The sequence below is a fragment of the Lemur catta genome, chromosome 6, assembly GCF_020740605.2.
Source record: "Lemur catta isolate mLemCat1 chromosome 6, mLemCat1.pri, whole genome shotgun sequence".
Classification (NCBI taxonomy): domain Eukaryota; kingdom Metazoa; phylum Chordata; class Mammalia; order Primates; family Lemuridae; genus Lemur; species Lemur catta.
In genome coordinates, this window is record NC_059133.1 from 10,715,523 (window position 1) to 11,292,238 (window position 576,716).

The following is a 576,716-nucleotide window of genomic DNA, read 5'->3' on the forward strand; positions in this document are numbered from 1 at the left end:
ATTAAAAGATAAATGTAAAATATTTTTTAAAATGAAAAAAATTTATCCTCTTGTAGTAGACAGTATCCAAAAAAAAAAAAAGGGGGGGGCGCAACTTGTATCAAGTATCTGAAAGAATGTATGCGAGTTAAAGACGTGGAGGTAAAGACAGGCTTGGAAGCGCATTCCAGGCAGAGGGAACCGCCAGAGCAAAGGTATGGAGGCTGAAAGACAGCAGCGTGTAGACTCCAAAGAGGCAGGGTCAAGAATCGAACTCGGCACGCACACAACGGAATCCAGAGCCGAGTCCATGCCCGCCCCCACAGGCCATCACAATGATGTAAACTAGCACTTTTCCCTTATATGGTACTTAGTATCTGTTCTTCTGGTAGGATACAGAAAACACAGTTCGCGGGGCGGGGTGTCAGAGCCCGGGACCTGCCCAGCCAGCTCCCGCCGGGCCTCGCCCCGGCCCAGGCAATGCACCAAAACCTGGGCCCGGAGCCTCAGCGCCCTGACCGGCCGCCTTTTGATTGGACTCACCCCGTGTCAATCTTTGTCCTAGAACCTGGCTGTCCGTTGGACCCGCCCTAGGGGGCGGGGCTCCCGCCGAGGAAGCGCGGGGGAAGGTGGAGCGGGTGGTGACGGTGGGGGCGGATGGGTAGGCCTCAGGGGCTCCGCCCACACCCTTCCTACAGGCCCACATGGCTGTCCATCAAGACCAGGCGAGGGCTGCAGTGGGTGAGGCAGGGCGGGGGCGGGGTCGTCTCTGCAGGCTCCGCCCCGAAGCCGGCGCCCCGCTTGGAATGGGCCGGGACTGCGAGGGCGGGGCGGGAAGGCGGCGAGGAGCCGAGCTGGGTGCGGTGAGGCGCGCAGATCACCGCGGTTCCTGGGCAGGGCACGGAAGGCTGAGCGAGGCTGACCTGCTGCAGCTCCCGCCTCGCGCGCTCGCCCCACCCCGCCGCCGCCCGAGCGCTCGAGAAAGTCCTTTCGGGAGAAGCAGCGCCTGTTCCCCGGGGCAGATCCAGGTTCAGGTGAGCAAGCCCCACCGGCGGGTCCCGCCCCGGGCGGGCGGGCGGCGACGAGACGCGCGGCGTCGGGGCCAAGCGGGCCGACGTGTGGTTCTCGGCCGCGGCGTGGCCAGCGACCTGCGCAGGCGGGCGCGAGCGCGGGCGGCCGGGCCCGAGCGCCGCATCCTCCCCGGGGGGCCGGGACCCCAGCGCTGGGAGCGAGGAGCAAGGCCGCCGTTCGGCACCCCCCCCGCCGGCGCATTCCCGGGACGGGGCACCGGGAGCCGACCTCCCCCTCCGCCGGGGACACGCGCCCCGCCCTCGCCTCGCCCGGGCCCGAGTTGGGCAAACTTTTTAACCCTTTCCAGGGAGCTGCCGGCCCGTGGGCCAGCCGAACCGGGTGGGGGAGGTTAGATGGGGAGCTCGGGCAACCGCTTCTTTGAAAGTTTCCAGGCGTTTTGGAAACGGAGGTAACGGGCAGGCGGGGACCGCTTGGCAGCTGTCAGGGCGTCCTGAGTCAGTCGGGCAGTCCTGCGGCAGACCTTGCACCCGGCTGGTTTCCGCCCTGCTGCCACTTCCTCGTTCTCCCGGCTGCCGCCGTCGGCCGCGGAGGGGCCCGGGAGAGGTGCGGGTGGGTGCGTGGGGAAGGGGACCAGGCGGGGACGGGTCCGTGGGGCAGGAAAGACCGCCCCCCCATCCCCGCTCCAGCCCTCACCCTGACTCGTTACTAGGGAGGAAGTCCCGGAATGCCGGCTGCCGTCGGGCCGCCTGGGCGTGCGCACCTGATTCCACCGCGCCAGGGGCCGCCCCGCCCGGGCGGGGCGCGGGGGCAGCTGGCCCAGCCGCTAGGACCAGGCCTGGGCTATTGCATCTTAACTGTTTGAGCCAGATCAAACAGGGGTTTTCTATACTTCCCCACTTCCCTGTTCAGGGGTCCTCACTCCGGTCCTGTCCTGGGGCCACGCCCAGGGCAGGACTGCAGCTCCCCCATCCCTCCAGGGGAGCCCTGCTGTTTCGAACTGAGACCGAGACCCAGTACCCTCTGGGACTAGCCTGCTGGCTGTCCTGAAGAGGGGGCAGGGTGAGTGCCAGGGCTGCTGCCTTGGCCCCACCCAGCCCCCACCCAGCCGGTGTGGGGAGAAGGTTCCTAGGGAAGTTCCAGGTTTTGGAGACAGGCAGCTCTCTCCACTGGGCAATTGAGAGGCCAACCACTTCTCGGTTCACTGCGCCCTTTTCTGGGTTTAACAGGATTTCAAAGTAACTGTTGAGTAACTGTCGAAGGGGAAGAGAACCTTAGCTCCTTCTCCATACAGTGCAACACTGTGGCCATTTCTGACTCCACTGTCTGGGCCCCACCTGATAACCTCACCTGAGGGTTTAGTATTCCCTTTTTGGTAAGGAGGGAGGCTGCCTTAAGGCCTGTTTAGAGGATCATTCAATTAATATTAGTCAGTTCATATACAAGGCTGCTATGGATGGGGGCAGGGCACACATGTGTAATTGAGCAAATATTTAACTGGCTTCTCTGTGCCAGGGACTCTGCCAGGTGGTGGGGGTTGTGAGGTTGAGTAAGACCTGGCCCCTGCCCATGGGCACTGAGGGGAGAGCTGAGACAAATCTGTAGATGACTCTTAGTGTGAGGCAGAGATGACAGGGACCCCAGAAAGGCACTGTGAGTCATGGGGGTTGGGAGCGGGGAGCCCCAGCCTCTGCCCTTGGGGAGTTTACAGTCCTCAACGGTAAATAGTGGCAGAGTGACTGCAATGCAATACAAAGGCGGCCTGTGATGTGTGTCCCAAGCATGCTATAGACAAAGGACTTGAGGAATTTCAAGGCTGAGAGGGGCCACTTCTGTGTGGGGCAAGGGGGAAGCTGCCACAAGGAAGGAGCATGTTGCAGGTTTGGCAAACTGAGGCAAGCATGCGGTGTTGGAAAGTGAGGGGTCATTTAGTAGATAATTGCGGGGTAATTAAAAACGTTAAGAGATTTCTCAGTGTAATTTGAGAGCCAGTGTGCTCCTAGATGACTGTGGGGTGACAGCAAAGAGCTTCACTCTCCACCCTCAGCAAGTCCTGGCGGCGCAGGTGGGCCCATCGGGTGCTGGTAGAGCCGGCGTTGGCAGCTCCGCTTGGAGCCCTCTCCAGCCTGTGGGAGAAGGGCAACCTGAGAGGCGCGTTTTGTGGGACCCGTTGTCTGAAGGGCCCTGAGGGTAGAGGGCAGAGGAGAGAGAGAGAGGGTCGGGGCCCTGGCTTTCTTGTTTTTATTTTTAAACTTTTTAACCTAAAAGGTTGGAGATGGGACAACTTCTCTCTTGTAGATGAAGAATGCATGTTAATCACAGCCTGCCTCTTGCCTACTCTTGCTCCAGAAAAAACAAAACAAGGATCTGTTAGCTCTTTAAAGAAGGAAAGCACACTCAAAAAATGCAGCATTGTTGTGTGGCCTGGTAGGGTATTGCTAGAAACCAGGCAGGCTGTGCTTTCTTCACTTCCTCTTCTAGCTAATCCTTCAATAAAGTACTTAAGACAGCCCTTACCAGCTTGACATCTTTATTTCAAAAGGAGAGGAGGGGTGGGCTGTTGTTTTCCTCTAAGCCTGGCCCTACCCTTCTCCTGGAAGGAGAGAAAGAGAAACCCAAAGCAAAGAAAAAAAAAAATCCATGCCTTGACAGCTTCCTCCCAAGCATCATGTTCCAGAAATATTTAGAATAACAAAATCTGTGTGTCGTCTTAATTAAACAAACGTCCTCATTTACTGAGCATAAAACAGCATCTCTGCCCGCTGGGGCAGGAAGTGCATTTTCCCTTTGTGCAGCCCCAGAGAGTCGCTGCCTCTCAGCCTTAACCCTTGGTGCGCTGAGCCCCTGAGCACCAGTCCTCTGATGTCAACAGAATGGAGCCCTGGCTGCTCTCTGGGCAGCGGTGCTCCTATGGCTTACAGAATCCCATTCTTAGAACTGGGAAGAGTGGGGTCATGGAAGGAACAGGAGCTTTAGAGATAGGCAGAGTCAAATCCTGACCTTGCCTCTTACTAGCTGTGTGACCTTAGGCAAGTCATGTAATCATCCTCCCTGAGCCTCAGTTTCCTCATCTGTAATGTGGAAGCATACCTACCCTGCAGGGTTAGATGTGAGAACTAAAAGAAATAGGTGAGTATGGTGGCTGTATATGTTTAAAAAAATATATATATATGTATATAAATAATCAGTCTTAACTCTCTGGGTTATCAGGTGAGGAATCCAGGGGTACAGGTAGGGGGTAGATTATTTTCCTGGCTTCTAGCTCAGTGTTCTTTCTGCCTCTAAAAAGGTTTCGTGTACCATTTGTGCACTGTGAACCGCAAGTGGTAAAGACACAAGTGGTTATGAGGCCCATCTGCTGATGCTTTTGGATGCACTAGGTGATGTGGAGCTGAGTGACCTCTTCCCGGGGCCCTGGCCTGGCTGGAAGGTGTGCCGACTGGAAGGTGGTTTTAGTTCTAAAACATGATTTCCCATGGTCTAGGAGATAGTCGAGGGGTGATAAAAAGAGTACTGAACTTGTGCGACCGGACGCTGGTTTCCAGCTCTGGCTCTGGTCAAGGGTAGGTTTGATTTTGTTAGAAAGTGCCATATAGCACTACAGTGACATCGTACCAGTTTATGTGCCCAGCAGTTATGCACAGGAGTGCCTGGGAAACTGAAAAATTCAGTAATTTTAATTTTTCCAAATGCCCCTACTCCTTAGGCACTCTTGTGCCTTATTGATGGGAGTATATATTGTACAGCTTTCTTTTTAGAAGGTAGTTTGACAATATCTGTCAAGGCATATTCCTTCTGACTGCATTCTAGAAATTTATCCCATAGATAAACTCAAATGTGCAAAAGTAAGTGTCTGAGAATATTCATTATAGCATTGTCATAGATAATGACAGGAAACAAGCTATCCATTAAAAAGGTCAAATAAATCATAGGACAGCTGTTCAGTGGAAGTCCTCATAGCCCTTAAAAAAATGAGGCCAATCTATACGTACTGATTGGGCATGCTCTCCAGGATATGTGGTAAGTGGGAAAAAACTGGCGCGAAGTAGTGTAAAACGTGTAAGAGGTAAAACATGGTATGCCACCTCTGCTTCTCTGTGCCTGCAATATTTCTGGAAAGATACTGAGACTGTGGTAATAGTGGTTGTCTCATAAGGGCCCAGGTGGTAGGAGTTGGGGGTGTTATTTTTCACTAAATACCCTTTTAAATGTATTGTCCTTAAATGGTCAAAAATTTAGATCTTTCTTATTTTTCTCAACTATAAAAATAAGGGGCCGGCTGGCCAGACTTATAGGCCTCAACTTTAAAGTGCATTTCTTCAGATTCCAGATTTCATATAGAATGCCTACTGTGTGCAGGGAAGGAGGGCAGGGTCTTCCAAATCGACTGACTTGCCCTTTGTGTTTGGAACTCTTTGGGTCCTGTCTTCTCCTTCATGTCACATTATCACTAGAGCAACCACTTAAACAAATGTCTCCTCTGATCTACTTCCTCATATTCTGGGAAATGGTAGATGACTGCCTTTGCTGTGTGAGAGGAGGAAGGCTGCGTGTGTGTCTGCAGAGTATTTTGGGATACCCTTTTGCCAGGTTCCCCACAGTTTGCCTGGCTCCAGCCCATAAGCTCTCCTGTTCTGGGGAGCCTACCCCAGCCTGAAGGCCAGTCCAGACCTTCACACTCCTGGCCCTCATCGCATAGACTTGTGTCTCTCATTCTGTCCCCAGTTGTCCCCCAGACATCTGGTTTATGGTTTTTTCATATTAACAACAATAGAAAAGCCCATATTCTTGAGAAAATATGATCAGAGGGGCATTTTGAATTGGGGAGCCCTGACCCCTTGTCAAGGAAGACCCCTTGGCCTTGGCTGGTGTGGGTGCTGAAGAAGCTGGCTGTTCAGTGGGCTCTTTTCCCCAGCGAAGTCTTTGCAAGACCCTGTCAGGGTCCTGAGTGGGCCAGAGTCCCTGCAAAGCAGCCTTGGGGATGCCTGGGGGAATGACCTGAGTCACACATGAGTCCACACAATGAGCCTGGCTCTAAAGTGGGGTTGCCACCACACAGGGATGGGGGGGATGTGTACCTGCCCCCCACTTCCCCACCCCTTGTGCTTAGATGGCACCAAATACTTGGGAGGCACAAGGGGAGCTGCTCACTTGGTTCTGATGCGTGTCTCTTTAAAAAGTAACCCAGGCAAGCTTTGCTTGGAATTACTCAGGTCCCCATTCTGACCATGAGTTTCTCAAGCCTGAGATGATTCAGTGCCTGGGCAGGTGGAGAGAAGGCCCTTAGCTGGCCCTTGGCGGGGGTCCAGGCCGGTCGGGGTACCATCAGCAGCTGTCTGCATCTCTAGCCCAGGAACCTCCTGCTGTGGTTGGAGGGAGCCTTGGGTGGGGGGGCCTTCTGGAAGGGTGTGGCTTCCTGCCTGTGCAGGTTGGGCTGAGGCCTGTGGAGAGGTTGAGGGGAGCTGATCTCCCCCACCCTCCAGTCACTCCCTTGGTGCCTTTCAGACGACCTTAAGGTCCTGTGGCACTTCCCAGAGGAAAAAGGGGGCATCTCAGGGAGGTGTTTCTTGCTCCCTGGGCCAGCATGATGTCTCTCTATACAATTTTTAATGTATTGAGGGAGCTATAAGCTAATCTCTTTGTTTTAGAAGTTGTCACTGACCAAAAGGACATTTACATTTTGGGAACTTAAGCCTTAGGTTTTCTTTTTTCTTTCATTTTAACTGTAATTCTACATGATGCCCTGCTTAAAAGAAAAATCAACAACAGTGATAGAAGCCTCCCCACTGAATTTACTTAGAATTATAGACTGTCTGAGCTGGAAGGGATCTCGGAGATAATTGAAAAATATATGCATTTTTTCCATTAGAGAAGGAGCGATTTGCTCATTCTGTGAGTCGGGAGAAAACCTTGGCCCTACGTCCACTCCCCCCCAACCCCCAGGGCCTTTCTCTGCGAATCAGGAGGCCTCATGTAAAAGTGTTTTTTAAACGGTTACCATCCCTTTCTTCACCTTTATGTGCTGTTTAGCCAAGCAGCACACATTTAGCTCCTTGAATCTTTCCTCAAGAGTCTATTTTTCTACTCCCTTAATCTTTTTCTTTTTTAGGGGCATTAGGGTTAAGGAATGGGGTGGGAAGTATTTGCGTTTCTCTGAAGTCCTTCCAGTTGGACAAGGCTCAAAAAATCAATATTTCACATGGGGTGGTGCCAGGCAGCGGGTGGGCCATTCAGAGAGCTGCAGTATCCCTCCCCTGTCCTTTAGCTGGTCCTGATTTCTAGTAACTTCAGGTCATCTAATGTCTCGGGCAATCAATTTGTTGTATTTTCAATACAAAACCTGTGGCAGAAGGAACAAACCAAGGTTTTGAGAGCAGTCAGAGCTGAGTTCAGACTACTGCCTTTTTTCCTGCCACTGACTTTGGTTTCCCCATCTGCATTATGGAGATGCCTGCTTTCTTAGGGTAGTAAAACTATGCGAAATGGTGCAGTTGTCCTCTTCCTGCCCTTCCTCTTCCTCTTCATATTATCATCAACATCATCTGTCCTCAGAATTTTATATTTATCCAAGAAGCCTGTCCCTTGACAGCAAGGTACGATGACTAAGGTGACTGAGGAACCTGCTGGAACATGCTCAGCATTGATGCTGAGGTTTCTGGGGCCTGCAACTTTTGCATCCTTTTTTTTTTTTTTTTCCTAATTCTACTCGTTATGCTAATCTGAGCTGGCTTAAGTGTTTTTTTTAAAAAAAGCAGTAGCAGCACCTTTATTTAGAGTTGTCTGTGTTCAGAAGCCGCTGTGTTTCCTGTGTTTCCTGTGTTTTACATTAAGTCACTGGGCTGGAGAAGGCAGCTTCCTGTCTGATAAACATAAAGAACGAGGCATTTGGAACAGTTGGGTGACTTAATCTAACTGGGCCGGAATAGGGGAGAAGATTTTAGAATTCACTGGACTGCAAGGACTCGGGGTCAGGGGCGGAGTCTTTTTTCCTCTCTCCCCAGGCTGTAGCCTGGTGGCTGTCACAATCAGGGCCCCTGGTCTTGGTTGCAAGAGTGGAGTTCAGGTCTAAGCTTTTGAATGCCAGTTAGTGATCTCTCCATTTATGAAACACTGATGTCTGGGAATCTTTAGGGTGAGAAAGGTGGTGGTGGGGAGGCACTTTAAAGTTTTTACATATTTTTTTCATATCTAAGAGCCAACTATTTGGTATAAGGGAATTTGCCCCCCAGTTTCTTTGCCAAGGTAATCAATCAACAGAGACTCCTTAAGTTCCTGCTCCGTGTCCTACACCGTGTGGTGCTCAGTGGGGCCTCAACAGTGATGGAAGGCTGAGAGCCTGTCCCTGTCACCAAGGACCCTTACCCTCTACTAGGGAGCTGGGAGGCTGAGAGGGAGACTTGAGATGAGGCAGGCCCATGCTACCCTGAGTGACTGGAGACTTGTGAGCACCTTGAGGGAGGTGCCTGCAGGCTAGGATGGCCTGGGAGGAGGCAGCAGACATGCAGGTGGGCCAGGAAGGAAGGAAGAGCTGCCGCCTGGAATCAGGATGTCTTCGTCGAGTCCCAGCTCTTCTACTACTGCTAATAGTTAAATTTTATTGAGCACTTGTATGTACCAGACATGGTGCTAGCGTTTTTACATGGATTGTGTCATTTAATTCTTCCCTTGTTTCCACAAGGTAGGAAGTTATCCCCATTTTGCAGATGAGGATACTGTGCAGGGATTCAAACTTGGGTGCTCTGACTCCACCCGTGTGTGGCCTTGTAGACGCCCTTCACTCCTGGGTGTGCATGTCCTCGCTTGGCAGTGGGGGGTTGCACTGGTCCCTGAGGCCTCCTGTCTCACCAGTGGCTGAGAGTTCGTTCAGTGAGCAGAGCACTGGGCCTCAGCAGAGTGGGCCTCACACCCCACACCCTGGTTGGCTACTCAGAGCTCCATCGCCATTTTGATAATGTTGCCTTGGCTCCTGACTTCACCTTTAACCCCAACTGGCCGTTTTTCAGGTGAGTGTGGTTGGTCCTAAGGAAGGGCAGGTGACAAGACCTTGGCTACTGGTGTGAATCCAGGCCCTGGGAGTGACTTGCCTGCTGTGCCCACCTGTCGTTGCCTGCACCCTGAGCAGCGCCCACCGGGCACCAGCTAGCAGAGGGCCTAGCTCTTGACTAGTGGGCTTTTCTGGACATTAGCCCACTCGAAACTGTTGCATTCCTTCCTTCCTTCATCTGTCCACCCATCAAACCCTTAGTCATTCAGTGGCGACTCTTCAGAACTTACTCTAGGTGTAAGGCACGGGGCTAGGTGCTGGAGATATGGGGGTGAAGGAAACGTGGGCCCTTATTTCCAGGAGCTGATGGTCGCATCAGATACAGATTCTCGGAGCCTGGAGGAGGCAGCCTCTGAGCTGATTGCAAGGTAGCGACATGGCACAGCAAGCCCAGGGAGCAGGGCTGGGACCTTGTTCAGTTGCTCAGACTCTGGCGGAGCTTTGTTCAGGGGTGATTCAGGTTGGCCAAGGCCCTGTGAGTCACCTGGGGCTGGGAAAAGGTTTCTTCTCCTTAGGGGCTCCCAGCCTCAGCACTTGCATAGGCCAAGGTGGCCTATTAAGGCTTGCATCCTTGCGCCATTTCCTAGGAAATGTGGGAGTGCAGGATTCCATTCCCAGGTCGTTAACCTCTGGATGGATGCTGGGAATTCTGCTTGTGCCCTCTGGTTGTGTGGTCAGCATATTATTCCCAGCCAAAGGAGTTGGGATGAGATTTTTCATGGAACATTGAGAGAGACATAATTCTTACTGGAATCAGTTTCCTTTTTAAAGTAAAAAAAAAAAATAAGGGGTGGTGGTGTTTATAGCATAAGTGTTTATAACAACAAAGCTGGCAAAAAGCAAATCTGCCCCACACCCCATCCACTGTTTGAATTTTTCTTGGTTTCCTGTCCAAATACACACATTTTATAAAATTGTAAGCAGAACACATACTGTCATGTATTCTGACTTATTCACCTAGTACTATAAGATGAAGTTTCTGTGTTGCAACAGCCTCCACAATTAATATTTTAATGGCCATGTTATGGTCCACTTAGGGGAAGAACCATTGCTTACATTGCCAGAAAATTCTGTGGGTTTTATTGACTCTTTTGGAAATTCATTCAGCAAATACATCCTGAACGTCTATTCTATTTTTTCTTTTTATTTTGTTTTTATTTTTAGAGACAGGGTGTCACTCTGTTGCCCAGGTTGGTCTCAAACTCCTGGGCTCAAGCAGTCTTCCCACCTTGGCTTCCCAAAGAGTTGGTACAGGCACGAGCCGCCACCCCCAGCCGAACATCTAGATCTAGGCCAGAAGTGGCCACGTGGTCAGGAAGCAGGTGAATGAGATGTCCCAGGCCCTGCCCTTGAGGGGCTCACTGTCTAGACCCAAGAACATGGTCACTGCCCTCTGGTGTGGCCGTGACAGGGCCAAGGAGACGATGGCAGTTCCCATGCCCCATTCCAATTGGTAGAAGACAGGTAAAACCATTTTGTCATTAGTGGTGAGAAAGCTTAGAACATGAAGCTGTGGGATCTTTCTGGACTCTTTGGAAAAATCTCTTCAGTCTACCCTCCACTCCCCCCCCCCCCCCCCCCCGATATGTGTGGCAGTTATAAGTCTTGTTCCAGAAAACCACTGGGAGGAGGTGAGGGAGCAGAAACTTCTCCAAAGGACCTTGCCAACAGGGAGGCTCAGGAAATAGCGCCCAGCTCTACAGAGAGAGACCGGACTGAGGGTGACAGTGGGTAGGAGGAAGCCGAGGGTGGAGGCAGGAGGATGGAAGTGGGGTGGGTGTTCTTCAAAATGTCCAAATGCCACTTGCAGGTGACTTCTGCTCTCCAGTGGCCTACCCCAGGGTGCTGGGAGAATTGTAGCAACAAGTTGCAACAGTTTAGTTTTGTTGTAACAAGGAAGTTTCAGAATCCTAGTGGCTGCCTTTGATCAGATGGATGTTTGTAATGAGGGAGTATTTGGGGCTGGGCTGGGCTGGGCAGGGCCTCGGGATTAGATGGGTGGCTAAGGGGCTGGGGACTGGGATGCAAGAGCTGTCTTTGCTCTAGTGTTTTCTGTCATTGCAGAGGAATGGCTTCCTTGCCAGGTGTAGTGGCCTTCCTCTTTCTAGCCCCGCTGTCACCTCTGTTCCCCCAGCCCAGCTCCCCAGTCAAGTCAGTCTGACTTGACTTCTGCTGTCTTCTTAGAGAGCAGGGGGAGAAGTCGCTTGTTGTTTGGAAAGGAGCCGGGCTTGTTGCCACCCAGGCTGCTGAGGGCATGAAGAGGGCTGGGGGCCCAGAGTGGTCACTGGGACACCTCCATGGTCCTCAGGAGTTTCAGGTTTTGCAACCTCCTAACTCCTCCTCTCCAGCCTGGGATTTGGGTCAGCACCAGCTGTCAGGTGTGAGGTCTGACCAGTATGGCCCTCGATTATCGGCCCCCTGCCTTAAGTATGCACACAGACACACGCCAAAAAACCTAAACCGTAGCCTTATTTTTTACATATTGACTTAAAATTAGTAATAATAATAAAATGTCACTTGAGGATTTCAGCACCTGGCAGATCATAACATTCCCTGGTGGTTAAGGTGAGGCCCTTTGTGTCACCTTTTTTATACTACTGTCTGGTGGTGATTATAGGCTAGAGAGAAACTTTGAATTTATACTATTTTAATACTATTTTTACTTATTTACTAGCTATTATGTGGGGGAGGGAGAGGCAGATACAAGGAGCAGAGACAGAGCAGGAGGAGGAAGTGGGGTGTAGGGAAAGGAGTGGGTGGGTGACTTCAGAAGCAGCAGCCGGGTTTAAATCCCATTTTCATTTAATTTATTTGTTCATTAAATATGTATCAGGTGCTGGCCATGAGCTAGAGACTGTTCTAGGTTCTGGGGGTGCATCATTGAATAAAGCAACTGGAGTCCCTGGAGTTTACATTCTAGTGAGGGGGCCAGACAGCGAATGAGCTTGCTGGGAAGTCAAGATGAAGTAACGTCTATGGAGAACAAAAATCAGGTGAGGGGTGTATTGGTTTGCTAGGGCTGCCGTAAGAGAGTGCCACAGGTTGGGTGGTTAATCAGCAGAAATTTACTTCTCACAGTTCTGGAGGCTGAAAGTCCAAGATCACAGTGTGGGCAAGGTCGGTTTCCTCTGAGGCCTCTCTCCTGGGCTCGTAGATGGCTGTCTTCTCCCTGTGTCCTCACGTGGTCTCCCTGCGGTGGACACTGCCCCTGGTGTCTCTTCCTCATCTTATGAGGACAGCAGTCATATTGGATTAGGGCCTCGTTTTAACTTAATTACCACTTTCAAGGTCCTATCCCTAAACACAAGTCACATTCTGCAGTACTGGGGGTTAGGGCTTCAACATACGAAGTTTTTTGGTGGAAAGGACACAATTCAACCCATAATGGGAGAAAGGGGTAGGGGTGTGTGTGTGTGTATGTGAGAGAGAGAGAGAGAGAGCGCGCACCTGAGCAAAGGGTTCTCTAATCTGGGGACATTCGGTCTATTCCTGCTGGTCTGGGGGACAAGCCCTCCAGGACGATTCTCTGGTTTCCTCAACCGTAAACCGTGGTTAGTAAAACCCCTCTCTCGGTGTTCTCTGGGTAGCTGAAGTGTGGCATGCACTCAGCACAGTGTCTGGTTTACGATGGCCCCCCAGGAAATGCCAGTGCCCCTCCCCCTCCCACCTGCCCACCCCTGGTTCACCAGCAACTTATCCTTCTCTGTCCCACTTTGCTCTCTGCTCTCAGGTTCCACTTCTGATCAAAACACTTTAGTAAGGGGCTGCCCTGCCTTCATCCCAGTGCTTATGGACCAGGTGTTCTTGGAGGTGGCTTCTCCTCTCAGATGAGGGAGTACTCCCCGTAAGGGAGTACGGTTGTAGGAAACTGCTGCAGGACTGTAAACCTAGAATGCCAGTTGCTGGCCAGTGTCGCATGGCTGCAGTCAGCACTTGCTTTGCTGAGTGCTTTGCTTATGTCGCTGCTCCTACCAGACTGGGTCGTGTCTTTGCACATAAGTGCCAGCTTTTGTGCTGATTTTGCCTCCCCTTTTAGAGGCCTTGCCGCCAGGACCCTCCCATTGCACCTTGCCCATGGTAGGCACCTCATACATGCTTGAGAAACAGGTGAATATATTCATACCTGAATGCACATGGAACACCCTGGTTCAGCATCCAGCACCTGTCACTTTGCTCTGTGTGCCCTTGGGTAGATGGCTTCATTTCTTTGGCTTCTGATCCACCATGATGTTTGTATGTCTAGAATTTAGGGCAATAGGCTCTGGACTCACCCTCTGTCCTAATCCTGATTCTTCCACTGGCAGGCTCTTTGACCTTGGGCAAGTCATAAAACTTTTTGTGCCTCAGTTTCCCTTATCTGTGCAATAAGGAAAATACCTTGGAGGGTTTTGGTGCTCAATAAAGTTTAGCTTTATTGTTGATATGTTTTATTTATGCACAGTTTGTCCGGCACAGTACTAGGTTATCTATCTTTTTTTTTTTTTCCTTTTTTAATTTTTTTGAGACAAGAGTCTCGCTCTATTGCCCGGGCCAGAGTGCCGTGGCGTCAGCCTAGCTCACAGCAACCTCAAACTCCTGGGCTCAAGCAATCCTTCTGCCTCAGCCTCCCGAGTAGCTGGGACTACAGGCATGTACCACCACACTTGGTTAATGTTTTATATTTTTAGTTGCCTGGCTAATTTTTTCTATTTTTTAGTAGAAACAGGCTCTTGCTCTTGCTCAGGCTGGTCTCGAACTCCTGAGCTCAAACGATCCACTCGCCTCGGCCTCTGAGAGTGCTAGGATTACAAGCGTGAGCCACCCCCCCCCCAGGTTATCTATCTTGATCTATTTATAATAGATAATCTACTTTAGTCTATTTTAAATATTCTATCACTTTATAAAGGTTGTCAATCACTTTATAGAGGTTGAAATCACATTCAGGTTATTGCAATTAAGTCAATCCCGTGAGGGTGGCAGCATTAACGTTCCCATTTTATAGCTGGGAATGTTGATACTCCACGAAAACCTAAGGACTAGCCCCAGGTAGCAAGTGAGAGATCTAAGGTCCTTTCCCAGCTCCTAATTTCCAGGCCAGTTATTTTTCACTTCTACTTCCATTGCCTCTCCTGGCTTCTTGTCCCACTTACACCATTACATGGATTATATTTGTGAAGTTGGGTTTTTGTAGACTTTTGTGCTTTTGTATATAACCTCACAGCAGTGGTTGCTGGGTCCTACTGCCTCGCTGGCTGTGTGATGCCAGGTATAAAATACGGCCCCCGTTTCTATCCAAGACCCATCAGGTAGACAGCAGGTAAGGGCTGGCAGGCAGGTGTGAGGTCTGGTAGCCTGGTTCTGTTCTTTTCTTTTTTTATTTTTTTGGAGACAGGGTCTCGCTCTACCACCCAGGCTAGAGTGCAATGGTGTCATCACAGCTCACTGCAGCCTCCAACTCCTGGGCTCAAGTGATCCGCCTGCCTCAGCCTCCTGACCAGCTGGAACTATAGGCATGAGCCACCACACCTGGCTAATTAATTTTTCTTTTCTTTCTTTCTTTCTTTCTTTTTTTTTTTTTTTTTTCCTTTTTTTTGTAGGGACTGGGACTGGCTCTTGCTCAGGCTGGTCTGGTCAGCCTGGTTGTTGCGGGGAGCCTGGGCTTTTGCTTTCTCCCTCAGAAGAAGGCTTGCCGCCCCCTCCCTCCCTCTGCCTGGCCTGGCAGCCCCGTTCTCAGCCTGCGTTCTGCCCAGAGCCGGCCTGCCACCCACCAACTGTTCCTGCCTCTGCCAGGGCGAGGAGGAGGTGGATGTATAGGGCCAAGTGCTCATGAAAAACGCCTCATTATTGAGATTAATTACTCACTGCCAAGCTCTGTGGAATTCACAAGGCCCCATCAGCGCTGTGACTTCTCCCCTGAACTCCACCTGGGTTAGTTCCATGGACTCACTCTCTGGCTAGAACTTTAAACCTCATGTCAGAGAGGAAGAAGTAAACAGTGGCCTCAGATATGATGCTGAGACTGAAGATCGGTCTGGTAGAGTCCCTCCTGTCATTGGCTAGCTCTGTGTGGCCTGGAGCCTGGGTGTCCTCAAGGTGACAGTACCACACCGGAGATGCTGGGCTGAGGGCGTGTCCAGGTTGTGAGGCCCTTTGCATGTAGACCTTGACAGTATCATACACCTTGGAAGACCACTGTGTCACACAGAGGCTGCAGAGGAGTGTTCTCTTCCCCTTTAATGTAAGTCTCAGGCTTTAATTATCCTTTGGTTGAAATAGTGGAGCCCCCCACCCCCACCCTCTCTCCTTCTGGCTTTCAGACAGGAATCCGAAGAATGTGATGCTCTACTGCTTATGGGGCAGGATTCACTGGCTCTTCGGGGCTTTGCCAGGCAGCCTTTGTTGTGCTCCAGGACCTGGGACATTCCAAATTGGTTGTGGTCAGGAATCAGAGACAACTCCAGGGTCATTAAATTCCTGGCTGTTCCTTGTGATCCTGAGACAGCTGGGAGGGGCCGGGGTGGGGAGATAACACTCCTTTACCTCCCAACACTTTTATCTTAGAGAATTCAGGTTAAAAGGAGTTTGGAAGGGAAGTTGAGTGAGAGTCTGCCCAAGGAGGAGGTTGGTATCCACCAGGAGGGCCAATTCTGCTTTGGCTCTGGGTGACCCTGGAAGCTTGTGGGTCACCTCTGCTCTTTCCCCTTCCTGATCGCATTGCAACTGCTGTTTACCAGGTCCGACCGTGAGCCTTGCTGGATGCTCTGTGCGCGTCTGCTGCCTCATTGCATCCTCAGAAGCAGTGAGGCGGAGTGGTTAGGTGTGTTCCCCAGACCCTCGAGTGAGAGCTGCAGGGTACAGACACCAGCAGCTGCCTGTGTGCCTTTGAGTTAGTCACATAAACATTCTGGGCTTCAGTTTCCTTATCTGCAAAACAGGATACCAACAGAACCTGCGTCATCATAGGCTTTCGGTTTTGTAAAGTGAGATCACTGGTGAAAAGCACTCAGAACAAAGTGTTAGCGGCTATTACTTAATTGCCAGTACAGTCCTGTTAGGTAGGCTTTGTCATCCCATTTTCCAGATGGAGAAAGGGAGGTGCAGAACGTTTAAATAATTTACCCGGTTTCCTCCACCAGTGTATGGAGACTCCAGTGCTTACATCCAGGTTGGCCTGATCCCGGCATCTTCTGGGGGGTGTGTGTGTGTGTGTGTGCGCGCGCACATGTCTATGTGCATAGGCCAGAGTGTACACAGGTCTCTGTGCATGTCTGTGCACTTGTGCACACATCTATGTGTGTGTGTGAGGCACACGGGGCTTGGTCCAGGGCAGGATGGTGTGGCCTGAATCTGGCAGCTCTCCAGGGCAGGGGCCGTGGCTTCCTCCTTCTCTCAAGTGCAGCTGCAGCGTTGGCCACTTTGGTGCCAGACTGTGGCTCAAGCAAAGGAGCGATTCTTGGCGGGTGGTAAAACAAGCAGCAGCCAGGTAATCTGGTGAAGGACATGGTGAGGTCATCCCGCCGGCCAGGGCCCCTGCTCAAGGCCAGCCTTTCAGACAAGGGTGCTACTGCAAACCAATCTAAAAACTGTAAGTTAATTTTTCTCTAAAGTGTGAAATAAGTAGATTTTTATCTTCACCCCATGGCTTGTATTTGGATCATCTCCCTGGGGAAGCAGGAGGCCCTGGGGTGCTGCTTGTTCCCCTGAGCTTCTCTGGAAAGCTTGGCCTGCCCCCAATGCCTTCTCTATGCCCGGGGCTGGCACTGTGCTGGCTCAGTTGAGAATAGGACCGAGGGATAGAAATGTAGGAGGGAGAGACAGTTCACCCTTCGGTTCTGCGTTTCTTGTTCTTGGAGTCCAGGGGACTCTAAAGCAGCCAGGGGAACTGGCCTCTCTCCCGTCCCACGCAGACTCTCGCTATGAGCAGTTCTGACCACAGCTTGGCTTCCCTGGACCTCTTCGTGAGATCCTGCTTAACCCTCCAAGGCTGATGAAGGAAGAGATCCCTCCTCAAGTCTTGGCTCACGTTGCCTAGGTGGGAAAGGAGACCACCAAGCCCTACTTTTATCTTTGAGCTTGTGACGGGGGGGCCTCTGTAAGTCTATGGGCTGCACTTCAGGGTCTCTGTGAGTCCCCTAAAATGTATGCAAGAGGTTCACAGCCTTAGACAAATTTTCAAAGGATCCTTGACCACTGACCTAGAGAAATAGAAATGTGCATGTTTGTGTCACAGATGTGCAGTCCGTGGGCTGTGGTTATCAGGCAGGAGGGTCTGTTCAGCGTAGGGTTAGGTTATGCCACCCCAAGCGTGGAAATGTGTGGGGAGCGCCTTCCTGGGTCTCCTCACTGTAGGACAATGACGTTCCTTTCCCGTCTACTCTTTCTCTTGTTGAGCCTTTAATACACTGTTCCTTCTGGCTGTCTCTTCAGCATGGGGCTGGGGCTGGAGATCGGAGGGGTGATGTTTTTATTATAGCCAGACTTGATCTGTTGTTATGTTGGATACTAAGGAAACTGGGCTTTTCTTTCTGTCCTTGTGGTCTTGCATCTGCATTCCCTCCTGGTCGTCCAAGGGTGTTTCAGAAGCCCCCTTATGTAGGCAGGTCACTCCCTCCCTGAACCTCTGAGTCGCTCTTTTTTTCTAGTGATGGGGCAGATAATACCTGCCTTGGCTGTTGGGGTTGGCAAGATGGAGTGATGTAAGCGCTGTGAGATGAATGTGTCTAACAAATGTCAGGTGGTTGGGTTGCTACAGCCACCGTCTGACCTGCCTCAGGTTGGATACCCACCCACAGAGTTTCCGTTTGGCTTCAGATTGGAGCTCTCTGAGTGACCTTGGGCAAGTCACTGGGCTAGTCTGAGCCTCTTCTACTCAGTGAAGGTTGAGTCAGGTTGGTGTTTTTTTCAAAAACTGCCAATTGAGACACATTGGTGGGTCGTGAAACTATTTAGTGGGTGGCAAGCGGTGGTTTTAGAAATGAGATAAAGTAGACTCAAATGGAAAATATCAGTGTGTATAGCATGTATATATCATTTTGTGATACTTTTGTTTGACATGTTTGTGTTTGTGACAAAATATTTTGAAATTTAAAACATTTTTTTAACTGTAGCTTGAGATAAAAAGTGCTGGGGCCCCAAGGATGAGATGCTTTGGGGCCCCCTGCGGCCCTGCTTGGGGTGGTTCCTCTGCAGGCCGGAGCTGAGCGGGGCTCCTTCGCTGGGGCTGTAAACGGAGCCCCTTGCAAGATCAAACTCTTTAACCAAAGGTCTTGACAGAATTCTGGGAAATGAGCACATTCCTGGGGTGGAGTAAGTCATGCCGAGTTGGGTTAGGCAGGATGTGACTTCAGACCCTCCAAGTGGGCTGTGTGAGGGCAGCGTCGGGGCCTGACTCACCGTGAGCTCAGTGTCGACACAGACTGTCTTGAGAGAAGAGGTGAAGATCGTGGGGGAGGGGCTGGCATGCCCAGGGGCCACTGAGCCCTCTCTGGGAGCTCAGGTCATCCTCTGTGCTCAGACCACGTGCAAGGAGGCGCCAGTGGCCAGGGCTGTCAGCTGGGCCTGTTGGGGGGGTGTTCCTCACAGCTGTCCTGGGGGGTAGCTGGGATGGGCTCTATCTTACAGGTGGAGAAACTGAGGCCCGGGGCCAAGTCATCCTAGTAGTTAAGTGGTGGGGCTCTGGCGTTCCGCATCCAGCCCCTCTGACTCCTGAGTCTGGTTCTTTCTGAGATGTCTTCCGTGAAGGTCAGGAATGAACAATCACCGTTTGGAAGCTTGTTCTCATTTTCAGCGAGATGCTTGATAAATTCAGGAAGCCTGTCGTTGACCCCTGACCAGTCCTGTGTCTCTTGGAAACAAAGATTAGTGTAGGTCAGGTAAAACTAAGAGCAAGGCAGAGGGTGGGGGAAGAATATGGATCCTGGACGGCCACAGAGAGGCTGTGGCCATTCCCAGCCTTTGCTCTCTGGCCTCTGAAGGGAGCAATGAGCCACACGGTAGTCACACTTCTGTTTGGACAGTAAGATGTGGGATCATCGGGCTTGACATTAGGCACCTAGGAATGGGCGGCAGAGATTTCACTGGGCTCCATCCCTGGAGTCCGGACCTTTGGGAAGACTGGAACTGCCCCCACTACTGTAGCTCAGCACCGACCACGTGTCACCACGAGGACCCGATTCCCTCCCTGCCTTGGAGCGCTCAGCCCTGCAGGAACAGAGGCAGGATGGCTGATGGGGGGAAGTGGCTACACATTCCGCTGCTTTTTTGTTTTTTGTGTTATTTAAATTTCACTCATGAGATAACAAGCCATGGAAGGCCTGGTGGGGTTTAGGCTGAGTGGTCTTCAAAAGTTATCTTTCCTTGCTGGTCTCGGGTTGCACTTCTCAGCAGTCATGATGTGGACTCAGAAAACCAGCACGCTGCACTTTCCCAGTGAGACAGCGGCTATATAATTAAATCTTTTGAGCATAGTTATTTTTCTGCGTTGGGTTTCAGCAAACTGTGTTCACATGCTTGAGGAAAGAAAAACCGTTCTATCAGCAGAACCAGAAGGAAGGAATAACTTTGCTGCAGGAGTCTGAAGGGCTCATGTTGCTCCTCGTGGGTGTGCGGGAAGCCTCCAGCAAGCTCAGGAGATGCTATCTGCAGGGGGGTGTGGTTGGCGAGCTCTGTGAACAATTCCTCCTCCAGTGCTCCAGCCAAACAGTTCTCTCTCTCTTTTTTTTCCATCTCTAATCCTGTTTCAAAACCAAACAGTTCTCCTATCAAGCTTTTCAAACTCGAGGTGAGTCAGAAGGGATCATCTGCCCCTCACTATCCAGGAGGGGATGCCACCCCCGTACCTGGAACAAGTGGCTTCTCTTTGCAGTTCCTCCTGGTGGCTGAGTGAAAGCTCATTACGGAGTAGGTGAGGCACATGAGGCACATGTGTGATCTCACTGTGTAAATATTGAACCAATTAAAAGCAAAGCCAGGAGTCCAGTGTAGATGACTTATCTGCAGATCCAGCCCCAGGTCTGTCTGCCTGGCCTCTTAACACCGGACAAAAGCTGCTTAACTGCTGCTGGTGCTTCCTTCTTTCCTTCTTCCCTTCCTCCCTCCCTTCCCTCTTCCCCCTTCTTCCCTGCCTCCCCCTAGAGATATGAGACCCAAGGTGGTCAGGAGGGGCCACCCTTGGAGTGGTCTTTGTCTTGGACGGCCAGGTCCCAGAAGACACACGCACATGTTTTGAACAGTTCAGTTCCTTTGATTGAGGACACCTCTGTGCAGCACCCTGAGCACATGAGCAGGGCGGGGCAGGGAGACAGTCCCTTCAAGAAGTTCTAAGGGAGACACAAGGGAGACAGGGAGAGAAGCAGCAGTTCTGGTGTGAGGCACGTTGCTCGGGGCCTGGTGAGAAGGAGGGAGACAGATGCATAGCTCTTGCTAGGGTGTAGGAGAGGCGGCCTGGGTGCGGAGGTGCGTACACCTGGTTTTGGAGGCTCTCAGTCAGTGGAGAATTGGGGAGGCGGGCCACCCGGCTTGTCTCTGGGGAGACGGCTCTGCTGGCTAGAGTGAAGAGTGTCTAGCAGGGGAGCAGAGAGGTGGGACTGGAAAAATAGTGAGAGGTGTTGGTGGGAGGAGGCGGTTGGGTTCTAAAGGCCACATGGGGCAGCTTCTCTCCAGGCCAGATGGGCTGTCACTCTGAGGCGATGGCAGGGCTGTCCTCAGGCTCTCGTTGCTTCCTGCTCTGGCTCATTGGTTGGTTGATTTATTCATTAAGAAGTGATTTTTTTGTGCTGAGGACCCAAAGCCATGTCTGTGCCCTGAGGTTGCTATTTTTGTTTTTTTACATTCCAACCGCCACCCAGACTCAGACCCAAGTAGCCTTGGATATGAGCATCTTCTCCCCACCCCCTTTTAATATTTGTTTATTTTGAGATGGGGTCTTGCTTTGTCACCCAGGCTGGAATGCAGCGGCACGACCATAGCTCGAGTGATCCTCCTGCCTCAGCCTCAGCCTTAGTCCCAGTAGCTGGGACTCCAGGTGCGCGCCACCATGCCCTGCTAATTTTTTTAAATAAAAAAATTTGTTTTAGAGATAGGGTCTTGCTGTGTTGTCCAGGCTGGTTTTGAACTCCTAGTCTCTAGTGATCCTCCCACCTCAGCCTCCCAAGTACCTGGGACTTCAGGTGCGAGCCACTGTGCCAGGTGAGTTTGATATCTTAGTGGAGAAAGGCCAGTTGGACACTTCTCCCTGTAGCCCATGTGACATGTGCCGAGTGTCATCTATGCCCACGGCACTTTGGAGACACTGGCCCTCGAGCTCCCAGGGTTGCTGGGTCACTTCTCACTGGGGAGGAGATGACTGCAGGGGGACAGTGACTTCAGGACTTTCCCTAAGCCGGTCTCTTTAGGGTAGAAGATCAGAGGGTGAAATCTGTGGCTGTACTTGTTCCTCTCTGGTGTCATTTAATCACTTTCCACTTAGCCTGGTCAGAGAACTGTCTTTTTTCCTCTTAGATTGGAACCTCCCTCCTCACAGTCCTTGGTACTTTCCAACTGCAGACTTCTGACCACCCCCTTCCATTGAGGTAAGGGAGGGTGATCTCTTTAAAATACAAATCCGATGATGTCACCTCCCCTTCCTCCCCCATGTCACTAGAATAAAGTCCACATTCCTAAATGGCTGATAAGATCCTGGGTAAGCTGCCCGTTTATCCACTCTGGCCTCATCTCAAGCCTCCCCCCACCAATCCCTTTAACACGTAGGAGGAGGGAATCTGGGCACAAAACTCTGGTGTTACGTTTTTTTAAAAAAATTGTTCATTTATATTTTAAATTAACAGATAAAAATTATATATACTTACCGTGTACAGCATGATGTTTCGAAATATGTACTGGTGTCTGTTTTGATGGCCTGGGCTTCGTTGGGCACATGGCAGAATGAAAATGACCACAGGCCTTGCCTTGTGCAGTCAGACAAATGCCAACATCTCTCCGTGTCCCCGGCTCTCGGGGTCACTGAAGCCTCTCCATGCCCCCTTTGAGGAGGAAAGGGCAGAGGGGCAGGATCTGGACTCTGATGCTAGTTCCTCCCTGGTTTTCTTATCTGCCAAACATCAGCACAGGCTTGGGTTGGAATACTGCTAATGGAAACAAGTCCCAGCTTCTTCTGTAAGCAAACAACATTCCTGAGGTGGGGAGGGAAGGGGGGCCCACCCGCAGTCCTCCCATTCCTCAGCGGCTTCTACCTTCTGGGCCCTGGGCACCTGCCCTCCACTCCCACCTCTTCTTAGCCTGTGGGGAGTGAGTGGCTTGGGCGGGGAGGGCTGCTGTAAGGCGGTCCTGGGTGGCAGAGTGGCCACTTGCTGACCCTCCCTGTAGATAAACGCGCAAACAGCTTTATACAGGGAGTGGGCTTGTGCGCCTGCTGAGCAGGTAGGACTTCTTGCAGGTGGAGAGCCTTGGGAGTTGGGTGATGAGGCCTGGGGGTTAGGTCTCACCCGCAGGAGTGCACAGCTGGTCACTGCCATGCCAGACTCAGTTCCAGCTCTTTTGCCACAGGCTTTGGGCACATCTCACCAGACTGGCATTTCCCAGATGAGCACTGAGAAATATTTTTCCTGCGGGATATTCCTGGGATGAAGCGAAGCAGGTTTCCTTCCTGCAGGCTTCTGAGAACCTTTTGTGTATATCGTACTCCAGCAAGAGGGCCGGAGGGAGGCAGCACTTCAACCTTACTTGGCCGTAAAACCCTCTTCCTTCTGCAAATCACCGTCGTTTGGAGTCACCGTACTGTACCATGTTGTCTCCTATGGACAGGCATAACCTGGAGACAGAGTCACTAAACTTCTGGACACTTTTTTCTAGAGGCCCCAGGTGTCCCCCCCTAGGTCAGGGGGATGAGATAGAGGAGTTGGGAGGGGAATTCCTATTAGTGTCAGATTCTTAGCTGGGAACTTGAGTTACAACCCTTCTGATAGTAGAAAATTTTTTTCCTCATCCTAAAGCTAGGAAATTGAGGTGCTGACAGCTTCAGGGTCACAGGAATTGTGAGTAGGGGGCGTGGGATTCAAATCCAGGTCTATCTGGCCCCAAAGCCATGCTCGTTAAATCCCAGCATGGTGCATTAAAGCATGTATCTTGGGATTCACAGAATCAGTACCCTCCATGGCTGTGGTTTTCCCAAAGGTGGGGATCTCCAGCACTTGCTCTGTAGGGGGAGGTGGAGCCTTCCAGGAAGGCACACGGCCTTCTCATGGCATCCCAGTGAGAGCGGAAGCCACACCAACCAAGGTCCTTTCTGGTATGTTGGTCTGGTAGTAGGTGGTAGGTACCTCCACCTTGGATAATCAGGGGGTGCTAGAAGGTTCCAGAAAACTGATATGGTTCAACCTCATGCAAAGCTTATTGGGGGCCAATAAATTATCTTCACTCCTTTTTCTCTTTGTAGGTTGAAAGCCCCAATATGCTTTCTTTCTCTTTTTGTTTGAAGGATGTAAAAATTAGTCCATAAATGGCTTGGTTTTTGTAACAAATTAGGTGGCTGTGAACCTTGTGTGCAGCTTCAGCTGGGGTCTCCTTGTTCCCTTCAGCTCTCCAACCCTGGCCGCTTCGCACAGCCCACGGAGATTTTCCAGCCGCTTACAAGCCTTCCCCATTAACTCCTTCGTCATTTTTGCCTTGTTCCTCATTCATTCATTCATTCATTCATTCAGGAAACTTTAACTGAGTGCCTGCTCTGGGCCAGGAATTGTGTTAGACATTTGGAATTGAGATGAATGAGACTTGCTGATCCTTGACCTTAAATAAAACTGCAAATAATTAGAATTTAGCTGATTGGTTACTGCAGTGGCAACAAGTACGGAGCACAGGAGGGAGGGACACATGGGAAGTCTTTTTGTGGCCGAGTCTTTAGGGAGCACTTTACAGAGGAGGGAGTGTTTGAGCTGAGATCTAAGAGGGTTCCTGGGACAAAGGACACTTCTGGCTTCTTTGAAGGCCTGGAGGCCGGAGCAGAGTGGAACATGAACATATGAAGGGCGGGGGTGGGGGGTGCAGGTTGAGAATGGGATGAAATAGGAGGGTGGGGTGGTCCGGGGCTTGTGCACCGTGCAGACAGGGTTATATTTTATCCTGGAAGAGGTGAACAGCCAGGCAATGTCAATAAAATAGGAAGTAGTATAAATAGGAATTTGAGTCGGCGAGTTTTCGGCACGGAGGATTGATTTGAAGACATTCTGCAGGGGAGGCAGGGAGGAGGCAGCTGTAGCAGCCCAGAAAGACAGGCATGTGGCCTGGACTGGAGCCAGGACACCGGTGGTGGGGTTGTGGAGGGCCAGGGGGACAGTTTACAGTGACTGTCTTGGGTGGCCGGATGGACGGTGTCTCCCAGAGACGGACACCCAGAGGAGAGTTTGGGTTTGGGGAGAGAGGACTGGGTGTGATGGTCCTCCAGGTAGAGATGGCTCTTTGGTAGATGCTTAGATATACATGAGGGGGTGTTGGGGAGAGCTCTGGGCGGGAAACACTCGTTCAGATATTCCAGTGGTGGAAGCCGTGGATTCCCTGGATCTAATCCTGATTTACCAAAACTATTCAATAAACAGCCTTTGATGGGATTCCCAGGATGGAGTGAGCTGACACAGCCTTGGGAGCAACACCTCCCACCACCACCGCCAGCACCGAAGCATGGCTGCTACTACCTGTGTTCCATTAATCACCTGGACCTTTTGATGCTGCTGAACTTTGCTTGTGAATCACAGGCTGAGCTGCTGTATTGGAGGTTCTGAAGGTGCTTCATGCCCTGCCTGGGAGGCACAACAGTCTCCTTTGCCTGATTGATTGATTGATTATTTTTAAATCGAGTATTTAGGATCTTTAAAGTACAGTCCAGCAGATGAATCTAGGTCACATCCCTTAAAACACAGTATATTACAAGGCACTGCCATTCCTTGGTGACTGGGCCATCTGTAATGGTCATTCTTTGGGTCCTAGGAATCATTTTGCCCTGAGGACTTCTGCTTTGTTGAGGAGAGTTGGCCTGTGCACTTGAGAAATGGGAGAGGATTTGCCAAGCAGAGATCTGGCTTCATGGTGCAGCCGTTGCTCTTACTAAACCCTTAAGTTAACTTAAAGACAATTTTGCTTCCCAATTCCCACCTTTGGAGATGTCTGGAGACATTTTTGGTTGTCACAGCTGGGTGCTACTGGCACCTAGTAGGTAGAGGCCGGGGTGCTGCTAACCATCCTACAATGCACAGGACAGACCCACCACAAAGAATTATCTGGCCCCAAATGTTCATAGTGCTGAGGTTGAGAAAAGCTGCTTTAACTGAGCACATTTTATATGTAGTTAGTGAACTACTTACCATGCCCTTTCTCTGTGCTGGCTCTTGCTCTTCTGCCTGGGCCTGGAATACTTTTCTGTCATCTCCTCCCCTCCCCCATCAGTATTCTACCCATCTTCCAGGACCCAGCTTAAATGTCACACCCTCCATGACAGGCTCTCTCAAGTTGTCCAAGTTTGTAATTGAATTACCCCTTTCTCTTTGCTCCTACAGCAAGTTGCTTGTTCTGTGCACTTCCTCACTGAGTCTTGTGTTAGAGCAGGGTCTTCCTCTCTGCAGTGAATGTCCCGCAGTGGCAGGTGTCCTGTCTTCTTGTTACACGCATTTAAGGAATGTATATGGGATTAAACAATATATAGGGACAGCAGCATGAAATATTATCTCCACTTACAGTTGAGGCCAGAGAGGTGGCAAGGGCCCAAGGTCACACAGCAAGCGATTCCTTTTACTCATCCATACGGCAGATCTGTCTGGTGGGCAGTCAGTGTGTTTGGACGTTGGGTGCAGCAGGAAACAGGACGGAGGAATACCAAGGAGCTTTGCTTCCTGTCTACTCTCTACTACGTTGCCCAGGTGGACACTTCACCTAGCTGTGTGTGCGGCTGTCCTGCCACCCCACCACATTATTAATCCCTTGGGACCTTTGTACCTTTGCCATGCTTTTTGCATGTAGATCCTCAAAATGTATTAGTTGATTAAGTGAATCTAATGGGTTTGAAATTTCTACATTATTGTAGCAGCTGCTTTCAAAGAGTCTTCCTTAGCAGCTACCTTGACAGTTTCATTTAACTCACGATCAACAACTGTTGAGAGAAGGAGAAAGACCATGTTCATCTGTGTTCTCCATGATCGGGTGGGGAGGGAAAAACAGAAATGGGTTGCCTGTCTCCATCGGTGATTAAGCTGGACCGGGGCTTGCAGAGTCTGGGCTCAGGCTGCCGGGGTGTCTAAGCAGGAACCTGGGCGTGCTCAGGGCCGTTGGTGACTGGTTAGGCCCCCTCCTGGCAGACCAGCTTCAGAGAACTCACATGGCTTGGCCAAGGTCACCCCCACCCTGCTTCTTACTTTCAGCTTCAGCGATTTAAGTTTGGAAGTATAGAGTCCCTCATGCAAGCCGGTGCGAAGAGATGGGCTTTGCAGCTTTGAGGTGGCATTATTAAAGTCTGCTTAACCGGGGGCGTTCGCAGTCTGTTTGTCCCCTGTAGTCTCAGTGACCTCACTGGGGAGGCAGTTCAGTGGAAACTGAGCAGGGCATTGATGCCACACAAGTCCGAGCCTCATTCCCCCCACCTGTGAAATGCACATGGTGATGTGTATGTACCTTATGACACTACTGTGAGAAAATGTAGTGCTCGTTAGGCCCTGGGTCTGCAGCAGCTTTGTGACGAGCATGAGGACTTGGAAGCTCCCGGCCTAGAGCTTGGCCCGTGGAAGGCTTCGCATCTACCCTGGTTGTCTAGGAGTGGAAACGCTCTCGGCGTTCCGACCGCTGGTTTGGCTCAGCAGAATAATTCTGTCTCTAAGGCGTGAGCAGTTCGTTTCCCAAACACGCACACAAATAAGTAAAAAGAGCAACAGAGAAAGGAAGGGAGAGGATACTTTGGGAAAACAGGGAGGAGTAAAAGGTCCAAATGGATGATTGGGGGGAAGGGGAGAAGGCAAATAATTGAGGCGTTACATTTTGGGTTGAAAGAAGAGGTTTTTGGTCAAACTATTTACTTTCAGTTTCATCATTTCCTGAGAGTCCTAATTTAGCCTCTCTGGTTGTGTCCTACTCGATTATGGCCTAAAAAGGCAACTGCTTGGGTTTCTTGGAGTTGGACTGGTACCCGCAGGAAGCCGGCGGGAAGGAAGGCGCTGGGGACCGCCTCGGCCTGGTCGGTCTCCAGTGGGCAGAGCTGCTCGCATCCTCCCGGGCGCCTTGCTCGCCTGCGAGATGCTTGGGCCTTTCCGAGTCCCTAATCTGAGCCACGCTGTGGTCTTCCCGTGACAGACAATGCTGGGGTGGCTGCTCTCACATGCACATCCTGCTCGAATGGCAGTGCACGTCCAGCCAGCCCTTTTGGAAAGCAGTTTGACAATGCGTCTCAGGGCTGTGGAATTGTTCACGTATTCTTTTGCTCCCTTAACGCCGCTTCTGGGAATTTATCTCAAGGTGGCACACTAGATAAGAGGAGAACAAAACCTTGCCAATGGTCATTAAAAAACTGAAACTGGCCAGGCGCAGTGGCTCACGCCTGTAATCCCAGCACTTTGGGGCCGAGGTGGGAGGATTACTTGAGGCCAGGAGTTCAAGACCAGCCTGGGCAACATAGCAAGACCTCATTTCTACAAAAAAGAGATTAAAAAAAGATTTAGCCAGGCATGGTGGCGCGCGCCTATAGCCCCAGCGACTGAGGAGTCTGAGGCAGGAGGATTGCTTGAGCCTAGGAGTTCAGGGTTACAACGAGCTATGATTACATCATTGCACTCCAGTCTGGGCGACAGAGTAAGACCCTGTCTCTAACAAAAAAAATTTTATAAAAATGATCAAAAAGCAGATTCTGGCCCTACAGGAAACTGGTCATAGTAAGTAGGGAAAGTACAAAATGCGAAACTTTATCCTCTACCTATGATAATTAAAAATCAAGTATTTCTATGAACCAGGACTAGAAGGGACCTTTTTTTTTAAAAAAGGGAAAACTGATTTTTGGGGAGGAGTTTCAGGAATTTAGGGGGATATTTTTCTTTCATTTTTGGAAACCTTTACATTATGTACGGTTGTAAAAAGTTTCAAAGAGGCCATTTAGCATGGTCCCCAGACTGGATGGGGAGAGGTGGCTGCACGCTGGCTGCCGCATTAGTAGATCGTCTCCCTGCTGTCCCTTCTGTAGTGCCCCTTATTGAATTTTTAGCAGCTCTCTACTATCCCCAACTTAGAAATGGGGCATAGAGATTGTAAATAAGGTGGCTTAATCCACCTGCATCCTGGGGAGGTGAGCATTAACCTGTCTGTGCTGCTGGCTTCCCACGGAACACACCGAGTCAGTAGCTGCTGGGGACACAGGAGCCTCCTACCCAGCACAGGTGGAAACGGACGCTCAGCTGCAGCCCTGTGGCCCCAAGTCCTGCAGATGTTCCTGTCCAGGCGGGCGAGGGGGCCTTTCGTAGAAACTCTGTTGTTTATCATGCCCTGTGCTGCCTTCCCTGCTGGTCTAACTCCATGTATTGATCTTGGCGCTGTTACTAACCCACGTCATTCCAGCAGAGTTGCTGAAACCAAATAGCTCTGTCCTTGGCCACCCCAGCCTTGTTTAATGAAAAGTTCTGCTGGGAGGGAGGTGCTGAGCCAAGCAGGGCTCTGACCCTCCGTCGGAGGCTTGGTCTTTGGAGGTAGAGGGGGAGGCTCTGGGAAGATGCATTGTGCCCCTCCTCTTGCAGGAAGTGTGACTTGGTCTCCAGGCCTGTGCTAGCCATTGGAGTGGACACTGTGGCCTGTGACTGTCGCCTGCCCTCCCACCAAGGCCTGAGGTGGGGCTGGGCAAGGGACTCAGGGCAGCTGGGTGGTTGAATTCCTCCCCTGCCGCTGGTGTGATGTTTATGGCCCTCCAGACAGGCGAGTGCCCCGGGCCTGCGGCCTGCAGGGAGCCCATGGGCTGCTGCACAGACTTGGTGCTGTTGGGCGCACCAGGGTTGGTGTTGAGGGGATGAAGTGTGAGGAGGGCCAGACGGCATTCTGGCATTTCCGATGGGCTGCTTGCTGGCTGCTCACAGTAGCAGGCAGAGGGGTGTTGAATTGTAACGTGCCGCGCTTTTTGGCAGGCCACACGGTCCACACTGAGAAGGCTCACTGCCTGCCTGCCTGCTAACATCTAGGAAATACTGCTGAGTGCTTGGGAAGGCATTCTTCTCCGTTCCCCACATCGCGTTATGGGGACAGTTACCGCTGAGCTCCAATGCCAGCCCGACTTTCTCAGGACCCCAGGCACAAGTGCGCTGGGAAGAGGCCAGACGGATCTGGGTCAGAATCCCACTCTACAACTGGGCTGGCCCACTCCGGCCAAGTGACTTGCCCTCTCTGTGCCTGTTTCCTAGTTTATAAATTGGGGATGATAAAAGCTCTTTTCCAGGGTGATTGGCAGTTAAGTGAGGTGGTGAGTAAACCGAGCTTAATACTGGCAGGTACTGACTAACGGTCCCCTTCGCTTCTCTTGGTAGGGATCTCGCAGCCGGCAGCCGGGCTGAGTCGGTGGAACTGTTGACCAACAGCAGACTTTGGATTTGGGGGGTTGAGGTTCAAGTGAATCTCCTTCTGCGTGTTGATGGAGGGTTGTCTTATCCCATTTGGGTGTGGGGTCTGTGAGAAGGTTGAGAACCAGCAGTCCGTGAGACCCTGTGCTCTGTGATCATCGCAAAGTTCTTGAGCAGGGCAGGGGCGTGATGGGGAGCCTGGGGGACTCTGGGGAGGCCGACTGACTGGTGGTTAGATGCACGCAGGGAGGTGGAGGACAACTAGGGTTGACTCTGGCAGAGAGAAGCCTTTGATTTGCTAGAATGGACTGGCCAGCGTGGAAGTGCAGCCAGCTGAAAGTAAGCTGGTGTGCCCTGGGTGCTGCTGCTTGTGTAGGTGACCCTAGACCCGCGGGAGAGATGAGGCCAGGCCAGGCAGTGCTGTCCTTGTTTGCCTGCCCACGAACTCTGGACCCTGCCTTCCCTCGGGTGGTCCTTGCAGAGAGGATGGCACCCCATCCCCACAAGGGGTTGCAGGCTTTGCTTGTGCTGGGAATGTGGACACAGCCACCGGCTGGGGGAGCTGGTGAGGCTGCCGGGCCCTGTCCTTGGACTTGCCCCTCTCCTGTGGGGAAGGAGCCAGCAAGCAGGTTTCCTGCAAAGCAGCCCCTCCTGGAGTGAGTCCAGCAGAGGCCCCTCTTCCTTGATCTGGAAACCATTTAATGAGCCCAGATAAGAAGGCCTGGGCGGCCCAGACACTTCCTTTGTTCTTTTACTCCCAAGCCTCCAGCCTCCTTGGCATCCAAGTCCCTTTTGGAATCTGGAAGCACTGAAAGCCCCGGACTCTGGATTTGCATCTGGGGTCTTCCTGGATTTCCGGGGCCTGGGGGGACAGGCTTGGTCTTACTGAGGGAAAAGCCTTCCTCATCTTCCTTGATCTTCCAGAGGGAGCCGGCAGTGAGTTTTGGGGCTGCTTCCTCTGGTGGCCATGGGCTGAGTTGCTTTTAAATTAGTTTTTCCAAGTCCTGTTTTTGGTGCACTCAAAGCAACAGTTCTCTCAGGTGATCCCAGCTTGGGCCTCTGAGCAGGAGTAACTACAGTGTTAGCAGTGGAACCAGCACAGGACCAGGCGTCCGAGGTCCTTACTGGGGACTCTGGACAAGCCCCCAACTCCAGGGAGCTTGTGTTTCCTCATTTGTAAAGTGGCGATAACAACATGTGCTTTCCCCAGTTTACAGAGTTGTTAAGACAAAGACCTTTTGAGATAGTGAAATGTGTGTGAAAGCATTTCATAAACTATAAAACCACAGAGATATAAGGTATTATTATTTTATCATCTTTATTTTACAGATGAGTTTTTTAAAAAAGGAAACACATGTGCTCAGTTCTCCCAGCCCACAAATTGTAAGGGTCGCCCTCTCACCTTAGTGCCCGCAGAGGGAAGCGCTCTTCTCCATGATGTTTCTTCTTCTTGCCCTCTTTGGGCTGTATTATCAAGATGGCATTAAAATCTGGTGGCAACGTATATTGGTGTTTTATTTTCTTCTCTTGCCTTAGTTCACTTCATGAAATAAGAAAGCTTTTTTAAACTGGAAACTTCCACTCTGTGTGGTTGTATGCAGTGGCCTTTCCTGGCTAATTAGAAATCTGTTTTTCTTGGAAGTCTTCCTATGTCGTGTGGTCGCTTTGCTGCCTTTGTAGGTGTAGCATAGCAACTATAATTGCATCTGTCTTTGAGGCTCTTGTTATGCTCATCATTGACACAATAGTTTTGTTTATATATTTGTTTGATTGTGTATTGACCCTAAGATGATGCACTTTACTGTTAGTTTCTATTAATAACAAAATCCCTGCTATACACTTGTTTTTTCATGATGCATATCTTTCTCCCAAAAGTGTGGGGCAGGAAAATTTAGGCAAATGGTGCAGCCTGGTTATATAGAGCTTTATTGCATTGTAATCCTATACAGTTTGCAGAGAGAAGAGGTGACAGTGAGTGATCCTTGTGTGGCTGATGTGGTTGTATCTGACGTGTGGTCCTGTGCTCTCCCTTAGGTCCTGGCCGTGAGTCACCATGGCGCAGCAAGCTGCTGATAAGTATCTTTATGTGGATAAAAACTTCATCAATAACCCACTGGCCCAGGCCGACTGGGCTGCCAAGAAGCTGGTATGGGTGCCTTCGGACAAGAGTGGCTTCGAGCCTGCCAGCCTCAAGGAGGAGGTGGGTGAAGAGGCCATCGTGGAGCTGGTGGAGAACGGGAAAAAGGTGAAGGTGAACAAGGATGACATCCAGAAGATGAACCCCCCCAAGTTCTCCAAGGTGGAGGACATGGCAGAGCTCACGTGCCTCAACGAAGCTTCGGTGCTGCACAACCTCAAGGAACGTTACTACTCAGGGCTCATCTACGTAAGTGGCTCTGGGTGGGGGCTCTGGGTGGAGGGACTGGGCCTTCCCGTCACCCTCAGAGGCCTGGGCTCCGGCTCTCTTAAGGCATGCCAGGGTGACATCCTTGAACTTTGACATCTTAACATCCTAGTGGGATATTCTCATAGCATTACTTTTGTCTCTTCCCTGGTAGCCACAAACACAACAGGAAGCCTGTTTTAGACCAAATGTAGGGAGAAGAATGTGCCCTGTCTGAGGATGTCCACCCACCGGCCTTGGTCCTCAAGTCTTGGTGGAGATGTGTAGGTTGAGACCATTGTGGTAAATTCCTCTAAAGCAGGGGATGCCACCTCCTGGTTTCCCACTTTGTTCCTCCTGCAATCCCTGGTCCCCTCTCCCTGCACCATTTGGTCCCACCTCATTTTGGGTACCTGTGTCACCTTGTTCTTCACAGAGGCCTGTGGGTGTGGCCTGCTTCCCTGGGAGTGTGCTTTGCACAGAGGGAACCACCAAGACTTAGACTTGCGTCACGCATCCACCCAACACTTTGGTGCTGCTTCCTCGCCAAGATTGACAAAGGAGAAGCGTATATATCCAGAGAACAACATGTGCAAAGGCCCAGCACATGAAAAGATCAGGAGTGGTCTTTTTTCTTTCCTCTAGTGGGGCTACATTTGCAGAAAGACAGCTCATCGGCGTGTTAGGAAAGTCGGGTGATGAGCATTTACCCATCCCCTGGGTAGTGGGCCCTGAGCTCGTGTGGCCCTGGGGTCACAGAGTCCTTTCTAACATCAATCCCAAGTTCCTCTGTTCAATTCAAAGATATTTCCTTCTGGTTTTGTCCCTAATGGGGAATATCTGGTTCTTGTTATTCCTAAAATGCTGCTGTAGCCACCTTGGTCTACTTGATTTTGGGCTGAATAGAACAATTCTCAAAATGGTTTTGAACTGGAGAAAAAAAAAACTTCTCGAGATTATTACAGCCCTCCCACTTTACAGACGGGAAGACCAAGTCTCAGCCCAAGGGGCTTGCTCATGGTCACATATGTCATAAAAGGAGGTCGCAGGCTCAGCCTGTCACAGGGACAGTGAGTGGCTCCCGAATGGTCAGTCATGTAATTTTCTATATGGTCTCACGCGACTTCAGCGCACATTAACACAGGGTGGGCTTGGATTGCGCAGAATTCCTTACCGGCCAGACCATAGGTGAGGACTGTGTCCCTGACTGATTGCTGAGACGGTCCGTGCTAATGAGGTCCTTGTTTTCTGCCATTGATGACCCTCTGGGGATGAGCCTGACTGGCCAAGGACCTATCAACGTAGAATAGTCTACTGGGAAAAGTACCTTATAAACCAGCTTAGTTCAACCTTCTAATGTGGCAGGTGGGGAGAACTGAGGCCCAGAAATAGCAAGGGACTTATTCAGAGTCCCACAGCCAGGTGTTGGCAGGGCTGAGGCTGACTTGGAGTCCCAACTCTCTCAGTCCAGTTCTCTTTCTCTCTTTCTTTTTTTTAGAGATAGGGTCTGTCACCCAGGCTGGAGTGCAGTGGTGCCATCATAGCTCACTGCAACCTTGCACTCCTGTGCTCAGGCGATCCTCCTGCCTCAGCCTACTGGGCTAGAGTGCAGTGCCATCATTATAGCTCACTGCAACTTCGAACTCCTGCACTCAAGCCATTGTCTGCCCTTCGCCTCCCAAATGTTAGGATTATAGACGTGAGCCACTACGCCTAGCCTCATCTATTGATGAGAATAGTATATGGACCAAATTAAAAGCCCTATCTCTAAAGAGTGTTAACCACTGAAATTCAGAATTTGTGCCCTGCAAAAAAAAAAAAAAAAAAAAATGAAGGGCCTGTCAGGAAGCATAGTGTGTCTGGGGCGAGATGGAGCCTCAGCCCCGGTGTCTGGGAGTGGGAGACGCTCCATTGGCCGGCCGTATAGTTCATCTCACGCCACTCTGCTGTGCCACTAAGCAGAGCGCTTAACACATGGGAGTTGGAGCCTCCGGGACCTGGTTCAAATCCCAGCTCTACCCCCACTGACCACACGTGGCTGCCTGGAGCCTCACTTCCTCGCCCGCAAGGGTTCCACGAGAACTTGGGAAAGCGCCCTGCCAGCACCTGGCTCTCGCCAGGGCTTGGGCCTGGACTCACAGGGCTGCAGGTGCTTGTTATGAGGGAAGGTAACTCCCCTTTCTCTGCTCGGCCTTTTACTGGTGTCTTTGTTTACCTTGGGTCCCGTTTGAGAGTTGCTGGGCGTGAAACAAGTCGAGTGCCTGCGCCTGCCTCTGTCAGGCAGAGACCAGCTGCTCACGGTCTTCCCTGCCCACAAGGGGGAAGGGTAGTACACTCGATGTGAGTGGCTGTGTCTTCCCTCTGCAGGCGACATGCGGGGGTTTCTGCTCTGTGGGTGGGCATGGTGGGTTACCCAGGCTTTTTCTCCAGAACTCTGGCTGGAGGCCTTAAGTCTCCTTTTTGCTGCTTTGCCATCACCTCCAGTGTGCAGTTCCTCCTCCCTCGCACCAGCTTTCTTCTACGTGTCAGCACTAGAAGGCCAGTTGATTGCCTCTGCGATTGTGCTAGTGGAGACCCCAGCAGGTGCAGAGCTGTGGGGAGGTCAAAGCCACTCGGTGGGGCTGCCTGGGCAGAGGGTGCCGCCTCATTCACAGTCCATCTCCCCATGAAAGGTTCCAAACTGTGAGCTCAGGAGCCTTTGTGCAGCCTGTTTGCTGGCATTGTGGGTGGCGTGGCTAATTCTGTGCCACAGCTGCTCCGTCTTTTTCTTCGTGGGGTGAGGCCCCGGGATGGGGGCGGTTGGGCACAAAGAGCCTCTGTGGCCCATGAATGGAGCAGCTCCCTGGCATGGCCGTGTGGGAGCAAAGCCACTTGCTCAGTGTCTGTCCCTGCACGAGAATCCAGCGAGTCTCCTTCCTCCTACCTGAGCTATAGCACTCATTCCGCAGGGCTCAGTTTCCTCATATCCGCTGGGCTGATAGGATTATCCCAGAGAACTTTGAGCCCCTGTAGACTACCCCGCAGGACCATCTGCCCACCCAGCTGTCAGAAAGACTTGTCCTAATGGTCCTCAGTCCTCTTCTGCTGTTGGTGCCAGCTGTTTCCAAACATCTGGCTCCGTGGCACTCCCTAAATGTGTGATCATGTGTCCTTGGCTTTTATCAGGCTGGATTTCCTAGAGTGTGGGTTTTCTCAAAGCCCAGGAACAAAGCTTGATTGTTTCCGAGCTCCTGGGATGACCTTGCTGCTCCCTGGCCTTCTATCTTGTCCCCACCCAACATTCACAGAGAGGGAAAACCAGAAGGGTCTTCTGCTCCACTCCTTGCTTCCTGTAATACCCGGGCCCACAGGTTGCCAATGCCACGTTTGGACCTCTTTGCTGCAGAGCTTTCCTGGGCTCTTGTGAAGAGTGGTTGGAGGAAAAACAAATAACTGATTATCCCAGGAAGAAAGGAAATAAAGGGCCGCGCCTGCCCTCCTCCAAACAGAAGCAGCAGCCCAACACACTTGTTCATTTCCAAGCTCAGCTGCTCTTTTGAAAGCAGACCAGTGTGTGGTTGGCGGGGCCCTCCAAGTTCTGCCATCAGTCTAGCTTCTGCGTGGAAATTCCAAGTGCCGCGGCCTTTGGCCAGTGCCTGGGAAGAGCCTTTGTTTGCATGGCTGGTTCCTGCATGGAGCCTGTCTTTGGGTTCGGCCAGAAGTTCCATCCTCAGCTTTGGAGGCACAGACCAGGGCACAGGTGGAAGGGGCTGGGTTGACCCTGTAGCAGCCCCTCACATGTTGGCTGCTCTTGGATCGCAGGGTGAAACCACGAACGGTAAAGGTGCAGGCCACGTGTAATGAGGGAACAGAAAGATGTAAGGCGCTGGGAGAACTGGCCTTTGTGACCGGGGAGGTCAGCATTGGTGGTCGTGAGACCCAGCTCTGCCCCCAGCTCTGCCCAAAGCCTTGTGACCTTCAGCTGTCCCTTTACAGTGGCAGGCTGCAGGTGGTGCGAAGTGTGGAGCGCTGGACCTTGCCCTGCCAGTCCTCCTCTGGCTTGTGGCCCACTCGCCTAGGAAGACGGGGCTTGGGTTACTCCAGCTGCTTGAAGGGAGTCATGTCCCCTAACTGAATGCCCACTGCCTGGGTGGTCTTGCGGGTCTTGCACCACTATTAGGAGTCTGTCTGTTGTTGGTTTTTTTTTTTGGTGGGGGAGAAGGATCTTGGAAGAAAAAATAGCAGGAAACTTATTGGAGAAAGAATTAGTATTCACAAGGTAATGTACATTTACCTAAAGGCACTGAGAAAAGACAGATCTGGATAAACTGTTGCCATCAGAAGTGGCTCTCCTGACCTACCCGGAGGCACTCTCCAAGGCTGTGCTGGGTGCTGTGCTAAGTACTTTATCTTACTTAATCCTCATAACTGCCCAGTGAGGTATAGACCTCTGCCTGTCCTCATGTTACAGATTAAGAAATGGAGGGAGAGGGAGAATAAAAAACCTGCCCTTGCTAGAATTTGAACTCAGGACATCTGACTTCGGGGGTCTGATTTTAACCTGGTCAAGTCAGACTTGGAGTGTTAGGTATATCAGGTGCTTCACTTTCAGGGTGTTGACTAGTTGGGTTCCCCTCTGGAGAAGACCTGAGTGTTAGAGAAGGCTCACAGGGAACATGGAAGTGGTCTTCAAGTTTTTGAGGGATTTGCGTGTGAATGTCTCGAGAGAGAGAGAGAGAGAGAGAGAGCGCGAGCGAGCGCACGAGCACACTATCTGCCAGTGATCCACTAGTCCACAAAAGATCTCATTGGTTTAGGAGCACAATGAGTTTTTCCCCAGTGCTCGAAAGGTTTAAACATGAATGTCTTTGCAAGGCCCTCAGTGTGGAGTTATTTGTGTTTCTACACAGTTCACTGTGCTGCAGCTGAATCCTCTTCTATTTGTGCATCTTTCACAATGACAAACACATCTCTTATTGTCCTCAGATCTGTTTTGTAACTGGACTTCTGCTGTCCGCTTGGCCCCAGATCTTGCCCAGTGCGCACACTTGCTGACATACAAAGCTGGCAGCACTCCTGCAGCTGAGAGGGAGGACCTTACCTGACAGAGCAGAGGATGCTGGTGCGCCCCGTACCTGCAGCAGGTCTGCTAGAGCTGGGGCGCCAGAGCAAGGATCTCCCGGAGTGTTTTCATGTCAGGCTGACTCAGGGGCCTTTGAAGCAACAGACACTTTGCTACAAAATTTGTGAGCTATTGAGAATCAGACTTCCTGACCCATTCCTATTTGCTGCTCTTTTCTCTAGACCTATTCAGGCCTGTTCTGTGTGGTCATCAATCCTTATAAGAACCTGCCCATCTACTCCGAAGAGATTGTGGAAATGTACAAGGGCAAGAAGAGGCATGAGATGCCCCCCCACATCTACGCCATCACAGACACCGCCTACAGGAGTATGATGCAAGGTGAGTGCTGCAGGGCAGGAAGGCCCTTGCGAACGCGAGCAGCTTCAGTCTTCCCAGGGGCTCAGTCTTCACCTATGGCCTTGTGACACCGTTGCAGGTGCTAATGCACATCCGGTGTCACGGTGATCTAGTGGCTGGTGATGGGGCAGTGCATCCCAGAGGTCTGTAAGCCATTGTATGAGAGCCAGGGCCAATGGCTATCCAAGGGACATGTTTATATGTTGATAGTATGTTCTAGAAGCTTTAAAAATTACATTTCCCAATTATTTTTCCAATTTCTCATTCTTGTCAAAAGGTTTTGTGCCAGTCCTCTCTGCTGTCTTCTGGGCCCCTTCTTCTACCAGTTACTCCCTTTCCTCCATATTTGTTCCCTCTTCCTCTCTCGTTCCTTCCCCATGGGCTAGAAACATGCTTGAGTTTTCCCATCTTTAGCGAAGCAGACACAGAGTCTCCCCTGGCTTCTGCACCCCACTCAGCCTGGCCTCCGTGTTCACTGCCTCCATTCCTACCTCCCAGAGCCACACCTTCTCCAGACTGGCTGACAAGCCACCCATTCCTTGAGTGTTGCTAAATCCATGTGCTCATGAGTTCCTACCTTACTACACTCCTCCCTAGCATTGGACAATCTTGACCACTCCCTTTTGAAAGCCTTTCCTTCCAACCCTCTCTGGTCCCCTACTCTCCACCCCCCACCCCACTTATATCTCCCCTGTTGCTCCCCCTGCCCTGCATACGGTGCCCCCTCGAGGTCTCACCACAGCCTCTGTCCTCTCACTCCGGGTGTTCCTCTGGATGGTGGCCTCAGCCACTCAAGGGGCTTCTGCCACCACTTCCCAGCTGAGGATTGGCACTGTCACCTGAGTGCCACCAGCCACTTGCTCCCAGCTGCCTCCTCTGTGCTGCCGTTTCTCCGTCCACCCAGTCTCCCAAGCCTGGAACCTGGCTCATCTTATACTCTCCTCTTCCCCTAATCCTGTTTCCCAAGTCAGTCAGCACTTCCTGTAGGTTTGTTCTCTTTTAATACCTCTGCCTCCTCTTCCCCCTCTTTCTGCCCCTTGGCCCTGGCCTTACTTCAAACATCCACAGTTTTTTGCCTGCACTGTTGTTAACGGCCTCTTAACCATCACTCTTAACAGGGCCCTTCCTCTCTGCTTCCACCAGCTACTCATTTTTCTAGAATGCAAATCTGATCAAACCCCTGAAATCTTGACATTGTAAAAAGGCTCCTCGTTGCTCCAGAGGTAACACTCAGACTTGCCAGCAGCATTCAGTGCCCCTCACAGTTCCTCTCCTGCCACCGCTCCAACTTCCTGGCTGTGTGCAACTCCTTACATTTCTCTCAAAGCTCATTCTGCCTCAGTCCACCATACCTGCTCCATCTGCCCGCAATGCCCGGCAAGACCTTACTCTTCTTTTAAAAACACAACTGAAGCATTATGCTCTCCAGGGGGACTAACTGGTCTAGATACTTGGCATCAGAGCCCTGGTAGTACTGTATTTGACTTAGATATTCACACATTTGTTTTTTCCACTAGATATGCACAGGGCCCTTGTTTCTTTTATATCCTCAGAACTTATCTAGGTACCTGGCATAGGTAATCCTAACTCAAACCAAACTTTAGCCAGGGCTGTGTTCTTCAATCTTGTATTGATAGTGGTTTTCTATATCCTATCACATATGCCTCCTTTTCTCTTTAAACTATGTAGTCCGTCTAGGCAGTAGTAATGAATCTTGTTGCATTAATTACTTCGTCCCTTGGTTAGTGGTTTAAAATGACAGCATGCAGGTCTATGTTTCCGAATATGCACAGGGCTATAGAGAGGTGTCTCTTTGTCAAGCTTGATGAATGATATAGGATGTGCATGTTTGGCATAGCCTTTGGCTTCTGTTCATGTCTATCCAAATTCCTTGAGGAAGTCAGGCCTTTTGCTTTGAAGGAGGATGTCTGTTTCACAGTGCTAACCAGAGTGGCAGAACATTCCAGAGGAGTCTGAGTTTTTGTCTCTAGAGGTTACGAGTCAGTTTTCTCTTGGTTTTCTTAATTGGCCTAGTGCAAGAAATGTACTCTGGAGTCTTCCTGAGATCTGCACTACTGAGTAAGAGCGTGTTCCCACGCTGGGGCCCTGGACTTGGACAGTTATCTAGCAGGTGGGCTTTTTTACTTCTGGGCAAGCCATTATGACAAGAGTAATGTCATAGTGTGAGTGTCATGGCTCCAGGAGGTGGAGTCCTTGGAACTGGACTTCCAGACTTTGTTCAGTTAACCTGTGGGACTTCTCTAAGAGATTCGTTCAATTTTATGTGTTCAACAACAAAAAAATTTGGGGTGGTCTGAAAGCTTCCTAAGTTGGAAATAATTAGGAAAAAAGGAATATGCAGAGAGCTGGTGTTTTCCTTTGTCTTGGCTGTGACAGAACGGCCTGGACAGAACTAAGGGGCTGCCCCAGATTATGAGGGCAAATGGGTGGGCATTTTCATCTTTTGGAGACCAGGGATAGGAAACACATGTATAGGCATGGGCAACCTAAGTTTGGGGGGCTTTCTTTTTAATGTTCTGTGCAGGGGTTGGGTCCACGTGTTTCCTAACCCTCGATCTGAGAGCGTTTCACTTTGCCTCCTGCTTAGTGTCGAACTTGCAGCTCTTTAGCTCCCTGTTGTCAGACTAAGGACATTTCTGAGCTATCAAAAATTTCCTTCTCGTACACAGTTGACCTGCAAAGCAATTAGCAGTAGGTTTCTTGTTCCTGAGGCAGGGAGGAAGTCAGTAACAGAAGTTGCCCATGTCATGACGAGATGGTTCACTAACCAAGATAGTTTCCAGGAAAAGTCTGGTTCTTGCCCTAAAGTATTGCCAGTGGAGCCCCAGGGGCTGCAGGAGTTAAAATTTGCTCCTCTCTTTTGGAGTCAAGTCTTAGCACATGCTGCCCACCTGGCTTTTCACAAAACAGGTTTGTTCTCTGCCACTCACATCTTAAAAGGCATGGCCAGATGGTTCCTTTCCTGGTTTTTCTTTCAACAAGAACTAGACAAAGATTTCCTTCCTGAGCTGACTGTGGCTTATGACGTACTAGCATTTATTCTGCCAAACAGGGTAGTTGGTGGCTTTGTCTGGGGACCTCCCTCTGTCTCTGTCCCTGTCCATGCACTGCTTTGCCTGCACAGTCCTGATCTGTGCCTGTGTCCCACAGGGAGTGTTAATGGTGCTCTCCCGCACTTTCAGAAGCGTCCCAGTTGGGATGATAAATTGTATGTCACTGTACCTATTGTCAGGCTAAGCCAAGGTTTCTCACACTTGGCACTAGTGACATTTGGGGCCAGTTGATTCTCTGCTGGGGGTAGGGAGGAGTTGTCCTGAGCACTAAAGGATGTCACAGCATCATGGCCTCTACTCACTAGATACTAGCAGTACCTTCCTTCTCTGGTTGTGACAATCAAAGGTATTGTCACACATTGCCACCGAATGTCCCCTGCAGGGGAAGGGGCTTACTGCCAGTTAAGAAGCACTGGACTAAGCGTTGCAGCTTGGTTTTACTCTAAGTGCTGTTTCTGACGGATTGGTAGTGGCTGCCTGGAGCTGTGTGCTGGCAAGGACTTGAGACTCAGTGCCCAGGAATGTTGGGATGGATCAGTGCTATCTGCCATGAAACCGGCAAGGTGCCTTGGATTAGGCCATAGGGATAAGTGTTAGTGCCAAAACACCAAGTGAGTGGGACATTATCCTGGCCCTGGATGCCCTGGCAGTCCAGGTGGGGAGACGAGACATGTTTGCAGACAGGCTTCTATGGCCACAGCCACATAACAAGGCATGTTGCTGCCTACACCTGGTGCCAGCACGACTGCGGCAGGTGTCAGGCGTCCTTGGAGTTTGGGGGAAGATGTGGCGATGAGGCCTGGGGTGGTCGGCGGAGGCGCTGTGGAGATCGGATCCTGGGGGATGGTGGCGGGTGCGTGTCAGTAGGTGGCTACAGGGCAGCCCAGACGTGCCTGGCACAGTTTTGTTGTTGTTTTAATCCCCAGCCTTGGGTTTAATTAAAGTTTCGGTGACATGGTCGGTTCACTCTCCCAATCCTTGCTTTCCCATTTGGCTAATTTGCTGTCATAGCCATTCCTAGGTCTTCCTGTCCTGGGGATTGGACCGTTCCTTAGGATGCTACAACGGCACTGAAGGCTTTGAGCTGTCTGAGGTCGGGAGGGCGAGAGAGTGTCGGTTTTGTGTTGCTGGCCCTTGCTAGGCACTGCCCGCTTTAAGGGGGGCTGGGGTGTGTGACCCAGGGCAGGAACAAGGTGCCACTGGGGAGTTAAGGCAGAAGTTGCTCGGCTGTCCGTTGTCTATAAAAGGTGCAGGAGCTCCTGGCTTCCTCCGGGGCCAAGCCCTCCGGGGTCTCCGGCTATGGGAGGCGTGTGGGCTCTTACGGGGGAACTGGCCAGGTGGAGAATTTGCCTTGAGCCCGGTTACCTCCCCAACAAGAGCAGAAAAAGCCCCTTCTGTCAAATGCCCTTGGAATGTTGTGGTATGTTAGTGAGCGCCCAGCATCTCGGGGGAGCAGCAGCAGGGTCTGCTTTCATTCCCAGCCTCACCTGACCTGGCAGTTTGAGAGCTACTTAACCGTTTGCTCTGTGCCCGCCCCCAACCTGGTTCTCAGCGGAAGCTGCACCAGAAGTGGTCGGTCCCCGAGGGGTTCCTCAAAGTGCCCAGTGAGGGTCCACATTCCTCTGAGGGGTTGATTAACCTTTCTGGGTAAACGGTGGAGGGTACAGTTTTGTGCTGTCTTCACGTCTGAGCACAGCTCCTCTCATCCACAGGCCAGGGGACAGGCCCCGCTATGTTAACTGACTTGTCCAAAGGCCTGCAGAGAGCCAGCCCTGGAAGCCGGGGTCTCCGGAGTCCCCGTCCTGGTGCCCACACCCCGGGCACTGGCCCCTGGGGCACTGGCACCCTCATTCTCTCTGGCTGGGCGGTTAGGTGGAGATTAGGCGGAGGAGAGGCCCTCCCTTCTTCCCCTGTGCACATTCTCCCTGCCCTGCTAGTTGCCACTCCCATGGAACCAGATGCTTTCCAAGGTTTTTCTGAGGAAAAGGCCTTGTTTGTGAGAGGCTTGGGCAATGCTTCAAGGGTGCAGTAAAGTGTGGTTTTGCGTAGAGTCACCAGGACGGGCGGCTGAGGAGCCTGAGCAGCAGAAGCCGCGGTGGGTGACTCCGCTGAAGCGGGAGTGCGCGGCCAGGAGGCTGCGAGCCTGCCAGGCGTGGGCACACAAAGGCCCCGCTGTCTGCCGGGAAGGTCGGGAGTGGCCCTGTGGGCCCGCATGTGCCAGCGGGGCCGTGCTCTGTGCCTGTGCACGCTCTTCTCCCTCCGCTGCCCAGCGCTCTGCAGAGAGCACACTGACAGCAGGCGTGGCCCTGCCGGGGAGGCTGCCGTCTAGTTCCCAGAGGCAGGTAAATGGCATCAAGGTGAGAGTGACAGTCCACACAGGAGGGGCGCCGTGGAGCCTTGAGGGCTGTGGGGATGGGCTGGAGCTTTGATAAATGACAGGCACTTCTAAAGGCCACCAAAAAGTGTCTGCTGGGCCTCCCTGAGCCTTAGCTTTAGGGGAAACATGCCGTGTGAGCAAGAGGAAGTGTGGTGCGGAGGAGAGGCCGCGGGTTTGGACTAGATTGAGCAGGAATCTGGCTCTTTCACTTCCTGACTGTGACCTGGCTAGAACAAGTTAACTTCCTCTGGGCCTTCGTTTTCTTGTCTGCCTCTTGGGTTTCGTAAAACTTCCTTGGCAGCGTCATGGTGACAATCGAGATGCTGTATGTATGGTGCCTGGCCTGGGATAAGTGCCTGTTAAGAGGTGGCCCTGGGAGTCTGAACACATAGTTTCTTGACTGAACTGCCCCATCCTTCCCAGAACCTTGGGGCCTTCGAATCGCTCATTCCTCACCTCCACACCCCTGCTTGCATAATGGAGGTGAGAACCAAATGCCTCTTCCAGGCCGGCATTTTAAGCTCCTCAAAGAGATTCCCTCAAGTCCAGGCACAGGAAGTGACTTGTCACAGCTGCCTTCCCCTGCAGCTACCGACCACTGGCGTCTGATAGCAGACTCGGTCTCCAGCTTGTCTGGTCTTGTCCATGCAACACTCTCAGGCCTCGGGCCGACATGGCCTCGCTGGGGCTGCAGGAGAGTGTGGTGCTTGCTCTGGGGCCAGGTCTCCTGCAGCACTGAAGTGCTCGTCTGCCCACCGTGCTTGTTGCCGGGGGCCGGAGAGGTGCTGTAGCAAGCAGGCTCCCTCCTCCGGCTGATGGAGCTGCTCTGTCCTGCCCAGGAGGAAAGTCCGGCCCCAGCATGAGGCTGCTTCATCATCATGTGGTCCTGCTTGCCTGTCTCCTTTCTAGAAAAATCTCTTCTTTAGAAGAGGAATCTGCAGTAAATGAATCCTTTTCAAGGATTCGGCTTTAGACTTGTCTTTTTGTTTTAAATCTAACCCAACAGGCCTGCTGTGCTTTGCTGTGGGCCAGCTGAGTGGGAGATAAGAAGGAAGTGGCCTCTTGGAACCTGAAACTTTGGGGGTGGTTGAAAATTTGGCCCAATGTTTTTGTTACTCCCTCAACAAACAAGCAACAAAAGCTCACCTGTAAAATCCCTAATCGCTAAGCCACTTTGTGCTTTTGGCCTCCTTGCCAAAGAGAAGCAAAGTTCCTCTCTAGCTGCCCGGTGAGTGCCACTCCCCGGCCTGTTTCCCCCGTTCCCTCAAGTTCCGGCTCCGGGATTCCAGTCAAGCTGTGGCCCAGTATGTCAGCGCCCAACAATGATGTGTTTGGAGAAAAGGGTTCCTTTCTTTTACCTACTGATTTTTGGAATTGAGCTATCAGTGGAAAACAAAAATAATTCCCTAAAATTAAAGAGAGATACACGAGCTGAAAGCCTGCAGGTGTAGAAGGTGGGATTCCGTGAGCGGCTTCTGTGAGGGTCGTTCAGTCTGACCAAGGCTGTCGGCCAGTGCGACCTCTGTAACTCTTGAGGATGTTTGGCCGATGGTGCCTAAACAGTGTCGATTGGGCCTCAGGACACTGACTGCTAGGTGTTGTGACTCTTCACAGAGATCTTGTCTGTCCAACGTGAGCTGGCCCTCAGGTATGATAGAGACTAAGCGGGAAGGAAAGGAAGTGTGAGCTGTGTTCCAGGTGCAAATTCTGGCCCCAAAGCCGCCAACATGCCTTTTAGTAGACAGGTTGCTCCTTCTCCAAGGCAACTGGAGCCTCTGGGTTCTTCAGGAAGCATCTTCCTGTGCTGTTACTGTTCGTGTTCCTGGTGTTCTCAAGCAAGCCTGATGCGGCCAGTCTTTCTCTTTGCAGGCTCTTTGCGCTCCAGAGGGAGCCAGGTTTGTCGGGAACATTGCTTGGCTGTGTCTGTCCCACTCCCTGTGCGTCCTTCTCCCCTGTCCTCCCCTTGCTCCCTCCCCGAGAGCCCAGCCCTCTGCAGGACTGTGAACGGGGCCTGTGTTTTCTGTGGGAGTCTGCCAAGGCCCCTCCTGCTCTGTCTTTCCTTCTCCCAAGGGGATCATTGGGTAAGAGCCAGCAGCCTGACCTCAGAGTGTCAGGTCCCTTGGAGTGTCCCGGTGGCCCTTGCTGTGGGCAGTCAGCAAGCACATGTGGCTTTTGAATTTCCCTCCAGCCTGACCAACCTGTTAGAGCTGCCCTTGTAGCAACCCCGTAGGGAGGACTTTCTTTCTCCCGGCCCCACCCACAGGAGAGGTGGATCGACAACCGGCACTGGTGTTTCTAGCAGATTTGCCTGTGCCCTGGGAACTCACCTGTGTTCTCAGAAAGCATTTTTGCCAAAAGAAGGCTTGTTTGGGGCCTGGCTTGCTCTCTGACATAATAACGGTGAGGAGCAGTCCCTTGAGCTTCTCGGTTACCCAGGGTGCCTGGTGGGAGAGGACTGCCGTCTCTGCCTCCTGTTGCTGGGGACTTGGGCCTCCTCAGCAAGTTCAAACCAAGGCCTGCCTGGGGAAGCACAGGGACCGTGGGCGGAGGCCTGGGCCAGGTCGAACTGGTTTCTGGCTTGGATCGCTGCTGAGCCAGCAACTCCTTGGTCTGGGCCTACCTTTGTGCCCCAGAGAGCTCATTTGCTGGGTGACCACATCGTGTGCTTAGGAGCCATGGCAGGGGCTGACTGCAAGTGCCAGGGAGCTCCAACACACAAGCCTCCCTGCTCGGTGTGAGTCACTTTGCACCTCCTTTTTCTCACCTCTCTGTCTGCCTCCCAAGAGCTTCCAACCAAGCTTGTGAATTAGGCTGGCCGTGGGGAGGGTGGCAGACAAGCCACCATGACGGCATTGACAGCCTGTTCTTTGCAGCATCTAGGTGGGCCTGCGGGTGGTACCAAGTGCCCCGCACAGGCGCTCTCAGCGAGAGGAGTCTGGGGAAGGACTCTGATCTCCAGGCCGAGATGATTCAGCTAGATGCTTTCCAAGGCCTTGCCAGCCCCTGAGTTCCAAGCTGGACGCCCACAGCTTGAGTACTTTCCTAACTGGTTTGCACTTTGGCCAACTGAGACCCAGATGCTGTCCACAAGAGGATCTCAGGGACAAGTGACTCTGGAATCCAGGAGTCTGCACAGGGCAGCCTGAGACACCTGTCCCGGGCAACTTGGGGCGGAGGTCACTGCACCGATGCAGCCTGTACACAGTGAGCCACCTCCAGGGGCTGCTCTGGAACTTTCGTGAAAGCAGAAGACCCCTTAGTGGTGGAAAGTTTCAGGCCTGTTTGTCATGTGTCATCCCCTCGGTCTTGCCCCACGCAGGCATGGCTCCCTACCCATGCCCTTCCTTTTCTTTCTTTCTTGGCATGTAAGTGCTTGTCAGTCAGTTCTTAAGAAACCTGGTGGACCTGAAGATGGGGTCCCACGGGCAGGGCAGGGTGCTCTTCCAGGGGGAGCCCCAGAGAGCAGCTCCACGCTGGAACCTCAGGGAGGCTTGAGCTTGGGAGCGTGGTGATGAGTCAGTCCCGGCAGTGGCTGCTGGTGAACCAGGCCCCCTTCCTCTGTACTTCCTGTAGGGCTGATGTCACCGTTGTTTGAGCCTCGTGGCCTTTTATGGACAAGAACCAGCCACAGCTCTCCTCTTACAGAGGAAGTGAGTGATAAGGCCCCAGCAGAAGTCGGTACCTGGGGTGAAATACCTGCGGTCAGGTTCCCCAGCCTCCCACCTGAGCCAGGCCTTCTGAGCTGGCTGGAAACACCTGTCCAGGCTGGATGGCCACATCAGCTGAGTGACCTCACCGCATGGGCCTGGCCTCAGGACATTTCAGATTCAAAATAAAATTAGGAGGGAGTGGCCTGGTTCCTGAATGTGTAACTTATAAAAAGCCCTGTGGTGCTGGGAGGTGCTGGGTGGAGAGGTCGGGGCAGTGGGCAGTTAAGGACAGTGCATGCAGCAGTTGCCCTCTGTCCTCAGAGCAGCCCATTCTCGTGCCCGGAGAGGTCAGGGGACCAGGCAGTGCGTGCAGAAGTTCGGGGCCAAGAGCGGAGCCCAGGGCACTAGAGCTCGCAGCCAGTGGCTCCAGATGCATGTGGATCAGTGGTTGTCAAACTGTGTTCTGAGGAACCCTGTTTCCACCCCCGCTGTTCCTTGCTCAGGGATTTGGGAAGATTTTATCTGAGGAAAGGCTGCTGCTGCTTTTTTAAAAGTCTGAAAACCACTGCAGAGTGACTCATAATCCTGTCTCTGCCCCACCCCCACCAAGAGGGGGCTGGCGTCGGGGGTTCAGGAGTGTTCAGTAGGCTAGGCCTTCAGCTGGCAGGGAGCCTGTGTTTTAGAAGAGGGTTGTCCCCAGTGGCTGTGCACCCCCAGGTCCTGGGTCCCCTCTGGTGCAGAGGAAGGAAGGGCGTTTTCAAATAAGCCTTCAGTCCATATAGGCCCAAATAAGGACTTGAGCCAAAGCAAACGGATAGGGCTGGACTCTGAGTGTCCTCGTCCTGTGAGGTGACGGCGTGAGGAAGGGCTGAGGGAATGAGTGCCAAGGAGGGTCCCTGCCAGGGTGCATGTGGTGGGGGGTTGGCAGAGTAAACTGAGTCAGCCTCCTGGTTGCTGAGGGTTCTAGCCACCCCACCACCAAAGAGAGATGCTTCTGGGATCAGAAACAAATCTGGAAGAACTGCTGTGAGAAGAGACTTGTGCAGAACAGGGACAACAATGTGTGCCTTGTCTACCTTGTAAGGTTGTTGGAGGCCACACAAGATAACAGAGCAGAACCTCCCAGGAGTGTTGGAACGACCTTACTGGATGTGAGGGCCATGGTGCGATGCACTCTAGGCAGGTGGATTTGGGGTGCTGAGTGCCGGGGCAAGAGGTGAGGAAATGAGGAAGGCCCCCAGCAGCTTGCCTTTCTAAAATCGTTGGCCCAGATGAACGTTTCTGGCAAAGCAAATTAGGATGGCTTTAAGGTGTGTTTAGGCTGTGTCCGCTGTGGTGACCCAGCTCTAGAAACTGGAGGTCGAAGACCTGGGGGTGGTGGAGTGGACGGGGGTTGGATAATGAGTTTGGCTCTGGGATTTCAGGATTTGGAGTATGTGCAGGCCTCTGTGTGTGAGTGTGCCTGTGCATATGTCTGTGTGCGCAGTTCTGTTGTACATGTGTGTGTCTCTGTGTGTGAGTAGAGGTGCCTTGGGTGCCTGTGTTTGTACACGTGTGTGTACATGACCTGTAAATGCATGTATGGCTGTGTGGCTTGTGTGCATGCATGTGCATATCTATGTATATATCAGTGCATACGTATCTGTGTTCATGCCTATATGTGCACATGTGTTTGTGTGTGCAGGTGCCTGTGTCCACCTTTATCCCTACATGACTGCGTGTTAAGCACAGATGCCTGTGTGTCTGTCTCTGTGTGCACACATGCCCATGTACAGCTATGTCTGTGACTCTGTGCATGCCCACAAGTGTGCTTCCTGTTGTTTAGCGGCAAAGCCTCTGACTCGCGCTCACACAATTAGAGGAATTCCAGCCATCCCAGGGACTGGGCCTGGACCGCCCTGGGAAAACGGTTCCTCTGGAAGGGATGGGAATGTTTCCTTTTATGGTAGCGCGGGCCGTTGCTGCTCGGGACTTGCCGGCACGTGCAGGTGCATTCTTGCCTGCTGTGGGCTGGTGAATAAACACGCCCGCAGCTGGGGCCGACCACGGGAGCTGTGGTGGGGGCAGGGAGGCCTGGGAGGACAAAAATGTTTGTTCCACGCCCTTATCGGTTGCCACGCTGTTGTTAGGGAGCAAGAGATGTTCCCCAGTCTGTAGCTCCTGCCGCCTCCTTCCCTTCTGTCTTCCCGAGGCCTTGTGAACACTGATCTTGGTCCCTGCTGTGTAGCCTTGATGGACTCTGTCTTGTAAGACAAGAGGGGCAGGGTTCCCTGAGGGCCTGGCCCCTGAGCATCCTCACCCGGAGAGCAGGGTGTGGGTGTGTCTGCGTCCCTCTCTGCACCCCACCTCACTGACACTTCCTGGGGGCTGGGGCTGAGGGCAGGGGCAGCTGCCACTTTTGTTGGTTGTGAGGTTTGTTTTTCCTCCTTTCTGTCCTGACTCCTTCCTTCTCACCAAATGACCAGCACGTAGGAGAAGAGATGGTAGTCAGTGCCCAGGCCATGTGCTGCGGAGGCCAGGCTCACTAGACAGCTCAACTCAGTGGGGCTGGTGACCCAGCGGGTCGGTGTCTACTAGTGTCGAGTAGTAAATCCATCTCCTGAGGCCATGCACGCAGAAAGCCATGAGTCATTCTCCCAGTGCCTAGTCATGCACGGCCCCAACCAGGCGCTGTGAGCCACCGAGCAAGCCCTTCACACATCACCAACATCCGTGTTGCCACCCAGTCCTGATACTGCGTTAGCAGCTACGGGTGCTCCCCTGGCCTGACAGTGCCACCACCACCCATCACGGTGTCCTCTCTATGAGAAGCAAATAGACAACAGCCACTCGTGGAGCTCACTGTTTACACAGGGCCATGTCAGGTCCACTTATGTGTCACCCCCCCCACAGTATTTGTTAATTATTTATTTATCAAGGGAAATTATTCCTTCGCCCACCTATTTGTGTTTCATAGTTCAGGAACACAGGTCAGTGATAAACTGCTTTGTAATTCAACCTAAATAAATTCTTTCTATTCCAAAATCACTTTGCACTCTGAAAGATACCAGCCTTCCTCATTTCCTCGAAATCTTTTCACAGAATCATACTTTTTGTAGAAATCTGCATATACCTTCTTTCTTGGTTCAGCCACAGCAAATTTATAGAAAGCTGCAAGGCCCAGGGTACAGCGAATGAATGCTCCAACAGTATGAAATTGCAGGGGCCTGGCCAGAAGGCCACCATCTGAGGCTTTGTCCCAGCCCTGGAAGCCCTGGCAGTTATTGTCCTTGACAGGGATGTCAACCTCAGCACATCCTTCCTGGCTGATGGAGAAATGAATTACCTAACACGTTGTTTCCAGTTTTCAAAATAATGCTGTGAGGGGGTTAGGGGCACATCCACTTTGTGGATGCAGAACGAGACTCAGAATTAAATACCTCACTGCAGCTCAGACGTGAGAAAGTAGCCAGATCCTGGACTCAGGCCGACTTGACTTCAGGGGGCGTTAGATGGGGTGGAATAAAAGGGAAGAAAATGAGTTTGTATTTTCAGCTATTGCTTAAGATTAGACACCCAGTACTGAACGTGCCTGAAACCATTTCCGCCAAACTTCACTTTCAAGAGTGGGCATTGCTATTCCTCCCGCACCCAAGGAGGGCGCATGTTTATAGCCTTACCTGCTGGGTGGTTCGTAGAGCTGAGGTTGGCTGCCAAAAGTTCCTAACACCCAGGCCTGGAGAACAAGCTGTCACAGAAACTCGTCAAAAGCTGTCATTCTTTCCAAGCTGCCTCTAAATTTAATATCACTTGCTGGACACCACGCTGGTGTGTTCACACATGTTGTCGACATGTATTCTCGTCCCACGCTGTGGAGGAGGGGCTGGGGCTCAGAAAAAGCTGTGCACCTGTCCCGGGTCCCCCACTCTGCGAGCGTCTTACCCCAGGGCTGTCCCGTTGCAAAGGCTGGCGTCCTCATGCCTCCTCCCCCAGCCTCTTACACGGTGCTCCCGCTGCTGCCACAAGCCTTGTTTCTAGCAGCCTCACCCCCAGTTAGGAGCACACAGGGCAGGCCCCCCTCAGCTCCCAGTGAAGCGGACTCCTGGGAGCTTTCCACACGTTGGCCTTCTATAAGGTGGGAGGCACAGATCTGTTTCTGGTTTCATTGGGGTGGGGCGGGCAGCGGGGGTGGGCATTCTGAGCTCCTGGGAGGTAGGAACAGCTGCCCGGTGGCACTGCCACCTGCGGGTGCTCCTCCAAGTGCGGGGTCCGGTCAGCCTGTGTTGGCTGTGAGGGCCCCGCGAGGGCAGCGTCTGGGGCTTCGTGCTTCTCGTCTGGGAAATGGGCGGCTCTTTGGGAGCCAAGGGCCGGGGGAGGCTTCTGTATGTGGCAGAAGTTAATCTGATGTCTCCTTCGTTTCTTTCAGATCGAGAAGATCAGTCCATTTTGTGCACGTAAGTGTTTCTCCGCCTGGGTGGCGGTTCGTTTCACCCCCGGTCTGTTCTCACCCTTGAGGACTCCTACCAAAAGTCGGCTGAGGAATTGCAGTCCCAGTCCAAGGGCCCCTCCTCCACTTCCCCAAGGGACAGGACCTAGGCCTGTGTGTTTACTACTCAGAGGTCCCACAGCACAGAAGAACTTGATTTCAAGGCCAAAGAATTAATTGGCCTCCCTCAGAGGAGCCAGTGGGCTGGTGGGGGTGGGGTTCATGGCAGAGGAAAGCCAAGTGTCTTCTCAGCAGAGCACGGCTGGGGACTGGTGGGCCTCTCCCCAGCTCCTGAGCAGAAGCACCCCTTCCGGTGTGAATGGTGGCTTTCTTTACCTGGACTTAAGTAGACCCTGGGGCTTCTCACCCTCTGAACTTAACACAGAGATCAATAAATTCCATTGCCAAGGGAGTTAATGGTACAGAACATTCCTTCAAGTGACCTTTCAAAGGAACATGTATGGGCCTTTGACCCCTAAGTTAACAGCTGCCTAAAGCTGATTCCGAAAACATTTGGATCTGCAGGCTGCCAAGTGACCAGGGCAGCCATGGATGTCAGTTTACTCTTGTCCGGCCCCTGGAGAGCCATGGGAAATGGGCTGAGGAGGATTCCAGAACTCAGCATTTATTTGGCCGTCCTTTTTTCTGCCAGCCAGGGTTGGGTCCCTCAGGGGCACCCAAAAGAATGGCAGGTGGAAGGCAGTAGAGCAGTGAGAAGAGACAGGGTTTGAGGACTGGGCCTGGTCTAACCCCAGGGCTTCCTTGACTGTCTTCGCAGGGGCGAGTCTGGAGCTGGCAAGACAGAAAACACCAAGAAAGTCATTCAGTATCTGGCTCACGTGGCCTCCTCACACAAGAGCAAAAAGGACCAGGTGAGTGCTGTGGCCTTCGCCCTGCTGCCGCTTGCCGGCCTTCGGGGGGTGATGGAGGAAGAGCGCTTAATGATTGCGGCTTCGGCTTCACGTGCTTTGGGGAATGAACCAGAAGCTGGGCCCCCTTGGTGGATGTGACAGCTTAGCCATCTTGGGAGTGGCCCGGCGGTAGCGAGCCCATCCTGCCCTTGGCCCCCCAACCTTCTGAGCTGCTGCTACGGAAACTAGAGACATCTGGGGTTTGCACAGGAGCACTCTGGGTGTTTGTAGTGCTGCGTGGCCTTCACTCCTGAGGCTGGAAGAGAGATCCCAAGACTTGGTCTCAAGTTGATGGAGGCTTGCAAGGTCTCCGCAGGACTGTGTTTGAATCCGTTTCTTTTCCCTGCTGTTGAAATGCCTCTGGGTGGACAGCCCCCCAGTGAAGAGAGAAAGGGCAATTGGAAAGTCATCTCACTTCCATTTTTTTCCCTCCCTCTTGGTGGATTATGGTCGAACCCAGCAGCGCCCTGGCTAGGTGAGCTGCACGTTTGCTGCACGTTCTGCACCGGGAATGCGTGTTCTGCCCATCGTGTGCCCTTGGAGTCTGTATTTCGTTCTCAGCAGCTTTTCACCACACACGGTTGTCACTTTCTGCAGCTAGAACTCTTCCTGTAGGCTTAGCTCACTGACTGTTGTGGGAGGAGGGGCAGGTGTGACACACAGTGACCTCTTGTGCACTCTGAAATGACGGCTCCTGCAGAATGGGGATGGGCCTCGTCACCTAGCTTTTCTCAGAAACTCTGGTCATGCCCAGACTTCCCCACAGCGCATGACAGCCGTCATGCCCTACGCAGAGCCCTGACCTCGGCACGATGGAAGGGGACTCGCTCTCCTGGAGCCCCACACGGTTGGTGGTCCAGACCGATGCTGATGGCTGGTCACCCTCACCTGCCACCACCGTGCCGGTTGGAAGCAATGCTGGGCCGGTCTCACGTTGGAGTGTTTTGGAGGTTGGGGGCTTCAGTCTTAAGCATGACTGTGGGGTGCTCTCTCTCTTTCTCTGAAGCACACACTCCTAAACTTCCCTTAAGTGCCAGTGGTGCCCCCTGAAGCCACCAGGGGAACTGCCCCTCTCGTGGCTCCACCTCCCTGGCGTGCCGTGTGCAGCGTTCCTAAGTAAGTAGGGGCGTGAGTCTCTGCATGCAGATCTGGGGCGCGTCCTGCAGATGTCCTGATGAGTACAGTCTTCTGGAATCGAACCAAAAGTAACTTTTCACGTGCCAAGCTTCTCAAGACATTCGGAATCTTTTTCCGTGGGGCGTCAGGAGTTATACTTAGAAACTAATAAAATTTCTTTCTCTCTGTCTGTCTGTCTGTCTCTCTCTCTCTGTCTCTCTCTCTCTCTCTCTCCCCATCCCCCATTTTCCATTCTTTTTAGGAGGCCTATTTTAAAAACAGAGTTGTGAGGTTAGGAGTTCTCTAGCTGTGGTTTTTCACCTCTGAATTTGCAGTAAAATCCATTTCCCAACTATTTATTGAATGCCTAGTATGTGACTTGTTCTCAGGAAGGTGACATTGGAGCCCCTGCCCCAGAGGACAGGAGACAGGACCACAGAGAGCAATAAAATAGGCCCCTGCGCCTTGTGTCTGGGGCTCCAGCCGTAGAGGGGAAGGCGGGACCCCAGCACTCAGCGAAGACAGCAGGGTGGGGGTGATGGTGGGAGCAAAGTCATCCAAATGTGGTCCGTGGTGGGCACCCTGTCCCTGGCTCTGAGTCCAGCTACAGTGATTACATAGGTTGTCCCCGGCTTGAGATCACTGCCTGGGCCCTCAGTGTGAACGGCCGTTGGCCAGTTTGGTTTATTTCCTTGCCTGAAGCTGTACTGTGATTTTCCACACACAGCTGGGACACAAAACGCTCTTGAACGCGGTTTGCCGGGCTTATGTTTGGAGGCCTGCTGTGGCACCCTCTGGCAGTGAGCGCACTCTCTCGCTTGTAGTGGCCGAGCTGGTCATCCCAGGGCCACCGGACAGGGTGTCCCAACCTCGCCTTGCTGTGAGGAGCCAGGCTTGGCCAGGGCTGCAGGTTGGCGAAGCAGAGCTTGGGCGAAGGGACTTTCCAGGTAGACGTCTGTAGTCTGAACAGTGACCTCAGACACCCCCTCCCCCCCGCCCCCGTGTTTCCTATGCACCAGAAGCCCTTCAGAAACCAGACGGGTAATCCCAAGCCTCATGAGCACTCAGTCATTGCTCATTATGCAAATTTCATTGAAAAATAAAAGTCTCTCCCGTGCCCATGTCGGTGTCAATTAAGAAAAGCCCATAGGGTAGTCATCGCCGTTGTCAGCAGGGACTCGGCTCTGGAATCCAGAGCAGTTGCTCCCGAGTTGGCCAGGCCGTCCGGCTTTCCACAGCAACAGCGTGTGGCCCCAAACAGAGGCCTTAGCTTTGCCTCTGAGCCAGGGCGGGCGCAGGCTCGGGTGGGGGCCACGCTCCCTCTGTCTGCGGGAACGGGAGCGCTCGCCCAGCCTGGCAGCCTGGCCTGTGCTTTGAGAGGAACGTTTCGCTGGGTGGGGAGCAGCTCGCATCCAAATCTGGCTCTGTGGGCTGCCTCGGCTGACTGCCCAGGCCCGCCCGAGGCCTGGGGGTGGGAGCCTGGCGTCCCGTTCCCTCTGTGCCAAGCACACATGTAGAGCCTGCTCTGCAGGCTTGACCCCTGCCCCTTGGCCTGGCCCTGCCGGCCCTCCTTCAGGGTCAGGGCCCCAGAGTGACACCTTCTTATGTATAGGAGAAGCCCTGGCATAGGAGGAGGTTCTGGTGGGTCCCTGGGGTCTCTGGTGGGCTTCCAGCCTGGCTCTGCAAACGGGCCTCGTCTGTGGCAGGTGTGCCCAGAAGGTTGGAGTTGATGACTGTCCTGGGAGCTCCTGCTGCTACCAGTTTTCCTTCTCATCACTCGTGGGCAGACACTACTCACATGAAATCCTGGCTTGACTCCAGCCTCGCTCATAGATACAAAACCTCACCTGGCCCTTGCGTGATGATCTTTCTCCCTAGAGGGTCCTCAGGCATTCAGGAGAAGGGGGTCCCTGTTTTCCTCAGCCAGGGTTAGTTGTCCCCTGGCCCGATGGGGAGGGCGATGGCTGCTGCCAGAGCCGCTCTGACCTGACAGTAGAGTTCCTGCATGGGGTGGGGGGACGTGGCATTGGCTGCCCAGGGTTGGGTAGGAGACTTGAATCTGGCCACCCACTTTGCTGGCTGATAGCTGGGTGACCTTGGGCAGATCCTTCCCCGTCCCTCAACCTCAGCTTCCTCTTCTGTGAAATGGGGCCACGCTGTCCTGCCTCCCCAAGTGTGGTGAGCACCAGGGATCAGAAGGCATTAGGGTGCCTTTTGTCAACCACAGAGCACTGTGCACCTACCAGCGGGATTTATTGACATCATCAATAAGTAGCTTGGAACCAGAGTGGCTCTTTTGATCACATGCCCCGCACCTGCCGTGGTGGGGGTAGGTTTAGGGGGTGGCATGGCAGGGGCTGGAACAGAAAGTGAAGTGTTTACTAGGACACACAAGACATGAGCATCTGTCTTTCATGGACCTGATTTCCTCATTTCCTTTTCCTGTGAAAAGAAAAGAACGACATGGGGATGAGAGGCAGGGAGGGTGGTGAGAGGCGAGTGTCCACAGGATGGAGACGCTGTCCCAGAGAAAGACTGTGCCACCACCTCTGCTCTCAGTTCACCTGCTGCTTTCAAATGAGTCCATAGTGCCAGGTTCCTGGAGCCGAGGGAGTTTCGAGTTTCCTGCTTTCCCTTTCTAGGCCATGGAAGTAAGTTCCAACCGGTCAAGGTTTCCAAAGGCCTGGCGGGAAGGTCGCACTGAGATACAGAGGCCCGACCAAGGCTGGCGTGGCACCATCGGAACCCAGCTGGAAGGCTCCGTTCCTGGCACTTCGGGCCTGCTGACACGGCTCTGCCGCTGTCCCCCTTCCTGGCAGGGCAGGCTCAGCAGCCCAGTCCCCTGCCCGGCCTTCACTGTGTCTCTGGATTCCTTGCAGGGTGAGCTGGAGCGGCAGCTGCTGCAGGCCAACCCCATCCTGGAGGCCTTCGGGAACGCCAAGACCGTGAAGAACGACAACTCCTCACGCTTCGTGAGTAGCGCATGCGGTGCTGCGGCTCTCGGGATGGAGGGCCCTTCCCCTGCCCAGAGCTTTGGCACAAACTGCCTTCTGCCTGGTCTTTTCCCTTCAAAAAATGAGGACGGTCCACACGTGGTGCTGCCTGTCCTGTTGCATGCAGTGGGCTGGATCCGATTCCAGTCAGTGCAAACCTGCACTGCCCCCTTTAAGGAAGACGGCCATACGTAGCTTCTTCAGCCTCCCTCAGCCTCCCTCGTAAAAGGTAGAAAAAAGCCAGTGAGGGAGCCAGGAGTTACCTGCCAGTGCCCCAGGGTGTCCCGCTGTCACCAGTAGCCAGTCAGTGCCCAGGGCCAGGTCAAGCAGTGAGGAACATTCCAGACAACTGGCCACCCCTCTTTGCACTCTGGAGGAACCTGGGCATGAACTCAGCTTGTCCTGGGCTCCCGTCTCCCGGCTTCAGGCAGTGTGGCACCCCTGAGTGCTGAGTGCCCCTGCAGTGTGGGCGTAGGGGACCCTGGCCTGGCACAAGGCACTGCCTCTTGGTTTTCTCCCTCCAGGATGTCCCCAGCTGAGGTAGGGATGGAGGCTCTGGCCTCCTTGCTCCCTAAGACAGGGACTCAGATCCCTCATCTGTCTTTTCTTAGGGCAAATTCATTCGCATCAACTTTGATGTCAATGGCTACATCGTCGGAGCCAACATTGAGACCTGTATCCTTGTGGTTCGGTGGGACAAGATTTCTGGTTCTGGAGGGGAGGGGGTGACCTCCATAGAGATAAGCTGTTTCCTGATTCCGGTGCTTTCCCCCTTGTGGGCCTATCCCGACACCGCCTGTGTGGAGTCGGGAAGACTACCCGGATAAGCTCATTGAAAGCCCAGTGCAGAGTTTATAAGTGTTCTTTCCTGGAAGGATAAAGTTCTGCTTAAAATGAGACGGAACTGTTGAAAATCGCCCAGTGTGGATCCCAGAGGGTGGCACGTGGGTGGCGCTCGCCCTTACACGGCATCACAGCCCTTGCTGTGTGAGCGTTCCAGTCTCCACTCGCCTGCATGGAGGAGACCCTCTAATTAGACAAGGCTCCCAAAGGTGTGAGCCCCTCCTTTGGACAAGCGATGCCCCTCGGAGGCAGTTTGCTTCAGCTCTGTTTTGCGTTTCGTGCCACGCTTCGTTCCTGGTGAAGTTCAGTTCCTTCTGACGGGGATGAGAGGAAAGTGGGTGGGTTACCCACCCTCCAGCTGGTGTTGCTCCTTAGCGTCTGTGAAGATCTTTTGGAGAAATCTCGTGCTATCCGCCAGGCCAAGGACGAACGGACCTTCCACATCTTCTACTATCTCCTGTCTGGGGCCGGGGAGCACCTGAAGAGTGAGTAGTTGGCCTGCGGCCCGACCCCGGGGCGGCTGGGCGCTGCGCCTTCCGCCAGAATCGGGCCACTCATGCCGTTTGGGAAATGAAAACCTTGGCCTGGGGTTGGGGCAGGACAGGCGCGAATGACTGCTGTTCTCCGGGCCATCCTAAAGACGTGGGCTTCTGTTTCTGGCAGGCCAGAGGAAAGCTAGGCAGGTGGCGTGTGGAGCTGCGAATCGCGGGCCCTGGCACTCTCCTGTGCCACGGGTCAGAGGCTCACGCGCTGGGGAAAGTCGGCGTCCTGGCTGCTTCGCAGCTCCCGGGGCGGCTCGGGGCTCAGGGGCTGTTTCCAGTCTCCCAAACCTTTGTGGTCACAGTGCTGATTGGCGCCTCTGCTCTCAACCCCTCACGGCCACCCTTGCCCTCCACCCCTGACAGCCGATCTCCTGCTGGAGCCGTACAACAAGTACCGCTTCCTGTCCAACGGGCACGTCACCATCCCCGGGCAGCAGGACAAGGACATGTTCCAGGAGACCATGGAGGCCATGAGGATCATGGGCATCCCAGACGAGGAGCAGATGGGTACGGGCCTCCTGGGGGCCGGGGGCTAGTGGTCGAGCCCTCGGGGCAGTGGGGCAGCTGGCGGGCCTGGGGAGAGCTTGTCGGCTCTGACTCTCGGGGAGCCCCCTAGAGGCCAGGAGTGGGGGGCCTTAGACGTGACTTCAGGGTCATTCGTTCCCGGTGGCACAGCAGGCATTTACGCAGAAGGGACAAGGACACATGTTGACGGCCCAGGCTTGGGTCCGTGCCGCGGCCCTTGCCATTTGCTGAAAGTAGAATATTCACGCTCTGTCTCGGTGGAGCGCGGACGAGGCCGGGTGTTGCATAGCAGCGTGGAGCCTGCCTGTGTCTGCTCGGCTCCCAGAGGGAGGGTGAAGAGGGCCGTGTGTCCTCGGCCCGCTCGCGGCTTTAGTCTGTAGAAAGATGGGGGCGGGGACAGTGTGCCCTGTTCCCCAGCTGTGTCTGCTCTGGAGTAGAGTGAGGGTTGGGGTCGGCGCCCCTGTGCTCAGCCACAGGCAATACACGAGTGAACGGGCCTGCCTGTGTCCCAGCAAAACCGTAGTTATAAAAGCAGCCATGGACCCCTGGGCTACAGGCACGTCCTTGGTCTGGCTTTAGAAGTGTTAGGAGTGTTGACAGAGCTCGTGTCTGAGCAAGGGCTGCCTGAGCTGAAGTCTGCAAGATGCGAGAGGCCTGGGAGACGGAGGTGGTGAGACCCCTAGGCAGCTGAACCCACCACGCGCCATTAGACCAAGACCTGGCTCCCCTGTGGCCCCAGGGTGTGTGGGCCCCCGGCTTGTCTTGCTTAGGGATCCCTGGGCGAGTGACCAGCCCCACTCGGGGCTTATCCCAGCCCATGTCTGCTTCTGAGTGGCTTTGATTGCACCCCAAAGGCATGCTGCGGGTCATCTCAGGGGTCCTTCAGCTCGGCAACATCGTCTTCAAGAAGGAGCGCAACACCGACCAGGCGTCCATGCCCGACAACACAGGTACGCCCGGGGGCCTCTCATGGGAAATACGGGGGCAGGTGCCTGGACGTGGATTTGCTCAGGGGAAGAAGTCTTGCAGAAATTACAGATACTGTTCTCTTTTTAATGTCAGGTGTGTTTGTAGCTATATATCATTGGGTATTTTTTGTGCAGATGTAAAACACACATAGACATGACCCTGCTTTTTCTCACCGAGTACATATCAGTATGAGTTTGAAACACTTGTGATCGTGTAGACCAGGACTCCCTCATTTGTTCCGAGACCAAACCTTAGTTAGGATCGTGAAGTGATGTCTTTACTGCACTGGACTCAGCCACTGCTACTTCCTTGAGTCACTGCAGATGACCTCATTTAAGTTATTTAGTCTCCCTCTCCTTTTTTTTAATAACACAGAAAGATTTCATCAAAGTTATTCAATCTTAACATGCCCTCCTTAGGGTCTCTAAAGAATTAAACAGGAGTGTCGTAAAGGACACTCCTGCGGGACTGTGCGCTGTTCTGTCCCGCAGCACTGGGGTGGGCCTGCCTCCTCCCAGTCCTATTTTTGGGTGGGGACCCGATGTACCCCGTGAAGTATGTGGCCAAGGGTGCGCAGTGGAAGCGGTGCTGGGGCCTCGGTTAGGACGTGTTCCTCCCTGCCCACTGGGCTCGGTGGAGGTGAAGGCTGCCATGCCCCCGGCCCACACGTGGCCACAGAGTCTGAGCGGGAGCTGGGGGTTCATGGCCCTGCTCAAGAAGGGCCGAGGTTCAGTTGTCCTGGCAGTGACTGCTCAGTCACCACCACGGCTTTCTTCCTGTCCTGGCAGTGACTGCTCAGTCACCACCACGGCTTTCTTCCTCCTGCTCCCAGGGTGGGCAGAGGGATGCGTTCTCTTGGGTCTAATTAAAACTTGTTGCCCCTCCCTTCTTTATTCTGAAAAATATTAGCTGCCCAAAAGGTGTCCCATCTCTTGGGTATCAACGTGACTGATTTCACCAGAGGCATCCTCACCCCACGCATCAAGGTGGGACGGGATTACGTCCAGAAGGCACAGACTAAGGAGCAGGTATGTCCTCTGTGTCCGGGAAGCCGGCTGCCTCCACGGTGAGCATCCCAGACGGGCACAGTTCAAGCCTGTTCCGGGCCATCCACTGCCAGGCGCTTCCACGTGGGCCCTTCCTGCAGCCCTCGCAGCAGCCGGAGGGCAGGGTGGCATCACCCCATCTAGCACACAAGGAGGCTGGCCCTGGAGAGGGTTAGTGACGTGCCCATGGCCTCATGCCTAGAAGTGCTGTCTTTAGGCTGCATCTGCTGCTTGACGTTGAGGCAGCATTTAGGCTGATGGGCCGTTGAGGATGGAGGCACGTCCTGTCTGGTATAAAGCGGGAATTTCGTGTCTCTGTAGCCCAACTCCTTCTGGTGCCAGGGTGGCGGCACCCGCCGTCCTCGAGCCCGTGCCAAGTGGCTATTTCTCCACCACCTGCTGTCTTGCTGCATGTGGTGAGAGATGAACAGGAGTCTTTGCTCAGTTGTGCCAGACGAATGTGCCTGCCTTCCCCAGGAACTGAGGTCACTCCCAGTGCAGACCACTGTCCCCCTCTGCTGGGATTTCTAGTCTTTGTCATGGTGCTGGTCATGGGGTTTTCAAGGTGCCAGACCCATTTCTTAAAAATTCTTTGGAAGTTCATGTTGGTTAATCCTTTTTCCTAAAGGTACCACCCACGGCACCCCACGCTGGGTGGCTGACAGCCTGAGGATGCTTCTGTGCAGAGCCAGTGCTGAGAGACAGGAACATTGTTTTCAAAAGACAGTGTGCATAATTATTGCCAACTGTTCGTTTCCCTAATAATTAAGGAAGAACCTTTATTTCATTACAAAAAGTAATGCTACATGAACTCTTAAGAAAATACAGAAGAGTCAAGAGAAAGAAAAAAATCGCCATAGTCCTAACCAATGATGATGATTTATTACAAGGCTTTTTTTTTTTTTTTTAAACTTAGTTGTCACTGTGGCTTTTTATCATGGAGCTTTTCAAACACATACAAAACAAAGTAGAGGGAGGGGTCTGCAGAGCTCTGTGTGTCCTTATCATGTAGGCAGCCTCAGCAGTTACTAACACATGGCCAGTCTTGGTTCATCCTTGATCTTACCTTTCCTCTTCCCGCAATTGCATTATTTTGAAGCAAATCCTGGCATCTTTTTTTTCTTTTCTTTTCTTTTTATTGAGACAGAGTCTCACTTTGTTGCCCAGGCTAGAGTGAGTGCTGTGGCGTCAGACTAGCTCACAGCAACCTCAAACTCCTGGGCTCAAGCGATCCTCCTGCCTCAGCCTCCCGGGTAGCTGGGACTACAGGCATGTGCTGCCACGCCCGGCTAATTTTTTCTATATATTTTTAAGTTGTCCAGCTAATTTCTTTCTATTTTTAGTAGAGATGGGGTCTCACTCTTGCTCGGGCTGGTTTCTTTTTTTTCTTTTTCCTTTTTTATAGCTTCCTGTCTGACCGTTGGGCATCTTATTACTTCTGTAAATACTTTAATGTGTTCCTATCTTATTTTGAAAAGGTTTTTGCAAATTTCTAAGTTTATCGTGCCCATATTGTTGGATATTTAGGCTGTTCCAACTTTTCTTCATCATACATGATACTGTGGTGAATATATTTGTGTGTGAAGTGGTTCCCCCACCCACATTTAGGGTTGTTTCTTTAGAGGAGGGCCCCAAAAGTGAAATTATAAGGGCAGAGGGCATGAGGGTTTTAAGACTCCTTGTGCCTGACACTTGGTTCCCCGTGTGTCCGCTAGGCTGACTTTGCCATCGAGGCCTTGGCCAAGGCCACGTACGAGCGCATGTTCCGCTGGCTGGTCCTGCGCATCAACAAAGCTCTGGACAAGACCAAGAGACAGGGCGCCTCATTCATCGGCATCCTGGACATCGCCGGCTTCGAGATCTTCGATGTGAGCTTCACCTCTGTAACCCACCTTGCCACCTCCTTGGCCTCTTGGCCGCCCTCTCCTTGGCTAGGAATCCTCTTTCCCGTGGTCCCACAGCAGTCACAGTTGCCATCTCCTTTGCATGGAGACATCAGTTGGGTGTATTGAAAGAGACTTCTCATTTTCAGCCAGAAACGCTGGAGAAAACGGGACCTTTTAGATCATGTTCTTGGAGGCTTCACGGGCAGGTCTTCCTATCCACTCTTCCAGCAGATACTTACTGAACGTTGGTATAAGACATTGTCTCTGCCCATAAAGACTCCGAGGTCTAGTAGGAAAAACTGGTAGTTGCAGTAGATTAGAGGTTCCTAACCTGGGGTCCATAGTAGGTTTCAGAGGAGCCATGAACTAAGATGGGGGAAAAATTACATCTTAATTTTTCACTAATCTCTCATTGAAATCATGCATTTTTTTGGATTGTAAATTGGGCAAACTAGACGCACCACAGTTTTATTTGCAGTGCTTGTGATCTGTCAGCAATGGAAGTCAGATATTTTCATGTCACATTCCTGTTATTGGGGAGATCTGGCAGTGTCATTTACATTCTTCTCTACCTCACAATTGTGGAAATTTTTGTTAACAAAACCTGTTCTTATTAATAGGGAAGCACAAAACATTTTCTCTGTCACAATATTTTGGTAATTACGTTTCAACATAACTTCTTTCCTTTGTAATCTGTTTGATGCATTTCAAAGCATTATTCTGGAAAGGCTTTACCAGATTGCTAGAGAGGCCCGTGGCCCTAGAAAGCAAGGACACCCACTGCTGGGTGTGGTGCGGCCAGGCCCAGAGCCATCCAGGCTCTAGGGGCAGCAGGTTGAGGTGCCCAGGGAGGCCCTTCCTCCCTCCCTACCCTACCCTCATTCTCAGGGGGCTCGTGGCCTCCTAGTAGAGGGTTGGCGACCCCTGACATTTTCTCCCTCCCTGCAGCTGAACTCCTTCGAGCAGCTCTGCATCAACTACACCAACGAGAAGCTGCAGCAGCTCTTCAACCACACCATGTTCATCCTGGAGCAAGAGGAGTACCAGCGCGAGGGCATCGAGTGGAACTTCATCGACTTCGGGCTGGACCTGCAGCCCTGCATCGACCTCATTGAGAAGCCAGTAAGAGCCAAGCGTGCTCTGATCGCACGTCTGCCTCCGGCCCTTCCCTCAGGGGCAGCTGCTCCTCCCCTGCTGCTCTGTGCTGGTGGGGGAGTGTCTAGCTCCTCCTCCTGTCGGTGCCACCTGGAGGACTGAGCCTGAGGGTTTAGATCCTGTGCCTGGACAGCCTGGGTGCCTCCCTTAGAGGAGATGCTCTGGGTGGCAGCTGCGCCGAGCCCAGCCCAGCTGACTGGGTGGGGATGCAGCCGGGCCCAAGCATCCTGTCTTCAGTCCCAGAAGACCACCCAGCCTCCACCTGAGGGTGGGTTCAGTAAGCATCTTCGCCTTAAAGAAGCAACCATGCATTTACGTAGTAAGGTTCCATCCCCAGACGCTTTCACTGTAGCTCAGGATTGTGCAGACCCTGGGTGTCAAATGCTGTCCTGGGTGCGAGTACTAAAGCTTGGCCTGTCCCCACTCAGGACCAACATAGCACTGGAGCTTCCATCCCCAGCATTAGCCGTGCAAGAATGGTTGTAGCTAGAAAGCCTTTCCCCTTTCCCAAGCAGTTCCCATTTAAAGCTCTCGCCAGGTAGACATTGCACCCCCTGTTTGTGCTTCAGGTTTGGGGATGTGTGCTCTGTAACAAAGCCCGAGTTGTTTCTTTTTCTGGGTTGTCTCTTGACTATAGTTAAATGCACTGAACTCACATTCTTCCTGGAGGCCTGAACTGCCTGAGTGTGTGTACATCAGAGTTGCACAGGAACGTTAATTAATCAGGCCTAGAACAAAGTTTGTTCAGTTTGAAACAATTCACTTTTGTGATGAGTTTTGTTCTTTTATCAGTTGAACTTTTCATTTAACAAGAACCCACCTGGTTTCAAGTTTTGTTAGACAGTCTCTCTGCAGTGACTGAATCTGCCTTCTTGTCTTATAAATTCAGTGTACAGAAGGCTGCTGGGTCTCTGGGACTCTTTCTCTTCCTCAAGGGGCTCATCCCAAGTACTCTGCGTCATCGCTGAGTTGTGCAGACGCAGTGTGTGGAGTGGCGTCTCCAGTGGCAGGATGGATGCGTGCTGAGGGCGGCCTCCTGGGCAGACCCCAGCACGCCCCAGAGCCAGGCTCTCTGGGCAGGTCAATACACCCGCACGTCTCACCACACCCAGCAGGGGCTTCGCTAGCGAATTCACTGACACTGGAGAACTGCTGTGATGGCTGCTTGGGTAAAGATGTCTCGGCCACAGTCTAAATCCCAGAGGTTTCTTTTTAAACCAGAACTCTTGTTTTCCTACAGGGGAGAGCGCCCCCCACCTCTGCGGGGTTCCGACACACAGGCTTTGGCTCCCTGCACAGGGCGGGGGTGGGGGTGGGGGTGCTCACCTGTGCCAATGCTGTGCTTCTCCCAGGCAGGCCCCCCTGGCATCCTGGCCCTGCTTGATGAGGAGTGCTGGTTCCCCAAGGCCACTGACAAGAGCTTCGTGGAGAAGGTTGTGCAGGAGCAGGGCACCCACCCCAAGTTCCAGAAGCCCAAGCAGCTGAAGGACAAAGCCGATTTCTGCATCATCCACTATGCCGGCAGGGTGAGGAGAGCTCCCAGGAAGGAGCGGAGTCGATTCTCTCTGGGACCAGGAGCCAGCAGCTCCGGGGGTGGGGAGATGTGGCCCGAGTGTGGTTCTTGTCCAGCGACTCATCCAGTCATGTGGCTGGTGGCAGTAATCAGCATTCACACAGCCTGCAAAGCGCCTTCACACGGTACATGTCGTTAGAAGCATGCAGCATGCCACCGTGGTGTTCAGGCTGGTTGCTGCAGTGCTGTCCTGTACGCCCATCTGCCAGGTGTGGAGATTTGGCTAAAGGCACAGAGTTTGACTTAGAACTCCGTCACTCATAAGCTCTGTGACTTTGGGCCAGTTACTTACCTCTCTGAGCCTTGGTTTTCTCATCTGGGCAAGGAGAGTGACCACCCGCCATACAGGGTTACACATATTCCATGAGCTCAGGAAGCCCAGTGCCTGGCACAGGTCAGTGCTCCAGGGCAGGGCTTCTCAGTGTCGCCACTGCTGACGTTGGGGGCCGGAGCGTTATTGTGGGGCCTGCCCTGCGAGTGCTCGGATGTTTAGCAACATCCCTGGCTTGACCTACCAGAGTCAAGAGTCAGGAACACCTTCCCTGGTTGTGACAGCCAAAAATGTCTCCAGACATTGCCAAACATGTCCTGTTGTGGGGGCAGGGGGATTGCCCTGCCTGAGAGCCACTGCTGTATGTGACAGCTGCTGTGGCCCAGGACGCACAGCCAGCGAGTGGTAGACCTGCCGTTAGCACTTACCTGGCAGACACCTTCCCTGTCTACGTGTTGTTTGGGCTTAGGCCCAACTCACTCCATAGAGGTCTGTGCTTAGGCAAAAAGTTCTGAGCTTTTGCGTGAGGTCCCTAACAGTTAATCGTAGCCCAAACACAGTTACACAGGGGCTGCGCCACCTCCTCGTCATTGGCTGTCGGTGAGGAGCGCGGGGAGCTTCTGCACCCTGTTCCCAAGCCACGTGCGGTCCAGCCCCAGGCTCCAGCAAGCGGCCCCCACTGCCTGGCCTCGCACACTTAGCTTATCCGGTTTCTGAGGCTACAAAAGCAATTCTCTTAAAACTACCCGTGAAAAAAATAGTAGAGCCAAAGACGCTGTTTAGACACTTCCCCTAGGAATGCTTCCCAAGCTCATTTCCACTCCCGCTTTGAGAAACGAGTGTGTTCATCAATGCAGACACTCACAGGAGGGCTTTTACTGTAGTCGCATTTACAATGCTGCAAAGCGGGGACACCCTGAAGCCCAGCAAGGGCTACACGAGGAAATCAGCCGTGGTGCGTCCACACTGGGCCTGTGCTGCCACAGCTAAAAGGACAAGGGTGCTGGCCAAGCCGAAGTGGGAGGGTCGCCAGGACGGATCCTAGGGAAAGGAAAGGCAGCATCAGGTGCCCGTCACCACCGGCAGCACACGCTCGCTTAAACACTCAAGGGGCCGGGAGACACCTGGTTCCCGCGAAACGGCGGCTCCTCGGGGCTGCAGTTGGCTTAGGAAGAGGGAGGCCCGGGCGGCCTGCTGCTCTCTTTATGTTGCTCTGGGCCCTTGTGCAATGAAAATATAATGTTATGTCACTTGTTTTATTAAGATTATATTTCCAAAAAGATAAAACTAGTACTTGCTCACTAGAGAAAACGTGGGCATTCAGAGCCGGGTGCGGTGGCTCGGGCCTGCAGTCCTGGCTACTTAGGAGGCTGCGGTGGGAGGATCGCTGGAACCCAGGAGTTTGAGTCCAGCCTGGGCAGCACAGCAAGACACCATCTTAAAAAAAGAAAGAAAACGTGGACATTCTAAAAAGACAAATAGAAAGTAAAAATTACTTGTCTTTGGCTATAAAAAACTATTTATTAACATTTTATTGTATGTCCTTCCAGGATCATTTTCTTTGTTCATATTACCTAAAAAAAAAAAAAAAAAAAATTAAAGACATTGTATTTTCTTAGCTAAGCCCCTTTTGGGTGTTTGCGATGTTTTTAATGTTTTACTCTCACATGCAGTGCCACTGAGAGTCTGGTAGATGCCACATTGCTGTCACCACTCATCATTTCCTTCCTGGAGACAGTGATGCTGGGTCAGGGGATATCACGTTTTCTAGCTTTTTTACTCATGGGCGTCAGCTTCTCCTCCTCCTGAGATGTCATAAGCGGTTGTGTCCTCAGAGCAGCTCGTGATCCGGGACTCTCTGCCTCTCCCAGGTGGATTACAAGGCCGACGAGTGGCTGATGAAGAACATGGACCCCCTGAACGACAACATCGCCACGCTGCTCCACCAGTCCTCTGACAAGTTCGTCTCGGAGCTGTGGAAGGATGGTACGCCCTTTGCACTTCGCCCCTGCCTCCTTGTGGCTGCATGAGGTGGTCACCCTCCCACCTTCGCAGTGGGCCGGGCTGCAAAACACGGGGTGTGCATCCCCCTCTGGCACGAGCCAGGTGGATCCCGTCCTCCGTAGCTCTCACGAGAGAGATCTCCTCGAACCGCAAGGGAGAGGCGGCCCTTGAGCTGCAGCGTGGCCGTTTCCTCCCGGGGCAGAGTGCTGCTCCAGGCATGCCGGCCGCACACAGCCGGGGTGCCTCCACGTGTGGGGAGTCACGAGGTGGCCCAGAGCCTTGCTGCGTAGGTTTCCGGCCCCCACCCCCATTGCCTTTCCACCTCTACTCCTTGGTAGGCTGGTTGCTTTGGAGTCATTCTTTTTAATTGTTTCTGTTGGTTTCTCCCTTTCCTCTGCTGGGTTTTGCTTTGACCTCTCTGTTGCAGAGCTGCTGAGTGCTCAGAGAGCCTATTTCTATCAGCGCTTTCCCATTCTCCACCTAGAACCAGGTGACTGGCCACCGAGCGGGGTCTGTGTGTGGTGCATCCGAAGCTGTGCAAGAAGCGCTTCTGCGAGTTTTCCCCCTGCCCTTGGCTCTTGCTGCCTGCCCATCCCCCTGGTCTGCCCCTGGGCTGCTGGGCAGGCTCCCCCGCCGTGTCCACCGCAGGCCTCTGGTAGAAAACCGGACAAGTGAGGGGCTGTGTGTGGATATTTGAGAACTTGACGTTATAATCTTAAAAAAGAATTGTTTAAAAATTCATATCCTCCTTAGAGCGCCACCTTCAAAGGCAGCGTCCCACTGCTTGACCGGCTGCATGTGTCTTGGCGTGAGGTCCAGGCCTGTGCACGCTGCCCCGTGTCTGCACCTGGGGCTGAAATGGCGTTTGTGTGTTCACTCAGCACTCGCTCAGCAGGGGCCTGCACCGCCTGGGCCAGGCGCTCGGGGGCAGGACACACTCGAGTAAAAGGACCAGTTACTGTGGGGCCACACTGACCGCCCTCTGGACAGCCCAAGTGGCTTTCACAAGTCACCACTGCCCGGAAAACTTCAGTAGCCAGGACCTGTGGCCCTGTGCTGGGTGTGTAGGTCAAAGATGCCTCCCGTTTTAATTGGCGGGTTGTAGGTTCCATCCTCACCCCTGGCTTCTGTCTCAAGCAAGTGTCCTTTTTGTTGTCCTCATTTAAATTAATAGAGATCTGGCCACAAAGGAACAGGAAATGGGCTTTGTCACAGAATTCTTAACTTTTACATCCAGTAAGAGAAGGCTTCAAGTTTAACATTAGCTCTTGCTTAAAATTGCTCTCAAATCGCTGGGCACGTTGGTTTGGTTTGCTTGTTTGCTTGCTTTTGTTTCTCACCTTGGAGGATGGAGTTCATTGCCTCGCTGCTGGGCATGGGCATCAGTGAAAGGGCTGCCTCCTCTGAGGGTTGCTTTACACGATAAAGACCTGTGAGCCAGGAGACAAAGTGGATGGAAGACTGTGAAGAGATCCTCAAACTTTGGGATACTGTGGTCAATAGCCGTTCTTTGGAGCTCTCTGTTTCTACCCCAAGTGCTGCTGCTCTGGGTCCCTGGTGTAGAGATCTCTGCGTAAACAGAGGGACTCCTGTGGGGTCCTGGGGACAGTGGCAGAGTGGCCTTAGACCACCTGCTTCCAAGCCCAATGCTCTTGGGTAAGGGTCAAGGCCAATGTGAATTCACGATACTGATTTTTTTTTTCAACTGGGACCATAAACTGCAGGATTCTATAACAGACAGGTTTTAACATCTCCTCAGAGCCAGGCTAGTGGAGTTCTCACTATGCCAGATCTCGTTACTGAGCTTATTGCATCTCTTTGGGAGTAGGAGCTCCAGAGCAGGTGAAGGCAGGGGATGGGAAGATGAGGTAGCCTTGGTGGACGTGCCACTCCCTGAGAGACACGGCCAAGTGCCTTTACTGTCCCCCACTTGGCTTCCTGCTCAACATTTGGGGTCGATCTTAGCACCCTGTGTAGGTTCCCAGCAGAAGGCGTCCTGCTGTTCCATTCCGTCTCCCACCTTCTTCTGTCTGACGTCTGTCTGCCTCTCTCCTGCCCACTCCGTACCCAGCTGGCACTGCTGGGCACTCACGTGCTTTCCTGTGGCCTCCACAGTGGACCGCATCATCGGCCTGGACCAGGTGGCCGGCATGTCCGAGACGGCGCTGCCCGGGGCCTTCAAGACGCGGAAGGGCATGTTCCGCACCGTGGGGCAGCTCTACAAGGAGCAGCTGGCCAAGCTGATGGCCACGCTGAGGAACACCAACCCCAACTTCGTCCGCTGCATCATCCCCAACCACGAGAAGAAGGTGAGGCGCGCAGCGAGGTGGCACCGGCAGGGCACGACTGTGTGGGGCCCTCAGCCCTTGTTTGTGCCCCCAGCAGAAGCGATTCCAACCCCCAAGGCACGCATAGAGCCCCCAGTGAGCCTACAGTGGAGTCCCTCTGCAGGGCGGCTCTGCCGTTGGCGTAGGAGATGAACTGCATTTGGAGCCTGCGTTTCCTGCTGGTTACGCTGTGTCACTGTAGCCGCCGTCAGACCTGGGTGCTTTGACTTAGCTGTCAAAACCCGTGGGCTGCAGTGACTTCCTCCCCTGGGCTCTTGCCCTGTAGGGTTCACAGGGGCCTGGCCGACTCTTCCCCATCGTTCCCAAGTACAGAGGTAGGACCCCGTGCGCGTGTTTCCGTCCCTAGGCCGGCAAACTGGACCCACATCTGGTGCTGGACCAGCTGCGCTGCAACGGCGTCCTCGAGGGCATCCGCATCTGCCGCCAGGGCTTCCCCAACAGGGTGGTCTTCCAGGAGTTCCGGCAGAGGTAAGCAGGGCCTGGACCCACCTCCGCCGGGCCTGGCTGCACACGGACTGCGTCCCAGAGGTGGGCCACGCCCGGAGGGACCTCGGCCAGGGAACCGTTCCACCTTCCACACAGAGCTAGGCACGGCCGGCTCTCACATGTTCCTCTCTGTTCCGCTCTGCGAGAGCAGAGACTTCTCTGTGTCGTTACCGAGATGAACGTCATCGTGTTAACTTTCACTCCTGGTGACTGCGAGGGCCTGCTGCTCCTTCTGCACTTAGAGGAGCTATGAAAAGAAACTTTAACAGACTCAGCCAGGGACTTGGGTATTAAGGGAACTTTATGGAAAGGGGAGTCGTAAAGTAGGGCAGCTTCTTGCTGTGTGTGCGAAGACGGTGACACTGTCCTGTTTCTCTAAGGACTGTGTTTAGTGTCAATTGCTGCTGTGACGCAGCCCGTTATCTCTTGGGCCGTTCCTGTTTATTAGCAGCTGCCTGCGGCGTCGCAGGGAAGCTACGCGCCTGGCCGTCCCGAGGTTCCAGGCGAGGGCGATAAGCAATTAGTGAGCCCGACCTAAAACTCACCCGTGCCTGGTTGCACCATCCACCATGAGCTTCCATTCACTTTCTGGAAAATACCAACCCTCCCTTGTGTCATTCAGCCTGAGAAAATTGCAGGGTGGGATTTGCCAAATGTCTTCTTTCCTTAGGGGAATTTGTGAAAAGAATTCTGTGCTGCAGGGATGACCCTCATCCCTCACGTGTATTCTAGGCCACGGAGAATTGAAGCAAGGGGTAAATGAACGGGCTTCTCTTTCCTTCCTCAGATACGAGATCCTGACACCAAATTCCATCCCTAAGGGCTTCATGGACGGGAAGCAGGCGTGTGTGCTCATGGTGAGTTGAGCTGCCGTCCCCGCCTCCCTGGATGGGTGGCCCTTTGGCCGGTGAGCACCACATGGCGAGAGCGTGTCCTACTGGACGGGCACCCTGGGAGCAGCCCTCGGGTGGTCATGGGTGGTGGTTGGCACCAGGGCAGTGAGGAGGAGAAGAGAAGGGAGGCTGTGGCAGGGCTCTGATGTGGGCTGGCCTCTTCTGTTTGGGAACATTCTGCTGCTTTCTTGCTCACATCTGCTCAGATCTTCATGCTCAGTGTGGCGGGCAGGGCAGTTCAAACCAGGGCAGCAGGCCCGGAGCACCGCGACCCGCCCAGGGCCACTGGAGTCTCTGCTTCTCGACATGTCCTCCCTCCCTTGCTTCCCCGCGGCCGTGGCGCAGGGCTGGACGTGCCCCACACGCTCTCGAGTCCGGGTGCACAGGGAGGCCCTGCGGTGACTCAGGGCCGAGTGGGGGCTGGATCCCACCCTCGTCCTTTTCCACTTTACAGGCATCCTGTTGTGGCTGGTGTCTCTGCCTTTTGTCTCGTTTTACTTTGTGTTCTTTCTTTCTAAAGAATCGGAGGACAGGCTAGTGGATGGGGAGTTGGTGGGAGGAAAAGAGCAAAGAGAAGGAAAAAAATTCATCACCTACTATGTGCAAAGCCTGTGACAGTGAGATTAGGGACAGGAAAAAGGAGGAGAGGAGAGAGCTCCCTGCTCCGGGGTGCTCGGCAGCTGTGGGAACGAAGGTGGGGGGAGTGCCTCCAGCTGTGTCTGCCCTCCCCACGGCGCTGTGGCCAGCTGCTGGCCAGGTGAGCCGTGTGTCCTCCTGCAGGTGACCCTCTTATGCCTGGTTATGAGCAAGGAGTGGGGAGCCAGGAGTGGGGATGCTGTGTTGTCTCCACCTCCCCCGGTCTTCTGTCCTCCTACTCTGGGGTCTCTTCCAGGACCACCGAGGCCACTCGAAGGCACCGAGCGTCCCTCAGATCCCACTTACTGCGTTCTTGGCACCGCCTGTTTGGAGCTGGTTCCTGATCCCTTCCCTCCCGGGCAGGGGGCAGGCAGACACGCACGCCCTTGCCTATGCGCTAACGAGAGAGCCTTGCTGTCACTGGCGTTGCTCAGGAGTAGTAACGACACTAAAATGTACTCAGCGCTCTGCATACACTTGACCCTGTGCCAAGCACTTTGTGTGTGTTCTCTTATTTAATTCCCACAACCCTACTATGAAGGTGGCACCATCATTAGCTTTATTTATTAACTGTTTTTTTAAATTAAAAGAAATTATTTCTTAAATTAAAGAAAACATTATTCCCATTTTATAGCCAAGGGAACGTGGCCTCATGGAGAGGGTAAGGCCCAGGGTCACCTCACTAGTATTTGATCCTGAGCCTGATCTGGAGCATGTGACAGTCCTACCTCCAGTTGTGGAGCGTGATTCCAGTATGCAGAGGTGGGAGGTAGAAGGAAGAGAGACTTTTAAGTTCCCTTTAACCTTGAGGTTCGCTGTCTCTCTGCAAGTGTGACTTGTGCCCTGCCCCGTGCTGGGGCCTGTGCCTCTTCTCCGTGTCCCCGAGCCCCACCTTCCCTGGCACCAAGAAAGAGGAGCAGCAGCCGGCCGAGGGCCTCCTGGGACTGGCCACGGTCTCGGCCCCTCCTCCCCGCGAGGGCTCCGCAGTGGCTCTCAGTAACCGGCCTGCTCTCTTCCGTCCAGATCAAAGCCCTGGAGCTCGACAGCAACCTGTACCGCATCGGCCAGAGCAAAGTCTTCTTCCGGGCTGGCGTGCTGGCCCACCTGGAGGAGGAACGGGACCTGAAGATCACCGATGTCATCATAGGGTTCCAGGCCTGCTGCAGGGGCTACCTGGCCAGGAAGTGAGTCTCAGGAGGCCCCTGGCCCCACACACCAGGCCCTGCCGAGCCCTCCTGCTGCTGAAGAGCACTTAGCCAGTGTGGTTAGGGCACCTGGTGCCAGGCCCGTGCCTGTTGGGGAGGCCCATGTGGCTCTTCCTATGCCCTCTGCTCCTAGATTTCTACCTCCAAGGAGTAAAGCAGGATCTCTGAGATTTAGAGTGACCGTGGCAAGGTGATCTGTGTTTGGGTTTGCCAATCCGTAAGCTCCTGCCACGTGTACTGCTCACTGTGTTTCCCCTGTGGGGACAACACCCAGAACCTGTCTGCCTCTACAGAACCCTGGCCCCCAGGGCAGGAGGCCATCCCTGGGTCTGAGGGGGCCCCTGTGGGGGTAAGGGCTTCCTGACGCAGGACAGCGGGTGTGGCGGTGGCACACTGGCCTCCTGTGTCAGGCTCTGGGACACACGTCCTGGAGGCGGGAGGTGGAGCACACGGCCCACCTTTGCAGAACATCAGCTCCTGCATCCTCCCACCGGACCACAGCTCAGATAGTGGACATGTGAGAGGCAGGAACTGAAGTCAGAAGTGGTCACCCTGGGGCCACATCAGCTTGGTGCCCAGGGATCGGACTGAGCAGGTCTGTGGCTGGTTCACACAGGCCTTCACGCGTGGGCTCCTCAGTGAGGGGCGTGGTCTGCTGACCCAGGCCCTTGTCGCCCACTGCAAGATCAGTGACTTGTGGGTCACGCAGTTCGTTAGTGGGAGAACCAGGACCCAAACCCAAGGCCAGCCGCCTCCTGAGTTTCTTTCTTGAGGTGCCCAGGCAGGGGTAGGTCCCCCAGAAAAGGCTTGGGGCCGAGCTCAGGGCTGTCAGGGTGGGTCTGCCCTCACCCTGCCTGAGGTGCTGACGCCGAGCCGGTGACCCACAGGGCCTTTGCCAAGCGGCAGCAGCAGCTGACAGCCATGAAGGTCCTGCAGAGGAACTGCGCCGCCTACCTCAAGCTGCGGAACTGGCAGTGGTGGAGGCTCTTCACCAAGGTGGGTGTGCGAAAGGGCCTGTCCTCACCCGCCTGGCGCTCTGTGGCCACAAGCAGTGCCAGGGGACAAGCAGGCCTCGTGCTTTCCCCCGTGTGGCCTCACCTTTGCTGCCCTGTGTGATCTAGAGGGGGTGTGGGTGGCCACAGCTCCCGAGATGGCAGGGCCCCGCACGCTGCGGCCCCACGCGGTGCAGGGGGCTTGTGTCCCCACAAGCCGCAGGACGGCCACTCAGAAGCTTTGCGTGTGGCTGGACTGGCCCTCCCCAGCCTTTTATTTTTAAAGTTGTTCACGCTGCTTTTGTTAATAATATCTAATTTATGGTAATTGTAAAAAGTTAATGAAAAGCAAAAAGAAGGTAAAAATTCACCCATAATTCCCTCGCCCAGAACCAGCAGCAGTGGATGTTTTAATGTTTATTCCTGCTCTGCTTTTGGCACTGCCTATAAATCTCAGCTGTGTCGACCGTATACATTCTTACGTAGCCGAGCTTTGACTTGTATAAACAGTCTTGGGTTCTGCACTTTCCATTTAAGATTCTTTCCTAAGCACTGCGTGGAGAAGTCGGCATACTGTTCCTTAGAGGGTGCGTCCTAGTTCGTCCGGCTGCTTTTCTCCATGTCATTCCCAGCTCTTTTGCTGTCGTAAACAATGCTGTGCTGAACATCTTCAGGCACACACAGGGACAGTTTCCTGGGTCAGAGGCCCAGGCATACAGCACCAGACTGACGCCCAGGAGCACTGTCCCCTCTCGCACCTCCTCCCCGCAGCAGGTCTTGCTCCCCCTCCCTGTGGAGCTGGCATTTCCAGAGGTGCCGAGAGGCCCCACAGCTGTTGGCAGAGGTGGGCACCTTCCCGCTGAGCCTCTCCAGCTCCCTCTCCTGTCCAGGTCAAGCCGCTGCTGCAGGTGAGCCGACAGGAAGAGGAGATGATGGCCAAGGAGGAGGAGCTGGTGAAAGTCCGGGAGAAGCAGCTGGCTGCGGAGAACAGACTCACGGAGATGGAGACGCTGCAGTCCCAGGTGGGTGTCCTCAGCCTACCCGCTAGTGCAGCCTCTCCCAGTGCTGCCACCTGCTGGTCGCCAGGGGCGAGGCATGTTTGCCGCTTCAGGAACCGTTTCTGCTGTTACTGTAGGAAATTGGGGTTATGTGATGTGGGGAAGTTGCCCAAGAGGATGGGAGGTTAGCAAGTGTTGGGTTCAAGTCCTAGCCTCCACCACGTAACCTCTCTGAGCCTTTTTCCTGGGATCTCAGTATGATGCTCACAGGGTAGTGGCAAAAAATATAGGATGTGATGTTTGGAAAGAGTCTGGGAGCTTAAGCACTCTCTACGTGGAAGCTGCTCCATGTTCCTTTCCCACCGGGGCCCTGAGTTGGACAGTGTCCACCCTTGAGAATGGAGCGCTTGAGCAGCTTTGCGTTTTCCACGTGTTCTTTGCAGCTCATGGCGGAGAAGCTGCAGCTGCAGGAGCAGCTCCAGGCAGAGACGGAGCTCTGTGCCGAGGCCGAGGAGCTCCGGGCCCGCCTGACTGCCAAGAAGCAGGAGCTGGAAGAGATCTGCCATGACCTTGAGGCCAGGGTGGAGGAGGAGGAGGAGCGCTGCCAGCACCTGCAGGCAGAGAAGAAGAAAATGCAGCAGAACATCCAGGTAACCCCCCTGTCCTCCTGGAGAAGGGGCAGGGCTGGACACTTGGAAGCTGGGTGGAAAGGACCGGGCGGTCATGGAGCAGCAGTGATGAGGGAGCCGGGGAGAGCATGGGATGAGAATTGCGTGGGAGGCCACTCTTTACTTTGCCCACTCGGGGCAGCCTGGAGAAGTTTGCTCTTTGGGGCAGTTATTTCTAACCCGGGCATCTCAGACCTACACGAGTGCTGCCCAGGCGAGCACTGAGGCCAATTTGACTTCCCTCCAGTCAGCCCTGCCCTGGCTGGCCTGTGAGGCACAGAGCCATCCGCTCTGCCTTCTGCCCGTCCCACCAGTGGGTGCTGGCCCAAGGAAGCTCTTCAGTCAAGACATTGCACCGGGGTTCTTGGCCCTGCACCCCAGATTGAAATCCCAGATCCCACAAGTGGGGCTTGGGCCCCATCTTGGCCGTGCCACTGGGCTCGCAGAGCCTGCTGTCCTCACGGTCTCTCTGGCCCCCGGCAGGAGCTTGAGGAGCAGCTGGAGGAGGAGGAGAGCGCCCGGCAGAAGCTGCAGCTGGAGAAGGTGACCACTGAGGCGAAGCTGAAGAAGTTGGAGGAAGACCAGATCATCATGGAGGACCAGAACTGCAAGCTGGCAAAGGTGAGGCCGCAGCCCACCTGGTGGGTGAGCAGAGGTCCCGGTAGTAGGGGTGAGCACGGCGCGGCTGCCTCCTGAAAGAGTGGAGCCATTCATCCCTTGCCAACATGGGCTGTCGCCAGGAAGCCTTTCTCACCTGTGTTCAGAGGGGTAGCACAGCTCCCGGAAGGGCTTGGGCACCCACATTTTTTGATCCTAAGAAAGCATGTCTGGCTATTTCAGGGGAGCTAGTGACCTTTCAAAATTATCCCTTTGATCCAGGAAATCCTAATAAGTTTGATCAAGTGTTGAAGGCCCTGCCTCTCCATGCAATCCTAAATTTCTGGGCGAGTCATGCTTTGAGGAGAGCTGAAGTGTTCTGTGCTCATCCAACACTAAGCTCTGACCCACTCTCCCCTCTGCAGGAGAAGAAACTGCTGGAAGACAGAATATCTGAGTTCACCACCAACCTCATGGAAGAGGAGGAGAAATCAAAGAGCCTGGCCAAGCTCAAGAACAAGCATGAAGCCATGATCACAGACCTGGAAGGTAAGGGGGGGACGTGCAGGCACTGCCCTTTCTGAGCCAGAGCCGAGGTGTCCACAGCGCATGGGTGAGCCTGGGCCTCCCTGCAGCACCGGCCGCTGCCCTCCAGACCTTAGGCCACCAGGTCGCAGGGGCAGTGGGAGCCCAGGCCTCAGGCCTCTGTTGCTCTGTGGCTGGACACTCCCCTGTGTCAAGTGTGTTTGGAAGAAAGCTTTGGCGTTGCTCTGATGTCAGGCACCATGTGTTTCAGAAGCTATCGAGAGAGGTTCTAGGTTTGACCCCCATAAATCACTGACTCTGTCATTTACTAGCTGGGTCATCTTGCACCTATTACTTCATCTCTATGAGCTTTGCTTTCTCTTACCTATAAAAGGGGACTCAGGATAGGGTGTTTGTGGGGATTAAACTAAATTCACGTGATCACGTACATACTATGAAGGGGTAGGCTGAGAGATAGTCGTCTAAGACAAACACGAACGCTTGACACTAACAGGTGTTAGCAAAGATGTAGACGAATCAGAATACTCGCACACTGCTGGTGGGACTATAAACTGGGAGGCAGCTTGAGACCACAGTCGGGCGTTGCCTAGTGAGCTGAACAGAGCTCTGCATGCTGCGACCTTCAGTTCCACCCGCTCTGGGCTGTGTGCGCTGGGGGTCACGGGCAAGAACATGGCAGCGTTGATCCTACAAGCACACGACAAACACAGCCCACTGCCCACTGATTGCAGGATGGATAAATGAGTTGTGGTGTATTCACATAATGGACCAATAGATAAAAGTCCGTGTGAATCTATTACAGTGAGACTTCATGTGCTAAATCTCAAGATCATAAGATTGAGCCACAAGGGCAAGTCAAGGAATAATAGTCACTAACCCTGAAGCACTTACTGTAGGCCAGGCGTTGCTGTAAGTGTATCTTAAGATATTAACTCATTTGAGCCTCACAACAGCCTAATGAAGTAGGTCTTTTCCTTATTATTCAGACGAGGCACAGAAAGATGAAGTAGGTTACGTGAGTGACTTCACAGGGGGAGTTGTGACGCTAGACACTGGGCACTGACTCTGCTGTTCCAGCTCTGGAATTCATACAGGGCAGTTCCATGCGATACGTTCAGGTTCACACAAAACCAGACATTGTTTTTTAGAGATACAGGCGTGGTACCGCCTTCAAGGGAAGCAAGGGAATTATCAGCACCAACTTCAGGAGGGCAGTCGCCCCTGCAGGGACGGGCCGGGGGGCGCTGGGGAGACTCGCAGGGCCTGGCAGCTCGTGGTGGGTGTTCTCCTCCTTCACCCCGGAGCTGGGTACGCGTGTCTGTGTCGTGACGCTTTGAGCCTTACATACGCTTCACCACAAACAGTGTTTGACACAAGCGGTTAGAACCAGAGGCGGGAGAGCCTGTGGCCACTGAGGCCTGCCGCTCCCGTCCCTCCTTCCCAGAGCGCCTCCGCAGGGAGGAGAAGCAGCGGCAGGAGCTGGAGAAGACCCGCCGGAAACTGGAGGGCGACTCCACCGACCTCAGCGACCAGATCGCAGAGCTCCAGGCGCAGATCGCCGAGCTCAAGATGCAGCTGGCCAAGAAGGAGGAGGAGCTCCAGGCCGCCCTGGCCAGGTGAGGGCCCGACGCCAGCCGAGGCCCGGGGGCCGGCGTGAGCGCTTTCAGCTTGCTTCCCGCCCTGGCGCGCCGGGGAGCTGCGAGCCCCCTCTGCTGTTGTCTTGGAGGAGCCCCTTGGTGGCAGAACGATTCCTGCCCACTCAGAGCGCAGTCTGGGGCTTATGCCTTTTGTTTGTGACCCCAAAAGAGTCATCCACAGTTCTTTCACCCACAGAAGTCCTTTCTTTCCTTTTTAAAATTTGGCTATAGGCACACTTTTTTTTTTAATAGACTTTATTTTTTAGAGCAGTTTTAGATTCACAGCAGGGTCGGGCAGAAGGTATGGAGCTTCTCACGTCCCTCCTGTCCTGCACAGCCCACCCCTCCCCCTGTCGTCAGTGTCCCCCAGTGGGGTGTTGTTACAGGCGGTGAACCTGCACTGACACGTGACAGCCATCTCAAGTCCGTAAGCACACGCGTATTTTTACATTGTTGTAGTTACCATGGACGGTGGCGTTTTATTTTATTTTTTCATTAACATTTAAAATTTTAAAAATATTTAGAGCAGTGACTCTTAATTTGGAACATGAAAGGGTTCCTCTGTGCGGTTTGCCCGTTCCCAAAGTGGTGCCGCCCGTCAGTCCGAACGCCTCGGGCGTTGCTTTGCCGAGGTCCTCGGTGCCGCGATATGGAGGCGAGAAGCAGCTTCGGCTGCACCTCCCGGGGCCTCATCTCACACTCTGCGCCGTGGACGTGATAGCGGCCTCGAACCGATGTTGCTGGTCTCCTTGGCAGAGTGGAAGAGGAAGCCGCCCAGAAGAACATGGCCCTGAAGAAGATTCGGGAGCTGGAGTCCCAGATCTCCGAGCTGCAGGAGGACCTGGAGTCTGAGCGCACTTCCAGGAACAAAGCCGAGAAGCAGAAACGGGACCTCGGGGAAGAGCTGGAGGCGCTGAAGACGGAGCTGGAGGACACGCTGGACTCCACGGCCGCCCAGCAGGAGCTCAGGTGTGCGGGGGGCGGGCTGGCGAGTCACCGAGCGGGGAGTCGCGAGGGGCCTGGGCCCACGGGCCGGACGCCAGGCCTCTGCACGCACGGCGGCCTGGTCACGCACCAGGGAGCGCAGAAGCTGGCGGCTCCCCAGCAGCTTCTCCCGACTAGCAGGCCTGTTGAAAACCAACTCGAAGTTTGGGCCGAGGCAAGGATGGGCTTTAAGGCTAAAGGGGCATAGATGCCTCCACAAAGCGCGTCTGCGAGCTTGGGCCCTAGGATGGATAGCCAGGGAGGGGCCGGTGCGTGGAAAAGCTGCCTGGGGTGGCCGTGCCCCTCGCCAGGCCTCTCTGCGGTCCGGGAAGAGCCCCTGAGCCAGCATCGCCCCACGGCTCTCGGCCTCCACACTGAGGGCATTTCTCCATCCAGGTCCAAACGCGAACAGGAAGTGAACATCCTGAAGAAGACCCTGGAAGAAGAGGCCAAGACCCACGAGGCCCAGATCCAGGAGATGAGGCAGAAGCACTCGCAGGCCGTGGAGGAGCTGGCGGAGCAGCTGGAGCAGGCGAAGCGGGTGCGGGGCTGCCCCTGTGCCCGCGGCGGGTGGGGGGCGGGAGGCTCCGGGGGCCGGCCCCCACCCCCGCCCTGCAGTCTCAGCCAGTCCTGCAGAGCAGGTCCAGCGCCCAACGGCTTGGGTCTGAGACTGGGTTCTAGCTCTCAGTGCTGTGCGACTCGTGCCTCCAGTTCCCTGTGTGTAGAGGAGGTTAATGATAGGTTTACCTCATGTGATTATGTGAGGAGGGCTAGCGTTGCTAACACACGTGAAGCGCTTGGAAAGTAAGTGCAGGATAAGTTGTTGCTCAAGCAGCAGTTACCATTCAACAACCTGCCGGACCCGAGCAATCAGAGAGACTGGAGCTGAGTGTCACAGGGCCTCAGTGGTCCCTGGTGTGACTACGGGGTCCTCTCTAGAACACCTCGACAGCGGTTGGCTGGGGTCTCATGGGAAAACCCCAGCAATGTTGATCCCAGCTGCTTCCTTGGTCAGGCAGCTGAGGCCCAGGCAGTCCCTTGACGGGAGAAGTTCTGCCTCCTGGTCTTCCTTCATCGCTGCCCTTGGTGGCAGCTGGAGAAGTCAGAGGCTTTTGCAGGTGGCAGCTCTGAGATACTTTGGGAAACATACCTTGTCCATGGGCTTCCCTTCTGCTCCCTCCTGGCTGTGTACATGTCGAAGCCACCCCTGATCTTTAGTTGTTGTTTGTTGCCCAATATGCCTCTGCGTTCACTCAGGGTCCATTGGACCCTTGAACCTGCCGGTGACCCTGTGGCCTTCCTGGTGCAGACTAGAATGGGATTGTGACATTTATTTTGTAAATTCCACTTTTATATTTTTTGAAAAAATGTTACATTATTACTTGGAACATCATTACATTATTACTTTGAACAGAGGCTTTATTGGAAGTCTAATTACAGACAATTGCCATTCCCCTTGGTATATAATATTGCCAAGATCATAACAGCTGCAACAACTACACCAGGTGCTAGAACATTCCCTTTACCCAGCGAAGGAGGCTGGTGAGGGATTATTTTAGAGAAGGAGAAGCTGAGGTCCTCAGAGGTGCAGACGTGTGCCCAGTGTCACTCACCAGCTGAGAGTTGCTGGTGCACGGTCGCTCTGCTGTAGGAGCAGCAGTTTCTGCATCTAGAGCCCAGTGATGTAAGAAAGACCAGGCAGCTTTGCGTCAGGGCTACAGGCCCCGTTTGCAGCTTTGCTTTCTCCCCAGGTGAAAGGCAACCTGGAGAAGGCCAAGCAGACCCTGGAGAACGAGCGAGGGGAGCTGGCCAATGAGGTGAAAGTCCTGCTGCAGGGCAAAGGGGACTCGGAGCACAAGCGCAAGAAGGTGGAGGCCCAGCTGCAGGAGCTGCAGGTCAAGTTCAACGATGGAGAGCGCGTGCGCACAGAGCTGGCTGACAAGGTCACCAAGCTGCAGGTGAGGCCTCTACCGGGACCCCGCCCTGGGCAGTGGGCCCTCTACAGCGCTCGGCTGTGGTCCAGGCCCCCAGGTTGCACGCACACTTGTACCCATGTGCTTTCTCTCTCTCTGACCTCAAACTGGCTCCTCAGTGAGGCCCTCGTGGTTCAGCCGGTGACTCAGGACCAGCTTGGCCTAAAGGAGCCGCGGGGCCAGGTCCATGATCCTTTGTCCCGTCCCTGCGCAGGTTGAGCTGGACAATGTGACAGGTCTCCTCAACCAGTCTGACAGCAAGTCCAGCAAGCTCACCAAGGACTTCTCTGCACTGGAGTCCCAGCTGCAGGACACCCAGGTAAGGGTGACATAGCTCATCTGATCACCCATCCTCCCCTTCATCCCAGGGGTCTCTGGGTCCCCCCGGCCCCCAGGGGTCTTTACGTGGCTGTTCCCTAAATCCGGGGACTGGCTTCTCCCTCCTGTCGAGGGCGTGGGGCCCAGGAAGCTGCACACCGTGTCTCCTGAGTGCCGCACCCTCTGTGCTTGGGAGTAGGAGCTGCTGCAGGAGGAGAACCGGCAGAAGCTGGGCCTGAGCACCAAGCTCAAGCAGATGGAGGACGAGAAGAACTCCTTCAAGGAGCAGCTGGAGGAGGAGGAGGAGGCCAAGCACAACCTGGAGAAGCAGATCGCCACCCTCCACGCCCAGGTTTGGAGGGGAACTATGGCGGGACTCCGCAGGCGGGGGAGCTTCTGGCTGGGCACCAGCTTGGGCACGGGAGGCACAGCCCTGCCCGCTGGGCCGTCCCGGGGCTGCCCTCCCCTCGGGGAGCTCACCCTGCCCTCGCCAGGTGAGGGCTCTCAGCCTGAGCCCCAGGTGGAATGCAGGGACCCGGGAGCTTAGCTGGGCGTGTGACATCTTCATTTCACCAGTCTCCAGCCGCCATGTAGCATTTGCTTCCATTATGAATGCAGACAACAAGCCATGTAGTAGCAGTGCTTGTGCCCTTGTTACCTGTAAGGTGGCCAGGCCTGGGTGGAGCTCACTCTCTGACGTGCAGACACAGCAGCACATAGGTTCTTCAACCGAGTGGTTTAAAATATGTGACAACTGCATTTTTCTCTAACGGTTGCCTTGGTTATCCTAAGTGCTATTTTCTGCATATTAAAACATTACTATGAGGAGTCCACAGGCTTCTCTAGACTGTCAGGGGGTCCACAGCCAAATATGTATTAAGAGCCCTTCAAGGTCCTATCTTGGGACTTCATTGCCAGGCCAGAACAAACTCAGGGTGGGCTGGGAGTCTGCTCCAAACCCCGGGGAGGAGTAGCCGGCGAGGGTGTGTGTTTGCCGATTCACCCCCAGGTGCGAGGAGGGGCTGGCTGGTGGGGACCTGACACTCCTCCTGTCTCTGACAGGCACCCCAGGGGGCAGTGGCCCTGCTCCCTGGGAGAGGTGAAGGCGGGGGACTTCTCTCTCAGGGCCTTGGTCTTTGTAGAGCAAGAGGTTTGGCATAGATGAGGACTGAGCCCCCCACAGCTGGCCAGGGCGTCAACCCCCCCAGTTTCGCATGCAAGGTGGACGCACCTCTGCAGGAAATCCATTTTTCTTGCCCCCATGGAAGAGGGAAGTGACGGGATAGCCATTCCCATAACTGGCTTGGCTCCTGGTGCCCCTCCATGACATAGCAGGCCACCTCCCACTGTCTGGGAATGGCACGTCACCTGAGCAGGTGCCATCTCAGGCATCTGCTTACGCCTTGCTCCTTCCTGCGCAGGTGGCCGACATGAAGAAGAAGATGGAGGACAGTGTGGGGTGCCTGGAGACCGCAGAGGAGGCCAAAAGGAAGCTCCAGAAGGACCTGGAGGGGCTGAGCCAGCGGCACGAGGAGAAGGCGGCCGCCTACGACAAGCTGGAGAAGACCAAGACGCGGCTGCAGCAGGAGCTGGACGACCTGCTTGTGGACCTGGACCACCAGCGGCAGAGCGTCTCCAACCTGGAGAAGAAGCAGAAGAAGTTTGACCAGGTGTGTGGCTGCTATTTTCAAATTTTTCTGTAATGAACCAGGTTTACCATTAATTAACCTTTTTATTTATGCATTCATATCTCTTCCTCATTCCAAAAGATCTGGGACATCTTAGGGAGATGCAGACCCTGGGACCAGATGGAACAAAATAGACTAAATCGGGGCAGCAAGCTTCGGCCAAATGCAGCCCGGCCACGATTTGTAGACAAAGTTCTGCCGAACGCAGCCACGCTTGTTCGTTTGCATGTTGTCCCTGACTGCTGTCGGGCTGTGGCAGTGGTTGAGCAGTTGCTGCAGAGACTGCGCAGCCTGCAAAGTCTAAAGAATGCATGGTCTGGCCCTTTACGGAAAGGTTATCACCCGTGGGATGAGTGCGGGACAAAGGGAACGGGAAGGTGGGAAAAGAAGACAGAGCCCCCAGGGGGGTCCACGCCAAGAGCAGGCACCAGAGGATCGAAGCCATTGTCAGAAGAGGCTGCAAATGGAATCCCAGCTTCCTAGCAGCCAGCTTGGGACTCTCGTCAAGAGTTACCCAGTTGTTTAGGAGAACCAGAATTTTTCTAGGTTCTGAAGGTGAACAGTTTCCTCTGGATTCTCATGGAAAAGGTGTTGTGACATAAAGGATCACTGTTATTATTTAGCGGTAAAAACCAAACAGACGTTAGAACATAGTGGTAGAGACAATCCTCGTCCTTGTCGAGTCACGAGGACACACTCTACTCTGTGTGTTGTCCTTGGACCCAGCCAGACTCTGGCCACAGCCTTGGGCCGGCTCCGTCTGGGTCCTGTTCCTCGCCCCCACGGCCTCTGGGACCCTCCTTCCCCAGGGGCTGGGGCCCGGCTCCTTCGCCTCACTGGTGGTCTACGGCTCTGAGCCTGACGCACTAAGCCTCACTGCCCGCCTCTTTCCCAGCTCCTGGCGGAGGAGAAGACCATCTCCGCTAAGTATGCGGAGGAGCGCGACCGGGCCGAGGCAGAGGCCCGAGAGAAGGAGACCAAGGCACTGTCGCTGGCCCGGGCCCTGGAGGAAGCCATGGAGCAGAAGGCGGAGCTGGAGCGGCTCAACAAGCAGTTCCGCACGGAGATGGAGGACCTCATGAGCTCCAAGGACGACGTGGGCAAGAGCGTGAGTGGGGAACATCGCAGGGTCTCTGGGGGGAGCCGGGTGGGGCTGGCACAGAGGGTCAGTGTGCACAGCCTCTGAGGACGCGAGTTCAGGTCCCCGCTGGGACTCTGCGATGCAGGTGCATGAGCTGGAGAAGTCAAAGCGGGCCCTGGAGCAGCAGGTGGAAGAGATGAAGACCCAGCTGGAGGAGCTGGAGGACGAGCTGCAGGCCACCGAGGACGCCAAGCTGCGGCTGGAAGTGAACCTGCAGGCCATGAAGGCCCAGTTCGAGCGGGACCTGCAGGGCCGGGATGAGCAGAGCGAGGAGAAGAAGAAGCAGCTGGTCAGACAGGTGCGCATGCCCAACAGTTGTGCACGGCTTCCCGCTGCCCAGCAGGTGGCCAGGGGCCGCCCTGGCATCTCACAGGCTTCCTTTCCGTCCTTCCTCAACCTGGATCATGTCAGGGCCCCTTGACCCCTCCTCCCATGTCCCAACTCTCCAGTCCTCTGTCCCAGGGGTCAGTGGCCCACCTTGTTAGAGTCCTCATAGTCAGTGATCCCCGTCAGCCCCCGCCGGTCCTGCAGGACTGTGCTGAGCCTGCCTGGGCTCCGAACTGGGCGGGGTCCGTGGGTGGGTCCAGCCTCCCGAGCTGTCAGTGTCCCCCAGGTGCGGGAGATGGAGGCAGAGCTGGAGGACGAGAGGAAGCAGCGCTCGATGGCAGTGGCCGCTCGGAAGAAGCTGGAGATGGACCTGAAGGACCTGGAGGCGCACATCGACTCGGCCAACAAGAACCGAGACGAAGCCATCAAACAGCTGCGCAAGCTGCAGGTGAGGCAGGCCCCGCCCGGCCGGAGCTGCTGCACACGGAGGTGGGACTCTGCACGGGGCCGGGCACAGTCAGGGTGGCCAGTAAACGCCGGGAATGCTACCTTCCCCTCTCTGAGAAAGGGCCTGGGTGCTTTTAGCGCCTGTTTCAGTGATGGAGGTTGAGAGGTCCAAAGGTGAGTGGAAACGAGATAGTCTGAAAGCAAACGTGCAGTAAGATCCATGACTTTGAGCACATCAAAGAAGCAAGTAAGTACAGACTGAGACACGTAGTGGAGTTAGGGAAGGCGGTCACTTAGTGCAGGCTTCCAGGCCAAACCGGGCACGGATACAGTCCAGCCCTAAGGACAGGGGTGGAGGATGAGGATGCTGAGAAGAAGGCCACGTGTGGGACACACACTGGGGAAGTTTTCACCCGCCAATAATTAAAGAATAACAAATTAAAAACAGCTCTGGCCACTGTATCATTCCTAGTAAGCCAGCAACAAGAATATATTTAAGAATCCACAGTTGGCAAGGTCGTGGGGCGTAGATACTGTTGCCGGTGGCATTTTTCACTGGTACAGTTGCTGTGCACAGGAAGAGCCCTGCTCTTTGGCTTGAGGAATCCCAATTTGGGATTTATCTACAAAAGAAAAAAAAGACTATTTGACAAAGATATTTACAGTATAGGAGAGTAACAAAAGGAAACACCTGTCCCGCCCTGTAGAGGGGCAGCCTGGCAGACTGGCCTGAGTAGTGGGCGCGTGTTCGGGGTGGCGCCGTGAACTTGGGCTTTAGGCCCACAGGAGCGATGGGAAGTGAGAACGAAATGCGGCTCGTGCACCCGTGAGTAGCACTGTGGAAAGTGTGCTTGAGAAACCCTGACGGTCCCTGAAGTATAGAGACAGTGTAGGCTACAGAGATGTTTTGTCCCTAGTTACTGTTTTTGTCCTTTTACAGTCAAGTTGCTAAAATGTGGCATCAGGTGAAACAGTAGCCACGAGTCCCTGTTGGCCAGGTGACCCCTGAGGGGTGTGGGGTGGAGAGCTGTGGAGCAGGTGGGGTGCCAAGCCTCTCGTCTCGTCCCCGCCCCAGGCCCAGATGAAGGACTGCATGCGCGAGCTGGACGACACCCGCGCCTCCCGCGAGGAGATCCTGGCGCAGGCTAAGGAGAACGAGAAGAAGCTAAAGAGCATGGAGGCCGAGATGATCCAGCTGCAGGAGGTAGGCCGGCCTGCGGCAGGGCGCCCGGGGCTGCTGCTCCGGCCAGCTCAGGGCCTTCTCCCGGTCAGCGTCACCCAGCCAGAGTCGCTAGGCAGGGCTGGAATCAAACTGGCCAAACTCCAGGAATGAGCTGGGAGTGGAACTTGCTTTACGAAAGGCTTCCCTCCAGGGTTTTGTTGCTAGCAGGGCACCCGGCGTGAACAGAATGTGTGTCTGTCAATGAAGTTGTGGTCCCGGCATGCAATGAGGCTTTGTGGCAGTCACCACCTCCTGCGGTGGGTTGTGCCTGGCGAGGGGGGGGGGTCCAAAGTCCAAGTGTCCCCTTGGCTACCTTGTCCACTGCACCCAAGGCACATCGTGAAATGTCCCCCAGGTCTAGAGGGTCTTGTACAGCGCGATGTGACTGGCTACCCAGTGTGCTGAGAGACCAGATCAAGGCTTGTCCTCTTGTGCTCGTGCCTGTGGCTGTCCTCTCCTGCCTGGGCCGGGGTGTTCCCTCCCTCCGTGGTCACATGTTGGCCTCTGTTGAGGAGCTGACTCCTATCTCTAGTCCACCTGGAACTCGGAGGGACCAGCACTGAGCATTCACGGGGTCTCCCCTCTTAGGCCACGTTTCTTCTTTATCTCCACGTCCCTGGCACCTGGCATGATTCCTGGCACTTAGATGTAGGGGTTTTGTAAACATGTGGTACTTATGCTGTGACCTCCGAGGGACTGATACGGGGGCCATCAGCCCTGTGAGCTGGAGGGTTCGTGAGAAAGGCCTTCTGGGAGGAGGCAGGCCTGGGGAGGATGGCCCTGGGGGCTGCGGCTGCCGTGGGTTCACACTCTGGTCCTCACCAGGAACTGGCAGCCGCTGAGCGTGCCAAGCGCCAGGCCCAGCAGGAGCGGGACGAGCTGGCCGACGAGATCGCCAACAGCAGCGGCAAAGGGTGAGCCAAGTGAGGGGCAGAGGCAGGGGCCGGGCGTGTCCCACCCCTCCGGGGTTGGCCCCTCACTCCTCCCCGCCTGCCCCCCAGAGCCCTGGCGCTGGAGGAGAAGCGGCGTCTGGAGGCCCGAATCGCGCAGCTGGAGGAGGAGCTGGAGGAGGAGCAGGGCAACACGGAGCTGATCAACGACCGGCTGAAGAAGGCCAACCTGCAGGTGGGGCCCGCGGGCCCTTCCCTGACCCCCGGGCTCCAGGGCCCCCCTCGAGGCGGCCTCAGTCCCACTGGCAGAAGCTCAGCCGGGTGCCAGCTGCTCCCTGACTGCTCAGGGGAAAATGTCCTGGCACTCAGAGAGGTCATCCCCACTCTTGTCAGTCAGATGTTCAGAAGTTTCTGGACCTTTATTCATGGGTAGCTCTCTTTTCTGGGAGAGCTGAGGTCTCTGACCCCGAGGGCCTGGTGGGATCGTGCTGCCCCCTTCCTCTGGGCCTGCTAGCGCCCTCCAGCCAGGGCCCCAGCACTCTGTGAGGTCCCCGGCCTTCCTTCCGCAGATCGACCAGATCAACACCGACCTGAACCTGGAGCGCAGCCACGCCCAGAAGAACGAGAACGCACGGCAGCAGCTGGAGCGCCAGAACAAGGAGCTCAAGGTCAAGTTGCAGGAGATGGAGGGCACCGTCAAGTCCAAGTACAAAGCCTCCATCACCGCCCTCGAGGCCAAGATCGCACAGCTGGAGGAGCAGCTGGACAACGAGACCAAGTACGTGCTCCCTGCCCCAGCCCAGCCGCCCAGGGGAAATCTCGGACCCTTCTGTGGGTCAGGACCCAGCTCTATGTCTCCTGAGTCCCGGGGGCTGTTTCGCTCCATGCGTTTCACTGGAGCACCCTGTGGGGCTTCAGTAGGAGCCCCTGGCCCACCTCTAAAGCTGGGAGTTTGGTGGCTGTCCCGAGGGCTGGGTCCCCCCCAACCCTGGCAGCAGCCTGTGGGCTCAGCAAAACTGAGACTTCTTTGGAGGTAATGAGGGTCACACTAGGCCCCAAACCTCAGCCCTTGTCTTTGCCTAGTTACCTAAATGCTTTTTGAGATGTCACTTCCCTTCCTTGAGTCCCAGTTTCCGCATCTATAAAACGGAGCTAATCCCAGCGCCCCTTAGGAGAAACAAGCACAAAGCAGGCGTCCACTAAAGACGCAGCTGGGCATCAAGGCCTGCCTGCGGGGCGGGTACCCAGGGCCTGCGCAGGGGGCAGCCCTGCCTGTGGTTTGTCGGCTGGGCCGCCTCTGAAGGAGCCGCGTGTCTGCCTGCAGGGAGCGCCAGGCGGCCTGCAAACAGGTGCGGCGGGCCGAGAAGAAGCTGAAGGACGTGTTGCTGCAGGTGGAGGACGAGCGGAGGAACGCGGAGCAGTACAAAGACCAGGTGTGTGCGCGGCAGGGCGCGGGCTGGGCCGCGTGGGCCGGGTCCAGGGTCCCTAACCAGGGCCTCGGGCCACACGTCTGTCTCCGCAGGCCGACAAGGCGTCCACCCGCCTAAAGCAGCTCAAGCGGCAGCTGGAGGAGGCTGAGGAGGAGGCCCAGCGGGCCAACGCCTCCCGCCGGAAGCTGCAGCGCGAGCTGGAGGACGCTACCGAGACTGCTGACGCCATGAACCGCGAGGTCAGCTCCCTCAAGAACAAGCTCAGGTGAGCCGCCCGCGCCCCCGCCAGCCCCTTCGTTTCGGCGATTCTCCTGTCAAGAGGTAGCTTGTTCTGGAAAGCACACTTCGGGAAACTGAACTCCATGTAAACCTGGGGACGTTTCTCAACCAGAGTCCTCGAGTGAGGCGCTAATGACAAACCACAAAGTGCAGAAAGTGCTGGGGCTCTAGCCCAGCCTTTGGAACAAACAGTGAACTCTGGGCGGTTCATTCCCAGCCTGTGTGAACAGTCTGTCTGACGAGAGCACATTTCCTTGCTGAGTCTCTTGAATGACCAGTTGCACAAGGCAGCCTGGCCTAGCTCCCAGCACATATTAGGTGCCTTGCAAATATTCGCAGAGTGACTGCTAGGCCATCTTACAAGGCCTGTAAAGGTTAAAAAGGCTTTTTTGCATTTCTCAAGGGAGTGTTAACGCTTGGGAAGTACCACCCGTGTGAAGCCGAGTCTCTGACTCCTGCTTTTCACAGGGATATGTTTTTCCTAAGCGTAGAAACAACAAGACCAGACATTGTAGTCAGTATTTAATATGAATTTTGTGACATATGGGAAGAAAATGCCCATCTTTGTACCCTGTGTAAACAGTCGTCCTGTTCCTCTGGCGAAGGTTTTGTCCGACCTTTGAACCGAGGGTGGCATCTTGTAGGAGGCAGCTCCGTCCGCTTTTGTGCTTTTGTGCCCTCCCCATTTCGGGCAGTCAGTCCTCTTTTCCTGGGCTGTTTTTGTGCTGGCGTTGAGTGTTAGGATGTCTGATACCTGAATATTTTGCAGGAAGCTTTCCATACCTGCCTCCTTGAGAGCCTCCTGCCCTGCCTGGAATTAGGGCTTCAGGGTCCCAGCATTGCTTCTCCCTGGTGGGGCAGTTGGGTGCCTGGCTTCCCCCTAAAGATGGCTTTGGAATGTGTGCGCGGGCTGCGGCCACCCCTTGGGCTGGGCCCGCTGACCCTCTGCCCCTGCCCCCCAGGCGCGGGGACCTTCCATTTGTCGTGCCCCGCCGAATGGCCCGGAAAGGTGCTGGCGACTGCTCCGATGAGGAGGTGGATGGCAAAGCGGACGGGGCCGAGGCCAAGCCTGCCGAGTAAGCCTTTCTGCTGCTGCAGCCCGAGGTGGATGGATGGACAGACGACTCCGCCTCCCTTCCCAGACCCCGCAGCACCCCCACCTTCCTGGGACTGCTGTGATCGGCACCCCCACCCCACCTTCCAGGCCTTGTCCAGGGCACTTGGCTTCCTCTGCTGCAACCCCTTCCAGCTCCCTCCCCTCAGAATCTGACACCAAAGAGTCAGGGGCCTGGGCCCGGGCCCAGGAAAAGAGTGACCGGCCGGACCTGCGGCCCCCTCTTGCCAAAGAGCACACGATGCGAGCAGGAGGGCAGGCCACGGGGATGGGCGAGAGTTATCTATGAATCTACTTTGCTTCAGACTAAAGGCGTTTTGATAGCCCCGCACCCCAGAAGAGTCACCTTCCCCGACCTCTGCCACCAGCTCTTCCCTCCTTCCTTCCTTCCTTGCTGTTGGCAATCACACGTGGTGACCTCACACACCTCTGCCCATCGCCCCCCACTCCCGTGCGCTCGGGGTGGTCCAGAAGGAGCAGGCCCAGGGGCTCCACCTCTGTGCAGGGCACAGAACCAGGGGCAGGGAAGGGGTGGACTCCTCCCGCCCCCTTCTGGGCAGCGCCACTGTCCACTGTCCCTCCCCCGATTCTAAAATGTCTCAAGTGCAATGCCCCCTCCCCTCCTTTGCCAAGGGCAGCCTGGCCCTGCCACAGCGAGGCTGTTGGGGCCAAGCTGGAAAGGCCAGCAGCCTTCCGGTAGCTTCTCCCACACTCTTGGGGACCAAATATATTTAATGGTTAAGGGACTTGTCCCAAGTATGACAGCCAGAGCATTAGAGAGGGCCAGTGGCCCTCCCGTGCGACCTTGTGCCTACTCTGGGACTGCAGCCCGAGGGTAGTTTATCTGCACCGTTGACTCAGTTTAGTTTAAAAATATGCCACCTGCACAGATATTTTTGAAAGAAAAGAAGTTTTCTTTTTTCCCCTTCTTGTAATAAATGATAAAATTCCAAGTCTTTATCACTGCCTTTCCTTTGGAACCATGTTTAGAAGAGAGTAGCTTGTCCTACACTGGTCTACACTGGTTGCTGATTTACTTGTATTCCTGTTTTGTATATGCTGCATTTAGACTTACTATGGCAAGAAGGCATTTTTTACAAGGAAACAAACTCTCAACAAATCATGAAGTTAGATAAAAGCTACATCAGCCTACAAAGCTCTGAATTCAGGTCCCAGACGCTGTCACAAAGGAGTGAGTGGAACTCCCAGCCCACCCCCTTTTTTATATAATACAAGTGCCTTAGCATGTGTTGCAGCTGTCACCACTACAGTAAGCTGGTTTACAGATGTTTTCCACTGAGCGTCACAATAAAGAGAACCATGTGCTATGAGCGGTGTCTGGTGGTGTCCGTCTGCAGCAGAGGGTGGCCTGGAAGGGACTGGGCCTTGCTCCTGCAGCCGCTCCTGCCTGGCAGAGTCCGGGAGCTGCAGTAGCCAGCAGCCTGGGGCGTGGGTGGGGGTGGGTGGGCGTCGTGCAGAACAGAGGAGATGGAAAGGCAGGCTGGGTCCGATCCCAGGGGTCTGTGAGCATCTTGGTTCCTCTCAATCATTGAGCACCTGCTATGTGCGGGACAATGAACTGGGCTAGGGAACGAGACACAGATGAGCCCAGGCAGGAAGCTCCAGGCACTGTCTTGTTCCTAGAAGAGCACAGCACCTGCCCTGTGGAGGTTCAGCCCAGGGCTGGGGACGCAGGTGACAGGTCCTATGGGGATCGGAGGTGCTTCCCAGGACTGTCAGACTTCTGTCCATTCATTGCTAAAGGTTGAGCATGAACCAGCTTGGACGAGGGGCGGGGGGCAGTGTTGCTGGGAGGACAAGGGCAATGAAGGCCACGCATGTCCCTGTGATTGCAGGGTAAGGATTTCCTTGGAGAGGGACCGTGGCACCCACTGGCATGCGAGGTGTGGAGCAAGCGACAGGCCTGCACTGCCCAGGCCTCCAACAGCATCCTGCAGCCCCGGGCAGGGGGCAGGAGATGCCAGGGACTGTAGGTGGGGCGGACGCCAGAGGGCTTTGCATGCTGCTCTTTCCTTTTCAGGAACACTGGGGATTCGGGCCACAGAGTTGGTCCACCTGCACTGTCGCATCCGATGCTCCTAGGTCAGGTTCCAGCTCCTCCACTTCCCGAGACATTGGCAAGGGGCGCTGCTCCTGTGGGCTTATTCCTGAGCATGGTTCCTGTTGGAGGGGTGGCTCTGGTGGCCTAAGGTTTGAGGGCCCCTCTGCTTCCTCCCGTGACTGTGGGCCAGGTCGCTACCCTCTCTGCCTCAGCAGCACGTGTGTGGAATGGGACTAACAGTGACTGCCACACGGAGGTGTCCAGAGGATCATATGGCAAGGGCAGAGTGTCTGGCATCATGCCACAATGTCACCTGTAGGGCCATCCCTGCCTCACCTCGGCTTGGGAGTGCAGAGAATGTTGGAGGAAGGTCTCTGCCAAGTGAAAACCCTGATGTATGTGGTCCCCTAATTGGTCAGATGGTTGGATTTAAGTCTTCAAGTGCTATGTGCTCCTTGTCACCACCAGAGTGAGACACTCCATTGTCCTGTAGAGGGCGAGTGGCTGCAGTGGGGAGCCTGCAGGTGGGACTCCATCTAGGGGTCAGCTTAACGGGGGACTGGTCTTTGGTAAAACAGCTGCACGCATATTCCCTGGGCTGCGAGCCTAATGTGTGTCACCTTGCGCTGTCACCCTGGACAAGTCACTGCCTCTCTGACCAGCTTCCTCATCTGTCGGGTAAGGCACCCCAGGTCCTTTCTGCCGAACTGTGGTCTTTGCACCAGCAGCTTCATGTGGGAACTGGGTAGCACCAGTCTCAGACCCCACCCAAACCTGAGTCAGACCCTGTGCCCCCCCAGCCCCCCAGGCTGCCTCAGAGCATTTCTCCAGAGTCCCCATCCCAGCGGGTTCTCCAGGGACCTGCCCGAGCTGACGGCTTGCTGGGCGCCATCAGTGCACCACAGGGCAGTGGCCTCTGCAGGTCATCACTGTGCCTGTGAGTGACACACGGCCCTTAGGTGCAGGGGAGCAGGGTGGGGACACACACAGCCAGACAAAGCAGGCGGTGGCAGGGTGGCAGTGGTGTGAGCCACGCGGCCGACATGTCACCCCGACTCTGTGGCCCTTCAAGATATAGACGACAGTGGCGCAAGCCCCATGCCCTGCCTGTAGGGACATCTAATGCCCTCGCCAGGGTTTGGGAGCATTCTCGGCTGGTCTGCGCCTCCTGGCCAGTGCAGCTCAAGCCCGGCCCCTGCTGTTAGCGCTCTGAACACAGAGCCAGGTGTGCATCTCAGCCCCGTCCTGCCATCCTGCCCCAGGGGACACAGGGTTCCCCACGCACAGCAGATCCCTGGGTGGAGGGGCATTTATGTCACAACACAGACCACGTGGATCTGGGTGTCGGCCCTGATGCCACCCAGGGTGGCATGACTCCCTCTGCCCCTCCCTCCTTCATCTCTTTCCCATCTCTGCTCCCCCAGAGCTCCTGAGAACCCTAAATTCCCCTGGTTCTGCCACACCGAGTCCCTCAGACCCCGGGCTCTGCCAGGCTCACCTTCTCACGCTCCAACCCAAGAGGAGTCCCCGCCCCTGGGCAGGTGAGCAGGACGGGGCCGAGCTCTGTGATCTGGAAACTTTGGCTGCAGAGAAAAGCCACCGAAGCCAGTGGAAGGAAGGCGGGATGTGTCGTCAGGACACAGGGCTCTCGTGGGAAGCCCAGGAGAAAGCCACGGCAGGTGTTGTGGCTCCCCAAACCGGGAACTGGAGTGTGGGTGTCCCTGGGACTGGCCCGTCGCTGGGTCATGCCCGGCCCGGAGCTGTACCCTCCTCCCTGGCCCGGCTCGCCCTTCCCGCTGCTCTCGCTGGGGCTGTCAGACCGCAGATCCCTAATTCTGCCTGGTTGCTTTTGCCAAATAATTCCAAATCTCACTCCCAGACTGTGGTGAACACGAAAGGCAACTAATTTCTATTTCGTTTCCTGCCTCTGGTCCCCTGGGCGGATGGCCTCAGATGCTCACAGAGGCTCCGCGGAGGGAAGCGAAAGTGCAGGAGTGAGAGAAGTCACAGCGGGCGACAGTGGCGTTTAGAGAGAAAGGAGGAGGCGGGGTCTGGCTGGGGAACTTTGCTCCCTGGTAATTGGATTGTGGAGGAAATAAAAAGGTTTCGGTTTCCTGTAAATGTTTTTAAAAAAGTGCGACAGTGGAAATAGGTCTGGAGAGGTGAACACCCACAGCTTCTCACGTCCTGTAGTTTTTGAAAAATAATTTTCACACCGTGACCAGGTAATATTTTGTAATTTTTCCCCAAAGGTGCCATGGATTTTCTGGATTGGCACCTTTGGGAGACACCAATAATTGTCCCCAAATTTTCATCCTTTCTTTCCTTTTTTTTAACTTTTTTTACTGTGTTAAAACAATAAAATTATAAAATTCACCATTTGAACCATTTCAGTTCCTCTCCTCCTCCTCCTCCTTCTTCTTCTGTTTGTTTTTTTTTTTTTTTTTTTTTTTTAGAGACAGGATCTCATTCTGTCGCCCAGGCTGGAGTGCAGTGGCATCATCACAGCTGACTGCAGCCTTGAACCCTTGGGGTCAAGCAATCCTCCTGCCTCAGCCTCCTGAGCACCTGGGAGTACAAGTGCAGCCACCACATCCAGGCAAATGTTTTAATTTATTGTAGAGATGGGGTCTTGTATGTTGCCCAGGCTGGTGTTGAACTCCTGGCCTCAAGTGATCCTTCTGCCTCGGCCTCCCAAAGTGCTGGGGCCACAGGTGTGAGCCAGGGCGCCCAGCCCCCTCCTTTTTGATCACCGAAGCTGCTGAGTTCCAGCGGGGCACAGGGCACTCCACGGGCCTTACTACTAAGTCCTGGCTGGTGGACGGTGAGGGCGGTGAGCTGTGCCACTTCTACTTGTTGTCCTTAGGGTAGATTCTTGTGCTCCATGTGCTCTTTCGTCCTTCTTTGGGGCTGGAATGTCTGGATATGGGCCAGCTTCCCCGTGGAAGAAAACACCTCCCTGGGGATGGCAGAGCAACAGCAGACCGGACTCCTGGTCGAACTTTGGGCCCAAAGCGACCCACCTTTTGAACTGCCTAGCGACTTAGACTTTAATGTCCGAATTCAATGTATCTGCTGTGTTGTGGAGTGACTATCTTAATGTTTGTGGGCTCTTTGTGACGGGGCTCACCATCGGTATCTGTGTCTCATCCCAGTGGCCGGGATTTCGACCGCACAATCTTGTTCTTACCGGACTGGTTAGGGGGTGTTTTAAGATACAAAGGAAGAGGTGGTAGGGGGCTCTTAGTGTGGTAAATGTTTAGAGTTGGCGGGCCACTCAGGCACTGATGTAAGTGTGTTACTTCCTGCTGTTAGAGCCGGATTCCCTCGGCCCCGGGAACAGAGTGACAGAGTCACTGAGGCTGCAAAAGGCAAAGGAGTTTATTGACTAGCTCGAGCTAGGGTCCAAGCCCCGAGCACCAACGCAGTGGTCTCTTTCCATGGGCGGGGACCCCACGCAGCGGGAGTACATGTCTTTTATATTCTTTGCTGGAATTCGTTACAGCCAGTTACTTCCAATAAGGGGACATACGCCCCTCACAAGCTTGTTCACGTATTGATCAGGCCTTGGCCCCCTTATCAGGAAGCTACTCGTGGTTGTTTTTCTCTAACTACATTGGAGCATGTTTTTAGCTCTCTGTCGCAACCAAGCGTTAAGCAAGCAAGCCTTGTATACAAAAGCGGACTTTGGCTGTTAGCTATAAGCAAAACAAGTCATCACAGAATTAACTAAAATATTGTTTCAGTCCTGTTCTACACTGACACTTTGGCAGAAAAGATCAAGCCAAGGTTATCTCCCTGTACACAGACATCCGGGTGACTTTTCTTCTGATGCCAACAGCCAAGGTGAGCCCCATTTCATAGTCACCAGAGCTTTATGATCTCCAAAGGGGATGGTCTCTGCTCACGTCCCTGGGTTAAGAGACACCTGATTCTCACCTCCATTTTAGTCTCTGGGTCCCATTCTGGTTGCTCCACCGTGAGCTTGTGTTAAATGAGTCTATTGTCAACCTAAAATAACCACAGAGAGCAATTCTCCAAAGATAATGAGTTTATTCTGGAATGAGCAGACGGATTTGCAAATCCAGGAATACACGTGGCGTGGTCCCCTGGGCGGGCCACGGGTGTACCCGGGAGGTAAAGGAAAGCAGAGATTGTTAAAGGCAAAATCAGGATTACATAAGTTGCTTTAAATCATGACCCCTTGGTCACAAGAATTAATAACATGGTGGCATCAGCCCAAGGTTGAACAGGGGAATGTAATAGAGGGAATGGCTTGAAAAAAATGGCAAAAATAATTTTTGTCTCTTTAAAACATCCTCCACACCTTCTTGAGACTGTAAACCTGCATCCCCACCTCAGGCCAGTGGTTGGGAGGAGCAGGGTCAGTCTTTTGTTCTCTGGGCTACAGAAGATGGCTCAGCTCAGACTTGGAGGAGTGAAGTCCTGGATGGAGGTCACGAGACTGTCTTCAGTGGAGAATGGAACAATTAGAAGCATCGACTGTAGTTGAACAGCAATTGCCTGAAGCTGAGAACCCCCCTTTAAACGTTCTGCATATCTGCTTGTTATTAGGATGATGGCATTTTTCAGAAAGAGTCTCCATCCTCCTCCTTTGCCAGCAAAGTAATAAACTTCTCTTTCCTTCTCAAAACATTTGTTCTTGTTCTTCTAATGCAGCCTCAAAGAGAAATGCTGAGCATTTGGTAACACACAGAGTAGCTGGGCAGATGTCTTCGTACAGGTGGCCTTGGTGCAAGGTTGTGATTCTTTCTTTTTTCTTTTTCTTCTTTTTTTTTTTTTTTTTTTTTGAGACAGAGTCTCGCTTTGTTGCCCGGGCTAGAGTGAGTGCCGTGGCATCAGCCTAGCTCACAGCAACCTCAAACTCCTGGGCTTAAGCAATCCTACTGCCTCAGCCTCCCGAGTAGCTGGGACTACAGGCATGTGCCACCGTGCCCAGCTAATTTTTTCCATATATATATTTTTAGTTGGCCAGATAATTTCTTTCTATTTTTAGTAGAGACGGGGTCTCACTCAGGCTGGTCTCGAACTCCTGACCTCGAGTGATCCACCCGCCTCGGCCTCCCAGAGTGCTAGGATTACAGGCGTGAGCCACCACACCCGGCCTGTGATTCTTTCTTTATGCATGGTTGTGGTTTGGTGGAATGTCTTGAAATAGTTCCTGTTATCAGGTAAATCATGTGTGAGGGCCCACCCTTCTTGACCTCCTGGCTCTATTTATTAATAGTTTGGTTTTGACATAAGTGATTCCATTTTAAAACTGACAACTTGCACACTGTGAATGTTTGGAATTCATTCCACATTCTTATCAGAGAATCCATATCTCCACACGGCCATGGCGCCTATGTAGTCAGTTGGGTTCTGCATCTTACAGGGGTTTTGTCTGGCTGTCAAGCTAAGGTAATGCTAGAGAAAGGGAGAAGAATTGGGCGAAGGGGAGGTGCGAACTCAAATAAAACCCTAAGCACACAATCCCCTTCCCCACTGACTGAATGGACCCCCCTCTTGGCAAAGGGAAGGGGACCCCAGAAAAAACCTTAAACTCAGTTCCTGGCCACAAAGGGAGGGGAGGTCAGATACACCTCAGACAAAACGATGCTAAATTATTAACAGGACCTAAGGCCATGCAGGGAAAAGTTTAGATCACCGGCAGGCTGTCAATTTCCCTGGCTTGTCTCCATTAACAGACTTCCTTGTCTTAACACATTCTGAGCCTGTAGACGAAGCCTTATTTCTTTAACCAATTACAAATCTAAGAATCTCTGAACTTACCTATAACCTGTAAGCACCCGCCCGTTTGGAGATGTCCTGCCTTTTGGAGCCAAACCAACGTACGTTGTCGACGTCTTGATTTACAGTCGTACACATAATTCCTGTCTCCGTGAATGCGTGAAACCAGCTGTAACCTGGCTGTCCCAGGCACATTTTCTCAGGACCTCTTCAGGTCATCTGATCGGGGCCAGCAGTAACACATATTTTGCTCAGAATAAACCTCTTTAAATGATCTTACAGAGATGGGATATTTTTTCGTTAACAGAGGTTACAGAAAAATATAACAAGAAATAACTTTAAACAAGAAGGGGTTGTCACAAGTGTCAAATGTCACAAGGGTACACTCCATTTGAGTTTGACTCCTCCTCTGAGTCGCTGGATGAAAGCCCCTGCCTCAGTTTCCTCATCTGCAAAATCAGATCATAGCCCTGGCCTATTTCCGGGATGGTAATAAAACTCCAATCACACGGAGAAGTACATGCGTTACAAACTGTAGCGTGTGGTTCCTGTGTAATCACACTTCTGTTCCTCCCTAAAATCTTGTGGGTGGGACGTGGGTGGGTGCAGAGGTAGAGGGGGCTATGATGTCCCATGGACATTTGCCCAGGATAAAACAGGCCCCGACGGAAGGCTCAGCTTGGGCTCTGTGGTCCAGCCCCACTCTTAGGCCCTTCTGCCTGGGGCAGAGCAGGAAAGTCCGGCAGCAAACCACGGGTGTGGCATTCAAGGTGAGCAATGCGATAAGTATTAACAAACATTGGTACGTGTGGAAGACCGTGCTAATCCTCATGGCACGAAAGGGAGCCAGGCAGGCCTGCTAGGGGTGGGGGTGGGGACATGAGAGGAGGGGGTGGATCCAAGCCCATGGATCCCATGGTCTGTTGGTGGCAGGTCCCCCTGAAGACCACTGTAGACTCCTGACCCTGCAGCTGTGGGGCAGGTGGGTCTGGCTGAGAAGGAGCGAACATGTCGGGTCTGGGGCTGCTCCTCTAAGTGGGTGAGCAAGCAGGGTGGTACCGGACTGAGGGTGCTGCCAGCAAGCAGCGTGGTTGGTGTGTTTATTTGATGATGACCATTAACTGGTTGACACTTTCAGTTTCCTTTTCCAGTCCCCAGTTATATCTGGGCGCCCAGAGCTGTGCCTGGTCATTATCCAGATGCACAGCTGGCGGCAGGATCCCTACAGCTAGGAACAGCTGGATCTTGTTCACTCTCGGCCAGGGGAGGATTCCTTGGTAAGTAGGGGACGGATGACTCCCCCACCTCCTCATCCTCACAGCAGCTCTATAACAGAAGGTTTATTGTCCCATTCTGTAGGTGAGCTCAGAGAGGTTAGGCCCAAGGTCAGACAGTTAAGTGGTGCAAGAGCTTGGATTTGGACCCAGGTTTGTGTCTGACCGCTCCCCGCCCCGTGTCCCTAAACTGTACAGAGGGAGGGTAAGCTGTGTAGACGGGTTCACAAACTCCCCTAGGCTCAGCTCTGGCTCCAGACTGCCTGAGACATGCCCAGGTGACCCCAGAAGGAAGGTGGATATTGGGGGGCCCATCCCTTTGGGAAGTTTGGAGGAAACAAAGGAGGTGGAGGAGGAGAGGTGACCCAGAGACCAGCCACTCCTCCTTGTGGCCTGGCCACCCTAAGGCTGGCCCTAGGGAGCTGCTGCTGAGGCCTGATGGGGGCAAAGGATTTCTTTGGAGATACAAGGAGCCCAGAGGTTGTCTCACCCACCCTGTCTCTGAGCACCTACTCTGCGCCAGGCCCTGCAGGGAGACTGAGGTCCTGGGAGGGGAGTAACTTGCTCAGGGTCCTGTGCTGGGGAGGTTGAGCAGGTAGGTCACAGGACTCTGCCTCCCTGGCTCTCACCTGGCCCTCTGTTCCAGCCTCTGGGGCCATGGGAGAAGAAAGAGGCTGTGCTGTGCCTCCAAATGGGAAAGGTGGCCCAGGCAGGGCCCATGGGAGGCGCAGATTGCAGAATGCTGTCTGCAGCACGGTCCCGGCTTTGTGGTCACAGATAAAAAGGCAAACTGCCAACATGTAAATGTAACTGTGGGAGGGTGAGCTTGGACCTCAGTGCTTGGGCTTTGGTTGGGGGATTTGCAAGAAAGAGGGTCTAAGGAAGCACAAGCCACCCTAGATTGGGGGCTGCAGAAGGTGGGGCAATCCCCCCACCCCCACCCCGTGGGGATGTCAACAAACCTTGTCTTCAGACAGGGAAGGCCAGACTCGGATCCAGCTGTGCTGGGTAAGAAAGTAGCAGTCGTTTATTCTTTGAGGTCAGGAGAGGGAGTGTTTGGTATGTTGCCGGTGGCACAGAGACCTTGTTTTTGTCTGTGTTAGACACAGTTATGAAGTGGCCTTGCTCCGTCTCCTTTCATCATGGTCTCAGAGTCACCCTGTCAGAGGTTGACATTGTGTGAGATTGTTTACGTCCATAGGAGAATAACATGGCCTGCCTGAGAGTCCAGGCCAGCTTCCAGATGTCAGCAGCTGCTCTTTCTTCTCTCTGAATATTTACATAAAGCCACATAAATAAATAGAAGGAAAAATACATATGTATATATAAAGACTTCTCTTCTTACTAAAATCAATTAACAATTAAAAATTCTCTAGTATAATAACTCTTCTTTGCATTATAACCAGCTTTGTTTTGGCCTATTTTGGTATACTTTTAATCAATTCTTCTCTTTTGAATATTATTGTGACCTCACGGCCTTTGACAGACTCAATTTGGCCCCATCAAACATGATCAGAATAATCACTATCAATTGCCACTGTATCTGCGAGCTCAGGACCCGCGCTGAGCGCCTGCTGAGCACTGCCGCCGGCCTCTTTGGAAGCAGCTTTGCGCTGTGGCGCAGCAGGTATCCCAGGCCAGCGGGACTCAGATCCCTCCCAGGGGTCTTAGTTCCACCGAGTGGAGAATAAGCTGCCATGTGGGTGCCAGGTGCTGCTAGAATATGTGTCTGTTCAAGGTGAGAGCTCACTTGTGTATTCTAGTTTAACATGTCGTGTCATCCCTTAGTTTCTTAGAGAACCTGGTTTCACCAACCACTAAGGTTTCTCCTAAACCGACATTTGTCATGTCAGCAGTCAGGATTATTGCTTATTGGCATTGCTCAAACTGTTTCCATCATCTTTATGATGGTGACACCGGAAACCAACCCATTATTGTCGTTAGCAGTTACTGATTACTATAAAGTGACTGTTACTGTGTCAAAGTTAAAAAAATAAGTACATGTGGTTTAGATAAATCAATTAGTACAGAGGACTCTACTCACCCCTTTCCCAGTTAAAAGCAATTGGTTTTAATTTGTAGCTTTTTCTTTTGGTAGTAAGTCAATATCTTTAAATAATATTCTTTAAGGTAAGTACGTGGTCAGTGAATATTAGCTAGTGCATTTTTCTTTTTCTTGATTTTGAAATTGAGATATTGTTATTTATTTACTTCCTCTTAGGATAAGGATCTCACTTATTAATATTTTTACACTTCCTTGAACTCCCTGCCTCACCTTCTCCTAGGTTTCTATCCTCTTTTAGAAACTTTGCAGCTGTGAGTAACTGACACACAACTTTATTTCTCCTGCCTCCACCACAGCCAGTATTTCCTGACTCCCCACTTTAGGAAATGGGGATATGAACGCTCCCTCTCCTTCTTCAGTGCTTCCCCTCCCACCATCTCCCACTGCGCTTCCATTTCTGTACTAATCAGTAAGGATACATTTAGTTCTTATGTGCAAATGTTCCATTTTGTTCTCAAAGTGTAACAAGAGCATTTACACTTTTGCGATGTTTTAAACATGATTTATGATATGACCGCACATACTTTCTTACACAGCTTTCGTTTTTCCTGATGTTTCCAATTGCCTTTGGTTTTTTTCCTCTCGCACTGTTTGCTTTCATCCCTTCCTCCGTTTCTTTCAAACTGGAATCACATGAGGTGTTACAGCAAGGCCCTTTCCCCACAGCTCTCTCCTGTCTTGCTCCGTCCCCGAGTGCTGCTCCCGGGGGGGCTGCTGCCTGCCCGGCTGCGGGCCTTGGATCCTGTTCTGTCTGGGTTGATTTTCCTGAGTCCTGGGTCCCACGGCTTTTTCTGAGTTACCCCACCCCTGTGGACACACACACACACACACACACACACACACACACTCTCTCTCTCTCTGTCTCTCACATCCTTTCTCGTCCCCCTGTAGCTCGTTCCCAGGCAAGTTTCTAGGCAATGATTGTGTGTAGTAACTTTCCTCTTCCCCATTTAGCTGCGTGTCTTCGGTCACCTTTCTATTTTCTGGGGGCTTTCCTTGACGTCTTTTCCAGCCTCTGTCTTGAGTTGTTCATTTTGTCCGTCACCTTTTAATTCCCAGGATCTCTTTTTTCCTTCCATTATTTTCCCCCCTTTTCAGTGCATCTTTTTCTCATTTTATGAATAAAATGGTTTTTAATTTCCCTGACGACATGGGTTTGAGTTTTTAACAATTATTTTCTATTTTCAAGATTATTCTTTTCTTCTGAGGTCATTTTCTGTGTCTCTTGGTCCCTTTCCACGCTGACGTCATTCTCACGTGTCTGCCCCTGCACTGCCTACACATGAGAGACAGGGGGGGTCCCCTGCCGGGCTTCCCTGCGGGTGGGTGATCGAATGGGGGGCCCCTAAGTGGCAGAATATGAAGACACTTTTCTGCATCCTTTCAGTTCAGCCATGAGTCCTCTGATTTATTTCTGTCTGGTGGAGACTCAAGGCTGCCATGAATACAGTTCGGGGCATGGGGCTGGCAAACTCATCCTGCTTCTACCCGCCTGTCTTCCTGTCATCTTTGGTCTGCTTCTCTGAGGCTCCGCCTAGCAGACCATTGTCCTTGGCTATGTGCCCTCTGGGCACTTCTGTGGATAGCAGCGCCCTCCACTGCTATTTATTCAGTCATCACATCCCATCCAGTGTGTCTTCCAGACACCCGCTGAAGTCCCTGCCCTTGGTCGGGCTCATTCCATTTGTCCTTGGCAGCAGAGGGAGCAGAGCACCGTGTGGGTTCCTGGGTCCATCTAGCTGGGTTTGAACCCAGTCTTTACCCCTCACTAGATTTCTGACGTTGGGCAAGTCACGTAATGCCTGTGTTTCAGCTTCCGTATCTGTAAACAGGCATACAATGGCACACACCTCAAAGGTTATGGGAAGAATACGTGAGTTATTATTTATAAGGTCTTAGAGCAATTACTGGTGCAGAGTAAAATCTCCAAATGTTGGCCGCTATTATCAATAGCTGTCATTATACCTGTAAGTGCCTTGATGATCATTTAGTCAGGTCTTGAGAAGGGTGTTCGATATACACTCTTTGCCTTCTTAAAACAGTGTTTAAACATCATCAAAATGTGCGTTCTTTCCTCATTTCCCAAAGCATAGACACCCTCATATACTGCTAGTGTGAGCATATGTTGGTACAATTTATTTGCATAACAGTGTGGCTCTAGGTATGAAAACTTCTTAAAATGTTGATACCCTCTGACTTAAGCATTCTGCTTCTAGAAATATCTTAAGGAAAAAAATCTCAAATGCAGGCAAAGTTTTATGCAATGACAATGTTCTCTGTACTATGAGTCCCATAAAGAATTCCAAAGTGTGGTGCAGTGGCTCACACCTGCAATTCTAACGCATAAAATAAATTTAAAAATTAGTCGGACATGCTGATGTGCATCTGTAGTTCCTGCTACTCAGGGGGCTGAGGCAGGAGGATCACCTGAGCCCAGGAGTTTGAGATTGCAGTGAGCTATGGTGGTGCCACTGCACTCCATCCTGGGCAACAGAGCTAGAAACTGTCTCAGGAAAAAAAGAAAAAAACAAAAAATGAAGAAGAATTAGAAAGAGCCTGAAGTCCAGAGGCTAGAGGAGAAGAACAGAGGAGACTGGGCAGCTCCAGGAGGGCCACAGCAGGGACTGGGCCAGTCTCTGGCAGGATCCAGGGCCTGGTGGGCTGGACGACCTCGCAGAAGCAAGGAGAGGACAGGGTCTCCAGCACAGCACATGTAAAACCACGACAGAGACTTGGGCACAGGGTGCAACACCTCGCTTTGAACTGAGAAGACTCATTTACAATAAACATATATACATGAATCAATATTTTTGTATATTTAAGGGAGTAGAGCATGGTCACAGAAAGACTTGGGTTAAGCCCTGACTCCAGCACTATTGCGAAAACGTAAGAAAGTTACCCAACTTCTGTGGTTCCCTCTGCTGTAAAATAGGAGCCACAATTGTACCCATGTTGTGCAATGTGTGTGATTATATAATTAGGTGCATGTACGGAGCCCTGCACATCACGCATGCTGAATAAATGTTATCGATTATCGATTAGTAAACACAAATGTTCCCTGCCCCAGGTAATTGCAGAACATTCCTCCCTGTCTTTGTTTCTGTGTCGATTCTGTTGTTTCTATAATTATCAGATGGCTGTCTCCTCTTCTATCACCTGCTTGTACCCCAGTGGGACAAGGGGACTCTGTCTTGGCATGGGGTGTGGGCAGAGGGAGCTGGAGTGAGGTCACTGTCTTCAAATAGCAGCTGGCAGAGCCAGGAGACAGAGAAGCACTTTGGGTTAAGTCTGTTGTGGCGTTTGCTGCCACCGCACAGGGAATTGCTGAAGACCCGGCCCCTCGCCCTCCCGCCCGCCACAGCCGGCTCACATTCCACCCCACAATTTGTTTTCTCTTCCCCAAGGGAGAGGCAAAGCCGTCCAGCCCCGACGCAGACTGCGAGCTGTTAAGGACACCTCTCAGAGACACCGTGGCTGGTGGCACCATGACCTCCAAAGCCCGAGGGGCCTGCCCAGGTAGTCACACTTCCTCTCTCTGGCTGGCTCCTACTCACGACCTAGAGTGGAGGGTGGCACCTCCAAGGCTGAGTTAACCTGCAGAGGAATCAAGGGCTGACAAGGACCTTGCCGAGTGGGGCCGGAACCCCAAAACAGACCAAGTGGCGTCTCCCCACCCAGGGGTCTGAGGGGCATCTCCGTCCTGGCCCTCTCCTCCGGGTAGCCCGGCCCAGGTGTTCCCTTCCTTCCTGCCCCTGCCAGAAGTGGGGGACAGCCGGGGAGGGCAGTGGGGGAGGCGAGCAGGGGACAAGGGGTGAGGGGCTGTGGGGAGAGGAGGTAGACCAGCAACCCTGACCTCTCGCCTCCCTGCCTGCGCTGCTCCCCCTGACCCTGGGGCGCTACCCACGGAGCACGTCCTTCCGGCTTTTGTCCTGCGGCCAGCCCACCTGCTCTGAGTGGCTCAGAGGGGACAGTGACTCAGATTCCCCCTGAATTGGACCTCAGTCTGCCCTTTGCCACATCCCATCTGTGTGACCTGGAGCCCCTCACCTCACCTGTAACATGAGACTATTTCCCGTGTTGTCATGAGGATCAAATATAACATGTGTTCATGGCCTGGGCCAGTGCCTGCCCAGTTCTTGTCCCCTCTACCTGGAACCTGTTCATGCAGGTGGACCCTGCCCTGTGGGGACAGTCTGTGAACAGCTGCTTGCCAGGTCTGACCTCCTCAGACAGGAACTGATTCTAATGATGTCAAATGCCCCTCCTGAAAGAAAAATCTGAGGCACAGTAAAACTTTAAAGACTTTATGTGAGCAAGAAGCAATCCATGAATTGGGAAACAGCAAACTGAAAGATGCGCAGTGCTGCCATGACAGGGCCCTCAGGCTAGTGTTGAGGGGTGAGTATGGAAGTAGGATAAGGAAATTACCTGATTGGTTGCAGGTACTAAATTGCCTTTCTGGGTTTACCTTGTTGCAAAGTTCCTAGTCTCAAAGCCATGTGGTAGTTGGCTGCCCATGATGGGCCGAGGTTAACTTTGTTTCTAATATAAGTGTTCACCAGAAATGACTCAAGTTCAATTTCGCATATATTTGGGGTTTAAGCAAAGTTAAAGCAGTTTTTCAAGTCCAGTCAGTTTTGTCTGGCCAGGAAGTTTTCACCCTGGTCTTCATTTTAACTTTGCTTTAACACCCTACGGACTCCCCCTCGCCCCAATCAATGAATACGCAGAGTTGGTGCTACCGGCTCCCTCCTTCCAAGCCCTGGTTTCCCTCCTGCTTTTAGTGAGGAAGAAAAAAGAAAAACAGAAACTAACCTCCACCCACCGTCATCAACACTGGGTTCATTTCCCTAAGTCCTGGTTTCCCAGGACTGTCGTCCTCTCACTGAATTGCCTTGGCAACCAAGCCAAATCTCAGGATGGGCTGGGGACAGCATGGGCTGGCGAAGGGGGATTGGGGGGTTTTGTGTCTCTTCCTCTCCTTGCCATAGGACACCAGTCCTATAGGATTATGTCAGTTACTTCCTTGATGGCCCAGTGTCCGAATACAGTGCTAGGGGTTAGGGCTTCAACCTCCGAAACTCGGGGGAGCACAGTTCAGTCTCTAGGACGGGCGACTCCATCACAAGTGCCCCACGTGAGATCTGCTCAGGACGTTAGCGTGTAGCCACCTTATATTCAGTGCCATTTATGCCCTACCCACTTGCCTCCAGCCTTTTTTCTTTCCCAGCAGAGCGCAACAGCTTTATGGAGGATGTCCTTGAGTATTTCCGGGACACAGTGAACAGAGAATATCGGCATCTCCTGCTGACTGATGGTGAAGCCTGGGAGGGACTTGTGGCCAAGGCTGATTTGTCCAGGTAACCTCCATAGGGTACCTCCGTGGAATGCCTCAGAAATGCCACCCGGGTCTCCCCGCTGGGCTAGTTTCCTCCTGGCAGGTGCACCTCCTCCAGGCAGCCTCCTGTGCCTGTGGTTAAGGACACCCTCTTCTCAACAATCCATGAAGAATATTTCTTCCCTGTCACTCGCTGGCAGTGAACGGCCTCAGGCTGAGGGCAGATGGAGCCCTCAGGGGGCAGGAGGAACAACAGGAAAGCGGGGGCAGAGGGGCTGGGACTGGGGTGTGGCCAGGGGCCCTTGAGCGCACAGACTTATGGAGGTCATGGCCACACAGAGACACAGGAGTGGGAGGGGGATATCTCTTCCCTCTTCGATCTGATCCCCCACTGAGGGGCCCAGAGGGCCGTGGGTGACTGTGTCCTCCACACCCTGCCTGGGGGCTGTGGAGTTCTCAGCTGCCATTTGGGTCCCTCTTCTGTTCTACATAGAGTAGCCCCTGACCAACAAGCAGGCAGAGTGGCTTAGGGATGACTGCCACGGTCATTATGGAGGGCTGCCAATTTTGAGTATTTCGAGACCTTCTGAAGAGACTCACAAGTCCTGACTATAGAGCGAAACACTCCCTCTGGCATCTTGTCCAAATCCAGGTCTTTTCAGGCTCAGCAATTCACATAGATGGTTCTTAAAGTCTCTTGAGTCTTTAACAGGTTGCATAAAACTATACATGGCCTTGGCGTGCACACGTGAAGCTCTGGAGTTTCCACTCCGCAAATACTTGGGTAGCGATCGTATTGCCCAGCCCTCAAGTGAGAAAGCATCTTTAGCAAATACCTACCACTAAAGAGCATCTTAAGAACACTTTTACTGATTTATTCTTCTATTGAATAAGTAATACAGAGCATCTATCATGTGCAAAACGTGTTTAATATTAAAACAAAAATTGTTCGCATTTGTCAAATTTGTTTCCATTTGATTTATAGCAAAAGCCCTGTGATTTAAGCAGGATAGATTTTATTTAACACACATTACAGGTAAGAAAACTGCCTTTCTTAATCACTTGAGCCTTATTGTTACAGGGATGAGGCGGATACACTCCGTGAAGCTCTGAAGGAGCTTGCAGCAGACATGACCATAGAGGACAAAGATATGCTCCAAAAAGACCTGCAGAAGAGGAAGATGTTTTGGAACAAGTTTCCTCAGGTCAAAGTGCTGCTTGAGGAACACATAAGGAAGCTCCACGCCCTTGCAGATGAGGTTGACAAGGTCCACAGGGACTGTACCATCTCCCATGTGGTGGCCAGCTCCACTGGCATTGCCTCTGGCATCCTGACCATCCTTGGCCTGGCTCTGGCACCTGTGACAGCAGGGGTCAGTCTGGGACTCTCGGCAACTGGGTTGGGGCTGGGAACAGCAGCCGCTGTGACCAATGTTTCCACCCACATTGTGGAACGCTCAAACACCTTGTTAGCAAAAGCCCAAGCCAGCAGCCTGCTGTCAACCAAGGTGAACATGGCAGAGGTGGGGAAGGAGGCTGTGAGTGAGAACATGCCCAAAGTAATTTCCTTAATGTACAGATTTTGCCAAGACATAGAAAGCATTGCAAAGACCATCAATGCCATCAAGTTAGCCAAAGCCAGCCCTCGCTTAGTAGCCGATGCCAACTGCCACATGACCACTGGGCTGATGCCGGCCCAAGGCAGGGAGCCTGTGCAGAAAGCTTTTGCAGGAACACCTCTAGCAATGACCAAAGAAGACAGGATCCTGGGTGCAGCCACTGCATTTGAATATATTCTGAAGGAAATGTTCAGCATCATGGAAAACTCACAGCACTTGCAAGAGGGAGGAAAGGCAGAGTTGGCTGCAGAGCTGAGGCAGCAGGCCCAGGTGCTGGAGGAGCAGCTGGAGAAGCTCACCCAGCTCTATGACAGTCTGCAGTGGGGCCAGGCCCAGTGACCCTCCAGAGCAGTGCAGAGGTCAGGGGACGTGTGCTGGGCAAAGGCGTGGGCTAAATGAGACACTTTATTAGAGGGAGAAATAGGGTGAGAGAAACTCTGGCAACTGGGTGTTAAGGAGTTTGGCATTTCTGGAGCTGAGCACCGCAAGGCAGGGGTTAATGCAGGTGGCAAGAGGGTCAAGGGGGAGGCAGGAACGCCGCAGCCTGGGATAAGGGGAGAGAGGGCACTTGGGAGGGTGGGGAATGGGAAAAAATCATCCATTTTGGACTAAAGAGAACACTGTGGAGTGAAGAGAGAGAGGCATGCAGGAACAAGCCATGAGAAGCCAGGAAAACCAAAGCATTAGAAATGGGAGGAAGCCAAGGCGAGTTCTTGGAATCAGAAGAAACAGCAGCTTCACGAAAGATCTTCCCTGTGGTTTGACGTCCCAGCAAGAATGAGTCTTTCGATGGGAGGGAGAGGAGGGGATGGGTAAATTCACCCCTAACCAGTATGACGTACAGTATCTGGGGCATGGACACAATCACAATTTTGACTCAAATTGTACAAAAGCAATTTATGTAACCAAAACTTTTGTACCCTACTAATACTCTGAAATAAAAAAAGAGAACGAGTCTTTCCCCAGTGATGGTCTCTAGCCCTGTCTTCCCAGTGTCAGCTCACCCTTGTCTTCCACTGGCAAGTCTCAGTCAGGCAGTGGCCTCTTGATGGTTATGTTGATGGTGATGGTGATGATGGTGGTGGTGGTGATGATGGTGATGATGGTGGTGACCGTGATGATGGCGGTGGTGATGATGATGGTGGTGGTGGTGATGATGATGATGATGGTGGTGACCGTGATGATGGTGGTGGTGATGATGATGGTGGTGGTGGTGATGGTGATGATGGTGGTGATGGTGGTGATGGTGGTGATGGTGATGATGGTGGTGACCGTGATGATGATGGTGGTGATGGTGATGATGATGGTGGTGATGGTGATGATGGTGGTGGTGATGGTGATGATGGTGGTGGTGACTGTGATGATGATGGTGGTGATGGTGATGATGGTGGTGGTGACGGTGATGGTGGTGGTGACGGTGATGATGGTGGTGACTGTGATGATGGTGGTGGTGATGATGATGATGATGGTGATGATGGTGGTGATGATGATGGTGGTGGTGGTGGTGGTGATAGTGATGGTGGTGCTGGTGGTGGGAATGGCAGCAGAGTCGGTAGAGGACTTGGCAAGTGGCCGCCTTTCTTTGAGGCCAGGGTACACGCAGAGACTGATGAAGTTCCAGTGAAATTCTAAATGCTGTGTTGGAATGTGGTTGATTTGGAAAAAGAAAAGTGAAACCAGATGCCAGGAAGAGCCTAAGGAACCTTGGGGTGTGTTGAGGAGATTACCCAGCTTGAGGTCAAAAGACAAAGCCTCTCTGAGCCTCAGTTGCCTCATCAGTTGGGGAGGAAGGTGCTGGACAAGATACCTGAGATCCATCTGTCTCTTTCCATCTTGTGTGCTGTAGACTTTGGTTCAGTAAATATTGAACCTGAGCCTTTGTTGTGTTGAGTGATGGGCTCTCCTGGGCTCTGGGCACCTGGCTTCCCCTCCTCATGAACCTTCTTCCAGGATCTCAGGGAGCAAGTCCTCCATTCCCCTCCTGTTCGTCCCTGGGCTCTCCCTCTCCCGCCAGTCATCTTCCTCAGACCCTGGTAAACCATGCGCATGGCTGGCTTGGGCTGAGCACAGGCGTGGTCCCCATCTAGTTGCCAGGGACCAGGAGTGACACATGGCACATGAGGCTGACTAGGATCAGAAGGGCCTGATTGCAGCTGTGAGAGTCAGTGGGCAGCAAAGGGACAGAGAGAGACAGCCAGACAGCAAACATCCCTATCCAGTCTGCCCTCACTCCTAGACTCCTGCAAGATCTTCCAGGATGGTCTTCCCTGTGGCACTGCCCCTGCCCCAGCCCATCCTCCACACTGGGCCACATTGGCCCTTAAGAACATAGACTGGACACAAGAAAGGTGTGAGTCATCCGTGGCAAACAGAGAACAAAGGAGAAGACTCCTTTCCCAGCCACTTACATCAGCTCCTTGGGCCAAAGAAGAAACGCACAGAGACTTTCTCACCAAGGCCACCGTGTTTGGCAGGCCTGCCTCCCTTCTCCAGAGGTCACGAAGCATGTATGGGCCGCTTGTCGGGGGGAGGTGTCCATTCTCAAGAGGACTTTGAAAGCTTCGTCTGCTGTTTGCAAATGCTTTTGACCCATGGGTGTTCCTTCTTCCAGACCCTTCCTCGCTGCCCTCTAGTCCAGCACAAAGGGGACAGACCTCATAGCAGGGGGACTTGACTAAGTTTGAGGAGTCAAGGAAGGCTTCCCTGAGGAAGGGACGTTTGAGCTGTGTTGAAGGTTGAGCAAGGGAAGAAGACTGGGAGGACAGCAGTGATGAGGACACTCCAGGCATCGGGCTCGCACGTGCAGAGGCCTGGGGCTGCAAGGAGGTCCAAGGAAGACCTGAGTTCCGGAATCTGAAAGAAGACCATCACGGGTCAGAATGGAAACTGGCAGACTACAGTGTTGCCACTCAAGCGTCCCTGTGCCACACCTCGTCCTGAATCCTCTGACAAGGGCTGCAGTGGGGAGCTGGGGCACTGTGAGCTCTGGAACAGCCTCAGCGGGGACGGGAGGTGGCGCTGCCGGCACAGACATCGTGCTGTCGGAGCTGCACGTCTGCAGCCGGGGACCTCGGAGGACAGGCCGGCAGAGCTGCTGCTTTTGACGTCAGCGGTAACAAGAGATGCCCAGTGTGGGAGTGTGGAGAGGCACGTGGCTGCAGCAGGAAAGAGCCAAGGGCCTGAGTGGAGAACACACCAGAAACACTGGCCTGGGGGCTCCAAAAACCACTAGAACAACTGAGCAGGTCCTGGGACCCAGCAGAGCTGGAGGGGTGGGGCGGAGAAATACTGCTTTGTGACTGTTTTGCCCATAAACTGGAGAGCCAGGAACACACAGCTTCCACACAGCTTCACCATCCACGTTGAGAGCCGGTGACGCCCCCCGTCTAGCAGGACTGGCTTGTGTGCCTGCGGGACAGAGGGGTCCGGGCTGTGTCCCGCCTGATGCAGATGAGAAAGGCGCCGGTGTTGCCCTGGCCTCAGCCTGCACATTGACTTAGGATCGCCCTGCACACTGGGCCCCCTTGGTCCCGCTCGCTCCCCTCTGGCTCCTACCGTCCTCCCACCATCTAGCAGAGCCTCCATCGCTCTTATCTGGGCAGCAGTTTTCAAAAGCACTGTGGTAGTCCCTAGGGCTGCTGGCCACATTTTTCTGGTTTTCCCCCTTTCTGGATACATGGTGAGATTGTTCTTCCTGAGCTCCTTATGCTTGGGTGGGAATGTGTAACCAGTTCTGGGCAATGAGTTTTGAATGGAAATGTTATGTGTCGTTTCTAAGTCATAGCATTAAAGGCTGATATAAGACCATGACAGCCAGGAATATTCCAGAGACTGGCTGCTCCACGACTCTGGGTCCAGGAGCAAGGACAACAGGAGCAGAGCTGCACCTGACCCCTGATGGACTTGCAGTGTGAGCTACATGTAGCCTTTGTGCTTGTAAACCACTGAGATTTGGGGATTGTTTGTTACTGCGGCATAACCTAGACTATCTTGGCTGATATGAGCAAAGCTCCTGGGAATCTTGGGGCTATTTGTAGAGCCCTGTGAAAGGTGCAGATCTTTATTTCCTCATATAAATTAGAGTTATTATTAATAACAAGTATCTCTTATTGAACACCTACTATGTGTCAGGTATTATACTCGATTCTTTGGCAAATATTTTCTCATTAATCCCCACCACAGCCCTACCAATGTATTAATAGCACTATTGGCCTGTTCAGTACTGTTAGTGTTAGGGAGACTGAAGGTCATGACCATAGCTAGTAAGTGCTGGAACTGAGATTCAAACGTAGAGGTCTCGGTCTCCCAAACTCTCACCCTTTCCACCACTAAGCTGTTATTATGCATAAAGCAGAACTAGGCATACCGAGAAAAAAACCCAACATTTTAAAAAGAAATTATCTCTTAACAGGAAAAACATTAACATCTGCCTTTTTCCTAAATTGAATGTGAAAGATGATCCTGACAGGCTGAGCAAGATGCTTGCTCTCCGGCGTGATGTTTGACAAGGGAATCTTCATTCATTTTCTCCCCTGATTGGGCTCTCGACCAGATAAGCAGCAGCAGGCACCAAAAGTTTGAGAAAAATTTAAACACATGATTTTCTCTGTCACTTAGAATTGTTATGAACAAGTTGGGAAATAGCCTGCACTATGCATTTCTTCAACGGCAGGAATGGCCTGAGATCTCTCGGGCTTGGAGGTGACGATTTGGGGGAAGGAAGACCCGGGCAGGCCACTCGTGTCCTGCCTGCCTCAGACGTCCTGGCCTTCTCTCACTTCTGACCTGCGAACTGGCCTTGAGGACTCAGCTCAACCACGGCTGCCTTGGAAGCCCTTCCTGTCTCCCCCAGGCGGGGCTCCCATCCGCCTCATTCCCTAGACATGCGCTCCTTGAGGGTAGGGGCATGCCTCATTCTTTTTTTTTTTAATTAATTTTGCAGTTGCACAAAATAATGCAGAGAGATCCCATGTACCCTTTACTCAGTTTCCATCAATAGTAACATCTTGCAAAAATGTTTAAGTGTTGGTAAACAAATTAAACATTTAAATGCTATCTATGCAAACACACAGAGAGATTTAATACACAACCAGCCCGTTTTCTACTTTGGGGTTGCAGGCTGCTAATTGTGTTTTATTGTACCAAATGCTGCTCCAACCTGGAAACTTGCACTGACATGGTCAAGATCCAGTGTTTCCATCACAGTAAGGCCACCGTGTTGCCCTTTCATAGCCACACCCACTTGCCTCCCACCCCTCCCCTTGTTAACTCCTGGCAACTGCTAATCTAGTCTTCATTTCTATAATTTTATCCTTCCAAGAATGTATAAATGGAATAATACAGTATGTAGCTTTGTGAGATTCCCTTTTTATACTCGGCAGAATTCTCTGGAGAGTCATGCAGGTTAGGGAGTGCATCAATAGTGTTTGTGCCTTTTTGCTGCTGTGTAGTGTTCCACGGGTAGATGTGCCGGTTTGCTCACCCATTCACCTGTCGAAGGCCTCATTTGTTGTTTAATCACCAGTGCCTTGTGGGCAGACGCGGTACTTGCATGCAGAGTACACCCTGAAGAGCAGCATCGGTTGTGATTGAGGAGTGTAGGCTCTAGAACTTGACTCCTACCTCCAGAATTTACTGTCCATATGAGGTTGAGCAAATTATTTAACCTCTCTCTGTCTGCCTCAGTTTCCTCATCTGGAAAGTAGGAATAGCAGTAGTGCCCCTCTTATAGCATTGTCATGAAGATTAAATAAATCAATACATGTTATATGTTTAGCTCAAAGCCTGGCTTATAGTAAGACCTCAATTAATAATTAATTATATATTATATAATAATTTATAATAAACATTCACTGAACAGAATTGAAAAACCTGGAATCAGAAAATTGAAATTTGAAAAATGTTCAAATCAGGGGGTGGTGGCACGTTATAAAAGGAATTATTCTTTTTTTCCTAGAGCCTTCCCACAATTTCTCTCTAAATAGCAAGCTTCCTCAGACTCTCTGAAATAGAAACATTTTAAAACAACTGAGTAGAACCCATTGGTGATGCTATGTCCATTCGAATGCTGTCTGCAGCCCTGCTCTGGGACAATGGTGATTTGACTCACTCAGATGATATTCATTTAGCTCCTACTGTATGTATGGCAGGCACCGGTCTAGGTACCAGGGATGTAGCAGAGAAGAAAAGAGACAACTCCCTGCCCTTGTGGCAGGTAATATTGTAAAAGAGGAAGCCCTACTCCATCTTATCTCTGATTACAGGTGGTGGAAATGGTTCACATAGAAAGATGGGAGGTTGACCGGGCATGGTGGCTCACGCCTGTAATTCTAGCACTCTGGGAGGCTGAGACAGGAGGATCACTTGAGGCCAGGAGTTTGAGACCAGCCTGAGCAAGAGCGAGACCCTGTCTCTACAAAAAATAGAAAAATCAGCTGGGCGTGATGGTACACACTTGTAGTCCCAGCTACTCAGGAGGCTGAGGCAGGAGGATCGCTTAAGCCCAGGAGTTGGAGGTTTGGAGGTTGCAGTGAGCTATGATGATCCCCCTGCCCTCTACCCTGGGTGACAGAACAAGACTCTATCTCAAAAAATAAAAAAAAAATAAAAAATAAACAAAGAAAGAAAAATGGAAAGTTGATGTTAGAAGCGGGGAAGCCACATGGTGGGTCACCTCAATAGAATGTGGACATGCCCTCTGCTTTAGATTTAAAGAAACAGAATTGGTTCTCATCTTCCTGGCTTGACCAGGTGTGGGTCTACTTGCAGGCACTTGATGAACCACCTGGTCCTCTCTGGACCCCCACCCCACATACTCCTTGGATCCTCCTGGTGTGTTGACGTGAGTCCAGGACACGCTGTCTTGCAGTCACAGAGGGTATCAGGGCCTTGGCCCCGAAGTGGCTCCTACGGGAAGTGATGACTTGCAGGACCCAGCATTGCTCTCGTCATCCCCCAGAGCCTGCCTGTACCTGAGCCCAGTGACCGGTGGGGGAGCCGCAGTCTGGCTGCAAAGCCACAGTTTCCTCCAAGAGATGCTAACTGGCCCATGACCTTGGCCTCATTAGCTTGGTTCTCTCCACCTGAGCTACCTGGATTGGGGCCAGCCAGAAAAATTAGCTCAGGCCCACAGGCCCCTGGGAGAGGTGTCAGACAAAAATAGATCAGAGAGAGGCAGAGAATCCTTGTGCAGGAGGGCCCGTAGAGGTCACCGGCGCCAGCACCATCCTAGCCGTACAGATGGAGGCTGAGGCCAGGGAGGGGAGGGGGCCTGGCCAAGGTCACGCTGCACTTTGTGCAGAGCTCGAGTAGGAAGGAGGCTCCCCTGACTCCCAGAGCCACACTCTTCCCTCACCTGTGCCTCCCGTCAGCCTGTGGTCAGAAAGTGACAGAAGCAGCCAATGGACAATCAGAATCACAGATAATAGAACGATTAATCATAAGCCATTCGTTGTTTTTTTTTTTTTTAAGTATATAACGAAGTAAAAAATGGCCGGGAACACAGAAAACTGCTGTGAATTTCTAAATAGATAAAAATAATACATTGAGAGGCAGTGCCATGTAGTAGCTAAAAGTGGGGACTCTGGACCTCCACAGGCTGAGTTTGAGCCCCAGTCCACTCCTCACCTGTCGTGTGTCTGTAAGCAAGTTACCCCAGTGTCTCGCTTCTCTCACCTGTAAAATGGGGATCGCAGTGCAGCCTGCTGCAGGGTGGTGGCATGGGGCAGAGCTCATCCGTGAAAGCACTGTGACCCAGGGCCACCGCAGAGCCACCCTCTCAACCAGTGTTGTAGGCAATGTCGGTTCCACAGAAAGAAATATAAAAAGCCCTAGCTTACCTTATCCACGGGGCACTTTCCCCAGAGGGAATTGGCGTTAACAGCTCTCTGTGATCCTTACAGAAAATAACCCACACATACACCGGCACATGTGTGTGCACACGCGTGTCTGTTGAGCAATATCATTTTAAGTATGGCATTAAAGCATCCTACTTTGCACAGGTTCTGCACCTTGCCTCTTGCCATTAATAACGTCTTTTTTTCCAGCTGGTTCAGATGTACCCCCTTCTTTGCAGTGGCTACGTGATGTTACAGCCCATGGGTGGGCCATAACATGTTTAACCAGACCCCAAGAGTAGACAGTCACAGCACACAGGGGTGGTTCCATGTAGCTGAAATGGATGGAGTCCCTATATCATCAGCTATGCTTCATGCAAATGATAAAATTTGTTTATGTATTGAGCACCAACTGTTTGCCTCAAGTAACTTGCTTGGGTAGACTACCATTAGAATCCCATTTACAGTGAGTCGCAGAGATGAAGTTAGTTCCTGTAGGTCACACCACTTGCAGGGCCAGTGCTGAATGCTAACCCAGGAAGTGTGGCCCAGAGCCCATATTCTTGTACCACATGCGGCGGGAGGTCTGGGCTGCTTTCTCCAGGAAGCGATGAGCCCCCTCCCACTCCTGCCTTCCCTGAGCAGCTCTCTCATCAAATGACCACCAGGCCCAGAGCCAGGGCGCCCTGGCAGCGTAGGCAGTGCTGATCTGGGGCAAGCGCAGGCAGAAGAGGGATGGGGTCTCTGCTCAGACCCCAGTCCTTGCCCAGCCTGGCTCCTGGCCTCCTTTGGGAAGCAGCTGCCCTGCCCACTTCTGCACGGCTCTTCCATTCTTCACTCGAGTTCTCCTCCTTCCCTGCAACCTCATATAGGGACACCTCCTGCTTGGCCAAAACTCCTGTTTTTGTGTGTGGTGCGATATTGGCCTTTGCATCGTGATCACGTCTTATATGAGTTCCGCCTCTCCTCTCCTCCCACGGCTTGTGGCTGGAGCCCTGTGGCACAGCCTGCCCTGGTCCCTTCCTCTAACGTGAGCCTCTCTCCCAACAGGTCTGCAAACAGGGGGTGACAACCCGGAGAAAAAAATAAAAATACATCCCGACCTCCCAGTATAACAAGATCAATTCCAGATGTAAATGTGAAAGGAAAAACTTTAAGATGTTTAGAAGAAAAATAGAGAATAATATCTCTATATAATGCCTTGGGGCAGGGAAGGATTTCTTAAGACATAAAAACCACAAACCATTCAAGAAAAAAAGACTGCTAAATCTGACTACATGAAAATTCATCAAAAGATACCATTAAGGGAGTAAAAACAAAATGAATCATAAACTGAACAAAGACATTTTCAACACATGGATGACACAGGGTTAATATCTAGAATATATAAGGGATTTCTCAAATCATTAAGAAAAATGCAAGCAAACATAGAAAAATGGACAAAAGGCATGAGCAGGGGTTCAGAGACAATGGCCAAAAAACAGTATTAGAAAGCAGGAAATGCTCATTAAAGCCACCAGATGACTCTGCTCTGCTGCTGTTAGGGACTAGTCATGGAATCACTGAGGAAAAGGTTTCAGCGCTGGGCTGGCTTGGATTCTTGCTCCTCTACGCCCTGCACTTCCTGGCACGCTGAGACCAGTAGCAGAGAGCTCGGCTCCAGGCAGCTGCCCGACCCTCTGGCTTTTGTTCAACTCCTGCTCTGTGCTGACTGGACTGAGGTCTCCTGGCTTCCTAAGTCAGCTTTTGTTCCCCACCGGCCCCCCAAATTTCATTTTGAAAAACTGTCCAGCTTGTGGAAAATTTGAAAGAATGATACAATAAATTCTTGTACACCCTTGCTCTAGGATCATCATTGGCTAACACTTTGCCACATTCGCTTTGTCACTTATTATTAATTTTATTATCACCATTAATATTATGGCTGAACCATACAAAAATACACAGGCATTTTGACCCTTTTCCTCCCAATGCTTTTATGTGGGTTTCCCAGGAAAGTGGACATTCTCTTGGAAACTATAGCACTTATCATATTAAGGAGATTTTACATTGTGTAATATAATAATATAATATAACCCTATAATAATAGGGTTACTTGATTTAGCCCATTAAAATACAGAATATGCAAACCTACTTTATGCATAAAATTAAGAAATAAAATACAGAACACCCAGTTAAATGTGAGTTTCAGATAAACAACAAATAACTTTTTAGTGAAGTATGTCTCAAATATTATATGGTAATAACTGGGTACCCTGTATTTTATCTGGGAACCCTACCTTGTTATCTGACCCTATGGTCCCTACTCAAATTTTTCTAATTGTCCCAATAATGTCATTTAGAGCAACCCTTTTTTCCCATCTAGGCTCACACATTGTGTTTAGCTGTTGTGTTGCTCCTAAGCCAGCTGTTGATACCTAGCATTAACCATTCTGTTTTGGCTTCCCCACCAGACCCCTATTTCTAGGATTATGGAGACCCAGCCACAGCTGTCTGAGATAATCTTGCCTGGTAGGATAACCCAGGATCCTGCACCATGAGGTCTAAGCCGTGAGGGTAGGTTAAAGGGGTGGGAAGCTAAGGGGTTTGAGGGGCTGGCACCATCAGCCTCTTGCGAGGGGTGGTGCTAGTGATGGCTTTGTTTCCAAGACAGCACTGCCCACAAGGAAGCCTAGATGTTCCCAAGGGCCTCACTCCTCAAAGTATCATTATCTTTCACCTTACAAATAAGCACAAAATGCCTGCGTAGACATTCAGTATCTGTGGAAGACACAAGAAATTGATAAGTTGTTGCCTCTGGGAAGGGAAATTGGGGGGCTAGGAAGGAAGGCTGAGAAGAAAGATTTATTTTTCATTTTATACACTTTTGAATTTTGTAATGTGTACTTTTATTACTTGGTCCAAAGATTACTTTTTAAATTGATCTAACCAAAGTCACTGAGTACCAAGAGGCAAAGACAGGACTCAAACCCAGATCTGCAAGCACAGCACCTGAGCCCTGTTCCTGAGATCACAAGAGGTTACGTAAATCCACAGTTTTAACCCAAATCAATCCACTTGGGCACAGCTGAGACACAAAAGAGGCAGCTGAAATCCAAGGGAAGACACAAACACCTGCACCTGCAGCATAGAAATGACATTCTCAGGAGCCAGCTGGGATTTGAGCTGCTTTTGAAAGGCGGCAAAATCTGTGAGGTTGGAGCTCGGCGAGACTCCGCGGAGAGACTCCCTGAGTCAGTGGGATGAACTTAGTCCCTGAGTCAAAGTGACCTGGATGCCAGTAAACTATAGCTGTGACCTTGTTGAACTCACTCAGCCTCTCTGACCTTCAATTTCTTCACTGGGGAAATGAGGTAGGTGATATTCCCTATCCTACCGGTTGGCATTGTCACGAGTCTAGCAAACTCCCCAAAGGTGAAGTGTCAGTCACAGGAAGCCCTTCGGACCTCAAGCCAGCTTGCTGAGGGACGGGGGCAGGTGGCTGGCACTCTCTGTCCTGCGCTAGAACACAATGGTGAGATGGGGCTCTGTGGGACTCCCACGTAGAGTGGAGTGCTGGCCTTGGGAAGGCCTTTTTCTCCTCTGGGAGGGGCAGTTGCTCGCTGGGGTCCCCCCTGATGCTGGCATTCTAGGACTCAGGCACACTTCTGTGCTGAGCATGCACATGTGAGCTCCTCTTATCTGAGTTGTCCTCAAGAGCACACCCAGAGAGAAGAGAGACGGTGGCCCTGGCTCGGTGACCCCCGAGGAAGCCCGGGATGGCTCCAGCGCCGAGGAGGGCCTCTGGCACAGCCGTCTCCTCTATCCCCCCATTCCTGCTGGAGCCTGTGCAGTCGGGGCGGCCTCCCTTGGGTCTGTTTCAGGAATGTTGGTAATTGGAGATTCTTAACAGCGAACCTGGCTCCAAAAACACACCCTCAAGCAGAAAAATTCCAGTCCAAAGCAATTTCCCAGCCCAGCGGGAAGCTGCCTGCCTGGGCAGAGGTGGGAGGGCAGTGTGGGGACAGAGAGGTGTCCGCCGCCGGCCCAGTCTCCTTCCCTCTGGGCCCGTCCTCCCTCCCCTCCCATCCAAATCTCCTCTTCTCTCTGGCCCCCAGCCACTGGGGGAGGAGAGGAAGAGGGGCCTTCTGTTACTTAACCCTCCCCTCACTCCTCCTCCCGGCTCTCAGCCTTCCTCTCCGCCCTGCAGCCCCCCAGGCTCCTGTCCCAAGCCTGTGCTCTGAGTAGCGATAACAATGGTGGCGCCTGGTTGGGGAACAGCTGCCCTGTCCCCACGGTGCCACTTGCCGCGTCTCTCCTCAATAACCGGTCACTTCTCAACAACCCTGCACGGTGAGTCTTATTAGACTCCCGTTTGACAAGAAGAGAGACTCAAAGAGGTCAAATCTTTTGCCTGGGGCCACGTAGTCGAGCCGTGCTTCTGTCCCATAGCCCCGCACTATGACCTTGTGCCCTGATTCAACCCTGCGAGTCCCTTCCTCAATTCCCCAGTTTGACCGGACTGGAGGCGTGAGATGCATGTGTGACTCCCTCGACAGAGGGTGAAGAGCAGGAATACTCTTCTGTGCCTCCCCAGGGCCAGGCAAGGACTGGATGCTCAAAAACACTGGTGGAAGGAAACTTCCAGAGTGCTCAGAAGGGACGTGGGGCAGAGAAGCGGGTAGCTGCAGTGGCTGCTTGGCCTCCTGGGGACTGGCCCTCCCTCCAGCGTCCTTTACAGGGCCCTCACCCCACACCCAAGAGGGGCACAAAAGGCTGAGCTGCACGCTGGGTGTTTGCTTTTTGGCTCCAGCCTGCATCTCTGTGCAAATACAAAACCCCTGCCTTGTGCTCCAAGATGTCAGGGTGGGCCCTCGCCTGTCTTCATCACCCAGCCCCCTGGCCCCTCCCCTGTCTCCCCTAACCACCAGGCGGTTGAAAGATGTAGAGCATCTCATAAATACCCAATGAAACAGAGTGGAAGTCTCTCCTGCATCATGGAAAATAAGTTCTCCACGCTGCCCTCCTACCTTCCTGCTCCTCCCTCCTCACCCCCCTCTCCCGACCGACCGCCCACCGGCCTCATTCCAAACCTGGGCCATTTGGAGGGGGGTGGACACTGCTTTCGCAGAGTGATTGGACTTGAGTGGGTGGGAGAGGAAATCTTTCCCCTGTTAAACCCTACCCAAAAATACTATTGATCTTTTTCCAGAAGGCAAACAATAGGTGTATTAATAGAAAGGGCATGTTTTGTCACTGCAGAGTTGGTTAACAAATACTGCTTAAACACTGGCATTTTGTACCACCACTCAGCACTTTCTGTGCCAGTTATTTGTGCCTGGAGTCAGGGAGCTCTAGTGTTCAAGTACTTACTTTGCCACTTCTTGGCTGTGTGACCTTGAGCAAATCACTTAACCTCTCTGAGCATCAGAATTTCACAAATGTGAAATATAAAAAGCAATGATTCCCAGCCAGGCACGGTGGCTCACACCTATAATCCTAGCACTCTGGGAGGCTTGAGGCCAGGAGTTTGAGACCAGCCTGAGCAAGAGCGAGACCCCGTCTCTACTAAAAATAGAAAAATTAGTCAGATGTAGTGGCACATGCCTGTAGTCCCAGCTATTTGGGAGGCAGGGGCAGGAGAATCACTTGAGCCCAGGACTTTGAGGTTGCTGTGAGCTATGATGATGCCACTGCATTCTGGTCCAGGCAGACAGCAAGTGCAAGACTATCTGGGTCAGAAGCCATGTCCCAACTCTGCTGTGAGTCCTTGAGCAAATTACTTCCCCTCTCTGTGCCTTTGTTTCCCCATCTGCAAAATGGGACAAATAGTCATTCTTCCCCCACAGGACAGCTGTGAGAAGCAAATTCATGAATGCACACAAACCGCTTAGAACACTGCCTAGTATATGGTGGGCTCTTGGTTTTGATGATGTTGATCAGGAGAATGAGTACAGAGAAATACCTGGAAAAGCCACAGAGGTTGATGGTGTGGGAAAAAGCTGAGGGTTGGGGGAACAAGGAGCAAGGGGAGGAGGAACAGAGGAAAGCGGCCGACTGGGCCTGTGAGAAGGTGTTGAGAGCAATGCAGATGGGAAAAGAGCATGGCAGCGGCAAGGATGCTACGCCATGGGGGACAGGAGAGAGAGTGATTCCTTTAAAGCTCAGAAAATATTTACCGATGATGTAGAAGATACAATCCCTGTTACTGAAAGTTTATAGGCCGGGCAAGGTGGCCCACGCCTGTAATCCTAACACTTTGGGAGGCCAAGGCGGGAGGATCACTTGAGGCCAGGAGTTGGAGACCAGCCTGGGTGACATAGTGAGACCTTGTCTCTACCAAAAATAAGAAAAATCAGCTGGGTGTGGTGGCATGCACCTCTCTAGTCCTAGCTACTTGGGAGGCTGAGGCAGGAGGATCGATTGAGCCTAGGAGTTCGAGGTTACAGTGAACTAGGCTGACACCCTTGCACTCTAGCCTGGGTGACAGACGAAGACCCATTTCTTTTAAAAAAAATTTTTTTAAAGTTAAGGCATTCTCAAATAAATAAAACCAGAGAATTCATTACCCCCAAGGCTTCCTTACAAAAAATACTAAAGGGAGTCCTTCAGGCTGAAATAAAAGGACACAAAACAGAAAAACAAGACACAACCCACTTGAAGAAATTAAGAGTACTAGTACAGGTAACCATGTAGGTAAATATAAAAGGCAATGTACATGTTTTTTATTTGTAATTCTTTTCTTCTATTTGACTTAAAGACAATTGCATAAAACAGTAATTATAAAACGGTGTTGATAGTCTTATGCATAAAGATGTAATATGTATGACAATAACAGCACAAAGGAGGAGAGAAAGAGCAGAGCTGTATTAGAGCAAAGGTTTTATTTATTATTAAAATCAAGTTAGGGCCGTGTACAGTGGAGTGCGCCTATAGTCCCAGCTGCTCGGGAGGCTGAGGCAGGAGAATCACTTGAGCCCAAGAGTTTGAGGTTGCTGTGAGCTAGGCTGACGCCACGGCACTCTAGCCCGGGTGACAGAGCAAGATTCTGTCTCAAAAAAAAAAAGAAAAATCAAGTTAGTACTTATATGAACCAGATAGTTTTATGTTAAGATGTTAATTATAATCCTCAGAGCAACCACTAAGAAAGTAACCTTTAAATATCACAAAATCAACACAACCAGGGAATTAAAATAGTCCAATAGAAAACGGTCAATAAGCACACTGAAAAGATGCTCAACACCATTAGTCATTAGGGAAATGTAAACTGATACCACTTCACACCCATTAGGAAGAAAGATAATGTGAAATTGAAGTCCTCTCACATTGTTGGTGGGAATGCATAATGATACAGGCCTTATTGGAAAGCAGTTTGGCAGATCCTCAAAATGTTAAACATAGAGTTACCATATGACTTAGCAATTTCACTCCCAGCTATAAAATGGTGAGAAATGACAACATATGTCCACACGAAAACTTGTACATGAATGTTGATGGCACCGTTATTTGTAACAACCAAAAAAGTGGAAACAACCCAAATAAATGCCCAGCAACTGATAAATGGATAAACAAAATGTGCATATCCAAACAGTGGAATATTATTCAGCCTAAAAAAATGAATGAAATCCTGACACATGCTACAACATGGACGAACCTTGAAGACATTATGTAAGTGAAAGAAGCCAGACACAAAAACCATATAATATATACAATATTTATTGTATGATTCCACTTACACGAGGTGTGTGGAATAGTTAAGTACATGGAAACAGAAAGTAGAACAGTGGTTACCAGGGGTTAAGGGAGAGAGAAATGGGGAGTTATTGTTTAAGGGTCGCAGTGTTTCAGTTTGGGATGACGGAAAAAGTTCTGCAGATGGATAGTGGTGATGGCTGCACAACAATGTGAATGTACTTGATACCACTGAAATTTACACTTGAAAATGGCTGAAACAGTAAAGCTTGCATTACGAATACATTACCACAATAAAAATGTTTACAAAATTCCAGGCATACACAAAGAAATGAAGTACTGACACATGCTACAACATGGAAGAATCTTAAAAACATTATGCTAAATCAAAGAAGCTGGTCACGAAAGATTACACGTTGTATGATTCCATTTATAGGAAATGTCCAGAAGAGGCAGATTCATAGAGACAGAGAGCAGATTAGTGGTTGCCAGGGGCTGAGGGAGAAGGAAATGGAGAGTGACTGGTAATGGGTCCTGGGTTTCTTTTTGGGGTGATGAAAATATTCTGGAGTTAGTGGTGATGTTTGCAAGCTCCGTATTATACTGAAAACTGCTGAATTGTACACTTGAAGAGGACAAATTTTACAGTATGTGAATTATATTTCAATAAAACGATTATAAAAATGTATAGCCCACCTCGATTTGCTTTACATAATTTATAACTGAAGAGACCCATTTAAAGGAATTCAGGAATATGGAAAATGAAAGGGTTGGTATAAAGCAAAGAAGACATCCTAGTCCAATACCTTAACAATGGACAGGCGCCCCTCAGTGTACGTGGGGGTTTTGTTCCAGGACACCCACATGTGCTTTAAGGACATGTCTGGGTCCTCGACGAGGACGTTTGGAAGGCCAGGCTCAGCGGAGCCCCTTCCCTCGCCATGCGGTCTCTCCAGCTGTGTGGTTGGAGTTTCACATGGCAACTCATGCTCCGGGAGACCAAGGCAGAGCTGCAAGTCTGCTTAAAGGCTGGCCCCAGAACTGGTGCATTGTCACTTCTGCCATACTTTTTTTTTTTTTTTTTTTTTTGAGACATAGTTTCACTCTGTCACCCAGGCTAGAGGCCATGGTGTCAGCCTAGTTCACAGCAACTTCAAATACCTGAGCTCAAGCAATCCTCTTGCCTCAACCTCCCAAGTAGCTAGGACTACAGGCGTGTAACACCATGCCTGGCTAATTTTTTCTATTTTTAGTTGTCCGGCTAATTTCTATTTTTCTTTTTTAAGTAGATGGGGTCTCGCTCTTGCTGAGGCTGGTCTTGAACTCCTCACCTCAAGCGATTCTCCCGCCTCGGCCTCCCAAAGTGCTAGGATTACAGGCATGAGCCACTGCGCCCGGCTGCTTCTGCCATATTCTATTGGTCAAAGCAGTCCCAACCCAGGTTCAAGGGGAAGGGAAATAAACTCCACTTCCGAATGGGAAGAGCAGCATGCGCATTCAGGGAGGGGAGGAATTTATCCCACCCTGTATGAATGGTCATTTGTTTTGTTAGTCATAAGTTATAATTATTTATTCTGTAATATGTGGTGTGAATATCATATTACCTTTCTAAAAACTGAAAAATTCTGAATTAGGAAACCCATGGGTCCTCAAGGGTTTTAGATAAGAAGTTGTAGGCCCATACTATTATCCCCATTTTACAGATTAGAAAACGGAGGTTCAAAGAAGTATACTTCTGGGACTTTAAGCTAGGAGGAATTTGATTAGCATTATTCACACTGCAGTACCTGGCATGGACTGCAATTGCTAGATTAGTGAGTGACTTTAGAATGAATGTCACCCAGCTGGCAGATGGCAGCATCAGAACTCAGATTTGTGTCTTGGACTCCAGGTCCAGTGCTCTTCCCACTGCATTTCCCCAGGAGAGTATCCAGAATCGGCTGGGGCCCACCTGGCTGGGATGGTTTATGGGCATCCTCTGATTGGCTCAATTCATCCATGAAATCAGGCAGTGGGCAGCCCACCTGGGGCATGCCTTCAAGGCCAGAGACGAGTGTCCTGGACTAGCCACCATCGCTGGAGACCATCAAGGTTGACTGGAATTTAAACCTTTCTAAGGGTAACAAAAGAAAGACCCCTATACCTTGCCTCCATGGTGCCATTTTTCAGTAAATCACACCACATGTTACTAAACAATCACACCATGGACCCCTAAATTCTAAGGAGGGGTCCCCCAAGAGGGTCAAAAAACATACAATATTAAAGATGTATTATTTCACTTATTTATTATTTCATGTCTTAAAAGTTGCATAGGACACATTAACACTAAAAATTATTTGCTGGTTATCTGAAATTCAAATTTAACTGGGTGTCCTACAGGCATCCTACATTTTATGTGGCAACCCTATCAAAAATTGAAAAGAGGCACGAGGTCCTCCTGATTGTTCAGGGGCTGGTGATGCCCTTTGTGGGGGCTTTCTTTTTCAGGGTTCTGGGGTTTTTTCCTCAAAGAAAGATCACCATAGGGCCCTAGCACCTAACGCCTGGCACACAGAGGGAGCTCAGTAAATATTTACAGAATGACTCTCACCCCACACCCTCTGGGTGCCAGGCCCTGTGCCCACCAGGAGATCAGAGTCTCCAGGAGGCGGACGAAAGAGCTGTGGTCGCAGAGAGGGTGGGTGATGAGTCTGGGAGGGGCGTCAGGAGAGGCTTCAAGGATGAGTCAGATCTGACATGGAAGCAGAAGGAAGAGCTGAAGCTTCTGTAATGACATGCAGAATGGAAGCAAAGGCAGTGAGGCCTGAGAAAGCTTATTGAGCTGCACGTGGTGGGGCTGGAGCAGGGAGAGGCAGAAGACTTGGGACCAGAGGGGCTGGCAGGAGACATCGGCCAGGAGGACGTGGGGAAGAGTGTGTCCTCCTGTTGGGGACAGGGGGCAGCTGAGGAGCAGAACGTAGGCCCAGAGGAGCAGAGGAGAATGAAGTAATAGCTTAATCCCAATTTAGGGATTGTGGGATGATTTTTAATATGCTCTGCTTTCCCAAGACGGCCAACCCTGAGAGTTTGCCGCACACACACCCTTACGTACCTAGGAGAGGTCAATACCCAGTGTGATAACAGCTGCCACCTCGTGGTGACGCTTATAAAGACACACTCAGGGAAAACCACTCAGGCAGCTACTTTTGTTATTGCCATGATGATGATGAGATAGCATCTCTCGAGCTCCTACAACGTGCAGGATACATTACATACATTACTTCATTTATTTCTTGCAATAATATTTCAAGGTAGCTTCCCCCTCCCCATTTAGCAGATGAGAAAACCAAGCCACAGAGAAGTCAAGTAACATGCTCAAGGTCACACAGTTGGGAAGACAAGTATCCAGGATTTGAACCCAGATCTTTTTGGCCACAAAGCCCATATCCACTGCACAATGACGCCAAATCCAATAACATGCTGCCTTACATTTAAAATAATACAATTTATTATTAGGATAATAGCATAATATATCTGATAGGCAGCTGTCTAAAACAAGTCCCAGTGAGACCTGCCTCATGGTATTTAGGCCCTTGTACGGCCGGCTCTGTGGCACAATGGATAGCACATTGGACTTCTAGCTAGGTCCTTGTATAATCTCCTCCCTTCAGTGTGGGCTGGACTCATTGACTTGCTTTTTATAAACAGAATATAGCAAAAAATGATGTGATGTAATTTCTGAGATCAGGTTATAAAAGAGATAACATTAATGAGATGCAACTTCACATCCATTAGGATGGTCATTTGTGCATTGCTGGTGGGAATGTAAAATGGTGCAATGGCTGTGGAAAACAGTGTGGCGATTTCTGAAAAAGCTACATGTAGAATTGCCAGTGATCCACAGTTCCACTTCTGGCTGCATACCCAGAAGAACTGAAAGCGGGGACTAGAACAGATGAATGGATAAACAACATGTGGTGTATACGTGTATACCACATGGAATATTATTTGACCTTAAAAAGGAAGTAAATCCTGACACATTCTACAACATGGATTGCTTGAGCTCAAGAGTTCAAAGTTGCAGTAAGCTATAATCATGCCAGATATAAAGATAAAAAGCAGATACAAAGATTCTGCACAGTCAAAAACCAGGGCTGTCCAGGATGGGTCTCTGTTTGCATAAGGCCCAAGTTGCATCATAAGTTAGACCATGTCAAATGAGTTCAGGCTGACATATGGTCCTGCAAACAGTGAGTATTAATAAAAGCTGTATCTCTATTTGTCATGTTTTCTATATACCTACCACATTTTCAACACCTTGCTTTATTTGGGAAATGCCCGGCCTTATGAATGCCACCTCTCCATGGTGGAACACAGAGATGTTGGCTTCCCAGCCTTTCTTGCAGCTAAGGCACTGGCATGTGACTTGCTCCCACCAATCAGACTAGCCCAGTGGAGTCGTGGATGAGAAATTGAGAACTTGAGGAAAGAGGCTCTGTGTGGTGAAGGTGGCAATGGGGTACTCAGCTTTAGTGTGAAATTCTGGGTGCAGAAATGTCCCAGCAGCAGTGGAGGTATTTTGCTCATCAAGCTGCTTTGGGGCACTGATCCTACAAGCTTAGCCTTGAGCCAGGTCCTCCAGTCGCTCAACAATTCTGTGAATTATTATAATATTCTTTTCTGCTTAATCAGCCAATGTGTGTTTCTGCTCCTTGCAACGAAGAGCTTTGATTAATGAATACTCTAATCCTCCTGGGCAGGTACCAGATGGAAGAGCTCCCCTGCAGGGGCAGATTCCCCCACTTGCTCGGGAATCAGGGGGCAGGGGAACTCAAGGCAGCCCAGGGCAATGCTGTTGAATCACCTTCTAGCCCAGCCCCTGGCTCAGGATCTTGTACCAAGTTCCTAGGGAGAGAATGACTGACATGAAGAAAACACTAAGTCAGATCAAAAAGCAATTGACTGGATGTACGTGGATGACCTATCATTATGTACGTCTGTATTTTTATTGAGGCAAAATTCACATAACATAAAATTAGCCATTTAAAAATGTACTATTCAGTGGCATTTTGTTCATTCACAATGTTGTGCAACTATCATCTCTGTCTAGTTTCAAAACATTTTCATCACCCCCAAAGGAGACCCTATACCCTTTAAACAGTCCCTCCCCATTTCCCCTCTCCCTAATAACCACAAATCCGCTTTCACTCTATGGATTTACTTATTCTAGATATTACATATAAATGGAATAATTCACTATGTGATCCTTTGGCCAGGCGTGGTCCCAACTACCTAGGAGGCTGAGCTGGGAGGATCACTTGAGCCAAGGAGTTTGAGGCAGTGAGATACTATCAATGGTGTACTGCACTCCAGCACTCTCGCCTGGGTGACAGACAGAAACTCTGTTTCTCAAAAAAAAAAAAAAAAAAAAAAAGGATAGTTTGTGTCTGGCTTCTTTGAGCATGTTTTCAAGATTCATTTTTATGGCTGAATAAAATTTTATTGTGAGGAATACCACATTTTATTTATCCATTCGTCAATTAATGGATGTTAGGGTTGTCTCTACCTTCTGGTTATTGTAAATAGTGCTATGACCATCCATGTACAATCTTTTGTTTGAACATCAATTCTTTTGGATATATATCTAGGACTGGAACTGTCAGGCCTATGGTAATTCTATGTCTGTCTTTCTCAGGAAACATCACACTGTTTTCCATAGCAACTCCACTATTTAACATTCCAACCAGGAATGTACAAGAGTTTCTCCACATCCTCACCAGCACTTGTTATTTTCTGTTTTTTGGATTACAGCCACCCTAGTGGATGTGAAATGATACCCCATTGTTGTTTTGATTTGCATTTCCTTAATGACTAATGGTGCTGAGCATCTTTGCATGTGCTTCCTGGCCATTTGTTTATCTTCTTTGGATATTCAAGTCCTCTGCTCCTTTTTAAATTGAGGATACTTTTGTTGTTTTTGAGTCATAAGAGCTCTTTATATATTCTGGATACAAGGCCCATATCAGATATGTCAACTGATTATTTGCAAATGTTTTCTCCCATTCTGTAGCTTGTCTTTTCACTTTCATGATAATGTTCTTTGATACACACACGTTTTTAACTTTAATGAGGTCCAATGTATCTATTTTTTCCTTTGTTGTTTGCATTACCTAGCATTTTTAAACACCTACTGAGTTAGACACCATGTGTATGTTTTGGCCCTCCATCCTCAAAAAAATCTGTGAGGTAATCACCATTTTACATATAGGTCAATGTGCCAGACAGTAGTCAGACAAGTAGACAGAAGCTCAGAGAAGTTAAAACTCTTGCTCAAAGTCACATGGCTATTAAGTTGTGGGGGTAAGATTTCAACACCAACTCATATTCTTTCCATTCTTCTATAGGGTCTCAGCTCTGTTTCATGGCCTAAAGGAGATTTACACTCTGTTGGAAGGTGTTTTCCCCAACTTCAGTGTGACAGGGGATCAGTCAAAAATGTTTTCAGCTACAAGTAAGAGACCATCACATTATTAAGTGGCTTTAAACAATAATATTTAATTACCTCATATAACAAGAAAGCTAGAAGTAGGCGGTTCCAGTGCTAAGCCTTAGCTGCTCTACTATATCACCAAGAACCCAAGTTCTTCTATCTTTTCATTCTGCCATTCAGAGTATGCTACCTTTTCATCTTCAGGCTTGTCACCTCATGGTTACAATATGGCTGCCACAGATCCAGACATTACATATACAATTGTCTCCAAAGCCAAAAGGGAAAGGGTAGCCAGAAGAGCAAGAGAACTTAACTTTCCTCCTCCTCACTTGCTCACTCTGTCCCTCCCACCCTCTCCATCTATCTTACCCTCTCTCTATTTTAGCCAGGAAAGAAAATCTTTCCCAGAGACTCTCCTTACATCTCATTGGCCAGAACATGGTCACATGGCCACCTGTAGCTGTAAAGGGAACCTGGGAAATTGAGTATCTAGCATTTTCTGCCAGTATGGCAGGAAGTAAGCCTTGCTAGCCAGGAAAAAGGAGGGGAGTGACTGCTGGGTAGGACTGTTGGAGTCGGGGGGTGGGGGTGCTGCAGCAAGGACCCAGCCCTGACGCAGCGACACGAGAGCATCTCAGACTGGAGCAGGAACACTGACACAGACTCTGGGAGCCTCTGAGTTCAGGAGTGACCAAAGGACACGGGACAGATGCCAGGAGAGAGAAAAGGCCTGTTGCGGTAGCTAAGGAGAGCATGTGTGAGGGAGGTTTGAAGGAGAAACGGTGGGTCTGAGAGAGGGGATGCCAGTAATTTTGCAGCACACCAGTATAGCATAGTCGTTGAAGTACAGCTTTAGGGACAAACAGCCCAGGTCTCGAATCCTGACGGAACACTGTGGCAATCATTCCATTTTCAGGTCTCAGTTCCACTGTTGTAAGTGGGACTAATAACCATCCTGCCTTCACCAGGTCGTTGTGAAGATTAAGTTAAATAATGTAAATAAAGCACTATACTTGCCATCTGATGCTCCCTTACGGTAAGGTAGCTATTGCTGCTGATACTACAGTTTGGTCAGTATTATTGTGTCTGTTCTTCTGCTGCACCCTGAAGTAGGTGGAGGCTGTTAAAATGAGGTGTGAATCTCAGCCCATAAACTTGATAGTGCAAAAATGTCACTTTCTTCATTTTTCAATATCTGAACTAAATTTCTTTATTGATTCTCCATTCCCGTCTCGATGGAAATGTAATCTCAGTCAATTTGGGATTCTCCCCAGGGTTGCAGCAAGCCATTGGGGGGGACTCACAAGGGACTTAGACTGAACCAAGTCCTAGGGAGAGGTGTCACCAACTCCCTCACAGACATCTGACTGACCTCAGGTCATTGTATCAGTCAGGGTTCAACTAGAGAAACCAGAGACAGGGAACCAGTAGGAGATATATATGTACACACACACACATGATTATATATACCTGACATATATAATAGATATAAAATATGAGATTACTGCAAGGAATTGGTTTATACACTTGTGGGGGCTGGCTAGGCAAGTCTGAAATCTGTAGGGCAGGCTGTCAGGAATGCTAGAACTCTCCAGCACAAGCTAAAACTGTCCACAGGCAGAATTTCTTCTTCGTGGGGGCCTCAGTCCTACTCTTAAAGTCCTTCAACTAATTGAATCAGACTGTCCGAGATTATCTAAAATAATCTCCCTTACTTTAAGTAAACTGATTATAGACTAAATCACACCTACAAAATGCCCTCTAGCAACATCTAGGTTAGTGTTTGATCAAATAAGCGACTATAACCTAGCCAAGTCGACACATAAAAGTGACACATAAAACAGACAGTGGTCAATCAGCAATCTCTGCTGTCCTCCCCTCCCGGACACCCCTACCCCTCACAACCCAGCGCGGTGTGGTGCAGAAGGGACCTGGATTGGAAACCTGTTCTGCCATCCCTAGCTGGGAGGCACTCACAAGCTACTGTGCCTCAGTTTCCTGGCTGTGCAACGGGGCGGCTAATAATAGTACCCACCTCATACGGTTGCTGCGAGCATCAAAAGGGCAAGAACGCGCAAAAAGCGCTTAGAACAGTGGCCGACACAGGGCTCAGTAACTATTCCCGCTCTGCTCCCACCCCACGCTGCGTGCAGGGACTCCAGGATCTTCCGCGTCCTTAGTAAGATCGCCGCCCTCCAATGCCCGGCCTTAAGGGCCGCACACCTCCCCGTCCCCGCGTCGCAGGGCGAGCGGGGCGGCCGGGAGGGGACGCAGAGGAGCACGTGGGCCGCGGACCCCGAGGCCGGCCCTGGCTGCGCGCGCGCCCCCTAGAGGAAGTGGGGGGACCGCCTCTCAAAACGGCGGTGGGTTGGGCCCCCGGCGCCCTGCTGCGGGACTGGCGGTAGCGCAAGGGTAAGGCGTTTCCTCCTCCCTCTCCCGCACCTCCCAGGAGGCGCGCCCGGCCGCCGCGGCTCCCGGGACAGAGGGCGGCTCGCGGGTCCTCCGCCCCGGGAGCAAGGAGCCGGGGCCGCCTCCAGAGGGCGCAGCTGAGCCGCTGCTCCGGCTCCCGCGCGGGCACGCGGCCGCGCCCTTGGGCGTTCTTGGAAAACCCGAGGAAAACGCTGGACTTCCTGGCATGAAATGGGTGGGGCCCTCGAGCGTGTGTAATGCGGCGTATTACCGTGGCTGTGACTCCGTCGGCGCGGGGGGAGGGGAGGGGACGCCGGTCACGTGACCCCGCCTTTTCCAGGCCGGGCCGTGAGCGCCTCCCTCGCTTTAGTCCCGGAGGAAGCGTGTCTTTGGATTTGGTCGCGTCTGTCCCCCTTGCCCCTGACGTAGCCGAGGGAGCTTTAATGGCCCTCGGCGGTGCCTGACTGGAAAGCAATCCGACGGTTAAAGGCCCCTGCTGTTGAATTACCTGGGCATCCCGGGCCGGCCTCTCTGCTAATGAGGCATAAGATGTCACCGTGGTTGACACTGGCCACAGCAGGCCGGAGGGAGAGAAGATCGGGATAAGAAGTGACACCTCGTGAGGCTTTGTTAAGAATTCTTTCGCCTTTACTAATTTCCCAGGCAGGGTTTCTGGACCTGGCTAATGCCCTCAGACTCTGAATTCCTGCCTGGGAGGTCAAGAGGCAGCCCCCTGCCCCCTGCCCCTAGAGGCCTCTCTCTGAGTTCCTCAGGACCTCGTGCACATAGGGCCCCAAAAGCTCTCTCCATGCTGGAAGAGAAGCAGGCTAGGGTAAGGGAAGGAACTTGAGTTTTGGAAACAAGCAGACCTGAGACCAGGGCTCGAATCTTGTTCCTGCTAATACCTCCATGATCCTGGATAAACTCTCAAGTTCTGTGAGCCTCGGTTTTCTCATCTATGAGATGGGCATCGTAATTCCTACCTCGATTAAAGAAGCTGTATGGGAAATGCCTAGCACAGAACCTGGCATGTAGTGAACAACCAATTAATATTTGTTGAATAAGTGAATAAGTTATTCACATAATCAATGAATATTTAAATAGGTAGACTCTGAAGCTCACAGACCCACAGAACTTTAAACACTTTAGAGATCATGGCCCAACCTCTTAATACTAGATGGTTAGGGTCTTCCCAGATCTATGTATGGTGGCAGAGTAGTTAAGAATGTGGAATATAGGGCCAGGCTGCTTGGTTCAAACTCTTGCTCTGACACTAACTAGATGTATAACCTTGGGCAAGATATGTAAATCTCTCTTTGCCTCAGTTTCCTCATGTGTAAAATGGGGATAATGATGTCTGCTTCATAGATTGCTGGGAAGAGTAATAAGAGAATACCTAAAAAACACTTAGGGGAGTACACAATAAGAGCTCAGTAAATGTTAGCAACTGTATCAGATACCATTAGGGATTACATCAGACACAGATCATCTTGTCCAAAGATTAGTTGTTTTCAAACTTTTTTTTCAAACAGATACTTACGTAGATATCAAATCATTTATTCATTCCATTTGCTGAAAATAAATATTGATATCTACTCTGGGCCAGGCCTCATTCTAGGTATTGGGGATACAGACTTCAAGCCTGTCTAGTCTCAAAGAGCTTACCTGCTACTGGGGGGAAGCATGAAATATACAGACAAGTGAAAACAAATCTGTAACATACTAGGTGGTGACAAGGGCTAAGCAGAGGAGTAAAGCAGGGTAAAGAGAGACACAGAGAGGAAATTTGTACATCAGTTCAGAGAAGGCCTCTCTGATAAGGGGACATTTGAGAAGAGATCTGAAGCAAGTAGGCAAGTGGTCAGTGTAAACATATGAAGGGAAGAGAAATCCAGGCAGAGGTAACAGCCAGTGCAATGGCCCTGAGGTGGAAGTGTGCTTAGAAGGGGTGAGGACCAGCGGGACCAGCAGGAGTGGAGGAGAGTAAGCACAGGAGAGGGTGGCAGATTCGGTTAGAGAAGTAGTCCAGGAGGGTGAGAAGTGGTTGGATTATGGAAGCAGTCTAAAGATGGGGCTAACAGGATTTGCTGCTGGATTTAATGCCTCCAAGATTTTGGGTCTAATCAACTGGAAGAATGGAGTTGCTATTTATGTATTTATTTATTAAGATGGGGAAGACTGTAAGGTACAAGTATGGGTTAGGGAAAATCAAAGAATCCATTTTGGGACACATTAAGCCTGGTATCCATTAGACAGGACAGCCAAGACTCTAAGGAATTTAGGTGAAAGTGATGTTCCTGCGGGAGGAGCAATGGGTGGGTGAGGGTGGAGAGATAGCCAGCAGGTCCTGTCATTTCTACTTCTGGAATGTTCCTTGAAACAATCCTCTCCTCTCCCATCCCCATTGCCACTTTCATTCTCTCCTTATTACGTCTTTCTGCCTGACTGGGGCACCTGCCTGCAACCTGTTTCCACTCCGGTCTGGCTTCCACACTGCCTTCAGAAGGATCTTTCTAGAACAGAATCTCTCCTCTTGTTCAAACCTGCCACTGATTCATCTTTGCTTGTAGCAATAGTTTTCAAACTTTTTAGTCTTAGGACCTCTTTGCAGTTATAAAAGTTATTGAAGACCCCAAAGAGCTTTTGTTTATATGGGTTATAGCTATCAACATTTACCATATTAGAAATTAAAAGTGAAAACATTTCAAAACTTTCATTTATTAATTAAAAAATGAAATATTCACATTATATGTGAATATTTTTGTGAAAAATAGCTTAAATTTCCCAAGACAAAATGATTATTGAGCAACACGGCATTGTTTATACTTTTGCAAATCTTTTTATTGCTTGGCTTAAATAGAAAAAAGCTCAATTCTCATCTTTGCCTCTGTAGTCAATCTGTTGTAATTTATTGTTTTGGTTGAAGTTTATAAAGAAGCTTGGACCGCATACCAATATGTACTTGAGAAAATGAGGAGTATTTTAATTGCCTCTCAGATAATTGTGAAAGTGTACTTTAATACTACACCAAAACTCAACAAGTGGTAGTTTCTTAAAGGTCAGTTGCAATGTGGAATATGGTTTCAATGTAAATGAACTTTTCTTACTCTGTTACTTTAAAATCCATTGATCTATCTTGCATTTTGAGTAGGTATTTGGCAGCCTCATGATTGATCCTGTCGAAGACTGGGTCACTGACTTGTGCAGAGCGTCCAAATATTGACACATTTTATTACACTGTTGAATATTGAAAAAAATCTCATTAATTAACGTTACCACTGATAATACCACTGATCTCATAAGAAAATTCTTTTAGTATTTGGGAAGCTGTCAAATCCATGGTGTAAAATTTCCAACACTTTAACTTGTGCTCAAAAGCTGAAATTTTATCACTGGCACCAAATACTGTCAGTTGTTTTCTTTGAAGAGAGAAGCTTACTGCGTTCATTTTTTAAAGAAAATGTCTGCCAAATACTTAAATCTGAATAGCCATATTTTTTTTTTTTGGCAGTTGTTCTTTCAAGTAAAAATAGTGTTCCATGAAAAATGGCTAGTTTCACCTGCAACTCAGACAATTACACACTGCTTTTCCTAGAGATAACCACAGTACTTCGGTATGCAGCAGAATTTTTTCATGCATACTTTCCATTCCGTCACATAGAATATGAGAAAGTCATGTACTCAAGGGTCAAGACTTAATAAAAATAATAATTTAACAATTTCATCAAGGATGTTCTTAGGTTAGACAAGCTTTTTATTTTTTCACTCAACATTGCTTTTGCACCGTCATTGCAAATGTCTACAATGTTAAAAAAGCAAATAATGTGTTAGCATTATTACAGAAATGATTTTGACCTCTTGGACTCCTTGAAAGGGTTTGGAGACCACACTTTTAGAAATGATGCCCCACAAGGTGAGGACCTAACTTCTTGGTGCCACCCAGACAGCTCCCCATGAGCCACCCCAGCAGACCTCCCCAGCCTCATTTCTCACACCATTTCATCCCTCCTGAAGTTCATGCTTCAGCTGGAAAGAGTAGACTCATTCTGTCCAGAAAGTGCCCTGGCTCTAGAACCAAAACCAAGCTGCTTAGTCTCTCAGTGTCCAGGAGCAAGAAACAAAGTGACATTCTCCATGCTTCAGAACTTTGGGCCTTTGCTTGAGCACTCTGCCCAGAACCCCGTTTCCCTTCTGGTGAGCTCCTATTCAGTCATCAAAGTCTAGCTCAAATATCACCTCCTCTGGGAAGCCTTTCTCTCTCATTCCAATGTATACCCATAGTACTGTGTACAAACTTCATTTATAAAACTTAATATATCGTAGAGTGCTGTGCTCTGAATGTGTTCCCCCAAAACTCATATGTTGAAACTTAATTGCCAATGTGATAATATTAAGAGGTAGGGCCTTTAGGAGGCTATTAAGTCATGAGATCAGAGTCCTCATGAATGGAATTAGTGACTTTTTTTTTCTTTTTTTTTTCTTTATTTCCAGAACTTGCAGTGTTGACAGGAATTAGTGACCTTTTAAAAGAAGTTCAACGGAGCTGTTTCCCCCTGCCCCCATGTAAGGATGTGACCACGGCACCATCTATGGAGCCTTTACCAGACACCAAGTCTGCTGATGCCTTGATCTTGGACTTCCCATTCTCCAGAACTGTGAGAACTGGGTTTCTATTATTTATAAATTACCCATTCTAAGGTATTTTGTTGTAGCAGCTGAATGGACTAAGACATACAGGTTCACAGGGCCCTATAAACAACTCAGAAATCAACAACTGGACTTGGTTTATTAACCTCATTTGGTTTTTTGGGTTTTTTTTTAATTAATTAATTAATTTTTTTTTGAGACAGAGTCTCACTTTGTTGCCCGGGCTAGAGTGAGTGCCGTGGCGTCAGCCTAGCTCACAGCAACCTCAAACTCCTGGGCTTAAGCGATCCTACTGCCTCAGCTTCCCGAGTAGCTGGGACTACAGGCATGCGCCACCATGCCCGGCTAATTTTTTCTATATATATTTTTAGTTGTCCAGATAATTTCTTTCTATTTTTAGTAGAGATGGGGTCTCGCTCAGGCTGGTCTCGAACTCCTGACCTCGAGCGATCCACCCGCCTCGGCCTCCCAAAGGGCTAGGATTACAGGCGTGAGCCACCACGCCCAGCCCTCATTTGGTTTTAAAACTCTCCTGGATGGATGTGAGGCTATTTATGGTCTTTAAAAAAAAACAAACTGTAGTTAGTGGGAATATCCATCCATTTCACTACAGCAGTATTAATGTGTTTAATACATAGGCATTGCTGCAGGCCCCACTGCAGTGCCATGAGAATAATGATATATGCTCTATATTACATTTCTAAAACCTGATAAATTCTGAAATCCAAAACATTTGACCCCTGAGGGTTTGTGGTAAGGGATTGTATTGACTTGTATTATGTTCCCTTGAGTATGTCCATCTCTTCTGCTTAACTGACATCTGGGAGGACAGGTACCATGTCCTAAACACATCTGTGCCCCCAGATTCCAGCAGATTCCATGCCTGGTGTATGGTCACATGCAGCAAAGTCTGTGGTATAAGTTGAATTTATGAATCCTCCATAACTCTCCCACACCAAATTTTAAGGAGCAGATTGGGTTTCAGAATTTTGCGGTAGAGTTCAGGTTACAACAACAGATGGCACATATGCATTTAATTTTGCTCCCCCCAAAACCTCACTAGAACTTCTAGAAGAGGAATTTTTTTCAAAAAAAGACATAAACCCACAACATTGAGAAAAACAGGAGGCAAAAGCACAGCTGCACAGCTGCAAGAGGAGAAGGATGGTGACTGATCAGGCAGGCCCGGGAATGCTGCGTCCAAAGCAGCTGTGGGAAGGCTGCACACCAGCGCGACTTGCACAGAGGACTCTGCCAAAGACACAGAGACTGGCAGCGCCAGGTCCTCTGCGAATGAGGCGGGTATGGATGCTGCTAAAATAAGAAGGGCTTATTGGGGGAGCTATTTAGGAAGCACTTAGATCCCTGGATACCTCCCTCAACCCCACACAGCTCCACTCCCCCACAACCAAAGACGAGGGTAAAGCAGAGAGCTTCTCTGGATTGGGGGACAACGGGCACAACTGAGGACTTGGGTGTTCACAGAAAACGGGGATAAAGGAACCAAATATTGTAATGCTGAATGTGGAAACACCACACCCACACACTCCAGCCCTCCCCACTCAGCTTGTTTCCTAGAACTCTGGCAACCAAACCCTTATTCCCCAGGGAAGGGGCTGCTCAATGACTAATTTAAAGGAAAGACTTAAGAACACTGACATACTGGATTTTCCAACAAATAAACACCCAGTCCACCCTGCTGTTAAGCTCCAAGTGGACAGCCCCTCATGTACTCAGAGCTTCCCATTACATTATTAGCATTTCATTGAGAAGAGAGCTAAGACATACCTCACATCCAAGGAAAACCTTCAACAGGGAAGAGAGAGATCAAAACAGGGTAAAAGCAACCTGGAAGAAACAAACACTATGAAGAGTGTTTGTGTGTGTGTGTGTCTTCAGAGAGATAAGAAAAGACTTTTGCATCCCCAAATTGAAACAAAAACAGGATTCCATTAGAAAACATTAAAAAATTTAGAAAGAGCTTTAGAAATTAAGGTAGTTGAAATCAAAAAATCAATAAAAAGGTTGGAAGATCAAGTTGAGGAAACAGCTTAGAAATTACAGCAAAAAAGACAAAGAGATTGAAAATAGGAAAGAAGGAAAATAAATGGAAGTCCAGTCTCGGAGATCCAACATGAGAGTAACAGGGGTTCCAGAAGAAGAGAACAAAGAGAAGGGGGAAGGAATAATTTATGGTAATCTCAAGAAATTCTGCAGAATGCAAGTTTCCAAACTGAAGAAGTCCAGCAAGTGCTGGACATTTCATGATGGATCAAAACAGACCCAAGTGAAAGCATGTCACTGTGAAATTTCAGAACACTGAGGAGGAAGAGGAAGATTCTATAAGATTCCATTTCTCCAGGGAGTAAAAACAGAATCAGACTAGCTTCAGATTTCTCATAGCAACTCTGAGGGCAAGATACAATGCCTTCAAACGTCTGTATGACAATGATCTGTAATCTAGAATTCTATTCTCAGTGCCCGTGTCAACCAGGTATGATCATTCGAAAATGTTTAGACAAACATAGTTTGAAATATCCAAGATCTCAAAATACTTTTCCACGCACCATTTCTCAGCAAGCTACCGGAGGAGAAGCTCCACTGAAACAAAAAGCCACATCACATAATAGCAAGATGTGGGTTCAGTAAAGCGGAGGTCTTTCATGTGAGAGAGTGACAGTTGTGCCCAGTCTGTCTGTAAGGGAGGGAAACCAGTTCAGCCAGTCCAGAGGCAGGCCTGTGATTCAGCAGATAGACATGCTTTGGGCGTTTTCAGTAGAAACCTTGCTCAAGGAAGAGAATGCCCAGAGAAATGGAGCTCTGATTCTTTTCTGGGTCTGACTTGCCTTGACCAGGTGCTTAGTGAAGTTCCTGTTCTCCCTGTAAATCATTTCAACTGCATATCAGTGTTCAGCTTTGGCCCACTCTTGAGACCTGGAGTAGGTCAGTGAGCTGAGAAGCAAAACAAACAAACAAACAAAACATAACAGCCCCCTCCTCATGAACATATTTCTGCCAGACGGCGGTTGGTGGCCCAATCTGCAGCCCTCTCAGATGCCCAGTACCCCAAGGCAGACTGTGATCCACACTTGGTCGGCAAATCTTCTCCAGGGAGACTTCATCTGTTAGTAGTAATATTGCCCCTTCCTTACAATGGTTTGAGTTTGCTTTTTTGGCTTTCCAAAACTAAACAAAATATCATTTATGGATATACATATAGATAGCAAAACTGCATGAAAGTGCAAGGGAATGTTTAACTCAAAAATTGGAATAGAGGTTGCTTTTGTCAGGAGAGAGAGTGATGCTTTCTTGGAGGGTTGACAGTGGAATTTTAAAGTACTAGAGGCTTGTTGCGGTGGTTCATGCCTGTACTCCTAGGACTCTGGGAGGCTGAGGAGTGCTTGAGCTCAGGAGTTCAAGACCAGCCTGAGCAAGAGCAAGAGCCTGTCTCTACTAAAAATAGAAAAATTAGCTGGGCGCCTATAATCCCAGCTACTCGGGAGGCTGATGCAGGAAGATTCCTTGAGCCCAGGCGTTTGAGGTTGCTGTGAGTTATGATTACGCCACTGCACTCTACCAGGGGTGACCAAGTAAGATTCTGTCTCAAAAAAAAAAAAAAGTACTGGAAATATTTTTATTTGTTAACCAATTTCTTTAAAGTGTACATATATAATTATAGATTCTTACATATTTATGATTCAATTCACAATAAAACCCTTTTACATTTAGGACAAATGAGGGGATTTAAAATGGTGACTCAGATAGCAGGTATTTGATTTGTAGGTTTATTTCTCAATTAGGCCAACTCTTATCACCATTTAATACTGCCGGCTGCCCCTCCCCCATCACCACCCGCATCCCTAGGCCCTTCCAATTACCCTTACTCTGCACTGCTCTACTTTTTCTTTTTTGAAATCTTACTTATTAGCTTCTTCTTAATAAGAACAGTGGATCTCAAAATTTTTGGTTTAAAATTTTATGCTCTTAAATATTATTGAAGACTTCAAAGGACTTGTTATGTAAGTTATATCTATTGATATTTATCATATTCGAGATTAAAACTGGGAAATTTTCAAAACATACATGAGTTTGTTTGTATTCACAAGCATGTATTCTATAAGCTGTCAATCATCATGTAGCCTCTGGTATGCTCCACTTACACTCATGAGAGTGGAAAAAGTAAATAACATTGAACATTTTTGGCCTTGAAGACCCCTTGAAAAGGCCTCAGGGGCCCCTGAGGGTACCTGGACAACACTTTGAGAACCCTTGTTGAGAACAATGCCTGGCATATAGTGGGCACTGCTCAACAGACACGTGCTTAGTGTGCACTACACAGAAAGCCCTCTGCTAAGTGTGTTGGTGATACAAAAACAGAACAGACCCAATCCTACCCTTTAGTCACACTCCCAGATGCCCTTTACTGAGATTCTGGTCATAGAATATTTGTATTCAACCGATTCTCTGTTTTAAGAGGAGCCCTTTCAGGGTAGCGGTCCTGGTATTAGTCCAAGAAGAGTCTACAGCCAGCCCATGCTGTTAACCAGTCTGGAGGCTTTATGACATATTTGGATGTTTCTTACAAGAACTGGTCACTGCCTTAGCAATGGTGACAGAGGAGTACACACAGCTCCCTCCTGAGCAGAGCCAAAGAAAGTAATGTAAGGAAGAGAAGTGACCTTCCATGAATCACGTGTCCCTGGTCATTTTCCCAATCAGTTACTTCCGCTGCTAATCGGGATTGCACAAGTAGAGTCTAGTCCCTAGGTGACAGCTAAGAGTGCTTCCAGTGTTAACATTCTATAGTCCTATTAATGTCAATGCACCACTTCTGGATAATAAGCACTTAGTTATGAGTCGTCTGTCCGATTAGTGTGTGAATCCAGCTGAGCCACCTGTGGAAACTAGCCTGTTTCAGAGACATTTGATCTCCATCCCAGAAAGCCCCAGGGCCACTGGAGTCATTTGGGGTAGTGAAGCAATAAAGAAAACAAAGAGAAACGCTGTCACCTGATACAACAAAGAAAACTAAGGCCACCTGTCATTTCATCTGGCGTCCAACCTTGGCTAAGCCAAATGATGACAAGTTAAGTCTTAGATGGAGTCCCCTGAGAAGAGCTGATCTGATTTGCTCTTATAAAGTGTCTGTCATTTATTCGTTCATTCAACAAATATTATTGAGCAGCTATTATTTGTTCTTCATTGTGTGAGAGTCTGAGAATATCATTTTGACTAAAACGAGAGCCCTATGCTTGAGGGCTCATTTAAATTTTGAAAATAATTAGTGGCCAACATTTAAATATCTGGAGATTTCTCATAAAAACCCAAATTTCCAGCCATACATGAACAGTAGTTTGCTGTTGCCCCAGGTGTCTTTACTTGGTACGGTCATGTACCTGCCCTGCCCCGCCCTGCATGGGCTAGACGTGTTAATAACTAACGATGTGCTCAGTGCTTCCCTGGAGCTGTTGCAAAGGGCTAAGGAAGCATGGTGAGGGTGGGGTGGGGGAAGTGGGGTTCACCAAAGACTTCATAGAACAAGGGCATACATCAAATGGGCCCCAAAGGAGTCCTTCACTCTGCATTTCTTGACACACTGTGTATCTGGAACATTCCTAAAGTGGAGGTGGGGAGAATGGGGGGGGTGGAGAGAATGAGAGAGAGATTCCAGCCCCCACAGAGCCCCCAGTCTAGGAGGGAGGCAGAGAGCTGATGGAGAATCTAGAATTCCAGGGCAATGCCGGTAGGGTATGCTCCAGTGCTACAGCAGAGTCCTGAAGGAGCAGTTCACTTCGCCAAGGTTGGGAGTGAGAGAAGATTCCAGATTCCAAGCAGTGGGGAGAAAGAATGAATTAATGGGTGGGTGGGGGAGGGAGGTTGCGAGGGAGATGAAGCTGGGAGTCCACTTCTTTGTACTGACTCTTCAAAGTACAGAAGTGAAGTTGTGGCCAGCCAGTAACAAATGGAGACCGCTGAGGGCAAGTGTTTTGTTACTAACACCCTCCCACTTTGAGCTCCTCAAGCCAGTACTCCCTTTAGGGTCTTCCCGTATGCTTCCTTCGTGTCTTGGAATGCTCTTCCCCGCATCTTCCCATGGCTGGCACCTTCTTGTTATTTGGCTCTTACCTTACAAGGGACCCCCGTGAAGCCTTTTCTGGTCTCCCCATCAAGAAGAGGCACCCGCCCCTCATCAATCCCATCACCCTCTTGATGCTCTGAGTACCACTCACCACTATCTAGCATGTTGGTTGCTCATTTCCCCTCTCTCCTCAGTGGAATGTAAGCTTTCGGGAGAGCAGGGACCCGATCTGTCTTCCTCATGGTCACATCCTAGAACAATCCTGCCAATGAGGAGCCACTCAGCATTTGTTGCATGTAAATGAACTATGTATGAGGCATGATGACGGTTACGAAGGGACCATTGAGAAATCCAAAGTTACAGGCTGGTGAAAAAGAGAGGTACAGAGAAGGCTAAGGTCGAGACTAGTTGACAGCATCTGTGATGCCAGAAAGTTGGGATGGTTTTACAAGAAGCCCAAAGCCTCCCACTAGTGCTTGGGGAGCCGGCACTGGATGTCAGAGGCCCAGTGGCCAGAGACATCCATGTCTGGAGGAGACTCCTCTTTGAGTCTCAGTTTCCTCATCCACAAAATGGGGATGATAATGATACCAACCTCACATGGTTATTTCAGAATTAACTAGTAAGATTCTGTACATGAAAGTACTTAGTATGTAAATGTTAGTTAGTCTTTTTAGTTAGTTAGTTTAGTTAGTTAGTTAGTTAGTCTTCTTAAGAGCAATTTTGCACTCACATTGTCTGTTTTGTGCTATAAGGCTGAGTAGGCAGAAGAATTACTAGAGACTGACCAGACATTAGGAAATAGGTCTTTTAAAAAAATTATTTATTTTTTTAAAATTGACAAAAATTGTATATATCTATGGTGTACAATGTGATGTTTCGATATATGTATACATGGTAGGATGATTAGCTCAATCTCATTAGCATATCTATTACCTCACACACTTATATTTTTTGTGGTGAGAACATTTATTGTAAAGTCTACCCTCTTAGCAATTTTCAAGTATATGATACATTATCATGCTGTGCGATAGATCTTCAGAGCGTGTTCCTCTTGTCTAACTGAAACTTTGTACCCTTTGACTAACAAACTCCTGTTCCCCTCCCCACGCCAGCCCCTAGTAACCATCACTCTACTCTTTGCTTCTGTGAGTTAGACTTTCAGATTCCACACAGAAGTGAGATCATGCAGAATTGTCTTTCTGTGCCTGGCGTATCCCTCTTAGCTTAATGTCCTGCAGGTTCACCCATGCTGCAAACAATGGGGTTTCCATCTTTCTAAAGGCTGGATAGTATTCATATATATATATGTGTGTGTGTGTATAAATATATATTACATTTTTGAAAATCCATTCATCAGGAAGGAAGTAGGACTTTGAGAGGAGAAGTTTCCATCCCTGTTTTAGCTGGGTTCCTTAAAAACAGACCCTGACCCAGGAACTGCGGTGCAGTAGCTTATTTGGGGGTGATCCCTGGAAGCACAGCGAGGCAGTGGAGAAGGCGGACAAGGAAGGAAGAAAAGAAGGGAAAAGTTTCATTTATGAGCAAGTTACTGTTGTGGGCAACTGGAGCTCACTCCCACTGAGTCCTTTGAGAGACTGTATAGAAATACCTCAAAACCGTCCTACTGAGGGGTAAGCAAGCTGGGAATTTATACACTGACCTTTTCCCCTCCTTGGCTAAGGGTTGCCCCTGCGGAGTCAGCTCTCTAGCACTTTGGGATTGTTCTGTACGTGGGCCCAGCACGCTCCCACAGCCAGGGAAAGCCCTCTGGCAGGTATTTGAGTTAGAAAGCAGGTGACATGTGTGGGATGTGTGGGACTGTCTGCAGAACCCACAGGCGACTTCCACAGTAGGGCAGGGGCATGTGTGTGTGGCAACAGCATTGGCTGCTTCTCCTTTGGCCTTTGGGTATACAGATTGGGAAAATTAAACCCCACGTCTTCATTTTCTCTCTAGGAGGAATGTAGTAGATTGAATTATTATCCAAAAATATTCACTGCCCTTCCCTTCGGGGGGATTAAACACCCAACCCAAGGAGGGCAGGTTTGGCCCTGTAGCGGCTTTGGTCATTGGAACTGAGAGCAGAAGCCCAGTGTGCCCCTTTTACCTTCTGTCCTGCCTCCCTCTTTCTCCCCTGCCACAGACCAGCAGTGACTAAGATACGGACCTGTCCATCAGCCTGGGTTCCAGAGCGAAGACATACAGCCCACCCACAGTGAACATGTTGACAGAAAACCTTTGTGGTTGTAAGTCATGACTGATTGGGGCTGTTTGTTCCTGCTATATACTTTAGCCAAAGCCAACTGATAAATTATTTTCTGTAGGAGTGATTTCTAGGCATGGCTTCACTCAGCTCCTACGTGACCCTTTCTTCAAATCTGCTTAACCACTCAGAGGGAGATTTCTATTAATAGTTAGCTTTCTATCATGCAGTAAGGGACCTGCCTCTGTTGGGGGGAGCTTACAGTTTTCCAGCTATGCCAGTGGCTCGGTGGTTGAGTCTGTCTAATGTAAGAGTAAAGATTCATAGCACATCCCTTCATAACACACCCATCCGCAGCACATCCATTCATGGCACAGCCTGGGCTGCACACCTAGGTTGCTTATGTTGGAGTATGTTTAACTGTGTACTCAAACCTAGTGTTTATCGGTAATAAACATTTTGGTTTCCTCTCTCTGTCTCCTATGTCTGTCTCTAAATTGGTTCCTGACTTGATGAGGAAAAGAGATGTTATTTATTGGGTTCTTTAAAATCCCAGAAATCTTTCTGCATGATTCCAGGTCTAAGGGATAGAACAGAATGGCTTTTTCCAACTTACGGGCTTCTGCCTGCCTCTCAATATGGTGTTTCCCATGCTCAGATTCACTTTGAGTGTTAATATCGATGATAAACAGGTTTTCCTGAAACTCTGTTTGGAAAAAAAAGGAAAAAAATAAAGAAAAATTGTAACTTTACTGTTATGTGTAGGCATGTAGAGGACAAAATCACAGTGAGTAGTGGGTGATAAGCACTGTTTTAAGTGACAAAAGTAAGAATGGGAAAAGGTTCATGCCTTTTAGGAAATTATTTCCACTTTGTCATTTCACATTCCCTACTTTCTTTTTCTTTCTTTCTTTTTTTTTTTTTTTTTACTTCTTCCCCTTTCCTAATCTTTACCTCCTTTGCTATTCCCCATAAGTCCTAACATAGTGAATGGCCTGGGTTTTACCAGAGTTGATGTGTTAACAGATTTTCCTTCATTCAGTTATTATTTATTGAGTGTCTCAATATACCAGGTATTATGCCAGGCTGGTTGAAAGAAGAGAATTGAAGTATCATTCTTGTTTTCTTTCGTATCACTCTCCTTTAACATCAAGCTTTGACTATTACCCAAAGATAACATTTAATATTATCTTGGCTGGGCATGGTGGCTCACGTCTGTAATCCCAGACCTTTGGGAGCCTGAGGTAGAAGGATTGCTTAAGGCCAGTGGTTCAAGACCAGCCTGGGCAACATAGTGAGACCCCATTGCTACAAAACAAATTTGAAAATTAGCTGGATGTAGTGGTGCACACCTGTAGTCACAGCTACCTGGGAGGCTGAGGCAGGAGGATCACTTGAGCTCAGGAGTTCGAGGCTGCAGTGAGCTATGATTGTGCCATTGTACTCTAGCCTAGGTGACAGAGCAAGACCCTGTCTATAATAATAATACTATCTTAAAATTGGTGTTCCTTTTATGTACCTTCAATTTCATAGATTTTAGTCAATGTGGTCAAGCTTCTGATTTCCCATTTCTGACCTTTTATATATTGATTATGAAGCAGAACAATATTTGGGTATTTTATTCGTTAGGATAAGTAATGTAAGCTGCTGTAAGAACAACAACAAACAAAAACCAAACCTCGTGGTTTAACAAATAAAGGTTTATTTCTCGCTCCTGTCACAGTCTTATGCAGCTCTCCTCCAGCTGATGACTCAGGAATCCAGGCTCCTTTCCTCTTATGTTGCTTCTGTCTTCAGCTCAGGTCTCTACAGCTGCTACGGAAGGAAAAGAGGGGGCTAGAAGATTGGCAGGGGTGTTTTTGAGAGCCAGGCCTGGAAGTGGCCTCTCACTTTTACCCATATTCCACTGGACAGAACATTCATTATATCCCTGTCCTGACTTCAGGGGAGGTCGGGAACTGTCTCCCTGTGTTTACAGGAGGAGGATGTAGTGCAGACGTTGTCTTTGCCACAGACATGTTAACTTACGTCCTCCCTCCCCTCACTCTCCCAAGTTTCTTCTGCTGTTCCCACCCTTCCCTCTTCTCAGGAATAAAACCGTTATAGTGGAAATGCAAAGAGAAAGAAGAGTCAGGACTCAGCTTTTTGAATTTCAAAATAGCCTTTGAAATATATGGCTTGAGAGAAAAGTCTCTGTGTTTCAAAAGCCTGGTCTTTTTTACCGCAAAAGTCTAAACCCTACATGACTCTGGACATGAAATCTGTGTCCTACAAAACTCAGAGGTTCAAAAGAATCAGAATCTACCAGGGCCAGTCTGGCAGCCCCACCCAGGAGAGGCTAATGCTGCAGGGGCTGAGGGGGGAGAGGAGGCTAGCAAGCTTGGTGTGGGACTCTGCAGGGTCCGTGCCTCTTGCTTCTTCCTAGATGGAGCCTCGGGGAGGAGATAGGGAAAAACAGAGCTCCAGGTCCTGGTGGCATCTGGAAGGAGAGGAGACCTCTGCCTTGCTTCTCATCAGAGGCAATGGAGGTGGCAGCTTTGCAGTGTTTCCCCTCTGGCAAGGTGCATGAGGGTTAGGGATGCCTTCTAAGTGTCTACACAGCAGCAGCTGGAAACAGCCTCTCAGACATTCCCAAGGCCCCAGAGCAGTGTGGGAGCAGCCAGGGTTTCCCCATGCCCTTGACAGAGGCAATCTGGGTGGATCAACCACTGAGGATCGATAGGACAGCTCAGTGGAGGCTAGCTGGGATCGATATTGACAGGCAGACAAGAACCCAGAGGAAGGTACCTGAGTAGGTGCTGGCAAGGACAACAAAGACAATGAAGACCCTACACCTTGACAAGACAAAGGTTCAGGAGTTTATGCTGCAAATGGAATGCAGGATCAAGACAGTTAAGTTCTATTTCAGAGAACAAAAGGTTAAACTTTTTTATTTTATTTTATTTATCTATTTTTTTTGAGATAGAGTCTCTCTCTGTTGCCTGGGTTAGAGTGTAGAGTGCCATGGCATCAACCTAGCTCACAGCAACCTCAAACTCCTTGGCTTAAGGGATCCTTCTGCCTCAACCTACTGAGCAGCTGGGACTACAGGCATGTGCCACCAGGCCTGGCTAATTTTTTCTATATATTTTTAGTCGTCCAGCTAATTTCTTTCAATTTTTAGTAGAGACAGCGTCTTGCTCTTGCTCAGGCTGGTCTCGAACTCCTGAGCTCAAACGATCCTCCCGCCTCGGCCTCCCAGAGTGCTAGGATTACAGGCGTGAGCCACCATGCCTGGCCTAAACTTTTTCTTTTTGTCCCCTCTTCCTTATGAGATTTGTATCTGCCCAAACTAAAACACCCTAAAAAGTCCTCAAAGACAGGGTGAGGCATTGCAAGAGGCAGTGGACATGGAGTGAGGGGACAGGAGTTCCTTAGTCATTAAGCATCCTGTGTGACCTTGAGCTGGTTGTTTTGCCTCTCTGGTTCTCAGTTTTCTCATCTGTAAAATGAGATGTAATACTACCTGCTTCATGGGCTGGTTGTGCAGATTAAATGCAAACAAAACAAAACAAAACAACGTATAGCTCAGGGTCCGGTATATACCTATTAGGGGCTCAGCGAATGTCTGAACTCTCCCTGCCTTTCCTTTCTGAAAGAGAAATTGTTGCCAATTTAGAAACACTATAATTCTTTGCAGGAAAGATGGGTACATAAGGTTATGTACACCAGCGCCTGGAAAATAAAATAAAATAAAGCCTTCCTCCACTCTGTGAGGAAGCAATAAAAACCTAGGACAAGGCACAAAACAGACAATGTACACGACTTGAGAGCAGAGTCGGGGGTGGGCAGGGTGAGGGCGGTGGCTGCACTAAATGAAAAACAACAACTCAATACCCTGCTATCATCCTTCATCAAACTACAGAAATAGAAACCAGACAAACACATTATGTGAAGGGCGAAAGGGTTGGCAAGGTTCTGGCCTATAGGAAAAACCCAGGTTCAATAATGCCATGAACACAGGGACGTAGGGAAGTGAGGTCAAAGTCAATAGCAGGGTTTGTGTCAGAACGGCTGGTTTTATAGTCCTAATGAGGCTTAAACATCACAGCTTCCTTTTTTGCTGAACTCAGTTTCTCATTAGGCTCTGTATCTGCTCCCAGATCAGCCAGCCACATGGCAGGAGTTGTTTCCACTTCCTCTGGCCCATGAATTATCAAGGGTATTCTCTGCCTTGCTTTTTTGGGAAAAGAAAGCTTTGGAGTAGAAACGTTCTCTTCTATTTATATCTACTCTCTCTGATTAGAGAGGTGATTAGTTCGGGGGAAGGACTCAGGCTCTGAGTGCTGTCTTTCTTTAGAGGAGTGCATGGTTAAGACAGTATTTTAAGATCTACTCTGCTCTGGGTTTTTATCTGTCCTTCCAGGGCAAATCTTAGGCCTGGGGCTATGTTTTTGAATATTTTCAGGATCGTTGGAGTAGCCATGTTTGTGTCAAGCTTACTAGGTGCTAGGGACACAGAAATCAAGAAAAGGATTAAGAAAGTGCTCATGTTCTCAAAGAACTTACAAATAAAGAGATTTACACCACCAGCTTGTCTGATGACTGTACATAATTGCAGTACTGGGTTAACAGTAACTGGCATTTCACCAGATCTCTCCTAAGATCCATTATTTCCTAAGAGACTCACACTGGCCCCATGGCTAGGTGCTCTGGCCCCCATTTCACAGACAACAGCCCACTCAGCTCCCCCAGTCTTCATTTATTTGAAGACCACAGCTGACTCCAGTCCTGGTTCTTTGACTCCAAGCCCTCTGCTGTTACCTCCTCAGAATTTTCTCCTGGTTGCAGCCCAGTGGACAGTGCCAAACTCCTCCTAAGTCCATACAAAGGATATGCACCTTTTATCAGAAACCATAACCTGGGAACTACTCGTCATTTTTAAAGACCCAGGTCAAATATAACAATTCTGGGTGAAGAAATGTGTTGTGTCTCCTGCAGGCAGAGGGAGTAACATCTTTCTATAACCCCTATTGCTTTTGGCACATACAATAATCTTATTAACAAGGATAATAGATGTACTAATAATAGTAAAAAGTTCTAAGTTACCACTTATTGAGTGTGTCTATGAACCAGGTGTTATGCTAAGTGCTTTGCATGTATTATTTAATGCTCAAAAGAACCCCAGGGGAGATACTGTTATTGTCCTCGGTTTACAGATTGTATCAGTTAGTAGTTGAATTTGGCTGCATGTTGAAACCTGTCCACAGGGGCTTAACCAAATGGAAACTTATTTTTCTCAAATAGCAATAAATTAGAGGTAGATGGGCTCTGGCTGGTATGGCAGCTCCACAATACAATTCTTAGCATGTAGCTTTTGCTATTGTGGAGACAAGATGTCTGCTGTTTTTCCAATCTGTGTTCCAGGTAAGAGGAAAGGGGAAGGAGGAATGGTGAAGGGCAAAGGGCAAAGGACAAAGGGCAAAGAGCCTCTTCTTCTTGCGGTTTGGTCTTACTAACTGGCAACTACCAGTGCCTGTCATACAAATTAAGAAGCTGGGCCTCAGAGATGCTAATGTCTTGTCCAAGGGCAGATATATGGCAAAGGCAGACTCCAAACTATGTCTGTTCGACACCAGAGTCTATGTTCTTGACCACTATGAGACATAACCTCCTTATCATGATGCATTGCAATTGTCTTTTTGTTTGTTCATTCCTTCCTTTCTAGACTGAGCTCTTTGGTACTAAGAATAAGTTTTATTTATCTTGGTATTCCAGACACTTGCCCATAGTTTGTTGAATAGATACATTAATAAATGTTAGGACTGCAGTATTTTCTGCATCTAAAAATTCTTTCTAGGCTGGGTGCAGTGGCTCATGCCTATAGTTCCAGTGCTTTGAGAGGCCGAGGTGGGAGGATTGCTTGAGCTCAGGAGTTTTGAGGTTTCAGTGAGCTATTATGTGGCTACTGCACTCCAGTTTGGGCAACAGATCGATACCTTGTCTCTAAAAAATAAACAAAATATTCTTTTTTTTTTTTTTTTTGGAGACCAAGTCTCACTCTATCATTCTGGCTAGAGTGCAGTGGTGTTATCGTAGCTCACTGCAACCTCAAACTCCCGGGCTCAAGTGATCCTCTTGCCTCCGTCTCCCAAGTAGCTGGGAATACAGGTGTGTACCACCATGCCCGGTGATGTTTTTGTGGTGATGGGCTCTTGCTCTTGCTCAGGCTGGTCTCGAACTCCTGAGCTCAAGCAATGTGCTCCTGCCTCCACCTCCCAGAGTGCTAAGATTACAGGCATGAGCCACCATGCCCAAACAGAAAATATTCTTTAACGGCCTCTTCCTCTGTAATGTTTCATAACTATCTGCTCCCAAACAAGTAGCTGCAAATGTACATAAAAGAAATGATCCTGGTCTTTGTGCTGCCAGGGGTACACTTGGCTTCTTCTACTGTTTGCAGGCTTCTATCCTGCTCTCCTTCCCTAAATGTATAAAGCTTGTTTACAGGGCAGGGTCCAATTTCTCTTTGTTCTGCCTGGTCATTCAAACATTCCTATACTGCATTGCTCTATTTCTTACAGACTTGAGTGCTACTTGAATAACAATAATTTGAGTCACAAGCAGCCCTGATCCCAAATCTCATTTCTTGCTGGGTCATAAGGCAGCCCAGGAAGGACCTAAGATCATTTAGATTTCAGTATTTTGGCAAGGCAGGTAGGGAAAAAAGAATTCTTAAGATATCAATTCAGCAGGTAATATTTTCAGAAAGCAAACTGCTGATATCACTAGGTTAAAAAAAAAAAGCTCCATTGTTGTTCCATAGGCCACCAAGAAACATCCTGATTTTCCTTCAAAGCCATAATGCTTGGTTGGACAGGATTAGGCTGTGGGGTACTGCCAGCTGGAGACCCCTGACTTAGGTTGGGGTCTAATTCACCTCAAGAACAAGCTTGTAGGCACTTGGACTTCCACCCTGGTGGAGCAAATAGCAATATTAAGAGATGTCTGGGCTTCTCTTTCCAGCCTAGACATTTTCACAGGCCCCTAGCTAATATTTAATAGCTTACTGTCACTAACCAAACTAGAATGATAAATAATTACCACTTATTAAGCAGTAACTATATGTTAGGCACTGTAATAAGTGCTTTATTTTGTCTCAGTTAATCCTTAGAACAACACTGTGACTATTACTATTGTCATCTTACAAATGAGGAATGTAAGGCTTAGTAAAATAAAATAATTTGCCAAACACAGTTGTTGCACCAAGGTGACTTGAGGAGCTTTGTCTGCCCTGTTTGAATCTCTAACAGCTCCACCCAACCGACCTTATATAATAAGCCCCCCCATGGTGATAATGACATTCTTTGATCTTGACAATGAATATTTTTTCACTGTTATTTAAAATGTGAATAAAATTATAATGGTAATAATAATAGCTAACATTTCTTGAGTGCTTACCATAAGTCATTCTGTTTGAAGTTCTTAAAATATGACAACTCACTTAATCCTTACAATAACCCTTTCTGGAAGGTACTATTATTATCCTAATTTTCAGATGGAAAAATTGAGACATAGAGAAAGTAGCTTTCATAAGGCATCATGAGTTGTACGTGGCAGAGCTAAAACTTGTTTATTTTTATTGACAATATAAAATTTTTATTGATCTATAGCATAGCCTAAGTAATAAAATGCACTTGATGTGAAAACTCAGCTTCAGGTCAAGTCCTCCAGTCCTTCCTTCCAACCAATAAGCATCCCTAAACACCTTTTATATAGAAATTCTTGGTCACCACTGGTCCAACATTACATGGGGAGTAGGTGGTAAAGCCTAGGTTCTAACTTGGGTTGGTCTAACTCTAAGCAGGGATCTTTCCTACTGTACTGTCTGAGCTCTAGCCAGGTTAAACACAAGTTCAAAGGCCAAATTATAGACTGATTGGAAATAACCTTCGAAATCTTCTAACCCAGGTGTTCTTAACCTCTGCACTATTGACCTTTCTGGCTGTATAATGGATAACTCTTTCCTGTGGGGACTGTTCTGTGCATGGTAGGCTATTGAGCAACAACCCACTAGATGCCAGCAGCATCTCCCTGTTGTAACAATCAAAAATGCCTTCAGACATTGACAAACGTGGGGGCGGTGGAAAGGCAAAAGTCATTCCTGGTTGAGAACCACTGATCCAAACTATCTCCACATTTTACAGTGATTGAGCTGGGGTCCAAAGAGATGAAATAACTTGTTCGAGCTAGTTGGCAAGGCCAAGACTGGAAACCAGGTCATTTATGCAACATTTTTTCATTCCTATAATGTACAGGGCACAATATAGAACCCCAAGAAAGCAGATGCAGTCCTTCTCCCTACAGTGTGGTAGGATTCTCTATCCACACAAAGTTGGTAAGCAATAAAATGCTACTCAGGCAGCAAGGTGTAGAGATAGAGAATATGATCTGGTGTCCTGCGATTTGGATTTGCCACTTTTTGCTGCAGGACTTAACTAAATTTCAGGTTCATCATCGATGAAATGGAGATTATGGTATTTACTCTGCTATACCACTGGCCTTAAAACGGGTCTGTGAATGCATTGTGCAAAACATAAAACTCTTACAAAAATCAGGTATTATTAACATCTTTAAGAATGTGGTAATAATTAATGCTTAGAATAAAAGCTGTCAGAACTGGGGAGAGCCATGTAGGGATGGCTTCATTCTTGGACCTTTTAACTCGAGATCCCCATTCTTCTGCGGGAAAGGAAGCAAAGAGCCCCATCTCTCGCAGAGTGCCCCTTCTCTTCCCGGGAACCAAGGCGACCAGATAGGTGAACTCAGGTCACAATTCAGCACAACTAGTCCTGCAAGCAGGAGTTGCTCCCGGGCTCTTGGGTCTCTCAAGCTCCGCCTGCCCCCCGGCTACGGCCCCGCCCCCTCCGCACAGACTGGCACTCCGGCGGCGCTGCGCCTCCAGGACAATCCCGCGCCCGTGCCGGAGATTCCCGAGCTTCCCCGATCTCTTCCCTGCCTCCCTCGGGCGGCCGGCGCAGAGGCGGCGGAGATTGCCGAGGGGCGCTGGCCCCACCCCCTCCGCGGGCTCAGCCGCTGCCGCCGCCGCCGCCGCCGCCGCCGCCGCCGCCCTCCCTCGCCACAGCCTCCCGCGCAGGCTGGAGCCCGACATCTCGGTCCCTCCCTCCCTCTTTCTCTCTCCCCGCCTTCCCGGTGCTGCCACAGTGGCGGGTCGGAGGATCCCGGCCAGTCAGCTCGTTCCTGCCTCGCGCCCCTCCTCCCCCCAAATAAACAGCCCTCCCCACGCCTCGGGAGCCCGGACCGCCCCCTTCCTCCCTCGGCCGGCGTGTTGTGAGGGAGAGTGTGAGTGAGCGAGCGCGGGCCGGCGGGCAAGCTCCGGGAGTGCGAGAGGCGGGGCGGCGCGGCGGGCCCGGCCGGGTGTCGCGTGTGCGTGCGGAGGCGCGAGCGAGTGCCCGTCGCGACCCGCTAGCGGCCCGGAGCCGACGACCCGGCCGGCGAGCGGGCGGCCGGGCAGGGGCGGCAGGCGCGAGCCGCTGAGGGGCGCCGGGCCCGCGCGCACGCTCGCGCACGCACGCACGCACGCGGGGGGCGGGGGCAGGCGCGCGCCCGCCTGTCGCGACAGTCGGGGCCGAAGCCCAGGGGGAGGTGGCCTGTCGTGGGTCGCCCGGCTCCCGGAGGCGAGGGGGGCGCGGGCGGATGGCGGAGGGCGCCCAGCCGCAGCAGTCACCTCAGCTCGGGCCCGGCGCCGCTGCCCGGGGCATGAAGCGGGAGTCGGAGCTGGAGCTGTCGGTTCCCGGAGCGGGAGGAGACGGAGCCGAGCCTGGCCTGAGCAAGCGGCCGCGCACCGAGGAGGCGGCGGCCGACGGCGGCGGCGGGATGCAGGTGACCGCGCGGGACGGGGCGCCCCGTTATCGCGGGGGTGCGGATCGGGGCCGTGAGTGGCGGCCCGGGGCTCCCTGGCTTGGAGAGGGGAGAGCTTCCTGGGGTCCCGGGTTGGAGGTGGGAGGGGGCCGGTCGGGGCCTGGTTCGAAGGTGGGGCGAGCTTGGGGTAGGAGAAGAAGGGGTGCAGGGCGACCCCGGTGTGCCGAGAGGTCCTGATTCCTGAGGGGCCGAGGGGCACGACGAGTGACTAGGTTTTGGGGGGAAATCGGACACGGCTCAGATGGATTCCATTTCTCCAAACCCTTACTTAGTTTCTTGGGGTGGAGTGGAAGCCGGGAAATCCTGAGTCTGTTGCCCAGAAGAGAGCCGCTGGGCTGAGTCGAGGACGCGGGGACCTGGTGGGAAACCTCCCAAGAAGAGGGAGTACCTTTTTGGCAGCCCTCGGCACACGCTGGAATGAGAAAGGGAAGCGGCATTTGAAGGAAAGGAGTGAAAAGCAAGAAAACTCCTCGAGAGAGCCGAAAGGGGATGTGGCTGAGATTGTGGGTTAAATCAGTTACACAGGGAGTGTGTGAAGTACACGAGTTTGGTAGTGCTGTGGGGACACGGTGGTGCTGTCTCATTAACTTTGTGGAGCATGCTAATGAGCCTGAGGAAGCACCGGTCATGTTCCTCCTGTACTTTGGCAATTGCATCCTACATCACCAGGACACCAAATAGCTCTTTAATGTCCTGGGCTATAAAAAAATGTATAGGGCCATTAGAAGACTGATTTCTGAGTTCTAGACTCAGGGAGAAACTGGTTGATTTGGGTAGGGAATGGGAAAGGTATTGATGATGTCAGTTCACTTTGTACTTTGAAGAAGAGCTTGAGACCTTCGTAAGTTTTAGGATTTGAAGTCTATTCCGAAAATACTTGCTATGAAATCTACCAGCTATTGTGTAGATTTCTGCCTAATTCTCTTAGAATCATAAAATGTTAGAAATAGAAGGGACTAGACATCTTTTCTAGGGGTTTTTGAATAGACTGGGAAGATGCTTATGCAGAATAGTTTATGTGCACTTTTTGGTGGAGGAGAGTCAATACTTTCATCTTTTTTTTTTTTTTTTTGGAAGGTATTCAAGTACCAACATGTTTTGACCACCTTTTTCTTTTTATAGATGGGTAATTAAAAGCCTAGAGAAGACTAGTGACTTGCATAAGGCCACCCAGTTAGTCAAACTAGAACTAGAAGCTTGGTCTTCTAATTCCTGTGCCCGTGCTCTCTCCATTACACCACTCTTGGAAATCTCTGCAGTGCTGAAAGACTTCCTATGCTCTGCTCCCCTGCTTTTCAAGGCTCTGCCCAACTTCCTGTGTTAGAGACACAGCTGTACTTAAGCCTAACATATTTGTTGTGTGCTTCTTGGTCTCCTTTGCAGAATCCACCCTGTTCTGTTGGTTTGGGTAAAGTGACCCTCTGGTGTTTATTTTTGAATTCTTTTGTTTGCCTGCTTTTATTCTCCATTAAAACTCTGTCAGGCAGAGGGATTGTGAGAAGTAAAAGCTCAGGGCCGTGGAAAAAATAGAGGAATGTGGGGAGACTTCAGGTGAGGTGGGCTAACATTGATGGTAAGGAAGAAAGGCTGGATGTAGGTGCTGGTGAGCATGTTCTACTTAGTGTGTACGCATAGGTATGTATGTATGTATGTATTATTGTTTCTGTCAATCGTAGTTAATAGTGAGACCCCCTTTCCTTTCCCTTCTTTACTCCTGGGGCCTATTATTTGATGGCTGCCTTCAAATTGGCTAAGGATAGTGATATTTGGAAGTGGAGCAGTGTATAGGGGCTTTGGGGGTATGTAGAGGAAGGAGTGGATTAGGTCCTTTGTGTACAAATTGGCAACTGAGAACTGTACCACTGATAATCCTTTTTATACTCTGTGTCACTTTGTGGATGTTCTTTATTTTTTACTTTATGTGTTCTCATTGCTATAGTTTCATCCCACCATGTCACACAAGTATTTAAATCATCATTGATTTAGCTCCCTGCCTTTACCTAACTGTGTGGTTCTGGGGAAATCTTTTATTTTGGGGCCTCTGTTTCCTTTGCTATAAAATAAGATGTTTGTATAAGATAATTTCTAAGTTATCTTCTAAAAAATCTAAGTCAAGTTCCCTGTCCTTAGGGTACATACAGTCTAGGTATGGGTGAAAAGTTTTTTTTTTAAAAGTGTGCATGTAGATATAGTTAATGTTCATTTATTCATGTTTATTGAGCAGCTGCTATATGCCAGGCACTGTTTTAACCCTAGAGGATATATTAGTGAACAAAAGAACCCCCTGCTCTATGGAACTAATATTCTAATGGGAAGAGACATCTAATAAAGAAATCAACAACTATTCTTAGGTGGTGATAGAGCTTAAAAAACAAAGTAGGGAAAGGGCTAGAGAATTATGAAGATAGTGAGGGAAGGGCTTTTTCATGACCTTTGAATGACATGAGGGAATGGGCCATTCAGATGTTTGCAGGAAGAGGGTGCAGAGGCATTGAGAAAGAAGTATGCTTGATGTGTTTGAGAACAGGAGAACAATGTTGCTGGAGCAGAGCTAGGTGGGGTTGGCAGTCTTAGGAGATGATATCAGTGGTTTAGAAATGCCTGTCAGCCCTATGTAAATATACACTTTAAAAATCTTAGTGTAGCCAGTCTTTTTGGTATGTGGGTTTGTCTTAAAACACATGTTTTTTTATTATGGGTTAGCACAAATGAAGTTTTTCTGAGGTCACAGCTCCTTTCCTGAAGCCTTCCCTGACAGCTTAGTTCACATCAGTCACACCCTACTCTTGCCTCCTGGTATATTGATGCTTAATTATGCATCATCTTGCATTGTCCCTCAATTGTTTTATTATTCTTGTTTCGCTACTAAGATTGTAAACTTCTAAAAGACAAGTACTATATATCCTTTGTGTTTATCCTTCATAATACCTAACAGTTTTGGGAACATGGTAAGTGCTCAATGCCTATTAAATTGAAGTTGAAATTTACCTTTTACAAATAGTTAAGGGATTAAAAAATTAGGAAATTCTGGAGTGAGGCTACTATCACAAAATTCCCCAATCCCTTTGAGTGTCAAAAGATTATCCCCCTTTTACGGAATAAAGACATTTGCTGGAATTAATTTCCCAAGATTGGTTACTAAATGGAGCTGCGATGCTAAGCTTCAGATCCCAAACCTGAACCCCTTTGAGCTGTAGTAGTCACTAAGCTTTTGGAGCGAATCATTACTTCCCAACGTGGAGTTTAGGGGACTCCAGAGAATCCCTGGTGCTTGTGTTATAATCCTTAGGCTCAGAAGGAACCTTAGGAGAGAGAAGAATGGTTGACGCCTTCAAGGGCAGTACATAGAAGCTTTATGTGGATGGAAGAGGAGTCACGGCAGCCCTGGAAATAGTATAGAAATATAGAAACCTGAACCATGGAGTAGGAGGGAAGTGACAAATTCAACTGGAAAGTTGACGTATGGTTTGAGAAATGTACTTGTTAAAGAGAGTACTTGGAAATAATGTATTCTAACTTGGTGGAAAGTTAAATGTAGGGATATTAGAGGTTCATTTCACAAGCAAGTCTGATATGTATGAGATTTAGGCTCTATAAAATATACTGGGGAATGAATTCTTTTGGTCAGCTTTTCTAGCGAATATAAACAATGTGATTAATAAAAATTTGATTTTTGCGTACTTTTCTAGGAATTTAGCTGTTGTATACTGTAAAATACACCTTAATTATCACTTACAGCTTTTGGCAAAATTCTTTATGGTAGTGAAATATTGGTATGTGATTATTATATGGCTGAGTAACTGCTTCTGACCATAGAGTCATAAATCCAGTTTAGCCAAGCGGGTTCAGCAATTGTTCATATTAGCGGTTGACTTTAGTAGTAGGAAGACTTTCTTCCTGGTCTCAGGGAAGGGGTTCCAGGTAACCTGTAGTTGCTTTGTAGATGCTGTGTTCATTGAAGTAGTTTATCTTCCCATTTGCTTATTTCTGGGTTTATTTCCTCCTAGTTGAATGTCTCTTTGGACCGTCATTTGCGTATTTGGTGCTAGAACTGAGCGTGATGCTACTACGTGCTTTCCTTACAAGTAATTTCAAGAACAATATCTCAGTAAGATTACTGAATTTTTCACCTCCATCCATCTTAGTCTTTTTGGGTTGCCACAACAAAATATCATAGACTGGGTGGCTTAAAAAACAGAAATTTATTTCTTACAGTTCTGGAAGCTGGGAAGTCCAAGATCAAAGTGCCAGCAGATTTGGTGTCTGGTGAGGACCTGCTTCCTGGGCTTTCAGACAGCTGCCTTCTCACTGTGTGTTCACATAGCCTTTCTTCAGTGTGTGCTCTTGGAGAGAGAGAGAGAGTCAGTGGTTTCTTCCTTGTCTTATAAGGGCTCTAATCCCATCATGGGAGCCCCCCTGACTTTATCTAAACCTAATTACCTCCCAAAGGCTCCACCTCCCAATACCATCACACTGGGGGTTAGGGCTTCAATATGTGAATTTTGGAGGGACACAGACTTTCAGCCCATAACACTACCAGGGTGTAGATGAAGAAACTGAGGCACAGTCATGAAAAAATTACTGAATTTTTTCAAGCCTCAGAGGGAAGCCTGCAAATATAAAGCTGGGAATGTATTTGAGAAGGAGAAAATCAGATTTCAAAGTAGAATTCTTCAGGGTGACTTAAGAGATTAGCCTGAGTTGAATTTGTCTCCCAACTCTCTCTCCCATCTTCTAGCCACGTTGTCATTTTTTTCTCTATCACACTGATATGTGAACACAACAGAAGCTAACTACACATTTAACTTTCATTTTGTTATGAAACAGACTGGTGCAGACAGGCCTCAAGATTACAGGACTGTGGAGAAAGAAAGTCAGTATACTGCTTAGTGTAAACAAGAATGTTGCTAGTGAATTTCTAGTTTAATATCTTTCAGGCCTTCAGTTTGATGTCAGGCTTAAGTAATTTTTAGAAACAATAAAGAGTCATTTTAGTGAGCGGATTTGTTTGGATTTTTGTTGACATACCTTCATAAAGCATAGTAAACATCTTTATTCTGGGGCAAATGTGTACTTCCTTCAAAGACAGGAGGGAGAACCACAGAGATGATGGAAAGGAAATGACAGTAATTGGAGCGTGAGCAAACAGATGGAACGAGGGATGGAGAGTGCATTTGGTGTTTAGGTGGCCCCTAGGAGTATTGAGTTTCTTATTCTTCTCCCCTACAGCCCCAATACAAGCAGGCAGCTTACATGGCTAAGGTTTCATTATCTAATCCATCACAGATCAGCTTGAATAAACCCATTGGCTGTCGCTGATCTAGTTATGAGGGTAGTACAAAGCTGCTTGAGCCAGGATTGGGACAAATCGGATCAGAACTGCCATGTGAATCCTGGAAACATTTCTGTAATTTGGGTGGGGAAAGTAGTTTGGGAACTTACTCAAGAGCAAGCAAGTGATCAGCCATGAGGTTTTTTTCAAATGTTGTGTCTTATGGACTCTGAAGGGAAAATGTATGGAGGATTTGATATATTTTCCTGCAGTATAGCCAGGTTGCTTTGATTATTTGAGTCTGAACATTTTTTGATCACTAATGCTCAAGAGTGACCTTTTTAGTAGCATTTGGAGATTCCAATTGTGATTACACAATTGTGACTTCTCTGAGTGCTCCCTTAATCTGAGGATGAAAGATATGGGTCCCCTTTCCGTTTTTAAAAAGGAGATGTTATTACTCTTATTATTGCCAACATTAACATGTAATCATATTTATTATCCATATATACTTGAAGTATGGTGTAATAAGGAAACACCATTTAGAGTTTCTCATATTTGGATTTGAATCCTGGCTGCTCCATTTATCAAATGAATGACGTTTGGCAAAATATTGAACATCTCTGAGCTTGTGCTCACACATTTGTGAATTGGGAGAATTAATATATACTCTTATGAACTACTGCAGTGAATCACTGTGATTACTTAAAGTGCCTATCAAGGAACCCAGCACTAAATGTTTATTTCTTGCTTTCCTTGTATCCTCCTATACAGCTCTCAGTAAGTTCCTGCTTACTGATCAGCATGGAGTGGTTAACATACTTCTGATTGAGTGCCAGAGTTGGAAACTAGGGATGAGCAGAGTGTTAAACCAGGAAACTTCAGTTGCTAGTCATCCAGGGTGGAGGAGGGGAATGAACCTGGTCATTGTGCTCTCTCTGGTTAGAGAAAGGGGAGACAATTAATTCTTTGCTAAGGAGTGAAAGTTCTACTGAAGTATCTTAGTGCCTGCCTTAGGGATGTGGACATTTCATAGAACCCATGGGATCTCTACTGGGAGGATGGGTGACAGATTCACTGGCTGTTTTAGTGGTACATCGGATGCAAGAGCAGTGAAAATGTGTTTCAAATTTGTGAGGTTTGTTGGCAAATGTGTTGCTTCATATAGACAGTACTTTTTGTTCTCATTTTGGTTTGTGGAAGTTGAACTGGGATGCCTTTGTGTTGTCTCTTGTGGTCTCTCTTCAGTTTCTTCAAATGTACCCTCTAGACTGCTAACAGAGTGATCTATCTAAAAGAGCCATCTGACTGTTACTCCTTGCTTAAAATCATTTGAAAGCTTGTGTTTGACATCTGGATAAAGTCCATTCTCTTGTTTGGATTACTGGGTCCTTCTGGTCTGACTTCTGCCTACCTTTCTAGCCCCATCTCTTCCTATACTCCACCTCCAAGTCCATGTCCAGGGACTTAAAGTTTCCTGGACATACTGTGCCACTCAGGCTAATGCATACTTCTGTGCTTCTGTTTCTGTCCCTTTCACCCAAAGTTCCTGCCTCGTCTCCTTCCTTTCTCTCATTTGTAAGGATCAGTCTTCAGGAATCAGTTTGGATATTGATTTTTCCTGAATGCCTTTTGTGATTACTCCTCTCTCTCCCACACTCCTGCTGTTTTTTTTTTTTTTTAATATCCTGTCCATAGCTCTGTTATAGGACTTTTAAAATTAACATTTGATCAAGTATCTGCCCCTCCACTCCTGCCCAGACTGTGAGATCCTCAAGGGATCTTTAGGGATCCATAGCATTTTGCACTGTGCCTGGGCCCAAGTGTCAAGAAACTGTCATTCTTGTTGAATTGAGCTTTCTTTGTCTTCCTGCTTCTCAATTGGGACCTGCAGATGGCTTTAATTGTTTCTCCAGATTTTCCCAGGCTGGGGTTTGGGGTTCCAGCCCTTGGTCTGCTTTCCAGCTCCTGTGAAGACTGGGTGTTGTGTGATATATGAATGTTACCTGATCTTTCCATTGATATCAAGGTTAAAGGTGAGAGAGGGGTCTCTGAAAACAGAAGCTGGGGTGGAATTTAACGGGCAGAATGTGTTGGGTGGGCACAGCAACCTGATACTTAGTTTCCTGTGCTCAGATATTAATTGAATGCACGTGTGTGTATGTAAAAAGCTCCTTTGTGATAGTGTGGTTAGGGAAAAAGAGGAACCACACAAGTGAGAGGGCCAATTAGAGCCAACCTGTTCCAATTCACTGGAGCAGTCTGTTGATCTGCCTTTTACAGTGCTGCTGAGGGATTCTGGAGTGTTGCAGTTTGCATACATTACCACCATTTGGGACTAGAGCCATTTGATCAACTATGGACCTTAACCTTTCCCTTCTCAGCCAGTGAATTTCATCAGATACTGTAGCTTGTTTTTATGGATCTGGGAAAAAGACCAAGCTGAGATACTTCACAAAATACATGCTATTTTTCAGATTACTCATATTGGATATATTTGAAAATAAGGAAGTTTGATACAGTTGTTTTAAATCTCAGCTTTAGAGATAACATTCATAGAAGTATTTTATGAGAATTCTCTTTGACACTTGTTTTCCCCTCCCCTTTCACTTTTGGCTTCTGGTTTGGGCTCCTATATAATCCTCGACTGTTCACCAGCTTCAAGACTTCCTTTACTAGTTTAGTTAGGGGACTGTTCCGAATGAATAAAAGAGGTTCTAAGAAGGGAATGATGGAGAACAGTTGGTAATATCACTTCCTTCTGACGTGTCCTGCACGTACGTGGCATCTGGAAATTTCAGCTGAGGATTCAACACAGGGGACACATGATAAATACCACTTAAGAAGTAGATAACATTTTTGAATTGTCAAATGATAATGATTGAATGCTTAAAAACCTATTTTCCCAAGGTGGAAACCAGTCTTTGAGGTTTAGACTTCCACATGGGTGTTTTCAACCATAATACTTGGGTTTTTTAGGGATCTGGGTCCCCAGATAACACCCTGGTATGTGGGATTTTTCCCATGTAGAGGCTGATTCCTTGGTCTCTCCTTTGTTGAGAAAAAGATTTTACACTGGTATTGGATATTTTATTACAGGCGTGTGGTTTTTGAGGAGGCATACTGTTTATTTTTCCTTCTGGCTGCATTGATTTTGTCGGATCCTAATTGGAAGTAGCACAAGGAAAGCATGATTTATTGTGAGGGATGGGTGGTGTGGCTGTGGGACTCTCCCAGTTCTGGGGATTGGGGTAGGGACAGAAGCTGTACTAGTAGAACTAGAGGAACTATGGACAGGGCCCGAGTGCACTGTGGAGTCTGCATGTGACCTCCAGCTACTGCTTGAGTTGGAACACTTTGGGACAGAGGCTCATGGGAATTTCTTCCTGTTGCTTTTCTTTGAGCAGCTTTTTCCTGTGCAAATTGGCAGTTGTTAGAAGGAGGGGACGGACATTAATTGCTGTCAACCAGAATGATTTCCAAAGCAGACCTGTATGAATTTCATTCAGGAATTAATTGTGGGTATGTGGCTTGTCCGGAGACAGGAGGATGTTGGTTCTCTTTTCCTGGAAGTTGGTGGGGCTTCTTGATGGGCCTGCTCTATTTATCTTGGACGTTAGGCAAGTGGGAAAGCAGCTGGATAGTTAGCTCTGTTACTTGGAGCTCAGTTTCATAGATCATCGCCTCTTCGGGATTTTTATTTATTTATTTTTTTGAGACAGAGTCTCACTCTGTTGCCTGGGTGAGTGCCATGGTGTCAGCCTAGCTCACAGCAACCTCCTGGGCTCAAGCGAGCCTCCTGCCTTAGCCTCCTGAGTAGCTGGGACTACAGGTAGGCACTACCACGCCCAGCTAATTTGTTTCTATTTTTAGTAGAGACAGGGTCTCACTCTTCCTCAGGCTGGTCTTGAACTCCTGACCTCAAGCTATCCTCTGGCCTCAGCCTCTCAGAGTGCTAGGATTACAGGTGTGAGCCACTGCGCTTTGCTGGGATTTTTATATAGTTACACTTACAGCCTTAAATTTGGTTTCCTTTTTTTTTCTTCTCCTGTTTCTTTTTTTCCTTCTGTAGTTCAGTGCTCCACAAACATTCTTGAGAGGGTGGTTAATAATTCTGGGTAGAAGGCAGGAGTTGTAGATCTTTTTTTAGCTCCCCCCCTTTTTATTTAGTTCCCCCTTCTTCTGCAAAAGCATCTGCAAATGGGGTTGCTTATCCCCTAATCAGACTGGCTTGTCTCCTAATCATTCTGAATATGTGGCTTTGAAGCTTTCACCTGCTGTTTCTTGGTTTCCAGGGGATGGGATAGTGTGATTTCAGAGCAAAAACTGGCAAAATTGGAAGATGTTTTGTGGTGGCTCCCAGCATCCACAGAGCTTTAACTCATTGGTTTGCACCTCATACAGGCTTCCAGGAAAACTGTCACTGTCGATGGCTGGCACAATGGGTTTGAGAACTTTGTTGGAACTTCAGGAAGTCTCCCCATTGGCTGCCTCTCACAGTGGGAGCTTTGGCAAAGCTTACAGGGAGTTGGTAGTACTTGTTTTGAAAGTATGACCCTAGTCTTACGCTGCGCATCTCAGTGAGAGAGACAGAGAAGTAGCTTGTTTAAAAGAATGGAGAGTAATGCTGTACACCTGTTACTTAAAGCAGTCCATTTCTTATATACCTGTATTTGTTATGCTCACATACAAATTTTACTGTATGTTGTATTCAGACTTGAAGCCATAGTGTCACTCATGACTCTCTTTTTTTGGAGATAGACTCTCACTCTGTTGCCCCAGCTGGAGTGCAGTGGCATCATCATAGCTCCCTGTAGCCTTCAACTCCTGGGATCAAGTGATCCATCTGCCTCAACCTCCTAAGTAGCTGGGACTACAGGCACATGCTGCCAAGGCTGGTTAATTTTTTCCTGTTTTTTAGTAGAGTCGGCGGGGGTGGGGGTGGGGGTGTCTCACTCTTGCTCAGGCTGGTCTCGAACTTCTGAGCTCAGGTTCCTCCCACCTCGGCCTCCCAGAATGCTAGGATTACAAGTGTGAGCCATGGTGCCTGGCCACTCATGACTCTTAATAAGCTCATTTGGCTAGCTTTGATATCATCCAGGACTTTGAGGTGATCATATTCAAAAGGTGTTTACCTGGGTTTAGAAATTAATATTTCTGTTGGTCACCTCCTCTTCATCCCCAGCTGCTGCTCATTACAGACATCTTTTGTCCCCCTACCTTGTTATAGGTCTTTAACCACTTGTTGTGATCGTGAATAGATCTTTTTGCTGTAATATTTTGGCTTTGAGTTCATTTGGTTAACATTACCTCTCTTGCTTGGTAACATTACCTCTCTTTGGTTAGCATTACCTCTCTTTGGATTTAAGCATTAATGCCTGTTACATGCATGTAGCAGAAGCCTTTCAGAAGGGTGCTTATCAGGGACTATTAGTGATTTTTGTCAGCTGTTACTTTTTTTTTTTGAGACAGAGTCTCACTCTGTTGCCCGGGCTAGAGTGCCATGGCGTCAGCCTAGCTCACAGCAACCTCAAACTCCTGGGCTCAAGGGATCCTTCTGCCTCAGCCTACTGAGTAGCTGGGACTAGAGGCATGCGCCACCATGCCCGGTTAATTTTTTTTTTACTATATATTTTTAGTTGTCCAGCTAATTTCTTTCTATTTTTTTAGTAGAGATGGGGTCTTGCTCTTGCTCAGGCTGGTCTCGAACTCCTGAGCTCAGGCGATCCTCCTGCCTCGGCCTCCTGGAGTGCTAGGATTACAGGCGTGAGCTATTACTTACTAATAAATACCCGTGTGTGTGTGTGTGTGTGTGTGTGTGTGTGTGCGCTCACACAATTTTTCTTTTATGCTTACTTTGCATTTCTCTCTCTAGAAGTAGTTTGAAATTAAGTATTAGCCTGTAGGCTTTGCTTTTCAATACTGGGAAGCCTATTTTAAGAATCCCTTATTCAATTTTGTTGAGCTTGGTATAGGGATCATTTACCTTTCTTGGATTTTAGCTTCACTATGAATTATTTTTGCAGTGTTAGTTTTAGGCTAATAGTACTTGATTTAACAAGAGCTTGAAGAAATCTAAGAAATTTGACTGGTCTAGGATCTTGTTTTATGCAAGGAAATTGTTAACTTGTTTAACTTTAGTATCCCAAGATGTATTCCATTTATTGCTCTTTGAGAAATGATAATAGGTATTATTCTGCCAAAAAAAAGTCAAATAACTTTGGAAATTAGAATTAAACAAATTAAAAAAAAACTATCACACTATATTATGTGTGAGCTATTATACAGCATTTTCCAAACTGACTTATCCAAACCAGGATTTGTGCCCAGGTTTCCTACTCTAAGTTAATTCCTAACTCTAAATCATAAAAATATATTTAGTGAAATATAGTGAAATGCTTCACTCTCATCCCTGCTCCTACCCCCTTCACCAAACAAGTAACCATTGTTATTAGTTTGTGTTATTCCTTTCTTTTTTACACAAACTAGCATACTCCATGTTCTTTTGCTTCTTTTTTCATTTACTATATCAGAGGTTAATTTTTTTTAATGTAATAGGGTCTGTTAAAGTTTTCTTTAACCTCTCATACTTTATAGGAAATGAAGCATTGAAACCCTGGAGTCAAAAAGCCTGTGATCCAGTCATTGCTGGGGCTTTATATATTTAAAAATATCATAATATTTTCTTTGAAAATCTCACAGCCACTTAGGATCTCCACACACGGCTTCTATGTGTGTGTGTGTGTGATGCTTAGAAAAGCTTTTCCCACTCCGAGGTTGTAAAAAATAGAATAGCCTTGCAGACAGACAGACTTGAGGTGGAGTCCTGTCTTTTCTACTTCACAGCTGTGTGATCTTGGTTAAGTTACTCAACCTATCTAAGCCTCCACTTCTCCCTTTGTAGAATATGCTATAGGATTAGTATTAGAATTAAGAGATAATGTATGTAATGTTCTTAGTTCAGGGCCTGACGCAAGGCATTCAGTATATAATAACTGTTTTTATCATTATTACTCAGTTCTATTTTCTTATACCCGAGTGCTTTTTGAATCCTTAAAAACAAGGCCAGTCTCTTAATCCTTGTATCCTTGGCCCTTCTGTCAGTGCCAGGGATATATCATAATAAGAACCCAATAAATAGTCCAGGCGCGGTGGCTCATGCCTGTAATCCTAGGACTCTGGGAGGCCGAGGTGGGAAGATTTCTTGAGCTCAGGAGGTTGAGACCAGCCTGAGCGAGAGCGAGACCCTGTCTCTACTGAAAAAAATAGAAAAATTAGCTGGATGTAATGTTGTGCACCTGTAGTCCCAGCTACTGGGGAGGCTGATGCAGGAGAATTGCTTGAGCCCAGGAGTTGGAGGTTGCTGTGAGCTAGGCTGATGCCACTGCACTCTAGCATGGGCAATAGAGAGAGACTCTGTCTCAAAAAGAAAAAAAAGAAAGAAGAACCCAATAAATACATGTTTGTTTAAAAAAATAGATCAGCCTTTATACAATCTATTTTTAAAAATCTCTTTAATAATTTTTGTTGCTTTTTCTGTAATCACCGTCTCCAGATTTGAAGCATGGTGACTAAAATTGCACATAATAATAGTTAAATTTATGTTATGTTTTGTAGTTTATAAAATGCTTTCCACAGGCCCTTATTTAGTCCTCAAAATAACCCTGAACAATAGGTGATTATTCCTCCCATTTTTCAGGTGGTGTTATTTCCATGATGAGGAAGTTGCAAAGCTGATGCTCCTACTTAGACCTTGTGGCTCTTTATCCAGTGCCTTTTCATGGCCCCTAAGACCAAAGGGTATGACTGATGAGGAATGGAGCAAATGGGTACTTCATGTCTTTGCATGCCACATATATTTAATATTGAAAACAATTTATCCATTACCTGAGAGCTGATTCATGTAGAACTGGGATAATTGGTTGAGGTTTTTTATTGTTTGTTGGTTGGATTTTTGCCTCAAAGTTACCCCATCTCTAATTTTATTGTTGACTGAATAATGGATCAACAACAGATCAATCAATGGATTGATAATGGTGAGCAGTATAAAATCATCAGAGCTAAAGGCATCTAGAAATTATCTGGACCAGCCATCTGCGTTAGTCAGGGAAAATAGTTTATATAGTCATTTTTATGGGAAAGATATCTCAGGCTCAGAGAGTATATGACAGCAAGCAATCAAACTTTTAGGTTTAGGGCTCGGTGGAACCTTTCATTTCTTAATCTTTTTTTACTATTAAGACTTGGTGTCATTTCTCTGAGAGTTTCTTGTATGGAGTTTTTTTTTTTCTTTTACATTTATTTTTTGATCATATAATCACATGGTTAATGATTGAAAATATGCAAAAGATTGAAGAGTAAAAAATCTCTGCCTCCTCCCAACTACCTGTTTTTTTGGAGGTAACCAGTATTGTTAGTTATCTGGGTATCCTTCCAGAGACAGTGCCTACATACTATTTCTTTCAAAAACTCAAATGATAGTATTAATATGCATGCTCTTCTGCACTTTGATTGGCTTTACTCTATTTGGGGATAATTTCATATCAATTTTTAGATTTTTTTCTATTTGTTAGCTTTCTGGAATTAGGATTGTTCTGGTCTACTGAGAAAACCATATCTAAATGTCTCTGGTAAGGATGACTAATTAGTACAGGACCTCATATGGTATGATTCTTCATTTTAATGGAATCATAGAATCACAGGATCAGAGACCTAATATGTATCTCTGTTCTTTCACATGAATTCCCTACAATTCCATGACTGATGATACCTTTTAGAGACGTCTTAGTAAAAGGTAGGTACTATCAGCTCTCCACCTGCCCTGGTCAGCTGCTCCTGGTCTGTCTTTTTGTACTCGTGAGGCATATTGTGGGTCAGATATCCTATTTGTCATTGAGTTAGTAATGATACTCAGGATCTGCCTTGAGCACATGGAATCTAGCTGCAGTGTGATTTTTATTCATTATGACATCTTGTATACCAGACATATCCCAAATGCCCAGCTTTATCCTGATTGAATGTCACAGCTGTCAGGATGCTGTTCGGTGAACCAAGTTTGGTGTTGAATTATGAGAAAGGAAGGTTTAGTTCCTAATAGATGTTCCCGTCTCAGCAGCCATAATTGCTGTTAGCTGCACTTAACCCCTATGTTTGTGCAAAGCCCTGGGATTGAGTAAATATTCTTCCTCTCTGGGATATGGTCTCTCTGTGACTGACACTTGATGGGAAATAGTAGATATGGTTCAACAATGGGAAATTTTTCTCTTATTTACTGGATAGTAGTGGATTCTGATTGAGGTATAGAATTAAGAACTTCAAGCTTAGGGTTGACTCTACTTCAGTTAATCTTTACAGACCTCTGCATTTAAAGATATGAAATAAAATTGTGCATTTCAGAGTTTGCTTCTGCAATAGCCCTTTGTCTCCATGAGGATATTATAGAGGGGTAGCATTCCAGCTGTTAGGAGAATGAGAATGGGGCCAGTTGGGATGTGTCTCTCACTCTAGATGAATTTCGACCTCCATTCGGTCCTAATCTCACTGTACAATCTCTGTGGTCCCAAGGCTCTGCAGTGGATGAATTAGGCCTGCTCGATCTCTGTGGCCCAAGTCAGACAGATCAGTGCTTCTTCCCCAAGCAGTGGATGGAAGTAGCAGGGCACCAGATGCTGTGCTGTTTCCCCTATTGCTTTTTCCTTCACACCCAGTATAAGGTTTCCAGGCATTTGTGCAACCTGATAGCAGAAAGCGCCTGTCCTAGCAGTTGAGAGATGGGTTGGCAGGTGGCTCAAGTTACTCCATGCTCATGATAAGAGTCATTGATCCAGGCTAGTGGCTTTTGGGGGGTGGGAACTATGCTGGGGGCATTCTGCCGGGCAGGAATGGTGGTGTGGATCTCTGCAGTGCTTCAGCGCTCCAAGGCAGTTTGAGAGGTCTGGCCAGCATCTCTAGGGAAGTAGCACACACTTGAGATGTTGTAGATATTACCTTAGAAGAGATGGTTTTAGGAAATGGTGGCATACAGAAGTACCAGTGTAGGAAATGTGAAATGCAGGCCTGAGGAATAGAAATAGTATTTTCTTATTCCACCTTTTAACCTAAAACCCAGTTGAAGAATTTACTTAGTCCTGTAGTACTAGGCACAGTGACTTGAATTTGCAGTGGGGCAGTGGATGTATACGTAGATGATTTTAATACAGTGTGGATAACTGCTCTGACAGAGGTATTCACAGAGTATATTAATATATTACAGCATAGTGCTTTGGTAACACACTCTGTGAATACCTCTGTCAGAGCAGTTATCGATTCAAAATCTATGTTTATACTTACTTAAGTATGTATCCTTTTTTTTTTTGTGAGACAGAGTCTTGCTCTGTTGCCCGGGCTAGAGTGCTGTGGTGTCAGCCTAGCTCATAGCAACCTCAAACTCCTGGGCTCAAGCAATCCTTCTGTCCCAGCCTCCCAAGTAGCTGGGACTACAGGCGTGTGCCACCATGCCCGGCTAATTTTTGCTATATATTTTTAGTTGTCCAGCTAATTTCTTTCTATTTTTTTAGTAGAGAGATGGGGTCTCGCTCTTGTTCAGGCTGGTCTCAAACTCCTGACCTCAAGCGATCCTCCCGCCTCGGCCTCCCAGAGTGCTAGGATTACAGGCGTGAGACTATGTATCCTTTAGGCAAGTTATTTAACCCCTCTGTGCTTCACTTTTTCATTTGTAAAATAGATTCTTCCTCACCAGGCTGTTGTATTAAATGAGTCAATACAGTTTTATGTAAGTGTTATCTGTTGTGATGGTGGTTACTGTAGCACAAAGCAGAGGTACCAGATGGCAAACACAAGCTGACCAGAGGAGTGCAGAATTCAGTTGTGTTCTAGTCACTGAAAGATTTTTAGCATTAACTACTATACATAAGAGAATGTATGAAATGTTAATTGACTATGTGACTGTGTACAATACATGATGAGAGTCAATTTGGGGGGAAGTGGTGTAAAAAGAATATTGATGTGAGAAGCTTTGGTCTCTTATGGCAGTTTCAGAGAAGGAATCTTACTGTTCCTTTGGGAGTTGCATTGGAGTACCTTCAGCTTTTATGGCATTTTGAAGAAAGACTGTATACTTTAAGGTAGGACAATACTTAACTATTTCAGACAGGTATGAATCTTTCCTGTTTTTTAAAAACCTCTAGGAGAAACAATTTTATTAATCGATCAGAATTAATTCATCATCCGTTCTTCTTTCCCTGTCTTCCTTTTTCTGTAAAAGGGAAAAATTGCCAGTATTTTAAGCACTTTATTATTTATATTAAAAGTAAACCTCTCTTACTGTGCAAAAGCCCTGGCCTTTGTCCTTGTGCTTGGCCATTCATTTATTTAACAACATTTATTATTTATTTATTTATTTATTTTTGAGACAGACTCTTGCTCTGTTGCCCATGCTCGAGTGCTGTGGCGTCAACCTAGCTCACAGCAACCTCAAACTCCTGGGCTCAAGCGATCCTCCTGCTTCAGCCTCCCGAGTCGCTGGGACTACAGGCATTCGCCGCCATGCCTGGCTAATTTTTTCTGTGTATTTTTAGTTGTCCAGCTAATTTCTTTCCATTTTTAGTAGAGACGGGGTCTTGCTCTTGCTCAGGCTGGTCTCGAACTTCTGACCTCCAGCGATCCTCCCACCTCGGCCTCCCAGAGTGCTAGGATTACAGGCATGAGCCACCACACCTGGCCTATTTAACAACATTTAATATGTTGAACACTGCTAGACCCTGGGGTTATAGAATTAAAGGCGTGTTGTTATGGAACCTGAGGTTTATTGGGGGAGGTTTATGGAACAACTATAAATTAGAATAAAAATGTGATAACACAATGTATTGATAAGTAGAGAAATAGGTACTCATATTGCTTATAGGGATGAAAAATCATATAACTTCCATGAAGAGCTTTTTAGCAATGCCTGTTAAAATGTAAAATGCACATATTCTTTGACCCAACAGTTCCATCGGTAGGAATTTATGCTGTAGGTACTCTTACATCTGTGTTTAAGAATATACGTTGCAGCATTGTTTGAAATAGCAGAAAGTTGAAAAAGCAAAATGCTCTTTGGCAAGAAACCTGCTAAATAAAATAAGGTACATCTGTACAGTGGAAAATCATGTAGCCATTAAAACGAATTAGGCAGCTCTATGTGAACAGACACAGAACACTCTACATTAAGTGTAAAAATCGAAGTGCAGAAAAATGTGTAGTTTGCTATTGTTCATGTGATGAAGAAAGTATATATCTATGTATACATAGACTCTTTTCTCCAGGAAACACAGACTCCTCAGTGGTTGCTCCTGAAGAGGGACACTGAAGGTCAGAGGAATACCTGTGTAGGTAAAGACTTAATTTTTATTGTATATATAAAAAAATCATACCAACAAATTTTTTTTATTGTATGCCTTTTGTCCCTTTTGAATTTTGTCTTTCATGCATATGTTACTTGTTTTAAAAATAAAATAATTTATTAAAATTACACAGGAATAAGTACAGGCTTATGATCCTTGTACTTGGTAATTTTCATAGAAATGAATAAAGTGTTGGAGCAAAAGTGTGCCAATTCTGTTTGCCACAAACAAAAAAATAGTAAGGCCGGGCGCGGTGGCTCACGCCTGTAATCCTAGCACTCTGGGAGGCCGAGGCGGGTGGATCGCTCAAGGTCAGGAGTTCAAGACCAGCCTGAGCGAGACCCCGTCTCTACTAAAAATAGAAAGAAATGATTTGGATAGCTAAAAATATATATAGAAAAAATTAGCCGGGCATGGTGGCGGATGCCTGTAGTCCCAGCTACTCGGGAGGCTGAGGCAGTAGGATCGCTTAAGCCCAGGAGTTTGAGGTTGCTGTGAGCTAGGCTGATGCCACGGCACTCACTCTAGCCTGGGCAACAAAGTGAGACTCTGTCTCAAAAAAAAAAAATAGTACTAGTGGTGGCACATGGTCATTTTGATTTTGTCTATCACATTGTTTACCGGTATAGAGAGTGTTTCCAATGCTTATATTTATTTATAACATGTCTATATATTACATATATTTGTTAGCTGTGTCTTATTACATTTATTATTAGCTGAAAATGTTGATATGAAGTGGTAGATAAATGTAGAGATGATTAAAAATGGAAAGTAATGTTAGAATCGATAAATGTTGAATGTGCATACAAGGATGAATCATCCAACAATACAAACAGTTATGAAGGGTCATATGCAAATCATAGAGTAGATTGAGAAGAAACAAAATGAGTCAGAGCCACTACCATAAGCTTCTGCCATTTTCTTAAGAAATGTCCTCTAGCTAGTTATGCACTCATGGGTTACTTGAATCTTGTCACATTGGACTTTTATGAACAAATGGACTTAGGCGCAGCCTTTCATTCCAGAACCTAACCTGATGATAAATAAAGGAGCCTCTGTACACTGATAGAAGTGAGTACAGTGTTTCTGTGGGAGCACAGTGAAGGATGGAGGGATTCTTGTCCAGCTCGGGTGGGATGGGCACAAGGAGAACCTTCTGTAGGAGCTATTGTTGTATATTGAGTAAGTGAGCAGGGCAGGCAAAGGAGAGGAAGGGGCAGGCCATTCCAGGCAAATGAAATAGTATATATAAGGACAGGTATGAGAGGAGCTGCAAGCCTGGTCAGTGAGGTTGCCATGGATGGCAGGACGGCAGGAGATGTGCCCAGAGTGTCTTTGGTAATTAGTTCATCCATACTGCCATCCCCTTGCAATCAGGTAGTACTGTTGTTCACAAAGCTGACTGGATGGTGATTGGATTATCCTACCACTCCAGGAACACATCCTCATAGTGGTAAGTAGAGTAATAACATCATCTTGTTCAATAAGAAAAAAAGAGAAAATGAGAGAGAACAAAGAAAACCTGTAAATGATATGTATGCAGTTATGTTGTCTTCCAGCAGAATATCTTTATTTTCTCAACTGTCTTCATCCTAGGAGAAACTTTCCCTCTATTTTGAATCACTGTTTGAGTGCTGCATGGAAACAACTTGAATCTTATATTCTATTATATCTGAATTTATGTGAAGCACTTTCTACCACGTGGGCATGCATTTTGCGCTTCATAGCTTGCAATGCTGTAGCAACATTGTTTTGTCCATCAGAGGCTTTCAAAAAATTTTATGAACATTTAAGTGCTTAATTTCCACAGTATACTGGGCTTGGTGGTAGGTAGGCCAGTGATATTTTTTTGTGTATGCTATACATTTGCATATTTTGGTTGTTTATGCCTGTTAAGGAGAAAGTTTCTCCTTTAAAGCCAAAACATTCTATGCTTTGAATCCACTCAAAGACAAATTATTCTGGAAAGCTTGAACTAAACCTGGTCAGATGCTTCTGAGTTATGAGAGAGGGATCGAAATAAACTTTTTCAGCTAAAAATAATTTTGCTCACAAGTTACCAAAAATGGCTGACTAGAAATGCTTTTAAGATACTTGTCTAAGCTACCATAAGCTAAAGGTCAGAAAAAAGTTTAGAACACGTTTTGAGAAACGATTGGCTCTATTTTGCTAAAGCCTTTGCCAAGCTGCTTGTTCCATAATTGCCTCATGGGACAGAAGCTGGTGGAGCAGTGTTACGCCTTAGATTCTTCAGGGACCTAGAGATTCTGTCAGTGGAACATACATGCTTCCTGTCTCTTCTGCCAATAAACTTGTACCTGTGGAAGTCACTAGGGTTAGGTGAAAACTCTAAAGCTATTGTATAATTGCCTATGCCGATTAATTACTTAACGCCCTTATCTCCTGTTGTAGAGCAATTTTTAGTCTTGGAATATTTGTTAATCTCTACAGAGTGTCAAGTGTTGAGTCTAACATGTGTAATTGCCATCAATGTTATGTCATTTGAGTAAGGTACTTGTCTGCATCTCATTGAATTGTGGAATTAAGAATCACTCATTTACGGGCAGTACTTTTTATTTGCAGTATGGTCAGTTATCATTACAGTTTATATTTTTTGCTTCCTTCTAAAACCTTAGTGTGCTTAAATGATTATCCAAAGAATCCCTTTGCAGCAGCAGTATGTGCCATTGGTTGGTGGTGGTAGCCTGGAGAAACTAGAGAGGCATGTTGACTTTCCTTAAGATTGCTTAGTATTGTGGCCTAAATCTTTGAATTAGAATGAAGTCTACAACTGTGTTTTTCCTTCATAAAAGTTAGTCTTTTTCATACAGCTAATATTAAGCCAGGATTTTTTTTGTCCTAAACTTAACAGATATTTATTGAGCATGTAATGTGTATGAGGTTATGAGAAGGGAAGCTTAATGAGCTTATGTCAGAGGAACTCAGTCTTCAGTTGGAAAAGAATGGTAGTTTGTGGGCAGAGGTGGTGTTGACACCTTGAGGAGAGTAGAGAAATTGTAGAAGTAGCTGTGTTCCTGTCTAATAAGGATTTATCAATAAGTAGAATAAAGGGATTTTTAAGTCTCAGTTAAGTGCCAGCTTGGATTAAGATGGTCCTAGTGGTTTCTTAACATTATCAGACAATCCACAAGTGTAGCCAAGTGTATATTATCCAGGGCCAACATCGGTGAACTGGGATGAACAGGTTTCAGGTAGAGTAAGGGAGTGGGAGAAGACAAAGGATAGGAACTTGTGATCTTGACGTTAGAAGAGTTTTGGGTAGTGATGATGCCTAAGGAACCAATGGATGATTGTGGTGGAAGTAGAGCCCCCTGGAAATAAATAGGTTGAAGAACTTGGGAATCTTGGTTTTGAAAATATTGTCAACTTGAGTGTTAAAATAATGAAGCACTAAGCATTGAAATCACTGGGCAAGTTGAGAGAAGTAGAGAGGATGATGTATAAGTGTTAACTCAGTGGTTCTCAACTGGAGCTGATTTTGCCTTCCCAGGGGACATTTGGCATTATCTGGAGACATATTTTTGTTTGTTTTCTTAGAACCACGAGAAAAAAGCAAGATTGGAGACATTTTTGATTTTTGTAATTGTGGAGTTGCTACTGGCATCTAGTGGGTAGAGGCCAGGAATGCTGCTTTACCACTCTGAAGGACAGTGCCCCATAGTGAAGAATTATCTGGCCCAAAATGTCAGTAGTACTGAGATTGAGAAATCATGCATTAACTTCGAAGTAATAGTTGTTGAGTAAAGACAGTAATTGTTGAATAAGATTGTTTCTGTCCCCTTTCACGCTGCTTTGTAGAACTCTGCATATTCATTGTTCTTTCACTTAGTGACTGTAGAGCTCTATTTATGTGCCAGGTGTGGTGCTAGATAGGCATTAGGAGTATAAAGATTAATTCAATATCACCTTTTTCTTAAAACTTGTTTTTAATTGAAAATTCATATGCATATACATTTTTACAAATGAAAAGCCAAAAACTTAAACATATAAAGCCAGTGGCCACTTTGACCACCACCTCTAATCTCTTTTCCTTCCCCAGAGGTATGTTGTGCTATCACTTTGGTACGTATAGCTGGACATTTGAAGGTTGCCTCCTGACATCCACTTTCTTTATTTCTTTTCTTTTCTTTTTTTTTTTTTTGAAACAAGGTCTCTCTGTGTCATCCAGGCTAGAGTGCAGTGGCATCATCATAGCTCACTGCAATCTCAAACTCCTGGGCTCAAGCAATCCTCCTGCCTCAGCCTCCCGAGTAGCTGGTACTACAAGCACGTGCCACCATGCCCAGCTAGTTTTTCAAAAAGTTTTTGTGGGGACGGGGTCTCCCTGTGTTGCCCAGCCTGGTCTCAAACTCCTGGCCTCAAACAGTCCTCCTGCGTCAGCCTCCCATGGTGCTGGATTTTAGGCGTGAGCCACTGTGCCTGGCTCCCCATATATCCAGTTTGTTTCCCTCTCTTATATGCCATATTAAGAAGTTTAATTCTGAAAATTTGTCCTAGGCTGCAAGTTTCTTAAGATAGGAACCAGGTGTTAGTTTTCTCTTTTTGACTTCTTATTGTAATACATGGCGCACAGTTGTTAATAAATGCTGAATAATGAATGAAATGAATTGATAAAAGAGTATCAATGGGAAGCAAAAAGAATGCTGACTTCTAGAAATGGCCTTTAGGCTTTGGGAAGTTATGAGGTATATTTATGGGAAGAGTGAGTTAATGTCAGCATATAGATGAAGAAGAAACCAGTGAGAAAAAATTCAATGCTATAGCAAGTGGGCCCAGTTGATTGGGCTGGTAGGAAGACAGAGAAGGGGTTGAGAAGAACAGAAATCTTCATTGTATAGGGGTCAGGAATTCAAGGAGAGTCTTTTGAAGAAGGGAGTTGCATGTTAGCAATTAGAAGAACTAGCAGGAGCTTTTTACAACTGGAAGAGTCCCGAGGTTCCTTTTGAAGTATTAGTGTGTTGGAAACTTTGGAGAAATTCTGTGCATGTAGATATATATGTGGATATATCCCCCCTTATACACCTGAAGTCTTAATTATTTTTCACTGAACAAAACATCTTGGGGAACATTTTGTTTCAGTTTATGCAGATCAGCCCCATTCTTTTAAATGTCCACATAGTATTTCATAGTAAGGGTTTTTTGTTTGGTTTTTGAAATCATGGTTTGTTTAAACATTTCCTATCGCTAGACATTTAGGTTGTTTCCAGTCTTTTGCTACTAAAAACAACGCTGCTTATAAATATGTTCCTATGCACATAAGGTAACTATAAGAGGACAGATTCTAAGAAGTGGAATTGTTGGGTTTCTAAGGGTATACACATTTAAACTTTTGATAGGTATCGCCAAGTACTCTCCAAAATTTTATACTCTATGAACAGTGAATTAGAGTGACTCTTTTCTGTATATTACCATACTTTGATTTTTACCAGTGTAAGTAAAAAATGGTATCTTGACCTTTTAATTTGTATTTATTTAATATAAGAGTATCTTTTTAAAATATCTCTAAAATTTACTTGTATTTCTTTTGTTATGAACTCAGGTTCAAAGGATTCATTTTTTTCTTATTGATACGTAGGAACTTTTTATAAATTAAGAAAATTAGCCCTTGTCATTCATGTTCCAGTTTTCCATTCAGCTTGTCATTTCTTTTGAATTTCTTTAGAGTATTTCTATATGTATATGTGTATATACATATACATATGTATGTGTGTGTGTTTTGGGGCCAGACAAAAACATTTTAATATAATCAAATGTATAAGGTATTTATTTTAAAACTTTTAGATCTTGTTTCTTTCTGAGAAAGACTTCTGATCTGAGATTTAAAAATAGCTTTCTGTGCTTTCCTTTAGTACTTTAATGGAAAAACCTGGATTTTAGTTTTGATTCTATAGTTGATTAGCTTTGTGACTCTGGGCAAATTATGCAATCTCTCAGAACCTCAGTTTTCTAAACTGAAAGGGTTAGATCAGATGATCATTGTAAAGAACTTTCAGTTCTAAAATTTCTGCTTTGCTTTTGAGTAGGATTTACTTTTTTTTTTTTTTTTTTGAGACAGAGTCTCACTTTGTTGCCTGGGCTAGAGTGAGTGCTGTGGCGTCAGCCTAGCTCACAGCTACCTGAAACTCCTGGGCTTAAGCGATCCTACTGCCTCAGGCTCCCGAGTAGCTGGGACTACAGGCATGTGCCACCATGCCCGGCTAATTTTTTCTATATATATTTTTAGTTGTCCAGATAATTTCTTTCTATTTTCAGTAGAGACGGGGTCTCGCTCAGGCTGGTCTCGAACTCCTGACCTCGAGCGATCCACCCGCCTCGGCCTCCAGAGGGCTAGGATTACAGGCGTGAGCCACCGGGCCCGGCAGGATTTATTTTTGTATTGTGTGGATATGTGCAGTTGAAGGCAGATGGGAAAGACGTAGAGAGGCAGGCAGAGGGATCTGGAAAAAAGGCAGAAACACAGGGAGAGAGAAAACAAGACTGTGAACAAATAGAAAAGCCCAGAGAGGATAGAGGAAAAACAAAGGGAAACGGATACAAGGAAGGTATATACTGAGAACTGAGCGGGATGCTTTTTTCATATCATAGGAGATAAAAAACATTTTGGGTACCTTTCTTCATTTACCCTCCCCACTGTTCTCACCCGTTTTTCTGCTTTCTTCCTTTCATCCCTTCCTGATTTCCTTCCCTTTTTTGGTTTTTCTTAAAATTACGTATGATAAAAAAGTTGTGAATTAGCACAGATCATAAAATGCAAAAGTTAAAGCTTCAGAATTTTCCTCATGTTGCACATATGTAGTATTTAAAGCAAAGTGCTTTGAACTCCTTGGATACAGTGTGTGTTGGAATTGTTATTATATTAATTTACTGTCTAACAATCCTTTCCAGCTCTAAAATTCATGTTTAAATATGGTGTATGTGTTTTAGCATTGCTAACTATAACTTTTGCATTTCTTGCTTTTAGATACTAAATGTATAAAATTAATAATTCCTATATGTTTTGCATTTCATGTCTAAGACAAAAGTTCTTCCCCTAAATTATACCTTCAAGAAATTGAGTTTCTGTCTTTGGATACATGTCTTCTGTGAAACCTTGAGCTGAGATGTTTAACTTCTTTGTCTGCTAAGCATGGACAGCGGTATACCTACCCAACAATGTGTAATTAACCAAAATTCTTATATGACAAATCCCTCTAAAGTATAGTGGTCAATTATTTTCATCACTTATTTTTTAACACATTGACTGCCACACTAGGAAAAAAAGTATTTTCCTTGGAGCCTTGGTGTTTTATTATGAAAATATAGTAAGAACTTTGAAAACAAAATGATCCTTTCTAATTTAATGAAACATTTGTTATTTTTTATTATTTTCTGTGTGTGAGTTATATACAATTAAATTGTCAATATTAATTGTAACAATAAGAACATCAACAAGTAAGATTTTCACAAACCAGCTGCAGGGTTTTGCTTAGGGGGCCACCCCTCATGTAACATGTATGCTACAGCATGGCAGCCTGAGTTGCTGGCACACCACACAGCTCCCAAGGTAAAGAGATGTGTGAGTTACATATACTTCACTAGGCCTTGGGCTCAAAACTAGCATGAGTTAAATACAACTCACATGGCAGTTAATGTGTTAAAAATCAATGTGTACATTGCCCTTAGACCCTAATTATGATTTTTTTTTCTTGTTGTGTTGGTTGAAAAAATAAAAACACCTTAAAAAATCCTTTGGTTAGTACCATGCATACATTTGACTTGAATACTGACTTCTTGGCTGATGGTAATTTTCTTTCACAGACACGTTTTTACCTTTTCAACCTCATGGCCCCCCACCCCACCCCGGAGCTGGCCTGGGACATTCTTATCTGGTAGCTTCCTCACATTGCACTTGAAAACAGATGACTAGACTTACTAAAATCATTGCTGATTACCATGGCAGTGGCTGGTCACTGTGGCTCATTGGAAAGGAAGTTATTGTTGTCATCAGAAATACATACAGAAGGAAAAGGGGATGGAAGTGCAAGTGGTTTGGGTTGCTTAGCTGTGTTACTGATGGACGGGGCTGTCTTGAGGAGGTGCAGAGGCCCCAGATGTTATCTTCTCATAGGATTTGATCAGGTGCTTTCTTCCCCACTTCTGGAGGGTGGCTCATCTTCATTATTTCCTCACTTGGTGCATTTTAGATCCAGTCTTTCCATCTCACCCCTGTACTCGTTTTATATGAAGTAAAACCTAATCAAGAGGTATTGTTTGAGGTTCTACTCTGTGTGACATAGTGCAAGCATGAAGTTTAAGACCCAGGGGATGGTGTGTAAGAGCTTTTGATTGAGTTGGGTAGATGATAGAAAAACTCGGCCAAGATTGAATAACAGTTGAAGTTGATGGTGTAAAATATGGTATAGGGTCCTATCTTGCTATTTTGTTGGTGAGAAGGATAAGACTATTTAGTATAAAATTGTACCAGAATTTAGTATAAAATTCTGTATACTTGGATAGGAGAAACATAAAGGAGAAAAAAAAGGAGATACAGAATGTTAGCTAAGGGAGCTGAAAAAGTTTTTCCTAATTTTACATTCTTTTTTAACGAAGATGTCATTAATTATTTTAATCTTAAACCTGGGAGGCCAAGGGAAACTTTCCGTTGGCCCTGGAGGCAGACTCAGACTTTCCTCTATACTCCCTCCCATCTCAGTTACTTCCACTATTTACAGGATCTCTAATGAATGACTTTCTTTGGAAATTAGTTGCAAGAGGTCGTGTAATAGTAAATACAGTACTTAAAAGATATTTGTGGAAGAAATATATAAAGTTCTGTAGTGAAAAAGCAATATTCAGGAGAAGAGAAGGTATAGAGAGACTTTGGATTTCTGTATCTCACTTTAGGAACAGTGTTAACTGAAGCCACGTGGGCACGGGGAGAGTGGAAGGAGCTTTTCATTGGCTTTTAAAAACCTCTCTAGACCTCTTCTGAAGACAGCAGTTCTTCTATTCTCACAGATGGTTTGGCTGGTGAATTTGAAGGTGTGGACTGCTTCTACTGTGTGAATGTCTGAAAGGACCGAAGAACTCAAGACTGACTACTCAGGGGTGTGTGTTGATCAAACTCTTTGTAAACCCAGAGATTTTGAAAGATGTGTGTCTGGGTGTATGGAGACTGGGTAGAAGAGAATGTTGTTTAGTTCCCTATGTCTCATATTACCAGAGCCCATTAAATTAATATTATTGTAGTTTTCCTAGATGTCAGTAAATTCCTATTCTTCCTTACCTATCAAGCTCAGAGAAGTTCTTGTTTAGGAGAGGTATCTGCTTTTTATTTCAGTACAGTATCTTGGACCAGGGGTGTCAGCCACCCTTTACTTCAGGACCTTAGGATTGATGTGCGAAGATCAATCCTTTGGCCAATAGGAAAATGGATTAGAAATCTAGAGGCTGGTTGTGTAAAGAAAAACTTCTGGCATTTCTTCCTTAATTGACAGTGTTCATAACGTCTTTATCATGTAAGGAACCATAGAGGAACCTCGCTTTCCCTGGGGCTATTTCTCTGCTAGATTTCAGTAGTCTCATATTTCCTGGTGACTTTTTTATTTTTATTTTTAAGAGTTTTATTCAAGTCAAAGATATCTTGCTTTTACAGCTACTTTTTAATAATTCTTTCCTTACCTGATTGATTCTTATTTACCTTGTATGGTGGGAGTGGCATCCCACATTGGATAAGTATCAGGGAGTCTTTAGTGGTGAATCAATTATTGGTTTCTTCATTAGGAGAAGAATCTTAAGAAAGAAGTGAGAAGAAACTTTTTATTTGGAAGAGCAAATAAAAACCAGCTTTTCTGAGGCCAGAATGGGATAATGTGTAACAAACTATGAATTCATCCTCTTTTTCCTCCTTCCCTCCTAGTTGCAGTTGATCTCACAACAGCTGTTTCCAGCTGTCTTCTGGATTTTGCCCAGGCCCCTTGGGGATGGCTGCAGTGACTCATACAGCTGGGCTTTTTTCCATAATGGTCTGAATCTAGCTCCTCAAGAAGTAGGAACAGGAGCAGGAAAGGGTGGCTTTAGATAGACTGGAACAGATTTTCTTGTTGGGATCACTGTCTCCTGACAGGCTCTGGGTTTGATTTGTCCTCCTTTAAAGCAGTGATCCTAGGAGATAACATTCCTGGGGGGCGGGGGGCAAATGTGTTAACTGAAGAAAGTGGTTTTTGGAGAAAGCCAAATGTTCTTTCACTCTGCTTTTTTTCCCTTTATTTCCTTCTAAACTTTTCAAATTAGAACAAACTGCTTTCCTTTTCAGATGGATGTAGGGTTGTGTGTGAAATGGATGGATGAGTGAATGCTGAGGGAAATGTCAATTAATAAAAATGTGGGGGATATTCTCTGTACTCTGATTATGGTTTTGATGTTTTGTAGGAAGATTTAGTTTCTTTTCAGTTCTTCAAAGTGGTCTTTCCTCTTCTTAACAGTAAGGCCTGTCCTTTCCTTCCTTTTTTCCTTCCCTGAAGGTTACCCCCTCCCAGCTTGGGAACATGTACAAACGAGATATCTCAGTTGGGTGGGTGTGGTGGCTCAAGCCTGTAATCCCAATGTTCTAGGAGACAGAGGTGGGAGGATCGCTTGAGGCCAGGAGTTTAAGACCAACCTGGGCAACATAGTGAGACCCTATCTCTTAAAAAAAAAATTAGCTGGGCGTGGTGGCACATTGCTGTACTCTAGGCTACACAGGGAGGCTGAGGTGGGAGGATCATTTGTGCCTCGGAGTTTGAGGTTGCAGTGAGCTATGATGACACCACTGTATTCTAGCCAGGGCCCCAGAGCGAGACCCTGTCTCAAAACAAACAAACAAAAAACTATACATTAGATTTTGAAGAATTAGTACATAAAAGGAATATAAAACATTTCATTGAGATTTTTAAAATAATTGACTTTTTATATTGACATGTTAAAATACTAGTATTTTAGATATATTGGATTCAATAAAATATATTATTAAAATTAATCTCACTTGTGGGTTTTTTCCCCCCTTTTTAATGTGGCTACTACAAAATTTTAAATGTCACAAATGGCCCATATTTTTGGCTCTCATATTTCTGTTAGACAGCTCACTCTAACTAGCAGAGGAAGTTACTGCAATACTCCTGTGCTCCTCTCTGGTAGTATCTGTTTTCAGAACCTTGGAATGATACTTTGGGATTCATAACACTGTAACATACCCTCTACATTAGTTACCTCTGGCTGTGTAGTAAATTACCCCTGTATTTACTGGCTTAAAACAACAGTTATTATCTCACTGTTTCTGTAGGTCAGAAATTTGGGAGCAATTAAGCTGTGCAGTTCTGGCTTGGGATCTCTCATGAGGCTTCAGTCATCTGAAAGCTTGACTGGGGCAGGAGGATCTGCTTAAATTTCTGCTCTATGCTATCTGTTAGAAGCAAGTTCAGCTCCTCTCAAGAGGAGGAAAAAATTAGGCTCCACTTCTTGAATGAAGTAGTATTAAAGAATTTGTGGGCATATTTTAAAACCACTACACCTACCTATTTTTTCTGCTGTTCTCCTGTGTTTTACTACTTCCCTCTGATGATGGTCAGAGTCCAGTGGCTGACATCCATTTTACTCTCAACTGCTATTTCAGCAGTATTACTTGGAACAATTCTATCCATTCTGAAGATGCAAACTTTGGCCTATAATCAAAATGGTCCTTTTAGAGGGGCAAAGGTGAATTTAGCTTTGCTTGGGCTTTAAGCACTGGTATATGCACATGTTCATGTGTGTTCTGTCTTATGTATGCCAGGTGATTCTTAGTAGTGGAATAAAGCTGTTTGGACATTACATGGTAAATGTGTTAAAACCAGTAGTCTATTAGGTATTTGTATGTCATATTTCTCCTAATTAAGATTCAGAGCACTCAAGAAGTGTTCTGTATTTCATTCTACCTCTGAGAGGTTTGAAAGTAAAGCAAGGTATCCTGTTTTCTGTTCTATTAATATTAGGTTGCAGTGTAAAAATCTGTGCTTTGGGATTCTGCGAACTCTTGGAAAGCATTTTCTGCATCCTGCTGGTTGTGGAAGCATTTTCCCTGCAAAAGGTTGTTGAGATGCTTGAAGAAGTGGTAGTTGGTCGGTGAGAGGTCAGGTGAATATGGCAGATGAAGCAAAACTCTGTAGCCCAATTCGTTCAACTTTTGAAGTGTTGGTTGTGTGACGTGCAGTTGGGTGTTGTCATGGAGAAGAATTGGGCCCTTTCTGTTGGTCAGTGCCGGCTGCAGGTGTTGCAGTTTTCAGTGCATCTCATCGATTCGCTGAGCGTACTTCTCAGATGTAATGGTTTTGCCGGGATTCAGAAAGCTGTAGTGGATCAGACCGGCAGCAGATCATCAAACAGTGACTAGGACCTTTTTTTGGTGCAAGTTTGGGTTTGGGAAGTGCTTTGGAGCTTCTTCTCTGTCCAACCTCTGAGGTGGTCATCATATAAAATCCACTCTGTTGCACGTCACAATCTGATTGAGAAATAGTTTGTTGTTGTGTACACTAGGAGAAGTTGACACTTCAAAATGACGATTTTTTTGATTTTTCAGTCAGCTCATGAGGCACCCACTTACCGAGCTTTTTCACCTTTCCAATTTGCTTCAAATGCCAAATGACCATAGAATGGTCAATGTTGAGTTCTTGGGCAACTTCTCGTGTAGTTTTATGAGGATCAGCTTCAATGATTGCTTTCAGTTGGTCGTTGTCAACTTCTGGTGGCCAGCCACTGCGTTCCTCATCTTCAAGGCTCTCATCTCCTTTGTGAAACTTCTCGAACCACCACTGTACCATATATTCGTTAGCAGTTCCTGGGCCAAATGCGTTGTTGTTATTCCGAGTTGTCTCTGCTGCTTTTCGACCCATTTTGAACTTGAATAAGAAAATTGGTCAAATTTGCTTTTTGTCTAACATCATTTCCATAGTCTAAGATAAATATAAAATAAACAGCAAGTAATAAGTCATTAGCAAAAACCATAAAGCGAGAAATGCACATTAAAATGATGTATAACATAAGTACATTTATTTAAGAATGTATTCAAATACCAAAGGGCAAATTTCAACAATGCTCAAACTGCAATTACTTTTGCACCAACCTAATACAAGTAGGGAAATGGAGGTGAGCTCATTTACAGGTGAAGCTGAGTGGAAGGTATTGTGAGGGAATGTAAAGGTGTATAAGGTGGAGACAGATGTTTCCAGAGGTGGTTCATCCATGTCTCCTTTCCTTGTAGCTGTTTTGTTTTTGGCTCAGCCTCAAACTTCTGAAGTTTATATTAAGGTAAGAGGCAAGACCTACAGGATAAAAGGCTCAGGAGACATAATCAATAAGGGTAAATTTCTGCTGGCTCCAGGTCAGAATTTAGAGTCTGGGAGCTTAGTACAAGGAAATGAGGTATACTAGGGTTGGGTTAGGAGAGAGTTCATGATTCTGGAGGGCAAGTATTCAATTCAAACCATTTGACTTCATTTTTTTCCTAATGTCTTAGTATGATTTAATCAGATATTTCCTAAGGAATTTAACATTATCTCTTCAGTTTGAGAAGTCTGAAAGCTTAGATGAATGCATTGTTAGAAAGTTTGTTGCCTTGGACAGAGAATTAAAGAGCTGTTGAATCTAGACACTGTGTCTCCTAAATCTTTCTGATCTTTGTCATTATTTTTAGTTCTTAAATATAGTTTTGAATCTTTGCTTTCCTTTTCTTGTGGTTATCTCTTGTCCCTCTAACCAGACTTAATTTTTTTGAAGACCATACCTTTTATTTCTTTGTGTTTTCCCTAATAATAATTATATTTTGAGTTTTTATTTGAGTGGATATGTACTTAAGTATAGTGGCAGCATCCACTGCTGGAGGTAAGAGTTGGTGAAGCTCAGTGGTTAAGAGTTTTGGGTTTAGAGTCCTACTGGCTTCACTGTTTAATGGATTTATAACCTTGAGCAAGTTTCTTAATTTCTCTGAGAGTCAGTTCCTTCATCTGTAAAATGTTAATAATAGTTTCCACCTCTTAGAGTTGTGAAAACTAATGAGATATTGTAAGTAAGGCATTTATTTAGCCCAGGAGCAGTTATATATACTAGGTTTGTAAAACCTTAATTGTTAAATTTATTAATTTTTTTTTTTTTTTTTTTTTTTGAGACAGAGTGTCACTTTGTTGCCCTGGCTAGAGTGAGTGCCGTGGCGTCAGCCTAGCTCACAGCAACCTCAAACTCCTGGGCTTAAGCAATCCTACTGCCTCAGACTCCCGAGTACCTGGGACTACAGGCATGCACCACCATGCCCGGCTAATTTTTTTCTATGTATATTTTAGTTGGCCAGCTAATTTGTTTCTATTTTTAGTAGAGACAGGGGTCTCGCTCTTGCTCAGGCTGGTCTCAAACTCCTGACCTCGAGCGATCCACCCGCCTCGGCCTCCGAGAGTGCTAGGATTACAGGCACGTGAGCCACTGCGCCCGGCCGTGATTTATTAATTTTTATTTTTGATTAAGGGCATAGAAGTTCTTGAATCTTGAGACACTCATTATTTATTCAACATTATTTACTGGTTGATCAATCATTATTAACGGAGGTGCCAGGAGCCCGAATCTGGTGCCTGTTCTTGTTAGCTTGAATTGGTCCAGATCATAACTAACTCCACCCAGAGAGTTTCTTTGTCTGCTCTGGCGAAACAGATGTTCTAGGCCTTGGTTTCTTTCTTGCAGAGTCTCAGGGCATTTCTTCCCTCCAAGGACCAGTGGCTGCCATTGTTTTTCAATGTGCAGTAGGCCATGTGGTATTGAGATAACCCTGTCCTGGTTGGCTCTTTAGGCTTTGACTCCTAGAAGCTCCCTTAAAGCTGGCTGATGCTGACTCCTACCAAGAGGCTCAAGTCCCTCTGCCTACCCCCCCTCCAATTTACTACTAAAGAATTTTTGGGACTAACTGTTTTTTTCTTTTCCTTCAGAAACCTTGCAGCAGTCAGAGCATTTCTTTCAACTCTACACTCCTTGGTCAGCATCCAGAATGTAAGCACCTGTGGCCATCTGTATATTCCTGTGTTGTCAGGCCTGACTGACTTTGTACCTTTTCTCTTCTGACCTGATCTTTCAGTGGCTCCTTTCCTCATAGACTATCCCATTTTTTCTGTTGCATAGTAAATAAACTTCCTTTCATCCTCAGGCTCTTAACTGCATGCTATGTCTACCCTTTTCTCTTAACTAAATTTGGTTTCTTTCTAAGGACATCACATCCCCCTTTTAGTGGGTGTTTCTTTTTTTTTTCCTTTTTTAAAATTTAGACATGGGGTCTTACCATGTTGCCCAGACTGGTCTTGAACTACTGAGCTCAAGCCATCCTCTTGCCTCACCCTCCTGTCTAGCTGGGACTAACAGGTGCATTCAGCTGTGCCTGGCTTAGTGGGTGTTTCTTGTTCTCCTATATTGGAGAGATCAGTATCCTATTGTCCTCTCTCCCTCCTCTCCAATGTTCATATCTAATTCTCTACCCTTAGATGAAATTTCCTTGTCCTTTAAAGCTCGTGTAGTCTGGCTAATCCACCCTCTTCCCTTACCGAGTGCTATCACTGTTTGTTTTGTTTTTTACCTTCTTCTAAAAAACAAACAAACAAACAAAAACTTCTGGCTCTTGGATTATGGGCTTGCCTTAAGTATTGCCATTATTTTAGGAAACTCCAGTGTCTGTGTGGAACTCTGATTTAGCACTTTAGCTAGTCCCCTGTCTCTCAGTTCTTTAATTAAACTGCTTCACTGACTTTAATCTCACTTTTACCACCTATTATAAGGTCACACTCTGGGTTTTGTCAATCCAGAATTACTTCATTTCTGAAAATTTGAAGACAGGCATCTCATTTTCTCATTGAGACTCTTCCCATTCTCTAGAGTGGTAATGTTCAGTTCCTCCCACTGCATCTTTCCTCCAGTGTCATTGAGAATCCCTCCCTTTCTGTTAACTCACCTGTCTTTGCTCCTTTCCCTGTCTTGTTTAAACTGCATGGCCCTTCACTTAAACAACTCTTTGGCCAATATCCTCTCTTTATTTTCATTTAGTTTTACCTACCTAGTAAAACCCCAGGCCTAGATCAGTACAACTGTCTGCCTTCCTGGTTTCTAACCTTCCCTGGACTCCAACTCCTGCCTGGTAGTCTTTCTGTTTTTAAGTAACCTCTTGGGGATTTGCCACAGTGGATGTTTTTAATGTTCCTCATTGTCCTACATTCACTTTCCCTTCACTTACAGCAAGAAATCTTACCTCTTAATTTGTAGATGGAATAGAAGCCATTAGATTGGAACTCTTTGTGCCACCAAACCTACTATTCTTCATACCTTTTGTGCCATTTTTCTTGCTTTCTACTGTAAGTCCTACTTGGATCTCTTTCCTAGATTTTTAATTTGCCTTTGGATATATTTTCTTATAAGCTTTAAATAGAATAAATAAAATCTAGCACATTTAGTCTTTTAGTCTTCTTCACTCACCAGTTCCTTTTCACTCTTCCCCCATTTACAAGCCAACTTCTTGAAATACTTGTCTGTACCTTTGAACCCATTGTAGTTGGGCTTTTTCCTCAACTGCATTGAAACCCTTTCCCCAGTGTCATCATTAACCCTCTTGTGGCTACACCCAATGAATATCCTTTTCTGTCTTCTTTGTCCTTCCAGTGCCTCCCCCATCCCCTGGCTTCTCTGGCACCAACCTTTTTAGAATTTCCCTTCTCTGTCTGCCAGTGCCCTTTCACAGTCTCTTCCTCAGCCTACCACTTAAAAGTTGGTGCTATTCAGTATTCGGCTCTAGGCCTTTTTCTTCTTTTGTTACATATGCTCTCCTTGGGCAAGCTCATGTATATGCTGACAACTTCCAAATTGTTATCTCTAGCCTAGATAGATCTCTTTCCTGCATCTCAGATGTCTGTATCCACCTGTTTAGTGTGCATCTGTGCTTGGATACCCGATAGTTACTGCAAACCCAGCATGTCTAAAACCGACCCTTCCTCATCTGGTCTTTCTGCAAAACTCTGCCCTTCTTTTGTAACTCAGTGACTAATTCCACTGTTTACACAGTTGCTGAAGCTACCACCATAGCCTCCGAAATGGTCTTTCTGCCTTTACTTTTGTCCCTCTCATCCCGCTTCACTGCATTGCAGAGATCTTTCTCAGAGTGATCCTTCTAGTAGCCCTAGCTCATTTGTTTTAGTGCTTAGTTAGACCAATGTTTTCCAGTCTTGGCTGCCCATAATCATCATCTGGGGAGCTTTAAAAAAATACTTTAGTCCCAACCTCACCAAATAAATTGTAGAATAAATTTTATTCTTGTTCTGGGAAGATTGTGATCCATTTTCCAGCTTGTTAAAATTGATCAGCAGTGGCCTTATTCTTTGGCAAAAGAAAAGACAGGTGGGACTTTCTGTTATCTCATTTCTAGATGCACTAGTCATTAAGCATTTGGAAATCAGGGGCCTTTTTCTGTCTCGGGAGCTTGCCTTATGACCCCTTGGATCATGATCTGTAGTATAGATTGTGAGCAAAAAGTTTCCATCTGGTGTAGTTGCTGTCTCCTCTCATAAGTTCTCTGGTTTGAGTCACTGCTGTTGTATCACACACCTCTTTATGACAGGCTGACAGATTAATTCCCCAGAGGCTGACCTGATGTAAATAGGAAAATTTGGTTATCACCATAAGGAACAGGTTGTTATTTAATTAGTTTTCAATTTTACTGCTATTTCTTTTTTGCTTTTAGGACTGGGAGACAGGCTCATTCAGCCATTTGAATTTTGAAAAATTGTTGGTTGCTTTTGGTAACTTTGAGGAATCAGGTTAATTTTTAAAATGGTTTTTAAACATGTAAGCTCATGCTGAGTGCATTTATTTGTGGTAGTAATTGCTTGATAGAATCTGTTTTGTGCTTCCTTAACTAGTATATTTAGAATCTATACATTGCATAGAACTTTGGTGTCTTTACAGACTTAGAAGGGTTTGAAGAGCACCCAAAATTTGTTCTTTTCCCTTTATTTTTGTATAAGCACAATTTTAGTACTATGGCATTCAGAAGTTAATACATTCTTGGTGTGTTATTTACAAGTAACATTTCACAAATGTATGAGTGAAAGAATTATTTGCATCAGTGAGTATCATTGCTTTGAGAGATTTAAATGCTGAATGGTTACAAATATTTTACTCTTATTAAAAAACAAACAAAAATGGAAGATAAAACACCAAACCTATCATAAAGACACATGGACTGTTTACCTTTCTTTTTCTTCCCCAGGTCATTTACGTAGAGGGGTTTGTTGTTTTTTTTAAATCTTTGTAGAAAACTCTATTTTCCAGCAAACTAAAAGTGTTTGGTGACTGATTAATGCTCAGGATAGATTTGGATCTGTTTTCAGAATAGGCTTATGTCTAAAAATCATGTGGAACTTTGGTTAAGCAATTGATGAATAGTCCATAAGTCCACAGTCATCATTGCTAGCTTGAAGATAATGTTGGTAGCTTCCTTTAAATCTTGAAGGTGGAAAGGTATGAGAAGATGTCTGTACTTGTAACTACTGTAGCTGATACTTCTTTCTTTTGCATTCCCCATTATTTTGTTACCTTTGGGCTTGTTAGTCCAGTGAAGGCCTTCCTAAAGAGGGTGGACATAAATAATAAATGCATGTTCTTTTTTCTTTGCTAATGACAATGTGAAAACATTGTCTGCTTTCAAGTTTGGTCTTTTATGATGAATTGGCTCTCAGAAAAATAACTTGACTTATATTCTAGTTGCAAATTTTTCATTTCTTCTTTCTCCCACCTTCACAGCAGGCACAGTTGGCTTTCCATTCAGACAGTGAGCTAGTGTTGCCTTTTAGCTGAGGGAGCTCAGCCCACAAGCCATGGGTCTCAGCTTGTGCTTGACAGGACTTTGTTAAGTGAATCAGGGAGTCTGAATTATTCATTATCCTTCCTCATCCTGCTGTTCATATCAGATTCCTGCTGTGTCTTTGGGGCATCTTGCCAATCTTCAGCATAATTGATTTCCTTGCTTTGTGCTGTGTGGGGTGTGTATGTGTCTGTGTGTGCACATGGGTTGTGCCTCTGTTCAAGCATTCCTGATTGCCTATGATAGGGATATTTATTAAGCACATATGGGCTAAAGCACAACAGTTTAGTTCTAGATCACTAAAAATATAGTGATAGTGGACTTGCTACTTTTATAATCTAAAGGAGAGGTTAGAATTGGTATATTGGTCTTTTTTTTATTTCAAAATATTAAGGGGGTACACGTATTTTTGTTATATCGGTACCTTTTATAATGCTTAAGTCGGGGCTTTTAGTGTGTCCATCACCCAAACAGTATTCATTGTACTCAATAGGTAAGTTATTACCCATCCCTCACTTCTTGTTTCCAATGACCTTTACATCTCTTTGTACCTACGTGTGCCCATTGATTAGCTCCCAATTATTAGAGAGTACTTGTGGTGTTTGGTTTTCCATTCCTGAGATACTTCACTTAGGATAATGGTCTCCGGTTCCATCCAAGTTGCTGCAAAAGACATTATTTCATTCCATTTTATGGCTGAGTAGTACTCCACGGTGTGTGTGTATACACACACACACACACACACACACACACACACACACCTCATTTTCTTAATCCACTCATGAATTGATGGGCACTTAGGTTGATTCCACATCGTTGGAATTATGAATTGTGCTGTGATAAACATTCTAGTGCAGATGTCTTTTTGATAAAATGACTTTTCTTTTGGGTAGATACCCAGTAGTGGGATTGCCAGGTCAAATGTTAAGTCTACAAGAATTGGTCTTTTTATTGTCTAGGATACAAAATTTTCATTCCGGGTAACAAGGATTTGCTGCCTGATGAATTATGAGGAACACTACTATGATTTGATTGGAACACTTGGTAAGGAGACTGTTCTTTTTTCTTTATGTTCTCTGATCCTGTTGTCTCCTCTTCAGTGTTTTTCTTTGAGAAGACATTTCATTTAGAGCCATGGACTTTTAGAACTAAGGACTTAGTCCAGAGGTTGCAAACTATAGGCCTATGGTCTGGCTCCTATACATGGGGTTTTGTTTGGCTAACAGTATTTCAAAGACCTTTGGATTTAACATTTAAACATTGGGAGCACTCACATGAAATCTAGATTTCTGGCTTCTCTCAGCAGCACTGGGCACGTTCCTGCATCTGGCAAGCTGCAGGAGCCAAATAGTGGCTGTTCCCTTTCAGAGTGACTTGTTTGCTCCATTACTGCACATTCTCTGCCTGCACACTTCACTCTTCATGTTACCTCTGGTGAACGTTACAGTCCCAGTCTAATCCAGTTCACCTATTCTATAGAAGAGAGGAAGGGATTTGCCCAAAATCTTATAGGTGGTGGGAACAACTTAGAATTGTTGTCCTTAGTTGATTATGATTGTTTCTACTAATTTTTACTTCTGTCATTTCTTACTCTAATTTTTTTTTATTCATTCAAAATATTCATTATGTGTGTACCAAGAGTCAGTTCTGGGAGTAGTATGAAAAGGAATATGGGCTGGGCGCAGTGGCTCACTCCTGTAATCCTAGGACTCTGGGAGGCCGAGGTGGGCAGATTGTTTGCGCTCAGGAGTTCGAGACCAGCCTGAGCAAGAGCGAGAGCCCGTCTCTACTAATAATAGAAAGAAATTATATGGACAGCTAAAAATATACATATAAAAAGAAAAATTAGCCGGGCATGGTGGCGAATGCCTGTAGTCCCAGCTACTCGGGAGGGTGAGGCAGGAGGATTGCTTGAGCCCAGGAGTTTGAGATTGTTGTGAGTGAGGCAGACGCGACAGCACTCTAGCCTGGGCAACAGAGTGAGACTCTGTCTCAAAAAAAAAAAAAAAAAAAAAAAGAAAGAAAAAAAGAAAAGGAATACGGTAAAATCCCTTGTTCTTGATTTGGTCTTAAGGGACCAAATGAGTTTGCCTTTGGCAAAAGTCACCACCTGCCATTACTTTGTCACATTGTATTGTCATATTTTCGTCCTATCACTTAACCACCATCTAGAATTATTTTAATTTGTCTCCTTATTTACTGTCTGGCTTCTGAAGTAGAATGTAAGCACTGTGAGACCAGTGACTGTGTCTTGTTCAGTGTTGTATCTCCACGGCCTAGAACAATGCCTGCTCCTTAGTAGATTCTTAGTATTTGTTGAATGGTTGAATGAAGGAGACATTTGAATTGGGCTTTGAAAGATAAATAGTAGTTTTCCCTGCAGACAGAGTAATGGTGTTCCAGACAGAGATATTGGTATGAGCAGAGGCATGAAGACATGAAAAAACATACTCTTGTGATTCTTTGAGGTTGGTTTATTCATGTGCCACAAAGAGCTATTTTTGATACAGAAAGACCATCTGGATTTGAGGGACTCTGGGATCCTTGGTAAAAAAAAAAAAAAAAATTAAAAAAATCAGAAACTAAATGTATTTCTGAGTCAAAGAACTCCAGTACAGCTTTTTCCTCTTTGTCATCTTTTAGCCGGATGCTGGTCATTCATTCTCATTAATGATTTATAGAGTTTTACTGACATATTTACCAAAGTATTATTATATAACAGATGTGAAACAAGGGTATGGTTCTAATGTGCCTTGAGTCTAGCAACACACTGTGCCTTGGTGCAGAGGAGTCTAATATTTTGTGAGTCCAGAACAACTGGCTGTACATAGTTATTTTTAGAATATGTAATAGACCAAACAGTGAATTTCTGAGGGTGTATGGCAGAGGTTCTCAACCTTAGCTAGCTGTGCTTTAGATTTACATGGGGAGCTTTTAAACATTTCAGTGCTTAGGCCAATTAAATTAGAAACTCTGGGAACAGAACCCAGGAATCACTTTTTTTTTTAAACTTCCCCAGGTGATTCCAGTGTGCAACCAAGGTTGAAAACCATTGATATAGGGCGACACAAACGAGGGAAGGGAGGCAGGTTTTTATAGGTTGTTGCAAGTTGTTGAGGTGTAAGGAGGGATCCCAAAGAGGACAGTCATTAAGATTAGTTAATTGAAGAGAATTATTAAGAGAGTGTCTGAGTGGAAGGGGAGGTATATTTTAGGAAACCAGTTTAGAAAGGTATGATTTTTCACAGCAGTTGGAACATAGAGAGGTTGGAAATCTTACAGATGGTGTTAGAGAGAGATAAAGGGGGCGTGCCTGGTTGTTGAGAAGGGGGAGAGCCTGAATTCCAAATTATCCATAGACTCTACCTTTCTAGTCATATATGATGAAGAAACATCGTACTTGAAGTAAAATGATCATGGGTTCATAGTTCTAGATTCTCACTAATTAGTTGTGTTCGTTTAGTTCAGTTCACCAACCATTTATCAAGTGCTGAATGCTTTGTTGGACACTGAAGACAAATTAGATACAGCTCTTGCCATTTAGAATTTGACCTCGGGAATTTTTGGTATAATTCGAGCTAGGCAGTTCTTAACTTCTCTGGACCTTTCTCTATTCATGAAATTTGGGGAATATGATGAGGTTATTTCTGAGGTTGCTTTTAGCTGTAACATCTTATTGTGAATACAGTGATTCAAAGTAAAATCTAGTGAAAATCAGCACTTTTCTGAAGTCATTTTACTTTTCTTCAGTAGAAAAAAAATCCAAGTAAAAGTACTGCCAAAAGGTTTAAAGTGAAACAATCTCAGGATCTTATTAAATCATTTTCCGGTCTTCTCTTACCTTTCTATCAGGTTCTGTTTGATTTTGATAAGTATGATTAGTAAGGAAGATTCTAGAGCAGATGTCCCTGGTTGGGGGAGGGGGGAAAGCAGTTGGTGGATTAGAGCCAAAGAAGAGCTGGTCAAAAAAGCCTTCTGGTTGCAGAGCTGGAGACAGATGGGTATGTTTTTGAGATCTCTCATTGTTTCCAGCATTTTGTTGACAAGCTGGTAACTACATTCATCACCCAGGTGAAGTCTACTATAATTGGGAACAAATTGCTTATCTTGCCAGCAGCCCCCAGGATAAAGTTAGAAGAATTGGGGAGATGTGTCTTTCGGAGGATTCTTGGATATTTTAGTGCATTCATTGTTTTCTTTCTGTTGATGCCTCCTTTGGGAGGAGAGAACGAAGAGGGTAAGGGTAAGGGGTGGGCCAGAAAGAGGAGGCCTGGAAAGCTATTTGTGTTGGGGACTGGAGCTTAGTGGGAGGGCTATGGTAGTTTTGTAGGCTGCATTCTCTTGTTGATGTTTTGCTTTTGGGGACATAACACTAATAAATATGATTAGTATTTTTTTTTAAATAAATGATACTCTAGCTTCATCTTTTTTTTAAAGCTGCCAGTAGAGACTATTAAAGGATGATTTTTCTTATGTAAATGTTGTTCTGAACATATTGTTCTAGAGACTGTGGCATGATCTCTATTCAAATATCCTAGACCCTTAGAACTCATATTAGTGTCCAACTATTTCTTTTTCCACTACTCACTCCCCTGTCCATTTAGCAATTCTTGTAATCACCCAGCAAATCTTTATTCAGCACCTTTGTCCCCAGCACCATGCTGGCTGTTGAGGATATGGAGGGCGAGAGAGAGAATCCCTGTCCTCAGGGGTTCCCAGTGTAGTGGAGAGACCAGAGCTGTCCAGGCACAAAATGTGGTAAGTGCATTGAGGGAGTTGAATAAATGGGGAGATGGGTGGGGAGCGTACCCAAGCTAGCTGGGGTGGGGTAGATGTCAGGCAGAAGGACCTAGGGGATGTAACAGGAGCTACCTTTCTGCATGTTTTAGACAGTAGAAGGAATAGGGAAATACTGGTTCAATGGTCAGAACACAGGGTGGGGAGTTAGGACCTTTCTTTTTTGGTCTTATATGTTCAAGGTATATCTTTTTTGCTTCCTGCTCCTAGCAACAGATTATCTATTCCTCTGGAATTATGTGGGTTGGAAAAGAATGGAAAGGAATTGGCCCACCTGCATGGAGAGAGACGGAGGCAATAGGGGTGTGGGTGTTTAAAAGCTCTTGGCATGACTGGCTGTAAGTGCAGATGGCTGTTTGTGTTACCATTATTGTAGCTGTTATGCCTGTGTTCCCTTTGGTGTGTCTCTCTACAGGGATAATTGTGGGGTCCTAACTTACATCTCTTCCTGCTGCCAGATAAAATAGATGCTGATGTGTTGTGCATTACAGGGTATACAATGAATTCTGTGTGGGCTGTCTTCTTGTTGCTGCCTTAATCTTTTGGGGCCTCTGGAACATAAGGGAGAAATGTTTAATTTTTTATATGCAAATCCACATTGGTGAAAACATAAAAATGAATATACTAGATTTTCCAAATGGAGCTAAAATTGACTTTGGTGAATGTTTGGATTTTGAAAGTGTTAAATACCAAGGGCTGAATATCCAGGGAAAAGGTGATTTGTCTGTGGAATCCAAGGGACTGATTATGTTCTGGGTACAATTCTGAGGAAAATGGAACAGAAAGAAGATGGGTTTTACAGTTGATCTGCAGCTTTTTTTGTTGTGTGAACTTCTTCAATCTACCTAACTTTTCTCAAGCCTCAGGTTTCTCATTGGTAAAATGAAGCTAATAATAACTATCATAGAGTTGTTTTGGTGATTATATGTTTATCATTCCACTACTGAAAGCCCTTCATAGGCTTCTTTCTTAATATTTATGTCCCAGCAAAATGGAGTCACTTGATATGTTTTTCTCCTTTTTGCCTTTGTACATTTTTTCTCATATTACTTCTTATTTTTTTGTATTACTTTTTACCTCTTCAGAATATTCTCCACAAAATAAAACACATAAACTTGGCAAATTCAGGTTACTCCTGTTTTGTTCCTTAGATCTCAGCTAAAGGATGCTTTTCCTTGCAAGTTGTTGAGGTATAAGGAGGGATCCCAAAGAGGACAGTCATTAAGTCACCCTGGTCCCATTCCAATCTGGAAGGTGTCCTTTCTAGATGTTTCCATAGCATTTGTTTAATTTATCTGTCTCCCTTGGTAAACTGTAAGTTTTTTGAGGACAGTGATTGTCATGTTTACTATTGGGTCTTCCTTCTTCCATTCACTTAAATGATGTATGATCTGTACCCAAGCTACTTGCAAAGCTCAGGGCAATACCAATAGGTGTGGCACTCCCCTGTCCACAACTGATTTATAACCAGAAGAAAACCACTTAACTTGCATGTAATTGATAATAAAGCCTACTTTCTTTGGGGGTATATTTGGCATTCAAAGTAAACCTAATGCTTGGTGCTTTGGTAGAGGTTTAGACTTTTGCTCTTTTATACACAAAAGGTGTCCCTTTGATCTGAGTAGAAAACCAGGGTAAGTCTTCTGGCAGTAATCCAGTTTAGTAATTGGGCCAAACAGTTCTAATCTCACCACAACCACTACTTTTTAGAAAATGACCGCTTTAAACAAAACACAGAACACCTCTGGGGATGAAAACCTAGTGGAAGGAATAGGTTGAGACCCCTCAAAATGTACTAGTCAATTACTCTCCTCCCTGTTTTCTTTATGGTTATTCAAACCTTGGAGAAGTGTGTGTGAGTATTGATAACATTGGGTCCTTTCACTTATGTGACTTAAGCACATTCCATTGTGGCCACTGATCTATTTCTCCTATACATCTCATATGTTATCTTCCACCTTCTAATAAGCCATGATGAATTTGTGGTGCAGTGAGGGATCTACGTTCCCTGCACAAGTAAAGACAAACCTTGACACCTATAACGTAACCCTTTACTACTTTATAAGCAAAGGCTATCTCTGTTAGACTGGATTTCTTGAGGACAGGAATGTTCTGATTGATTTTACTTCCTCAGCGATCAGTACAGGTGTTGGCATATACTTTGTTACATGATGGTGCCTACTCATTGAATGAGGCCACATGGTGTAGAAGATTGAAGGCTCTAGAGTTTGACAGATCTGAGTTAGGGTAGTTGTGCACTTGTTAGTTCCAGGATATTGGACCAGGTTTTAACCTTTCTGAGCTTTAGGATCAGGTTTTGTTGTGAGAATCAAAGCCATTGTTCCCTCACAATTCCTGGCATTGGACGGCTATCATTTTTCCCCTTAATAATTTATTTTGAAATAATTTCACAGTTAGGGAAAAGTTATTAGAGCAGCTAAAAAACCTAAACTTCTACATTCCCTTCATTCACATTCCCCAGTTAATATTTTATTGTGTTTGCTTCATTGCCCATTTTTTAAAAATGTGTGTGTATATGGGTATATATGTATATATACCCTTTATCGTTATTCCTTTTCTGAACTTTTTTGAGAGCAAGCTACAAATATGATATCTCTTCAACTCTAAACACTCCAATGTGTGTTCCCCCAAATAGAACTTTCCTATGTAACTAATGTACAGCTCTCCAAATCAGGAGAACAATATTGGTACGACATGACGATACATCTACAGATCCCATTAATGTTTTGCCAACTGTCATAGGAATGTCTTTTTCATTTCTAGTCCAGAATCCTGTCTAGGAATACGTGTTGCATTTAGTTGTGTGTCTCCTCAGATTTCTTCAGTCTGGGACAATTCCTCAGTCTTTGCCTTTCTTTTATGTCCTTGACATTTTTGAAGACTCTAGATCTGGGTCTGTTTCTTCTTGAGAGCAGACATATCATTTTTGACAAGAATACCACAAAAATGATACTGTGCTCTTCTCAGAGCATCAGATCTGGAGGGAAATGATGTCCACCTATTCCACCATCAGTAGTAATGTTAACCTTGATCACCTAGTTAAGTTGATGTCTGCTAGATTTCTCTACATTAAATTAATCATTTTTCCTTTTGTAATTGTCTGTTATCTTTTGGAAAGATATTCTGAGATTACACCACTGTCTTGTTCCTTGACAGACCTATACCTAACAGCCTTAGCATCCACTGACAGCTCTTTGCTGAACCAGCCACTTCATGCAGTCAGTTGTTGATCTTCTATTTCTGTCAGTCTGTCTATATTTATAAGATATCATTCTATTATAAAGAAGACCTTTGTTTGTTTATTTCTGTCAACATGGACTTAGGGATTCCTATTTTATTAATTGGTTTGTAATTCATTTCTATAATTATTCTGCTCCTCAAGCTATCTTGAAGAAAATATATGTATGTGTGTATATAGGTACACATTCATATCTATACCACGCATGTACATCTTTATTTCTATATCTCTGTGTGCTATATATGTATGTATATATGTATGATGTTTATATGTGTGTATATATTTTAAATTATAAAACCACGAGTTTTATATTATAAAACTGTGAGTTCATACCAATAACTCCATCTTAAATCCAGCCAATACCTTTCCATTTTGTAAATATATTCTTCAGTAGGGGGAAACTTGGCTCCCCTTATCCTCAATATATTTACTTCTTTGCTCCATGTAATCGATTTCCCAGCCACAATGGCTGTCTCCTCCACCTGTGTACCCTACTCCTCATGGCCTGAAATCTTGGTCAGTGGGCCCTTCAGCCCATTCCTCCATGTGGCCTTCCAACCTCCCTAGATTCCAGCTTTACCCATAGTCCCCCAACTCATGCCTCCCCACTCTCCACCACAACCACTCTGTGTCTTGGCCTCTGGGTCTGCTGGTCTAGACATTCTTTTTTTCTTAAGTACCAATTTTTTTTCTTTTTTTTTTTTTTTAGAGACAGGGTCTTGCTCTGTTGCCCGCACTGGAGTGCAATGGTACAATCATAGTTCACTACAGCTTCAAACTCTGGGGCTCAAGCAATCCTCCTGCCTCAGCCTCACAAGTAACTGGACTACAGGCACGTGCCACCATGCCCAGCTAATTTTTAAAATTTTCTGTAGAGATGAGGTCTCCCTATGTTGCCCAGGCTGGTCTCAAACTCCTGACCTCTAGTGACCCCCATCCTCGGCTGCCCAAATCGCTGGGATTACAGGTGTGAGCCAACGCACCCCTACCCCTTATGATTCTTCAACTCCTCACCTGCCTGATTCTTAGCTGCTGTGCTAACTCCTCTGTGGTGGAAGGGGAAAAGGGCTATTATTGTTTTTTGAGGAGGATTGTATATTTTTTATTTGTTCAGGTATAATTTACGTAAGTGAAATTTTATCCTTTTAAGGCTACATTTCTATGGATTTTGACAAACAATACACTCATGTAACCACTACCACAGTCAGGATATAGAATACGTCCATCACCACAGAAAGTTCCCTGAGCGCCTTTGCAGTCAGTCCCCTCCTCCCATCCCCAGTCACTTGCCATCACCGATCTGATTTCTGTTCCTATGGTTTTGCCATTTCTAAAATGTCATATAAATGGAATCATATGTAGCTTTTTGAGTCTGTCTCCTTTCACTTAGTGTAATTCTTTGGAGATTCTGTGCAGCTTTATGTTGTTGAATAGTTATTATTTATGCATGTACCACAGTCTCTTTATCCATTCACCAGTTGATGGACATTTGCGTTGTTTCCAACTTTTGACAATTATGAATAAAGTTGCAGTAAACATTTGTGTGTAGGTTTTCATGTAGACCCACGTCTTCATTCCTCTTGGGTAAATACCTAAGGGTGGGATTGCTGAGTCATAGGGTAAATATATGTTTAACTTTATGAGAAACTGCCAAAATTGTTTTCCAGAGTGGCTGGACCATTTTGGATTCCCATCAGCAATGGATGTATCTGCATTCTTTCCACTATCTGGTATTGTTAATTTAAAAAAATAAGGGTACTTCCAGTAGGTATGTATTGGTATCTCTTCATGACTTTAATTTGTATTTCCCTAAATATTAATGATGTTTAGCATCTTTCATTTGCATATTTGTCATCTGTGTCTCTTTGGTGATATGTCTGTTTAAAGCTTTTGCTAATTTTTTAGATTGGGTAGTTGTTATCTTACTGAGTTCATTTAGAGAATTGTTTATTCTTATTATAAGTTCTTTTTCAGATAAACATTTGCAAATATTTTTTCCCATTTTGTCATTACTTTTAAATTATAAATGTAGCTTCTTTAGCATATAAAATTGTTGGATTTGACTCTTTGGGGCTTTCCATGTAGCTCTCATGCTGTGAATACCCAAGGGAAATATTTGTGAGAGGATAGATCTAGGCTTAGGGGGAGGTAGAGGTCTTGGAGAATCGGGTGGGATTGCCTATCCCCAGTGACTGGAGAGTACTTGCTGAGAAAAGGAAGGAAGGACTGAGGGAAAAAATAAGAGGGGTGGTGGCGGCCGCCAGAGTCTTTGGTGGGATAATGGCTGCTAGAATTGTCTAAAATATTAATAAAAAGGTAAGGAGCCAGGGGGACTTAACATGGAATGTGTTGAACCTAGATTAAATCAAACAGGGAGCTGAAGAGAATGTTAGCAACTATGTTTGTTCAACCTCTTCATTTGATAGGTAAGAGATAGCCTAAGAGAGGGGATGCAGTTTACTGGAGATTATATGGGTCATGAAATGGCAGAGTTAGGACTTAAATTGAGATCTTTAAGGACAGTAGTGAAGGAGGGTCTCAGCAACATGTGGGGGAGGAAGATGGAGGAAAAACAACTTGTTATTCTTTATATCCTTCACATAATTTATAAATATTCTTCTTGTATCTACTCTATATTTAGTAAAATAAAAACAGTAACAAAACTGGAATGGTGGCAGAATTAGTGATTAACTGGTAGTAGTTTGACTGGAAATCCAACTGGAGTATATTTTGGGGCAAACAGAAAACACTAGAAATTTAATGGGAATTCATTTTTGGCACAACAAGAAAGTTTGATTTTTCCTGAGACCAAAAGGGAAAAGATGGTAAAGACAATAAAATATTATATATCTGGATTTTTCTAGTTACAATTAGCAGTGAAAATACTAACTACCAGGTTAGGATTTACTGGCATTGAAATTGCCTTTGGATTAAAAGAGAATGATGAAATACCTAGAAAACATGATAGTAATAGTTGTTTTATTAGATTCCTGGTCTAAATCAGGCACTGTACTAGGCTCCTTGCCATTACCTTTCCTGCTCCTTCCATAACCCTGCAGAGTATTTGATGATTTTACATTCCTATTTTGTAAATGCAGAATTGGGATTCAGAGAAATTAAATTCTATGCCCAAAGTCATATGGCTAATAAGTGATTGAGCTGGGATTCACCCCTAGGATTGTGTGGTGTCAAAGCTTGTTCTCTTTTCATTATGCCAGTGCTAATTAAAGTGTCATTTGTAGACTGGTGTTAGTCTACTGTTTATTACCAGTTCATACAAGGTAGGTACAGAAATTGATTGTAGGCACTTAGAAACATCTGTGGCAATTTGACGAGTGTTGAATCCAATAATAAAAAGTTCAGGCTTGTATTTTGTATGCCTTTGGTTTTTTAAAAATTTCATTGTTTAGTAATTCATTTTATTACATTTTAGAAAAATACTATTCCCTGAAGGACTGGAAACTTGAAGAGTAGAGGATTGTTCCTCACAGTCAGTTTGAGATGCCCTGCTTCCCATGCTGCCTCCCTACTGTTATAGGATAGAGTTTACTCAAGCACTGCAGCTGAGCTCTGAATGGCTGGGGAGAGAGCCAGAGCAGGGGAAAGAGGCAATAGCAAGAAGAGGTGAGGCTCTAGGGGAAGAATCTTTGGGAGAACTTTGCCCTCAAGTGGTAGCAATAAGATAAGGGGATGCCCTTCCTCCTTTGGTCAACTGTAGTGTTAGGATTGTGGCGTCTTTCTGTTAGAGTTCTGACCTCCTTTTCATTTTACTGGGTGGCAATGCTGATGTTGTTATAGAGGAGGACAAATGGAATTTATAAAAATAAAGTTAACTGAAGGTAGAAGTTCAGAAAAATCTGAAAACTCCTTTTTTCTTCTTACAGATACATGAACTCACATTTTGAAGTGTTTTCCCTTTAAGGAAAAGGCTGCAATTCCTTGGCGGGGCCAAGAGTTTGGATTGGCCCCTTCTACTGTAGTTTGCCACGAAGAATTCTGACCAGTCCAGTTTTGTTCAGAGCTGGTTTGGGAGTCAGCCAAGCTGCCACGTTCTCTGTATCTAATTTGAAGTGTATTAATCTTTCAGGAGTGGCCAGATCCCTTGTTTGGATCTCCTATGGTTCAGCTTCCCACATTCCAGGAGGAAATGTGACCCCACTGTTTCTGGAACCCCACCTCATAGATTCTTACTTCTCTCTGAATGTGTTTGAAGTTTTGCCAGTGTAAGGAGATGGCAGTTTAATGCACTGAAGAAAATATGCTTTTAGAGAGCTTACCCGGAATGGGGTGCCAAGGACAAGGGGGCCCACTCATCCTTTAGGTTATTTAGGATATGAGATCAAGTAAAGTGGTCTCTGTCTGTACAGGAGTCATTTTCTCTTCTTCTAGGTGTGAAATGGTAAAACAGGCCCTCTAAGAACTAAATCAGTTTTAGTTGTGAGGAAAACATTGATCCCACTGACTTGAGATGAGGGCAGATATTACCTGGTACGTACCTCTTGCCAAGAATCATACATTTGGTCCCCAGTTATTCCTGCTATGCTACTAGTGTCTGATGGCAAGGCTGCCAATGAATGACAGTTCTAATCTCAAACTTTTTGTTTGCTTTACTGGTTCTTAATCCATAGAACCCAGCCTAAGGTCAAGAATTGGTTCCCAACTACCATATGTATAAATGTGTTACTCTTGTTGAGACATTTTTCAGTGTCCGTGCTCTGGTTGTCACCAGTGTGGATCTGTCCCTCTCTCTATAGATATAAACTATTTATTTAACATTTATTGACCCCTATGATAATAGTGCCAACCTTTAAATTTCATGGTGAAACAAAATTTTCACATTTATTAGAACAGTTAAACAGAAGGAAGAATGTTAGAGAAAGAGCTCTGAAAAGGTGTAGACCCTCAAGGAAGGCTCATGGAGGAAGCATCAGTCAGGGACCTCTCATAGTGCTTTATATTACCTCATCATTACCAAGTGTTGAACTAAATTACCTTTGAACTCTCTGTGTCTTGCCTGTAGATTATAAACTTCCTGAGGACAGGGCAGTGTCTTATTTTTTTTTTGTATTCTCCAGAGAATCTGGTCTTTATTGGTAGATTCAATAAATATTTATTGAGATCAGTTAAATACATCAGAAGCTTTTAAAGTGAGCATGAAGGATAGAGTTCTATTTCAGTAACTTGTGAATTTAATTCTCTAGGTCTTGGTGCTGTACTTCTTTGATCAGGCTGCTGTGCTCAGATGGCTAACCTGGTACTTTCCCGTAAACATTTTATCTGCCTGCTTTGCTTATGATTCTCCAAGCAATAGGAGGACAGGGAATGTGTCTCATAGAAGAACCCTACTGACAGGCTCTGTCCATCCTCCCCGATACACATAAAAGTCCTTTCTCTCTAGTTTTCCAGGGCAGTAGAAAATGACTTTAAAATGATGATCCCTGGGTGCAACTGGAGGCTAGTTTTGTGTGTGTTCTTATGTTTTGTTAGGTGTGTGGAATTTGAGGGGGTAGTGGTGCTAGAAAGAATCTGTCTTACCCTTATGTTTTACTGGTGAAGAAATAGAGAGCCAGGAAAGATAAGTAATTTATTCCTAGCCCTATGATTAATTAATGGCCGTCAAGACTGTTGCCCAGGTCTCCTGAGTCTTAGTCCTAGGCATTTACCACAATAGCAGAGAAGTCTCATTTTTTTGTAGAAAGCATCACTAAAAATCAATTTTTTGTAGAAATGAATATTGGTAGTTTAGGATTGTGAATGGAAAATATTTTTCTTTTTGAATGTTAGAACTATGCCAAAGTTTCTTTTTTTCTTATGTTTTGCATGATTTAGAAGACAGAACAAAATGAAAAAAGTTTCACAAAGGTTATGCTTCATTTAAATCCTTAAAAAAAGGTACGCCACTTTGAATTTCTAAAAATAGCATTTAAAAAAACTCCAAAATTGTGCAAAAAGGGATTTTATTTGCATGAAGACTAATTTTCTGGGGATTCCTGGGCACAGAGAGGATGGTTTATGTTCTTATATGACTCTTGTTGTGGTGACCCCAAAAGGAGAGATGGAGAAATATGCTCTGGAGGGTGATTTGGGAGGAAGGGATGAGAAAGTTGCAGGCGGGAAAACTGAGCTGAGTGGTTTTAGAGAGTTTTTTTTGTTGGCTTGTTTAAAAAAAAAAAAAAAGTAAAGGCCTGCTAGGAGCTTGGTCCTAACTGATTCCAGATGGGCCTGCTATAGTACAAAGGTTTTCAGTGTGTTTGGGATGGGGCTGACCAAGAGGGCCCCCTGAGCACTTCCTGTGCAGCTCTGCAATTGTAGTCACCTAATCACAAACAGCTTTTACTGCTGGAGTGCAAGAGCAGCCATCTCGTGTCCTCTTTGTGCCTCATTCTGTGAACTGCCCTTTCTCCTGCCTGGTTTACCTCCCACTTCTAGTCTCCTTTCCTCTCTAATCTCTTTTACATTTGATTTCAGGGTGAAATGGGGTGGGGGGAATGAAAAAAGTATTTATGTTTTTTATGGGATGGGAGCAAAGAAGTGGGGGAGGAATGGCCAAATTAAAGGCAGATGCTGAATATTTAGGAAAGGCTTCTTTTCCTGGACCTCAGAGGCATTTGCAGGAAGTGGGTATTAGGAATGTGAGAATGTGAAGCAAACATGAAAAACCAAGCCAGTCTTTATTTTTAATTTTTAAAAATCTCATACTCTTTCTAAATGGTTCAGAATACAGTATTGCATGGGGATTTTTTTTTTTTTACATAATAAACCGAGTATCACTGGCTCTGTCTCGCTGTGTGCCAAAGGGTGAGTTTGACAGTGAGTTTAAACCCAACAGAGGTAGAAGGTGTTTTGTGCCCAGATCCTGTGCAGCATTGTTGTCAAGGGAGCATGCCTGCTGTGCTCTGACATGGGCCTGAATTTGGTCAGTTTCCCAACTACTGCAGTGTATCTCAGGCATTCTGCACAGCTTAACAGAGGATTTTGTGGTGACACTCAGCTGCAGGCACTATGAATGGTTCTTTTGGGCCTTGTAGAATCCACCAGGGATGTATTTTGTGTATATATTTGATTTTCTATTTTGGTTCAGATGCTTGTTCGACTGAGGGTATGCTTGGTATTGACTTTCTGTTTTCTGCATCTAGCTGATGATTACAGAAACTCTGCCATCCCAGGGGTTCATCTAGGTCTTTGCAATTTTATTCTAATCTATTTAGCTATTGTATTGACGTTGCATAAATGTGAGTTTGTCAGGATAGACTATGTAAAAATATACTATGTACGCATAAAGCTCTAAGCAACATTGCTTTGTTGCCCTGACTTGTCCATACTTTTAATATCCTTTTTGTGTCCTCTTATAAGTGTGATGGTTGCATTCTTTCTTGAGCCGAACGTGGAACATATTGTGTGATGAAAAATTTTAATGCTGTTTCTAGGTAGTGAGGTTGTTTGTGTGATAGAATTTGGATGCTGAAATATTTGATTTTGGAGGATATTTTGATGTTAATAGGGATAATGGGTCAGAGTATTTGAAACTGAGATGGCTTAAGACAAGTAACATGGTTACCCTTTTTATAAGTGAGTCTGAGCAATATAGCATTGCAGCTGATGGAGAATTAACTCTATTTGTAACCATCAGCTGCTTGTAATAATGTTTACAATTTATCAGTAGGATCTTTTTTTCTCCTCTCCTTTATTTTTTTAAATCCCCATTTAAATAAATGAGAAGGAGAAGAGGCAGCTAAAGTGTTTTTTTTGTTTGTTTTTTGAGTGCCTGTTATTTGCCAAATGTCAGACTCATGTTATCTCATTTAATTTACCAGAACTCTCGAATAGGTGGCCTCATATCCATTTGCAGATGAGAAAACTGTACGTGCCCAGTGTTACTCAGCTGGTTAAGTACCAGAGAGACAGGTTCAACCCATTATATTCTGGGTCCAAAGGTGATACATATTCTTCCATACTCTGAGTTATATATAAGTTCCAAACTCTTCTCAGAAAGAAACTCTTTTCTTAGGGGAATGTAATGATTAAAAAGATTAAAAAAAAATTTAAACTTATTTTTATTGTCATCCTCTTCCCTTTTTAGGCATGCTAACTTCCTGCTTCTGATATATAAAAAGCTGATGCTGGAGAGAGGAAGGAGGCAAACCATTTAGTCACTGTTTCTAGAGAGACTTCAAGGCTCTAAAAAAGCTGCTTTTTGTTAATTGAAATTTTTATTGGGGATAATTGTAGATTTCACATGCAGTTGTTCAAAAGCTGCTTTTGAAATGGCAGGAAGGCAGAGGTTCTGATCCAGAGGCAGACCGATATCTCTCCTTATCTTCTAGGGCAGTAGAGGTAGAGTGTATGAGGGACTCTTGAGACCCCCACTTCATTTTACAGCTTCTGCTGTCTTTGGGATGTATTATACTTGTCAAGTATTCTTAAGTGCTGCGCTGCGAGAGGCACCCATTTTTAGTCTCAGATTGAGGCCATAACACAAACCCTTGCTGATTTGCTTGAGCAAAGACAACATTCAGAATGTAGGCATAGACTGTAGGTGGAGACACTAGTAGACCTTGGAAGAAAATAGTTGGAATTGACAGGGTTGAATCAGCCAGGTTGGGATCAGTCTAAAGACTTGTAACTAAGTATTTATTTACTTGGTGTAATGTCTTTTCGCCCATATTAAGCTTCATGACCGCAAGGACTGCATCTGTTTTTTACACTGTATTCATGTTGCTGCATAGCGCTATGGGACCATAGTAGGTGTACATGTTATAAAAGTTTGTTGAGTGAATGAATACCAGGGGACATTATGGTTCCTGTTGAGGAATTTAATCCTTAGGTCCTGGTCAATCTTTTGCCTATTATTTTGGGTCAAAGTACTGACTTTGAAAATTTTTCTGATAAGAGTTTTAATTCCATAGGCTTCTTTTCTTCTTTACTACCTTAGCTCAAGATCTTTTTTTAAGCTCCACTGATGGGTTCTTGCTTTCAGAAAATGTACTTAAGACCTAGAAGTCCAGGCTGTGAAGCATCTGGTTCACCTTGACCTGTAAAATTAGCAGACTTGTTCTTTTCTCTTCTGTTTTGCATGTTTAGAAGAGGAGCACAATTCTATTCTGAGGCCTATTATAGAATAGGAGAATAAAGAAAACTCGATGACTCTATTAGCTTTAAAAACTCTCTGCTCATCTAAATTGGTTTAATGACTATTCTTTCCTTTAACCCCTTTCAACTTTTCATCCTGAGTTGACTTTCTCTAAATTTATCTTTTATAAATAAATTTGATCTTTAACTTACTGGGACCCTTTCTTAAGTTTGGCTTTTTTTTTTTTTTTTTAAAGTAACCTTTCTCTCCAAGACCAGGAGGAAAGGGATAAGTAATTATGAGGAAGAAAATTGAAAAACATTTAGGAAAAAAATGTAGGGTTGTGTGGGTGTGTGAAAGTGTGTGTGCATACATATACATACTTTCCCTTCCCTGCTTCACTCTTCTCTAGGTAGAATGACCTAGATTTTTTTTTCTTGGAAAAATTACATTATTTCTGGATTCTGCTATTTCTTTTAGGTAGTTGGGCTGGCTAGAAAATACTGGATTTATGACTTAACATTTTAAGATCTTTCTTGTACTTTTATGAAAAGTGGTAAATGATGTGGGTTTTAGATGTGTGTATTGAAGAAGCAGTGGCAATAGTAAAGCAGTGTTTTTTTCTTGCTGTTCTTTGTTGAAGTAGAAATTTGCTTGGATAGCTGAGGATGGTGGAGGATTATTATTTTTGGGCTCCAATGTCCAAATTCTCAGTTTTATTTAAATACACAACACAGCTAATATTTAAATGTCAAGGTGTTAGCTAAGGTTAATATTCACTTAGGTCAGGGAGCACCTCTTATCATTTTCATCTCTTGTAGCAGCAGACACAGTTCTGGGTACATAAGAGGCACTTGATAGAAGCCTGATGAATTTAATTTAGTGTAATTTTACTTAATTCACGGATTGAATTGTTTGACCTATTTGGTGGAAGAAAACCTCACTTGAGTATTTTATATACACACATATGATGTCTCTCAGACTCTTAAAATACATATTTTAAATGCTACTTTATGAAAGTTTCTAGTAGAAAACATAGGAGAGTATCTTCATGATATTCTTTACCTGAACAGAACATGAACACTATAAAGGAAAAAGTGGTAAATTGACTACATTAAACTTGGAAATATCTGTTCATGAAAAGACACCATTAAGAAAGTAAAAAGGTAGACTGCAGAGTAGAAGATATTTGCAATATAGGTATCTGGATGGTATCTAGGATATATAAATAACTACTACAAATCACTATAAAAGAATTCCTATAAATCAATCTTTTAAACAACCGTGTAGCAAAATGGGCAAAATATTTGAATAGGTACTTCACAAAAGATGATATCCAAATGCCCCAGAAGTGGTCAACGTCATTAATCATCAGGGTAAAGCAAATAACCACAATGAGATACTATCATACTATCTTCAGAATGACTAAAATGAAAAAGGCAGATGTTAACAAGTGTTAGTGAGGGTTTTCAGCATCTGGAACACTCATGTACTGCTAGTGGGAATGTCAATTAGTACAACTTTTGGAAAACTGGCAGTTGGTGGTATCTACCAAAGCTTAATATAAGTGTACACTATAACCAGCAGTTCCACTCCAGCTATACCCAGTATAGATGTGTACATATGTGCACCAGAGGACATGTACAAGCATGTACATAGCATTTTTAGTAATAGCCCCAAGCCGGAAATAGTGCAAATGCCTTTCAGCGTTACTGAAATGTTTTTAAATAAATTATGATATATTTATAAAATGGAATATACTCAACAAATGGATCAGTTTCAGAAATACAATGTGGAGAAAAGAAGCTAGTACAAAAGAGTGTATAATGTATGATTCCATTTATATAAAGTTCAAAAGCAGGCAGAATGGATTTATGGTGTTCGAGTCATTGTGGGCTGGTGAGAGTGACTTTGCAAAGGCGTGAGATGGGCTTCTATAGTGCTGGTAGTGTTCTATTTTTTGACCTAGGTCTTGGTTGCATGAATGGGTTAGCTTTGTGAAAATTTATTGAGTTTTGCACTTAATGATTTTTGCCCATTTCTGTGTATATAGTTGCTTCAATAGAAAGTTTATTTAAAAATTCTACTTGTGTTCTATGATTGCTACAGCTGATAGCTTCCCCCCCTCATACATATACTAATCCTTTGCCTGTAAAGCTGATAGGATGTGAATGTGTACATTTATGTGTTGTGTGACGATGAGGGTGCTTTGTTTATTTATCTAAATTTGCTTGTCAGCTATTCAACACTGAGTTTCAAACAGCCTTAGGAAAGGAGGATTAATGAATAAACTCTATTGACCACTTTGTAAACTAATTCTCTGAGAAGAATAAAGAAACTTTCACTCTGTCTCACAGGGCCACAAATTTGGATTTTGCTCTACAGACAGAAGAACCTCTTCATTGAGAGTTCTCAGCCACCCAGAGCTTCATTTTCAGAAGGATGCTCCTCATTTTGGTCTTTATTCTTATGGCGACTGTAAAGAGAACAAATCTCCATGTAGTATTAAAAATTTTTCCCCCATTACTCTATGAAAATCTAATTCAAAGTGTTACAGAGGGAATGGCCTTTAAAAAAAAAAAAAGATGACAAAAATGTTTTCTGTCTCTTCAAGACTTTCTCACCCTTTTTTGAGAACTCAAACCTATGTCTCTGCCTCATGCCAGTAGTCGGAAGGGACAGAAAAATGTCCTTTGTTCTTTGTGCTACATGGAGATGGCTCAACAGAAATGTCCAGGAGAGGTCCTGGCGGAGGTCACAGGATTATCTTCGACAGAGATGGCACAGAGATGAGATGATCAAAATCATCAACTATAGTTCAGCAACAATTGCGTAAAACTGAATGGCTTCCCTTTAAAAGCTCTGTATTTATGCTTATTATTAGGACGATGACATTTTAGACAGGATTCTCCATCCTCTTCATTTGCCGGCAAATTAATAAATCTCTCTTTGCTTCTCCTCAAACCACTTGTCCTTGTTCTTCTAGTGTGGCCTTGGGGACAAGTGCCAAACTTTCAGTAACAGATTTGGCATCCCTGGGTGCCAGACTTTTGATAACAAAACGCATTTTAGGAAAACCTGATCTGCGTTAGGTAGAAAATCTAAAAGATGTTGACTTGCCTTCTCTCAATTAGTCATATCTCAATTCTCAATTTAGTAAAATACTTGAAAGTTCTCTAAGTTTGCCATGTTGTCTTATGACCATACCTTTGTAAATCTCTGTTTTCCCTCCCTGGAATGCACATACCTTCCTCATTTACCTAAATGAACTCCTGCTCATTCTCCATGACACCTTCTAGAGCTAGCTATTTCTTCTTTGTCTACTCTTGCCATACCTGTATTCACCTTTGCTATATTGCATATCACCCAGGAGCTGTATTTAATTGTTCTTTAGTGCTAGCCTTTTGAAGCTATTGACTGGTGTGTAGCTATTGACTGGTGTTGGATAAATGGTGAAAGAAAGAACGAATGATTGTGCATATTTCCTGAAAGGCAATAGCTATTTTCTAAAAAATAAAGTCTAATTATAATATTTGATATCAGCAGACACATATTTTAAGTTTTTTTTTAGAAGTGATTATTTACCTTAATTTCTCAGTAAAACCAAAGGCGTGTGTTTATAACAAGGTATATGTGGTGACTATAGGAGAGAATGATGCTAACTGGTTCGCATGGGTATCAGACACTTGACCTTGGCCTCTTTAGCATGGTCCTTTAATCAGCTGGTTTAATTTTAGTGGAATCCCTGGAGAAATGCTCTGGTTCTATATGTAGAATGTAGAAACTGTAAATCTAATGTATAGATCCTGACTGCATCAAGGTTTGTGGAGTAAAACCAACAGATGAGACTGCGTAGGCATTATGACAGTGATAATTTTTTTCGTCTCAAATATTATAAAATTAAATTCCAGAATATGTTATCTGAAGTTTTGTCATTTCATTTCAGCATGTAATTTCTCAAGCCAATTTTAATTTTAAAGGATCTGAGTAGAATCATTGTCGTTTGTCCAGAAGTTTAGAATAATAGGATTAGAATAATAAATTAATAAGTATTGAGTACCTGCTTAGGGTTTAATACTGTTAGTAATACATAAAAAGTATGACTTTGACCTTGATGTCAAGCAGCCTATATTTTATTGATGACAAAAGAATACAGATATAAAATGATTTCTAAATGTTTTTCCAACACTATAAATGGGGTTTGGAGTCCAAGCAGATCTGGGTTAGAATCCTGGCTTTAAAAAAAAAAAAATTAATGAGTGATAAAATGTCAGTCACATTGACATCTCTGGAACTCTTGTTTCTCTGTTTACAAAGTGGAGGTAAGAATATGTACTACTTGCTGTTTTTTGTTTTTATTTTTGAGTAGTGACAAGACATATAAAATCCCTGGCACATAATAAGTGCACTTAATGTACATTTGAATGAAAAAATAGAGTGTTATTTGCAGCATTCCACATAGTCTGTATTATTGTTGATAGATTTCATTATGATAACGTAAGTCAAGTTCAGTAAATGATTTGATAAACAATCAAGAAACTGCTCTATCTTTGATAAACAATCTCAGAAACTGCTCTATCTTGCTATTGTAGAATAAGGTGACCATCCATTTTTAAGAGTGATAAGAAGGTCCTTGAGAATAGTGCTCAGCATAGCCTGTGGGACCGTCTGACTAGTGGTGCACACAGGAATGCCTTCACACGAGAAGTGGCTGGTCAGGGGCAATGAGGAGTGAAATAAGAAAGCGGATATCTCAGAGATGGGCTAGTCATATTACCCTCTTTCCCACTGGAATGTGAGTTTCATTTGTTTATTAGAACATACTGTATCCTTTGCTGTTTTCCACAGCAGTTAAAAGCTTACTCTAAATGCCTGTGTGTTAACTAGAAGGGCATTTTGACTTTGCTAAATGTTCCAAATTATTTAAATTCTATTTGGGATAGATGACTATTTCTTATACTAAATTATTTGCTTTTCACATCTATGTTTTTGCTGGAGAGTTGGTGCCCTGGAGCTGAGTCTCTGCCCTGCAAACTGAAAATATAATTTTCCTGGGTGTGTCATATTTTTATCCACTCCCTTTCCTACTACAAGGCTCTGACCTGCTTGGAGCCTTTCCTACTTGGTCACAATTGATGCTTTGTCCTTCGGAGTCATATAGGACATAGCCACTGGGTTGATTAACTGGGTTCAGCTATCAAATATGGCTCTGAGAAAGAATTACTTCCTTAGAATGGGAAGTGAGCAGCTGAGCCAGAAAATGAAGCCCTGGCCCATATTCAGTCATCATTTAGGGAGAGTGAGTAGCAATTTCAAAATTAGAGTTTGGATTAAGTAAAGGAAAAGTAGGGCCAACTCCAAAATTGAGTACTGGTTACAAATTGGCTGATGTATGAGGCAGGTATAGCTGGATTTTAGCAGAAGTAGAAACCTTTGTAGAAACTGTCTATGGTCCAATAAATTATGCATATTTTATTGTTTATTTATGATAATGAAAGGATAATTTTCTAAAAGTTCATGTTCTTCCTCTGGGGATTATTAATCTCTGTTAATATCCACAGGAATTTTACTAATAATGATGTCAGCTTACTCTCTATTTATTCAGTCCCTTTGGCTCAGGGACCTAAACTACATTAATTTTGTCAGTAATTCTTATAACATCCCTGTGTGGGAGCTGTTTCTTAGATGAGGTATATGAGGTCTTGCTCCAGTTTACTTAGTAGGTCAGTCCCTGGGATAGAAACTTGGATCCAGGATTTGTGGTTCCAGGCTTAGTGTGTTTGTTCACTGAAGTGTGTGGTCTTTCTGCCTCCCCTTCCCATTTTTTCTTCCTATGGTGAAGGAAATCATATCAAGCACATAGCAAGAGAATTTGGTCTTCTGAGAGGTTGGAGACTGTTCTGCTTTTAGGTGTGGAGTTCCCAGTCTTTGGCTTGGGATGGAAGGAAATAGCAGAACACTGATGATGTTCAGCAGTGAAATGTCCCAACTGGTTTTTTGGGTTTTCTTTGCATATTTTTATTTTTGTTCTCTCCTATTTTATTCTCCTGTTGGGAGGAGGTGAGTGTGAGGATTTTTCTCTCTGCCGACCTTATATGTGGGGCAGGGAGTTTGCTTGTTTTTAATGCTCAGCAGATATCGCCACTAGCTTTTGGGTTGGGGGCCAGAGAGGAGGTGAGGCAGCTACTTTGCAGCGGGGTTGAGGGGAGGGTAGAATGTAGGAAGGAGGACGTTTCTCTGTGTTTTCTTAGTCATAGGATTCTGAATCCCAAGTAGCTAAATTTAGCTCAGGTTCCTGTTGAAAGCATCATTTTTTTGGTATGGGTGGTGTGGGGAGAACGGAAAACCTTTTTGTGTATCCTGCTCCATGAAGCCAATAGGGAAGCAGGAGGAGGTGAGGTTGCCATGGAGATGGTAGCTGTGTGCAAGGGGAGAGCAGCAGGGTTTAGAATTCCAGGAAGGAAGAGAGAGTGATGTCATCAGATTCCATGGACCAGCCCAGGAACCCCTGTGAGGTTGGTGGGGAGTTGGGTGTGTGTGTGGGGTGGTGGAGTGGGAGTTTGTGCAGGGGAATTGTGACTTCAGTAAGGTGTGGGGAGTCCAGTTCAAGCAGAGAGGTTGGTTGTGTGGAATTGTGCTGATCTGCATTAATGCCTGATTTAAAAAAAACTGTAAATTATTCTAAATTTGCAGAATATTTTCTTTGTTGAAAAAGGACATATTTATTTAACAAAGGAGCTCATCTATCTAGATGAAGAAATGTAATATCTTTTTATAGTTATATCCCTGTAGTATTTGTGCCTTTATCCCTTTTATGCAAGGGTATTTGCGCATATTTTGGATATATGGTTGCCTTTGTACAATGCCTTTTATGGTGCTGCATGCAGTTAAATTCTTCATTAATGCCTGGTTATGGTGTTTATTTTATAGGGATGGATATTTAGAAATAAAGCACACTTTTTATAAGCAAAAAAAAAAAAGTCTGAAAAGAAAATCAAAGCAGTTGCTTTTGTAACAGAAAGGGAAACTGCATGCTTCAAGACAGTTGTTTTGAACATATGCATGTTTGTATGGGTAGTGAAGGGCAAATGTGTTTCTTTTGGTACGACTAAGAGGCTGATTTTTTTTTTTAAACAAATATAACAGAATGTGTGCATCCATATGAATATTGCCCTTCAAAATAGTCACCTTGGCTCTGGTGCTATAACCATTGCGCAAAACATAAAGGGCTATCATTTGGAATTGGCTTCAGAGATGAGAAAAACATTTTTAACATCTAACACTGAATTTTTTTATTAAAAAAAAAAACCTACCTAATCAGATGCTAGGTTTCTTTGAATTGGCTCTTTCTGATTTTGTGTTGTCAAAAAATCAAATCTGTGCTCAAATGATGAGCTTTTATCCCATTTAAGGATATTTAAAGTCATATGTTTAGTTTCTGAAAGCATTTTCATTTTCGGATCAAGAGCTTTTGGATTATTTAGTTTAACAGTGGCAATGTTTTGAATGTTGGTAGCATCTGAGTACTAAGAAGCGTATGCAGCTTTTCAAGGGTGACATCTTCTGAGGTGACCCATTTGGATTTATTTGTTCAAGTACATCTTTTAAAATCAGTGGCATTACCATTGGGTGATGTGGGAAGTAGCTTTAGGTTGTATATCCGAGAACACAGGCTCTTTGGAATCAAATTAGTTCAAGTCTGTACCCCTATTGTGCTACTCACTAACTGACCTTGGACAAGTAACAGTCTCTTGGTGCATTGGTTTCCTCATGTATAAAATGGGAATGATAGTGCTGTAAGTACCAGCTGTACAGTGTGATTTGAGGATCAAGTAAACTAATGTGTAAAGCACTTAGACATCTGGTCTGTTCTCAATCAGTGCTTGCTGTAGTTATTGTCATTAATAATTATATATTTCTTTGAATTACAGAATTATGAGGTAGAATGTGCCTAAAGATAGTATAGTCCCATAGTCCCAGTTCTGTACAGTTGGTCTGCCATATCTGTGGGTTCCACATCTGCGGATTCAGCCAACCATAGATTGAAAATATTTTATAAAACCAGTAAAAATAATAATACAACAATAAAAATAATACAAATAAAAAACACCAAATAACAACTATTAACATAGCATTTACATTGTATTATTATAAGTAATCTACAGATGGTTTAAAGTGTAAGGGATATGCCATATATATGTATATATATGTAAATATATATATAAAAAAGATACTTGAGCATCCGTGGCTTTTGGTACTTTAGGAGGATCCTGGAACCAATTCCCTGTGGACACCGAGGGGTGACTGTGTTAGAATCAGCCTGGGCTTCAATCAAGACACTACAGAATCCAAGAGGGAGGGGCCCAGAAATCTGTAATTTTTAAATGATTCCTGGATGACTCAGATAATAAGCCAGGGGGAACCACTGAGTGTAATCTATTTTTAGAGTATGGCTCAAGCACCAAAAGCTTCATCATCTCCTGGGAGATACAGGAATCTCAGGTGCCACCCTAGACCTACTGAATCAGAATCTGTGTCAAGATACCTAGTTGGTGCATTAAAGTTTAGGAAATACTGCTTTCTTCTTCCAGTGGGAATGACTGGGCGATAACCACAGGTTAAAGATGAATTAGCTCTTAATTATTCCCATTGCCAGAAGGGAAACACAGTCTGGCTAGGCCAATGTGTAGATGAGTGTGCACTTACCTTCCCTATTGGTTGGCCTAGGGATATAAATGCTTTTCTCCACTAAGCCGTCATGTACCATGTAATGGAAAGAAGAGAGTTAAAATTGTGGCTCTTGCTCTACTGTTTGCTAGCTTTTTGGCCTTAGTCCAGTCATTTAACCTGAGTCTCACTCCCCTCACCTGATAATGGAAATAATACCTAGAAAAAAATGTATATAAATTATGTAGTGCATTGGGGCTAGGCACAGTGGCTCATGCCTGTAATCCTAGCACTTTGGGAGGTTGAAGCGGGAGGATTGCTTGAGGCCAGGGGTTTGAAACCAGCCTGAGCAAGAGTGAGACCCCATCTCTACGAAAAATAGAAAAATTAGCTGGGTGTGGTGGTGTGTGCCTGTAGTCTCAGCTACTTGGTAGGCTAACGCAGGAGGATTCCTTCAGCCCAAGAGTTTGAGGTTGCAGTGAGCTATGATGCTGCCAGTGCACTATTGCCCAGGCGACACAGAGAGACCCTGTCTCAAAAAAAAAAAAAAAGAAAAAAAAAATATCTAGTGCATTGCAGTGCCTTCATGTTAGTGCCTTTTCCTTTCCCCTCTCCTCAATGTTTGATAAATCTGCATAGTAGTTCTTTTCCCTCCTAAAGGTTCACCAGTTGAGTTCCAATACCATCTGATCTCTGTAGGTTCCTTGCCTCTTGCCCTTCTCCCAGCTATCTCGAGTATTTAATTGTACTTAACAGAAAACTGTACTTACAGATTTTATAGAAAACTATACTTATAGTTTTCTGTGCCTCCTTTTTTCTACAAAATGCCTTTTACTTAATGGATACTATTTATCTAAGAGGGCCAGAAGAGGAAGGAATATTGGAGTTGAATAATGGAGTTGATACAGGAATCACGGTATGATGAGGTCTGAAGAGGCAGTTCTTTTATGAATTCTTAATAGTTGACTCTGTGTTAAAACAAATGAAGTTTATGTTTTTTAAAACTTATCAAGAAAAAAAAAAACAACCATAAAACCCTCAGCTGGGTTTGAAGTAGTTTGAAGTCTTTTAGATTGATTCTGAGCAAGAATTAATGTGGTAATTATCAGAAGATCATTGAGTTGGTACAAATGAGCATTATTTTCTTTCTGACCAGGGAATTAACAATAAAGGGAAGTTCAGGGACTTGCTCTGGGGATACCAGAAGTAGATGGCAGAGAATTTAGGTCAGAAAGTTGGCAGTTGTAGCCAGTACGGCATTGGAAGCAACAGCAGGAGTAGCAAATTAGAAAGGTCTGTTTTACTCAGTTACACAGATTTTAGGGGACTGAGGGATAAGACAGATTTGTGAACTCAAAGCATATAATGAAAATTGTTATAATAATAGCTTTTCTCTATGGGGTAGGTATACTTTTAGATGCTTTGTATACACATTAGGCCTAAACTTTAACACCCTTGAAAGGTGTAGACATAATCACATGTATTTTATAGATCAAAAAATTGAGACCCAGAAAGGTGAGTAACTTGTCCTAAGTCACTCTGCTAATAAGGAAGAGAGCTAGTTTGGCATCATTTTGAATAGCACTATGAATGAAGAGACTGTTACAAAAGCTAATTTGAAATAGTATATATCAGTTAAAATAAAATTTATTATTTTGTCTATATTGACTTGGGCAGAATTATTAATTTAAATTTAGACTTGATATTCAACATTTTGGCCTATCTCAAAGGAATTTTTTTGAGTGTTGCAGAATGAACCTTTGGAATGTATTTCTTTTATACTCTGAGGCTAATTAAGAGGTATCTTTAAATGCCAAAGCTTGTGAAATCTTCAGCAAAACACCAGTTTGAATTGAAGATCATAACACAAACTAATTTGTTGATGGTTATCAATTGGTGTATTTAGTCATAATAAGTATTCACATAATCATGTCGGTTATTCTATTCAGATCCAGATAATTTCAGTGATTGCACAAAGCAAATTTCATATTTTTAGATAGATTTCTAAGTTACAATTGGAAGAACCCCAAATTAGAAGACTTGGCTTCCAGGCCCCTTTTTGTTATTTACTCCATGTCAGACCTTGGACATGTCACTTGAACTCAGTGAGTCTGAACCTGAGTTTCCTTTATCAATCAAAAGGGAATAATGTTATGAATAGGAGGATTGTGTTTGACACCAAGTTCTGCTTCTTAACTAGCTCTATAACCACGGGAAAGTTATTTAAAACCCTGTGCTACTTTAGTTTTCTTATCTGTAATGTTAGTCTGTGTTGTGTGAGTGTGGTACAAGATGAGGAGGCTGCAGGTGAAGTAGCTGGATTAGAATTAGATGATCTGTGTGGTCTCTTCAAAATGTGTGATTCTCCACTTGTCAGAACTGCTTATGTTTTTGTATGTGGTGAAGTGTTATATACAACTAAGACATTGTTGTCTTTAGCAGGGTTATCCCATTAAGAAACAGGCACTGTGTAAGTCACTATGCATGTATTACCTCAATCCTTGTAACAACCCTATGAGGTAGGTAGTGTTCTCATTTGAAAAGTGAAGAATTTGAGGCTGAGAGATCAATTAACTTCTCATAATCATGGAGCTAGTAAGTTGCCAGAGACATAGGTCAGTGTGATTCTAACTACTGTACTTTCCCTCCATACCTCACTGTGCAAGGTATGGTGACATGAAGTAGGACATGGGCTTATCATACCATAGACAAACTGCCTGTACCAAAAGAATATAATGACTACTAAGTAATTATATTCTTCACCACAACACACTTAAAGAAGGGGGGAAGCTAGTTTCCCTTTAGAATATCCTCGATGAAACAGTAAAAAATTATTACTAATATTAATTATGCATCTTTTTAATATTCTGTGTGACAAAATGGGTAATACGCATAAAGCACTTCTGCATATAAGCATGACAGTTATCTCAAGGAAAAATGCTTTTGTAATTGAGTTGCTAGCTGAACTTTTCTCATGGAACACCGTTTTTCCTGAAAGAATAACTGATAGACATTTTATTAAAAATAAATAAAGTGAGCCTGTCAGTTCAAGAAAAACAATAATATTTGTTGCTAGTGATACAATTTGAGGTTTCAAGCAAAAATTAAAATTTTAGAAAACTTGTATCCTGGACTATGAGCTTGACAGTTCTTGTACTAAAAAGACTTCAGTGATGAGATCGATGGTGATATTAGTGAATGTGATTTTTTTTATATTATGTAATGAAATGTATTAACATTTAGAAGATCTTTGTAACTTAGTGAACTTGTATTTTATAAACACTAATACATAATGTTACAAAATCATGCATAGGCAAAAAAAATCTGTTCAAAGTGTAACACAGACCAATGGATTTTATTTATTTTTTTGTGTGCAACTTGTCACTGACTCAAAGCTCAAGACCAATGGATTTTAATATGACAGAATATGGAAAAATGTATTGATATGGTTTCAGATGCCACATTGCAACTGCTCTTTGGTACAGTATTAAAGAAGAATACTCAAAGATATGTAGAAACACTTAAAATACTCCTGCCTTTTCCAAATACATATCAGTAGAGTGCCAGATTTTCTTCATATACTTCAACCAAAGAAACACTGAAACCGATTGAATGCAGAAGCAGGCATGAGAATTCAACTGTCTTCTATTAAGTTGGATGTTAAAGATATTTGCAAAAATGTGCAATAATGATACTCTTCTCACAAATTTTTCTTGTAAATTAAACTAATTAAATTGGCCATTTTCATAAAATTATTTTAGGTTAACAATGGTTTATTATTGGCATTTTTAAATGAATTAACATATATTAAAGATTACTCAGTTTTAGTTTCTAATAGGCAAATATCAATAATTATAACCCACATTAAAGCTCTTTGGGATCTTTAATAACTTTAATAATGTTAAGGTATTCTGAGATCAAAAAGTTTGAGAATTGCTATTATAATCTTTTTCTTTTGTAAATGATTGAGATCTCTTAAATTAATTCTGTAAGCCATGAATGAGTCTTGACTCACAGTTTGAAAAATACTGGGTAGAGTTACAGGCTTGCATCGTGAAGAGAGGTGGACTTCTCCTGGGTTTTACTTTTGTGGATGTGGTGGAACATCCCAAGGTGTGAAGTAAAAAGTAAAGTTTATATTTGGGAATTAGCTATTTATGGTTATCTTCTAAACCCCATTCAAATCTTACTTCCTATGGATTCTCTTCTTTGTAATTTCTTCATGCCTTTCTCACTCCATTATCAGCCATGTGTACTTATTCTCTCTGGCCCTTACATTTACATTTTATTGCATGGTTCATATTGTATTTGTTTACAACCCTTTCTCCCTTACAAGACTGTGGGTTCCTTAAGAGAAGAATCCCTAATTTATTTGTCTTTGCATTCCTACTACAGCATCAAACATGTAAAAGTCCCTCAAGTAAGTGTTTGTTAAAGGAATAAATAATTGGGAAGAAATAATTGCCTGACCAGGTGAGGCAAGCCTTAGGGTATTTGGCACCTAGTCATGTAAGCAATGGAGGGCCATTAGCATGGGAGTGATATGAGTGGTGTTTTCAGTACTTAACTCACCTAACCCAGGGAGAGGTCATAGAGGATACTGGACCAGCTAAGAGACTATAGTAATTTAGGCTTGAGGAGACCCAGGCCTGGATTAAGATGAATGCTTTTGCCGTTGGTAATAAGGCATACATCCTGAGGAATATTTATAAAAACAGAAGCATAATACTACCCATACTATCTAACATTTATTGTGTACTTATGCTGAATACTGTGCTAAGGGCTTTATGTGTATTATCTCATTTAATCACAGCATCTCTGAGGTAGGTACTGTTATCTCCATTTTTTGATGGTTAAGTAAAAATAATACATGTTCATTATTGAACAAATTAGAGAATACAGATAGAGAAACCCCCAGCCCCCCTCAAAAGACATATATCACTTACCAATCCAGACTCAACACTAAGACATATAATCACTGTAAACATTTTGCGATACATCCTTCCGTGCTTAAAAAAGTATGTGTATGTGTTATATATGCCTGAATATGAGGGAACCCTGAATATAAAGCTTTATGCTGTTTTTCCATTGAAAAGAGGAGCCAACCTAAATAATTAAGCTTTTAGGGTTATTGATGAAATAGGCAAATGTCTACTTAAAATATTTATTAATTTATGCATACATATTCAAAAATCACATAAAATTTACAGTAACTTAGAAACATTTTATCTTCTGTGTTTTTTAGAAAAAAATGTGTACATATTTTGCTGCATCAGTATCTGTATCATTGCTTAGAACCACTTTGAATCTTCAAACAGTTTCCCAGGGTATATATTGAGATACAGCGCTTTTGAATCTGTATCTCTTGCAACCTGCAAGTACCCATTCAGATACCATTAGGAAGTTTGATTTTCTTCATTTGCACCATATTGTGTATTGCATTGCTTTTCAGAACATTTTTAAATTGAGATGAAATTTAGGTAACATAAAATTAACCTTTTTAAAGTGAACAATTTGGTGGCATATAGTACATGTACAGTGTTGTACAACTACCACCTCCATGTAGCTCAGACATTTTTCATCACCCTCAGAAGAACCGCATACCCATTAAGGAAGTACCCTCTATTTTCCCTTTACTCTAGCCCCTGGCAGCTACCAGTCTACTTTCTGTTTCTATGAATTTACCTTTTCTGGAGGTTTCATATAAATGGCATCATACAGTATATGACCTTTTGTGTGTTGCTTTTTTCACTTAGTATGGTATAATATTTTCAAGGTTTGTCCATGTTGTAGCATATATTAGTACTTCCTTTTTATAACCGAACAATATTTCTTTGTATGTTTATACCTCAATTTGTTTATCTGTTCACCCATTGATGGATGTTTGGGCTGTTTCTACCTTTTAGCTATTGTGAATGATGCTGCTATAAATGTGTGTACAGTATGTTTTTGTACCTGTTTTTCAGTTCTTTTGGGCATTTACCTAGGCGTAGAATTGCTGGGTCATATGGTAGCTCTATATTTAACTTTTTGAGGAACTACCAGACTGTTTTCCATAGCAGCTGCTCCATTTTACATTCCTAGCAGCAGTGTACAAGGGCGTGTCAATTTATTTTTAATGAGGAACACAATAAGAAAAGGTAAATAAAGAGGAAATACGTGTAGCCTTTGAGTTTATTAGAGCTTTGTATCTCAGATTTTGCCTGATGGACTTATTAAATATTTATTTAGCATCACTTCAGCACTAAAAATGAAATTTAGCTCAGGGAAATGTATCTAATCTATTTTAAGTAGTGAACAGACTAAAAAGTGCAGATCAGAAAGAAAGGAAATTTAAATAGACTGTAAAGTTCCTTGAAGGCAAAGGCCCTACTCATATTTGTTTCCTCAGCGTTTAACAAAGTGCTTGGCATGTCATAGGTTGTTTTGGGGGTCCCCAAAACTAGTCCAGGTCCAGTGATTCTCTAGGACTGGCAGAACTTAGCATATAGTCATACTTGTGGCTGTGCTTTATAATAGTGCAAGGGTATAAAGCAAAATCAGTCAAGGGTGCATGTGGTGATGTCCAGAGGAAACCTGGATTAAGCTTCCAAGAGTCCTTTCCCAGTGGAGTCAACACAGGACACGCTTAATTCTCCAACAGTGAGTTGTGACAATGTTGTTCACCAGGGAAGCTTGTTAGAGACTTAGTGCTGAGATTTTTTGAATGGGGTGGTGGTAGAGGGCACCCTATCCTTAGCACATACCAAAATTCCAGACGCTCAAAAGGAAAGCATGTGTTAACTGATAAAGCCACTGTGATCAGTTCTAGGAATAAAAGTCTATGAAATCTGTTTTCAGACACCAGGCAAGGCCAACCTGGCAAGCTGCTCTTTCTAAGGATAGCAGTCAGGCCTGCTATGTTAATTCTTGTCTGCACATGGATGTTCAGTTTCTTAAAAAAGGAGTTGCTAGGTCTGTGATGAAAAATAAATGGCTATCCTAGAGAACTAGCAGGGACTTCAGGGTCAGACAGATGTGGATTTATAACACTGAGGAAAAATTGTATAGTTTTTCTGAGCCTCCTTTCCTTACTGTAGAATGATATATCACAGGGTTTCAGTAAGAATTAAAAGTAATAGTGTTTATAAAACGCTAACTATAATGTCTGTCCTATATATAAGTGGCTATTAACATTTCATTTCAGCTCACTTATGTCAGTCTGGGTCTAATCAGGAGAGAGAGACTACACAGTAGTTTGGACAGGGAAGATATATAAAGAATTATTTGCCCTAAGAGAAGATTGAAGTAATAAAAGATTGACTTATAAGAAGTAAAGAGAACTCTAAATAACAGCAGATGTAATATAGCAGAAATAATATAATAAAATGATTGATATGTGATAAAATATAATTCATAAATAATCGCAGCTACCTCTAGGGCTGAGATAAAACATCCAAAGAACAGCTGTTTCCCTGAACACTCTAAACACTCCCCAGCCCAGGGACTGAGATGCAGACCTTGTTGGATAGGGCATGGCTGTGATTCTCTGAATGTCAGAGAAGTAAGTCCCTTTGATTTTATACCAGCAGAACTTGCTGGAAATCTGCCTTTTTAAAGTTGGCAAAAATCTACCCTCTGGGGTACTGGGGAAAGCTGTTCATAGGGAGTTGTCTCACCAGAGGCACTCTGCCAATGATGGCCAAAGAGGGTTACTGGGGGAAGCTGCTGGCTGCTGCACACTATGTGAGCTGGGAGGAAGGGAAATTGGTTGTTTTGTAAGAGCCTGCTGGGCAAGCACAATGGGACCTGGTAGAAAAACCCTTTCCTTCTGTAGTGTATCTCCTCTGCCCTCTACTGACAAAGCTTGGTATCATGCGTGCTGACCAAGTAAAAATGTTTAAAGGGCCCAGGTCCATTTTCACATAGCAGGCAAAAAGGGTCAATTTGGAGCTGAGAGTCATTTCATTGATAACCAGCATATGGGTGGAATGGATGTTTAATTCTAGATCCTCAGAAACCAGGAAGAAGATGGCAAATGGGCAGAGATCTAAGGAACCTCAAAAATAGGTAAGACATGTAAAAAAAAAAAAAGAAGCTGAACCTTACATCACATACAAAAACTAACTCAAAATTGATCAAAGACCTAAATGTAAGAGCTAAAACTATAAAACTCATAGAAGAAAGTTAGAGATAAGTTCTTATAACCTTGGATTTGGCAATAGATTCTTGACACTAAAAACACAGGCAATAAAAGAAAAAACAGATAAATTAGACTTCATGAAAATTAAAAACTATTAAGCATCTAAGAACACTATCAACAGAGTGAAAAGGCAACCCACTAATGGAAGAAAATATTTACAAATCATATATCTGATAAAGGGTTGACATGCAAAATATATAAAGAACTTCTACAACTCAACAACAGAAAAGCAAATGGCCTGATTAAAAAATGGGAAACGGACAGGGTGCAGTAGCTCATTCCTGTAATCCCAGCACATTGGGAGGCTAAGGCAGGAGGATTGCTTGAGTGTAGAAGTTTGAGACCAACCTGGACACCATAGTGAGACCTCTATTTGTACGAAAAAGGAAGAAAAAAATTAGCCAGGGGTGATGTCACATGCCTGTAGTCCTAGCTACTTAGGAGACTGAGGTGGGAGGATCCCTTGAACCCAGAAATTTGAGGCTGCAGTGAGCTATGATCAGGCCACTGTACTCCAGTCTGGATGACAAAGCCAGATCCTGTCTCTTAAATTAAAAAATGGGAAGGGCTTGAATAGATATTTCTCCAAAGAAGATGTACAAATGGCCAGTAAGCATATGAAAAGATGCTCACAATCACTGTTTGTAAAGGAAATACAAATCCAAACCACAATGACATAACATTTCACACTCATTAGGATAGCTATGAAAAAGAAAAAACAGGGCCAGGGTGGTGGCTCACGCCTGTAATCCTAGCACTCTGGGAGGCCGAGGTGGGTGGATCGCTCGAGGTCAGGAGTTCGAGACCAGCCTGAGCAAGAGCGAGAGCCCGTCTCTACTAAAAATAGAAAGAAATTATCTGGCCAACTATATAGAAAAAAGTAGCCGGGCATGGTGGCGCATGCCTGTAGTCCCAGCTACCCCGGAGGCTGAGGCAGTAGGATCACTTAAGCCCAGGAGTATGAGGTTGCTGTGAGCTAGGCTGATGCCATGGCACTCACTCTAGCCTGGGAAACAAAGCGAGACTCTGTCTCAAAAAAAAAAAAAAACAGAAAACAACAAGTGTAGGTGAGGATGTGGAGAAATTAGAACTCTTGTGCACTGTTGGTAGGAATTTAAAATGGTTTAGTGCTGTGGAAAACAATATGGCAGTCCTTTAAAAAGTTAAATATAGAATTACAAATGATCCAACAATTCCACTTCTGGGTATATAACCGAAAGAATTGATAGCAGGGACTTAAACAGGTATTTGTACACCCACTTCATAGTAGCATTCACAGTAGTTAAAAGGTAGAAGCAGCCCCAAATATCCATTGACAGGTGAATGGGTAAACAAAATGTGGTATTTACATACAATAGTATGTACATAAAACTGTATTTACATGTAATATTAGTATAATGTTCAGACTGAAAAAGAAGGAAAATTTGACACATGCTACAATGTGGACAGATCATGAAGGTATGGTAAATGAAATAAGCCAGTCACAAAAGGACAAATATTGTATGATTCCACTCATATGAGGTACCTAGAGTAATCACATTTGTAGAAACACAGAGGAGGATGGTGGTTGGTAGTGGGTGGAGGGAGAGGGAAATGGGGATTAATGGATGTAGAGTTTCAGTTGGGGAAGATCAGAAAATTCTGGAGATGGATGGTGGTGATTGGTTGCACAGAATGTGAATGTATTTAATGCCACAGAAGTGTATACTTAAAAATGGCAAAAATGGTAAAATTATGTATATTTAACCACAATTTTTCAAAAAAGAAAACTGCTGAAAAATATTTATAGTATGTTCTTAAACCTCAGTACTAGAAGAGAGAGAGTAGGGAGAATTTTATTTCTTATTTATGTGTTTCAAAATATAATTTTGTCATCATGATTGAATTTTAATTAAAAAAATATTAATAAAAGCAAGAACAGAGTGGATTTATATAGAAAAGTTAAAGAACTGAGGGTGTTAGCGAAGCATGGATTGATAAAAGCAGAGTGGACTGTGTAGCTGTATGAAGCATATATAGTCACGTGTATCCATTCTGGGAAATGCCTCATTATATAATTTCATTGTTGTGCGAACCTCGTAGAGTGTACTAACCCAAACCCAGATGGTGTACTGCACACCTAGGCTATATGGTGATGCTTATTGCTCCTAGGCTACAAACCTCTACAGTGTGTTACCGTACTGAATACTGTTGGCAGTTGTAATAAGTATCTGTGTGTCTGAACATATCTAAATATAGAAAAAGTACAGTAAAGATACAATATAAAAGATAAAAAATGGTACACATGTGATGGGTGCTTACCATAAATGGAGCTTGCAGGTCTGCAAGTTGCTGTAGGTAAGTCAGGGAGTGAGTGGTGAGTGAATGTGAAGGCCTACGACATATAGACTTGATAAACTGTATGCTTAACTCTGGGAGGCTGAGGCGGGCTGATCATTTGAGCTCAGGAGTTCGAGACCAGCCTGAGCAAGAGCGAGACCTTGTCTCTACTAAAAAAAATAGAAAGAAATTAGCTGGACAACTAAAAATATATAGAAAAAATTAGCTGGGCATGGTGGCGCATGCCTGTAGTCCCAGCTACTTGGGAGGCTGAGGCAGTAGGATTGCTTGAGCCCAGGAATTTGAGGTTGCTGTGAGCTAGTCTGACGCCAGCCACAGCACTCTAGCCCGGGCAACAGAGTGAGACTATGTATGTATGTATGTATAAATAAATAAATAAGTACACACATACATACACACATTTAGGCTGCAGTAAATTTATACAATTTTTTTCTTCAATAATAACACATTGTATAGCTGTACAAAAATATTTTCTTTATCCTTATTCTATAAGCTTTTTTTATTTTTGGGACATTTAAAATTTTTTTTAAACTTTTTTGTTAGAAACTAATACACACACACGTTAGCCTAGGTCTACACAGGGTCAGGATCATCAGTGTCACTGTCTTCCACCTCTACATCTTTCCCCCTGGAAGGTCTTGGGGCAATAATCTGCCTGGAGCTGTCATCTCCTCCTATGATAACAATGCCTTTTTCTGGAATACCTCTTGAAGGACTTGCCTGAGGCTGTTTTTAGTTAACTTTTTTTTTTTAAGTAGAAGGAGTACACTCCAAAATAATGATAAACAGTATAGTATAGTAAATACATAACCAGTAACATAGTTGTTTATTATTATCAAGTATTAGATACTGTATATAATTGAATGTGCTATACTTTTATATGACTGGCAGTGCAGTAGGTTTGTTTACACCAGCCATCACCACGAACACATGGGTAATGGGTTGTACTGCAATGGCTGCGATGTTGCTAGGTGATAGGAATTTTTCAGCTCCATTATAATCTTATGGGACCACTGTCATATATGTAGACAGTTCTTGATCAAAATGTTAAGTGGCGCATGACTATATATGTCACAAAAGGCAAGTTTCTTTGGTCACCTTCGAGGTAATCTCATTCGTTCAGTCCTTGAATACTGGCATTGATTTACAGTATCACTGATATTTATCCTGTGTTCAAACAGCTGCAGTGAGGCAGGGTGGCCATTTGGTGTGTATTCCTAAGGAACTGATGTTAGAGTAAGCTAATTAAAAATTAAAGATTGATTATTTGGAAATGTGCTACTTTGTGGGAATTGGTTCCATAGACTATATAATTTTTGTCTCAAGTTATTTGCAACTGATAGACGTGGGGGCCGGGAAGAAGTTCTTTTTGAGCTTCTCCTGTTTATTAAATGCTGTGCCAGATAAACTTCACCTAATTATCTCATTTAATTTCACAACTTTATGAGGTATATATTATCTGTTACACAGTTGAGAAAGTTGAGGCTCAGAGAGAGTAAGTAATTTGACCAGAGTCACATAGTTAGAAAGTGACATAGCCAACATTTGAATCTCTCTTTGACTCTCAAAGTTTAGTCCAAACTTTTACTACATCATGAAAGGGGTTACATATATTTACAGTTAGCAGAGTCTAAGGTGAATAGTTTATATGATTTGAGAGTCAGGAGGTCTAAATTCTAGGTTTCCTTTTATGTCCACTTTAGTTGAGTGACTATGGACAAGACAATTCTAAGTTTTAGCTGCCTTACCTGTGAAGGAAAGGGGTTTGATGGGTTATTTATTAGATACTTGGAACCACTGTTGAAAAGAAATTTTAATGTGTTCCAAAGAAGAGCTTCAAGGACCTAGTAAATCCCTCTGTCAGATACTACCATGAAACATACTGCTTACACCAGGACATTTTTAATTTAAAAAACAAAAAGGGTAAATGGGGAGGGAGGAGTGGTGAGTGTAACAAAGAACTGTTACTGATTGTCTTGATGAGGAGGTGGAATGAGTTGTTTTATCTTATTGTGACATGAAAATTTAGTTTACCCATTAACAGTTGGACCTTATGTTGGGACTGTGTTGTTAGATACTACCAGATTCATATCCCTTACAAGAGATATATCTCTAGGTACTTTGAACCCTATATGATTTGGAAGCAGAGTGGTGCCCTGTGGTTGCTTAGCAATTTCATTGAGCCAAAGGTGCTTGTTGCTGGGATTAGTTTTTGCATATAATAGCATATGGAAGTTGGGTACATCTTCTGTTCCTGTGGTATTCCCTTCTATGTCCCAATTCAAAAAAGGCTTAATAATACTTGAAAAACAGTTAACTTGCTGCAAATAAGGTAATGAACAACTGAGCAACTTGGTTTGCTTTTTTTTTTTGGTCAGTGTGGTCTAAATCTTTCCTTCTATTATTAAGTGTGCAAGATAATACGAAATTCATTTTCAACTGGGGAGTAAGTCAGTGAAAAATCTCCACTTGTACCATCACTCAGGTTGTGTTTGTAGAGGGCAGCTTCATTTCTAATCTTCTTTTGCTTACTTTTACTTTCCCAAAATTGCAGGGTAGCAAGAATTTATTTTGTTCCATCCTCGGTATAGTCTTCTCCTTCCATTTTGTGAAACTGGTTTGATTTTATTAGACACAAAAGAAAGGGGCAGCAGGATGGTTTTTCAGATTTGTTTTTATTAATTGCTTGGTTTAACTTCATTGTGCATTTCCAGTTTTCTGCACCTGCTCCTAGCCAGCCTTCATCAGTGATAGAAGCCAGTAAGGAATACTTTTATAATAAAATTCTGAATGTTCAACACATGATCTTTCAAGCAGATGAAACCAAGGAAGATTGGTAGCATGGTGTCTTTCTTAGGCTTCTTAGGTAACTTCATTTTGGTTACTGTTCTATTGGTCATTGCTTAGGATTTATAGTATATCACAACTATAATTTTTTAATGAAAGCAGGACTTTTTGATCTTCAGTGTTGTTAAGTCCTTTTAGCACCCTTTTTAACTGTATTTTTAAAATACAGAAACTTTTTAAAACTTAAGAAAACAGTACTTTTTCCCTCCTCTCATGTACAGTATTCTGGGTAATTTTACCAGTATTTTTAGTAGTAATGCCAGTATTCTAGGAAAATGTATTGACTAATCATTTAGCAATGATACTGATAACTTCCAGAAAGCATTTAGAAATTATGACTTTAAAAAGCATTGTGTTGGCTGGGTGTGGTAGCTCACTCCTATAATTCCAACACTTTGGGAGGCAGAGGTGGGAGTATCACTTGAGCTTGTGTGTGAGCCCAGCACATCAAGACCAGCCTGGGCAACATAGCAAGACTCTGTCTCTACAAAAAATTAGAAAATTAAAATATGGGTGACAGAGCAAGACCCTACCTCAAAAAAAAAAAAAAAAACCGAAAACAAAAACAAAAGCCATTGTGTCTTTTCAGCAAGCATCAATTCCTTATGGTATTAGAGGTCTTGTCCTGTTAGGAGGCTAGAGGTTATTACCCACTCCCATGCTTACACACACTTTTTATGAAAATCTTCTAGAGTCCTGTAGTTCTTTTGTTACAGACTTTAGTTCTGGTATTGGTCGTATTATCTTGTAATTATTATGATTCTGAGGCAAGAACCTCAAGGGCAAGAACACCAGCACTGTGCTTGTCAATCCACTCTTAACTGAATGATTGGAGGATTCTTCAGCTTAAATGGATTTTTCAAACCTAAGTGCATATGAGAGCTTCTAAGCAGTCAATGAAGAATATAAAAGTCAGGTGTGTTTTGTTTTTTTTATTTTGCTATGTATCACTTCTCTCAGTGTCCACTGTACATGCATGATCAGTTGCAGTTCTGTTTGACAGTTACTTAAGTATCCTTGTGTCACACTTTTACGTGTCCATTAACCAGAACCTTCTAAACAGGTTGAATTGTTGACCTCTAGTTAATAAAGTTTCTTGTGGTTGACATTTTGTTTCTTATAGATCTCTTTTTGTTTTCGAGCAGTCTCTATGTTGAGGTGGAGTCAGTTTCTAAGTCTTTCAGTCTTAACTGGACCAATAAAGTTTGCTTATAGGCACATAGCTACTATAAAACCTTTTGTCTTTGCAGTTCTTTTTTGTTTGTGTGTCTTGTGAGACAGAGTCTCACTCTGTTGCCCTGGGTAGAGTGCATTGGTAGCATCATAGCTCACTGCAACCTCAAACTCCTGGGCTCAAGCAGTCCTCCTGCCTCAGCCTCTCAAGTAGCTGAGACTATAGTCGCGTGTGATGACACCTGGCTAATTTTTCTGTTTAGTATTTTTTAGTAGAGACAGGATCTCGCTCTTGCTCAGGCTGGTCTCAGAACTTCTGAGCTCAAGCAACCCTTCCACCTCGGCCTCCCGGAATGCTAGGATTACAGGCGTGAGCCACTGTGCTCTTTGGAATTTAACACATCTATCTCATTTGTTTCATTAGCTTTCCTTTTAATTCCATCTCTAATTTAAATGTTAGTTATTTTTACAGTGATTAAAAAGTCAGATCTTTAGACAATCATAATTATCCCTACCCAGACCAGGGAAATTTTTTTTTAACTAGTTGTCATGAAGTATTACAAGTATCAAGGATAGAATTAAGATGTAGGTCTGAAGATGTCTGAGCTACTATCATTAGCTATTTAGTTTTGAGCAAATCACTTAAACTTCCTGAAATTCAGTTTTGTCATCTGTAAAACGAAGTTTATAAAGTGTGTTTTAAGTAAGGACTAAGTAAGAGTGTATGAAGTTGGTTTGATAAATTATTAAGCATTATGAAACACTGATAATAGTGATACTCTAAGTGATACATGAATTTTACAGTTTAAAAATTCAGACAATTCAGGTAAAATATGCCCTTTGTACTTTCCACTAATCTTATTTTTCTCCCTAGTAGTAGAGCACTGTTAGAAATTTGTTGTATATCCTTCTAGATGTTTTCTTATATGCATGTAGAAATACCGATTTTTATTTTATAATTAAAAAAAATACCACACTGTTCTATCGTTTAATATGACCTGAGATCATGGAGATTTTACCTTATTTTTTAAAACTTACACATAGGATGTTGAAATTATATAATAATAACAGCCTTTCCTTATTATTAATAGAAATTGAGGTTCTTTCTAGTTTTTCACTGTTAGAAACAGCACTATTGAAAATCTTTGCACATGCTTTGAAATCATGCGCAAGTGATTCTCTAGAGAGATGTGAAATTATAAGAAGGTATATGCATTCAATATTTTGATAATACTGTCAAATTGCTTTCCAAAACAGTGGTCCCAATATATTTATATTCCTACTATTAGATGTGAAAGTACCCATTTACTTACTTATCTTTTTGCTCACTTGTGATATTTTCATTTTTGCTGATCTCATGAGTGAAAAATTGTATCTCAAATCTAAAAGAATGTTTGTAGGCAGCATGATTTGTGAGCACAAACAAAACCTTAACTGGAAACAATTTAAATATCCATTAACAGGAAGATAGGACAGATAAATTTTGACATATTTATAAGATAGAATAATAAATAGAAATCAAAATTATTAAAATATAATGATGTGCATTAGTGGAGATGAATCTTATGAAGTATTGAGCAAAAGAAGCAAATTGCTAAAGAATGCATATGATAGGATCCATGTCTGTAAATTCATAATCATGCAAAATTAATGCTTTTGTAAGGGACAGATATATACATGATAAAATTAAAAAGAAAACCAAGCCTGTTCTTTAAGTATGGGCCACTCTCAGAGAGGCAGGAGTTTCCAGGGAGGGCTGGAGAGTTCCAAATAGCCTTATCTGAGAGCTGGGGAATAAAGGAGTAGTGCTTTGCTAAGGCAGGTGGAGGAGTAAATCCATTTCCTCTGACACATCTCTGTGCAACCTGTTAAATCTGTCTTTGCTATTAAAGTTTATGACAATACTGGCTTGTAGGAATGTGATCTTTTTCTTACAAGTTTTCTGCATTGTTGAACTCCCAGATGTCACAGAAGGTTTATATGTGGGATGTTCTCTATGAGTGACAAATTTCTGTTAATATGCTTTTGGGGTTTTTGATTACTTTCTTAATCTTATAATCCCCTTCTTAGACAGTCTTGAAGTATTTACTGTAAAGGGATAATATGGAATGGTTATTAGAGAAAAGAACTTGGCAAAATGGAAGGAACAGGGGCTTTGGAGTCCAACAGACTCAGGTTGGCAGTTTGGCTTTCTCATTTAATATCTATGCATTATTATTGGGTCAATGACTTACCTTCTCCGAGTTAGTTTCCCTAATGATAGGAAATACATTTTTATATACCTCCATATTATCTACTTTCTTTGCCTCTTTCTTTTCCTCCTCCCCTCCAGTCTGGAACTATACTGATTAGTTGCTCAATATCTGGTGGTTATCATCATCTTTATCATTATCGTTGTTAAAATTTATAGGGAATGATATTGAAGTAAATTTGTAGAATCCACAGAAAGGCACTTGTGGATTTCAGAAGGAACCCTGTTCTTTTGTTGTAATATAAACTGTATATGTCTCCTCTGAAAAAATCAATGTGAAAAGTAGCCAAAATTGCCTGTAACTATTATTACTTAATGATATATAACTCATAGGCCGTAAATATTACTTTTCTGAAATGTTTTCAGTGTTTCAGTGGTATAATTATAGAGTTATGCATCTGTTACTGGTACCTAATTGCAGAACATTTTTATCACCCTCAAAAAAATAAACCTGGTATCTGTTACCAGTCACTGCCTGTTTCTCCCCCTTAACCCCTGGAACCACAGATCTATTTTCTGTCTCTATAGATTTGTCTATTCTGGACATTTCATATCAGTAGAATCCTATAATTTGTGGCCTTTTTAAAAAACTAGAGACAGGGTCTCGCTCTGTTGCTCAGGCTGACCGTGGATTCCTGGCCTCATGCAATCTTCTTGCCTTGACCTCTCAGATAGCTGGGATTACAGGCATGAGCCAGCATGCCCAGCCTAATCTGTGGCCTTTTGTGTCTTTTTTTTTTCTTACTTAGGATGATGTTTTCAAGATTCATCCATGTTGTATCCATACTTCATTTTTTAAACTGCTGAATAATATTCATTTATGGATGTACCATACTTTGTTTATCCATTCATCAATTGATGGATATTTGGGCTGTTTCTACTCTTTGGTTATTATGAAATAGTGCTGCTGTGAACATTCGTGCATGAGGTTTTGTGTGCACATGTATTTTCAATTTTCTTGGTTATATATTAATACTTAGGTGTGGAATTGCTGGGTCATATGGTAACTCTCTGTTGAACATTGTGAGGGCCTACCCAACTGTTTCTAAAGCAGCCGTACCATTTTACCTTCCAACCATCAATGTAAGAGAATTCCAGTTTCTGCACATCCTGTCAATACTTGTTATTGTCTGACTTTTTGATTATAACCATTCTGGTGGGTGTGAGTTTTATCTCAATGTGGTTTTGATTTGCATAATGAGTTAATGATACTGAGCATCTTTTCATATACTTATTTGTCATTTGCTTATCTTTTTTGGAGAGCTGCCTATTCAACTCCTTTGCCCATTTTAAAATTGGGTTATTTGTCCTTTTGTTGTTGAGTTGTAAGAGGTTTTTTTTTTTATATGTGCTGGATACACGTTCCTTATCAAACATTTGATTTGCAAATATTTTCTCTCATTCTGTGGGTTTTATTTTCGTTTATTTGAGGTATCCTTTGAAGCACAAAATTTTTTAATTTTAATGAAGTCTTAATTTATCTGTTTTCCTTTGTCACTTGTACTTTTGGTGTCATATTGAAGAAACTGTGATTAACCAAAGGTCATGAAGATTTTACTCCTGTGTTCTCTTTTAAGAGTTTTGTAGTTTTAGGTATGATCTATTTATTTATTTATTTATTTATTTTGAGACAGAGTCTTGCTCTGTTGTCCTGGGTAGTGTGCAGTGGTGTCACTGTAGCACACTGCAACCTCCAATTCCTGGGCTGAAGCGATCCTCCTGCCTCAGCCTCCCAAGTAGCTGGGACTACAGGTGAGCGCCTTGATGCCTGGCTAATTTTTCTATTTTTAGTAGAGATGGGGTCTCGCTCTTGCTCCAGCTGGTCGCAAGCTCCTGAGCACAAGCTATCCTCCCGCCTCGGCCTCCCGGAGTGTTAGGCTTACTGGCATGAGCCACTGCGCCCAGCCTAGGTATTATCTATTTTGAGTTAATTTTGTTTGTGATGTGAGGATTCCAACTTCATTCTTTTACATGTGGATATTCAGTTGTCTCAACACCATTTGTTGAAAAGATTATTATTTTCCTATTAACTTTCTTGGCAGCCTTTTCAAAAATCAGTTGGCTGAAACTGTAAGAGTTTACTTCTGGACTCTCAATTGTATTCCATTGGTCTATATGTCTGTTTTTATGCCAGTATCACTATCTTGATTATTGTAGCTTTGTAGTAAAATTTGAAATCAAGAAGTGTGAGTCCTTCAGTTTTTTTCTTCTTTCTCAAGATTGTTTTGGCACCCATAATTTTTTTTAAGACAGTTATCTTTAGTATCTGGTATGTTTTCTTTGGGGAGACTAATTTATAAATATTAAAATGTTCACAGTTGGGACTTAGGAATAGAAAAGGAGAACCTGGATTTCTATGATTGAGTCAGTGGCCGAATTTCTAAATAGTTTATGGGTATTTAACTCCATTTATTTATTTACACATTCTCTTGGGTTTCCACCATGTGTTAGATCTTGGGGAAACCATGATGAACAAGAGACAAGGTCTCTGCAGTAAACTTGACTCCTGGCTTTCATGTTTTTGAAGGGAATGTGGACTTTTGCCTATCAAAGATATGAATATGGGATGTGAGGGCTATCTGGCTGCGACATCTATCACCCCATTGATCGCCAGGGTTGATTCGGCTGATCTGGCTGGCTAGGCGGGTGTCCCCTTCCTCCCTCACCGCTCCATGTGCATCCCTCCCGAAGCTGCGTGCTCAGTCGAAGAGGATGACCTTCCCCGATAGAGGAGGACCGTTCTTCGGTCAAGGGTATACAAGTAGCTGCGCTCCCCTGCTAGAACCTCCAGACAAGCTCTCAAAGATATGAATATGGTCATATCTTCGATGTATCTGCCATTAGGTGTAAAGTTTTCTCTCTTATCATATTTGAAAGTCCTATCAATGAAAATTTCTCTTAAGTTGTTATTCTGCTAGTATTAACGAAAGTACAAATGGATGGAAGAAGAGGATGAATATCTTTAAGTAGCCTGTGCTGAGCATTTTTAAAATTACAAAAGCACCATATAGTCTCATTTCCTTTGTGTACACGTATATCTCCTCCCATTTTAAAGTTCTCTTGAAAGCAAGGGCTTTATTTTATTCATCTTTCTTACTCTGTCAGCCACCTTTTCAGTACCTGGAAAATTTTAATGTTCAATATATGTTAACTGAATGATTGAATGGGTCAAGTAAGCCAGTAATGAATGCTGACGTTGTATGACCTTATGCTAAATTAGAGTTTGCATAGCTTTTATTAGCTACTATCCTTGCTGTCAAGAATCTTGATTTAGTGGTTGAACATGAAGATAAGACAGATTTTCAACATGATATACCTTTAAAAAATAACATTAATTAGAATCATAAATAATATGCAAAGTAAATTGCACAGATAACCTAGATAAATATTAACATGTATACATGTTAGAAGGAGTCATTCAGGTCCATAGGTTGATACAGGGTGGTAGAGGAAGTCTTGAACAGAGGTAGAATTTCATCTAGATTTAAAAGAACTGAGAAAAACAGGTTGATAGAGGAGGGGCTAAGACTTTTCAAGAGGTAGTTCTCTACAAGGGGATACTTGTCCTCTTTCTAGCCAGAGGGCAATTGGAAATTATGTGGAAGGTTTTTGGTTTTCCTAGTGTTTAGAAGTGGTGCTGGCTTATGTGAGTGAGACCGGGGATGCTGAAGTCCCACAGTGTGGAGTTAGAAATTGTTCTGGCTCAACCATCAGTAGCATCTTGGTTGAGATACACTAGGAAGGGAACAGATCTAGCTGCACAAGGAGGAAAATAGTGTTTATGAATAGTGTTCCTATGCATATACTATTTTTTTGTTTGTTTGTTTTGACATTGTGAGATTTACTAGGAGATACATGCAGTTAGGTAGAGTGGAATACAGCAATGGAACAATTTAGGTACCAGGACAGGATTTCATATTTGATCAGTTTGCATGATTTTGATTCTTCTTAACATTTTCTTTCTTCTAATAGTTTGTTTTTTTTCTTTTTTTCTCTTAGAACGAACCTTTGACTCCAGGTTATCATGGATTCCCAGCGAGGGACAGCCAGGTTGGTATCTGCTGTTTGTTACTCATATGATGTGTGTGTGTTTTATCAAAGCATGCTGTGATAGAGAGTATTTCCTGAAATTACTTATTCTGGAAGGTAATGCGGCTTGTTTCAGCAATGAATTTACTTTTAGAGATAGAAATTAAATATATTAATTATAAAAGTATCATAATCATTACAATTGTGGATATTATAGAAGAAAACAATCACTCAAGCAAAGTCATGATTACTTTTGTGTTTGTTTTTTCTTCTCCAGGCTATAAAATAATGGTGTGACCTGGTTTATTTGATGCCTCATAATTCTAATGCTGGATTCTAACAATTCTAATGTTTATTTTCTGCTACTTAGCTCCTGCCCGCACAGATTTTTTAGTCCTTGCAATAATCTGCAGCAAGAAAATTCCATTCTCCTCCCTGGGGGAATTCAGCCTTATGTTTTTAATCAGGGAAGGCTTGCTTGAGAAAGCGAAGTGTCTGCTGCCTTTCTTTGTTAGATGAGGGGAAGACTGGGAAAAGCTCAGGCCCTATTGTTGGTCAGAGCAGAACTGTTTCCTATGCGACATCCTCGGTATGGTTTAGGCGAGTGTATAAAATGCCTTCTCTGTCTTTTTGCTGTTTGAAGGCTGGAGCGGAATTAGGATAAGAAGAACGGGCAAGGCTGCCTTTTAGAGAAAGTCACCTAACCTAAGAATTAAATTTGTCTTCTTGCTGTGTGGGGATATTGACATTTTCTTCAGGAGATTTGACAAGGATAGCTCCTAGCAATATCTTTGAATGCCTATCCATGATTCCTTATAGGATTGTCAAGAAAAGCCAGCATTGTTAGGTATTTCCAGGGGATATGCGTCATTATAGTGCTAAACTAAAGGGTTGACGTAGTTTTCCCTTTCCAGAAGTTAACTGAATCTCATCAGAGCCCCCGAAGCTGATCTTAAAAACCAGGATGGCCTATAATCAGTAGTCACCTATTTGGAGGCTTTTCTGATTTGAGAGTATTTGCCCAATTCTGACATTTTTGGTGCTGGGTTGACATCAAACTGACCCCAGGTAGGGTATAGAGAGACAGGTGAGAGAAGGTAGTGGTCATCTCTGTGTTCATCTCCCAGTGGGATCCTTGCTGTTAAAATTGAAGATGGAAACTTTTGGTGAAAGATATGATCATTTGCCCCAATTCTAAAAAGAGTATAGAAGTTTTGTTTGTTTTTCTTTGTGGTTTGGGTCTTTCCTAGAACTTCTGTAAGCTATGAAATTTATGCCCTTTGATAACAATTTTATGTCATGGTCATATACCAGAAAAAATACTGATGCCTGGAGATCCAGTCCCCAGAGATTCTGATTGAATAGGCTTAAGATTGGGCTTAGTCATTCAAATATTTAGAAATCTCTGCAGGTGATTGTACTGTGCAGCCAAGGTTGAGAACTGCAATCCTATGGGTTGCTTTAAAAGGAGTTACATTTTGTTGTTTCATCCTGTACTTTTCACCCAGGATGTGTAATGTATAAGGGATCATGGTTAGTCTCTTAATCTAGACTTGCATACTAATGTAGTTATTTCATTATTTATAAAATGTTGCTTATTTTGGATCTAGGAAGTTAAAGCTAATTGATGTAAAGTATGGAAGTAGATTACTGAGTTTAAAAGAATCTGAAAGGGTATAGTATAAGACTGTGTTCTTCCTGTGGGGATTACAGATCAATAAGGAGTTAAGCAAAAGGAGTTAATAGGAATTTGTTAAGGCACAAAAAGTAGTCTCTCTTTGCTTAGAACTACTTTAGTTTTCCTTTCTTTTGCAGCAAGGACCCACTTCGGTAACCTACACATTCATTACTCATGCTATCTCGGCTATAGGCCTGTGCAGACGCTTTGCCATGGTTTAAAGTTGCTAATTTACTTTGAGGCACATTCTGATGGTGACAGGTTTATTTTAGTTTGTTTTCTTGGGCTTTGTCTTGTACTCTGCTTGGATCTTTGAATTAGAGATCTTAAAGTAGTGCAAATAGGCAAATATTGAATAGCTGCTTGTTGTATTTGATGAATACAGAATCCAGATGAGTACTGCTAATTAATGTGCCTAACCTTGTGAACTCTCACTTTGTGCTTTGAGATTTGGGAGATGTTTATAAGCGTGAAACACTGGTCACTGAACAGCCCAAGCTGGGCAGAAACAGAACTTGTGATTTTTACTTCTCCTCAGCATGGTTTTGGCTCAGAAAATCTAAGAGCCCAGGAATGGGGTGAAGGTGAATTTTAATTACGTGCCTTTATTTACTTTTCTTATTCTTTTGCTCTTCCTTACTAAATACGTAAGAATCATCCTCAGGTAGGATTTTTATCAGCATCTAGTGGTGATTTTAAGAGGTAAAAATGATAATCTTTTGATTGTTGTAGATTACTTCCATCAATATTTTCTCATCTTACCCTCCCAACCCCTTCTTGAAGTAGATGGGGCAAATGTTCCCTTTGGAAAGATAAGGAAATTGAGGCAAAGAGAAGTAAAGTGATTTGTCCAAGGTAGCAATGCAAGTTAGTAGCTGAATAAGAACCAAAGTTTATCTTTTGAGGGCCCTTTCCTCTGTACTAGGGATTATTGACTCACCCAGAGAAAATGTGGTCATGAACGAATGTACCCACTCACTCATGTTATTTTATGTACCATTTGGGGGCTTTGTAAACCTCCTGAAGTTCAACCATAGATCTAGAAGTCCATGAGTTTCTGGTTAAGGATTATTACAACTCAGTTCGTGAGCACGAAGTGGACCAGCATTCCATTGTTTTAGTGACTCTTTCATCATGTTATGTAAGCCCCCAGCTGCACATTTGAATCAAAAACTTGTGAAGAGAAGGAGGGGAAGAAAACTACCCTTGTAGAGGTTTTGTTTTTTTTCACCTCAGTCATCATTCCTGATCAGTTAACAAGCTTTTTGGGATGGCAATCCATTGCTTTTATAAAGCACTCCAAGCATTTCACTGTGCTTGCTAATATGGCCTCTCTATGGAAGTAGAGGAGACAAACATTGTTCCAGTTTTACAAAGTGAAAACCAACTCCGAAAAGCTAAATATTTTATCTAAGGCCATGCAGAATTTTAGGTCAGTGATACGATATAGTGGTTTAGATTTGTAACTATTTTTTTGTGATTTACGTGCTTATGCATGTTTCCAAGTGTCAATTAAGGTTAGGATATTTTATGGGTTTGTAATATTTTTTAAATGGGAGAATACTTGTTTATATCAGCTCCAGAATTTTTATATAGGAGAGGCTTAGAAGCAGCAATCTGATTAGAAGAGGGCTTTTCTGCATAGCAAACTTACTGTTTTTGCTAAAATTGTTTATTTGGGATGGCTTTTAGGGGATTCCTAGAAAATAGTGTTGGTGGTCCTAAGACTGGCCCTTTGCCACCTCTGGGTGCCACAACTTTATGTCTACTGTAATTAGGGTGACCATATACATTTATCATTCAAGTTAGGGCAATTTTGAGAGTAAAAAGGGATGATAATTATGTTGAAACAGTTCCAGGTTAAACTGAGATGTATGGTCGTCCTAGCTATAATTAAAAAAATACAATCAGTGTTCTATTAACTGATGTGATCAGGACTAATAGCCATGGGTTAATTTAAACAATTGTTTGAAGTGGGGAAATAAGTTAAAACTTTTATTTTAACTTAGATCATTTTATTTTAATTTGAACAAATATATTGCTTACTCTTTCATCTTCTGATATGAGGTGAAGGTCTTTTATATGCATATAGATCTGATTGAAGTACTACTTGATTTTTTTTTTTTGCACAAACTGTGCTCATAAAGCATCATTTATGCATTCTAATTTTTTTTTTTTTTTTTAGAGAGGAACAAGGCCTTAGTGACATTCAAAGCAATTTAGGTGAAACTGTCTAGATTTGTATGATTCCCCCTTCTTGCCCAGTCTTTTACAGTTTTCTTGCCCACATCAAATTTGACTGAGCAAAAATTTTTAGTGTCTTGACTTATTAAGAATTCTCAAAGAATTCAAATTAGAACTGTTTTCACGGAAGCTTTTATAACTATTTCATTGATTTATATAACATTTAATAATACATTTATAAGTACTTATAACTTCTATAAGCAGATAGGTGAATAAACACAAGTGATTCTTGATAAACATAAAGCTCAGCTACTGGGAGAAGGGCTTGGGGGTGGAACGAGAGAATTGCTTGCTAGTTTTACGTGGTAAGAATGCCGGAAGCATCCCCGGCATACATGACTTGAAATGGAGAACATTAGTTAATTTAACAAGTTTATTGATTAAAAGAGCTTATACTGTAAACAACTGTAGGGAGGACTTATTTTGTTGTCAGCAAATTTGTATCTCTTTAGTGCTTACTTGGTTGAATTTTGTTTTAGAATCAACTCAGTCTGGGGATCGGTAGGGGAAGAGGATTAGAGGAGATAAATACAAATTATAAATAATTTGTTTTGCTTCATTGGGGCAGCCTACTCTAAGGGATGTTCAGCAGTGGAATACTTGGAAAACTAAGGGTTGAAAGTAATGCTGATAGTTAGCAGTGCCCTCAGTGTAATCCTTTTTTCTTAGATCCTTAAATTATGGCACGTTACACTAACTCTTCAACTGTGTGGGAATGAAACGTTGCCATGTACGTTTGAGATGAGAGAGAGCACAGACCCTTGCTTGGGTTCAGGTGTTGAGTCAGTTATGGAATTGGGAATGTTAGTAAATTATAGAAACTAATGTCTGTAAAGTACTCTGCAGTTTACAGAGTACTCCTATGTATATCCAGCTTTGATCTTCACAATAGCTCTACCAGGTAGGTTATTGGGTTTTATTATCCCTATTTTATAGATAAGAAAAAGGCACAGAGGTTTTTAAATGAATGACCCAATATCACATAGGTAGTAAGTGGAAAAATTGAACTTGAATCCCAGATTTTCAACCTCTGTGTCTTGTATTTCCTTTTTGTATTTTTCTATCAGTGTTTCTCTTCTTTGAATGTTGAACATTCTCTTGCTAGTGTGACAAGATAACCTGGAATCTTTAGAGAATGTAGCAGCATGAAAAGTCTTAATATGACCTGAAAGTCCCTTAAATAACTTACTTCTATCAAGTTTTCTTCCTGTCTTGTTTGTTAAAATAGCATATGGTCTAAAATTTATCTTTTTGTATTTTAAATATAAAGAAAAAATTAATATTATGTTGTCAGACCTTTGTCTGATTTTTAAAATGCTTGTCAGTGACTCCTCAAGAATTTTTCCTTCAATTTCCCAAAATCCTGTTGAAAGCCACTATGTGGATATGTTCCAGTGATTAACAGAAACAAATGGGCATATCAAAGAAGATGTTGAAATTGACAAATATGACTTAGACAATTATAGATATAAATTCAGAGTGGCAGCTTTACTTATAATATAGAGGGTAAATTAAAAATGACCTAAGGGTTTTTTCCTTAAAAAGTATTTTCTTTCCTCTTGAAAGTTTTTTTTTCTTTCTGCTTTTTTTAACCAGTTTTTTTCTTTTATCCCTGGAATGGATTTTATTTTAGTCCAATTTTTGAAAAGAAATTTCAGGGTTTTTAGTTGTTTTGATTGGGAGCTGTGGACAATAGCAAATGCATCTTCTGTAGTACTCATTTGGCTTGGTGACAAAGAAATAATGCCTACTTTTCTTCCCTTGGAGAGAGTTGGTGGTACAGAGGACATGCATGGTGAGGGTGTTCGAGTTCTAGCTCAGTGCTTTCGAACTTAAAAAAGACTGCAACCCCCAGAAAATGATACTTTTTTGTTATGACCCAGAATACACCTGTATATATATAATTATGACTTAGTCTTACTATGTTCTAAGTATTGTGATATTTTCCATTTTTTATCATCCCATTCAAAAAATTCTTGATCATGAGCAACAGTTGATTTACCAAAATTGATTTCCTGCGCCCACTAATGGATTGCAATCTGCTTGAACAACATTATTCTAGTAATTATTGTGCTTAAAAATGTGACCTTAAAGAAACTCCATACCTTTTTGCAGTCACTCCCCTGCTCTCCATCTCCCCACCCCAGCCTTAAGGCCCCCCAGTTGGAGACAGGATTAAAATGACTGGTTCAGAGGTGAAATGTTACCCCTTCTATATCTCATAATCTGTAATAGTTTCCTTTCTGGTCCTTTTTTTTTGTTGTTTAACTAAATATGCTTCTGCTTTGCTCTTAAATTATTGGCAGTGTGAAATCACTTTCTTTTCTTCTTATTAGGTTGTCTAGAACCCCACTTTCAGCCTTTGTGCAAGGCCTTTTGAAATGGTTACTTTCCCCCAACATCTGGCATCAGGTCTCTCACCAGTGATTTAGGTCCTTCTGTGGTGTTGTCCTTACACCCTCTAGTGGATGAAGGACTGGTAAATGCTGCAGCATCTAGTGTTCTTGTAGCACTTTTCTCAAACAATGTAATTAGCTTTATTGTTGCATTTTAGATCATTCCATTCCTTGAATAGTTCATAAGCTTTTTCCTCCTGGGAAAGACCATTTTATTTCTTCTGCTGCTCACTGCCATGCATCTAAATAACATGCTCATTTTGCTGTTTCTTGTTTTATTAATTTTTGGTACTGTTCTTTGGCTTCTTACTGTTGAAGATGAGAAATTAACCATTTTATAGATACTCTCTCTTGCCTTCTAATATAGTCATTTTTTGGTTAAATCGGCATTATTGATTTATGATTATATAATTATTAGGTTATTATGACTATGTAAATATTTTTATAGCCAAATGGTAAAATATTGTGATTACATTCCATTTCTTATATACTTGTTTCCCCTGGGGTTACTAAATACATACATAAATATATATGTAGGAAATAAATATATGTGCATATATAAGTATATATATTTGGCAATTGCTTTTTTCTTTCTTTCTTTCTTTTTTTTTGAGACAGAGTCTCGCTCTGTTGCCCAAGCTAGAGTGCCATGACATCAGCCTAGCTCACAGCAACCTCAAACTCCTGGGCTTAAGCAATCCTTCTGCCTCAGCCTCCTGAGTAGCTGGGACTACAGGCATGTGCCACCATGCCCAGCTAATTTTTTTATACATATTTTTAGTTGTCCAGATAATTTCTTTCTATTTTTAGTAGAGACGAGGTCTCACTCCTACTCAGGCTGGTCTCGAACTCCTGACCTAGGGCGATCCTCCAGCCTCGGCCTCCCAGAGTGCTAGGATTACAGGCGTGAGCCACCATGCCCGGCCGGCAATTGCTTTTTAAAAAAGTTCTATTGAGATACAATTTCTATACGATAAAATTCACCCAATATAAGTATACTTATTCAGCGATTTTTAGTAAATTTATAGAGTTGTGCCATGGTCCAGTTTTAGTACATTTCCATCATCCCCAAAATTCTCTCATTCTTTTGTAGTCAGTCCCTTTTCCCACCCCAGACCTCCCAGGCAACTGCTGAACTGTTTTCTGAGTTTATAAAACTGTCTTTTCTGAACATTTCATAGAAATCGAATCATAAAATATATGTAGTCTTTTGCATGTGATTTCCTTCACTTACTGTAATGTTTTTGAGGTTCATCCAGTTCATCCAGGTTGTAGTATATATCCCTATATCATTATTATTATTTTTTGCTGAGTAGTACTCCATTGTATGGGTGTACCACATTTTGTTTATTTGTTTACCGGTTGATGGATATTTGCATTGTTTCCAGTTTGGTTATTATGCTGATAAGAACATTCACATACAAGTCTTTATGTGGGCATATATTTTAATTTCTCTTGAGTAGATTTCTAGGAGTAATTGCTGAGGTTATGGTAAGCTCATGCTTAAGTTTTTTTTTTTTTTTTTTTGAGACAGGGTCTCACTGTATCACCTGGGCTAGAGTGCAGTGTGTCATCATAGCTCACTGTAACCTCAAACTCCTGAGCTAAAGTGATCCTCCTGCCTCAGCCTGTGGAGTAGCTGGGACCACAGGCCCTCGCCACGATGCCCAGCTAATTTTTCCATTTTTAGTAGAGACAGGGTCTTGCCATGTTGCCCAGGCTGGTCCCCAACTCCTGCGCTCAAGCGATCCTCCTGCCTTAGCCTCCCAAAGTTCTGGGATTACGGCCGTGAGCCACTGGGCTGGCCAGTTTAACTTTTTTATTCATTCATGCATTCATTTGTTTATTGTGGAGACAGAGGCTTGCTATGTTGCCCAGGCTGGTCTCAAACTCTTGGGCTCTGTAGATCCTCCACCTTGGCTTACCGTAGTGCTGGGATTACAGGTGTGAGCCATCAGCCACCATGTCTGGCTTCTTCTTCTTCTTCTTTTTTTTTTTTAAAGGAGTTTATTTCTTACAGTATTTTTTTGTTTTTTGGTTTTGTTTTTGAGATGGAGTCTTGCTCTGTTGCCCAGGCTGGAGTGCAGTGGCACAGTCATAGCTCACTGCAGTCTCGAGCTCCTAGGCTCAAGGGAACCTACTGCCTCAGGCTCCCAAGTAGCTACAACTACAGGCATGCACCACGTCACCTGGCTAATTTGTTAAAGAAATTTTTTGTAGGTTCAAGGTCTTGCTATGTTGCCTTGGCTGGTATTTTCCAAAGTGGCTTCATTTTACTTAACTTTTTTATTGTAACAAATGTGTAGTGGTATCTCATTGTGGTTTTAATTTGCATTTCCCTAATGATTAACAATGTAGAGTACCTTTTCATGTGCTTATTAGCTATTCATATATTTTCTTTGGTGAGATGTCTATTCAAGTCTTTTGCCCACTTTTTATTTGGTTTGTCTTGTTATTGAATTGTAAGAATTCTTTATATATTCTGGATATAAATTTTTTGTCAGATTTACAATTTGTAAATATTTTTTCTCAGTTATGACATTTTGCAAGACAGATCTTCCCCCTCCTCCCAATAAAAGAAAACAAAACTGTTTTTATCCTTATTTGCTAAGTTTGAATAAACCCTCGATAACTATTTTATGAAAAAGACCATGAGGCCAGGTGCAGTGGCTCACGCCTGTAATCCTAACACTCTGAGAGGCTGAGGCAGGCAGATTGTTTGAGCTCAGGAGTTCGAGACCAGCCTGAGCAAGAGTGAGACCCCGTCTCTACTAAAAATAGAAAGAAATTATATGGACAGCTAAAAACATATATATAGAAAAAATTAGCCGGGCATGGTGGTACGTGCCTGTAGTCCCAGCTACTCGGGAGGCCGAGGCAGAAGGATTGCTCGAACCCAGGAGTTTGAGGTTGCTGTGAGCTAGGCTGACGCCACGGCACTCTAGCCTGGGCAACAGAGTGAGACTCTGTCTCAAAAAAAAAAAAAAAAAAAGAAAAGAAAAAGACTATGAAAACAGGCATTTGCCTACCTCTGGGTCATGACTAGTGGTTTCTCCAAGGAAGATTGGCAGATTTATAGTGGCTTTGTGCTTGGCTGACATAGCCTTCTCCAGATCCTTAGTGGCAGGCATGTTTGGGCAAGAAAGCTCTTCATGTAGTGGAGAGAAATTATGCTGCTTTTTACATGTCCTAAAGAATATGGTGTAGGATCAGCCAGTCTCATTGACTTTTTTTTTCCTTAAAACCAAGACACTGTAGTTTCTATACAAGGCTGTTTCATGGAATTCCTCTGTAGACACACACACACACACACACACACACACACACACACACAATGGCTTTGGGTTTCAATATCAGATGCAGGCTAAATGACTTTGGGCAAGTTTTTTCCCCTCTTTGAGCCTCAATTTCTTTTTCTATAAAATAGGAATAATACCTACTCTCAAAGTGGTTACAGGATTAGAGATAACATATATAAGTTTCCTGGTATGTAATAGGGTCAGTAAATCATTTTTTATGGAAAAGAGGCCTTAGGGAAGCTCTACAAGGAAATGGTTAGTTCTAACACTCTGACTTAAGTCTACTTTCTCATTTTCATTTTGATTCTTATTTACTGTGTGAAATGAATTATATCTGTAGATTGGAAATTTCCAGCTCAGGAGTATAGCTGTGTCATATCTCAAAAAAAGAATAGGTCTTTATGAGGGAAATGGAATCAGTGTAAATTTATTTATCTAACTCATATGTGTCTTGGCAGTGTCAATAGAAAGAGGGAGTCATTTTTGAGACTTTTATAATTTGAACAGAATTTAGTACAAACTGAGCCAGACATTGAATGCTCTCTACAATTTGTTCCCAGTTTCTCCAACTGTGTTTCTCATCGTTACCCCATCCACATATTTCTTCTCCTCTGTATGTGTCTTCACAGTCCTTCAAATATCAATTTTGGGCACTTATTTCTTCCTAGTGCCTTTTGTTTGAAATGTTTCTCCTTTTTCCATTAGAATCTTAAGTATCCTTTCAGATCCCTGGTCACACAACTTAATCTCCTTTATGAAATCTTTCTTAATTGCCTCTGATTGTTTGAACTCATTTGTCATGTCTATATGAGCATTTCCATAAGGTTCAGATCCAAGTGAGTTTTGGAAATATTGTGAAAACCGAGCAAATTACTTCCCTAGGGCTCAATTTTCTCATCTGGGAAAGTGCAGTTACTGTAGGGTGGTTGAAAGGATTAAAGTTCAAAAATTTCCTAGGTCAAGAGTGATTTGTTGTTTGATGTTGTAAAAGTAGGTTGCACTAACCTCTACCTTTAGCTTTCCAGGTAATCTAGAAAGTCTCTTCTCATCTCTGGGCCCAGGTTTCTTCTTTTTCCTTTAAGGGCTCTTTGGCTCTACTAGGTTTGATTTTTGTGGTTCTTGGGAGTGTCATACTTTGTTGTGAAAAATGATGGGAGCTTTTTTCACTTCTTTTTACCTCCTAAATCCAGGGCTGCTGTGGATCTGTGGGTAGATGAGGGACTTATACCAGGAGTGTAAAGGTATGGCTAAATTTTATTCTCATCCCTTTTCTGTACCTGGTTTATTTGTCATATCCTGCCTTTTATGCCACAGTTTGACTTCTTCCTCCAGCTTTTCCTTTTTTTGTTTAGTTTAGGGTTGCTGCGGTTGTTAGGATGTGATTGTTGGTCGACTCTTGACCTGACTATTTAAATATTTTTTAGATGGATGCATCATAATTTCATTGCTTGGCTTTTCAGTAGATTGACCTATTACTTTCCATGTAGGCAATTGATTTATATTGTAATGAGTGGTTTAATGTGGCCATCAAAAAGAATCATCTGACTAAAGATTATTAATCACTAGGACTTTTTACAAAGGAAAATTATAGAATTAACTTTATTAGCAGTTTTCAAAATTGAGAAATTTATGTGTCTAGAGTAGCTTAGGACAGCTGAATAGTTAGTAGGCGTATTCTTGCTGAAGTGGTTGGTACCACCAAGCAGCAGATGGTCTTCTCACAATCAACCCTGGCTAACACTTTGTGATTTACTTTTAAGAAGTTTAACAGACCTCTTCAGCCCTTTGTTCTTCAACAGACTGTCACTGGCAGATGATGTAGAAGGAAGCCAACTATTAAATATAAGATAAGGCAAAGTCCTTATAATTAGTGGATAATACAGTTAGGTGTTTCAGTTATAGAGTAAATATTTTTACTTTTTTAGTAGCACTAGCTGTGTACTATTATACTGGGCTGATTTAGGGTTGATGAGAGAAGCAAGGGAATACAACAGATGACTTAAGGTCTTGTGTTAGAAATGTTGGTGCCACCAGAAAATATTTTAGCAAGTACCGTGTAATCACATTTAAGTAAAAGCACAGCTCTCATCTCACTGCAGTCTCATTACTCTCCTTAGCTTTTATCTGAATACTGTTTAGGGTGATATTCTAAGCTTTCCATGATCTGACCTCAGTCTTTTTCCTTCTGTTTCATGTAAGGTACTCTATGTCCTACCTACAGTATGGAGTGGTATAGTATAGCTTTGGAATTAGATATGGGTTTGAATTCTAATTCCTATACTTAACAATATTTTCCACACGGTCTGTCCTTTCAGTCCCACTTTAGATACTACCTCCTCCATGAAGTCTTGTCTGGTGTACTTATTTCGGAGCAGACTTTCAACACCTGCACTCCCAGAGCACATGTTTTCCACTTTGTAATGGTACTTCAGCACTGCTTATTGCATTATGGTAATAAAAGGTTTGGTGACATGTACAATTCTGTGAGAACAACAACCTTGTCTTACTTCTTGGTTTTCTTGAATACTTTGCACAAAGTAAGTGCCTTGTATGAATTTGGTAAAGTGTGGTAAAGAGATAAATTAAAAAGTAAACTTATCTTCAGCCTTCTTGCAATACAGAGACTACTCCATTTAGATTTTCTCCTATGGACAAAGAAAAAAAAAAACTTTGGTTGGATTTTCAGTAGGTTTTATTGCCTTTACCTTGCCAGAGTGATATGAAAAATTAATACTTAAGAAACTAGATATCTGATCTTCAGCACGAGAGTGCCTCTTACAAGTTTAATGGATTTGGTCAAGAGGATATTAAATGTAAATCTGTCATTTTATGGAGCCACAGAAGGCTCTCAAAACACTCAATAAATATCCTTATTGAATTAGTAGAACTTTTCTCATGTATCTCCTATATTAGGATCTTTCTTTGTTCCATGAGAGTGCTTTTAGGCTATTTTCACAAGCTTGTGGTGTCATGTGGGTCATAGAATCATGTGAGATAAAGATGCTACTAGCTGTTTTAATTCTATTATTTTATTATTGGTAGAGGGAACCTATATATTACAATTCCAGTATGTGTCTTAATTTCAGAGTAATACATGGCTGGGTATGGGGTGGGTGTCCTAATGAGAGGTAACATGTAGTAAACACTGACTTTGTGTTAGGCACTGTATTTATATTATTATTTTATTTAATTTAGTCCTATTTCCAGGTGAGGAAACCAAAACTCAAAGAGATTAAGTCATTGCCCAAGGCTGTGTAGCTGTTAATGAGTGAATCTGGGTTTTAAATCTAAATGTGTTAGATTTCAGCATTTGTAGAACAGTGGTGTGGTCTGTAATCCCAGCTACTCAGGAGGCTGAGGTGGGAGGATTGCTCAAGCCTAAGAGCTCCAGCCAAGCCTGCGTAACATAGCCAAATCTTGTCTTAAAAAAAGGGGGGAAGGTGGGAGATTTCATTATTTATGATTTTTTTTTCCACTGGACACATGTCTTTTATTTATTTACTCGAATGTTTTTTACATTTTACTTGCATGTTTGATTTTTCATTACTCAGCAGCAAATGTTATTTATTTTCTCCACTTGTTCCCTTTATTAAGGGATTATAGTTCTGTATTATATTTCCATAGTCCTGTATAATTTACATATCGCTTTTATACCCATTTCATTTGATCTTAGTGAGACCCAGTGAGTCTGTATGTATGTGGCAGGGGGTTAATGTCCACTGAAGATGAGGAAATTAAAACTTCCACTTTTGTGGGAGATTTGCTATAAAGGTGGTTATAAGTGGCATAATATTGACTTTTGTTTTAGTGAGGTACAGTGACCTTCAGACTTAAAAAAGGGTTTAAAAATTTTTAGCAACAAATCTCTTTTTCAAACAAATTCAGTGGCTGTAAGCAGGGCAGGTGGAATGTTCCTAATAGAAAAGACATGGAAGGCCTGGAACCCTGCCCTCTGGGTTTCCTTTTGCCCATAAGGCCCAGTGGTTTTCAGTCACAGTTGGAAAACCACTGGGAAATATCAAAGAACTTTGGTGTCAGGCAGACTTAAGTTCAAGTTCCAGTTCTAATTTGTGTCTGATAGTTAACCTCTCTTGGGCTTGGTTCCTCTTTTGTAAAATGGGATGCTTTTATAGGATTGGTGGTAAGTATTGACAAAAAAAAAGTCAAAAAATCTAGCACAGTGCCCTCAGCTTCTCTGGAGGCAGGATGAGTCTATAGGCAGTATAAGCCTGCCACTCACTTTGCATAGGACTCATGCTAAATGGTGTGGGCAGCTTACTACTGAGGTGTGGGCCTTCATAGAACTTATAACCCAGTGCTTTGTGGTTGACTGAGATTCAGACATCACATTTATCAATAGCGTAGAACAGGGATGGGGAAACTTTTTATAGGAAGGTTTGGAGAGTAAAGATTTTAGACTTTTTGGACCATACGTATCTGTTGCTTCTGCTCAATAACTGCCATTGTAGCTTGAAAGCAGCCATAGACAATATATAAACAAATGAGCATGGCTATGCTCTAATCAAACTTTATTTGTGGGCACTGAAATTTGAATCTCATATAATTTTCATATGTCATGAAATATGCTTCTTTTGATCTTTCAACCATTAAAAAATATAAAAACTCTCTTAGCTCATGGTGTGTACATGGGTTGTACAAAAACAAGTGATGGGCTGGATCTGTCCCACACATCATAGTCCTGGTTTAGACTTTTCTTGTTGATAATAAATGCAGTTGTTGATCCTGTGAAAATAATTTAATTAAAAAATTGATTGTTCTCTGGGAGGCCGAGGCTGGAGGATCACTTGAGGTCAGGAGTTTGAGACCAGCCTCAGCAAGGGCCAGACCCCATCTCTACTAAAAATAGAAAGAAATTAGCTGGGCAACTAAAAATAGAAAAAATTAGCCAGGTGTGGTGGTGTGGGCCTGTAGTCCCAGCTACTCTGGAGGCTGAGGCAGGAGTATCACTTGAGCCCAGGAGTTTGAGGTTGCTGTCAACTAGGCTGACACCACGGCACTCTAGCCCAGGCAACAGAGCAAGACTCTATCTGAAGAAAAAAAAAAAAGATTGTTATTAAGAAAGTATTGGCTTAGGAAAGGCTTAATTTTAACAATAGAAAAAGGTAGGCTCTCCCCCGCCCCCAAATTCTTATATGTTCATATGTTCAGTATTTTTTTTACTCTCCTATGGAAGTGGTTAAAATGCAATCATCCTTGTCTTGGTAATGGCTAAATAAAAAAGTTTTCTGCATAAAGACTGTATAATATAGTGGAACGACCAGGAGTCATGAGGGAGTCAAGACGTGTGGCTTTGTCACTAATTTTGTGCCTTTCTGTATGTCACTTTACCTCTCTGGTCTCTTTAGTTTCCTCTTAGAAATGAAGAAGTTGGAGAAGATGATAATAGTAGGGCTCTTTCCCAGCTCTAAAATTCTCTCAGTCTACTTTTAGTTGGAATGGTGCTATTAAGTAATTTTCATCTACAAAACCTCTTAAGAACTTTACCCAGTTAGTATTTTTTATACCAGTAGGGTTTTACATTGTGTTAGACACTATTTACAAAAGCAGTTTATTTCCCTTGTGCTAATGTTAACCATTTCTGAAGTGGTAAGCAGTTGTGATTTAAATTCCACATACCATTATGCAAAATGCTGTTCATTTCTTGTTCTGAAATCCTGAAACAGTTAACCTGTTTGGAGATAAGCTGCAGATACAAACATACAAAGAAGGGGACTAGGAAAGCTGGAGGAAGAAAAGGTCTGTCTTGACTACATAGGGGCTTGGGAAAATTTCATTACTGGAAACCTTCCCTCAAGTGTGAGTCACACTAAAAGGACTCTTGGCTCTCCTGGGGTGGGAGAAAAAAAGGGAGGGAACAATGGAGGAAGTGGCTATGTCGGTTTGTGTCAACAGAGGGCACCCAGAGCAAAGCAAGCGCTCTGTGACACACCATAGAGTGCTCCTCTGCCCCAGATGAATTTACCAGACATGCATAGAGCAACTTGCCCTGAATTCACAGAGTGTCTGTCTCTTGCATTTTTGTTTGATCCATGTCCACATTCTCAGATGTTTTCTCCCATGCTGGAACCAGAGTATTCTAAATGCAATACTAATAATTGTTATTTGCTGACCACTTTAAGTGGAAAACCAGTTCCCTCAATGTCCTGGGGCGAATTATTTCATGTTATAAAGTTAGGCTTTTGGGTAAATGTGCAGTCTTAGCCTCTGATTTAATTCAGTATCCAGTGAGCAAGTATTCCTGAAATATTACTGATCTGAAAGCACACTTAATATCTGCATAGCATATTATAAGAAGACTTTGTTTTTATTACATAGAGCAGTGGTCCTTAAAATGTGGCTTTGGACCAGCAGCATCAGCATCACCTTGGAACTTCTGCAGATCCATGGTCTCCCCATCTTCCCCTGACCTACTGAATCAGAGACTCTGAGAATGGGGTCTGGCAGTCCATTTTGACACTCTCTCCAGATGATTCTAATGCACGCTCAAGATGAAAACCACTGGCAGACAGTAAAGGGGTGGAAGCTTAGGAGATCTAGTGTTTACTGAAGACCACATGCCAAGTGCTCAGCTAGGAGTTTCATCTTCATTTTCCAGATGAGAACACCAAGCCTAGAAGCATTAAGTAATTTGCCAAAGTTTTACATAAAATAAATGGTAGAATAGGGATTTGAACCCTGGTCTTTCTGACTTCAGAACCATACTGTAGTGGCTGCTAAGAAAATGCTAAGATGCATTGCATTATTTAAATTAATTCTTTTTTTTAAGTTCTTAAATTTCTTAATATAAAAGTAATATATATTCATCAAAGAAAATTTAGAATATACCACAGACCAAAAGAATAAGATATTAATTGCCTTAATATATTTAACTTTATCTTAACTTTGTTTTTTTTATTCTTGTTTCTGTGCAACTGTGTTTGCATATACACACATTTTAAAATTCCTTACAAAATGTCAATTATACTGTACGAAGTTTTGTAATATGCTTCCAGCTCAGCCCTACTCTGTTGTAAACATCTCTTCATGCTATTAACTATTTCTATAGTATCATATCATGGCAGCCCAGTATTCCATTGTACGGTTATAAGATTTCATCATAATTCTTTATCAAGTTCATCTTAAGTTGTTTTGATTTCATGAAATGCTTTTAGGAAGAAGAGGATACTGAATGCTGTGCTACTCTGGATAAACAATTTACCCAGAGTGGCTTAAAGTATCATAATTAAGGTGATAAACACAGATTATGGTTGAGGAGGGAATGTAGAACTGGAGAGGCAATACTAAGCATTTCTGAAGTTAAAGCAAGTCCAGAAAAAGGAAAACAAATTGAAGTAAAAAGCCAGAAATATCAGGAATGGACTGAGGATCTGTGAGTGAGATGGGTTAGAACAATGTCAGGAACAAAGTCAGGAAAATGATTATGAACAATTTGATGGTGCCAACAACTTGCTTTTATTGCTGACATTTTGACATAGAGGCTGAGCTGCTGGATGAGAGCATAAGAAAAACTGGGCATAAGGCTTCCATAAACAGCAGTTATTATTTATTGAGTACCTTCACATACCAGGTATCATGTTAATCATTTACATAGATTTTCCATTTAATTTTTATATAACCACATGTATTAGATGGTGTTTTTCCTGTTTTAGAGAAGTGGAAACTGAGAGTGAGACTTAATGTAACTTGGCCAAGTGCTTTGATTGGAACCCAGATATATAATATTAAAACTCCTGAACCTTTGCTTTTATATTATTCTCATTCCTTTTTCATGGTATGGCAGGTCATTAGTCACTGTGCACGTGCTTGCATGCTCTGTGTGTGTGTGTGTGTGTGTGTGTGTGTGTGTGTGTATGTGATTGACTGTGTGATTTTACTGTCTCTGTTGGGACAGAAGGAAACTAGGTGTGTAAGGAAGGACACTAAGTCAAGATAGAGCAGGGGTAGACTTGAACAAAACAAAGGTAACATCAGCCCAGTTGTTATCTTGGGAGAGGCATGAGCCTGAGCTGGATGCTGCAGTGGAGCAGAGGATGGGAATAGCAAAATGAGTAGTTGTTAGGAAGGAGAGGGCAGGCATTTGGAAACAAGGGATGGCTAGAAGAATCAAATCTCCCTTATTACATTTCCCTTTCTAAAGGAGGTTGTAATCTCCTTGGGGCAGCCTTTAAACAGCTTTTTTGAGATATAATTCACATACTATACAATTCACCCATTTAAAGTGTACAATTCAGTGGCTTTTAGTATGTTTACAGTTATTCAGCCATCACCACAATCAATTTTAGAACATTCTCATTACTGCACAAGAAACCTCATCCCCCTTAGTCATCACTTTCCAATTTCTCTATCCACCCCACCCCCCAAGCCGTAGGCAACCACTGGTCTACTTTTTGTCTCTGTAGATTTGTCTATTCTGGATATTTCATATAAATGGGCTCAGTACAATATGTGGTCCTTTGTGCTTGGCTTCTTTTACATAGCATAATGTTTTCATGTTGTAACACAATCTATATTGTAGCATGTGTCAGTACTTCATTTTTTATTGTTAAATAGTATTCCATTGTATAGCTACATCACATTTTATATATTTTTTTATGTTGGGAAGAGAAAGGTGAAGGAAGTGGGACAATAAATAAGAATTATTCTTCTTAATTTAAAATGGGGGAATGGACGGCTACTATGAAAAACCTATCAAGCCTTCTTGAGGAATTGCAACTAAAGGCATAGGTGATAGGACGGTTGATGGCATCTGCTGCTTCTTGAGTCCTTTGTAGCAAAGTGGCAGCTCTTCTGACCTGAACATGTGCAGCATTCAGGGAGCTCATTGTGTAAATCTTGTGTCTTGGCCAGCACCATTGCCCCCTACAATAGCTCATGTGAAACCAGAGAGGCCTTTGATGATCTAATCTGGATCCATTTCCCTCCATTACTACAGCCCTGGGTCCCCAGAGAGTCCTCTCTAAAGAGCTGCCAGTTTGTTGAGTGCTGGCAGTTGCAAGATTATTTCTGACTATATGATTTGTCCAGTGGAGATTACACCCATCTTTCAGGTCCTGATCCACTGAGCAGAAGTAGCAACCATCATTCCCATGTTTTGGGAATGAATATTAACTCTAAGGCCCCCATATGTCCTTCTCAGCTGTAGAGTTTGGAGGGCTCCTTTAGCAAGTGAACAACATGCCCTTCCAGGTGCCAGGGGGTTTTACTGTTGTGTCCCATTGATTCCTATTGCTTGTTTTCTTGATTCACTATCCAAGAAACAGAGAGTCCTGACCTTCATAAAATGAGTGGTCTGGACCAGAACTGTAAGTACCTGAAACCTTTTAGTTTGTACTCTAGAAATATTGTGGCTGGTTTTTTACTGTGCCTGAACTTTCAGTCTAGTTTTGAGAGTAAATCATCATCACTTGCCTTAATACCTTGGCTTTTCTGTGGCATGTGTGCCCTAACACTGAAACAAGAAACCAGGTAGAGGACATCAGCTTGGCTCTCAGGTCCTAGACCATTGAGTGTCAGGGCTGGATTTAGTCACATCACCCTGGTTCTGTAGATGGGAAAACAGAGTTCCACAGAGGTTAGATGACTTACCCAAGTCTTATTTTCTTATAGCCCTTGTTAGTGGCAAAGCTGAGTCTATGATGTTGAGCCTTCATTCTCAGTTCAGTGCCTTTTTTCCCAGTGTAATGCTGTTTTCTGATGGACATGTACTGTCATGACCAAGGAGTGTCCGAGCCCTGCTCCACTACATCAACAGTGCAGCCTTGAGGTGTGTGCGAGAGGCTTTGGCAGATTGGGATTGTGATAATGAAAATTTGTGAGAGAGGAAGAAAGCAAGAGCACTTGTTTGTGGGTTTGGGTGCCAGTTGCTCATAGAACCCAGTCCCTTCTGGCCTTCCAGTGTACTGTGTCCAGTGAGTATATGTGTTTATTCTTACATGATTGTAGTTCCTTGAGAGCCCCTGCATTAACCTACCAAGAAGAATCTTGTAGTGCCTGCCTAAAAATGTTTGATCATGGTTGTCAACTCCTTGCTTGGTATAATTTTTGCCTAGTATAATGTGAAAAGGAAAGACCCAAATCCTTCCCCACTATACACATTCCCACTCTTCTGTCCCCTCGTCTTTAGTGTATAGAACCCCAGAGTGGGCCTTACTTTCCAGCACTCACCTGGCCCATGATCCTAACAGATCTATTCAGCATGACCTTAACTGCTGGGATCAATTTAAAAGCAGCCCCTTCACAGTGGAGCACTTGAATTGAGTAGTAGTTCCATACTGAGACTCTGTTTAGTACTTTCCCTTCCTCCTTTTTTGGGTCCACCCCTACCAGCATGAGGTTCTTTATGAGTAGAGGTTGTGTCTTTCACTCTCTTCCCCCATCACCTGTCTGTTGCTCAATATAGTCATTAAGTAAGTTTTGGCATTCCCATGCTGTTTACTACTCTGTGATGGGATGGGAAGGTGCAGGAATGCCAATAAGGTTGTCAAATGGCCATGTTATTCCTTTATAGAAGTTGTTTTATAGTCCTTAATAACAATTTATAGTAAAAGCTACTCTTAATTGAATGCTTACTGTGTATCCAGTACTATGCTAAGTACACACACATACCCTCAACTCCTCATTATCCTTAGCAACCACTGTCCCTATAAGGTGGATGGTAGAAGCCATATTTTACGGACAAAGAAACTGAGCTTTACAGAAGTGTAAGTCACAGAGCTAGAAAGTGGTGGAACAGGTATTTAAACCTAGGCCTGCCTGACACTGAAACCTATGATTTTAATAACCATGCTGAACCTCCTTAATAGTTAATTTGCTGAACATTCCTGTGAAAGAGAGCTGAGTCACTTATGTTCCCTGGGATTTATAAGTGAGACATCTGTGTTAGCAAAGGGCATTAGTAGCATAGTTTAGATTAAATTTGGCTTTGGGATTAAAGAGCAAAGACAAAGAGGAGAGTAAGGAGCTTCTGTCACTTACTTCCTGGAGCTGATTTGCTTTTAGCCCAGTGTTGAGGAATCTTTGCTCTTTGAGTGTAGAGTGGTTTCAGGTCATTCATAATCTACACAATTTCTGAGAAATTGGTCTGTCCACAATTCCAGATTGTTTAGGGTGGGCCTGGGAGAGAGGGTATGGTTTAGTCCTGGTTTCTGGGGCCACAATAAGGTTAGCTCAAGCTGATTCCTGAACTGACTTGGTGTTTAAAAGTTTCTCAGGTTTTAATCATTCAGCCGGAGGCTTTCTCTTCAGTTTAATTCTTCACCTTGAACCTGGATTTATATCATTGGGACTTTAGAATTTAGTTGTGGTTGTATGTAAGAAGAAAGGGAATGCAGTTTTCAGCAGCTTTTTACTGATCAGTCATGTGGGGTCCCTGTAATGTAGAAGAGCAGCTGCCTCTCTAATTTTCTGTACAGAGGAGAAATATTTTGTGGATAGCTTCGAAATGAGAGAAAATTCTGAGGAAAAAGAGAGTTGTTGGGGGTAATAAGATTTTGAGGAGACAGACCCTTCCTGTATTTTCCCCTGGGGGCAAGAATCTAGCCAAGATTGAAGGGCATTGCCTCAACTAATTTAGTTAAGTGGCCTGTCCTGGATTAATAACTTGGGCAGACTTCCCAATGGATTTGGCGAGGTATTAGGTTTCTCTCTCCCCAAACCCTCCCTTCTCTCTGCTCTGCACATGTATGGTAACATAATTACAGAGAGTTTACTTCTTACAAACGGACAGCCTTTTAAAAAGGAGTGGGCTCCTCTTATAGAGGATGGAGAAAAATTCAGAGGAGAGAATGGAATTGTATAGTCCTGTTATGTTTTTGAAATGGCAGAGTTGGAGGAAAATGGTAGAGTAGAAGTGAGTAGGCTGGTTTCTCTCTGTAATGGCAAGGGGGGAGGAGGGATGGTGGCGGTGTCAATTTCAAGCACCTCTTAGAGCATGGGCATTGGGTACTAATTTTGTGCTAGAGAAATATTAAACTGTCCTTTTGCATTTGTTCATCCAGATTGCATTACTAAGGATCTGGTCATTAAAGAACAACCTTTTCGGTGGAGGTCAGAAGTTATAGTCTTTTGAGTTTGGTGGTCTAGTGTTCAGAAATATTTCACAGATTTAGTTGAAAACCTGAGCAGATGCTCCTGCTGTTGTTTACCCGTGGGGATCGGGTGACATTCTTCTCCCTTTTCCTCTTCCCCACCCCTTTGGGAACCAACCAATCACACAGAGGAATGGATTTCAGTGCCTCTCTGGCCTTCCTCCCGTAAGGAGTCTGCCTACCGACCGCAGCTCTCTGGAGCCTTAGCTGAGGCTGAATGTTTAACTCTTAGATGTCTGAATCACAGTGAACAGCTGACATTGCAGTTAGCTTGTTCTCTTGTTTGCATTGACTCTCAGAGCCCATCCGCAAGGGATTGTTCCTAATGAGGCAAGGAGCAATGTATTGAGGTTGAAGGAACTGATTTTTAGCCCTAATTTTGCCAATAATTAGCAATGTAACCTTGGGAAAGTTACCTTCCCTTTTTGGACTTGATTTGCTTTATGCAAAAGAGAGGAAAAGGAAAGGGAGAGAACGAGCATTTATGGTCTATCTATATATATTCTACTGGCTTTTTATGTATCACTAGCCTGAGGTTTTGGGAAAAGCATTTAACCTGTATTGAGTGCCCTTTCTCAAGTAGTTTGCTTTTTATTTGTTACTTTATTAAATTCTCACAACTCTGGAGGGCAAATGCTGTTCACCCAATTTTATAGATGAGAAAAGTGGAGGCTAGAGAGGCTGTCCAGCTTGCCCAAGGTCACCTAGCTAGGAAGGACCATCTGGCTCCAGTGCCCAGACTTTCTTCCATTCCACTGGGCTGGCTAAAACACCCCTGGAAGTCCTGCCAGAATTTTCACTTTAATTTCTGAAAGCTTTAACTCCTTAACAGCTTTTAGTTCTGCCCTGTAGAAGGACCAAACATTACTGTCTCCTCTTTCACATCCCTGCTACTAGAGCAGGTCAATACTTAGACACTCCGCCATCACCTGAAAATAGCAAAAGAAGATGGCACAGCAGTCCGTTTTCTCCTTCCTCCATAGAGAGGTTCTCATCCTTTATAAGCAGCTCCGCCCACCCTCTCATCAGCCCCCTTTTCTCATACAGGTGCAGATAATTTATTTTCTCTTTGCCTTAAGTTTGTGATTGTCAAGTATCTCTGGTTTCAGGGAGAGGTGGAATTTTGAGGAGGATTTTTTTTTTTTTTTAAATCTAGCCATAGCTTTTCTATTACATAGATACCACCATATTAGGTTTACTCCTACCTGGAATTCCTATTATATGTATATCCCCTGTTAGAAGCTACCATATTTTAAGATCTTGATTTTTTACTTATAACTTATCCTAGCCATCTGATTTAATAGGTACATCTTGCCCAATAAACACTTTGTGTTTCTCTTCCTGCAGATTTTACTTTTAAATTCACAGAGAAAATAGCTTTCTTTAGGTGAGTTCTTATTGATGTTCTCTTGCTACCAATTAAAAAAAATTATAGTAGAAGCCCTAAAATGTCAGATTTTCCAAGTAGTTATTTTCTGTCATTTGTTGTGGGCTAAGAAAAATTACAGTAGGCAAATCTATTAACTATAATTTATTAAGGCAGGCGCTGGTCTAGGTGTTTTATGTACATTATTTCTAATTTTCATAATAACCCTGCCTTTATAGATGACAAAACGGAGGTTAAGAGAGGTTAAAGTACTTGCTCAAGGTGACTGCTAGTGAGTGATGATTTGGCAATTTGAATCCAGGTCTATTTCACTTCCAAACCTAAGTTTGTTCTTCAGTGCCATGCTGCCTCTGGAAAATGATCTTGAGAGCTCATTTGATCATCCATGCCTATGCCTCAGCTCTGATCACCCCAGAAAGCCCAAATGTCTTTTTTTTAAAAAGGGAAATACCGTTTTATATGATAAACCTCGCAGTCGAAAAAAAAATTAAGGAAAGTATTTTCTGGTGTTTGCTGACTTTTATAATCGGTGACTTTTAGTGATGTTTAGTTGAATTATTTTTGCTGAAGTTTAAATCCCTACCTTCTTATTACAAGTGAAAATGCTAAATAACTAGCTACTCATCCTCACATACTGGAGAGTTAAGGGATTTCACTGTGAATTGGGGTAGACAGGAAAAACTAGGCCTTAAAGCATGAGTAAGATATAGGTAGATGGAGAGAAGCTTGAAGAATTTTATTGAGGGTAAGGAAATGTTATCGTTTTGTCCTATCACTTGATACATCCTGTGTTCATGGTCTCTTTGAGCTCTGGGAAATGATAATGAGAATGCAATGAAAGATGGGTTGGTATTAAGTAATGCTCATGTTTTCTTCCTTCCTCTCTTCAAGATTGCTTGTGATTCAACTCTGCCGCCCATTATTTTGGCCTTTCTTAGTTGTGAGCTCTGAGAGATTCATATAAAAGAAATACACATACAACACTGTCTCTGCCATCCACATCAACTCAACAAATATTTCAGCAGTGTTTACTGCATGGCTATTATATACCAACCTCTTGGCATGACACTGGTGGTACAGAGATGAGTAAGACATGATCATTGCCCTCCAGGCACTCACATTTGAGTGGAATTTGTAGTCTCTCATTCAGGATACAAGACCTACAAACATGGAATTAACAACAAAAGGCTGTAAATGATTAAGATTGTAAAAAAAATAAGTGAACCAGGGATGGCAAATATTATGAGAGTTCAGAGATGAAAGAGGTTAAGGTTTGCCAGAGCAGTAAAAACAGGATTCATTTAAAATTTCATCCAGGGTACGGAGTAGGGAAAAGCTGGGGTGAAATGGGTTATGGGTCATGCTACTGCTAGTGAAAGGAAACAGTGAAAATGGCTCACTGTTAGAGTAAGGTACTTATGCCTTCTAGAATTGTTGATGGAGTGATAACCAGAGATAGAGTCTACCAATTAGCATTTTAAATGGGGAAAGTAAAGACACTGGCAGCTAATGTAAAAAACAACCGTAGATCACAATTTTTAGGAAACATGTAGTAAACCTCTTAAATTTATCTTTTGTGTCCCTTGATTAGAGAATATAGTATTCTCTATATTAAAACACCTTGACATTTATTCTTGTTGGTTTTTTAAAAGATGGAAAACTAAGATAAAGCAGACACAGATTAAGACACCAGTAGGCCCTGCCGCCATTCCCATTTGCCTCATGCACGGATTACTGTGTAGCAATATTCTTAATGTGGAATATTTGTGAGGTTCTCTCCCCAAAAGCCCACCAAATGAAGAACTCTTCTCTTTCTTAAGTTCCTGAAACTTACCTAAAGGCTGCCAGAAAGGAGATTCTTTCCTTCTCCCTTCCCCCCAACCCATAGTAGCTTAAGTACCCTGTGGAGATAAAGATAAATGTGGGAAACTTCAGGATGAAAGGAACATTAGAGACCAGAGAAGTCCCGGGAGGTCATATCAGGCTTAAAGTGGAAACTATGTTACAACCTAAGCAAGGAGCAACTGATAGGTCTATAAATAGGATTTTATCTCCTCAGAAAATTTTTGGCATGGTTGTAGCTTCCCATGTGGGGGATTATTATATTTACTAAAAATAAACTGTGTTTCAGATATAATTAAAGTTAAGTCCTACTGAACTCATTTATGTTATTAAAAGTATAGTCATAGCCTGAAAATAAGTTTATAGAGTTTGGTACGTACTAATTTTTAGTACTTTGATGTTGAAACTATTGGTTAGATCTGGGATAGAATGGTCTAACCCAGTGGATTAGTTTGGATTAGATAGATTACCTTCTCAGAAAATAATGTTACTTTAGTTTTTTCTGCCAGTTCAGAAGACCCTCAACCCCCTTTTCATGCATTCAGACTCACAAATTGGCATTGTAAGATAAGTGCACCATACAGGGAAGGTGGGTTAGTTCTCATTCTCCAGGAATCTCACACGTTAAAACTGCTCGGATATGCCTGTTAAAAGCAGAATGGTATAGAAATGGGCAGTGGTCCCCCTTCCATTGAGATCCCTTCTGGGAAACAAAAACCCTTAAGCTGTCTGAGTTTGTTTCTCACACTCTTGTTATCCTGATTGTAGCCCTTTAAATTGTGCAGCAAATTCTTGGCATCTGTCTGCCTGTCAGCTAATCTTTGACACCCCTGGATAGCTTGTTTTCTTTCTATGAATATATGTGAAATTTGTAAAAAGCATTTATTAATGTCAGTATCCAGTTAGAAGGCTGTGAAAATCTGAACTTGAGCAAATAGTGAAATTGTTTAAAGCATTTGACCATAGAATACTTTTTAAAATATAATGAATTAAACAACTCAGTACCAGTTATTTAATAAGTACCAGACTTATATACAATAAGTGTATGGATTAAAGTAGTCCCAGAAGTGGTCCCAGAAGATGAGTTAATGGCTTCAAGAAGTAATTCATTTGCTTTTTTCAAACTTTAAATACATTTTGGAGAAGTTAAATCATTTTAAAGTACAGAAATTAAGTGATTAAGCCACTTTTAAAGCAAAAAATCATGACATTGTTTAAATTAAATATTTATAATATGATTATTAGTCACCAAAACAGACTACGTGTGTACTGCCACCTTACTGCATAGGTTAAAAATTGTCTTGCCACATCAGAGGAACCCATATGTTACCCTTATTTCTCAAAGGTGGCATCCCATTTTTTAATGGTAGTTGTTGCATACTAAGTAGAAACTGTATATATGTGTTTAGCATTTTTTTGATGAATAAATTCTTTCAAATGAAGACAAATGTTACTAACATAACTTTAAAAATTGTTGAACTACCTTTTGACAGCTTGTGAAATGCTAAAACAGGATTATATATCTCAAATGCATCATATTTACTAATTGCTTTAAGCGTTTTACTTCTGTTGTTCTTTTTCTCCTCTTATAGCCACTTAACTCCCCTTTTTTTTGCCAGTGCTTTAAAGAGGGAAACTGACATTCCTGATGTAATACTTTCTGAAAGAAAGATGGGAAAGTTAGTGAAAGAGGCTTGACAAGGTCACTGAATTCCTTGGGCCGCAAACCCAAGTTTTTGCCTGTTTAATTGCTTTTATCTAATTTTATTTTGTTTCATACTTACTAATTGGCTGTTATGGTGGTCATTGTAATGGTAGTGATAGTATTAATATATAATGCTCTGTTTACAGAATGGTTTAACACACAAGATGATCCCGACTTACCATGGTTCAACTTAATGATTTTTTGACTTTATGACAGTGTGAAAGTGATATGTGTTCAGTAGAAACCATACTTCAAATACCCATACAACTGTTCTGTTTTTTACTTTTAATACAGTATTCACTGAATTATATGAGATATTCAGCACTTTATTATAAAATAGGCTTTGTGTTAGATGGTTTTTACTGAACTTTAGGCTACTATAAGTGTTCTGAGCATGTTTAAGGTAGGCTAGGCTAAGCTATGATGTTCAGTAGGTTAGGTGTGTTAAATGCATTTTTACCTTAAAATATTTTCAGTTTATGAGGGGTTTATAGGAACGTAAATCGAGGAGCACCTGTACTCTATTTTGGTCTGACAACATACCTGTAAATGTAGGCATTATTAACCTCATTTTGCAGATGACGAAAATAAGAATGTGTATGTTTGACTTTTTCTCACTGCTAGAACTCAGGAATAGTTAAATTAAAATTTTATTTCTGTCATTTTGCTGTGGAATGGTTAGGAAACAGTAGATTAGGGGGACACACTAGTTGACTGCTTGGCCTAAACTTCGTGCCTAGACAATTCCAGATTCTTTGATTATCACTGTCTTAGCCATCAGATTTGCACACTATTTATGTGCATAAAGCTATCTGTTGTTTCAAATGAAATTGAGTTTTGATTTGTAAGTTAAATTAAAATAATTTATTCTTGAAAACATCGTTTATGATTAAGTTCAGCTGCATATAACAGAAAACTCCCCAAAAGAGGCTTAAACAAGAGAGAGATTTATTTGTCTTTCATGAAAAAGAAGTCCCAAAGTAGGCAGTCTAGGACTGATGTGGTGCTCCATGGTTATCAAGAATCTAGGATTGATTCTCTGTCTATAGGATGTGGCCCAGATGGTTGCTAGGCTCCAAATATCATTTCTCCATTTCCACAAAGCAGTTTGAGGGGAGGAAAAGACAGATGTCCCCTACCCTACATAAGAAGACTTCTAGGAAGTCCCATATAACATTTCTGCTTATATCTCATTGTCCAGAACTTAGGCTTATGGTCACACCTAGCTACAATGGATGTTGGGAGATATAGTCCTTTTTGGGGGAATGTGTATGGTAATGTGATACAATGAAAACTGGGGTTTTGTTACTAAGGAAGAAGAGAAGAAAGAATATTGGGAAACCACTAGTATTCTCAGCTTCAGAGACTATCAGAGTGACCTTACCTTGCCTCATACCTGGTACAGAAGACCATTCTGTAGCATCCCTGGGAGATTTTCAACCAGTCTTTGCCATGTTTTCCAAGATGATTTTTTAAAAATTGAAATGTATACCTCTTTATGCAAAGTATTTTTTTAAAGTTTAGTAATAGAAAATAATGATAAGGATCATTGCAGTTTCCATTTTAAGTTCAACTTTGAGCTTTCTTGAAATTAATTAGTTTATTGGGAATTCAAATGATATAGAATGAGTTTTTTAGTAAGAGTAAAATATAAGCGTGAAACATGTAAGTGTCTGGTCATTGGTAAAGGAAAAAGTGTAATTTTTCCCTTTAGTTTTTTGAAGCCTAGATAAACCACTGGATTATACATTTCTAGGGGGTAGAAAACTTACTTTTATCAAATTTAAGATTATTATTATTTTTTTAATAAGTAACATATTTACATGAGTCAGTATTCAAAAGGCCCAAAATGATTGCATGGTGAAAAGTTGCTCTCCCATTCCTGTCTTCAGTCCCCGATGTCTTTCCCCTAGAGAAAGACATGGGCATTTTAACCTTCTTGTGTATAATTCCTCCTTTGTTTTTTCTTTTTTTGTGTTATACATCATTCTGAACCTTTCTCTTTTCACTTAATGATAGATACAGTTATGGATCACTTAATGATGGGGATAAATTCTGAGAAATACGTTGTTAGGAGATTTTGTTGTTATGTGAACATTATAGAATATACTTATACAAACCTATTACATATGGTATAGCCTATTGCTCCTAGGCTACAAACCTGTACAGCATTTTGCTGTACTGAATACTGTAGGCATTTATAACACAATAAGTATTTGTGTCTAAACATATTTAAGCATAGAAAAGGTACAGTTAAAAATGTTATAGTCTATGGGACCATCATGGTTTATGTGGTTCGTCACTGACTGAAACGTTATGTGGTACATGAGTGTATTAGAGTATTTTATAATGGTATTTTAAGAGCTTTTTCATCCTCCTCCCCATGATGCTATACTGTATAGTATTTCATTGTACAGATGAGCCATAATTAATTCATTAAGTAGAAGGGTCTTGTCTTAGTCTCATATCTGTACCTGCTCTGTAAACAGCATTTGTTCATATTAGTTGGACTGAACTCTTGAATTGAATTTGACTATGCAGAATATTTTAGGAATGAGTTCTTTGTGGTTGAGTGTTCTAACTAGCTGAGAAGATTTTCCCTTCTTTAAGTAAGGACCAAGATGTTTAAGATTTAGTCATTTTGGAAATAAATCCTTCTAAAATTATATAACTGTAAAATTTATTTCTTAATAAAATAGTGGGCACTTTTCTTAATGGTTTTAACATAGTTGTCAACATCATTTATTGTTTAGGAGTATAGAAGAGTGATATTTCAGGAGCTCTTGCTGGTTTGCCTTATAAATGACACAATTTTGACATTTGTCTTTTAAAAAACCTGCTTTTTAGATTTTTTTCTCTTCATCTCCCTTGTTCCTTATGTGGCTACTTCTAACATAGTATTCCTTTTTCCTCTAGTATTTATTCCTTACTACTTCCTAGTTTCCTTCCTTAATTTGCTTTTTAAATTTTTGGTGGGCAAGTAGTCAGATAATCAGGATAGAGATATTCCTAAAATAAAAATGAATAGTTTCAGAGAGGAGGCCTGATGGAGCTTTCCTGCTGATGAAAACACGTGACCATTTGGGTATTCTGGATACTTAGAGGGTGTTTTTGCTTCCTGGTTATTACCATGTTCTAGAACAGCTTTGTCCAGTATATCAATAATTTTCTGTGGTAATAGAAATGTTTTATATCTGCCCTGCCTCTTATGGTAGCCACTAGCCTCATGTGGCTCTTGAGTACTTGACATGTGGCTAATATGACTAACTGAAATTTTAAGTAAGTTAAATTCAAATAGCCACATATGATAACTGGCTATGTGTTGGATGACATAGTTCTAGACTCTAGTTACTTATATAGAACAAGCTTGATAAGAGAGGAGCTTGAATTGAGATGCTATTATTTTATTGTGTTGAGAAGAATGTAGTTTTGGAAGGCAGGCAATTTAGAATGTTGGTGATCAAATTAGTTTAAGGTAAATGAATAAATTGGAGCTACTTTTTCATATTAATATGAATTATTATCTCAAACTGTAATATTCTAAATCCATTGATGCCAGCATATATCATGGTTTATAGCTATGGCAAAGCTGAGTCCTTTTGGTAGCTAGGGTGAAATTAGTAACACTCTTAACTTTATTTATAGGACTTGGTTAGACAGTTGCCTGAGTGCCAGAAACTCCTACAAATAACTTTGACCTTCCCTAATAAAAAGTCAAGGGATGAAATGTTCCATATTAGATCTCAGTTGTATCTGACATACACAAAATATTACTTTCAAATGGAGAAATCTGTAATGAGAAAACAAATGCATAAATAATTAGAGATTTTGATAACTACTAGGAAGAAAATAAACAGGGCTGAGTAATAGAGAATATGGGATTGTGGGCAAGAACCTCCAACTAGATAGAGTTTATTGAGGAAGTGTTATTTAAGCTGATATCTGAAAGATAAGAAGGAACCATCCTTGCAAAGAATGAAGGTGGGTTCAAGAGAGATTTCAAAAAGAGAATAAAGAGGGATAGAGATGATGGATGGACTTGCTCTAGGTCAGGGACTGACACAAGATCAGTGTATTTAGAGCAGTGAGTGAGAAGAGATAATAGTATGAAATGATTGGAGAGGTGGGTACCTAGCAGATTATATATAGTACCCTAAAAGCCATCATAAAGAGTTTGGATAGAAAAAAAAATTTTAAGTGTAATATGATACTATAGAAGCAGGAGAGTGATACGATCTGATTTTTGTTTTTAAAAGTCTCTCTGGCTGCTGTGTGATGAATGTTTTGAAGGGGAGCAACAATTGTAAGTGAGGGAAATATTGTGATGTTCAGGAAAGAGGTGATGGTAGCTTGGGTTAAAGCGGTGGCATTGGAGATCAAGTGAAGCCAGACACATAAGACTGCCTATAGCTTGGACATGAGGGGTGAGGGAAGGATCTCTGACTTTCATAATTGTCAGACAGTGCCATGTATTGCAGTGGAGAATGCCAGGGATATACCAGATTTCAAGTGTAGTGGTGGTGGAGAATTAAGGACCCGGTTTTGGGCATGTTGTGTTTGACATGCCTTTGCAGCAGCTAAGTAGCCATATTGGAGCATGGTAAGAGGTGTAGGCTAGGGACATAACTTGGTAATTATTGGCATATTGATGATATTTGAAGCAATGGATATGGATGAGACAACTCAGAGAGGAGAATGACTCAGGATTGAACCCCAAGGAACACTTTTTAGAGGTCTGTTGAAGGAGAAGCCAGAAAGAGATACTGGGAAGGAGTAATCAGTGATGCATGGAAAAACAAAAACAAAACCAAGACTGTAGTATCTCAGAAGCTAGAAGAAGAGAATGTTTTAAGAAAGTTGTCAACTTTGTTGAATCCCGCTAAGTGGTCAGTTAAATTGAGGACAGTAAAATGTATAGTTGATTAAGTAATATGAAACTAGTAGACCTTGATAAGTTGCTTTAATGGAGTGAGGGCTTGGAAACTTTATTTTGAGTTGATTGAAGAAGAAATGGGAGGTGAAGAAGTGGAGACAGATATAGACAACTTTCGCAAGAAATTTTACTGTGAAGAGGTGAGCAGGGAAATGGTAGGTAGCTGAAGGGAGGTGAGGAGTCAAAGGAGAACTTTTAAAAATCATGGTTCATTTGGTCATTTACCAAATGGATATTTATATATATATATTTTTTTCTTTTATAGGTTGCTATTGTGAACTTCCTTCTATACTTGTGGGGATTTTTTTTGTTTGTTTTAGGAGGAGAGTCTTGCTATGTTGCCCAGGCTGCTCTTGAACTCCTGGCCTCAAGCAATCCTCCTGCCCTCAGCCTCCCGAGTATCTGGGATAATAGTCATGAGCCATTGTGCTTGGCTGGGGTTTGCTAAGATAGGCTATTTGTATGTAGGTAGAACTGCTGAGCCATAGGCTGTGCACGTTTCAAAATTTAATAGATGTTACCAAACTGACTTCCAATGTAGTGCTGCCAATGTACACTTTCCCCATCAGTGTGTGAGCACAGAGGGGAGATTTTCTGAACATGGGACATATGTTTATTTGGGGGCATGACCAAGATCAGTAAAGAGGGAGATAGCAATGATGCAGGAGGGAAAGGATGATTGACAGAGCAGCCAAGTTTTTTTTATAGGTGCTAAGGGATGGTGTTCAAGCGCAAGTAGTGAGATGGGCCTCTGATGGGAAAGATACTACCTTCAGTGTAACAGAATATAAGCAGGAGGAGATGCATGTGTTTCTAGGTAGGATTTTAGATGTGGTGTTGAGAAGACACTGTCTGAATGTTTCTTTTAGAATGGCATATGAGGGCTGTCTGGAAAGTATCCAGCCATGTAATATGAAAAATAGAGACATTTATTGAAGAAGATACAAGATATGAAAAACATTGTACATAAGATAATGATGCCTCAGTCCCCTTCAAAGTAGGCACTTTGGGACCTCACACAGTTCTCCCAAAGTCTCTTAACCTAACCCATACATGTTCAACATTCTCAGGTGTTCTGCTTGTTGCAGGCCTTCCAGAATGTGGATCGCTCTCAGCAGATTCTTGACCATCTTTGAAGCCACACTTTTATTTGCATTGTCCCCGAAAGCCTTCTGGATAACCCAAATAGTTTCTGCGGAGGAGTGTTCAAACTTAATGCAAAATTTGATGCAGATTTGTTGCTCTGCTTATTCAGTCATTTTGAATGCAATGGCCACACAGTATACCTGCTCACTCAGTGGCATCTAGCGCCCCACTGACGAGTGCACTAAAGTTGTCAATGTTCATGCATGTGCATCCCAGTCCACTTTCCTTGGCTGCCAGCTTCTATCCATGTCACACAAACGGTTCTCGTTATATTGACAATGGTTGGATACTTTCTGGACAGCCCTCCTATTAAGACAGAAAATCAGCTAAGTGTGGGTGGTGGGGAGAGAATGAAACAGGTTTGAGGAGAAGGCAAGAAATAGTCATTTTGGAGAGTAGGAAAGCTTACAAGGGCAGGATAGTTTGGCATTATTGAGTGTCCATTTGAGGTTTGTGATCATGAATATACAGTGAAGTCAATCAGTTTGGCTATGTGATTTTTCTCCTGCAACATTCAGCTGATTGGGCATAGGCACCAGAGAAGCTGGATAATTGTATTTAATCAGGATTGGAATTTTGCCAGGTGACAGTTATGGAGGGGACAAATGATTGAGGGTATTTGCAAGGGAGCTATTATAATTATGGAACATGGAGTTAAAACTGAACAGAGGAGAGAGTGGAAGAATGAGTGCGTAGATCACAAAAAAGTGCTTGGGGTGTGAGGACATCATGAAGTCAAACATTGGAGGGGATAACAGAGCAAGTTTAAAGTAGGGGAAGTTCTTTGAGAGTATTATTGACACATAATAAGGAAAAATGTGTCTCTTAAGTTACTGCTGTTTTCTGTTTTAGGGGTGGTAGCTCAGGGTTCCCTGACAACTGGGTAAGAGCTGTAACAAATCACCTATTTGCCTTTTCCAAGAGGTCAGTTTTGAGATGTACCCTTTTTTTGCATGTATACATCTAGAACTTATTTTAGACATCATAGAAGGTAACCACAGTTCACGAGATGTTTCTGGTACCATTCTCTTAATAACATCAGTAGCAGCAGCAGCAGTGTTTTGGCCATTGCCACAACCATTGGAAACTCACATACTATGTGTGTACACCAAATTCCAACTGTATCTCTGTCATTTATTGTTTTAAGTCTTGGTAATTGGCAGAGGTAGAGTGCAGGGTTATATCCAGGGTAAATTGTACAATTATTTTACCAGTCTTAATTTGATTTTATCAATGTATAAGTGGTGTAGTGAAAATGATTTTGGAGTCTTAAAACTAGTGTTCAACTTTTGACTCCAACTGTGAGACCATGACTGTGTTATTTAATCACTTGAGCCTCAATTTCCTTTGAAGTGTGAAAAAGATAATAGGGCCTACCTTACAGAGATATTGTGCATATACAGTGAGATAATGCATGCAAAGTTGTGGCACATTATATATTCTGAGTAAATAGTAGCTAGTGGTGTTGTTACATTGAGATCAGCAAGCAGGGGTGGGAAATTCACTGGTCTTCAGAGTGGTTTAGATCACTGGAAAGTGGCAACTGTATCTACCCCATGAGTCTCTGCTGTTGCTTAAGGCTAATGCTCTATCTAGACCAGCTTCTCAGACTTCAGTGTGCAGGAGAATCACCTGGGGCTTCTGTTATAATGTTGATTTTGATTCTCTAAGGTCTGGGATGGGCCTGAGATTCATCATATCTAAGAAGCTTCCATTCAGTGCTGATTCTGCTGATGCTGGTCCATGGTTCACATTTTGAGTAGCAGATGCAGATTCTATTGGAGAACTCTTCTATGGGAATCCCTGCTATTTTAACCTGAGAGGAAAATGAGGTAAAAAGATCCTCATTCTTTCAACTTCTTTTCAAAGTCAAATTCAGGGAAATTCACATATGTCCCCATTTCTCTAGCTCAGTGTTGTTGTAATGAGTCTGTATTATCTCTCTCAGTCCTGAAAGTGAAAGTAGTATAAATTATGTGCAAGGGTTGCCTCTGATTTCTTTTGAAACTTTTTCAGCGCCTGATTTCTTAGGTATATCTTTGAGAAATTGTGCTGGCTCCCCACATGTGCCCACTTGTCCCCACCAGCCTTTTACAACCACAGAGAAACTTGGATAAAACAAGTGATCTCTTGAATTATTAGAGTTTGAGGTAGAGAATCTAAAATGTGACTCCAAACCCTTTCTGCCCGTCAGACTTCATGTTACAAAATCCAGACTTTCAGAAGCAGGAATTCAGGGTGCAAGGTTAGAATTATTAGCAGTAGCCATATTAAATGCCAGATTATCTGATTTTTCTTTCTGGGAAGCAGGTATACCAGAGTCTTCCTCTGAGAGCCGTCCCTGGAAGAATTTCTTCTCCAGTGCTCAAATTGACACATTCTCTTCTCTGAGCTAATATAGAGGCTAATAAGCTTCAGAGTATAGTCATGTAGTCTGATAAAATTTTCTCCTGATAGAATAAAGTATGTATGTGTCTTAATCTCTGTGTATAAGATTGTGACCCTTTTCAGAGTGTGGAATTATTATACCTTTTTGTCTTTTAAACCCATGATGTGACTCCTTCATAGCTGTAAAGCTTAAGTTTCCTTATTTGACTTTGAGGATTGGAAAGAAATTTTTTTCTCCTACCTGTTTGTTTCCTTATTTTCCCTTTTTTTTTTTAAGATAGGGAAATGCAGACATGCAGGAATATGAATTTAAAGAGATCACTTAGCCTGTGGGGTTTTTTTATTTTATTTTATTTATTTATTTTTGAGACAGACTCTCACTGTGTTGCCTGGGCTAGAGTGCTGTGGCATCAGCCTAGCTCACAGCAACCTCAAACTCCTGGGCTTAAGCAATCCTTCTGCCTCAGCCTCCCGAGAAGCTGGGACTACAGGCATGTGCCACTATGCCTGGCTAATTTTTTTCTATATGTATTTTTAGCTGTCCAGATCATTTCTTTCTATTTTTAGTAGAGGTGGGGTCTCATTCTTGCTCAGGCCGGTCTTGAACTCCTGACCTTGAGCTATCCTCCGGCCTCGGCCTCCCAGAGTGCTAGGATTACAGGCGTGTACTACCACACCCAGCCTGGTTTTTGTTTTTTGTATGTGTGCATGAAGGAAACACACATTTCTGACCAAATTATCCACCTAATTTTTAACATTATGATGAGAAAGGAACAGATTTATTTACAGTAGGAATTTATAAATGCTTTCTTTGGTTCCAAAGGAATTTATAATGGTTCCAACCCGTGGGAATTTTAGAGGCAGTTTTGAGAGTTTTTGTGACATATTTAAACTTTTCATATTTTATTTTGAAGATTTCTTTTCTCTGTATTTTTCTCTCCTGCTTTGTTGTAGATATGTTTTTATCTTTATCTCATCCAAAACTTGATTAAAAGATAATAACATAAAGTTACTGTTTTAATATACAAAATTTCATTGTATTTGTTTTATTGACACTTCGTTAAGAATGAATGAGTTGAGTAATAACAAGTTCTTTGAAGAGTTTGAAAAAACTAATCTCTTAGTGTGATTTTAATGTAGTTATTTAGAATGGAGTATAGGGAGTGCTGGTGACTTAAGATTTAGGGCATGGGCTATAAGACTAGAAAGGAAAATTGCATATAAAAATTGATTATGTTCTGATGTGGCCTTGTGGTAAAAAAAAAAAAGGAAAAAAATTGATTATGGACATATAAAAGTGTCTAAGTTATAGTTTATGGAAAGTCAAGATTTATTTTCCTTTTATTTTTAAATTAGAAAAAAAGGCTGTCTCAGTTTTGGGCTTGGAAATTCTTACTCTTTTGTACTAGAAATGAGGTAATCCTGCCTTCAGAGGAACGAGAGGTTCTGAATAAAGAAAAAGAAAAGGTTTGGGTGAGGCTAAGAAGAATAGTGCCTTGCCTCTCCAAGTTTAAATGAGCTGGGAGTTTAAGGTGGGAGGAGAGAAAAGGCATTGTAAGCTCTCCTGCAGAAGGCACATATTTAATGTGGAAGAAAAGGAAAAGTCATTTTATTTCTCCCCTAAGAGAAAGAAACTCCACCTTGGCAGGTACAAAGACCAGAGTACTACAGTAGGAAGCATTAAGCAGGGAGAGTGAATGTACCTAGGACCTGTTCAGGGCCTATTTTGAGTGTGAGATTTGCAGACCTTACTTGGAGATTTTATAAGAAGGAGGGAGCTGTTTCAACATGTCTGAGCCCAGAACACCTAGGCAGCTGGAAGGCTGTGGTAGGCCTCTTGTTTTTGTTTGTTTTTATTCTGTTTTGTTTTTCCTTTAACAAGTTAAAGGAGTGGAATATTCCTCAAAACGCATAAGTCTTTGAGAATGTTTTGTGCACCTACTGTGTGCTAGGTACTACACAAAAGACTACATGGCCCAAAATAGGCGAATTTAGACTAGATCTTAGGTCTCTACCCTGAAAGATGTGGAAAGGAGATAATGATCATTATAGGAATACTTGTAATCGTAACTGGCAGAGGTGGTCGATGCCGTGTTACAAACACCAGGCCCACAGAGGAGGGAGAGCTCACTTACAGCTGGGGCGGCCTTTTGGATTTGAATGTGCAAAAATGGGTCAGGGAAGTAAGGAAAAGCATTGGCATGTGGAGGACATTTTATTGATTTTCTGAATAAAAATGATTAGGACAGGTGTATTGATAATACTTGTTCACCATTGGACATAATGGATGAAAACTTCACCTGGCATATAAGAAGCACTTAATAAATGTTTGAACTGAACTAAAATTAGAAAACGTGGTCACTGGGAGTATGGCAGATGATTTACATAGTTATATTATTTGATCTAATTACAATCTAAGGAGTATTAATACCTATTTTTTGGTTGAGGAAACAGAAGCATAGGTTAAAAACTTTCCCCAGGTCATAATGATAGTAATTGTAGATCCAGAATACAAACTCAGGCCTCAGATTCTGTCCTGCCCGCATACCTAGTAAAGTGTCTGTAACATGCTAGGGGCTCAAGATCCACTTGACTCTAACACCCCTGTCCTTTCTCCCTTAAGAAGGAAGGCTATATTGATCTGAACTAGGCTGGTGGCAATAAAAAAGATGAAAAGCTTATTTGAATTTATATCTGAGTTTTCCTGTGTTTTACAATCTTATAAGATTAAGAATTATTAGTGGTGAAATGATACAATGAATGGTGGTGTCAGACTTACACTGAGGTAAGGGATGTAGGCTCTGAGCAGGTTCTTTGTGCATACTGTGCTGCTTCTGCAAGGTGCTCCAAACGAATTGGGACAGAGGGAAAGCTTGGCTCACTCCTCTTGATCTTAGAGGGCAGAATGTTTTGGTTGCTTCATTCATGTTTAAAGAACTCATCTTAAACTAATTTATATCTAGCACTAGAAACTGGTGCTGGTGGTTTATTACTAACTCCACCCATCCCTGTCTTTTGCAATAATCATTGTGAGTGGTGATTGTCTTTCTAGAAGTAGAATTACAGAGAGAGAGATTCCCTGAAGGCAAATACAGAGAGTGTGCTGTACACTCCAGTTCAGACACTCAGGGCTGGGAACTCCCAGTGAGCAGGGAGGGAGGGAGAGGGAGGGTGAGAGGGAGGAGAGAACAACAGAACAGTCAGCTGGAGAGGAGGGAGGAGGGGGGAGGAGACTGGTCGGGTATTTTTTTTTTTTTTTTTTTTTTTAGGATTTTTTTTTAACTCAAGTGATTCTGGGGGGTTTCTCCCCATCTTGAACCCCTGCCTCCCTGTTCTGGGACTTTCTTTCCTACGGTTCACTGAAGTGCCTTTTTGCAGTCCAGGATCAACTGACCGCTGAGTTTGAGCAGCCCGGTCTGACATGATGTACCTCTGGGTGAGTACAGAGTGCTATGGGTGAGGGTTTGCACTTGCACATATAAGGAGTGGAAAGCTGCGAGGTTCTGCTCTTGCACAAATGGCCTTCCTCACAGAGCACAGACTGCCACATTCCCTTCTGCTCACAGGTGTTAGGTTTTTAAAACCTAGCAGTGATTGTGATACTGCTTTTTCTTCTTCTTATGTTGTTTATCTTGTTAGGTTTAGGCTCAAGGGCCGAACTCCCTGTGCAGTGCTATCCCCTGGGTTTGGTAGGTTTGGAGAAGGCTAGTGGGGCAGGTGAAGTGTGCTGGTTTCTTCAGGAGCTGTCTTCCTGCTGGTCAGGATCGGCTTGTGTTTTGTTTTGGGAGCACTGACCTTGATGATAAAGCCATGTCTTTAGATATCGAGAGCCAGTGGGTGGCATGATTCTTAATTAGAAATAAGCTTTTGTAAGTTTTTAGTAATTTTTATTGTCCTTCACAATAGTCTTGTGAAGTAGGTCACTTACTACTGTTATTAAAATTGTATGAGTGAAGTAATTAAATCACAAAGAGTGACTTGCCCATGGTTAGAAACCAAGTCTATAGTAGCTAGAATAGTAATTAATAACCATAGATTATAAAGCATTTTTTATTTGCCAGGAACTTAATACCTTACATTATTTTAATTTAGTGTTAATTGTGGCATTGTGATTTGGGATGAAGGGAAAAATTCTGGGATTAGAGAGATTTGTAAATTATGAAATGTGATAACTTTTAGGAGAATGATAGGGAAAATAATACAGAATCCACCCCACCCCCCATTTTTAGTTGTGAAAACAAGAACATCTATAGTCTCTTGCAAAGATGGCGGTATCTCTCTTGAGCAGCCAGCTGTTGTGTGTTGCTAAGGGAGCCTACTAGATGTGATGCCCTTGGCTACTAGCCAGCTTTTGAAAGTTTCACTTTGCCCTTTGCCCTTTAGCCCAGATGTCTGGAATTGCAGGAACCTACTTGGCTTAGGCAGGCTAAATTTATAAATATCAGAAGGCAAAATTTTAACTGGGTTTGTGGAGATGGAGCCTAGTCACAGAGGATATGTATATGTATGTGTTTTGGGAGGGGCTTCTTTTCCTGTTTTTCCTTTCGTATTTGAATATAACCTTGAAATAGAATTTTTCTCTCCTCTATTGATTTATTTCTGTAATACTTTTAAGAACTCAAAGAACTTTTCGGACACATGTACTAATGTACATTAAGTAGTTTCACCTCCCTGTGAACTAGTCATCTTTGCCTTGGCCCTTTGTAGCTTTGTGGGTGGGATTGATCAGCACTGTCAACCCGAAGGATAGGCTATTCTGTCTTTTGCTTTGTTCAAAAGAGGGGTTACGAAAGGAAGCAAGTTGAATTAATCTCATTTCCACTTACTTATGTTTGATGAAAGCAGACAGTGACAGTTTCTTTAGTTATTTTCTTTGTGCTTAAATTACAGTTATTTGTATATTTATTTCAATCTCAACTTATTAGCCCCAGAACAGAGCTTCCCAACCAATGTGCCACATGCTGGATTGAGATACAAATATGCCAAGATAACTATTCCACACAACCCTTGGAGCAGCCAGGTGGAGCTTGGGATTCCCCTGTCCACTTTGACCATGTACACTCTAATTTGTTTGCCATTTTGGGCCATAAAATAATATTATTATTTCCTATGTGTGTCATGAAACCTGAAAGTTTGGGTGGCGCTGTCTAGAGGGCAAAAAGTGCCAGTTCTCTCCCTTTATTATTTGTATCATCTAGCCCAATGCCCCAACATTTGTTGAATTCAATGAGGATGTCCAGAAGGAGCCATAGCTGAGTGACATCCAGATATAGAGAAGGAAATTTAGGTGGTCAGGCATTAAGTGGGAGGCACTGAGGAGCTGCTGTGGAGAGAACTTACTGTACTGGAAATAGGAGATTAGAGTTTTAGTGCAGGTTTAGCCAGTGCCAAACCATGTGACTTTGGAAAATCACTGAACTGCTCTGAGACCAGTTTCCACATCCATAAGATGATGGAATTGGACTGAACCTCTTTTGACTCTGAAATTCTGTGAAGTGAATTTTATGTAACAGTAGGTATGCCTGAAAGATGCCCAGTCTTTCAAGGATGTTTAGGTCCTGGTGAACGTGAGAAAACTGTGAAACATATATCACATATATCACCTCCATTGTCTGCCTGGTTTGGTACCAGTAGTGAGTCAAAGGCACTATTTCTGAGTATTCTACAAAAATTATTGAATTCTGTTCAGTTGTCAATATGTCCGAGTTGGTGTGGACATTTTTAGAACCTGTAAAACTGAAGAGTAAAAGTTACAGCTCTGCTAAGCATTTTAGTTTGTGTAGCTGATGCAGCTCATTAATTGCTTCTGTGTGTCTAGAACTCTGAGATAGAATGCTATTTTGTGCTCTATATATGCTTATTTGCCAGATCTTCTCATTTTCCCATTGAGTTTTTCTCCTTTTTAGTGAATTTGGTAGAATCACTGGGCAGCATGATATGGTGCAAAGAATATGGGTTTTAGAGACTTGGCTAGGTCTAAATCCTACCTCTGCCATTTCCAGGTGTGTGGCTGTGAACAAGTTACTTCTTAAACCTCAGTTTCTTCATTTGTTATGCAGGGAAAAGAATGCCTGTCATTCGGGATTGTTGTGAAGATTTGAGATAATCTTTGAAACACACTTAACGTAGTGTGTGGCACACAGTCGATGCTCAGTAAATAACTAGTGCAAGCCAACTTTTTGCTTTGACCATTTGTATAGACAGACTACTCACCACCCCAGAATGTTTTCTCTATCATGTTGAGGATGTCTTTGAATCTTGTAGGGAGAACTTTGATTAGCACAAACTAGTTTTTTATGAAATATTTTCCTGCTTAATTTGTATTTTAAGTACTTGTGGCCCTCATTAAAGTTACCTCTTGGTGGAGAACATCCACCTTGTTCCTTCTGAGCTTTATTTTTGTTTTTGGAGAGGGTGTAGTACTATTAAGCATTCATTATGTCATTTGTTCTCCTCTTGCCTCTTCATCATCAGGGAGAGAAAGAGAGAGAAAGACAGACAGATTGATTCCTGCACTGAGGGAGCTTACTTGTTTGATGATTATACAGTTTATATTCTGTAAACAAAATTATAGACCACTTACTTAAATTCCCAGAAGACAGGATATGTTCTCCCCGTCTGAGCTGATCTTAGCTAGACTGGCACCAGGCTCTTTCTTATTCATATTCTATATGGATGAACTTCTAGATTTCATTTTGAACTGTTATTTTATCATGGATCAATTCTGTCATCTTAATAAATCAGTGAAGCTGGCTGTTATAAATACAAAGATGATTAAAGACATCTTGTACCCTTAACAAATTTATAACACTGTGGTAGAGTATATATATACAGATAATGATTTTTGTATGATGCTATTTAATTAAGAAAGTGCTTTTGTGTGTTATCTTATTTAATCCTCATAACATTGCTAAGGGTTAAGTATTATTATCTCTATTGTACAAGGAAAGAGACCAAGAGAGAGTACATGACAATTAGTAAATGGCAGACCTAGAAACTCAATCCCATCCCATCTTTTAAAAACCATGGCTCTTATTTCTTTTCTTTTCTTCCTTTTTTGGCGGGGGAGAGGTTGGGGACAGAGTCTCGCTTTATTGCCTGGACTAGAGTGCCGTGGTGTTATCATAGCTCATTGCAACCTCAAACTTCTGGGCTCAACTGATCCTCCTGCCTCAGCCTCCTGAGTAGCTGGGACTACAGGCACATGCCACCACACCCGGCTAATTTTCCCTTTTTTTTTGTAGAGACAGGGTCTCACTATGTTGCTCAAGCTGGTCTTGAACTCCTGACCTCAAATGATCCTCCTGCCTTGGCCTCCCAAAGTGCTGGGATTACAGGGGTGAGCCGTGCCACGTCTATTTTTACACTATCCTCTGGGAAAAGCTGGTGTTTTCGTTTTGTTTTAAACTATCTATTGAGTGATAAAGTTAGACATATGCCTCACATAGCCCTCCCCATACCTGGGAGTTAGCTGTTATTTTCCTTTTACAGATAAAGCAGAAACGTCAATGACTTACTTAAGTCATACAATTTACAATTGGCAGAATTAGGATTTAAATTCTGTCTGGCCCTAGAGGTTACTGTACCACACTTAACCTTTTCTCTTATTTGTTCAGCATTTTCCAGTTTAATCACTACAGTAGTCCCTCCATATCCATGGTTTTACTTTCCATGGTTTTAGTTACCTGTGGTCAAGTACAGTCTGAAAATATTATGGTCTTTTGAGAAAGAGAGAGACTGAGACTTTATTATTAGTTATTGTTAATCTCTTATTGTGCCTAAATTTATAAATTAAACATTATCATAAAGTATTTATATATGGGAGAAAACATAGTATATATAGGGTTCAGTACTATTTGCAGTTTCAGGCATCCACTAGGGGTCTTGGACTGTATCCCCCACAGATAAGGAGAAACTACTTACTATGATTCAGCATGATACAAGTCTAGAGTAGAGAAATGAAAATAAGGAAATTGGAATTCTGTTTTCATCACCATTAATTACTTGAGACAAATTACTTAACTATTATATACTGTGATTTTTCAGGTTATAAAAAGAATATGATAGTTCTTGGGAACAGTCATGGAATAATCTCAGCAAAATGTATATCAACCATTTTATTTTTATTTTTTGTTTGTTTATTCTGAGATGGGGTCTCACTGTGTTGCCCAGGCTGGTGTCAAACTCCTGGGCTCAAGGGATCCTCCTGCCTCAGCCTCCCAAGTGGCTGGGATTACAGGCATGTGCTACCATGCCCAGCTCCTGTCAGCTGTTTTACAAATAAAGTAACTGATGTCTTTATTGTAAAGCTTGGAAATCATGGACTGTGAGTCAAAAGACTTAATTTTTGGTCTCAGCTGTGCTGTTTGTCAGTGTATGACCTTTCTGAGCATTAGTTTCCTAATCTTGAAAATGGGACTAACAGATTATTGAGATAATCTGTGTGAAAGTTTCTTGGAAGCTATTTTGTCCTAAGCCAATATATGGTAATAACAACACCTTATTATTCAGGTTTCAGTCAGGTTGATCTTTTAGTGCTCCCTTTTTATCACTATTTTGCTATTCTAATTGATCTACACAATTAGAGAACTAGACTTGATAATAAATTGAGTTGTCACAAAATGTAGACACAATTCAGTTCGGATAACATTTAAGGCCAGATACTGTGCACAGGTACTTGGCAGTGAAAAGCCATTAAAAGATTTTAAGTAGGATTGGAGTAGAGTGAGGGGGAGTTATTAATTATCTAATCGTTTTTTTAAAAGATATCTACACAGATAAGAGGAAAGTGAAAGTGAGGAGAGAAGTTAGGTGATCATTGTGTAAGAGGCTAGGTGACAGGGAATGGTAATGCTCACATGGGCTGGAGAGATGCACAGCTGTATGAGAGAGATTCAGAAAGTAAAATTGACAGTGTGTTGTTATGATTTGGAAGAGCACCAGGTTTGTTGTAGGAGGGAAGATGAAGGGAATAGTGGATTTGATTTTGGATTTGATATTTTTGGGTAACTTTGCAGTATTTAAGAGGAAATAATGCTTAGATAGTTGGTTACTTAATTCTAGAAATATAAGGCAACGTAGAGGCTTAAGCAATAAAATTGTGAGAAATGTGCGTGCCCTAGTAATTGAAACTGTCGGCAGGTATGATGATGCCTAAAGATGAGAATGGCCCAAGGAGGAATTATAGATCAAGAAGTTAATATGTGGAGGAGAATGAACCCTCAAAGGAAGCAGGGGAAAAGGTTCTTGAGATCTTATTCTTTAGGAGGGAATTAGGAGATCAAGGCAAGAGAGTGTGGCAAAAAGAGAGAAATGAAAAATGTCTATGGGTTTAGCAATATGGAGGTTATTGGTGATTTTAGGAAGGGTTATTTTTGTCAAATAATGAGGGGCACAAGCCTGAGTGGAGTCAATTGAGGAGTTCTTAGGGGAGCAGGAATACAGAGATACGAATAATGAGTATAGGCCCTGTGCAGTGGCTCACACCTGTAATCCTAGCACTCTGGGAGGCCAAGGTGGGAAGATCCCTTGAGCTCAGGAGTTTGAGACCAGCTTGAACAAGAGCGAGACCCCATCTCTACTAAAAATATAAAAAATCAGCCAGGTGTGGTGGCCTGTGCCTGTAGTCTCAGCTACTCGGGAGCCTGAGGCAAGAGGATCACTTGAGCCCAGGAGTTTGAGGTTGCTGTGAGCTACTCTTATGCCCTACTCTAGCCTGGGCAACAGAGTGAGACTGTCAGAAAGAAAGAAAGGGAGAGAGGGAAAGGGAGAGGGGGTGGGGAGAGGAGGAGGAGGGGGAAGGAAGGAAGGAAGGAAGGAGAGAGGGAGGGAGGGAGAGTATAGACAACTCTTGGAAAGGTTTGACTCTCAAGGAATATAGAGGGTAGCTAGAAGAGATTTGAGGAGAAGCAGCTTTATTTGTTTTACTTTAAATAAAAGAGACTTGATCATGTTTAAAATTTAATTGAATAAATTCGTTTGAGTAGAAGTGGAATACATGAGAGAAGAGGAGGGATCATTGCTCTTATGCTCTGAGAAAATGGGATTGACTATAGGAGTAAGAACTCTCCCATTTAACAGCAGACAAAGTAGGTAGAAGACAGAAGTAGCAGCATCGCAGAATTCAGAATTCTTTACGCAGAAGGAGATAGATGAGCAGGGGTGGATGAGGGGTAGGAAGGGTCATTGATTTACCACAAAGGAATAGATTGATGAAATTGTGTGTGTGTATATATATAACCATCCCTGTGGCTTATCTGCATGGGATGAGTGGAATGGTGGTAGATGACAATTAAAAATTATAGAGGCCAGATTATCTAAAGAGTTTAAGATTTTTTGTTTATTCCAGTGAAGATCCACTGATGTATTTTAAGCAGGATGGGGTATGATCAGATTTGTATATTAGTAACAGGAAGCTTCTATTATTATTGTAGAATTTATATATACATAAAAATTTGGGTGAAATTGGCTTAATACATAATTTAAAAGATTGGAAAACATAAGGGACTAAACAAATTATTATATTAACAATATGAGACTCAAGCAGTTAACACGTATTTATGGGGTGACTGGTTTGTGCCACTCATTTCCTAAGGGGTGGGGAAGAGCAATGAACAAGACAAAATCCTTTCCCATAAAGAGTTTGTATTTTTTAACTAGGGAGAAAAATTGTAAGCATGTGAGCAGACAAGATAGTTCATGGAGAAGACAAGGTAATATGACTCTGGGTGTTTTAACTAGGGTAAAAAAAGGCCTGAATGTTAAGAAACACAATCTTGTCAAAATATAGGAGGAAAGCATTATAGGCAGGAGTAGCAAATGCAGGAGTCCTTAGATAGTCCTTAGAGTTTGGGGTATTAGAAAGAAGGGTGGTGTGGTTGGAGTGTAGACAGCAGAAAGAATGTAGGAAGATAAGACTGGAGAGGTAGGTGAAGGCCAGATCACTCCCCTGTGGTAGAGATTTGAATTTTGTTCTGGTAAAAACAGGAAGGTATTGTAAGGTTTTAAGCAGGAAAGTGGCTTTCTTAGGAAGAGTGATAAGGGAGGTCTGGAGGTCTGGAGCCTGTAGTCTGAGCAACAGGTGGTGGCTTAGACTCTGGAGGGCAACTTGATAGGACTAAACAAGATGGCTTGAGTGTGCTGAGATATGAAAGAGGAATCTGAGTTATTACACTTTTGGCTTGAGGGATTAGGATGGAGGGCCATTGCCTTAGAAAAGAAGAGAGAACAGACTTACACAGAAAAAACAATATTTATGGCTTGGACTTGTTAAAATTTGAGTTATCCATTAGACATCTAGGTGGAGAAGTTCAATGGCCATTTGATATGAATCTGGAGCATAGAAGAGAAATATGAGTTGGGGGTACAAGGTTGAAATTCATTAGTGCATATTTAAAGCCTGAAGAAGAAATGTAACTAGAGAGTAGGGCTGAGATCAAAACCCTGAGTTATTTCAATAGAGGTCCAAAGGATACTGAGAAGAATTTGGTGGGGTAGGAGGAAAATGAGGCAAGTGTGTGATGTCACAGACTCTGGAGAAGAAAGTGCTACTGGGTTTGGATAATTTAAAACCAAATAACTGGTCATTGGCCTTGGTAGGATGTTGGTCATGGGTAAACTTGGTAAAAGCTATTGGAATGATGGGAATAAAAAGCCAGTTGAAATGGGTTGAGTTGTTGATTGGTAGGTGAGATTGTTAGACGATGAATATAGTTTAGTCAAGGAGCAGAGCAAAGAACTGGGGCAGTAACTGGAGGGGAATATAGATTCAAAGAAGGATTTTTAAAAGATGGGTGTAAGGCATGTTTTATGTCAGTGGGAAAAGTCCAAGTAGAGGTGAAGAAATAGAGGATGTTGAAAAGAAAGAAGCTAATTGCAGGAGCAGAGTCTGTTTTGTCTAACACAAAGAGGAGGGATTGATCTTAGGGCCAGAAGCACTTTTTTCTTTTTAATAGGAAGGGGGGCAGAGTTTGTAGGTTTAGATCCAGGTAGGCTGGTGGCATTGGTTTTAGACAGATGAGGGAGTCCTCTGATTGTGTCTGCTTTCTGTATGGTGTATAAGGTGAACATAGCTGAAAGTAAGTGTAGGGAGTGGAGTATAGTTGTGCATAGCATAATAACATTTCAGTCAATAACAGACTGCATATGTGATGATGGCCTCATAGGATTGTATATTAATGGAGCTGAAAAATTCCTATCACCTAGTGACATTGTAGCTATAGTAAAGTTGTAGTGTGGCGCATTACCTTTTTTATGTTTAGATATGTTTAGATACAAGCGCTTAGCATTGTGTTACAGTTGCCTACAGTATTCAGTGTAGTCACCTGCTATACAGGTTTGTAGCCTGGGAACAATACCATATAGCCTACGTCTGTAGTAGGCTAGACCATCAGGGTTTGTGTAAGTACACTTGGATGTTTAAACATGATAAAACAGCCTAACAATGCATTTCTCAGAACATATTCCTGTTTTTCAGTGACATATCACTATATTGCAGATTTGAGGAAAGAGACAAAGGTATAAAATAGTCATCTCAAAAAATGGGGAGTTAATTTACTAGAGAGGTGGAGTAGGCTTAAGATTTGTGGTTATAAACTTGATTTGAGTGGTATCACATCAGTTGTGTAATTATTATCCAGCAATCTTCTTTCGTTTAGATGCAAGAGAGGAATAAATAGATAGTTGGATCTAACCAGGGGTTGAGGTTTTACCAGATAAGTTAGACTGAGGAAAAGGGGGGCAAGGGAATTAAGACTTTTTGGAGAATTGCTGGAGTGGGAAAACTACTAGCTCAAACAAACTCTTGATGACATGATAAATAGAATGCTTGAAATGCTCGAAATTTTTGTAGGTGATGACTATGTTAGTATCATAGGTGCTAGGAGGTTCATGACTAGGTGAAATGATGAAAAAATATAGTTGGTGGTAAGGACTTTAAAAACAAAAAACTGGAAGGCCAAAGTGTTAGATCTATATGGATATTGAAGTCATCAAAGAGATAAGATTGTTGATGGAGATGAAGACAGGGAGTCCTGTGCTAAAATTTTGGGAGGTCAGGAGGTGATGCCTGTTTTAAAGGATCTGCAGTTTGGGTAGAGGGAAGATAAGCAGTTTGGAAGCCATACTGGGAAGCAAGGAGGATGCCCAGAAGGTCCAACACTGTATGGTAGTGTGGAGCAAGGAGGATGCTTGCCCCTGCTGAGGTATAGGATGGGTAAGAGAAAAGCTTCTATGACAGAAGTAGCAGTATCATCAGGGGCAATCAGGTTTCCTTTAGAGCAAAAAGGCAAAGGGAACATCACAGAAAAGAGGATGAGTATATAGAGAAGTTTGCTGAGGATAGCTCATGACTTCCAGGGCTTGGGAGGGCAAGGAAGAGCAAGAGATGGGATCAGAAAAACAGATGTACAGAGAGCTGTATGGGGTGAGCCATCTGAAAGGCTTGGGCTTGTGGGGGTGATTCAGGTGAATGAGGATGTAAACAAGGACAGATGTAGTGGGGCATCACAATACACAGATTGCTGAGTCCCACCTCCAGAGTTTAAGATTCATTTGATGTGGAAGGCCCGGGACTTTACATTTCTAATAAGTTCCCAGGTGATGCTAATGCTGCTGGTCCGGAGATCACATTTTGAAAACCATTAGTCTAGAGACACTAGTAAGCAGCTGTGCATTCTGTTGCTTAAGATTGTATGTGGCCTGAGAGATGGGCAGAGGCTTCTGGGGGACAGCTGTGACGGGCATCTCTTTGATGTTGGCCATTTGAGGAGGAAGTGAATATATGATAATTTTTTTGGAGGGAAAGTAATTTCTAAGTGATTTAGTTTGATTACCAGCAGACATTTATTATCTGTTTTATACAACAAAATGAGGATAGCAAGATCTGTATTTTCTTTTTGAAGGACAATGGAGTAAAAGGACACAGAGGTTCAATAGATAAATAACCATACATTGTAGCAAAGACCGCATGCTAGCCAGTAAATGGTACAGGCAGTTGTTAACAGGAGTTCAGAAAAACAGGCAATCACTGAAAACTGGATTGTTTGGGGAAGGTTTCTTGAGAGAGGTGTGATTTAAGCTAGATTCTGGCAAAACTAAATGGAGACTAGTCACGGGGAGAACTGGCAGAGCAAAGAATGGTGTCAGGAATGAACATGACACTGACCACTTCTCATGAGCCCCATTGCTTTCTTTCTGGCCCAAGCCACCATTATCTCTTATCTATATTATTATGGTAATTTTCATATTAGCCTCCCTGCTTCTGTTCTTCCCCATCCCTCCCTCCAAGTCCTCCTTAATGCAGCAGCTAGAGTGATCCTTTTAAATATTACATTATATTGTTCCTCTGCCCAGAACTCTTCAGTGGCTTCATATCTCACTCAGCCTGAAAGTTAAATGAGACCCTGTATGATTGGCACTCCTGGCTGTCTTTGACTTCATTTTCTTCTATATTTTTTTTCTGCCCACTCAACTGGGATCATATTGACCTTCAGGCTATTGTTTGAATATATCAGATATACCCTTGCCTCAGGGCCTTTGCACTTACCTGTCCCCCTGCTCTTTCCCCAGATATCATCATGATTCCCTTTCTTGTTTACAGGAAATCTGTACTCAAATGTCATGTTATCTTGAACATCCAATATAAATGCTAATTCCCTACTCCTTTGCCTAACATTTCCCATCCCTTTCTCCATCTTTATTTTTCTCCATAGCACATATCACCATCTGACATGCCATATATTTGTTTATTGTCATTCTTCCGCTGTGAAGGCACTGGTGTATCCTCTGTGCCAAGAAAGGTGCTTGAAACATAGTAGGCACTGATTGGATGTTTGTAGAGTGAAAAGAAGGGAGGAAGGAAGGAAAGTTTAGGGAATAATGAAAAGACCAGTATCATTGAAAGAAATAGCAATGGAAGAGGTGGTTTGATGGATAAATTGGAGGATCTTGAATACTAGCTTACCATTCTGTAGAAAATAAGGAATTTTTGAAAAAATTTTCAGCACAGCAACATTTAGCCTTCTTGAAATACACAGTTCTCTGATGTAGGATGGTTCAACTTACGGTTTTTTGACTTTACTATGTGTTTATCGGAGTATTAAATTCGTTTTCAATATGGGATATTTTCAACTTATGATGAGTTTATCAGGATGTAATCCCATCATTAAGTTGAGCAACATCTGCACTGCTTTGCCGTTTGGTTCTGTGTATAGGATGGTGTGAGGAGGAACTAGAAGCATGGAAATCAGTCACTACTGTAGTTGTTCAGATGTGAGGTAAAAAGGCCTTGAGGTCAGGGCTTGTCAGTGAGAATAAAAATTTTAAGTAGTTGAAGATGAAAGTCTTAGGTATGAATGCTAAAAGATGGTAAGATTCTAGTTGTATAAGAAAGCTGCCTATACTGTTTGTTTTAATATGGCATTTAACCTTAAACAAGTATCTTTTGTCATGTTTCAAACCAGAATATGGAATTTTGTTGCTATAAAATTTATAAATTAAGGAATAAATTTAGAACTAAGTGAATACTCATTTTCATAGATTTTAAATTGTTCATTTGGAGGGGGAGAAAATCAGTGGTCAAAGCATACATATTTACAAGGTGTGGGAGAGAAGGTCTACTTTCACACATTTTCTCAGGTTCTTTTCACAACCAAAAAAAAAAAAAAGAAAGAAAAAAAAGAAACCACACACACATTTTAGGAGTTGTAGTCTTCCTTTACTAACTCCCCTTTTCCCTTCTTGGTTCTGGAAATATATACAGTCATGTGCTGCATAATGACATTTTGGTCAATGACTGCATATATGACAGTGGTCCCAAAAGATTGTAATATTTTATTTTTATTGTCCATTTTCTACATTTAAATATGTTTGCATATGTAAATATTTACATTGTGTTACAGTAGCCTGTGGTATTCAGTGTAGTAACATAACATACTGTACAGGTTTGTAGCCTAGGAGCAATAGGCACTATACCATATAGTCTAGGTGTGTACTAGACCGTACCATCTAGGTTTGTATAAGTACACCCTATGATATTCATACGATGACAGAATCATCTAATCATGCGTTTCTCAGGAGGTATCCCCGTCGTTAAGCAAGGCATGACTGTGTTGCTTTTAAAACTTGTGATCTGGTTGAAAGCATTGCATTCCTTTTTAGAATTAACATCGTTCTGTGAACGTGAGCTTGCTCTTCCTCTTCACAAATGTTTTTTCAGCACCTTTCACCATTACTAAAAAGAGAACATAAATTACTTGTAATATGAGTCCAGTGTAGAATAGGTATTCCGAGAATATTGGTTGAAAGGTTAATTAGATATTCTAGGTATAATGAACTATCTGTGTAGCAAATTGTCCAACTAAAATATTGGGTTTTGGTTCCACTTAAATGTATAAGTTCTATACTGTCTTATTTGCATATTAATTTGGGTTTTTTTGTTTGTTTCATTTCAGCATATTATGGGGGTACAAAAGTTTAGGTTACGTATATTGCCCGTGCCCCCCCCCACATATTAATTTGTATGGTATTTTACTTATTTAAATTTAGACCATTATTTTCTCTTTTTCTTTCTTTCTTTCTTTTTTTTTTTTTTTTTTTTTTTTTTTTTTGAGACAGAGTCTCACTCTGTTGCCTGGGCTAGAGTGCTGTGGTGTCAGCCTAGCTCACAGCAACCTCAAACTCTTGGGCTCAGGCAATCCTTCTGCCTCAGCCTCCCAAGTAGCTGGGACTACAGGCATGCACCACCATCCCTGGCTAATTTTTTCTATATATTTTTAGTTGTCCAGTTAATTTCTTTCTATTTTTTTTTTAGTAGAGACGGGGTCTTGCTCTTACTCAGGCTGGTCTGAAACACCTGACCTTGAGCCATCCTCCCGCCTTGCCCTCCCAGAGTGCTAGGATTATAGGCGTGAGCCACCTGTGCCTGGCCCTCTTTTATTCTTCTTTTTTTTTTTTTTTTAATAAAAGAAGAAGACAGGATCTCATTCTTGCTCAAGCTGGTCTCAACTCCTGAGCTCAAGCAATCCTCCTACCTCGGCCTCCCAAAGTGCTAGGATTACAGGCATGAACCACCACGTCCAGCCTAAATCTAGACCATTAATTCAGAGGTTAAATAAATCAAGGCCTAGCTTTCATTCTTTAAAATAGGTGTCAAATTATTTTTCCTGAATGTAAGATGAATCCTTTAGTCACTGGGTATTTTAGCAAGATTCTCATATCCCTGAAAATGAGAAATCACTGATTATGGTTTTTTTGTATATCACATCATATGCTAGTTACAGTTCTGTGCTTGGCTTAGTCACTAACGTTCTATGTGATTATACACAAGTTACATCATCTTCATCCTCTCTGTCTCATCTGTAAAATGGGCATGATTACTTTCCAGTAGTATTGTTAAATTTTATTACTCAGATAAAATGGCATCTAAATAAAAATACTCTCAATGACTTATTTATTCTTGTAATTGCCAATTAGGTAAAAAGCATTATGATGTTTTTTTTTGTGAATATTAGACTGAAAGTCTCACTAAACAGTAAGTAATGCCAGAGCTGGGGAGTTGGTGTGCATGTGGGTTTTGCGGGGGGGAATCAATTGCTATTGTGACTGTGTTCCCCTTTGCTGTATTTCAGTTTTTGTAGATGTTTGTTTTTACCTTTTTATTTTGTTACTAACTTTATCAAGTTGTTTATTAAAAATAAGTTTAGTAGATTCATAGAAAATCAAAATCATTTTTGCATGTTGCTCAGTACCATGTTGCTCTGATACTGGATATTTACAGATAACATTACATATTAGAGAAATTTTCAAGATTGTCTCTCTCTTTTTTTTTAAGAGACAGGGTCTCACTCTGTGCCTGAGGCCGGAGTGCACTGGCCCAATCATAGCTCACTGTAATTTCAAATTCCTAGGCTAAAGCTATCCTCCCACCTTGGCCACCCAGAGTGCTGGGATTACAGGTGTGAGCCATTGCACCCAGCTTAGATTGTTAGAGACAATTGGGTTTGGAAGAGAGAAGGGAATAGAAATTTCCAAATGCCTCCTATGTATGAGGCGCTGGGTCAGGTACTTTCATAGCTATTACCTTTTTTTTTTTTTTTTTTAAAGAGACAGGATCACAGTTTGTCATCCAGGCTCATAGCTCATTGTAACCTCAAATTCTTGTTCTCAAGTGATTTTCTTGCCTCAGTCTCCTGAGTAGCTAGGACTACAGGCTCATGCCACCATGCCTGGCTAATTTTTAAATTTTTTTATAGAGATGAGGTTTCACTATGTTACTCAGGCTGGTCTCAAACTCCTGGCCTCAAACAACACAACTCTTTTCTTATTTCGTGTTCTTTATTTCATCTTATGATGGGGAAGCAAGATTCAAATGCAACATAGTCAGTACTCTCAACCAGTGTGCTATAATGCTTTCAACTAGTCTGTGATAGTCTTCATCTAAGATGGTGCCTGGTGATCCCCACCTCCTGGTATTCATGCCCTTGTATATTTTCTTCCCCTTGAGTGTAAGCTGGACCTAGTGAACCACTTTGAATGAACAGAATATGGCAAAAGTGATGAGATATCACTTCCAAGATTTGGTTACAAAGAGATTGTGACTTTCTTCTCGGGTGCTTGCCTTCTCTAACTCTCGCTCTCAGAGTCCCGACATTAATAGAAACAAACTGCCAATTTAAGTAGCCCTGTGGAAAGGTCCACATGGCAAGAAGCTGATGATGTCCAGGGGCAACAGCCAGTGAGGACCTTAGGCCTGCCAAGAGCCAGGAGAGTGAGCTTGGTGGTGGATCCTTGTTAGTTGAGTCTTGATGACTGCAGCCCTAGCCAACACCTTGATTAAAGTCTTGTGAGAGACCCTGAGCCAGAGGTACCTAGCTAACCCAGCTGAATTTCCGGTTCATATAAACTGAGATAATAAATGTTGTTTTAAGCTACTATAATTGAGAGTGATTTGTTACATAGAGATAGATAGCTACAGATTTTGGTACCAATAGTGCTTTGTATTAATAGTACAAATCTAAAACATGGCAATGACTTTGGAACTGGGCAGTGGACTTTGAGGAGAGTATTAGTGAAAGATTAGAATACCTTGAACACATTGTTTGTAAAATTTGGGACTTTGAGGGGATTGTCATGAGGCCTTAAAGAAAAGAAACTGGAGGAAAGGGGATCCTTATTACGTAGTGACAAAGTTTAGCAACTCTGTCATTTATAGTTATGTGGAAAACAGAAAATGGGCCTAATGAACTGGGAGATTGAGCTAAGTAAACTTCAAAGCAAAACATTGAAGATGCCCCCTGGTTTCTTCTTGTTGCTTAGAGTACAGTGTGAAGGGAGAAAAAGAAATTGAGGCAAGGGCTGTTAATTACAGCAGGAGCCAGAACTTCATGGTTTTGAAAATTATCAGCCTTTCTAGATGGCAAATGATGGTAAAGTTAAAACATGGCAAAGATCAGTTCAAGGGCACTGCCAGGACTATGGTGGTCTAAAGATGAAGCTGAGGGTATGACTGTAAAGTCTTCTGTTAAGACCAGTCAAAGGTAGTGCCTTAGGGTGCTGTCAAGTCACATAAAAGGCCTCTCAGTCAGACAGTATGGCTTCTAGCCATTTTAACAGGAGCACAAGGTAGAAAAAGGGCTGATCTTGAAGTTACCTGTGGGTATCGTTTTTGTCTAATATTGTGAGATTCAGAGAAGCCCCACTGCGCCTATGACAGAACAGGAAAAGAAAGTTCAAAATGAAAAGAGGCTATGGGACACCCATAAAATTATTCTGGCAGGAAGCGGGCTGAGAAACTGCTCAGCTGCTAATACATGCCACCTTTCATGGAAAAGGAAAGATGACACCACTGCATTTATCCACCTTTATGATCAGAGGTTGGAACCAGGTGCTTAGACGTTAGGGGCGAAAGTTGTGGAGAATTACACCCCCAGCATTGAGACCTAATCAGGGAACTCCCAACTTTTGCCTAGCTAAATTTCAGTGTCACTAGGGACCGGTGACTCCTTTGTGTGCCCTATTCCCTGCTTTCCTTTTGAAGAAAAAGTTATGCCATTTGGTGATTACAAGAGATTTCAGAGAACAGAAACCCAGAGGCTGGGTGTGAAAGGTACCCATCTAGAGGCACACCAGAATATTGTCTGTTGTTAAATTGTTCACTTCTTTTGGCATTTGTTTACTGGCAGGTCTTACAGTACCAGATTATATATGTAAAACAGAAGCAGTTAGGAAGGATTTCCCAGCACTGCATTTGTCCACCTTTATCATTAGTATCAATAAAATTTCCTCCTTCTATGAAGCAGTTGCTTTCCTATATAAGATGAACACTCCAGTTATATACTAAGTCCTATGTCTGCTAGACTATTTAGGACATGGATCCAGTAATCCTCTCCCCTCTCTCTGGGATCATCAAGCTTTCTTTTGATTTATTCCATTATTGCATCATTCTTCTAAGTGAATACACCATTGGTTCATTATTGTATTTGTCTTTTTTTTTTTACATGGCTGGGAATAGTTAGTGAGTAAAGGTTGATGAAAAATCAGAATTTTTCCATATATAGGAAAAATAAGATCCCTAAAATTTCATAGTGAAGCTTAGATTTATAAAAGGGACCAAGGAACCCATATATGTTAATTTCAGGATAGAATGAGTTTTATTTTTTAAGTAATATTTTTGTTTGTTTTTGAATACCTCTCCAAAAAAATAAGTCATAAAGTATAAATCCTTATGAATAGAACTACTCATAAAGAAAAGTTGGGCCCAGTGGATTCTGATGGTATATTGAGGGTAAAATTGTATCTATATGCTCACAACTCTCAAATGTATACCTACAGCTGTACCTCTCCCTAGAACTATGTATCTGATTGCCTTCTTGACATTTCCGTCTGTAATAGTTACCTCGAACTTAACATGTCCAATGCTGAATTCCTGGCCTTCACTCGCCTTCTCCCACCCCAAGACCTGCTACGCCCATAGTTTTCCTCTTCTCAGATAATGACACCTTTCTATTGCTTGGGCCAAAAGAAACTTAGTCATCCTAAATTCTTCTTTCTCTTTCACTCCAGTACTATTAATTAGCACATCCTTTCAGGTTCTGCCTTTCAAAAATAATCTAAATTTGTTCTTTTTTCACTAGCTCTTCTACTTCTATCCTGGTTCTATCCACTCTTGCCTGGATTATTGTAATAGTGTCCTTCCTGGTCTCTCTGCCTCCACCATTGACACTAATTTATTCTGATCACAGCATCTGACCTAATTCTTTTAAAATATAAATCTGATCTTATTCAAAATCCCCTGATGTGTTTCACGAAGAAGAAAAGCCAGAGTCTCTGCAAGGCTTCTGTCAAGCTGGCTCCTAGGTACCTCTTCAACTTTCATCTCCTCCTATTCTTCTCACTTTTCCCCTTAAGCTGCACTGGCCTTCTTGCTATTCCTCAAACTTGCCAGATACTTTGTACAGTCATCCCTCAGTATCCATGGGGATGGGTTCCAGGGCTTCCCAAGGATACCAAGATCCAAGGATGATCAAGTCTTTTATATAAAATGGTGTTGTATATACATATAACCTACACACATCCTCCCATATACTTTAAATCATCTCTAGACTACTTATACTACTTTAATACAATGTAAATAGTTGTCATACTGTATTGTTTTGGGAATAATGAGAAGGGAAAATGTCTGTACATATTCAGTACAGAGGCAACCACCCATTTTTTTTTCTGAATATTTTCAATCTTTGGTTGGTTGAATCTGAGGGTGCAGAGTCCACAGATACAGAGAGGGCCGGCTGAACTTCTTTTCTTCTGCCTGTAATACTCTTCTCCAGATATGCCTTACTTCATCTCCTTCAAAGTTTTGCTCAAATGATACCTATTCAGTAAGGCCTTTTAAAAGCCATTCTTTTTAAAATTCTGTGTAGCACTTATCTTCTAAATATAATTAAAACATCTTTTTTTTTTTTAACTACTTCTCTCCTCCTGTAGAGATTTTTGTCTAGTTTGTTTGCTGCTGTATCCTCAGTGTCTAGAACAATGAATGGTGTTCAATAAATGTTTGTCAAATAGGTGCTGAATTCCAGAGGTTTTCTAGTTGTTACTTTTTCATTAACAAGCAAATACTTCGTAACTATAGGAATTTATAGTGGTGGAACTCTTTGTAGTTGTCATCAGTCATTTGCTCTCACTTCCCAGGGGCCAGCGGTTTGTACTATTTGTACTGTTGAGGCAGTAGTGATTTAATGCCTCACATTTTGGAAGCAAATTGACTGGGTTCCAAACCTGGTTCTGATACATTCTGTTTGAATGACATTGGCAAATTACCGTGTTTTCTCCTCTATAAAATAAGAACAAAAATAGTATCTATTGCAGAGGTTGCTCTGAGCCATGTGAAGCTCTCAGAACAGTTCATGATAGATTTGTAAATGTTCAGTATATGTTAGTTGTTGTGATTGTTACCTTTCTAGACCAGCCCACCTATTCTGAGTCAGTTGTGCTCCTGAGTGGCAGTACTGAGAACTGTCTGACTCAGAGTCTCCTCCTCATTACCACTTTGAATATATTGTGGGTATGTTGGGCCCTCATTTCTATCCTTCACCTCCATCTCTCTCTCTTACTGTTTAATCTTTAGATATTTAGGCTTCCAGCATTTTTTTAGATATACACATTTTCCCCCTTTCCTTTATCTTCCTTTCTCCCCTACTGTCCTTTCTGCAGGTATTTATTAAGCATAACTTTTCCCTTCCCCATTCTGTTCTAAATCTTACTATGTTTCCTTTCCTTATCTTCATACTTTTGTTCCATTATCAAATTAAAAGTTACCTTACTTATGGCTGATTGACTAAAATTATATTTGTATCAGGGAAAATGGAAATGATGTAGGTGTTGAAATAAAATTTAAATAATTTTTTAAAAAGTTGCACCACTCACTAAAACCCTTGAAAGTACTTCTGCTAATTCCTCTAAATATCCCCAGAAGTTTCTACTTTATTAGTCAATTATTAAATTTGTCTTCTACCAACCAACATGCAAGATGATGTGGGGAAAGAAATCATTTCTTATTCAATTACATTGGCATTATTTGTAATTTGCTGCTATTTTAACTATCTTGTTTTTTATTTCAGATGTATAGTAGTTCGGGTACATTACTGATTTAGTGGACTCAAATGTTTTCCCTCCATTACATTACTAGGCTCTTGTGGTGTGGTCTGGAAACACAGCCACCATTTATAAGTGTGTGTGTGTGTTTTAATGAGGAAATGTGATCAGAGTTCTAAACAGATACAATAAAAATGCATTTCTAGAATATGACCTATTTTTTAAATTTTAGATGGATTATATAATATCATTTTCAAAGCAGAGGAAGTGAACCCATATAGGCATCCATTTAAAGGAGTTTTATTTTGAGGCTTTAAGGATCTTTCATCTCTAAGGTGAGCTGTTGCATTACCTAATAAATGTTACAAAGAGTGCTGTTTTTGCTCCCTTTTCTTGGTATAATCCTTTTTTCTGGGCATATTTCATTAACAAATTTAAGACCATCAAAATTCCTTTTTTTTTTTTTTTTTTTTTTTTTTAAGGGGTTGTGGGTTGTGAGGAGGGGTCTTAAGTTGCCTTGTTTGTTTTTGTTGAGACAGAGTCTCACTCTGCTGCCCTGGGTAGAGTGCAGTGGCATCATAATAGCTCATTGCAACCTCCAGCTCCTGGGCTCACACGATCCTCCTGCGTCAGTCTCCCGGGTAGCTGGGACTACAGGCACATACCACTATGTCCCGGCTGGTTTTTTTTTTTTTTTTTTTTTTCCTCTTCTCTTCTCTTTCTTTTTGGTAGAGACAGTGGTCTCACTCTTGGCTCAGGCTAGTCTCGAACTCCTGAACTCAAGCAATCTTCCTGCCTTGGCCTCCCAGAGTGCTAGGATTACAGGTGTGAGTCACCATGTCCAGCCCTTTAAAATACTTCTTATAAGTGCATCCCTCCTACCCATATTTATAAACTCTGGATTCTTATTCGTTTTTCTGTTACATATTTAGCCTATTCATTTATCAGTTATTGAGACCATGCTACTTGCCAGCAATTTTGGGAATGAATAGTACTATAAGGCACAATTAAAAGTGTTAGATTTATACTTTTGTTTATTGGTAATTTGTACTTTTTCAGTAACTTTCATTTTCCTTTGAATTCTTAAGATTTACCTCTCACTTGAGAAGTAAACTAAATTTTAACTACAACTTGTAAAGTTTTACATTAGAATTGGGCAATAAAACTCTTTACTTTTATTTTTACTATTTCACAAAACAAAATATATTAGGTAGATTTCTTAAAATTTGTTAGCAAAAATTCATCTTTGTTTTGCCAATACCATGTAAATTTTAAAATATGAAGGCTAAACTCCTAAGGGGATAAGAAGGGGATAGGAGTGTAGAAAGGTTAGAAAAGAGCGTTTGGGGGCTAGTCCAGATTCTTAAAATGGCAGTCTGTATCTTTATGGCATGGCTGCAACACAGACACACACACACACACACAGTGTTTTATTTTGAGGACTCCTCTCTTGGCTTGTAAGTGGCTGCCGTCTAGCTTTGTGTTCATATGACCTTTTCTTTGTGCATAGAAGTAGGGAAGTGGGGAGGGAACTGAGCTCTCTGGTGTCTGTCTGTCTGTCTCTCTCTTTAAGAGACAGGGTCTTGCTCTGTTGCCTGGGCTGGAATGCAGTGGCATCATCATAGCTCACTGTAATCTCAAACTCCTGGGCTCAAGAGATCCTCCTGCCTCAGCCTCCCAAGTAGCTGGGACTATAGGCATGTGCCGCTGCCCTTGGCTAATTTTTTTTGTAGAGATGAGGTCTCCTTATGTTGCTCAGGCTGGTCTCAAACTCCTGGCCTGAAGCAATCTTCCTGCCTCTACCTCCCAAAGTGTTAGGATTATAGGTGTGAACCACCATGCCCAGCTGTGATATCTCTTACAAAGATACCAATCCTATTGGATCAGTGCTCCCATCCATTAAGGTTAAGATGGCCTTACTTAACCTTAATCACTTAGAGGCCCCATCTCCTAATACAGCTGTGGGGATGGGGTAGAGGGGCGGGTTAGAGCCTCAACATAGGAAATTGTTAGGGGAGACACAAACATTGTCTATAACTCTTGTCTTTTTAATTCATAAAAATCAAGACCTGCCACTATCTAGCTGTGCAAAACTCAAGGAAATTACTTAACTTCACCAGGCCACAATTCTTTTATCAGTAAAATAGAAGAGTTGAACCAGTTTATAGCTATGATTCATTCTAGCTTGATTACTGTAGTTTCATTTTCATAGCCCTCCTTATTTTCCTCTTTCCCTAAGATATTTAGGATTGTGTCAAGATCCCTTTCTGGTTTTTTTGCCCTTCTTTTTCTCTCCTTTTGTACCTTTATTTTTTTTTTATGTCTCACATTATTTTCTCTGTCTCCATCCACCCCATCCCTGAATTGAACATATTTTCTGAGAACTTATAAGTTTACTGTATTTATTAGCTCTTTAAAAGTTTAGGAAGTAGATAGAATATATTTCTTTCTGTTGAACATACCAAAAACCTTTAAATTAATCTAGATAAATTGCTTTTTAGTTACTTTTGTACATATTTGGTTTGTTTTCCCGTAGTCTACTGCCTTTTGGTAGGTAAGTTTCCTCACAGCATTATTTCTTAGGAGTTAGAGTTCAGTGATACTGTTTTTCATGTATGATTTACTAAAGCATCTAATTCATTGTGGGAGATCAGTAAGTATGAATTATGATAACGATTGTGTATTTTTCATTCTTGAAGGAAAGACCTTGTGCTAACCCCTCTAATTTCTACCTTTTGATCTGTGACATTTGAAAGTATTAATAGTTCTTCTGCATTGTGGTGGCTTTTTTCCTTTTGTGAATGTCAACAACAAACTATGAAGTCAGTTTCATAGAATGTAAAAATTTGGGTAACATGGGTGTGAGACTGTTGGTGCTAACATTTGCATGACTGATTGAGAAAATTTGTCAGAAACAATGTCACTAGGACTATCATAGGAACTAGATCATGAGTTAGAAGAGGTCTTGCCCTAGTTTTGATATAAATCCTTGGTCTGATGGGCACAGTCTTAAGAAACAAACCATTTAGTAACAAATTCTGCAGTTTAAAGCTGTTTCTTTTAGAATTAAAATTCTAAAATCCCTACAACATGGTAATAGGTATTGTGGTAATGGTGGTAATAATTGTAAAGATGCTGGTTAGCAACTACTGATTGTTGAATGTGCCTACTGTTTGCCAGGCTTAATACTAAACATTTTACAGTCATTAACATGTTGAATCCTAAGAAGGATTCCATGGTAAGTGGTCATGTACGCACCATTCTAGCTTCTCCTATAAACTCTTTAAAGGCAGCACTTAGTGTACAGTGCTGGACACATATCAGGTACTCAGTAGATGTTGAGCTCATTTGAACTCTAGCACACTATGTTGCTTAGAATTGTCCTTCTTTGCCTGCCCTCCTCCTTAGCTGTGGATACAGAAGGCTTAGAACTCTCAGAGTTTAGTCTGGTTTTATGTTAAAGAGCTTTTTTCCCATTAGTCAGTTTGGTCTTCAAATAATCTGATGCCTCATTTCCCATGTTCCAGGGGTTAAACATCAGGCTTATTATAAGATTGGCTATTCTGCTCACCTGGTCTTTTTGCCTTGGTGCATGATGGCACTCTAGTTTCTCTTGGGACCTGAGCCCAACACTGACTGAATTCAGTTAACAAAGGACTTCCTCAACTATTTTTTGCCAGTGCGTTTTTTGAGCTTATTGGATCCCAATTCCTTTTTTCCTGTTTGAGTTTGATGATATTCCTTCCCATGTGGCTAGGAAAAGTGAGACCTTGCCTCGTCCTCTGACACTGAACCCCTTGAATAAGAGCAGCTCAGATAAGGCTAGTTCAATATGTTCTTCTTCTTTTAAACTGGAAATCCCCTTGTTCTAATAATATATACTTAAGACTTGACCATTTTGATCTTGACCTTACACTTCTGTAGCAGATCAGTCTTCTCAATTTCTACCTTGACCAGCCTTTATTTCAATTTTATAATTTCTACTCCCAAGACTTCACCATTTCCCTGTATTTCTGTTGTTGCATACTGAGATGTTACACACAAACTGAAGCTCCTCCTAACTGTTGTTCAGAATGCCTTTCCTTTTGCATTGGACCTTCAGAACTTCCTACTTTTCTTTATTCACTTCTCTGACCTTGTCATTTCTTTTGTTTCCCTGACCTCCAACCATACAATACACGTTACTTGGGAAAACCCAGTTATATTTTAAAGTGTGGGTCTTGGAAACATGTTTGTGCATTGCCAAAGTTCAGTTTTCCTTCATCTATCACTCCCCAAGTAATTAGCACAAATGAAAATACTGACCTTTTAGAATACCTTTTGTGGGAGATAGCCAACATACCAATTCCCCCAGGATACTGTTGAGCCCAGGCCAGCTGGCATGAAGAAGTAAGAGCAAGAAAAGTAAACTTTTAAAATGAGCAGTTTCAAAAGTATGGAACTAAGTGTAAGCCAGAAAAACAAGGGGAGTGGGGATGTGGTGTTGACTCTAATATGGAAAAGATTTAAAAACAGTGATAAAGGCAATTAAGAATACATTGAGAGGCCAGTAAGTTAATTTCCTTAAATTTCATGTGCCATGTAGTCATGTCTCTCAGTGTATTGGTAAGTGGACAAAATGGCATTTTTTACTCATCTCTGAATAAAAAGTCAAAGGAATATAGTTCATTAAACTCTTGCTTATTGTCCTCAGACCCTGAAAGTTCAAATGACTAGAAGTCAAAACCTAAAATTATAATATACCCTACTGTTTTGAGAGGAAATTAAGACCTGCTTTTATCAGCCATTTAGCCAAAAAAGCATATGGTCTGTATATAAACCCAGCCAACTCTTCAGCACTGTTTGCATGTAGTCTTGCAATATAAATGATGTTCGTAATGGGATATAGATATTTTCAGTATAGTTCTGTGTATGACAGTTTTTGGTTAATCAGCAACTCCTAAGTTTCTCCCCCTTGACCCCCCTGGCCGATTTTATTGTTTCTCTAATAACACAGCAGTAGTTGAAAACCTCTTTTCTCTTATCCTTATTCCTTTATGTATAAACTACTATTTTGAGCCTCTTGAAGGGACCTTGTCACAAAATTCCATGTTTACATTCTTTATGTTTAGAGTCATGATCTCAATCAAGAATGAGAGGGAGGTATAAATCAGTATCTCAGTATTAGAGTAAGAGAAACTATACAGTTCACAAAAGGATATTTAAGCCTCTAAGTCATATAAACATTACAGAAAGTAGGTTGTACATGCTATTCTAGGTTGATGGAAGATTCAGAAGATAAAAGCAAGTGTTATGAAACAAGGGCTTTAAAAATGGTTAAGAAATACTGGTTTAGGGTCTTTAATTTTCTTACAGTGACTAAAAGAATTTTTACTTTGGTAAGTCTGAAGAAGTATGTTATTAGAGCTTGTTCAGACTAAAAGATTGGGATGACTTGAGGAAAATTCAGGCATGACCATAAGGGGCAATATATTCTTGACCTCAGATTTTCTCTTGAGGATTTGAAGCCAGATTAGTTTAAACAACTGTTAAAACAAAACAAAACAAAAAACCCCCAACAAACCCCCACAAAGGTCTCTCTTAGTGGATTGGCCCCTTAGTAAGACAGTTGGAATGTCAGAGCTGGAATGTTTCTTGTCACTTGGTCCCTGACTTGAAAGAATCGCAGTTGGGGTGGATCTATTAATAGGATTTGGATCTCTGGCCTAGCCCTTAGCAGAGAAGGTGGTTGGGATTTTTGTGAAAGGAGGTGAGGGTTAGAAATAAAGGTAAAGGAAAACATTGAAAAGAAGTGGGATTAGGAATTGAACTTGGAGGAAATAGTAAAACTAGAAATATTAATTATTTGCCAAGGAAAAAATAAGAATGTTTGAATGGAACAGCTCCTTAACACATTGCCTGCCATACTAGAAAAATTCTTTTTTTTCTTGGGGCCATGGTGTTTTATTACGAAAATAGAATAAAAACTTCGGAAACAAAACCATTCTTTCTAATTTAATGAAAAATTTGTTATTTTTTATTCTTTTCTATGTGTGAGTTATATGCCACTTGAAAATTAGTTCTCAGGGCTCCCAAGGTAAAGAGATGTGAGTTACATATGCTTCACGAGGCTCCGGGCTCAAAACTAGCGTGAGTTGAATACTACTCACGTGGCAGTTAATCTGTTAAGGAATTATCTTATAACCTTGTTAATTTTTTGCCCTGTTGTTTCTTGTTTATTTGGGGTCTCGAACATCATTGAGAATCTGGACCAGGCCCCAGAACATTGTACGTGTTTCTAACATTTTGCACACAGTTTTCAGGTGATCATGGGCCATGTGAAGCCCAACCATATTAAGGACACATTAACATTCCTATCACCAGAAGAGAGTTACTTCAGTATACAGCAGCTTATGGTTACTATTGCCCAGACTTGGTGAAAATATTGTGAACTTGGTACCACAGGAAGTATTTGGAGGCTAAAAGATGATTGATGTTGCTTGACATATAGATGAAGAATGTATTAAATTCAAGGTAAAAATGTATGTGTGTACTAGAGCTGTACTCTTGTGCCAGATTATAATAGAATATGGATTTTAAAGAACTTAATTTCTCCTCAACTTTATTCAGTACTTTTTTTTTTTTTTTGAAAATTGAAGATAATTGAAACAGCCAAGGTATGAGATATGTTATTTAATGGACTAGACAGAAGATTCTGGAAAACAAGCTGCATTCCACTCCTTGTCATTCACTGTGACTCTGGACAAGTCACTTATCCTGTTATATAAAAGGATACATCATAAAAGGATACTGCTAGCAGACTGAATTGTAGGATATGAAAAGGAACAAATACAAAATTGCTCCAGGTCACATAACTTCCCAAGCTAAAACCCTAGGTAGTGTAGAACTACAAGACAGGGAATCAAGACCATAGAGGCTACTGTGAAATTGGATGTTTCATTATACAGTAGCTTGTCGTTAAGGTAGAGATAGCAACCTATTTGGAGTGAGGGCCTGAATGTGTTAGGAAAACTGGAGCCAGAGTGGATTTAACTCACTGAGGCTAAGTAAGAACTCAAAGGAAACGTCAGGCAATATTGATGACCTGTGGGCTGGGTCTAGAATCCAACTTCACCGTCTAGGCAGGTGAAGTTTGATCCTGAGGCAAATATCCCAGGCAGTATGTTAGGGATAAGATTCTTGGGTGAGGTGCCTGAGCACTGAGGGTTCAGGGCCTTTTTAGTAAATAAGTTTTGGACACCATTTATTCCTTCATTTATTTTCTTTTATTCAGCAAATACTTTGTGCAAACCTATTATGGACCAAGCACTGTTGAAAGTACTGGGGACAGAAAGCAGGCTTGATTTGGACGCTGAATCCATACATTGCCTTATCACAGAACTACTTTTATATGTTTCTGGTGAAGGTAGGAATGAATCCCTAAGCTCATTAGCCCCGAAGCTTGGCAGACAATGTGAGTGAGACAGCCTGGCTGGAGTGAAAGGAAAGAGAAAGCAGGACAATTCCTGCAAATAAAATAGTATTCCTTCCTGCCCTCACAAATATTTTAGAACTTAGAGATTGATTTTTTAAAAAATTGTTTTGGTGATGAATAATATCACACTTTTTGATGCAGTTTCATAAGAAACATGATTTTTGATGATCTCCTTCTTAGTTATCATGTGCATGTTATCTTATTTTTTAAAAGATGATTCCAAAGTATCTGTGATAGATCCTTTCCCATTGTTGTTGTTTTCAGTGGAAAGTAACAAGTACTATAGTATTAAGCCAGACTTTCTAGGAAGGTTCTACATATTAGTATTGATCCATACTTGATTTGAACCACAATTTCCTTCTATCTTAATTTTTCTTTCTTTCTTTTTTAAGTTTGTATAGTTCATGTAGATAATATAAAAACTAGTTTTTAAAAAGTGGTGTGATATGCTGTAGGTAAAATAATCATAACTGAAAGCATTTATGTCTTTTGTTTGACATTCATATTTTGTTTTTGGCTAAGATGATTCAAGGGAACTTCCTGTAGATGTAATAAAGAAAAAAGTTTTTAAACTGTGAAACTGGTGGTCGAATGGAAGCTGTGAGCTATGTTGCCCAGGCTGATCTCAAACTCCTGGCCTCAGATGATCCTTCTGCCTCATCCTTCCAGAGCTCTGGGACTATAGGTGTGAGCCACCACTCCTGGCCTATTTTTTCTTCATTAAATAATTTTCCAAGAATGCTAATGAAAAAAAGCTAATAAAGCATATAAATAGAAGGGACCATCTCTTAAGTTCTAGTAACGTTATCAAAGCAACAACCTTTAGTTAGGTTATTTAAGAAACATGAGTAATAAATAAAAAGGCTGTTATGAGGAGGTGTCTGCATACTGATTTTCTCCTATAATGTGGGTACTGTGTGTCTAGTGAACACAAAAGATACATTGTAAAGTCCATAAAATGTTTCAGTAACTCCATAGGATGAAACACATGATATAATAATTACAAACATCATGCATAATCTTTTTGTGGTTCTTTGGGTGGTATCAGAGTATAAAAAGTGGTAGTAGATATGCTCAGAATATTCTTGATTTTAGTGCTAAGTAGAGTTTTTTTTAATTAAACCTTTTGTTTTGAGATAAATACAGATTCACTGCACACATTTAAAATACAGTATTGATGGAATTTTGATGTAGGCAAACACCTGTGACACATTCATAGGCAAGATAATGAATATTTCCATCAGCCCCCCCAGACTTTTTTTCTTACAGTTTTGCCACAGTTGCTTTACTATTCTCTGTTTTCCTGAATCATTTAAAGTAAATTTTAAAATGTATGCATGTGTGTATGAATCCTTTTAGTACCAAATAATTTCATATTTATTTTCTAAAAACAATGGTATTTTCTTACATAACCACAGTATAGTTATCAAAATCAGGATGTTTAATGTAGATACTATTATCTGCAGCACACATTCTAATTTTGTCAATTGTCCCAATAATGTCCTTGATAGCAACAGATAGACTTTTCATTAAGCATTTTATTTGCAGATAATTTTAGATTCACATGCAGATGTAAGAAATAATACAGAGAGCTCTTGTGTACTGCCTGCCTTTACCCAGTTTTTCCAATGGTAACATCATGTGAAACTGTAGTACAGTATCACAACCAGGATACTGATAGTGATGCTGAACATTTCCATCACCACAAGGATTCCTCATGTTGCCCATTTATAGCCACACCCACTTCCTTCTTAACTCATGGCAACCACTAATCTGTTTCCATTTCTATAATTTTGTCATTTCAAGAATGTTACATAATTGAAATACAGTGGAATCTTTTGGGGATTGCATTTTTAAACTCAGATCAATTCTCAGAAGATTCATCAAGGTTGTTGGATGTATCAGTCAGTCATCCTTTTTTTGCTCAATGGTGTTCCATGGTATGGATATTCCATAGTTTATTTAAACATTCACACATAAATACATCTTGGTTTATGAATAAAGCTACTATAAACATTTATATATATTTTTTGTGGAACATTAGTCTTCATTTCTCTGTGATAAATGTTCAGGAGTGCAATTGCTGGATCCTGTGGTAGTTGCATAGTTAATTTTTAAGGAAATGGCTAAAGTGTTTTCCAGAGTGTCTATACCATTTTACATTCCCACCAGCAATGTATGAGTTATGTAGTTTCTCTGTATCTTCATCAGCATTTGGTGTTACTGCTTTTAGTTAAAAAAGGGTACTCTGATAGGTATGTAGTGGTATCTCATTATAGTTTTAATTTGCATTTCCCTAATGGCTAATGATGTTGAACATCTTTCTGTGTGCTTATTTAACTATCTATGTATCTTCCTTGGTGAGATGTCAGTACCTCTTGCCAGTGTTCTAACTGGATTGTTCTTTTTACTGCTGAGTTTTGAGAGTTCTTTTTACATTCTAGATATGTGTCAGATAGGTGATTTGCAAATGTTTTCTCTACTTTGTAGTTTGTTTTTTCATTTTCTTAACAGAGTCTTTCACAGACTAAAACAAAATTTTAATTTTGATAAAGTCTAATTTATCAAATTTTCCTTTTATGGATCATGTTTTTGGTTTCAGCTCTAAGAACTCTTTGCCTTAACCATAAGTCTTAAAGATTTTCTGGTTTTCCCCCTAAAAGTTATATAGTTTTGTGGGGATGAATGTGTGAGATCCCTACTTCTCTTTTTGTAATATTACTTTGACAGGGATATTGGGGCTCCTGATTATAGCCTGGCCAGGGTAGAGCTCAAGGCTCCCCACTTGGCCTTTGGTGACGTGGGTGGGAGTGAGGCGGTGTTTGGCTCAATTAAAGCAATCTACACATTTTCTGGCTTGGTAGGCTGCCTCTTTCTTTGTCCTTTGGTTGTTGAGAGGAGGCTTTTGTCAGGGGCCTTTTTGTCTGTGTCTCTTGGTGTTCCCAGGTTCTTCAGCTCCAAGTCGGGGCTATATGAGGCAAAAAGAAAACCCAGAGAACACTCTGCTCTATCTAGTTTGCTTTCTTTTCTCCACCTTTAAGAGTCTTCTTATGTTTATTTAATATGTAAAATGTCTAGAGTTTTGAATTGCACTTAATGGGAGAATAAAGAAGAGTACATGTATTCCATCTTCCTGGAAGCAGAAGTCAGTTTTGTTTTATATTAATTGAACAGTATGTCTGTCAAAGAAAAATGTAAATTAATGTATAAATATAAATATTCCAAGAGAACTAATGTTTGAATTAAGTTATAAATGTGAGTTTTAAATTAACTTATTAATATGAATGCTCCAAGAGAAATACATGGTACATATATTATCTTCCAAATTGCCTTTCTGTGTTTATTTTAGGATTTAAAATTCTAAGCATCATAGGACTTCAGAGCTATTCAGGAAATACATATTTATCTGATTATATACTTTGAATAGAACCTTCATGTTATCTTTTCTGATATACCCCCAAAAGTTGTTTGTTGTTCTTTGCTTTTTCTGTTTTGAGATACGGTCTCACTCTGTTGCCTAGGCAGGAGAAGTACAGTGGCACAATCATAGCTGACCGTAACCTCAATCTCCTGGCTTCAAGCAATCCTCCTGCCTCATCCTCACAGTAGCTGGGACTACAGGCTTGCATCACCACACCTGGCTAGTTTTTTCTGTTTTTTATTTTTTGTAGAGACAAGGTCTTCATGTGTTGCCCAAACTGGTCTCAAACTCCTGGTCTCAGTGTTGCAATTGCAAGCATAAGCCAGTGCTCCTGGCCTGTTTGCTTTTGGTTGATGACAAATTTTTAAAATTTACTCCTAAACCAAACTTTTGAGAAATTTTCCTTAAAATATACTGTTTTTCTGGTCATTATTAAAATGTGATTATCAGTCTGCAACATATGATTCCAGCTGGGTCTCTGTCGTTTCAAATGTATCCCCAGGGCATGCACATCTTAGACACACTTGCTGTAGTTTGATAGCCATTATTTGGCACATTGTTGCTTATTGTGTCAGCAGTTTTAATTTGTTTCCCTGATTGGCTGTTTTTCATGTCATGGCTGTCTTTTTAAGCTGAAGAGTGACACAACAGTCCCTTCTCTGAAACTCTTGGGGCCAAATATGTATCATAATTTGGAATCTTTTGGATTTTAGAAAGCATTTGCAATACGTCTACATAGAGTAACACCTCTATTTGAGTATGTGTAGCATCTTGTAATCACAATCATCCATGTCTTTGTGTAGCTAAATGTTTTTGAATATGCATACCATAATAGCTTTGTGTCCGCATTGGTTTTTCACTAAATGCATCCCTCTTCCACTACCACAACAAAAAGGGAGGAGGGAGAACAATGGAGAAAAAAGAAAGAAACTTAATTTTCCAGGCTTTTTGAACCTTGGAATTAAAAATAAGGGATTTTGGACCTGTGTAGGTAGGGCAATCAGCAAGCCTAGTGAGAGTAAAAGCCCCTATTTTTAGCCCTGAACTGTCCAGTGTTTAACTGATGAGCTGGTGCTATAGGCCTGTATTTGCCAACTATGATTGTTTCCAATATGAAAACAAAAGCGGCTATTGATTTAATCCTGTTATATGGTGTTGATCTTAAAAAATTGTTGGATTCATACTAGGATTTGGCGTTTAATCCTGTAAGGATCAGACTAACTTTCATCTTATTTATCCTAAATCCCTCTTTAATCTTATTAATTATGCCAGGCTATTTTCCCAAGGGCCAAGTATGTGTGTGTGTATATATATGTATATATTCATACAGTTATTTTTCCAAAGTTATCTATGTCTATCTATGCTTCTCTCTTTGAAAGGAAGATCTGTTTTCTCACAAAGAGCCATAGAGCCATGCATACTTCTCCAGAGTAGCATTGGTATTGCAGGGATGACATCAGTCTATATTCTCACACCTAAGATTAAGGTAGGTCTTGGCAAGGCCTGCTGAGAGGGAATCTAGTCTTAGTCTTGGATTTCCTGAGAAGGCATATGGCACTCTTCTGAAAGTGGGATGTTGTTTGAGTTCAGAGATTTTTAGTCAAAAAATATTAGTTGAATTAATTGTGATAGAGACACCACTCTCCTATAGGGGAACAGAAAATCAGTTCTTAACTTTTGACCTTCACACTGTAATTGTGCTGTGTACGTTAGGAAAAGAAAATACACGTGGTCTTGGGTTGCTTTTCATTCTACTTTGAAGAATGTAACTGATTTCAAACTTTGTGCTCTCTGTTTCTTTCTTTTGTTTTTCAAAGCATAATTATTAGTGAACATCCTCTCCAAGCAATCAGAGAAATAGATCCTAGCTAACCGTAAAATATTATTTTTTCTTATTTCTGCTGTTAAGGGTGGGAAGTGTTGTAATTGAAATAAAAATTTTATTGATTAATTTAGGAATCAGTAAGCCTGTACCAAATGTGTTCTCTTGAGGCTCCATGTCATTATTTTCCCTATAGTTATGGGTGGTTTTGTTATTGTTGTTTTCAACTAGCTTGCAAATATTATACACTTTTGACTTGGAGTAACTAGTAGAGGTTCCTTAAATTGCCATATCATGATGGTTTTATGTTGTAGGGGAAAAAACTCTGGTAAATTCTACTGACCCTTCTGTGTTTATTTTACTTATGACTTAATTATGCAAAGATTCCTAGATATAAAAGGCATAGCAAGCCATGTGTTATGAATTAGAATAAAACTGGACTTATTTTTTGATGTTTTATATTCAGCTATACTTTTTTCCCAAGTGAAATGGGTACAAAGTCTTTTATGCATGTATGTTTATGAATGTTTACTTTGCATATTAATTTAAAAAGAATAAAGGAATTTCTTTACAAAAAGGAGAAAGGAGTCATCATTAATGAAAATCATATAATGCTGACACTGTGATCATGAGAAGTAGAAAGAAGTTGTTACCAGGATCTAATAATATAAATGGGAAAAATTTAGGGTTAAGAAACTTACTTTAGGTGATAAAGTAATTGTATATATGCATGCTTTGCCAGAAGTGAGGAGGGGTAACTTTGATTTCTAATCCTCTTTGGGGGAAGCTCCATATCAGGGCTGCGCAGAAACATTCAGTGAAGCAGCTCTTTTATCATAAAGGGAATTTTAATTTAAAAATGTTCTTGCATCATGAGCAGGGTAAGCGACAGCCGGCTACACTGGGCATTTATCTCCTTCAAACCACATTACCAGTAATTGCTGCATTAAATCAAAGTCAGAAGAGATTACAGGTCTGAATGGAGCAAAGAGCTGGTGCCAACCCAAGTATTCCCATACTACTGCATTGCTGCTATCAGAGCCTTGTCCCTATCCCCAGTAGGGATGAGAGTCAGGTGAAGCTGTTAAATGCTTGACAGTTCATCTGTAAGGCACAAGCATGGTGAACACAATCCAGAAAGAGGGGCAGTTACACGTTCAAGACCCTTTTGGTTAGCCTTTTGTTTTGAACACAAGGGAATGGTTTCTCTTTGTCTTTTGGAACTATTAAAGAACAGAGAACATGTTACCTGCTTTTTTGCATGGACATAAAAATCACTTGTAATTTCTGTTCTCCTTTATGTATTAATACTCCCTTCTTGGTCAAGCATGGTCTTCTCATTTGATTCATTCTATGGAAATTTATTGCCCTATACTGGGTATGTGTAGGAGTTCTCCCCCACCCCACCCCCACTTGCCTTTCCTCCTTCTAACACAATTACATAGCTCTTTATATACTTTCTGCCTCCTGTTGAGGCTGCTTCTTCCTCAGGTATAGATCTGGCTTTATAATTCAGATAATTCTCAATCTCCCTCAAATGCCCTTCTTAAATCATCAGAGATGATGATGACAACGCTGATGAGAACAACAGCTATAATTTAATAATCACCATATGTCAAGCCTATTCATATATTGACTGATTTAGTCATTACAACAACCTTATGAGATAGGTAGGTGCTATTATTATCTTTTTTTTCCAGAAGAAGAACCCAAGGCAGAGAGGTGTTAAATAACTTTTCCCAAATTACACACCTAGTAAGATTTGAATCCAAGCAGTCTGGCTTTGGAGCCCTGAACTCTTACCCTCATGCTATGTTGCTTATGTACCCCAACCAGGCACTCTGCTAGGTGTTAGGGATACTTTAAGGAATAAGATAGAATATATAGTCCCTGCCCTCCAGAGTGTCATACATATCCAAAAATGATGGGTATAACAAATTGAAAAGGATACGTGCTATGTAGCAGGGGTCCAACCTAATCTAATCAAAAGTAATTTTCAGAGAAGCCTGCCCTTTTACTTCTGCTTGAATCTGAGACTTAATTTGCCACCATACCCCTAATCATCCTTTTCATAAGACTTTGTCTGTAGTGTTTTAGGGCAGACCGGTACCTTGTCCATATGTCTCCTATCTTCTTTTATCATTCCTCCTCCCCCAAAGAAAATAACTAACCTCCAAAAACTCATTGCATTAATTGGGGCAGGAATTCATTATTTTATTTTGTTAATAACTGTATTGAGTTATAATTGGTATATAATAAACTGTACATATTTAAAATCTATAATTTAAGTTTTGATATATGTATGCACCGATGCGATCATTGCCACAGTCAAGATCATTAACATATTAATCATCTCCAAAAGTTTCCTTATGCCCCTTTGTAATCCTCCCAGCACCTCTCCTCCTCCCTCGCACCTCTCCAGGCAACCACTGATACGCTTTCTGTCACTATAGATTACTATGCATTTTTTAGTATTTTATAAAAATGTAATCATGCAATAAATACTTTTTTGCCTGACTTCTTTTACCAGCATAATTATTTTGAGATTCATCCATGTTATTGTATATACTGATGGCTCATTCATTTTTATTACTAAGTGGTATTAATTATAGATATACCACAATTTGTTTATCATTTATCTGTTGATGGATATTTGGGCTGTTTCCAGTTTTACACTATGACAAATCTTCTATGAGTATTCACGTATGAGTCTTTATATGGATATATGTTTTCATTTCTGTTGGGTAAATACTTAGAATTGGAATGGACAAGTCATATGGTACGTTATGTTTAACTTTTTAAGAAATTGATAAACTGTGTGTGGTTATACCATTTCACATTCTCACCAGCAGTATATGAGACTTTTTTGTAGCCTTGCCAAGGCTTTATATTGTCAGTCTTTTTAATTTTAGTTTTTCAAATAGGTTTTTAGTGATATCATTGTGATTTTAATTTCCTAGTAATAATGATATTGAGCATCTTTTTATGTGCTTATTTACCATTCCTTATTTACCATCTTCTTTAGTCAAGGTTTCAATTTTTTTTTCCCTAAATTGTTTTTGTTTTCTTATGATTGAGCTTTGAGAGTTTTTTTGTTTGTTTGTTTGTTTGTTTTGAGACAGAGTCTCACTCTGTTGCCCAGGCTAGAGTGCCGTGGTGTCAGCCTAGCTCACAGAAACCTCAAACTCCTGGGCTCAAGCGATCCTCCTGCCTCAGCCTCCCGAGTAGCTGGGACTACAGGCATGCGCCACCATGCCCGGCTAATTTTTTCTATATATTTTTAGTTGTCCAGATAATGTCTTTCTTTTTTTTCTTTGGTAGAGATGGGATCTCGCTCTTGCTCAGGCTGGTCTCGAACACCTGAGCTCAAATGATCCATCCGCCTCGGCCTCCCAGAGTGCCAGGATTATAGGTGTGAGCCACCACGCCTGGCCTGAGAGTTCTTATGTACTCTGGATACAAGTCCTTTATCAGGCATATGTTTTGCAAACATTTTCTCTCAGTTGTGGCTTGTGTTTTTATTCTCCTCACAGTGTCTTTTGACCAGCAGAAGTTTTTAATGAAATGTAATTTATTAATTTGTTCTTTTATGGGTTGTGTTTTTAGTGTCATATCTTAGAAATCTTAGCCTGCTCCAGGGTCACAAAAGGTTTCTCCTGGAAGTTTTATATTTTCATGTTTTGTGTTTTTAGGTCTATGGTCCATTTTAAATTAAATATTATACATGGAAAGAGTTATGGATCTTGGTTCATTTTTATTGTGTATAGATATGTAGTTGCTCTAGTACCGCTTGTTGAAAAGACTGTTCTTTCTCCACTGAATTGCCTTTGCACCTGTGGATCTATTTCTGGACTTTCTATTCTGTTTCACTGATCTATTTTTCTCTCCTGACGACAGTACCACACAGTCTTATAGGGATGTGAATATTATGGGATCTAGTGGACTTCAGAAAAGTGATAAGTATCACAGACCTCAGATATAGCTTTTGATTTCAGTACATGGCCAGAGAAAAGATAGTTATAATCTTTAAAAACCGTTTGTGTGTAGGTTTCTTTTTCTTTTTCTTTTTTTCTTTTTCTTTTTCTTTTTCTTTTTCTTTTTCTTTTTCTTTTTCTTTTTCTTTTTCTTTTTCTTTTTCTTTTTCTTTTTCTTTTTCTTTTTCTTTTTCTTTTTCTTTTTCTTTTTCTTTTTCTTTTTCTTTTTCTTTTTCTTTTTCTTTTTCTTTTTCTTTTTCTTTTTCTTTTTCTTTTTCTTTTTCTTTTTCTTTTTCTTTTTCTTTTTCTTTTCTTTCTTTTTTTTTTTTTTTTAGACAGAGTCTTGCCCTGTCACCCAAGTTTGGAGTGCGGTGCTATGACCATAGCTCCCTGTAACCTCAAACTCTTGGGCTCAAGCAGTCTTTATGCCTCAGCCTCTCGAGTAGCTAGGACTACAGGCATGCACCACCACTACCAGATGATTTTTTCTTTTCTTATTTTTTGTAGAGATGGAGTCATGCTATGTTGCCCAGGCTGGTCTCAAACTCCTGACCTCAAGCAATTCTCCTACTTTGGCCTCCCGAAGTGCTGAGATTATAGGTGTGAGCCACCACACCTGGCCAAAAACTCTTTATTTGAATAGTAGAATGAAATGGAGAGATATACTGTGTTCATGGTCTGGAAAGCTCAATATTCTTGGATGTTAATTCTCCCCAAAGTGGTCTGTAGATTCAATGGAATCCAAATCAGAATCCCAGCCAGGTTTTTGTAGAAATTAGCAAGCTGATTCTAAAATTTGTATGGAAATGCCAAGGACCTAGAATAGCCAAAACAACTTTGAAGAAGAAAAACAAAGCTGGAAGACTAGTACAGTCTGATTTCAAGCTACACTAAGACATTGTGGTATTGGTGTCAGTATTGAAGTTTACTATTATAATCTTATGCTGTGTTGGTTAGGTTTTGCTGTGTAACAAACTTTCCCAAAACTTAATGGCTTATAATAATGATAATCATTTATTTGCTCACAATTCTGTGGGTCAGGAATTTTGGTGATTCTTTTAGTCCTGGCTGGGTTGGCTCGTCCTGGATGGTGTACAATGACCTCACTTTCATGTCTGGCAGGTTGGTTGGTCTGGGGGGCTCAATTGGAATAGCTCATCTCTCTTCCACTTCCTCTCTTACCCTTCACACTTCTTCACACAGTAATGTCAGGATTCCAGAGAGTAACAAGAGAGGGCAAGCCCCAGTGAACAGGCACTTGTCAAGCCTCTGCTTACATCACATTTGCTGATGAAATATTGTGACCATTTTTTGTGTTCTGTTTTTTTTTTTTTTTTGCAATTTATCACAGAGATCTTATGAGTTAGTTGATATAAAAGTTTTTGTGGGCTGGGCGCAGTGGCTCATGCCTGTAATCCTAGCCCTCTGGGATGCCGAGGCGGGTGGATCGCTAGAGGTCAGGAGTTCGAGACCAGCCTGAGCGAGGCCCCGTCTCTACTAAAAATAGAAATAAAAATTATCTGGACAACTGAAAATATAGAAAAAATTAGCTGAGCATGCTGGCACATGCCTGTAGTCCCAGCTACTCGGGAGGCTGAGGCAGGAGGATCGCTTAAGCCCAGGAGTTTGAGGTTGCTGTGAGCTAGGCTGACGCCACAGCACTCACTCTAGCCCGGGCAACAAAGTGAGACTCTGTCTCAAAAAAAAAAAAAAGTTTTTGTGGAGGGAAAAAGACTATTATATAAGATTAATGTATGTGAAATCATTTTTAGACATATTTCCATAACAGTATTAGAATATTTAAAATTATTTTCTGCTTTAAAAGTTACATCTTTACCCTTAACCTTTATGTATTATCTTTCCAGGTTTAAAATGAATAATTACTGTCCTATCATTTACAGATACATTTTACCTCTTAGTAGTACTGATTCAGAATGGAAGAGTAATGGAAGCTACTTTTAACAAAAATGCTAATTCCTTGCCTCACAGTTTCCATGTCATATCTGTCATTTTAAAATATAATAATGCATTTCAGCCATACCATAGTTTACTATTTTTACTCATATATATATATACACACACACATATATATATATATATATATATTTTTCTTTTAACACATGTCATGCAAAGGAATGTTTCTGTACTTAACTGTGATTTACTATTTTCTGGTAGGTATAATTTAAAGCATTTTCATTGGTGTAGACAATTCAATAATTTTCATAGTACCTTAGAAACAATAGAACTCATATATAAAAATTTTTAATAGGCCTTTGACTTTTTTTGGGTATCATATACTTGCCTGCCTTACTATAAGTACAGCTTCTTTTATGCCATGCTGTTTTATGCATTTGGTCTCCCCACCTTCAGGTTGTTCCCTTTACTATTCTTCTAACCTGCAGCCACCAGAGCTGTTTTCATAAAACATTATTTTTGTAGCACTCTTTTCCTCTTACACAATCTTTAAAGATCAGGTCTGAAATACATAGCTGGATATACAGGGCCCTCCACAATGCTTCCTACCTACTTTTCTTGTCATTTGCCACAATTCACACATAGTCAAGTAGACTGGTCACACTGATCCCTAAGTCAGTCTTGCATATTTGTAATGACATATTTTGCCTGCATATATGTCTTCCTCTCCCAGTCCTCTCCTTCCTGATCCATCTAGCTCAAGTGCTTTCTCTTTTTGAAGTTCTATATTGCCCTAGTACATAGAAGTCTTTGGAACTTTCTAAGAATATTGCTACTAAAACCATATTTAGGCTGGGCACGGTGGCTCATGTCTGTAATTCTAGCACTCTGGGAGGCCAAGGCGGGAGGATCGTTTGAGGTCAGGAGTTCAAGATCTGCCTGAGCAAGAGTGAGACCCTGTCTCTTCAAAAAATAGGAAAATTAGCTGGGCATGGTGGCTCACGTCTGTAGTCCCAGCTACTCTGGAGGTTGAGGCAGGAGGATCGCTTGAGCCCAGGAGTTTGAGGTTGCAGTGAGCTATTATGACACCACTGCATGCTAGCCAGTGCCACAGAGCAAGACTCTGTCTCAAAAACAAAACAAAACAAAACAGAAAACCGATATTTATTAAAACCACATCAAAGGAGAAATCTCTGCAGTCTATGCTAAAACATTGTACCCTGAAGCCTAACTGGTATCCTTGAACACTTGGCAGAATTGTAGCATAGGCAGAGGGAAGGAAAATGAGAGAAGAAAACAGGAATGAGAGAGTATAAGAGAAAGAGAGGAATCTCTGATATTTACTGGTTAATTTGATTGAATGAACTTATCCAGTGCTTGCTAAGTCTTGAGATCCCAAGGGCTGTAGATGTGCAAATAATACTGCAGTGCCACAAACACCATGTCCTCTGGCATAGGACTAAAGGTAGACTATCTACTTTAAGTTTCAGCAAAACTTAAAATTTATAAATCTCATGATAATTTCCAGATATCTCACTTTTAAATACTGGGTCTATTTCTAGTTCTAGATCTTGAATTACCAGGTCTCTTTCTACTTCCAGGTTTATTTCTCTCTGATTTTACATTCTGTTTAACAGACATGTTCTGAGTGTGCCAAGTATTGAAACTGATGTTGAAAAATGAATTGGTATGCATGCCTCTGCTAATGAGATGTGTAAAAATACACATGAAAGGCCATTTCCTATATTCATGTTTCTAACTGATCAGTACATGAACTTTAATAGTATAAGAGCATTCATAATATTGCAGAGAGTGTACTTTTTCAAATGAAATAAATTGGCATTATCAGCCAGTAACTCTGAGCTTATTACGGAAAATCAGTCTTTTTATTTCTGGAATTTTTGAGTGAATATGATAGTATTTAAAATTTTAAGGAAACAACTAGTTTGTTCTGAAGGAAAGACTCACTTAACTGTAATTTCTGGGTTAGCATATTTTCATTTTTTGTTCCTGTTTTTTAAATCATCTTGATAATGGGGGAAAACACTGAAACAATGGTGTTGAACATCTGATTCATGCATGGTATTTCTTTCCGTTAATAACTAAGGCTACATTATTCTGCAGAAAGACCATATCAGGAAAGGAGAGAGAACCCCTTCAACCCTAATATTTGTAATTTGATTTTTTTGTCTTACAGGTGAAAGGTTCACCTTTGTTTCTATAAGTATTTTTAAGAATTTTGGTTTGACTGAGTTATTGGTCTTTAAATTATAATAATTTAAAATCTTTTACAGAAAGAGGTAGGTAAAAAGGTTAGATAAAGTATAGGGATTATAATTCAAATATTGAATTATTTTGCAATTGTTTTGAAGGGCTGATTATTTAACCTAGACCTGGGCGTGGTTTGGGCAGAACCTAGGTAAGATATATGATTAAGATTGTTTATTTTCTGTATTCTCAGTCTTAAATGAGAGTTTATGGTTATGCCATCATGTCAGGTAAAGCAAATGTGATAAATTAGAGACTGAGATAGTATTATTAATTTTTAAAGTACTTATATTGAAAGTAAAATGTATTTTGATTCCTTTAAACTTTTAACAAGATAAATTGTAGGGTCAATAAATGCTAATTTAAATGTATTTGAACAATTAGAAATTTATCTCTAAATTAATACATGAAAACCAGCTACTACATCATTCCCCAAACCTCTCCCAGAGATATTAGTTTTATCTTATATAAAATGTATATGTATGGCATATATTGGTGTATGTGTATATGTAACATATATATAGTGTATATGTATGGCATATTATTGGTGTGTATGTCAACCAATAAATTATGTGTATGTACACATACATGTATAACTTATTTGTGACTTACAAAGCTTGCTAATTATGTATGTAATTTATTAACATTCATATAGATACATAATGCATACCTCCATATAATTTCATTTACACATGTGGAATTATACTCTATACATTATTCAGTAACATAATTTTTTCACTTAATAATGTATCAGTCACATCTTTTTACCTTGTGTATAGATAGATCTATTCTCAAGAATTTAAATCTCAGGAAAATGACTAGGCTCTTAAGAACATTTAGGGACCACTTTTAGGCTTAAATTATGTCAGTTGTTTTAGGATTTGAGTTACAGTCTGTTATCTTAAATATAACACCACCTGGGAATTTCATCTTCTTTAATTAATTCACAAGATATTGAACTGGGTTATCTCAGGAAGTTTAAGTTTGTCAGCCGTGGTTCATTATTATGGCCCTCTGTTGTTTATAAGACAGATCATCATTTCCCAGTCTTCATAGCAAGAGGAATCTTGGACGGTTTAATAGTGATTTAAGATACTCGTTTACAAGTGTATATGTGGCCAATACTGCTATAGTGCTATGCATGAAATGAAGTAGAGTAAAGATGAAATGACAAAATGTACAGGGAGGAGGAAGGATTGGAGAATTACTTGATTCAATTAGAAGAGAAAATTTAGTGTAAGATTTTATTGCAGAAACATTCCTTTTGTTATTTCTTAATTACCATTTTAATAGCTGTATAGGAGACAGAATATCCAGTCGTTCTCTCAATATCTGCGGGGCATTGGTTCCAGAACCGCCGCCTCCTGCAGATACCAAAATCTGCAGATGTTCAATTCCTTATTTAAAATGGCATAGTATTTGCATATAACCTCTGTATGTCCTCCTGTATGCAGATTTTCAATCATCTCCAGATTACTTATTATACCCAATACAACTTAAATGCTATGTAGTTCTTATGCTATATTGGTTTTTATTTATTTTTATTATTACTATTTTTTTTTTCTGAGACAGAGCCTTGCTCTATTGCCCAGGCTAGAGTGCAGTAGTCATCATAACTCCCTGCAGCCTCAAACTTCCTGACCTCAAGTGATCCTCCTGCTTCAGTCTGCCAACTAGCTGGGACTACAGGCATGTGCCCCGACACTTGGCTAATTTTTAATTTTTTTTTGTAGAGATGGAGTTTCACTATGTTGCCCAGGCTGGTCTCAAACTCCTGGCCACAGGTGATCCTCCTGCCTTGGCCTCCCCAAATTCTAGAATTACAAGCTCGAACCACCACACCCAGCCTGGTTTTTAAATATGTATTATTTTTTATTGTTGTACAGGATTGTTATGCATGTATGTATGTATGTATGTATGTATGTATGTTTCTGAATATTTTCTGTCTGCAGTTGGTTGAATCTGCTAAAGTAAAACCTGTGGATAAGGAAAGTCACCCATATATTACAGGCCCTTAAGTTATGGCAAATTAGATCTGAAATGTTGTGAGGCTCTGATAATTTCTGTTAAGAATTGACAAAACAGAAGTTCATAGTTTTAATGGTGGGAAAGTGAGACTATAGAAATGTTCATTAAGAGTAACTTTTAAAAAATGTTATTGCATGTATGAGAAGTTGCTTACAATATTTAGTTTTGTGCTGTAGCATTGTTTTGCTTTTTGACTTTACCTATGTCCTTATCTGTTTCTCCCATAAGCTGTAAAGTCATAGACGACAGAACTGTGTCTGTTCATTTCTCTGGTGGCACAATACCATGTATGTAATAGATGTTCAGTAAATTTTTTTTAATTATACTGAATTGATTGATTCTTGTCCTTCATGTGTAATACACATAGAATCAGTACCAGTAATTTGAAGATAACCTAGTACAGTGGTCCTCCTAATCAGGTAGAACTGATTTAAGGTAAATGTTTAACCAAGAGGACTATGCTTAGATGTACTAAGGCCATTTTGACTCTTAAAAAACAATTTCTTGTGAATAATCCTAAAATAAATTGCAATAACCGTAAAAGGAGAAAAAAATGCACTGGGGGCTTTGGGAGAGCCCAGTTATACATAAATTCTCACAGATGTCCTTACAGTTGCATTTAATCCTCACAGTTTAATTTTACAAAAGCATGTTACAATATTACTATTACGGGCTCTGCAAGATTAGGGAGGTCATAGCCCCTGAAACTAATTTAGAATTATTTATCATTTTGAACTTCTGAATGCTCAACCCAAATAGAGGATTTTTAAAGAGCAATAGTTTTAAATGGTATATCTTTTAATGACCATTTATTTTCACTTTCTGCTCACTCTGTGTCGTTTTTTTCTAAGAATTACTTAGCAGTTTTCTGATTTTAGATGGGCCTTATAGGTTCTGAAAGCCAACTCTTTGACCTGCTGTGTTTTGTCAGACTAACCTGACACCTGTCCAAATTTGTTCCTGCTTTTAATATCTGTTATAGAAATATGTGTGCACATGTGTGTTTGTACATAATAGTAGGCTGGGTATAACAGCCTCCTAAAAGGGGAAAAGCAACTGGCTTTTCTGAAAAGACCTTTCCACCCCCACCTTTTTGCAGGCAGCCAGAGTTAATCCTTCCAAGTTTGACTGGAACAGCTGAGAGAGTGTAGCCTGCATATCTGGAGGCCTCCAGTGGACTCATGTTGCCTCACAGTTGGGGCCACCTTCCTCTTTTCTAGTGCTGATCCTGCCAGCTGTCCTAGCTTCTGTTAAAGCACAGTGAAGGGAGGTGTTAAATGATTTAAAAAAAAAAAAAAAAACAGTGTCATGAAAGGGATCCCTTTACTGCATGTATCAGTGTGACTTTTTTCTCCCATTCCTTTCCATGGCATAAGGGTTTTATCCTGTTAATCCCAACACCTGTCTTTGCCGGAGACAGTGAGAAGGGTGTGAGTGTGTGTGTGTGTGTGTGTGTGTGCGTGCGCGCGTGCGTGTCTGTGTGTGTGTGTACATGCGCACGCGCGGGTTCATGCTCCCACCCAAAAAGGAATAGAGAAATAATACCCGTCCATCTGCCTTTCCATGTCCTGGATTGGGAGTGTTCTCTCTGACGCACTTGAAGCCTGGAACATATATATTATTTTGGCTGCTGGATATATTATACTTCCTACTGTTTGTGTGCCGCTTTAAGGAACCGGTGTTCCCTTCCCTGGCTGTCGTTTTCTACCTCTTGAGTTTCTGGTGGAGTTGTCAGTTTAAAATCAATAGTAACAGCAAATCTCTAGTGTACTTTTCATTGTATAACTAATAACTCAGTTGGAGCTTTTTGCTTTTCCTGAACATCTCTTCTGCATATCGTTGAACTCTATTGGGGTGGAAGCTTAGTCTGAACCAAGCTCCGACTTCATCAGCTGAGCCAGCATACCAAATCTGCGTAGACTGGAAGTCAGCCAAGCATTTTTTTTTTTTTATGCTACCTAGTTCCTTTGGATAGGACAGCCAGATCAAACAAGGCAAAAATTAGATACTTTTTGTATTGTTCTAATCTGAAGATTTTTTTCCCCTTTGCTATGTATGGTGTATATTGTATGGATTATCAATATCCTATTGTCCAGGTAAGCTTTTGTCCAGGGTTATAACTTGTTTTCCAGGTATTATTTGATTGATATGAAGGTTTATGGTGGAATGAAATGTCTACAGGCTTTCTGTCTTTTGACTTGGTGCCATTTAGGGTATAGATTTCCCAAGTTTTTTTTCTAATTTGCTGTAGCAGGAAGTTTGTATTTTGTAGTATTAGCAGACAGACAGGGATGATTGGCTTACAGCTCTAGAAGTGCTGAAACTTAGATCCTCGCACGTGTGTTTGTGTATGTTTTAAACAGGGTGGGTTGGGCAATATAAAGGTAACATAACAAAACCATCATATTATAATAAACTTTAGGCTGTGTTTTGCACAGATGAGAGATGCACATGGCAGTTGCCAAATGTTGTTGCTATATTTTTCAGAAAGGTAATGTGTAGTAAAGGGCATCTCTCTTCTTGCTGGGACTGTGTTCAGTTTAACATTTTAGACTATTTTGTGATGGGTTAGTAGCATCTTATTTATTGACTTACTGAAATCTAGAGTCAGAAAATATTAGGACATTGTCAGCATATTTCTGAATATTTATTTGCCTTTAAATTAGTAGCAATATAGTAAATTAAGAGTCCTGGATTCTGGTTCCAGTGTTAAGCATGTCCATGTTCATGCTGAAATAACTTCATTTTTCTTGGCTTCAGTTTTCTTGTCTATAAAATGAAGGAGTTGGACCAGATGATCTCTCATGTGTCATGATTCTTTGAAATATTAATTGATTGTGTTGAAAACCTAGAATAGGAAAATAGAAACAGTACAATTAATTCTGAATTGTAGGTACTACTCGGTCTATCAGTTTGTTTTAGTTTATTTGTGTTTTCATTACCCTTAATTATTTTTTTAATTTCAAATAGTCATTTCACTAATAATTACCACCTAACTTGCAGGTTAGACATGAATGCATAGGGTTAAAAGAAATGGTGAACTAACTAGTACATCTTATTAGGAATTTGGAGCCTAAAGGCTAAACCAGGCTATTTTGAATTGGGCCTGTTCGGTAAGCTCCCCAGAGTAAACTCACAACTTTCATTAAAGTCTAAAGCTACCAGTAATAGAATCATCTGGGAAGGGATATGGTTATGTTTCTCTTTAACTATATATTCTAATACATTGGTCTATATTATATGTTTTAACTATATAACTTTCTATTATTTTGGATTATTCAAATTAAGAGTATTTATATTTACCATAATGAGGTTGTTTTGATATATTTGTTGATTTCACTTATCTGTGAACTATTTCTCAACTGACATAATAGATTGGTCTGTGTAACAGTTTAAGGCTGAAAGTGTCATGAGACTAGATTAGAACCAAATCTTCTTACAAGTAAATATTGATGTGCTTTTGATGAGAAACATCTGTGAACAGTAAATTTCTGAGACCCAACCAGCAAAGTATGGGACTTGTAATAAATGTAACATAAGGAAAATTGTCTGAGGAAAAAGTTGAATAAGTAAAAATGTTTCCCAAGAGAATTGAGGTATTGGAGATATATGAAAAAATAATTATAAAATGTAAATAAATTTTTGAGGTAGAAAATTGACCCCTCTTCAAATTGTAGAGGGGATTAAAGATTTCCTGTTCAGAAATTATGACATGGTTTGATAAAGTATTTTTCAGTGAAATTTTATTCATTCATAAGATGAATTTGCCACCCTCAATTTTTTTGGTCATTAAGATTTAGTACTGATGAATGTAGTACTCAGTATTTGAAACTACACTTTCCTGGCTTTGCTCCCTTTATTTAGTAGGTTTATTCTGTCTGAAATTAAGGTGGCTTAGAAATGGAGGTAATGGGATGTTAAAATTTAAAGGTGTATTCTCCATTCTACCACATCAGCAAATTAATGGGATTGAAAAAACAATTTTAAATTGAAGGATCTCAAACTATTTTACAATTTTATTTATTAATTCTTTAAGTTAACAATTTTCTTTCAATGCATTTATAAATGAGTACTAGATGGTTATTTGCTACCCAAACTCTTAACTATGGTTATAAAATGTTCTTTTTGGGTTCTGTTATATTCTTATGTTTAATTAAATCAAAGCTCCTCATTATATAATACTTGCAGTTGTATACTAATGCATTATGCAGTTGGAAATTATTGAGGGTATGATTGAATAGTATTTTTTTAATTAAAGTTTTTATGCCTATTTTTTAATTAACACATTGACTACCACACTAGAAAAAAATTTTTTTTTCCTTGGGGCCATCGTGTTTTATTATGAAAATAGAATAAAAACTTCGGAAACAAAACAATCCTCTTTAATTTAATGAAAAATTTGTTATTTTTTATTGTTTTCTGTGCATGAGTTATATGCAACTTGAAAAATAGTTCTCATGGCTCCCAAGGTGAAGAGACGTGTGAGTTACATATGCTTCACGGGGCCCTGGGCTCAAAACTAGTGTGAGTTAAATACAACTCACATGGCAGTTAATGTGTTAAGTATTTCTAGATTTGCCAGTTTAGAGATAATGAAACAAAAGTGTGTTCTTTTCAACAGAAGGTAGTATTAGGTACTTGACCTGTCATTGCTCTTCTTGTTAATAAAATCATGCCTATTATAAGAGTGTGCAGTTGGTTATAACTTTTATAGAACCTGGTCTAGGCCAAATTAGGTTAAAATATAGGCAGAGTAAATAGATAGGGGCTTGCTAGATATGATTTAAGGGACAGTGAATATAGTTCCCCTACCTAGAATGATCTATTTAAGAAACTGTTTCTGAAACTATTCCTATAGAACTCTTTTTGGATTAAACATTTACTGCCTCTGACTGGGTGGTTAAAATATAACTATTGCAAGTTAGAGATATTTCCTATAGTCACTTTTACTTAGGCACTTTTACTTAACCTGTCACCCAAGTGGCGAATGAGGCAGTTGGAGGAAGAGGAAGCAGGGTCTTAAATTTTTTGAGGTATAGCTAAGTGTCTTGCTTGAGGGTTTAGGACAGCCAAGGACAATTTAAGGATATTAGGCATCTGGAAGATTGAGAGGCAGAAAGTTATCTATCTAAAAGGTACTTTTGATACCAAGATATGTTTGGGTCTGTAAAATGTTTGTGGGCAGATGACCTTCATGTAGGACAATATATATTTCATTCTTTAATTTCTCATTGTGAATTAGTTTATTGTGTACCATTTTTTTTGAGTACCTAATGTGTGCCAGATATGATGCCAGGGACAGGGATAAAATGGTAAACAAGACAGCAAAGTCTCCAGTAATTTAATAATAGAGGTACAGAATATTTTAGTGTTGCAGAAACAGCGCACTTCAGTTTTCACAGGGTAATCATGTGTATTATTTTCTTGATAATCCGGTTATTGATAAATTTGTTTACATCTTGCCACTTTTAATGTTTGTGTGAGAACCTTTTCCTTAACCCCTTACAGAGTACAGAGAATGTATACATAAGTTCAGTTGTAGATATGACTGTAGTTGTTGTATAGGGTTTGAGATGTCTTACTCTTGATAGAGTAAGTTACCCAAAGCCAGATATTAATTTATGAATTAATATTTTCTAATTTCTCTGGCCTCACCAATGTCTCAGTTTATGTTATTTGTGGTTTTGTTCTAAAGGTTTGATTTTGGGGGACAAGAAATAAATATGAGGATTATTTGTTTGTTATAAGTATATAAGGTCTAAAGCAGTTGATTTCAAATTTCACTCTCACCTTTTTTTCTAGATTAGGTTCTATATAAGTGAACCCTGCCTAAACTAGAGTAAAGACGCTAGGGAAATAATAGAGTTAGCTATAATTTGGCTTCATCTATGTTAAAGGGAATGTTGGGGTAAAGGATATTAGAGTGTTATTGTGTTAGAGATGCTTCTGGAAAGGTATTTAATCTCTATTAGGTGTAAATTGTTATTTACACTTAGCTAGGGTTATTGTGTGGGGGAGTGCTGTGAAGAGCTTTTATACTAACAAGTTTTTATTATTGCAGGAAATGCTCTCTCTTTAAAGTTGCTTTTCACTTGGGTGTCAGAGGCAGCCTGGGAAAGTAGGAGCAAGCCCTGCTTTCTCTTCAGGGATTCTTGGATCTGCTTTTATAGCATTGCTGGTACGTGGGTGGAAGGTAGGGAAGTTGAGTCACATCTAGGTAAAATTGAGAAGAGCAAGGACCTAAAGTTATGAGGTTTTTTTTTTTTTTTAAATGAGTGGGTATTATTTTGTCTAGAATCTGACTTATTCTGATAAAGTTGAAAATAAAGCCTTTCTCCCACTCTTTTTGTACATCTTCCTTTCAGCTTTAGATTTCTAAAAGATATTGAAGTAAATTTACAAATTTGAAGATATTTCCAGATATGCTCTTAGAAGAAGGAATGCTTTTATAATATTTTGGTCACCACATAGATACTCTTCATTCTTATGAACTCATGTATGGATAAATAAATGACTAGAGATAGGAATAGATGCATTATTACTTGTTATCAACATTTATTCATTTACTGTGCATTCAGGCACTGGGTTGAGAACTGGGGATATGGTATGAACCATCATTTCTACCCTCAGATTTCTCATAGTCTAGTCATAGTTATGCAGAATAATAACTTCAACAGTTATATACCATGGGTTAGAAACTAAGGTAAAGTATACACTCAGGTAAGGGGTACCTAACCCACATGTGGGAGCACATAGGGTCAGGAAAGGCTTTCTAGAGTAGGAAATCCCTGAAGTAAGCCTCGAAGGATGAATTAGCCAGATATAAGGCCATATTCAAGGGAGTAAGAATAGAAACATGGCATTCAGGAGTGATGTGTGGGCTGGAAATAGAAATGTGGGGGTCATTAGGGTAAATGGGTGGTAATTGAAGTGATAGGATGAGTTAGAACACCTAGAGCAAGTGTGTTCAGCAGTATTAACTTCTTTCAGGATTGGACTCTTGAGAATCTGGTAAATACTATGGATCCTCTCTGCATGGAAATGCACATAAGAAAAATTTCCACTGGAGTGCCTATGTGAGGAACTATGTACCATGGGTTAAAAACCTCTGGTGTGGGCTGGATGCAGTGGCTTGCTCCTGTAATCCCAGCACTTTGGGAGGCCAACGTTGGAGGATCACTTGAGGTCAGGAGTTCAAGACCAGTGTGGGCAATGTAGTGAGACCCTGTCTCTACAAAAAAAACAGAAAAGAAAAGAAAAGAAAAGAAAAATTAGCCAAATGTGGTGGCGTGCACCAGTAGTCCCAGCTACTTGGGAGGCTGAGGCAGGAGAATTGCTTGAGCCCATGAGTTTAAGACTACAGTGGGCTATGATCAGTCCACCACACTCCAGCCTGGGTGACAGATGGAGATCCTATCTCCAAAAAAAAGAAAAAAAAGAACCTGTGGTATGCAATAAAAATAGATCTGAGGATGGCACCTCAAGCAATAAAAACACTCAGAGTATGATGGGAAAGGGGGTAAACAGGGAAAGAGGAAAATCAGGAAAGGTATCATTTGAATTAAGAGTGAGAGTTTCCCAAAGGAGGTAATGCCAAATGCTAGAAATAAGTCAAAGAAGATATAAAATGTCCGTTGAATTTGACCATCATCTGGAGGTTTTTGGTGACTTAAATAAGATAAATTTCAATTGAGTAGTATGGGAGAAAGGAAGCTGGAGTTCTGGAGATTGTATAAAACATTGAGGAAATAAGGAATTGATTGAGATGATCAGAAGTGTCCCTTTCCTTCATTTGTTTATTTAATAAATATTTCTTGAATGCCTACCATGTCCCAGACACTTTGCTGGAAGCTCATGATTGGTCCATGCAGGTGGTCCTGGCCTCCTCCCTTAGCTGAGATTCTCATTGTGCCTGTTCCCCTTCCCAGCCTCCCAGCTCCTGCCCATCCCTCTCCTCCAGGGGAAATGCCCTGAAATGAGTCTCTCCTTGGTACATTACTTTTCACATTCAGCCACCAGGGGACTCCAGTTTTGCTGGGTCAGACTCAGACTGTTCAATTGCTCTTCTTTCTCTTGGGCACCAGGGAGCAAATTGTCCTCTATAGTGCCAGACTTTAAAGTCAGGGACACACTTCAGAATATCATTGTTCTAGTCCAATGCTCACTATGATCCTGTTGTTCAGCGAGTTTATAAAAATCATTTTAATATTTTTTATTTTTAGTTTGTACCAACTCTTTCTTTTGGTAATGAATTTTTAAGCCTATTATTTGCAGTATAAAATATTGGTGCTAAATGTAGAAAAGCAGCATGAATCCTGGCCTGAGGAAACCTTTATCTTATTTGCATGTGAGGATCCCTCATTTGCCTTTTTATTAAAAAAAAAAAAATCTCCTCTTAGGGCCTTGCCTTCTCTTTCTATGATGTATAGAGGCTGCAGTCACACCTAAGCCAAGATGTGTGGGGGGCCTGGGGGGAGTAGGGGAGTCTATCGTCTTGGTGGTGGGGGCTTTTGGGCAAGAATAATATAATGACCCAGTGGATCAGAGAATGGTATACAGTAATTCTCAGGTTTATTTCATATATTAGAACTGAAAACACAACTATCCCATTAATATGATTTAGATTTTTTTTCCCAAAAGTACACTGGGTTGCTCTTGCTTCTAGTGAAATTCACCTACCTAGCCTTTTTCTGCTTACTCACTTTGTCTTTAAAAAGATTTGACTGTATTTTATCTCTTCCTGATTGACTTTTCAGTTGCAAATTCGTATATGTTCTATATAGATCATTTCCAAAAGTATTAAATAAGAACAGGCTTAGTACTGATCTATTCCTTTTCTCATAATTTTTTTCTAATATTTGGAGATCTTTTTTTTCATATTTCTTTATATATTATGGATTATACCAAAAGTATATATATACTTATAAAACACACAGAATATAGCCTGACATATTGTATGTACTCAATAAATAGCTATGATTGTGCTGTTTCTTTAGGTTCCACAGACGGTTTTGTAGTTCCTGTGTTCTTTTCAGCATTGTTAAAATGATTATTAATTTAGGGGCAAGTGTGATGATGTTGCTTTGACAATGTGCCAACCAACAGTTATTATACAGCACATTTTAAAGATTCTTGTTCTATATGTTGCCAAACAATCTTCATGTAGACAGCAAAAACCTATGTATTCTCAGAGTGATTTGGGATTTTGAATTTTGATTTCTTTAGGTATTTATTTTAAAAATGAGAAGCTTATGGTGTTAGCCTTGGGCTTGTAAAAAATTTTTAGAAAATAAATGGGAAGCTTAATTTTTTAACTAATCTCTTTGACCTTTGGGTAGTCCATTAAGTATTAAAATATAGCTTATCTAAAATATGTAATAAATCCTTCATAATGGGTTCGTATTTATTAGAGTGCTAAAAATTAGAAAATCATAATTTTTATGAGACAAATGATAAAAATCATAAACCCTTCAAATGTTCACATTTTTATTTGAATATTTAATAATATAGGGAATTTATGAAATTTATATTTAGAGGTTACAGACTTTCCCAAGGTAACTAATAAAGGGAAGAATTAGAAAAGGACTTCTAGACTGAACCACATTTTTGATGCTTTTTTCATTACATCCTTTTAATAAGAGAACTTTAATGTAACTCTTAGGTTCAGTAAACATTTTCCTAAACCTTCCATATTTATACCTCTATAGTAACAGTTACTATTTACAGTAATGACACAGATGTACAGTGTATATATATGAAAGGATTCTTTTTTCAATAGAGGCTGAAACACAGAAGGCTGGGGAGCAAAAAGAGTGAATTCTCAGTTAACCAGGGTTTTTAATGAAACAGGAAGCCTTAAGCAGTCAAATTTGTGTACACTTTAAGTTTCTTAAAGGGTCATATTTGTAGACAACTTTTTCAGAATCCCTAGGTTTTTTTATAGTAGAAAAAATAATCACTTAAGTTATCTCCCTCCTCTCTTTTAGTCCTTTGCCCTCATTAGGCTGGTGTGGTCTTCCAGGACAAGCAAGTTCTTACATGTTTCTGTTCTTTGAAAAACCTTCCAGTCAGTGGTCATTCAACAGCTTTTCACTTCTTCATAGCTTTCATTAAGTCCACTACATCTATAAACTGTATATCAGTGAAAATTTAAAAAAAAAATTTTGTTTCATTTCTTATTTATTACCAGATATTCATGGCTGGAATCTCTTAAATCTGTATTAACTATAGTAAGCTGCTGTGAATGCTTTCAGTGCTGTATAGTTAATGCCACCATCACATCCTTAAAACCCTTTCCTCCCCCTTCACATTCTCTCCCTCTCTCTCTCTCTCTCGCACACACACACACACACACACACACACACACACGCACACGCAGGCACGCGCGCGCGCAAAGTGCACACTGAATTGCCATTCTCCAGCAGGCCTGCTTCTGGAGTTGGGAGATGTCAGCCTGCTGGGAGGGGTAGGGGGAGGAGGAAGAGGTGGGGCTCTACTCTGATTAATTACCTTAGGCATTCAGGGGTGGGGCTTCCTTCAGCCATCTGCCTGAGATATGGGAGGGAGCTGGAGAAAGGAGGAGGGGGAGAGACTGCCAGAGAGGAAGAGAAAAGAAAGGAAGAAACATTAGAAAGAAAAAGGAAGGAAACTGGTATAAAGGGAGATCAATTACCCACCCTTAAATAGCTAGATTGGGGGGGAGGGGGGTGGAAAAGAAAGCTGTGGAGGTGTGCCCCAGCACCGCTGTTTTGAAGGGTTTATCTTCTACTCTGTTTGGTTTATGGAGAAAAAGAAAATGGTAACTCAGGTAAGATTTGTGCTTCCCCGGTCTGTTTCTTTTGTCGTCTCTGCGATCTAAAGAAAGGTTTGGGGGTGGGGTAAAGTAAGCAGAGTTTTAATTATTATTGTCGTCTTAGAAAAGGCCAGATTTATTGTTATCAGCTGAAAAGTGTTGGTCTGTGTCTGTCCAGTCCGTTTATGTGTGTGTTATGTATCTGTATCCTTTTTCCCCCCTCCCTCAGCTCCATAGCAGATTCCTGTTTCCTGTACTGTGCAGCTGTAGCTCAGGAAAGACCCTGTGGGGATTTGTCTACCTCTTTGTCTTGGTTCTGAGAAGAGGGAGGGAAAGACTGCAGAGGTAGGAAGAGATTCTTATAGACTGCCAAAAAGAGGGGAGAGGGATTGACTTCCTTTTAGAATTGCAGAAGAATTTGTGTTATAGGGAGTCTGATTCCCGATTCACTTTGGTTTCTCAGAACTGGCTATGGAATTGCAGTTTTGCTGCCTTCGCTCTAAATGGCTTATTAAAAATGAAGGTTAGAAAAGAATGTTTAATTTTCATGGCTTTGCTACTGTCAAAGAAGATTTTCAGTAGGAACCTTAGGAGTATCCAGGTGTAACAGAGGCAGGTAGAGCCTTTCCTGACAGGAGAACAAATCTGAATGTATAAATGACAATCACACAGGCTTTAAAAGACATTTGAAGGAGAGGGAGTAGGAAATGGATGATATCTCTTCTCCCTCTCCTCTCTCCCCTCTCCATCTCTCTTTCTCCCGCGCTCCCTCCCTTTTCCTCTCTCTCTCTCCCCCTCTCCCTCTCCTCCTACCCCCCTTTCCTCCCTTTCCTCTCTGTCTCTGCCTTTTTCTCCCTGCCTCTCTTTGGTTATGTCTGGCAATATCTAATCTGCATTTTAGCAAGTCATCCTTGACAAATGGAAAGGTGAATTCTCTTCCACAGTTCTCCCTAGTGGGGCAATTTTTCTTGTTGGCACCCTTCTGTATGTCCTTCTACCCTTTTTTCTTTATGTGTGTAGGTTGAAAAGGAATAACGAAACTGTGATTTGTCAATGAAAAATCATTTCCATTATAGAACATTCAAGTCCTTTCGTCTCAGACTTAGGATCAGTTTCACTCCAGGCTTTTATGCTCTGTAGGGAAATTTCATCACTGGGCAGTGCTTTCCTTTTAAGGAGGTTGTCCTTTTTTTGTGTTTTCTCTTCCCTTCTTCTCCAAGTCACCACCGGAGGGCGAGAGAGTCAGCTAGCTATCAGGATAGAAGCATCATTTTAGGAGCTGGAATCCTATTCCATTAAATGTTATATAATGCCCTGCAGTGCTGTTTAAAAGGAGGGAGACCTGTAGTGAGACCCATTGTGACCCAGAGGAAAGGAAAGCTTCAAAGAATGTATCTTTCCAAAGTAATTTTTCACCAGATCTGAGATTGGAGATTTATCAAGAAACCCCTCCCTCTTCTGGAAAGTGGAAAAACCTTTGAAACATTTCTCTTCTACTTCTTATCCTATCATCATCAGTCTAACAAACTCTTTTGAAATATTGCTTTGTTTTTAAAAAATGTTCATAAAAGAGAAAACCTATTTCTGGATTCTCTGTGTTGCTTGGGATGTGATACTTGCTTAACCTTGGAGCCCTCATTCAATTTTTATTAACTGGCAATATTAGAGGGTAACAGCTCTCTTCTTTCTCAGATATTACTGAAAGCTTTTCACCTACTTGACTGTTTATTATATATATTTTTAAATCAGTGAAAGAGTTATCTAAACTAGGAATTTTTATAATAAGTTTTGTGTAGCCTCTTGGAACATTTCCCCTTAGTTTCTAGAGGAGCTGGTAAGTACAGTACATGTGAGCATAAGTTAGAATGCATGTGCTTATACACACTGAATATTGTGGTCTTAACAGTATTTAAGGAAACTATAATTTTAGGAATGAAGGAGAAGAAATAAATGGAAACTGGAATGAGGGATTTTTTGATGCTTAAGAAATTCTAATAGATAAATTAAAATCATCATGTTTTATCAGGATGTGCTGAATGCTGAAGGAAAGAAGCAACTAGTTTTTGCCCATCCTGAAATTATACAACTGGAAAGGACAGAATATCAAATTTGTGGGTTTTCAGTATTGTAGCATATTTGTTTTGTTGTATACATAGAAATGTTAATATGTACATAGTAGCCTGGGGGGGGGAAAGTCAAAGGAAATAACCAGCTGGGCCAAATCTTTCATTTATTCTGTGGTTTTGTTTTGTTGTATTTTTTTGAGCCAGCCATCCAATCCCAACATTTGATGATGACCTGTCACGTAAGCTTTCTTAATATAAAATGTCTATATTGGGCAGGGCTGGGTTATCAAAGTTAAGTGGTTTATGATAGTATTTAGTGTCTTGACTAGTATATTAAGAGATACATAGATGTGTTTTCACTATTATGTGTTTTCACTATTTGCCACCTAGGTCCTTTGCATCTTCAGATCATGCCATTTCTCTAGTCCCTAATTTCCTGAGCAGCTGGTGGAAGAAGGAGTTTCAGTAGATGATATTTTCACTGTACAATATTGGATCCATATCAGTATTTGCACAGTGTGTGTGCTTTATTATTTTATGTATGCTCTAGTTTTCTAAGACCTGTTTTTGTTTTAATTAATAACTGCTCTGTCACTTAAGTTAATAATAAGGAATCAAAAAAAAAGCAAATGGCAATTTAGTCACAAAATTCTAATATAATATACAGACATGCTCATGTGACATTTTAAAAAATAATTATCTTCACGTATATGTCATAGGAGTATTTCACTGAAGTCTTCTCTTTGAGCTTATTAACTAAATTATTGCATCTTCTCACATCTGTGAAAGTAACAATGTGGAATAAAAAGAAGGAAAAGAGAAATCATTCTCAGACTATATGTAAATTAGAAAAACAAAATTACAAGTGACTTCAACTCTAATTAGTGAACAAAAAGGTTTTTAGCCAGACTCAAACTCAGTTATACTATTTATTATTGAAAGGGAAAGTGTACTAGGCAGAGAGGAAAAGATTTTACAGTGTGGATGTGAAAGAAAATTTTTGTACTCTACTATGGCATAAGACTGCCAGTTTCTGTGGAACACAAAGCCCTCCCTTTCTTGGACAGCTCAGTGCTTTGCTGGCATTTTCTTCAAAATCTGTTTTCCATCAGGACCAAGAGGAGGGTAGGTGTTAGGAATAAGGGAGGTTGGAAAGGGGGTTGCTGTTCCTTTAAATAGTGCTGTGAGTCCATGTGGCAGCAGGCCGCTCTGAAGTGTATTCTTTTGTAATGAATCACCAGTTCCATTGTCTGCTATCTCCCCTCTTTGTGGCTGGAAGGCTGAAGTCTTTCACCTGAGCTGCTGCCAGTTTGCTCTTCTGTTCCTGGGTGGTTGGGAGAAGAGAAGAGGGAGGGTATTTTATACTTTACTTAAACACAGATAAGAGAGCAGGTATGTTTTGCTTTGTTTCATTTTCTCCGATCCTTTCGTTTTTTGTTGTTTTTTGAAATTAGTTGAAGTAGGGAATCTATTCATGATTTTGCTTAGCATATACCATTTTCTGAGAATTCTGGAAATCCTCAGATTATTGTCTCCATTTTGTGGTATTGCTTTAAAGTGATTCCATTCTGTTGCCTGCCAGTCATGCTCCCTTGCCACCCGAACCTCATCCCACCCTTCATCCACGGAGCTGCAGCCACACTGTTTGTTTTGGCACACTTTCCACTTTCTATGGGCTGCACAGGATTTGGGGAAGTTGGAGGACAGGCGAGGATTGTGGGTTGGAGACTAAATTTATGTTACTTTACAATGAACAAACAAAAGCCTTACTTTTTCCAGAGATTTGAGTTCTACACTGCTCCATATCTTCAGTTATAACCATTTCCTTGCCAAGGCCAAGACTGGCTCTTGAAAAGTATTGCTATTCTAAAAATGACTTAACTTTGCTGAAAAGATACCCAGAATTCCATAAATGGAGCTGTGATAAAATCTGAGCAATTTTGATTCATTAAATGGTTTTTCCTTCTCAATCACAACCCAGCCACACATACTTCTTTTTTTTCTTTTGCCCCTTCGCTTTATTATTTTTTCCTTTGTCTTTCTCCTTAGTTTTGCAGTTGAGTCTAGGTAAGCTTGGTGTTTGACAACCTGCTATTTAAGTTTGCATTGCTACAGAGGACATCTCCATGTTGACAGGTAATGACGTTCTTCATCCCTCTCAGTGAGTGATAGAGCATAAGCTAAAATTGCTGGTTTTGTATACCCAGTTTTCTGTTCTTCCCTAAAAAATTCCAAACTCACATTTACACAAATTTTCATATGGGAAAAATTTCATCTTTCTTTTTGATTTTCATAGAGTACTTAAATTTTAACTTCTTACCATGTAATTCCTTACCTTGGGTTGTTTCTTTGACATCTATTTTTGATACTCAGACTGTCACTTGAAACCAGTCATACTAATGATACAGCCCCTGTACGCACCCTAGTCTCCTTCTGGCATACTGTTCCTCTCTGGGGTCTGATATATTGGTATGCCAAGCAGTCCCTTCTGAAGTCATAGTTCCTCACTTGTTTTTCCCAGCATTCCAAACTGTTATGAAATCTTTTTTGAACATTTCTGCACAACACTTTATATATGAAATACACCAAGCACAAATAGAATGCTCCCCTGCAATAAATACTTGGCAGTTTTGATTGTAGCACCTTTATTGTGCTCCAGTGCTCAGCCTCTTCTAGGCACTCAGAAATGCTGCAGTCTGCCATCATGATGTATTGTTTCCATTTCTCAGACTTTTCAATGTTTCTCTATCACTATTAGAATAATTAAATTTGGAAAACCTTAGAGTCAAATATTTCGTTAGAGGTCATTGCCAGAGTGAATAATTTAAAATGTTAAGTCTGATTTTGTCACCCCCATGCTTAAACCTTACAGTTGTTTCCCTTCAGACTCAAAATCCTGTGGCTTTAAAAAGGTCTTTGTGACACTGCATGATCAGGAGCCTAGCTGTCTACCCTGCCTCATCTCCTGCTGCCTTTTTCTTTCCATATTTCACTCCAGTGACACTGGCCTCTTTGCTGTTCCCTTAACACACCTTACACCCTCCTGCTCAGGGCCTTTCCTTCTGCTTTTCTCTCTGCCTGAAATGCTCTTCCCACGGACATCCACATGGCTTGCTCTACTCACCTGTTACTTCTGGAGGGAGACCTCTCCTTTTACCTTCCTATCTAAACTAGCACTCCCTCATCACTCCTTATCCCCTCATCCTGCCTTTTCTTCACTTGTCTTTGATTTTAGTGCTTATCATTACTTGTTAGATGTTTGCTTGCTATCTATTTCCCCTCACCTCTACCCCCAAAGAACATAAACTCCGTGAAGTCAGGGACTTTACCCACAGTCTGTTTGTATTCCCAGTGTCTAGAACAGTACCTGGAACATAGTCATAATAATTGCAGCTAATTCTTATGTATACTTATGATGTGTTAATATCAGATACCGTTCTAAGCACTTTGCCTACACTAACTCATTGAATCCTCTCAACAACCCTGTATTATCCACATTATACAAAAGAGGAAACTAGGCATATAATGATTGGGTGGCTTGCCCTAGTTCATAGAGAGATGTTGTAGGGGTTCACATCCAGATATAGCACGGGAATTGATATTCTTAACCACGGTACTCTAATGCCCCTAGTAGGTGTTGGATATTCAGTCAATATTTGTTGAATGAGTGAATGAATTAATTTAGGTAAGACTCTCTGATTCACTTCTGAAATTACCATCTCTGACTTATTCAATACTTAGATGAAGCATGTGCAGTAACAATTCACTGTTGAATAAAAGGAATTTATTATTATATGGTAAAATGTAATAATTATTATGTTATTAGGATATTATCATTTAATAATATTAATAATAGTTGTAGCATACATACTATGCATTAAGCACTATCTTAAATGCTTTACATATATTAAGTCATTTATTCTTTTCAGCAGCCTTGTGAGATAAATATTATTAATATCCATATTGTGGAAATTAGGAAACCCAAAGAGTTTGGCTCTAACATCCTTGTTCTTAACCAACACTAATAATGACTGTTACTGAAATAACTTTTTGTTTTTTCATACCTACTTTGTGCCAGTTTTACATACATATCACATTTACAGTTATCATATTCGTATTACATATCACTTGTCAGTCACCTTTTGAGTCCAGTGGTGTTTTTCCCATTTTTTGCATGAGACTGAGATTCTAGAGGTTAAGCAACCTGGTGACTCTGGGTTCAGACAAACCTAGGTTTCAAACCAGAGCCCTATTTCATTCCGAATTTACATACTCTTTAATTATACTGTTAACCTTATAAGATCAATAATTCCATTATTGGCTGTTAAAAAGTAGAAAAGTTTTCTTTATGATGAGCTGAAATCTGTTTTTGTTATTGTGCTCTCTCTCACTCTTCCTAGTTCTATCATCTGGAGTCATATAGAGTAGTTTAATCTCTTCTACATAAAAGCCAAATATTTCAAGATACTGCTGAAAGTTCCCTTTAATATTCTGTTGTCTTTGTTCCTTTTTCCTACTTCCTTGAATTATTCCTCATGGATATGAAAACATGGTTTCCAGAATCTTTACTGGCTATCCTGGACTAATTGCATTAATTTTTATGAATGATTTGTTATTTATTTATGTCTAATTACTAAGTAAAAATACCAATTATGAGTATTTTAAAAATTTTTTATTGATACATAATAATTGTACATATTTTGGGGGTACACATGGTATTTTGATATATGCATGCAATATGTAATGGTCAAATCAAGTTAGGACTATTTATCACCTCAAACATTTATCATTTCTTTGTATTGGGAACATTTCACATCTTCCGTTCTAGCTATTTTGAAATATACAATAAATTGTTGTTAACTAAAGTGACGGCTTTGGACCACAAGCCGTAGTTTGCTGATCCCTGACTTAGAGGAATGCAGGTCTTCGCTATCTTTTTTTTTTTTTTTTCTTTTCTTAACATAGATAAGATTTGCCCATATAGCTTGACGATGGGGACACAGTTTTGAGTGGTTTTGACAGTCATCATATATCCCTGTTAGAATGAAACCCCTGATTTGCTTTCTCATGTTTCCCCCCGGAAGGTATGAAGATTCTTCTCCTTTCCTCACTTCCTTTCTCCCTTCTCCCCACCCCCAAATCCAAGCTATTTGCAATTCCCCAAATATGCTATATTTTATACCTTCTTGGTTTTCATATATATATATATATATATATATATATATTTTTTTTTTTTTTTTTTTGAGACAGAGTCTCACTTTGTTGCCCGTGCTAGAGTGAGTGCCGTGGCATCAGCCTAGCTCACAGCAACCTCAAACTGCTGGGCTTAAGCGATCCTACTGCCTCAGCCTCCCGAGTAGCTGGGACTACAGGCATGCACCACCATGCCAGACTAATTTTTTCTATATATATTTTTAGTTGTCCAGATAATTTTTATTTCTATTTTTAGTAGAGACGGGTTCTCGTTCAGACTGGTCTCGAACTCCTGACCTTGAGCGATCCACCCGCCTCGGCCTCCCAGAGGGCTAGGATTATAGGCGTGAGCCACCACGCCCGGCCTTCATATATTTTTTATATATTATTTTTTGTATTTTTTTCATGTACAGTCATGTACCACATAGCGAAGTTTCAGTCAACAACAGATTGCATATATGACAGTAATCCCATAAGATTACAATACCATAGTTTTACTGTCCATTTTTAAATGTTTAGATATGTTTAGATACACAGATACGTAGCATTATGTTACACATGCCTACAGTATTCAGTAATGTACTATACAGGTTTGTAGCCTAGGAGTAATAGGCTGTACCATATAGCGTAGGTGTGCAGCAGGTATAGGATCTAGGTTTGTGTAAGTACACTCTGATGTTCGTGTACATAACCATATCGCCTAAGGACACATTTCTCAGAATGTATCCCTGTCATTAAGTGACACATGACTGTATTATTACTTTGGGCCAGAATGCATTTTTCTCCCATATGATTAATTTTTTGTCTTTAAAGATTTCATCTTAGACTTCACCTACTTCAGAAAACTTGCCTTATCTCACAGAGTTGTCCCTGTTGTTGTTTTAGCTCATGCTGTTATATAAAGTACTGTAATTATGAGTACATTTTTTACATCAGAATGTAGTTTCTTTCAGAATTGAGACTGTATCATGAGTATTTATTACCATGTCTGGTTCAATTTTAGTATCCAGCAAATATTTCTTGAATGAATTAATGATTTTAACTTGTTAATTCATTGACAGGGTCCTCTTTTGAAATATAAAATGAGAAAGTTAAATTGGGTAATCACTCATAACCTAATGCTTATTACTTAAAGTCAGTTAATACTTAAATATAGTTTGGGAAACAGATGCTTTACTTGGCTAGAAGATGGGATTTTGGAATAAACAACTATTTGGGGGACACACAAAACTTTTGTAGATGTTCTTGTAGAAAGCTGTGTATATCCAGAAGATAGTATGAAGGTAAATGGCATAGGAGCTCTAGTCTCCCGGGAAGTTAGGAAAGAGAGAAGAAGGGCATGACAAAGAAAGAGAAGTAGAAAAGTGACAATGAAATTTTAGCGATTGGCAACGCATGGTAATTATACCAAATCTGGTATATGGAGTACAGCATCTCCCTCTCTCTTTTGCCTTCCACTTCAGATGACCATAGGTTAGATTCTTTACATATTAATACTACTTTTGAAAAGCTGTCAACCCAGATATATAGCAGACTCTAACCATTCCATGTTGTTTTCAAAGTTCACTGATCTTTTTTTTTAAGTTTTTTTTCCTCTCTGTATGTTTTCTTTTGGATAGTTTGTATTGTGGTGTCATCAAGTGCACTAATCTTTTTTTTCCTGTAATGTCTGATCTGCCTGTCATCCAATCCAGTATTTTTTTTTTTAAATCTCAGACTTCATAGTTTTCATGTCTAGAATTTTGATGTGGGTCTTTTTTACACCTCTCGTGTCTCTTTTTAACATGCTCATTTTTTTCTTCTCACATCTTGAACATGTGGGATACAGATGTTTTAATGTCCTTGCCTGCTTATCTTAACATATGTATTAGTTCTGGGTCAGTTGTGATTTATTTATTTTTCTCAGCATTATGGGTTGTATTTTCCTGCTTCTTTGCACGTCTGGTAATTTTTCATTGGATGCCAGACGTCGTGATTTTACCTTGTTGGATGCTAGATAATTCTTTATTTCTACAAATATTGTTGAGCCTTATCTACAGCACAGCTAAGTTTCTTAGAAACAGTTTGATCCTTTCAGGTCTTGATTTTAAGCTTCATTAGATAGGACTAGAGCTGTGTTTAGTCTCTGGTTAATTTTTCCTTGCTGCTGAGGCAAGACTCTTTAGTACTCTAATTGATGCTCCTTAAATCATTAGGTTTTTCCACTCTGGCTGTTAAGGACAGGCTCTGTTCTTGGCACTGGGTGAGCTCCCTCCATTTCTTTCAGGTGGTTCTTTCTCCAGCCTCTGGTAGTTTCACACATTGGTGATCATTACTCATCTGAGCACTTGAAATCTTTAGAGCTCTCTCTGTGCAGCTTTCTCTTCTCCAGTAATCTCCCTTGTGAACTCTAGCTATTTCTTGGCTTCCTCAGACTCTTAGTTTTATTTCTTCAGTTCATGGAGCCCACTGGACGCTGCCTGGGTCCATCCTGCCAGCACCACCACAGCCTGGAAACTTTTTCCACTAAGTAAATTGGGGCAGTTGTAAAGCTTGCCTTGTTCATTTCCTGTCTCAGAGATCACTACCCTTCCTTGCCTACTGGACAGTGTCTTGAATGTTATTGTTTTATATATTTTGTTCTGTTTTTAGTTGCTTGAGATGGCAAGATAAATCTGGTTCTTGTTACTCCATCTTGATTGGAAGCAGAAGAGAGACCACTTATTTTTAAATGAAAATCAGCCGTGTCTCATTGAATATATTCTTAATTTATAAGTGAAAATCAGTTAAACAGTAATTTCAAGGAGTATTAGGGAAGAATGCATAAGATATATAAATAAGTATAATACAAGGTAGAATATAGTAAATTATGTGAATATGATGTCAGTGAAGTGCTATTAGAAGATTATATGAGGAAAAAATTCGTTTGGGAAGTTTGGCAGAGGTGGGAAGGGTGAGAAGGCTATGGCACTATTGTGTGTGTGTGTGTGTGTATGACTTATGCAAGACATTGTGTGAATCTAGAATCAAATTATTTGGTATTGAGTGAGGTTTAGTGGTAGGGTAGTTTCAGAGAGAGTCTGGGACTGCTATAAATTAAAGGTAAAAAAATGGTTCATTAGCAGATATACATGGACAAGAACACAGAAAAAACAGAATTTCTGTGTTTTGTAGTTCAGTGTGACTTGTGGTCCGTTGTGGAAATGGAGAAACATCTCTTTTTTTCCTTTGCATTACCTGCCTTTGCAATTCTAGCAGAATAGAGAGGGAGAACGTTCAAAGTACCATTTGTTCAAACATTGTAGAAGATAAGGGCATTTTGGACTGTGAAAAAGATGATTACAACTCCAGACTTTTATGGAACCGTAGAAAACCTCAATAAGCAATGTTTAGACTCTTTCAGTCGTTGCTATTTAAATGGTAATCAGGTTATCTAGAAATTTCAACGGGAAGGTGCCGGGAAGGTGCCGTGGAACTAAGTATGTGGATGGCACTGTTTAGTGCTTTCTTAACTTCAGTTACAGTGGTCGCCTGACTGTTGTGTGCTAGCATAGCAGCTGTGACCAAAAGTTCATCTGAGTACAGGAGTCCGCTCATCCCTGGTTTCCCTGTCTGAGGTTCCAGTTACCCAAAATCCACTGTGATCTGAAAATATTAAGATATAGTATTTTGAGAGAGAGAGACACAGACCATATTCACATAAGTTTTATTATAGTACGTTGTTATAATTATTTTATTTTATTATTGTTGTTAATCTCCTTATTGTGCCTAATTTATAAAGTAAATTTTATCACAAGGATGTATGTGTAGGTATGTATAGGGTTTGCTACTATCTGCAGTTTCAGGCATCCACCAGGGGTCTGGGAAAGCATTCTCCATGGATAAGGTGGGACTACTATATATGTTTTAAAGTTTTTTTTTCCTTGAGGAACCAGGGGGTATTTTTGAGAAACAGGAAATGTGTGTGTTTTGTTTAATTTCACTTGGCCTACGTTTTATATAAAGCCTTTAGTAAGAAAAATGTGATGTGCCCCCCCTTATGTTTGCATTGATGTGACTGTATGAAAAGGGACATGGAGAATTTAGTGCTTATATTTTGGACTATGTATTCTTTTCTTTTTTTCTTCTTCATTCACAATAATAGTGGTAATTATTATCTCTAATTTTTTAAGCCAAAATCAAAGAATTTTATATAGATGGTATCAGTTAATTCTTATAAGGTACCATGACAGGTAGTGATCCTTCTTTTAATTTTATAGATGAAAAACTTGAGGCATTGAGAGGTTAAGTGACTTGTCCAAGGTCACACAAACAGTACATGGCAGAGTCTAGATTTGAACCTGTGTTTACCTTTCTAAAGTTTATGCTGTTTCTCTCCCCCTAACCCCTGCTTTTGATGGTAGATGTTACATTAAGTATAATATAAAGAATACAGGCCTTAATACTTAATTTAGCTTTTTCTTTACATAAGCTCTACCTTCCCCTGTTGGCTAAATTTGGGAAATGTTTGCTAATTTTCTTGAAGCCTTAGGTTCCTCTGGGATAAGTGCAGAATTGATGAATTTGACTATTTAATGTACTTTAAATTCTTGAAATTTAACTTATCATAGAAGTTCTACAGTTTGATGGCTTAGTATTCCACATGGGGAACTTTTGTGCAGGGTAAGAGAGAAACCAAAAATACTGGCTCTCTAGCTCTTAGCTATTTTGGGCAGGTGAACAGATAAACTACTTAATGACATTTGTTGACTCTGATACAGAAGGAATACTTACTTTCACATGGTAATATGCCTAATGTTTCTTTCTTCTTTTTTAAAAAAACTATATTCTATCTCTTGGATAAAGCCCCTTTATCATAGAATCGTAGATTCTTAGAGCTAAGTGAACTTTATCTTACAAATCAGAATACAGATCCCAAGAGGAAGTGAGTTGTCCAAGGTCATATAGCAAGGTAATGGCAGAAATGGAGCTAGAATTAATTTTTCCATAGTTTTTCTGGTGTTCTTTCTATAGTCAGAACATCCTTTAGGAATTTCGGACCTTTAACAAAAGACATTTAGTCTATAGAGGTTAAAGTATCAGGTCCTTATGCTCCTCATTCCTGAAAGGGAAAATCTTAAGATGAAAAAGTTAAACTCAAGTATCTTGGGCTGCTATTCTTTATTGGAAAATTACTTTTGAATGAAGCTGGATAGTCTAGTTGATTTGATAATGACAATAATGAAGTTTCAGGTAAGGAAGATTGTAAGTAGAGAAAAGAAATATATATGCCCTTTTATTTTGTTTTAGGTATACTTGAAGATTTATTTTTTGTTGGTGGGGGGAGCATTGACTTGACTTTTATAGAAAATGTGGAGTGAACTCTGGGGATGTTTTCATTACTAAGCAACCATTAAAGTATACATGGCTTTGTTTTTTTCTTGAGACAGGATCTTGCTCTCTTGCCCGGGATAGAGTGCAGTGGCATGATCATAGCTCACTGTAACCTCACACTCCTGGGCTCAAGCCATCCTCCTGCCTCAGCCTCCCAAGTGTCTCGGACTACAGGTGCACACCACTGCACCTGGCTAATTTTTCTGTTATTTGTAGAGACGGGATCTGGCTCTTGCTCAGGCTGGTCTTGAACCCCTGACCTCAAGCAATCCTCCCACCTCGGCCTCCCAGAGTGCTAGGATTACATGAGCCACCGTGCCCAGCCTAATGTCTTCTTTTTGGTGCTTTTAGTAGCTGGTTTCAGATATCCATATTTCAGTATGCCATCTTTAAGTTGAATATTCTCCATTTGAGACAGGTTTCCCTGTTCAGTAATAACATCCTTTTTTTTTTTTTTTTTTTAAAGAGGCAATGTCTCCATCTGTCACCCAGACTAAAGTGCAATGGCCATACCTCACTGTAACCTCGAACTTCTAGACTCAAGCGATCCTCCTGCTTGAGCCTCCCAAGTAGCTAGGTCTATAGACACATGCCACCATGTCTAGATAATATTTTTGTTGTTATTTTTAATAGAGATGGGGTCTTACTGTATTGTTCAGGCTGGTCTCAAACTCCTGGGCTCAAATGATCCTCCTGCCTCAGCCTCCCAAAGTGCTGGGATTACAGGCATGAGCCACTGTGCCTGGCCTTATAATAGCTTTTTTGATGGCTTCTTCTAATGTAGGACTCTAATTTCTTATCTCATAATGAAGGATTAAATGTTGCAATCACTGGTTTATATTTCATTGCCATTCCTGACTGAAGGATCAGAGTCCATGGCATGCCTTATTGATCCATTTGTTAGAGATCAGTGGGGTAACAGGAATTGTTTTCCTCCCTTTAGACTGCATTCTGATCTTGGCCACTATTGCATTCATGAAGAAGGAGGGAGGTGAAGAATTAGGCATTCTAACTGGTAAATACTTGATTTCTTTTGTTTCTGAGAGTGGTTAGACCATTACAAATCTTTTTGTTTATAAGGATTTAGAATAATGTTTTGTACATAGTGCTGGGTGTACTTGTAGATGGCACTTGGACTGTGACTTACCACATACATTTACTAATGATACTTCTCTGAGTTGCTTTGCTTCCTGTAATCTAAATGTGCCTAATTTATTAAAGCATAAGTACAAGAGCAGTTTCAAGAATTGTGAACACTTCTTATTTTCCTTTTAACCTTCTCAAGTTTGCTTTTAATAAACCTCAGTGTTCAAGGGTTATTTTAAAGAAACATAGAAGTTTTAGTTGATTAACTTTTCTCACATCTGTAAAGGAACCTGGAATTCCAGAGCTAATGTATGGCTGAAATTTTTTACAAAAAATAAATCATGGCATCTGAGTCAAGTTGATAGATGCTTTCAGTTGCTTCCCATCTCTTGTAAGACTCCACTGAAATAACAGTATATTTATTAGAAGTACAAAAAGAAATAAATCAGTAATAGTAAGTAGGAAAGGGTAAACTGTGATATTACTAATAAACAAAAGGGTTAAACAAATTTTTGGAAAAGCTAAAGCAAGTGGGGACCAACTGATGGATGAAATGGAGGACAAACTGAAGCTTGGCAGTGAAACAAGGAGGCTGCTTGTGGTATGGAAGCCAGTCTACCCAGCAGGAACCCTCGAGGGCTCTCTGAGCAAAAGTGAAGAAGGGACAGAAAACAGGAATTCAGTGTTTATATAGGGATAACTCAACTACCTGGCATTGCCAGAGCCTTTCCAACCCTTTCCCAGTGGCATCTACTGTGCTGTCCTCTTTTCTCTAGCATTAAAAAGAGGAAAAACAAAACAAAAGCATGGTTATTTGTTTCTATAGAAGTTAATCAGAATGTTTGGGGAAATGTAATTGTTTTTTTACTAGATATTGGCATCCCTTCCTTTAGTCTGATATTTGGGAGATGGGGGAGGGTATTCCGTACTTTGCTAACAGCTTATGCTAAAATAAAGCCTACCAGTGACATGTTCTTTCCTCTCCCATACTGAGTTCCCAGTTGGAATTTTAATTCCAGGGAGAGACCTGAAGAAAGCAGATCAGCAGAAGAAACCCATACCAGCTAACCAAGTCCTTCTACCTGCACCTCTGGTACATGAGGATCATTAGAAGTCTAAGAGGAACTTTCAGCATGAATGAGACAAATAGAAAACCTAACTCCTAGGGGCAACAGATAGTGCAGGGAAAAAAATTGAACTTTAAAGAAATCTTTTAACTGATATTCTCAGAAATTCTAGAAGATAGTACATTCATAAGACCAGTCATAGTTGTAATGAAAAGAGAACAATTAGAGAATGCAAAAGAAGATTAAGAATATGATTGTCAAAAGAAATCATGCCGTAGAAGGATAGGAAAATAGAGTTGGAGATATCTCCCAAAGTGTAGAGGTTTAAGACAACAGATGGAAAATACAAAAGACAAGACATAGACTATGTCCGTAGCTCACATTCTCTAGAAAACTGAGCCTGAGCCAAAATCTTACTTGCTAACACTTTATTGGAGAATACAATCTCAGGAAAGCAGGAGGGAAAGGAGAGTGCAATGGTGGAAAGCTGGTCAAGCTTTGTAACAGGTGATGTTGATTGCGTGGGAAGTCTTCGGGGAGATTGTGTAGAACTATTGCTTCTCTGCCCAGTCCATCCAAAGGGGGTGTGGAGTGGTGTTTTATTTGTTGGTTTCCTCCCATCTCCTGCTCCTCCCCCTTTTGGTTAAAGTTTGCCATACATGTAACTCACTTGACTTCTTCCTTCAGTGGCCCCAGAGGGAGGCCAGCTCCTACACTTCTGGCGAACAGACGAGATCTGCACACAGAGATGCCTAAGCCTGGGGATGGTCAGAGGAGTCAGTAATCCCTAATGGCAGCCTCTGACCTTGAAACCTTTGTGTTGTAAGAAACTATTAATATTAAAAGAGGGTTGCTCCCCACAGGACTGATGGAGGGAAGGATAGGAGACTGCAGCTTTTCATCATAAGCCCTTCCGTACCTACTTGATTTGCTGTCATGTGCATGTATTAATTTGAGAAAAATAAAAATGAAAAATGAATTACCAAAACACTCTAGAAATAACTATCAAAATTCTTTTAGAATGTATTTTTAAAAACAGTGAACTCAAAATCTTAAAAGATAAAATCTAATTAGATTATATCAGGATAATCTTATTGGACTTGTAGAATTGATCCTTTCTCCTTTCCTACCTTTTCCTGAAAAACACCTTGTGCTGTTTGACCTCTCCATTAGCATATGGCCCCCTAGGATTGAAGTCTAGTTATTTTCTGCTACTCCATTGTACCCATTGCCAGGTTCTGCTGATGCTATCTTGGGATTGTCTTTAGCACGTGCCCCCTAATCTGTATCCCTCTGCCTCTGCTGTATAATAGTTTATGGCCTCATTATAAGTCCTTCAAAGTTTCTAGTATCCTTGTAACTGATCTCTCCTTCCTCATGTAACCCTTTTCCCCCCATGGTAGGTTTTGATCTCCCCGTGTGCTACTGTATCATTTGGGTTATAACTTTTGTTAAAGTAATAAGAGTTTGTAGTTATTTATATATTCTACTAGGTTATAACATCATTTATTTCTTTAGGAACCCTTACTGAGAGCATCTGAGGTAGTCGGTCACTGGTATACGAAGATGAATTAGACCTGGACAGTTACCTGCCCTCAAAGAGTTTATGTTCTGTAAAGACAACAGATATGTAAACAAATAATTGTAATAGAATGTAAGTACTACAATAAAGTCAAGTATTAGGTTGGAGGGGTAGGTGGAGATCATGATTTTGTTTTTTTGTTTTCCTATTTGGGTGAATCAGAAACCTCTAGGGAGGAGTAGATGCCAGAACCACATGTTAAAGATTGTGTACAAAGTAGCCAGGTGAGTAGAAGGAGAATGACTTTATAAGCAGAAAGAACAGTAGGTACAAAAAAACTGGAGAGTGAAGCAGCACAAGGTATTTTTCAGGATTCCATACACATTAGAGTACCACCTGCGCCAAGCCATCAACATCTCTCAGGTGGATTATGATAGCCTCCTAACAGGTGTACCTGCTTTTGCTTTTGCCTTTGCCAGGTGATCCATTTAAAGCCTAAGTCTGACCACACCACTTCTCTGCTCAAAACTCTTAGTGGAGTGTAAAAGCCAAAATCCCTGCCGTGGCCATAAGCTTTACAAGATTTCTGCTGACGTCATTCTTTCCCCACTGCCACTTTTCTCAGTTCATCTCCTGCCACTCTGTTCTATGCTTATCCAGTCCAATCACACAGGCCTCCTAGGCCATCATGTTCCTAGTTCTTAGAATGAGCTGAGAGGGTATTTTCACCTCTGGGCGTTTGCATTTGTGTTCCCTTTGTCTGGGGTAGCTTCCATCCAAATATATACATGGCTTGTTGCCTTAATTTCTAAAAGAATCTGATCAAATGTTACCTTCCCTGACCACCCTGTAGAAAATAGAAATCCTCTATCCCTCCAGCCCTGATACTCCCATGCTCTCTTTCTTACTTTATTTTCTCCATGGCACACCATCTGTTTATTTATTATGTGTCTCTCTTTGCTATAATGTAAACTCCATAAGGGCAGGGACTTCGTCTTTTTAATCACTGTTGTTTCCCCAGTAGGGGTTACAATGGAATGTCCAACATATGATAGGTACTTAATAAATATTTGATGTCAAGAATTGAAGCTAAATAGGTGAAGTATGCAAGGAGCATGATTTTCCTGCAGAGGTGTTTAGACTATAGACATTGGGAGTCTAGGATTTTAAGAAGAGGATTAATTAACAGTGTCAGATTTAGATTTTATTTTAGAAAGACCATTCTTGTAGCTTCTTGGAGAATTAATTAGATTGAGACTAAATTAGAAGAAAGGAGAACTGTTAAAGATTCTTTGGATAGCCTGCATGAGAGCAGAGACTCATTTTTCTTTACATTTCCCACAGTAAATAATGAAGACTCTCACATGTGGCCTTTCAATTATTATATATATTTTAATAGAACTGTCATAACTCATTTTATGAGATAAATATTTATGAATGATTATTTATATTATGGAACGCTTCCTGCAGAGTTGATAAGCTATTGAGAAAAGTGCTCCTATCTTTTTTATAGACTTATACCTGATTGATTCTATTTAGTAAGCATTTTCTAAAGTGCTACTACTGTGTGCTCATTATCACTTCATTTGGTGATGAAGTTTATAATTCAGTCCCCGGTCGACTGTGGACTTGACCTGTGAAATAATTAAAGAAAATATAAGCCACTATGTAACCATGGTTGTAGACAAAATGCAGTTTTGTTTTGGGAAGGGGATAGGGAAAATTTTTGTCTATTACTATAGGGATATCATCTTAATTTTCCATTTTAAAGCAGTGGACTACAGTAGAATGCCAGACATAAAATCTGTAAAGCATAATTAAATATTTTGTGATTCAGAAGGCACTATAAAACCTTTCCAGTGTTTTATTCTGAACCTGAGTTATGGCTACTCATAAGGATGTTGCAGTTTAGCATATGGAAAATGCAAACTTAATTGTCCATGAAGACAAAGAGTAAATTAATTTAAATTGTAAAAAATTTGGGTTGAGAAAAAGAATAAATATCCATGGATTGTGTAAATCACCAATTACATTGAGTAGAATAGACATCTAACGATTGTCAGTAGGGGCCTTTCAAGGTAGCTGAACTAGAGTAGTTCTTGTGGTCTCTTGTTGCCAGGGGAAGACATGATTCATGGATGTTTGAGGTTATAAATATTGCTTTAAAGAGAAATAGAAGAAAGCTTTTAAGAGGCTGGAGACATTAAGACTATTACAGGGTTTGTCATTTTTAACCTAATAGATAATTGGTTTGAATGACTTTGTTCTGAAATATTTATTTTCCTGTTTAAATATTCATTGCTGTGAGATGGCAAAACTCAGCTTCAGGGGAGAGATCAGTCTGGTTTTTCTTTCTAAGTAATTCAGAAGAAGGGTGTGTGTGTTTGTGTTTTGAAGACAAGTGATTTGGAGGCAAGTTTGCAATTTTCTTTTTGGCCAAATCTCTAACTGTCCTTATACTTACGTATATTAGCTTATGTCGTTTATTTTTATTCTAAGCATGGATGTATTGTATTGCCTGTTTTATTTTTATTTTATTCATTTTATTAATTGTCTGTTTATAAGAGCTCACAGTTGCACTAGTTATCCTCCTGCTCTCCATCTCCGCTTAATGTAGCTGTAGCACACTTAGACTCTGGGCCCTAGTTCTTTAGTTGTACTCACTCTAAAGGAAGGATCCATTGTGAGGCCTGCATTTCAGTAGATTTGCATTTTCGGGGAAAAAAACCAACTAGTATTTATTCTCTTATCTGTAGGTTCCATATAAGAAGGTAATCTTCTACTTTCAAGAAACTTACATTTATAGCCACTGTTACTTCCTCTCATAACCTATGTCCTCCCTAGTCTCTGTCCCTCTTCTAGAAGTGTAGATGCTTCAGGGCATTTTCTGGAAGCATGCTGCCACCATAATTCTCTCCCATTCTGCCAGCCAAAGCCTCTAAAACAGTGTTTCTCAGAGTGTGGTACCCATACCATCTATACCAAAAAGTACCAGGGCCCAGCCCCCCAACCCACTGAATCCTAATCTATGGGGAAAGGATCTTGACATTTGCATTTTTAAACATGCTGCGCAAGTGGTTTGTTACACACAATAAAATATGGGCATCTCTGCTGTCAAGGTAAAAGATAAAAGATGGGCAAAACATGAGTTTGTGGGTGTGGTGAGCTGGGTATTATGGAAGTAGTGCCTTACTTCATGGGGTCAGTGATCTTACTGTGAAACTGCAGCTGGAATAGATGTGTCCCTGAGCTCCTTACTTGGAATTAGATAGCACTTTGTCTTAAATTTAATATTTTAATGGTGATAGGTTTTTATTACCATAATTATTATTATATAATAATTCAATCTGTTTTTGTGAGCTTCTTTGGGATCCCAGCCATCCATTAAGTTCCAAACAACAAAGTAAAAAGTAAACTCTTAGAATTCAACCTAAATTTAAATGTTGGAGACTTCATGTATAGATTTTTCCTCTCAATTTCAAATTTATCTGCAAGTCATCTAACATCTTATGACTCTGGGTATAATTTATTGTAAAAGAAAATACATTACTTTTATCTAAGTTACCAGAAATATTTTCAGGATTATTATAGACACTAACATTTTCTGCTCTGGGTATTCACATTGTAAAACTTTGTTGAGATGAGAAAAGGAAAACACTCTTATTCTACAGCTCTCCCTCTAGGTGTTAGTATGGGAGTTTGAAGAAAAAAAATAAGGACAGTACAAGGTAACTTGGCTGTCTTTAGACTTAAAAAACAAAACAAAACAAAACAAAAAAAAACCCAGAACGTTTTAGATACTAAAGGCAGTAGATTGTAGGGTAGCACTGTTAAAGATACGTAAGTTAAGAATCTAGAATGAATTTTACTTTAAGTCTAGCAAATGAGCATTGTATTGTCTTTATACATGTTTATTTACCTATTTTATTCTTCTGGAATTTCTTAGTTTGTTGTTCTTCTACAGAGTTAATTTTTTTAAATTGATCCTAGATAATTTTAAATCCAGTATTCTCTTCTAGTCTTTCTGAGATAAGAGTTCTGTAGCTATTTTTTTCCCTCTTGTCACAGATGTTTGGGCAGAAGTCATTTCTTTTAGTACCAGATTTGAGAAGAATGGCAGGCCTTTTCTTAGGTACTGGGGTTTGTTTGTTTGTGTTTTTGTTTAAAACAAAGGCAGGTAGAGCTTGAAATCTCAGCCTATTTAAGCAAATCCCAGGGGGAGAAAGGGTATAATTTGTAAAATACTTAAAAGCAAAAATATTTTTCTATTATAATTCTAGAGAATTAATTTCCATTTGTATACAGTACTAGAAAAATGATTAGTGATGTCAGTGGTGATAAACTGGTGAAAATATGCTCTACCTAAATAATGAAATGATTCTTTTTATGAGGGTGTGAATAAAATTAATATTGATCTGTTTGAATTCATGATCCATTCTGACTGTATATGTAAACGGAAATTGGAAAACTTCTAGGATTATAGCCCGTTGATTAGAAGCAATACAATAGCAGATTGTGTATATAAGTGGGACTCAAGATTACCAAACAAAAAACTAGAGTGAAGTTGAAAAATAAAAGAGAAGATGTAAACAAAAATACACCCTTCTCTCTCTAAGATTACGCAGAGTTTAATTATCCTAGAAAAATGAAGACAATTATATTTGGGACCATTCTTTCGGTTCTCTTATAGTATTTTATGAAGAGCTTTCTTTTTAGCACCAATAACATGGATTAGTTTACATGCCTTTCTTGCCTTCTAAATTTGTCCTACAAAGGTAAGAATTTTATTTTTGCCCTCATGCCTCTCCCCCTGTTAAAGACTAACATGTTGTAGATGGTTAAATGTTAATATATAATTGATTCTAATATTCGGAAAAATTCAATAGGAACAGAGAATATGCTAAAGAAACAACAAAATAGTCAATTTCACTTTCTGTCAGTTTTCACAACAACCCTCTGAAGGGTTGTTCTTTTTGCAGAGGAGAAACAGGGTAGTTAAGTAATTCATCCACATCTGGGATTTAAACTCAGGTCTGCTTTTTAGGTTCATGCTCTTTCTTCTGTTTTACTCTACCTCCCATGAAAGCTTGGGAGAAAACATGTAGTTGGACCTAAAAACTATTTGAAAGTCACCCGTAGGTAGGTGATAGTTAAAGCTCTGAGACTGCTATGGTTGAGGTAATGGACGATGAAAGGGTTCCCGTGTGATGGGAGTCAATTCCTGTGGTGGTACAGCCAGCTCTGCACGTCTGCAGGTTCCACATCCATGGGTTCCGCATCGCAGATTGAAAATACTAGGAGGGGAAAATGGATGGTTGTGAGAAACCTGAACATGTACAGGCTTTTCCCCCCTCATTATTTTCTAAACACTACAGCGTAACAGTTATTTACATAACACTTACATTGTATTAGGTATTGTGAGTAATCTAGAGATGATTTAAAGTATATAGGAGGATATGCATAGATTATATATAAATACTACACCATTTTATGTCAGGGACTTGAGCATCCACGGATTTTCATGTGGGGGGGTGTCCTGGACCAGTCCCCCACAGATACCAAGGGATGACTATATTTGAATTTATAATGAAAACATTTAGCATTTTTCATGTTGTACACCAGAAGGCCACGTATGTATCTGTGATTTAAAGGAGAAAGACATCATTCTTAAATTAGAAATTAATAGTTACATCTGATTTTCACTCAAAGCAGGTCAGTATTCTTCAAGATGAAATCATGTACATAAAGCACAAGCACATAAATGTGGATTCTTTTCTTTCCTAAGGGTATGCCACCACTTCTGCCTGCTCACCCTATACTCTTCTTCAATTTGATATCAGCCCAAGATACCCACATTTATTTCATTATGTATTATTCCTTGTTATGCTTTCTACTCTCGCCAAACAAAGCGATTTGCTGTAGTGAGCACACATGTGACTTTGTATCTTAATCTTCCTTTATTTAAAAATGTTTGCTTAGCACTTCATATTTATTAGGCACCATGTGGGATTCTGCATTCAACAAGACAGTCCCCACCCATCATAGTGAAGCTTTTAATCTAGCAAGGGAGTTAAAACACATACTTAAATTTGCTAAGTATAAGGCTTTGAATTTAAATGTCTTGTTAAATTCTAATGTCTTGCACATTAGTGGTGCAAACTAAATGCTGTGAGAATATGGAAGGGGAAGGAATTACTTCTAACTGGAAATGGGAGAAAGTTTATAGACTGCTAAATTAGGGGAAAGAGCTATTCTGTCTGACCTTGTGGACTACAAGAGAAAGTTAATATTAATAATTTATTTTCTCAGATGAGATAAACAGCTTAGCTTATGATACTAGAAACAAAACATTTTTACATAAGCATAGAGGTAAATTCATGCCTAGAAATAATCATGTGAGCTATCATCTCATAGTTTCTCTGGGGGCTATTGTACTTTTCTACTGAACTTAGAACTTTGGAATATGGCCTGGAAATTTAATAGAAATATGAAACCATTTAACATTTTTACTATTAATAACATATACTTGGGGAAATATTCCAGACATTGCAGAGTAAATGAGACAAACTGTGAAATCACTTCTATCCCAATATCATTCCCTTAGTATATAAATATAATTGTTACATTTTTAACAACAACAACAACAACAAAGTACTTCTATAAGTAACAAAATAATCCACCAAGGATTTCTTCTTGACCTCCTAACAGAGGTTCACATTTCTCTTTTTCTAGGAAAACAGAGTTTCTTGCCTACCTTGCATTTCTGTGTAACACCTAGTACCTAGGCTACAAGTGGATTGTAGAAAATGTTTTTATCTCCCACTGCTAATTGATGTGTTTATTGAGTAGACCCAGCCACCTCTGTCAAGACTACCCCTGTGGGAGAATTCACACCATGTACTTGTGTGCTAGAGTCTCATTTCCAGCAGGACTGGAACAGAGAATGGAAGCTGGAGTAAAAGCTACGAGTCCAGGAATAACGTCAGAGCCTGAGAAAAGTCCCCTTGGCCATGCTGATCTTAACTTGAAAACTGTGTCTTTTATCCTTTACCACTTATTTAATAGACATTTCCTGTGGATTCCTGTAAGATTATATTTATGCCTGGAGTTGGAACATAGGTCTGTAGAGACCTTTGGTGCTCTTACTCTGTTTCATTTACCAATTCACCTGAATTTGAATTCTTTTCTTTTTCATATTTGTCTTCAGGCCAGTAAATAAAGTGAGGGCTTCTGAAACAATGTGGTTTTTTTTTTGTTTTGTTTTTTGTTTTTTGTTTTTTGAGACAGATTGTCACTTTGTTGCCCTGGCTAGAGTGAGTGCCCTGGCGTCAGCCTAGCTCACAGCAACGTCAAACTCCTGGGCTTAAGCAATCCTACTGCCTCAGCCTCCCGAGTAGCTGGGACTACAGGCATGCGCCACCATGCCCGGCTAATTTTTTCTATATATATTTTAGTTGTCCAGATAATTTCTTTCTATTTTTAGTAGAGACGAGGTCTCACTCTTGCTCAGGCTGGTCTCAAACTCCTGACCTCGAGCGATCCACCCGCCTCGGCCTCCCAGAGGGCTAGGATTACAGGCATGAGCCACCGCGCCCGGCCTAAACAATGTGTTTTATATGGCCAGATAGATACAGATAAATAGAGCACTAAGTAATTTGAAGAAGAGAGAGAATTGTTTTACTTCCTTCTTAGGATGCACAGAATAGCTAAGGAGAAATCGTATACAATATGCCAACCTAGAGATAATGAATAGAAGTTATGTAGTGGTGGGCGACAAAGGTAGACTTTTTCCCCTCAAAAATTTAATGAGTGAAAAAAATTGAAGGTTTTCATAGCATATTTTCTAAGAACTAGGCAAAGGGAGAATTTTTATGTATAGCAGTTTTTAGTACCAAGTAGAAATGATTCTCGGATATTGGAGCCAGCTAAATTTTGGGGTTGTATAGCTTTTAAGTGGAAGACAGTTATGAATTTTTGTTTCTACTACCATTTTCTTTTTTTCTTTCTTTTTCCTTTATTTTTTGTAGAGACGGGTTCTCCGCTGTGTTGCCTATGCTGGTTTCAAACTCCTGGCCTCAAGTGATCCTCCCGCCTTGGCCTTCCAAAGTGCTAGGATTACAGGCATGAGCCACTGCACCCAGCCAGTCATTTTCTTAAGGGCAAATAATTCAATGCTTCGGCATATTGGCTTCCCCTTATTGATTATATATAACTTGTGTCATTCTTTTTAACACGAAAAACAATATATTTTGTAGGTTTTATTACAAAAATAATACTTGCTTATTATTAGGGGCACAAGGAAACTTTTGGGGGTTTTGGATAGAGGTATTCACTGTCTTGTGTGGTAATGGTTTCATGAGAGTGTGTGTGTGTGTGTGTGTGTATATATATATATATCAAAACTCAGCAAATTGTACACTGTAAATAAATACAGATGCAGTTTATTGTATGACAATTATGCCTTGGTAAAACTTCTAAAATTTTTTTGCTGATTTGATGACTAAAAAACCAAATTATTTTGATATCATATACATTACCATGACTATTAGTGAAATTGAGTATTTTCATCATATTACCTATTTGTATTTTATCTTCTATGAATTGTTCAGTTATCTCCTTTGCCTCTTTTTTTCCTGGGGTGTGTGTGTATGTATCTGTCTGTCTTACCAATTTTATATAACCTACTCTGGCACTAGTGATAATAACCCAGTATCTGTCTTACCTGTTGCTAATATTTTTTTCTAGTTGATTTTTCTAATGACTTTAAAGTCCATTTCTCTTTTGCTCCCCTTTCTTTGACCCTCCCTCTCTTTAACCTGCTAACTATGACTTAAACAAATTTCTACCTCGGTATATAAAGAATGATTTTTTAGTAATATACTTTCTTCTGAACTCAATGCCTTAAATCTAGAAGTCCGTGTTGTCTTGTTTTCAGACTTTAATTTATAGTGTTGTTCTGCCAGTTGGCTATGAATTGTAATTTTAAGGAAATTGATTTGTTTCCCTTTGTTTTTTTCCCTAAGAATTGGTAAAGAATTAGAGAGTATCCTAAAGAAAATACTAATGGCCCAAACTAATTTCCTCTCTTACAGCTTACCTTGTGTGAGAAATTTCCTGGCATTTTTTTAAAAACTTGGTTTAAAGGAAAAAATTTTAACCTTTTGGCATCTAGTCCACTAATATGGTTGTGGACCTGTCTAATAGCCACAGCATTGACATAAGTTGGAGTGTGTGTGTCTGCATACATATGTCTATGTGTGTATGTATAATAATATTTTCCCCAATCCTGGGGCAATAAGTATTCTGTTTTACCTGTATAGTGAGAAAATATTCAGAGAATTCTGTATATTCACCTTAAAAATAATTATGTAACAGGGATTTAAAGTGATTTTTTCTCCTTATTTTCTCTTTCTCATTGTTTGTTTTAGGGTAACCAGGAGCCAACAACAACTCCTGACGCAATGGTTCAGCCTTTTACTACCATCCCATTTCCACCACCTCCACAGAATGGAATTCCCACAGAATACGGAGTGCCACACACTCAGGACTATGCCGGCCAGACCAGTGAGCATAACCTGACACTCTATGGAAGTACACAAGCCCATGGAGAGCAGAGTAGCAACTCACCTAGCACACAAAACGGATCTCTTACGGTATGTGAATCATGAAGTAGAAAACGAAAGGATGCATGTCAGTCATATCCTTAATCGTAAGACCAGAAAGCCCTTTGAATTAATTTAGCATTTACATTCCATTATATAGCATTAATGTAATTTCAGTTCTGTTCCAAGCATTGTAATTAGAAGATAGGGATTTAGAATTAAAACTCACAGTTACTGCCCAGGAGCTTTTAGTCTCAAGATGAGACAGACAGTATAACAAGGTAAGTATAGTGGTGAAAGTAAATTTAGGAGGATTTTGTTCTTTTCAACTTCACTAGTAACCTTCATTTTGCAAAATCTCATGTTCCCTTCTGTGCTCTCATCTACACAATCTCTCAGCAACATTCTATATGTTCTCCTTCCTCCTCCTTGCAATACTTAGTCTTCTTGGCTTTTGTGCTCTCCCAATTTCCTGGCTAAGTCTGAGTGTTTTGCTGGTTCCTCCTCCTCTGTTCAACTTTTAAATGGTACAGTACTCCAAGTTGGGTCCTAGAACCCCTTTTTTCTTATTTTATATCCTCTCTATATGTAATTATATTACCAGATTCACTTAGTTGCTCAAGCAAAACCTAGGAGTCATTCTTTATTTCCTTCATCTCTACATCTAATCCCATTAGCACATCCTGACAATCTTAGCTATAAAACATTTACCACTTCAACCTCGTCTCTGCATTTTACTACTACAGATGGAAGAGCTCAGCTTTTCTACTAGATTACGTGGGTTTGAGTTTCAGTATGGCCTCTACTAAGTTGTATGACCTTGGGCCAGTTATTTAATCTCTCCCTGCCTTGGCTTGCTGTAAAATGAAGATAATAGTACCTACCTCAAGAGGCTGTTACGAGATTTAAGAGAGTTTAATTCTCACAAGGTATTTGTCACCATCGTTACCACTCCAGTCTAAACCTCATCACTTATTTCCTGTATTACCTTTGCCTAACTTATTCACTCTCGCCTTAGCAGCCAAGATGGTTTTGTTTTTTTAATGCAAGTCATGCTGTTTTCCTGCTTAACTCTTAATAGTACCCTAACACAATTAGAATAAAATCCAAACTCTGTATTTGGTTTACTAGTCCCTAGCCCCAGCCCACCTCTTTGACTTCATCTCTTACTACTAACTTGCTGAAGTAAAGGAAATGTCATATATTAACAATAGGTATGTATCATGTACATATCAATAATACGTGAAATCGTATTGTCTGTGGGATTGTGGGTGTATTTCTAAAGATAGAAGTGTTCTGTGCTCTGCATAGAAAGACCTATCTTTAGTTTTTAGATTTCTTTTTTTCCTTGCCTATATCTGTTTTTCAGAAGGAGAGATTTATTCAGCCTTCAAGCTACTTGGTAAGATTTACTTTCAAATAAAGCCTTTTTTTATTTTTTGAGACAGCATCTTGCTCTGTCACCCAGGCTGGAGTGCAATGGCACGATCATAGCTCACTGCAGCCTCAGACTCCTGGACTCAGGTGATCCTCCCTCCTCAGCCTCCTGAGTAGCTATTCTAGAACTAAAAGCATATGCCACCATGCCCAGCTTATTTTTTTATTTTTTGTAGAGATGGGGTCTTGCTATGTTGCCCAAGCTGGTTTCAAACTCCTGGCTTCAAGCATTCCTCCCACCTCAGCCTCCCAAAATAAAGTCTTAGAGTAGAAGCTTCTTGTTGCATAAAGATGCATTTAACCTGCAGCTACTTCCCATGTTTTTAGATTAGATACTGAACCACAAAGGAATCCCTTCTTTCCTTGAAAACATGTTTTCAATGTTAATTAGTTATATATAAATACATAATTTTATATTTCATAAGTAAGTGGACTATAATAGATAATTTATTTGAAGAGTCTAGGCATTATAGGCAACAAATGAGGCTTACCATAGCATATGTTCTAGAATCATGAATATACAGGCTGCTATATTGGCTGAATTTCCAAAATAACTTTCAAACGATCATGAATTCACAGTTCTAGCTGAAAAACTATTTCAACTCAAGAAGTGAAAAAGAAGAAATAAAATATATATTTGAGCCTTTTCAAAGTATTTTAATTATTAAATCTATTTCTATACTAGTTATCCGTCTATTTTCTTTCTTTTTTTTTTGTATTTTTATTCTCTGTTTCCTGTCAGTTTTAGGAATTTGTGTCCTTCTAGGAATTTGTCTATTTCATCTAAATTGTCAGTTTTGTTGGCATAAAGTTATTCATAATAATCTTATATCCTTTTAATTTCTATAGGGTCTGTAGTGATAGCCCCACTTTCATTCTTGATTTGGTAATTTATGTCTTCTCTCTTTTTTCTTGGTCCTTCTATCCAAGGTTTGTTAGTTTTGCAGATTTTTCCAGAAAGCCAGCTTTTGGTTTCATTGCTTTTTATTTGTCATTCTTCTGTTTTATATTTCATTGATCTCCACTCAGGTCTTTATCATTTGCCTCCCTGTACTTGCTTTCGGTTTGATTTGGTCTTATTTTCCTCACTTCTCAAGTGGAAAGCTTAAGTGATTGATTTTAGATTTTCTTCCTTTTTGGTTTAAAGCTGTAAATTTCTCCTGAAGTTTCCTTTTAGCTGCATCCCATAAAATCTGATCTGTTGTATTGTCATTTTCATTTCATTCAGTACATTTTTTAAAATTTCTTTGTGGTTCCTTCTTTGATCCTGGGTTGCATGGAAGTATGTTGTTTAATTTCCAAATGTTTGGGGATTCCTCAAATTTCTTTTTTGTTGTTCTTGATTTATAATTTAATTTCTTTGTGGTTTGAGATCATACTTTCCATGATTTCAATTTTTAAAAATTTATTGAGACTTGTTTTAGTAGATGGTCTATCCTACAGAATGTTCCTAACCAATTCGTTGTTTTATCAATATGAAGTATCCCTCTTTGTCTCTATTACTGTGTCTTGTCTTACGTCTATTTTATATGATATAAATATAATTATTTTAGACCTCTCATGGTTTACCGTTTACACGACATACCTTTTCCATCATTTTATTTCAAATGCTGTGAATCTCAAGTGTATCTCTTGTTTAAAAATACAATTGGGGCCGGGCATGGTGGCTCATGCCTGTAATCCTAGCACTCTGGGAGGCCAAGGTGGGCAGATTATTTGAGCTCAGGAGTTCGAGACCAGCCTGAGCAAGAGCGAGACACCATCTCTACTAAAAATAGAAAGAAATTATATGGACAGCTAAAAAAATATATATAGAAAAAATGAGCCAGGCATGGTGGCGCATGCCTGTAGTCCCAGCTACTTGGGAGGCTGAGGCAGGAGGATCGCTTGAGCCCAGGAGTTTGAGGTTGCTGTGAGCTAGGCTGACGCCACGGCACTCTAGTCCTGGCAACAGAGTGAGACACTGTCTCAAAAAAAAAAAAAAAAAAATACAATTGGATCTTACTGCTTTATCCAGGCTGATAATTTCCATCTTTTTATTAGAGCGTTCAGTCTATTTACATTTTAATATAATTATTAACATAGGTAGATTTATGTCTACCATTTTACTATGTCTCATGTCTTTTTTTTCCTTTGTTCCTTCTTTAGTGATCTCTGTTAAATAATTTTTACTGTACCTTTTAATTAACTCCCTTTGTGATTTTTTTTTTATTAGTTATTTTTTGTTTGTGTAGTTATTCTTATATTTTCTTAGTGCTTGGTCAAGGGATTACATCTAACTTACCAGAACTTACTGATGGTCGTGTGTATATGTGTGTGTATGTATACATTATTCTGGTAAACTGTAGCAGCTTTGCTCCAATATAGCTTTATTCCCCACACTCCTTTGTGCTATTTTCATCATATATTTTTACCTGTATATATTAGAAATACAACAATGCAGTATCATAATTATTGTTTTAAACAATCTTAAGTGATTATTTCTTAAAGACTATTTTTTTTTTAGAGTAGTTGTAGGTTCACGGCAAAATTGAGAGGAAGGTACAGACATACCTCATATACTGTCTCCTCCCCCAGTCCCTTAGCCTCTCCCACTATCAACATCTCCCACCAGAGTGGTGCATTTGTTACAGTGATAAACCTATATCGATATATCATTATCACGTAAAGTCCTTAGTTTACATTAGGGTTCATTCTTGGTGTTGTACATTCTATGGATTTGGATAAATGTATAACAAGTATCTACCATTACAGTATCATAGACAGTAGTTTCATTGCTCAAAAAATCCTTGGTGCTCTGCTTGTTCATCCTTTCCTCCTCTTGGTTTCTCTCCCACCCCACTGCATCCGCTGATCTTTTTACTGTCTATATAGTTTTGCATTTTCCAGAATATCATATAATTGGAATCATACAGTATGTAGCTTTTTTAGATTGGCTTCTTTCACTTAATAATATGCATTTCAATTTCTACTTTTTTTTGTGGGGTGGGGACAGAGTCTCACTCTGTTGCCCTAGCTAGAGTGCAGTGGCGCATTCTAGCGCACTACAGCCTCCAACTTTTGGGCCCAAGCAATCCTCCTGCCTCAGCCTCCCAAGTAGTTAGGACTACAGGCACGTGCCACTGTGCCCAGCTCAGTTTTTCTATTTTTAGTAGAGACAGGGTCTCACTCTTGCTTAGGCTGGTGTTGAACTCTTGACCTCAAGTGATACTCCCACCTTGACCACAGTGTCTTTTCATGACTTGATAGCTCATTTCTGTTTAGTGCTGAATAAACATTCCATTGTCTGGGCATATCACAGTTTATTTATCCACTGACCTACTCCACAGCATCTTGGTTGCTCCCAAATTTTGGTATTTATGAATTAAGTGCTATAAATGTACAGGGTTTTTTGTGGATGTAAGTGTTCAGCTCTTTTGGGTAAATACCAAAGAGCACAGTTACTGGATCATACGATAAAGAGTATGTTTAGTTTTGTAGGAAACCACCAAACTGTCTTCCAAAGTGGCTGTACCATTTTGCATTCTTACCAGCATGAGTGGGAGTTCCTGTTGCTCCACATCCTCACCAGCATTTGATATTGTCAGTGTTCTGGATTTTGGCCATTCCAATAGATATGTATTCGTATCTCGTTGTTTTAATTTGCTTTTCCCTGATGACATATGATGCAGAGCATCTTTTCGTGTGCTTATTTGCCATCTGTGTATCTTCTTTGGTGAAGTATCTGTTAAGGTCTTTGTCTTGTTTTTTAAATCATGTCATTTGTTTTATTACTGTTGAGTTTTAGAGTTCTTTGTATATTTTAGATAACAGTCCTTTATCAGATAATGTCTTTTGCAGATATTTTTTCCTGGTCTGTGACTTGTCTTTTCAGTCTCTTGACAAGATTAAAAATCTTATCTTTTTAAAATAAATTGACCATTTCCAGTGATCTTCATATCTTCCTGTAGATACAAATTCTTGTCTGATATCACTTCCTTTCAGCTTGCAGGACTTGTTTTGGTATTTTCTTTAGAGTAGGCCTGCCTGAAAGAGATAACTCTGTTTTTGTTTACCTGGGAATCTTTTTTGTGTGTTCATTTTTGAAGAATAGCTTTGTTAGCTGTAGAATTCTTGGATGCTGGTTTCTTCCTCCTGCCAGCACTTTAAATATGTCATCCCACTGCCCACCCCCGTGGGAGTCAGCTGATTCTTAGGAGAAGTCAGCTATTAATTGTGTTATTTCCCTGTAGGTGATGAGTTGTTTTTCTCTTGGTGATTTCAAGATTTTCTCTTTGTCTTTGGCTTTGAGCAGTTTGTCTATGATGTGTCTAGGAGTGGATCTTTTTGTTTTTATCTTAGTTGGGGCCTTTTGAGATTTGAAGATCTGTAGATTAATGTCGTTCGTCAAATTTGGGATATTTCTGACCATTATTTTTTCAAATATTTGTTCTTTTTTTTTCTCCTCTATTCTGGGCCTCTCATTACGCATATATTGGGACCCTTGCTGTTCTCCTAAAGGATTTTTGGCTTCTTTTTAAAATTCAATCTAAATCTAAACCGAATCTGAAGTTCTATTCATTTTTCTTAATCCTTTTCCTTTCTGTTCTTTAGACTGGATAATTTCTGTTGATCGCTTTTTTAGTTCATTCTTTGTTCTGCCATCTCCAATCTACTGTTGAGCCCATCTAGTGAATTTTTTATTTTAGTTATTATATTTTTGAACTCTAGAATCTCCATTAATAATTTATATTTCTTTGTTGGAAATTTCTTACTTGTCATATTTTCCTTTGATTTTTTTTTTTTGTATATATTTGTATATACTACTTTGAAGTCGTCTGCTAAATCCAGTATCTGGGCCTGAGTCTGTTTCTAGTTATTGCTTGTTTTCTGAATGTGGCTCGCATTTTTCTGTTTCTTTGCATGTCTTGTAATTTTTTTAATAAAAATTAGACATTTTCATAATGTATTTTAGTGACTCTAGAGTGTTATTTATTTTCCTGAGAGGTGTGTATGTGTGTTTTAAGTAATTTGCCCATATTTAAACTATAGAATCTGACTCTTTCATGGTTTGTGGCCGCTGATGTTTCTGCTTCATGATTTTCTTTCTTTATTTTACTTTTTTGCCTGGCTAGGAGACACCTGTGTCTCCATAGCTTAATAATCAACCAGTGGTTAGGGTAGAGGTTGTTTATGCTAAAGCACCTGAAGTTTGTAGTGCTTTCACCCTCTGTCAGTCCAGCTGCTTGTGGGTTGGAAAGTACATTCAGAATTCAGCCAGTTCTCAAGTCTGCCTTGGGTTTTCTTTCTGTTGAGACCCCTCATGTCCTACTCCTAATTCATGTAGTTTCACAGCCACCCAGGGATGTGAGGATAGCATATCTACCCCTTCCATGATTCTCTTCTTTCTAGGCTCTCCCTTTTAGATTTCTAGCTGGCTCACCACTCACCCCACAGACCACAACCTCAAGCTATGTTCTCCCTGTCAGGTTCCTACCAAGTTTTCCACTTTTGGCTGACAAAGCTGTGGGTTTTCTACCACTCCCTTCATCCTCCCATTGTTCCAAGTCAAGTCTGCCCTCTCTGGCAGCAAAAGCTGCCGGTTTTCATAACCCCAGCACTGCCCTGATAAAGCTAAGTTTTAAGGCATTAAGTTTGCGTACTCCTAATGGTTATACTCTAAACTCTAGCAGTTTTTCAGGAAATTTCTCTATTTATTGTCTGCTTTGACTGTGTTCCAGAACCCTTAAATGGCTGTTTTTGACAACTTTGTCCAGTTTTCCTATTGTCATTTTGTTTTGAGGAAGTGGTTCACTGCCCTGTTCATGCCCTCGTAGCCAGAAGTCCTTCCCCTGAATCATTTCATGGCATTTTACATTTATTCGCTGCACCTCTCCTCACCATTGCCCACTTCTCTTTCTCTTTTTTCCCTTATTGCTACATTTCCAATTGTTTCAGACCCCCAGATTATATATTTCTAATGACAGTGATAAAGGGCAAGCTATGCTCCTTAATATAAATATATATAATTAAAACTATGTTCCTCATCCATACCAGAAACTGTTCACTATATAATTTTGCATATCAACCAATTTGAGTTCTGGAAGAGATATTGAAATAATAGGGTCTATAGCCATATGACCCTGTACGTGCCCAATCTCATCTGAAATAAGAATAGGAATCCATATGTATAGATTGAGAGTTTATTGATGCTAAAAATAGCTGAAGAAAAAATGGAAAATCCTTTGAGTTGTGCCTGTGAACAGAGATGACTGTTTATAGTCATTGATCCTCCTAGCAGGTACTTGGCATTTTTTCCCACTCAGTCCAAGTGTCATCTCTCCTGAAAAGTCTTCCATGACCTTTCTAGGCAAAGCTAGGTTTGTGAATCCTTCATTTGGGCTCAAATCGAATCCTGAACTGACCACTTTTTTTTTTTTTTTGAGACAGTCTTTCTTTGTGGCCCTGGATAGAGTGCAGTAGTGTCATCGTAGCTCACTGCAGCCTCAAACTCCTGGGCTCCAGTGATTCTTTTGCTTCAGCCTCCTAAGTAGCTGGTAGTACAGGCTCATGCCACCATGTACAGCTGATTTTTCTATTTTTTGTAGATATGGGGTCTCGCTTTTGCTCAGTAAGGTCTAGAACTCCTGAGCTTAAGCAGTCCTCCTGCCTCAGCCTCCCAGAGTTTTAGGATTATGGGCGTGAGCCTCTGTGCCTGGCCTCATGAGCTGACCACTTTTTGTGGAATGTATTAGTATAAGCTGTTATGTTTTTTTATTCACTTTTGTTTTCCTGTCTAAACTGTAAGCTTTTATAGAAAAAGTTTTTTTGTTCATCTTTGCATTTCCTGACTTATCACAGTGCTTGACACGTAATATCTACTCAGTAAATACTTGGGACAAAAATGAAACTAGGTATAGGTGTACTGCGATACTTCTGAGGAGAGAGAAGCTTGGGCTTCCTGAAGATAGCATTGATCTGGACCTTGTATTAACAGTGATTAGAGTTCAAACAAGCATAGGTGGTGGTGGGAAGAGTTAAAGTTAGTTCTCAAAGCAAAGATGTAGAGATGGGAAAGATCAAAATGTCATTGGATAAAAGCATGGGATTCTATTTGATGGAAGCTTTAGATGTTTGGTGGAGACTAGTGGGAAATAAGGTTGACCCAATTGAAAGCTCAGTTGAATCCAAATTGGGAAGGGTATTTTAATCCCAGGCTCAGAAATATGAACTTCGTTGAAGGTTTTGAGCAAGGAAATGAAGTGAGCAGAATTGTGCTTCTAGAAGATAAATCTGTAGCAGCATATGCAAGATAAACAGAGGAGCAGGTATTAACAGAACAGATAGAAAACAGTCTTATGTTTAGAGTTAGCAGCATGGTTCTGAACCTAGGAGTTGCAGTGGTTATGTAGAAGAGAGAATAAATTCAAGACGAATTATGAAGGGAGAATATACAGGATTTGACAGCTGGTTGGATGAGGTAAAATAAGGTAAATAAAGATTGTATCATCTTTATTATAATGACTGTGTCTTGAATAAATCATTTTGCCCCCAACTTTCAGTTTCTAGAGCTATCAGGTGAAACTAATAATGCCTACCTGACTGTACAGGGTTGTAGTGAGCATAAATGGAGAAGTGCTTTGGAAATTATTTGTTTAACTAGTTCCATCAGATAATTATTTTTAACCATCTTAGGTCTTTTTAAGTCATTTGTCCCTATTTGCACTATTTGTGCTTTTTATTACTGTGAGCTACAGCTGCATTTTAGTATAGCTCTTGTTTATGTGGAAAAGTCTTCATGGAGAGAACAAAAAGAAAGGACTTGTCATACAAAAAATAAGAACAAAGCATTGGAATCTGGAATTTTTATTTTTAAAAATGTATTTTGGAAATTGATTTTAACATTGTGCTAGAATCTTCTGTTCTTAAGATGAGAGCTTATTTTGACAGTCAATTGGTCCCATGCTGTGCATTAGCAAGAGGTAGTGGTTAGGGGTCTGCCACCTGGGTCTGCAGACTCTTGATCATCATTGGCCTGCCTGCAGAGAAGGGACCTCTGTTCCTATATGTTTAGATATTTTGCTAAATAGCAAAAGTATTTGAAGTCGACAAGCTTTAGTGAATAATCTTCAGATATGAAGTTTATATTTGTGTATATCATCTAACTACCTATTGGATTATATTTTTCTTGAGGACAGGAAATAATACATCCTTTCTTTTTATCACCCCTACTAGTATATGACAGATGCTCAGTAAGCACTTTTTAATGGGAGGGAAAAAGCTTACAGTTGTTCTAAAGGTGTTGGAAATATACTGTTAAAAATACTGAGTTAACTAACATACCAGTTTAGATAACAGAATTCATTTCTCTAGCATTCTCCCACATAATGTAAATACTTTTCTTTTTCTTAGTTTGACATAATTGGAATTCTTTATTTAGGAGACATAGCATGTTAATTGAGTCTTTCACTTAAATGGAAGGTTTTAATTAGGAAAATTTTTATCTTCCCTTACATACTCTTCAAAACATAATTTAGAGCTATCTTATTTTAAATCAAATTATCAGTCCTTAAATAAGTTTTTAAAAAATATGTACATATACAGGGGCTACTTAATGATGATAACAAAATTAATACATTTGAGTGCTTATTCTGTACCAGATACAGTTTGAAGCACTTTCTATGTGTTAACTCCGCTGAATTGTCAAAACCACCTGTGAAATAGATATAGTCATTATTCCATTATTACAGATAAAGAAATTAAGGCTTAGAGAGATTCAATAACTAGTGCAAGATCACACAACTAGTAAGTGGCAGCATTGTGAGAATTTGAACACAGGTTATCTGCCTTGCAGAGCTTGAATCTTTTCCCATAATTTACATTGTTATTGTCATTATAACAGATTTATATATATATGTATTATATATATATACTTGTTATGTGCACGTTACTGTACCAGTTATACTTAAAAATGTGTGGTAAGGCCCTTGCCCTCAATGAACCTATAAAAGTCCATGTAGAAAAATAAAATATAGTTAAGTGTTAGAGGGAGAGAGTGTGAAGTGGGTTCATTAAGAGATGCGTTTGGAGGTAGGTACTACTACACCTAAATGTTGATGGAACTCATAGCCCACAGTTGAGTGGAGGATCTTGCAGGCAGGGGCAATGACATACAACAGTGGGTTTTTTTGGTCCACAAATTTCTGGGAGCTCCCACTTTTTCCAGTGGAAGGCTACAAGGTCAAACTATTTTCCTAACAATAATACCAAGACATTACTTGCTGTTTTCACTGTATTGGCTTTGGCAATCAGTACAAGACCAATGGTGGGTAAAATTGCCTGTACGTTTGCATGAATCAGGGCAGTGACACCAAACTGTGCTGCTGGTAGTCATTATATTCTTCACTGTCACGAACTCATAGGAACACAAAAAAAGTATATTTGTTTAAAAATGTCCTTGATGAAACAGTAAAAAGTATCAATTTTGTTAATTTCCTGCCATGATCTTTTTCATATTCTTCATGGCAAAGTGGAAGATATTCATAAAGCATTTGTGCTGCACACCAAGATATTTTTATTGTTTCAAGGAAAAGTACTTGTGTGATTGAGTTGCAAGCTGAACTAGCTACTTTTTTCATGGAATATAATTTTTTCTTGTAAAAACAAATGATTGACAAACTATGATATTTAGACTTGGGTATCTGGCAAACATTTTCTTAAAAATGAAGTAGGCCTGTCACTTCAAGAAAAAACTGATGGTATTTGTTTCCATTGGTAAAATTTAAGCTTCCCTGCAAAAATTAGAATTTTGAGAAAGTTGTATCCTTTATTGTGTGCTTAAGAACTGCTCAGTTTGTAAAAGATTTTTCTGATGAGATCAGTGGTCTCAAACTCCAGGCCTCAAGTGATCCTCCTGCGTCATCTTCCCAAAGTGCTAGGACTATAGGCATGAGCCACCGTGCCCAACCAGATCAGTGGTAGTATTAAATGTGATGGAGGGGAACAAATCTTGCATAAAATGTAATGTACTGACATTTGAAAGAGCTCCGTAACTCAATAAGCCATTATTTTTACAAATGACTAATGTTTAATGTTACAAAATCATGGGTAAAAGGTCCATACAAAGCCCATGATTGTCTAATATATTTTAGTGTAACAAAGTGTGAAAAGTTCATTAATAAGGTTTCATATTCAACACTGCATTTAACCTTTAAGAATCCACCATTTGTCATGTTTTAGTGTATTATCAAAGGAGACTATCCACAGTTATCTGAGGAAGCTATTAAAATACTTCTGTTTTCCAGCTATCTGTGTGATGCCAGATTTTTCTTCGTAAACTTCAATTAGAACAACATATTGCAATAAATTAAATGCAGACATTAAAGAGATCACCATTCTTCTAACTATGTTTTCAAAAATTAATTTTTCATAAAACATTTACATTAATATGTAATGGGCTTATTATTTAAAATTAATTTTAAAATACTTTTAAAATTTCCTGGCTTTATTTCTAATATGGATAACAATGAACATAACCAACAGAAACAAAAAGCTCTTTAAATTCTCAGTAATGTTTAAGAATTGAAAGGGCAGCCGGGCGCGGTGGCTCACACCTGTAAGGTCAGGAGTTCGAGACCAGCCTGAGCAAGAGTGAGACCCCCGTCTCTACTAAAAATAGAAAGAAATGATTTAGACAGCTAAAAAATATATATAGAGAAAAAAAAATTAGCTAGGCCTGGTGGCACATGCCTGTAGTCCCAGCTACTCGGGAGGCTGAGGCAGTAGGATCACTTGAGCCCCGGAGTTTGAGGTTGCTGTGAGCTAGACAGATGCCACGGCATTCTAGCCTGGGCAACAGAGTGAGACTCTGTCTCAAAAAAAAAAAAAAAAAGAATTGAAAGGGCTTCCTATGTAGAGGTGGGAATATACATAGAAGGTTGTTTATTTTTTTAATTGACAAATAAAATTGTATATATTTATGGTATACAGGATGATGTTCTGAGTTAGTGTCTTTGGTTGGAACAGATTACCCCCTGCCCCCCTCCTTTTTTTTTTTAAGACAGAGTCTTGCTCTGTCACCCCTGGCTACAGTGCACTGGCATCATCGTAGCTTGCTACAACCTCAAACTCCTATGGTCAAGTGATCTTCCTGCTTCAGCCTCCTGAGTAACTGGGACTACAGGCACTTGCCACTATGTCGGGCTAATTTTTCTATTTTTGGTAGAGACAGGGTATCGCTCTTGCTCGGGCTGTTCTCGAACTCCTGACCTCAAGCGATCCTCCCGCCTCGGCCTTCCAAAGGGCCAGGATTACAAATGTGAGCCACCGCACCCAGACCAGATGGTCCTTCTGAAGCAATAATATTCTATAAAGGCTAAGTTGTAGAGGACTTTGAATGCAAGGCCAAAGAATTTGAAAATGTAGACTCTAAATAGTTGAGGATCATATGAAGTATTTGAACAGAGTTGTTGAGTTGAAAGCAGGGATTTGAGGAAATAGCTGAGTGGTCCACTTTACTGTATTAGTCAGCAATAGGTTTTATAGCCCTAACTGGCAGATCTTCAAGTAAATAAAGTTATCTAAATAAAGATAACTCAGACCCCATGTTGCCCGTCATCCTCAGAGTTTTTTTTTTTTTTGCTTTGTTACACACCGTTTCTCTGAAGTTGAAGCCAATTTTTCTTTTACTTCTGTGTTATCCCTTGGAATTGCCCATTGACTCCTTTATTGATAACACTTGAAGGTGCCGTGCAGATTGATGACGCACTAAAAACATAGTCAAGAAGTTGTAGCCCTTTGCAGTGGGTACATTTGTCCAAATGAGGATTTCTGGAACATAATGGAAAAATGGGGCCGAAGTCCATCTATTGTATTGTGTATTGTTGGGCCATATTATCTTCTACTTGCAGGTCAGTATCATTACCATGTTCTGTTTCTGGGCTAGAAGTAGAAGTCTGGGACTGCAAAGGAATTTATTCATCCAGCCATCCACTTTTCTAAGAGAGGCTCTCATTTTTCCTCCAAAGTAATAAAAGGTAGAGTACACTGAACCTACATAAAATAGCTACGTCCTGTATCAGTTTACCCTTAAAAATAATTACATGTGTCCTTCAGCTTCAGAGTTTTGATGCCTCTGAGCAGCTTGGCAGTTTCCAAGCTGGATCCATAATGAAGCTCTAGCCTGGTCTAAGAATGCAAGAGTTGCCACAGAAAACCACACTTAGAGCCAGGTGTGGATATTTTTGAATGGAGAAAAACTGCCCTTTGGATGATATAAATCCCGAGACACCCTTTCAACACATTGTTAATATCATTAATTCATAACTATTGATTCTTCTGCTTTGCATGCCTTCATTTATTTATTTACTTACCCCCAATGCCCAAAGAAACTAAACTAAAAAATTGCCAGGAACAGTAATGCTATGCTCTACTGACCCTTACTGCTCTAACGTCTTACTTATGGCAGGGATGAAGAAGTAATAAGGATTATTTTGAGGGCATGTTTTCTTTAACCTGTCTACATTATTCATAAATATTTTATATGATGTTTTGAAGTGAATAAACTCTGATCAGAATCATTGAAGTTTAAAGCTGAAAAGGATTTTAGAAATCACCTTCCTTTTACAGCTGAGGTCAGTAGTGTTAAGTGACTTGAGCAAGGTTACAGGTAGCTAGTTACAGATCTGGGCCTCAGAAAATCTCTCAAGTGCTTTTTTTCTGCTTATCCATGCAAATGATGATAAAAAAAAACATAAAGGACATCCACAGAGATAGTCTTACCATCTTAGTTTCCACTTACTCTTCAACTTTAAACCCGAGAACTCCAGCTTGAACATACAAACAGATTTCTCTCATTCTAAAATGTGCATTAAAATAATAAAGCCAGGTGCACTTGGGAGAACATAATGAGATCCTTTTCTCCAATCAATCAGTCAATCAGTCAGCAAGACATAAGGAGACCCTGCCTCCAATAAATAAATAAGGAAGCAAGCAAGTTTTAAGTGCTAACAAATCTAATTGATGTTCCAACATGAATTGTAGTTCCTATTTTTTTAAGGCATTATACAATGACACAATGAAAAGTATCCCAGCCCACTTTCTAAGATATTATAAGGAAAAACTGAACTTTTAAAAAGCTGTTTTTTTAAAAAACTATTTTTATTATATAATATTAGGTTAGAGAGTGTGAACCCTGGAAATCAGGTTGAGCTGGTACACCTCTCAGCTCCTTCTATTTGCTAAATGTGTAACCATGAGAGAATTATACTCTAATGCTCATTTTCCTCATCTGTAAAAATGATAAGACTAGTTCCTCCTACATAGGGTTGTTGTCAGGATTAGATAAGAAAATAAATATCAAGTATGATGCCTGGCACGTAGTAAATGCTCAATAAATATTAGCTATAATACTATTAGTATATAATTATTTTATTTCAAAGAAAGTGTTATAGATAGTCCCTGGCTTATAGAACAATCTAGATTAACAAGCCACCCAACTATAACTTTTTTCTCTTTTGCCATTTTCTTCCCTCATGCCCTTCAGAGCTTGTGTCCTAAAATCCATTCTGATAAAAGCAGTGTTTTGCAAAATGGATTTTACAGCCTGCTCTAATTTAATGAATGAACAAACAAATGAGTGAATAGATAATATGTGTAAATGTATGCTTGGGAAGAAAAGTGAGTTCTCCCTCTTAGAAATTCACTTTGCTTAGTTCAGTGTTTCCCAGATTTATTTGACCGTGAAACCCATTTTCTACAGAGTACCAGTTAACATCCTACAGAACTGGCGTTCTATCCTTTGGGAAGTGCTGCACTATGATTTTTGAAGCATGCAAGTTTCCACACATCTTTTAGATGCCTTCAAGCTATTTTGCCTGTGTTTTTCCATTTGATTTTCTTGAATATAAAGTATATCACAGTCTTACTTTATTCAAGTTTGAATCATTCTGATTTGAAATAGTGTGATATAAAAAATTAATGAAGTTTCACTGTTGTGCAAATTTTGAAGCAGTGTGAATCTCTCCAAATGAAAACTTTGTTAATGATTGCCTAATTTCAAAACTATATGAAGTGCATGGTAATTCACATGCAAGCTGTACTTTTAGCAGTTAATAGAGATATCTACTATCTTTTTTTTTTTTCTTTCTTTGAGACAGAGTCTGCCTCTGTTGCCCTGGCTAGAGTGCCATGTGTCAGCCTAGCTCACAGGAGCCTCAAACTCCTGGGCTCAAGCAATCCTTCTGCCTCAGCCTCCCGAATAGCTGGGACTGCAGGCATACGCCACCATGCCCAGCTAATTTTTTCTATATATATTTTTAGTTGTCTGTTTTTCAGTAGAGACGGGGGTCTCACTCTTGCTCAGACTGGTCTCAAACTCCTGACCTCGAGCTATCCTCCCACCTCGGTCTCCCAGAGTGCTAGGATTACAAGCGTGAGCCACTGCACCCGGCCAAGATATCTACTATCTTTTGATAGATTTAGTCTTGAATTCTGCGATTTTCAGAACCATGTCCCTTGCCCTAAATGTTACTGACTTTGTAATATTGTTAAAATACCTATTTGAGCGTTTGAAGAGAATTCATTTGGACATCTTGTCTGAAGACTACCCCCCATCCAAAAGAAATTGAGCCTAACTAGGAATGATTTATACTTTTGTTCTTAAAACCATGAGATTTTCAGAGAGAATGCTGTAGGAGATGAAACTTTACGTAACTGGTTTTTCATATATAAGATCATGAGATTTATAAGTTAAACTGTTTCTAATTGTGGAGTGGATAATAGTAATACTAGATTCAATATGTTTTTTTTTCCTTCACCGAGCCAATAATTTGAAATGAGTGTACTTTTCAGCCCATTTCTGACTTCTATAAGAGTTCCAACCATATTTTGAATACAAATATAAATATTTGTTTACAGTTGTGCCTGTATATAATCATTAAAGCAACTAAATATTCTTTGTGTTTTAATATTTAAGGGTTTAGAATCTGACATCCCAAAATACTTTTTTCTTTTTTTAAACTTTTAATTTTGAAATAATTTTAGATTTAAAGTTGCAAAAACGGTAAAGTTTTTGCATACTCTTCACCTAGCTTCCCCTAATGTCAATATCTTACATAGCTATAGTACAATTTTTAAAACCAGGTAATAAGAAGTATTGGTATAACGCTATTAGGTAAAGTATAGACCTTATTTAAATTTCATCAGTTTTTTTCAATATGTTTATACTTTCTGTTCAGAATCCAGTGCAAGGTCCCGCATTGTATTTAGTTGTCATGTCTCCTAATCTCAAAATACTTTAATATCCTCAGTTTATATCTGAAGAAGTTCTAGGCTCTTAAGAACAGAGAGAGGAAAAAAACTTTGTATTTATAGACTTGCCATTAGATGATAACCATGTCTCATTTCCAATTTCTTCTGCTTATTCTATGTCAACCTTTCATATATGCATTGGGAAGGGGCTGTAATACAGTTTCTCCTTCACTTAAAATACAAAGGTTATTTTGAAAGTACTTGTTTCCTAAAATGTTTTATACATATCAACTTAAAACAAGCATAGGCTTTGTTTCTCTGTTTTGCTGCCTTCATTAAAATATGTACATATACTATCATAACATGTTATTAAGTACTTATTAGTTCCAGGTCACTTTTGAATACATGAAGCTAACTTTGCTTACTCCACAAAAATTTCAAAAGTTTCAGAAACTGATGACATCGGTTAAAAGATTGGAAGACTCTTCTCTGGAGAACCTGACTTGCTCAAGAAGAAAACTTTAAAGAACAAATTGCTTACTTAACAACCTAGAATCAATCACCAGGTCATCAAACCCCCAACCTCACCCACTCGGAACTTCCAATTGCTTTTTTAGCCACCTGTGCCACCTCAATTCTTAATCATGAACAGACAACCAAGGATTACTAGATACCTGAGGAAAGCCTACAACATGGAAAAATAGATAACAAAACTGAAAAAAGGAAACATTGTTGGAGTAGACCCCCCAAACTACCAAAAGAATCATTTATACCCTCAGAGAGATAAGAAAAGATACTGTATCCACTTAATAACGAAATGCTAGGTTTTTAGAGGAGGGTGTTGACTTTCAGAAAAGGGAACTGACCCTTTTAAATTAAAAACATGGCAACAAAATGAAAAATTTCATTGGTGAGCCTGAAGATGAAATTGAAGGTATACAGTCTCCTACTCACAATTCCAAAATCCAAAAAGTTCTGAGAATCATAGGATTTTTCATAAATTTGTAACAAAACCAACAACCTTTTTATAGTTTTTATAGGTTTTACTAGGGGAATATCATTGCTCCAGGTATCTTGGGGCAGGGTGGGGGATATTACATTATGGGTTATACACCGTATTACCTCCCTAAAATTCTAAAAATTCTGAATTCTGATACACATTTGCCCCGAGAGATTTCAAATAAGAGATTAAGGACCTATATTCAAGAAAGTAGAGCCAAAAGGCAGAGAGATGGAAAGTACAAGAGAAGAGATAAGAAAATTGAGGACTAGTCCAGAAGATATCTAATAATACAAGTTCCAGAAAGAAAGATAAAATGTGTAGAGTGGGAATCATCAGCAAAATAATTCCAGAAAACTGCCCAGAACTGAAGGACATTAATTTTCAACTTGAAAGAGACCCCTGAATTCTCAGCAAAATAGACGAAAATAAAAGAAGCCTACACTAAGACATATCACTATAGGTACTGTTGTAGAACACTGGGCATAATTGGATAAACCTACAAGCCAAGAGAAAAAAGTCTCATACGAGGAGATAGGAATCATGTCTTCAAATTTCTCAGCAGCAGGACTAAAAGCTAGAAGATACTTGTGAGTTGCCTTCAAAATTCTGAAAGGTTTTTTTTCCCAAGCTAGAATTCTGTACCCAACCAAACTATCATTAAAATGGGAGGGTTAAACAGATGTTTTCAGACATGAATCAGATTCTCAAAAAATTTACTATACTAAATTGAATTTCCTATTTTCTTTCCTTTAGCCTCACAGAGGTGAAAATATGAAATAAAGACATCTATGGGGGAAAAAAAGAAAAAAATAAATATTGAAGAAAATGTATAATCCATGAATCAAGATATTATTCCTGAATTCATCAGGAGGTTCCTTAGTATCTCAGATTATGTTTTCAGACTAAGGAAAGAAAAAGTCATACTTTATCTTATATCATCCAGAGTTCCCTTTCAGACCATGACAGAGCATTGTCCACAATGTGTAAACAGTTAAAATATTTCCCTTGTTCCATAGGGGAAAGAGTCAGAAAAATGAATCCATTTCCCAGTTATTTAATATAAGAATTTTAAAAGTTTGAAGTCATCAAAAAAACAAAAAAACACTTTTAGTCCTCATTTCTAGGATGAGGGTTTGAGGCTTAAAAATCTGATTTGCTATTAAATGTAAGCTGCACCAGGCTCCCATGCAGTGTTGACAGATAGCTCGACCGCACTCTCGAGATGACTTGTTGGAAGGGTAGATGTATAGGCTTTAGCTGTATGATTGCATCAGGCCGGCACTGCTGCCAGTCCTCACTGTAAACTGTCAGTAAACAGACTCCAGCATCTTCTGTTTTATCTCCTGCCCAGTGGATACATTAGATCAGAGAATGACCACAAAAGGGAAAAACACAACCTTGGGAGGTTGTTTATACAGTCAGCAAAGTTGCTCAGCAGCTAACAATAGAAAATAACGCAAACCAGTGCTGTTATGAACCGAGATTTTTCTTAGAACAGTTTAACTGTCTACTTTTCACAAAGATAAGGCCTAAAAACTTTTAAATTTTCTCTCTGATGTGTATATTTTAGCAACTAGTAGTCTATATTGGGATAGACTTAAAGTGAGAATGTCAGGTGGGAGATATAATCTCATTTCATTACATTAACATAGTATGACTAATATTTCCTATTCCTATTTCCACTATGTACAGAAAACCACTTTTCAGCCCCTTTGAGTATCAGTTTAGCAATTCTCTGGCTTTTTTCCTAATTAAATGTCAGTGTGCCTTTGCAGGTTTTCTTTTTCTCCCTTCTCTTCCCCTTCCTAGCCTGACTAACCATGTCACCTCTAGTGTAGACTTCCCCATCTCTTACCCAGGAGACTCTTGCTTCATCAGATGAGAGTCCTAAGGGGAGAGGGGGTGGGTTCCACACATGCTCTCCCTTCTAATGAGAAGAAGATGGGTGCAGTGCTAGAAAGGAAGTGGTTTAGCACATGAAATTGAGATACCTAGTTTTGAATCCTTACTCTGCCACTTACTGTGTAACCTTGGGCAACTAACTTAACCTCTCTATGCATTAGTTTCTTCTTCTGTCAATTGGGGATAATGATAGTATCTACTTCAAAAAGGTATTGTGAGAATTAAAATAATACATGTAGGCCAGGCGCGGTGGCTCACGCCTGTAATCCTAGCACTCTGGGAGGCCGAGGTGGATGGATCGTTTGAGCTCAGGAGTTCGAAACCAGCCTGAGCAAGAGCAAGACCCTGTCTCTACTAAAAATAGAAAGAAATTATATGGACAGCTAAAAATATATATAGACAAATTAGCTGAGCATGGTGGCACATGCCTGTAGTCCCAGCTACTCGGGAGGCTGAAGCAGGAAGATTGCTTCAGCCCAGGAGTTTGAGGTTGCTGTGAGCGAGGCTGACGCCACGGCACTCTAGCCCAGCAACAGAAGTGAGACTCTGTCTCAAAAAAAAAAAAATAATAATAATAATAATACATGTAAAGTACAATATAATATAGTAGTTAAGACCATATACTCTGGAGCTAGACTGCCTGGGATTGAATCCCTGCTCCATAACTTAGTCTTTGTATTCATCAGACTCCTCATCTGAAAAATGTGAATAAAAAATAGTACCTACTGCACAGGATTGTTGAAATAATTATATTAATTAAAATATGTTAAATATTTAGGCCAGTGTCTTGCAGCTAGCAAACACTATTTAATAGTATTAAAAGGCTTAGATCAGGGTCTGGCACTCAAGAAATGGTTGCTATTTTATAGAGAATTCCCATTTTTTAACAAAATTGTATAAGTTGAAAGAAGAAAAGATCCGAGGTTTAAAGCGAGAAAGGCAATTTGAAGTAGTATTTGTAGAAAGTAGGAACACTAGCTGAAGAAACTTAGTAGATTGCTGGGCAACATTTTTGGTTTGGTGATTGTACATCTGTTGTGCTATTCAGTAGCCCAGTTGAATCATTTTCCTCCAGCAACAGTTACCTGCCCAGGTTCAAGCTTAGATAAAATTGATGGATGAAGCCAGACGTGTGGTGGCTCATGCCCATAATCTCAGCACTTTGGGAGGCTGAGGTGGGAGGATTGCTTCAGCTCAGGACTTCCAGGCTACGGTGAGCTGTGATCATGCCATGGCACTGCAACCTGAATAACAGAGTGAGATCCTGTCTCTTAAAAAAAAAAAAAAGTTTGTTTTTTTTTTAAATTGATGGTTGGATTTATTGAGTGTTGCAATTTTTATGGGCAGATTCTACCAAGGAGATTGAAATGACAGATTCTGAAACCTAAATTGGGTAGAAAGGGAACTAAAGACCTGTAGGTGAGGGCTTAGAGATAGGGAAGTGGAGAATCAATGTTTGTTGGGTCCAGTGAAGTCAAATAATTGTTGTGGTGGGGATTTTTGAGCAAATATATGGAAAAAAATAATAGTGTCTGTTTAAAAAGCAGGTGTTTGAATTAGTCATTTTGTTGGGGCCGTTAGAGTATTTTCCACAGTGATGATGATTTCGGCAGGGAGGACATCATCATCACATTCAGGGCTATTTTTTCCCCACAGACCCCAGGGCAGGGGCCACCCTTAGCTAAATCCCTCCAAGTGACTGCAGTAGAGCCCTCCGGGGAGCTCAGGAAGGGGAGTGCTGAGTTACATGATAAATGCTGCCATATGCCATGCAGGCGAGCATAGCTCCTGGGTATCTCTTCCCTATGTGAGGGGTGTGAAGGAGAGAGCTTCGGTAAGACCTCCCCATCTCCTCTCCAAAAGACGCACCCTCCAGACTCCTCCACGCACAGGTCCCCAGGTTAGGTGGGTATTACCTAACTCCTCATCTTTTTTCTAAACTCAGAGGCAGTGACAGCCAGGGGCAGAAGCACATTCCCCTCATCTAAGAGATGGCAGGGGGGAAAACTGCAATAAAAGCTGGATCCTCCCTCCGGAAATTTTAAAATCCTTTTTTAATTCCAATGTAAGTCATTTTTAGCGGGAATGGGAGTTCAGACAAGCTGCATTTCAGAAATGCTGTCATAATGGTTTTTAACACCTTTTGCTCTTCTTACTGGTGCTATTTTGTAGAATTAAGGAACAACATTCAAGTTTTATGGGGCTTTTTATACTCTTTTTTTTAAAGTCTCAAAGTTCTATTTTTGTGTTTAACATTTTCATTAAAATTTTTTTTGTAACTGGAGCCACAATGTAACAAATATGGGGGGAAAAAATCCGTGCCTTGTTTCAACAGGTTTTGCTAATTTTTAGGCTGAAAGATGACGGATGCCTAGAGTTTACCTTGTGTTTAATTAAAATCAGTATTTCTCTAAAAAAAAAAAAAAAGAATTAGTCATTTTGGTGGTAGAGCAGTTTCAGGTGATGACACCAGCAAGATAAAATATTTGTGTCAAAAATCTGAGAGCTGGAATACAGAGCATGAAAAAATGATTAATACATCTATCAAAGGACTCATATCCAAAATTTATAAAGAGGTGTAAATCATAAGCAAAAACCAGTCAACCTAATAGAAAATGGGCAAAAGATTTGCAGAAATTTCACAGAAGTTATCAAAATGTTCAGTGATCACATGAAAAGGTGGTAAATTTCATTAATCATTAGGAAAATGCAAATTAAAGCCACAGTAGGATGCCACTCACCAGAATAGTTAAAATGAAAACAACAATACCACAAACAGCTACAACTCTTACACACAGTTGATGAGAATGTAAGTTAGTACAGCCACTTTGGAGAACTGGCAGTATTGTTAAGGCTGAACGTACACATATCCTTGACCTAGCAAATCTACTCCTAGATAGGTAATAGATATATGGAGACAGAGATTGAGATATAGAGATAGATATAGACCCAACAGAAATACTTGCTTGAGCATTCTTAATATCCAAAACTGGAAGCAGCTCAAATAAATTTTGTGTTTATACAATGGAATAAGAATGGGTAAATTACAACAATATGTGTGTGTTACATGAATATAATGTGGGAAAGAAGCCAAAATACAAAAAAGTACATACTATGTGATTCCTTTTTTTTAAGTAAGTTTTAAAATGGTAAAACTAATCTATGGAGTTGGAAGTCAGGATAGTGGTGACCCTTTGTCAGGGGAACGGTGACTGGAGTGGACCCCTAGGGTGCCCCTGGAATCCTGTTTCTTGATCTAATTTGATGGTTGCATGGGTGTACTTTCTTTGTGAAAATTCATTCAGCTCTTTGCTTATGATTTGTGCATTTTTTAAATCCAGCCCAGGTTGTGATCCGATGTGATTTTTATTTATGTATGTTAAACTTCAGTTTAAAAATTACATTAGATCAGAAGGCTTGAGAATTTTGGAAATGATAGTTCACTTTTTCCACTTGGCAGATATCCCTAGAATTAAAGATTTCATACTTTAAAAAAATATGAGTGTTCACCACATACTGGAAAATTAACCAGTCTGGCTTCTGACCTTAAATTATGTCTTTAGGGCAGCAAAGAACTATCAAGAGCAACAGATAAGTACCTTGGGCAACATACTTTAATCATTAATTTTCATTAATCTTGCCATTCACATACACTATGACAGGTTACATGGACTACATATATAAGTTGTATATAAAACTGTGGTTTGGCACATGTAGAATTAATTTTTTTAACTTTCCTCGGAGAGTTACATCATCATCTCACAGATCATATCTGGTGGTTTTAAAGTTTGGTTGAAGAGAGAGTTTTATGTGATCCAGCTGTGAGATGTAAGAGGCAAGTTTGAAGGTGTTTGAATGAGCATTAGTTGTAATTGATGCTTGTTGCTTTGACTGCATGTTGGTGTCCATGATGCTGTTTTAGTAACTTAGTGAGTTTCATCTTTGAATGGAATTTGTTTTGTTTAGTCTGCATTGTGCCCAGATTGATGATTGAAAACCTTACACTTTCACAGAACATTGCTTTGTAGCTCTTCCTTTTTCTGCTATTTTTATATCACATGAATCATTGCACATTTAAGCCATCTGCAAGGCCTGAATGGAATGAGATAAAAAGCTGCCATCACTTAGATTGACACTTGAAAAGCTAGTATTCATTTGGAGTTTATTCCTTATTATCCTTTGCATTTTAAAGTTTCAAACTTCATTTCAAGATGGTTGCTAACATCTCTGAGCCAAAAGTATTTCTGATTCACAGCTTCTTTTAGCCTGAACATTGGGTCAAAGAGGAGGGGATCCATATCTGTTAGGGACTCAGTTCTATCTCGATTGAGAGAGTAAGAATAGCAAGTTCCACTCCTGTTTTAAAAGTATGTTGGTTTAATCAGTTCAGCAAGCCATCCAGTTTGGCATGCACTTCATAGAGAATAGTAAAAATATAAGGTTCTTAAATTGCCAGTTAGATTCTCTAAATGCACTTTGCTCTGGGCTGCAGAAGAATGTGTTCCCCTATAATAATATTAACTGGAATTGCATAAATTAGGGAGGAGAGTACAGATTTGTTTCAGAGTGAGAAGCTTCTTCAGTTTTCAGGCAAATTGCTCATTGTCACTAGGTTTCTTTTCTTCATAAATAATATCATTATAATAATACTTTGGCAAAGTGGTAGTAATAAATTCTAGAACTAATTAAGGGAGTGAAATATAAAAATACTCCCTTATTTCCTTGAGAGAGCCTGAGATGATAGACCAAAAAATACAGTGACCTCCACAACTAAGTACAATAGACTCTCTATTTTCAAAATAGAAAGATCTCAAAAATAGAAAGCTCTACTAAGAATCTAAGAATAAAGGTACTATTTTTACATCTTCAGTTATAATAGCTCCACGTGATCTTAGGCAAGTCACTTAGTGTTTCTCTGTCCATTATCTCTCATTTTGCTAATGTACTATAAATACTCAAAAGACCAAATTTTTTTTTGTAGACTATAGCATTTGGAACATAGATAACATCTTTGGGGGTTTTTCTGGTTTGTTTTTTCTTTGAAGGGACAACTATAATTTTTGCTTAAAGATACCCTGTTTGGGAATGATTCAGTGGGAGAGGACTTTAAATATTTTACATAATTCTTGTGAAGTAATTGGGTTTAGTTTTCAAGTGTTATTTTTTTTCTTTCTTTAGCAGACAGAAGGTGGAGCACAGACAGATGGCCAGCAGTCACAGACACAAAGTAGTGAAAATTCAGAGAGTAAATCTACCCCGAAACGGCTGCATGTCTCTAATATTCCTTTCCGCTTCCGGGACCCTGACCTCCGGCAAATGTTTGGGGTAAGTCTCTGAAGTCCTTTTATGGATTTTACAATTAAAATAGAATTTGATCCACCAAATATATTGTTAGTAATGATTAATACTTTAGGATTAAGCTACAAATAAATTGAGAAAGACTCTGTATTTCATCAGTCTTTAGAAACCTTTTCCTATCACCTGGTCTACTCTGGACATGGCTTTGCAAGTTTTCACACACTTGAGGTGACCGTATGACCCAGTTTACAGGGACTGGGGTGTTTCTTGTTCCTTGAGATTTTCAGTGCTAAGACCGCCAAGATGAGATGGTCACCCCACTCATCCACCAAATGTAGTAAACATATCAATAATATGTTCAGTTTCACCTAAAAGAGCAACCATATACATTCTTTTAGAGCAGTGATTCACTTGTCTGCACATTGGAAATCATCTGGGAAGTTTAAATAATATTGATGCTTGTGGCCCACATCCAGAAGTTGTGATTCAGTTGGCCTGGGGCGGGACTTGGGCTTAGGCATTTTTATAAGATTTGCCAGGTGATTCTAATGTGCAAATGATTTGGGGGACTACCTGCTTATTCCTACTGTCAACTTCTTAGTTTTTTTGTTGCCTTTCATTTAAGCTCAGTACAATACTACCTTATCTTATCCCCCTCAACTGCAGGAACCAAAGGAAGTGGGTCCAGGGAGGCACTATTGCCATTCTGTACTCAGCCTTTGCAATGTCTAGGAAGAAACAATATAGAGAATACAGGTTTAGAGGTGGCTCATTAAAGTAGAAAGAGTGTGGATTTTGGTATCAAAGAGTCTGTGTTCAAATTCTATTTGGGTGTGAACTTGCGAAATTCATGTGTCTTTTTTGAGCTTGAATATCAGAATCATATCTATTATAAAAATAAGGATAGTAATCCCTACCTTTCAGAGTCTTATGAATTGAATGAAATTATATCTGTGAAGCCGATAGTACCTCAGTGTTGTATTTTTACTTCCTTGCTTATACTCAGATGTCAAGACCAATATCTGAAGTCAAGTGTAGAGGGTGGTTTGCTATCTCTGATGTGTTCCTTCAGTTATTTACTTCCTCCTGAAATCACTATCATGAAAAAAGTGTAATAGCAAAGATTTAAGTTGTTGGGAAGTAATGGCTGCTGAGAGTCTTAATTTTTTCTGAGCCTGTGTCAGGCATCAATATTATTTAAGCTTCCCAGATGATTTCCAGTGTGCAGACAAGTGAATCATTGCTCTAAAAAAATGTATATGGTTGCTCTTTTAGGTGAAACTAAACATATTATTGATATGTTTACTACATTTGGTGGGTGAATGGGGTGACCATCTCATCTTGGCGGTCTTAGCACTGAAAATCTCAAGGAACAAGAAACACCTTAGTCCCTGTAAACTGGGTCATAGAGTCACCTCATGTGTGTGACAACTTGCAAAGCCATGTCTAGAGTAGACTAGGTGATAGGAAAAGGTTTCTAAAGACAGCTGAAAATGCTGATTTACCTCTCTTAACTTGGCCAAGAAATAATCAATATTTTTTAAATTCCATTAGGATAGCTGTCTGATGCTTTGTTAGAAAAGCAAATGCCCTTCTGTAAGTCTTGGCTATGGCCACTTCATGGTGACAAGACACTGGAGAAAAGCTCTGTCATTAGAGCTGACTACCTGGATGTATTTTCCACAACTGAAAAGAATGCCAGAGCTGAGGTTTAATGATGTTCTTGAAGTACTTGAAGAGCTTCTACACAGAAAATTATAACCATCTGTTCTCCATCTCTACAGAAAAGAGAGCAATAGAATATATAAAAGGCAGCATAAAGGACTTAGGTTATGTAGAAGAAATTTCCTGGGAGCATGAGTTATTAGGTTCTCTGCTGAACTGTCAGAACTATTATAATATAGAATCTTAGTCTCCAGAGGTCTGTGAAAATGGAATACATTCTCAAATGTCAGAGGTGTGTTTTCTCTTGAGTCCAAAAAATAGTGTCCATTGAAGATCTGTGTAGGCCAGTTAGTGATTTCCTAAAGGGTATTAGATCGTTAAATATGAAGTGTCAAATTTTGAATCAAAAGTGTAGTTTATTATATCTCAAATAAGAAGCAGTACAATTAATCAAAATATATATGGCCTAAATCATCGACACAGTTTTGCCATCTTAACAGTAGCTTGTTTATGCCAGCAGTAAAGAAGCCTAGAGAACAAGTGGCGATGAAATCGCCAAAGGTATTTTTCCACAGCTTGTTGAGAATTTAATATTTTTCCTTGCAAGAAGTGGTCCAAAGCCTGGAGAAAGTGGTAGTTAGTTGGCGCAAGGTCTGGTAAATATGGTGGATGACAGAGAGTTTCTGAGTCCAGCTTCTGTAGTGTGAGCAGTGTTGTTTGTGCTACATGTGGTTGGGCACTATCTTGCAAGAAGACTGGCCTGTCTCTATTGACCAATCTCAGCTGCTTAATCGCAAGCATCCTCATCATTTCATCTAGTTGGTTGCAGTAGACATCCGCTGTAATCCACTGACCAGGTTTCGTGAAGCTATAGTGGATAATAACAGCGCTGGACCACCAAACACACACCATTAGCTCTTTTGAATGAATATTCAGTTTTGGACTGTGTTTCGTCACTTCATCATTATCCAACCATTGTGCCAAATGCTTCCAATTGTCAGAAAGAATCATTTTTTATCACATGTAACAATACAGTGTAGAAATGGTTCGCCTTTATGTCATGATAGCAAAGAAAGGCAATCTTTGAGATGATTTCTCTTCTGACACTCGTTTCATGTGGAACCCATCTATCTAGCTTCTTTACCTTGCCAATTTGTTCCTTGCTGCTAATTCACACATAAACTGAATTCACTTCCACCACAGCTTTCGGCTCATCATTATCCACCTTGGTCTCAGATCACCCATGTGGCTCATTTTCAGGATTAAAATAAACAGAATGGAATTTCCAAAACCACCAACGTACTGTGCGTTCATTAGCCAGATCCTTCCCAAACACTTTGTTGATATTTCGCGAGCTGTCTGCACTGCATTGGTTCCATGACGGAACTCACATTCGAAAATAACATGACTTTTTGACTTATCCATGGTTTCACAAAAATTGCTCTAAAAAAAATTTGAAAGATAATCACAAGCCAAACTCTGTGTTTGAAAGACTGAAGATGTACCTTCACAATAAATATAAAACAAGAAATGTCAAAGTGAAATGTCAGAGATATCAACTGTCAGACTTAGTACTTAAGGAAATCAGATATTTCATAATTAATAACTGGATATTATTCTCTTCCTATGAAGCATAAAGTGCAAAAGAAATAATTTTTTCCTTGCGGGATACCTAGTTGCTTTATTTTCTTCCATATGGTTAATATCTGTCACTTAGGAGGACAGTAGCATTGGTGAAGAGCAGGAATTCCATGCTTCATTTTATTAGCTCTGTAAACTTGACAGATTGCTTCTTTCAGCCTCGTTTTCCTTAGCCATAAAAAGTAAGATAGTCCTTACTCCAGAAGGAATGCATTAGAAAATGTAAATGAAATAAACTCTAGAGCACCATGCAAATCTTAGTTTTATAGGATAGACATAATAAATAAAAGGTCCATCTAAAAGTAAGACATTTTCTTATTTTCTTGATTTTTTTTTTTTTTTTTGAAATTTCTATTAAATGATGAAACTGGAATCAAACCCAGATGTCTTACTCTGGAAAATTTGGGTTTTTAATACATATGTTTTGATAAAGATAGTAATGATTCAGTCCAATGGGAAAACATGATTTCTATTTTGCTCTTTTCATTTTTGTTTTTTTCACATTTCCCAAAGTCTGATTTGAAATCCAAGTGAAATAGAATATTGGGTATGAGTTTAGTATGCAGAAAGAAATATGAGCCAAAAAGATATCTGGAAATTTAGAGCAAATAACCTTCAATTCAGTTCACCCAAGTATTGATTAAAACAGTTAGTTTTGTCTCCTTATATTAAATATATCCCTCCCCTTCCAAAAAATTATTATATTTTGTGTAACCCTTAGTCACCTATTTAACTACCTAACAATGGAGTTTAGGCTTTGTGTCTTTAGCTTTGTTTGCTTTTCCAAGTGTTAAAATATTTAAATAATTACTAAAGAGAATTGGTATTTAAAATATTCGTCATGTTCGTTGCAGAAATATTAAAGTGGGAAATAGCATGTAACCTATGGAAATGGTAACACATATATGTTTATTGAATTAGATAGTTGTTCATAATCTATTGCTAAGTTAAAAAAAAATACAAGCAATATGTGGAGTGTATCTGATGTTTAGTGCTTGAGGGAAAGTCTGGAAGGCTGTGTACTAAAATAATGTTACGATGGTGGGATTGCAGATGATCTTTATTTTCTGTTTTCCCTCTTCCTTTTTGTTTATATTTTCTAATTTTTATACAGTGAGTATGGTTTACTTACATAAATAAAAAAAGTGAGGGGTACAGCCTTTGATAATATATCATTCTACTTAGTAGGATTTGCTTTTTAAAACTGAGACATTTAAAAGAATTAGAGATGTAGTTAGGAAAATTCTCAGTTCTTGTCCCTGTTAAGAAGTATATAGTGGGTTAACACTGAATATCTTTAGACAATAGCTTTCCATACAGAAAGGTAGATAATACGTGAGTGAGTGTATTAAGAAAGGAGTGAAAAGAAGGAGTGTATTAAGAAAGGAGTGAAAAGAAAGGAGTGAAAAAGAAAACTGTCAGCTTGGTGATCAAGAAAAATCAGAAACTGGTATTGGGACTTACCAACAAATAGAAACACAGAAGTTAAAAACTATTCCTATTTCAGAAGAGAGTGAAGTGTGTGGATAAAAAGCTGATCATAAATAAATGTTTTATGTTTGTCTCTGCAGCAGTTTGGCAAAATCCTAGATGTAGAAATAATCTTTAATGAACGTGGCTCTAAGGTAAGCTCCATTTCAATATCAAGTATGCTTGATTTCTTTTTGAGTTTTGTTTTATTTTACATAGTAAGTATTTGGAAAACATAAGATATTTGTCAAGCCTGCCTAAAAGTATCCCAAGTGTCCACCTTGGGTTAGATTATCTCTAAAAATAAGGTACCACATGGCCAAACTTTTTTCTAATAATTATATTGGGAGGGTGATGGGGCAAGAAGCAGAGAAGTTTGAGAGGAGAGAGTGGCAGGCAGTTAAGGAACACAGGATGTAGGAGATGATGGTTCTTTATTAGCCTTAAATTTGGCCTAAGCTTTCTTATTTTAAAGGAAGAGAGGGAAGACTGAAAAAAGTGAAATTCTATGGCAATTCCATTCTGAATTCTGTCAGAACAATTCAGCTTTTAAAAATCCAACTTCAAAATGGCATACTTAGAACAAATTTAATGTTTCAGTTATTCAGTTAACTTGATCTCTCTTTTGAATAAATTTTGACAAGGCTTAAACACAGTGGATAGTGACTCAGGAATTCACTATGAACTGATTTCCTCCTTTAAGTTATATACAGATAGGCAATCTTCAGGATGTAGAGTCAATTAAATTACAAATACAGTAAGTTAGTTTGTTTTGTGTAAGAATGAAAGTAGTAACAGTGTTCATTTATGTGTATATTCTCTTATAAATGTGTTCTATATAAAAACTGAAACTTTTATTTAAAATTCATTTTCCTTATTAACTTACTATTCTGAGTTCCCAATCTATATGATTTAGAATTTGTGTGTTTAAAAAAGTGGCAATGTTTTTAGGAACAAAGGAATGGCAAAGTCTTAAAACAGTGTTGTGAAAAAATATTTGAATTTTGGGCAGTTTTATTTGAAAGTTTTCTTGCTGCTCAACAAATGAAATATACACCCCACTGAAACAATCAGCCACAACCAAGGCTGTAAATATTTACCTTGCTATTGCTACATTCAATTCTACTTTCATTTTTTAGGTTAGAGCAACTTTTAAATTAATTTTCATTTGGTCACCTCTGTTAAACTTTGAAAATATTTAATAGTTCTTGGCTATGATTAAATATCCTAAGAATGTAATTTGAGTAAAAGCTAAATAAAGCCAATAAATGAGCTAATATTTACGTCTCTTTAGTTTCATACTCCAAATATACCATACTTTGGGAATTAATAACATATATATACAGTAGTATATTATACCTCCTGCCCCCACCTGTACTCATAGAAATCTATGCACTGTTCTAATGCTCCTTGTTATTATTCCCTTCCTTTATAGAATGTGTCAACACTAAAAGTGTTTAATTCTGACTATAACAATTATTTGTTAATTATTAAAGAGGTAATTATACTCTAAGCTTCCAGTTTTCAGTTAAAACAAAAAAGATTAATATGCCTATACAGAACTTTCTACAGCACTTGGTAAGTATTTTTTAAAATGAAGTCTGTTCAACCTGCAACCAGTAAAACTATTTGCTTGTAGTTTCCTCACAATGGATGTCTATTCCTTTGTTGTATAGTTTGCATTTAACTTTTGTGATCTTTTTAGCTGCAAGGTGGGGAAATGACAGTGGTTTATAGATGGGAAGCACAGGAATGTAAAATAAATACATGAAGATTATTGACCTCACTGTTTATCTAAAGTAGTAGTTTAAATATTTTTGGTTTTAAGTGTATACACTTAAATGGTTCTTAACTAGATTCTAACAACTGGAAGCCCAGTATACTTTTATCAGGCATTGAGGACTTGGTCCTTACCAAGTAAATAATTTGATTGAATTATTGTGAAGCAAAGGAAATTGATCTTTCTTAAGGCTTCTTTCATTGACTTTAAGGATTTGCCTATTACCAAATTTTTAAAAATTTACCTGAGCCGATTACTTGTCCCATGTAATTTTCATTTTAAAATAATGACATAAGCCTTTCTTTTCTCTTTGAGGAATCTAAAAGCATATGCTGCTTCTCTTAGCTTGATGCTGTGTCCTCACTGCCCTATTTTTCTTTGGGCTGCTAAAGAGGTGCACAGATGATGTACTAATTGGTAAATGTTTTTAAAACAAAGCACAGAATTCAGAATTGCCCTTGATCTGCCTTCAAGGACTGATAAAAAACCTTGTTTTCGTCCTTTGACCTTCTTAACTGTTACCTAAAGTTCTTTCCTGGAATGGGTTCCCTTGGAACTGCTCTGTGGCTCCTAATAGAGATTTATTTTGGAATCAAATTCATAGATGCCTCCTCTGGGATCCACCAAAGATAAATTAATGAGTGCTTTTCTTTTTGTGAATTAAGTTTAGTTTCTCATTTCTTTTATATGTTTGGAGTTGACTATAAAATTACGTGTTTTGAAAAGAAGCAGAGAAAAGGAGACTTTATGTGGTCCTGTTATTTAGTTAAGAGTTGCTCTGACTTTTAAACAGTGCTTTTCTGTATAGAAATTAGCTTTTATTGAAATTTTTTTGAAGCAATTACAGAAAAACTAGTCAGAAAGTAATTCTAAGATAAGTAATACTTACATGAAAACAGTATTTAATCAAATTGTTCCAAAACAAAAAGCAACTCTTCACCATATCATATTTTTTATAATGATACTATTGGCCCAGGGATTCTGGGATATACCCATTTGAAAACATAAGTAAATAGCCTTACACTGCGATGCCCACTTCCTCCCTGCTTGCCAATATTCTACCTTTTCCAGCTTGCCTATAGAGTAGAATTGCTGTGCTCCAGAAAGTAGTTGTTTTTTTGTTATTGACTATTTTCCTTTCTCATTCTTTGACCTTAGATTTTCTAAATTTGGCTTACCTAGATTATGGAAGGAATATATATCATATACATGCATACACATGCATACATATGTATTTAAATTATTTTATGTGGGTTTTTTTGTCTTTACTCTCCATTCCTTTGTATGCAATTCTCTGATTAACTGAAACAAACACTAGACTTTTGAAAATGCATAATTAGGACATATGATGGAAAATGGTACTCCTGCCAAAAAATTAACAACTTTATTCAAATAGAATCTAAAAAATTAATGAGTATATATAGCTTTATTAATTCTCCAAATTTCATGAGTAATGACAGATTATTAACACAAATAATAAGATAATGCCTAGGTAGAGTGGCCATATGTCCTGTTTATCCGGGATAGCCCCAATTTATTCCTGTTATCTTAGCATAATTATTAATAATATCCCTTTTCTCCCTCAGAGTGTCCCAGTTTGAACAATCAACTATGTTCTCCTTGTATAATAGATCCTTTAAGTAACAACTTAAAAAAGCCCTTTCAAAAGGAAACGTGGTACCCAATGAAAAGTAGAAAGGAAAAAAGCACACCTAGTTAATTAAAGAGAATATTCATTACTGATATTCTTGTGTATCCGTCTAGTCATTTTTCTCACACAGAATCTTAGAACCTGAAATAATGGTCACCTGGTTCAACCCCCAGTATTGTTGACCTTGCATTCTCTGCTAGAGATGTTTAATGACTAAGAACTCGTTGCTTTTCAAAAGTTTATTCCATTATTGAACTTCAGACTTTCCACCATCCCACTCAGTGTCACCCATAACAATTTTTATGATAATTATCACATTTATTACATAAAAGAATACACAGATTCTAACATTTATATTTTTATAGAGTTTTGTCAAAGTGCTTTTGATATAGCTGTCCCTTAAAGGGACATGTATTATAAATACTAAATATGTAGAAGATGTTCATCTCTTCAGACAGTGCCAATTATTAACTCCACTAAAGGACTACATAATAGAGCACAGCAACAATTACTGAGATTTCTAGCAAGTTTTTTTTGGTCTTTGTTTTTGATACATATTAGATGTACATATTTTGGGGGTATATGTGATAATTTGATATAGTCGCATAGTCAAATCAGGATAATTGGTATTCCATCACCTTAAATATTTATCTTTTCTTTATGCTAGGAACACTCAAATTATTCTAGCAAGTTTTTAATTAACGTGTTCTCGTTACTTTTCTCAGGTGGATTTCTGGAATAGTGGGGATCTGGGTTTAGGCTGAAGTTAGGGAAGATAAAAAAAAATCTCCATTCCTATTCCTCAGACACAAGTAATGTGCTGTAATTTCTTGCCTCTTACCCTGGCTTTTAACTTCATGCAAAGGGAAATTATTTATTTCCAAATATGGTCAAAATACTTTTTTTGAAGTTACATTAAGTAGGCGTTTGTGATTTTCAGTAAAACTTGATAGGTAATGCTGAAATGAAATGTTTTTTACTATACTTAAAACTGAATTAACAATGCATGTATTTCCAAAGGGTTTAGTTTATTTTTCTTTTGTTACCATTTTATGGGTTTTGGTTTTATTTTTCTTTTATTTGTTTTTTAATTTCTGTGTTCTGGCCATACCCAGGAGATCCGTCTGCTTTTGATTTCTCCCTTAAAAGTTACATGGTAAATTTTCTTTCTCATTCTTCTGAGATGGAAAAATTCAAAGATTATACAAATTAAAAAAATATTCTTACAGTACTCATCCTATTGCTTGTTATTTATCGCGGTCTGAGGCCAGACTAAAAAGGTGATAGTTACTTAGCTCCTGTATGTCCTTGATGATAAATGGATGTCAAGGCAGGTGAAGAAATTGCTGTCACACGTTGTAGAAGTTTTAACTACAACCATATACCTAATAAACATACCATTTTCTGATTTCCAAAAGTCAGCTAAGATAGCTGGTAAGCCACTAATGGTGTGTTTAAATCATTAACATAGGAGGACTTTGGGGACTGAGAACCTTAAATAGGAATGTAAAGCATAGAGACCTGCATTGTTCAGTACAGTGGCCACATTTAGCACTTGACATGTGGAGAGTCTAACCTGAGATGTACTCTAAGTGTAAAATATACACCACATTCCAGACTTAGCACAAAAAAGAATGTTAAGCATCTTACTAATAATGTTTTAATATGGATGCCATATTGAAATGATAATATGTTATATATATTGGGTTAAATAAAATACATAGTTAAAATTAATTTTACCTGTTTCTACTTTTTTAAATGTGATTATTAGAAAATTTAAGGTTTTTATATGTAGCTCGCGTTATATTTCTGTCTATATTGCTGGTGTAGATAAATGTGTCAGTATCATTTTTTTAAATTAAAAAGAAAAGCAGGCAGGTATGGAGGCTCACACCTGTAATCCTAGCACTTTGAGAGGCTGAGGCAGGAGGATTGCTTGAGGCCAGGAATTTGAGACCAGTTTGAGCAACATAGTGAGACTCCGTCTCTACAAAAAAAAAAAAAAAAAAAATAGAAAAATTACCTTGGCGTGGTGTTTTTTGCCTGTAGTTTCAGCTACCTGGGAGGCTTAGGCGGGAGGATTGCTTGACCCCAGGAGTTTGAGGTTGCACTGAGCTGTGATGATGCCACTGTACTACAGCCCAGGCAATAGAGCAAGACCTTGTCTTAAAAAAAGAAAGAAAGATAGAAAGAAATTTCCTTGAGTGGTATTAAGTGTTGAGCTTGGGCATATTTGGGAAATGTATCTTTTGCCCTTACAAGGGATAGGCAACTTGGCAGAGTTTAAAGAAACAATAATGATAAATCAAAAAAAGGTCTACTTTTTGTTTATCTGTTTTTATTAATAAGAATTTAGATAACAAAAATTCTCCATTCATCATACCTGAAGTATTTCCTCTTGTTAAGACTTTGAGATTAAATCTGTGAAATCTATTTTTTATAAATTATATAATCTATTTATTATATATTATACTGGTACAGCCTGGTTATTATGTTTCAGTGTTTGATACATTATATAATTGTTTTGAAGCTGTTCTAAGGAAAATGTGTTAGATTTAGACATAATTTTATTAACTTTTTTTTTAAAGCAAGAGATCAGAATGACCAAACTTAATGTCAATTAGATTTCTAAGAATGAAGGGACATTAAAACATGATATCATGTAAGCTGACTTTGCTACTGGTAACTTCTAAGCCTGGATGATCTCCAAATATCCTTAGCACAGTTTTTGGCACTTTTTTTCCTTTTTTCATTAAGGCCCTTTGATTCTAGGACTGGCACCTTTTCTAAAATGCTAAATTATATTGAAGAAATAGTGCATTAAGATTTTTTTAAAGCTTTGAGTTAATATTACTGAAACTGAATTGTAAATGTAATAGATAAGAAAACATGAAGTTTGGGTTGATGGAAAATCATGTTTAAAGTTTCAACATGAGAGAAAAGTACTTAAGAACAATACTTTTAAAATGGTGGTTATACCTCTTACTTTCTTAATCTCAGACTTTAGTTAGGAGAGTTATATGTTAATTCCCTATTGCTTCGGAGCAGATTACCACAAATTTGGTGGCTTAAAACCATATATTTATTATCTTATAGTTCTGGAGATCAGAAGTCTGAAATGGGTCTCATGAGGTTAAAATCAAGCTGTTATATTCCTTCAGGAGGCACTAAGGGATAATCTATTTCCTTACCTTTTCCAGCTTCTAGAGGCTGCCCGCATTTCTTGGACTGTAGCTCCCTTCTGTTTTCAAAGCCAGCAGTAGCTGGTCAAGTCTGTCTCAGGCTGCTTTACTTTGATTCTGACTCTCCTGCTTCTGCTTTTCACTTATAATCACAGTACAGTGGCCACTGTGGGCCACTGCATTACATTGGGCCCAACAGGATAATCCAGGATAATCTCCGTCTCAAGATTCATTAACCTAATCACATCTGCAAAATCCCTTTTGCCATGTAGGGTAATATATTCAGTGGTTCCAGCTTAGGACATGAACAACTTTGGGGGAAGCATTATTCTGCCTACCAAAAGTCTGTTTATATTCAAGGAAAGAAGGAAATTCTCTTACCTCTATGTTTCATATTAGAGGATCCCAAAGAATCAACAAGGCCTTCTTCCTCTATTACCCTAGGGAAATGTTATTTTATTTTTATATCTTTGGTATCTTGATTATCAGCACTTTCTTTAGTATGTAATAAACACCTTTTAAAATAAAACACTGTTAAAACATTTAAAAATAAAATTTTGTTCCAGAATATTAAAGTCATTATTGAGAAAATCTTACACAAACAGACATTAATGTTAAACTTTGTCATTTGCTGACTGTAAAATTTTAATGCTTATGATACCACCCTCCATTCATTTGGACACATTTATTATATCATTGATGATTCTCAACAGATTCCAGAAAGGAAGATGATAGAAGACATTTAGTAATTATATTTGAAAAAGAAAATTAGAAGGATTTTAGGACTAATGTAGTTTAATAAATAGAATACTGAGCTCAGATTTGCAGAGCTGAATTTCTGATTTTCTCACCATTAGCTGTATATTCTTGGGTACTTAACCTCAGTTTGACTTAGTTTGTTTACCTTCAAAGTGAAAGCAATATATCTATCCTTTCTACCTCATGGTTTTATTTAAGATGACAAGTATGTAAGTTTTAATATGGGCGTGTAGATATAGGTAGATAGTTGTAATGCTAAAATTAAAAACCTAGGTATTAGTCATTATGTAACTTAATAGTAATCAACTATTAATTTATAATTTATTAATTTAACCCAAGGCATAAAATTTTTGACTGTGAGAATCTGTTGGTATATAGCTGATCATGTTTCCCAAGTGTGTTATAAAAACTCATCACTATCTATGACCTTTTTCCAAAAGTTTAACTTCCCTATTGGAGAACTCTCCAGGATTGGAGAGCTGGCTGCTTGTCTTCAGTAGCTGCTAGTGTAGATGACGAGTGGTGCAACTGAATATTATTTTATACCTCAAGGTGTCAAAGTGGCTATCACATGTTGATATAAAAAATTTATGTGAAAATATGTTCCCATGTTAAGGAGAGTATTAACTAAAATTACCAATACTAGTATTCCATTTCAAGCAACACACATTTTAAAATTTCTGTCAGCTTAGCATTGTACTTTCTAGGATATTTGTGATACCCAGATTGTGGGTAGAGATAATCCACTAGAATCTTCCAAACACCACCCATCCACATAATCTTTTAGAATACTGAGTAATCAGATTTTTCAGAACAATGGCATTACTTTTATGAAATCTTTTTATTGAGCAATGCATACTATTTACCATCTCAGTTAAGAATATGTTTCTTATATAAAGGAGTAGTCATGTTATTAAGCAGCAAGACAGAACTTCAGTTAAAAATAAAGAGTTCTGGGTTATCCTACAATGAAATATTTGCAAAATGCTAGAGGGATGGGACTATGAAGCTATTGGAAAATGAGGACTTTACAGAAAATCCTAAGAATTGACCACTCTGCAGATATGAGTAGCTTGAGAAATGATTTTTAAAGTTATAGTTGCAGAGTAGAAAGATTAGGACAAAGCACCTGGAATAAAGCTGATGTGATGCTTTCTGAAATAATCTTGTAAATACATAGTAAATCTTGCTGATGTTAGTATGGTAGTATGTGAACAGAGGAATGAAGTTAGTTAACTCCATGGTCTCCTGATTTGTCTATTTAATGAATCAAAGCTCCATTCTATTTTTGTAGCATCCGCAAGAGACAAATAAATTAACCCTAACTTACTGTAGCAGTTATATTGCTGTTTTATGGTATTCTTTTTCTTTTGGATAGTATACTACTGATACCACTGATGTAGATCTCATTCCCATTGCCTATTGACTGTCCTTTTTTCTCTGTGTGGAAAATTACTAATACATTTAATAGCAGATATAAACATAAACAAATGTATAATTTAGGCAAATTTGGGTTAGCAATTTTCTGAAATTCAGCTGCATATTTTTACTGTAAGTACCATTCTGGTCATTTAAAATTGGCATTGAAAAGAAGTCATGATTGACTGACCACTGCTTAGTAATATTTTCATTTGCTTAGAACATGAGTGCTCGCCTCTTTCACACCCAGTACATACAAAATTGCACTTCAAGACTGTCTTGAATTATCCTGTTCCCAGTGCAATTAATAGTGATATAAGCAACAGGCACGGTGGGGCTAAACTTAGTAGACCTGGTAAAAGATCTCATGCCATGATTGAACCTGAATATCAGATTTCATGTAACAGTTACGGGGGAATAATAGATTTGGGATGTCAGAGAGTAAATTTAATTAAATCTTTTAAAATATTATGTAAAGGAACATGTACATTAAATTAACAGCATGAATTGAAAGAGAAAGGGAAGACATTAAAAATTGTTTGATTCTGGTGTTTTTTTTTTTTCTTTCTGAGTCAGAGTTTCATTTTGTTGCCCAGGCTAGAGTGCAGCAGTGTCATCACAGCTCACTGCAACCTCAAACTCCTAGGCTCAATCAGTTCTCCTGCCTCAGCCCCCTGAGTAGCTGGGACTACAGGCGCATGCCACTATGCCGCCTGGCTAATTTTTTCTATTTTTTGTAGATATGGGGTCTCGCTCTTGCTCAGGCTGGTCTCGAACTCCTGGCCTCAAGCAATCCTCCTGCCTTGGCCTCCTGGAGTGCTAGGATTACAGGCGTGAGCCACCATGCCCTGCCTGTTCAGATTCTTGATGGAATAGTTTGACCTGAGTAACTCTATACCTTAATTTTGGTCTGGCCTCACATGCTTTATGTTTTATTTTATTATTGTTATATTGCTGTTAATTAAATTATTATTATTATCATTATTACAGTTCTTTATTCTTTTGTTGGATTTAATTTCCCTTTACAAAATATGCATGGACCAAAAATATGACTTTGGAAGAGTATTGCTGAGTTGTTGCTGATGTCAGTTTCATACTGTGATATTTTTTCTCTGTTTATCAAGAGATCAGTATTTCAATATAACGATGTGCATGTTTTCCCCCCTTCTCCCGCTGCATGCAGGGATTCGGGTTCGTAACTTTCGAGAATAGTGCTGATGCAGACAGGGCCAGGGAGAAATTACACGGCACCGTGGTAGAGGGCCGTAAAATCGAGGTGCATGTCTTCAATAATTCAATTTCTGGTTTATATTTTTATTTCTCTTTTTTTTGTATTGCCTCACTTATTTCACATTTGGAACCTTGTCTTGTTTGTGTGTGTGCGTGCACATGTATGTGTGTTTGTATTTCTGTGTTCTTCACCTTGCACTAAAATGTATAAAAGTAACACTTTTATCTGCTTCCTCTTCCCCCATTTTTTTTTTTTGTTGTTTGGGGGTTTTAATTTTGATTTTTTTGTGTGTGTATGTATGTTTGTTTTTCATTTACATTTTTCCTCCAAAATATTCATCCTTCTGCTCTCTTGATTTTTTTCCTTTGCTTCAGTTTGCGAGACTCTGAATTCCTGTGATGAGGCCTAGGCAAAACTAACTTGAAAAATGTCTAAAAATCATCCAATTTATAACATTGTGTTCTGTAATGAATCAAGGGGCCAGCCAATATCCATTTTCTCTTGGGAGGCCAGTTCGCCTCTATGTGCACGTGATAAGCACGGAACAGAAGATTATAGAGGTTGTGGGGAGGGAGGAAAGAATCCAAAACTTGCATAGTTTTTTAAATATATCTAATACCAAGAATTTCGACAGTTAATTCTTAAATTTTTACAGATAAAATCCTCAAATAGAGGATTTGATGGCTGGCTGGCAAATGTACTGTAATTTTGATTAAGTTAGCTACCTGGTATTCACCAGCCCTTTTTGATAATGCACTGAGGGTTAACTGGCTCCTTTCCCCCTTTCCCAATTTTTAAAAGTATTAAATATAAAAGCCACCATTTTGAGTAAGATGTCTGCATATTTTGCTTTTTTTCCCCTCCTTTCCAATGGTTTAGCATTTAGGGCCCTTCACTTGACTCACTCTTTCCATGGTAACTATACACAATGCTGGCGATGGTGCCCGTTGGCGGTAAGTGAAACAAAAGCGCTAGAGAAGAAGCTTTTAAAAATGTAATTACAAAACAATTAAATAAGAAAGAAAAAGTCCATCTGCCATCTCACATTAACACTACAAAATGTGATTTGACTTGTTCCTCTTCCTTTTCCTTTCTCCCTTTTATTTTCAATGCTGTTGAGTAATGCCGCCTGGACTTTGGATGTACATATTGTTTTGTAGCAGTCTGAGCTGTTTGATTACTGACTTCATGGTGATTTTTTTCCCCTTGCACATCTTACTCAGAGTTACTGAACTCCAGTTTGGCTGGTATTATTAATGCACTTCCTGCCACTACTTCCTTTCCTCCTTTTCCTCTTTCCCAAACCTCTGTTTGTAGCTCTGTTTTTTCTTTGCCCTTGCTGCCTCTTTCCTGCCCGTTACACCCTTGCTGACTCTCTCTTTTCTTTTTCCCTACCTTATTGCTGTCTTTACTCAAATCCCTGCTCCTGTCCCTTTCCCTGTTCTTCCTTCCCCATCCTTTCAGTTCCATGCAGCTGTTGGTCTTTTGCTGACTGGTGGTTTCTGATTGGTTCTGGCCATTTTTCCTTTTAAGTGCTTGGTTGCATTCTGCTCCAGCAGCTGGTTTTAGCTCTTGCTTCATTCTAATCCTTATCTGTGAGAACCTGGCTCTTCACTTTTTCCCTTCTTTCCAAAATTGATTGTTTTTTCTTTCTTTTATTTGTGTGTGTGTGTGTTTTTTAACTGCATGCTCTCAGTCTCATCATTGTTGTATCCCATTCTTTCTTTTTAAATGTGAAATGTTTATATTATTTGGTGGGTCAAACTAGAGTAAATGGAGTTTCAGGCTCTTCCTTACGTAGAGAATTATCACTGTACTGACCTTAAAAGACATAGAAAATTTTTTTAGTCCCAGTGCTACCTAAGATTGGTTTTTTTTATAATACAAATTTATCACTATACAACTTTAGCACAATGTAAATTTGAAGAGGCAAAGTAAGACATTTATATTTTATAATTGTTTTTAAAATTGGCATGTTTTATGACCAGACAACATAGTATATAATCGAGTTCCAAGGTGAGGCTTTACCCTCCTCGTAAGAGCTGCAGTATCTTGGCTTCTAAGCTCCATCCCTCTTTTCCTCAGCAGCGCCATCTGTGTAACACCTCCTGCTCTAGCACTGAGAATGCTTACCTTATGCAGTTCTGTAATGAGGATGGAGAGTACCATTAAACAAAATAAACACTTTATTTTCTCAATTCTTATAAGCACCTATTTTAAAGGCCTTCTGAGAACTTTATTTCTAAGTATACCGGCTAGCCTAAAAAATTCAGAATGGTCCTGAAGACTGTCAACATGGGAATCTTAAGTTCTTATATTTGTTACTCACCTTAGACAGTAATGTTTTAGACAGATATATCAAAAATGCTGAACATGAGGACAGATGAAGTTAATAGACTTATTTTATCACTTTCCTATAAATCTATTTCATGACCTATGTAGTAACCCTCTGTTTTATTAATGAACTTCAAAATTTATTTGCTAATATAGTTGTTTCCTGTTTACTTTTTTTCCACATTTTCCTTAGTGCAGAGACTTCTCTGTTTAAAAGATCTCCAAAGAACTTGCAAATGGATTTTTTTTGAAGTACTGGGTAGTAAAGTAGCCCTAATTTTCTATTTTGAGACCAAGAAACTGCATTTTACTCTTGTTAGCCTAATTTAATAAGCACTTTAATTCAAATACTATGTATTAATATTTTATATTGCTGTATTAATTATTTAGATCAATGCTCTCAGAAATTTACATTTTAAACTAAGTACTGTGTTATTAGATAAGCAAACCCATGTTCCCTAATGTGCTCTACTTTTTCCCTGCCCTTCTTTCTACTTACTACTTTTAGGTGAATAATGCTACAGCACGAGTAATGACCAATAAGAAGATGGTCACACCATATGCAAATGGTAAGAAATTACAAATCATCTTTAGAAGAATGTCATTTATTCTCATGTAAATATATGAACTTTTTATAAACTTGTAAGAATTTCTCTTTATTTCAGTCTTAAAACAGTTTAATTTACATTGAAGTAGGCTCTTTACCTAAAAGAATATTTTATCTTTAAAAATTAATTTTTCCTTTAGAATTAAGCTAAGTTTTTTAGTTATTAAAGTGTTATGTTCTAAGTAAGGTTTATCTTTAACACAGTACAAACATGCTATTTAAGGTTGCCTGTTAACCCAGATGAGATCCCACTTGAGCACCCTCTTTTGCCACTGCTGTAGTTCTTTGTAATGTGTTAGATTTGTCCATAATATTCCTGAATGCCGATCAACTCTCACTTTTACTACTGATTCCTACTCCTCCAAGCATGGAAGGAATAAATGGGAGAATAAGTATGTTTTAATCACTTTTATAATTCTGGACCCCTTGCTGTCCTTAGAAGGCCTAGAGGTAACTACCATGGGTGTGTGTATATGTATGTATAATTTTCTGTTCGATGATTACATATTATCTTGTTAAATTTTAAAAATGTTTCTTATTGAGAAGGAGATTTTCTATGAATAATTTGTCTTAACAAAAACAAAACTTTTATATCAGTTTCAAATTTAATCTAGACTCATGTTCTGTAAATGAGATGGAGTATAATTTTAATCTGTAGTCCAGCAGTAGTTTTGCAGACTGTATTCTACAGAGCCAGCTTGGGAAAGAAAAAAGAGGAAACCAGTTGAGTTGAATCCTGAGATCTCTGGTTCCACTTTAGCCTGAGCAACTCCTCATTCACTGTTCTGTATTTTAGAGGTCTGCATAAGATTTTTATCTATAGTAAAAGGAGGAGTTTCTGCTGCTTTTTAAGTAAGTTTGAAACCACTGTGCTAGCATATGGCTATATGTGCTGTAATGTCTTAAGTAGAAATATATTAGTATTGAGTACATCTCATAAAGCCTTTAATATTTAGCCCAGCTTTTCACATAGATGATACAAATTTGTCAGCATAATTTGTGTTTTCCCCACTCATTTTATCACTGGTGTAATCATGTGGTACCACTGCTTCCCACTTTGCCTCTTGTTGTCTATTTTCATTGCTGTTACAAAAACACATTTCCGCAATTTCAATAAAAACCTGATGTAAACAAGATAGAAAGGAGAGGCAAAGAATGGCAAATTCCTTTAGATCCAAGGAAAATGATGTGACAGAAAGAGCCTCTGACTAGAATTCAGAAGACAAAAATTCTACTCTAAATTTAACTCTTCATTTTATTCTGTGACAGTGGACCAGTTTCTTAACCTGTCTTGTTCTATTTTCATGTCTATAAATTGGAGAACACAGAATTTTAGCACTAGAAGGTTCTTTAGAAATCATCAAAGGTCAACCCTCTCAGCTTATTATTTACGAAAGGAAGCCCAGAGAAGTACAGTACTTACCCAAAGCTGCAGATGTGGTGCCTGTCTTACTTTCCTCTTTGGGTTTTATGAAGGTCAAATGATGTCTGTGAAAATACATTGTAAATTCTACAAAACCAAACATATTCAAAGTATTGCAAAGAACATATCAAGGTGCATCCATTGTTTGGATTTAAAGGGAGTGCTCAGGAAATAGTGCCTTTGGTAGGTAAGAAAAAGGTCATTCATTTAAAAAATATTATTCTAAATTAATATTTAAGCCTAATATTCAAGAAACCTGCTGTTGCTGTGTTAAGAGTCCTAAGAAGAGTATGTTGGGTACCTTCTGGTGAATCTTAGTCAGCATTTTCATTTATGTTGGTTGGAATCACTTAATTTTTGCAGAAACATCATACATTATTTGTGCAATTTGCAGACATTTGACATTGCAGAATGTTTATGCTCTTACAACTCAAGTAGGATTTGAACCAAGATTTTGCCAAAATTTTATGTAGAATGGTGAACAGACATCACCATCACAAGCACATAAAATGATGAATGAGAGATTGGAGTGAATCCCCAGAATAAATGGAATTTTCTCTTGAATAATGTCTTCACTTATGGCCATTTAAATCTGGTAATTTCAATAGAATTGGCCTTTTCTTCTTTCCGTTCATATATTTATAGAGTAGCTGTAACAAAATGCTAGGAACTTAAGATTATATAAAAGAAATCAACAAAAGAGCAAATCTTTCAGAATAATAATAGGGTATGTTTGCTTATTATGTAATAAATTTAATAAATACTGGTTAAAGTTTTCATATGGAATTCTCATTCACTGTCAATGGGTAGTAATATACTTTTCTTTTTTAAAAAAATACTTGTCATATTCCTATAAATATAAAAAAGGCAAAGAAGAAATAAATTTAACATTAAGCAGTGTTGTTTGGAAACTCTTAAATTTATGAATGCTTAAGCCAGTGTTCTATAGGCGTCTAATGTCCATTAGCTAAAAAGTTTGATTAACTTAAATGTGTTCATTACATATCGAAACCTCAGAAGACATGCACTGAGGTCGGGAAGATACCTTGAATTTTATTATTGCATGTCTTTCCTTTTTTACTTGGTGAACCCCAATGAAATCTCAATGGTAAATCCCAATGAAAGGGAATTTTAGTTTACCCAGAATACCAGTGTGGTATAATTGAATATGGAGTCAAAGACCCAGGCCACATAAGAATTCAGTCAAAAGATACCTTTATTAAAACAACTAGAGGAGGCTGGGCATGGTGGCTCATGCCTGCAATCCTAGCACTTAGGGAGGCCGAGGTGGGAGGATCACTTGAGGCCAGGACTTTGAGACCAGTCTGAGCAACATGGCAAGGCCCTAACTCTACAAAAAATAGAAAAATTAGCTGAACATAGTGGCATGTGCTGTAGTCCCACCTACTCAGGAGGCTGAGGCAGAGGATCACTTGAGCCCAGGAGTTTGAGGTTGCAGTGAGCTGTGATGATGCCACTGCACTCTAGCCTGGGTGACTAAGACCTTATCTCAGGAAAAAAAAAACAAAGCCAACTAGAGTAGTAAACAGGGTTAAGATGATATATAAGAAAATATATCATAGTGTGGTACAGAATGACATATATTCTGCCTTCTTTCCTTTTTCTAAACTAAGAATAGGTCATCTGGGGTAGTTCTGTGAGAGCACTAAACCAAACCGCAGGATTTATTTATATTTCTTTTTTCTCCCATCATTCCCTCTCTTTCTCCCTCCTTCCCAAATTCTTTCTCTTTCTCTGTCTCCCCCAACCCCTACCTCACTACTCCTGCCTGCCCTATCCCCCAGCCCCTCGTTATCCCTTTACTGTACTAATCCTGCCTAAAGACAATGCTATTATTATCCTCTCATATAAACCCCAAACTGGCATTCTAAAGAGAAGTTGATAATAAGCAAAAATAGACCCAGAGATGTCTGAAGCCAGCTTGACGTGCATTGATCACTCCTTTTCTTCACATAGTCTTAAATGCTCACTGTTCTGTTTTTCCATTTCAGGTTGGAAATTAAGCCCAGTAGTTGGAGCTGTATATGGTCCTGAGTTATATGCAGGTAGTATTTAAGTTAATGTTTCCATTGGTGCTAACTGTAACAGCATCTGTTGTTTTTCAATTTGCTATTCCTTTGTAATCTTTTTGCATTTTTAAATTTTTTTGAAATGCAATCAGCATCCAGCTTTCAAGCAGATGTGTCCCTAGGCAATGATGCGGCAGTACCCCTATCTGGAAGAGGGGGTATCAACACTTACATTCCTCTAATCAGTAAGTAGCCTATGTTGGCCTGGCATGGATTTTGACTATTGTGAGTGAGCAGTGATGTGCTAGGGTGTTTTTTCCCCGTAGTATAATATGCAACTGAAAAGGAAACATTCTCAAAAGGAATAGTAAATACTATCTCAATGCCCTGTCCTGCTTAAACTGTGCTAGAATTTTCTTGACCATGTATTAAGATTGCCATAAAACAAAAATAGTTGGAAAAGGTAGAGGGGGTAAAGAGCGTATAAAGAATATTTTAGTCTGTACTTGATAATAAAGAAAACAAAAAAAGCAACTATGTGTTAAGTATATTATACACATCCTCTGCAGGTCAGCCTTAGGCACTCCAGGAGAGTATCGCTTAAAAGTACTTCCAGTATTATTGATTATTTTCAGCTCTCTTGATATCTCTAAAGTCATTTTGACCTGAGCTATTTTACTCCAGCAAGAGGTATAATTAAACAGGATTCGGTGGACATGGAACCAATGTCTCTTCGTGTTTTCTAGAGGATGGCACACTTAAAATGGGCCCTTGGGAAATGCCTGTCTCTTTAAAGGGTACAAGACAACAGGGGAGGAGTGGTTTTCCTCTCGCCTTCATTTCTGGATTAAAACATTTTAGATACAGGAATGAAATTGACTAATGAAACGTCTAAAGACTTGTATGCCTTGGAGGTAGGCATCATGTAAAAATACGAAAAGAGTATTCTTTTGAGGAATATTATATACAGATAATAACATTTAGAAACAAGGTTAATAATTGGCCCATTAAAGAGTTTATTCAGGCCGGGCTCGGTGGCTCTCGCCTGTAATCCTAGCCCTCTGGGAGGCCGAGGCGGGTGGATCGCTCGAGGTCAGGAGTTCGAGACCAGCTTGAGTGAGACCCTGTCTCTACTAAAAATAGAAATAAATTATCTGGACAACTAAAAATATATATAGAAAAAATTAGCTGGGCACGGTGGTGCATGCCTGTAGTCCCAGCTACTCGGGAGGCTGAGGCAGTAGGATCGCTTAAGCCCAGGAGTTTGAGGTTGCTGTGAGCTAGGCTGACGCCAGGGCATTCACTCTAGCCCAGGCAACAGAGCGAGACTCTGTCTCAAAAAAAAAAAAAAAAAAAAAAAGAGTTTGTTCAATCTGATTTTAACTGCTTATAGTAATTAAAAGTCTGTCTCTTACCATGCCAGTAGTCCTCAGAGCCTCTTGACCTCTCTATCACCAGCTTGCATTGTAATGCCAAAACTGGGAAGCAGTCGAGAAAACTCACTGCAGATTTGTGAGGCATGGAATAATTTGCTTTTGCATGTTAGGTCTCTGTTTCCATTTCTTTCCCAGTCAGAGACCCAGGGTAGGAGATTTACCGAATATTATGTGCCCCACCTTTTCACAAAAGATGTGGTACCTATCTTTTCATCTTTTCTGTAATTGGTTCACAGCAAATTGTGCCTGTATACCTGCTATTGAATGCAAGTTGAAATTTCTGTCATATTTTGGGTCTCCCTTTAGTTCCTGGCTTCCCTTACCCAACTGCAGCCACCACGGCGGCCGCTTTCAGAGGAGCCCATCTGAGGGGCAGAGGGCGGACAGTATATGGTGCAGTCCGAGCAGTACCTCCAACAGCCATCCCCGCCTATCCAGGGTAAGCATTAGATTCCAAAATCAGTATGTTTCTAAAATAAGCGATTGGACAAAAAAAGAATACCATGACCCTCTCATAACTTCTTGGACATTGCCGTGCCACATAGTAGACATTCAATGAATATTTGCAAATTAACAGATTAGATGGCAAGAACCAAAATATACCATCATCAGAATGTAACCAAATACCAATTCATTATATAGACCCTCATTTTGGCCACCTTAAGCCCTCATGGTAATGGCTTAAGACAGTAGCCAGAACCGCCTTGTGTTTACTAGCAGTGTGTTGGCATGGAGTTCACTCAGCAGTGCACGAATATGGATTAACATTACTGCAGAGAACCAAAAGAGGAGCTCGAGATTGTAGTACAAGACTGCGTCTGCTGTGTTCACCCCCTTATCACCACCCCAGGTTGGGGCCAAGGCTGTCACATGTGCCCTCCCCTTTGGTTTCACTGCCTGGGTGGTGAGCAGCAGAGCTAGTTACCCACAATGGATTTGCTTTCTTTGTAGGAAATGGATTAAAAGAGGTTAATTCTAAGATGAGCCAAGTCCAATTGAATCAAGGGAGAAAGGGAGAAGTAGGAGGAATTAAACTGCAGTTGGCTCCTGAATGATGGTAAAACAACTAATGCAGCTGAGCATCCTTCACCCTTTGATTTTTGTATGGAGGGTGTCTCATGCAGTGGAATGATTCCATAGCAACAAATAAATCCTTTGTTATTGAATGGGAGAGAAGGAGTGAAGATGGCAGGTTTTGTTTTTAGTTGTTTCTCAGTGTCAGCCTGCAATGTATATTTTTATAAAGAGTGGACTTTTATAAGTCAGTCATACCAAGGACTTTCGCTCTTCAAAGATGTGACATTTCTCTTCTTCATCTTTTCTCTGCCTATGACAGGTTTTTTTTTTCTGTATTCTTACTGAGGGATAAATAGTGGCAGAGAAGCCTGTTTATTGGCTGCTAGTTAGTTAAAATATAAAGGGAAAGAGTTTCCTTTGTATGTCCTTTTCTGACAACAAAATTGGCTTAGCCTTGAGGTGTACTAATTTAGCATTCATTCATTCGTAGACCAAATGGACATACCATTAGGAGTTCTCCATTCCACAGAATTAAAGCATTTTTATTAGACAAGGCAAGTATGCATGTTGAAGTGGGCAGGCTCCAAAAGACACTGCAAGGGAACTGCTTCAGAAATTAACTTTTGTTTGCAGTTTATAGATGTTTAAATCCCATGCATTCCATCATCTCCATCTTCTACCATTACTTTTAATTTTATCCTTTTTTCTCACAACTTGACCTTTGACCTTCAACCTCTGACATCTCTTTTTAAAGAAGTGAATATGCAGTAGTGTTTCTTCAACAAATATTCAAATGAAATATAAAAATGAACTTTTTGGAAGTTCTACATGCTAGGAAAATTATTCATGAAGTATCTTCCATTTCAGCCCAGGAGAGTTTACTGTCATGTTTGCAAAGAGAGACTGCTCACCAGAAACATGGGACTTCTTTTTGTAACATTCCTAAGTTATTTTATAAAGTGGTTAAATTCATTCCTTTCAATGTAGGTCATTTCAGTATATTGGCCAAACTTGAGAATCCATTCTCTACCAAGTCTATGTCAGGTATATATTTGCTCAAAAATATTTTACCTTTATGTCTAATCACATCAATTTCTGTGCATTACATTGAACACTAATTTCCCATGTTTTCCTTTTTATTAACTAAACCACCTATTTACATGGAAGATGGCAAGGAATAAGTCCAGTATTTTATGGGGAATGGCCTAGAATTGCTTTTTAGCTTAGTAAACTAATTTCATCATTAATCATTGTGTTCTAGCTTCCTTGTGGCATTTGATACAAGGAATATTGGAATTCTTCCAGAATTTAAATGAGTATTCTCAATAAGTGATTCAATTTAGGGTAAAATATATTCATGTTTTTAATGCCAGCACTCTTTTCTATAGGAAGAATATTTTTAAATCTTTGCCTGTATCCCCTTACTAAAATCTTTGAAGGTTAATTAATTACTACTTGGCCTCAGTGTTTTCCAGTTTATCAGCCTTCTCATTGTGAACAAGTCTCTTTTTTACCAAAATGCAATTGAGAGTTAGATTACTTTCCAATATCAGACTTTAACTGCAATTGGAAGCTATGCAAATGATAGGGCTTAGTTAAATGAACATCAAAGATGAGTTTGATTTGCCTGTTGTATAATACAGAGGCATAGCATATTTAAGGCACTACAGAGTATGACCATACTATCTTGTAAATACAACAAAATGTCATTGGAAATAGAATTAAGAAACTTTTCAGCTACCTATAAGAAACAGGTTATTTCATATCCAAGTTAAAAATATGATTTGATGACTTTACTTGCCAGCCTGTTTATTGTAACAGAGAAGGTAGTGGTGAAAATTTCCAGCTTGTTTAGTTGAATAAACAATAAATAAACAGATCATCTAAATTAAAATAGCCAAATCTTCACTTAACAAATATGAAAAAGAAAGTTTTATCTTGTATCTCCACTATTCCATGTCTGTTTTGGAGAAAGTCTATATGTACAAAAATACCTCAAAAGTTGAAAATCTGTATTTTAAGAATAATAGTTTAGTGTCACTCAGTGTTTAAAAAAAAAAGTCATGCATTGTATGTTTGATACAAATTCATCATCTAAATAGGAAAATAAATTTTTCTATTCCTAACCAGCTACCTTCCCAGTTTGATTCTTTTAAATAAGAGGATGATCCTTGATCATGCCCAGAATTTCAGTTGTCAATTGTATTTTTCAGAATTTCATGAATACTCTTACGGTCAAAAAAGAACACTTAAAATCTTCCAGTTACTCCTTCCCACTCTGGATTATATTGTTACTATCTGGGATCCCCACTGCACCTTTCAATTCTTGGACCTTGGACCAATCACCTTAACCTTTAGCTCATTATCTCTGCTTGTGAAAGCAATGCATTGTGGGTATTTTTGGTTGTGTTTTTTTTTTAATTACATTTCTCTGTTTACTTTGGTCAGAATTGATTGACTTGTTTTTCTGAGGTGTTGCATTGGTTCTTAAAATGCTGAATAATAATACTTTGCATGCTTGTGTGATCAGCCAAATCTTATCGCATGTCTAATGTGCAAGGTAAAACGCAGGTGATGTATGGATATCAGAAAAAAATTTATATATTACTACAAAACTGAAAACAAAATATTAAACATAATTTTGAAACATACTTTGCATACAGGCCTGCCCTAATAGAATTTGTTGGGTTTATTTTTTTCATATTAAATCCCTCTCCACCCTGATCCCCTTTGTAAGCTCTTTAAAGAAAAACTTACTCCTAGGGCAAGCCTATTTTTAAAAATACTCCATATACAAAAAGTTGATGTTTCCAGTCCAGCAGATTTTAGATAGCTATAATAGGCTCTTCTGGGAGTGCTTTTTATTGTGTTAATGTTACTTTAATTACCAGATACCCGTGTGGCGCATTCCAGTTTTGCCCACCTTTCCCTCTCCGTGCATGTCCTGGAGCTATATAACTTGTGTGTGCACTTTCACATTTTTCTCACTGACTTGCTATGGCCCCAAGCCCAGGTTTTGTATTCATACATCACCTGCCTATGTAGAGCGCATGTGCATGCTGCCGTCCTCAATAACCGGAATGTGTTTCTGTTCTTTTGTTTTTTTTGTTTTTGTTTTTGTGTGGATTTTCTGCAGTGTGGTTTACCAGGACGGATTTTACGGTGCTGACCTCTATGTAAGTACACACACCGGGGCCTTCTCGACCCCATCCCCTGACAAGCCAGCCTTTTTTTTCTGTTTCTTTGGTTTGTTTTGTTTTGTTTTTTTTTAATATAATTTATTTAATTTTTATTTTCTTTTTCCTTGTGGATATATATATATATATATTTATATATTTAAGAATGCAAGCATGCTTCTCTGCCACTGCGCTTGCCCCTGGGTGCAAAAACTAAGCCTTTGGGTTTCCTGATCATTGCTAGGGTCAGTCTACTGGACATATTCTTTTCCCTTCCCTATACCCAGAGATGTTCTGTGGATCACTAATTTATTTGCGAGATGATCAGCAGGTTTAAAGTCTTTTATTACTGTCGTGTCATTTGCATACATAAATAACAGGACTAGCTTAGCCTTAAACCAGCTCTTTCCCTTTTCTGCTTTTCTTCTCATTTCATATCCCTCTTTAGATCATTAGAGCTTTGATTTATGTAGATGGCAGTAAGCCTTCTGAACTGTGTATTTTCCTATTTTACATACTTTGAGAGACTGTTATCTTGTGGAAGTGAAATAAGGAACTGATGCCAGTGAAGAGTGTGTAATAATGAAAGGATGCCAAATACTCGGTACTTAAGACCTTTATCAGAAGGTCCACAACCTTCTTTAGAGCCAGCAGGGGGAAATGAGTGGCATAATTAGAAGCCTAGGCTCTTCTGCCAGTCATTTGACTGTCATACAAGATTTGTTGATTCTACTAGCCATATTAACATGTACTCCATTATTTAAACTGTTTAGCTATAAAAGTTCCACAATTGGTTTGTCACATATTGTTTAAAATGTGGACAAAGTGATCTAACTGACAAAGGGTAGAAGTTTTTGAGTTTTGAAGTCTTTTATTAGGACCTTTCCAAATGGTCTTTTTCTGAATGCACGCTTTGTCTTATCACTCAAGTCATTAAGAGACAATTTTATAAGAAAAACTTGTCAGCATGAAATGATTCTGTAGGAATAGGTTAAAATTGTCTAGAAGTGCTTTCTCCACCCTTACCTCCCAGAATCAATAAGGGGACCTTTTTAGTGAACTATTTCTATTTCCACAGTCTACCAGACTAGCAATCTAAAAATGTTAATGCACTTGCAGAATGCACTCAGAGGCTTCATGTAAGTAGAGATAGGATAATTATAATCCTCCAAGGTATAGGTGATTCACCACTGCTACTTAGAGTAGGCCTTTAAAGTATGCCTTAATTTAGCCATGATTTGGTCCAACTTTCTTACAGATATGTTTCTTAGAAAGATTGTGACTTACCTAGAATTACATAAATTACTCACATAGCCAAGCATAATAAAACCCAACAAATTCTTATTTCATTACCTTTCTTTGTACTTCAATTAAAATCCACCTCTTTCCTTAAAATGTTTTCAAGAAGTAATGAAAGATATCTTTTTTCTCAGGTTCACAGTGAAACTTGAGGACTGGGGAAATCTATCCTACTTTTATTCCAAATTACACATTTTTTTAATGTACATGTCTACAAATGATGTTAGCATGTACATTGTCCCATGTATGTTAATATCCATATTCTCATGAAACTCATCTTTGTTATTTGTTTTCTTGAAATTGTTTTATTAGAGCAAGCTTTTCCATTGGAATCATTTTTTAAATCAAGTTTTTTTCCTGTATTATCTTCCTTATGTGGGGAATTTTTTAAAGTACAGCTGACTTCTGTCGTATTAAGATTTGCCTACTTCCACTTGTTAAGTCAACCAACCAAATATTTGCTTATGGTTCTCTTATTTCCTTACTTTATAAGATTTTATTGAGAGAGAGAATTTTTCTGTCTAGGTTACCTTATCAAGCTAAACATAAGTAATTCAGTGATTTTGCCAAATTTTTTTTTTTTTGACCACTGGCCCCTTGTTCATGAAAGTAATTACTAGTAATGTTATTATCTTTCTTAGTTCCTATCTTAAAGCAGGGTTACTTAGAAAAAAAAGTTAGTTGCTAGTGATGAAATAATACCGATGCCCACAAATGGAAAGCAAGAATACATTATGAAGTAACTGTTAAATTAGGCCTAATATAACTACAGCTTTTAAAACACAGTATTCTGTATTCCACATGTGAGGAAGCAAAGGATGCTTTTTAAAAACATACACAAACAAAAAAAGACCTATTGTTTTGCCTTGAGTTTGTTTCACTTTTCTTTGTATACTTTTCTATTTGTGGAAATCTATCAATATACATTTAGTTCTTGTTTCTTCTGAAACACAAATTAGAACTAGAAAGAATAGAGGGTTTTTCTAGGATAAATAGTGCACTGAATCAGAGCTTGAAGAGAAGACATGAGGGAAAAGATTTTAAGTTGCTGGTTTTGCTTAATTTATATTAATTAGGCTATTAATTGTAGAGGGTTTTTGTAATCCCTTTCCCTGTTCTGTTCTTAGATAGTGATCCCTGCTAGCCATTTTCTTTCTTTCTGTTTCTTTTATGGCACATTTCTCTCTGGAAACTGATCTAGCAGTTCTGTCCCTAGTTTGCAGAGACCCTCCATGGTAGGATTTGGGAGTGTGGCAGGTAGATTGTGTCCACCCCTCCTTTCTTTTTTTTGACCAGTAGAAAAGGCATAGTTCACCCTAATTCACTTTTTAAATGGGATAACAAACTGCTCCTAATTCTCATCCTGTGAAAAGCATGCTTGCATCCAAAGGAAAGAAAAGGCTGGTGGGCCCCTTAGTGGGCTTTTTGTATGATTGTTTTCCTTCTACAGCTGTGTTTTTTGAACTGCTCTTCCTGTGTTCTGTTATAGAATAGTCTTACAGGAACCAATCATTAGCGCTAAAATACCTCAGGTAGGAGTGCCAGTGTGACCTGCCAATCAATCAGATTGTGGATTGCAGTGAAAAAATTGAATTATACTAACCATTCCAGCTCCACGTTAGAGATGGGAACAGAGGCTTTTTTGGACAATCAAGACTTGTGAGCGTGTGATCTAAGCCCTGCTACCTCAGCAGTGCACATAGTCACGTTCCATACATAATAGCACTTCCTCCAAAATTAAGTGCTCCTGTCCCCTTGCCACATGTCCGTGCCAGGCATCTTATATGCACTGTCCCATCACTGTCACTCCTTTTACTTTGCCAGTCACATTTACCCAAGGTATTTAAACTGGTTTTTTATATTGGAGATCTCAGCAGTTGGGGACATTTCTTACTACTATGAAAGAACTAAGAAAAGAGAGGAAGTAGAACTCTGTCCACATAGGATTCCTGAATCCTACATTGGGCCCTATAGTGAAATCCTGGTAGTACTTATACTGTGCTGCTACATAAGTTTGAATTTGCCTTTAAAATCTAGACATATTGGGACTCAAAAATTGAGGCGGGCATTTCCCTTGCCCTCTTTTCCTTTCACCTGAGAAGATCAGTGAGTTCATTTGGATAATAACACGCTATTATTAGAAGATTTGCTGATAGCTGGATGCTAGGAGAAAGAAAATAGTTAATAGCTTTTCACAATCCAGTTAGTTTATTTATGTAATTACCCAGTGAGATTTTGGAAATGAACTATTATCAGGCAGATGTGGAATAGTAAATTGTTAGAAAGGTTTGATTCGTTGAAGATCATCTCTCATCTGTCATAGAAGTAATAAGTGGAAGATATCAAGTTGATCATTGCAGTTTCTTCCCTTAACTCTAATTTTAAGTAATAATAAGAAAATTTAAATACTTAAAAAATTTTATAACTACTTTTCAAAGTAGGTCTCTCAATCAAAAGCAGTAACAGTATTACCATTACTGTTAGTTTTTATATTCAGGTCTACATTATTCATATTTAATCAAAGATGCTGGCTGTATTGCCACATAAGAACTCTATAATGTCTCCTAGAACAGTGGTTCTCTGTAGGGGTGGGGAGGGGAAAGAGGGAGTTAGAATCATCTAGGGACAAATAAAGTGATTCCCATAGGCCCAGCATTGAACCCATGCTAGTTGGAATAGATCTCTGCTCTGCAGTAGTGATTTTAAGTATTGCACCTGCCATTCCCTCCCCTCCCCCACTCACCTTGCTCTATTGATCAATACACTACATGTAGGTAACAAGCTTTCATTTTGTCTGCTGGTCTTGAAATACACTTTCCTCCTCAGTGTCACATAATGTCATTGTCTTCCAGGTAGAAAGAAGGTGTCTTGACATCACATGCTCACCAAAGTCCTGTTCTAATGTAAACCTAAAAGAAAAATATAATAAAATTAAAGGCTAGGTTAAAATCAAGACAAGGCAAAAGTCTCCCAGTGTGAGGTTAACCTAATAGACAGATAAAGGTCAGATATAGGAAGGGTGATCTTTAGAACCCTTCCATTTTGTTCTAGTTTAAAACACAGCTATGGAACTGCGGAAGAATCGTGTGATCAGCATGGCAACATTATAAAGTTAATTAGATGATAAAATTGATTCAGTGCAGGGTAGACAATCCCTAGGAGGTAACATTGAGCCATAGGAAACAGACTTTACCGACTGCAGAAGACATTACAGAAAAGGATCTTAAAGGCAACTTTTCAAAGGCAGTTTCCTTTGAAAAAGTTGGAAGTTGAAGACAGAGATATGTTATGGATATGTGAAAACACAAAATTCCTAAACACTAGGAAACGTTTTAGAAGAACTCTGTGGATCAGAATATATGGCTGTGGATGGGGTAAACATATACCTGAGTGATATGGGTCAGGACCGAATTATGTTGCCAGGGTCAGACAGGTTAAATAGGAGAGTGATGGAGCCCTGGGCTGCCCCAGCTGGGGACACTAGAAGTCATTCAGAATTAACTACAAAGGAATAAGGAAGTAATTCTTTTTAAAGGGGCATGTGTGTATTTGAATCAAGCTTAGCCATGCCAAATGTATCCAGCTATCAGAGTTCCAAAAAGCTGTCCGTGTGTGCCCTCCTACATTAGGGTGTGCTGTGGCCATGCTAATCCCCATTTTTTGTTTTATTTCAAATCACACACAGATAGAATCTGCAAACTGCTTCAGATCAAACAGGTCTGATTGTGTGTAAATACATATGTCCTTTTTAATTTTTATTATTAATGGTTGCTTCAGTTTTGCATCAGTGCATGGTTAAAAGCAATACACATCAGCTATTTCATGACTTCATATCTCCAAATGAATTATTTCTCCTCTTTTTTTTTTTGTTTGTTTGTTTGTGCAGTCAGCTGAAGAAATGTTAACATCTCACTCTAAATCTCTCAGTGGAGTCTCTGTTCCCTTCTCTGATATAACAGATGGGTTACTGCTTGTTATAATTATTAACATTGTGGTGTGGGCCAGGGCTAGGGTGGGCAAGATTTACTATTTCTTTGGGCTGGGGAGGGGCCAGTTGTTAGGGTATGGAATGTTAACTCAAGTGGTGACTGACTGTTTCCGTAATACCAGGTCGTTGTGGCTGCACGCTCTAGTAATTGAGGCTGTGTACTTCACCGAGCTTGTGGTAGAGCCTAGGGCAAACCGCTGTCCCAAGAGAATGCTGGGATAGATAGAGTTAGCCAATATGAGTCTGAACGTGGTGATTTTGCTGGTTGTTTTAGCTCCAGATGTTGGCATGCTTAGTTTTTAATGTGATTAATAAATGTGGCGCCATATCCCCACCCCACGCCTGAACCCTGTCTCTTTTACCTCCTTCCCACCCTTGTTCTTTTTGAAAAACTTAAGAAACAGTAATGAAAACCTTGGTGTTTCAAACTGCACTTTGTTCTCATGTTTTATAAAACCCTTCAGATTTGCTAGAAGGAATGAAAGTTGAGAAAACAGCTTCTCAGCCTAGAAATTTTATGTACTCCAAAATCCAGAATAGAAATTAATATATCTGAATTTTCTTTGTCTTATATTTTGTTAAATAACTAAGTTAAGCAGTAGCAGAATACTTTGGAGTAAGAATGTATCTAAGAGGAATAAATCCATGATATATGATTTAATTTTTCTACTTTTGGGGTAGTCATGGGTGAATTATCAAATTCATAGAGTATTAATTATCCATCCTAAATATATTCCTCTTTTAAAGGGCCTCTCTGTAACACCATTATCCTAAGGTAATTAGGAGAGTAGTCATGTTGAAATATCATGTTTAGGCCGGGCGCGGTGGCTCACGCCTGTAATCCTAGCCCTCTGGGAGGCCGAGGCGGGTGGATCGCTCGAGGTCAGGAGTTGGAGACCAGCCTGAGTGAGACCCCCGTCTCTACTAAAAATAGAAATAAATTATCTGGCCAACTAAAATATATATATAGAAAAAAATTAGCCAGGCATGGTGGTGCATGCCTGTAGTCCCAGCTACTTGGGAGGCTGAGGCAGTAGGATCGCTTAAGCCCAGGAGTTTGAGGTTGCTGTGAGCAAGGCTAACGCCACGGCACTCACTCTAGCCTGGGCAACAAAGTGAGACTCTGTCTCAAAAAAAATAAATAAAATAAATAAATAAATAAATAAAAGAAAGAAATATCATGTTTAAAAAAACACTATTAATGTGGTTTTTCTTAATGCTGATATTCTTCTCAAGCCTCTTGTTGTCAATATAATATTCGCATTCTTGAATTTGAATAACAGATAACTTCATCAAGTTCAAACTCCAAAGTCAGAGTTTTCTTACAAAAGAAGGAAACTATTGCTGATAGATTTTTTCCTTCTCCTTCTGGATTGGAAGGAAGATTCTTTCCCATAGTCTGATGCATTTTGAGTTGTTTTGGTTAGCAATAATATTACTCCTAAACCACTGAGGTTCTGATGGCTTCCTGCAGGCCTAGGAAAGTGAGGGGAAATGATTCTGTCAGTAACCCTGCTTAGAATTTCTTTTTTCCAGAATTAGTGGAATACAGTATAAAACCATGATTTGATAGAATATTCAGAGAAATTGAAACCCCAGTATCCCCACTCAGGCTTCCTGAAAGCCAGGTCTGAAACCTATCCTCAGATGAGTACTTTTGAGCCTCAGAATCCCTTGATGAGAATTTATACCTCTGCCGTATGTCACAGGACTTGTTTTTAAATTTTTACTTAGGTAAACATGAAGAGAGCTTTACCTGCTTTTATTACCTTAATTTTTAAATTTTTAAATATTATTTTGACATTTGGAGGAATGCTAAAGAAACAAACCACACTTTATACTAGCAAACTTTAATTTTAAACTAATGGAACCATATCTAGTTATGATGAAAAATTGTGCCTTTAGGGTTCATTTAAGGCTTAAAATTCCAGCTGTAATTAACTTTTGCTTTGTTTAGCAAATGCTTTAACTACTTTATTTCCTCTTTAGAAGCTTTAAAAAAGAAGTAAGGGAAAGAAATACTTCAGCTAGTTAAATACATGTTGTTGCTGAGATAAGCTCTAGTAGGATCAGTCTGGCCTGCCCATTCCCATGGATCTGGCTAGAGTTCCGAGTAACTGTGTTCATCACAAACAGCCCAGAGGGTGCATCCTGCCTTGTCCCTGTCCATTACCATTTCATTGCCGGTGCTGGGTAATATTAATTAGGATCTTCTTATTTATATGAACATCTGTAGAAGAACTTGCAATTGAAAAGGAAATGTTTACTTTTCTAAGTTACTCACTTGAAGAACAAAGAAGGAATAGTGCCTAACCACACTGAAAGCCAATCAGGGATTTTTTTTAATGTACATTTGAAGCTACTTTTGATGACTTCAAGCAGCATAAACTTAAAGAACAAAAGTAAATTTTCCCTCACAGTGCGTTTTCTTCAGTTAGAGAAAGCATAAATTATATTAGAAACAAAATGCTTTAGAAGCTCATAAGAAATTATAGGTATTTCCAAAATAAGATTTAAGAAAAATAAAAGAAGCAAGCTAGAAGCGGCCATATAAGTAGAACTAGGGTCCCGTTAGAAAAATACTTGTTTTTAATCCTCAGAAATGATACAGAAGTAAATTCAAATTTTCTTTTGTAGATTTAGCAAAAATTGACTATTTGAAGGAATAGAAAGTAGAAAGCACAAAGCAGAAAGTTTCAGATATCCATGAGAAATGGACAGATTTAATCTACAGAAATAAAATGTTTGTGCTATTGTTCAGTACTGAAATGGTGTTCAGATAGACCGATTGAACATAGTTATTTTTGATAGTGAAAGGGCAAGAATAAAAATTCACATCTGAATTAAGTCTAGGTAAAGTAGATGAATTCTAAACGTTAAAGAAGACAAAGTAGGACTTGCCACTTTTTAAAATAGCCTGTGTGGCATTTGTTGTTGCCATTGTCTTTGAAAGACTTTCTGAAAGGGTACATGTGGTTCTCCCTGATAGTGAAAATCCTTTGTGTATTTGGTTCATCAAAACAGAGGTGAAATAGGAGGATGTGGTGGTTTGCAGCTCTTTAGGACTGAGAGAATATGTGAACCACTGGAAGAAAAGCTCCAGAACCTGCTATGAGATTAGCATGTAAGAATCTCAAAGCCTTTCAAGGAAAGAAAATAAATGCTGTTAAATGCTGGAGATAGGGCTCCCAATCTATGTGAATCTAGCCAAAGAATCTTCAGAAATTTGTAATCTGATTTGTCTGGGTCTGAAATGTAGATTGGAGTTGGCAGACTTATTACCAAGTGGTAAATATTTTTGGCTCTGTAGTCCAGAAGGTTTCTGTCACAAGTACTTTCAAAACCAGGTGGCAAGCTGCATTGGCTCACGGGCCAAAGTTTGGTGACCCTAGAACCATATTTTTTTTTCCTTCTAAATATTCCTTCTAAATATGCCCACATTTGCCCTGTGGGATGGAGCAGAACTCTATAGCTGACCTTTCTGTTACATACTGTAGTCTCTTTGTAATGAATGAATCCAAGTACACATCAGAGGATCAGAAGTTAACAAATATAAACTTAATAGATTCTGTAATTTATGTTTCTTATCAGAGTTCTCTTAGCTTCCTGTGAATATTTTCCCTGTTGAAAGTACCAACGAAGACTGTTAAAGTAAGACAGATCTAAAAGCATAATTTTGTTTCTTATATTTAACAGGTATTACCAGTATAGTTTATTTTTAATATTATCACAAATTAGAAAGCAAATCCCTGCATTGGGTAGAGCTTAATTTTCGATTAAAGGAATAATAACATGTAAACTGATGCAGTTTGAAACATTTTCTTCCCATGTGTGTGTCTGTGTTTGTGTCTGTCCCTGTGTCCACATGTGAGTGTATGTCTGTGTGTGGGTGGGTGCGTGTTTATCTGCCCACCCGGGGGGAGAGGTATCTGTAAAGTCAGTTCTCTTCTCTCCTGTAGGGTGGATATGCAGCCTACAGATATGCACAGCCTGCTACTGCAACCGCAGCCACCGCTGCTGCAGCCGCTGCAGCCGCTTACAGCGACGGGTATGTAGAGAAAGCAAGAAGTGAGCTTTGGGAGGCCGTGAGCACTGTCCCATCCCAGAACATCACCCTTCTCCCTCCCTTTGCCATTTCCACACCGCGCTTAGCACGTTGGGCCTCCTGCCAACCTGGGTTTTCCATAGACCTTTATGGCCTCCATCACGCGCAAGCACAAGGCACTAACTCTGTCCCCTGCTCCCTCTCTTGTTCCTGTCTCTTCCATGGCTTTGCCTACAGTCTCCCTCTTCCTCATCTTTAGTTCCCTTCTTTTCCATTTTTTAGAATTACTTCAGAATTTTTCAGAGTTACTGAATTTAGGAGTAGAAATAGAAAAGTTTTTTCTGTTCTGCCAGTTTCCTGATATAACAGTCCAAGACCAAGTGACTCATAAGTCTTTAGCACAGTAAACCCTTGAATTTTTTTAAATCACACTCTTTCCTTTATTCTCTCTGATTGCATTTCTTCTTTTCAGTTACGGCAGGGTGTACACAGCTGACCCCTACCATGCCCTGGCCCCTGCCGCTAGCTATGGAGTTGGCGCTGTGGTAAGTATACACACCTTTTTTTCTTAAACCATTTTACTCCTTCTAAATGTTACCCACAGACTATAAAAATCTAGGGAGGTGTAGTAAATTTAACCTTTTGTCTGTTGCCAAAGTATTAAAGCCACAAAGGTTTAGCTGGAAATTTCATATCACCCTCTTTTTCTGTGTGTTACAGTGTTAGCCACATGGCCTAGTTAAGGGCAACAGAAAGAAATGAATAGTGACAGTCTGCCCTGAGTAATAGCATCATTTGGGAGAGAAATAAGGGAACAGGTTGATGTTTTATATTGGTTCACATGTTGAGTTACATACCTGTGGCATAGTTCTAGTGAAAGGTATTAGCAAAGACTTGTGAACATATGACTTTTCAAAAAACTTATTGTATATAAGTTTCAAGTACAAATACCAAAGGAATGTCTCTGCTATTCCTAAGCCTTCTGGTAGATAGTACTAGAAGTCACCAGTGAACGCTTTATGGGGATATTTTATTGGTAACAGTTGTGGCAAAATGTGGCGTTTTCATGAAAGTATAGAAGAAGTCTATAGAGTTCATCTAGAATAATCTCCCCTAACCAAAATCCTCACCGCACTGTTCCTCTGTTGGCTTGGGTGCCTCCAGTTCCAATGACTGGGACTCGTTGACTACAACGAAGACAGGCCATTCCATGATGACACTTCCTAATGCCAGGCATTCTCTCCAAGCCAGAATGCAACTGGGCAACTTTCTCTGAACATCAGCAAAGTTGTTTGAGAGGGAGACAGAATGAAATATAAAATTTAAGGCTGAAAGGAATATAAGGAAGTCAGTCATTTCTCACACTAAATTTCTACTGATGAAGATTTGTGAAAGGAAGTCATAGGGTCCTGAAGGAAAGTATGTTTAGAATTGAGGTAGAGACCTACAATAGAAGGACAGTAGTGGAAATTCCTAAGGTTTTATTTAGTGCCAAAATAATATAAATCCTGTATCCATTCCAAAAAATGACCCAAGAAACATACATTCCTGGGGAACTTAAAATTGAAAGAAATAAGCTGTTAAATAAGTCATTTGATAAAGATAAAACAAAGGAATAATGCCTAGTTAAAATCCCAGCTGTGTATATACATTTGAATATGTCAAGAAACAATGTAGTTGGTGTATTTTATAGATGATAGAGGAAATAGACTTTATTAAAGATTGACTCAGGTATAAATATAGCACCATCTCGGTCATGGGCTGCGACCACACATGCCAAAGATAGTGGTCAGAAGTAACATGTGTCCGCTGATGGGTAATGTGTGAGAAGGGGAAATCGGTGATCTGTTTTTGGTCAAGATTGTAAGGATGTATCAAGATAATCAAAGACCTGTGCTTTCAAAAATCAAACTATTTGCAGAACTAGTTTTAAACTGTATTAAGTTTCCCTTCTGTGCTAATTCATGTAAATAATGAAATAAACCATCATCAGACTCTCCCTGAGAACATCAGGTCCACAATAAATTTGTTGGGCTCTGGTTTGAGCAATTTAGAGACAGAAGTTGGTTTCCTGACTTCACTACATAAGGCAACATCTAATCAGTTGCTTTTGGGCTTCAAAGGAAGCTGTTTATTCAAATACCCCTTCTCAGGACATTTTTCTTTATTTTTAATGTTTGTGTCATCAACCTTTTAATTATTTTTATGTCTTTAATTACTGCAGGCGAGTTTATACCGAGGTGGCTACAGCCGATTTGCCCCCTACTGAAGTGACGTGAGACCCCTGCAAATGGGACAGCCCCCCAGTTCATGAGGCCTGGCTATTGCAATATTTACTAGTAGAGGAACTCTATAGCAAGATGAAGAGGAAAAACAAACAAACAAAAAAACACAAAAAAAGAGAGAATACTTTTTTATACCTCACTATGTTCTTTGAATATGTATTTTTCCTTTAAATTTCTGCCTTTAATTCTTTTGTTCCAAAGATTGTGCATTTTTTTCTTTTCTTTTTTTTTCTTTTTTTTAACTGTGGTAAAAAAAAAAAATAATAATGCATTTCCATGTCTGTATGTCCGTGCTTAGCTTATTCTATCACGGAAGAGGCAGTTAAGGAGGAAGGAGAGACATTAGGAGCTGATAAGTGCATCTGATCAGAAATCAGCAGACAGAATTACCAAAGTGTATCTGGTGCTGAATTGCTGGGGGTAAGCAGAAGTGGGAGAGATCTTCCTGGAGCAGGATATTCTTCTAGTCTTCTGAGTTTCTGGTCTTTGGCAGGCAATTCTGATTGGCTGTGGCTGGAATCCACATGCTGATAGATAGGAATTTGTGCTTGTAAAGCAGGAGAATTAAAAAGACCCTTTCCTCTCTTCTTCCCTCCTGTCTTCTCCATTCTTTTTACAATCATCTTACACGCACAGCCTGAGACACTTGGCATAGTTTTTGGAATTATAGTATTGATATTTCCAAACATGCTCTCAGACTGTGGATAATAAACACCTCATTAGGAAACCGATCTCAGAATGAACTCTGGAGTATGAAAAAGATCATTTCTTTTCTTTAATCCTAGCATTCCTGCTGGGCTTCTTCCCCTTTAATTGAACCTCAGCTTAGCTCATCTATTCTTTTATTAACACCCTGCTCCCATGTCCTCAAGATTCAGGAATTTAGGACCCAGGGACAGAAGAATAAGCCAGTGGCCAGGTATCTGGACACAGGTTGAGGATTAGAAGTACAAATTGCTGACAGCCATTAAAGAGAGTAAGGAAAAGAAAAGGAATATTAGAAGATCTGATATTCCTTATCTTTTTCTTTCATCAGAAAGTACAAACAAAGTATAAAAAATATAATAAAGAATCCAGTGGGGAAAGATAAATCACCAGGCCCTAGGTCAGCTGTCCCTGGAAGTTTTGGTGATCAGGACATATAAGGGCAGGCAGAGGCACTTTGTACTCGCTCCAAAGCCATAGGAATTTTCATCTTCCAGAGCCTTTATGAGTCACTTCTCTGTCCACAGTCTTGAGCCCTTGTGGCCATTGCACCCAGCTTCTTGTTATCCTCCAGAGACACCCAGCTGAGCACCTGGACCACTTGGTATACATTAACACTACAGGACATAAACTACGGAGCCCCTGAGGTTGCTCCCCTCCCATATTGGAAGGAGGGTCTGAAATGGCAAGGATCTTAATAATATATTGCCAGAAAGAGTCATGCAGTGGCCACAGCAGTGAGTCACTGCTATCGCTATCTGGCTTTAATTTTATATGTTATCAAAGTAGGGGAAAAAGTATTTCTCTTCTAGCTATTAGATATAACTGATAAAAGCAAGTGTCCTACAGCATTTCCAAAATGAAGGCATTAGGATATAGGAAAGCACGGTCTTTTTGGCTCCCTGGTCTGTTCACATTGGTACTAGGGTGACCTTTCACCCAAGGGATAGCTGCTAAAGGGAGTAATTCAGAGACATGGAGCTTCTGGTTTGTTATGGCTTTGTTTTTGGTTTGTTTTTTTAACTCCTGCCTCCACACATGTTCTTGACTGGTAACTGATTCATGTCCCTGAATTAAAATGACTGACATATGACAGCATCAAGCATTCTTTGCAAGCAGAGTGATATATCTTGGGAGGGCACTGGCCTGTCATATATAATACATATCTTCTCCCCCTTTAGAATCCTTTCCCCTAATAACTGGGGGAGAGGCTGTGCCTGAAACTAGGGGAGACATCAAGGAAGCTAGAGGCCTCGATGCAATTATTATTAATTCTGGGGAGGAATACGTAGAATAAGGGGACACAAAACTGCCCAGTCCACTGGCCGTTTTTAAGGCCCCCCCCAAGCCAAAGTTTGTTTTGTTGCTGTTAAGACAATTTTCCTTGTATGTATATAAATATTTTAGTTAGAGGAGGGGGGAGTGGGATGTGGGACTTTCACAGTTCTGGGGAATGGGGGCAGGGAGGATTTTGCTTTTGCTTTTGTTTTGAGGGATAACTTTCACTGAACTAAAGAAACTGAAAGGAATTTGGGGTCCTGATCAAATAGGGGCCATTCTGAGAAGATAGCAAGTCGTGTGCTCAGTGGAGACAAGGCCAAATTCTAAATGGTTGTATCCATAGCAGGGGAGGAGAATAGGGGAATGAGTTTAAGAATTTTTCTCTTCTTTTTTTCCTAGAAAAAGATAAGGATGATGGGAAAGGTAGAGAAGACAGCTCCCACAGCCCTTTTAAAAGAGGCAGAAGCTTGAGCTTGAGGTACCTTTTGTGCATTTCAGTTCAGCTGGTTCTGGCTGAGGCATCTGAAGGCAAGCTCTGTTTCTCAGTGGGTCTCTGCCACATTCCCAGGGATGGTTCTTAATAACCGCTTCCTCCAGCGCCCTTTTCTAAGAAAGATTAAATGGAGTTCTGCTTTTTATGAACGAGTCTTTGGTTTTCAGTGTCAACACTGAGAATTGGGGCTCTCATAAGCATCTAGATTTCACAGTATCAACCTCCCCATCAGCTTTTGAACTTTGAGACTCCATATAATCACATTCATCAGAGGCAGGTTCCTCAAAGCAGCAATGCTTGTGTATTCCTGATTCTGGTTCTCATCAGATTAAGATGCAGAGTCAGAGGAGTCTGGCATTTTGTGAGTTCGTTAGAGGATGCTGATTGATAGTTCCAGAAACCTTACTGATGCTGAATCACAGTCCATGAATGATTTTTTTTCAGCTTTACTGTAGTTTCTGATCTGGACTTTATATACTGAGCATTTTAACTCTTAGAAGCTGGGCTCCTTTAAAGAGACCTCTAGTGAAGACCTTTATCTCAATATCCCTCTTTCAGCCCAGAGAGCTGCCCTTAGGTCTTCTCCAGAATCCCTTGTGTTACTTAGTTTGACTCCCACTAACTCAGATCAGCCATTGTGATTCATCATTTTTAAGGCTCAGGTTTAACAAAACCTATCACCGTCATCCTCCAACAGCCACAGTCTGAATTGAGCCAACAGATTTTTTTCCTTGAAAAAGAAGGGGCCTGGGGCTCAACTCTACTTACTTTAAGGGGAGCTAGTGGAGATCTAGTCAATAGAAATCAGTGATAGCAGCTTTTCCTCAAATGCGCGACTCCTCAGGGGCTGAACTGCTCTTAGTTTAGGATATGCTTTACTAGAGATATAGCAGATAAGTCGGTTAATCACTACCATCCTATAACTAGTCATGTAGCTTCCAGATACAAGGGAGGTGTCAAATAGGGATGGAAACAACCCCAAGGATATGCACAAAGGGCATGATAACCCGCCTTCCCTCTGGCAGGAGATCAAGGCCGACCAAGGGACAGTCTGGAAAGCGGCTTAGACACTTAAGGAGGGTAAAGGGGAAGCTGTTGGGTGGACCTTCCCCTTTCACCCAGTCCAGCAGCTCTGCTGCTTGCAACTATCTAGCACAGTAACATTTGCAGAATTGCAGATTTTTCCCCCAGATACTAGGAGGAAAGGGACTTTGGGGGGTGGGGAAGGGGTTGTGGTGTTTTAAAAGCATAAGTTACCTGTTTGCACTGTTTTTAAGATAGGAAAAAAATAGTGGGCAAGGTGAACATCAGACGTAAATTTGTGTGTTTTTATTTTGTCATGCTCTTGAAAATGTTCGACCATTTGTAGTATACGCAGTGAAACTTGATTCTCTGTTGCATAAAACACTATTTTTTTTTTTTTTTTTTGGAAATGTTACTGTCCAAAAGCCTCTTCCCTCCCTTTCCTTTTCCTATATACTTCCTTCATACTTGCTTTACTGATCAACCAGGCAATAGCCATCCAAGAGCTAGAGCATGAAACAGGGCCCTTTCCAAGTAGGCTCTGGGTGTCCTAAGCCAGCGTGTACCCTCTGGTTTAGTGAGTGCAGTAGAGTCCCTGGCACCTTTCTCTGAAAGTAAGGCGTACAGACTGCAGCGAGTTATCAAATTCCTCCATCAGATGCACTAGGAATGAGGAGCCGAGGGATGGGATGGAGGGGATTCCTGAAGTATTGCAGTTGGCTGTAGTAGCTGAGTTCTTATCCATGTTACCGAAACTGTAGCCAGTTACAGTTTACTCAGGAAACGGTAGATCAATTCAGCCATGGTAGTGCTGGTTGGCAGGGATTGGTAACTGAGAGAACTGCTCCTCAGCCAAAACGCAGACCTTGCCTTCAAGGAGACCACCAGCATGGGACCTGGTCCTCTGTGTCTGGTGGCTGTGTACATGCCGGTGACGTGAGGGCTCCACTCGCCCTGGCGGGCAAAAAAGGGAACAGCGATTCTTTTCTCTCCCCACCCCCTGCCCCTGTTACCAACACCAGTTTCCCAGGGGGTACATCAGTTTTTGAATTTTTAAAAAAAATTTTTTTGGTTTGGTTTTTCCGGGGACTAAGTGCTTTAAGCAATGTCTATACCCCAACAAGACTCCCAGCTTAGTCATTTTCTTGTATTTTTCTGTTCACAGTATTTTTGTGTGTGTGTGTGTGTGTGTGTGCTTGTTTTGGCAGCTCATTTTGGCTGTATTATATATCGAGTGATGAATTGATCCTCTTTTTTCCCTAAGGGATATGAATTTTTTTTTCTTGTGTTACAATTCTGCTTGTGAATAGCTGGAGCAACCTGGGGCTGACACACGTAAGCTAGGGCTGCAAAGCGAGAAGAGAGCCAGTGGAGTTTACTTGTCCCCGACAGGCTGACCTACCTGAGTCTCTGAGCTTTCAGTCCAAATCTTTGCAAGGCTCAAAATGCCACGAAACCTCTCCTCTCCTCTTCTCCCCACTCCCTGTGGCAGGGACTGGGCCACCCCTACATGCAACATGCAGTTTCTCTGGCCCCTCCCATTGCCGTGGCAAAACAGGTACCTTTGGGGCATGGGGGCATCACATGGGATGCTTGTGTAACTGACCACCTAGCCTTCTCTGTCCCCTCCCGTCCTTCCAGAATCACTTCCTAGGACACCCGAGCTGCTTGCCCAGGGTCCTGTTTCCCTGCTAACTCCAGAGAAGCATCCCAGGGCTTTGTGACAGTCTCTATTCCCTTCCCTTCTCGTTAAGAATCATATTGTATAGTAGCTTTCAGACCATACAGTATTCATTGGGTTACTCCTATTATTATCAAGTAGCTGGAATTGTGAAGGTTGGAGTAGTTAGATCTTTAGCTTTTATTCCTTATTTTTTTGTATTACTCTCCATGTGTATAAATTATTGATCATGTTGCTGGCTTTTATAAACTCTAAGCGAAGGAGGAGCACTGCCTCAGCCTTTGCAAATGGTAATGAAGCACTGTTTTTAAATAAAAGAGAGAAACACCATTCTTTGGCCTATGTGTATTGATCCTCATTCCCTATTGCCTCTGCCTGAGGCTCCAAAGAACAGCTTGGATTTGACGTCTTAAGATGAGAAGAAAGGAAGAAGGAGAACCACGGGTTCCTAAGGTGAGGCGGGTTCCTAAGGTGAGGCGAAGGAGGCCGACAGCTGGCCTGAGTCAGCTGCTCTGCGGCTTCTCTGGCTGCTGAGCTCCAGTCTGTCCAAAAGCTGTTTTGGTGCTACTTTTCTGGAATCTCCCTTCAGCTTCACATTTTCACAGTTCATCCCTGACTCAGCTGCTGCCCTCACCACATCTCAGACACTGTCCTTGCCAGGGCCTGTTGCTGTGCTTGACCTTCCCGCAGCGTCTGCCCCTGCCTGCTGTGCCACCTCTGCCCTGTCACCCCGGCCCTCCTGCTGCCACCACCCAGGCTCCTCTGCTTCTTCCTCAGCTGCAGGAAATGTGTCCTGCCCAGCCCTTTTCTGCCTTCCCTTTTCTGCCTTCCCTGTGCTTTTTCAGCCATCCCTTGCTGCACTGGTTTCTCAGCCAGTAATGCCCAAGTCTCTGAAATTCTCCATAAACCCCCAACTTCCTTAACTTCACCCTGTGAGACTGTTGTGCTCCCTGATTCGTGGAGAGTACAGAGGCCATCAGATACACTCTCCCTGCGTGAGTTTCTGCTGCTGAGTCTGTAAACCTATCTGAGTTGCACCCATTCTTTCCCTTCTCTCCTGTTCAACTGGGTATAACCCTGTACCTGTGCCCTGCCACCTTTCTGGGGACACTGCTTTGTTTCCTCTCTTGTGTGGGTTAACCTTTTCTTCTCAATAGCCCCTTTTCAATTTAAACATGCTTAAATCTTACACATTAAAAAAATTTTCTTTTCGAAGATCCCAAGTTCTCTCCTTCATGGCAAACTTCTGGAGTAAGTTTCAGCCCACTGACTCCAGTTACTTGCTCTTCACCCTGCTGCTGCCTGGCTTTTGCCTCCAGCCCCGGGAAGCAGCCCCTGAGGATGACAGCTGGCAGGCGCCCCACAGTCCACGTGCTTGACTGCCGAGTACGCGCAAGGCCCTTTGGCTTGCGTGTCTGTGACAGGCCTAGGTGGGTGAGTACCTCACCACTGCCACCTGCTACATGCTGGCATGTCCTCGTCCCACCTTGCCTCCTAAACTGGTCTCCCTGCTTCCATCCTATCTTCCAGCAACACTCCACACCCCGCATCTGCTCTCTCTGCAGCCAGCCTGTTCAGCCAGGTTGCCGTGTGCCTCGTACAGACCTCTGACGGCTTACCCCCTAGCCAGTTCCAAGTCCTTCTCCTGGGCTGTAAGGCCCTACGTAATTTGCTCCCCTGGTTGTTTATTTGGTGTCTGTCTCCCTGTGATGGAATGTAAGCACCTGGAGGTCAAGGACTGTTCTGTTGCTGCTGTCTCCCCAGTGCCTGGCACATAGTAAGCATTCAATAGATACTTGTTGAAATTACTTATTTCAATTTTAGATGTAAGCGATACCGTTCCCAGCCCCGCCTTCCTCCATTTGGCCACCCCTAGTAACGGCAGTGGACACACAGAGCACTGCTGGTGGCACTTCACCTGGATTTACTCCTTCCATCTTCCCAGCAGCCCTAGGAGGCAGGTGCTCCTCCGAGGCACCCCTCATTGGGTCTCCTGCTCCTGTCCTTCTTGCTGGGCATGCCAAGCACGCAAAGCCAGGACCAACTGCCCTGTCCCCGGGGCATTTCTGGGTGTTTTGTTTGCAGCAGGAAACCTTGTATCCCTCCAGGACAAAGAACAAGCTTGCTTACTGCCTGCTCTAAAAGAGAAGAGGACTCCCTAAGCTCAGCATTCCTCTGCTGCAATGCAGACCTACTGGGTGCACAGCATCCTTCTAGGCTGCTGGGACTTGGGGGCTCGTGGAACCGTCCCATTTGCTGATGCTTGTGCTGCCTACTGTGCCGTGAGTAAGAAAGTCCTTTGTCTCTGACCCAGTCTCGTATCTGTCACAAGTATCCATGAAACAGTAAGAGGCTAACGGATTCTCTTTTAAGGAGGGAGAACTCAAATCGTAGACCAGACAGTATTGTTATTCCCCTGTTAAAAGAGGAGGAAGCTGAAGCATAGATTTAATAACTTGCCCAGAGTCGCATAAATAGGAAGTGGCAGAACCAGGATCTGTGTGTACCCAGGCACTCTGGCCCCCGAGTCTGTGCCTTTAACCTCTGAGCTGTAGTGCTGCTCTTGTGGAAACTGACGCAGAAATCCGAGAGCTGGCACTGCGCTCGTGTCTCTGGCTGCCTCTCTGACCCTTTAGTAGGGTCCTTTTCTTCCACCTCTCCCTTAAATCTCATTATTCCCCAGGGCTGTCGTAGCCCTCCCTCTTTTACTATATTCCCCCAAAAGGTCACTTTTGACATCAGTTTCTGCCTGTAAGCTAATGACTATCAAATAAATACCTGGAGTCCGTAAGGCTGTCCTGAAGTCTAGACTCACAGCTAGCTGCAGTTCCGCAGGCTCCTAAAAGTCAGTGTACTTAAACGCTCTTTCTACTAAAAAACTCCTATCTTCCTGTCTTAGTCCATATGGGCTGCTATAACAAAATACAATAAACTGGGTAATTTATAAACTGAGATTTGTTTCTCACAGTTCTACAGGCTGAGAAGCCCAAGATCAAGGGCCAGCAGATTCCGTGTCTGGCAAGGGCCCATTTCCTGGCTAGTGGCGCCTTCTTCCTATTCTTCACATGACGGGAGGGGCATGCTAGCCCCCTGGAGCCTCTTACAAGGACACGAATCCCACTCATGAAGGTTCTACCCTCATGATCTAATCAGCCTGCAGAAGGCCCCATCTGCTAATGCCATCACACTGGGGGTTAGTTTCAACATAGGAATTGGCAAGGGGGGAAACAAACATTTCGGCCACAGCAGTTCCCAGGGGCAGTAAATTGAAACACAGTTGGCAATAACCACATTAAAACCTTAAGGAGAAAAGAAAGAAAATGATGTAACAGGAAAGTGTCTTGCTAAGGCTCTGTGTCTGCCACCTTGGTCTTGGGTAGGTGCTGATTCTCGGTGAGCTTTATTTTTTTTGTTTAGAGATTTAGGAGGTACAAGTTGAATTCCATCACATGTATATATTGCATAGCGGTGCAGTCTGAGCTTTGGTGTACCCATCACTAAAGTAGTGTACATTGTACCCCATAGGTAATTTTTCTTCCCTCCCCCACTCCTACCCTCCTCTCTTGTGAGTCTCCAGCGTCCATTGCATCTTGGTGAGCTTTCACTGCTGCCTTGCTCCGCTCCCCGGGAGCCCAGTGCCTGATTCAGCGCTCACTTCACCCTAGAGATGGCCCTGCCAGCCCCAGCCCCACTCCAGACATCCTCCTCACTAGTGTTTCCCATGGTGATTAATGGCATCACCGACCAGTTTCTGAAATCAGGAGCCTCTCCACCTCCGACCCCTCCCGCCGCCTCTCCACACTGGCAGCCAGTCGGCGAGTCCGGCTGATTCCTTGGTCTCCTGCCATTCTCCCCACCTCTTACCTTTGCTTAGGTGCACTGGTTTACTTTCTGTTGTTTAAGTTCATTCCCATCTTAGGTCTCTTGTCCAAGCTGTTCTGCCTTGAAACACTGCCTCCAGCGCTCATCTTCCAGAACAAGCCCCTCCTCTTAGCGCTCCCCACACCCCCTATTTGATTTCCTTGACAGCACTTCCTGTTCCAAATGTATGTGAAGTTCTCTTGTTCACTGATGTGTTTGCATGTCTGTGGTTTGTCTCACTTCTGCCGTTAGAGTCTAACGGTGGGGACGGGCGTGGGCGTGGGCAGTCTTACCGTTGTATTCCCCGGGCCCTAACATGGAGCAAGAACTCAATAAATTGGTTGTTGAACAAAGAATGCTATGACCTCTGCTTCCTGTGTCTTCTTCCTCTTGTCAATCCTCTACGCTTTCACCTGGACTCCCCTAAAATAATGTGACCATATTGTCCCTCTCCTCCAAATTCTTGAGAAACATCCATTTTCCAGAGCCTAAAATCCAAACTCCTTAACATGGCACTCAAGGCCTCCACACTCTGGGCTTAGGCTGCCTTGCCCACTGGTTTCTGTGTGTTCTCGGCCGTGTCACCAGGAGGGCCTGTGCCGCGAGACAAGCTGTGCTCCTCACTCTTTGCCTTTGCTCCTCCACCCCCTCCGGATGAAATTGTCATTAACCTGCATGGCTCAGCTCAGATGTCCGCTTCCTCTCCTGGTCAGCATGGCATCTCTCCGGCACAGCACGTGGCCGTCTGACCTCTGTTGCCAGGGGTGAGCAGGTGCTGGCCTCTGGACCGGACGGGAGGCATCCAAAGACAGTTTATCTTTATCTAGCACATAGTATGCTCTTTACCCTTTTCTTTTGTTGGCTTGAACCCTTTCCACTTATATAGTTCTTCCTGTTTTGACAGGCGTTAGCAATGATGTTTTTCTTTGATTCAGGCCCCAGCCCAGGCCCGAAGCATCTGTTTATCACATGAACATTGGTTGGCGACAAGCAGCCATGTCTTGGTGCCATTTGGAAACAAAACCTGGAGAAACTGGACTTTCTGTTAGGTAATTGTGTACATGTCTTTCCCCCACCAGACTGTGGGCTTCCAGAAGACAAAGGACCAGATTAATCACGTCCAGCTTCCTAAAGCCTCCCTGGGCACCTGCCGGAGTGGCCCTCACATAAACCGCACTGCAGGTGCCGCAGCAAGACGCAGGCTCGCGCACACAGCCCGGAACACGGCAAGCATAGAGTGTGTTTCTGAGAATGAAACCACACACAGTCCCCAGAGATTTTATTTAAAACACAGGATGTCTTTACAGACGCTTTAAGACAACCGTTAAAAGGTGGCTCCGGCCTCAGTCTTCCATTTCTGTGCCCGCACTGAGTACTCGGATGGCGGCCTCCCCTTCGGTTCCCCAGGCTGCCGGTGGCTGCTGTGAGGGCAAGTCATGATGGATGTCCTGGTTTGCACAGAGAACCCGACTGCAAGACACGTCAGCCAGGCCTCTTTCTCTCCCTCAGCCGAGTCTCTGCCTGTCTGCCCCACAGCTTCCCTGTCTGTAGGGTGTTGGGACAGACCATATGTTCTGTGGGGTCCCTCCCAGTTCTGCAGTGTGACTTTATATTGCTAACTCGCCTCTCCAGGTGAAAAACAGGCCTAAACACATGCTCAGTCCCGGGAGTGGGGTGATCAGGCCATGCATTCCCACCCAAGGGTTCCGCCTTCTCTTTGGAGCAGAATTCTTTCTGCTTCACAGCACGTGACGTGCCTGTGCAGCCCTGTCAGAAGCTGCAATGGTAGCAATTGTGCCAGCGCTGTGACCAAGTACTAACAAAAGCTGGCACCACCTAGTAGCTTGTCAAGAAAATGGTGCATCAATTTTGGAAACTATCTGACTGAGTTCTAGGCCATACATTGGAAGTTCTCAACCAAAGGTGCAAATTAGAACCCCATTTACGCACCCAGGCTGCAGAGCCAGAGGCCTGTGTGGGGTCTGGACATCTGGATTTTGTGAGGAGGCCAGAGATGATACTAACGTGCACGCTGGCTGGAAACCACTACGTGATTTCAGATCCTACCACCTTCTCAAAGGCTCCTGAGAGAAGACAGAAGCGCTCATTTTTTAAAAGGCTGGGATTGATGTCTTAATGTAGGTTCATCAGCAGTAACAAATGTACCACGTGGTGCTGGATGGTGGTGGTCTGGGGGGAGGGAGGGGGCGTCTGGGAGCTCTCTATACTTGCCACTCAATTTTACTCTAAAAAACAAAGTCTATTAAATTTTCTAAATGCAGGGAGGGGCAGCTCAGCTATGACAGGGTCAGTGGAAATATTTAAGGGTCCTGGTTGTGTGTCTCTTGTCCGGATCACTCTTCCTGAATACTGTTGTTCTCAGAGTATCTCCACAGAAGGCTTCTGTTGTCTGTAGGCAAAATTCTAAACTCCTTAGCCGGGCGCTGACGGCTCTGCCAGTTCTGGCCTCAAACCCTCTTTCCAGGCTCAGAATCAATAATGAGGAGCCCAAACTGAAAGATACCTGAGAGGCCGACCCCACCAGACTGCAGTCCCCACGAGGGCAGGGGTCTTGTCTGTCTGTCTTTTTAACCACCCGGACCTAGAACATGACCGAGGTCTGGCTCGAGGCAGGTGCGCATGGTCCCCCCACAGCCATCTAACTCCTCCCCTTTCTCTTCTCCCACACGGCTTTTCCTTCCACCTGGGTTTCCCCCAAGGCCATTTCTTTGTGAAGGTTTCCAACATCCCCCAGCCCCCGCCATCTCGCTTGCCTCCGAGTTCTCTGCAGCGTGGCTTTGTTCTTACCATACTTGGCTTTGTGCAGTGTTACTCTGAATTCCTTGAGGCCAGTACTTTGTTTTGTTCAGCTTTCTATGGCCATGGAGCCACCAGGCGCCCCTCGGTGTCTGCAGGGACTGGCAGGCCTGCCATGAGTGCCAGGACTGATCTGTCTGAGCAGAGGCCTGTGTAGCTTTAACCACATACCAGTGTGACTGTAGATTTGCTTGCTGCACGGAAGACAGAGCTATGAGCCCAGAAAAGGAGAGGGATGTGCCTGAGAAGGTGTCTCAGTCCCCTTCAAGATGGTCTGGCCTCTGCTCTGAGAGAGCAATATCCATTTAGGATTTTATAGCGTGGGCTCTGGAGCCAGGCAGTCTAGATTTGAAATCCGGCTCTGCCACTCCCTGGATGTATGACCTTGCACAAGTTTAGCATGCCTCAGTGTTTTCATCTGTAAAGTGGGGACATTAGTAGTCCCTACTTTATAGGGTTGGTGTAAGGACTTAAAAAGTTAATATATGTAAAATGCCTAGAAACATATGGCACATAGTATTTGCTCAATAAATGTTTTGTTATCATTATTGATAATGTGGTCCACAGGGATGAGCCAAGTACCCTGGGCACCTGTGCCAGGCTCCAATGACAGCACAATGACCTAGGTTCTGAGCCTTAACATGCCCTGAACTGCCCAATTGTAATTGCTCAATTCCTTCTTCCCTGCTCAGGAAACTGAGGCACAGGTCACAGGGCGAGGCCATGTAGTGAGGAAGTGGTGGAGCCGGGACTCAAACCCAGGCAAGAACCTGAGCAGCTTTGCTGGTGTCGGATCCCTCGGCCTTGCTCGGAGCCGGCTCCCAGTGGTCGCTGGGGCTCCGTAGGCTCTCTTCCCTGAGCAGAGGTCCTCTCCCTCCTGACCCAGTGCTTATTCTCTTCATCTGCCCTCAAAGTCATGGGCCGTATTGGTCAGTGCAAGCCTTGACATTCAAATAGTCCAGGCCTCCATTTGACCAATAGGAGCAAGGGGCCCAGAGAGGCTAATCACAAGGCCACACGGCCAGTTATTTACAGGGTGGGACCTGAGGGGCCTCTCCCAAATTTCCCTTGCTGGTGTTTGAACTTTTTGCTTGATGGAAAAACAGGAGGACAGAATGGTCTTTCCAGGGGGATGGTAAGTTCTCTAAGTTCGGGATCTTTTGTGCCAGCTTGGGGTTGCTGCTCTAGGGTGCTACTCGTTGAGGGCATTCAGTAAATGCTTCCCGAGTGTCATGTTGTGCCTTCTGCAAGCCCGGCTTTGGCTGAGCGTCTGTCACCTACCGGGGATGGTGTTGGCGCCTCCACACCTGGGATCTCATTGAACTTTCACAACCTGCGAGAGCTCCTCGTCACCAGCCGCATCTTACAGGTGAGAAAGTCAAGACATGATGATGCCAGGAGCCCTGCCCGGTTTCACATGGGCAGAAAATGGCAGGGGGCCCCGATTGCCCATCTGGAGCCCTGGCTGAGCTGAGGAGTAAGGCAGGGAGAACCGGGCTGCGGGAGGGGGAGAGAAGGGGCAGTGAGCTCTGTGGGCAGTGGCAGAGAAGGCCGCCCAGCGCCGGCCTCTCCAGACCTCCAGCTTCCATGTGCGCTTGCTTGAGGGGCTGTCTGGCCCTGCAGCCGAAGCGGCAAGTGTCAAAAGTGCCCTCACGGTTACTACAGCTTCACCATCACCCTGTGGTCCTTGAAATTGACTTCCCAGTTCACAGATGGCAATTTCCTGTTTCTGAAGCCAGAATTCTAGATACTCAGAAGTTGCTTCTCTTGAAACCTTTAGAAACAAAGTTTCTGTAAAGCACCAGATAGTAAATATTTTAGGTTTTGTAGGCCATGTGGTCTCTGTCACAACTTCTCAACCCTGCCATTGTAGCACAAAAGCAACCATAGATAAAACAGAAATGAACGATGTGGCCATGTTCCAATAAAACTTTATTTGTAAAACCAGGTGGTGGGCCAGATTTGGCCCCTGGGCTATAATTTGCTAACCCTTGCCTTAGACAAATCACAAGGCTCCAGAAATCTCTGGAAGAGTTTAGAGGAATGCTTGCGAAGAATCCCTGCCAAGTACAGACTGAATGCAACTACTAATTTTGATGTGCATGTGTGAAAAATACTAATCTCCAAATAATTTTAAAAGTAAGTGTTGCCAGAATTGGCTCATTCAAACTTAAAATCTCTGCCTTAGGCCTACAAGCACAGACATGTATGAATTCTCACTACCATTCTTCAGTGGTGTGACTCAAGAAATGTTACTTAGCCTCTTGGAGTTCCCATTTCCTAAATTGCAAAACAAGTGATCAGCACATACCTGAAGGCATGATTGTGATAATAAACCAAGGCTGTTGGTTAACAGCAAGGATTCAAGAGTTGAAAGATTCTGACTGATCTGCCACCTGCTAGGTGGATGACCTTTAACAATTTACTTAACCTCTCTGTGCCTTAGATTCCTCATCTATAAAATGCAGATAATAACTATCCCTACTGTAGCAGTGTGGTACAAGGATAAAATAAGACAGTATGTGTAGAGTACTTAGCACAGTGTCTAGAAAGTGCTAACTATTCAGTAACCGTTCGCCATTTATTATTCAATAAAGTTGGCAATGCACTTAGCAGAGTTCCTAAGGCATAGTAAATTTTCAGTGACTGTTTTTTCCCTTTTGGAGGACAGGAATCAGGGAGTTTCTGGACATGTACAAGGAATCTGCAGGTTGAAAGGTTGAAATGAATCTTATGGCTATAGGGAATAGAGCAGTACATTCCCTACTCTTTATGTGCAAAAATGAGACCTTACCTATAGAATGTCATATGCCAGATGGTATTGCTAAGTTGCCCTGTATCTCCATGTAGCTCTAAACCATGTTGCAGAGGGCGTGGGGAAGCAGGTGGGGTTGACCCAGAGGGACAGCCAGGTGCGTAAAGTCTAGAGAACGGCTTCCAGTGCAGGCTGCAGTCCAGCACGGGCACCAGGAGCCAAGAGTAGAGGACAGTCCCTCTGCCATCTCTTCATCACTGGATCATCCCCACTGGTGTAGAACCACACCAGTATTTCTAACATCTTAGAAAACTTGTTTTCCTTTCTTGACCTCACTTCCCCCTCCAGCTACTGTCCTATTTTTCTGGAAGACTTTCCAGCAAAACTCAAAAGCATTGGCTATGCTCAGTCTCTGATTTCTTTCCTCCTCCTTTTAAACCTTCTCCACTCAAGCTTTTGTCCTCAGCCACTTCACCATACTGCCCTTCTCCAGGCCACCAGTGGTCTCCATGTTGCTGAATCGGCTCAGCTCTCAGATCTCCTTGTCCTGGACCTGTCAGCAGCAGCTGATCTGTTTATCCTTTCTTTCCTTTGCAGCTTTCTTCACTGCATTTCCTGGACACCCACGGCGGCTCCCCTGCCACCACAGTGGCTGCTCCTTCTCCATCTCATCTGAGGATGGTTCCTCCACATCTCCCCATGTTTCAAGGTGCCCAGGTGCTGAGCTTGGACATCTACTCATTTGCACCTTGCTGACTCTTTTGATAATGTTATCCACTCTTACTGTCTTACGTACCATCTATTTACCAATTTGTATCTCCAGCCAATTTGTTACTGGAGATCCCACATCTTGAATCTGGACGCATGTATCTCACGGCCTGTGTGTGTCTACTGAGCATCTCAAACTCAGCATGTCCACACTGAGCTCCTCCCCACCCGCCCCTTTCAGGCCCCGCCTACCCCATCAGGCCATTGCTGAGGCTAAAACCTTGACCTTATCCTGGCTGTTTTCCCCTCTCACCACAGCACATCCATGAGCAATTCTGTGGGCTCTACCTTCAGAATATGTCCAATATCCGACACTTCTCATCACCTTTCTTGCCGCCACGCTGGTTCAAGCCACCGTGCTCCCACCCAAGGGTTGTTTCAGTAACCTGCTGGCTGGTATCCCTGTTGCAGCCTTGACCCCGCCTGTCTCTCTGCGACAGCCAGAGTGACCCCTGAGTCATGCCGCCCCTCTGCTTGCTCGCCTGGAGGGAAAGCCCGAATCCTCACTGTAGCGCTAAGACCTGACCTCCCGCCACCTCTCTGGCTTCATCCCAGCCCCCATCGCCGTCCCCTGGCCTCTCCTGGCAGCCGCCCCCACCCCAGCTCCCTGAACACGCCACGCCCCTGTCACCCCTGCTGCTCCCTCTGTCTGGAATGCTCCTCTCCCCGATGTCCTCAGGCTTTGCTCAAATACAAGCTTCTCAGAGAGGTTTGCCCTGATTATCCTGTTTAAAACTACGTTCTTGCCCCAGCCTGTTCTCCTTATCTCCCTTCCCAGATTTGTTTCTGTCCCTCACACCCATTGCTTTATGACACACTGTACCATTTACGTATCTATTATGTTTCTTTTCTGTGTCCCCCCCACCCCCCGCCCTGCCCCGACCACCGTGAGAACCTAAACTCCATGAAGGCAGGGGTGTGTTTTGTTCACTGCTCTATCCCAGTGTCTAGAAGGACGCCTCTCCCCGGCAGGTATTCAATGTGGGCTTAGATGGCTGTGCGGGTTGGAGGCTCCCTAGAATCCCCGGGCACTGCTGACATCGTGGGGTTGGTCTTCCCCAGAAACGCGCCCATTCGCTTTCCGCTGCTGCCTCATTCAGTGATGAGGAGGAGGCTTCATGTTCATTCAGGCAATTGGGGGAGCTAAATTAAGACCGGACTATGAGTTTGTCCTCTTTTCAAAAATGTATTTAATATTTGATGTAAATATTTATTATCCTTTCCATTTCATAAAATAGTAATTCACATAACAGAAGACTTGAAAAATACAGAAAGGTAGAAGAGGGGGAAAGTCACCGAAATTACCTCTAAATGAAGACAGCTGCATCGTAACCTTGCTGTACTTTCTTTCGGGGTTTTGTTTTCCTACACACAAGTTTGAGAGGTGTGTTTCCTTGGATAGGTAAAAGGTAAGAAAGTATATATACAAACCTTATCCTGCTTTTGTCCAGCTAACTTGATAAAATAGACATTTTCCGTATTAACCCAGGCATTGACCCTTGTGAACATCACTTTTGATAGCTACAGGGTTCTATCAAGTGGATGAGTATTTTGTATTTAACCAGTTCCCTCGTGTTGGAATATTTTAGTGGCTTCCAATTTTTCATGTTTGTAAACTATGCTAAAAGAAAAAAAAAACAAAAAAAAATTATGTGTAGTAAAGGGGTAATTTTCTTTCCATAACAGCTTTCCTCAGACCACTCCGTGTTCATCGCGGGGCCTGGGGATGTGACTGGGTCTTAGCTTGGGCAGACTCCCTGGCAAGGGCGTGACTGTCAGTCGTGGGCAGTGGCAGAAGGGGATGGGGAGGAGTGGCAGAGGATAGTTCATTTTAAATAAAAATGGTTTTCATTTTAATTATAAATGTACTGTGTAGCTATATACAATTTGGAAAATTCATGAGTCCTAAATGTGTCTCAGCTTCAGTTTTAATTAACGTGAATATTTAGGTCTTCTTGGTCTCCAACCCCACCTGTACCCACAGAACATCTGGTCTTTTGCAAATTTCTCTTCCATCCCAGGTGTTTCTAGAGTCCCCAGTGCAGGTCTCCCTTCTACCATCATTGCTGCTGGCTTCACCGTGGCAGCTAGAAATTTCTCTACCCCTAGTTTTCTTATTTGAAAACTTGTTTTTTGAATCTGCTGAACCCATGTTCCACAGAGACAACTTGACCAGTTAGGGCAAAAAGGGAAAGAAAATAGTTTATTCACTACTGTAGCATAACAGGGTTCCCACAGTCGGTTCACTTGAGCCCCCACGTATTAGAGGGCTGGGTGAGGTTAGTCTTCACTTTGCACACTCAGCCCTCGTCTGTCTTCACTGCTGGCCCCGGCACGGCGCTCCGCACAGAGGTGTGCCGGGTTAACATTCGTGCATTGAATAACTTAATGGACGGCCCATCTGCGTGAGGTAACTGGCAAAGGCACAAGCCCAGGAACACATGTGGCCGGTGGCAGAATCGAAAGGTACCACCGTCTCCCCACTAAGTGCTCCCTCCCCTCCCCCTGAGGCCCGGCCATCTGCGAAGGGGTAAGTTCATGCGTCAGGGGTTCCCACCGCACTAACCTGCCTTGTCCCATTCGCCTCCTTGTTAATGGCTTCCCTGGGGCCTGTCTCCCCTTCTAGCCCCTAGTGCCACTGGGGCAGAGGTTGTCCTCTCTGCCACAGTGTCCTCAGTGCACCCCAGGGCCAGGCCTCAGCTGTTGCGCCATGACAGGCAAAGGCGGAGGTGGGCGAGGTGCTGTGAAATGCGAGTGCCAGTGTCTAGCAGTTATAAAAGAGAAACCTGCCCCTGGCTATTGAGAAGCCAGAGCAGGTGAAAGTGTAGGGTGTGGCAGAGCAAGCACCTCAGAACAGCGGCCCCCAGACTTGGCCGCACAACACGATTCCCTGGAGATCCAGGAAGAATTCCAAAGACCAGGTCATACCCCAGACCAGCTAAAGCCCAGTCCCTGGGGGTGGAATCCAGCCACTCATCAGCATTTTTTTTGAAGCTTCCCAGGTAATTCCAACATGCAGACAAGTCTGGAGCCACTTCCTAAATCCTTGGCCCCTGTTCCAGGCCTCATTTAATTGAAAATCTGTTGAGTGAACAAATGAATGAATGAATTTAGGAGCTTTCACATCTTTGGCAACAGCTGGTATGTGCCTTTCCCGGGTCTCAGGCTGTGACCTTGCTAGCCAGTCACGTTCTAGTCTCTATAAAATTAACGATGATTTTTGAAATTCTTTATTTTCTAGTAGTAGTTTTCTTGTTTCAGTTTTTACGTCTAGATGTTTAATTACTCAACAGGAGAGTCTAGAGATGTAAGCTATTTTTCAAATAGAAATCCTTTCCCGACTCATTTGAAGTGTCACCTTTATCATGTAATCCCACACTCATGTCATTCAGCACGTATTTCCAGCACACCTGCTTGATGCCGAGCACTGCTGCTACCATCCTCCGAGTGGACGTTCTTTGAGGTTCTTGGTGATCATCGCAAGAAAAGAATTTCTGGACGTAACACGTAAGCCAAAGCAAGCAGCTTTTATTGAAAGATCAAAAGTGAAAGTACACTCTCTTAAGAGAGAGGGAGCTGGCAGGCTCAAAAAGCACAGCTGCACCAAAAGGGTTTTTGTCTTATGGAGTCTTACTAATTCGAGGGGAGGAGTAGTCAAAGCTAAGGAGTTGGCTCTTACTAAAAATTTGGGTAGTACTTCCTAGAATTGGGTTCCCTCCCATTTTCATACTTTATATGGTTGCTTCAGAACCATCATGGCGATTTTAAGGGTGGAGAAATTTTAGAACCACAATGATATTATAATTAGCCAAAGTTCATGTAAGGTGATCTAGAGAGCTGACAAGCTGGTTGGAGCTGGTCCTTGTCTATGGTTATCGACCCCCACCTTAGTTAGACTTTACACCTGTGCCTGCTCTGCAAGCCCCCGCATCGGTCCCAGCCGTGTCTCCTAGTCTCTTGCTCTGACACTACTAGGTGCTGGGGATACTGGGATGGACCAGAGGGACACACCCCTACCCTGCTGGGGCACACAGGCCCCAGGAGAGGCAGACAGTGAGCACCCACACAAAGGTGGGATTCCAAAAATTTGTGGTCAGCACTTTGAGAGAAGAGACCAGAATACTGAGAAGAACAGGAGGGACCTAAAGTCAAGGGTGTAGGGCAAGCCCTCTCTCTGAAGAAAGGACAGGTATAACTAAGTATTTATTTATGTATTTGTTTACCAATCCCCCTCCCGCCGTGGTAAGCCCGATGGAGACCAAGACCAGCTCTGCATCATTCACGCCCCTGCTACCTTATGGGTCCGTAACACGGGCTGCTCTAACAGCCCTGCTGGGAACCCGCGGGCGGGGTCTGGCTCGCCTTCTGCTGCAGGTCCTGGTAGCGCTCGGTGAGCTGCCGCAGCTCCTGCTCCTGCTCCTTGGCAAGTGTCCTCAGTTCCTTGGCTGTCTCTGCCCTCGCCCCCTCCTCCAGGTGCTTCCAGTTCTGCAGAAGTTTGCCCACATCTTGCATAAGAAAGAGGCCAGCCCCAGCAGCACCCATCCCCTGGGCACCCTTGGTCACCGCCAGAGTTGCGTCTACAAAGATTGCCTGCACCTCTCTAGGCTTCCAGAAAGAGATGTTGTGTGTGGCCACAAAATTCTTGACCATAGCCATGAAGCCAAGGTTAGCTTTGGCCATCTGGTGGGCACGAAGACTCTTGATGATGCTTATGCACTTAGCAACACACTGTCCAGCAGCCTCACCTTCAGGCAACTTTATTCCTTCAAAAGCCTCATGCTCCGACATCATCATAGTAGTCACCAGTCTGCTAGCTTTGTCTCTTGCTGCTGAATTGCTTCTATTTTCTAAGGCATTTGTCAAAACCTTGGTGATGGCAGCTGCCGCCCCCAACCCCACCCCAGCTGCTGAGAGCACGAGACTCCCTCCTACTGTCACAGGTGCCAGGGCGAAACCCAGGATGCTCATGACTCCAGAAACAGCCCCCGAAGAGCTGGCCACCAGGTTGGCCTTGGTGAGCTTCTTGTGGGTCATATCAGCTTGGTCTGCAATGGTGTTAAGTTCTCGCATATTCTTTTCCAGCTGATACTTCTTCAAGGGAAAGTAGGACAGAAACCGTTTTTCCTCTTCTGACAGATTTCCGGATGGCATGGACTCACTCTCACGCCGCATCAACTCTTCCAACAGGACGTGGTGCAGCATGCTAGCCTCTTCACTATAAACAACCCACAGCAAATGTTAGTTTTCCAACTCTGGCAAAGGTTCACCAGTGAGGATAACAACACCTAGGTAATCTGAGTTCTCAAATGTACGCAGGGCAGGGCCCTGGGAATCAAGGTACAACGTGGGAAGCAGACACAGACGTAGACAGAAGGTCCACTCCGGTCTGGAGCCCTGGGTGGCCCTGTGTTTATAGCGGAGCAGGGTTCGAGCTACCCCTGTGCAGGCCTAGATGGGTTTGCTGGTCCCTCATCCACAGACAGCTGTCTCCTAAATGTGTGTGGATGCTGATGGGACGACATAACTTAAAAGCATTACTGACTTCTGTCACCAAGTCTTTTCCTGATAGATACATACATGATGCACATGTTTAATTTATACATATCTGACCAGGGAGTGATTCTATTAAGGAAAACAAGAGTACTAAGAGAGTATGGAGGTGATGCCTTGATTTTCTTTCTTTCTTTCTTTTTTTTATGTTAAAAAAGGATCTACCTGGAAATTGTGGTTGTTCCTGGGGAGGGGACCTGGGGTGCTGGGAAACAGGGTTTGGGGGAGACTTAGTTTTTACTGTTTGCCCATATGTTCCTTTTAAGTTTTATATCATGTGCATGTATGATAATTATTCAGAAAATAGTAAGTCAATATTTCCAAAGCAAAAGTGGAAGGACTTCCAATAACCAAATATCGCCCCTCCCATGGGAGAGGGCTCGTTGTCATTCAGTTTGACAGTATTGTGTATTTTGAAAACTGAAAGTCAATTTTTAACAGATGTGGGGTCATACTTAGAAACAGTGGGATCTGCTCTGTTCATTTGCTAACAGGCAAGTAAAAGTGACGAGTTGTTTTCCGCTGCCCTGGCCCCCAGGTTGCAAGTTTCATAACCTGGGCATGCCCACGTGAACCAAGCAAGCCACCATGGGCAGAACCTGAGTGCTCAGACCAAGGAAGTGGCGGCCAAATTAAGAAGTAGGCGCTGGGCAGCATGAGCCATGATCCAGCCAGGTCGAGCCCTGGCCTCGCCCCATGGCAAGATCTAGTCGGGTCCTGCCTCTCGGCATTACCTCAAGGCAACGTCCAATCAGACCACACTTCTTTACACTCTGCCTGTAAAACCTGCCCCAGCCCGGGCTCAGGGAGACAGATGTGAGCCAGACTCCTGGCTCCTTGCTCAGCATCCTTGCAATACACTTTTCTCTCTCTGAAAAGCCAGGGCTTTGGTGTTCGGCTTCCTGTTGCAGACAGGCAAATGGACCCTGTTCAGCTTGGCAGCACTATCCCAGGCTTAATGGGAGCGGTGTGGGGGACTCTGGAGAGGGAAATGGAAGAAAGAAGAGTGGGGGATGCTGGGGACACAGGTGAGCAGAATCACTGCGCCTGTGCCTGCGAGGGCAGGCCCGTTTGCATGACATATGGAGATGTTGTCATCAAGGAGCTTGGCTGCCGTCAACCAAGGGAGCACCGCCCTCATGTTGCAGAACCTTCCGGACGCTGGGAGGAGGTCGGCACAGCCTAGGTTGGGCAGCTGAATCTACTGTGAGTCTGCTGTGGAGCTGGGCTCCAGAGCAGGCGAACCCCAGGAGTCTGGGTCTCGGGGCAAGGCCTGGACAGTCTCAGGGCTTGGGAAACGGTGGAGAAAGGTCAGGGAAGGAGCATTGCTGACCTGGGGGAAAAGGAGCAGAACCTGCCTCTAGGATTCTATCGCCCAGTAGGCCACGTGTCTGGGCTCCTGTCAACCTGCTTACCAAAGGTGTTCAGTTTTTTTACTAAAAGATTGTTTTTATGAGGATGTGTAAATTTCCCCCCCTTTTTGCACATCTCCACTTGCAAGTGGAGGCAGCTGGGATGGCACGAGCAACTCTCCAGCCAACTTTGTTGGAACATGTGTACGTTTCATACGATGAAGGTGGCTAAAGCACAGCAACAATTTTGGATATTAGCAATCACATTTCATTCCTTCATTCAGAAGTTTACTGAGTGCCGGGTCTGTGCCAGACACTGCTCTAGAGGCCAGGATGACGGCTGTGAGCACAGCGTTCCGGCGACGTCCCCCAGGCCTCACTCTCCCAATTACCTTTCCAAATCAGATTTCTCCATAATCTTCTCCCAAGCCTGCGGGTGACAGAGGAGCCAGAACATTTCTTCTCTGGTCATCTCGGCCCAAAAAGGTTGAGCAATGCTCTGGTGGAGTAGGCTGTCTAATTATAATATTTGGGAATTAAAAAAAAAAAAGCAAGGTTAAAATTCATCAAAAATCTTAATGTCTCAAAAAATTCACATCATTTTTGTTTAATGATTTTCACCAAACAAACCATGGCAATACCCCATGTTGACCAGGATGTGGTAAAACTGGTGATCTCTTAGGCTTCGGTGGCTCTTACATTTACAGTATACTTGTAATTGTGTGTCCTACTTTTCAAATGTAGTATTATACAAGTATTGTCCAGATTATTGTATAGCTGTCATAACTATTATTTCTATTTTATATTATTATTTTTGATCGCTCTATGCTACTTCCTTAAGAAGAGATATACCACCATGTTTATAGAAACACTCCCCCTGCCAGGTGCAGTGGCTCACGCCTATAATCCCCACCCTTTGGGAGGCTGAGGTAGGAGAATCCCTCGAGCACAGAAGTCCAAATGGGAAACACAAGAGACCCTGTCTCTAAAAAAAAAAAAAAAAAAAAAAAAAAAAAAATCCCTTTTTGTGGCACGCTGGGGTCTTAATGCTCTTGTCATCATATGCGATCTTTGTGTGATGTCACTGCCTTGTCCCGTGTGCTGCCTCCAGTCTGACCAGTGGTGGAACCAATGATTGGCCCCTGTGTCCCCCCAACCCCTACCCCATCCCTGCTTTGCTTCACGCAGGGGCCGGGGGAATTGGTTACACTGTTGGTTACGCTTTAGAAAGGCAGTTGTTTGCTGCCACCGTATTTGCAAGTGTGGGCAGTTGAGAAGGTCTCAGGCTACATCCCCGAATGAAAGGCACAGATCTGCCATATTTCTCCCCAGCAATGGGGGAGGGCTTCCCCGTAATTCAAGGTTTCCATTTTCTTTTCAATAAGATTTGTTGCTTCTTTAAATTTCTTGATAATATTTATTTCCTTGGTATCCTAAATTGTTTTGAGGGTATCATGAATAGTATCTTTTAATGTAATGTTTTCTAACTTGTTTTGTTACTCCGTAGAAATATTATTCATTTCTAATACTCCTCTTGTGCTTGGCTAAAATTTTATTAATGTAATAGTTATTGAATGAACCATTCATGAATCAATAATGCTGGTTTTTTTTTCCTGATTGTTTTCAATACTTATTTTTCTTATTTTGGTTCCATGCCTTATTGAGTTAGCTTGGATTCTGAAATGATTTTATATTATGAAATTGACTCTGATATTTCACTGTTGGCAGTTGGTTTACAAAAGTCACTCTTCATCATGGTAAGGCCGTATGTTTTATTTCTACACTTAAGTATTTTTATTAGGATTAAGTGCTGAATTTCCAGACTCTAATGAGATGATTATACTTTTCCTTTCTTGTTTATTCCATGCGTATAGTGTATTATGTGCATAAATTTCCATATATTGAATTATCCTTGCATTCCATGAAAACACCAACTTGGTCATTGCTGGTTTTTGAATCAGTATGTTATAGATTTTTATTCTCTAGTATTTTATTCAAAATGTTCATCTTAGAGTAATAAATGATATTGAGCTATAATTTTCTTTCCTTGTGATCAAGGTTTATTATTAGTGTTAATATTTGCTTCATAGAACATACTCAATAACATTGTGTTTTTCTATTTCTGGGACAGTTTATATGACATGAGAACTGCTTGTTTTCTGAAAGCTTAAAAGAACGTACCAGGTAATACCCTGGAACTGAGAAATGGCAAATTTCCTTGTTTGCCACATGGAATGCTTTTGATTTTTTTTAAATTTACGTTTCTAATGTGCTTAGTAAATGCGACTCCGTTTCTCTTCCCCGTGCTGGAAACCTGTCTCTGCCACCCCTCCTCCAGTGTATTCTTTTTTGAAGAGACTTAAGAAGCCAGAGCAAAGTCCTTGATCTTACAAGCTGCACTTGGTTCTCATTGTCTATAGACAGTTATTTCTTATGTTTTTTGGACAGGTGTTTCATACAAGATGTACGATGGCCAATGAACATAGCACAAGATATTTAACATCATTAGTAGCCCCTAAATGCAAATTTAGTCCGTGGTCAGATACCATTTCATTGATCAGTCTGGCAAAAGTAAAAAGAGTGACAGCATCCGGTGTTGGCGGAAAGAGATAGAAGAATGCACTCACGGACACTTGGTTGGAGCACAAAATGATAAAACTTTTGGAAGGATGATTTGGACTCTCTCTCAACATAAAAAGTACCCAGGCCTGAAACTCAGCATCTCACCTCAAGAAATTCATCCTGCACAAGTACAATACAATGGCAGGTACACAGAGAAATGTGTGAGGATGTCCAAGGGTATAAAAGAAGGGCAACCATCTGAAACACCCATGCCGGGGGACTGTTTACAGACCAACACAAAATAAATGCTTACAGACATGGGGAGGGATGAGGCAAATCTGTATGGAACTGACTTGGAAAGAGGTCCAGGATATATTAAGCAAAAGAAAAAAAGTTGAAGAATGTTCTCAATTTTTTTTTTTTTTTTTTTTTTTTTTGAGACAGGGTCTCACTTTGTTGCCCTGGCTAGAGTGCAGTGGCGTCATCACAGCTCACTGCATCCTCCAACTCCCGGGCTCAAGTGATCCTCCCGCCTCAGCCTCCTGAGTGGCTGGGACTACAGTGCACCATCACACCCAGCTAATTTTTCTGCCCAGGCTGATCTCCAAGTCCTGGCCTCAAGCAATCCTTTCATCTCGGCCTCCCAAAGTGCTAGGATTACAGGTATGAGCCACCATGCCCAGCCTCAATTTTTAAAAACTATTATATATATGATGTAGGACTAGGGGAAAATTCTGGAAGGAGAAACACCAAATGGTGAGCAGGCCTGGCTCGGGGGAGGGAAGCTTGGAGGCTGGGGGGACGGAAAACTTACAATTTTCACTCATCTTTCTTTTGATAGATGATCTATTGATTTGTTACAAAAACCATGTGTTACTTTTATCATAAAAACCAACAAAATAAAAGCAATTTAATGGGGAGATGTCTATTATTCATTCCTTTTCGTTATGAAGTTTCCAGCTTGTATAGTAGTGCATTTAGTGCATAAAATGCTGCCAAGCACATAGCAAGACAAGCAGATGTCTGATAAATTAGTATTGTTAAATATTACTATTGTCCTCTTTTTGTTGTCTCCATGCAATAAGTTTTTCTAACTTATTTTAGCCTTTTGTGTCATATTTATTTCAGTATATCTCTTGTATCTAGAAAGTTATTCAACTCTGATTTTTACCCAGTTTGATACTCCTATTAGTGTTGTGTATACTCATATTAATTATTATTATTGTCATAATTGTTCGACTCTGTGACATTATTTTAGAAATTCTGCTTTTTGTATCTTTGCTCTCTTTCTATATCCTACATGGACAGGTACAGTGAAGAGGTTTCTGTAAGGCTGGTGGCGGGCTACTCTCCCCTCCCTAATGAAAAAGAAAAAGCTCCTCCTATTCCTCAAATACCTGTCCTAAAACTGTAACAAAGAAATTCTTCACTCTTCCCACTGAAACCTTCCCTCCGGAAAAACTCCCATCCCCCAGCCCTAAAAAACTATATAAACCCACCCAGACTTCTGGGCGAGGCGACTTCCCTGGGCTCTCTCTCTCTCTCTCTCTCTGCCCGTGAACCTCGCCCGGCAGCGCCCCAATAAACCCTCGTTGCTTACCCCTTTCAACTCTGCTCGTCTTTCTTTCTCTGGTGCTGGCCTACCCCAAAACCTTAGAGTTTCAGCCGATACAGTGAGTGGCTGGTAAGTGGCTGCCTAGAATTTGCCTTGACGGTAGAGATGTGTCTTACCTCTGCTTTCCTACCTACTCTGGGCCTGGGAAATGACAAATACTAGCGACACATTAGAATAAGCTCTTGTAGTTCATGATACTAAGTTTTTTACATTTAAAATCCGGATCAACTCTCTCCCCTGTCCTGGCTTAGAATAGATCTTGGGGAGGTGACTCTACCTGACTTTATTTCGGGAGCAGGGAGAAGGGAGTGAGCTGGGCTGGCCGGGCACGGCAGGAGCAGAGGACGGTCCAAGGTGGGAGTGGGAGCCCACCCTGGACAGCGCCTGGGTCTCCACGAAACGGGCTCGTGGTTTCCTTCCAGTTAGTTCATCCTCTATGGGACTTGTGTGATTTATACGTGGGAGTAGAGGTAAAATAGAACCCTGACTTATGTTTTATCACCCACATAGCTGTTCCAGGAATCATATGTTTCATATTCCCACATGTTTCTGATAGTTTAAAAATGCATCTCCTGCTGGGAGGACTCCGAATATCCCCCGGGGTGAAGGAGGAGCCGCCCTTCTCCCCTGGCTGTGCCTCGTGTCTCCCACAGAGGGCGTCGTGCTCCTCTGGTTGGTGTCCCGGCACCGGCAGGGCCCCATGTGGTGGAGGCTGGGGTCACTCTGTGCAAGGATCACACACGTATGTGTGGAACCACCCCGTCCTCTGCGGCCTCTCTGCATGCAGAAGAGGGGTGCGCTGGCCCGAGCCCGTTTATCTGCTTTCCTGTCTCTTCCCGGTCGGGGACTCTCAGCCATCTGCTGGAGGACAGAGTGGCCCTGAGGTTGGGGTTTGGGTTTAGAGTCTCCCTGGGACCTAAACCACGGAATTAAGTCCATTTTGCCGGAGAGCTCTGCTCTGGGGACTCAAGCCCACGCCCGGATGGTAAGATGGGTGTCCTTTCCCGTTGCCATTGTTTGCCACTGCTCTTACGCTGATATCTCCTGCAGGGGCACGGCATGACCAAGGACAAATGTAGGCACTTGTGGGGGTCCTGACCACACAGCCAGATAACGACACCCAGACTGACCACAAAACCGGACCAGCTGAGAGTTGCAGGGGCCGGAGCGGGTAGCACAGATACCGTACTCTGGTTCGAACATGTGTCCTGATGTGGGTTCATAAAACACAGTCACTGTAGGGCCCAGGATGACAGGCCACTGACTGCGGGGGGCGTGTGCGCAGACCCTCCGGGGAGATAGGGCAGGATGGGACTTCAGATGCTCACCCTCAGGAGGAACTGTGACCGCCCACACTCGGGGCCCCAAGTCACGCCGGCCCCCCCACTGCAGGTGGAGACCTTGTGCTGGAGTCAAAGGAATTCACTGAGCACCGGGAGGGTTACCTGGGTGAATTTCAGTCGGTGCTGCAGTCATGGTGTCTCTGAGGACCCCTTGGTGCTTCTCTCTCTGCAGGTGACAATGAGTCCTGGGCCGGAAGAGATGCAGCTTCACCCTCATAAAGAAGGAAACAGACCCCACAGACATTCAGAGAAGCAGTGTGTGGCTGGTGCGTCATGTGGAGCTGAGGCCTGGCGACCCAGGGCTGGGAATTCTTAAACAGATGACAGGCGGGAGAGACAGCGAGCTTACAGGGAGAAGAGGGCAAAACCAGCGCTACGCAGGGTTAGGAACAGCCTGGAGGAAGCCTCCAGAGAGGGAGGGACCCAGACATGTTTCCTCTGATGTCAAGCCTCTCTCCCACCTCTGTCATAATATGGTGACTCCCAGAAGCTTTTGCAAGGACTTCTGGTTTGAACATGAAAGTTATCAATTTCTCTTCTCTTGGAAATTACCAAAGAGCACAAGGAAAATGATACAAACACCATCCATTAGAAATTAAGGAAAATATTAATAGATGAAATAGATTAAAAGATACCCAGAGCAACGGGAAGGAGCAGGGCTGTGGGAGGAAGACGGGAGAGGACACTCATAGCTGCAGGTTTGGGGAAAATGCCCCTCTCCAAGGTGACGGGCATCCCCAATGTGCAAATATAAAGCACCATGTTTAAAACAGTCAGATGCAGGTGTGCAGGTGGCACTGAATGTGCCCGTCCCCAGAGCAGTGAGGAGAAGACGAGATGGGGAGACATGGAGACAAGCTGCATCTGAGGCAGAAGACAGGACTGTGCACTGCAGACGGTCTGGAAACCACCAATTCCATCGCCGGCGAAAAATACAGACTAAAAATTCAGGTAGGAGATCCAGGTCATAGAGAATGGTTGGTTTTTTTTTTATATATATAATTTAGTAGTATTCCATTGTATACATATACCATATTTTATTAATCCACTCATGGATTGATGGGCACTTGGGTTGTTTCCACATCCTTGCTATAGTGAGTTGTGCTGCCATAAACATTCAAGTGCATCTAGCACCTCTTATATTTTCCTGGATAGAGCTTAAGCCCATCCTCCAAAGTGAGGTATCACAAGAATGGAAGAAAAGGCACCACACGTACTCGCCATCAAAATGGCACTCACTGATCAACACTAAGGTGCTCACACAGTAGTAATATTCTTTGGGGGTAGGGGGCTTGGGGGTGGGTAAACTCACAACTAATGGACGTGGTAAGCATTGTAGGGGGGGAAGGGCATGCCTTAAATCGTGGTTGGGATGTGGCAGAGTCATAACATGTAAACAAAATGTTTGTACCCCCATGATTTCCTGAAATAAAAAAAAGAACGGTTTTGCCAGCCTAGAACACACTCTGGCGTTTTTCCTATTTAATCACCTAAAAATAGCTGGTCCATGAAAAAAGCAACTCACACAGGGTCTACACAAAAAAATATTAACTCAACAGCAAAAACCACCAACTCAATTTAAAAATGGACAAAGGACATGAATAGACATTTCTTCTTGAAAGAAGATATAGCAATGGCCAATAAGCACATGAAAAGATGCTCAACATCACTAATCGTTAGGGAAATGCAGATCAAAACTTCAGTGAAATGCCACCTCACACCCTTGAGGATACCTGTTATCAAAAACAAAAATGAAAAAAGCAGAAAATAGTAAAGGCTGGTGAGATCGTGGAGACAATGGAACGCTTGTGCATTGCTGGTGGGAATGGAAAACAATCCTCAAAAAATTAAAAGTAAAATTACCATATGATCCAGGAATTCCACTTCTGTGTATATATATATGCAAAAGAACTGAAAGCAGGTCTCAGAGATATTTGTATACCAAGGATTATGAAGCAGCATTATTCATAATAGCTAAAATATGGAGGCAGCTCAAATGTCCATTGGCAGAGGAAGGAGTATACAAAATGCGATACACACAGAATGCAACGTTGTTCTTCCCTGAGAAGGAAGGCGATTCCAACACGTTTCACAACACTGATGGACCTCGAAGACATTACGCTAAGTGAACCGAGCCTGTCACAAAAGGACAGATACTGTATCATTTCACTCCTCTGCGCTATTCAGGGTAGTCAAGCTCACAGAGACAGAAAGTAGAACAGTGTTTCCCCGGGGCTGAGGTGCAGGAGGAATGGGGGGGTTACTATTTAATGGGTATAGAGTTTTAGTGTAAGAAGATGAAAGAAGTTCTGGAGATGGACGGTGGTAACGGTTACACAACAGTCTGAATGTACTTAATGCCACGAAACTGTACACTTAAAAATGGTTAAAATGGGCCGGGTGCGGTGGCTCATGCCTGTAATCCTAGCACTCTGGGAGGCCGAGGCAGGTGGATTGCTCGAGGTCAGGAGTTCGAGACCAGCCTCAGCAAGAGCGAGACCCCGTCTCTACTAAAAAAAATAGAAAGAAATTATCTGGCCAACTAAAATATATATATAGAAAAAATTAGCTGGGCATGGTGGTGCATGTCTGTAGTCCCAGCTACTGGGGAGGCTGAGGCAGGAGGATCGCTTAAGCCCAGGAGTTTGAGGTTGCTGTGAGCTAGGCTGACGCCACGGCACTCACTCTAGCCCGGGCAACAGAGCGAGACTCTGTCTCAAAAAAAAAAAAAAAAAAAAAAGGGTTAAAATGGCGAATTTCTGGTTATATATATTTCACCACAGTTCAAATGTGTAGGCTATGTGTGACAAGACAAAAAGGAAGACAGTAACCGAACCAAAAACCAATGGCAGATAAAGAACACTGACCGGAAAAGTGTTGCCAAAAAGCTGATGAACATTAGGATTGGTTTTTGAAACGTGAGTGGAGCAATTTCCTCTACCACGCAGGTGCACAAAACAGATGCTCGGGCTCAGAGCAGACAGGGCCAGAGGGCAGGGGGGATATTTGGAAGCTGCTGGAACTTAAGAAAGCAGAGAGGGGAAAAGTCATCACAAAAATAAATGCTCATTGGACTTTATGCAAGAGAAAACAGATACTATTTTTTTTAAGTGAGAGCTACAGAAGACAGAGATAAGAGAGCAAAATGAAGTGAAAGTGCATGCTAAAAATGTTTAGCAAAAACATAAGGAATAAGGCAGAATTTTGCTGATTCCAACATATGCTAATGGGAATCCTCAAAGAAGAAAACTGAAAAATGTGAACAGAACAAGTATTTAAAGATAAACTTCAAGGACTCTTTCTGGATGTGACAGAACACACCATGTCCCAGGAAAACGGTCACAGAGTGGCGACCGTAGCAATGAAAATGCACCTGCATCCTCCGTCCCCGGGCACGGTGACCGGGACAAGTCCAGGGAAGTTATTAGACTTCGAACACGACAAAGGGATGTCTTGAGTGGCAGAGTGTTTTGACCTCAGACCTCCCACCACGTGCGGCACAAGCACGGTGGAGCGGCAACGACAAAAGCTGGAAGGGCAGAAACCCTCCCGAGAACTGCGGCTGTGCATGTGTGTGAAAATTTGGTGTTTTTTTAATATCTTAGTATAATCTTTGGCATGTCATTAGTTCTTGGGAGCATAGGAAAAAAGACATTTTGATTCTTAATAATATCTTAGATTGACTTTTTAAGATTTATCTAGAAACTGATGACGGTTATGTCTTTTTAACTTTTTATTCAAAACCTACATACACATGCTTTTCTACGCTCCTATAGGAAATGTAGACGCTTCTGATGAGCAAAAGGAAGAGAACACAAATCACTTTTGACTTCACCGTCCAGGATAACCGCCATACAAACTCATTTTTGACTGCCATATTATTTAATTAAAAAAAAAAAAAGACTTACATCCATTTTCTCACATACTGCTCAAAAGAGCCTTCCAAGGTGACTGTGTCTATGTTGCTCGCTCGTTGTAGCCAAGGAAATGAGGGTTCATTCCACAAAAGTACTTACTTGAAGTCACCCCTGTGCTCACGCAGTGTGGGCGCAGCTTGGTCCACGTTTTGCTTCTGCGCTGGGTCCCCAAAACGTGACTCTCTAGCGCTGGAGTTGCGGGCAGATGCGCCGAGGTGGCTTTGAGCAAGGTGTCCAGGGGTTCCGGCTGCCGTATATAGACGGCCACTCGGGGGAGTCGCTTGCGTATTTGGGGCTTCTCGCCAAAAAACTCTTGTAATGGATGGTTCAGAGGGAAGAGTATATTTACCTTGGAACAGAACCGTGACCGCGGACAGCTCCGCCCCGCCCGCCTTCTTGGTTCATGTGCTATTTGTAAAGCACGAAGGGGAGCCTGGAGCCTCAGACTAACCAGCACGTCTTGGATTTTAATGCGCACGTGACTCCATCGCTACCAGATGGTCCCCTGATCAGCGGAAGGCCCGGAGACAGAAACTATAAAGAGCTCCTACAATTAATAAGAGAAAGACAAATAGTCTAATGGAAAAATGGACACTTCACACAAGAGGCTATCCGACGGCAAGTTGTATGTTTGAAAAGATGCTCCATTTCATTAGTGCAGTCATACGTCACCTAACAGCAGGGATACATTCTGAGAAATGCATCGCTGGGCGATTTCATCGTGGTGCAAACACCACACACACCTGCATGGTGTAGCCTGCCGCACAGCGAGGCGTCTGGCATAAAACCTGCACGGCATGTGACTGTGCTAAACACTGCAGACAACTGTCACACAGTGGCAAGTGTTTTTGTATCTGAACATATCTAAATATAGAAAAGGTACAGTAAAAATAGAGCATTATAATCTTATGGGGCCACCATTGTGTATGGGGTCCACTGTTGACTGAAATGTCATTGTACGGTGCATGAGTGTAATTTACAATTAAGGCAAATGCAAATTAAAAACACAAAGATAGACACACCTTTCGCAGGCTGGGAGGAGTCAGCACGTGGTGAGGGACCTGCCTTTGCACACTGGGGAGACCCCAGCCCATTCGTGCCGGGGGCCTGAGGCCATTCACAGGCCTTGGCTCTTCCGTCAAAACTCTGCAGAGCCCTAAGGTCTCATCTCGATGGGAAACGCACCCGCATCGTCAGTCCCGGGCAGAACAGCCGGAAGGCGTCCTGGAGGGGCGAAGGGGAGACTGAGGGGAGGCCCAGGAGATGCCCAGCCCCGAGGGCGGCGCCTGCCTAGCCAGGCTTCTTCACCGAGCCCCTGCCTGGGCTGGCGACGCTCCATCCCAACGCGGCCTGTGGGTACTTCCTCCCAGCCTGTTTGTTACGGAGGAGCAATCGTTGGCTTGTTCTGTCCCCGAGACTTGGTCCTGGGACTACATGAGCCCCAGATGTCATCTGGCCATCTCCAGCCCAGGCTTTCCTCCTTGCTCTCCCCGGTTAGGCGAGTGAGCTCTTCCCAAGGAAAGGTTATTTATTTTTGTGCACAGGGTAAAGTAAGCAGAGGGGAAAGGAGCCGCTGGGAGAAGGACAGAGAGGTGTAGAGTGTAGGGAAGGGGGAGGTGCCAGCAGCGAGACCACCTGGCTGACTCCCTGTGTTTCCTTTCCTTCCCTTCCCGGGATCTCTTTGTGCCCAACCCTTACTTCGTGGACAGTACAGCGTCAGGAGCACGGACCCTGAGGCTGGGTTGCCTGGTTCAGATTTAGGCTTTCCCTAAATTTTCACTCGCTGTGCGGCCTCAGAAAGTGGATGAACCTCTGCCTGCCTGCTCTCCTTCAACCTGGGGGGACACCTCAGCGATCGCTGGGAGGATTAACGGAGTCATACAGGAAAAGACAACGTGATCGTCAGATAGCGTCAGTATTATTTTGATTGCGGTTGCTTTATTAAGGCCATTTCAGGCCTTTGTCCAGAGTCTCGCCTCTTCCCTGGGGTTTCACGGAAGGGCATCTCCGTGAAACCAAGGTCTCCAAGAGCCAAGATCTAACCAGCTAAATAGATCAACTGACTCTGCTCCCCGAGTCTGGTGGCGCACCTGGATCTGATCTTTTAGCTCTTTGTGATTTGGGGCTACCGTTCCTGACTTGCTGACATAGAAGCAGCATTTCGTTTCTGGCACGGCAGTTTCAGTCTAATGGGTTTTCCTGGTTCACAGTTTGGACACCCCTGGGGCTCTCGCCAAGTTTCTGGGGAACTTTATCTGTGAGCGGCACAGCAGCAGACGTGAAAGCTGCCAGCGTGTGAGCTGTCGTGCTGGTTTCTCTGAGGTCCATGTCAAGTCATCCGGCCTCAGTTTGCGGGGCTGTAAGGCTAAGAACAACCCCGGCTCAATGGTGTGATCTTAAAATTTTCAGAATCTTATACATGTTTGAATCTTTTTTATGACTCTCTTGCAATTTTGTATCATATTTGTGAAAGCCTTCAGGACAGCCTCAGAGTAACACAGTACCTGCCTGTGTAGGACAGAAAACTGTAAATGGCCGTGGTTAAAGATCTGATGAGAGTTCATCTGAACTTTCATAAGGAAATGTTGGTGTTTCTGTGGCATACAGCATTTTAACTTAACAGCTAGAATTAAAACTAATAACTGGGCTGGGCGAGGTGGCTCACGCCTGTAATCCTAGCACTTTGGGAGGCCAAGGCGGGTGGATTGCTCGAGGTCAGGAGTTCGAGACCAGCCTGAGCAACAGCGAGACCCCGTCTCTACTAAAAATAGAAAGAAATTATCTGGCCAACTAAAAATCTATATAGAAAAAGTTAGCCGGGCATGGTGACGCATGCCTGTAGTCCCAGCTACTCGGGAGGCTGAGGCAGAAGGATCGCTTGAGCCCAGGAGTTTGAGGTTGCTGTGAGCTAGGCTGACGCCACAGCACTCATTCTAGCCTGGGCAAAAAAGCGAGACTCTGTCTCAAAAAAAAAAAACCAAACAAACAAAAAAAACTAATAACTGTATACCAGGACATACCAGATTTCTAAGAATTTCATACAATTTCTAGAACACATATTAATAACATATATCCACACAAATATAATAAAGTTTAGCATCCTTTTTTATTTGACAGCATAAAACATGAAAGCTTAAAAATGCCAGAAGAAAATATAGGAGAATATTTTTATAATGTTGGATTAATAAAGGCCTTTCTTAGCATGGCATGAAATCCAGGTACCTGAAGGAAAATGTTTGACTATGTTAAAATTTAAAGCTCTGAATAGAGGAAAACACTATAAGCAAAATTAAATGCAAATGGCTGAATATATTTGCAGCACGTGTAACAGACCATGGGTTAATATGCACAATATATAAAGAGCATCTGTAAAATAACAAGAAAAGTATCAGCAATCAAGCATCTGAACAGGTGTGGCAGGCCATGGCCAGGCTCCTTGCACTGAAACTCGAGTAGGCAGCCGGTGCGGAGAAGTAGAATGCAGACATCTGTACCTGTGATCTGGAAGAAGTCCCTTAAATGTTAAAAGGATGAACCTTGAATGCTGATGTACCCCCGACCCCAGACTGAAATATTTTTATAGTGTTTTAGCCACAAGTTCTGGCTTGCCCTCGTCTCCTCTGGAATAATGGATTCTTTACTCCACAGGGGCTGCAGGGACCACATGCTTCAGGCAACCTCCTGAACAAGTCACCGAGGGGGACAGGTAAGCTACAGTCCTGCCCTGGCATCCTTGGTTTTGCCAAGGACAAGTTCAGGCAACAACATCAAATGTTTCATCTCTGAGATTGGCAAAACTAAACATGACCCAGTGCCTCAGTTTTGGATGACGGTGTGGTGCATGGGCCTTTCTGCACGCTGCTGGTGGAAGCGTGAACTCGGCCATGTCCATCGAAATTTTAAACATGAGTCCTCTGCGAGCAGAGCGACACCTGGATTCACTTAAGAAATTAAAGACTAACACACCTGTGTCCTCCCCGGCCCCATTAGACAGAATCGAGCCAGTTTTACAGCAGGAACTTCACTAACAATGGCGGTTAATCAGGACTTGATTACTAACGAAGATTTACAGGGCCCGAAATGACGATGCTGGCAGACCTACCGTTCATCACAGGCAAGGGGGTACGGACAGCAGCGTACGAGAGTGACACGTGCATCACAGCCTGACGCTGGCTCGTGGCGAGGGGGCTGGCGGGGCCAGGTCTGGGCCCTTCCTGTCTTGTCTTCTGGATGCCTGTGGCAGAATGCACTTCCTCTTCCAGGTACGGGACCCTGACAGGTGCACACATCAGCTCAGAACCAAGGAGCCCACGATAGCCTGGCTGGAGATTTTACGTTTCACCGGTGACAAAAGGCAAATTTGTGTTACACAACCAGCCTCCACAGCAGAGCCCCCGGGGGCCCACCAAGAATGAATCAATCTTATTATTGTCAATAAACAATGCTGACAAGTTGGCACAAACCACTCCAAACTTTGCCTTGGGCCCATGCTTGCAAAGCAATGCTATTCATCAGGCTTCCTGCCTGGACCAAGGTCAGTGACAGGCAGGAACGTTGGTACAACAGCCCTGTTTAGCTCCAGGCCTGCTGGACTCACCCTCACAGCACAGGAACTACAAAAGAAAGAGATCTGTTTATTGGGATTTTGGACAAAAGAAAGAAGGAGGGACGCAACTCAGTCGTCCCCTTGTCTCACGTCCAAGGCCTCCTCCTCCCAGACGCGCCATCCTGGGTCACGGCTTGGCCGCTGTCAAGCCCCCACATTTGGTGGCATGGCTTGTTTTTACAGATGAGGTAGCTGGAGTTCGGATGGGGGTTTGAGTGTCACATAAACAAGCGGGACGTGCCCCACAGAGTCTCGTCCCCCAGGCCGGGTCTCCGGCTGACTCCCCCCTGCCCCAACACCACGTCAGACAGGCCTGCCAAGATCGGGACATCAGGGACAGGGAAATGCAGTACATCTTTTATGCTTTGCCCAACAAACTGTGGTTCTAGCACTTGGTGAGGCTGTCAATCATACGCCATACCTCCTCCGCCCCAGGGTGGGTGCCTGACTCAGCCGGCCTGTCCCCGGGACCATACTGCGCGGTGGCTCACAAATCGCTTGGACCTAACCACTTAGTAACTGAACTAGTAGGTATTTCACTGATATAGGGATGCTGTGGAAAAATTACTGTGACACTAAGGCTCTCAGGTGCTAATTTGGGAACCTCTGCCATATTGGTTACTTCGGACAAAGGTATAGGACCCAAACCAGACCAGTCTGAGCCATCCCCAGGACTTTGGCAGGAGAAATAGGGGAGATGCGTTCCCCTTTCTCTGGGGTTGCTGGCTTTAGGAACAAAGTCGATCGCTGGTGTCTTGCCTAGGAAGGACACCTGCCTGGAGAAAAGCTGACCTGAGAGGGACACACGAAAGAGCACCTAGATCCAGCCCTGCCTGAAGCAGAGGCACCACTGGGCTGTTCAGTTACCGGAGCCGGTACACTCCTAACCCAGGCAGCATTCCTAGCTGCGAACCACAGAAATGAACGGAAACTGGCTCACTCAGAAAAGCAGTGTGTTAAAGAACATGGGGTATCCCAGAGACTCTCTAGGAGAGAAGAAAAACAGGTCCGTATACAATCTGTATCCAAAAGCAACACACCCAGGAACAACACCCAAAATCACACTGAAAATTGGTTTAGCAGGAAGCACTGCGGGGCCCAGATACCTCTAACTGCAGCACCAGTGTCACCAGTGTCACCAGTGCTGGAAACACTACCAGAGCCTCTTCTACTGCTGGCTCTGGAAACAGGATGTAGCTGCTGCCATTATCCCCGGAATAGATTCTGGACGGAGCTCATGATCTCAATCCAGCGCAGTGCATCTGTTTGGCAGTCTCTGCTCCAGAGAGGCTGGGTGAGCGCCCGGCTGCAGCCGTCAGCGGCACGCTCTGCACCCCACTGAGACCTGCAAGGCAGGGAGCCCCCCAAATGGAGGAAAAGTGTTTAATGGGCCAAGAGAATAACAAATGTCCCCTACGGACAAACCCTTTGACTGCCCAACATCTACACACACACACACACACACACACACACACACACACAGGAATTGAATGAAGAAAACACGGTAACAGAAAATAATGTTCATAAACTGCTCTTATCCCACATATACACGGAAATACTCTCTTTTCAAACGGGGATCAAGACATGTCAGTTGCTGCACCCAGCTCCAAGCCAGCTTCCAGTTCCAGCCCAGAGCAGATCACCTGTGTTCACTCTGACGCCTAAGAGGCTGAGAAAGTGAGTTTGTAGTTCAAGTGCTGGGCAGCCAGAGTGTGCACTACAGTCAATCTTAGCTTCTCTCCTCTTCTCTCTCCTTCTCTCTCTCCTTCTCTCTCTCTCTCCTTCTCTCTCTCTCTCCTTCTCTCTTGTTCTCTGTCTCCTTCTCTCTCTCTCTCTCTCCTCGGAATATCAAAGAACTCCGTCTTTCTGCCCAAGAGAGGAAAGCAAGATACAAAAGTATCTCAACAAACAAAAACACCCCCTGCCAGCCCGCTTGCGGCATCTCATTCATCCTCCTTTCTCTCTCTGGGAGATGAGGGAACGGAATTCTCGAGTCTCCTGTGTGTCATTCCCCATGTGGCTGCCTGGTTCCCTGAGGTGGAAGGGGTGGGTGCGTTACAGCCCTGTCTGGCTCAGGGCCGGTTCCATGGGTGAAGCCCGGTGACACCAAGGACAGGCGCTTGGTGGTGATGACCTACATGGGCGATGGGCAAAGCCAGTTTTCATGTAAGAGTATCTCTCTCGGGCCTCATTTGCCGAAGGTGTTTTCACGGGGTGCCAGATCCTGAGTTGCCAGTCATTCTCTCTCAGCACACTGGAGACATCATTCAAGTAACAGAAGTGCTGGACAAATATCCTCTCTGCTCTCTGCACGTCCCAGCCTCCTTGCAGTGGGACGGAGTTGTGTGATTAGTTCTGAGGCTCTGTTGGAAAATGAGCTATGTCATTTCAACTCACATTTCGTAGCCCATGAGTGAGTTTCTGGTTTCTCCTCCAATCGTAGCAAATCACTTTGATTATTTGCAGATGTTATACAGTTGACCCTTGAACAACACGGGGGTTAGGGGCACTGGCTCCCCAAATGGTAAAAAATTCACATGTAAGTTGTTTTTTTTTTTGAGACAATGTCTTGCTCTGTCACTCTGGGTAGAGTGCAGTGGCATCATCATAGCTCACAGTAACCTCAAAACTCCTGGGCTCAAGTGATTCTCCTGCCTCAGCCTCCCACCATGCCCAGCTAATTTTTCTATTTTTAGTAGAGACAAGGTCTGGCTGTTGCTCAGGCTGGTCTCAAACTCCTGGCCTCAAAAGATCATCCTGCCTTGGCCTCCCAGAGTGTTAGGATTACAGTTGTGAGCCACCACGCCCGGCCCACATATAATTTTTAACTCCCCAAAATCCTAACTGCCTGCTGTTGACCAGAATCCTTACTGATAACATAAACAGTTGATTAAGACATTTGATATTTTGTATGTTATATATATTATGTGCTATATTCTTACCATAAAATAAGCTAGAGAAAAGAAAAAGTTATTAAGAAAATCATAAGAAAGAGGAAAATATATTTATTATTCATTCAGTAGAAGTGGATCATCATAAAGGTCTTCATTCTCATCATCTTCATGCTGAGGAGGCTGAGGATGAGGAGGAAAAGGAGGTCTTGCTGTCTCAGGGTGGCAGAGTGGAAGAAAGTCTGTGTTGAAGTGGATCCATGCAATTCAAAGCTGATGGTGTTGAAGGGTCAACCGTAATTGTATATATAGAAACTCCAGAAGAATCTACAGGTAAGCTATTAGAATTAATAATGAATTTAGTAGGGTCCCTGGATACAAGGTCAATACCCAGAAATCAATTGTATTTCTTCACACTAAGAAACAAACCATAATGAAATAAATAATTTATAATGACATTGGAACACATCAAACACCTAAGAATACATCCAGCAAAAAATTTTCAAGCCAATGAAACTACAAAGCATTGCTGAAACAAACGAAAGATCTAAATAAATGGAGAGATACTATGAATTGAAAAATCCAATATTGTTAAGAGTTCAATTCTTTCCAAATTGATCTGTAGATTCAATAAAATCCTAGCAGGTACTTTTATTGAAATTGTCAGGCCGGTTCTGAAACTTATATGGAAATGAAAACGACCCAGAATAACAAAGACAATCCTGGATCTGAACAAGTTGGAATACTTAGACTACCAGCTGTCAAGATTTATTATAAATCCACAGTAATTAAAATGTGGTATTGTAAATAGATCAGTGGAACAAAATGGAGACTCCAGGAACAAACTGTGCATGTTCTGTTGGTCTGTTTGTCTAACCTTGAGTAGATACCATCACCTCATTTACAATAACAGCCATGCAGAGGGAGAAGGATGGTCTTGTCACAAACGGTGATGGTCAATTGGGTATCCATGCGGGAAAACAGTGATTCTTGATCCCTTCCTCACATCATACATAAAAATCAATTCCTGATAAATTGCAGGTTAAGTATTAAAAGTAAAACAATAAATCTTGTAGAAAAAAATCACAGGAGGCTATGTTCATAATCTTAGAATATGAAAATATTATGTGTAACATTAAAGATACTGATAATAAAAGAAAAATTTATAACTTGGACTTTACTAACGTTAAGAAATTCTGTACATTAAAATGTACCAAACCAGGCTTGTTGGTGAGTATCTGCAGTCCCAGCTACTCCTGAGGCTGAGATGGGAGGATCACTTGAACCCAGGAGTTCGAGGCTTCAGTGAGCTATGATCGCATTACTGCACTCCAGCCTAGGTGAAAGAGTGAGACACTGTCTCATTAAAAAAAAAAAAAATACATATATGTATGTGTGTATATATATATATATATATACCAGTAAGAAGCAACCCAAGTGTCCATCAATGGATGAATGGATAAACAAACTGTGGTATTTATAGACAACATTAATCAGCCTTGAAAAGGAAGGAAATTCTAACACATGCTACAACATGGATGAACCTTGAAGGCATTATTCAAAGAGAAATAAGCCAGTTGCAAAAGGACAAATGCTGTCCGATTCCACTCATATGAAGTACTTAGAGTGGTCAGATTTGTAGAGACAGAAAGTAGAACGGCGGTTGCGGGGGGGCTACAGGGAGGGGAATGGGGAGTTACGGTTTGATAGGTACAGAGTTTCAGTTTTGCAAGATGAAAAAGTTCTGGAGATGGATGACAGTGATGGTTGCACAACAGTGTGACAGCACTTAATGCCACTGAACTGTACATGTCGTGATGGTTTACATGGTAAGTTTTATGTTATGTGCATTGCACCACAAATTTAAAAATATATGTACCGGTAAAGGGGGTTTATACCAGTAAGAGAGTACCAGTTTGGGGACCACCTTTAAGTTGTTAGTGCTTCAAGCTACAACCCGAGAGAAAATACTTGTGATAAATATATCTGACAAAAGACTTATATATAGAAAAATGTAAAGAACTCCTACAATCAATAAGAAAATTAACAATAAAACAGGCAAAAGGCTTGGAAAGTCACTTCACAAGAAAGGATGTTCAAGGGGCCAGTACGCACGCGGCTACTCAACAGCATTTGTCATGAAAGAGACAGACATTAAAACCACAGTCACAAAGGTATCGCTACATGCTCAGCAAAATGGCTAAGATTTTTTAAAGTGACAATACCAACAAATGGTGAGGATGTGGAGCAACCGGGACTCTCTCTACTCCATTACTGGTGGGAATGAAAATTGATGCAATCGCTTTAGAAAACAGTTCAGATGTACTTATTGGGGCAATGTACAGCCTAGCAATGTTACTGCTGGGTGTATATCCAAGACCTACAAAATATACATTAACAAGGATGGATATACAAAACAGCTTCATTTACAGTAGCCCCAAACATGCTCATCACCATTAGAATGGATAAATAGATTGTGGTATATTCATATAATGGACTATTCACTGCAGTAAAAAATAATAAACTAAAGCTACACACCACTGCATGGGTGAGTCTCACAGATATACCTTCAAGTGCAAAAGTATACATGTTGTATGATTTCATTTATATTAATTCTAAGCACAGGCAAAACTAATCCATGGTGACGGAAATCGGAAGGGTGGATGTGGCAGGGAAAATGACAGCCCCCAAATGTCCCGTCTTAATCCCCAGAAACTATGAATATGTTATGTTACCTGGCAAAGGGACTTCGCAGAGGTAATGAAAGTTACTGATCAGTTGACATTAGAAGAGATTCTATGGGCCGGGTGCGGTGGCTCACGCCTATAATCCTAGTACTCTGGGAGGCTGAGCCAGGAGGATCCCTTGAGCTCAGGAGTTCGAGACGAGCCTGAGCAAAAGTGAGACCCCGTCTCTACTAAAAGTAGAAAAAAATAGCCGGGCATGGTGGCGCATGCTGGTAGTCCCAGCTACTTGGGAGGCTGAGCCCAGGAGTGTGAGGTTGCTGTGAGCTAGGTTGACACCACACGCTCTAGCCTGGGCAACAGAGAGAGACTCTGTCTCAAAAAGGAAAAAAAAAAAAAAAAGAGAGATTCTATGGATGGACCTAATCGGATCACATGGGCCCTTTGAAGCAGAGGGCTTTCCTGGCATGAGGTGGAAGAGATGCAGCAGAAGAGGAAGTTATGAGAGTCAAAGTGCGAGAAGGACCGAGTCATCATTCTAGAAAGCATGAAAAGAACATGAATTCTGCCAATGACATGGACGAGCCTGGAAGGGATTTCTCCCCTAGAGCATCCGGACAGGTGCTCAGGCCAGCCGACACCCTGACCTTGGCCTTGTCAAGGGCCAAGACAAGCTTGAGAACCCGCTTGAGCCCTACCTGGACTTCTCACCTACAGAACTGTGAAATAGTAAGTGGGTGTTTTAAACCACTAAGTTTGGGATAGGTTGTCATGGTACCCATAGAAAATAAACACAGTCAGTCTGGACTGGGAGGGAAGATGCAGGAGACTTCTGGGGTGCTAGACATAGTCTGTATCTTGATCAGATGGTAGTTATATGCTGGATAAGTATATAAAAATTAATCCATTAAGCTGTACACTTAATATTGTAAAATCACTAAAAATAGAAAATGAGTGAGCAATTCATTATCCTTATGTTGTTCAGTTGTAGTTTTATTGCAATATGGTTACAGAATGGAGCCTGTATAATTTCTTTCTCTTTTTTAAAAATCTTATTGTGATTTTCTCTGTAGATTAGTGCTTGATATATTATTACAGATGTCCCCCAATCATTTGAAAACAGTCCATTCTCTGCTTGTTAGGAACAAATTTATAGGTGTAAATTAAGTCTTTAAATTGCATTATACAGGAGGAAACATTTACTTTGCTTTTTCCTATTTCTATGTGGAGGAACTTCCACGAGAGCCATGCTCCCAGCCTCTCCCCAGGGAGGAGGAGGACTTTATCTGTAATTTTTGGAGGAGTGGGGCCATGCACAGCTCGGCCCCTTCTTCTCAACTTTTTAAAGGCTCTACCTGCCTGTGGGAGAGCGTGTATCTTGTTCTGCTCCTCTGAGCGGTGGGTGTCAGAGAGGCAGCCCCAGGGGAGGCCTGCAGCCGCCCGGAATGCCTGCTCCTAGGAAGGAAACCTGCCCGGTGCGGGTAAAACAGTCACAAACCCACGTGGCTCACAGGGAAGAAACCTCATTCCCCAAAAGCTTCATCCGTAATTAAGGCACTAATTTTATCTCCATCTGCCTAATTCTTGTGTCTATGCCTGGGTCGTTGCATGGGGCCAGAAACTTTGAAAAGTGTACAACGAGTGCAATTTACGTAGCAAAATAATACTCAGAGACCATGTTGCTGGAACCTAAATTCAGGCCTTCGGCTTTGGGTTACATAGGTTATGTGGGGTTATGAACTTGGCACTCACGGAGCTGGGTGGCCTTGTTCTCGTGACTGGCTGCTTTAAATAGAGCCAGGATTTTTTGTTTGTTTGTTTTTTACTGGAATAGCTCTTAGTTGATGCCAGCCTCAGTAAACAGGAAACAGGTGCAGCTGAGGCAATGAATCAATTATAGGAAAGAAAAACTCTGTTTAAAGGTCTTTTAGGTATTGATACAGAGGGGTAGGGAACAATTTTTTTCCCTCCTTTCAGGATTTCTCAGCCAGGGCTGCACTAAGCACCTTGAAACTGCAACATTAGCCGTGTTCTATATTTGCTTAGGGAACTAGTGTGTACGGGGACATCTTTAAATTATTAATGCCCCTCAACCAAGGAGGTGAAAGATTTGTATACTGAAAACGACAAAATGTTGCTGAAAGGAGGTAAAGTAGACATAAATAAATGGAAAGGCATTGTATGTTCATGGATTGGAAGACTTAATATTGTTTAGGTGTTAATACTACCTAAAGAGATCTACAGATTCATTGTAATCCCTATCAAAATCCCAGCAATGTTTTTTGCAGAAATAGAAAAATCCATCCTAAAACTTATATGGACTCTTACGGGACCCTGAATAGCCAAAACAATATTGAAAAAGAACAAAATTGGAGGACTCACAGCACTTCCTGATTTCACAATTTTAGCCAGGCGCAGAGGCTCATGCCTGTAATCCTAGCTCTCCAGGAGGCCTGAGGTGGGAGGATCCCTTGAGCTCAGGAGTTCGAGACCAACCTGAGCAAGAATGAGACCCCCATATCTACTAAAAATAGAAAATTAGTCGGGTATCGTGGTGTGTGCCTGTAGTCCTAGCTACACAGGAGGCTGAGGCAGGAGGATCACTTGAGCCCAGGAGTCTGAGGTTGCTGTGAGCTATGATGACGCCACAGCACTCTACTCAGGGCAATGGAGTGAACCTCTGTCTCAAAAAAAAAAAAAAGGAAAAAGACAAAAAACAAGTGGAAAGAAAAAAAATGCATAGCAAAGCTGTGGTAAAACTGTGGAACTGCCATAAAGACAGACGTACCAGCCAGTGGAATAGAATAGAGAGCTCAAAAACAAACCTGCGCATATTCTATCAAATGCTCTTTGACAAGGGTACCAAAATCACTCGACGGGAAAAGGGCAGTCTTTGCACCAAATGGCGTTGGGAAAACTGGATATCTGCTTGCAAAAGAATGAAGATGTATCCTTACCCAACACCACATACAAAAATAAACTCAAAGTGGAGCAAAGACCTAAACGTTAAGAGCTCAAACTATAAAACTCTTAGGAAAAAAGCATAGAGCCAAAGCTTCACAACGTTGGATTTGGCCATGATTTCATGGACATGACACCAAAGGCACAGACAGCAAAAGAAAAAATAGATAAATTAAAAACTTTGTGTGTCACAGGACACTATCAACAGAGTGCAAAGGCAGCCTAGGGAATGAGAGAAAATATTTATAAATCATATATCTGATAAGGGGTTAATATCTAGAATATAGAGAGAACTCCTAAAACTCCATAACAGAAAAACCCACCAGTCATGGTGACTCATGCCTGTAATTCTGGCCCTTTCAGGGGCTAAGGTGGGAGGATCGTTTGAGGCCAGGAGTTTGAGGTTATAGTGAGCTATGATTCTGCCACTGCACTCTAGCCTGGATGACAGAGCAAGACACTTTCACTGAAAAAAAAAACCCTTACTCAACTAAAACGTGGGCAAAGGATTTAAATAGACATTTCTCCAAAGAAGTTATATAAATAGTCAATAGCACATGAAAAGATGTTCAACATCACTAATCATTATGGAAATGCAAATCAAAACTACAATGAGATACCACCTGACACCCATTAGGATGGCTACTATAAAAAATAAAACAAAAAAAAAATAAGCATTGGCGTGGGTGCAGAGGAATCGGAACCCTTGTGCACTGTTGGTAGGAATGTAAAATGGTGCAGCTGCTGTGAGAATCAGTATGGCAGTTTTTCAAAAAAGTAAAAATAGAATTACCATTTGATCCAACAATTCAACTTTGGATATATGCACAAAGGAAAGCAGCGACTCCAACAGATATTTTCACACCAATATCCCCAGCAGCAAAAGGTAGAAACAGCCCAAATGTCCAACAAGGAATGAATGGATAAACAAAATGTGGTGTACACACACAATAGAATATTATTCAGCCTTAAGAAGGAATGAAATTCTGATACACGCTACAACACGGATGGATCTTGAAGACATTAAACCAAGTGACGTAAAGTAGGCACAAAAGGACCAGTACTGTATGATTCCACTTACATGAGGGACTTAGAGTAGTCAAACACATAGAGGTACAAAGTAGACCAATGGTTACCAGGTGCTAGGGGAAGGGAAGAATGAGGAGTTATTGTTTGATGGATGCATAGTGTCTGTTTGGATGATGAAAAAGTTATTGAGGGTAGATAGTGGAAATGGTATCATAACAATGCGAATGTACTAATACTTCAAGCCACTGAATACACTTACAAATGGTTAAAATGGTACATTTTATGTTATGTATAATTTATCACAAGTTAGAGAGAGAAGAGAATGAATTACATTTACCCAGCTTAAAAAAAATTGTTAGTGCCAGACATGTGTAGGCTGTGTTCATTCAGCTGCCCCAAATTCTGTTCCTCTTTTCTAAATATATTATTTTAATCCACCTTCAGGACCTCAAGAGGGTACCATTTAAGGGCTAATCCTGAATCCCTTGCATTTGTCTGTAGGTTCCAAGGCATGCATCGCTGCATTATACTGGCCTTATCACGGAAGCTTTCTCAAGGTTTTAGAATTCAGACAGCCAAACAGTGGCTTCACTCAGAGAAGAGTGGTAGATTTTATTCACAATAATTTTTTTTTAAAGGAGGAGGCAGAGAAGTTTGCTGAGGTGCTGCAGGCCCAGGCTGAAAGCAGGGTCCTGCCCACTGGGGTGCTGAAGAAACTCACAGTGTTGGGGGGTGGGGGGTGCAGTTGACCTCACTGGGAACCCAGCGGGGCAGAAGCCACCCGCAGGGAAAGCCTCAGCTGGGAAGCTGGCTGGGGCACCCATAGGACGCACCTGGAGGTTGCCTCTGGGGATGCTGTCTAACTCAGGGTGACCACCCTGTCGCACCCGGTGGCCGAGCTCCATAAGAACAACTAAAGGAGCCCTCATCAGAGCCAGGAGAAGCTTCTACTTCCTGCAACGTGCCCTCTTCTGACAAGGCACATTGCACAACAATGTGAATATACTTAACGCCACTGAATTGTACATCAAAAACGGTTAAAAAGGTAAATTTTTATGTTAAGTGCATTTTACCACAATGAAAAAATCATGGAGCCAGCTGGCAAAAAAGAAATACCAAGACAGTCTAGCTCCGGGATCACAGCAGGGCACTGCAGAGCGGACTTGGAGCTGAGCGGCAGCAAATTGATGACTGGCGCAGGGACAAAATGTTAATGGCTGTTAACAAGGACAAAAGGCATACAGGAATTCTTTGTACTAGTCTTGAACTCTTCTCTGTGTTTGAAATTATTCTCAAAATTTAAAGCTTAAATAAAATAACCACGTTAGCTGAAACTGGAGACAATAAGACATTGGGAATAATGATTATGTTACTTTAAAAACTGCATTGGGCTCTATCAGAGAACTTGATTTTGGACTTTTGATTCATTTGGACTCTAAAAGATATTGATTTCTTTGAACTCTTAACTCATTAAGGCAACACAATTTGATTTCAGATGAATTTCTTTATCTTTTAATTTGCAAAGAGACTGAATTTTAGACGTTACTATTTCTTCCTGAAGAATTCACATTGGAAGGAAGTTTGTATGTAATATGGGGTTTCTTATTGTGAGCATTTTACTATGGAACATCTTTGTGTTAAATCTTGATCTCATTGCTAAATCTCTACAGAGCTATATTGAACATGACTTGATGTCATTTGGGATGAGGAATAGGAAAAAAGAGTAAAATTTTAACTCTGATTATAGCAAGACCTTAGAAGTAATCAACGTTCTTATCTGACCCCTTTCAGAACCTCCTGGTGGCATGATGGGGATAAGACCACTGGGGCTTAGGGACCCCATTTCTGCGGTGTGGGAGGAGAGGAGGTGAAGGAATCCTGCCTGAACAGGAGCCAAAGATAAGAGCAGAAGTTAACTGCCTAGTTGGGGGACATTCCAGCAATCTTGGAGTACAGCAAAGCAGACTCCCACCTTAAAGCCCGAGGGGCCTCATGCCTAAAAAGCTGCAGAGTGGCTTGACATGAAAGCCACCCACGGCTGTAAAGGAAGTTTGCAAAATAGCAGCCCAGGAGAAGGGACGTCAGGCTCCAATCCTTAAAAACATCATCTTGAGTTCTTTCCTTCCCCTTTTTCAGTAGAACACCTCAGTTAATGGGGAGCTAACCTCCCAATAAGAAGTACTAATCTCTTTGTTCCTCAATCCAATGGGCCACAGCTGCTGAGTTCAAAGATACTATCTGTACATACCTTAAGGCTAGTTGTGCTTAGTAACGAGCTATGTGTTCCTACTTCTATAGATAAAAAAGTAATTAGCTAAGGCATCTGGTGACTATTAGGGGAGACTTGAAACTTCTACACATTGTAACCCATGAGTTTTTCATGTGAAATCATTGTAATCTATAGCATGAAAAAGAGAATAAAAAATGAGTGCTAGATTTCAGTCAGTGCCACCTGGCTCATGGGAATGCTGGTGGTCCCCTGACTTCCCCACACTCTTTCACCTTACTTTTTGTGTCTTTGTCTCTCCCATCTCTTGCAGCACACACTGCCCAGGGAGCCAGTTATATCGGGGGCATCGTGAACCCCCAATAGTGGCAAATTTATGCTGCCCAACAGCACACCTGGGAAGACTCAGACAGTAACAGTGGTTGGTACCAAGGCAGCAACGTGGTGCAGGTAAGAGCAGGGCTGCTCTGCTACACGGTTCATTGCCACCTTGCTGACACTGGACTTAATGGTTAAATCCAATGCTTAATTAAAAGAAAGTTAGAAAGTAATAGAAAGATCCCATTCCCTACTTCTTCTGTTTCCATGTGGAGGAATTCCATCCAAGTAACATTTCTGGCCTCTCTCCATCCTCTTGTTTACCAACTCCAAGGCAGGGTGAGTGAGTTACATAGTAGAGAAGTTGGCAGGAAGGAACCAGCATTGATTTGGGATCTGCTGTACTGCCAAGAACACTCATTATTCTGTGCACCTGAGCTTTATAGGGCTGCTGTAAAGAGAGTCTAATTCAGGGGTGAAGCAATATCAAGCCAACTTGTTCAACCAACCTAAAACCACTTCCTCCAACAACTTTTGTAAAGTTAATACCTTCATCTCCATCTGAATGATTTCTTATCTACCTCTTCATTGGTTCTGAACTTGAGTGGGAGAAAAGAGGTGCTATATATTAGTCCCCACAAACCCTAACTCTTCATTCAAATAATCTTCCTCTTTTTTTATTTTCTTGTCTACATCAGTGCTGTCCAGTGGAATCTTAATGCAAACCACAAATATAGTTGTAAATTTTCTATAGTTATATTAAAAAAATAGATAAAATTAATTTGATCATATATTTTATTTGATGAAATATGTTCAAAATATTGCTTTAATGTGTGATCATTAGAATTATTATCTAAAATATTAGTTAGCTATTTTATATATTTTTATACTAAGTCTTTGACATTCAGAGTGTACTTTACATTTATAGCCCATCTCAATTTGGACTAGCCACATATCAAGTGCTCTATAGCCATGCAGCTAGTGGCTACCATATTGAACAGTATGGATCTATATGATCTTGCCTTATCAGATACAGGCAGACTAGTTTTCTGCTGTAATTTTGTATAGATTAATTATAATTGTGAAATAAGAATATACCTCCTGGAGTTATGTCAGCAAGATGGTGGAATAAGACATCCCCATCCCTGGACACCACACCCCCCAACAATAATTTGGCAACCATCCCTGGACAAAAATGCCTTTGTGAGAGCTTTGGGACCCAGGTAAGAGGTTACAACCCCTTGGGGTAGCTGAAAACTGAGGAAAGCTGCTTTGAGAAGCCAGGCCCATACCTCAGTAGAAGGCCCACCACCACAGACCTGGCTCCAGATCCAGAAGCAGCACCTGTGGACTTGGCTCCAGCCCTGCTTACCCATGGTACTAAAGGAAGTCCCGTCTGTCTGGTGACCCAGCAGGAGAATGTTCTTACTTACCAAAAACAGTCTGTAAAGGGTGGAGGAGGTGACTACTCCTTCAAGTGCACAGATACCAAAGCAAGGTTGCATGAGTCATGAAGAATCAGGCAAAGATAACACCACCAAAGGAAACAAAAAGCTTTAGTAACTGACCCTAAAGAAATGGAGATTCATGAAATGCTTGACAAAGAATTCAAAATAATTGTCTTAAAAATCTCACTGAGTCACAAGAAAACTGACAACTGAACAAAATCAGGAAAACTGATGAATAAAATTAGAAGTTAGAAGATACCAAGAAGCCACTAAGCCAAACAAACAAACAAACAAAAAAATAAAATTAGAAGTTCAATAAAGAAATAGAAACTATTAAAAAGAACCAAACAGAAATCCTGGAGCTGAAGAATATAATGACTGAACTGAAAAATTCAATAGAGATATTTCACAGAACACTTGATCAAGCAGAAGAATGAACCAGTAAACTCAAAGACAGGTTATTTAAAACTATCCAGTTAAAGGAACAAAAATAAAAAAGAACGTAAGTGTGAAGAAAGCCTATGGGAGCACCATCAAATGAGCTGCTATATGCATTATAGGATCTCTAGAAGGAGAAAGGGGTAGAAATCACATTTAAAGAAATAGTGGCTGAAAACTTCCCAAATCTAGGTAGAGAAAGGGATATCCAGATTCATGAAGCCCAAAAGTCTCAGATAGGTTGAACCCAAGAAGGTCTGCACTGAGACACACAATTTAATTGTCCAAAGTCAAAGACAAAGAAAACATATTGAAAGAAGCAAGAGAAAAGAGACTTGTCACATGCAAGAAAGCCCCCATAAGACTATATGTAGATTTCTCAGAAAAAAACTGGCAGGCTAAGAGAGAGAGGGATAATACATTCAAAGCACTGAAAGGAAAAAAAAAAGAAAACCCTGCCAACCAAGAATACTTAGAAAGACTGCCCTTTAAGAATGAAGATGGCTCAGCATGGTGGCTTGCACCTGTAATCCCAGCATTTTGGGAGGCCGAGGCAGGAGGATTGCTTGAGGCCAGGAGTTTGAGACCAAGGTGGACAACATCGAGAGACCCCATCTCTACAAAAAATAAAATAATTATCCAGGCACAGTGGCATGTGCCTGTAATCCCAGCTTCTCAGGAGGCTTAGGCAGGAAGATCATTTGAGTCCAGGAGTTCAAGGCTGCAGTGAGCTATGATCATGCCACTGCACTCTAGACTGGGTGACAGAGTGAGATCTCATCTAAAACAAAAAAAAAAGAAAAAGAAAAAGAAAGACCTCTTAGATAAACAAAAACTAAGGAAGCTCATCAGAACTAGACCTGCTTTACAAGAAGTACTACAGGGAGTTCTTCAAGCTGAAATAAAAAGATGCTAAACAACACAAAAGGATATGAAAGTATAAATCTCACTCCTAATTGTAAATATAATGACACACACAGAATATTGTAATATTGTAATGGTGTTTAACAGTAATATAAATTAAAAGACAAAAGTAGTAAGAATAGCTATAACCACAGAAATTTGTTAATGGAAACAATATATAGAAAGAGGTAAAATCTGACATCAATTGCATAAAGTGGGTGTGTGAGGGTGGGGGGAGTAAAGTGTACAGTTTCTATATGCAATTGAAGTTATTATTAGCTTAAAACATACCATTATAACTATAAAATATTTGATGTGATCCCCATGGTAGCCACACATTAAAAAAAGTACAGTAGATACACAAAAGATAAAGAGGAAACATTCACTACAATATATCATCAAACCACAAAGAAGGACAAGAAAAGAATAGAAGAACAAGACAACTACAAAACATGGAGGAAAAAAAAAGAACAAAATGGCAGTAATAAGTCCTTCCCTATTAATAATTACTTTAAATGTAAGTGGACTAAACTCCTCAATCAAAAGACACAGAGTGGCTGAATGTATGTTTTTTAGAAAACAATACCCAACTATATGCTGTCTACAAGAGATTCACATTAGGTTTAAGGACATATATAGGCTAAAAATAAAGGAGTAGAGAAAGATATTCCATGCAAATGGTAACCAAAAGAGTACAGAGATGGCTATCTTTGTATCAGACAAAATAGATTTCAAGTCAAAAACTATCACACGAGATTGAGAACTAAAAATAAAATCCTAACCCTCCCCAACCACTGAACAGACCCTCTCTTGGCCAATGGGACCCCGGAGAAACTTTAAAAACTCAGTTCCTGGCCATGACAAGACATTATACTTCCCTCCCTATTACATTGCAGACACAACTGACCAGCATTAATGTTAAAGTAGAGATCATAAGAACAGACTCTTTGTGACAATAAGATACCAAATTATAAACAAGGAGACTTCTACTACCCCACTCTGTATAATAGATCATCCAGACAGAAAATCAATAGAGACATAGCGGAACTGAACAACACTATAGATCAAATGGACCTAACAGATCTATATAGAACATTATGCCCAACAACAGCAGAATATTCATTCTTCTCAAGTGCACATGGAAAATTCACTGGGATAGATCATATGCTAGGTCATCAAACAAGTCGACAAATTTATGAAGACTGAAATCATTTCAAGTATCTTTTATGATCACACTGGAATAAAACTAGATATTAATAACAAAAAGAAAATAGGAAAATTCATAAATATGTGGAAATTAACACACTCTTAAACAACTAGTAAGCCAAAGAAGAAATAAAAAAGGAAATTAGAAAATATCTTGGGACAAATAAAAATGAAAACATAACATACCAAATCTAATGGAATGCAGTAAAAGTATTACTAGGAGGGAAGTTTATAGCAATAAATGTCACATTAAAGAACAAGAAGGATCTCAGATAAACAACCTAACTGTACACCTCAAGGTGTAAGTAGAAAAAAGAACAAACCAAACCCAAAATTAGCAGGTGGAAAGAAATGTTAATAATAAAGATTAGAACATAAATAAATGAGATAGAGAATAGGAAAACAATTTTTAAAATTGGTGAACTGAATTGTGTTTCTTAAAGATAAACAAAATTAGCAAACCCTTAACTAATCTAAGAACCAAAAGAGAGAAAATGCAAATAAACAAAACCAGAAATGAAGGAGGAGACGTTCCAACTGTTCCCACAGAAATAAAAGGGATCATAAGGGACTACGAACAACTGCAGGCCAACAAATGGGATAATTTAGAAGAAACAGAGAAATTCCCAGGGACATACAATATACCAAGACTGAACCAAGAAGAACTAGAAAGCATTAACAGAACAGTAACAAACGTGGGGATTGAAGGAATAATCCGAAAACTCCCAACAAAGAAAAATCTAGGATCAGGTGGCTTCGCAGGTGAATTCTACCAAACATTTAAAGAAGAATTAACACCAATCTGAAACTCTTTCAAAAAATAGAAGAGGAAATACTTCCAAACTCTTTCTATGAGGCCAGCACTCTTGAACTTCCCAGCCTCCAGAACTGAGAACTGCATCAACCTCTATTCTTTATAAATGACTTGTAGTATTCAGTTACAGCAACAGAAAATGGACTAAGACACACCATACACAAAAATCAACTCAAGATGGACTTAAAAATCTAAATGTAGACCTGAAACAATAAAACTCATAAGAGAAAACATAGAGAAAAACTTCTAGACGTTGCACTGGCCAATGATTTCTTGGATGTGACATCAAAGCACTGGCAACAAAAGTAAACATCGACATGTGAGGTTACCTCAAACTAAAAAGCTTCTGCACAGCAAAGGAAACAATTCACAAAGTGAAAAGGCAGTCTATAGAATGGGAGAAAATATTTTCAGACCATATATCTGATAATGTGTTAACACCCAAAATGTATAAGAAATTCCTACAACTCAAAAGCAAAACAAAAACAAAACAAGCAACAAAAATCCAACGTAAAAAATGGGCAAGGGACCTCAGTAGACATTTCTTCAAAGATGATACCTAAATGACCAACAGGTAATGAAAAGGTAGTCAGCATCACTCATCCTCAGAGAAATGCAAATCAAAACCACAATGAGATATCACCCCACACCTGTTATGTTGGCTACCGTAAAAAAGACAAAAGACAGCAAGCATTGGTGAGGATACGGAGAAATTGGGACCCTTGTATGTTGCTGGTGGGAATGTAAATTGGTAGCCACTATGGAAATCAGAGGTTCCTCAAAAAATTAAAAATAGAATTACCGTGTGATCCAGCAATCCTACTTCTGGGTATGTATCCAGAAGAATTGAAACCTGGATCATGAAGAGATTTCAGCACTCCTATGTTCGTTGCAGCACTGTTCACAGTAGCCAAGATGTGAAACAACCTAGATGCTCATTGGTGGAAAAACAGGTAAGGAAAATGTGGCACACACGTGGAATGGAACACTATGCAGCTTTGCAAAACGAGGAGATCCTGCCATTTGCCACAACATGCATGGACCTGCAGGACGTTATACAAGCGAAATGAGCCAGGCTGAGAAAGACAAATGCTGCATGATGTCACTTACATGTGGAATATAAAATAGTCACCCACATAAAGCAGAGTAGAAGGGGGTTGCCAGGGTCTGTGGGGAGGGAGAAATGGGGAGGTATTGGTAAAAGGGTACAAAGTTTTGTATGCACAATAAATACCCAGAGATCTACTGTACAATGTAAGGCCCGTGATTAACAGTACCGTACGTATACTTAAACATTGGCTAAGAGGGTAGATCTTAGATTAAGCGCTTTTACCGCAAGAGGGGAGAAAACCTAAGGAGGCAGGAGGAAGCTTTCCCAGGTGACAGGTAAGTTTATGGCTTTGATAACGAGGGTGGTTTGGTGGTTGCCTGGTGCAAAACTTACCTCCAAACACATCAGGTTGTACACTCTAAATATCTACAGCTTCTTGTTGTCAGTCAGACCTCAACAACAAAGCAGTTAAATGAATCAGTATTATCCAATCCCTTCAGAACCCCTAGTACTTACACAGCATTCTGCTACAGCGTACAATGAAATATGAGACACATCCTTGTTTTCAATATAGTTATAAGTAACTCAGAAAGTAAAATATAAAAGAAAAATTAACCACAATGACAAAAAGAATACACACTCATCTTCCTCTTTCTGCCTCAACACAAACCTTTTTCGTGTTTTTGAGAGGCCAAGGAAGGGTTCAAATTACTTTCAAATACTCTTTCTCCCAGACAGCTGTTTGTTTGAATGTGCCCTTGTGCACTGACTGGAACACAGTGGCCTTGTGGTTTTCTTGTCACTGTGAGTGAGTCTGATTTATGGTGGAGAACAGCTTGCGTGTCGTCACACACTCACGGGCCACCCAAAGCTCACGGCTGGCGAGAGTTGACCCGGGAGAGCCGGATTGACACAGGAAGGTTCTTTGGCCCCTTGAGGCCACTGTTAACTAAGGCACATTGCTTAGTTAATGAGGTTTATACTTTAGAAGAAGGAGAGCTTTAGTTCTCATAAGGGGTAGCAGCCTGTTGGGCGGTCACTCGATAGGTTGGGAAGTAGAGCCCTGGCCAGAAGCCAGGCACCTGTGCTTTAAAGAAGAGACAAAAGGCAACAGGATTTCATACTGAGTGGGGTGGTCAGATATAGGTATTCAACAAGCTCTAGGAGTCATGAATATTCATGAAGGGAAGTCATACACATGTAATTGCTCTTTCTCCCATCCCGTCATGGCTGGGAACTCAGTTTTAAGGTGTTTCTGGGGTCCCCCTGGCCGAGAGGGGTCCATTCAGCTAGCAGGGGGCGTAGGACTGTGTCTTTAGCTCCCACCACCACCCCCGGCTAGTCAGGCACTGATGGAGCTGGATAATTGGGGGTTCTCAAGCCCCGTCAGGGACTTGCCCTCTTCCCCAGCCAGCCCCGGGTTCAGCCTGAGGACCAGGGTGCCTAATTTGCTTGCAGTACGGGAGGGAGGGTCCTGAGCAGGACTGCTGACGACGTGTGCTGCTGTCCCAGCCCTCAGCACGGGTGGGACAAATTCACTGGCCACTTTGGCAGCCCCGACACTTTTGGAAAAGCCTTACACTTGGGTTGGTGGCGGTGTCAAGGGGTCGCTACGAGCTGACTGTCCCCATGAGGGCGTGACTGTGGTGCCTCTGCCTCACCTTTCTGAACCATAGACTGCATCTCGGGGCTGATGGGTGCTCTCCTGTTCCGACTGACCGTGGTGGCGGGGCTCGCGCCACTGCAGAACCAGCCGTGAAGAATCCTGCTCAAGCCAGAAGGGAGAGTGGGACAGTGGCGGGGGTGGGGTTGCCCTGAGTGCCCGGTGGGGAGATAGAATGAGGTGAAACCATTTGTTCCCCAGAATTCCAGGTGGCGCAGGAGGGCCTGGGTCGGAAAAGCGGACTGTGATGAGAGTGGCCTGGGGGCGAAGGTGTCGCATGGGGGGAGAGGGCAGCCCTGCTTGGGCTGGGACGTGAGGGGCCAGGGAGAGGGGGAGTGAGCGTCTGTTCAGAGCTCCCGCCCTGCATGGGAGACAGTTTGAGAATGGGAGAAGCAGGTAAAGAGGAAAGGACAGACGTCTCCTGTGCCCTTGGAGATCGGCTTAAGGGCTTTAGTAAGCGCTGGAAATTTTTCCAGGGTATTTTGCCTCCCAGACTGCTGTGACACTGTGAGTGGGCACTGTAAATCCCGCCCCAAGCGGAGTTCTGTGTTTCGTTCAGGCTACACTTACTTCGTGGCTGAGAAAACTAAACCTCAGCAGTGGGACCCAGCAAGTGAGTGTCAGAGATGAGTCTCAAATCCCCATTCTCCCCCCACCGCCCAGCCATTCCACAAGACAAACAGAACCACAAGCTCGGTGCATATTTTGTGCCAGGCATTATTATCGATAATGTTTATTCAGAACTTTACGAATGTTCCTACACTTAAGGATTTCCAAACACTAAGAAAACATTATTAAATGCAGGGAAAGCTGTTTAGTTATGTTAGTAATGCTAGCATGTTATCTTCAGTTATGCTTATGAAATAATTGTAAGAACAAGGAAATGGGAGAAACAAAAGCAGGAAATAAAATTGCGCAGACACGGGATTGCAACTATTTAAAACCCCTAGATCCTAAGATTCATAAAATAAAGACCAGCAGGCTGTACTCCAAAATGTTGATAGTGGCTCTCTTTCCACTACACTTTAAAAATCTTTTCTAAACGGCTCATGATCTATTTTACTGTTACAATGTGGGGAGAAAAGTCCTCCCTCCTCTTCCTCCAGGAGGCTGCCACCTTTATCTTAGGGATCCCACTCTGTGGATTCTAGTTTTAAAAAAGAATCTGCATCGTGCAAAAACCTTTTGGCACACAGATGTTCGTTTTACCACGATGTATAATAAAAAATGTGAAATCGCCTAAATATTCATGAAAGGAGAGGGGCAAAAGCTCACTGCTTGTTGGTTTCGGCTTCTCTACCTCCTTTCTCCTTCATGTTGTCCCCAGGCAGTCCCAGCAACAGGAGGCAAAGGCCTGTGACCTGGTTCTGACCAACCAGAGCGGACCCTGGACTTCCGCCCCGCCCCCTTCGACTCTGGGCTGGGAGTGCACCTGGCGTGCTGCGGCCACCCCGCCTGTGTGGGAGGCGGAAAGACAGACACCAGACAACGTGTTTATCCTCTGGATCCAGACACAGCTGAAGCCTGCTGTATCCCGAGCTAGTTAAGGACGTGCGTCAGTGAACTCCGCCAGTTTGAGTTGGTTTTGAACATTTAAAACAGAAAGATCGATGACCAGTCATTGTCTGATTAAAAGATTATATGTGTGGTCAGGAGAATATTTTGTAACATAAAAAGCAAACTCATGGGGGGCAGAAACCCGTACTGTGTAAAGCCCCAAGGGAGGGTCCCCCGTGCACGGGCCGTCTAATGACAATGGCGTAATGGCCTAAAGCCAGCACGTCAACCCGAAAGCAAAGGAAGCACAGGAAAGAAACTCCATGCCAAAATGCCAACCTTGTTACCCTTGGTTGGTGCATTGTTTGTTCCTATTTTTTTTACTTTCCTGAACTTAAAAAAAAAATTGTATTTAATATCCATGCACTACTTTAAAAACAGCAGTTAAAGCACAGAAAAGAAAAAAAATACTTTTCAGATAGGTGAACTGAGCGGCCAGGAGAACTCATGCAGGTTCCGAGGTCCGGAAGGAGGCGAGTGTTGGGGAGATGCGAGATGCGCAGGGGCTCCGCCTCTCTCCTTCCCACTGGAATGTGGCCGGGCAGGTTCCAGGGGCGTCTTTTGAGTGCAGGCCGGTATCTGAGCCAGCGATTACTGCTAGGGTGGGGGAGGAAGAGACACAGAGACATGGCATCTGCATTAACCAGAGATTAGCTTGTACCGCAGGAGGGGAGACTCACTGTCTCTATGCATCTGTACAACAAGAACCCTTGCTGGCCACGTGCTTCCTCCTCCCTCATCTTCCCTTGGCTGGTGCCACGCCTGCCACCTTCCTACGGGAGGCCTTTGTTTCGTTCTATAGCTCAGGGTGCTATGTAAGCTTCAGCCATGTGGCCCTTTTTTGAGTTTCATATTTTGTGTGGCTCCCGTGTGCTTGTACGTGAATACCTTCTGTTAGAACCGGTTTCCCTCGGCCCCAGGAACAGAGAGGCAGAGTCACCGAGGCTGCAAAAGGCAAAGGAGTTTACTGGCTAGCTCGAGCTAGGGTCCAAGTCCCAGAGCGCCAACCCAGTGGCCTCTCCACGAACCAGGACCCCGCCCTGGGGTAAAAATTAACCTTTTATACCTTTCAGTAGGTTACATACGCTGGGCACACCAGCCCCCTCCCTCCCTTAGTTCATTTGCTCCTTCAAGAGTGGCTGATTGTGTTGGCCTCTGATTGGTTGGTTTCAAGTCTCAGGACCTTTTAGTTGTTATCAGCGTCATTTCGGGGAAGGGGAGGACCTGCGTTGGGGAAACCGAAACTTAGGCCTATTCCAGGAGGTCCAGCCTGCCATGGAGTCACTCCTGCTCTTTTTCCTGTTTCACACTTCATGTGCCTTTTCTCCTATTCCTCTGTCTATTGTCAGTTTGTTTTAAAGATTCAAATTATTGACACTTCAAGAGGTGGAAAGAAAGTTCCTTCTGTCCCTACGATAGAATTAAGTGGTGGGGCCTTTGAGGAGGTGACTGAGTCATGAGGGCACGGCCCTCGTGGATGGGTCTCGTGCCCGTATCAAAGGTGCCGTCTGTGAAGCGGAGAGTGAGCTCTTGGAAGACACTGAATCTGCTGCTGCCACTGCTGCTGCCTTGATCTTGGACTTCCAGCCTCCAGAACTGTGAGCATACATTTCTGTTGTTTATAACTTCCCCAGTCTAAGGTCTTTTGTTATAGCAGCCTGAACAGACTAAGACATTTGGCAAGTGACGTAACCTCCTTGTCTTAGTTATCTCAGCTGCTGTGACAAAATACCACAGATTGGGTGACTTAAGCAATCATTTTCTCATTTTCTCACATTTCTAGAGGCTGGAAGTCCCGGATGAAGGTACTGGCCCATTCAGAGGGGGCTCTGGCGAGGGCTTTCTTCTTCCTGGCGTGCGAAGGGCCACCTTCTCCCTGTGCCCTCACATGGCCTTTCCTCGGTTCAGGTGGCAGGGAGGGCCCTCTTGTGTTTCCTCCTCCTCAGATAAGGAGATCCATTCCATTGCATCTGGCCCCACCCTTAAGACCTCATTCAACCCTAATTACCTCCCCAAAGCATCATCTCTAAATACAGCCATGCTGGGCTCAGGGCTTCAACATAGGAATTCGGGAGAGAACACAATTCAGTCCCAAACCCTCCCTGTGGCTCAGGACCCTCACTGAGGGGACTCTTTTCCCAGCATGTCTGCCTTAAGGAGTTTTCGACGGAGAAACAGAAAGTACGACCAGGTCTGTCCAGGGCAGGCACCCTCAGCTTCAAGGTGTACTTGATACTATTTGGGCCTCCAGGGCCACCATATGCCCATGTCCTGAAGAACATCCATGCCCTCTCTCTCTCTCTTTCTCTCTCTCTCTCTCTCTCTCTGGAACACGCACACATGCGCGTGCACACCCACAGGCCCCAGTTAACCCCCCAACCCCCACCCTGGCCCTTCCCGGAGAGGGAAATCTTGACCTCACCCAGGGCTGCTGCAGCCTCTCGTGTTGCTCAGTGAGTTCCTTCAGTTTCGTTTCCAGCTCCGAAGCCTGGGCCCTCAGCTCATCTGCAAGCTCTGTTGTTGCTCCCTCCTTCAGATGCTTCCAGTCCCTCGAAGCAGCGGCCAAGTCCAGGCCAAGGCTGAAGCCGGTCAGTGCACTTCCCACGATGCGAGCACTTTTTGTCATGGCCAGTGCTGTGCCCCCAAAGGCCTTTTGCACCTGCCTGCTCCTTCGGGCCGAGATGTGGCCAGTGGTCATCAGGCGGTTGGCGGCCTTGACCAAGCGGGGGTGGGCTTTGGCTTTCTGAAAGGCACGGAGGCTCTTCTTCATGTTGTTGACAGTGTGGGCAACGCTACAGACAATGCTGCCGGCTACTGAGATATAGATTTCTTCCTCGGCCTCATCCTCACTGGCCACTAGGTCGCTGGCCTGAGCTTGGGCTTTTTTCTTGTGAGAGCATTCCAACTGGTTGGTCACAATGCTGGTGACTCCAGCTGCTGCCCCCAAACTTTGACCAGCAGTGGAGAGTAGCAGGCTCCCTCCTCCTGTCACCGGAGCCAGGACTAACCCCAGGATGGACGCAACTCCAGAGACGACAGCCACGGAGTTGGCCACCAGGTTGGTCTTGGTGAATGTTTTGTGTCTTTTGTCGACATCCTCTGCAAGGGCATAGAGTTTTTTAATGTTCACTTCTAGATCTTGTTTCAATCTGGGAAACTCTCTCAAAAATATTTTTTCTTCAGCTGACAGATGATCTTCTGGCTCCTCATCTTCGCTTGGAGGAATGTCCTCCTTCTTGTCCCTGTGGACGAGTGAAATAAAGATTTTGCTCAACTTCCCAGATGGGAAAGCCCAACTCTTCCTCAGGGCCCCGTGGCTTCCAGATGTTCCTTCCACTCTCAACTGCAAACCCTCACTGCATCTCCCTGGAAAGTCCCCTGAGAAGTCCCAGAGCCTCGGTGAGTGATTTGACCTTTGCTAAAAGCCACTGGTTCCCTGAAGAAAAGCAACACGTAAGAGGGGCCTCTGGAGGGACAGACGGAGTGACCTTGGCCTTGGCCAAAGAGCTGGGGAAGGCAGAGTAGCTCTGAGGGAGGGTGTCAGCCTTGTCCAGAGAGACGGTGGCACTGCCGTGGAGGGGGAGTGGGGAACCGCTAAGATCCTACTCCAGACAAGGAACTTGGGGCCAGTGGAGGGAGAGATCCAGGGGAAGCAGGAGAAAGAGGAGCCCAGATGATGGGCGGGGGAGGGGAGCTCTATGTAGGTTCAGCCGAGTCAGAGGGAGGCAGGGCCATGTTGTATAAGACGTCCTCCACTTCGATGACCTTGAATTCGGCTACTCTGGGTGCACCTTTGCTTCTATCAGGAGGTGCACATTGAAAAGTTCAGAATAAATTATTATTATTATTTTTTTTTTTTTTTTTGAGACAGAGTCTCGCTTTGTTGCCTGGGGTTGGAGTGAGTGCCGTGGCATCAGCCTAGCTCACAGCAACCTCAGACTCCTGGGCTTCAGTGATCCTACTGCCTCAGCCTCCCGGGTAGCTGGGACTACAGGCACGCACCACCATGCCCGGCTAATTTTTTCTATATAGATTTTTAGTTGGCCAGATAATTTCTTTCTATTTTTTTAGTAGAGACGGGGTCTCACTCTTGCTCAAGCTGGTTTCGAACTCCTGATCTCGAGCGATCCACCCGCCTCGGCCTCCCAGAGGGCTAGGATTACAGGCGTGAGCCACCGCGCCCGGCCCAGAATAAATTATTATTAATGTTGGGAACATTCTCCTTGTTCTTGGCCAGTTCTGTGTGGCCCCTCAAGCAGACAGGATTGGTCCCTCATAGAAGAGGTTTGGGACAAAGGGACCCAGGCCGCTTTCCCCCAACACTGTGCAGGACAAAGGGTGAAGGGATCTTTGCCGGCCTGGTTGACTTTGGCCTTCACGGGAGAGCAGTGTCAGGTGAAAGCAAAGCCCACACTTGGGGCGCTTTCTCCTGCCTGGGGCCATTTGTGCATGTCCTTCAGGGCCACCTGAGCTAGCGAGCCAGGAGGCCTGGCGATGACACAGATCATGATGACACAGAAGCCCTGGCCCGGAGGGAACAGCAGAGCCGGCAGGAGCCCTGCAGAGGACCTGAGCTGCCCTTTACCCTTCAGGGGAGGGGTCTGAAACCCCCGGAGCACAGGGGGCTCCTCCAGAGGAATGTGCAAGGTAAAGACGGCGCCCTGGACAAGGTCAGAGCGTGGAGGCTCACCCCCTCATCTGTCAGCGTCAGGACTTCCTCACCGCAGTGTACAGACACACATGAGTATATCTACCTTCCAAATAATCTCTCTCTCTGCACACACACACACAATCCTCTATGGAAAAGATTTGAAACCAGATATACCACCAAGGAAACCCTTTAGTGTTAATGAATTAATAAAGGCCCAGTGAATAAGCAGATGTAAATCAGTCAACGGAATAGAAGGTCGCCAGGGGCACGTGGTGGAGAAGGGTGGGATGAAGGCCAGGGGGAGCCCCGCCGAGGAACCCCAGACATTACAGAGGCCGCAGTCTAGCCCCCCCCATCTGTGTTTCCACACGGCATGTTGGATAAAAACAGACAGCAAATGCATACATAGCTGCAAAGATCAACAACGCTGCTGTGCATTGACTATAGAGTGTTGTTTTTAATGTGCTTGGCGGCTGGCGGAAGCTTGGCTTCATGTGTTTCTTAGTTAGACCAAACGTCTCCCACTTGGACATGCCTCAGCACATCCTGTACCAGGCGGCGACATCTTCAGCGTCAGGTAAGCGTGCAGTCGGTTCCGAGAGACACCATGCACGCACGCAGTTCACCTAATTCACCCTGCAAATGCCTGCTGCTTGGCCACACTGTGCTGGGGGCCGGTGGTACCACGTCTGCTGATGAACGGATAATTTGGCTTCAATTCATTAATCTGTTAACACTAAAGGCCTTCCTGGGTGGTTTATGAACCAAAATAACTGAGTTCCTGCCTTCATGGGACTCACAGAGGTGGCCTCAGGGTGGGGTGACTTGTGCCCTTAGAGTTCTGTTGCCTGACGCTGTGCACCTAAATCTTGACTCACTCTCCAAAATATTTAGTTTAGCTCCATGGAATTTTTTTTTCCCCTAGGAGACCATATTTCCACATGTATGTTGGAGACTAGTGGGAAGACAGGGCCCGCTTTCCCGGCGGAGTGTGCTTTTTTCCTTGTCGCGAGGGTGCCGCAGCAGCTCAGGGGAGCTAGCCCTTCCCCAGGGACCAGGCTCTTCCCGTTACCTTTTCAAACCGTCTCCAGCCTCACGTTCTTACCCTCCCAGGGAGGCCCGCAGTGTGGACCTTGTGCATACCCTGTGCAGTGTGACACCAAATCCATGTCTCCACGGGCCGAGTGATCTGGTTGGGAATGTGGAAAACAAGATTACTGCATGTATCATGAAGCCTTATGAAATTAAAGTATGGAAAGATCTTAGATTATGTGGAATCAAAATAATAATGAAACACTTTTGGTGTGCTAAATCTGTGCAAATTATTATTTTTAAATTTTATATGTCGATGATGCTTACATACAATTACATACACGCAATGAAGTACTCAGTTCAATAAGTTTTGACATCTGTGTTGGAGGGTAGCAGAATATGTCACCCCAAAATGTGCCACTTTGGCATAAGAATTATCTCGAGCTGAAGGCAATTGAGAAGAAATAGATACAAAGAAAGCTCTCTGCCCTCCCCCTCTTTGCCTAAAAGCAGGACATTGAACTACAGGGATAAAAGTGTCCCTCCCCTCCTCACTGCCAGAAAGGACAAAGTGTGATGACCCAAGATGGCTTGTCCATCAGCCTAGAGACAGCACTGGAGGCATCTTGACAAACTAGCCTCTTTCACCACGGCTTTCCCATTATTTCTTCCTGCTGACCTTAGCCGCCGTTAGTTTTGTCTGCCCACAATTTGTCAGCCCTAGACAATCAGGGTCCTTTTTCCTTGTCTTGTTATAGTTCTAAAATTGTATTATTCTCTGTTGAAGATGTTGTATAAACAGGAAGTTCTAAGCCACCTCTTTGAGAGTTATTGATTGCCTGGGCATCTCCCAGGTTTACACGAGATATGCATGTCAGTAAACTTCTGTTTGTTTTTCTCTTGTTAATCTGTGTTGGGTTACTGGGTCCCAGCTGAGAACTCAAAAGACTAGAAGGAAAACTATTCTTTCTCTCCCTTACAATAAACGCCCAAGTGATCACCAGCCAGGTCAAGATACAGAGCAAGACTTCCTCCCTCCAGGCAACACGCAGCCCACCCAGGGGTGACCCTGATTCTTCTATTAACCATTGATTAGTTTGCATAGTCTTGAAATTTTCATGTAAGTGGAGCCGTTTGTTTGGTCACTAAAGCTGATCACTCTAGCTGCTTCCGGGAATCAGAACATTTACAAACATTCCCATTGCCCCGTAGGGGGTCCCTGTCCTGCGCTATCTGTAGGGTAGGATCTGTTGTCTGTCTCTATCTCAATAAACTTTCTGTCGCTAGTTGGCTCACTCTCAACTTCTTTCCTGGGTGAAGCCAAGAACCCGCTGGGAGAGTTGTGTGGGGTTGGGGGCTTTCCTCCCTTTCTTGGAGCACCCCCTGCATCAGAAAGACCTTCTGTCCTTGTAAGTTTAGGCAAATGGAGAAAAGACAGAGAACTTTCCTGCACCTGTTTCTTTTTAATTGCCTTCATAAGCCCAACAATCCTATGCCAAGAGGCATATTTTGGGGTGGCATATTCTGAGCTCCCATAGCTATTATGAACAAGTTGACTATAATGATTAAAGGGTCATTTTCATAGCACAAAGCAATAATTTATAAGGCCCCTTTGTACAAATTACATTCCCAAGGACATAATATTATGTGTGATATTGTGACTTATAGTACTGAGTATAGATTTGGTCCTCATCCCCATTCCTGGCACAGAGCTCCTAAAACCCTTGAAATTTCCTAAGCAATAAGAGCTACACAGGTGCAAAGAGCATCTTTCATTATTCATAACAAGTCCCTTTCAACCACACCTGAGTTTATGTTAATGAGGTGACTAGAGAGAGCCCCTAAGGATGGGCTGTTGGTTGCCAGGGGAACCAACAGTGTGGTTAGACCTTCCAGCCCCACCCCTCGGCCCCCAGGAAGGGAGAGGCACTGGAGATTGACTTAATCACCAGTGGCCAATGGTTTAATCAATCATGACTTTGTAATGAAGCCTCCATCCAATCGCAGAAGGACGGGGTTCAGAAGGCTTGCGCTGGTGAACACACGGAGGGTCCTGGAGGGGGGCGTGCCCGGAGAGGGTGTGGAAGCTCTCTGCCCATGCCGCAACACCTTGCCCTGTGTACCCCTCTTCCACCTGGCTCTTCCCGACCGTATCCTTTTAGAAACTGTAATTACAAGTAAATGTTTCCCTGTGTTTTGTGAGCTGTTCTAGCAAATTATTGAACCTGAGGAGAGGATCATGGAAACCTGCTGTTTGTCGCCAAGTCGGACAGCGGTTGTGGGTAACCTGCAGACCCACCGCTGGCATCTGAAGTGGGGGGCAGTCCTGTGGGACGGAGCCCTTAACCTGTGGGATCTAATACTATCTCCAGGTAGATAATGTCAGCACTGAGTTAAATTGTAGGACCCCCCACTGGGTTCCCACCTAGAAGTAGAGAATTGCTTGGTGTGGGAAAGAAAAAATTCAACACACATTTTGGTAATCAGTAGCAGTGAATTGGTGTGAGTGTTGAGGCTAGTAGAGAGGAAATAGGAGTTTCCGTCACATTATGAGAACTGCAGAAGGCCCCATCTGAGCATACAGGTGGGGTCTGAAATCCACCCCAGGATCTACTTGCCAAGGGTGAGACCTGGGGACCGGGGTGGGGGGAGGGGTGCCACATCGGTCTGGAGAAAGGGGCATTTTTATTTATTGACTGGTTGATTGCACGGAGGTGCCATCCACTTGTAGAGCCACGTGTCTGCAGAGCGGCACCCACTTGGCAGGGGAAGGACTTTTCTAATATGCTCTACGGCCCCATATTGGCCTCGATCTAACGTACATGTTAAAATGATCATTCTGGCTGGAAAACAGTCTGTAGGTCTATATATCAGAAAAGCCATCACTTTTTCTTCTCTTACACACTCAACACAACACACTTCTGTGACCAAAATGTGTGTGGAGTTTTCTCCCTACCAACAACCAGTTCTCCAGTGGACACCTGCTGGGTATCCTATCATTCAATCTAATTGACACTATCTACCTGGGGATAGTGTCAGATCCCAGAGGCTGAGGGCTCAATCCCATAATACTGCCCTCCACTTAAGATGCCAATCAGCAGGTCAGGCCTCCAGACCAACAGGATACAAAATGGGGGTTACCATGACTCCCTCCTCAAGTTTGATTAATTTGCTAGAGCAGACCACAGAACTCAGGGCAACCCTGTACTTACACATGCCCCTTTATTAATATTATAAAGGATATTACAAAGGATAGAGGTGAACAGCCAGTTAAAGAGATACACAGGGCAAGGGATGTGGGAAGGGGTGTCTGCAGGTGCCATCTCTGGGTGCACCATCCCCCAGGTACCTCCATGTGTTCAGCAGTCTGGAAGCTCTTTGAACCCTGTAGCTCAGGGATTTTTATGACGACTTCATCGTTTGGCATGATCAATTAATAACTTAATCTCCAGCCCTCTGTGCTTCCTGGGATCTGTTCTGTGTCAGGAACTGTGGTCCAGCGCCAAATATTAGAACATGCTGTGGTTTAAATGTGTCCCCCAAAGTTCGTGTGTTGGAAACTTAATTCCCCAATGCAACCGTGTTGAGAAGTGGGACTTTTAAGAGGTCATTGGGTCACGGGGGCTCTGCCCTCCTGAATGGATTAACTCTGTAGTCACGGGAGGGGAGTGGGTTCCTGATAAAAGGTTGAGTTCAGCCCCTTCCCCTCCCTTTCTCGCACACGCTCTCTTGCCCTTGTGTCTTCCGCCACGGGATGACGTGGCACGAGGGCCCTCACCAGGTGCCAGCACCTTGCTACTGGACTTCCCAGTCTCCAGAGCTGTGAGAAATACATTTCTTTTCTTTATAAATTCCTCAGTTTTTGGTATTCTGTTATAACAGTGCAAAACAGATGAAGACAGAGCCAAAGATTCTTCTAGTGCTCCTGTCTACAAAGGTTTTAGGAGCTATATGTCAGGAGCTGGGGGCTGGGACCTATACGTATATTTTTTTATTATTTCTCAAATTGCAAGAGAGGAGGCAGGGAGCCCAGCTGGGAAGTGACTGCAGTAGTTGGAGCAAGAGGTGAGGGCAGCTTGGACCAGGTTGGGAGGGGTGATGAGAGTGGCTGGAGCTGCAGGAACTCATGGGCTGCCCCAGTGGATGTGGGAGGTGAGAGAGTAGAGTCGACGGTGACTTCAAGCTTTGCAGCCTGAACATCTGTTGGAATGAAGATCCCATTTACTGAGAAGGGAAGGGTTGGAGGGGTTTTGGCGGGATGTGTGTGTCGTGGGGTGTAATGGAGTTCAGTGTGGGGTGAGTTAGGTTTCAGATACCCCTTGGTCATCCAGGTGGGGTTGGGTAGGCAGTGCGTATCTGAGTCTTGTTCTGGCTGGGAGATCAAATATGGGAGCCATGCGTGTAGAAAGCAGTTAAAGTCACGACTGGGTGGAGAACCCTAGAGAAAGAGGAATAATAGCGGCAAATGTGGTCCACGTGTTAGCGTAGGGAACTAGGAGACGGGGCTGACATGGGATGCGGGGGCTTGCAGAGTGGGTGCAGGTGTTAAAGTCTAACTAAGGTGGGGTGATAACCACAGACGAGAAGTGGCCTCAGCTGGCTTGTCAGTTATCTAGGTCCCCTTACAGGTGGCTAATTACAATAAATATTACTGCATTGTGGTTTTAAAATTTCCCCACCCTTTGAAATCACCATGACAGTTCCTGAAACAACTATATAAAATATCCAAATAGAAGCAAACCAATTCTGGGAATTACTGCCCAAATTCGTAATAAAAGCCACCCCTTTAGCTTTGAATATTCCTCCCCTCAACTTACGAAACTTCAAAAGACCAAAAACCACATTTTCTCAGTGAAGCTGCATTTTTTGAGCCTGCCCACGGGAGGGGCGGAGCGGGGGCGAGGAGAGAGAAAATTTTCACTTTTGCTTTCAATAAAAGCTGCTTGCTCTGGCAAGGGGAAGATGAGACCTGGTAGGTCATATCACATTTTTTTTTGTTTTCCCTGGTGTCAGCCTAGCTCACAGCAACCTCAAACTCCTGGGCTCAAGCAATACTCCTGCTTCAGCCTCCCGAGTAGCTGGGACTACAGGCATGCGCCACCATGCCCGGCTATTTTTTTTTTATATATATTTTTAGTTGTCCAGCTAATTTCTTTCTATTTTTAGTAGAGTCTGGGGGTCTCACTCTTGCTCAGGCTAGTCTTAAACTCCTGAGCTCAAACAATCCACCTGCTTCAGCCTCCCAGAGTGCTAGGATTACAGGCGTGAGCCACTGCCCCCGGCCTCACATTCTTAATCATGTTTTCACATCCCCATGAGGGAGAGATTGCTACCTGGTTTAACACTAAGGCCAGGTGCGTGATGCCTATAATCATAGCACTCTGGGAAGCCAAGGTGGGAGGATCGCTTGAGGTCAGAGTTCAAGCCCAGCCTGAGCAAGAGCAAGACCCCGTCTCTACTAAAAAAAATAGCAAAATTAGCCAGGTGTGGTGGCAGGCACTTGTAGTCCCAGCTACTCTGGAGGCGGATGCAGGAGGATCGCTTCAACCCAGGAGTTTGAAGTTACAGCAAGCTATGATGATGCCACTGTACTCTAGCTAGGGTGACAGTGAGACTCTGTCTCAAAACCAAAACCAAACCAAAACAAAAAAACACACTGAGAAGTTGAGCCTTGGATCAGCCAAGCTCACAGAGTGAGTGGCTGGCTGGGATTTGAATGCTGGCCATCCTGACAACAGCTGTTTTCCCTGAACCAGGTGTCTGCCCACCCCTTGGGCACCTTGACCTTAAATTAAAGGACTGCAGCAACTCCCTGTCCCCCGCCCCACCCGTGCAGTCCCACCTTCTCTCCACGGAGCTCTCACAAGTGGCGTGTGGTCCTGTGCCTCTGTCCTTGCCTCTCTGAGGGCCTCTGGTCCGGCAGGTGGCTGTGAGTGTCTGGGCTGCAGAGGGGAAATGGAAGAGTCGGGGAGACGTCCCAGGCTCTGTGAGTGGCTCCTCTGGAGGGATTGATTGTGAAACTGGTTTCTGCTGTAAACAACAGAAAAGCAACACCCATTAGCAACTGAGCCTGTACCAGGAAATCGTGTACTGGTAGAAAAACTGCTTTCATTTTTCTTGGGTCATTAAGTGTGGAACGTCCCATTTCGTTAAGTGCTAAGTTTGACAGTTGACATCTCTGACATTTTGCTTTGATGCTCTTTTTTTTTTGTGTGTGTGTGTGTGAAGGTACATCCTCATTCTTTCAAACGCATATTTTGGCTTGTGATTATCTTTCAGAAATTTTTTTAGAGCAATTTTTGTGAAACCGCAGATAAGTAAAAAATTCGTGTTATTTTTGAATATGAGTTCCATCATGGAACCAGTGCAGCGCAGACAGCTCGAAATATCAGCGAACTGTTTGGGCAGGATGTGGCTAATGAATGCACAGTATGTTGATGGTTTGAGAAGTTCTGTTCTGGTGACTTTAATCTTGAAAATAAGCCATGTGGGTGACCTGACACCAAGGTAGATAATGATGAGCTGAAAGCTGTAGTAGAAGTGAATCTATCTTAACCTACGTGTGAATTAGCAGCAAGGTTTGACGTTACTATTCCAACAGTATTGGGCCATTTGAAACAAAAGGGCAAGGTGAAGAATTCATGGATTCCGCATGAATTAAATGAGCATCAGAAGAGAAATTGTCTCAGAGCTTGACTTTCTTTGTTGTCACGACATAAAGGCAAACCATTTCTACACCGTATTGTTACATGTGGTGAAGAATGGATTCTTTTTGACAGTTGCAAGCGTTCGGTGCAATGGTTGGGTAAAGATGAAGTGCCGAAACAGTCCCAAACCGAATATTCATCCAAAAAAGCTAAGGGTGTGTGTTTGGTGGTCTAGTGCTGGTATTCTGCACTACAGCTTCATAAAACCTGGTCAGTCGGTTACAGAGGATGTCTACTGCAACCAATTGGACGAAATGATGAGGATGCTTGTGATTAAGCAGCAGAGATTGGTCGATAGAGACAGGCCAGTCCTCTTGCAATGCCACACGTTGAAAAAAACAATGCTGCTCAAACCACAGAAGCTGGACTTGGAAACTCTGTCATCCACCATATTCACCAGACCTTGCACCAACTGACTACCGCTTCTTCCAGGCTTGGGACCTCTTCCTGCCAGGAAAAATATTCAATTCTCAACAAGCTGTGGAAAACACTTTTCATGATTTCACTGTCACTGGTTCTCCAGGCTTCTTTGCTGCTGGCGTAAACAAGCTACCGTTAAGATGGCAAACCGCGTCGATAGTTTAGGTGCACACTCTGATTAGTTGTTCTGCTTCTTGTTTGAGATATAACGAACTACACTTTTGATTAGAAATTGGACATTTCATATTTAATGACCTAATACTTTTCTTTTTGCGTCTTTAGATGCACAGTGAGGTGGGAGGGCAGAGTCTAAGTCAGAAGTCCAGAGTGTCCCGTCTCTCTTTCCTGGCTGCGTCGTATGACGGGTGGGGACTGTCCTGCAAGGCCCCTGAAGTCAAGCAGACCACTCGGTGCTGCCTCACAGTGGTCAGACCGTTCCACTGCCCTTGGCCTCGATCCCTCATCTGTGAAATGGGTATTATAACAGCTCTTGTGGCTGAAGCCACAGCAAGTGAGGCAGTGCCTGGCGTGCAGTGGATTAGCGGCAGCTGTGATGATTGTTGTGACACCACCTTCCTCCACAGCATCTTACGTGATCCTTGTAACAACCTGATGAGGTGCATGGCAGTAAAGGGCTAATAGCTTTATCGGTCATTCTGATTTTATTTATTCTGAAATGCAGAATCCTCTGGAAGCGGGAACTTTTTGTGTAATTTATTGATTTAGTGGCAAAACCTGACCTACGTGATCTGACGTGATCTGACGTGATTTTACTTATGGCTTTTGTGTATCCCATTTAATTTGACTATTCATAGATTCACTGCAGAAATAACATGATTGACCAAGGAGGGCTATTTGAGGGGATGTTACAAAATATATAATACCCACACCGTATTGCCTTTCTAGAAATCAAAAAATCGGGAACTCTGACATGGATCTGGCCCCAAGGACTTGAGATACAGGACTGTGATACTCAATCTCCCATTTCGCAGAAGAGGAAGCAGAGGCCCAGAGAAGCTAAGTGGGTAGCCTGGGGTCACACAGCTAAGAAAGGGCAGAGCAGTGCTAGGCTGTCTGTGGGAATGAACTCAGGGTGGTTATAGGCTGAGGTTTGTGTGTCTCTCCCGTAGTTGGGTGCAAACTGGGATCAGGAACTGTCTGGTTTGTTCATATTTATCTGCCCAGAAGTCTCTACTCCCCACCCCTAGCTGAGGCCCCATGGGGCTGTTGCTTTGCAGAAGGTGTGGCCCACCCAGCCAGTCCTGGTTCTGCAGGGGGTGGGGGCCGACTGATGTCCCCTAGGAAGGAGAGCCAGAGGGTGGGGGGCTGCTGAGCTGGGTCTCATAGGGGCCTTTCCAGACCAGGCACTCCAGACTCCGTGACCTGACCCCTGCCTCTCACACTTGGAGAACACTCTGAACAGAGACTGTCCCTGAGGAGGAGGCGGCTGACCGGGCCAGTTGGGCAGCTGGGCCATCCCAGGCCCGCCTGCTGTTTTCCCTGGCAACACACCCAGATTGCTGTTCGGTCCTGGGAGCCTTGGGGACCAGGCTGGTCCCTGGACTAGGGGAATGTTTACCAGTGTGGCTCTTGTGCTCTAAGAGATGCCGAGCGGGAAAACATGCTCGGTAGCCAAATGCAGGAAGCGCTGCTTGGGTTGGGAGTAAACATCTGCCCTATAGCTCAGTTTAGCAAAACCTGACGTGGCTCCATTTCCTAGAACTCACCTCCTCTTCCTCAAGGGCCCCCAGCCCTGCTGAAAAGACACAAACTTGCCTGACACTTCCCCCCATTTCTTGCAATGTAAAACACACTCTTTTGGGATAAACTCAGTCATTTGGGGGTGATGTTTAGGCAAATTTAAGTTCAAATTTTTTATCAGAGGTTTTTCTCTCCCCTTGAAAGTTTGCCTCACCCAGAGATGGAATCTGGGTGCAGTGCTGGCCTTCTGGGGTCCCACTGGCCCTCATAGAGGATCTTGGTCCCCCTCTGGCCAGGCAGGCATCACTGGCTCCTGAACGCCAGGGTTCAAGTCCACGCCGGCGCCTCTCTCTGGCTTGGTGCCACCTCGGCTCTTGAGGAGCTACAGACACCCTGTTTCGGCCACGACCCACACCCACCCTGGGCACAGGCTATCCACTCAGCCAAGGGGTCACTGTGCCCCAGCCCAGTAGCCCGTCTCTCCCCTGCCTTGCTCACGCCTGGGAAGAGGACAGGGGACAGGGAGCAAGGGGATGTCTTAGCCTGCCTCCCTGCCTAAGCACCCCACAGGATTTTCCACTGTCCTGTGGCTGCCCCGGGAGGCAGCGTCCCCTCCTCCCCAAATCCTGTGCACATAGTTTTCTCCTGACCCTCTTGGACCTCTGCCACCAGCTCTGCCATGCAGCTTGACCACAACAGGAGGAGCTGCAGCTGGGACCCTAACTCCGATTTCTTGCCTCAGCCCCCCTCTTGCCTCCTTCCCGCCTGATCCTGGTAGGAGCCTCCCTACATCCCTCTCTGGTGGGGACTCCCATGGTTTAGCCCTAATAGTAAAAGGGGTGTAGGCGGCAGCTTACAGATAGAGGGGAACGTGCATTGGGAGGCGTTGCACAATTATGCCTATTGCACACGTCAAAGGCTTGGAAAATTTCTACTGGTAAAAAACAAACTTATGTTTTAACTCTTATAACCCAAATGAGTATGGTAGGAGTGGTAATTAGTTCAAATAGTCTGATTGCTGGGAATCGGAGCCCTGTCCCTCCCTCCCTCACCCCCACTTCCCTGCCGTGGCTGCAATCACTGTTGCTCAAGAATCATGCGACTAGTGGTCAGACTCCTCAGGGACTGTCCAGAGTTGTGATTTTATTCAGTTACTTTAAACACAAGCAATAGATGGGGATTTGGCTAATTTAAGCTTAAGAATTTGGGGGGGCCGGGTGCGGTGGCTCACATCTGTAATCCTAGCACTCTGGGAGGCCAAAGTGGGAGGATCGCTTGAGCTCAGCAGTTTGAGACCACCCTGAGCCAGAGCAAGCCTCATCTCTACTAAAAATAGAAAAATTAGCCGGGCATGACGGCACATGTCTGTAGTCCCAGCTACTCGGGAGGCTGAGGCAGGAGGATCGCTTGAGCCCAGGAGTTTGAGGCTGCAGTGAGCTAGGCTGATGCCACGGCACTCTACTCAGGGCAACAGAGTGAGACTCTGTCTCAAAAAAAAAAAAATGATAAAGATGATAAATTTTATATTATGTGTATTTTATCACAGTTTGACTCCCCCCTCCATATCCCATAGAACATCCTACTCTTTGTCCCCAGGGGTCCCTGTTGGAGCACAGGCGATCCCCCTCCACCCCCCAGAGGTGCTGCCAAGCCCTGACGGCACATGGAAGACAGCCACGCTGCTGACCCGTTCCTCTGACCCTGGCACAGTTGACAGCATGAACGTCAACATTCCTAAATTCTGCAGGCCCGCTCACAGGTCATGATGATCCCAAACCATGGCTCCTGTGTCCACAGGCCCAGAGGGTCCTGTGACCCGTCAGCAGCTCCCCTGGCAGACACCTGGCACAGGTAGTGACTGTCATGAGGGATGAGGAAAGGGCCTTGAAGAACATTCTGACCCTGAAATTCTTGGATTCCAGGAATGTCGTCCCTTCTCCCTGGCTGCAGCACATAGGGAATGTTTGAGCAAACACTGCCCAGAGAGGGCAATGTGCCAAATGTAGCAAAAGTTCCATCCCTGCCTGCTTTGCTTTGCCTGGAAGCAATTTCAGCACCCTGGGAGCCCAGGCCAGAGAGCGGAGCAGGGCAGCCACCGTTACAAGGGGAGAGAGGAGCGCTGAACTTGACCCCAGGACTGCAGACCCTTGCTGCTCGTCCTACAGCAACTCCTAACCCTCACCTACTTCCACTGCATCTACTTCCCTGGGTTCTCGTAAGGAGCGAATGAGCTACCTTGACAATGGCAAAGGTTGATGCACGTGCCAGGGACTCTTACTGAAGTCTGCGAAAGACACAGGACTTGTCTTTCATGTGAGATTTGAGAGACATCTCCCCTCTTTCTCCTACCCTGCATTAAAAATGCAGATGTTTGTCACCCTGGGTTGGAGTGGTGGGGAACTCCACGTGCAAATGTTCCATGTGGAGCCCTGTACTGGGAATATTTCACACGTTGTTTCATTTCATCCATATGCTCCTTCTATGAGGCGGGAAGAACAAGCCCGATTTATAGCTGCCAGGACTGACACTTGTGGGTCTAACGAGCTGACCCAAGTCACCGTGTTGGACATGACCAGGGTGGGGTTAGAACGCACATCTGTCTGACTACAGTGCTCTTTCCTCTAAAGCATTTCACAGAAGCCCACATCTCTGTTCTGCAGCTGGATGATAAACGAGTTTGCAAACTGTGCTCCCAGCGGTAGCCTGGCCAGGTGTGGGATGGGGGCAGGCAGGTGAAGGGCACAGAAAGTTGAGTTTAATTCACATTTCAGTTAGCAGGTTGCACGTGACCAAACCATCTTGGGCTAGCACAGGCAGAAACGAGGATTTACTGGGAGGTATTGATCTAGCTCAGTTGTTTTTTATGCTGCAAAAGCACAATTCAGTGCCTCATGAAGTCAGCTTCCTGGGTCTCAAGTAGTAACAAAAGGAAATGAAATGGGATAGAGTGAAAATACCAGAGTCTTATCATATGTAATAAGGATATAAGTATTGTTTCATGGAGATTATGTACATACAATCAGAACACACACGTGTTTATGTGTGTGTGTGTATGTTTTGGGTTGTAACAGATAGAATGTTTGAGAACTACTGATCTGCTCACAGAATCAAAGAAAATCTACAGTGTTTCGGGCAGCTCCCGGTCCAGGGACCAGGAGCCCCACCTTAGTTCTCTCCCCCGTCTCTCCACCAGCCTCGTTCTGTTCTATGGCACGTGGGCTTTTCCCATAACAGAGAGAACGAGCCCCAAGCCTATTCCAGTCCATGCCCTTCTAGTTCCTGGATCGTACATGCAAGAGTGTTTCCCCACCAGATCCAGTAAGAAAATGCCCTGGGAAGCTCTCTCTGGGCTAAGCTGTGTCCCATGTCCTGCTGGTCTCTGCGGCTGGGGGCACGTGGTTCTCCAACTCCCCAGCCCGGTTACATTGCCTGTCCCATAGCAAAGGCAGTGTACTGTTTCTGGAGGTTTCCATGAGGTTGGAAGGAGGGAAAAACGGGGTGCAAATACAGGGAGCGCTCTTCTGGACAAGTCACCTGACAGCTGTCCTCTGCGAGGGTCCGGTGTGAAAGAGCTGGCTGCTGCTGATTTGGTCCAGGTGCCCCTGGACAGCGCTTTGTGAAGTGGCACAATCCCCAGCGGCTGGTCCTCCCAGGTGGAGGGTAACTGGGTGCTCTGGGTGCCCAGGCTGAGCAGCTCACCCTGCTCCAATGGAAGAATCCATTTCAGGGTGTCCACTAACCTTTCTAGGCTTGGGCCCAGGATACCCTGGGGCTACTTTCCCACATCCCTCACCGGAGAATTGGTCCCTCCTTGCTAGGTGACACCAGAGCAGGGTCAACATCTTTTTCATCTTTTCTCCTTGGCAGTTAGCACAGTGAATCTTTGTTGGCCCAAAGGGACCTAAATTCCACAGGTCACAGTACCCATGCGTCAAATCTAACTTGAGACGGAGAAAAGTGCACACCAGAATTCTAGAGCACGGGGTGGGCCAGGCCACTAGGCTGGCCTGGCTTCCATGGGCAAGGCAGGCAGGGCAGACCCCTGCCCCAGTCCTTTGAGGAAGCAGATCTGGGGCAGGAGGGCAAGCCTGGAATCTGGTGATGGAGGAGGTGCGGAGATTGGGAGAGGCCAGACAGGCCAGGAAGAACTGGCAGGTGTGGACCTGGGCAGCACCAATACCGCAATGTGGTTTTATGTGGTTGCTGCTGCCCCGTGTGCAGTCAGGATGGTCTCCCCCATGGCCCTGTGGTGCTGCCAGCTCCTTCTGTCTGTGGCCTGGATTCTCCAACACGGCCCTGAAGAAGTGCTGGTCAGAATGAGGCTCAGGGCAGCCACTGGAGACGGCCACTCCTGAGCTGCAGGGATGTCCTGCCCCACTGGGCGTTTAAGGCTCTAGATTCTCGTTCTTTAAGGTTCTAAGAGTCTTAAACCTTAGGTTTGAAAATGCCATGGGAAAGAAAGCAAGTATTTGGCTTGACACAGAACTACCCAAATTCGCATCTCTTCCTGCGCCGTGCAGAGCTCAAGGGTCGCTGTCTAGGGGCCGGGTGAATTTGCAGAGGCCAAGAAGTCTTCTGGGCGCGAGAGAGGCAGGCTTCCCACTCCCCCCCTGTCTACGACAGCGTGGCCCCATGACCAGGTGGATGAGACAGCTGGAGCCCCTGCGACAGCTGACAGCTCGTCTCCCGTCTCCCGAGGCTGCGCTCAGACTGCCCTGGAGGGAAGCGCACGACAGAAGAAGGAACCTAACAACAGAGGCTGTCCTTGGCCACAGGTGTTATAGGCTGATCTTGGGTTGTTTATCAAGGCAAGAAAAGACCTCTTTTGTTTCACATTCCTGACCAGCACTGAATGCAAATGACTACATCAGGCTGGAGATGATTCCCTCCACCTCTTTCTCTTAGAAGTTCTTAAGACCAGAACTGGCCATTCCCTAAGGTATGGACTGGGATTCTGATGTGCACAGAAAAGCAAAGCCCTGGGGCTGAATGCAAGTAGTGTGAAGAAGAGAGAATCTTCCAGCAAGGATGAATTCAGGGCTGGGAGTCATACAAATCTGATCCCAGCAGACACTTGACTTTATTTGTAGCCCAAGCTCACGGTCAATGGCAAGTGACAGTAGCCATCTCCGCCTGTCCTCACTATGGGCTCTGTGATCACAGCTTCATGTATGTTAGGTTAATGCTTTTGATCGCTCTGTGAGGGCAGTTTGCTGATGTCCTGTGTTGCCAACAGGAGAACACGGAGAAGCAAAAGTGTGCCCAAGACCAACCGCCCAGCGAACCGCAGAGCTGGGGCTGGAGCCCAGGCAGGCTGCATTCGGAGGCCAGAATCCAACCACTCTGCTCTGCAGCCTCTAAGAGCTGAGGATTTAGAGTCAGATTCCTCAGTTTAAATCCTATGCGTGTTCTCTGCTTCTCCCCAAAGAGAGCAGGAACTGTCTCCCTAGAAGAAAGCGACCCAGAGGGCGGGGGGACCTTGGTCCTACCCCGTGCCCACTGTGTCCAGGGCTGCTCCTGGCCTCCGCAGAGACATGGACAGGAGGAGGGGCTCTGTGGCCAGGTGTGACTTGGCCTATTCCCCAGAGCCAGGCCTGCACTCCAGCCACGGCCCCAGGCACGGAGCCGACCAGGAAGGGAAACTCCCGCCCGTGACTGCATTCGGCCACTCTGGGCCGGAAAGTCAGGCTTCCCCGAGCCCAGACGGTCTCCAGATGGCTTTTCACTGAACACCTTCCCAGAGCGTTTAGGGCAATGCGGGGCTCGAGTCGGAACTCCGGCCCAGCATCAGAAGAGCAGCCAGTCCCGTGGCTGCCCCAGCACACTGTGGGGTCCCGAGCAAATCCGTTCTGCCCTGAGCCGACGTTTTCCCATCTGTAGTGCATTGAATGGTGACCCTAAAAAGTTATGTCCAAGCCCTAATCCCCCTTACCTGTGAAAATGACCTTATTTGGAAACAGTCTTTGCCGATGTAATTAAGGATCTCAAGATGAGAACATCCTGGACTTAGGATGGGCTATAAATCCAATGACAGTATTTTTAAGAAAGAGACAGAGACAGAAAAGAAGACACACAGATGTAACAGAGCGCAGGGCCTGAAGAAAAACAAAAACAGATTTTCTGTCTTTTTGAAACCTCTCCCACTCTCTTTGGGAACTGCAGCCTGGCCTGCATCCCTGAGGCAGGTTAAGTCCTTTGCTAAAAGAGATAACTCCATCCCAGGCTGGCTCCATCCAGGTCACAGGCTTTGTCTTTGGCAGAGGTGGGAGGATTAGAATAATTAACCACAGTGGCCTAGAACTGAGGGCCTCCCTTTGGCAGCTCTGTATTTCTGCTTATGTTCAGGAAATCTGGATCTTGAGATGAGAAGGTCTACCATTTTCCCAACCTTTGCTGGCAAAGTAATAAAAAATTCTCTTTCCTCCTCCCCCAAACATTTGTCGTTGTTCTTCTGATTCAGCCTCATGGACAAGGGCTGAGTTTTCGGTAACACAGACACACAGAGGGACCGGCCATGGGAAGATGGAGGCAGAGGCTGGAGGGGTGCAGCTGCGAGCCAAGGGTTACCTGCATCACCAGGTGCCGAGAGAGAGAAGCAGGGAACACACACCGTCCAGAGGCCCCGAAGGAACCAAGTCTGCTGACACTGTGACTTCAGACCTACAGCCTCCAGATATGTGATAGAACATGTGTCTCTTGTTCTGAGACACAAAGTTGTGGTCATTTGTTACGGCAGCCTACGAACCTAATATACCTTCTCTGAGAGTATCGATTGGGTCAAGAGGTCACCCTGGGGTTAGAGAGGTAAGTAAGAGACTGAACTTGGCCCCTACCCTGAGAAGCTCACAGGTGAGTTGAGAAGCCAAAACCTGCACCAAACGGCTGCATTTCAAGCTCCAACTTGATGCACCTTCTGTATCTAGAGCCCAGGCTGCCCAGGCTGGTGAGGGCTTCAGACAGAGGGAGCAGCCCGGCTGCCTCAGGGGGGGTGGGAGAGTAGAAAGTCAAACCATAGAGAATGACTGGCCCCCAGGAACCTCGTTGTTGGGGGCAGGGCAGGGCGTGTGGGATGTCAGCCCTGGCAGGGCTAGCTCCAGGGAGCTCAAATCCCCCTAGAGTTAGGGAGCCAGGGTTAAAGTCCCATCTGGGCCAGTACCTTTTGCAGGGGCTGCGCTGGTTCCTGGGCTGCAGGGGTCTCAGCTCAGGGGCACCCGGTGCAGATCTTCCCAGGTGACAGCAGGGCAAAGGGCTTTGCAGGACTCAGAGGAGGTGATGAGGAACCTGGGGGGACCAGCGGCCAGCCACGCCCAGACCAACTGGGCAGACAGATGACTGGGGCAGGGCCGTCAGAGCCTCGCTGTCTTCCCCTGGGCGTAGCAATCCTTGCCTTACGGGGCTGTATGAGATGGAGTGAGCTGATGTGCACAAAGCGGTTGCTGTAGTGACCGGCCAGAGATTTATTGCTCAAGGCCTCGCTTTCCTTAGAGGCAGAAATCCAACTCAGACTACTCTGTGCACAAGTCAGAATACGTCTCCTCACGTGACCCCCGCCGGCCCTTGAGCAAGCGAGGCACGCTTGTACTTGCTTCGGGCCCCCTGTACTTGCTGCTCCCTGTCGAAATGCTTTTCCCCCAGGTATTTCTATCGTTCTCTCTTTTTTTCCCATTCAGATCTTTAACAAGTAAGTTGAAATTAAATTTTAAACTGCATCTTAAAATTAAACTTAAAAATGTACCCCCCACTCCCTGCCCAACACTCTCTATGCCTAGTCTCTGCTTTCTTGGTTTATTTTTCTACATAGCACGTGTCATCATGTAACACGGTACTTTTATTATTTATTTTATCTAGCATCTCTCTTCCCACACTCTCCCCCACTAACCGTGCAAACTCCATTAGGCAGGATTTTTCTTTTCTTTTTCCTTTTTTTCTTTTTAATTGGTGTATTTCCACTCTCTAGGACTCACCTTGCAGGTGGTGGGTGTGACAGTCCGTCAGCTTGACAGACCCAGGAGTGCCCAGATAGTTCATCAAACGTTGTCTCTGGGTGTGCCTGCGAGGGTGTTTCTGGGTGAGATGAGTGCTGGGATCGGCAGACTGAGCAAAGGCAAGTGCCCTCTCCACTGCATGGGCCCTGTCCGTTCCACGGGGGCCTCAACAGAACACAAGGCGGAGGAGGGGAGAGCTGTCTCCCTGCTTGAGCTGGGGCACTGGTCTTCTGCCCTCAGGCTGGACCTTGCGCCACTGTTATCTGACCTTCAGATTCGGACTGAACTATGCCGCTGACTTTCCTGGATCTCCAGCTTGCAAATGGCAGGTCACGGGACGTCTCAGCCCGGAATCAGGTGAATCATTCCTTATAATCAATCAGTCAATCAATCAGTCTTCCCCTCCCGCCCCCGTGGTTCTGTTTCTCTGGAGAACCCTAATAGCAGGCATTCAATCACTATTTGTTGAATGAACAAATGATTTAATTGAAAGGTCCAGGGTACAGTGGCTTTAGGCATAGCCGGATCTAGTGGCTCAGGGAAAAATCATCAGGGCTCTGTCTCGCTGTATCTCTTGGCTGTCCTTGTCTCTGTCTGATTTTGTTCTTCAGGCCCTGGGTCACCTGCAACCCCAAACACATTTTCCTTACTTGTCCCTCCAGGACGCCTGGCAGAAAAGTCCCAAGGAAGATTCTGATTTGTCCAGCCAAATCACATGCCCATCTCTGAGCCAATCACTGTAGTCAAGAGGCAGGATCCGCCACGGGCAGTGAGTTCCCAATAGGAAAGAAAGGGGAAGGTGCTAGAAAGACAGACAAAGACAACAAAGGACAACTGCAGCCTTGGAGAACGGTTAGGATTTGGCCGTGATGTCAGAGCTTTCTACAGCTGGATCCTGCCCACCTGTCAAGCCTCACCACCCGGCACCATATCATGTGGTCCAATCACTCCCTCTTCCCTGGACCCAGTGCAAGTTTTCACACTGCTGTGCCTCTGTGGATTTCCATGAGTGGCTATTAAGACAGGTCATGAGGGATACTCAAGACAGCTACATTCTGATAGAGGGGCGAGTGGAGGGAAAATTCTAGACACAGGGTGCACTCCCCCCAGGCACTCCAGGTAAGCCAAAAGTAGACTGGGACCCTAGGCCCTGGGGAAGGGGTCCTAAGTGTTTTCATCCTCACAAGCAGCTCACTTAACGGTTTACAACGCACTTTTCCACCCGTCATCCGCCCGTCCTGGGTGGTCAGCATGTCCTTTCCTCAGCAGTGATTATAAAGCCCCTCCTAGGTAAGGCGGCGTGAGGACTGAATGAGCCCCTGCATGCAAAGAACTTAAAGCTGCACCAGGGCCCTGGCAGGCCAGCAGGACACGCGCGGGGGGTGGTGCCCTCAGTGTTGGTGATGCTGTTATCATCGGCAAGAACTTGGCCTTGAACCAAGCAATGGCAACACAAGATGAATGTGGCACCTGCCCTCACCGGGCTCACAGTCCATCTGGGAGACAGACCTTATTCACTAATTATAGAACTGGCCAAAATTTTAAGCATTTCAATTCAGATGTCAAAAAAGTGTGTTTTCTTCAAAAACGTGATTTCTTTATTATCTATAACTGAGACCAACAGCCCACATGTACTGAGTGCTTACTGTGTGCCAGGCACGGTTTTAGGTATTAATATTTTACATTAAATTTCACAACATCCTATGAGACAGATACTGTTTATTGCCATTTTGCAGATGAAGACAGTGAGGCACAGAAAGGGTAAGTAACTTTCCCAAAGTCACACAGCAAGTAAGCAGTGAAGCCAGGCTTGCAATGCAGGTAGTCTGGCTCCAGAATCCACCTTGACCACTGTACTACGTCACCTTTTGCTGATAAGCACCCCTCACTGCTGTGTGTGTTGGGGGGCAACTGAGACGAGCCAGTTCATGGCATCTTAGTCTTTCCTGGTAAGTGCTCAGTACCTCAGTTTCCCCCCATGACTACCCCACACCTTCTCCTCTCCAAGATGGTGCCAGGGACATGGGAGGAGAGGGTAAGAGGGTAGGTGGGAAGACAGCCCTTGGATAGGTGGGTGCAGGTCCTGGGGCCGTCCCCAGGTTCCCTGCACACACCTGCTTCCCTGCTTCCTGCTCTGGGATGGCTGATCTGCCCAGGGGCCTGGGGGCCTGCATGCTGTCTGCTGGGGTGTGTCTGTCCCCCTGGCCTTTTGTGGCATTGTGCTGCTCAGGTTCATGGCCCTGGCCCTTTGCCTCTGGTTGCTAAGCTCCTGTGCTCCGAGCTCCTCTGTCTCAATCCCCGGCCCCTGGGGACCGCCAGCCACCTCCATGGCTCCACCCTCTCCCTTCAACGGGGCACCCAGGAATTTCCAGACCCTGCACGATACCCGCAGTCCATGGGGAACCAGCAGGAAAATCTCAGGCTCCTCTATCTGGACACCCCCATCTCCCTTCTCCCCTCCTTCCCTTAACGAGGGAGCCCAAGTTTCAGCTGTGCCACAGCCAGGTAGCCAAAGACGGCCTCCCAGCCTCCCTTGAGGCTGGTGTGACCATGGGACCAAATTCCAGCCCCAATGGGGTATATGAGCAGAGTGTGGGCCCCTTCCCTGGGAAGGAAGGGGGTACCCCGCCCCTCGTCCCTTGGCTCCCCTTTCCTAGCTGGAATGTGGACATGGAGGCCGCAGCTGAGCCACGAGACAGGAGGACCCAGGGCCCCTTAGAAGGCTTGAGCCTGGGACTGTTCCACAACAGGGAAATACATTTACTTATAATTTATCTTACTGTTGTTTTGTCTTTGTTATAGACCCCTAAACTGTGTCATATCCACCTTTTCCACTGTGGTACTTCAGTGTTTGCACACAGTGGGGTGGGAGTGGGGAGGGCGGGGCTGGTAAGGCAACTTAAAATACGTTATTTAAAGCTTTTGAGGCCGGGCACGGTGGCTCACGCCTGTAATCCTAGCCCTCTGGGAGGCCGAGGCGGGTGGATCACTCGAGGTCAGGAGTTCGAGACCAGCCTGAGCGAGACCCCGTCTCTACTAAAAATGGAAAGAAATTATCTGGACAACTAAAAATCTATATAGAAAAAATTAGCCGGGCATGGTGGTGCATGCCTGTAGTCCCAGCTACTCGGGAGGCTGAGGCAGAAGGATCGCTTGAGCCCAGGAGTTTGAGGTTTCTGTGAGCTAGGCTGACGCCACGGCACTCACTCTAACCAGGGCAACAGAGTGAGACTCTGTCTCAAAAAAAAAAAAAAAGCTTTTGAATCATTATCCAGCTTGCAATGACAATTGTGACCAGTGCTGCACAGGTGAATAAGGGGCCAGAGAGCCTCTCATGGGAAGGCCTGGTCCCGTTGGTGAGGAAGGCTGCCCTAAGGAAGAGTTGGCAAGGGCAGGGGGACCACCCCAGGCCACAGTGGTCAGTGGCAGGCTGAGCAGGGAGGTGGGCCAAACTGCCCACTCGGTCCTGCTGCCAAGGTCGGGAGCCTGGGGGTGCTGCCCCAACAGTGCAAAGCGGGGTTCCCAGGGCAGCACAGAGCACCAGCTCCCACCCTGAGCTCCCCGCTCTCCAAAATAGAAAGCCCAAGATCCCCCCAGATGAAACCCACTGCCACATAAATGAACACAACTGTTTGCTCTGTGGGTCTTCCCTGCTGGGTCGTGGTGACCAATTTTAACTGACTCTGCTGATTCATCTCAGATGCACGGGAACCCCCTCCCACCCTACCACAACCACAGCCCCTCCTCCGGGCCTGCTGAAGAGCTGCCAAAATTCTTCAAGTTCAAAGTCATTCCTGATCCGCTCCAAGCCGCATTCCAACCCCATCCATGACCAATCCCCTTCGCACATCTTCTGACCTGGCCAAACTGGTTTTCTTGGGGTTTCCTGAATATTCCATGTGCATTCCTGCTCCCCTAACTTTGCTCTCACCATCTTCCAAGCCCCTATTGTGTGATCAGCTCGCTCCAGTCCCTCCCACCTGTCCCTCTCCCCAGCTGCCAAGCATTTTATCAGTGGTGCTACAACACTCACTTGGAAAAGAATGACCCGAACAGCTTTAACAAACACCACGACCGGCACCTACTATGTGCTATGTGGGATGTTAAGACGTATTATTTACATAAATATTTAATTCCCAACTTCCCTTTCTCATCTTCCCACTAGATTATAAACCACTTTTTTATCTCAGGCCATGACTGTGGCACACATAATGCTATGTGTTCACCATACCCTGTGTTGTTTCCTCCTAGGCACAGAGAGAGGCGTTGTTCTCACACTTCCCTCCAAGCTAGCAGTGCCCGCGGCTGGGATCTGGCTGGTGGAATTTGGGCAGAAACGATGAGCATCACTTTAGTCCCTAAAGCCTCTCACATGACCCGTTACACTGTTTCTCTCTCCAGTTTTTGCCTGCTGGATACAGGGGGATCGGGGTCTTTGAAGTCCTTGGGGAGGGAGCCTGGATCCCTGAATCAGCTGGGAACAGAGCCTTCTCAACTTGCATTGGCTTGCTAGGTAAATGAGAAACAAACCTATTAAATCGCTGTTGAGAACAAGCAAGACGCTGGTATTTGGGGGTTTGTTAGTTACAGCAGCCGGTGTTCTGACAGCAGGCCAATGGAGTCACATTTGCATTTCTGCCTTCACCTGAGCCTAGCACATAGGAGGCCTTTAGCATTTCTCCTCACCTCCTACCTGGCTTCCTCTCCCTTGTCCTAGGAAGTTTTCTTCTCCGCGCCTCCGGGCCCAGGGTCCTTCTTCCCTGGCATCCTCCCAGGTGGTCTCTGCTACCTGCCACGGAGAGCTCCTGCGGCTCTGATCCTGCGCCTGATGGGGTAAACCGAGGCTTCTCCAAATTGCCAGATGTTCTGTGGTGGAACTGTGGGGAGGAAGGGGGAACAAATCCTCTCTCAGCAGAATAAGGTCAGGGCATCAATTCTCAAGAAATAAGTTCAAGTCACGCGAACGGGAAGAATAGGAGTATCTTCCAGGGACCAAGTGGGTTTTTAAGAAAGAAACAACTCTGTGCAGGAGCAAGCTGCGTTTGGTTTTAGAGAGAACCAGAGAAAACCCAACTTCAGCCCTGGGTGGTGGATGTTTCATTTCTCCTCTGGCTTCCCCTGCCCACTCCCTGGGGCCTCCCCGGGCCGGGGTTTGCTCGCTCTAAAGGGAAGCGGGAGGCGTTGGGAGAGCAGGGGCGGTGCGCGGGGAGGGGCAGGGTGCGTGGCTGTAGGATGCTGGGGAGAGGCAGGAAGGAGCGACCAGGAGCAGACTGCGCAGGCGCAGACGGGCCCCTGCCCTCCCCCGGCTCCCCCAAGGAGTGGGGTCTGCTTTCCGGTGTCCTGCCACCCAGAGCGACCAGGCCCGCGCCCTGCCCATGCCCCCGCGGGCAGCCTTTAGGGCAGACGGAGCAGCGTCCCGGATGCTGCCGCCCACCGGCCAGCAAGGAGCTGGAGACACGTGGCGACCCCTCCGCGACACCCCGTGGCTGGAGGACAGTGCGCACCGCGCAGGGCTCAGAAGAGCAGCCCTGGGGACAAACGTGTGGCCCTGCAACTGCCAGACGGATGCTCCTCGGACGCTTCCGAGGCTAGAGGCTACGTGTCCCAGAGGCAACCGGTCCGCAGCCCGAGGCAATGGCGCCCCCGCCCGCCCGCTCACCCCGCCGGAAACCGCACCCGGCGGAGGACGCGGCGCTCGGGGCAAACACGCCCCCAGCCTGCCAGCTCAGCCTGCAGGGGCCCGGGACGTCCGACTCCTCTTCCTCCCTCTGCCCGCCCCTCCCTCAGCTCTGAACCCCCCTTGGACGTGGGCCCCCAGCGGGCTCTTAAATGTCTGCCTTCCCCACGCCAATCTGTGGTTTACAAAAAATATATATATATATCAGGACAAGGGTTGTCCCTGGGAGGCGGGTGTGGCCAGGATTGACTGGGAGGCGGGAAGGGGTGTGCGGGAACCTTTGGGGGTGATGACAGCGTTCTATAGCTTCATACAGTTTGAGTGACACAGGCGTGTGCATTCGTCCCAACTCAGCAAATGTACGCCTAAGACGTGTGCATTTCATGGGATGTACAGTTTACATCAAAAGAAAAAAAAATCAAATATGGACCTCTCCTTCCCGACATGACATGCGCTGTGAAGTATTTACAGGGAAGTGGGAGGAGGAGGGATGTCTGCAATTTGAACTGCCACAAATGTAAGGATGGATGGATGCCTAGAGGGATGGACAGATACATGACAAAACTAGTTTAGTAAAATGCCAGTGGTGGAATTTAGGTGGTGGGTGTGTGGTGTTCACTGTGACATTCTTTCCACTTTGCTGCATGTGTGAAAATTTTCATAATAAAATGTTGCCTCCACACTTGGCCTCTCCACGATGGTGGTCACATCTGCAACTAGTGTGGTGTTTCTAGGACAGCACATTGGACCATGGCCCTTCCCTGTTAGGAACCCTCCTGTGGCTCTCCCTGGGGAAACACCGAGTTCCTGTGGCTCCCACGGCCGTCTGTGCTCGGCCTCTGTTTATTTCTCTGGCTACGTCTTCTCACTCTCCCCTTCACTTTGTCCACTACAGAAACACCAAAATATTCATATTTGTACTTCCCACACATACCGTGCTATTTTATGCTTCCTATGGGTAGATATTGGTAATAGAACCCCCAATTTTCATCCAGGGATATGGCCACACGAACATAAAGACTACATGTCCCAGCCTCCTTCACAGGGAGGTGAGGCCATTTGATGTGCAAGATGAGGTATTAATTGCAACTTCCAGAAAGTGTTCTTTAAGATAGAGGATATAACATTCACCCCTTTCTCCTTCCTGTTGCTGGGAATGAGGACCCGATGGTTGGAGCTCAAGCAGCCATCTAGGATCAGGAGGTGGAGGCCGTGTGTCATCTGGTAGACTGAGGCTGGGTCCCTGACACGGTAGTGTGCTGTATCAGCTCTGAATCACCTGCCTCTGGACTTCCATATGAAAGTGAAATTAATACTCTCTTGTTGAAGCTGTGTTATTTTGAGTTTCTTGTCGACCCACAACTAAACCCAGCCCTAACACATCAACTTCCATGTCCTTGAATGTTTTGGTCCTGGGGCTTGGAATATCCTTTCCTTACTTTGCTCCTAACAAACTCCTATTGATTCTTCAAATCCCTGCTCAAGTATCACCTCCTCTATTATATGTTCATTCGTTCAACTATTCATTGCCCCCTTTGTGATTTCTTTGTACCTTATATAACACTGAGCAATTATTTAGCACTTACAGTGTACCAGGCACCACTCTGAGTGCTGTATGTGTGCTCCCTCTTAATCCTCACAATGACATTTGAGATGGGTAATTCTTTACAAAATTCCCATTTTACAGATAGAAAAGCATTGTCCTTGGAAAGTTATGACACTTTCTCTGGATTGCAAAAGTAGTGCATGGCAGGGCCAAGCATCAAGTCCGGGCGTCTCATTCCAAAGCCTTTAATCCTATGCTGAAGTGCCTCTGTTTCTGCCCTTATCCTGAGTGTTGACATCATCTGTTCACACATCCTTCCCTCCCGAAGCTCAGAGACCCCAGTCTCCCCAGGGCGCAGCACAGAGCCTGGCACATACCAGGTGAGCATGAGTGTTTGTGGAAATGAACTGGCACTTCTAAGCCCCCAAGTCCTTGTCTGGCACGTGAGGTCCTTCCCAGTCGGCCTCACCTTTCCCAGTCCCCCTTGCCCCATGCACCACCCCAGGGCTTTTGCACACGCACTGTTTGGTACCTCTGCTTAGGACGCCCTGCGGAACTCGCCCTCTCACTTTCCAGCCCAATTGTCCCGTCAAGAGCCCTTCTCCATGGGGGCCGAGGTGCTGCCTGCTCACCCTCCCATAGCTCTTTGCTCAAATCTCTGCTGCTTTCTGAATCCCACTGGAGTGTCTCCTCCATTGGACTTTGAGTTGTCTGAGAGCAAGGAGTTATTCATCCTTTAATAATCTGGCAAGCAGCCCTAGTCTTCTAAGCAAGGCTCCTGGAATATAGAGACAGAAAAAGACCCCATCCTGGCTGGCGGGGCGTCCGGATGGATGAACAAAGCGAAGACGGAAGGGGCCAGCCAGGTGGAGGCGTTTCTCCTTGTGGCCACTAGATGGCAGCAGGGCCCCCAGTTGTCCGCCGCTGGGGCAAGGTCACCGGTTGCCTTTGCCGTCACCTCCGAGAAGCCCAGAGCCTAGACCGACTCAACACAACAAAATAAACATTTAAAGAGCTTATTGGCCTGGTCCTTTGCTACATGCTGTCAAGAAGGAGAGAGGGAGAGGGGGAAGGACCCCAAATTAGACCAGTTCTTAGCCATGGAGCTTGCACTCTGGAGCCACACTACCTGGGTTTCAATCTTGGGCTTGGCATTTCCCAGCTGTGTGTCTTTGGCCAAGATACTTAACCTCTCTGTGCGTCAGTTTCCTGCAAAGTGGGGCTTGTAAAAGTGTCTACTGAAAAAAAGGGGGCACTGGGAGGAGTGATACCCTTGGCGTGCAATAAGTGCAGCATGAGTTTGTGGCTTATATATTCCTTCCCCAGGGCACGCACAGGGGAGAAAAGGGGAGAAGCCAGTCCAGATGGGTTGGTTGCACTCCCGAGCAGGAGCAGGTGAGAAGCCTGCACCGTGCTGGAGCTCAGAGGGGGAAGACGGTTCCCCTGCTGGTAAGTGGGGGCGTGAGGGGCTTCCCGCAAGATGGGCCTTAAAGGATGGGAGGGCAGGGTGAGTGGAGTGGTGGAGGTGGGGCTGGGCTCGGTCCAGGTGACAGGGAGACAGTGGGGCTGGAGGAGCCACTCTGAGCATCCACGGCTGGGGGACAGGGGAGGCAGGCTGGTGTCCCAGGCCACACCTGTTGACTCTGGGATTAGAATGCTGTGTCCCTGCCAGCCTTCCTCCAGTAAACCCCTCTGGGCTTGCGGGGAGAGGAGGAGCCTTGCCATGTAAACTGTATTTTTAGTTCCCTGTGTCTCTCCCCAGCTGCTATAAGACACCTCTCCCCACCCCCAGCCCGGCCGCTTGGCTGGAGGCTCTGCAAGGACAGCTGGGGAGAAGGGAGCCGTGGTCAGTATCATGGTCACTTAGGGGCTGGAGAAGAGCTGTCGTGGGGGGTGGGCTCCAGGGGCAGTCTGGAGCAAGCTCGGGGGTCCTGCTGCCCCGGCCTGGGCCTCGGGCAGGTCCTGCAAACCCCAGGCCCCAGCCCTGCTGTGAGTCCTGGCCTGGCGCTGGCCCAGGAGGGTGGACCCTGCCAGGAAGGCGCGGCTGAGCCGGGGGTGGGGGCCTGGGGACAGGAGGGAGGCACCACCGGGCTGGTGTCCAAAGGCTGATTCCCAGGAGGAGGAGGGGGGCAGTCAAGCCTGAGAGGACCCCTGGCTTGGAGGACCCAAAGCGCTCTCTTTCTTTCCGTCTTTGATCCTCCTTGGTGAAGTCTTTAAGTATAATCTCCCAGACTCATCTGGGGGAGTTGTTGGCTGCCCATGGGGGAGCATATTCCCAGATCACCGAGGCTGGACTTTCTGCTCTCAAGGACAGCGGGGCTCAGTGCACAGCCGCCTGGAGGCTCAGACCTGTGTGGGTGGGTGCTGGAAGCCCCTTGCGAGACAGTTCTCTGTGTGCACGTGTGACCAGAGGTGGGAGTCACCAGAGACTGGAGATCGCAGAACTCATCCTTCTACACTAGACGGGGGCTCCTGCCTTGCCTTGCCCGGGGAGGGGCTCGATGAGAGTCCCAGGATGTGTAGCCTGGACAGGAAAAATCTTAGGTGAGCCTGCTGCTTCTCTCGTGAGAGAGGCTCGGCTGGTCATCTGCACCCCCACGGAGCCAGCAGAGGCAGAACAAGGCTCTGAGTGTGCCAAGAAGGCATCTTTTGGTTCAATATAAAGAAGAGTTGTTAAAGCCTTAGGTAGTGAGCTGACTACTCCTAGGAGTATTCAAGCAGATGCCAGATGACGATCTGTACGGACAATTTAGTGGGAAATTGGACAATATATCATTGAAGGCCTCTTTTAGCTTCAAGCCCTGTAATTCTAGACTTCTCTGTCTCCAGCTTTCCATGATTCTGGAATCTAGAACCCACGTTTCTAGCATGGTGAAAGTTGAAGACCTTGGCACTGGAGAATTTTAAGTCTGGGTCTCAAGACTCCAGAATTTGAAGACTTGAGGGTGATTGTACAAGTCTCAGATTTTTGGATTCAAGGGATTCTGTGATGAGAAATGGAGAAAGAGGGGGGCAGAGGGCTGACGTGGTGGAGTCCACTTTTGCCCCTTTGGGTATCAAACTAACCTGCCCGTGTGTGTGCGTGTGTGTTGAGTGTGCAAGGCTGCAGAAAGTTTTGCATGCAAAGGCAGCCTGGCTTTCCTATCACGTGTGTGCAGCTTCCCTGCCCCGGCCACAGTGAGGGCTGTCACAGGGATAATAATAGCCCCCAAACAGAGCTGGCGACTGCAGGTAGCCATAGCAACCGTTAGGTAACGCTGCTCTGTTGTAGAGATGCGTAAGTACAAACAGATGTTGGTGCCTTCCCATTAGCTTAAATGGTAAAACTTAAAAGCTTCATCAACTTCAAAGCTACAGGTTTCCATGAGCACGCCAGCTAATGGAAGCGCCTGGCAAGCGGGTGACAGCCTCATATTAAACACTTTAGTGTCGGTAACGAGTTGATGAGATTTTAAATACTCAGGCTGTCCCCAGACAACTCAGGAGGCTGGAGATGGGGGAAGAGCTGGGGATTCAGGTAGTACTCAGCCCTGCCCTTCCCCCACCCTCGGGGATGTTCTGAGACCCTCACGTGGGCACAGGCAGGAGGGCATTTGAAAGCTGCACTGGGGCTGGGCACAGTGGCTCACACCTGTAATCCTAGCACTTTGGGAGGCCAAGGTGGGAGGATCGCTTGAGGCCAGGAGCTTGAGACCAGCCTGGGCAACATAGCAAGACCCCATCTCTAAAAAAAATTTTAAAAATCCCAGGCGTGGTGTTGTGCACCTGTAGGCCCAGCTATTCAGGAGGCTGAGGCGGGAGGATCGTTTGAGCCCAGGAGTTTGAGGTTACAGTGAGCTATGATTATGCCACTGTACTCCAGCCTGGGGGACAGCTCGAAACCCCATGTTTAAGAAAAAAAAGAAGAAAAAAGCTGCACGAGCACCATGTACTGACCGCCAGCGCTGAGGACTTAATCCGAACCTGGTGCTGCTGATTGTGACAGTGTGTTAAGGACGTGCTCCGGCGGCCTTACCCAGCACACAGGGCAGGCGGCCCGGAGCCAGGCCTGGCACAGCTCACCGCTGCCTCCTTCTTCCTGCCCTCACCTCCCCCACCCCACACTCACCTTCCAGCAAGTGACCCGCAGTAGCGGCTGAAGCTGCTGAGGCCTGAACCCTGGGCAGACCCTCTCAGAGCTGCTTTTCCTCCCGGCGCTGGGCCTGCACAGCCCGGGCCCTCGGTACTGGGGTGCTGAATGAATGAAGGAACAAAGTAACAAATGCATGAATGAATGAAATCCCCATGGCATTCTTAGCTACTGCATCTTGCTACTGCATCTTCCACTGACAAGGCTGCGCACAGCCTCCTGGGTTAACTTCTGGAGTGGTCGTCAGGGAAGGGGCGCCAGGTGTGCTGCCTGCGTGCCTGCAACCCTGGCGGTCGTTGGGAGTCGTCTGACCCTATAAATAGGACTCGCTGAAAGGAGGCACGAGGGGTCATCCAGGGACCCTCACGCTCTGGGTTACTCTGCAGGGACTCGATGGAGGGCGTTCTGGACCCAAGGTTGCACCAGGGAGCTCCAAGTTTGGGGATTCTTTGAATTGGAGCCTTTTTCTGGCTACATGTCCTGTTGGCTGGCCAGTGCTTGCCGAACATCCCCGCTCACATTCTGCAGAGGGAGCTGATGTGGTCCCAGAACATGACTGCCTGCACCTGGGCAGGGCAGTTACCTTCACAAGAGCTGTGTGGGTGGGGCAGTCATTACTGACGTACCCAGTACAGACCCAGGACAGCCCAAACACTTGCTGTGCTTCCTGAACCTCGTCTTCCCCAGCTGCAAAGTGGGTGACGCTTGCTAACTCCCGGGGGTGTTGTGAAGGTTAGATGGAATCTTGCCAGGCAAGTACTCTGTAAACTGCAAAGCCCTGTGCAGATGGAAGGAAGGGCCTGCACGTACCTCGATCTTAGCACTAAAAAAACTGTACTGTATTTTTAATTCCTCTTACTTATCACCCCAAGGAGACTGTGAGTTTCTTGAACACAGGGATGTGTGTTGTTTGATTTTGTTGTCCTCAGCATGTAGCGGTGTCTGACACACAGTAGGTACTCTATGACTGTGGGACGGTGGATGGATGAACAGGTGGACAGAGGGAAGGATAGGTGGATGATGGATGGGCAGAGAGAGAGATGAATGAATGGATGGATGGATGGATGGGTGGAGGGATGAGTGGAAGGATGGATGACAGGTGAATGATGGATGGATAGGTGAGTCAATGGATGGATGAGTGGATGGATGGATGGATGAGAGATGAATGATTCATGGACAGACCAGTGAGTCGATGGATGAGTGGATGGATGGAGGGGGGATGGATGGATGGATGGATGGACAGGGGAGGGAGGGATGTATGATGTAAATAATGCCAATCATCCTCCACTGGCCTCCCTTGCAAGGCAGTCCATCTTTTTACTCATCAAACATGTATTCAGTTCAAACTCAGTGCAGGGCACTGTGTGAGGCCCAAGAGATACCCACATAAATGAAACAGAACCCCTGCCCTCATGAAGAACAAAATAAGGTTTTCAGGAGCATGGACGTGCAGGCCTGACTCCCTGGGTTCAAATCCCAGCTCTGCCATCGACTGGCTGTGTGCCCGAGGCAAGTTTCCCTCACTTCCTCCCAGTCAAGTGGGGGACAGTGCCAGTATCCTTCACACAGGGGCCTTGGGGGCACTAAACAAGTTACCAAATGTAGAGAGCCTGGGACAGGGCCTGGCGCCCGGCAAAGCCTCTGTGAGCACTGGCTGCTATTAGTATTATACTAACGGAGCGGCTGCCGTGGAAACCAGGAAATAGGGTGCAGTGAGGTAGGCAATGCGACAGGAACCCACTCAAATAAACAGGACGAGGGAGCAACGAATTGTGCCTTGAAGGAGCGCGTCAAGCAAAACATTCCAGAGGGAAATATGTGAGCAGGGTCCCGGGGCCCGAGCTCTCTGAGAGGGGATGGACTGGCCCGGGCTCACCCAGCCACATGCACGGAGCCACCCAGGCTCCTTGCCCGCTGCTGGCCGGGCGAGGGGCGTCCGGCACGACGGGCGGAAGGTGGGCGAGGAGGCCGCTGAGGGCCAGGGCTGCCCAGGCCAGCCGGGGTGCCTGGTGCCCAGCTTAGAAACATGACTGGTCCCTGGGGGCGGCTGACCGCAGGGAGCGTTGGGTTTCAGGCTGCTGGCGCTGGCCTTGGTGATGCCCTTTCTGCCGGCTTAGGAGCGTCCAGACAGCGCCCAGCCTCCTCCCCGCCCTTTCCACAGACACAACCCCCGCCCCCGGCCCTGTGGCCTGAGCTGTCCTACCTCCCCACAATGGCACCTGCCCCAAAATAGCTGCCCATGTGAGGGCTAGAGAGAGAAAAAGATTAGACCCCTCCCTGGGTGGGGGAGAGAGAAAGAGACGGAGGGTGGGGGAGGAGAGCGAGCCATCAGGTGATCCCGTCATCGGGGAGGTATAAAAACCGCTTTGAGGCCCGCAGCCTCCAACCCCAGCCGCGGGTCGGGACACCCAGTCAGCCCTCGCTCGCTCTCTGTCTCTGCAGACGGCGCCATGGGGCTCAGCGACGGGGAGTGGCAGCTGGTGCTGAACGTCTGGGGCAAGGTGGAGGCTGACGTCGGGGGCCACGGGCAGGAAGTCCTCATCAGGTAAAAGGAAGAGATCCCACTGTCCCTGTCACCCACGCCCCAAAGATCAAGTGTGTTCAGTTGCAAGGTGTAAAGTTTGCCCCGGGGTAGACTAGTTGGCTGTGTTAGTTAAGGTTGAAACCCCCAGTTGGTTTTGCTTTACTTTTAAGTGTCAGGGATTGAACTCAGGGGAAAAAGGGGACCCATTTCAGACAGATGTGAGCAGCTGGAGGAAGCTTGAGGGTCAAACCCTGGCTGCCTGGAGCACACTAGGAAGAATCTTAGAATCAGATAGTCGCAGTTAACAAGGCCCTGAGAGATCTTGTCCAGTCACCTCATTTACTGGATGAGGACAAAAAGGACATGAGAGGGGAAGGACATTCCCAGAGTCACAAGCCCATTTGAGTCCCTAAGTGTCTTGGCCTTCAAGGTGAGACAGATCTGGTTCTAGACTTGGCTCTGCCACTGAGCAGCTGTGTGGCCTTTGGGAAACTACTCACCCTCTCTGAGCCTCAATTTCCTCTCCTGTACAATGGGGGACAATCGTAATACCTACATCACAGAGGAGTAGTGGGAGTTAAATAAGATGATATTTGTAGGAAGCCTGGCACAGTTCCCGGTGTCCACTGAGTTCTAGAAATGTTACTATTGTAGATAAAGCCCAGACTGGGGACCTTTCAAAGCACCGTAATCAGAGAACAGAAGATAGAGGCCCGTTAGTGACCTTTGCTGTTGAATATGTCTGGAATCTGAGAGCTCAGAGCAATGTGGTCTCCAAGTATATCCTGCCTTCTACTGCAAGGCAACAGAATAAACCAAAGAAAACAAAATTCTGAGTTTCGTACATAGAGCCTGGTTTGTATGTAGATTCCCATTTGCCATTGCCCCGCCCAATGCTGACACACTCTCCTCTTCTCCTGGCCCTTCCGTGGTGTCCGGGCTGCAAATCATTCTGCCCCTGGGAGGACATGAGTCCTGGGGTTGTCACCGGTGAGTGGACTGTCCTGGCGCTTTGATTTACAGATTCATTTCTCCTTGTTTATGGGCCAGAGCGAGTTTTCTCTTCCACTCAGATGTCCCTTTGTCTCCCTTGGGCTTTGCCCACTTCCAGCTCCACCTGCCTGGGAAGAATGGCCTGTCCCCTGTCCCGGAAGCTCTGTTATCTGAAGCATGAGCCCTTAGCGGCCTGTGCTAGAAACACTTGAGGAAGGACAGTCGAGTTTTCTGTTGACTCTAATGGCAATATCGGGTGTTCCCTTATGTCTTTCTTCTCCTGTCCCTGTCAGCTGGCTGCTGGGGCTGCACCAGGCCCTGCTTGATTGGATGAACATCTCCTCCCCTGCCGCCAAAGTTGATACCAACACCCAAGCCACCGATTTGCTGTGTGGCCTGGGACAAGTCACTACCCATCTCTGGGTCCTATTTCTCTATTGGCTGAGTGAAGGGACTTTCGGGCACGGTGTCTGAGATCTCTTCCCACTCTCATGCCCTAGGATTCTCTGAGTCCATGATCCTGTCTTGTTTTTGGAGAGGAGGCAGGACAGTCAGATGGAGATGGGAGACCAGGCTTTGCAGAGCAGGGGTCTTTCTAAATGACTTGGGGGCTGCCAGCCCCAAGGCAGTGACTTGGATGTCTTAAAGGAGACTCAGGGTGTTGCATCATCAGGGAGGATTAGAGAAGTCTGCCAGGGGCCAGGGCCAGGGGCCAGGAGCCAGGGACAAGACACGATGCCTGGGGCTGCTGGCTCCTGGAAGGTCCCAGAAGGCCTGATGCCCTGTCACGTCTTCGGCTTTGGGACATGCAGAGACCACGCCAGCTGGTTTGGCCCTCTCAGTGTTTGGGGTCCAGGGACGATGGCCTCTGGGAGGGGTGGACAATGCTAACTCCCAGGGCTGCAAATGCCCCCCTGGGAGCCGGCCTCTTGGTTCTGTTCCCAATGCTGAGCTGGGCTTTCCCACTGACCTTGGAAAGGTCATCTCTCCAATCCTCTGACTATAAAAGAGAGCAAATGCTGCTAATCCCAGTCTGTTAGTAAAATGTCGAGGCCTCCACTGGAAGTCCATGAACACGAAGCTCTGGAACGCAGCAGCCGGGAGGTAGCTGGAGATTCCGGCCCCAGGAGTGGGGGCTGCTGGGTGGGCTCCAGGGCTCCGCCTCTCCTGCTCCGGCCCAAACCTCTTCTGCGTTATTTACTTCGGCGTTTTTGTTGTAACAAAGGATTTCAAGGCCAGGGAAAGTTTGAAAACTACTGTTGGTGGCCACTACTTCTCACATTACAGGGAGGCAACTAAGCCTGAGTGTCTCCACCAGCGAGTGGCAGCTCAGGCAGAACCTAAAATCCCTGTTGATGGAGACGATGATGATGATGGTGGTGATAATGAAGGTGGGCACGAGGAGGAGGAAGACAGCAAACATTTGTACAGTACATGCTGCTTGCCAGGCCCTGTGCTAAGTGTTTCACCTGTGTCAACTCATTTAAGCCCAACAACAACCTTTTGAGGTAGATATTGTTATGAGCATCACATTTAACAGAGAGGCTAAGTAACTTGCCCAAAGACACACAGCTGGTAAGAGGGGGGCTGGAATTCAAATCCAGTAGCTTGGACCCAGCATCCCTGCTCCTCACTACTGTATGACGCTGCCCCACACTAGGGACGGGGTCCCATGTGCACTCTGGTTCTTTTGTTCTAGTAGAGCCAGAGGGTATTGGTGGGTCTGAGAGTGTGCTCAGTGTTCCATGTGGGTGTGTGTTTGGGCCTCAGTTCAGGGAACAGCAGGGAAATTGGGCTCCTTCTCTCTGACTTGCCTGAAGACCTGTCTGATGAACCAGGCAGGCTGACAATAGAATTAAAGATGAAAACGCAGGTAAGTATTTCCGAAATGCTAGAGAAAATGCCCTCTTGCCCATTTCTTTAGGGCGAGGGGTTTCTATCTGCCCATCTGTCTGACTGCTGTTGTCAGGAAAATCCAGGAGTCCTTCCCTGGCTGCCCTGGGGGCTCCCAGCTGCAGGACCTGGGCCCGCGGGAGGCAGGCAGCTATGTGGTGCCAGGATGACCTGGTAGGGACGAGTTATTACAATTCTCCTGCACGGTTTAAAGGAAACATGGGCTCTCTCTCTGGCTGCCTGGTGCTGAGAGTGGAGGGTGAGGCAAGGGCAAGTCTTTTGGAAGCAGAGAAATCATCTAGACCAACCATCTGGATTTACATATGGGTGAACCAAAACCCAGAGCGGTTGAGTGACTTCTTCAACGTCACACAGCACATTGGTGACAAAGCTTGGACCAGAACTCATTTTCTATAATTTCCAGTCCTGTGTTCTTTCCCCCAGACATCTGGGGGAGGGGGTATCCCCAAATGCCTGAGATCCCCAGCTGCCTTGGGTCCCAGGTCTTTGGCCCTCTTCCGCCCCAGTCTCCTTCCAGCCTCCCGACCTCGGGCCATTGCCAGGTCTCGCATCTGTCAGGCGGGAGTTCAGGGATCATTGTCGCCAGATAATAATAGCCAGGAGCTTGGGGATCCTTGGATGAAAGGTGCCAGAGACAAGGTGTCAGTGACGCACAAGGCTTTGGCCAGGGCCCCAGGGTGGGGCGGTGATATTGGTCATGGCTCTGGGCACAGCTGTGTTCTGGGGAAGCAGGAGAGACATGCTCCCGGGGGCAGCGGTTGCTCCCAGTGCACACGGTGCGTGCCGCTGTGTGTGTCTGTGTGTGCATGCATGTACACAGGTGTGTGCTGGGAGATAGTTACGTGTGCCTCTTGCACATCTACGCATGCATATGTGAGTGTGCACATGCATCCGTGACAGCCTGCGTGTGTGTGCACTTGTGAGTGTTGGCACATTTCTGTGTGTGTATGAATTTGCATGCAAGTATCTTTGTGTAACACAACAAAGCCCAGAGTGGTCGTGGAGAGTGAGGACGTGGAGCCACACTCACTGCCTGGGCTAAGTCCCCAGGAGGGGCTTAGTCTGTCCGCACCTGCGTTTCATCTGTGAACGGCATCCACCCCACCAGGCTCTGAAGTGAGTTAATACGTGCACCGCACTTTGAACAGAAAGTCAGTGCCACATCGATGTGGGTCTGTATTAGTAGTGCCTTCACTCAGCAAGTGTGCATTTGAGTGTGTCCGTGTGTATATGTGCGAAATTGGGCTTCACAAATATTAGACCCCTTCCAGATGGGGGATCCGCTCATCGATCAAAGAGTGTGTGAGAATGGTGTTGGGAACGGTGGTGATAAAATAACTCGTGTGCCTGGAAGAGCAGGTTGGATTTGCTTGTCTCGGGTCCCTCCTGTCCCTGAACCCTGAGATTCATAGGGTTGGCCCTCCGGACAGCGTTAGTGACCCCCCGGTCCAAGATCGCTCGTGTCCTGCCATGATTGTGCAGACTGGGGCCCAAACCCACTGGGCCAGGACGCCGACACCTCTGTCATCGCTTCCTCATCCCTTCCCCTTCTCTGCCGAGTGGAGAAGGGAACAAGCGCCTGTGACTCGGGGGCAGGAGACCCTCGGGGGCAGGGAGACCCTCGGGGGCGGGAGACCCTCGGGGGCAGGGAGACCCTCGGGGGGGGGGGGGCAGGAGACCCTCGGGGGGCAGGAGACCCTCGGGGGCAGGGAGACCCTGCGGGGGAGGGAGACCCTGCGGGGGAGGGAGACCCTCGGGGGCAGGGAGACCCTCGGGGGCAGGAGACCCTCGGGGGCAGGGAGACCCTGCGGGGGCAGGGAGACCCTCGGGGGAAGGAGACCCTCGGGGGCAGGGAGACCCTCGGGGGCAGGAGACCCTCGGGGGCAGGGAGACCCTCGGGGGCAGGAGACCCTCGGGGGAAGGAGCACGCAGGGCTCCGCTCCTCCTCCTGCTGACTCTGAGCTTGGGCAAGCGGCCTCACCTCTCACTTTCCTCTCCTGTAAAATGGGGTAATGACAGTACGTGGCTCCCAGTGTTGCTGTGACACACACAAAACACTTAAAATAGTCGTCTCCCTGGTAGGTGTTCCGTCCGTGTTAGCGCGTGTCAGTCCAGCGCTCTCACTGCAAAATCGGAAACTGTCTCTGCCGTCACCATGAGGTCCTCACCAAGCTGGCGGCCCTGGAAGGGGGAGCTGAAAACAGGAAGGAGAAATGCAAATTCTGCACATAGGTGCAAGGCTTCAACTGCCCAGTGATAGGATGGCAAGATACGGCATTCACAGGAAGAAGAGCTGGGGGCTTTAGGGGACCACAAGCTGAAGAGCAGATCATCGAGGAAGGTAGCTCTTGAAAAAACATGAGTTCATTCTCACGTTGTATGAGAATCTCTCAGATTTACAAGAAGAGGAGCTCAGAACCTGGTCATGGGATATCCTCCCCACGGGACCCTGGGATGGACACAGTGGTAATGGGGTGCTTCGTCGTGACCACTCCTGGGCACAGCCGCTCAGGGTGCCAACTGGAGTGCACCCACGGTGGCATTACAAGTACATCATAGAGCCTGCAAACCACAAAAGAAGAAACTTTGGAGGAAGTGAATCCATTAGACAGGAGTCGTGGGCAGACAGGGTCACCCCTGCCAAACGTTTCAGGCTGTGGCACAAGGGAAAGAGCATGAGTTATTGAACTGGCCGATTTTGGGTCTGGGTTTGGGCTCTGTCACTGACCAGCCATGTGACTCTGGGCAAGTCACTTATCTCTGTGGCCTTCCATTTGCCCCCGAGTGAAATGGGGGCTCACTTGTACCCGGAGGCAGATCCGACTCCCGTTGTGTGAGCCCCCACCTGCTCACAGCAGGAAGGACTTGGGGTGGCTACTCAGGGTCCCGGGCAGAGGCTCCCTGAGTGCCTGGCGGGAGTGGGTGCTGGTCTGTGGCGGGGCTGGGCCAGGTTGCTCCCCCGAGGAAGGGACCGGGAGGTGCAGAGCCAGAGCTTGGGCTCAAGATACACGAGAGGTTTCTGGGCCTGAGAATCACCCTGGAGCAGAATGGCTCCCACAGGTAGGAATGAGCCTCCCGTAGCCAGAGGTGTTTAAGCAGCTGAAAGACAATCTGTAGGCAGGAAGCTGCAGAGATGGTCCCCAGAGTGGGCTGGGATTACTCTTTGAGTCACCCAGGCCTGATCTCAGTCTGGCTCCACTGCACACCAGCTCTGCAGTATTGAGCTAGTGACGTCACCTCATCTGTCAAATGGGAGCAATACGAATGACTTCAGAGGGGAATGCGAGTGCAGAGCCTAGCACAGGGCCTGACGCCTAGCCGGTGCTCAGCCAGCTGCAGCGCTGCTGCCCCGGCCACCACACCTTTCAGATCTGCTCCCCAAACGGCTCAGGGAAAATCACAGTGAGGCCAGGGAGCAGTGCAGGGATGTCCTTTCCTTCCTGCACCTGCAGTGACAGCGAAGAAGAGGAAGATGCTGCCACTGATAATAAAGACAGTAACAGCAAGCCTGTATGCAGCACCCCCCTGTGCCAGGCGCCCTCCTGGCACTTGGCACGTGCCATCTCATTCAATCCGCCACGCAGGGACGCAGGGGGATGTGGGGGGATGCGTTCTCCCCACTCCTTGCATGAGGAAGCTGAGGCACAGAGAGGTGAGGTGAGTTGCTCAGGGTCACACAGCTGGAAAGAGGCGGAGCTGGACTTGAACTCGAGTCTGGCCGCCTCCAGACCTCACTGCACATCCCCACTCCTGACTCCAGCCCCCTCTGTGCCCACAGGCTCTTCACTGGTCACCCTGAGACTCTGGAGAAGTTCGACAAGTTCAAGCACCTGAAGACAGCGGACGAGATGAAGGCATCTGAGGACCTGAAGAAGCATGGCACCACTGTGCTCACTGCCCTGGGGGGCATCCTCAAGAAGAAGGGGCAGCACGAGGCGGAGATTAAGCCCCTGGCCCAGTCGCATGCCACTAAGCACAAGATCCCCATCAAGTACCTGGAGGTAGGACCAGAGCGGGAGGGTGGGAGGGACCTCCAGTGGGTGAGATTTGGGCTCGAGCCCCAGCTTGGCCACTAACTTGTGGGTTGTCCTGTGTCCCTCCATCTCTATAACCATGGGAGGAGGAGACGTGGGGGGAGGAGCTCCAAGGGAGCTGGGGACACAGGACCGTGTGGATGGTGCGTCCCCTGAAGATGGGAACAGCAGGAAGGTTGGGGCAGCAATGAGGATGAGGATCTGGTGACAGCCACCAGTTGGGATGGGCTATGGTGAGCATTTACTGGGGCACCCCCTGAAATTCCCACAACTACTCCATAAGGTTGGGAATTGCATTCAGTGTCTTCTTTTCCTTTTGCATAAAACAGACTCAGAAGTAGGGAGTCCAGAGCTGGTGTGGGGGCCCTGAAGTCACCAGGGATGCAGCCTCTTTTTTTCTGTGCTGCTGTCCTTAGCACATGGTGTCCGTCCTCAAAGTTGCCTCATGGCCAAGATGGCTGCAAGAGCTCCAGTCACCTGGGCCATATTCCAAGCAGGAAACAGGAGAAAGAAAGGATGGCTCTCTCTTAAGGAGTTTAAGAAGTCCCATCAATCTCATCCAACAATAGTTCACATCTCGTGGGAAGTTAGTTAGAAAGCCACCCCTACCTGCATGGGGAGCCGGGAAATGTCTATTACCACTCCAAATACAACTAGGGTTCTGTTACCAAGGAGGAAAGGGGAAATGGATATTGCACAGGTGACTAGAGGAAGGCAGTCTCTGCCCTTCTCATCCCCATTTTACTGATTTGGAAAGTGGGAGCTCAGAGAGGTTAAGTAGCTTGCCCAAGGTCACACAGCTAATAAGCCAGGAGGTACAATCAGATCTATGGTACTACGGAGCTCAAAGCTCTTAATCCACTGTGGTATAATATCACTGGTCAACCACCACCACCCCCACCCCTCTGTCACCCCACCCCCTGCGTACCCCCCACCCCACAGCCATGCACAAACAGCGCACCTGTCCAACCTGCTCAGCATCGCCAACACAATGGGCCAGTCCTGCCTCAGAAATTCTGCACGTGCTGCAGTTGCTGCCTCTCTGTCTTCCCTTGGCAAATCCCTGCTCATCCTCCGAGGCCCAGCTGAGACGCCCCCCGGCCCAGGAGCCAGTCAGCTCCCCACCCTGGGCACTTGATCCTCATTCCTGTCCTGGCGCCACCAGGCTGCACCGTAATTTCTCTCTTCACCAGGGGTCTCCCAGCTGGAACTCGGGCCCCTCAGGGGCAGCGCCTGCTTGCTACCATTACGGTGCCTGGTGGCACGTGGCAGCCTCACAGTGCAATTTGAATGACCAGGTCCCCTCTCTAGGGGTGGGGAAACTGAGGCTTGGAGAGAGAAAACAATGTAGCCAAGGTAGCACAGCCAGTTAGTGGACTTGAACCTGGGTCTACCTAGAACAAGTTCAACTTAATGCATGAGCTCTGCAAAAAATTAAGACGGAGTCCAGATGTCCATCTTCCCCCTCACGGCGGACCTTCCCACCGTGCCCCTCCTAAGACATTCTCCACCTCACCTGCGGGCGGATCGTCGCTCAGGGACTGACGGGCCACAGAGGGCGGTGGGTGCTGAGGGTGGTTCACTTCCCACTTGTGCAGCTGCCCCTCCCCAGTTCTCTAGATGTGAGCGGCTCTGCCGTGGACTCCAGAAGGGCTGAGCCCGCGCGTCTGAGGGGGTCCTGTAGGCCCCCGTTTTGCAGGTGAAGTCACACAGGGGGCCAGGGCAGAGGTGGCCCCCAGAACTTAGGTCTCCCAAGTTCTCTAAGGGCAGCGCTTGCTCCAGGGTGGCCCCGGGCCCCCGCTTTGTTTTGTTGCATTTATGAAATTAAAGGTGAATTTATGCACATGTCTAAGTCAACGCCCAAAGGTAGGTGTGTGTGGAGCCGTCCCTGTTTCTGAGCAGAAAGGTGTTCACGGGGTGTCGACGCTGTGCCTCTCGAGGCCTGTCTCTGCGCGTCCCTCTCCACACACCCTGCCCCTGCCTCATGACACCTACTGCCCGGGGCCCCGAGAAATGAAAAAACCCAGCTGCGGTTCAGCCACTGCCTCTGTTCCCAGCTCTGGCGGTGGCTTGTCCACAGCCTCCTGGGCACAAGTCCACTTGCCGCGTGACCTCAGTCTGGCCACTTGGTTGTCTCCTCTGAAATGACAGCACTTGGTGCACTGGCCAGGGCCGTGGTTGGGGTCAAATCTCCACTAGCCATGGAGGCAGCACAGTGACATTTCACATCCCTAAAGCAGCTCCAGGCTACGGGCGTTCCCAACTCCGTGTTCCAGTGATGAGATGTGGACCTCGAAGCCATGGCAGGTGATGAGGCCGGTGGAGACTTTATCAGTCCTCGGGGCCGGCTTTGGGCCTCATCCTCTTCCTCGCTCGCCTTCCCTCCACTCGTGTTTCTCTGCTTAGCACAGAAAATAGGAGTCTGTACTCTTCCAAACAGGGCCATAACCATACCAAGTCCTCAAGTGCAAAAGCTAAATACCCACAAATGGAAAATAGTTTCTTTCTAGATTTTCTGATTGCAAAATCCCGGATAAAATAATGGAATCTGAGCATTTCTCTTCCTTTCGGCTGCTCCTGTGTTGGTGGTGCCCCAGGCTGTGGCCCGGGTGCCGCTGGGTCCACAACCTGAGCGGAGTGGGAGGCCGTGGGGAAGAGCGTGGGCTGCGAAGCCCACCTGGGTTCAATTGCCCCTTCCTGGCTCTATGACCTCGGCACATGGCTTAACCTCCTCATGCCTCAGTTTCCCCATCTGTAAATCAGGGGTGGTAGTAGTACCTATCTCACGGTGGTTGTGGGGATGAAAGGTGTTACGACACGGAGATCAGAACTTCAGAACTTCTCCTGGTGCGTAGTAAGTGCTCAATAAAGAGAAGGTGGGACGAGGTCTGACTCCCGCCTGGTTCCACCCAGTGACCAGTGTCCCTCTCCTCCCCCCGCAGTTCATCTCAGACGCCATCATCCATGTTCTGCAGAGCAAGCATCCTGGGGACTTTGGCGCCGACGCCCAGGGAGCCATGAAAAAGGCCCTGGAGCTGTTCCGGAACGACATCGCAGCCAAGTACAAGGAGCTGGGCTTCCAGGGCTAAGCACCTGCTGCCCCACCCCCACCCTCCCGGGCCCTGGGACCCAGGGAGGGGGGCTGAGTCTCATGTAGCCATGTAGAGTTTGCTTTTGAGTGTCTGCTTGGTTTACGAGAGGTGGGCAGGAGAGGCTGAGGGGCTGGGGGTGGGATGTTCAAGTTGGCTTCGCACACCTGGCAACGGGGCTCCCTGCGGAACGTCATCACCCCGGGAACCGGGAGACCTGGGGCCCTTTGTCACTGCGGCCTGCACAGCCTGGGTCAGACTTAATTCTCCTTTCCTCCAAATCCCAACTCAATTCCTTCCGACCTCCAAACTGACTTTAACCTCAAATCCAAGCCATGAGCTAAGCCCCAGCCATAATCATTCTCTGATTCATCACCGGCCACTGAAAAGGCAGCGGAATGTCCCTTTGCAAGGAGGAGGAGAACCGGGCAGGGCAGGGCAGCCAGGGAAGCGTTCGGTATCTGGAACATGCATGTGCCTTCTCAGGTATTGGGGTGACTCACCTGGTTCTAATAAAACACCCTGCAACATCTCAGTCTCTGCCTGGCGTTTTTCATCCCCTAGAGTAAGCGAAGCTCCCCCCAAAACACACACCCCAGGGAAGAAATGGCAGGAAGGCGACACTGGGAATGTGCGTGCAGAGGGGAGGAGGAGGAGAGGCAGGAGGGAGGGAGGGGCAGGCGCAGGGCAGGGCACGGAAATGGAAGGCCTCTGCCCTGGGCCTCAGGGATCGCCTGGCCTGGCGGGGAAGCAGGCCGGCCGGCAGAGCTTCGCGACACGGGACAATCCGTGCCAGGTGCACCAGGCCGCGGGAGCCCAGAGGAGAGGAGAGAGGACCAGGGAGGAGATCGTCAGTGTGGTTATAACAACTTCAGTAGCATGCGAAGGTCACCCAGCTCGTAAGTGGCAGAGCTGGGACCCAAACTGTGGCCCGGGAGGCGGCAGCAGGGACTCCAGCGAGGCGGCCAGCCAGCAGCAGGCGCTGACCTCTGGCCACCGAGGAAGGGCAGACACACGGGGAGTAACTTACAGGCACAGGCCGGGAGACAAGATCCACAGCTGCAAAGGCAGAGCGCTCGGGCAGACACCCACGTATTGCCGACAGGGCCTGGAATAAAACGTGGGCACGTGACCGCAGCAGCCAGGGAGCAGGCTGGGCCCGAGGCCGTGGAAAGGGGCCTGGCGAAGGGCCTGGTGGGCTGGGCCAGCGGAACGTGTCCAAGCCACGAGGGCCTAGAACACCAGCGTGACTCGGGGCGCCATCTCTGGGTAGCCCCAAGTCTTAGGCACCGTAAATCTTCAGTGGCTTCTAGGACAAGTGACCTTGTGCCTCCTGCCCTCGAGTGTCTGTCTTGGGGGCCCAGCCCCCCCCCGCCATGATGAACTTGACCTCACTCCCCTAAACCTCAGACTATGTCAAGGTCACGACTGCTGAGCAGGGCAGAGCTCATCTGCTGCATGTAGACACGTCCCAAATCCTCACACACACAACTGCTGCAGTGCTGAGTAACAGCATCAAACGGGCACCTCCCTCCCTTCCTCGCCAGGCTTTGGGAATTTTTATGCTCTATGGAGAGGTGGGAGAGAAGGGGAGGGGAGTTCAGGGTGAGGAGGGCCTTTTGATCTTGGAGCCTGGAGGAAAATGCCAAACACTTACATCGTAATTCAATCGAACACTCAGGCAGTGGGCACTTCTGTCTAGGCTGCACGTGCAGGATTTAAAACCGAATAAGCCGGTCCCTGCCTGCAAGCAATTGACACTCTAGTCAGGGAAAGACATGTGCTCTGATAATTAAATCAGGGCAGGATAAAATCAGGGCTTCAGAGGAGCCTCAGCTGCTTGCATTCATTCAGCATTCATTCAACAAACATTTGTCAAGCATAGCAGGTTAAAAAAAAATCTCAGTTCATCCTTTGGATGCCCACAAAATGCAATTTATTTTTTTTTCCTCCTATAACTCAACTGAATTGTTTTGAATCCTCATTGCGCCTGGGGGTGGATTACCCAATCTCAGTTTATTTGAGATTTTTCCCTAGTTGCAACCCGGCTTTTAGCTAATTCCAAGGGGCTTGTGTGTGCTGAGTGCTGATTTGTTGCATGTGTGAGTGGGGAGGTGGCAATCTGGTTGTTGCTGTCATCTGTCTCCAGTGGTGTCTCAGGGCTGCTGCACCCCTCTTGATCCTCAGTCTTTGTTCCCCATCAAACCCTCCTACAAAGGAAATTCTATGGCTGCCCAAGGCCATTTTTGTGTGGGGCCACTTTTTCCCTGGGTCACCCTTGCCCCATGAGGGCTCTACCTGGGATGTGAGGCATAGATTTCCTTTGTGTTCAGACCCTATAGACCTGTCTAAGCTTTTGCCACCTCCTCTAGGACTTGGTGGGGCTTATGCAGGGCTGCCCTGTATGGTTGCATGGGTTGTGCACTCCATATAAATGCTTGGCCAAAGAAGCTAATAAGGGCAGTATCCAGTCTGTGCTCCAGTTGCCAAGGTGTGAACCGAGAAGGGACACCTTTTCCTAATCCACACAAGGTAAGAGCTAGTGGTGGCCCTGAGAAGGAACAGGGAACCACCACCATCTGCAATCTTCTTGTTTCCTTTCAATTCCCTTCCTTCTGACAGTGTCAGAAAATGATTTCCCACCCTGGGAAGTAAGGAAGCCTCATGTTTTCTCCAAATCTTTCATCTTTTCTGTATATCCGTTCTGGTTCTCTTGAGGCCTAAGCTTTTGAATCTGCAAATCCAGGCAAGAGATTGGGTTTTTTTTTTCCTTAGTTGTCACGTCTTTCCCTGGGGCTTGGGCACAGGAACACCTTTGCTATCTGAAGAAGAGGTAAAGACAAAAGGAAGAAAGAAAATCCTGGGGAAATGCAGGCTAATATTTTTAAATATCATACTGCCGTGGCATTTGTGCTGCATTAATTTAACAAATATTTATTGAGCAAATACTATGTGCCAGGCCCCAGATGGGGACTTTTGGTCACAGCTGTGAATAAGGCAGACAGGGTCTCTGCCCTCAGGAAGCCTCTGGGGTGTGGGAACAGAGAGGAAAGGAGCCCATGCTAGGCCTCGGGGACATGGGGGCATTTGGGTAAGCAGAGAAGAGGGAAGAGAGTTTCAGGTGCAGGAGTTGCGAAAGGAGAGGCTTCCAAAATTAATTCACTCGATGGCACATTGATGCATTCATTGACCAAATGTTTGCTGAGGCCTACAATGTGCCAGGCACCTGGTTAGGCTCTGGGGGCTCTGGGGGTGCAGACAGGCCCAGCTCCTGCCTCGGGAGACCTAGCAGGCATGGGGCTCTGGCGTATGAAGAAGATGAGGCCGAATCCCAAGGAGCTGGGTGTGCGAATGACGGGGGGAAGGCAGGACTGTGGGCCCAGCCACGGTGGCCTCAAGTGACAAGGAGCCAGGTGGTGTGTTGTCAGGGTGCGCCACAGAAACAGAACCTACAGGAGAGAGAGAGAGAGATTTTCTCTTCAAATGCTGCCTTATCTCCTCTGGAATCCCTGCACGATGTTTTTTAGATGGATGGATTCACACTACCCTCCACGGCTCCTACGTATTTCCCACCTCTTTGCTATTCCAGGTAAGGATTTCCCTTATTTTCTTGCTTGCTCAGTTATACATTTAAGTTTTTTAAAATGGTTTTTTGAAATGATCATGGTACTAGGAGTGGAGGGCGTTGCATGGTATCTAGGCTGCGGTACTTCCAGCAATGGAAGTCTTGATGGCAATTTATAATTATGAATTTCTTTGTTTTTTTTTTTACCTTTTTTTGTTTGTTTGTTTTTGTTTCTCCGCTTAGACAGAGAGGGCAGGGGGTCCCCTCCGTTTGCTGGTCATTGTAGCCCAATGCCGCAGCCATCACAGCTCAACTAGCGGTGGCCGGGCACATGGTGTACGGTACTGTACATATGGATAGAAAAGCACGTTGTAAACTGCAGAGCATTTTAAAAATTAAATGATTCAGGATGTACTAGTAGGGCCCTGGTGCTAGACACCTGATTCCCGAAACTGAGCTCCGTGTGTGTGTGTGTGTGTGTGTGTGTGTGTGTGTGTGTGTGTGTATCAGTGTGGATCCGTGTGCGTGTGTGCCTGTAGAGACGCCGGGTGTGGGTGGTGTGTGTGTGTCTGCGTGTGTGGACGTCTGTCTGCCTCCTCCGCTGTGGGGTCTGGTCTCGGCCTCCTGCCCACGTTACCTGCCGCGCTGACGTCCACCTGGGCCCTCCCCCAGGACGGCTGAGTGACTGGGGTCGGGTCTCTCGACTCTGCCTGGCGTTGTGGCTTTTGGGGTGGAGCCAGGATGAGATGCTGGAGCGGACCTAGAAGAACCAGAGTTTGGCAATATCTGAGGGGGCAAAAGGGAGAGACTGAACAGCCGCCATGTGGTGACTCGGGGGGGGGGGGGCGGCTGGATGCAGCATACCTTTAGCTGAGCAGAGCTAGGGTATCAGGTGACAGCAGAAAAATGATGAGACAGGCTCAGTAAAGTACTGTGTACCGTGTACCCCTTCCCCCACATGCACATTTGCCATTTTATTGGTAATTTTTGGGGGGGAGGAGAATAGGGTCTCACTGCATCATGCAAGCTGGAGTGCAGTGGTGTCATCATAGCTCACTGTAGCCTTGACCTTCTGGGCTCTAGCGATCCTCCCGCCTCAGCCTCCTGAGTAGCTGGAACTATAGGTGCACACCACCAAACCCAGCTGATTTTTAAATTTTTTTTATAGAGACAGGGATCTCACTATGTTGTCCAGGCTGGTCTTGAACTCCTGGCCTTAAGCAATCCTCCCACCTCGGCCTCCCAAAGTGCTGTGATTACAGGATGGAGCTACTGTGCTCAGCCAGTAATTTAAATGGCACCTTATATTTTACATTTCATTGTGTGCACACTCTCTCTCTCTCTCTCTCACACACATACACCCCATTCATTTGGGCTCCCAAACAAGTGAAAGGTATATCTTTTTTAAAAATAGCCACGAAACCTTCACCTTCTCTCTCTTTTTTTTTTTTTTTTTTGAGACTGAGTCTCACTTTGTTGCCCAGGCTAGAGTGAGTGCCCTGGCATCAGCCTAGCTCACAGCAACCTCAGACTCCTGGGCTTAAGCGATCCTCCTGCCTCAGCCTCCTGAGTAGCTGGGACTACAGGCATGCGCCACCATGCCCGGCTAATTTTTTCTATATATATTTAGTTGGCCAGATAATTTATTTCTATTTTTAGTAGAGACGGGGTCTCGCTCAGGCTGGTCTCGAACTCCTGACCTCGAGCGATCCACCCGCCTCGGCCTCCCAGAGAGCTAGGATTACAGGCGTGAGCCACCGCGCCCGGCCCCTTCACCTTCTCTTGACTCACATCCAATCCGTTGCTTTTGTCCGACCGTGGCTTACCCACGAATATAAAAATTCTTTCCAAGCTGGCATTCTACACAGAAATAGGAACAAAATTTGAACCTGTCCACACGTTCAGAGGAGCAGAATCTTTGCGGAGAGTATCTCCTCTCACCGAAGGACGTCGGCTCCTCAAGGAAAACGAACGTCTTGTCTGAGGCTCGGGCCCCGCATGTTTTGGTGGGTGGCCCTTCCCCCACGGTGATGCATGCAGATTCGAGCCACCTCCTCGAAGGCTTTCCCACTGCGTTTCAGAGTCAAAACCCTCAGCGGGCCACCCCTCCCCACACGCTTTGGAGAGCAGAGATGATTTTGTGGGCCTAGTGCATTGTGCATTGGGGTCGTGGCAGTCAAGGTTTGAGCACTAGGAGCAAGATGGGAAGGGGCAGGGCTGGGGAGGAGGGGCTGGCGAATCTGGTCGGCAGGAACAGCGGTGCCTTTGGCCAGGGTGCCTGCCCGGCTTCTGCACGGTGTTGCATGAGATATAAGCCGGAACCACCAGCTGACACTAGCGGCTCTCGGTGGCGCTGGCATCTGGGTGTTTGTGGGAGTGTTTTATCATGGTGATGAGGATACTGACGCTTGGTCAGAGGAGGGGACAGCCAGGGGTGAGGAGGGCCCTGCACACTCTAAATGTTTTTAATATATTCCAACCTGTTGATTCTTTCAACAGCCCTACCAGGTAAGTAGTACCATCATCACCATCATCATCAATTTAGCTGGGCCATGGTGCCCAATTGTGCGGCCAAACACCAGTCTCGATGTCGCTGTGAAGGTGTTTTTCAGGTGGACTAATGTTTCAGTCAGGAGACCGGGAGTGAACAGGTTCTCTCCACAGCGAGGGTGGGCCTCGTCCAGTCAGTTGAAGGCCTCGTGCAGAAACACCGAGTTTCCCCACCAGGAAGGTATTCTACCCCCAGACTCCAGATTGCAACATCCACTCTTCCCCGGGTCCCCCGCCCTCCGGCCTGTCATGCAGACTTCGGACATGTCGGCCCCACGATGGCGCGAGCCAAGTCCTTGAAATGAATCTCTCCTGCGTTCCTACACGTATTCTATTGGTGCTGTTTCCCTGGAGAACCCTGACTTCTGTGATCATCGTCCCTGTTTCACAGATGAGGAAATTAAGACAGAAAGAGTTTAAGTAACTTCTAGAATCTGTACTTTTTTTTTTAACAGGCAGGTTTTGCTCTGTCACCCAGGCTGGAGTGCGGTGGTGCGATCATTGCTCAGTGTAACCTCAAACTCCTGGAGAGGTCAGAGGCCTCCTGCCCCGTCCTGCCCTCTGCCCCGCAGGCACCCTGACGCAGAGCAGATGACTCGATAACCTGGCGGCCGAAGCCAAGTGACCAAATCCCCGCTAAGCACCTGCAGGCGAGCAGCTCCAGCCTCGGGTGACGGGTGACCTTCCAAAGGCTACCAGGGCCCTGGTTTCTCACCTCTCACCGTCCGTCCGTGGCAGTGTCAACGAGAGGCCACTGCACATCACAGGGCTCTACTCAGCAGAGGCGAAGTGCTCCAGAGGACCAGAAGTCACGCCATGCAGCTCAAATGCCTGTCTACTTTTCAATGGCAGCTTCTCTCCAAATACTAAAAAAAAATTTTTTTAAATTCCACCTAACCAGGTACTCAACACACTCAGCAAATACCTAGGAAGCACTTATTTTTCTGATTTCTATTGCTACATAATAAATCACTCTAGAATGTAATGGTTTGAAATGCAACAGTCCTCTGTTTTATTATCGCCGGCCTTGGCTCCAGAGGCTGACCGGGTCCTGCCAGGGAGTTTTCACCCAGGGTCACCCCCAGGGCTCGATCACAGCTGCGTGTGGCCGTGGGCAGGAATCCTCAACACAGCCCAGCCCTGGAGCATGCTGCAGTTCTGCCCAAATCACTGCCCGCTGAGGATCTTTTAGAGGCTCCTCGCGGCTCACAGGATAGAAGTTCAAGCCACATGGCCTGACCTCTCCCCTGTTCTCCGTTCTCCCTGCAGCACCTGTGCCCTGGACTTGCCGTTCCTGGAGTAGCCTGTGCCCTGCACGGCTGCACCCCTTCGCCCCCTGCGGGCCTTTGCAGCCCTGTGCACTCTGCAGTCTCACTTGGGAGCATCCCCTCCCCCCCTGCCCATCCAGCCGGGGCCGGCCCCACTCTCCCCGCCACATCCCTCCCCGACAGCGCCCACCATGTCGCACTGTATGTGGCCACTCTGCTTCCTCATGACATGGGACTGGGTTCCAAGAGCAAGTGACCCAGGAGAAAGAGCCAGGCAGACACCGTGTCACCTTCTTTGTGATCTAGAGTTGGAAGCCATGCGGGGCCGCTGCCACCACATTCTATTCTTTACGAGCGAGTCACTGTGGGCAGCGCATATTCCAGGGAGGAGAACTGGATGCCGTGTGTCGGTGGGAGGACGGTGAAGAATGTGCGGACGTGCTGTGAAGCCACCACGCTGACTCCCTGCCAGACACTGGCCTTGCCTTGCAGTGGGGACACAGACACCAGAGCTCAGGGTCTTCCCTCTGCCGCTCCAGATCCGTCCCCACCAGTCCTCCCTGTGCTCCGCCTGGGTGGTGGCCCCAGTGGACAGCACCCACGGGCCCCCTGGCCTCGGGCTTCCGTGGAGACGTGTTGGGGGAAGAAGTTTGGGAAGAACGGAGCTGGGGCCCCCACGCCCTGGCCCCCTCCCCTGCTGGTGGCTGCAGGGTGGCCACACCCTCTAGGGAAGCCCACGGCTCCCCACGGCTCCACTCTCGCAGTCCCCACAAGGCTCTCTGCCTTGGCCTTTGGAGGTGGAAGCTGTTCCCCTCTGTTGCTGGCCCAAGGATTCATGCATCCTGCCACACTTCTGTGCATTGCCCTTGTTGCTGGGACCCCGACTGATACAACGTGCAAAGATATGGTACGACGGGGTGGGCACTGTCAGGGACGGATGTGCCAGGGAGAGTGGGGCCGGCCTGGGCTGGATGGGCAGGGGGGGAGGGGACGCTCCCAAGTGAGACTGCAGAGTGTACAGGGCTGCAAAGGCCCGCAGCGGGCGAAGGGGTGCAGCCATGCAGGGCACAGGCTACTCCAGGAACGGCAAGTCCAGGGCACAGGTGCTGCAGGGAGAACGGAAAAACAGGGGAGAGGTCAGTCCACGTGGCTTGAACTTCTATCCTGTGAGCCGCAAGGAGTCACTGAAAGATCTTCAGCGGGCAGTGATTTGGGCAGAACTGCAAAGTGGCCCAGATTGTAACCTTAGCATCAGAATTCCCTGGTTCAAATCATGGCCCTGCCTGTTCCTAACTGGTAAGCTACTTAATATTCATGTGCCTCAGTTTTCTATTCAATAAAATGGACATGCTAGTAGCATCCTTCTCATGGGATTGTGAGTGCTGTATTAGTTAGGAAATTTTCAACCTCAAATAACAGAAAACCCAACTAAAATTGGCTTTAAATATAAGGAGATTTAATATATCACATAAAAAATCTGGAGGCAGGGAAGTCCCAGGGTTCAAGATTTACAGCTCAAAGGTATCAGGCTCTACTTCTCTATAAGGCCCCTCTCCTCAAGGTCGCAAGATGGCTGCCACAGCTCCAGACATCATGTCCTCACCCAGCATCCACAGGCAGGACAAGGCAAGTCCCTGCTTCATGTCCTCTTTTGAAAGCAAGGAGGGACTTCCCAGAGGTCCCTCTCCCCTGACCCTGGCAGATTCCCTCTAAGCCTCAGTTTTCCAGGCCTGGGTCGTGTGCTCATGCCTAAGCCAGGCACAGGCAAGCCCACCACGATGGACTGAGAGCAACTGCAACTCTCCCTTGGGGTCAGAGCTGGAGTCATCTTCCCTGGGCTCCACTGGGGATAAGTGTCCAAGCCAACAGGAGACTCTGCAGACAGGGTGGACGGGACGGAGGTGGGCAAGGCCTTTCGGGCAGGGAACCAACAGTGCTGGCTCTGAGGACGACACTCAGTGGAGCGTGCTAAGCCCTAAGCCCAGCGCTGGCACCGCAGTGGCACTCAGCGAGGGTGCACTGTTGTGCTCGAGCAGATTCATGCCCGAAGAGCCAGTTCTGCTTCTTCCTGGCAGTGTGATCCAGGGCCAGTTACTCGGTGCCCTGTGCCTCAGTTTCCCCCCTGTGAAATGAAAATAATAAAGTTTCTTATTACTTACCCCAAAAGTCCTTTGCGAGGATCAAATGAATTCATATCCATCGAGCACCTGGCTTTTCCGCCTGTTCCTCACTGTCGTCATCAACAATGGAGTCCGCGAGAGCAGCCTCACTGGACGGAGGGAGAGACCGGGTCCCTTTTCCCTGAATTTCTTTCTTTCCTCAGTGCAGACGTCCGGGCTGCAGTTTCCCAGTGGGGAAGGGCGGAGGGTCCACAGGCCGCGTGGGAGGGCGTGTGCACGGCCGGACCCCTCCCCACCCCTGTCCAGGGAGCACCGAGGGCAGAGCGGGGGGCAGCAATGGGACAGCCATGGGGAGATGCAGGCCTGTGCCCGCAGACACCGCCATCACAGCTGCTGTGTGGCCTCGGGAAAACATCTCCACCTCTCTGAGCTCCACCTTCTCATATGTTCGATGGGATCAGCCATCTTGAGCCAAAGAGGGAGGATCGAGTACTAAAGCACTATCCAAATCTGAAGAAGGACCTGTCACCCCGACCCACTCCCAGGTTGCCTCAGCACCCCAGGGGCTGAACGTCAGAGTTCAGGGAGCCCTTGGGGGTCTCTTAGCTCAGAGTTGTTTTTACAGATGAGGAAACTGAGGCTCAGAGAAGATGAACCTTGTTCAGGCTGCCACAGCAAGGAGAGGCCTGCACGTAAGGGCCTTCCAGAAGGCTCTGCTGGGAGCTCCGAGGCTGCCTCTGTCTCTGCTGCTCTGTCTGCTCCATCTTGTTCTCTGTCCTCACCATTCGTGTCTTCTCCCCCTCCCCTCCCTTCCCCTCCCCCATGGGTACACATTGGTCCTCACACTGTTGGTCTTGGCTTCTTGCCTCACTCCCTCTGTCCCTCCCTCTCTTCTCATCTCCAATCCCATAAATTTTCTGAGATTTTGTAAACAGCTTAAAATAAAAAGAAAAAAAATCTATAAGCCCAGAGTAGGGCTGAGAACAGGTTGTAGATCACTGGGGTGCAGTGAGGCCGGGTGGTCTTAGAGCGTAGAGTGCAGCTGGCAGCTGTGCCCTGCAGCCCCCAGCACGGGGACAGGGAGGGAGGGGGAGGGAGGGGAGGGAGGAAGGGCACCGAGGAAAAGAGCAGTGAGCAGAGAGAACAACACGTAGGAGACGCAGAGAGACAGGCAGAGGAGCTCCGGCTCCCCCAGCCCAGAGCGGTGACCTGCGGGGCTCCCATCTCCTGCTCGCCCGGGCAGCCTGACCGCGCTGCCGGCCTTGGGAGGCTGGGGAGGGAGAGAGCCCAGCTCAGACCGGACTGGATGACCTTGGGGCTCCCTCGCACCTGCCCAGGCTCTGATTCCAAGACCAGCGGGGTGACTGCCCAGAGTCCTGGTAAAAATAGCCCGGGCAGTGGCTGGCCACCCCGACTCGGCCTGCCCAGGGCCCTGGAGAGCCAGTGCGGCACCTCCACCACGCAGGGCAGGAAACCTCAGCCCAGAGCAGGCTGCGGAGCAGGGGGGCAGCAGAGCCGCAGGGGGGCCTCTGGCTCCCTGCCTGCACCCCCTCCCCCCGCACCAGGGACCTCTCTGTGGGCCTGAGGGGCTTCACCTGGCCTCCCCGCCCCAGCCCACAGCAGCCCCGCTTACCTGCCGGTCTCCTCTGGAGGCAGCTGGGCTGGGGTTGGGTCCTGGATAATAGTGACAGTAGCAGCTCACAGTAAGCTCCAGGCACTTTCTAAGCTCCGCACACACATTAACTCATCTTCACACCAGCCCTAGGGAACAGGAGCTAGTAGCACACCCATTTCACAGACGAGGAGAATGAAGCTCAGAGAGGTTAACTGACTTGCTCAGAGTCACAGAGCTCAGAGTTTGGTGGAGCTGGTATTAGAGCCAAGCTGTCTGGCTCTAAAGGAATTAATGGATGCAAAAGTGAGCAAAGGTTTGGTGCTCCAGCGTAGCAAAGAGCTGTGCTGTCATTGATTTCTGGGCCACCAAAGGTCAGAGTCCTCCACCCACCCCGCCCCTGGACCTGGCGGGCTGGGCCCACACCACACCCTCAGAATCCCATTTCCAAGGGACTGTGGTGCCAGAAATGGGTCCACCCTTTCCCAGCCAAGTGACCTTGGGAAGTCACGTCTCAGTTTCCTCACCATCAAAGGGGGCAATTTTACCTGTGTGTCGATGGGGACGTTGGTGGAGTCGATCAAATTGGGGGTCCTAAGCAGAGAGCAGCCTGAAAGAGCATATTCCAAGTTTGCTTCTTTTGGTCAAAATATGGAAATCATTTAAAAGTACGAAAAGCGTTTCAAGGGGGCCTGAGGTTCTCATGTTTACCCAAAGGGGGCTCGCCAGGGAGGGGGCGGGAAGGGGCCCCTGCCTAAAAGGGCATGAGGACCCAGCCAGGCTGGCCAGAGGACAGGCCAGGGCAGAGCTGCCCCACCCGCAGATGCTGGAGCCCAGTCCTGGCGCGGCCGCCCTGTGCCGGTGATAATCACGTCCTGGGAGGCAGCTCCAGCCAGAGAGGGACAGGTGGCTGAGGGAGGGGGTGGCAGAGGGGACAGCGCTCCAGGGCTCAGGCTGAGTCATGCTGGAGGGGTCTGGGAGCGCGAAGGGTGGACTGTTTCCAGAGGGAGAGGGGGCAGGAGGGGCTTGTCCAGGTGCACGACTGGGCCGGTGGCGGGGGGCTAAGGGGGGTGGGGGGTGGCGCAGGACTCCGCTCCTGAGGGCAACTTTAGCCCCCACACCCCTTCCCCCACAACTGCCCTGCATGTCCCCATGACCCTGGGAGTCTGGAGGCTCAATGTCCCCCCAGGCCCTCTGCCCTCCAACCTTGGCCCTCGGGACTCACGGACTCCCCCAGCCTTTCTCCCACCCCGAATCCCTGCCCCCAAGCCCCTGAAGCTGCCAGGCCACCCTGGTCTCCTTGCCTAAGAGGGGTGGCCAGTTCCCTGGAGGCAACATAGTCCACATCCCGCCCGCAGCTGAGGAGCTGGGTGACTGTGGGCAGTTGCATGACCACTCGGAGCCTCAGTTTCCTCATCTGTAAAACTGAGCGAACACCATCTTACCGCAAAGGCTTATTATTATTAATATCAGGCTTCAAAAAGAGGTGTCTGCAAAAGACCACATGTCATGTGGTTCCATTTATATGAAATGTCCCTAATAGGCAAACTGATGCAGACAGCAAGCAAGTTAGTGGCTGCCCAGGGCTAGAGGGGACGGGGGGTGGGGAGTGACTGTAGGGGGTACAGGGTTTCTTTCTGGGTGGCCTCGAATGCTCCACAATTGATGGCGGGATGGTTCACGATCTGTGAATAAACTAAACCCCACTGCCGTGTGCACCTTAAGCAAGTGAAGCGTATGTGTCAGTTACTGCAAAGCTGATCGGAAAGGAGGTGCCACGTGTGTGCTCAGGCTCACGGCCCCCGCCCTGTGGGCACCGGGCCACCCACCCTGCGAATGGGCAAAGGCGGGAGTGCGAGTCATCCTCCAGAGGGTGCAGGCTGAGGCTGGGATACTCTCACCCTAGATGCCAGCTGACAGGACGCTGGCGCTGGAGGGAAGAGGGAAGGGGACCACCAGACCAGAGTGACAAGGGCAAAGACCACAACTCAGCAGCCACTGCCGAGTTTAACGCCTCACTAGCCGCTCTGCAGCCTGAGGCAAGTGGTTTAACCTCTCTGACCGCAATGTCCTCTTCCGAAGAAATGGCAATGACCCTATTCCCAGTCCTCACAGGCCACTGTCAGGCACAATGAGTTAATTTCTGTGGACCCCTCGAACTGGGTTTAGTGCATCCTGAGTTGCTTGGAAAACAATACTATGGTAGTAATAGCCATTATTACTATTCTTGCTGGGAGGGAGGCCCTGGTTCTGCCCATGGGAAACATCCTCTGCTTGTGCCATTGAGTCAGGGTTTGCAAAGCAACCCCCCTCCACCCAACTTACCACCCCTCTCCCCACCTCTCGGCCTCTTATGTCCACGGCAGTCCAGGGCCCTACGAGGTATCATAGATCCGGGACAGGAGAACCGGCCCTCCTTGGCCATAATGTGTTCATCTGTCAAATGAGGGAACGAGATCAAAAGAAGTCTAAGGTCCCCGACGCTCACCCTCTTTCTGAAATTTCTGAAGAGCCCACCTGCCCCCTGGCTCCGCACACCCCCTGACAGCTGCTTTTGGCCCCAGGATTCCCACCCGCACCCGCTTGCCCAGGGCCCTGTGGCTTCATTCGCAACACCTGCCTTTTCTAGTCCCTTGGGGGCAGGAGCCCGCCTCTCTCCCTTGCCTCCCCCATGCCTGGTGGCGTAGGGTGGGCTCAACTGAGTGTCTACCTTAACCCAGGCCCCGGCCCAGGTTCACCCTGGGCTGACTAGGTGACCTTGGGTAAGTCCTGGCTCTGGACCTCAGTTTCCCCCATTGTCCAACAAACCGTGTGTCTCTTTGTCTTCTGGAGGAGAGTGGTGAATCCTGGCATCTAAGGGCAGTAAAGGGCTTTAAATGGCCCTGGGTTCAATCCCAGACCGATGCTTGAGGACCCCTCTCACCCCCAGGCTGTGCTTGCATACCTCTGAAGTGACGGGGAGCTCACTGCCTCCCCAAGAAACCCACTCAGTCCATTTGCTTGACAATAGCACGAAGCCTCAGTGTCTCCACGTGTAGATGGCAGTGATGACACCTGCCTGCGAGGTCACTGGAAAGATCGCTACTGCGTAAGCCGAAGATCCTGGCACGCACGAGCGTTTGCCTCACACCAGCCTTGTTCGTTCTCGGGGGGAAGGTGCTATCATCATCCCCATTTTTTCAGATGAAATTTTCGGAGGCCCAGAGAGGCTAAGGAACTTGTCTGAGGTCACACAGTGAGTGTGACGGGTACCTCACATCTCCCACAAGGGCCCTGGCTCTGGAGCGCAGCCCCCTCCCCACGACAGTGCGGGCCTGAGCCCCAACACCCTCTTAGGCTCCACTTCCGTTGTCACTTCCAGCAGCCCTGTGCCTGCCATTTTGCCTCTGGTCCTCCCTGTCCCCAGCCAGCACCCTGGGGTGTCACCTTAGCAGGTTTGCACAGGACAACAAGGTGACCAGAATCCGGGCCCTCTGACCTCCCTCCCTCCCCCACAGAGACTCGGTTCCACGAAGCATGACTGGACAGAAGCTGCCCTCCCCTCCTGCCCTGTCCAGCTGGCATCAGCAGGCAGGCGACAAGGCCGTGCTGCCAGCAGTGGGCCGATAGGAGCCAGCCCCAGGCTGTGAGCCACGGCAGTCCTGGCTCTGCACAGAATGCAGCCCTGGGGTCAGCCTCCGAAACCACACGGGGAGCCCCTCCCGGCCCCTGGTGAGCTGGTGAGGGGTCTGGGATGAGTCAGGAGCCACCGGGGGGTGCAGGAGCCACTGTGGGGTGCAGGGTAGCCCTGAAACCTGCAGCCGCAGTCTGCCAGGGTGCAGGCCCCAGTTCAGCCCGTGTGATGCTGGGTGAACTCCTTAACCTCACTGTGCCTGTTTCTCCAACTATAAAATGGGCACAGGGTAGCTGCTGTCTCATAAGCCTGCTGTGATAATTTACTATGAACTAACACACACAAAGGGCTTAGCACGGTGCCTAGCACGGAGTCCGGCCCGGGGAGTGGGAGCTGCTGGTATTATCATTCAGCTTCCATCTGTCCGCCTGTTCGTAAATATTTCGGGACCGTTGAACTCAATATTGCTTCCTAACAAAGTGCTCCAAAACCTAGTGGCTTCAGTCAACACTTATTCTCCCTCACAGTGTCCGAGGACCAGGAGCTGGGGAGCGGCTTAGCTGGGTGGCTCCGGCTCACGGTCTCTCATGGGGCTGTGGGCAGGATGTGGGTCAAGGCCACGGTCGTCCGAAGGCTGGACGGGAGCGGGAGGATCCACCCCCAAGAGGGCTCACGCCCCCAGCCGAGTTCACGCGGGCTGCTGGTGGGAGCCCCAGTTCTGGCCACGAGGACTTCGCCACAGGGCTGCTTGAGTGTCATCACAGCATGGCAGCGGCTTCACCCAGGGCAAGTGACCCCAGAGAGCCAGGCGGAAGCTGCACTGTCTTTTATGACCCAGCCCAGAAGTCACACGCTGGCCTTTGCACAATGCCCTGTCCGTACCACAGGTCGTCTGCTCAGAGTGGGAGGGGACTGCACCAGGGTGTGGATGCCAGGCTCTCTGGGGACCGTCTGGGCGGCAGGCCACACTGTGTTTGCTCTGGGGATGAAACGTGAGGGAAATCACAGTCCTTGCTCTTACAGTTGAGTGTGACGAGTGTATTTGTGAATGTGTTTGTGTGTGTGCACATCGGGTACAAAAACCAACAGAGAAAACTCGAAGAAATAGCGAGAGACACATTCTATGAAGAAAACAAACATGGTGGCATGACGGTGTATAATGGAGGGTTACAGGGGAGGCCTTGTCAAGGGGGAGGCTCTGGGATTGAGGCCCGAGGATGAAAACAGTCCCCCAGGGCCAGGGAGGGGGAAGGTGCGTTCCAGGAGAGGCGGCACGTGGCAGCCCCTGGAGCCAGGCTGCAGTACCCAGTCGCCTCCCTCTTGGAGTTCAGTTTCCTCCTCTATAAAAGCGCACACCCAGTTACTAGGGAGGCTGGGGCAGGAGGATCAAGTAAGTAAGCCCAGGAGTTGGAGGTTGCTGTGAGCTATGATGACACCACTGAACGCTAGCCCTGGTGACAGAGCAAGATCCTGTCTCCAAATAAATAAATAAAAATACAAGGGGATAATAACAGTTTCTGCCTCCTATGGGGTTGGAGGGATAACATGAGTGAAGTCCTTAGTGCCTGGCCCCAGGTGCTCAGAAACGTGTGTGTCATTGTCATTATTCAGCTGTGGCTGCAAAGATGACAAAGACCTGGCCCCAGCTGTAGGGGAGGCCTAGCGTTTCCTAACAGTGATCTCACCTAATCCAAGGCAGTTATCTAGGGTGGGGGATGGGCTCACACGCCAAGCACTAGAAAGCCGAAAGGATGGGTGGGAGCACAGCTGGGGGAGGGGAGGGGTGGGGAGGGTGATCTCTCTGAGCCTGTTGAGGACAAGGACAGGTGCCTGGAAAAGCTTCCCCCCAGGATGACACAAGTGGTCTGGTGAGCCGAGGCAGGGGGACAGGGAGTGGGGGACCTTCCAGGCAGGTGGCACGGGCTGTGGGGAGCCGCAGGGTCTGCAGGGGCAGCAGGTGGCTTGCTGTGGTTCCGGGGAGCTGAAACCATGGGTCTCTGTGGACATGAGGAAGGACAGGGGGAACAGGCCAGCATGAGGAGGTGGGGGCCTTGACTGCCACACTTGGGTGGACTTTTTTGTGGGGTGGAGATCAATGAGCAGTGTGGGGGGAGTGTAGACAGACAGACTGCTGTTGCAGAAGCTTCCCCATGGCTGCAGGGAGGGGGTGGGCAGTGAGGCCGGCGAAACACGGGCCTGGCCCAGGGCAGCAGGTGGGGGAGCAGGGAGCCCCAGAGGGGAAAGGGGGAGCCGGGGGGTGGGAAGGAGGAGAAGACCTCCCACCCTTGCAGGCCCTGGCCAAGTCCCTCCTCCCTTCCTGGGGGCCATCCCGATGGGCTCCCTCCATCCTCTCCCTGCCCTCAGACACAGTGTCCCCAGCCCTAGGGAAACACGGGATATACATGGGGTCGTGGGGCCTCTCCAGCACTCTGTGTTGTAGTCCTTACCATTTCGCTGGTGGCTGCCAGTTGTGGAGTCCCTGCTGCGTCCCAGGCACCACACACATGCACACACACCCCATTTCATGTAAGCCTCACAGTAACCTAGCAAGGAAGGCATGAGGCCTCCCATTTTACAGACGAGAATCTTGAGGACTGGAGAGGCTGACTAATTTGTCCAAAGTCACACAGCTAGTAAGAGAGAGTCAGGATTTCACCAGATTAGTTAATATATGGAAGGTGTTTACACTAGTGCTTGGCGCATAGTAGGCATTCAATAAATGCTAGCCACGCCACTATTTTTTTTTTAAATAGAGATGGCGTTTCACTCTGTTGCCTAGGCTGGAGCACAGTGGCTTTTCACGGATGTGATCGTAGCTCACTGCAGCCTCGGGCTCCTGGGCTCAGGCGATCCTCCCTCCTCGGCCTCCCGAGTAGCTGGGACTATAGGTACTTGCCACCACACCCTGCCCTTCCACTATTTTTGTTGGTATCATCATGGATCTGTCTGGCTGCAGAGCCCATGGCCCTCTGGGGGGCCATACGGATTTATCTAGTCCAGTCTCCTGGTCTGTTGTTTATTCCTCCCCACTGAGCTGTGGGACTCTGCAGAACAGGAACCAGGTCTGCTTGGTCTGTGGGTCCAGAGCACAGGTCCCCGATGGCTTGTTGAATGAATGAATAATATTAATCTATCAAGCTCCTTGAAGGCAAGGACTGTATTTATCTCTCAGAATCATAAGATCTCTCCAACCATGTTTGTCCCTAAGAATTGTGAGATTTCCTGTGGAAGAGCCCTGCTGACCCCTTCAGCCAGGACAGTCTGTGTCCCTTCCCAGCCTCCTCCCTCCCTTCCTCGGGAACTGGCCCGTAACCCAGCTCCTGCCGGCCATGCCCTCCTCCTGGCCCCAGCCCACTTGTCCTGGCCTCCCAGGGGCTGGACAGGCTCCCCGCTCAGGCTCAGGGCAAGCCCCAGCTCCTGCCGCTCCCTCCCGCCACCTGGGCTGGCCTCCGACTGGCTGGTGTGTCATTCCCCTCTCTGAGCCTCAGTTTCCTCAGCTGCAAAATGAGGACAACCGTTTTGATCACTTTTAGCTCATCTTTGGATTTACCGCCAAGATCCAGCTGGGTGGAGGCTGAGGACTTGCCCTGTCACATCTCTCCCTGCGTCTCTGGGTCCCCGGCTCCTGGGGGAAGTGGCATGTCTCTTCAAGGCCACTAGATGGCACCCGCGGGTCACCCGTCTCCCTGCAGGCTGACCTTGGGAGGAATCCCACCTCCGGGATTACGCCCCAAGGACCTCAGCCACCTTCCTCCTCCCCCTGGCTGGAGCCCCTGAAAATTTGCCCGCTGGCAGAGACAGGAGGTACAAGGATTAGGGAAGGGTTTGGGGGTCAGACAAATTTGCACTTGGGAGTTCCAAGCCGAGCTGTCCTCTTAGGGAATGTCCTGGATCTCTGCTTGGCAGTGAACTTGCTGAGTGACCCTGGGCATGTCCTGCCACCTCTTGGAGACTTCAGGTTCTTCCTCTGCGAAACAGGATAGCAAGTCTTTTCTCCTAGGCACCACGGAAACTGAATGGGACTGGGCACGTAAAATGTCCTTTCTGCCTTCTGGCGCGGAGCAAGCGTCAGTGAGTACTATCTGTCACCAGTCATTAGTAGGACTTTGCAATGTAGTATCACACCTCAGAGCCTCCTCTGGAAAGAACCTTAGGCAGGATGCCCAGAGGTCTGCGTCTGCAATCGACTGTTCCTGCACTGTGTGACCTTTGGCAAGTCACTTCCTGTCTCTGGTCCTCTGCTTGGCCTCAGCCAACCCCAAGAGGCTGGAAGTGTCATGGAAAAACAAGGGCTTGGGAATCAGACACACTTGAGTGTGAACCCCGCCCACTTCTCCTCTTCCCAGCTGTGAGACCTTGGTCTCTCTGGGCATGTATGCTAATTACCTGATTATTGTGATTATTTGTTCTAAATCTGTCTTCTTGGCTGTGTTGTAAATTCCGCAGGGCCAGGCCCATGTCTGTGTGGCTCATCTGCATAAACTCAACGCTCAGCTCAGCGTCTGGCACCAAGTCCTTAGTAAACAAGAGCTGTTATATCGCGTGGCTGTTACTGCTGACACTCTCAGCGACAGTAGCAGGCACTGCGTGCAGAGCTGTCCCTACGTTATCTCCAACAATCCTCAGGCTTTATCCCTATTTGATAGATGAGGAAACTGAGGGCCAAGGAGGTTGGGTCCTTGCCCAAGTGACACAGCAGCACAGTAACAGGAACTGGGATTTGAAACTGAGCTCCTCAGCAATGTGGGCAGATGTAGCAAGATGAATAATGGCCCTCCGGAGATACATGCGTCCTATCCCCCAGAACACCGTGAATGTCGCCTTCCACGGCAAAGGGAACTTCACAGGTGTGATTAAGTTAAGGATCTAGAGATAGGGGCCTTATCCTGGATTATCCCGTGGCCCAATGTAATCTCAAGGATCCTTCTAGGAGGAGGCGGGAGTGTCAGAGTGGGAGGAACGAGAGGAGACCACGGAAGCAGAAGGAGAAAGAGCATTTGAGGTGAGGACGAAGGCAGTATCCATGCTGGAAAAGACAGGGAAACCAGCCCTGCTCACACTTTTAACCCAGCGAGACGGATTTTGGACTTCTGGCCTCCAGAGCAGTAAGGTAATAAATGTGCATTGTTTTAAGCTACCAAGTTCATGGTAATTTGTTACAGAAGCAGTAGGAAGGTAATACACAGACAATTGAGGTAATGTACAAAAGCACCTGGCATACAGTTGAAGCTCACTAAATGCACTTTCCTTCCCAGCACGAACCCTCTTTCCTCGTCCAGCTACAACAGAACGGCAGAAGGGGAAGGGACCTCCAGGATAGTCTAGTTCAACGGGCCCATTTTGCAGACGTGATGCCTGAGGCCAGAGATAGGGAACCACTTGCCCCCGTCATGCAGAGGTGAGTGGGGCCGGGAGCGTCTCCCGGGCAGGTCCTGGGGCTGCTCAGTCTGTTCTCGTGGGCTCTAGCGCTGGGCAGCCCCGGGGAAATCATCTAGTCCAAACCCAGTTCCCAGGTGACGACACAGCTCAGAGTTGCCCAAGAGATTGGCAATCGCACGCCAAGCTGCCAGGGTGTGTGCAGGCCCAGAGCCCCCGTGGGTCCTCCTGTCCAGAAGGCCCATCCCTCCCCCTCTTGAGCACGGCTCCTCCGTGTTTGTCCCCAGCAGGCAGGGCCAGCGGGGTCTGGGAAAGCCATGTCAGGGGCCAGCCCAGCTGTGGCGGAGGAATGGGGGGAGCGCGGCTCCTTAGCAGCCTTCAGCCTGGGAAAACGCTGCGGCCTTCCTGTCCCCGCCCACCCTGCCCCTCCCAGGCGGCCCTGACCCCACAGCTGTGAGAAGTCCCCTGGAGGCAGCGTCCAGTGGAGCCGGGAGGAAAGAGGGTCCAGGAAGGAGGAACTTGATTTCTGATCCCCAGCTGTTAGCGGCATTACCCTGGATTATCCTAAACTGAGCCTGGGGCCCTGGGCTTGTCGGAGGGTCCAAGGAGTCCCACTGGCTCGCCCAGGCACCTGGACACACAGCTGGCACCATAACACCCAGCGACACCGTTCTTTACATGAAGCATTCACACCCACTGCTCAATTCTAACCACAGCCCTGCCAAGGTGAGGCTGCTATTGTCCCATTTTACGGATGAGCCTCAGTTGAGGCTTGGAGAGTAGAAGGGACTTGCCAGGGTCAAGGTCCCATGGTGGCAGTGCTGGGACTCTGCTAACTCCATAAGCTCTCGTGGGATGACCCCTGGACCTGACTGTGACGTGTTCTAGCCCTGACCTTGCTGTGGGACCTTACACAAACTCCTTCTCTGAGCCTCAGCTTTCTCATCTGTAAGTGGGCAGATAAGAGCAGCGTCTAACTCATGGGGGCACCATGTGGAATAAATGAGTGAGCACTGTGCCCGGCGCGTGGTACACACCCCATGGTTGCCTACCCGTACATATCACACGGCAGTCACCGGATAACCGAAAATAACACTGCGTGTGCACCGTGTTCCAGAAACCCGACAGACCCACGTCCCTGCCCTGGGAGCTGACACTCTGGTTTGGGGAAAGACAGCCAATAAACACAATACGGAAGCACATTAGAGAGTGGGTTAGAACGTAGTAAGTGCAGGTGGGGTGAGAGGGACGTGGGCTGCGGGCACAGGCCATGCGGGAAGTGAGGGGGTGGCCACGTGGGCCCCTGGGGTAGGAGCGCGCCAGGCAGAGGGAGAGTGAGCAAGGTGGGGGCCTGGCACGTTCAAACAGCACCAAAGGGGCCAGTGTGGCCCCAGGTGGGGAGAGGTGGGCCTGGGTCGGTGGCGGGGGGAGAAACTAGAGAGATGGGGGGAGGGGCAGAGCCTGCCTGTCCCTCAGCGAATGGGACATTTTGTTCTTCTGGCCCAGATCCAGGGAGTCCCCAGGGGCGCAATCTGGGATTGCCCTTGCTAAAGGCCTCTCCAGCTGAGGTCCCTTCCCACCGTGTGTGGCAGAAGCTGTGCTGTCTGCAGCTCTGGTGGTGGGACGCAGGGCCCCCCACTGAGGGGGTGCACGCAGTGTTGAGTGTGCGTGTGAGTGTGGGCCCGTACCAGTCTTTTTCCTGGTCGTCTTGCTCCCTAGAGCTCCCATTCCAAGCATGGACTTTGGGGTACAATAGGCAACTATTCACTGCCCCACCTCCAGGGTCGCCCTGGGGGAGCAAGCAGGATGTCCACAGCAGTTCTAAGCTGCTGCTGTCGGCTCCTCGGCTTCATTCAAGGGGAAGGAACATCCGCCATCCACCCGCAGCCTGCCCTTCTGTCCACCCACCTCTCTATCTGCCTGCCCACCTACCCAGTGACTCACCCGCAGATCCACCTATCCATCCACTGGGCTGAACAGCCGCCAGTCTTTCTGTACGGTTGCTATGGGTCCATCCTCCCATCCATCCATCCATCCATCCAATCATCCATCCATCTATCCATCCCTCCATCCATCCATTATACACTTTCTCTCATCCACCTATTGTTCTGCCCCCAAATTTCTCTCTCTGCCTGTTCATTGGTCTATCCATCCATCCACCCATCCATCTTCCTCCCATCCATCCCAGCCCGCTTCCCACTTCTCTTCCAACCAGCTTGTTGGCCTGTCCGTTGGTCCATCATGGGACATTTATGGAGGCCTTTCCTGTGTGCTCAGCACTGTAATAACAACATCTGTAGTAATAGATCCCATCACAGAACATTTGTTTTATGCCAAGCACTTTGCCTGCGTTCTCATTTAATCTTCACATCAACCTACCCCTATTTGACAAATGAGGAGAAAATGCTAGACAATTGCAAATAGGCAGTTGTCCAAATGCTTAATTGTAATAGCAACTTTGCGAGGTAGATACTGTCACCGTTGTGCAAATGCAGAAACCAGCAGTGCCGTTTGCCTGGAGGCCTAGCACTGAGGAAGGGCAGCCAGGCTTTGGCCCCAAGCTCCGCACTCCTTCCCTCTGACCCCCACTGCCTGAGCCGCGGCCTGGGCATCGAGGACCCGGTTTCCAGTCCTGGCCCCTGCTGAGTCAGGCTTGGGCCTCCGTTTCTTTGCCTGTGGGCTGGGGAGTGGCTTTAGACACGCCAGGATCTCTGCAGCCTGTCTTTCCTTTCTCCTGCCTCCTCCTCATGAAGAGCCGGGAGCATCTAGCAGAGGAGCTGGGCCGGGTGAGCTCTGAGTTTCAGACACAGCTTGGCCCAGAGTGGACCATGCGTGGCGCCATTTCACTCACTCGCTCAACAGATACCCTTCCCTGAGTGTGCACTGTGTCAGAGCCCAGCCCTGGGGACCCAGGGCCAAGCAGCACACAGCCAGGGGGAAGAGAGCAAGAAGGGGAGAGTCACATCTGCCACCAGCCTGCTGTGGGACCTCACTGTTTCCCTCAGTTTTCTCATCTGCGCAATGGGCTAGTAATGCCCACCTCAGGGGGTCAAATGAAGTAACTGTGAACACACCCAGCACCCCTCTGCTCTCCCTTCCAGCCAGGAAGCAACAAGGTTGGACTCGAGTGGAGGTCCCCGAGGCAGACTGGTGGGGAGCCCTGGGCAGGAACCCCCTGGAACCACATGCATGTTGTGTGTGCACGTGCAATCTTCCCCCAGAAGGTCCTTATCTTTCATCAGATCCTGGAGGGGTCCATAACCTCGTTACTAATGACGATGAAAAGTGTTTACTGAGCGCTGACGCTGAGTCAGAGCAGTGCCGGGCTCTTAGCACACCTTACCTCACTTAACCTCAGGAGACGGCAGACCCAATAGTGGCGGAGCTCAGGCATTCCGGAGCCTCCCCGTCTGGGGTCCAGTCCTGGCCCCATTACTTCCCAGCTGGGTGACCTTGGGCAGGTTGCCTAACCACTCTGTGCCTCAGTTTCTTCAGACCTAAATAAGGATGACACCAGCATCTGCTTCCTAAGGTGCTTGGAGGATTAATCACAGGTGCAGAGCTTAGAACCATGCCCGTCCCTGCGTAATGCTCAATGAGTATCTGCCAACGTGGATGAGGAAATGGAGGCTCCGAGAGGTAAAGGAACTTGTCTGGGGTCAAGCGGCCGGGACAGCCCGGATGCCGATACACGGGAGCCCTTGTTCATGCTCAGTGCGTGTCCTCGAGAGGACCCTGACCCGAGCCCCACCCCGGTTCCGGCATCCAGGCCTCTGGATTTTATTCTTGTCTGATCCAGACAAAGTGGGAGGCTGGCCTGGCTGGTCCGTGACGTTTCCTGCCATTTCTGACCCTGGGGGCGTCTCTGTGGGTGTCGTCATCGAGGGGCCGCTGACCCAGAGAAGCTGGGACAGGAGAGAGCCGGGGAGCGAGGGCACGTGCAGCCCCTGAACGTGTGCGCAGCCCTGCCCCTCCCCGGCCGCCCACGGGGTGCAGCTCCCAGGGCTCCCTGCACGGGCACCCCCGCAGGCGCCGCTCCCTCCGGGTGCCGTGTGACACCAGGGGGTGGCGTGGGAGGGAGGAGGAGAAGAGCTCCGGCTGACTGACAGCTTTCCCTCTGGGGAACGCGGGGAGCCCCCGGGGCTGCAGCCCTCAGAGCTTTGAACAGAGCAGCAAACAGAGCTGTGCTCTGCTGGGTCACTCCCCAGCTTAGCATGAGCTGGGCAAGCATCTGTCTCTGGGCCTCAGTTTGCTCATCCACAGAATGGGGCAACAATTGCTCCTGTATCCTCCGTCCGTGGTGACAGTGACGGTAGGACGTGTATGTGAAAACACCTAGCAGACGCTCAATTCTGCCGCTTACTTCCCACCCCTGTTCGCCTGTGGAGGCTGAGAGGGTCTCAGGCCTGACATGAGAAGTGGTGTCCCTTGGCATCTTATTGCAGGGACAGAGTTTAGCTGTGGCAAAGGCTGGAGGCCCGGGCTGGACTGGGGTGTCCTGTGCGGAGAAGAAACCCGGGTTCTTGGCATCAGGGCAACTGCTGAGGACCACTCGCTCTGCAAGCCCGGGCTCAGTGCATGAGGTCCTCAGCCCGCGCTAGGCCTTGGTCTGCCCTTCCATCAGTGGGGTCCCCGAGACCCCCGCCCGCTGTAACATCCTGTGAGCCGGGTGGCATCTCAAAGCCTACAGGGCTGCGGAGTCTATAGGGCAAAACCTGGGGCTGGGGAGGGTGAAGCTGGGGGGCCTCCTCCCCACCCTGCGCATTTGCTCATTCGATCACTCCTTCAACAAACACCCATCGGGCACCTAGTGTGTGCCAGGTTCTGGGTGCTGGGGAAGCAGCAATGAACGAGGCCGCTACCTGCTGGAGCTGATGTTCCGGTGGTGCCGTTGGACTCCAGACAGCAGGGAATGATGAGAACAATGAAGGAAAACCAAGCGTCAGGAGGAGCTGTGGGGTCACTGGGGTGCTCACTAGGTAGGAGGGTCAGAGAAGGCCTCTTCGTGGGGGAGACATTTGAGCAGGACCCTGACAGAAGTCAGCCGGGAGCCGCGTGGACATCTGGGGCAAGTGCAAAGCCCTGGGCTGTACCTGCCTGGCGTGTTGGAGCCCTGGCGAGAAGGCACTGGGGCTGGGCAAGGAGCCAGGAGGTGAGGGCGGAGGGGCAAGGTAGGGGCAGGGGTGATGTGGAGCCCTGTTAGGGACCCTGGGCTTGGGGGGGCTGGGGAGGGGTCCCCCAGGCCCAGCCTTGCCTCCTAGGGCTGGGGAGGGGGAGCATTCTTTGGGATCACCCCTCTGAGACCCCTGCCCTCCAGGGCAACCAGCAACTTGAACTTAGAAGATGGGCAAGAACACGGCCTTGAAACTCTGAGTCCAGCTGAAGAGCCTTCAGGCAGTACGGGGCCACCTGGTGCAGCCCCCTTGGTTCACACAGCCCACCTTGCAGATGAAGAAGGTGAGGCTCAGAGAGGGGCAGCGACCTCCCCAGGACCCCCAGCCACGCCGTGTACCTGCATCCCAAGCACACCCTTCCCGCTCTGCCATCCTACGGCTCTTTTTCAAAATGATGTTTGTGAAAATTAGTCTCAGTAAAGACAGCTAAAAAGGATGGGTTGGGGATGTTTTTAGCTGCCTGTAAGCCAGATAAAAGGTTCTGTTGTTGCAAAAATGCTTTTCTTGTGTATGCTATAAGCATCCATTAATTTCAGAAATTATCCAGCCTCACTAAGCAGAAATGATTGGGTGGCTTTTTGGATTTGAGATGAAGATGGGTTTTTGTGTGTGTGCTGTGGATGATGGTTTGCTTATGACAGGAATCTTTCCTGCCTTCAGTGTAATATCTTACACTTCAAGGAGGCAGGGACCATTTCTTTTTGATCCACGCAGCCCTGGCAGAGTAGGTGCACCATTAGCATTTACTGCAGAGGAGGTTTTCCCGGGTGGCTACAGCTGTGCCATCTTCTATCTTCACATGTAGGAGGATAGGAATACAGTGTGCGTGTTGAGGGAATGAATGAATGAATTTGGGCCAACAAAGGCATGACTTCAAGCTGCAAGTAGCCGAGAACCACCAGTTTGTGATCTCTGACTAAGGTAAAGAGGAGAAGTGGTATTTTTTAGGGAAGGATCACAAGGTGAGTAAATAGCTGAAAAGTTGGCAAAAGAAATTCCAAATGTGGGTTCCCATGCTCTGAGAATAATGCCAGCACCCGCCCTGCAGAGCTAAGATGCAGCCACCTCAAAGCTAGAAGGGGCCTGTATTAGTTTTCACCGGGTCATGCTGCATCACAAACAACCCCCCCAATCAGTTTCTTGCAGCAATAAATACTTATTTCTCACCCCCGTTGCATGTCTGTGGTGGGGACAACAGTCAACGGCTGCTGCAAGCTCGGGTCCCGGCTGTGGTCAGGGTCAGGCCTGCCCCGTGCGTCCCTCGTGCTAGGGCCCAGGCGGGACCGGGGGTGGCAGAGGGCAGGAGCACAAGAAGGAGAGGGAAAGTGAGAGGTGAAGCCACGTGTATATCTGGAAGAATAAACAGATACACAGGCCCACGTTCATGGGGGGGGGTCAAATACAATCACATGGCCAAGCTAGCCTCGACGGGCAGAGCTGGTGATAAATATTTGCTAAACAAAGACGCACTTTGCTACCAGAATTTAGGGAACTGTGGGTCTAGGAGATTTAAACTGTTCTTAGAAGAGCCTCGGGGTTCCTCTCCAACCACCTTGGGCCACAGCGAGTGTGGGGAACAGGGTGTACAAGCAGACGGGCTCCCACCTTCAACACCACCTGTTTATCTGCTGGGTTCTGATGTAAGTTTTCATTTGAAAGGCGCTTTAAAAAAATAATAAATTAAAAAAAAAACCCCAATGGCCAAATACAATTCCCCCATATTAGAGAGAGGAAGATCAGAGCCCCAGAAGGAGATATGTATGAACCTGACCAGTGGCAGAGCCAGGACATGTACCCAGCAAGAGCACTCTACATACAGCACCCCAGGTCAACATGTATTCATACATTCATTCAACAAACACTTGCCACCCAATAACTCCAGGCAAAATTTTGACAATCACAGCCTTCTTCTCCATTCACTCTGCATCTTGACAACCTACTTTGTGCCTGATTCATTCATTTGACTCAACAAATATTTTCTGAGGACCTACTATACATCAGGCCACACTTTAGGCACCAGGGATATAGCAGTGGATGAAACCAATTTTCTCGCCTATGGAATTGATGTTCTAGGGGAGACAGATGATAAATAGAACAGGCTGGATATATAAACTGCAATAGGTGCTGTGAAGAAAGCTAGCAGAGAGAGGGAGTAGAAAGTGCCCAGGGGGTTATTTTGGACAGAGGAGCTAGGAAGGCCTCTTTGAACAGATGGGATTTAAGCAGAGATGTGGGTGAAGTGAGAGATGAAACCACGTGTGTATCTGGAAGAATACACAGATGCACAAAGTGGGTTGGACAAAGCCAGTGTGAAAGCCTATACTTGTATACGTGTGTGCTGCCCATGCCTGCATGTGTGTGAGCTGCCCATGCCTGCGTGTGTGTGAGCTGCCCATGCCTGCGTGTGTGTGAGCTGCCCATGCCTGCGTGTGTGTGAGCTGCCCATGCCCGTGTGTGTGTGAGCTGCCCATGCCTGCGTGTGTGTGAGCTGCCCATGCCTGCATGTGTGTGAGCTGCCCATGGCTGCGTGTTGGAGACATTGCAAGAAGGCCCGGGTGGGAAAGTAGCACCGATGAGGCCAGAGATGTGGCCGGTGCCTCGGAGGCCCCGGGAAAGAGCTGGCCTTTGCTGCTGAGCAAGGTGGGAAGCCTGTGGAAGGCTGGGCTCAGGGAGAGGTATGATCTGCCTTGCGTGGGGTGAAGCACCGAGAGCAGGAGACCTAGGAAGGTGGCTCTTGCTGCTATGTGGGGGTGGGTTGCCTCGGCTCAGAGGGGCTGAGGGCTGCTGTCGGCATGCAGTCACGCCACCAAGGGCAGACTCTCCGAGGGGGCCAGGATGGCCAACGGCAGTCCGGGGTGGGGGGGCACCGTCCTGCTGCTGCTCCACCTGCAGCTGAAGGAGCTGGAGCAGGAACAGCGAGGCTGAGGGTCGGAGGGGCCAGAACCAGCCTGGAGGTGGGCGGTGGCAGCTCCCAGGGGTGACGGAGAGCAGAACGCACAGTCCCTCCGAGGTGGTGCCAAGGCCCTGAGAGCTCTCATTGGCTGGAAGCCTGCCCAGGGCTGCTGGCCGGGATGCGAAAGCCTCCCAGGTGCCGGCCTCTCGGGGTAATTGCACAGGATGACGGAGCTGCTGAGCCGTGATGCTAGGCTCGCTCAGGGCCCGGCTGCACTGGCCACATAATTCCTCCCTGACCTTTCTTCTTTCCATCAATCTCCTGTCCCGTTTTCCCCTTGATGAATTTAATGAGGTCCTTGGAGGCTGGGTATTCTTCCCTATTTTATTTGCACCTGCTGCCTAACCTCGGTTGAACCATCACTGCCCCAGGAAGCCTCCCCACGTCCCTCCACCGCGGGCCGACGCTGTTGTGCACAGCGACAGCCCTTGCGACAGCCGTGAGGTTCCCTTTTCCTGTGTGCTGATTTGATGGCTGTCCGTCCGTCCCTACTCGAAGATGAGCTCCACGAGGGCTGCCTTTCATTGTGGGGCTGAGCTGGGGGCCCGCCGTGGTCTCCTCTGCCCCAGCTAGTCCCAGACACACAGTAGCCCAGTCGATGTGAGTTCCCACCACCAGGTGTTTCCGAGTCCTGCCTCTGGGATCAGGACCCTGAGGTTGGGGGGGCGGGGAGCCCAAGACCCCTTTCCTGAGCTTTCCAAGTGGCCCAGCCCCTGGCCAGGACGGATCTGACGCAGCAGCTGTGACTGGCGGCTGTCATCCCTCCTCTGCTGCCCTGTTCTGTGGGCGGCTCTTCATCAGAGGCTCACGGACCCAGAGCAGATCACAGGGGTGTCTGTCACCCACTGACAGTGCACCTCACCAGGGCACAGCGCTCTGGGGTGACGTTATTTGAGTTTTTTGTTCTGACCTGACGTCAGGTTCAGGGTCTTATCTCTGGCACTTTTCTGTAGGTGAGTATCAGAGGCCCAGCCACTGGCAGAAGCTCTTAGTGGATGGAAAGAAAACATTCAGGCAACAACCTGCAGGTCTCTGTGAGCCCGGGCCCACCAGGCAGGGAGGAAGAAGAGCAGGAAAGGGTGGGAAAATCAAACCTTTTTGGAGCATTAAGGCCAGGAGGGATTTTAGGGTCTGATTCAAGCCCCTTGCTTTACAGTTGAGGAAACCTGGGCCTTGGGAGAGGCAGAGACCCGGAGCCCGACCACCCAGCTAAGCTGCTCCCGGATTCCTGACCCACAGAAATGCATGAGAGAACGAAGGTTCATTGTGTTTCCAGCCACTAAGTTTTGGGGCAATTTGTTCCGTAGCAATAGGTGACTAATATAATCACCGGCCTTATCCTGCCAAATGTGGCTTCCAAGCGCCTTTGGCTGCTACTCAAACTCCATTGATCCCCAAAGAATGAAGATTTCCCAGTGGCTTTGGGAAAGGACATCATCCAACGTGGATGAACACGCTGGCCCTAGGGAGTTTGGAGTCGATAATGAGATAACGCAGATGAAAGCGGAGCTGGGGAGAGGGGCCCAGGCCTGGGAGTGAAGCCCCAGGAGGGGTCTGGCCTCTGCCGCTTGCCAGCCACACGACTCTGACAGTGACTCAGCCTCCCCGGGCCTCAGTTCCTCGTGTGTCTAATCCTTAGCTGACAGCATCACTGTGAGGTTGACAATCTGTTCCCCCAACAGCAGCCAGAAGAAGCTTGTTAAATTGCAAATCCGATCATGTCACTCCAGTGCTTAAAATTTGTTAGTGGCATCGCATTGCCTGGATAAAGGCGACAGGCCCAGCTGGCCGGCACCACCCCCTGCCCAGCTGGGCTGTGCTCCCCCTACCTCTCCCGCACCCCCGCTCCCAGCTGTTCCCCACGCGGCTGTCCTTGGGTTTCTCGAAGGTGCCACTTTCGATCTGGCCATAGGGCCTGTGGCCTGCGTGGGGTTTCTCCACCCGGCACGTGGCTCCCTGCCGCCTGCTAGCTGCCCCCACCCTCCAGGCCTCAACTCAAATGCATGCGCAGCCGCCCGGGTGCTCAGGTGGCTCTCACGCCCCGGGCATCGCTCGTAGTGACAGGTGGGTTTGGATCCCCGAGTGTCTGCCTCCCCCAGGTCACCACGTGCCGCAAGGGCAGGGCCCTCAGCCAGCGCGGGCACGTTGCAGGCACAGACGTGCTTGTGTGGGGTGGATGGATGAACAAACAAAGGTGCCTAGTGCTGTGCAAATATTTGTTCTCGTCCATTCCTCCCTCCCCTGACTTCACTCCAACCTTAGCAGCTCCGTGGGGTCAGGACGCAGGCAAATGCTTACAGACTTCTATTGGTCCTTAACTTGGCTGAGCGTTGCAACTACCTGTAGGGTTTTCCAAAAACCGTGATGCCTGCGTCCTATCCTCAGAGGTCCTGGTACAGACAGGGGGTGCGCTGGACATCAGGACAGCTGGACTGCTCCAGGCCGACCTTCAGGTCACTACCCCGGACAGCAGGGAGACAGGGCCTGGCAGAGCCGCGTCACCTGAAGACTGCAGACTGCCCCCGTCTAGGGCTATGGGCTATGAACAATGACAGCGAAGTGCCAGACACTGCTGTAAGGACTCCCTTTAGTCAACTCATGCAATCCTCAAAACAGTCTCACGAAGAGGACGGTGTTGTTATCCCCATTTCCTAGATGGGGAGACTGAGGCATGGGGCTACGAAGTAACTTGCACATAGTTACCCAGCCACTAGGTGGCAGAGCCAGGATTTGAATCCAGGTGGTCTAGCTTCAGGGTACAGGTGCTCGGCCACCACCCCACATTGCCAGGGAGAGGTACCCACTCACTGTCCTCATCCTAGTGACTGTTTCCCATCCCCTGAGGGGCTGGCGGGGGCGGGGCTGCTGCCCATCTGTCCTTTTCCGAAAGAATGTGACCTGAGCAGAGTGGAGATTAGACAGGCTCAGCCTGACCCATTCTGGACTGGGCGTCTCGGACACCCAGAGCCTGTCCCTGGTGATACAGACCATTGTCAGCCTTAGGAAGAGACAGGTCGCCTTGGAAACCTCGGGACTCCACCGTACAACCGGCTGGCTTCAAGGAAACCTTTTTGTGGTTCCGTCTGGGGCTCTGCTGTGAGGCAGCCAGGGGCCTCCAGCTAACTGGGCCCTGTTTGGACTCGATGTCAGGCCAAATCCCAGTGCTCGCAGCAGCCGGGACGCGCCCTCCCTCGGGCCCGCTGTGCTCCCGTGGGAGGGAGTGTTGGTGGGGGAGGTCTGCGGCTGATTGGCATGTGGGGTTGAGTCTTTAATTAAAGCTTGCTTCGTGTGCCAGTCAGAAGAAAAGAAAGTTCAACTCAAAGCCAGGGTCTTTATCCTGAGCATGATTTCAAGAGCCCTTCCCCTGAGGGGGAGGGTGACCTTGTGTGGTAGCTGTGCCGAGATCTTTCGGAGGCTTTTCCAGCCTGACAGCGTGGCGTCAGCAGGCAGGCCTGGCCGCGGGGCCACACGCTGACAGTCAGCGCTGGGCTGGCCTTTAATGATCACCGGATCTGCGGTCCTCACCCCTGGTGTCCCGGTGGAATCACCTGGGCAGCTTTCTAAAAATATCCACGTCTGGGCCTCAGCCTTGTCTAATTAAATAAAATCTCTGAGTGGCACCCGGGCCCGGGTACTTTGTGAAAGCTCTGCCTGTGGTTTTGACGTGCAACCAGGGCTGAGGACAAATCTAACCCCCTCTTTGTACGGAGGGGGAAACTGAGGCTCCGAGAGGAGAAAGGTCTTGCCCCGGGCAGTGGGCTGCTCAGAGGCGTGCAGGGTCAGCTCTCCATCCTGCTGACCACCCCAGCCCCAAAGCTGGGGGGAGGGGGAGGAAATGGCTCAGAGAGCGGAGGGGGGTGGCTAGGTGGCGGGGGGTGCAGCAGGGGACCAGAGCCAAAGACAGAGGGGGCCGGCTCTGAGAGGACGATGTCATCGCCATCCCAGCCAGGGCAGTGGGTGCAGAACAGCAGCATCAGCATCACCGAGGATCTTATTAGAAAGACTCCGAGGTCGGCCCTCGACCTGCCGAATCAGAGTCTGCGTTTTGCCAGGATCCCCAGGCGACTCACATGCACATTCAAGCCTGAGAAACCCCGTGGGACCGACTCTGGGAGGGAGCTGCGACTGTGGGTTCTAGTTGCGAGACCCCAAGAAAGTTCTCTTAACTTTTCCAGGCCACAGTTTCTTCGTCTGTGTACAGGATAACGGAACCTGAAAATGCTAAAGCTGGAAGGGCCAGAGACGGGGAGCGAGTTGACCGAATCCACGCAGCGAAGAGTGGTGGGGCCACAGACAGCAGCAAGAGCACGGGGTCCAGCCCCGCATGTCTCCCGCCGTGTTGCCTCCTTGCGGGGACACGGAGATGGTGGGGTGCTGCAGGTATGACAAACATGCCAAGAGGCCTCCGAGTTCCTTGGATTTGCCATTTTTCTCAAGCTGCTTCATTGCTAGAAATCACATCTCCCATCTCTAAACCCCAGGGATTTGGTTTCCGTCCCATGTCTTTATGATCTAAAAAAATAACAAGAGATATCAAAACAAAAGTTTGTGCAGAGGAAGTGAAGTCGTTTGAAGTCGGGGGAGGAGAATAATGTGTCTACCTTCCTCCTCCTCCTTACTTGTTCTTGGCAGAGCGTGTGGGCATGCCTGTGCCCGCTGTGCCTATGCATGCATGCATGTGTGTGCTTATGTGTATGCGTGTGCAAGCATCTGCATGCCTGTGCATGTGCTTATGTGGCCGTAAAGGCATGCATGTGCCTCTGTTATGTATGGTTTTGTGCAATTCTCTGTGTGCATTGTGTGCATGTATGTATAGTGATGATAGGAGTGTGCACATGTGTGGGTACCTACATGTACATGTGTGTGGAGCACATGCCTGTCTGTGCATGTGTATGCATGTGCATGTGCACTCATGGGTACATATGCAAATGCACGTGCCCGTGTGAGCATGCACACATGTGCATTTGTGCACATGATGTGTGCATGTGTATATGTGCATGCATGTTAGGTGGCATGGGACATTAGATGATGTGAAGTCTGCACTGGGGAGCAGGGAGAGATTGGAAAGCCCAGGAAATCCTTGGCACTCAAGGATTTAACACACAATTCTGGGTCATTTCAAATAACCCAAAAGTCTGTGCTGGTAATAATTTATAATTTTAATGGGGCAAAAACAGCAGTGTGGAACAGAGCTAGTGAGTGAGCCTCGATGGCCACCCCGCAGTGAGCACAAAATGGCTCAAAAGAATCCCAATTACTAGCGCTAATAATGGAAAGAAAGATGAAGACATCTGAGAATGTAATGGCTGTTAGTCTGAAAACTACAAGCAGGGAATGGATTAAAGAGCGGAGAGTTGAACTTGGCCCTGGCTTGAATCTTTGGCTCCAAACGAGCCCACCATATGCTGCTCTCAGTGGAAACTGGGGACAGTGATTCTGCACACAGCCAGGGGCCTCTGCAGCCGCGCACAGAACAGCACAGAGCTGCTCTGTGGGGCGGCTGCCGCAGGCGAGGTTGATGAGTGGCGGAACATGGGTTATTAACCGTGGAAGTGGCTTTGGTCTTGTCTCCATAGTCATTAAACGTCCAGGAGAGTAGCTTAACATTCCAGTTGCACTCTGCTCCTTTTTAGAGGGTTGGTTCATGCTGGAGACAGGATTTCCCGGTGTGAGATTCTTGAAGATCTCATCTTATTTCGTGTGAATGTCAAGGGCCCACAGTAATCGTAAGTAAGTATCAGAACAAACTGGGGGCAGCTGGGTGGAGCCAAACTTAGAAACGTAGGCAAATTATTAATAATAGTATTTTAATGGCTCATCTATATTGAAAGCTGACGATACATCATGTGCTGGCCTAAGAGCTTTTATATTAGCTATAATTACGCTTATATTAAGTAGAATAATGTGATTCCCGACCTCTAGAAGTGCTTCCTGGTAAAATTCTACAAAGCCTTAAGAGGCAGCTAAAATTGTTGCTTCCTCTGAGAAATGTTTTCTACCCATGTTAGCAATTACGTCCCTAAATTGCTGTGCCTGTCTGTCCCTCCTCCACCCACCAGATTCCCTGGGGACCTTATTCATCTGTCCCCAGCACCCAGAGCCGCCCGGGCACAGGGGGAGCTCTGTCTTTGTGAAGTGAATATTAAATGTCACATGAGATTCTTCCTTTTATTTGTCCCTGTGAATTCCACTCCCCACCTCCCTGGACTGCAGCCTTCATCTCTGCTCATTTCTCATTTAGGATAAAAGTGCTTTGGGCTTTTCTACTTCAGGTTTAATTTCTTGTAAAAACATGAGAGAGCTGAGTTCTCTCTTGGGGACCCACCTCTGTCCCCAGCAGGCAGCACACCAGGAAGCCAGTGGCCTTGGAAAGCAGGACAAAGGCTTCCCTGAGGCTCAGGCTGGGCCCAGTCACTGGCACAGCCCCCTCCCGCCTTCTCCTGGAAGGTCACCATCTCTCCCCGTGGTCACCCTCCACCTGTGCCCTGGGCCCCAGCCCTCTTCCCACACCTCCAGAGACCCCCCTGCAGCAATCGTCCCTTCCTTCTGCCCTGCGTCACTTCCTCCTTCTCTTCTGCGTCTTTCTCAGCAGCATTCCAGTGAGTTCAAGTCTCTCCGTCTTAATGAATGATGATAGTGCAGCCAGCGATCCTCCTGGAACCCCCGCCCCCTCTAGTTTGCCCTATGTTGCTCTTCTGTTTGCGCAGCTGTGCTTATCTAAACGTTGAGAAAAGAGAGAAAAGGATGCTCTCTGCTCCCCTCCCCTTATAACGCGATGCCACCTGTCTCCACGACCTTGGCTCCAAGTCTCCACTGACCTTTGTGTCACAAGCCCAGCAGACACCCTCCAGCCCCCTTCTTGGCAGCTTTTGACACCAGAGACCATTTATTTCTTCTCAAACCTTCCTATTCCCACACTTTCCATGACCTGCAGTCTGGTTTTCTGCCTGCCTCTTCTGTTTACCACCTTCAACTTCCCCTCTCTGCTGTTCCCTAAATTGTGGGGTTCCTCTGGGTCCCCTCCTCACCCTGTGGTCTGGTCGATACTCTCTCCAGGGCTGACATAGCCCCAGATCTGCCGCTTCTCTCCTAAGCTTCAGACCTACAGGCCGGCTCCTAATAGTCAATTGCACTTGAAGTTTGCACCGGTGCCACAAACGCCACCCAATGCAAACTCAACTGTCTTCTCCTTCTTGTCGCCCACCACATGAGGCCTTCCAGGCTACACCCTCTTCTCCTGGAGCCCCCACTGGGTGACGGGCACCACTGTCCACCAGCTGTGCACACGGCAATGCTGAGCCCCACCTCTGCCTCCCCGCCCACACCGGGGAGATGCCAGGGCTTCCCTTCTACCCCTTGGAATCCACCCACTCACTAACCTCATGCCGGGTCTCCAGAGAGGCTCTTTCATGCCACCAGCTCCCACCTGGGTAACTGTAGTCCCCTCTGCCCTGCTCCCCCTGCCTCCTTTCATGCCCCTCCAACCCACCCCCTGGAGCCAGACACCCAGAGGTGTATCTGACTATGCCTCTCTCCTCCCTCATCCATCCACTCCTGACATATTTACTGAAGACCTACTGCGTGCCAGGCATTGTGCTATGCTGGGAGGGCCTGCACTTAGTCTCCTGTATTCACATCCCTGCAGAAGGCACACACTGTAAACAAACACATCACACACAAAGCCTAGGGATGATAAATGTTATCACAAAGACACAGCAGGGGAGAAGGGGAGAGTGAGGATGGATTAGAGGGGGAGAGCTGAGGTAGAGAAGTTGGGGAGGCTTCTCCGAGTAGGCAACATCGAGCAGAGATGTGATGGAGTGAGCCAGTGAGCCAGCAGAATCCCAGGGACATACGGTCAAGGCAGAGAGAACGGCAAGGGCAAAGGCCATGCCGCCCACCCCCAGTGGCCGGCAGCAAGTCCCACTGGCACAGAAATCATTATGGCTGGTGCTTATTACGTGCCAGGCACCACTCCAAACATTTTACAAGTATTGCTTCATTTACCCTTCAGAACCATCCAATGAGATGGTGGTGTTATTATTCCTATGTTACAAAAGAGGAAACTGAGTCATGGAGAAGACATGGGTAAGGCAAGGGTGATGACCACCATGGGCAGCAATTCTGAGATGCTGAAAAACAAAACCCTCAAGAATCAAGATAAACAACATTTTCAAGTAATAGTTTAAAAATAAAAATTAATGTGAAAAATCTACAATGAATAAAATGTCAAAATTTTAAATAAAGAAAGGATCAGTATTGAAGTCATGTCCAGCCTAGACTACTCAAACCACAATTGACCTGGAGACCTGTAAGCCTAAGAAGAAATGCTTGCTGGGAACCACTGAATTTTGGGGTGGTTTTGTTATACGGCATTATTGCAGCAATAGCTGACGAATACAAAAAGTAATTTGCCTAAGGACCCTCCACTGGCAAATGGTGGAGCTGAGATTTGAACCCAGGCAGTCTCAGATCAGAGTCCATGTTATTGACAAGTACAGTGCTCTGCCTCTGATTGAGGGGCACATTAAGGTGCGTGCTCAGGACACCTGGGTTGGGTCAATCCTTACACTGGATTCTAACTCGCTTTCCTCCCCAGTGATCGGTTTCCTGGATGAGGTGGGGACCCCTCTCGGAGTGTCGGTCCCCACGCCCCTTTTACCTAGTGGATGACTCTGGTCCAGGCACCTTCATTCTGGGTGACACTCTAAGAAGGCTGACATCAGATTTCAAAGCAAGACCTACGGCAAAATGTTCCAAGTATATGGCCAAGAACCAGCTACTTGACTCTTGTACTTCTCATCTTTGTCAAAGATACACGAGAGTGCTCGCTTTGGCAGCACATATACTAAAATTGGAACAATACAGAGAAGATTAGCATGGACCCTGCGCAAGGATGACACGCAAATTCGTGAAGCGTTCCATATTTTAAAAAAAAAAAAAAAAGATACACGAGTGTCAGCAGAGACCGGATTTCTCTGGAAAGAGAATTGCTGGAGAGGGAGCACTGTCGTGTGCTGCAAGAGCGTCTGCCCCTCAGCCCAAGCCCAGAGAGCTGGGTGTGTGTCCCTGAGCGAGGGGCTCTGTGGACCACTATCTGCCCTCTGCTGAATAAATCTCCTGGGAGACAGACTGGCTGGGTTGGATGCTAAAGATGCCAGTAAATGCAGATCCACTTACACTCTTAGAGTTGACGGGGTAGAGGATGTGAGTTTCATACGGACCGATGTGGGGTGACCACGACAGGAAGCTGGCGTGGGGGTGCCTTAGGCCCTGTCCGAGAGAGTGTATCGCAGGGGAAAAAGGCCTCAGCACAGAGAATGGAAAGACCCCAGAAGACTCCTTGGGGCTGCAGAAGGACTAAGCAATGAACCCAACTAGAGCTGGCAAAACTGCGCGACACCCCGCAGGCGGGAGGTGCCTGGTGACGGCAGATGGTCTCTGAAGCATCCACAATTACCTGAGATTTTAATGCCATCGTTAAACATCTGCCGCGCTCCCAGCACCGTCTTCCCTCGGTGCTGCAGTAACCGGGCAAGGAGGGACTTCCCGGCTCTCCTGGCCTCTTCTCCCTCTACCCTCAAGAATGGAGGGGCAAGAAACCCGAAGTAGCTAAAGGGAAAGTGAGCCTGAAAAGTGAACCGTCCACCTCTCTCTTCCCCGGTTTCCAGCCTAGAAAACCTGGTTTCTAGTAGACCACAGCTGGGGGAAGGAGGGAAAGTCTTTTCTTTGAATGAAGACTAGAACTTCAGTTATCACATGGGCCAGGGAATTTTGTTTGAGACTATATTTGCCATGGAAAATGCCTGTGGTATGCTGTTTTCTAAGAGAGATGAGAAAAACCATGGGACAGTCCAAGTGTTCACCTAGGGACGGGGGAAGGGGGTGGACATGAGTAAACACTCAGAGCCAATGTAAAGAAGCCGCGGGAGCCTAGAGCTGCTGAGTCGGTCTACTGAGTGGGGCTAGTCTGAAGTCAGACTGTGTCCCGAGGCTGGGCCCACTGCGGTGGGTAGCCGGGTGGAGATGCCGGGCCAGCCAGATCTCTCCTCCTTTTTCCACAGCAAGGAGTCGCAGCTGGGCATGGGGACACCCAGCAAAGAGCTCCATCCCTCGGGACTTTGCATAGGTAGGTGGGGTCACACGACTGAGCTCCTGCCAGTGGAAGTGACGTGTCCATGGTCCTGAAGGTGGCAGGTGTGCATCTCCCACACTCTCTTCCCCTACCCTCCAGCTGAACCCGAATGTCACCATGCAGATGGTGACAAGGTCCTAGAGGGGGAGGGGCCTCAAGAGGGAAGAAACCTGGGTGCCTGAAGGGCCAGGTGGAGCAGAGAGACTTTTCCATGAAGAAGTCAAGTTCTTCTGCTACGGTGGCTCAGCCGCCTCTCACCATGAGTGGTAGAGCACCCCACTCTCTGGGTTCCCTGAAGCACATTCAGACATTGCACCCCAACCTCAGCCGGCTCAGTTATGAAAGTCCTGGAGGCAACACATGCTTTGGAATCAGACACAAATTCTCGTCCAGCTCTATCTCATCCTGGCTGTGCGACCTCGGGCAAGTGACTTGACCTCTCTGATCTCCATTCCCTCTTACTAGAAAGGGATTCATAACCCTTCCACATAGCTTTGCCATGAGAAGCCAATAAGAGGATGCAGGTAAAAGGCCCAGCACAGTGCTTGGCACAGAGTAAGGTCTTCATGGAAGGCCAGATACTTCCTCTCCCCCATTCCCGGCAGCTGAGCCCCTGGCGGGCTTCCCATCAGCCCCCACCAGGCCGTGACGCAGACTGAAGTTTTTCTTTTGAGTAAGTGACAGGTTCAGGGAGGCGGAACAGAACTAGCACTTAGAGTTCACAGCGCAGAATTCTCTGAACGTAGATTCCTTAGCTCCCTTCCTGGGGCTGGGGAATTAGCCGGTTATCCTGGGCTTGTCTCAAAATGGTCTCACGGTGAGGGGAATTTTCCTACAATCTTATTCTACCCTCCGTCCCAGGACCAAGATGACATTTGCCAGGAAGTCTCTCTCCTCTGCCACGGCCGGCCATGGCTTTTAACCCCATTCCATGGTGAGAACTGGGATGCAGGCGCGGGGACTGTGGCTGGGGCTGGGGCTGGAGCGAGCGTGTTCTGTTTAGTAACGATCGGAATGCTGGGGACTATGCAAAAGGAATATTAATTCCTCCTCTCAGAGAACATCAGGGCTGCGAGGGGCTGCTGGGGTGTATCTGGTCCAGCCACCTTCCCCCACCTCCCATTTACCGGCAGGACTTGTCCCCAGACCCACATGGAGGGAGGGAATGGCCACAGCCAGCCAGGCTCCAACAGGACACGCTGTGGGGGGCTTGCTCAGTGGGCCAGCACCGCCCTCGTGCAGCCCTTCCGACATGCGGTGCCCACTGCCATGCAGAAGGAGTGTCACCTGCACGGCCCGTGTTCACAAACACCAGGACCTCGAAAGTGTGCAGGGGACTTGCCTCCCACACTGACCTTCTGTGGCTGGCGTGGGCAAAGGATTGGAGGGGAGCTGGCCCCCAGCTGGGCACAGGTTGGGAGAGGGGCCCCAGGTGGGCAGAGCTTGGGCATTCCCCAGCCCCACACCCTGGTCTCGCCACTCGCACCTGGCCCTCTGTCCTGTGACTGTCCGAGCAGGGACCGTGAGCTCCCGACCAGCAGGGACCTTGCCCTGCGTCTCTCTGGACCTCCGTTTCCAGGCTGGCCCCTGATCGTGCTCGGTGGCATTTGCTGATCAGAACAAACTGTCCCCATCTCCCAGCCGCACACCCTTTCCTCACCCACGTGGGGGTCAGCCAGCCTCGGGTTTCCAACCCCGACCTGCCACTCTTCCAGCGCTGCCGCCTTGGACAGGACACTGAGCTCTCTGGACCTGAACTCCTCATCACAAAACGAGGTGACTATGAGCAGGCTTCCCGCCGTGCTGGGTGACAGGGCGGCACAGGGCGGTGACTTGTAAAGCACACACCCCTTCCCCTCCCTCTGCCCAGGGAAACCTGTTGGTCCCAAGCGGCACATTTAATGTTCAGGGTCAAGAGTGTCTCCCTCGGCCTCCGCTTGCCGTCCCCACCCTCATCCCGTCCACTGCACAGGAGGGCTCCTGCTGTGTCCCCACTGAGCACCGTCCAGAAAGCTGTCCAATGTGTCCACCACACACAGACGTGGGCGGTGTCCTGCCCCAGGAGTGACAGTCTAAGTGAGGCTGCCCACCGTGGGCATTTGGGGCCAGGTAATTCTCAGTCGTGGGTGACCTGGGTGTTGGAGGACGCTGAGCAGCAGCCCTGGCCGCCACCCCCCAGAAGCTGGCAGCATCCCGCCCCCAGTCTGGACAATCAAAGCTGTTTCCAGACATTGCCCAATGTCCCCTGGGGGCAAAATGACCGTTCTCCAGGAAACTGCAAGGACTGACACACAGAGCCTCGAGGAGCTAATGGTCCACACAGGGCCTCTCCTGCAGAGGGACGAGGACGACTGAGGACACACACCCTAGAGGGCCCAGAGAGGCCGGGGCTGAGGGAGGACACGACCTCCCATCTCGGGGTTCTGTCCCTCCCCCTCATACAAGGGCACCAGGCAGGTGTTTGGGGGGGACAGCTTTGGCTGGGGAAGAGGCACACTTCCTCTTGGAAGTGCAGAAAATACACATGGTCAAGGACACGGCTTTGTAACAAACCCATTTTAATTGATAGCGCACACGGAGACCCAGGGCAGGGGCTGTGACCCGGTGAGGCCAGCCACACACCCGCGTGGCCAAGGTACCTGGTCTGGTCTGCTCGTCGGGGGTGGGGGGGACGGAGCGAGGGTCGGAGCTGCTGCTTTGAGCACAGACACAGACAGGGGCCAGGGCTGGGTGCAGGTGTAGGTATGCAGAGCTGGGCCGGGGCATGTGTACGTCTGTGTTCCACATGTGTGTACATGTATATACATGGGCATGATGTACACAGTATCTATAGGAACCCTCACAACTGACCTAGGGAGAGGGTTGGGGGTTAGACACCATCAGAAGAGGGGCACACTGTGGAGTGCACTGAACGCCCAGAGCCAGTCTGCTTCTGCCACTCACAGACTTGCTGTGTGGCCTGGGGCAAGTTACTTACCCTCTCTGGGCCTCAGAGAGACTCACCAGATGATCACTAACGTTCCCTCTGGCCCTACACATCGATATTTTTAAGGAGATTAAAATACAAAATATATTTGTTAAGACCTGTGACATGGGCCTTTGGTTTACAGGTTCAAAGCCCACCATGCCTGAGTCCATGGTGGTATCCGGCATAGCCCAACCCTGGGCGCAAGGAAAAGACCCCCTAGGAGCTTTCTGCCAGACCTCTCCCAGCTCAGCTCTGCCCTCCCCCACTGCTCTTGCCAACCACTGCGAGTGCTGAAGGTGGTGGAGCGGAGGCCAGGGCTGGGGACCCTCTTTGTTTCCTAGCACACAGTGGACCCAGCACCCAGTAGGTGCTCAATAAATGCCTGAGGAACAAGCACAGGAGAAGATGGCCTAGTTTTAAGCAGAGCTCTGTCCTGAACTAGCTAGGGCACAGGGGTGGGGCCCGGGGCACGTCGCTTTCCCCCGAATCTCTGTTGTCTCCTCTGTGAAATGGGAGGATGAAGGAGAAGCCGCCCTGGCCTGCCCGCCCCACGCTTGTGCAAGTGTCTGTAAACTGTGGAGCTCAGCACGGAGGTCAGTGTCTAGCTGCAGACAGGCCGAGGGAGCCCCGTCTGCGAGTGGGGAAGGAGGTGTCCCCGGCAGAGGCAGTGGACCTGAAGTGGGCGAGGCCGGCCCAGGAGGGGTGACTAGGCTCGTACAGTACGACGACTCCCATGTCTACTGCTACACACAGCATGACAATGGCTGCAACAACGAAGCACAGCATCAAGGGAGGGACCTGGGAGAGGAGGCTGAGAATGGAGGTCAAGAGATGGGCGTGGTCTAAGTGCACGGCCACGCCCCTTCAAAGGAGCCCCATGCCAGGGGTGGGGCCGACCCGCGTGTGCATGTGCAGGGGAGGGGGGTAGACAGGGCTGCGCCAGAGGGCAGGAGTTGCAGGATTGGGAGGCGGTTCCCCAGCTGCCACCCAGACCAAGCTGGGTCTCCCACGACAGCGGAGACCTCTCCCGTCCGGCTCCCGGGTGTTGTTTTCATCCTGCGACCTGCCCCAGGAGGCTCCACCGGATGCAGGAACCCTGGTCTCTCTGGCATCAGCGTTTCTTCCAACCCAAGGGCAGGAAGGCTCCGCGTTGCGCAAACTTGTCTCCTGTCCTACAGGGATGTGATGTCCCACCGAGGAGCTGAAACCATGGCCAAGAGGACTCGGAGGGAAGTGGTGAGAAGGCGGTGAACGTACAGAGCTGAGCGCCCGGGAGCCTCCGTCTGTGCCAAAGGTCCTCGAACAATTCTGCCGCTGGGGCCTTGTTGGGGGGATGTGGGCAGGGGGCATCTGGGGCCACCTCCCTTAAGGCACTGCCCAAGCCCCGCCCCAGCGTCCCCGCTCACTGGATGGTGCATTTGTCCCTCTCTCGGGCCTGGCCCTCCCGGAGGACCTTGGCCTTGATGTACTTGAGGTCACTGTTGACGCTGGGGCGGCGGGCGAAGGGCGAGACCATGCCGTAGGCGTCGGCCTCCTTGATGCGGCGCATGCAGAAGGGCCTGGGGTGGAAGGCGTCGCCGTACTGCACGGAGATCTTGCGGTGCAGCGCGGGGCTCATCTCGTGCGGCAGCTTGGCCATGCTGAAGAGCACGTAGAACATCTCATCCACGTTGGTGTTCTTCTTGGCCGACACCTCGAAGTAGGCGCAGTTCTCGTCCCCTGACACCAGTAGCTCGGCCTCGGTGGTGGGCACCTGGCGGCAGAGCTCGCCGTGGTCGTTCTTGTTGCCGCAGATGACCATGGGCAGCTCCGCTGCCTCCTTGGTCTTGTTCTTTAGGCAGGACTTGACCTCCAGGATCTGCTTCTGCAGGCGCTTGACCTCGTCGAAGGACTCCCGGTTATCCAGGCTGAACACCAGGATGAAGACGTCGCCTGCGGGGAGAAAGCCCCAGGTGGTGAGCGCACGGGCTGGCTCGGACCCCACTCCCCCCCTCTGCCACAGACCGTCAGTCCTAACAGCTGACATTCACTGGCACACGGAGCCTGTCACCCGGCGTAACTGACTTGACCCTCACGGCAACACTGTGGGGTAGCCGCTGTTACACTCCCCATTTTCCAGGGCAGCAAACTGAGGCTCAGAGGGGTTGAATCCCCTGTCCGAGGTCACACAGCTAACACGTGGCACCGCCTGGTTCAAATACAGCTAACTCATTTCACATGTCCTTGCAGGGCTGGACAGAGGGCTGGGTGACTCCAGTGGATGTATCAGGATAGTGACAAGTGTATTTCCCTGAAAGCAGGGTCCCGCCTGACTTGCTCAAAGCATGCTTTGCATCCTGCCTGTTCCACTTCCCAGCCACAGGGGCGGGCGCGGTGGCTCAGCCTGTAATCCTAGCATGCTGGGAGGCCGAGGCGGGAGGATCGCTTGAGGACAGGAGTTCGAGACCACTTAGCCATGTCACCTTGAGCAGGTCACGCAACCTCTCTAAACCTATTTCTCCCTCTGTCCTGTGCAGGTAAAACACTGCCTTGTGGGATTATTTGAGGGTTTATGACATAAGGAATGGAGTGTGGCCCGTGTTTAGCACCCTGGGTGTCAACAGTGAGAATGAGGACGTGCAAAGAGGCAGGCCTCGCTCATGCGCTCCGGGCCTGTCATTCCCTGGACTCTCACAACACCTCTGTCGGGGAGATTTTATTACCTTCATGTTCTAGGTGAGTAAACTGAGGCTCAGAGAGGGCAAACAACCTGCCCAAGATCACACAGCTTAAATGTGGCTAGGCTGAGACTTCAACCCCATGTGGCCGTCAGCTAGCCCACGCCTGGCACGCAGTAGGTACTCTCTGCTTCTTGAATAAATCAAGCGGTGAATAAGTGAACGTTGGCTGCTGAGGCCCCCGCTCTCTCCTCCGCAACTCACTGTGCGCTCAGGCTGGTGCTGAGTCCGACACAGGGACTGACGTGGAGAAGGTGGGGCAGGGGCCGGGGGTGCTGTCTACGCTGGCGCCTCCATCCCCATTTCCAGATCTTACCACAAGGATCACAATCGCATTCTCGAAGCACCTTCCTCCACTTTTGCTTAAACCCTTAATAATCCTGTGGTGTAGACACAAGATCCCTGCTTCACAGATGGGGAAACTGAGGCCCAGAGGAGTCAGCAAGAGGCCCAAGTTCTCAAGAGGACAGTCAAGCAATGCCAGCTCCTGGCAGGATGGCCACCTGCTTCCCCTGGGCCCAGAGCACGCTGTGCACCCCACCTGCAAGGGCACATGCCACACTCAGAACCGTGTTCTGGACGAGAGTGTGCTCCAACCGGTGAGCTCTGGAGCAGGGGAGGAGGCCGTCACCCACTCGTCCCCGTCTGCCGGGACCCGGCACATAGCGGGTGTTCACCAGGCCTGGCGGAATGGACAGGCGGGCTGCAGCGAGCCGCGGTGTGGCTGTCTCAAAAGGCACTTGGCAAGGCGGCGTCAGCCTGGCAGCCATCCTGCCTGGGCTGCCAAATGCCATCCCGCCAGGCTAATCCCAGGCCCCTGAGGATTCGGTGGCCTTGACATATTCAAATGCTAGACTGCGAAGCCAAGCTTCAGAGCCCGGCCACCCGGCTGCTGGAAGAAGAGCCGCCAGTGGAATTAACGGCTCTCAGAGTTTCCTGCGCCGCAGACCCGGTTGGAAAATGAGGCACGGGCTGGTGCGTGAAAACGGCAAGCGGAGACGATGTGCTCAGAATGCTGCATGCACGTAAAAGAGACAGACAAAAATACTCCCCACTGCAGGCACGCAGAGACAAATGCCAATGCGCTCGGGGGGCCCGGAGGGGTCCACACCAAACTGCCGGGGTGGCCATCCCTGGGGAGGGGCAGGGGCCTGGGACTGCGGACGGGGATCAAAGACTGGGTATTAGCCTAACCCAGCGTGTTTGCAGCAGGGTGTTCGTGAGCTATTTGTGTAATCGAAAATGAACGTGGAAAACATGCACGTGCTCCCTCTCCTCTCTCTCGCTCCCTCTGTCACTAGTCTCAGTCCTCTGCCCAAGGCTGACCTCACAGCCACGCTGGGGGAGTGAGGTGCTGCCCGCTGTGTGGCTGGGGAGGCTGACTCAGATGGCTTAAATGCGCCTGTTGGTCACTCATCGAAGTCACCAAGTGGTGGAGTCAGGATTCGAACCCAGGCTGACCCAGGGCTCTTCTATCTACATGTTCTTTCTCCAAAATATGGTGTGAGGATGGGGGTGGGGGTGCTATCTGGGTCAGACGGGCAGTGAGGACAGCCTGGAAGAGGAAGCCGCCTGCCCAGGGCGCTCAGGCTGGGCATGGCATGGGTTTCCTGGCCTAGAAGTGTCTTAATTTGGGGGTTATTTTAGTGATGACCAGAGAGTTACTTGCTCACTCCCTCCCTGTCACTGCCTGTGCAGCGCGTGGCAGGCACACTGTAAATGCTGACTCAAGGTAAGACCAATATTTATTGGGCACTTATTATCTGCTCCCCAAGCACTGCACACATATTAACTCATTTAACTCTCACAATGAATGACCTTTGAGATGGGTGTTGATGTGATGCCCATTTTGCAGATGAGAAAACTGAAGCACAATGCAACAGTCCCTTGGTCCGAGGTACAAAACCAGGAAGCAGCAGAACCAGAACTCAGACCCAGGCAGACGGGTCTCTGGGCCTGCCCTCTTCCCTACGCACTGACCTGCCCGAAGCAACAGCCCACGTCTCTACATGCCCCTTAATCCCCATAATCTCCCTGGCCATCCCCCGGCTCCCGACGGGGCTGAGAGGCATGGGGTCCCTTCCTAGTAAGGCACAGGAGCCAGACTGCCACCAACCAGCTGTGTTACCTCCTGGAGCAAGTTATTAGCCTCTCTGGGCCTCAGTTTCCCCACTTATAAAATGGAGGCAAATACCTATCTGCCAGGTTAGTTGTGAAGATTATATAAATACACGGGGCCGGGCCCACAGCTCCTGGCAGGTGTGAGCGCGGCTGTCACTGTCACTGTTGCTATCACCAGGCCCCTTTCCCTGTGGCTGACCACTGGCTGGGTCCTACCCTCACCTCTCTAAGAGGCGGAAAAGGCCTGGAGTGTCAGGAGCCCTGAGCCCTGACCTTGGGTCCCAGAGCTCTGCTGGGTCACCTCCCAGAGGAGGAAGGCAGCAGCCTGGACATTCCGTTCCCTCGAAAGGAATATCCCCAGTGCACGTCTGTGGCAGTCCCTGATCGGGAAGGCAGCCCCTGCAGTCACGAGTAACCGATCCAGTGTCAAACAGAAGGGAACGGAGGCCCCGACCCCAACGCTAGTTTGGAAAGCAGCAATGCCTCTCCGAGCCGCACGGTGCAAGGGGCCTGCGTGAGCGCCATTGCAGACGACGGCTACACAACTGCTCTGCAAAGCACGAAATGCCAAGCACGTGCACCCACCCCCTGCGCAACCCCAGCCCCCGCCCCTGCCCTGGCACCTGCGGGCCTCACCTGTGAGGATGGAGAGCCTGCGCATGGCGGGGAAGGGGTGGTTGCCGGAGGTATCGAGGATGTCGAGCTGGTACATGTCACCACGGATGTTGTACACCTTGCGGTGGAAGTCCTCGATGGTGGGCGTGTACTGGTCCTCGAAGCGGCCGTTGAGGAAACGAGAGACGATGGAGCTCTTGCCCACCCGGGAGGCGCCCAGCACCACCATGCGGTAGGAGTTCTTGGCGGGCACGCTGAACGTGCAGTTCCCGCTGGACAAGGTCTTCATCATGGCTCGGGGCTGCAAGAAAACGCGAGGGGAGCAGGGCTCAGCAGGCGCTCGGCCCGGCCCTGCCGGACGGGGTTCTCTCTAAAGGGCCTTGGGGTTCTGCCCACGCGTTCGTTCTCGCCCTCTCCTTCCTGCACTCGCTCCTGCGCCCACCCACTCGCTCGCCCTCCGTCCACTCGACACGGGTTTATCCCAGCGCAGGACGGCCGGGGGTGAACCCTCACTCTGCCGCTGACCACTGGTCTCGGGCACGCGGCTTCACCGCTCTGGGAGTCACTCTTCTCATCTATACAACGAGCCCCGCTCGGGGCTGTTGCGAAGGGCTTGGCACATGGTGAGATCTCAAAAATGGCAACTATTGTGAGGATCCGTTTTCCCTGGTTCATCCATCCTCACCAACCCTGGCCTCCCGGGAGCCTGTGATTCTAGGACATGGCACAGGGAAGGCTGCGTCCCGACCACGCGCTCTAAGCCCGACCCGCGGGCTCCTCCCGCACCCTGAGTGTGGACGGCTCCCTCCCGCCACGGCCGCCAGCAGCCTCTCCACGTCCCGCCCGGAGGTTGGCACCTCCCAGACCCTAGGAGGTCACTCGCCTCCCAGAGTCCCAGCAGCCTGGACTAGAGGACGTGGGACAGTGGAACAACTGTCCCACATCCAGCCACCATGGGTGACTCAAGCTTCCCTCACAACTCCAAGGGTTAATGGTTCTGGGGCAAATCCAGAACCTTCTATGGGAGCTCTTGGCCAAAGAGGCTGAAGTGGATCCAAGCTCGAAACCTCAAGTGGAGGCAAGCAGACCTCCACGGGCTCCATCGTGCCCACCCCAAGGCCACTCACAGCCCAGCCCAACCTCCTTTCCTATCTCAGCACCCACCAGCACGCCCCCAGAGCCCCTGACCCCGTCTCCCTAGTTAGTCTGAGCTCTGCTCATGCCAGCCCCTACCCTTGTCCACCCCCTCCCCCATGTCTCAGGGTCTGGCTCAAATGCCAGCTCCTCTCTGAAGGCTTGATTCTCCCACCCCAGCAGGAATCCCTCCCCTCTCCAGAGGAGAGCTTTGCAACCGTGGAACTGCAAATGGACACAGACCTGCAGAAATATCACTCCCCTTGGCCCTCAGCAGGCTGCCACAGGTTGTGCAGGTTGAGCACTGCACAAGGCACCCGGCTGAGTAGGCAAGTGGGGGCTGCATCCCAGAGGAGGCGGTTTCTGCTCAGAGGAGGCATCATTTTTCAATTCACACCAAGGGCTGTATGTACTGAGACTCAGTCCCCACCCCTAGGTGCCCCAAGTCAGCTGCCTCGAGTGTCTCTTCCATTCACTCCAAAGACACTCTCCAACCTCGTAACTTTCCACCACAATGCTGAGAGTCTGAGATGGCCACTCGAGGTGGAGAGACCTCCCGTGTGCGAGGCTTCTGGCACATGTCCCTGTCTGCTCACCCTGCCCAACTGCCAGCCCCTGTACAATAAACCAGCTCTCAAAAAGACCCTTTTTAAAAGCCATGATTGGTAGCATTTGTCAATTTCCATGGCTAAATACTCCCACCAGGGCCAATTCCAAGCTACCAGCTGACCTTAGTGAATGAATTGCAAGGAGACCACACAATCAGCCCGCTCAGCATTCGCTGACCGCCCTCTGGGGCCGTGACAACAAGGACTGCCATTACCCAAGCCCACCCTGTGTGTCAAGTACTCGCTAAGTATGGAAATCAGCAAAGGTGACATTATTTTGCAGTTACTAAATGCCAGCGTGTCCTAAGTGCTGCACACATATTAGCCTACTTCACCCCTTCGTAACCACCAGAAAGCAAGTAGTATTATCCCCCAATTTACAGATGAGGAAAATGAGGCATGGAGAGGTTAAATGACTTGCCCACAGTCATACAGCCAGTAACCTGCACAGGAGGGATGTGGCCTCAGGCAGTCTGCCCTGTGTTATGGATATAGCACCTCCCTGTGAGGTACATTTCACAAACAAGAGCCCTGACGCTCAAGGCTGCAAGATAATAAGAGAGTCTGGGTGGTAACTCTAAGCCCAAGACCCCTCATCCCCCACCCAAGTCATGCCTAAAGCCATCTTTGTATTTATCTCACAGGATTGCCATGCCGCGACACAGCAGGTGCTCAATAAATGATCCATGAATGAATCAAATGGCAAATGGTCTGCCTCTGGGCTCACCCGAAGCCCCACTCTGGGACCTTCTCCCCTCAGCTCCGACCTGCCTGGCTTGCCCGGGGGCTGCTCTAAGGACACAGGCGGTCCCCCTAGGGCACACCTGTGGGTGGCCGTGGACAGAGCGGCTGCCAGGCCACCAGGGAGCCCCCTCAGCCTCCATCAGGGTGGGAAAAGAGGCCCCACTGGTGACAGCCCCTTCCCCAAGTCTCTCTGCAGGGAGCTTGACTCTGCTGGTGGTCACCTGTCTAGACAGAGGAGAGGAAAAGAGCTGGCAGCCCCCAGGAATGGTGTTTGTCGCTGTCACTGCCCTGTCCCAGCCTCCAGCCCAGAGCTCCTGTTACAGATGAGCTGATACCAGTGACTGAATGGGCTCTGAGAGTGGGAGAGAGGAGGCAGGGAGAGGAGGCAGGGAGTCGGAGAGACAGAGAGAGGAGGCGGGGAGAGGGAGGGAGTCCGAGAGGGGTAAAGGAGAAGAAAGATAGTGGCTTTTTTCTCTGAGAGAAGATTGAGTTTTCACATGGCCGCAGCCACGTGGGGCTGTGTGAGACACCTAGACACCTGGACACCAGGTGACAGTGCCTCCGTGGGCTCCACCCCCCGCCCCCGCATCCTTCTTCCCTTCTGCCCCAGCGGAGGCCCGTGGGCAGCCTGTGGGCACTGCGTCCCTCCCCTGCCGCCGGCTCTGCTTCTCAGTCCTCAGCCGTGCGGGCCCCACGCCGTGAGCAGCAGACAGTTGAAGGCCCCTGGGGACTTCAGAGTCTGACCCCGGAGGCCCAGACAGGTGGAGGCTCAACAGGAACCGCCAGCAGCACAGAGACCTGAATGCAAGTACTGACTGCTGTTCCCGCCACAGGGCCATTCTGGGGGCAGCTGGGAGGCAGAAAGTCCCCTGGGGAAGAGGAGGTGGGGCTGCCCTGGGGGACAGTAACCACGCCAAGCAGGCACCTGTCATGCCAGTGACTGCACTGCAGTCCTGTGAGGGGGGACCGCCATCAACCCACCTGACTGATGGCGACTGGGACCCTGAAGCTCAGAGAGGTTAAGTCACTTGCCCCAGTTCACACAGCAGATGACCTCCGGGCTGTTTGGCTCCAAAGCCCGTGCTCTCACCTCCATGAAAACCCACCCCAGCCCAAACTGAGTCCTTTTCAAAACAGCTCTGACTCAATGAGGCCTCAGCTGGCGTCAGGCAGGGAATGAATGACCTGAGGCATATTACGTCTCCCTCCCTCCCTCTCCCCACGGGCAGCGGGGGCAGGCTCCCTGCCCAGGACGCTCCCCAAACCCTGCCAGCCAGTCCCCAGCACAGGCACCTGTGGATTCACCTTGAGCCCCTCCCCCAGGGCCTGCCTGCAAGATGGAGGGGTCAGATGGGCAGGGAGCGCAGGACAAGAGTACGGATGTGTCCTCCCTGTGTGCCCCCCACGTCCCCTCCACCAAGGCACACCCGGCCTCCGTGGACACACACGCCGCCTCTCCAGCCTCCAGCCCCACACTGAGGGAGTCCTGAGAGCTTGGCAGAGCCAGCCTCACCACCCTTGGCAGCTCAACGGTGCAAAGCCGGCAGGCACCAGCTTCCGGCAGACCAGCTCTGCCTCTCACCAGCCCAGCTGCTAGCACCCAACCTCGCAGTTCAATATCTCTCTTTCTTGGGCAAACGACTGGGCCTACCGGGGCTCAGGTTACTCCTCTGCTAAATGGGTATGGTGGAAACAAACCCACTGCATGCCCTGAGGCTTCAGGGAGAAGTGCAGAGGCAGATTGGCTCCTGGCACACAGCAAGCCTGAACAAATGCTGGGCTCCTTACTTTGTGGCACTTTCCCTTGGCAGTTGTGGGGCTGCCTGCAGCAGCCAGGTGGGGCAGGACTGGAGTGCAGGCAGAAGTCTTGGGAGAATCTCAGACCACCTTGTCTCTCTGACACCAGGGGAAGCTGGAATCATGGGCCCCCGAGCTGGCCAGCCTCCCACCTCCCATGTGGTACTGGACAGCACCCTTTGTCACCCTCCCAGGGCTAGGGGCAAGGGGAAGAGAGGGCACAGAGAGGACCCTAGAGCTGCCTGGGGGGCCCTCCAGCCAGCTGAGTACAGGAAACCCTTCCTGGGAAGGAATCATCCAGGAAACTCACTTTGCACCAACCAAAAAAATGATCAAGAACTCTGGATAAGAAAGGGGCTGCTTAATCTTCCTTCCTCGGGGGAGGTCCTTGCCAGGGCTGGGGAGGCACCAACAGGCCCAGCCCAGCAGCCCGGCAGGAATGCAGCTGCAGCTGGCTCCAGAGGGGTGGGAGTGTTGAAAGTAAGTGCCTTTTCCTCCCTGAGCCTCAGTTTCCTCCCATTTAAATTCACTATTACTCCAGATCTTTTGAACACAACGCTCCTCCTAGCACCAAACCTAGCAGTTCAATATATCTTTCTTTCTTGGGATAAAAGGTCTAGCACCCAGGCTGATACATAGTAGGCGCTCAAGGAATTCAATTTTCTCTAAGTATATAAAGTGGTCCTGGCACGTAGTAGGTGCTCAATTTAACTCTCTCTGGTGGTGTGAAGCATCACTGAGCCTTCCTCCCCCCGCCTCTACCCTTTCCTTCCGGCTACCCCACTTCACCCAGCTCCCCAAGTCTGTTGGGTGTCTCCTACCTGGGAATGCCGGGCTGGGCCTCTGGCACGGCAAGAAGAGCTGCCTGGAAGCGCCTGGAGGTGCGGGGAACCTCCTGCTGCTCCTGTCCCCGAGCCTCCCTGAGTCTTCGGCGGCTCCCGGGTCACTGCGCCGGGATCTTCCTCCGCGTGGCTCGGGGCGCCGGGGTGGGCGCGGCCAGGCGAGGAGGCACGCGGAGCCGGTGCCCCATCGGTGGGCTCCGAGGGCTCGGCGGGGCTCGGGCGGCAGGCGGGGTCCGGCTCACCCCCGCCGGCCCTGCCCTGCCCCGAGCCGGAGGCCTCCTGCTGAGCCAGGTGCCCGGAGGCTTGGGGACGTCCAATGGAGGGTCCCCACCTGGGGCTCCGGGGTTCGGGGTTGGGTAGTAGGGGCGGATCGGGGGATTAAGGAGGGGCCCCTCGATACTCTGGGGGGTCCTCTGGAGGTGACTGTGGGTGCGTGAGTGTGTGCGTGTGCCGATTGGGCGAACCTGACCTGGCCGCCTCTGCTACTTTCCCTGCCTGCCCCAAGGGGGTCGCTCGGGCGGTGCAAGGGGCTGCGGGGCTCGGCTCGGCCGCGGCCTCCTCCTCTGCCCGCAGCTCTGCAGCTCTCCCCGCGCCGGAGGTTCGGCTCCTTTCTCCCCGGGAGGCGACGCCAGCAGCTGAAGAAGGAGCAGGGCGCTCAGCTCCGCGCGCGTGTGGGAGGGAGCCTTGAACGCCGCCCCAGGGTTTCGCAGCTCCAAGTTGGCCCTAACCCGGCTCCTCCTCCCACTTCACCTGTTCCTTGTCCCCAGAGGAGAACTTTCTGCAGGGCCCTGGCTCCTCCCTCCTTCGCGCTTAGCAGGGGAATGCCCCTCTTTCTCCAGCAGGGCGAGGTCTCTGGTCCCCCCGGGTTCCCGATGGCGGTCCCTGCGACAGAGGCTCAGCCGGCGGGGGCGAGCGTCGCTCCGTCCCAGTCCGCGCCGCGAGCAGCCCGTCCCGCCGCCCGCGCCCGCGTCTGCCTCCCGGGGCCGGCTCGCCCGCCCTCGCCCGGCGCCCCGCCCCGCCCGCGCCCGGCCAATGGGCGGCGGGTCCCGCGGCCCGGCCCGGCCCCGCCCGCGCCCGCCGCAGCCTGCGCTCCGCGTGTCCGGGCGCGTGGGGCCGGGGCCGCTGCGGGGCGGCCAACGCACCGGGCGCGCGCGCCGTGACCGGAAGGCGGCACGGGCCTGGGAGGCTGACGTCTGCGCACGCACTCACACGCACGGCCGCCCCGGCCGCAGGTGACCCGCGGGGACCTGCCGCCAGCCCGCTCTGCCGGCCGGGGTCTGGCGACGTGCGCCAGGCGGGGCCGCAGCCCGCGCGCCACGGCCCCGCGCCCTCCTCCTCCGCGGGTATCCCCAGGTGCCCCCTCAGGTGGCCAACCTGCCTGCCCCGTGCTCTGCCTCTTCCCGAGGGCTCAGGTGCCCGCAAGACCCCATGGACCCGCACATGGGCGGCGCACGTGTCGCCAGCGGGGACCGGGAGTCGCCTTGGCCTGGCGCGCTTGAAGGGAGGTCTTCGCGGCCTGCAAGTCTGAGAGATCGCTGCCCCGAGAGCCCTGCCGGGGACCCACTGTGTGCCGCCTCTCTGGCCCGCACGCTCCCCGCCTTTAAATGACGGGCTTGACCAGGAGTGCGG

The 576,716-nt window shown here is 44.9% G+C and overlaps 8 protein-coding genes, 2 long non-coding RNA genes and 1 other non-coding gene across 35 annotated transcripts; 6 read left to right on the forward strand and 5 right to left on the reverse strand.

The window, feature by feature from the left end:
* The first annotated feature begins 752 nt into the window (after positions 1 to 752).
* Positions 753 to 90,980, forward strand: MYH9 (myosin heavy chain 9). The gene is made up of 41 exons (XM_045552969.1): positions 753 to 1,013; positions 31,624 to 31,975; positions 37,256 to 37,412; positions 50,937 to 50,964; positions 51,775 to 51,868; positions 55,903 to 55,995; positions 56,628 to 56,691; positions 57,246 to 57,344; positions 57,765 to 57,908; positions 58,781 to 58,876; positions 59,805 to 59,923; positions 61,657 to 61,809; positions 62,776 to 62,949; positions 64,335 to 64,508; positions 66,698 to 66,812; positions 68,946 to 69,139; positions 69,525 to 69,646; positions 70,452 to 70,521; positions 72,217 to 72,377; positions 73,286 to 73,394; positions 74,281 to 74,412; positions 74,832 to 75,038; positions 75,540 to 75,677; positions 76,079 to 76,202; positions 77,644 to 77,815; positions 78,593 to 78,805; positions 79,217 to 79,361; positions 80,572 to 80,778; positions 81,008 to 81,112; positions 81,311 to 81,463; positions 82,533 to 82,781; positions 83,695 to 83,907; positions 84,026 to 84,238; positions 84,554 to 84,715; positions 85,790 to 85,918; positions 86,762 to 86,850; positions 86,938 to 87,061; positions 87,396 to 87,604; positions 88,151 to 88,259; positions 88,349 to 88,521; positions 89,498 to 90,980. The coding sequence occupies exons 2-41, from the start codon at positions 31,643 to 31,645 to the stop codon at positions 89,613 to 89,615; spliced, it is 5,883 nt and encodes a 1,960-aa protein (XP_045408925.1). The 5' UTR covers positions 753 to 1,013; positions 31,624 to 31,642; the 3' UTR covers positions 89,616 to 90,980.
* Positions 90,981 to 104,210: 13,230 nt separating this feature from the next.
* On the forward strand, positions 104,211 to 108,489 carry LOC123639310 (apolipoprotein L2-like). Of its 2 annotated transcripts, none has more exons than XM_045552971.1 (3): positions 104,211 to 104,317; positions 106,032 to 106,161; positions 107,221 to 108,489. In XM_045552971.1, the coding sequence occupies exons 1-3, from the start codon at positions 104,287 to 104,289 to the stop codon at positions 108,095 to 108,097; spliced, it is 1,038 nt and encodes a 345-aa protein (XP_045408927.1). In that variant the 5' UTR covers positions 104,211 to 104,286; the 3' UTR covers positions 108,098 to 108,489. The 2 variants fall into 2 exon arrangements, with proteins under 2 accessions (XP_045408927.1, XP_045408928.1); XM_045552972.1 differs by having other exon boundaries at positions 106,035 to 106,161.
* Positions 108,490 to 154,370: 45,881 nt separating this feature from the next.
* On the forward strand, positions 154,371 to 424,767 carry RBFOX2 (RNA binding fox-1 homolog 2). 17 transcript variants are annotated; one of them, XM_045552990.1, is made up of 15 exons: positions 154,702 to 154,956; positions 238,122 to 238,172; positions 355,775 to 355,999; positions 380,700 to 380,843; positions 385,694 to 385,747; positions 395,567 to 395,659; positions 398,457 to 398,517; positions 401,991 to 402,044; positions 402,161 to 402,253; positions 403,751 to 403,883; positions 407,598 to 407,637; positions 412,622 to 412,653; positions 416,884 to 416,972; positions 417,442 to 417,514; positions 419,194 to 424,767. In XM_045552990.1, exons 1-15 carry the CDS (start codon positions 154,771 to 154,773, stop codon positions 419,246 to 419,248), a joined length of 1,383 nt encoding a protein of 460 aa, XP_045408946.1. In that variant the 5' UTR covers positions 154,702 to 154,770; the 3' UTR covers positions 419,249 to 424,767. The 17 variants fall into 17 exon arrangements, with proteins under 17 accessions (XP_045408933.1, XP_045408935.1, XP_045408938.1 ...); XM_045552977.1 differs by lacking the exon at positions 412,622 to 412,653 and having other exon boundaries at positions 154,371 to 154,956; positions 380,697 to 380,843; XM_045552979.1 differs by lacking the exon at positions 412,622 to 412,653 and having other exon boundaries at positions 154,371 to 154,956.
* LOC123639315 lies at positions 333,049 to 428,415 on the reverse strand. 6 transcript variants are annotated; one of them, XR_006735683.1, is made up of 7 exons: positions 428,302 to 428,415; positions 419,390 to 421,846; positions 411,680 to 411,845; positions 399,979 to 400,043; positions 392,587 to 392,645; positions 350,266 to 351,640; positions 347,721 to 347,980 (listed from the first exon to the last, which is right to left on the reverse strand). It is a non-coding gene; the product is annotated as an uncharacterized LOC123639315 (long non-coding RNA). The 6 variants fall into 6 exon arrangements; XR_006735684.1 differs by lacking the exons at positions 347,721 to 347,980; positions 350,266 to 351,640; positions 392,587 to 392,645 and adding exons at positions 396,284 to 397,435; positions 397,643 to 397,758; XR_006735682.1 differs by lacking the exons at positions 347,721 to 347,980; positions 350,266 to 351,640; positions 392,587 to 392,645 and adding an exon at positions 397,575 to 397,758 and having other exon boundaries at positions 419,390 to 419,496; positions 421,723 to 421,846.
* A 10,518-nt stretch (positions 428,416 to 438,933) lies between these two features.
* APOL5 (apolipoprotein L5) lies at positions 438,934 to 447,193 on the reverse strand. The gene is given in 6 exon segments (XM_045555137.1): positions 438,934 to 438,972; positions 438,974 to 439,875; positions 439,878 to 439,923; positions 446,369 to 446,633; positions 446,751 to 446,925; positions 447,163 to 447,193. Coding segments are annotated over 6 exon segments (1,458 nt in total).
* Positions 447,194 to 447,980: 787 nt separating this feature from the next.
* Positions 447,981 to 467,700, forward strand: LOC123640488. Its single transcript, XR_006735998.1, has 3 exons — positions 447,981 to 448,011; positions 454,626 to 454,683; positions 467,689 to 467,700. It is a non-coding gene; the product is annotated as an uncharacterized LOC123640488 (long non-coding RNA).
* A 9,140-nt stretch (positions 467,701 to 476,840) lies between these two features.
* APOL6 (apolipoprotein L6) lies at positions 476,841 to 488,380 on the reverse strand. 3 transcript variants are annotated; one of them, XM_045552994.1, is made up of 5 exons: positions 488,299 to 488,380; positions 483,855 to 483,857; positions 482,568 to 482,613; positions 479,196 to 480,015; positions 476,841 to 477,367 (listed from the first exon to the last, which is right to left on the reverse strand). In XM_045552994.1, exons 3-5 carry the CDS (start codon positions 482,591 to 482,593, stop codon positions 477,365 to 477,367), a joined length of 849 nt encoding a protein of 282 aa, XP_045408950.1. In that variant the 5' UTR covers positions 482,594 to 482,613; positions 483,855 to 483,857; positions 488,299 to 488,380; the 3' UTR covers positions 476,841 to 477,364. The 3 variants fall into 3 exon arrangements, with proteins under 3 accessions (XP_045408950.1, XP_045408947.1, XP_045408949.1); XM_045552991.1 differs by having other exon boundaries at positions 476,841 to 477,370; XM_045552993.1 differs by lacking the exon at positions 483,855 to 483,857 and having other exon boundaries at positions 476,841 to 477,370.
* Positions 488,381 to 499,683: 11,303 nt separating this feature from the next.
* On the reverse strand, positions 499,684 to 508,349 carry LOC123640511. Its single transcript, XM_045555138.1, has 5 exons — positions 508,279 to 508,349; positions 507,764 to 507,978; positions 504,774 to 504,963; positions 503,963 to 504,146; positions 499,684 to 500,071 (listed from the first exon to the last, which is right to left on the reverse strand). The coding sequence occupies exons 1-5, from the start codon at positions 508,347 to 508,349 to the stop codon at positions 499,916 to 499,918; spliced, it is 816 nt and encodes a 271-aa protein (XP_045411094.1). The 3' UTR covers positions 499,684 to 499,915.
* Positions 508,350 to 512,972: 4,623 nt separating this feature from the next.
* MB (myoglobin) lies at positions 512,973 to 523,705 on the forward strand. The gene is made up of 3 exons (XM_045552995.1): positions 512,973 to 513,166; positions 519,831 to 520,053; positions 523,029 to 523,705. Exons 1-3 carry the CDS (start codon positions 513,072 to 513,074, stop codon positions 523,173 to 523,175), a joined length of 465 nt encoding a protein of 154 aa, XP_045408951.1. The 5' UTR covers positions 512,973 to 513,071; the 3' UTR covers positions 523,176 to 523,705.
* Positions 523,706 to 560,230: 36,525 nt separating this feature from the next.
* Positions 560,231 to 560,337, forward strand: LOC123640822. The gene has a single exon (XR_006736066.1). It is a non-coding gene; the product is annotated as a U6 spliceosomal RNA (small nuclear RNA).
* A 3,745-nt stretch (positions 560,338 to 564,082) lies between these two features.
* Positions 564,083 to 575,454, reverse strand: RASD2 (RASD family member 2). Its single transcript, XM_045552996.1, has 3 exons — positions 575,067 to 575,454; positions 569,984 to 570,263; positions 564,083 to 566,441 (listed from the first exon to the last, which is right to left on the reverse strand). Exons 2-3 carry the CDS (start codon positions 570,252 to 570,254, stop codon positions 565,912 to 565,914), a joined length of 801 nt encoding a protein of 266 aa, XP_045408952.1. The 5' UTR covers positions 570,255 to 570,263; positions 575,067 to 575,454; the 3' UTR covers positions 564,083 to 565,911.
* Positions 575,455 to 576,716: the final 1,262 nt, after the last annotated feature.

Bases quoted from the DNA above. Each gene is read 5' to 3' on its own strand.
- MYH9 (XM_045552969.1), top strand. From the start codon at position 31,643: ATGGCGCAGCAAGCTGCTGATAAGTATCTTTATGTGGATAAAAACTTC. The intron at 31,976-37,255 runs GTAAGTGGCTCT...TCTTTTCTCTAG, and splicing joins ACTACTCAGGGCTCATCTAC to ACCTATTCAGGCCTGTTCTG. The intron at 69,647-70,451 runs GTAAGCAGGGCC...TTCCTTCCTCAG, and splicing joins TTCCAGGAGTTCCGGCAGAG to ATACGAGATCCTGACACCAA.
- LOC123639310 (XM_045552971.1), top strand. From the start codon at position 104,287: ATGACCTCCAAAGCCCGAGGGGCCTGCCCAG. The intron at 104,318-106,031 runs GTAGTCACACTT...TTTCTTTCCCAG, and splicing joins AGCCCGAGGGGCCTGCCCAG to CAGAGCGCAACAGCTTTATG. The intron at 106,162-107,220 runs GTAACCTCCATA...TTATTGTTACAG, and splicing joins GCCAAGGCTGATTTGTCCAG to GGATGAGGCGGATACACTCC.
- RBFOX2 (XM_045552990.1), top strand. From the start codon at position 154,771: ATGGCGGAGGGCGCCCAGCCGCAGCAGTCACCTCAGCTCGGGCCCGGC. The intron at 395,660-398,456 runs GTGCATGTCTTC...TACTACTTTTAG, and splicing joins TAGAGGGCCGTAAAATCGAG to GTGAATAATGCTACAGCACG. The intron at 402,045-402,160 runs GTAGTATTTAAG...AAATGCAATCAG, and splicing joins TGGTCCTGAGTTATATGCAG to CATCCAGCTTTCAAGCAGAT.
- APOL6 (XM_045552993.1), bottom strand. From the start codon at position 482,593: ATGGATTTGGTGTCACACTGCACAGG. The intron at 480,016-482,567 runs GTATGCACAAGG...ACTCGTCCACAG, and splicing joins TTGGTGTCACACTGCACAGG to GGACAAGAAGGAGGACATTC.
- LOC123640511 (XM_045555138.1), bottom strand. From the start codon at position 508,349: ATGATACTGACCACGGCTCCCTTCTCCCCAGCTGTCCTTGCAGAGCCT. The intron at 504,964-507,763 runs GTATCACTCCTC...GTTTGCCCCGAG, and splicing joins GCACTTATTGCACGCCAAGG to CGCCGCGTCCTCCGCCGGGT. The intron at 504,147-504,773 runs GTGCGCACTGTC...TCCTCCCCACAG, and splicing joins GCTCTTCTGAGCCCTGCGCG to TTCCACCACAGAACATCTGG.
- MB (XM_045552995.1), top strand. From the start codon at position 513,072: ATGGGGCTCAGCGACGGGGAGTGGCAGCTGGTGCTGAACGTCTGGGGC. The intron at 513,167-519,830 runs GTAAAAGGAAGA...CTGTGCCCACAG, and splicing joins GGGCAGGAAGTCCTCATCAG to GCTCTTCACTGGTCACCCTG. The intron at 520,054-523,028 runs GTAGGACCAGAG...CTCCCCCCGCAG, and splicing joins TCCCCATCAAGTACCTGGAG to TTCATCTCAGACGCCATCAT.
- RASD2 (XM_045552996.1), bottom strand. From the start codon at position 570,254: ATGATGAAGACCTTGTCCAGCGGGAACTGCACGTTCAGCGTGCCCGCC. The intron at 566,442-569,983 runs GTGAGGCCCGCA...TTCTCCCCGCAG, and splicing joins CAGGCTCTCCATCCTCACAG to GCGACGTCTTCATCCTGGTG.